This window comes from Sus scrofa, chromosome 16, assembly GCF_000003025.6.
Source record: "Sus scrofa isolate TJ Tabasco breed Duroc chromosome 16, Sscrofa11.1, whole genome shotgun sequence".
NCBI lineage: Eukaryota > Metazoa > Chordata > Mammalia > Artiodactyla > Suidae > Sus > Sus scrofa.
The window spans coordinates 31,831,022-32,335,784 of record NC_010458.4 but is presented as its reverse complement, the minus strand read 5'-3'; the positions used below and the strand labels follow the sequence as shown (position 1 = coordinate 32,335,784).

Below are 504,763 nucleotides of genomic sequence, written 5' to 3'. Positions count from 1 at the left end.
AACAGGAAAGAAGATCTGCCCACAAGTTATGATTATCCCGAAGTGATATTTAAGCAAGAGCTGCTGCGAGAGCGCTGTGAGTGTGTGTTATAAATCCTCATTCCGTCCTCTCCTCCACAATAAGGAGATGATTTGATTACCTACTTTAAGTGATTTACTTCAAGACACCGAGAAGAGTGAGGGCTCCCACATGAACTCGTGACTCTTCCTCTTTGTATTACACCGTGAGCATTTTCTTCCATTATTTCAGGCTCAGATCTGGAAAGAAAACACTCTATAACCACTTCTGAGATTTTTACTTCCCAACCTAAGAAATAGGATATTCATTTTTCTCCAAATCTGATTATTCCTCTGAAAGTTTACCAACAGATGCCTGGAACACTGCGGAGACCAGACTCCTTACACTGACTACTTTGGTGAATAATCAAATGGATTAATAAATTAAGCTTAAGGAGTTACTAGTCTAATTTTTTTATTATCACCATTCAAAATCTTTATGGGGCAGGTACTATGAAGTTGGGATGCTTGGGATTCTGCCACTAAGAGGCAAAGTGGTTCAAGACTGGGAGGACTTGGTAAAAATCAAATACTCCCCTTTACCATAGCTAGGGCTGGAGTCTCCAGTTGTTCAAGCATTAAATTGGTATTCACCAGGTGCTACTGCTTGTAATCATGACTCTACATTCAATACATTCAATACCCAATGTATCACCCCTGGTTCTTTCCTGCTTTCTTATCTTTCACTTACTAACTCTAGTTACTAATCCTGACACTTGAAGGCATTTTTTTTCTGCCTGGTATATGGTACTCACCTGCTTACTAAGACACCACATAGCACCTGAGAGCTCCTGGGTGGGGGCTCCACTAACCCTGACACCCAATCTTAACTCTCCTCACAGACTTCTTGCAGGAAGTCAGCCAGGTTTCATGAGATGAATATCTGTCTGTTTCCTTCTGACTCACTGAAATGTGAGTAAGTGTTTGGAACAGACCCTTGTTTGGGAGCAGGAGAGTTCCCTTCATATGAGACAGGAATCTGTGCTTTGTCTCAGGGTGCTGGAGAGGAAAATGTACCCTTCTTTGCTTTGTGCTCAGAACTAGACAAATTAACGTGCTGGCATGAGGTTCAGAATAAATCAGGAGCTATATATTTTTCCAGAGCAGGCAACAATTTCAAATTTCAAGAAACAAAGAACCAACTCCTGCCCCACATTATTTTTTTTAAGAGTGTAATGTGCTCCTGACACAAAACAGTTTGAGAACTCCTGCCTTAATCTTCATAGGAACTGCCTTGCCTAGGTGTAATTTTACCGGATACTACATTCTGAGCAGGAAATAAAAAAGATTAAGGGAGGGCTTCTCAAACTCCTCTACCTCAGGATCCCTCTGATGAGTGGATTTTAAAATGTGATATGTATGTGAAGGAATATTATTCAGCCATAAAGAAGGAAATTCTGCCATTTGCAGTGACATGGATGAAACTAGGATATTGTGCTAAGTGTAATAGCCAGATAAAGACAAGTACTGTATGAGTTCACTTAAATGCGAAATCTAAAAATGTCAAATTTTTGCATAGAGTATAGAATGATGGTTACTAGGGGCTGGCGGGGAGGAGGAGTGGTGGTGGAGGGGGCTATGGGGAGACGTTGGTTAAAAGGTACAAACTTTCAGTTATAAGTTCTGGAAGTCTAATGTAAAGCATGGTGACTATGTTAATAACACTCTTGTATATTTGAAATTTGCTGAGAGTAGATCTTAAGTGTTCTTAGCACAACACACAAACCCACAAAGTAACTGTGAAGTAAGGAATATGTTAAGCAGCTTGGTTGTGGCTGTCATTTCTCAATGTACATGTGCATCAAAACTTAATTTGTTTTAAATAGATCGTTTTAACCCTTAATTACCCCTCAGTAGAGCTGGAAAACATTATTGAGGATGCCAAAAAATGTTTGTTTATGTGGATTATTTCTACCAAAGTTTATCATGGAAGAAATTGAAACCAATACATTTTCCAACATTTCTGTGTGAATTCATTTTAAAATAACAATGCAAGTGTTTCTGTTTTTTTTTTTTTGTTTTTGTTTTTAAACTAATTGTGAAACTGTGGGTTAAATCCATTTTACCTGCTTCATTCATCTAAGTCATTATAAGATTTGCATGTTCTCTAAGCTGCATGTAGCCTAAACAATAAGATATTTGCCTGAGTTGTTTTCTGGAAACTTAGAGTCAGCTGCATCTAGTTCTAGCTGAGCAGGCTGAGACTGGATAGGACCACCAACTCTCCATTTGGGCGTGCCTGAATGTCCTTGGCAACCTTTCCAAAGTGCGGCGGCCTCTAACTTAGTTACACCTGCACAGAACAAAGATCATTGAATGCTTTACCAATCACCTTTCCCCATATTCCCCATGCCTCAGACCACCCTGCTTCTTTATTCATTACCCCATAAATACTCCCAAAGCTGTTGAGCTCTGTTCTCCCATCTCCTCACTTGGCTGTCTTGCCAATAAATCCTCTCTGCCAATAAAACCTCGGTGCCTCAGCCTTTTGACTTGCCGTGGGTCAAGCAAGAAGAACCTGATTTGGTAAGAGTTTACAGTGTGAAACCTGAAATCACATCAATGAACTTTTCCTACCCTAGTGCTGGTTTGCAACCTGGGGAGTGCCCTGGTGAAAGTCAAAACTGGCTCTTCACAGAGAGAGTACAATCTAGTGGAGGAGATAGGCAACTAAACCAACAGCCATAGAATAACTTCCAATAGATGCGTGCAAAAGGTAGCTGAGGCTCGCAAAGAGAGCAGAGTCCAGACTAGGAGTGTCCTGGAAGACTTTCTTGTATAAAGAACACTTTTGCTAAATTCAGAACTCCATGTGGAGTCTGCTGCATATAGTTGGAGCAGAGTTGGTTAAGGCTAGATAGGACCACCAAACCCTTCAGCTGGGCATGCATGCAGTCAGTACACAGAGGGCAAGGAGGGACTGAAGAAAGAGGCAGGCCACCCCAGATTGGTAGGTGGCAGCTTTCATAGGCAAGGGAACTTGACTATGAGGTTGGTCTCAAAGATGAGTGGCTCTCTCTGCTGCTGTAAGAGGAAGAGTTTATATAAAGGCCTTAAGATGTTCAGTCACATGTACAGTTCAGGTGGTCTTGGTAACACATTACGCTCTCAAGGCCTGGAGTGGCTCCTATTGTGGGAACAGTGGGCAGAACATACATTCCAAGGTGGGGGAGTTTTCTGTGTCCAGCTCACAGTTATGCCTCTAGGGACCTTCTCTAGCACCTGGTGCATTAAACCTCATTGGTCCATTAAGCACTTTGAAAAGATCTCATGCAAGGTTTTGTCCCATCATGCATTGTTCACTTGGAAAATTCTGGTTCAGTCCCAGGCTCTACCTTCCAGCGAAGAGGTTGTGGCGTCTGCTGGTTCCAGGCGATTCTTGCTCCAGACAGGATGATCGAGGTTGTTTGCAACGACCGTCTGGGGAAGAAGGTCCGCGTTAAATGCAATACGGATGACACCATCGGGGACCTTAAGAAGCTGATCGCAGCCCAAACTGGCACCCGTTGGAACAAGATCATATTGAAGAAGTGGTACACGATTTTTAAGGACCACGTGTCTCTGGGGGAGTATGAAATCCATGATGGGATGAACCTGGAGCTTTATTACCAATAAAGCAGAATTCCTTCCCCCCCTGCCTTGCCCTTCTCTCTTCTCCTACCCTCACCCCCCACAATAGTGTGGCTGCTTGTTTTTGAAACTCATGTTAATAAAAACTTAGAGGCAAAAAAAAAAAAAAAAAAAAAAAAAAAAGAAAGAAAATTCTGGTTCACCAAGTGATTCAGCTTTTCCAATTCCTGGTGCATTTCATTACTTGATATCAAAAAAATCATATTGCCACCTATCTCATCAGAAAAGTCTTTACCTATTGGGTTGGGACGGTGTCAACTCATGCTGGCAAATGAATATTTTCCAAAATTCTAATTTTCATTGGAAAGATGGAATTTTATTATTGGCAAAACATACTATCAGCTGTTTTACTCAAAATGAAAGGCCCACTTTGTTCATTTTTGAGAAATGTCTGTGAAATACCCAAGTCCGAATAATCATAGTTTGTCCATCAACTGTTCAAGTAAAACTGGTGTTCCATGAAGTGGCTAGTTCATCCCTGAGACAACCATCTGACTTCAGTGTGCAGAAGAAGTGTTTTATGGGTACTTCCCGGATTTGCTCACACAAAATATTCATAAGACATGTATGTAGGGTCAAGATTTAATAAAAAGTAGTACATTTTTATGGCTTCATCAAGGACATTCTCTCTCTCTCTCTCTTTGTTCCTTTTTGGCTGCACCCGCATCATGTGGAAGTTCCCAGCCAGGGATTGAATCCAAGCCACAGCTGTGACCTACACTGAAGCTGGGGCAATAGTGGATCCTTCACTGACTCTACCACAGTGGGAACTCCAGTCAAAGACATTCTCAAGTAAAATTAGCCATTCTTCCGTCTTCTCTCCCTCCCTCCTCCCCTCCCCTCCCCTTCTCTGTCTTCCTCTTTCTCCCTCCTGCCATCCATACTCTCGCTCCCTCTCCCCCTCTGCCTTCCTATTTTTTTTAAGTTTTATTGAAGTACAGTTGATTTACAAGGTTGTGATAATCTCTGCTGTACAACAAAGTGATTCAGTTATACATGTACACACATCCATTCTCTTTCAGATTCTTTTCCCACGTAGATTATCACAGATTATTGGGTAGAGTCTCTGTGCTATACAGCAGGTCCTCATTGGCCAACCATTCCGTATACCTCTCTGCCCTCTTTCTCTCTTGGAAGTGCTCAGTGCTGAAGAATGCAATGATTACTCTTACTGATCATTGTTCCTACGATACGAGATCAGGGCACCATTACATTGCACCATCAGGGCAAATGTGAAAACAGTGAAAAATGCAACTAATGTCTCAGGATTATCATGAAAATAGTTTTGACCTTCTGTTCACTCAACAGGATCCTGAGACACCCAGGGACCCCACTCTGGGAACTGCTAAGAACTCCTTTCCTTCCTTCAGTTCTAGGCAGGAGTTTGGAGGGAATTCCAACCCCCCCCCCCATATTCCCTTCAGATCTTTTTATCTTCATATCAGGATCTTTTCTGCTTATCTCATTTCCACGTATACATTTACTTAAACCAAAAAAACCTCTGCTTTTTGTCCTCAGGCTACCACCAGACCTCCAGGCCGAGGAACCATATCAGTTCTGTCTTTACCCTCCACGTGATTATCTGTGTCATCTCCTACTTTCTGTTTCACTGCTACTCTCTTTAAAGTCTTTTTGATCTTTTACCGTGAGACAGTCTCCTAAATAATTTCTCTGTGCTTTCTCTACCATCATCACAGTTCTCTTTCTAAAACTTTGGATTGGGCTGCTGAAAATCTTTGGAAATCTACAAGAAAAAGTTCAAGTACCTTAGTGTTTAAGCTCCCACCTGAACCCCAACCTGCCTCTGCAGTCTCTCTCCCCATTCCCCCGTCCAGCATATATCACTCTGGGCAAACTACCCATTCACTGGCCAACTTCTTCCATTCTTCTTTGCTAAATCCTTAGCTATTTTTTTTTTGCCTAGAATAGCTTTCTCCCTTTTCTCCATTTCTTAAAATTCTACTTCAAGGCTCCAATCCAATTTTATAGTACCTGTCCCTTTTATTCAGAATGAATTAGTTTTTCTTGGCTCCTGACTCACCTAGTTTAAAAAAAATTTTTCGCAGTTCCTGTGGTGGAGCAGCAGAAATGAATCTGACCAGTATACATGAGGATTTGGGTTTGATCCGAGGCCTTGCTCAGTGGGTCAGCAATCAGGTGTTGCCATGAGCTGTGGTGTAGGCCCAGACAGGCTTGGATCACATACTGCTGTGGCTGTGACATAGGCCTGCAACTGTAGCTCTGAATTGACCCCTAGCCTGAGAACTTCCATATACCACAGGTGTGGCCCTAAAAAGCAAAAAAAAAAGAAAGTATAAAAAAAAAAAAAAAGAAAATTCTTTTGTATGCATTACAGTATGATTTGAATATATGTATACTCTACCTTCTCACTTAAATATGGAACTCAAATCTTGTGTGTTTTTAATGACAAGAATCTATTCCTGTATCTGGCAAATAAGTTCCTAAAAACAGTTACTAAATTGAAATGAACTTCCTAACAGTAGATCTGAAATGAGTGGTGAATATGAAATTCTGTGTAAGTCTTGAAAATTTTGAAATGAATAACCAGTAACTTCTCAAATGTCACCCAGTAACTCCCTGACAAGACCAAGTGACACCCAGAATCCATTAATTTTAACTCACCCACAGGCGTTCAGGCACTGGTTAAGTTGCACAGGGTCCAAAAGTAAAAGAGACATTTCAAGGTAAAAACAAACAAAAATAAGCAAAAGTAAGATACTTGTATGTTTCCCAGCTCTCTGGACGTATCAATACACCTGTCCATTTTATTCATACTTCTTGGCTAGCACGGCTAGGGTTGATTGTCCTTGGATTTCGTGTGTGGCAGACATGCTAAGTAATCTGCCAGCTCTGCCTCTATGTCATTCTGAGTTTGCCCTGACTCCCCTCCAGACGTCACTGAGTCACCTCACCCTGCCTCCTAGTGATGTGGGTACACAGCTGACCCAATCTGGATCCATCACGCTGTCTCCCAGGGATTTGTATTCAGGGTATACAGTCTAAAGACTTTGCTGATCCCATGGACTAGGATTCATGGTCACTTGGGGCAACGATTTTCTTTAATGAGGATCAAAGAAGCCAATCTGCCACTATTCATAGAAAAGAGGATGAAGGGATGAGGGACCAAGAAACTGAATCATGAATGCACTGGGAGAGAGAGGGGTGGGGAGAGAGAAATTCCTTTAGTTATTATCTCTATTTTCTGTTTTCAGTCATTTGTGAGATCTGGCTGCCCTTCCAAAATTTAGTTCCATGAAATGCTCCTGTATCCTCCTAATATTTTCTTATTTTCTTTTAATCTAGTTTGAGTAGGTTTCTGTGCCTTGCACTAGCTTACCTTGAAGGCATGTATGTTTCTCCAGTGGGAAATCCTTGAGGACAGTGAACATGTCTCATTAAATTCTTTTAACCACAGTCCCTAAAACAGGACCTGGCACAGAGCTGAGGCACAATAAAGTTTGTTCCACTAATACATTTGCTCAACTAATGACTAAGGTCTTAATTTAGTAAGATAAACCAGAGGGAGTTCCCACTGTGGCACAGTGGGTTAAGGATCCAACTCTAGTGGCTCTGGTTGCTGTGAGGCACGGGTTTGATCCCTGACAGAGCAGTGGGTTAAAGGATCTGGCATTGCCGCACCTGAGGCAGAGGCCACATCTGTGGTTCTGATTCATTTCCTGGCCTGGGAACTTCCATATACCGTAGGCGCAGCCATTTTAAAAAAAGAAAAAAAAAAAAGATAAACCGGAGAAAAGAAGAAGTTAAGTTTATCTCTTACAACATGGAAAAGCTCAATGAACGGGAAACTTTATTCATAGACACTTGAGATTTTTTTTTTTAAAGAAAGGTGTCATATGATGTGTCGAACCAGCTCTATGGCTCTCTGCTAATCTGCTCTTTTGGGAGGATGTTTCGATTAGACATCATTTATTTTTCAAGGGGGAAAAAAATCAATCTTAACTAGTCTAAGTTAAAGAATAATTAACTGAACAGATATGAGAAAGTTTCAGCCAACCCAAAACGTGAATTATAGCCTGGCCTCAGAGACATAAAGTGGAGACTAGAAAAACAAGAACACAGTTCATATCACAACTTTCAGGGATTGTCTGAGTTCTTGGTTTTGCCTTCCTGTGTGTACCTGGTCCATTCTCTCTGTAGACTGAGTCCTCTTTAATTACTCATCATTTCCAGTGCCTTGTAACTTCAACCAGAAGGTACCTTGAGCTTTCCATGCCCTGACTCTAGCTAGACCCAGTTCCCTGAGTTTAACTCAGCAGAGTTTTCTTTAGTTTGATCCACTCTTGAGATCACTAATGATATATTTTTTTTTTTCTTAGAGTCCTCTGCCAATCTTTGATTCTTTAGGTAGCTTTTATTCTTCTCTGAAGCCAAGACCCCTCCTTTCTCAACCCTTTGGCAATTTAACTTTTAATGCACCCTCAGAGTGACCCTAACTCCTCTTTTATTTGAAGTAATTTTGATTGTACCATTTGGATTGGAGTCAGCCCTTTTAGATGGAAATGAATTTCAAACGTTTAACATCAAAAAAGTCAAACAGAGCCAATTTTGCCATTAGGATTTAGTGACTGGCAGGCCGGTGAGCTTTGTTTACACATCAAAAGAATGAGATCCGTGAAGATGGGAGAGCCTGAAAAGATTTTGAATTTAAGTTTTGCCAGACATCTCAGTCTTAATCACTTAATCTAAATCTATTCTGCCTCCACACCCGCTACTGGGTTAGGTGAGAAAGCAACAGCTACCATTCCTGCCTCACAAACTTTGGTCCTATTTGTGGTTTTGTTATATTTGCCTCTAAGTTTCCTGCGTAATTTCCTTCCAGACTTTCTCTTTCTCAAAATTCCTACAGTTTCCAACCGGACCCCTCACTTGAATTAAGTTGAGAATCTTGCAAAAGCTTCACTTTACTCCTTTATTTAGTGTCTACCGTATGCAGAGTTAAGGGTTCAGCACTGCAGTGAGAACCAATACGCCAACTGCCTGCCCTCAATGAGCTTGAAATCTCATTGCCAAATATTGTCCTCAGAGTCTTGCTCTAGCTGAGGCAGATGAGCAGAGGAGATGGGAGTTCAGTCTGGTTTATGCTATTAAAGTGGAATGAAAGAAATTTAGGCATATTTTCCTTAGATTCAGTATGAACTATTTATAAAGCTATTGTTATATGGAAGATGGCTGAGACCATCAGAAATCTCTAGATCTGAAGGTCAATGAAGACGTTTCAAGGGTTGAAGTTGAGGGGACTTAATATTTTTCAAGTGCTTAGAGCGAGACATCTTCAGAGTTCCCACTGTGGCTCAGCAGGTTAAGGGCCCAGTATTGTCTCTGTGAGGATGCGATCCCTGGCCCTGCTCAGTGGGTTAAGGATCAAGTGTTGCTGTGCCTCAGCTGCAGCTCTGATTTGACCTCTGGCCCAGGAATTTCCATATGCCGCAGATGAGTCCCTTTAAAAAATAATAAAAATAAAAATTTTTAAATAAAAAAAAAAAAAAAAAAAAAAAAAAAAAAAAAAAAAAAAAAAAAAAAAAAAAAAAAAAAAAAAATTTTTAAAAAAATAAAGATATTTTCATGTGCTATACTAGGGTAAGGCATCTCCTTTTCTTCTTAGAGTTGCACCCCATGACACGTACATAGAGGTGGTCAATAAACTAGCCAGCGTGTCAGTGTCTGAGTACAAATGCCCATGTGTCCTCCTCTCACAGTTCCCCCTGATGTGTGGAGTCCTCGACCCCTGAACTAATTCTTGAGTCCCTAGGCTGTGGCTTACACACCTCGGCCAAATCTGCCATGGCTGCTGTTGGCCTCTACAGCTTGAGGCCCGTGCTCTCCTCACCCACCACGTCCCTTTCCGTTTCCATGATGACTTCAGACATCGTAGGCCACGTGGGCTTGCGAATCCACCTGAAGATGGGGAGGCTGCAATCGCCCCTCTACCTGGCATTCTTTTGGAGTGATTCCCGGGAAGCCTTGCTTTGGCTCCAATGTGTTACCTGAGCCAGCGAGATTCACCTGTGGTCATTCTCTCCTCCCCTCCCCCACCGTGCAGACCTGCATCCACGGCGGCTGAGTTTCAAAGCATTCAAAGCTACCACATCATATCCAGAAACATTACTTCCTCCTGACCCTTGGCTTCATTTCTGAGTCTGGCTCAGAACTTTTTCCATAATACTTCCTTGAATTTTGGCTTCTGTTCTTTTCCATTCTCCGCCCTCTCCTTCCCCAACTATCTAATTCCACATGACACATATGACTAAATCTCAGCTCCCACCCTTGCACAAACCCCTGCCGTATACTTATCTATGTATTTTTAAGTAGAAAATAATAATAATAATTAATTTTTTTTCTTTAATAACAACATTGAGGTATAATGGACATATTATGAAATGTATATATTTATTATATGAATTGATTAGTCTTGGCATTAAATATATATATATATATATATATAAATAAAATTTGGCCATGCCCATGGCATGTGGAAGCTTCCAGGTCAGGGACTGGACCCACGCCACAGTAACCAGGGCCGCAGCAGTGACAACGCTGGATCCTTAACCTACTGAGCCAGGAGGGAACTCCTATATTTTGAATAAAATTTTTTTGTCTTTTTTTTTTTTAAAGGCGGCACCCATGCTATATGGAAGTTCCCAGGCTAGGGACTGTGAGCTGCTTACACTGCAGCTCACAGCAATGCCAGATTCTTTAACCCGCTGAGCAAGGCCAGGGATCAAACTTGCATCCTCATGGTTATTAGTTGGGTTTGTTACCGCTGAGCCACACAACGGGAACTCCTTGAATAAATTTTTGAGTAATATTATAATATTTTTAAAAGTATGCACACAGTTGTACAGGAGTGTGTATGTGTGTGCTCCCATGTGTACACGTATTTGGTGGGGCTGGAGCACTAGTCTTACAGAACCACACATCTATTTGAGCTGTAAAACACCCAAGGGAGGAGATAGCCCCCAGAAACAGTCAGGTGTGAGATATTATTCCAAGGAACAGGAGGTTTTCTAAGGGAAATATTAATTTGTGTAAAGCAAGGTGTCAGCTCGAAACCCCCCAGCAGGGTAGGGGGACATATTAAAAGGATTATGGAGCAAAATGGTAAATGGTAGTATTATCCTAGGGCTAGAGTAAAAGATGGTGCTAAGTTACACCACAAGTGCTGTGGTTGGTAGTTTCCTCATTTCAGCAAACGTATTACTGGGTTATGAACCAGAGGAGGGACTGACTGTGGTAAATTAGAAGCCACAGAAAGGGTTTGGAGCGTGCCACCACAGAGCCTGGCACTGTGACATAAAGGTTATCTTGAGCCAATAGCACTTGAGAATACACAGAGTCAAGAAAAACGCTTTGCCCCTCCCCTCTCTGCCAGGAAGTACAGGACAAGTCTTCATCACCAGAGACAACTCCAGACTCATCAACCCAAAGAGCGCACTAGAGAAACCTACACAGACAGCCTTATTAACTAACCCTTTTCTTTCACTAGTCTTCTTATATATTGACCTTCGCACAGTTTGCAGCCCATAGAAGCTAAACAACTTTTCCTTTGTCTTGTCATTTCTCTATAAAACTATTGCTTTGTTAAGATGCTCTAGAAGCCCCAAGTTCTAACCACCTCTTCTGTTGGAGAAGATCATCCATCAGATGTGACCAGTGGTTGACCTGGAGCTGGACCTAGGTAGCTAGCTGGAGCCTCCGCACCCCACCCCCTGTCCTTGGAATATGTGTTCCCCCACCGTTCCCACCCTAGGAGTCACTTTGGGGATGCAGCCTTGAGAGAGCAATGTGCTACTGAGACCATCTGGACTGTGCATGCGACTGAACCTCTGTATAAACTTATAAGATTCTGCTAGGTAAGTGGGCAGAGCTGTTCATTTTGCAGGGCCCATCAAGCCTCAAACATTAAGTTCCCTTGTTTGTAAATCGGCCACCCACCAATCTGAAGTGGCCCACCTTCTTCCCTGGTCTCTCCTTGGCCTCCATGTTCAGGGGCCAGTTTGCAAACCAACACTTTTGAATTCCTGATCACTGAGTTTCCCATGTCTATGCTCCAGATGCACATTAGCAAACTTCTGGTTGTTGTTTCCTTCTTATTCTCTCTCTTGTCAACCTAATTCACAAGGCCCCAGGCTGTGAACCCTAAGAAGGTAGAGGGAAAAAGTACATTCCTCCACACTAACACCATCAGGCATGTCTGAATGATCAATACCAAGAGCAGAAGAAGGCAGCTATGACCTGGGCGCCATACCCTGCAGTCTGGAGCATCATGGTGGTAAGAGGAGCACAGGAAAAGGAGGACAGGAGGACAGTATTGCTGCTAATCGCTATCTGTGTGGTCTACACTCTAGTGATCCCCAGAAGATCAGAGGAAAGATTTAGGCCTGGAGGTGGGGTGCGGTAGGGGTGGGGGGTGTGTCTTACACATCCCTAAACAGGACTTGAGTCAGAGAAATCTTACTGTAATACTCCAATCTAGCTATTGCATGCCTCAGTGGAACGGCTCTCCTGCCTGAGAACACAAGGGTTACACACATCTGCCTGGTATATCACAGGCAGACTTCATTTCATTGCACTTTACTGCATTCACAGTTAGGCATTTCCTACACATTGAATATTTGTGGTAACCCTGTGTCAAGTGAGTCTGTCAGCGCTATTTTTCCAACAGCATTTGCTCACTTCTTGTTTCTGTCACATCTTGGTAATTCTCACAGTATTCCAAGCTTTTCATTATTATTCTGTTTGTTATAGAGATCTGTAATCAGTGGCCTCTGATGTTACTACTGTAATTTGCTGAAGGCTCAGATGATGGTTAGCATTATTTAGCAATAATGTTTCTCTTTTTTCTTTTTGGCTGTGCCCAAGGCAAGTGGAAATTCTCCGGTAGAGATCAGACTTGTGCTACAGAAGTAACCAGAGCCACAGCAGTGATAACACTGGATCTTTAACCTGATGAGCCACCAGGGAACTTCACAATAAAGTATTTTTTAATTAAGATATGTACTTGGGGAATTTACGTCATGGTGCAGTGGAAACGAATACAACTAGGAACCATGAGGTTGCGGGTTCAATCCTGGCCTCACTCAGTGAGTTAAGGATCCAGCATTGCTGTGAGCTGTGGTGTAGGTCTCAGATGTGGGTCAGATCTGGCGTTGCTGTGGCTGTGGTGTAGCCCGGCAGCTACAGCTCCGATTAGACCCCTAGCCTGGGAACCTCCATATGCTGCGGGTGCGGCCCTAAAAATACAAAAGGTAAAAAAAAAAAAAAAAAGATATGTACTCGGGTTTTTCCAAACATAATTGTATTGCACACTTAATACATGACAGTATAGTGTAGACATACCTTGCGTATGTACGGGAAACAAAAAAATTGTGTGACTTGCTTTGTTCCAATATTGCTTTATTCTGGTGGTCAGGAATTGAGCCCACAACATCTCTGATGTAGGCCGGTATGTATTACTGCATGCACGTTGCCTTTTCTTTTTGTTTATATTCTATTTCTACCTCCACCTCAAAGTAGGGTTTCCTTATATTCTCCTCTTACTGGCTCTCAATATCTGCAGTAAAGCAACAGAACTTCCTATATTTGTATCTGGGGTTTGTAGGCTATAGAGATGAACATATGGATGGAAGGGAAGATAGGTGACAAGCATCAATGATTAGAAAAGACTAGATCAGAGTTCCCGTGGTGGCGCAGTGGTTAACGAATCTGACTAGGAATCATGAGGTTGCAGTTGATCCCTGGCCTTGTCAGTGGGTTAAGGATCCAGTGTTGCCATGAGCTCTGCTGTAGGTTGCAGAGGCGGCTCGGATCCTGCGTTGCTGTGGCTCTGGCATAGGCCGGTGGCTACAGCTCCGATTTGACCCCTAGCCTGGGAACGTCCAAATGCCGCGAGAGCGGCACTAGAAAAGGCAAAAAGACAAAAAAAAAAAAAAAAAAAAAAAAGATTAGGTCAACCTGTTGCTGAATCACTTTCTATCCATTGATAGACAGTTTCATTCAAAACAAAACCAAAACCAATGGCTACTTTCTCTATATGCTTAAAATTATAGATGTATGTTCTGTAAGCAGTGGCTAAAAAGAAAATGTGCCTGTTTTTGACTAAAGAAAATCATATTTGTTAAGGCCAACTATAGTGGGAAGTACATTTCAAATAGTTAAATAAGTTATTTGGACTCTAAAGGAAAAACAACTTTTTTGTTGCTCTAAATTTTTACAGAAATTTAAAATCTATATCTACCAATAAGAAGAGGGCAGTGAGACAATTATTTTTTCTACCATATGCTAAGAAGGGACTGTATGCCACATGTATTATTATTTTAAGTTTATTTTCTTTTGGCTTCTAATAACAACTTTATGAGCTATTGTTACGATGTCCATTGTGTGAGTGAAGAAGCTTATTCTTAGAGGGCTAAGGTCAGGAAACAGGCCCAGGACTGCACAACTGGAAAACAGCAGAGCGGAGAAGAGGACCCAGTCCCCTGGACTGCAAAATCTATTCTCTTCCCACTATCTTATGGGGCCCAATTATACTTTGATCTACAAGATCTCAGATCACACTCTTCAAAACTGTTGTAGGGAAAAGAATCACATGAATGCAGTAGGTCCTCTATGTAGGATATAAGGTCCACACATTTCAGCCTGGCCAACAATAGACAAGTAAATATGAGAGAGAAACATCCATTCTCTTTAGTCAATTTCTAGTCAAGGCGGTCATATTGAAAATACCTTTTAAAAATGTGACTAAATATGAAGAATTAGTCTCTCTTCCTTCCTTTCCTAGACATTGTGGCATTAAGACTGGAATTTTTTCCCCTTAAATTGCAGCCTAAGGTGATTCTCTTTCATAGCGTCCATACGAAATACAAAAGGAAAAAAGTCCAACTATAATATAAACACTGTTGCCTCCCACCCACCACACACACAAGTTTCAAAGGTAAGAAAAACAAATATATCATAATCACAAAATGCATCTATACAACGGAATAACTACTCAGCAATAGAAACATACTGACAACTGACATGAAACAACATGAATGAGCTGCAAACAAATGGTGCTGAATGAGAAAAGGCAGAGACAAAAGGCCACTTACTTAATGAATCTAATGATATGACATTCTGGAAAAAGCAAAGTAAAGGAACAGAAATTAGATCAGTTGCAGAGGGTGAGTAGAGGAGGAAATTAACTAAAAGGGGCATGAGGAAAGTTTTACCTGATAGAAATAAGGGGTTCCATGACTACGTACATTTTTTAAAACTCAAAGGATTATTTGAAAAGGATAAATTATACCTTAATAATCATGACTTTAAATTCTTTTTAAACTCAAATTAAGGGAGTTCTGGATGTGGGGCAAGCTAAGAACCCGACTAGTATCCATGAAGATGTGGGTTGGATCCTGGCCTTGCTCAGTGGGTTAAGGATCCAGCGATGCCACAAGCTGTGGCATAGGTTGCAGATGTGGCTCTGACTTGGCATTGCTGTGGCTGTGACATAGGCCAGCAGTTGCACCTCTGATTCAGCCTCTGGACTGGGAACTTCCATATGCTGCAGGTGCAACCCTAAAAGGAAAAAAAAAAAAATTCCAAATTAAAAAGAAAACGTGTCTATAGCAAAGGAGAGAGGTGGATAAATTCTAGGCTCCAGACGTGACATCTGGGGAAGGAGCTGTAGTAGATGTGGACTTTAGGCTGCAATTTAAGGAAACAAAATGCCAGTATTAATGCCACAATGTCTAGGAAAGGAAAGAAGAGAGACTAATTCTTCATATTTAATCACATCTTTAAAAGTATGGTCAACCTAATCCCACATGGCTGCCTTGACTAGAAATTGATTAAAATATTGACGGTTCCTTTTATAGACAGTGGATATGATACTTAAACACAAAGAAAATGCCTCCTTGGAGAGCTAGATGGCTCCTAGGATGTCTGAGTCTCTATTACTTGTATCCATTGAAGGTCCTCTCCCTGATAATGTCCTCAAATGCAATTCAATGTGCCATAGGCCAGCAGTTGCACCTCTGATTCAGCCTCTGGCCTGGGAACTTCCATATCCTGCAGGTGCAACCCTAAAAAGAAAAATCCGATGTTTTTTTTTTCATTTTTTGCCTTCACCCAACTTTTGAATTCTGTGTAGTGAGGAAAGGATCTCTTCATGTTAACTAGATCCTGTCATATTTCATCCAACACGTGTTTATCGAGTATTGGCTGTGACCAGTTACCATGCAGAAAGGAGACGGAGGGCAAAACAGAAGTATAACGCATCCTGCCCTTAGGAAGCTGACAGTCAACTTGTTGGTAAGACATACTCATGCAATAAAGGCCACTCCTGGGACGTTACCTATGCAGGCTGGACAACTGGTGGGAGTCAATTTGCCTTCAGGACTGAGGAGCTTCATAAATGAAGTTACCATCATAGAGGAGATAGATAAAGCAATGACCCAGCTTCTGAAATCAGGACTTCATAGAAAAATGGCTCCTGTTGGGGGGTTAAAGAGAATTCTTTTTTTTTAAGGAGTTAGAGCACCAGGGTAACATTGTAATATAGGCACAAAAATAAGGGGTTCTTATTCTCATTTCAGAAGTTAAGACAGCACAATGTGCTTGTATTGAGGATGCCAGTGGCAGGATATGCCAGGAGAAGGACTAGAGGAAGAAAAGGGCAGGTGCCCCTTGATGGTAAAGAAGCTGTATTCCTGAGATGAAACTGTCTTTTGCGGAATTCCGGAGAGTCAGAGGGAGGTTATTTTTACACAATACCTTCATCTCTTGAGAACCTTTTAAGATTTTTCTCTTTAGATAATATCTAGGATTGTGTGTTGTTTTTTTTTTTTTTTTTTTTTCTTCTTGGCCGTGCCTGAGGTATGTGGAAGTTCTTGGGCCAGGGATCAAACCTGCACCACAGCAATGAGCTGAGCCTCAGCAGTGACAACACCAGATCCTTAATCCACTGCATCACGGAAGAACTCCCACTGTGCCTTTTTAAAACAATCTTGACTGGAATTTGGTGAGCCTCTTTTGTCTGAAAATTCTAGTTTTTTTTTCAGTTCAGGGAAATTTCCTCCCGCTATTTCCTTGATTATTGCTTTTCTCTCATCTTTACCTTCCACTTTCTATAAATATTATATGCATAGTAGGTCTTTTCAGTTTTGTTTTGTTTTTGTTTTTTTGTCTTTTTTTTTCCTTTTCTAGGGGCGCTCCTTTGGCATATGGAGGTTCCCAGGCTAGGGGTCCAATCGGAGCTGTAGCCACCGCCTACACCAGAGCCACAGCAATGCGGGATCCGAGCCGCGTCTGCAACCTACACCACAGCTCACGGCAATGCTGGATCCTTAACCCACTGAGCAAGGCGGGGGATCGAACCCACAACCTCATGGTTCCTAATCGGATTCATTAACCACTGCACCACGACGGGAACTCCTCCTTTTCAGTTTTTTTTTTTTTTTTTTTTTTTTTTTGGTTGTTGTTGTTCCTGAAAATGCTATTTGCTTCAGCAACCCAGCTTCGTCATCATGTGAACTACTGATTTTCCATCAGCTGAGCATTTATAGTTTTCATTTAAAAATCTTGGAGTTCCTGTGGTGGCTCAGTGGGTTAAGAACCCGAAGTAGTGTCCATGAGGATGCGGTTCAATCTCTGCCCTTGCTTAGTGGGATAAGGATCTGCTGTTGCTGCAAGTTGTGGCATAGGTCGCAGACATGGCTCAGATCTGACTGTGGCTGTGGTGTTCGCTGGCAGCTGCAGCTCCTATTCAACCCCTAGCCTGAAACCCTCCATATGCAGCAAGTGTGGTCATAAAAGAAACCAAAAACATTTTTTATTCTCATTTTTGGAACTTTGTTGAGTTATAGTGTCCATACAATAAAATGTACTAATATTAAGTGCAATTTGAAGAGTTAGAACAAATTGATATAGTCGTGTAACCATCACTGCGGTCACATGGGGAACTTTTCCGTCACTGTAAAGAATTTCTCTCATGGCCCTTTGTAGTCAAACTTCTCCCCCATTACAGATACAGCAACCAATTTTCTGCCTTCTATCACTCTAGTTTTGCATTTTCTAGAATTTCACATAAATAGAATCATCCAGTCTGTGGTCTTTCATGTGGTCTTTAGCGTAATACTTCTGTGGCTGAACTATGCTGAGTATCAGTAGTTCTTTGCTTTTTTACTGCTGAGTAGTATTCTACTGTATGACTGTACCATAATTTATTTAATCATAAACAAATTTAAGCCACTCTAAACTGAGTTTTCTGTTACATGAAGCCAAAACATCCCCAAGAGAATTATTATTTACACAAAAATTTCTTTTATTCTAGACATGTAAATGAAGATATTTAAATTTTTTATGCAAATGGAAGATAATGTTTTGATTTACAATATTTAGGAATTATGGCTTTGATATTGTATAAACTTTATGAAAACTTTAAAGGCACTTTCAGAGGTAAAATTCTTCAAACTCTCAACTTCCCACCCTCTAAATACCATTAAAATTTTTTTTATGTCTAAAATAACTTTTATTACATTAATAATAGCCTGTTATGCTCTCATGTTTCTTTCCAATGGCTTTGGAGCAGGTGCTCTCTGGGCTGGAGCTTTCTGACACTTCTGAGCTTTTGGATGATGTGCTGGCTTCTGGCCTGCAGCTTTCTGGGCAGGAGCCTTTCTGCCTGCAGCAGTGATTTTTTTTTTTTTTTTTTTTTTTTTGGTGGAAACTTTGTAGCATGCCCCTTAGCAGCAGCAAGTGCTTTCTTGGAGAAGCTTTCAGGAAAGGTGCCTTTTGAAGTTTCTTAACTTCAAGCTTGATTAGCCTGTTTTTCATTTTCCTTGCCTTCATGACATTCTTTTTTTCTTTTTCTTTATCTTTTTCCTTTTTGGAGCACACCTGTGGCATATGGACGTTCTTAGCTCGAATCAGAGCTGCAGCTGCCAGCCTATGCCATAGCAATGCCAGAACTGAACCATGTCTGCAACCTACACCACAGCTTACACCAACACCAGATCATTAACCCACTGAGCAAGGCCAGGGAGTGAACCTGCATCCTCACAGATACTATTCAGGTTCTTAACCCACTGAGCCACAATGAAACTCCACCTTCATGACTTTGTAACCATCAAAATCGATCATTTTGGCTTTCTTTTTTCTGGCTTCAATGTTTTTGGCCCACCTGTGGCTGCCCATTTTGCATTGAGATCTCCCTTCTTCCAGGCTTTTCAGACATAATTCTGGTGGGTACTGCATGGGAACTTGAGGATGAAGTCATTGAGCTGCATGCATTTGAAAGGAACAGCCTGACTCCTTACTAGAGTGCAAGGTCCATCCACTAAAGCCTTGTTCTCATCAATAACATCTACAATTGCAACTACCCTCCCAGCATGAGGCCGAAAGGAGATGTAGGCCACCCAGCCAACCTCTACCAGCAACTGAACACCATGTTGGCGGTGTTTGGCAAGAAGGTTAAATTTTTTTTATCTTATTTTAGTTTGCATTTTATTTGTTTTTACTTTTTTTTTCTTTACCATAAGTTGCTTGCTAATGTTGAAATAGTTTTCACTTAAAACTTTTTACTTATTAGCATAATAATATAAAGATTTAAGATCTTAAGTAGTACTAATTTTTTGACCTATGACAACACCTTACATAATAAAGTATATTAACTTAATAGTTAGTCTTAAAATTCTCATAATTCTTGTGTTTTTTTTGTTGTTGTTGTTTGTTTTGTTTTGTTTGCTTTTTAGGGCTGCACCCGTCACATATAGAGGTTCCTAGGCTAGTGGTTGAAACAGAGCTACAGCTATGGGCCTATGCCACAGCCGCTCTGGATCCAAGCCTCATCTGTGACCTATACCACAGTTCGCAGAAATGCGGATCCTCAACCCATTGAGCGAGGCCAGGGATTGAACCTGCAACCTCATGGTTCCTAGTTGGATTTGTTTCTGTTGCACCACAACGGAACTCCCCAAAATTCTCATAATTCTATCAAGAACCCACTTTTTATTGTCTCTATGAGAAAAGATCATTAGATGCAAAATGCATCATAGCTGTGCTATATTTTATGTTTGCACTGTCATATGTTGTCTTGATTTTTTACAGTAGTTTGTCATATAGTAATGATCCTAATATTGCTATAATGTATCAGTTGGGTTCTTTTAATATTTTTAGAAATTTTAAAACACTTGTCTGAAAGTCCTGATGGTTGGTAGAAGGGAAATACATTAGAAACATTAACTTGAGAGGCAATTTTAGGTATTAAATTAATATGGAGACAGGAAAATTACATAAAATATTACTTTGAACAATAGGTATTCAGTTTAAGGAACTTATTACTCTAGGATATAGTTAATAGGTTGGAGAAGATTCAGATGCTTTCAGAGCAAATGAAACCATAAACAAAATGAAAAGACAATTGTGTGACCGACAAGAGCTTAATTTCTAAAACGTACAAACTTAAAAAAATATACAAATAGCTCACACAGCTCAGTTACAAAACAACCAAAAAACTGGGCAGAACACCTAGACATTTCTCCAAAGAAGACATCCAGATGGCCAATAGGCACATGAAAAGATGCTCATTTTTGCTAATTATGAGAGATATGCAAATCAAAACTACAATGAGATTCCACCTCATACCAGTCAGAATGGCCATTATTGAAAAGTCTACAAATAACAAATGCTATAGAGGGTGTGGAGAAGAGGGAACCCTTCAGAGTTCCCATCAGGGTTCAGTGGAAACAAATCTGACTAGCATCCATGAGGACACAGGTTCAATCCCTGGCCTCGCTCAGTGGGTTAAGGATCCCGTGTTGCCATTGAGCTGTGGTCTATGTCACACATGCAGCTCAGATCTGGCGTTGCTGTGGCTGTGATGTAGGTCAGTGGCTATAGCGCCGATTCAACCCTACTGGGAACCTCCATACGCTATGGGTGCAGCCCTGAAAAAAAAAAAAAAAAAAGAAAAACTCCTCCTACATTGTTGGTGGGAATGATCTAAACTTGTGCAGCCACTATAGAAAACAGTATGGAGGTTCTTCAAAAAGCTAAAAATAGAGTTGCCATATGATCTAGCAATCCAATATCTAGGCAAAACTGTATTAGAAAAGGCAGGTGTACCCCTATGTTCCCAGATGAATGGATAAAGAAAAAATATATATATACACACACACAATGGAATACTACTCAGTCATAAAAGAGAATGAAATAATGCCATTTGCATCAGCGTGGATGGACCTAGAAATCATCACATGAAGTGAAGTAAGTCAGAAAGAGAAAGACATCAAATGGTACTCATTTGATATCACATATATATGGAACCTAAAATATGACATAAATGAACTTACCCATGAAACAGAAACATACATAGGTAGAGAAGATACTTGTGGTTAAGGGCGAGCAGGGGTGGGGAGGGATGGATTGGAAGTTTGGTGGATTAGCAGATGCAAACTATTATACAGAGGATGGATAAACAACAAGATCCTACTCTATAGCACAGGGAATTACATTCTTGTAATAAACCATAGTGGAAATGAATGTGAAAAAGAATATATGTATGTGTAACAATCACTTTGCCATACAGCAGAAACTAGTATAACATTGTAAATCAACTATACTTCAATAAAATAAAATGTAAAAAAGATTTAGATAAATGCATGCTTTCACTGAGGCAAGCTAATATTAGAATTTGAAATATAGGGATATGCTTTCAATTAGTGCTTTTCAGAAAGCAGAGGGAGGCCGGCAGGTGGAGTAGTAAGAACCTCACTTTTTGAAGACCTAAGAGAGGCTAGATCATACTGTCAGGAGTATTGTTGTTTCTAGTATTGAGTGACTTTTAAATTACCTTCAAATCTATGAGAGTATGATTAGCAAACACACAGTATATTCATCGTTTTCTTTCCAAAGAGATAGTAGCTGGATAAATAATACTTTACACAGTTATCAATTGTTGCATTCATTCAATGATAAATATTTACTGAGTGTCTACTATGTGCTTGGCACTATAAAGATAGATGTGTATTCCCCCCCAATACTCTGTGTTTTCATTTCTCTTCTCTGACTTCCTCTCAACTCCTTGCCATTGGGAGAAATGGCTTTGGAACAATACAGATTTTTATTTTGGCATCACCATTTACTAGCTTTATAACTTTGAACTAGCCCTTAACTCCTTTGAGTCTCAGTTACATCACCTATGTACCAGAAATAATAATAATACCGCCACTTAATATTACTGACAGGATTAAGAAGCATAATGCTGACAGATTATCTAGCCCAATGCCTAACATGTGGGATGTAGGCCATAAATGTTAGCCTCCTCTCTTTTTTTCCCTCTTCCTCTTAGAAAAGTGGGAGACTTCAAACCTCATCAGCTTCATGCAAAACTACCTGCTTTGCATCCAGCAATTCCACTCCTGGCATGTATTGAAAAAATACATGCACTACAATGTTCATAGCAGCATTATTTACAACAGCCAAGATATGGAAACAACCCAAATGCCTATCAACAGAAAAATGGATAAGGAAGACGTGAATTTTATATACATATATAACTCAGCCATAAAAAAAATAATGAAATCCTGACATTTGCAGCAAAGTGGATAAACCTTGAGAATATGATGCTTAATGAAATAAAAGAAATATACTGTTTAATATAACTTATATATGGAATCTAAAAGGTGATTCAAATGAATGTATATGCAAAACAGAAACAGACCCACAGATATAGAAAACAAACTACTGGTTAACAATAGGGAGAGGGGAGGAAGGAGGGGCAAATTAAAGGTATGGGATTAAGAACTACAAACGACTATGTAAAAAATAGGTAAGTGCAAGGGTATATTGTATGTTACAGGGAATTATAGTCATTACCTTGTAATAACCTATAATGAAGTATAATCTATAAAAATACTGAATCACTTTTCTCTGCACTTGAAACTAAGTTAATACTGTCAATCGATAATACTTCAATAAAAAAATATTAGGAAACAAACAAACAAAAAATCCTACCTGACTACATGTCCCAACTGCAAACCTCTTGCAGAATACAAATGGCCCACTTAAACATACCGTCTTCATTCATGATGACGAGGTCCATTTTAGAAGGTAGAAAATTTGTATTCTGTCAAAAATACACTCACTGGAATCTCTGCAGAATTACCTGCCTCCTAATGATGAGGTATTCAGAATGGGCAGCAGTGAAAGAAAGGTTTGAAAAGTGTGTGAAAAGGAATAACAGATGGTAGTTGGGTACAAATAGAGTAGAAAAGTCTGAGAGTAAAGGGAGGAAGAAAAAGAAAATGAGAGACTCAGTACGTAAAACAAAGTGCTGCAGGCATTTCTTCGAGGACCGTTAGAATCCCTGGCATGGCTGAAGTCCAGCTCCACTGATGACAGCCTGATGCCCAATTCTGGATGCTATTCTTTATTTACCAGGTTGAGGCATTTTCACTCTTGCCTTTGGAATGCCATTCAAGATTGTGGTATCTAAACAAATTTATGCCACACACACTCAGTTGAAAGATACTGCAAAAACAAAACAAAAAACAGCTGAGTAAAACGGCAGCTAAAAACCAAACCTGTAGTTGTTTCAAGGCTGCTTTTATTAATTCAAGCCAGTACTTGCCAGTCAAGTACTAACTAAAATCCTGGCACATGACCAAACTGCATGTATCTGTGGAGTGACTGGCAGCCGGGTGCTTGCAGACAATGATGCTTGCCCTACTCTTCCTGAAATAGGGAAGGAATTGGACCATCGTAACCAAATCTGTGTAAGTCAGGGACCCTACTCACTGATTTAAACTCATGCTTTAGCGTGGGATGACTCCATGATTCTGCTCTAATCCACACAGAAGTCTAATTTCAGGCAGCCATGAGTCCTTGAAAACCTGTAAGATATCAAAGTCAACTCAAGAATAAATCCAAGATTTCTGTATACTTACAGGAATTCCAGTGGTTTCCTTTCTCCCTCACAAGAATAGAATCTTCCCAAGTCTGGAACTGCACTCATCTTAAAGTTCCTTTTGTTTGAATTAATACAGCCACCTCCAGCTCTTTTATGGTTACTGTTTACATATATATCTTCCCCCCATCATGTTCCTTTCAATTAGTTTATGCCTTTGAATCTGTCTCTTTTAGAGAGCATATACCTGGATCTTATTCTTTTATCAGTCTGACAATCTCTGACATTTGTTTGAGTCTTTAGACCACTTACCTTTAAAGTAACTTGATGGAGTTCCTGTCGTGGCGCAGTGGTTAACGAATCCGACTAGGAACCATGAGGTTGTGGGTTCGATCCCTGGCCTTGCTCAGTGGGTTAAGGATCGGGCGTCGCCATGAGCTGTGGTGTGGGTCGCAGACTCGGCTTGGATCCCGCTTGGATCCCGGGCTGTGGTGTAGCCCGGCAGCTACAGCTCCGACTGGACCCCTAGCCTGGGAACCTCCATATGCTGCGGAAGCGGCCCTAGAAAAGGCAAAAAGAGCAAATAAACAAATGGATAAATAAAGTAACATTGATATGGTTGGAGTTACATTTGCCATATTACTATTTGTTTTCTATCTTGTCTCCTGCCTCATTTGTTCCTCTGTTCTCCCTTCACTGACTTCTTTTTGTTAATGCCTGTGATATACTGATGCCAGGTCTTGTTTTTGCCGATTTTTTTCATTTTCTAAGATAATTAAAAAAACAAAACAAAACACCTAGGTGCGTTTGCAGGATAATTGGGGACACATTTGCTTTTATTTTTAGTGAGTTTACTTTTCCCATCTTTCCCTATTGGCTTCTTGCTCTCTGCCCTGTTCCATCGCTGCTTGAAGACATAGATAAAGTGATTATTTCACACTTGGACTATGGAGAATTCTAGTATAGCATGTATATACGTGCATAATGGGTGATTAACTGGAGAGAATGTGGGAGGGGAGTAATTTTCCTCCTTGTTGTCTGCTCTAGAATAAGGGAAATAATTTGATCACCCTTTTAATATGAAAGAAAAATTAAGAAACACAATATAAATTTTTTAAAAGTACAGGGTACATAATCTCTGTGATTTCAGTATGTCAAAATAGATGTATGGGAAAAAAAACCATGTATGCTCAGAAACAAGACAAGTTAATGTTAGTAATTTTTGGTGCTGGTTTAACGACTGTTTTAATAATTTTTTTCTGTGTTCCCAATTATCCACAACGTGAATATATTCCCTTTCATCCTAAATGACTTTTCCTGATCTAAAACTTGATACTCATTTAAAAACAATTAAAATAACATGGCTATGTTAAAGAAGAAAACAGAGATCACCTCCATTTCTTTGACTGATCACTTAAATTTAGTGAGCATTGTTCCTGATGTCTGCTTATGATGATCACACTGATGTTACAATTAGACATCACAAAGGATAAGCGAGTAAATGTTGTGCCTATGCTCTAGACTTATTTATAAGTGTATAATAAATTCCGAGGCATGCTATTTATTTTACAGAGAATTTAACAAGATTCATTCTTTCCAGAACCTCCACTGCATTCTCCTCCTGGGTGAAGGCTTTCGTTGGAAAAGAACTTATCTCACAGTAAGAAAGAAAAGAAAGCCCATTGGGACCATGTACTGACACAAATTTGGTATAGGACCTTACAAATAACCTCTTTGAAACTCAGTCTTTTTCTTCTGTAAAAATACCTCCCTCTTACTCTACTGTATAGTTTGGGGATAAAATCCTTTACAGGATAAACATATGTGATTATTTCTCAAACTTCTTCCTGCATTTTCTTCTAGCCCTTATATACGAAATAATTTTATTTCTTCAAACTATAGATTGAATAGAGAAAATAACTTTTTAACTTCTTAGTTTTTTTTTCTGTTTTAACCTTTAAATAATAGCTCCAGCCTGTTATGGTACAGCAGGTAATTTATTAAAACATCTCATTAGGAGAAGATAGGTCGTAATACGGATTCTGTGGTTTTTGTCTCAAGTTTGCAAAAGGAGACTAATCACATTGCTATATTGTGTACAGGAAACACCACAGACAGACTTAATTTGCTTTTTGTTTTTTCCTTTTAGAGCAACAAAGTGAAAAGCTACTAAGGAGCTAAAAAAAGTTGGTGTTTTAGAAGAAATATTCATCTTGGATAAAATTCGTGTACTAAAAAATCACAGCCATCACATTCTTCTTTGAAAGAGTCATTTTTTATTTAACATATGACAGGATGTTCATTTACCTTGACGTAAAATACACAGCTGATGCACAAGATAAGATAGAATTATACAAAAATATCAAACTTCTGACCTTAAATCAGTGTACAGGATGCACCATACATAGGACATTCAAAACACTCTTCAACTCAGCTATTTCTAAATATAACAACTTAGATCATTGTTACCCATAACAGATTTCTTTTTAAAAATGCGTTGAAATTTGGCACTTAATAAATTACTAGAATCAACACAGTTCATACTTCTTTGTTCTTGAGTGCAATCAAAGCATTTTCTTCTAGCGAGTTGGTCTGATAAAAGTCATAAAAATGCACATGCCCTTGTTATTCATTTTAATGAATTTATTCCGAGGTAAATAAAAAATAAGCAATGAATATACTTTGTTAGGCCATGCAGAAGTTTATTGGAGTGCGTATAATATATATTTCAGAGCAGTAGTTACTATAGACAATGTTTGCCTTTTTAATAAAATGGACACAATCCGGTAACTTTACATCCTTACAGTAGTAACACACAGTACACCATTCTCATTCCAGGTCACCGTTCCCTTAGGAGGAATGCAGAAGGTGGCTGTTGCATCCTGAATAAGGGCAGGGGTCTCTCTCAATTAAACACTCAGTATTGGGATATACTGTGTGAACTGGTCCTAGTATGAAGAAGATCTGAACCATTGCTGCTTCAAATGGTTGTTTTTACTTGAGCCAAAGTATGTTAAACACCAGGAAATTAGTCCTAGTTAATAGACAGGCAAGAATATATTTTTACTCTTATTTAATTAATAATTTACTTGTGTGAAGTACATGTGTTGGTACTGTGGCCAGAATGAAGTGGTCTACGGGAGCTTACAGTATTTAGAGGAGTAAGTGTACATACAAAAAAGATAAATTGCTTCATCTCCTCCCCCTGCCCCATTTTTTTTGTCTCTCAGGATCCAAGATGCCTCAGGGCCATGGCAGGAACACTGTCACCTGCCACTGGACCTATGATGCTAAGACCTCTCAGAAAGCCACAGTGCCTATGCTGTGTGCTGACTCCCTCCTACGTGGCTCCTCTGTAGCAGAAAGAAACAATGATGCCACTCATTTTTCCCCATTTAATCTTCTTTCCGGCTTTTAAAAAATAGGGGTGGGGACAGGAACTGTCAGCAGGGGACTGTTCAAGAAGACACCTGGCTTTCATTGTCATTGGGAAGATTTCTTTACAAAATTTTGCTCTTAAGCTTCATGCGTAGATTAAACTGCAATGAAACATTCAATTCGGAGTCTCAGTGTTGCTGAAATGCCCCTGAAATTCCAGACTTAGTCTTTTTCCATCATGATGTCACTTGAAACATGGTTAAGATCAAACATAGTCATAGTTATGCGTGTCACTGGCGTCGCCTAGATATTGCCATGATTTCCACAGTGTGTCAGATACGTAAAGGATTTCCAAGCCTCAACTCTCCAACAAAGAACATCTAGCCCTCAAGGCCCTTCGAGGCGCACCAGGCTTAGCATGGCCTTGCCAAGAGAACCCAAATTAAAACCAAACATTCCCCACCGTACAGCTGAGAAGAGAGGAAACCATCTGGGAAGCAGAAAGCAGAGAGATCCTGCAAATGGGCCCTGGGTCCTAGTGCCAGGTCCTCCAGGCCTTGAAATTCTCTAGCCTGGAAGTCTAGTATAAAGCTCTGAACTCATTAGCTCTGAGAGAAAGGCTTTCTTATACTTTCAAAGGGAGAAAAAAAAAAAAAAAATGCCGATCTCAAAGCAGGGAGTCCAACATTACAAGTGATAATTCATCCTTGTAAATTTTTTGGTATGGTAAAACTTCAGCCAGTGTTTATGTGTACGTCTGATGTGGGAGGGCTGATCCTGGGACACTGTGGATTCAGGAGCTCAGGCTTAAGAACTGGACCTCTTGGGCACCAGAGGTAGAGGATGATGGGGCTGGGGCGGAAGAGCCTACCTAGGCTCCTGTACTTTCTCTCAAGGTTGGTGGTTAAAGATCCTCACTTGGAATTTCCAAATTCAAGGTTACATTTTAATAGGAGGATAAAAAAATAGTGACTCATTCACCAGATGACAATGTTAGATTTGAACTCTTTTTTATTGTTTTACGTAAAATGTTGCATAACAGCGCTCCCATTCAGGAAGTGGCAGTATTTAGTCTTTTGTAAGGCACAACACAGTTCACCTTCAGTGGAGGTTTCTGAATTTCTGGGTAGGAGGTGTTTAGGGACAGAAGTCTGATTGGAAGGGTTGCCCAGTGGAATCACCTTGAAGTTGTATTTGCATTAAAATGCCTGCTGTTTACAGTTAGACTGTATACTTTAATTAAAAAATAGTACCACTTTGAGGATTTTACAGCTCTTCTTTTTGTTTTTTAGATTATTATTTCCAAGGGTGAGGATGGGATTAGGGATGCTGATGGAGCCCCACTGAGGGGCTAAATCCTGCCAGCCCCTCAACTGTCACAGGTACTGAGAGTATTTGCAAATTTCTTTAAGCTGCTCCATGTCTGAAATGCCTTTCTTTTTGTCTCCACTATATTATACCATATCAACCCTTTAGAGTGCCACAGAAGAACAGAGGACTGAAATCTGTGTCAGTGATCAAATCACAGAGCTGGTCCTCACAGCAAACAGAGCACATGATTTAAACAGATTTTTCTCTAGGGGCCTTCTTGGAAGTCTTCTTTGGAGGAGAAGACTAATGGAGGGAGACTCGAGAAGTGTTGAAAATCAGCAAAGGGTATGTAGGATACTGTTTTGCAAACCCTGATTTGCCAGAGGCCTCTTTATTCGAGCACATGACTGTCTCTGGCACATGAACCATGCTCGGAGCCCGGGTCTTCCCGAGTTTTCTCAGCGTTATGTGGAGCAAGACGGTTCCCACGGAGCAGGTTGCATATCTGACAGTGAGGATTTCCTGCGGGAAAGTGCACTGCATAGAAGCTGGCGGGCAGCCCTTGGCACAGTGCAAGCGGTGGCCCTTTGGGGCTGCCTGCAGAGAACACACCAGACCTTCTCTCGGCCTCTCCTCCCACTCGGCTTTCCGCAAGCACTGTGCAACCACCTTTCGCTCTGGAGCGAACACTTGTTTTCCAATTGAGCCTAGATACTGCTTTTATAGAAGGTAAAATGATAAATGATTATGCTTGAGTAAGCACCAAATTTTGTAAAAATATGTCCTCCCACAAGTTGTTTCAAGGACGCTTGTGACACAGAAAATATTCAGAGATTACATCACCCATGAATCGAGTGCTTGGAGAAAAATAATTGGACAAATTGGATCACTGAAGTTCAAACTGGATCCCAGAAATTACAATTTTTTTTACCAAGGATGACCTTTCACAGTCTGGCTCCAGGGCTCTGGATTCCCAGAGAAAGTGAAACAGCTTCTCTGTGGCTGCAGAGGTCTGATTTTTAGTGTGTCACCCTTGACATTGTTTTGCTTTCAACTCCTTCCTTTTCCTGCAGATTTATATCATTTTATTAATATTAAAGGAAGGCTATACTTTTAGAAATTGAATTGAAGAATTGGGAACTATGTAGAATTATGTCTTCTGGGCTTGAGATTAGCATTTTAAGAATATTTTTGTCTTCTTTCCTTTCTTTCTTCTTTCCTTTCTCTCCTTTTTCTCCCCCCTTCCACCCTTTCTCTTTTCCTTCCTCCTCCCTCCCTCCCTCCCTCCCTTCCTTCTCTTTCTTTATCATTGACATCTAATCTGTCTCAATAGTGCACTGAAGCCAGCTCATACTGGTTCATGAAAGCTAACAAATACATTTTCAGGAATTTTGCAAGCTGGTTAGGGCTATTGTTGGTAGCTTGAAAATGGCCATGGCAAACTATTCAGATCATGGAAATTGGCAAATGACACAACTCAGGGATTTATTTCCTCCTGGAGAGCCAGTTGTTAAATAATTTACCAATAATATACCATTGTAGGTTTGGTCTGAGAAGGAGATGCATACATAGTTCAGTTCACAGTGGAAGCAATGATTAATTTAAAAGACATCAAAGTTTCAAAAAGAAAGTGTTTTGCAATTTGATTTAACCAGTAAGCTCATAAATGTCTTACGTATCATTTTTCTGATTAAGTGTTTTAAAATCAAATGATAGAGTTTAGTATATTTCTTAATCATTGATGGTGTTTTAGAATATTTGTACAAAGCCAATTTGGGGCATCTGTTGAGTTAGTATCTTGGTCAAAGCCTCTACATTTATGACTTTTAGATAGTTGCATAACTGAATGCTACAGTTAAATATTAATGAAAGTGAAAACTATATACAGAGTGAACAAATTGAATTTTTTTGTGGTGTAGTTTTTGTGTGTTTATTTTATATAAACTCTGCCACTTGGCGTTGAGTTATTTTTTTCCTTCAATTTGTGTCCATGCATGTGTGCATGTGTATGTGTGTGTATGTGTGTTGATATACATACATATGCACAGATACACACATATGCACATAAACCTCAACAAATTACAATGTTAGGGAAATGGGATATCTGGCTCATTAAATAGTCTACTTAAAACCCAGGAATTATTTATGTTAAAAATTTTGCCAGGCTTATTATAAGCAGCAATTTCATTAGGATCAGATCAAATAGCTCTTCCTCTCTTTTCTAAAAAGTTTCAAATGCCATCTTTTCTATTTTTCCCCTTTGGGTTAACAACATATTAGTTGAAATGTGCAACACTCCTGGTTCAATGCATGCTTTGCCCAGCAGTCACAGAGTACAAGCATGAATTTTAAAATTTTTATCTGTTAGACTTATTTCTAAGAATGCGCCGAGCTTGGAGCAGAGCTGTGAGCATGTGCACTGGGGTTGTGCAACATGGTGACTCTGAATCAGAGAGACCTGAGTTTGGTTGAGCAGAAAAAGAACAGGTGGAAAGAATGATTTCTAAACCTGAAGGCAGATAGCAGGAATGAAGAAAATTCTAAAATTGGACATTTCTGAGCAATGACAGGCCAGCAAGAGGATATGACTCTCTGGAAAGATTTAGCCTTTCTTCTAGCTACTGATGACTTCAGCTCTCCCCAGGTGCATGCTTTTGACCACCAGGATCTTAGATGTAGATGTAGAGAGCCATGAGGTAGGCTGCCTTTGAGTCCATAGACAATTCCCTGGAATTTTTTTTTTTTTTTTTTTTTTTTTGGCTGTGCCCGCGGCATAGGGAAGTTCCTGGGGCAACCAGAGCCACAGCAGGGACAATGCCAGATCCTTAACCTTCTGAGCCATCAAGGAACTCCACGGAATTAGTTTTTAAAAATTAAATTCATGGCATTTAACTTCTCCACTCATTTGTTGCTTTTTGAGAAGAGTAGGACTTTGTGGATAATTACAGGCTCTGATCTTGTGATGGTCAATCAGGTGGAGACATGGAGTTGTTGCAGAAGGATCAGCAAATTTTACAGCAGTAGTTCACATATACATTCATTCATTATCCACCCCCCCCCAACCCCAGGAAATTGAGAAACCAAGGAGCTTAAGCTACAGTAGAGCCCAAGGCACCATAATGATTACTTCAAGAACAAAGATGCTCATAAAAAGGTGTGATGTCTTTCTGTTGGGGCCAGGTTTTCAAACCCGAAATTCTTTAAAATACATTTCTGGAGATCTATTTAAATACTGATATGCCACACTCAAAAATTAGTGGCTTATTGGTAAAATGCAATACTAAAATGGAATACTGCCTTTTTATAAAAAGAAGAACTATGTTTGGAAAATTAAATACCTGTAAAAATATTAAAAATAAAACATACTCTCACAGCTTGAGGGTTTGAATGAACCATGTACCAAGGAATTGAGCCAACTCCTACTTTTGGTTACACCTGGGACCCCTCATGTTAAAAGCTGCCCAGCAAAGATGACCAGCATTTCGATGCACACATCTACATTGCCATACTCCATTAAGAAACCATTTTAACACAGTCCACAGACAAAGCAATTTTTTTGTGACAATCACTGCTACACCATAAAAAATTGTTGTGCTTTTTCAGTATAAAAGAGTTTTGAGTTTTAGAGTTCAATATCAAAATTAAGCATGTTCTGTAAAAGCTTAAATTAATCCATACAGTGCACTTGCTTTTAAACAAGTCTATCTTGAATTTCTATCCTAGATAGAATTTCAGCTCAATTACACTGTTTTCCAAGTACTTTGGAAAGAAAACTTTCCAAGCACAGAACCCAACACAAAGATGCTGAATGTATTCGCAGTGATTTAATTCTATTTTCAGTCCATATTGTAGACAGACTCCACCAGGGAACTTTTTGTCATTTAAATAGGGGGAAGTGATCTTTTTCAGGTAATTCCTTTCTTGGCATTTACAAATGTTGACTATCATGCTGAATGTGGATATCCATCAGGAATCAATGAAAAAAACCTTAATTTATATTGTTTTTCAAAGTAAATATTTCAATGATTATAAAATATTTTATGTATTCCTTAAATATTTTGAATGATGATTTAATATATAAACATATTTGTACAGGTTACTTTTCATCTTCAAAACACTTTGTAATTTTGCTTAAATACTCAACAAAAATGAGTAATTATTTAAAAATACTTTTCAACATTTTATAAAATATATCTTAAAGGTATTGTTTTGGATCTTGCTTGATCTGTCACTTTCTAAGGTATTAATCCCTGATGGATTACATAAAGTTATGTGACTATGTCTTTAACTGTTATTATAAATTTCTTGTCACATATTTGAGGCAAACCTGAGGAAGGATCATTGAATAATTGTTATTTTTTCTCTTCTAAAATATTTCACTTCTCCATTTTCTTCTTTAGTGGTCTTTTGAAGAATCCAATCTGTTGAGAAAAGGCCAAACATAATAATATTAGTTATTTGAATTTAGATAATAAATACTAATCTCCTTGGAAAATTTAGTTTAGTAAAATGTTAGCAATTGTGGGCATACAAAGAATATAATTGAGAAGTTTGTTGGGGTTTTTTGGTCTTTTTCTAGGGCTGCACCAGCAACATATGGAGGTTTCCAGGCTAGGGGTCTAATCGGAGTTGTAGCTGCTGGCCTACGCCAGAACCACAGCAAGGTCCGAGCCACATCTGCGACCTACACCACAGCTCATGGCAATGCCAGATCTTTAACCCACTGAGGGAGGCCAGGATCAAACCCACAACCTCATGATTCCTAGTGGATTTGTTAACCACTGAGCCACGACGAGAACTCTGAGAAGTTTTTTTTCATTGACCTATTTTGTAATATTGAATGTTAAGAAATTATATTTATCAAACTGCTATTTCATTTTTAACATTTTTGTTAATTAAATATATCATGTCTCTTGTCTGGATTAACTTGAAATATGTTAGAACATCTGTCTATATAGGCTTGCCATAAAGAGGCTCTTGAAAACACCCTGTATCATTTGGATATGCAAATGAAGTCAATGAACATACAAGATATTTCACGTAGTGGTGAATATGGGTCACTTTTCATTATGCTTTGTGATGTGAGGCATCATAAAAATTCCACGTGCTTTATTTACTTCAATTATACAGAATAATGAAACTAAGTATAGGAACAGGAAGGGACCATTGCAATGTTTTAATCTAAAATGGACATTTTTTTAAAAAGAAATTTTCAAAAGAATCCTAGAGAGGTGACATTTTAATCTGGGTATTTTTTTTTTTAATTCGAGAGAGGATTTAATTCAAGCAAAAAAGTGATTTTAATTCTTTGAAAGTATAGTAGCTGCATGTCATTTTAATCATGAAATATGGTAAATTATAAATTATGCAAGGCAATTTTATATTTTAAAAAGTAACTATTGGAGTTCCTGTTGTGGCTCAACAGGTTAGGAACCCAACTGGTACCCATGATGACGTGGGTCTGATCCTTGGCCTTGCTCAGTGGGTTAAGGATACAGTGTTGCCACAAGCTGCGGCATAGGTCCTGGATGTGGCTTGGATCTGGTATTTCTGAGGCTGTGTTGTAGGCCAGAAGCTATGGCTCCAGTTCAACCCCTAGCCTGGGAACTTCCATATGCTATGGGAGCAGCCCTAAAAAAAAAAAAAAAAAAAAAGACAAAAACCTCCCCAACACCCCCAAAAAAACTATTGAACAATTGAGGGCTTTGAGGCCATAAATAGTCAAAAATATGGACAAAGAAGATACAACCCATACATATAATGGAATATTATTCAGCTGGAATACTACTCAGACATTAAAAGAATGAAATAATGCCATTTGAAGCAACATTGATGGACCTAGAGGTTATCATACTAAGTAAAGTAAGTCGAGAAATTCAAATATCATATGGTAACACTTATATGTGGAATCTAAAAAACATGATACAAATGAACTTTTTTGCAACAGACACAGACTTACAGACATAGAAAACAAACTTATGGCTACCAAAGGGCAAAGCGGGAGGGAGGGGATAAACTAGGAGTCTGGGATTAACATATACACACTACTATGTATAACTAGAAATTCAACAATGACCTGCTGTATAGCAAAGGGAACTCTACTCAATATTCCGTAATAACCTATCTGAAAAAAGAATGGATATATGTATATGCATAAGTGAATCACTTTGCTATACACCTGAAACTAAAACAACCTTGTAAATCAAGTATACTCCAATATAAAATAAAAATTAAATTAAAAAAAAAACAACACCTAAGTGAGCTGCAGCATGGAGGTGAGGGGGGTGGAGTCAGGAGCCTCAGAAAAGATGAGCAAGCACGTCCTGGAGAAAACTTCAGCTGTTTTACAGAATGTTAGGTGTTTGAAGGGGCTGAGGTTCTATTTCTTGTCCAACTCCTTCATTTTATAGAAGAGAAAACCAGTTCCTAGAGAAGTGAATAGATTTATCCAAGCCACTCAGCTGAGAAGAGATGGGATCAGGCCCAGGCTTATGGAGTCCAGGTCTCTGTTCCCTGAGGAAGACGATTCCTTCCTCCCACTTGCCTGCTGCTCTGGCCCCTGAGCCCTTTTGCCTGTTGTGTGGGATGCACCCCCAACTCCCTATATGTCTGGAGTAGGGAAAATAAGGACCCAGAGCTGACATTCACTCCTATCTTCTGGAGCCTTTCTGGGGGCCAGTGACAACCAGTGAAGTGCAGACTAGTCCTTGCTAGAAACAGGGAGAAGCAGAAACAGGCTCACAGACTTTGAAAAACTTATGGTCACCAAAGTGGACAGGTGGGGGTTGGGGAGGATGGACTGGGGTGTTGGGAGAGGCATATGAACACTAGGGTATATGGGATGATTGGCCAAGGGGAACCTGCTGTATAGCACAGAGAACTCTACCCAGTATTCTGTGATAATCTATGTGGGAAAAGAATATGAAAGAGAATGGGTGTGTGTATAAGTGATTCACTTTGTGTACAGCAGAAATGATCACAACCTTGTAAATCAACTATACTTCAATACAACTTTAAAAAATGAAAAAAGGAGTTCCCGTCGTGGCACAGTGGTTAACGAATCCAAATAGGAACCATGAGGTTGCGGGTTCGGTCCCTGCCCTTGCTTAGTGGGTTGACGATCCGGCGTTGCCGTGAGCTGTGGTGTAGGTTGCAGACGCAACTCGGATCCCGAGTTGCTGTGGCTCTGGCGTAGGCCAGTGGCTACAGCTCCGATTGGACCCCTAGCCTGGGAACCTCCATATGCCACGGGAGCGGCCCAAGAAATAGCAAAAAAAGACAAAAAAAAAAAAAAAAAAAAAAAGAAAGAAAAGAAAATGAAAGAAACAGGCACTGAGTGGTAATTAAGGGGACTAAAGATCTAACCAAATCACTTGCCACACAGAATAAAGGACACAGGCCTGTAGATGCTTGGCTGTGCGACCCCCCTCCCCATCACATCCCCCAGCCTGGTCACTGCAGCTTCCAGGACAGAGGTATCTCTGCCCTTTCTGGGAGCCTGCACGCCTAAGCTCTGTCACTTGAGGTCTGCTGTTCTCTTCTGCTCAGCTCCAGAGCAGCCTGACACCCCGCCCCCTGCCCTTCCTCAGTGCCTGGGTGGGTCTATCAGACACAGGAGGCAGTGGGTGGCATCTGGACCACCAGTCCCACCCTGCATCTCAGCTTTCCAGGGGCTTTATGTTTTCCTCCATGCCAGAATCTAGTTGGTGGGAGATGTCACAGAACAGGTGACAACAGAACAAATGGACATGACAAAACAAGAAATCTGTCTTCCGTGGAATGCCAGTTCTCCTACATGTATCAGGCCTTTACTTTGTGCCAACTATGAAAGTCCTGGCTTCACAAATCATTAGGTTCCTTAACTTGTACCTGCAGGTCTTAAGTGGAAAAATAAATCAGACATAGTTTTCACAAAAGCGGGTGGTGAATCATGGCATTTTTCTTTCCTGCCCCACCCGCTCTCAATGGTCTATCCTTCCCTCTCAAGTCTTTTTGCTTCTTTTCAACTGTCCTTTGCTATCACAGCTAAATGTTTTATTTTAAAATTTAACATGTCATCTACACTTTTCCACCTAACATATTCTTTTAACACTGGGTTTGTAGTAGAATTTGGGGGATTAGGAAAAGATAGTGTCGAGCTTCAAATTAAATGGAGCCAATACTCGCCAGCACTTGCAACAAGTTAAGTTTGTTTTCAGTGACCCAGACTTTCTTTGCAGCTTTTGCTTTCCTTCTTTCTCTTTTTGTATTTACATAATGATCTTATTTGTGTTCCCCTCATTCAACTCAATGGCAAAGGTCTGATTAAACAGGCCCTGGCAGAAATACAGGCTCAATGACTGTTACATAGAATAAATGTCAATGAATACATTTCTATTAACACATAAAAGACTAAAAGGTGGTGGTGCTATTCTCTATTCATACTCTTGCAGGGATATGCATATTGGGTGAGGAACTAAGCTTTAGGATTGGTAAATAAATCAAGTGTGGACATTCAGACATCAGCACGAGATCAAGTCGAGAGAGGAAGAGTCTGCTCTCTCAGGGTTCCTCTGTTGGCCGAGTCTCATTCTATCCTATTGGCAATATTGGCCTGACTGGGCTTTTCCCTTGGTGTGTGGTACCATATTTCAGAGCACGTTTACCAATCTGTTTAACCTATGTCCCCTGCAAGACTTCTCCCCTCAACATTAAGTATATGAATCACCTATTAAAACTTTAATCTCTGCTATGTGTGCTACGAAGATGAAGATACAAAGGCTGTGTCTTTTGAAATGAAATCCCAGCTCCAGGAGGAACCTAAGTCTCAGACTGAGAGTTTTCATTGAAATTCCAGGGTGGTGGGATTCAGGAGGAGGAAGAGGAAAGGACCGTCCTGAGGTTTCTGCTCCCAATCTAGTCAGGCTAAAAAGATGCCATGGGGATGAACGTAGCTCTGCGGAGCCTACTGCAGACCAAATGCTACAAGCAGGAGGGTCAATTAATCTTTTCAGTATAATGCAGCTGCTGAAAGTCTGAATCCTACCAGGGACTCTCACTCCAACACCAAATATTTTTTATATGTTTCAGGAGTTTATGACCCTCTTGAACAACACCTACATCCTGGAGCTCCAGATTAAAGAGGCCCACCCCAGGAGCCTGTGGTGGTGGAATTCACTGGACAAGTGTGGGCTTTGCAGATACAGCATCGATTGAACCCAGTCCCTCACTAGCTGGTTACTCTTGGGAAGTTACCTTCTGTTTGCTTCAGTGTCCGCAAGGGTAAAATGCAGTTAAAGCACTTAGGTGAAAAGGTCATGGTGACAACAGAGAGAATAAAAGCAAGTGAGAATGTTGAGTAAGTGGGCGAATAGAGTTGGCACAGAAGTGCAATGGACAAGAATCAGATCTTTACTCTGAATGAACCTCATAAACCATGTGGTCTTGGGAAATACATTTAACTTTTTTCATGCCTCAGCTTTGCCACTTACAAAATGAGGTTCATAAGCATATCCTCCTCACAGGGCTGATGTTAACAACAAAATGGAAATGCTCAAAACAGTTTCTGGAACATAGGAAACACTCAGTAAGTGCTGGTTCCCTTCCCTCCTACTGTGGAATTGCACTGACTGCTGAGTTCCCACTGATGTGCTGCACTAACTACACCTACTGGTCAGGACAGTCCAAAGGCTGCTAAATGACCTTTCTTTGGGCTTATGAAGATCTAAGAAGCCATTAAAATGTATCATCGAGGAGTTCCCATTGTGGCTCAATGGTTAACGAATCCGACTAGGAACCATGAGGTTGAGGGTTCGATTCCTGGCCTCACTCAGTGGGTTAAGGATCTGATGTTGCCCTGAGCTGTGGTGTAGGTCACAGACGCAGCTCGGATCCCGCGTTGCTGTGGGTCTGGCATAGGCCGGTGGCTGCAGCTCCGATTGAACCCCTAGCCTGGGAACCTCATATGCCTCGAGAGTGGCCCTAGAAAAGGCAAAAAAAAAAAAAAAAAAAAAAGTATCATCGAAACATTTCCTGAATGGAAGAATATGTTTTCACACTTATGCTTTTTCAGACTAATGACCAAAAAACAAGTGGCTGAAACTTATTTCTTAGTTTTAAACAGAGGTATGCAGCTAGAGAGACTATTCGAATATCAGCCCTGGCTTTCCTCTTCTCTTGGAAGTGATGTCCTAAAATTATACAAGCAAGTGTATAGAATAGAAGAATAGAATGAAAGAAATCAACAGAAAAATGTTCCATGAGAGGTGCATATGAACAAAAAACCCATATTCTATATTTAAAGCACAAACTTGACTCCACTAAGCTGGGCCTTGGGTTCCACAGTGTGGCAAAGTCAGGTATTGCAGAGTATGGGTACCCTGTAAAGCAGGAGGAAGAGCTAGAGGTTTAAGATGGTGGAGACTTCTGTCTTGGAGGCTTTGCTGAGAAAAGCTATGAATTCTACTTACTGAACTAAATACCCCTGACCTACGCACCTTTTTTTTCCTTTTTTCTTTTTTTCTTTTTGTCTTTTCTAGGGCTGCTCCCGCGGCATATGGAGGTTCCCAGGCTAGAGGTCTAATCGGATATGTTGCCGCCGGCCTACGCCAGAGTCACAGCAACGCGGGATCTGAGCCGCATTACGGCTCACAGTAACGCTGGATCCTTAACCCACTGAGCGAGGCCAGGGATCGAATCTGCATCCTCATGGATCCTAGTCGGATTCGTTAACCACTGAGCCACGACAGGAACTCCTCCATGATCTATGTCTTTAACATGGCTTTGTTTATCGTCCCTGAAAGTAACTCCCCCCAAAGAGGAAGTTAGTCATTATAAGAGTCAGAAAGGATAGGAACAGTTGGTAATTTGGTGTGAGAGAAAATCTATTTGATTAAAAGATAACTCTGGGAGTTCCTTTTGGAGCTTAGCAGTAATGAATCCTATTAGTATCCATGAAGATTCGAGTTCGAGGGTTCGATTCCTGGCCTCCCTCAGTGCCTTACAGCATCCGGCATTGCCTCCGGCTCTGGTGTATGTTACGGGTTGCTATGGGTGTGGTGTGTAGGCGGTGGCTACAGCTCCCATTCGACCCCTAGGCTGGGTGGAACTTCTGTATGCCACAGGTGTGGCCCTAAAAAGACACACACACACAAAGATAATTCTGTTGCTTACATATTAGCAAAATAAGTATGTAGCCACAATCTGTATTTGTAACATGGTTTAGCTATTTAGCAAAGCAATGGGTAAAATATAGGGTGATAGTATGCTAGAATAAATGCCAACTCCCCGATGTTTAATTGGAAAAACATTAAATTCAACTTTTCTATGAATTATTATTCTCTATTAAATTTATCCTAAAAGCTATAATTTCAATTCTTCATAATTTGAAAAAGACACAGCAAAGTCTTTGAAAAAATTTTCATAGTTCAGTTTAAGCAAAACATCTACATAAATATATAGATTTATCTGACAGAAAATCGATAGCTACTCAGTTTTATAGAAGAATTTGAAACAGGAGTCTAAGGAACTCTAAGATTTCTGTTTCATCAACTAATTAATAAATCTCTCATTTCTCACTCAGGCTCCCAACTATTGCATAAAATGTGGTATTTTTATTTATTAAAAAAGCATTTAATTTTTAAGATACATGGAGATATGTGATTTGGGTAAGGCTTATCATTTTATTGCTTAGGTATTCTTAAATTGATACAGTAATTAATTCTTTTTTCTATAAAAGAAAATTTTCACTCATCTCTGCTTATAAAAGTAAGGCTACTTTGATTAAAATTTCCAATGTAATAGACAAATGAAAGTTCCCTATAATCCCAACCTTTAGAGAAATATTCCACGATTTTTGAACTTGTCTGTTTTTTTCTTGAATAAAAATGAGATCAAATTGAGCACAATGTTTGGGATATACACTTTTCTTTTTGATTTTGTCTTAATCATCATTGCAATGTTTTTCATTGCTCTGTGATACTGTATTCCACAGCATGGATAAATCACAAGTTGTTTCACCAAAATGCTGTTGATAATTGAGATAGAAAAGTTAAAGGAACTTTGGTTCTTACCTTCCACAGTACTAATATGAGCAGCATTAATAGCAACAATCCAGCAAAAGCACTCAACAGGATAACCCATAATGGTACTCTGCCAGGCAGCCCATCTTTGGATACTTGAATAGCAAGCTGAAACATTTGAAACAAGATCGTTAACATTAATAAACACCTATTAGAACTCCCACTACACTGACTTTTTACAGGCTATAATTTTCTTCCAAACAGAATACTTGATCTCATTATTACATACAGAGAAAATATTTACATTTTAAAGTGGTCTTCATCTATTCTAAACCTCTAACCATGTCAAATGTATTATTACCAAAACAATTGTGTAATCTTACCCTTCAGAAATTCATACCTAAAGAGGAAACTGTCTATGAATCAGAATGCTCAAGGGTAGAAGTGAATTTACCTTGGGGAGAAAGGATTGTGTGTTTTAAAATTTATTAATAGACTCCAGTGCATTATCATAATAGCATAAGTTTGGGCTGGAATGTCATCATGGGTTGTTGACACATAAACCTGAGTAGGTCTTCTAATTCTAATTTTAATTTTTAATTCCATTCTAATGTGATTTATTTTTTGTTTACAAACTGAGGTGTAATTTTCATACAGTAAATTTCACAATGACAAGTGTACAGATAAATGAATTTGTGCATACATTGTTCCAGCGTATTTTTTACTCTGCCACATTGTCTATTCCAGTTGACATACTCTTAGCATCTATAAATCAGGTCTTAATGGAAGTAAATCTTTGCAGGAGACAGCTTTTGGTATTCCAGTTACTCAAGCTCTCTCAATGTGGCACTCAAATCAATGAAATTTGTCTGCCCTATGTCCCATCCCTTAGGTTTCTGAGGAAACAAACAAATGAACAAACAAAAAATGTAATTCAAGGCAGCTGTCAATGACCAATAATAGCTCAAAGTTTTATATTTGCCTTTAATGGGGGCCATCTCAATTCTTTAACCTAGATGGGAAGGTTAGAGGTAAAAAAGGAAACAGGGGACATATTTGCATAGAGTAGGTACTGATCCAAACAGCTCCGGGTAGGTCACTGCTGATGCATGGGGAACACAGAGCTGGCAGGAGTTGAGATGTACACAGAATCAGACCTTTGAAAACAGACTTTAAACACATCTAACATGATTCCCTGAACTTAGAGGTGCAGAAACAGAAGTCTGGATGGGATTGGTGACTTCTCTAAGATTACACAACTACAAAATGATCATTTTTAGTCATTTTAACGACTTAAATAGTTATGATTTTTAGGATAAAATGTAGAATAAACAGTTCCATGGGGAATTTTGAACCAATGTTTAGAAGAAATAAATTGTAAAATTTTAACAAAATATATTTAGGAATAAAATGTATTCTTTTCCAATATAATATATACTCATATTTTTTGGTACTTACTGGTGACAGTTTAGCTTCCCTATGTGTGGAATAACTTTCCATTTATTGAGCTAAGTGCTCTTATATGCATTAAGATTATATGCAGATATTTTTAAAAGGTGAATATTAGAAGTCATAGACTGTGGAAGTACTTGAAAGAAGTACTAATTTGAAATAGAAAATTAAAATGTCTCAGTGTTATTTTATGACTCATGATAGCTACATGAAATATTTAAATGCTGGATGATAAAAGGGGAAGTTATGTTGAAGTGCCCGTATCTGTAACAAGTACTTTGGCCTCATTTTATAACAGGACAGGAGGAAAAAACTCAAACCATTTTATTGTTACTCCACCATAAATTTGTATTGGGGAAGAATACTTCATTTTTGTTTCAAATTTCCCAAAGATTAAATAAAGAACACTTTAAAAAATTTACCTGTATTCCTATGCAGTATAAAGATATTTTCTGTAAAGAAATTTTTTTCCAAGTCTGTTCTTCAGATGTCAACTGCATTTTACAATGTCAGTTTTTAAGGAGGAAAATTACCATTGCATCACTTGTTATCAAGGTGAAAGTAAAAACATCAATTTGCTGTGATAGTTTTAAGCAATAAAGTCAAGTATGGCATGTTAATTGTAAATATCATGTTCCCCCCCGCCTCATTTCTTTCAAAGGAGAACGAGACTGAAAGCACACTTGAAGCTAATCAAGTGTAATTTGAAGTAGAAAGTGTCTGTCACTTATTGAGAGCAGTGCTAGTCACTGTTTTAGGGACTATAAGCACATATAAAACATTATGTTACAAAACAGAGTGAAATGTAAAATGTTTTCAAAACTTGGAATGGCACTTACCTCTCTTTTTTGATTACCAGCACTTAAAACTAATGATGTATTTTCACTTTCAAGTTCTGCCCTTATAGTAAGATTTAAGGTGGAAAAATGTACCTGAAAAGCAAAGAAGGGTTTATTTTCAATATATTGAGCTAATCACAGTGAGAGCTAGTCATGTCTGAGCAGTGCAATTTTTCAAACTGAAATATTTCTAAGAGATTGAAACACTGGTTTAACATCCAAATGGAACTGATGGGATGAAAGGATGACTGTGTGTCCACCTTCCGACTCTTAACTCAAATTCTCACTTAGATCCTAGAATGGGGAATTTTTCTGAATAAAGCACTTTCTATGCAGATTTAGTCTTAAATCCTACCCTCCTTTCATGTCGCTGAATATGAAACAAATAATGAGATTTACATAGGAGCTTGTTTAGGATTAAACATGAAATTGCCAATATTCAATAATCTGTGACTTAGGAAAACAGCAACTTAATACAAGCAAACCCCAAAGTGGAAATTTCATATAATTAAAAAATACTTCTAAGAGAGTAATATAATATAGAGAAGATTAAATTTTAAAGTAGCTGATTGTCATATGGATTTGATTTTATTAGGAATTAAAAATATCCTCCAAAACAGACAGGTAGTCTGATCTAATACAATGAGTCTACCATACACGTTAGCTCTACTTTTTGTTAATGGTGTCAAGGATTGTCTATAACTCTGTCCTTTAACCGAGTTCTAAAGTTTTAAGGTAAGTGCAACTTTGGTATTATACAAACTTTGGTGTTTACCTGTTGAAATGCAAAGGAAAAGAACAAGAGAGACTTAAAGAAAAGCATACACATGAAAGAGGACCTTGGAGATAACTTAGTTACTAACAGACGAGGAAAAACGACACCCAAATAGTTGGTTTAGTAGAGCTGGGGCTTGGGACGCATTTCTTCAGGCTTCTAGTCTTGGGTTCTTTCTACCAAAGCACTCTGCTTTGCTTTTACTAAGTGATGAACAAATATTTATTTACAGTGTTCAATTATCGCAGAGAACAGCATAATCACTTACTTTTATAAAAGTTGGTTTCCATAAGATAAGCGAAACATTCACTTGGTTCATGTCAGAAGGAATCAGATTACACATGATGGTAGCAAATTTACATGTTCTGCAGTCCTATTTAAATGCCCAGAGGTACAAATTAGTATTCTTGCCATATCTTAAGATAGTCGATAAGATAGTTATTTTTAGGTTGATGTTGAGTTTATTCACTTGGAAAGCACGAAGTAAAATGAGCACTTGTCTCGGGAATTTTAATTTACCTGCATGGTGCCTCGTTTAAGATCTTTGGATATAGTCATCTTATTCCCAGAGTTGATACCGAAGGGATCCTGAAGGCTACTGGGTCTGCAGTGTGCATTCTAAGAAATAAAAATATTTCTTTTATCAGACAATGACAAATGTCAGAGGGAAAAATGGCTTGCGGCAAGAATAGGAAGCTTATGTGAATGACAGTCAACTGCCACACATGAAAGATCCATCTTCACAAGTGTGCAACATGGAAGTAACTATTCTGCACCAGCCATATGCCCTTACCCCAGATAATAATTACTGTGACCATGCCATTTTGAATTGCAGTAGATAACAGTGAGGTTGTTACAGAAAAGGAAGGATGCTGGTAGAACTATTACATAAATAATACACTCATTAATTTGTTTTCATCAAAAATTAGTTCGTAGAGGCCCACAAAATTGAAAAAAAATTAAACTCCATGGAGGGGAAAAAAACGATTAGCATTTGTTAGGTAATATGTTGGCTCACATCATGGTTTATATAATAAACAAACCAAAACATCCAGGGAGGGACTTTTGCCTGTATTCATCCAATAATATTTTTGGAGTCTCTATACACCAGGGTAAGACACTTAGTCTGTGTGGGAGGAAGATGTAAGAAAGCAGCCCTATAGATGTTAAAACACCATGTTTTTACGAGAGCTGGTTCTTGAATTGTTTTTCTAGACTTAATCTAATAAACCTTTTGCTTCTCTAGAACTCTCTACTGATAAAAGGTAATATGGATGAATGTTCATAAATAGTAGGATAAGTCTAATTTTATTGTTTTCTAGATTCCCACAAACCTGCTTTTTTGGATTAAAAGTAAATGCTATAGGTTTAGGTTTTCCTTGCCTTTAGGAAAACATTTAAACATTACAAGCCAACTACCACTGTTGCTATTCTTGATTTCTGAAAATAACTTAAAATCTCTGCAGAGAAGAGATTTTCAAATGCTGAAATCATGCATGAAGTCAATACTTACTGTGATTTTCTATGTTTTAGAGGCTAACCCATAACAATAAACTACCATATAGACTCATTCAGTGCTATAGGTACAAAGGGGGTGTGATATTGCTATTATTTGGGATGAGCAGGTAGTATTGTACTGTCTTGGGTAAAGCTGTGTGTGTTTAGGAGCAATGAAGAAGTCTTGACTTTAAGACTTCTTGCCTTCTCAGCTGCCAGAGAATAAACTTCTGTTGTTTTTAGCTTATTGGTATTGGGTACTTCGCTACACAGCAGCAGTAAGGAACCAGTATATCTACTAAATAACCAGTGGAAGTCACTACTATACTACTACTACTAGTATAATTTTCTAAATGCCTCTCCATATTACTTGGGTAAAAGCTCTTTATTGCAAGTGGCACGCAAAACAAAACACTTTAGACACAAATTGAAGAAGATAACATAAAGACATAACTCCGAGGCACTGACTTACATCAGAAGATGACCATCCACTCAGGTACAATACAGGAAAACCATCTGATGTCATGTTGGGGAATGAAATGGACAGCTTAAGTTTGGGCATTGGAAACTGCCCACTTTTTCTAATCTACAGGGGAAAAAAAAAGAAATATAATCCTTTCTTCCTTTTAAAACAGCATTCTTTCTGTATTATATAGCATTTTGGTAGGTTTGTTGTTGTTATTGTTTTGGCTGGACCCGCAGCATGTTTATGTTCTCAGGCCAGGGATCAAACTCATGCCCCAGCAGCAACCTGAGCTGCTCCAGTGAAAACACTGGACTTCCAACCACTGCACCACAAGGGAACTCCAGGATTCTAGTTCTTAATTGATGAATTAAGTTGGGTTAATATTTTGAATCCCAAAACGAATGCAAAAGGTTATGGCACTGTCCATAGAATTGGCATGATTAAACAAGCAAAAAATAAAGCTGTTTAATGATCAGTGGCCATATGCATCAGCTGCAATATTGTGCCTTCATCTTCCCAGAATTAGAGCTAGTTTTTTTGTTAGTTTGCTATGCTTATCGTTCTTCCCAACATACCAGTCTTTAGAGGTAGTAAGGAAGGAGAATATGGACATGATTCACTCAGAACAGGTGAGAGTATTTTTGTTTGTCTCAACCCAGCTTGCTGGAATTCCCCAAGCCTACAAAATCATTTCTCACCCAGCTAGATGGGATCTGGTGCCCCAGTACAGGCAAAACAGGTCCCCGTCTGCTTCCCTTCAAAATCCTCTCCCTTCACAGCTAGGGTTTTTGTGTCACTGGCTGTTGATAATTCAGTCCCTTGAGAGGGAGACTGACTCTTCTCTCAATCCCCATCTCTTTTACCCACTAATTTAAAATTATCACATAACATCACATCATGCCACAAACGGTGAGTGTAGCTCACAGGGGAGGAAGGTGGGGCAGGATGAAGTTCAGCAGGAAGCTGGATTCTCTGCTCAGAAGTCCTCCCCTGCTCAGAAGAGGTACAACTGACTTGGGGCAACCAGGAGCTGTGGGGCCCCCTTCTCCAGGCCCTCAGCCTTTTTCTTGGCTTCCCTGAGCTGAATCCTTAGGCAAGCAGGGTGCTTCTTAATCTATAGAGACAGATCCCAGGAAATTGAGCTGACCTACCTGAGCCTTGTAGACTGAGAGCTACTCAGATCTGGAGCTGTTTTTTTGTGGTTGAAGATTAAATGCATCCTTTAATCTTGAAATTCTAGAGATTCCTGATCAGCCATGCTTGGTGTCTTAACCATGCTCCCTGATGCTTACCTTCCTTTTGGAACATGCCCTGGGCTTGCCTGGCATGGCTTCCCCGTCTAATTCCATCTGTATCTTGATATTCAGTCATAAATTATATATTCTGTAATGCACATTTATTCTTTCTGATTAAAAAAACCAACATTCCTGCAGTCCCCATTGTGGCTCAGAGGGTTAAGAACTCAACGCAGTATCCATGAGGATGCGGGTTTAATCCCTGGCCTCAATCAGTGCATTAAGGATCCAGCGTTGCTGTGGTGTAGGTCACAGATGTGGCTTGGATCTGGCATTGCTGTGGCTGTGGTGCAGGCTGGCAGCTGCAACGGTGATTTGACCATCCTGGGAACTTCCATATGCCACAGTGCCGCCCTTAAAAGAAAAAGGAAAAAAGTTTCATAAGTTCCTTATAGAACTATTGGAAAATACTGAAAGTCAGAAAGTTTCCTATAATTCTACTACATTGGTAACATCTTATTGTACAAATTACCTTTTATACTAGCGTATATGCACATTTCATAAAATCTGTATCTTGTAAAATACGAAATTTGGTGTTCTATTTGTTAAATTTATTATGTCATGGCATCTTCTCATAAACCTAAGAGATTCTTTCAGAATATGATTTTTATTAGCCACTAATGACAATCACAACACCAGTATTTATTGCTGATTTTTCTAGGCACTGTGCTAATTTTCTTACTTGCATTATTGCTTTGACCCAGTTAACAGTCCTATGAGGTAGATTCTCTTATTATTCCTGTTCTATCTATGAGGAAATATGGTTTAAATGAGAATAAAGAACTTCCTAGGTCAAAGAGCTGGTAGATAGCAGAAATTTAACTCCAGAAAGTGTTCTCTAAACTATTATAACAGCTGTCTCCCCATGTAATAACTATATAATAAATTAAGCAAATTCATGTTGTTAAGCTTTTAGGTTATGCCCAGGTTTTAATTTTTAAGCTACTATAAATAGCATTGCTAAGAGTATCTTTGGGCATAAATCTGTTTGTGCCACCAGTAATTTCCTAAGGTAAATTTCTAGCAGTAAAGTTACTGGGTCACCCACAGCATGCAGAAGTTCCTGGGCCAGGAACTGAACCCTCACCACAGCAGTGGGCTGAGCCACTGCAGTGACAATGCTGGATTCTTAACCTGCTGTGCCACCAGGGCAACCCTTAGAGATATTCTTAATGATGTTATTTATATCAACATAACTTGAATAGTTTGAGAGTACCTGTTTTGAGTCTAGACCCTTAGAAGAAGTGACAATGCATGAAGTCTATAACATTCAGATTCCCTCCCTCTCCTCCTTCCTTCCTACCTTTCTTTCTTCTTCCTTCCCTTTTTTTTCTTTCTTTCCTTTTTTTCCTTGTTGTTTGCTGAATTCTCTAGTCCAGGAAAAGCTAATGGGACTAGAAAAATCTGGTAGCCTAAATCTCAACAATTTATCCCAGTTGCAGAGTGACTGGCATCCATATTAACTTCCTAGGTATAAATTGTTGTAGGCATTTCAGCAAAGGGCACAAATAAAAACAATGAAATGTCCTTGAGAGTATTCATTTATTTCCACGTTGCTAGAGAATTTCCTCTTCCCTCGATGGCAATTCCCAAAGAGATCGAGAGCATCTTCACCTACTCTAATTTATATTATTCCATAATTTTGAATATAGATCTAAATCATTTGAATTAGATGCTATTTTACTTGAATAACATTAATTCGGGTCTGTGTCTGTAAATAGGCATTACCTAAAATGACAATCTGGCTCAACTCCATAACTGTTTACTATTGTGGTCAGGAAAAGTTTGTTATGAATGGTTTAAAAGGCAAAATAAAGGTTATAGTAGAAAACATCATTTAAGGAGGAAATAGTAGGAACATCAGTAAGTTATGACATAATACACATGACAGGTAGCAAGGAGCAGAATAAGACACAAATTTATTTGTTGAGTAAAAAAATTATTACCAAGACAATCTGAAATAATCAATTTCTGAAACAGTCATGCAGAGTTCCCGTTGTGGCTCAGTGGTTAACGAATCCGACTAGAAACCTTGAGGTTGAAGGTTCGATCCCTGGCCTCACTCAGTACATTAAGGATCTGGTGTTGCCGTGAGCTGTGGTGTAGGTTGCAGATGCAGCCTGGATCCCTTGTTGCTGTGGAGGTGGCATAGGCTGGCGGCTACAGTTCCCCTAGCCTGGGAACCTCCGTATGCTGCAGGTGTGGCCTAGAAAAGACAAAAAAAAAAAAAAAAAAAAAAAAAGAAATTAAACAGTCATGTTATTTTAAAAAAGTGCTTTTTCTCAGCCATACTACAAAAAATAAATGCAAATAAAGTCTACGGGTTGATAGGTAGTGTCTACCTGGTTCACTAGTTTATTTTTTCTAGGAAGTCCTTCTAATTAATTGTGTCTTATCAGAAAATTAGAGACTTAGGTCTCTAAAGTTGCTTTGAAGCATAATTAAATAAAATTACTTTAAATTAGGGAAATTATAAAGAAAAATATGTTGGAATGTAAAAATTAACTGTTTTTCATTTTTGTTTTGTTTTTTTTTTCCTTTTTAAGGTCACACTTGCAGCATATGGAAATTCCCAGGCTAGGGGTCGAATCAGAGCTGCAGTGCCTGGCCAACGCCACAGCAACGCTGGATCCCAGCCACATTTTGACCTACACTACACTTGCAGCAATGCCAGATCCTTAACACACTTAGTGAGGCCAGGGATGGATGGACCTGTATCCTCGTGGATACTAGCTGGGTTCTTAACCTGCTGAGTTACAATGGGAATTCCAAGATTAACTGTTGAACCAACATGTTTCTTTGTGTCTGTTAATACTTTTATTTAACTTAGAAACTCATAAATAACTCTTTTAAAACACTAATATAGAGATATTTTCTTACCAAGTAGAAGATATTAATTTCATTTCCAATGTCCTCGGTAGAACTAATAACTTCAGGAACTGTTTCATTTGCCGCAATTGAAATGTGGTACTCACTTGCAGAGCTTAAAAGAATTAATTAGAAAAAGAAAAGTAAAACACAACAAAGTTTAATTTTTACTTGACCTCATTCTTTTTTTTTTTTTTTCCTTCATGTCAGGTAATTCTACAAAAAATACTTATAGAGATTTCAAAGCAAAGGCAAATTCTTTTACCCTGAAACCTAAAGTTAAATCTTTGAGGAAGGTCAGAAAGATTACTATTGAATTTAATTCAATAGTCACTGATGCTTATTTCACCTTAAAATACTAAAATATGTATAGTTTTTAAAGTAAAAGTTTCATTGTTACCAAGTGAAAAGTTTCTATGAATTCACTAATATCATTTACACTTAGTGAATAGTCAGGTTAAAACTTGGATTTTTTAATAGTGCTGAATTTAAATAGATTTAAAAATGTGTTACTTTTTCATAATTTAAAGTCCTACATTTATGGCTAAACTTAAAAATTCAATCTTTTCCATAAAAATTCTCATGTTCTTTGGATGAAGTTGGTAGAATGAAATATAATATAAACATATTGAAAAGCAGCACTTTAGTTAAGAGAAGAAAAAACATATTTATATGCTTTCCAAAATTTGACTTTTTTGGGCTGCACTTGCAGCATGCAGAAATTCCCGGGCCAGGGACCGAACCCGAGCCACAGCAGTGACAAGGCCAAATCCTTAACCTAGGCTACTAGGGAACTCCCCTTAATCTGATTTTAAATAAATGAAAAATTCTTAGGAAAAGTCAGTGTACTTCAACAGAAGTGGAAGCAGCAAGGTAGAAAGTAGCCAATAGAATTTAAAGGCTAAGAAATGTAAGCAAAGTCTACTTGTTTATCTTATAATCCTCTCATTTTTATGGTCTATCACCAGTAAAAGACAATAAATTAAAAAAGTGATAAGACTCTTAGACTAAACTTGCCACAGATTCTTGTACTTTTTTGTACATGTCACGTATTTATTTAGCAAAAGCTTGGATTCCTCCTTATGCAAGTTTGCCACCATAATTGGTATTTGGATAGATCAGAGGTTCTTAGGAAAAAGGACAGTTTATGAATAATGGAGGAAATAAATAGTTCTTGTCAAGGAACATTGATTTAATCTTGCATGTCCAGATTAGATCCAACACAATAAGAATGATAGCCAAGAAGTTCACTAGGGACCTCTAAGAGCATTGCCTCTTGTGAAGGATCTCTGGGTCCACAGCTTGCGTTTAGGAGTGAAGACTGGACTGCTAATGCAATCTGGTAATCACTCACTGGTACTCATCTTTTAGATTACTGAGGATGCTTGTTCTCAAACTTTACAGCACATGAGAATCACCTGAAAGGGTTAATATAGTTTTCTAGGCCTCAGCCCCAGAATTTCTGATTCAGTAGGTCTGGGGGGTAGGGACAGAGAATCGGTGGCTCTAATCTGCTCCCAGGTGATTCTGACGCCCTTGGCCTGAGACCACAACCTGAGAACCACTGGGTCAATAGAAAGGCATCAACATAAGATTGTGGGGTGCGCCTACCTGTAAAACTGTAGCCCAGCTTCATATTTCACAGGAACAGAAATGTTTACTTCATTATCAAAAAGGGCTTCAGGAGGCTCTTCACTGTCACTAGAAAACATAGAGCACAGTCGGAGAAATCATTAACCCATGGACTCTTTAGAGATGTTTCTAAGCATTTGGTGACTAAATCAAAGCACCAAAAGAATGGAATTCTTGATTTTTTAAAAAAAGTTCTGTGTGGAGTGGGAGATCAGAGATCCACAGGGGATTGTGAAGTGCAGCAGGGGTTGAAAACCACACTGAACTAGTATAAGTTTTCTCAATAATGATAAGTATCCTTGGGCCGATAGTTAAATACACAGATCTTTAGGCTTCTCTCCTAGAAAAATATGGATTTAGAAGGTCCAAGTTAGGATTCATGAATTCGTGGTTTTTAATACAGATCACACAGGTGATCCTTATTTATCACGGACACGGTCTTTGTAAAGAGACATGACTTAGGATCACACAGCAGAGTGAATCTAAAATCTTTCTCTTTTCGACTTGCTTTAGACTTGATGCCTATATTATCTGTTGATCATTGACTCCCCTGCCCACTGATCTGAGTTATTATTTCAGTTATATATTCTGTAAATGCATACACATACCTCATTCTCTCCTGGATTAAATAAAAATCATGTACAAGTGGTATAGTAGTTACCAACACTGGCTCTGGGGTCAGAGATCATGGGATTGTTCATGTACTTTGACTCAGTTTGGGAAAAGTTATTTCATTTCTTTGTGCTTTAGTTTCTTCAGCTATGAAATGGGGATTTTATCATTAAATTATTAATAAATGATGATAAATGAGCAATAAGGGTAAAATTCTTAACATTGTGCCTAGGATATAGGCAAGACTCAAAAAGTATTAACTTTCATTATTATTATCAATTTCTTTACTAGACTTTGCTATTTTTAGTTTGTATATTCCACACCATCTTTCAGAAGCTTTGACTGCTTTGAATAAAATTTATTAATAAAAATGTATCATTAAAACTAAGTCCCTCTAATAATTCCATTGAAACTTGATGGGTAACCAGGAAAAGTTTTTAAATTAGCAGAGTCTATACAATTTTTAATGAATTTAAATGCAATATAGCAGATATAAGTGATGTGTTACAACATCTTTTATAGTTCATAGAACCAATGGTTTAATCTATTTCTATTAAATGAAAATTTTTTTATTTTGGTAATTATTAACAACGTTTTTGTGAAACAAAGGGGTTTACTGTCTTCTACATCTACTGATCCCATAAAAGCTGTAAGAAGTTCCAGTGAGTCTACAAAACAAAATATTATAAATACAAGAAAGAAATCATATACATGCATACACAGACACTCATGCACACATATAAACCAACCTTGTTGCACTTAAATGAATGACCACATTTTCCATGAGATAAGATGTGTTAAACTGAAATAATATTTTGAATGTTACCTATAAAATAAAAATGCCTTTAGTAACAGATAAAAGTAGAATGTTTGCTTTGATTAAAATATTAATTATATAAATGACATTTGATTATATTAACATAGGTTTCCAGGTCACAATCATAAATAATGTAATTATGAAATGGTCATAATCAAAGCCTCTTTAAAACAGAAACTTCAAGTACCAGTAACCAACTATGTATATTCTTTATAAAACAGGGGAAAACATTCTTGGTTCCTGTGATATGATAGTGCAAAAATGTTGTAGATCGTCAAGGAATAACAAAAACACTGTAAAACAAAACAAAAGTCTTGGTATTTAGAATAAACTATAATAATCATAATTTTAAAAAGCCGTGAGTTTTGCTTACAAATTCCATAGTTAAAACAATAACTAAAAAATGGGAGAGTGTTTCTGTTTTACTGACACTCTGATACAGGTAACTCACTTTCCAGAAACTCTGCCTGAGCACATGAATCATATAATTCATGTCTCTTCATAAACGCCACAGGGAAACCAAAACCTAGATCACTCATTTGAAGAAATATGTCATCAGCATAATTTTAGTCCAAGAGGCCTCATAACAATACTTAACCAGCCCAATTGCTGATTTTCAAGCTAATCTTAGTTTGTGCTGAGGTGTTTTGGAATTTGGTCCAGCAAAATTGATAGTACAACATGTACAACTGATAAATACCACCTAAAATTCTATCTTTGTGATTAAGTGCTAGACAGGACAAGGTATGATACTTAAAGCTCTTTTAATCAGTTTAGGCACCATTTATAGAAGAGATGACTAGAATTCATGAGTCTTGAGATTTGCGTGGTTGGACCCTATTATGTGTAGAATTTTCTTTTGTATTTTCTTCTCCCACATGTTTTTTGAGTTACATTAAAATGAGAAGTAGTTCTTCTAAGAATCTGCAACGCTGCAGTTTTCTTCTTGCTTTGAAATTGTAACCACAATTCCAGTAGAAGCTTTATTGGGTGGTCAAGTCACCCAAGTCTCTCCGTGCACTCTTTCCCCGACTGTCCTTGGCCCTCTGACTGGACTGAACATTTGTCTTGGCATTCCTGCTGAGTCTTCAGAGGAGGGGAGAGACTAGTAGAGAAGTGGGGCTGAAGAAGCTGTCTATGCATATTCATTGGATCCTGAAATGCTTACACTGCACATTAGAAATATATTCTAAGTATAAAGCCCAGGTAAAACCTACTTGCACATTATCTTTCCATCTCTCTATTGATGATAATGAGACACTCTGATATACACTTTTATTCTAACCATCAAGAAAGTTCGAAAGTTGGAGTTCCCGTCATGGCTCAGTGGTTAACGAATCCTACTAGGAACCATGAGGTTGCGGGTTCGATCCCTGACCTTGCTCAGTGGGTTAAGGATCCGGCGTTGCTGTGAGCTGCGGTGTAGGCTGCAGAAGTGGCTCCGATCCCGCGTTGCTGTGGCTCTGGTGTAGGCCGGTGGCTACAGCTCTGATTGGACCCCTAGCCTGGGATCTTCCATATGCCGAGGGAGCAGCCCTAGAAAAGACAAAAAGGCAAAAAGGCAAAAAGGCAAAAAAAAAAAAAAAAAAAAAAAAAAAGAAATTGTGAAAGAGAGGAGGAAATAGTTAAGAAATTAAGATTTTAATTAATGTCTCCAATGATTAGGATATAATACAAGGAGCAACATTATTCCTTAGGAAATAGAGATAAATCCATAATTAATTAAAGTGGCCAAAGGAGTAGACATGAATTGACGTTTCTTATTTCCATGTCAAAGTAGAGGAATTATGGGTATAGTTTTTTCAGAAGTGATATGTATTTTATAGATTTGTAGGGATGAAATGCAATTTCACAACATATTTCATTTGGGATAGTCAAGAAGCAGACTTCATGACAGGGTTCCAAAAGAAAATTGGTACATCTAGTTGGTTCCATAAGCTAAAATAGACATAGAAAAGATTTATTGAATTTAATGATAATTACTGTGATTCATAGTTTTCTGCATCGCTAGTAGCCAGGCCACATGTGATAAGGTAAAAGGCCTTTTTGAATTATCATTTGCGAAAAGAAGAGCTAAAAGATGTCATTATAGATGATCTATCATTTAGGACTTGATAGACATCTGCCATTTCCAGATGTTCGAGCCAGTGTTTATCAACTTTTTAGTATGTGTGTTAAAGACATTAGGGATCTATTTTGAAGTCTTATAAAATATTATAGTGTAAGGAAGTTGAAATAAATACAGGGAGAGTATTTTTCTTTTTTAAATTTAAGTCTAAGTCAAGTAAAGTATCTTCTTATTTTAGGAGTTCCCGTCGTGGCTTAGTGGAAACGAATCTGACTAGCATCCATGACAACGTGGGTTTGATCCCTGGGCTTGCTCAGTGGGTTGAGGATCTGGCATTGCTGTGGCTGAGGTGTAGGCCAGCAGCTGTAGCTTCGATTTGACCCTAGCCTGGGCACTTCCATATGCCATGGGTGCGGCCTGAAAAGCAAAACAAAAAACAAGAAAAAAAAACCCCCACAATGATACTACTCCACACCCACTAGGATGGTTATAATAAAAAATACAGGGAGTGAAAAATGCATAAAAATTGGAAAGCTGGTACACTGTTGGTAGGAATGCAAAAGGGCACAGCCACTTTGGAAAACAGTTTTGCGGTTCCCCAAAATGTTGCACATAGTTACCATGCAATCCAGCAATTGCAACCCTAAGTTTATACCCAAGAGAACTGAAAACATGTGTCCACATCAAAACTGTACACAAATATTCTTTTTTTTTTTTTTTTTGTCTTTTTGCCATTTCTTGGGCTGCTCCTGCGGCATATGGAAGTTCCCAGGCTAGGGGTCCAATCGGAGCTGTAGCCACTGGCCTACGCCAGAGCCACAGCAATGCAGAATCTGAGCCGTGTCTGAAACCTACACCACAGCTCATGGCAACGCCGGATCCTTAACCCACTGAGCAAGGCCAGGGATCAAACCCGCAACCTCATGGTTCCTAGTTGGATTCGTTAACCACTGAACCACGACGGGAACTCCTATACACAAATATTCTTAGCAATATTATTTACAGTAGACAAAAAAGTGGAAACAACCTAAATGCTCATCAACTGATAAATGAATAAATAAAATATGATATAGCCACAAAATGGAATATTATTTGGAAATAAAAAAGTGAATTACTGATAAATGGATGAACCTTGAAAACGTTATGCTAAGTGAAAAAAGCCAGTCACAAAATACTGCATATTGTATGATTCCATTTGTATGAAATGTCAGAATAGGCAAATCCATAGAGAAAGAAAGTAGGTTAGTGGTTGCCTGGGTGAAAATGTTCTAAGATTGATTGTGTTGATGGTTGCACAATTCACAATTTGGTGAATATACTAAAACCCACTGAATTACAATTTTTTTTTTTTGGCTGCAGCATGCAGCAGCTTGATGTGAGATCTCAGTTCCTAGATCAGGGATTGAACCAGGTGGCAGCAGTAAAATAACAAATCCTAATCACTAGACCACCAGAGAACTCCCTGAATTGTACATTTTATTGACTGATTGATTGATTTTCTTTTTAGGGCCAAACCCACACAGCACATGGAAGGTCCTAGGCCAGCGGTCAATCAGAGCTACATCTGCCTGCCTACACCAGAGCCACAGCAACGCTGGATTTGAGCTGCCTCTGCAACCTACGACACAACTCACGGCAACACCAGATCCTTAACTCACTGAGTGAGGCCTGGGATCAAACTGCTTTCTCATGGATACTATTTGGGTTTGTTGCTGCTGAGTCACAATGGGAACTCTTTTTTTTTTTTTTTTTTTTGTCTTTTTGCCATTTCTTGGGCCACTCTCATGGCATATGGAGGTTCCCAGGCTAGGGGTCCAATCGAAGCTGTAGCCACCGGCCTACACCAGAGCCACAGCAACTCGGGATCCGAGCCACGTCTGCAGCCTACACCACAGCTCATGGCAACGGTGGATCCTTAACCCACTGAGCAAGGCCAGGGATTGAACCCGCAACCTCATGGTTCCTAGTAGGATTAGTTAACCACTGAGCCACGACGGGAACTCCACAATGGGAACTCTTGAATTGCACATTTTACGTGAGTGAATCATATGGTGTGTGAATCATATCTCAGTGAGGTTATTACTGAAAAAAGAAAAAGAAATGAAAGTAGAGTTCCTATACAAGTTCTAAACCAACTGGTTTGAGAGATTCTTTTTCCTGTAAGCTGGAAAAGCCTATTGCATAGGAGACTTCAACCAAAATTTCCCAGCTCCATTTTATAAGAAAGCTATTTAGTATAGATTTTAAATTTTGTCTTGCGGTTTGAGTTTGACTGATGCAATAATTGCCTTTTGATTCTAAAAATCTCAAGATTTTGAATTCCGTGTACTTCATCTACATCACCCTAAACTGCCATTAGAAGGATTTATATATTTGGCTTAGAGAATATTATTTTTCGTATCCAATTGCCACATGTATTTTCTATAATTTGCTTACCACTTCTCCTTTTCTCAGGAAAGGGTATCCAACTTTACAGTGATGTTATGATTGGATTCACAACTGTCTTTCTGGATAGCCTAGGAAGAGAAAGTAAACAGAGCAGACACACAGGTGAAATACTTGAGCTTGGTTTTCTGGAATTTTCCTAGCTGTGCCTTAGACTCTGCCTTGCTAAGCTCTGTTACTCAGGATAGTGGGGAGAGTCACAGCATTCTGGGATCACCTGTCTCCCAACCCACGCAACGTGAAAACATTGCTGGTGTTAAGGATGGCTGTAGGATAAAGGCATCCTTAACTTCGGGGATGTACATCACACAAGCCTGCCTAGATCTTCTGCTGAAAAACGCAAGTGCAACAGCATCTATCTCACAGGGCGATTAGGTGGCTGCGGCAAATAAGCCACACATACTGGACAGCTGCATGGAAGCCACAGTGAATAGTGGTCAGTGGAGGAGTGGCTAAGGGCTTGAACTCTGAGTTGGGATGACCGGGATTTAAAGTCTGGCTCCACCACTGGGAGCTTTAGCCTTGTCAGGACTTCTCACCTCTCTGGGCCTGATTTTCTGTGAAGTCAGTTTAGTCAAACTCTAACTCATCAAATTGGAAATGCCCTTGAATATGCACCAATATTTTATATACCAATAAGAAGGAAACAACAATGCAGCCTATTAAGTAAACATATTAATTATAAAATGCCATTACAGAAATGTTAAAGTGTGGGAAAAAAACCGGGTTTATCTTAGAATCTCTGTTGTACAATAATACCTGCCTGCAAAAGAATTAATCAGAATTAAATAAGTAGAGGCTATAGAACAGTGCCTGGCCCATCATATGACTCAAGAAAAGCCTGACATTACTATTGTTACTATTGTTGTTGTTAATAGAAGTAGGAAAGAAGCCTTGTTGATTTCATGGCTCTACCCTTCTGCCAAGGCCATGAAGTCATTTGAAGGAGAGATAATGATTTTAATATAGTTCCCTTCTCTGAGAAAAGTTCAGTAGTAATATTTTCCCAGAATCACTTTGTACATTTGGACTTTTTTTTTTTTTTTTTTTTTTTTTTTTTTTTTTTTTTGTCTTTTTAGGGCCACACCTGCAGCATGTGGAGGTTCCCAGGCTAGGGGTTGAATTCGAGCTAACAGCTGCTAGCCACAGCCACAACCACAGCAATGCCATATCTGAGTTGCATCTACAACCTACACCACAGGCCACGGCAATGCCAGATCCTCAACCACTGAGCGAGGCCAGGGATTGAACCTGTGTCCTCACTGATGCTAGTCAGATTTGTTTCCACTCAGCCACAGTGGGGACTCCTGTACATTTGAATTTTTTATTAAAATGCTTTACTGAATCTAAAATATGTGCCAGAAATATAGGACATGTTTTAAAGCTTAGTTTCATGTTCCTAAGTGATATCCTAATAAATGGAGAGAAATATCAGTGAAAATCTGAACTGATAGAAACTAGACAAAGTTTTTTTTTTTGTCTTTTGTCTTTTTGTTGTTGTTGTTGTTGTTGTTGCTATTTCTTGGGCCGCTCCCACGGCATATGGAGGTTCCCAGGCTAGGGGTTGAATCGGAGCTGTAGCCACCGGCCTACGCCAGAGCCACAGCAACGCGGGATCCGAGCCGTGTCTGCAACCTACACCACAGCTCACGGCAACGCCGGATCGTTAACCCACTGAGCAAGGGCAGGGACCGAACCCGCAACCTCATGGTTCCTAGTCGGATTCGTTAACCACTGCGCCACGACGGGAACTCCTAGACAAAGTTTTAATATATATAATAAGTATATTTGTTTTTAATAGGTATCATATATATTACTAATTTATAAATTTATATAGAATTGTAATGCAGGGGAATCCACTCAGAAATCAGAATTAAAAGCAAAGTTCAAGTTTGGAAATATTAATTAATCTTGATATAGCATCTTATGCAGCTGTATGTTATTGCCAAAATAATAAAAACTCTGGAGTTCCTGTCGTGACGCAGCAGAATCGAATCCTACTAGGAACCATGAGGTTCCATCCCTGGCCTTGCTCAGTGGGTTGAGGATCTAGTGTTGCCGTGAGCTGTGGTGTAGGTCACGGGTGCAGCTCAGATCTGGCATTGCTGTGGTTCTGGTGTAGGCTGGCAGCATCAGCTCTGATTAGACCCTAGCCTGGGAACCTCCATATGTTGTGGGTGTGGCCCTAAAAAAGACAAAAGACAAAAAATAAACAAATAAAAAACTTCTGTCATGACAGTGAGACACAGTCACTTGATACAACTCTCTTGCCAACATAAGGATTTTGTAGAGGAAGTGGGGAGTGGTATCTTGATTTTTCTGCATGTAAATTTTCTGTTGTTTTTCACCACGTGTATTACTCCCTCTGCACTTCTTTTAAACTGTTTTGACTTTGAGTGTTATGTTATTTTTTCCTTGACTCAGTCTCAATTTCAGTGGTAAAGGCTTCTGTGACGCATACAGTTTTGGTATCTCAGCGATCCTTTCCTCATATTGAATCCAAGAAGAGTCATACATCTCTAAGAATCATATCAGAATGAAAGCTTTCCCAAAAAAGCTTGGTCCTTTCCATTAGTAAATACTAATGTTCTAAAAATGTTTCTATTCTTCTAAAATCAATGAAATAACAACAGCCCAGCAGTATGAATGTAGGTTTAATGAATGATTATTACATGAATAAATATAAAACAAAAAGTTTACCTCAATTCCTGAAAAAATCAGATTTGGAGAATAATTCACTATGGTTCTGGTGTTGTAGGCACTGTCCTTCTTATTTTTGACTGTGAGGCTAACATTGAACTTATCATTGTGGGACCTGACAATAAGCAGGCCCTCTGCTGTGGTGAATACATTCAGGGCGAGGTCCGAGATACATTTTTCCTTGTTGCCACAATCTTTGGCAAAGGGAATCTGAAATGGTCACAGAAAAGCATTTTGCAAAATTCAGCTAGGCATTACTGAAAATTACCTATGAACTTGCTAAAAGAGAGGACATATTGCCAAAATGTTAAGCAAATCCTAGACAGATTTCGCTGCAGAAATCAAAAGGAATTTTTATATTTATTCCTATAATTTACAGGGGAAATGGATAATATTTTACTGTTGGTTAAAAGTCCTTCTAGTCCTTTGAGGAATGCATAGTTTTCACTGGCTTGAGTCTGCTAGAGTAGAACAGTTTCAAAAAAGTCAGGTACTCTCAGACCCAAAGCTATGGGAGAACGCTGTAGCGCTCATCTCTGATATGACATTTTCTATTTAAAAGAAGCCAACACTTAGGATCCTAATAGCACTTGGTCAAGAGGGTAGAAAATGCTCAAGCTGCAGAACTGGGAGCTTCCCTTGACTCTTCTTCATTAAGCCCCTCCCCCTTGTCCAATCCATCACCAAGAACTGTCCACTCTACCTAAGCATCTCCCACACCTCTTCTCACCTCTCCATTTCCACCACCACCTCGAGTCCAGCCCTTCTTATTTCCTACCCGAGCTCAAGCAACAGCTTCCTGACTGGTCTCCCTCACCCACTCCTGATTCCTCCAATCATTCTCCACCTTGAAGTTGAAGTAGTCCTTAAAAAATACAAATCCAGCACTATCACAGAACCCCTTACAGCCATCAATAGCATTCCCCAGATCTTCCAAAAAGCTTAAAATCTGTGCATTGGCCCCAAGTCCTGATACTCTGGCTCCTGGCTCCCTCATCCCACATCATCTTCCCCTCTTGCTCTGCAGCCTCAGCCACACTAGTGAGTTCAGCTTGGTTCCTTTTTATGCCTTAGAATCTTTGCACATGTCCCTCTGCCTGAGACACTGCTCCCTCCACTTTTCTAATAGGATGAAAAATCTCCCTAGGCTTCAGGTGTCAACTTCAATGTCATAAATTCCAGGGAGTGCCCTTCGACATGTCAGTCTAGCAGACGATGCTGTGGAGCTCGGAAGTTCTCCTCCAGGGCATGTGTTTTAATTACTACCTAATACCTGTTGCTTAGGTTAGACTGTAACCTCTGATGCCTGGTACATATAAGACACTCAATATAGACATTGGGAAGGAAGGAAGGGAAAACAGAAGACAGGTACAGGGGGAAAACTAATTTCCCATCCCTACTGTTTTCTCCATTGGTACGACACTTGTGACTCCAACCTTCAAACCACTCATTCGCTCTTTCTCAGGGGTGGGACAGTGGATGGCAAATTTGGGAGAAGAAACTAGGTAAATACAGCTTAGTCCCTTCCTGTTTCTTCTGCCCTCTGGGGCGTGGTGAGCGTGGGAAGCACACATCTACGTCTCTGGTTCTGTTCTGCAAATTTTACAAGGTGGGACCTCAGACCACCCTGGCCTGAGACTGCTGAGAACTGCTAATGACCTGTTTAGTTACCTATAGTTTAAGCCTGACTCTGAGGGGGACACCCAATAAACCTAAACCATGCCCTGCAATCCAGTGTTGGTTAATAACAAAGGGAGTTTCAACTGGCCAACCATGTCTTTCTTTCCATTGGTCCTCAATTCAGGAGAGAGAAAAATAGGTGTCATATATAAGTTCGTTTAAACACCAACAACAGGAGGTTAGGAGAATTGAGAAAAGTCTAGAGGAATCTAATTCTTTCTTTGAATGATTGATTGATAGAGGCTTGCATTGTGCATCTGCTTATATGTTCCAGGTTTTTTTTTCCTAATATATTCAAATACATATTCTGATTTAAAAAATTCCAACTTACATATTCATGTACTGAATTTGGTAGAGAATCATCAAGAACAGGTCCATTTTCTGGATCAGTAAGATTAAAATCCACAGTTATTCTCACAGAGTCCCGAAAGTCATGCTTGTCCTAGAGGCCAAAACATAAAATATGTCATTGGTATTGTATTTACTGGATGTTCTGATGTTGTTGTGGCTTCCTTCTTGCCCCCATGGGTCAGGCTCACTGGACATTCTTGCACATCTCATTGACATATGACTTGATCAGGCTTTTGCTTGACATGAACTTTCTACTTTGACAAGGGACACTGCTGTAATGCAGACTTCTGATTATGACCAGATGATTCATGCCCAGCTTCTCAGACAGGCCTGCTGGAATGATGGATATGTCATCCTTGGCTATGTCAGGATATACCAGTCTGAGCTACTTACATAACAACATCATTTCTTGTGAGATCTTGAGCTAAAAATAACTATGTAATACTTTTAGGGAAGTCTCTCAACTTCAGGAAAGCCACCCTTCTTTAAATTGAGTTGCACTTCATATATATACATATATATACCTTGAGTTGTAAGAATTTTATAATGTAAAATGATATGAAAATAATGTGGATGTGATCAATATTGTTTATACTATCATCAGTGACAGCCATCATTTATGGCATGCCCAGAATTATGTTTTATATACATTATTGAGGAATACTTCAACAATCCTCCAAGATGCATAATAATTATAGTCTTTTTATTTCACAGACTGAAAAACCGAGCCTCTAAGGACTACACCACTTTGTCAAAATTACTCAGAATGTGGGCAAGCTGGGATGTAGATTCCATCCTGACTCCAGAACAAATGTATCTATTAAAATCCAGAGGAATTTTGGAAATTTTGAAACCAGTTCATTCCTTTTACTACAAGTGCCTTTACATAGCTAGATACTACATTTTTGGAGAAATACACACTATAATGATTTTTAGCAGGGTGGAGGCTCTGCCAAATCTATTTTCATTCTTTTTATTTATTATTATTATTATTTTATTTTTATTTTTATTTTTTGCCTTTTAGGGCTGCACCCACGGCATATAGAGGTTCCCAGGCTAGGGGTCTAATTGGAACTACAGCTGCTGGCCTACTCCATAGCCACAGCAACACCAGATCCTTAACCCACTGAGGAAGGCCAGGGATCGAACTGCAACTTCATGGTTCCTAGTCGGATTCGTTTCCCCTGAGCCACAATGGGAACTCCTATTATTACTATTTTGCTCTTTACACACGCATGTGCGGCATATGGAAGTTCCTAGGCTAAGGGTCCAAATGGAGCTGCCTAAGCCAGTCTACACCACAGCCACAGCAATGCAGGATCTGAACCATATCTGCAACCTATATCACAGCTCACAGCAACACCAGTTCCTTAACCCACTGAGCAAAGCCAGGGATCGAACCCATACCTTCATGGATACTAGTTGGGTTCATATGGCTGAGCCACAACGGGAACTCCCTGGTTTCATGCCTTTTCAAATTTTATCCAAGTTTTAACTCCTAAACCTTCGTTTGTGATGAAACAAATAGGAAGATAGCTCCATTTTCATTTTTTAATCACAGAATGATTTCAATGTTGACAGAATAAGCCAATTTTGATATATGTCATGGGGTAAGGTCAACCTGAAAATCACTGAGGAAGAAGAGGCACGGTTTGCCAGCATGCATGTCTTCCTTCACTATCCTGACCCTGAGTATATAATACTTTAAAAATGTGGAACATGAATACCTCAAGAATACAGAACTAAGACAGAGGTGGGGGCAAATCAGCCTGTGACCTTTAAATTCCAAGATGCAGCATAGTGGGTTAAAGGAATCTGTGTCGCCGAAGCTGTGATGTAGGTCACAGCTGTGTCTTGGATTTGATCCCTAGCCTGGGAACTTACATATATCATGGGTGTGGCCAAAACAAAAGGCCTCTAGTGTTTCCCGCTAAGTAAAATCCCAAGACAATGTTCCAATCTCTAAGTCTTCCATCTCCATTACTGAAATCAGTGTTTTCTCAATACATCCATTCTATTTTTCTTTTCTTTTTTTAAAGTATCATGTATTTTTAAGAAAATGTTTACAAAATCCCTGCCCTTAGTTGGGGATATTCCCCACACATACAGTGACCCAATAAAATACTTTTAAAATGGTTCAAACTAGCTTACCAGGTGTCTCTAGAGATTAATAATTTGCTTTCCAAGACTCCCTCATCCACTAAAATAGAAACAGGTAGCACAAAGTCTACAGACGATAGAAAATATCAGATCTTTCCCCTTTACTCTGAAGTCAAAGAGTGAAACAGAGTTCAGGGATAAGAACAGACCCAGAAAGCATACGGCCCAACAGTTTCGCCTCAGGGCATTTAACCACTTATCCACAATCAACAGACAATGCCCACCAAAGTCCAATGTTTCCAGTTGAAAGAATAAATGAATGAGTGAGATGAACAAATGAGTGAGATACAAGGTCTCTCTCCAGTGGTTCACTGTGCCTTTTACTGTTCCATAATACATGGATGTCTGATAACATTCGTAGAGAAGATGAAACACATTTTATAAAATGTGTCTGGAAATTAGAAAATCGGACCTGTGATTTTCTGATAAAAGTGAACAAAGTTTAATTCATGATATGCACTTTGAAACAAAACAATAAGATTGGTTGACTTGAAATAAGACACCTATATTTTATTCTTGATCTGGAATAAGGCAGCTATTATATATGATTTACTTGCCAACATGTAGAAGGAATGCTTAGTGCATTCTGATTCTCGAACTGTGATGTTTCTTTGAATCTTTCTCTCTTGAGTTCCAGAGAAAAAACTCCGTGATATCTGCCTTAGAGAATCTAGTGTAACACGGTACTGCATATCTATAAAAATAAAAAAAGAATGATTGATAGAAATGTTTATTTGGGGTGATTTTCATATGATCTAGCTCATTAAATTAGCATTATAGAAAATTCTCTTGGGCAGTTCACAAAGTTTTATTAGTCAGCATATCCATACTACTGTAGTACAATTTGCAGTCATTAAAATAACCTCCAGGAAATCTATAGAACTGCTTTCTGAGTTCACAAGGCTTTTAATGTTTAATTACACATCTTAAAATGTGTACATATGCATAAATATGCATGTACACACATACCTACATATCACCTCATTCCTTGAACATGCCTATTTTACTGAGTTTTCACTTAATTTTTTTTAAGTTTAGATATGTTGGAGCCCTGCTTAGAATATTATGTTGTATTTCAGTAGAGACAAAAATATACTTAATGACTTTTTAAATTTAATTTTTTATTTTTTTTGTCTTTTTTTTTTTTTTTAGGGCGGCACCCGCAGCACATGCAGGTTCCCAGGCTAGGGGTCTAATCAGAGCTACAGCTGCTGGCCTACACCAGAGCCACAGCAATGCCAGATCTGAACCGCATCTGTGACCTACACCACAGCTCACGGAAACACTGGATCCTTAACCTGCTGAGGGAGGCCGGGGATCGAACCCTCAACCTCATGGTTCCTAGTCAGATTCATTTCCACAACAGGAACTCCCCCATTAATGACATCTTAACCTACTTAATAAATAATGTCATTTTAAACTATGTTCAATGGATATAATAAAATAAGCTTAATAAGTAAGTTCAATAAACTAAGCATACCAGGATTAAGAAAGTTAAACCTTATACTTTCCATGAAGGCAACAATCTTTCTTATTTGATAGCTTGCTTACTATATAAAAACAAGACGAATAATGTTGCGTATGAAAATATAAAGTCATTATTTTACATTCCTACACCTCATTTTTATCTTCCCATCAGAGGTCTATTGCAGATCATAAATATGCACATATAGAGCAAACTAAGAAAGGTAGACTTTAAAGATCAATAGTTTTTCTCCTACTTCTATTTGGTTGGCAGAGTCATCACTCTTCAGCAGCCAATGGCCTTCATAGTTTTGACTCCAACATGTTTCATTATCATTAAAAACTGCTTTAAAAACTGTGGAGTGTAGGGAGGAGGGGATACCCAGGCTGACGTGATGTGCCTGACAATACCCACGGACTCTGACACTCAAAGACCAGAGGTCCCTTCTGGCTGGAGCAAAGGGCTCTCAGGCAGGTGGAAGGTGGGGGTGGCAAGGCATTCGGTCTTCTGCAATACCAGTCTGACTGGAGGGAGCCCAGTTGCCAGCCCTGCCTCTGAACCGATGTCTCTGTCATTAGCACTAGATTGTTCAGAATGCATAGGAGAGCCAGAGGGGAAATATGGAATCCAGCTATAGAAGGCCACCAAATATAAGCATGTAGTTTCTGCTCCAGGATTTATTGGGTTCCATAACCTATTCCTTTTGCAATAGAATTTTTTTTTCAGTGTTCAACATGTTCAGAGGGGCAGATGTACAGATTTTTACCATTGAGGAAAATAAAATATCTTACTGGATTTCAGCAGGCTGGAGCCAACACATTGTCCTTCGGCCCCAAAGTCCTCTGTACATGGGACACTTACCAGCTTCGTAAACCATGTCTTCTTTGGACTTCAATTTCACATCAAAACATACGGTGGCATTTATGCATACTGTTTCCTTCCCCTCCATATGGCAGTTTTTCTTTTGAATATTCACTTTATTGGGTTCAAAATTCATGGTCACTTTGACTACAGCCACGTCCCGGGACCTTCCAACACATAAGCAACGGTGATCAGTCACACATTTTTACATTTAGTGCACACCATCATTCTGGGAGTGAGAACTGAGTGCATCCAAAAGGATTCTTCTTCGTGTGCAGTGTGGGCTCGTGGGTGTCTTTCTGTCATGAATCTTTGATACAGAAGAGGTTGCATCTGACGTTCTGAGGACACCCAGGTTGTTCTGGAACCACATTAAGCTTTGGGTTCTGAAGGGTAGCAGAATACACTACCCTAAAATATGACTCTAGGAGTTCAGGCCACCCCCAAAACTGCTACTTTGGTATATTGATTATTTTGAGCTGTTGGCACTTAAAAAAACAAGCAATGGGACAGGCTTTCTCTGAACTCACCTTATCTGCCTAAAGACAGATCACCCAAAAGGAACTCTATTGTCATAAATCCATTTTCTGGGAGCTTCATCAACCAGGAAACATTGACTCTTATATAAGGGAGGAGGCTGAAGTGGACGCCACACCAAAACGTTGTTATAAACCATCTTACCTTTCATCTAGTCCTCTAAGAGACTATTCATCCTAAAAATCATTACCCTCCTCTAAGAGCCTACACTCCACTCCCCTTTCCCTGTTCGGATGATTTTAAAGTGTGAATTCCAAGCTACCTGGGGGGTGCTATTCATTTACTCCTGGGCATCTCCCATGTATATGTGAGGTATATGTGTTAATAAACTTCTGAGGGTTTTTTTTTCCCCCTGTTAATCTGTCTTTTATAACAGGAGTCACAGCCAAGAACTCACAAGGGTAGAGGGAAAATTATTTTTCATCCCCTAAAATTTATGGGCCAAAGATCAGTTTTGCCCATAATAGAAAAGAGATGAAGGTGTTCCCACCATGGTGCAGTGGGTTAAGAATCCAACTTTAGCAGCTCGGGTTGCTGCAGAGATGCGGGTTCAATCCCTGGCCCCGGGCACTGTGGCTTGGATTCAAGTGTGGTGCAGGAAATTCCATATGCTGCAGGGGTGGCCATTAAATTTTTTAAAAGAAAAAATAAATAAAGGGAGAGAGCGTGAAAACAAATGGCCAAGAGTGACCTCAGAACTGAAACAATATTTTTGGCACCTTCCAGTTTATTCCTAATCTGGAAGGAGTCCAGTGGGACAACTTCTTTTGCACAATAGTACTTGTCTGTTGCTCTTGTAGCTTCAGCCTTGCTCTGTTTCTGGGAAGGAGAATAGCATTTGAAGCCCTGTGCTAGGCTCACACACTGTTTATTTTATTTTTAATTATTATTATTATTTTTTGCTTTTTAGGGCTGCACCTGTAGCATACGGAAGTTTCCAGGCTAGGGGTCGAATTGGAGCTAACAGCTGCCAGCCTACACCACAGCCACAGCAAATCAGGATCCAAGCTGCATCTGTGACCTACACCACAGCTCAAGGCAACACCGGATCCTTAACCTACTGAACGAGGCCAGGGATCAAACCCGCATCTTCATGGATTCTAGTTGGGTTCATTAACCACTGAGCCACTAGGGAACTCCTTCACGTGCTGTTTATTATTCATTTAAATTCAAGTTACCTTTCATAACAAGACGTATTATTATCTCTGTTTTATTTGTGAGATAACTGAGGCTCTGAGAAATTAAGCATTTTGTCTGAGGTCAAAAGCTGTTCAGAGGGCAAAACTGGGATTTAAACTCAGTCTTTTCAAATTCCAAGGCCCAGTGATTTCCACTAAGCTGAAGTGAGAGCAGATCATCCAAAATTAGGCAAGGAGAGTATATGGAGGCTGATATCAGTGTCTTAGAAAAAAGCCAGCATAATTGTTGAACACATTTATCTGCTTCTGCCTTATAACCAGACTGGCTCTCTAGAGCTAGGTATCTTGTGAATACATAGGTCCCTGCTTGTGCTTTTGCGTTTTAAAGAAAAATTATGGTTACTTTTCTTTTTTCTTTTAAAATAATTTACCCAGAGAAAATAGGAAAACATAATGAAGGAAAGAAAGAAAATATAAATTAATTATAATTCTACCACTTAGCAATAATCACCATTCATATTTGGTATACTTAGCACTTTTTTCTTTGCAGAAGACTGCATATACATATATATAGAGAGAGAAAGGGAGAGAGAGACACACACACGCAGATACACACATATACATGCATATATACGTACATGTACACACACTAGTCCATATACATGTGAAACATACATACTTTAACAAATTATAATGAAAAATTTTCCAATGTTTATATTTTTCAGAGACAATTATTTTTAATGGCAGTATACTATTCCAACATATGCATGAATCATAGTCTATTCAATCCCTTATCATTGGATATTTAGCTTAATTTCTTTTTTAAAGTTATTACCTATAGCATTGAAACTCTAAAGATCATACATCTTTAACCATATATGATATCTTCAACAATTTTAGGAGGTAAATTTCCTGTTAAAAAGTATGAACATTTAGGGAGTTCCCATTGTGGTACATCGAAAAGGAATCTGGCTGGTATCCATGAGGATGCAGTTTTGATCTCTGGCCTCACTCAGGGGTTTGGGGATCTGCATTGCTGTGAGCTGTGGTGTAGGTCGCAGATGTGGCTCAGATCCCAAGTTGCAGCACCTGTGGTGTAGGCTGGCAGCTGTAGCTCCGACTCAACCCCTAGCCTGGGAACTTCCATATGCCTTGGGTGTGGCCCTAAAAAAAAAAAAAAAAAAGGATGAATATTTAAAGGCTTTTTAACATTTTAGTGGCAAACACATGCTATTGTGCTTCAACCAGTTTACCCTTTCACCAGCAACTAATGAGCCAGTGAGCTTGCTTAGTTTCTGGCTCTGAAGCTTGGATTCTCCAGTCATGCTGCTGCCTTGACCACTCCCCACCCGGCACCTCCTTTCTGCCCACCCAGCTCTTCGCAGCATCTACGGCTCTATCCACCCATAGCATGGGACCCTCCCACCTGCCCCTGTACCTCCCTGACAGCTGAGTGGGCCCCTGTTTATCACCTGCCATCCCTACCCACTCTCAGCCCCCCTACAGCATTGCACATCTTGGTCTTCATGTTGCAGTTTGCTGGTTTAGTCCATTTTGCTGAGCAATGACAGGGACCCAACTCTGTCATTTGGCCTATCCATGATAAAGCCTTGTTTAGAGGCAGGAGAGGCTATAAATAAGTTTTGGGGGCTTTGTAAAAAGGCCCTGGAACAAAACTGGAGAATAAAAATTGCCCTTAAAACATATATTAATACGAGAGGGTGAATATAAATGTTTAATATGAGGGTGAATTAAATAAATGTTTAATATTATGTTTTATATATATTAAAATTTATATTAATATACTGTTAATATAGAGGTTAATATATTAATATAAATGTTTAATATAAGAGGGTGAATTTAATAAATAATGATTAATCCAGGATTAACAATTCAAATAAAAACTAAATGTACTCTTTGTTCCTGCCATTGCTGCCCAGCAGTCTCCTTTCCTAGGCATCACCTTTCAGTTTTCCTTTCCCTCTGCTGTACAGATTAAAAAAAAAATTAAACATAATAGTTACTGTTTGTGTATAGTTTAGTGTACAGCTTTTATTTGACCATTAGCTCTTTTTTTTTTTTTTCTTCTCTCTAGGGCTGCACCTGCAGCATGCAGAAGTTCCCAGGCTAGGGGCTGAATTGGAGCTGCAACTGCCGCCTACACCACAGTCGCAGCAATGCAAGATTTGAGCTGCATCTGCAACGTACACCATAGCTTGTGCCAATATCTGATCCTTAACCCACTGAGCAAGTGAGGCCAGGGATTGAACCCGCATCTTCAGGGACACTATGTCAGGTTCTTAACCTGCTAAGCCACAGTGAGAACTTCTGACAATTAGCTCTTAAGATTTATCTTAAATTATGACCAAGCTGCCTATTTTCAAGTCTCTTTCTTCATTCTCTCTTTTATAATTTTCTTTACTATCCTTCTAAATAAAGTTTGGAGAAAGACCATCTGAATTGAATTAAACCAAAGATTAATTTGAAAGAATCAACATGTGGACTTCCATTGAGTCACATGGTACAAATGTATTTTTTATTGATCAAATCCTTCCTTTATTGTCTTAATAAGGTTTGCAACATTTTTCAAAATTATCAAATTCTTCATGAAGTTTATTCTCTGCATTTTTAGTCATTTTTTTTCAAATAGAACTCTTTTGGAAATTGTGTCCTTTTAAGTGGTTAAAGCTAGTTATTAATGCTACTAATAAAGTAATTTATTAATTTAAAAGAAAATAAAATGGTATAATTAATGACCACTGATGAGGATTTTACAACTAACTGAAATTAATTTGGAGATGCAGGCATTTTCAAGGCTGAGAAAAGATACTGTGGATGTTTCTATGCTTGACCAACAATATAAACACAATCACAAAATGATACACAAACGTCTTATTCTCTGAATTAGGTAAATGCATGAAGAGTCAATTATCCCTAAAAGCTTATAAGTAACTTAAATTTAGGGAAACTTTCTGGTTTCCATACATCCTGTATGAGGTCTTCTTTTCTCTCATGCATCCCCACAAACAGACTATTTACCTTCGTGTCAACCTAATCACAGACACCCCAAACTAAGAAGTGATTCCACTTGTTTCTTTAATATGGTTTCTTTATTTTTAAGATTTATAAACTTCTCAGATTCCTTAACTGCATAATATTTATCTGAATAATGAAGCACTAAAGGAAATAGTCATTTGGCATAATACAAACTCTGATCACACTCTTGAACTCTGAAACTATTTGTGAAATATTATCAGATTATTTAGATGTTATTAAAATACGTACCAGAAGAGGGCAGCACCACCAAGGCCCCCAATAGTGACATCAGTCAGGCCGTCACCATTTAAATCCATTTCTCCGTGGATAGACTGGCCAAAAAATTTCAGTGTCTCACCATCTCCACCTGATGGAATACGCTGTGAAAACCCAGCAGAGAATTTTTATGGCAGAAGAGTCTCTTCAAAAACCGTTTCAAATAAATCTGAGAACTTGGATTGGTTAACAAAAAATTAAAATCAGACATCTTTTGGAAATCTGCCCAAGAGGCCCTCAAGTGGAGAAAAGAGGAATTATTCAGATGTTCCCAAAGGAAATTCTTTTTATAGTGCAGACAAAATTGTTTCAGGGTTATTGACACCAGAGAGAGGGAAAAAAATTATATAACGTCATCTTGTCTAATCCTCAAGGAAAACATTATGAGTAATTGGCTCTGCTTTCTAGTTCCTGTTCAATTCCATTACACAGAGATATTTAAAGGTACTGGAAACACATCATACAAGCAAGAGAGGGAGTAGAAAATTGTTCTAGGGTCAATTTGGGGTTCACTGAACTTTGAGGCTGGGTATAAATAATACATTCCATCAAACACATTTTTCAGTATGCAGTCTTTACTGTCTGTCATAAATGGTCCTGAAAGTCAAGAGCATAATAGATTCAATTTTGTTCACGTGTATCCACAATGTTGGGAAGGCGCAAATGAATATGGAATTCTCGAAGACTGAATTGTGCACATTATTGTACATAATATATTTGACACCTGTATTTCCTGACTTAGCTTATGTTCAAGCTGATAATATTTTAATAGAACCTGATGGCAGGGAGACCAAACTGACAGACCCTCCCTAAACTTGAGGTCTCCTTTTTGTCCTGTTTTCCACCTGAATATCATAAAATAAGAAGCCAAAAAGGCAAATCAAATGGAAACATTTTTCATGTTTAATGTGGCTCACTGAAAAAGTATTTATTTTTTTCAGCAAAGCAATCAGGAGATACTGGTTCCGTTGCTTCTGGGGGACTTGATTCAGTTTGATTCTGGATCATTCCATATACAAGCAGCACCTCTGGTTACCATGGAAACGAATGAGCACATCTTCACCTATCCTTGAAAAAGCATTTTGTCAATAACTAAACTCAACTCTAATATTTTTGTTGTTGTTATTGCTCAAAACCGCATCTCAATTTACCACCACTTTACAAAATTAATTGCTTTTGACAATCTAGTCTATTTATCAATGATATAAAGATCCCTTTTTTTACTGCAAATGCCACTCTGTAAATTTGAGGGATTGAAACTGGATGAATAAAGTAATAGAACACAATAAAGAACCCCCTTCTTTCAGCTCCTGATTCCATCATGCCCCAATAGTTAATATTGCTTGTTTCCAGTTACAAAATACCAGGAAGATTTTTACAGAAGCAAAAATCACTTATTAATTGGAAAGGAGTGTCGTTACTGAAATATTCCCTTTATTTTGTTGTTTCACTAGTAACGTCATCACGATGATGAAAAATTAAGCACAACTTCACAAGACATGAATAATTTTGAGAATTCTACTGACTACAGAACCAAAAAGAACAATCAGATGTAAAAAGAAATAACTGATGTTCTGATTTTCTTTTCATGTTATATAAGCTAAAACAGTAGTGAATTCTATTATTTATAAGTAGTTGTCAATGTCTAATTAACTATAGTTACCTAAAAAGAGACAATTACATTAGAAGAATTCCTTTAAACTCTTTTACTTTTATAATGCCTGAAACACTTTTGTAATTTTGATATTTTTCCCATGTAGGAAAAATTCACATTTATATATTAGAGCCATTAACTGACAATAAATTTAAAACAAGAACAATAGGAACCCCTGCAGGTTAAGTTTAATTATTCAGATATTTTTCCAAGAGGCAATCACTTGGGAGAAAAATTAGAAGTCCAAATTTATTCGATGAAAATATATCCATTTAATCCATAAATATAAATTCATGTGATTTTATTATAAAAACATAGGTATTAAATATAAAAACAATTTCATTCCTTTATTGGTTAAATCATAAAATTATTGTTCTCTTTTTTATTTTAATTTATTTAATTTTATTTATTTAATTTTTTTAGGACCGCACCTGTGGCACACGGAGGTTCCCAAGCTAGGGGTCGAATCAGAGCTACAGCTGCCAACCCACACCACAGCCATAGCAATGCTGGATCTGAGCTGCGTCTGTGACCTACACCACAGCTCATGGCAATGTGGATCCTTAACCCACTGAACGAGACCAGGGATCAACCCTGCATCCTCATGGATCCTAGGTGTGTTCGTTAACCGCTGAGCCACAAAGGGAACTCTCCAATTACTGTCCTCTTATTCAGAAAGTGGTGCCTGCTACTTAGGATCAGACACGCTGTAGATGTTAAGCAGCATTATTATAAAGTGGTGTTCTTTTGTTTTGCTTTTTCACCATTTCAAAAGGTCAGGTGATGGAGACAAGGCCAATAACAACAACAATTAAACTAGATAAAAGAATAAACATAAGGAAGTTCCCACTGTGGCTCAGCATAAACAAATCCAACTAGTATCCATGAGGATGTGGGTTTGATCCCGCCCTCATTCAGTGGGTTGAGGATCCGGCATGGCTGTGAGCTGTGGTGTAGGTTGCAGACATAGCTTGGATCCCACGTTGCTGTGGCTGCAGTGTAGGCTGGCAGCTGTGGCTCCAGTTTGACGCCTAGCCTAGTAAATTCCATATGCTGTGGGTACAGCCCTAAAAAGAAAAAAAAAAAAAGAGTAAACATAAGTAATTCTTCTATAAAGAAAATTTAGAATCCAAAATCTAGTTCCCAAGAGTCATAGAAAAAAATTAAGTAACTCATGAAGCAAGATAGGTGATAACTGGCAATGAACCAATTTATCACTGAAGGAAAGAAGAAGAAATATACATACACAGACCGTGCATCACAAAAGTAGAAATATACGTACAATGTTATAAACCAAGGTCACCTCAATGAATCATAAAACTAAAAAACCCCATACATTGCTACTGACTGTATGACAATATACCACTGTTGGACTGCAGTAACATCCACTCCTACTACACTAAGATAATAAAGAAATACAGGAATCTGGGGCTTTAATTCTTACTTGTGCATACTCTTCCTTTAGAGTCTTGCCGCTGCCGTGATAAATGTACACAGCTCCCCCGTGATCATCTTCCAGGGGCGCTCCTATCACAACGTCGTTAAATCCATCAAGATTGAGGTCTTTCACAGCAGCAATAGCTGTTCCAAAACGAGCCCCACATGGCTCATTTTTGTTTTCCTTTGTGCATGAATTGTGCTTCAGAGATGAACAACAAGTCTGCTTAATGGGTTCCAGGCTCATTTGATATTCAAACCTTGTCTGGAAGAGAGATAAACAGGATACTTATGGATTTCTGGCATTACTACAGCAGAGCAAAGTTTTAAAGTAGTACTAAATCAGTGCTATTAAAAACCATTTGTACTTCAGCAGTAAAGCTTGTAAAATTTCTTAAAAAGTGTGCCTGTCTGAGAGCAAAGTTAGACATTGCAAAGGACAGACTGTAGAAGTGTGGGAAAGATGATGTATTGAGGATTTTAACAGATTCTCTATTTAATGGAATCAAGTAGGTATATAACTCACAGCAGCTCTTTAAAGCTGAAGTGAATTTTTTCTTCTTTGATGGCACCTGAGGCATGCAGAAGTTCCCAGGCCCGGGATCAAACCCACACCACAGCAGTGTCAACCCCTAATCTTTAACAGGGAATTCCCCGAAGAACTGAATTTTTGAATCCTCAATTTGTGTCAGTATCCTTTCTTCACCCATTATTGTTCTTCTTTGAAAAGTCTCTCTATATTCACCCCTTTCGAGGACAGAAAGTACTAGCAATGATGAACAGAAATATGCTTTCTTTGAAAAAAGGGAAAAACAGCACAGGACCAAAGACGTTGACAGGAGGAGGCAAAGAAAAAAATGATAGGGAGAAAGATGTAATTTCTTTTTCTTTTCTTCTTTCTTTCTTTTTTTTTCTTTTGGTCTTTTTAGGGCTGCATTGTGGCATATGGAGGTTCCCAGGCTAGGGGTTGAACTGGAGCTATAGCTGCCAGCTTACACCACAGTCACAGTAACACAGGATCTGAGCCAAGTCTGCGACCTACACCACAGCTCACAGCAATGCCAGATCCTTAACCTACTGAGTGAGGCCAGGGTTTGAACCCTCATCCTCATGGATACCAGTCGGGTTCATTAACCTCTGAGCCAGGATGGGAACTCCACAAAGATGTAATTTCTAATTTAAAATAATTAATATAGGAAAGACTCTAAGAATTTAACAAGCTAAATAGATATATCCTAACTTTACTGTAAAGAGCAAAAAAGTTCTTCTAATGAAGAAATCAAAAATTATTTTACCTAGCAAAAGATGTCTAAAGTTAGGATCAGAAAAACAAAATCTCACTGTAGCCCAGTGAGGTATTACAAAGAGCACAGCAGTTAGATCAGTGTCTGGTGTCATTACCTTAAAATTCACTACCTCCCTACTGTTTCTCCTCACTCCCCACTTTACACACACACACACACACACACACACACACACACACACATACACCTTTAACTCTTAGTGTGGCCTGCCTCTAGACCAAAGCTAATGAATGTTTCCCCTGTGTGTTTATTTAGCAATTTAGTGAGATTTATCTGTCTTTATTTCATATACTCTATTTAAAAAGTTCATATTTCCAGGCAGAAAATATTGAATCCTTTGAACGACCTTAATTCTTCATTTAGAATTAAGAGACTGAGGGGTTAGTAGGGGAATATTGGCCCTGAAAACTTCTTAGCTCCTTTTCCCAAAGTGAGTGAAAAATCAGAATAATATTATTAATTGCAATGTTGAGAGATTTTCCAGGATTTCTACCAAATTCCTGGTTACCATTACCTGATTCAGGGCATAGACGTACACTTTTCCTTGTTCCTCCTTCTCTGTACCCATGAACATGGGAGCCCCGACCAGAAGAATGTCCGTGTTAGAATCTTTATCAATGTCAACTGTCGTTAAAACGCTGCCAAAGTAGGACCCAATCTAGGACACAAGACAAAATGGAACAGAACAGCCTGATGAACATCAGAAATTCTCAAGAAAGCTAAAAACCTGCATTTCTCTTACCTGTCCCATTGAGAAGAGCATTTGAGACTCAGATAACAAATGAAAAGAAATACTGAGAGCTCTTTATTGGCTCTTGCAGAGGCTAATGAGTATTAGTCAGGTTCACCCTGGAGGATGAGAGGCTGTCAGATTCTGTAGCTTGAGAATAAGAGAAATGATTTCCTCTGGATTTCACTCTAACGTCTCTTCTCCACAAATCAGAAAAGATCAGTAAGAACATGACCATTTTTTAAGGAAATAAGTGAAATAAACAATAGAAGGTATTCCCGAATGGCCAGTTTGTTTTTAATACAATACATTTACTTAAATACAAAATGAGGAGTTCCCACTATAGCATGGTGTGGTGGGTTAAGAATCTGACTGCAGCAACTCAAGTGGCTGAGGAGCCTCAGGTTCGACCACCTGCTCAGCACAGTGGGTTAAAGATCTGGTGTTGCTACAGCCGCTGTGGTTTGGATTCAGTCCCTGGCCTGGGAACTGCCATATGCTGCGGGTGAAGCTATAAAAAAAAATATGAAATGAAATACACCAAAAGGAGCAGAATTGTCTTGGAATACTGTGGAAGCATATTTCACCTTAGAGTCTTAGAAGGCTGTTTACTTCACACAATGGCTAAGTCTTGTCCCAGCAGCTATGGGAGGTAGAGAAATAAACAAGGATGGATTATGTTTTCCTTTGGGGGGGGGCGGCTGCACTGGCGGCATGTGGAGGTTCCTAAAATAGGGGTTGAATTGGAGCTACAGCTGCTGGCTTACGCCACAGCCATAGCAATGTGGGATCTAAGCCGGGTCTGCGACCTACACCACCGCTCACGGCAATGCCAGATCCTAACCCACTGAGTGAGGCCAGGGATGGAAACACAACCTCATGGTTCCTAGTTGGATTCGTTTCTGCTGTGCCATGACAGGAACTCCGGATTATATTTTCCTTTAAAGACAGGGATGAATTTTAGGGAAAACCAGGGTACTGATGCTTCATTATCTAAATGCAATCACTTTCCCAAATGTTTACCTGTGTTTGATAATTGATGCTCTTGATAATTTCCTCTTTACAACTCCCTGTCTTAGCTTCCATAATTTCACTTTTGTTCCTGATTCTGCCCCTATATCCTAGACCACCCTTTTTTTTCCCGTTGCTGGCTCCTTTCTCTCCTTCCACCTCCTAGATTTGAGCCTCCCCTTAGTTCAGACCTGCAACTATTCTCTTACCTTAGATCAACCCTTCCCAAACATTTCCACTACCTCAAATGGCAGATGTACTCCATCCTTCATCTCAAGACCTTTCTATACATTGCTGGGCATTTAGATAGCTGCTAGACATTCATTTTTTTTTTTTAACATCCTTTTCTCACAGACTTATGAAAGGTTCAGAAGATCTTTGCATTTATGTTAAATTAATTTCTAACATAAATAAAATGTTGTAAGATCTGGCTTCATTCCCTCACGGCAATAGCCATCTACAGCTGAGCAGGAGCTAAGCCTTATAGATGGTTCACAACCCACCCAGGCCATGACTCCAAGCCACTTCTTATTGTTTTTCATCCAGCAGCTTTTGTATTTGCTTTATTTACCTGCCACCAGCAGTCATTTGAATTTGTGCTATGAGAGAAAACATGCCTAAAACCAAAAACCATTTACAAAAATATACAAACTGCATGAGTTGCTGAATTCTAGTCAAGGTACCATTTTTCTCCCAGACTCCCAGGCTTGAAAGTCAAATCATTCATTATTTACATCATTTATGATACTCTCTTCAAAAATTCATAAGCAGTTTTTCACAAAATTTTATATTTCCTGTCTTATCGACAATTTAAATAGAGTGATAACAGACCTAAGATGTCACCCAAATGCTTTATTTTGCAATCTTGTCAATTCTTCCTAATTTCTAACTGCCACATCCCTTCCTTTTCTGTTTTTAGTGTTGATCTATCATTTCAGCTTCTTCTCACCTCATTCTTGAACTCCAACAAGAGCACTGTTTTTATTATGGATACATTTTCTGATGATCAATGGGGGCAGAAGGCTAATAATACCCTTTCCCTTGGTAAATGAGAATCTGACTTTTGGCTTGCTCTCTGTTGCCCTGGAAATATGAAAGGGAAGGATTTCAACTATAATACTTAGCGATATTCAGTGTGGTGAAAATAACTTCATTGGGACACTGCATTTGGGTTGGGTGGAACTATAAATACTTGATGGGGATGATGTACTTGGGGCGTCTTAGAACGCAGTAACTCTTGTAACTGCATGACTTTAGCAGGACCCTGGGAATCTATGTCTTTGGTGCTATTATGAAAGATTTGGCTCCAATAGGGCTCTAAAGACAGGGCAGCTCCTATACCTGCTTTAAGTACCTATCTCCTGCCACCTAGGCTGTACTGTGGTGCTGAGCTGCTCCTAGGGCTCCTGCAATGGTGGGGTGGGGGGTGAAAATGGGGAGGGGGGGCAGGGCTGTCCTGCCCTTCTGAGGAGTTTACGTGAGCTTGGGGAGTAATCTAGTGAGTTAGAACATTTAGTGAAGTCCAAGAATACCCCAATCCCATGAGGAATGTAGAACAAAGTTAATAAATTTTCATTCTAGAGCACCCAGAAAATGCAGAGAACTATGAACAGAGGAATAAAAATTACCCAAATTATCATGACTTAATAATAACCATCAATAGCACAGATGTTACTTTCAGTTTAAAAAATACTTATAGATACTTAATGTTTACATATTGCATACATAATTTCTTAAACTGCATTTAATCTTCCACATTATGTAATGCGAATTCTCTGATTTTACATGTTATAAATTATTTCCTACCACCTCCAGGAGAAAATCCAGATTCTTTACTCTGCTATTCCAAACCTCACACAATTGGATATTCTGTAATAACCCATATGGGAAAGAATGTGAAAAAGAATAGATATATGTATATGTATAACTGAATCACTTTGCTGTACATCTGAAGCTAATACAAACTGTAAATCAACTATCCTACCCAAAAAGGATATAAATTAAATAAAAAAACCCTCACACAATTGGGGCCCACTTCTTTTTAAATGACTCTTTCTCTGCTCTTTCTACATATTCACATTCTACATTTCTTCTAGACTAGCCCACATTTTATCTCTGGTTGAGATTTTCTGTACCAATTCCAGCTTAAAAGAATCCATTTTTCCTTTTTTCTTTTTTTTAGGGCCGCACCCGTGGTATATGGAAGTTCCCAGGCTGGGGGTTGAATCAGAGCCTACACCACAGCCACAGCAACACGGGATCTGAGCAGCATCTGCAACCTACACCACAGCTCAAGGCACTGTTGGATCTTTAACCCACTGAGCAAGGCCAGGGATAGAACCCGCATCCTCATGGATACTAGTCAGATTCATTTCCACTAAGCATGACAGGAACTCCAATTTTCTTTCTTTTTTTTTTTTTTTAAGTGTTATTAAGTATAGTGAATTTACAAGGCTGTGATTACTTCTGCTGTACAACAAAGTGAGCCAGTCATACATAAAGAATCCATTTTCTAAATTGACTGGGGCACTGGCACTTTCATGCTTCTTAATGTTTAAGCTTTCTGTTATATACATTCATGCATCGGTATCTACATCATTAGCTATACATCTTACCTCTACCTCCATTCAGCTGAAATATTCCTGATGACAAAGAGGCAGACACTTTACATGACTCCAAGAAACCTAACACAGGGCCTGTTCACAGTGGATGTTGAAGATGGGGGTACTGTTTGTTTGTTTGTTAAGTTTAAGATAATAGTTCAATTTCCACAGATTCTGTGTGAGTGGATTAATTAAAAAAAATAATTTTGAAGCTTACCTGTTCCCCTCTGAGTGCCTGGAGAATCCTGATGCCCCCATTCTCCATCCTGTAGATGACCACCTGGCCTGTGTGATTGTACCGTGGCTGTCCCGCAATGTAAATCACATCCTCAGGAACAGTGGCAGAGTTTACTGTGTAACCTAACAAAAGAGAGATGCCAGATATACTTGCTGGGCCCTTAGAGGGCACAGAATAAATTAAATCCATTTTAAGTGGTCAAGAGAATCATTTTATATGTTTATATGGATTTAAAAAAATATATATATATACTTTAATCCAGGTAAGTTGGGATTGGTAGAAGCTTTTAGTGCGGTTCCCTGATTAAGTACCATAATTGCTTTATCTTGAAAAGCTTTTTTCTCCCAATCTCAATTTTTCATTGTTTAAAGGCACAGATGATATAACAATGACAGAAAAAGGAAAAAAAAAAAAAAACCTCACAATATCCATTTATTCCTTTGTAATAAATCAATTGTATTTCACTTGGATGCATTTGTCTGTGCTATAAAAATTGATACTTTTATATAGTTGGAAACATAGTAAATGTAAACCTTTTCTGCATTGCTGCCTAGGTTTTTAATTGTACATTTAAACCGCTGAAGCTTATTTCTCTGAGTTAAGGTGTAGATGCATTGTGTTTATACCACAAGATCTTTCCTGATGGAATGGTGGAATTTAGCTGGTTTTTAGTTTTTTGGCATTACCAGTAAGCCTGCAAAGACATCTCGAGCACTTAAGTTTTTTTCTTTCTTTTGGATGTTTGGATGATAAATTTCAAGTAACAGTTTACTGGAGCAAAAAATTTTTTTTTCTTTTTACGGCTGTACCTGTGGCATATGGAAGTTCCCAGGCTAAGGGTCCAATCAGAGCTGAAGCTCCTGGCCTACACCATAGCCACAACAATGCAGGATCCAAGTCATGTTTGCAAGCTACACTGAAGCTCATGGCAGTGCCAGATCCTTAACCCACTGAGTAAGGCCAGGATCAAACCCTCATCCTCACGGATACTAGCTGGGTTTGTAACTGCTGAGCCACAACAGGAATTCTGGATCAAAATTTTATGTTTCTTTAAGTAAAGAAACATAAAATTTTTGAGTAAAGAATTAGAATTTTGAGTGAAGAATTAGATTTAGTCTTTGTATTTCTAGAGAATAGAGCTAAGTCAATAGGTAAAATTACCACATGCAGATTTCAATTCTATAGAAGGAAGAAATATTCTAATAACCAGAGCTGTCCATCATTGGAGTAGAAGGCAGATAATTTTTCAAAATGTCACACGATAGCACTTCTTACTGAGAAAAAGATTATATTGATGACTTACTAAGTATTTTACCATTGATAATAGTTCCACTTTCCTCCAAAACTAAAAAAGGAGCAGATGTTTTGTACTAAAATGTGTTTATACTTATAAGTGCTAAAGGAACACAATTCCTTGGCCATATTTTCCTTCATGAATATTTTCCTCACATGTTCATTTTTTCATCACTTTTAGAGCTTTTTAAAAAGTTACTATACATAATGGACTGTAACATTCTTTTTCAAACATGTGTTATATTTTTACGTTACTAGCCACAATTTTGCTTAAAAAATAAAAAATTTAGGTTCTTGTTTATACATAAATAAAATGGAAAAGAAGAATGTGTAAAACAAAGGTTGTCTTATTTCATGCAGCTCTACTGGAAATATTAAGAAGGTAGTGAAGTGAGAGTGTTAGTGCACACTGATTTTTTTTTTTCAATTTTCAGAGCAATCAATGCAAACTGATAAAAGAACCTTTACAAAATAAGTTGAAAATTATGCTTGAGGCTTGGAGTTATGTTATTATTTAATTATCTTTGATGATTCACCCTTGATAACTAAAACTATTGTTGAAATCTTTACAGGGACAGTAACAACCAGTTAGGCAGTCTTGGGCGTCTAAAGACAATAAAGAGGGCACCAGAAAGAGGGCCCAGGAAAGTCTAATTTAATGAAAGGAAACTCATTATAAAGATCTAATAGCTTAATACCGCTTTCTGAAAAAGAAAGGCACACAACTGAAGAGAAGAAAAATTGATGGTATAGTTCCGTGCATGGATTGATAAAGCGTCAACCCTGTCAGCTCTCAGGATTCACTTCTCAGGGAAAGTGCTGGGATCTGGCGAGGCAATGGGAAACAGGTATGCTCTCTCGTGATTTCATGCGTTTGCTTCACATCTTTACTTCCCCTCTGGAATTAGTCTGGCATGATTAGAAATCAGCAAACTGTGGATGGGGGAAGCCAAATGGGACCTTGACTATATTCTCAGGGCAAACCCAACTGCTAAACCCATATGGGCACGAGGCAGTTACTGGGCTACAGAAAGATGGGTGCAGGACTCCATCCTCAGGGAAGTTCCACAGCTTCATCCTGCTTCTTTCTGACCATTGTTGGTCATGTGGGATTTTTTTTTTTTTTTCCTTTTCTGGCCATGACCACGGCATGTGGACCAGGGATCCAACCAGTGCCACAGCAGCAGTAACAACCTGTGAGCCACAAGGGAATTCGATTTGGGGATTTTTTTTTTTTTTTTTTTTTGGTAGGGCCACAGGTATGGCACATGGAAGTTCCCAGGCTAGGGATCGAATCAGAGCTACAGCTGTTGGCCTGCGACGCAGCCGCAGCAACAGAGAATATGAGCCATGTCTGTGACCTACACCGCAGCTTACAGCAATGCCAGATCCTTAACCCACAGAGCGAGGCCAGGAATTGAATCTGCATCCTCAGGGATACTAGTCAGGTTTGTTACTGCTGACCTACGATGGTAACTCCCCATTTGGGGATTTTTTTTTAATAGACTATCTACCTCTTACTTTTCTTCCTTCATAAGAATGTCCATAATCTAACAACTTGCAATCCACACAGATTTCAGGAGAACACATTCAAACTTTGTTAATGTGTATACCACACAAGGAAACATTATGAAAGCCTAATTTTAGATTTAGAATAATATTTAGGGAAAAAAGTTATTTTGTACCCTGCCCTCTTTCTGGGTGCTTTTCTATTTTGAAAGAAATATTACATACATTAGACTTTATGTTGGCAAAATATCTAAAGCACTGACTTGTGACTAAGCTTAACGGAAGGATTTGTGAAACAGAAGAAACATCGTCATAGCACACTGTGGACAACATACACCAAGCTTCCTTTTCTGGGCAGAAAGGGGTCATAGATTATAACTACTGTGGTCTGGAATGATGGGTCTCAATTCTTTGCTTGCAGCAATATCTTTCTTTAAGTTTTGAATTCCCTAAGTCTGCTTTAAGCAAACAATTAAAACAGTGTTTTGAGAATAATAGATTTAGGGTTCTTTAAGTTATTTATTATTTTTTTTAATATGTCACTTTGGCATATTGACTTTTTTTTTTTTTTTTGTCCTTGCCCATGGCATGCAGAAGCTCCCGGGCCAGGGATCCAGTCTGTACCACAGCAGTGACAATGCCAGATCCTTAACCCACTAAGCCACCAAGGAATTCCAAGTTATTTGTTCTTAAGGAATTTAATCACAAAGTATTCAGAATACCAAAAATACTGTATTGTTACTTATTAAATAACATTATTATTGAATATATTACTAAATACATTGTTAAAATGTTTGAACTTCCTCAGAGTAGTGACACTGTCACTCACATCTTTGTAGACTTTACATAATGTCTTTGACGCTATAAATATTCAATACTAATTAGCAGCAACATTAATGTTGGCTACTCTTAGGAGGCATATCACATATCTGCATTAGTTTTCTATTGCTGCTCTAACAAATTATCATAAACTTGGTAGCTGAACTACATCACTGATTTATTAGCTTATAAAGTTAGAAATCAGACCTAATCTCCCTGGGCTAAAGTCACGGTGTTGGCAGGGCTGGGTCCTTCCACGTGAGAAGAATTCATTTATTTCCCCAGGTGGCTTCTAGAGACCACACATTCCTTGGCTTGTGGCCCCCTCCTTCTCCCTCTTTAAAGCCCATAACCTCTCTTTGACCATTTGTCTGTAGATCTGTCTCCCCCTGACCACATCCAGGAAAGCTTCTCAGATTTAATAAACCCATGTGATGAGATCGAGCCCAAACAAGTATCACAGGATAATCTCCTCATCTCGAGATCCTAACAGTAATCACATCTGGGAAGTCCTTTCCGCCATAGAAGACTGGGTCTGGGGATTAGGACATGGACATCTTTGGGGTCATTGTGCTGCCTTCCCTAATACTAATAAGAGGAATGCTTATTATATAACACTACACAAGACTACAATAATAGACAACACCTACTGAGGGCTGACTCTCTGTCAAGCACAGTACTAAGCACCTACAGGTCTCATTTAATTTCATGTTCATAACAACCCGAATTTTATATACATGTATATATAAACTATGTTTTTTTTTTTTTGGAAATAAGCAAATTGAGGCTCTGAGGAGTAAAGTAATTTGCCTCAAGTCATAGCCAGGGGCAGAGTCAGAAAACACACTGGAGACTTCATGGGCTCAGAGTGTCTCTGCACTGTCTGACTTATACCCATTGCTAGAACCAAGTACCACGGGATCAGCAGCTTTATAATTTCTATTTTTATGGGTGCATGATGGCCCATCCAGTGGATTTACCATTTACTTAACTATTCCATATTTTTTGACATTTAGGATATGCCATTTACCTCAATATTAGAAATAATACAATGAAAACAATTGTTCCCTTGGCATTCTTAAATAATTAGATTTTTTCCCCTTAGGTTAGATCCTCAGAAGTAAAATTTCTAGGTTAATGGGGTACAAACATTTTATGACTCTGGATCCATACTGTCAAAACACTTTCCAAAAAAGTTATACTAATTTATATGCCACCATTGTATATGAAGGAAAATGTTCTCTGATTTTTCTATCTAGGATGAGAAGAAACTTCAGGTCAAACTAGTTCTTGACTTCAAGGTATTTCACATAGCACAGTCTCACAGATGCAGAACATGAACTTTTAGAAGCTATCTAACCTAACCTCTTGTCTTCTTGTTAGGTATTCTATGTCATAGCACATATTACACTGACAGTAATGGGCTGGTTTAGTGTTGTCTCTTATCTGAAAAGGTAAGTAAGTTTCATCAATGCAGGGACAGATACCCCTTATTTATCTTGTTATCCTCAACTTATAACTGAAGGTTTGGCACACTGTAGGTACTCATTATTTGTAAGTGCTTTCTTTCTTTTTCTTTTTTTGCTTTTTAGGGCCACATCTGTGGCATATGGAAGTTCCCAGGGTACAGGTCCAGTTGGAGGTGCAGAGGCAGGCCTATACCACAGCCACAGCAACACAGGGTCCAAGCCTCATCTGCAACCTACACCACAGCTCACAGCAACGCCGGATCCTTAACCCACTGAGCGAGGCCAGGGATCGAACCGGCAACCTCATGGTTCCTAGTCAGATTCATTTCCACTGCACCACAATGGGAACTCCCTGTAAATACTTTCTTGATCAACACAGAATCAGGCATTTTGGCATGGAGAAATGAACTCTGGAATAAGAATCGAAAGACCTAGGTGCCTTGGCGCGGTAGAAACAAATCCGACTAGAAATCATGAAGTTACAGGTTTGATTCCTGGCCTTGCTCAGCGGGTTAAGGATCCGATGTTGCAGTGAACTGTGGTGTAGGTCACAGGTGTGGTTCGGATTTGGTGTTGCTGTGGCTCTGGCATAGGCCTGCAGTGACAACTTCAATTAGACCCCTAGCCAGGGACCCTCCATATGCCGCCAGTGTGGCCCTTAAAAGACAAAAGACCAACAACAACAACAACAACAACAAAAATCGAAAGACCTAGATTCTAGTTTAGGCTTGTCAAAGTTGGCTGTGACATATCACTATTCTTCAATTTCTTAATTTGGAAAATTAGATGTGTATCATCTGCTTTCTAAGATCTTTTAATTCTAAAACTCAAAAAGAATTTTGACACCAACTCTTTTATTGTACATCACAATCCTCCAAATATAAAAGATATGCAGTGTCCACTTTGTTTTCTAACTACTAAAGCACTAATTTTTTCAGGTTTTGTGGGGAGAGAGAGGGGTAGATGGTGATTATTTTCAGATCTGTATCCTTCAGATAATTTTTTATTGGCAATACTGGTTTGCCATTCTCTTTTGTAGTGTGTGATGCTTAGAACAATGCTTAGAATGCCTAGCTGCTGTCTGACTAGGGGAGAATGAAATAGGAGTTTTATGAGAAATAGACTAGGCTTCCATTAACGCAGCTCAACATGCCTTAAGGGAAAGCACTCACATAATACCTGCTGCTTATCACTATATTTTTAATTATCAAAACTCCTCAGTTTCCTTATTCTTCTTATCTCCTGTTCCCTTACAGCTTTAGTATGTACCCTTGAATAGGAGATCTATATATGTACCAGTAAAGATCTGCCACCTTCCTTGGAAAACAGGAAGAAACTGGGATAGAGAGAGAAAAAGACTTGCCTCTAGGACAGAAAGATCCCAGAGAGGGCTGCTAAGATGCTAAAATATGAACACAACATGGTATTTGTTTTCTTTACCACCACGTCCCCAGCACCTGGGGCAAGAGAAATGTTCCCCAAATATTTGTTGAGTGGAAACCATATCCTGAAGGTCCTTTCCATCTGAGTCCTTCCCAACTGTTTACCAAGATCAGCCAGTGATAGAAGAGTCCCCTGGTATCCCCCAGCCTGGCACAGATCCAGAATAAAGTGACACCAAACACATCTCCTCTGTCTAAGCAAGTCTTTGGAAAATTGTTACATCAGTGGGTTCAATTTATATCTGATTGTGAACAGAGGTATTAGAGAAGTCATATGAGAAAATAGATTAAAATTTTTCTTTGCAAAATTAGGACTCATAGAGAGAAACTAATGATAGAGGATATTTAAGAGAATTTGGGAGTCTGATCTTCAGGATACAGGCTGAGCCAAGGGTTCTTTTTCTACCTTTATTTCCTGTTCACTGGGTCTGAAGCACTTCCTGAAATTGAGAATACCAGACAGAAAGGGACCTCAAAAAGTGTGCAGATCAGCCCAAATTAATCCCAGTGCTAGATAGTCCTTCTGAGAAAGGCTCCCGCATGTTCTGGTATTCTGAGTAAGACTGCTTATCCAAGGCCTGGAAACTTCCATGGGTCCTGTAAAACATCTAACTTTTAGAAGTGATCTCTCTCAAACCATTTTAGGTACACCTATGTAAATATAAGCAAATAATTCAAAAAAGAAAAAACCCAAAGCAACTTTCTATTATTTACATCCAAACTTTACCTAAATAAGAAGCAAGAGGTTCATTCTTTTTGGTAGACTCGACATTAAAGGTCTTGTTTGGGGGAATTTTGATTTGATTAGCCTTCTGCATGACGACTGTTCCATTCCAATCATAGGCTCCTACTGCTCCGAGCATGACCCAGTCCTTAGAGCCAAATAGAGAAACAATGATATTTAACAAAAAAATGGTTAAGAGCAAACACTTACGTGTTTTAACAATGTGACAGGTACTGTTCAAAGTGCTTTACATCTAATAACTCATAAAATCATCACAATAACACTTTGGGCTGGATGCCACTATCACCACTCTCATTTTACAGAAGAGGAAACCAGGGCCAGGTGACTGAATTGCCCTAGTTTATACAGCACAAATGCACAATGAGCTGTCAATATTCCTGTGCAGGGACCACAGTACATTTTCTTCCATCAACTACAAAGGATATATTCTCTAATCTGTTTTCTGTTTTATTGCTGCCAGGAATCCTGGGCCTCGAACACAGGATTCTAGCAAGACCCTTGAATATCTCGATACTGGGAAAAAGATACATTTCTCTGGCAAATGTGATAAATTATGTATTTTATTTAGCTAGATGTATAATCACACAAGCAGACCTCAAACTGTCTGATTCACAATTATTAGTACAATGCAGTGAGCTGTATGAAATAACATGTTTTCCTAATAAGAAGCCTGTGAAATGCTGTTTCCTATTTGGGTCTGAATAAGTGTTCATGCCATGAACTGCAAGTTGCACCTGTAATGCTGATGTCTGGGTGCTGGTTTGGGGAAAAGAAACCTTCAAAAAAAGATGCTTTCTACCCGGTGGCCAACGTACCTGTGAATAATGAGCGCTGAAGCCCATCTGAGACATTTCCATCTCAAAAGAAGCTGCCGACTGGTCAGCTGTAGCTGTAACATAGGAGAGGGATTGCCTTTAGTACACTGCTGATTTGCAGAAGTCGGAGACCTAGTACAGTCTGTGGTCTCGCCAACCAGAACTCGTAGCATCTTTGGGGTATTTTTCAGCCACGCATTTCTCCCCTCTACCCCAGATTCCTAGGTAGGGCTGGGTTGAGGACAGAGAAGGCTATCCTGAGAGCTGTGTCTCCTATTTGTGTCTGTTAGCTTCCCCGCCCTTGCTGGAGGAGCTGAGAGATCCCTATTCCTGCTTCTGTTCTTACGCCCTCGTGTGCTTTCCAGTCCTATGGTGCTTTAGATCCACCCCCACTGAAAGCTCTGGGCCTCACCCTCAGGCCCTGGGAATCCTCCTGAGACTTTAGGCTAAACTTACCTGATATGTCACAGGGCTAATGACATTTGATTCATGTATTTAAAGAGGTTTCTTGTGTCTACCAGCCTCATCTGTATTTCCTGCTGTCTATCATCTCAAAATCCCATTGTTTGATAAAGGGTTTAGGGATCCCGGGTTTGTATTTGCTCTGATTTCTGGCTGTGGGTGTCACACACAGATTGGGAGTGGACTTCCCGACAGGGCTCCAGGCTTTCATGCCATTCAACCACATTTTTTTTTTTTTTTTGGAAGCTCCTGTATTCAATTTAAAGCTCTTACTGAAACACAGAGATAATCCAGAACATTCTGTGAGGGTGTGCTACTCTCAAAATATTCGCCAACTCCAAGCCACAGCCTCCTAAGGGGATTAAGAGAATGTTGATTTATTTGCTTTCATAAGGGAGTTACTGATTTATTTGGCCTTGCCGACAAGTTAAAAATAGTGCATAATTTTTAAAAAGTCAATCTACTGTTTCACTGAGGCATGAGAAGAATCAAATTTGTGAAATCAAACTTATTCACTAGTTATTTACCTGCATCAATTTGTTAAAAAATACAACAGGACTAGATTAAATGCAGAAGTTAATCAAGAATTCAACTATATCATTTTAATTTCACATACAAATTGTCCTCTAATTTAAATGGATGAGATGCAGTTTATTTTGAACATTTATTTTAGGCCCATGATGGTTTAAGGTGCTTTTTTATTTATTTCTGCAAGATCAGTGATAAGAATGCAATAGTAGAGACATATCTATTTCTAGCACCTTCCTCTGCTGCCGTTCTGTTTACAACTGAGAACAGAGAGAGGGAAGCTCTGTGTAGTCCTGCCTGCTGACTCTGCACTGTGGTAAAGCAGTTGTATATCTTGTTGCTGGCTCCTCCCTCGATTTGTTTGTGGGTGTTGCCGTAACTGCTGTGGCCTCTGATTAGGAATTTCAGCATTTCTCCCAGTGCTTGATGGGAAAGGGAGACATTGGATCATTTTCTGATTTTATTGGGCAAATAGCTGGTCGCCTCGCCTCACTAGGTGGCACTGTCCTTCAGCAAACACAATTTTCACAATTGCTGCTATTTACCACCTCAAGAGAAAGGGGGATTGGAAATGGAGATTCCCCAAGTATCAAGGAAGGCAAGCCCTTTTGGAACTCATTATGAAAAAAGTCAGAAATAGGCTAATAAAAATACTGCTCTTGGTTAGCCCTGAAAGAGCAGAAATGAAGATCTGGGAGATAGATACATTTTTTTAATGACTTCACCTGTGGCATACAGAAGTTCCCAGGTCGGGGATTGAATCCAAACCCCAACTGCGACCTACGCTGAAACCGCAGCAACACCAGATCCTTTCGCCCAATGTACTGGGCCAGGGATTGAATCTGCATCTCTGCACAGACCTGAGTTGCTGCAGTCAGATTCTTAACCCACTGTGCCACAGTAGAAACTCCTGGGAAGCATTTTTAATCTGTGGAGCTCCTTATTAAATAATTTTGTTTTTAGGAGATTTCTTAGAGCACGCAGGTGCTCCAAAGTATAGCCTTTAACTAGCGGTGTGGTTAGGTTAGAAAGAATCTGAAAATGTCATTTAAGGCACATTGGTCACTCCTCCACCCAGTAGCTGATATAGGCTTAATTTCTACACGTCTTAGCTTATATTTACTTGCTTATTTAAGATAAGATATAGAAATAAGACTGTATTATGTTTAACTAATACCATTTTAACTAAATCATTTTTCTTTTAAATGATTTTTACTGATTGTTTCTGTCATATCTGGTACATATGATTAAAAATTAAAAGTGCGGGAGTTCCCGTCGTGGCGCAGTGGTTAACGAATCCGACTAGGAACCATGAGGTTGCGGGTTCAGTCCCTGCCCTTGCTCAGTGGTTAACGATCCGGCGTTGCCGTGAGCTGTGGTGTAGGTTGCAGACGCGGCTCGGATCCGCGTTGCTGTGGCTCTGGCGTAGGCTGGCGGCTACAGCTCCGACTCGACCCCTAGCCTGGGAACCTCCATATGCCGCGGGAGCGGCCCAAGAAATAGCAACAATAACAACAACAACAACAACAACAAAGACAAAAGACAAAAAAAAAAAAAAAAAATTAAAAGTGCGGTGGACTTGGAAAACCTAATATACTTCAAGGCCAGCTAAGCTCATGATCTGGCCTATTAGTAAAGGACACTAGGATAGCTGTCGTGACATGAAGCCCACTTAAAAGTGATTTATACGCAGAACACAGGACAGCTAAGTGCTTTAGAAGCAGCTGTGACTTCAGACTGACAGATAAGGTGGGTGTACTGTTTCTGAAGGCACAGGGGAGAAGGAGCTGGGGCAAAAGGAAACCAGAATACTTGTGTCTGGAGATCACCATCATCTCGAAAACAAACTTCCTACCTGATGGTTGTGGTCTAGTTATGAAATCAACAGGGTGAGTCATATCCAGCATTTTTTTTTTTAATTGAAAGAGAATAGAGTAGAATGGAAGTGATGGGAAACTATCAGAGTGCATTGGATATAGTAAGGGTTTTGGGGGGAAATTTTGTTATTTTTATATGTCTACGTGCACTGGATTACAAAGCAAAATGTATTTATTTTCATGAGTCACTGCCAAAAAGTTTGAAAGCCACTACTCTAAATCATTTTCTTTCATTTTTATACTTTTTAATATTCTCTGTCAGTCACTTTCCCCAGTCATTTTATGCTTAATTAAAATGGTTGACCTTTTTTCACTTATGTCTCTTTTCCATTTTTATCATTCTATTTTCCATTATCGGATCATATCAGGGAGACTGAGAAGGAGCTTATAAATGTCTATGTTTAAGATGAAAAACAATAGTCCTTGGTGTGTCCTGCCCTCATAAGGACAGAGTCGACTGGATGTGGACAGAGCTTAAGAGAAGAACTGTTTGATGGTTTCTCATCCTAGGGTGAGGGAAAAAGGCATGCCCTCAGAGTCTCCAGATGATCAGAGAATGTCAAAGAAAAGCCTTTTTTCACTTTGCCTTGTATAACTATTCTGAAGACTTCTTTTTTTTTCAGTGAAGATCTAGTCCCAAGGTCATTTGTTCCTTGACATCTTCTACCTAAGGCAAAGGAGGGAATGGCCATGGCTCATGATCCCCAGCAGCCAGTGGCTATTGAAAAAGTCAAAGAAAAAATTTAACATGACTTAGACAAATGTAGTGAACCAATGTTTTGCTGCCATGGGTCTTGCGGCAGAGTTTCGTGAAGACCTTTAAAATGGGCAAAGAGCAAATAGGGGAAAATAAATGAACAAAGAAGTTACTGTATAAGCACTGTCCCAGTGAAGCCCAAAATGAAAAACAAAAACTTGCATTAATGTCTTCATTTTCTAAATCTGTGTCACAGAAAAGGAATCAAACACATGGGCACATTTTTGTTCTTGGTCTACATTGGCCATTCCATTGTCTTCATCCGGCCCTCACATTAGCACTGCCCTGTCCTTACAAAGAGGGCTTCAGGCTGACACTGTGCTCTGTGAAACAGTCACCTCAATGACAGACTTATATAAAAGGGCATTGTTCCATGGTGGCTATTGCACACAGTAAAAATGCATTAGCCATGTGGTAGAAATAAATACCAAAACCCATTACAGTGAGTGTGAATTGTAGGGAGAACATTCAGGCTTACAAGAAATAGTCATACCTTCCAGGGCAAAGATTCTTTCTCCCAGAGCTTCAACAATAGTAACCAGCGCCAATTCATCAGAGACATTGAAGAAATGTTTTTCTGTGGGTTCACTTGCAATTGATTTATTTCCTCCACAAATTTTTCAGTGCTTAAATTTCCTCGGTTATAGCTGCCAAGAATCTAAGACAACAAAAACAGCAAGAATATATTTTAAATTCTATATGTTATACAAGAATCCCAAGCATTTTGTCAATAAATGGGAGTGTATAGTACTGTGGCATAATGCAATTTTTATGTCCTTCTACATTCTTAGAAGGGTAATTTTCAGAAAATGTAGGTTCCTTAATATTAACTGTTATATACCATCACTGCTGTAGGAAAATAAAAAGGTAACCTTGTATGTTTGCAAAGGTTCTCCTTTTGCATTCCTGTGTCCCTGTTTATTAATAGCTCTATCTTTAAAATCTGACAGTTCAGATTTTAAAGTAATATCACAGTTTCTGAATGTCTCTGATTTTATTCCAGTCAGTGACATCACCATTTGCCGGCAAAAGCAATTAGCAAGAGAATTGCTTGATTTCCCTTGAATGGGCAGATAACTTCCTGGAAATCTTACCAAGGGGCAGTCAGATATGTATATTTTTTAAACAGATATTGGACTAAGCAGTAATCTAACTTGGCATTGAGATTTATATACAATAAAATTCACCCTCTTTAGATGTACAATTCTAGAATTTTGATACTTATACAGTTGTGATATTACGTCATTGAGATTAGACTATTTTCATCACCCCAAGAAGTTCCCTCTTGCCCTTTTGTAGTCAGTCTCTTCCCTCCTCTACCTCCTTGCAAACACTGATCTGTTTTCTGTCCTTAGAGCTTTGCTTTTTCCAGAATCTTAGATTTAAGGAGTCATATGACCTATTGCCTTTTGGCTCTGGCTTCTTTCACTTTGCATAAAGCTTTTGAGAGTCATCCATGTTGTCATGTGTATCAGTAATTCAGTCCTTTTTATTGTTGAGCAGGACTCCATCGTATAGATGCACAATTTGTTTGTTGAGGACATTTGGGGTGGTTTCAGTATCAAGTGATTATGAATAAAGCTGCTCTAAGTATTTGTGTGTATATATATATATACCTGTTCCATTTTGCCATTTTACTATTCCCACCAGCAATGTATGAGAGACCTAGTTGCTTTGCATCCTTAACAAACTTGTTATTATCAGTTTTTTCTTTGTTTCAGTTTTAGCAATTCTATTGGCATATAATGATATTTCATTTAATTTAAATTTCCCAAATGGCTAATGGTACTCAGACATGCTTATTTGCCATAGTATTTCCTTTTCTGATGTGCTGTCTATTCAATCTTTTGCTAATTAAAAAAAATGGATTTTTCTTCTTTTTTATTATTATTCTTTTTAATAGTTATTTCCCCAATACAATTTTTTTCTACTATACAGCATGGTGACCCAGTTACACAACATGTACACATTCTATTTTCACATATTATCATGCTCCATCATAATTGACTAGACATAGTTCCCAGTGCTACATAGCAGGATTTCATTGCTAATCCATTCCAAAGGCAATAGTTTGCATCTATTAACCCTGAGTTCCCCAACCACCCCACTCCCTCCCCCTCCCCCTCGGCAGCCACAAGTCTATTCTCCAAGTCCATGATCTTCTTTTTTATGGAAAGGTTCATTTGTGTCTCATATTAGATTCCAGATATAAGTGATATCATATGGTATTTGTCTGATTTTTAAATTGTTATTTAGTTATGATATTTTGTACATATTTAGCATATGAGTCCTTTGTGTTTTACAAATATTTTCTCCCAGTCTGTGTACTGTCTTTTCTTTACGGCATCATTTGAAGAGTAGAAGTTTTCAATTTTGATTAAGTCCAACTAATCTTTTTTTTAATGTTTGTACCTTTTCTTCCTAAAACTTTAGGTGTTTAGAAATGTATATGAATTTGAAAATATCCAAGTTAAAGTAAATGAAAAAAACTTTTAAAAACAAATATAAATTGAAAATACAAAAAATTTTGAAAAATCTAACCCAATGTGTAGATAGAACATTTCTGTTTTTTTAATTGTATAAAAATAGTATTAAGAAAATGGCAATATGGACATTAAGAAAAAATGGGAAATGAAAGTGGAACACACCCTCACACCATGCACAAAAATAAACTCAAAATGGCTTAAAGACTTAAACATAAGACAAGACACCATCAAACTCCTAGAAGAAAACATAGGCAAAACATTCTCTGACATCAACCTTACAAATGTTTTCTCAGGTAAGTCTCTGAAGGCAACAGAAATAAAAGTGAAAATAAACTGATGGGACCTAATCGAACTGACAAGCTTTTGCACAGCAAAGGAAACCACTAAAAAGAAAATAAACAAATAAAAGACAACTTACAAAATGGGATAAAATAGTTTCAAATGATGCAACTGACAAAGGCTTAATCTCTAAAACATACAAACAACTTATACAACTCACAGAAAAAAATGAAAAAACAAAACAAAAAACAAAAACAGAAACAATAACCCAATTGAAAAATGGGCACAAGACCCGAATAGACATTTCTCCAAAGAAGATATGCAGATGGCCAAGAAGCACATGAAAAAATGCTCAACATCACTGATTATTAGAGAAATGCAAATCAAAACTACTATGAGGTACCACCTCACACCTCAGAATGGCCATCATTAATAAGTCCACAAATAACAAACACTGGAGAGAAGGGAACCCTCCTGCACTGTTGGTGGGAATGTAAATTGGTACAACCCCTATGGAAACAGTATGGGGTACCTCAGAAAACTAAGTATAGAACTACTATATGACCTAACAATCCCACTCTTGGGCATAAATCCAAACAAAACTTTCCTTGAAAAAGACACATGAATCCATATGTTCATTGCAGCACTATTCACAATAGCCAAGACATGGAAACAACCTAAATGTCCATTGACAGATGAATGGATTAAGAAGATGCAGTACATATACACTATGGAATACTACGCAGCCACAAACAATAACAAAATAATGCCATCTGCAGCAACATGGATGGAACTAGAGATTCATACCAAAGTGAAGTAAGTCAGAAAGAGAAAGGCAAATACCATATGATACCACTTATATCTGGAATCTAATATATGGCACAAATGAACCTTTCCACAGAAACGAAATACATGGACTTGGAGAAGACTTGTGATTGCCAAGGGGACGGGGAAGGAGAGGGATGGACTGGGGATCTGGGGTTAATAGATGCAAATTATTGCTTTTGGAATGGATAAGCAATGAAATCCTGCTGTATAGCACTGGGAACTATATCTAGCCACTTATGATGGAGCATGATAAAGGATAATCTGAGAAAAAGAATGTATATATATGTGTGACTGGGTCACTTTGCTGTATAGTAGAAAATTGACGGAACACTGTAAACAAGCTATAGTGGAAAAAATAAAAATCATTTTTAAAAAAATGGGAAGAATTTTTAAGAAAAAATTCATATTCATATTTTTTTTTACAATGAAAACATTACTGTTGTAATAAGATAGAAAAATTTAGTTTTTTCCTCATTGCAAGTGTTACCTGAAGATTATTGTCTGGGTTTTACATATTTTTAATCAGCAGCTACAGTGACATTATTTTTTTATTTTTTATTTATTTATTTTTTTGTTTTTTGTTTTTTGGGGGGCTGCACCCACAGGATGTGGAAATTCCTGGGCCAGGAATCCAACACTGGGTCCTTAAGCTGCTGCACGACAAGAAAATTCCACTTGCCATTATTTATCATAACCCAAACTGAAAAAAGACCTAAAGCTCCATAATCGGTAGAGTATAGAACAAATTGTGGCATATTCATACATTAGATAATGACGATAATAATGAAATGAATCACCAATACAAAAAATATCATGGATAATCACTCTGTTTAGTGAAAAAGCTAAACGCAAAAGAGTACATACTGTATGATTTCATTTATGTAAAACAGAATAGGCAAACCAAGCTATGACGGTATAAGTCACATTAGTGGTTGCTATGGAAGGTGAGTATTAAAAATGAAAGAAAGCACGAGGGAGATTTCTGGGGTTGATGGACATGTTCTACATCTTAATTATGGTGTCAGTTATGTGAATGTACACAGCTGTCAAAACTCATCAGAGGGTTCACTTTGTACACAGTGTTAACACTGAAATTTTGCATTGTATGTGCTTCTTCAGTTTTGAAAAACTGAATGAACTATAATGCTATGCAATGCTATGGATGAATCTTAGTAACATAATATTAAATTTAAAAAATTTTGAAATATTGTATACAATATGAAACCTTTTATAAAGTTAAAAACAGGAAATTTTTAAATTAAATTTTTTACCAAAGGACTATTTAGAAAAAGAGAGACAGAGGCAATGCATATAGGATCTGGGCTGACGGTTATCGGGTGGAGGAAGGCAAATGGTGAGTGTGGTCGGTTGCAAGTTGTTAGAGACCCAAGCTAGCTCTCATTTTGGGTAGTATGTCCATAGATGCTTATGAAGTTATTAAAATAAGAATGCAAGTATAATTATCAACACAGAAACAAATATAGTGGGCTATGCTTCCACAATGATGAGACTGTCTCCTGAAGGAGAACAAAGGTAAGACCATGAGCTCTGTGCTTGTGTTGATTTTTTAGAATATCCAACTCCTTGGGGAGAAGAATCACGACCCCCAGAGACCACAAAGGTAACAGACTTTCTAACTTCACTTTCTGTTTTTAAGTGATAGTCATATATTTGTCTGGCAACGTTAACAACAGAGACCTCTACGGTGCTCTCAAAGTCCTGTTGCAAAGAAAAATGAAAGAGTCCACAACCACAGCTCTGCATCATGGACTGGGGGATCATGGACATATGGGCAGATGCAGGCAGAGGCCTCAGTGCTAGTCCATGGGTCTCCTGGCTGCCCAGCCCTCTCCCACCTCTGAACACGTGGCTTCCCTCACCTCCCTTGACCAGCAGCTCTCAGCTGCTGTGCCTATTTTTATTTTTATTTTTTTTTAGGGCCGCACCCATGGCATATGGAAGTTCCCAGGCTAGGGTCAGATCGGAGCTGCAGTTGCTGGCCTACACCATAGCCACAGTAATGCCAGATCTGACCCTCCTCTGTGATCTACATCACAGCTCATGGCAATGCCGAATCCCGAACCCACCGAACAAGGCCACGGATCGAACCAACACATTCCTTTTCACTGTGCCACAAGGGGAAATACTACACCTATTTTTTTAAGTGTGAGATTTAGAATGGTAGATTTAAAAATTGACATTGTTAGGAATTCCCTGGTGGCCTCCTGGTTAAGGATTCGGCATTGTCACTGCTGTGACATGGGTTTGATCCCTGACTGGGGAATTTCCCGTACCGTGGATGAGGCAAAAACATAAAAATAAAATATAAATGAAAAAACTAACTTTTTTTGTTAAGCTTTTCACTTGTAGAAAGAAACTAAAATTATTGTTTTTAACGTTGTTTATAATCTGCATCATACGTATTTGTATCATAAAACACATGATGGTTTAGATCAACAGCTGAATAGCTATAATGTACACTAAATGTTAATGTAAGAAAAGGAATTGGACACCAACTAGTCAGGCAGGGAATGGAGTAGTTCTCAAATTTTCTTGTGAGTGAGAAGGCAGTAGGGCATGTGTTCCTGTTTTTTTCCCCTTGCTGGAGGGGCCCAAAGGAAGAACTGCTCAGGAATCTGGGGCTTCCTATGCCTGGAGAGTCACTCTAGTGCACTTGTCAGTTTCCTAACTCCTACATCTGTAAAATGTTCTTTTTGGAGGGGGTGGGTGCAAAACACTTTAATGCCTGTAGCTAAGTTTGAGCTGCTTCGAAGAAGCACAGTATTTAGGAAAACGAGAGTTGGCTCTAAGGTAATCAGCACGCTATGTGGATCCCTTTTTTAATGTTTAAAATTACTCGCAACTACTATGTTCAGACTTTTGTAGGAAGAGCTATACCAGGAGCTTACAAATCACACAAACTTAGTTCCTGTTTATTTGGCTGAAAAGCAAGGGCCAAACATCCCTCAAATGCTTTTCCCACTTTAGCTACTTGAGGGGTAAAAATTCATGGAAATGGTAGTGAAGAATTGTCCAGATAGAGAGGGAAAACCAAGGGCCACTCGCTCTTATTACATTAAACAAATAATTTCTCTTATTTAAGAACAATTAAGATGCTCTTCCTACAGCTGGGTATCACACCACATCTGGATGGATGCACACGCCCCAGAGTAAGTCTGCGAAAGGCTGAGTCTCCAAGCTCGGGAGTCCCCATTATGTCCATGTGGGTTTCAGGATTCCTGGACACAATGGCCGACTCTTCTTCTTCTTCTCTTCTTTTTCTGGTAACAATGGTAGACTCTTCTCTTTAGCATTTTTTTTTTTTTGGTCTTTTTGTCTTTTAGGGCAACACTGGTGGCATATGGAGGTTCCCAGGATAGGGGTCCAATTGGAGCTGTAGCCGGGGCCTATGCCAGAGCCACAGCAATGTGGGATCCAAGCCGCCTCTGCCACTTACACCACAGCTCATGGCAATGAAGATCCTTAATCCACTGAGCGAGGCCAGGGATCGAACCCGCATCCTCCTGGATGCCAGTTGGGTTCGTTAACCACTGAACCATGATGGGAACTCCCTCTTCAGCAGTTTTTCTATGCATGGATTTCTTTAGATTCATAGAAACTGTATATCCTTTGCAGTCCTTTGAGTCCCCATTGATTTACCTAATTTTCTGTAACATGATATTACATCCTGGGCTGAAAAGTCACCGTCATTCCTCCTTGATTCCTATTTAACATATCCTAGATTTGCTAGAATATGAGACTATGAATTGGGGGTGGGGGGCACGCCTGTGGCATGAGGAAGTTCCTGGGCCAGAGATCAAACCCATGCCATAGCAATGACCTAAGCCATAGGAGCTAGATCCGCAACCCACTGAGCCACAACGAACTTTTCTAGTCACTGTAGATTTGACACAATAACTTCCATTTCACTTATAAGTTGATAAAGTTGAAAATACACATAAAAGAATGGCAGACTCTTGGACTATGCATAATTGAGGCTCTTAATTGTGATGTACATGTTATCAGACATTTAGTGCTATATGTCACAGGACAGAGACAAATGGGTAAAGTTCAATGGGGAAGATGCCCAAGTGATACACTTAAAGAATGAAAATAAAATGTATAAATACAATATGGGAGTATATATTTGGAAGAAACCATAAGAAAAAAGAATTCCCAGGAATTACTGTGACTTATACCCAGTTTAAACTATTTCACATATCAGAATAAAAATGAAAACAGATAGAAATGTATTTTAATCTTTCAGCCAAGGGTTTGGTGGCTCCTAAAAACATTCTTTTCTGTGAATCAGAAGAGATACAAAATAACACTTGTAAATTACTCCTGTTTCACTTAATACAAATATGTCAAGCCCAGGCATTTGGTATTCTGCTAATATTTACCTGGAATAGACATTCAGAATTGAAGCTCCCTTGAGGCAGATGTGTCAAATGCAAACTATAAGGCTCATTTACATGTAGCACAGTGCCTTTTGTGTGCAAATGAATTAAATTTTAAGATACTTTCTAACTTCTCTTATTTTCTTTTGAATGAAAGGTGATATACTTTCACAGCCATTGTAATCCCCGCTATTATCATTTAAGATTAGAGTCTGAATATAAAACAGGCTCCTGCTAGCAATGTCTGATTTCTTCAAGTGACAAAAAAGAGACCATACAAGAATCCTCAAACCAGCTCTGCATCCTCACCGGATCAGAATATTTAAAAGGAAGTGTTTGCAGTTTTATCACAGAGTACTTACATTTTCAGTAGTCAATCTTTTTTGAGTGCTCCCTCTCCCCAAACACAACTCTGTAGTATTCAGGATCAAATGGGAGGGAAAGAAAAGCTGGAGTATGAAGAACAGTTCAGGTAATCACAGGGCCAGACCCCCATGAATGTTTGATCTTGGGCATCATAAATAGACATGGAGAAAGGCATGGGACTTTTCCATGTAAATACACAAAGAGAGGAAGTAAAATAACTGTCTTCTTTCTTGGTTTGGCACAAACTAAACAAATCATAAGACTTACTGAGGGAAAATGAGGAATTGGGAAAATAACAATTATTGCAAAAGTGAAATTTTCCTATGCTTTTTTGTTTATGCCATTTCAAAGAGCAATTTGATACTAATTCATTGATTTAAGTGGGAAAGAAACTCATGATTTCGTCGTTCTCTGGAAAGATTAATGCAGTCATTAGACCTCGTTTTGACCAGCTAAGAGGCCAAGTATGAATTACTGGCCAGGGATCCAACAAAGGAAACAGATTTAAGGGCTAGAAATACTATGTAGCCAGATACAATGTAAAAGTGATTGCTTTTTATCCATGAAAAAGCAATCCATGGATAGATACTTTCTTTTCACTGAAGTTTTTCTAATGTTGCTAATGCTGCTGACTGTTAATTCAGGTCTCTCTGGTACCTGGAATGCTGGTCTATATACTCTGGGAGGAAGTGGAACAGATAATGGTACCTCTAGTACCCAGTTATGTGGGACAAACTGGGCATTCACTGGCTTTGCATCCTAAAGAGACCAGGCATGGGCCCTAATTGTGGGCAGTATTTTGAGTGAAGGCTAGGCTGTATGGAATTATTCTCAACTATGGAAAAAAATCAAAATTGCTATCATAACAAGAGAGGTAATAATGGGGTGAATAATAATTGGCAACAGATGACTTACAGAAGTAACAACAAGGGGAAAGAAAAATAATGGGATTTTTTCTTTTTTTTAGATAACATACACCAAATGGAAAATAAAATGTTGCAACTATTTATAACCTAGTCATCTTGGTCATAAATTAAGAAATATAGTCACTTGCCCCAGGGAAGTAGTGAATCACCTGCGTGCTCTGGGACTTCTTCAGGGATGAATCTCTTTTTCTTTCCTACCTACGACCAAGTGGGGTGTCTTTCACTGTTTATACTTTTGAAAGGAAAGAGGGAACTAGTGCCTTGAACACCAATTTTGACTGAGCTTTTAGAGTTCTGAAATCTTTTCATTTTTACCTATTTAAAAAAAATCAATTTATTTTAGGAAATTCCCCTCCCACCAGGCTGAAGGCATACTCTGTGGAACTGAGAGTGAACAGGTTAGAAAGGAAGGCTAGATACGTTGGTAAGGTTCAGAAACTGAGGGGAGATTTTATACTCTATGGGGAATCTCTGAAGGTTTCTGAGCAAGGGGGCAACATCATTTATCTTTAAGATTCCTTCTAGCTCTGAAATACCATGAATTTTGTTATTTCATGGTTACAAACTCCTGGAGACAAAGATCCTTTGGAAAAATAATGTTTATTAATTGCCTAGCCTGTATTGTGCTAGATGTTTCCATAGTCATCTCACCCATTCTTTATCTGAGAGAGAGGATAGAAATATTATTAGTCTATTTAATAGATGAAAAAGTTGGTCTCAGAGTATGTAGTAACTTATCTACTGTCACACAGGCGGCACACAGCAAAGGCAGAATTTGAATGAAGGTTTTTCTGGCTCCAAAATAGTCTCCTTCACCCTTTTTCCATCCCCACCCTTCTACTTCTCATTTCTGGAATATGCCCCTGAGTCCTTTGTTGGTTAAGATTATGATACACAGTGGGACGTGTTTAGTGTCTCTGTGCAGGTGTCTTCTCTGCTTTGGTAAAAAGGAGGGTGAGATGAAAAGGACTACGGTGCCCTTTGGGAGCCTGGGGGAGTGAGTGGAAACAGGGGAGGATGGCCCTGCAGCTCCATCAAGAGATCTGTGGCAGCAGAAGAGAAAAAATGAAGAAGAATAGCTCAGGGCAGAGGGTGGTAGGATGAGCCAGTCTGGAGAGTCTGGCCATACAGTCATGGCCACTGGGCCTGCTGTACCTCAGTGTCCTCATTCATAAAATGGGAAAATGAAAGCTTCCCTACTCTCTTTGGGGTACCATGAGGGACAAAGAAAGGTATATAGGATACAGATAAAAAAGACATTGTAGGTGATGAGTTCTATATAAGGGGTGATTTACACTATCTTCCATGTTCGAAAGATAGAATTTTTATGTCTCTTTCTTTGAATGTTCCTCTTTATGGGGTAACACAAGGAAAATTGATTTCATGGAACTATTAGAAGTTGATTTTTAAAAATAACTTATAATAGCTATAAACTATTAAGACAGTCTTTAAATTTTTTTTTGCATTTTGAGAGACAAAAATTAATAATTGGTTGCTTTGTATTGATACAGGTTTGCTCACAAAGAGTGCGAAAGACTGTATATGCATTATTTTCTACATCATCAAGAGAAGGCTAGCTTTTCCTTGGAACTAAAGAAAATTTCTTCTTCACTGATCTTTTGCCTTTCTTGTCCACCTTGAATGTAACTCTAGAGAAAACATTTTTAAAGCTGCTGGCTGCTTCACTTTGGAGGCACAGTTTGGGTACATGAAGTGCAGAGGAAATAGCTACAGAGTGTACAGGAAAATGAAAAGTGTCTAGTAATACCAAGAGGTGGCACTAGTAATGCCAAGAGGCGGCATGTGCAGGGCAGGTGGAAAAGTATGTATGGAACCTATAAGAAAGTTGTGCCATAGCAGGGACTTCTTCCTAAGTCTCAGGGTAGACTAAAAATTAGGTGACCTTTTGCTTCTTTCCTACAACTTATGGAATTCTAGGTGTAGAAATACCACTGTTGACCTATAGTAGATTATTTTTAAGAGTCATGTCCTGATTTTCTACCATCCAAAATTGCAGCAAGTATTCGCAAATCAGTGTGATACACCACATTAACAAACTGAAGAATAAAAACCATACGCTCCTCTCAATAGATGCAGAAAAAGCCTTTGACAAATTCCAACACCCATTTATGATTAAAAACCCTTCAGAAAGTGGGCATAGAGGGAATCTACCTCAACATAATAAAAGCCATATATGACAAATCCAGAGCTAACATCATTCTCAATGGTGAAAAGCTGAAAGAACTCCTGCTGAGATCAGGAACAAAACAAGGATGTCCGCTCTCACCACTACTCTTCAACATAGTTTTGGAAGTCCTAGCCACAGCAATCAGAGAAGAAAAAGAAATAAAAGGAATCCAAATTGGAAAGGGAGAAATAAAACTACCACTGTTTGCAGATGACATGATACTATACCTAGAGAACTCTAAAGACTTCACCAGAAAGCTGGTAGATCTCATCATGAATTTGGCAAAGTCACAGGACACAAAATAATACACAGAAATTGACTGCATTTCTAAACACTAACAATGAAAGAGCAGAAAAAGAAATTAGGGAAGCAATCCTGTTTACCATTACATCAAAAAGAATAAAATACTTAGGAATAAACCTACCTAAAGAGACAAAAGACCTGTACTCTGAAAACTATAAGACACTGATGAAAAAAATAAAAGATGACACAAACAGATGGAAAGACATACATGCTCTTGGATTGGAAGAATCAATATTATCAATGACTATACTACCTAAGGCAATCTACAGATTCAATGCAATCCCTATCAACTTACCAAGGACATTTTTCACAGAACTAGAACAAAATATCTTACAGTTTGTTTGGAAGCAAAAGGACACAGAATAGCCAGAGACATCCTGAAAAAGAAAAATGGAGCTGGAGGAACCAGGCTCCCTGACTTCAGACTATGTTACAAAGCTACAGTCATCAAAACTGCATGGTACTGGCACAAAGACAGAAATATAGATCAGTGGAACAGGATGGAAAGCCCAGAATTAAACCCATGCACCTACAGTCAACTAATCTATGACAAAGGAGGCAAGACTATACAATGGAGAAAAGACAGCCCTTTCAATAAGTGGTGCTGGGAACCCTGGACTGCCACATGGAAAAGAATGAAATTAGAACACTTCCTAATGCCAGAACAAAAATAAACTCCAAATGGATTAAAGACCTAAATATAAGACCAGACACTATAAAACTCTTCGAGGAAAACATAGGCCAAACACTCTCCAACATAAGCCACCTACGTAATGACAGTAAAAACAAAAATAAACAAATGGGACTTAATTAAACTTAAAAGTTTCTGCACAGCAAAGGAAACCCTAAACAGAATGGAAAGACAACCCACAGAATGGGAGAAAATCTTTGCAAGTGAATCGACTGACAAGGGATTCATCTCCAAAATTTATAAACACCTTCTGTAGCTCCATACCAAAAAACAAACAACCCTATCCAAAAATGGGCAGAAGATCTAAACAGACAGTTCTCCAAAGAAGACACACAGATGGCCAAAAAACACATGAAAAGATGTTCAACATCACTCATTATTAGAGAAATGCAAATCAAAACCACTACGAGGTACCACCTTACACCAGCCAGGATGGCCATCATCAAAAAGCCTACAAACACTAAGTGCTGGAGAGGGTGTGGAGAAAAGGAACCCTATTACACTGTTGGTGGGATTGTAAACTGGTGCAACCACTGTGGAAAACAGTATGGAAATTGCTCAAAAAACTAAACATAGAACTACCATTTGATCTAGTAATCCCACACCTGGGTATCTATCCAGAGAAAACCATGGCTCAAAAAGATACATGTACTCCAATGTTCACTGCAGCACTGTATACAATAGCCAAGCCATGGAAGCAACGTAAATGCCCATCAACAGAGGAGTGGATCAAGAAGATGTGGTACATATACACAATGGGCTATTACTCAGCCATTAAAAGGAAAGAAATACTGGCATTTGCAGCAACATGGATGGACCTAGAAATTATCATGCTAATTGAAGTTAGGCAATGAGACAACAACATCATATGCTATCACTTATATGTGGAATCTGAGAAAAAGGACACAATGAGCTTCTCTGCAGAACAGATACTGACTCACAGACTTTGAAAACTTATGGTTTCCAAATGACAGGTTGGGGGGTGGGGGAATGGTCTGGGGGTTTGGGATGGAAATGCTATAAAATTGGGTTGTGATAATTTTTGTACAATTATAAATGTAATAAAATTCACTGAGTTAAAAAAATCCAAAAAAACTGCAGCAAGAATTATTAATTAGCAGACAATGTTTATTTCCCATCTAGCATGTCCTCAGTTTCTTCACTCTCTCCCTTTTTTCTTCCATCTCTCCCATCCTCTCTCCCTCCTTTTCTTCCCTCTCTCCTTCCTTCCCTTCCTCTCTTGAAACCTCCCTCTTCCCTGTCCTTCATTTCTTCCTCCATTCTTCCATCTTTTCCCACTTCTTCCTTTTCCCCCCTCTCTATTTCTCTCTTTCTCTCACGCTTCCTCCCTTCTTCTTATGCATTTTCTGCCTTCTTTCTCCTTTCATCTTTCATGATTTTCTTCCTTCCTTTCTTTCAGTGATTGCTTGCTGAGTCTCCATTTGCCTGGCACTGTGTTTGGACACCGAGGATACAAAAGGGGCAAGACCCACCCTGCCCCCACGGAGTTTACTTCCCAATGGAAGAGTTTCCTTTTTTCAACCTTGTTTGTGTAACTCTCATAAAATAACCATGGTATGCACACGGCTCATTTCTTCACTCCAGAATCTGAAAGCCATCTTTAGCCCCACACTTACAGCTATGGAAAACCGCTGAATGCTTTCATCCTCACAGTCCTGGATGACCTTATTCAGTCGGTGGTTGTCATGGGACTCACCATCAGTCACAATTACCATGACTTTTTTAACCCCTCTTCGGGCGCCCCGGGCTTCAGTGAAAGCCTCCTTCCTGGAATAATCACAGACAAAAGAGCAAATAAAACACCACAGCAAGGTTAGGCAAAGTGATAAACAAAATGAAAACACTGTCAACTCCAGGTAGCCCAGCGCTTTCCTTCCAAGATCAACATTGTTGCCCGTTGTTTAAGCTCAGAGACAGAATGCTCACTGTTTGTAATAGATTAAGATTTGTTCCAGATGATGGAGAAGTTACCATTTTGCCAATCACCACAGATCCCATAAACAAAAGGCAGCAGTCCTTCATTCTTTGGAAACTTCATAGGGAGGGTGTGATAGGAGAATGCATCAGATTTAGAGAAGGCCAGATTTTAAATACTCTCCCAGCCACTCTTTTCTCTGTAAACACTCTTGCTTGACAGGACTTTTTCCTTCTGATTTTGGCAGAAGTTTTTGCTTTAGTCTTCACTTTGCCATACTTACTCTGACATTTGCAGAACAGCTTGGACATCCTCTGAGCTGGGGAAGGGGGGCAGGGGAGAAAACAGAGTATTTGGGTGGCCCCGGAGTGCTTGAGAATGTGGCTGGACATGGGGTGAAAATTCAGACACAGGAATTAAAGACTGGGGATTGCAGGGGTCTGGGTTAGTGACAGAGCAGGGTTGCAGGGGGTAAGGAGGGTTTGGAGTTCGAAAAGTTTGGTCTGAACTAGATTTTAGGACACAGGCTGCTGGGGGTGAGGTGGGAGGACGTGGCACGGAGAGAAAGGAAAAATGCCATAAACTAACTTCAAAGAAAGGAATTTTGATTTAATTCAACAAGCATTTATGGAACGACATGGAAGACAAAGGAAATGGACAATTTTTGTTTTGAATTTTACACACACACACAAAGGCACACTTTTCTTCCCTTCCTTTCTTTTGCTTAGCTCGCTTTCCCCTCTGGAGTCTTGGCAAAGAGGAGTACATTTTACTTAGGACTGAAACAGTGAACATATTCATATAATATTTTTTAAATTTTCACATAGAATGTGAAAATTGTATAGAATAAATTGTACAGAATAAATTCTTTACTTTGGGCATAAGGACAAACAGCTGCAGTTTGGGATATACCAAAGAAACAGCTCTCTCTAACCTTCTAACAGTTGCCACAGTACACGTTAGCTCTACTGCAGCAATACAGTAAAGGCACAGTAATGGGTATTTTGTGAGCAGGGAGAGGGGATCCTGGTAATCAAGCTAAGTGATTTTATCTGTGTTTATTTTTCCTTTAAAAGGACTTATAGCAAATATGACACAATGTTAACAACTGTTAATTCTCTTTGATGCATATAAAGGATTTTGCTATATGATTTTTTTGTATTTTCAACTTTCTCTAAAATTTTCAAAAAAAGAACCTATTTAAAAAAAATTGCTGATCACTGAGGAACTGTGCTTTTCTGCCCTCTATACTCACAAATAGATTTTCTGAATTCTTTATGTGCATCACCAAAGGTGAAAACAGATTTTTTTAAATTACTCAATGAATTTATTACATGTATAGGTGTATAATGATCATCACAATCCAGTTTTATAGTATTTCCATCCCATGCCCCCAGTGCATCCCCCACCCCCCAAACTGTCTCCTTTGGAAACCATAAGTTTTGGCGAAAATAGATTTAAAGGCTCATTTTTAAATGAAGTTCAGACCTGGGTATCATGAGATTCAATCCTTTTTATAGTTCCATTTTCTTAGAGGGATCACCAAAACTTCCTAATTCTCTTGAAAATCAAGAACATAACTGAACATCAGCTGAAGGAGATGATTAAAATATCTTCCTTAGAGAAGATTTTGTAGCTCTGAAACCAGCCTGGCTCTATATGAGTAGCAAGGCAGAACTTTTGAGTATGCCCTTTCTGTTCCAAATATCTTTAGCAAATGGCTCTTGACCCCAATAACCACCATCCAGTATATTTTCTTTAAATTAAGCATTGGTCTCCTTGCATGTTTTTAAACACTGACATATCCTAGGAGAATCCCTTTCTTTGGGAACAGGTGAATTCAGGCCTTCTGATTAAACACCGTGAACCTATTGAAAAGAATGAAAATTTGGGATAGGGATAAAGGACCACAAAAATGCTTGGAACTGGAGACACTGAAAATGGAACTAAAGGAGTCTAAAAATTTAGACATATCATTTGCAACGGGCCCTGCCTGAAAGGAATAAAAAACAATGAAAAAATAAATTTAAACATGAAAACCTCATGTACAAGAAGAGTACTCAGTAATATCATTATAGAGTTTTATTTACATACAAAACTCAATAATCTCTGTGTCCTACAGCTAGACCCTTTGTGAAACACATAGGCAAAAACCATATAGGGACATGGTATTCAGAGTGGTATTTATGCAGGAGCAAAAGCAGCCAGAACATTTCTTAAGTTAGTTTTCAAAGATGAATATTCATTCTTAAGTGGTTGCCTTTGGAAAACACTCAGCTCCCTACAGGCTCAGGGCTTTCAAAGAGCACTTTGATTTACTGTGAATGTGTGGTCACGTTTAGTCAATTATTTAAGACTGCACATTCAGCACACCTGAACATATGTACTTCTGTGCATGCAAACTGGTGATCCTACAGCAGGTAAATGTAAAATCACCCCATCTGTTTGTGGTTATTTTCTCGTGGGCCCCATATAACTAGAACCACATGCTTTTCTAACATTCCTGAGTCTAAAGCTGCACATGAAATTTTAAATTTTTTGAAAATCCAACCCATTCTTTGGAGTATCCTATTAAATATTTTATCCCCTTAAAACACTGATCTTAGCAGGCAGGGAAGTGAGAGCATGGGTAATTAGCTCTTCAGAATCAGAGAGAGAGTCCAGCATTGGAGGCACTTAGCAGAAGGATCCTTAACATTAGTCAAATTATCAGATTTCCTGTGATTTTGGTATGTTTAGTTTTTGTTCAGATGCTTTCATGGTGACTAAGAGGAGAAACGGCAAGAGAGAAGAGCTGAGTGAGATCAGAAAAAATACTGAAAAGCGGATGTTTCACATTGTAAGAAAAGGACAGTTCTTTAGATTCCTAGGGGATGATGTGCCTTATATGCTCTCCATGAAGAAACTAGGGAAGGGAGGAAGCGAGGGGTGTGAATTAAAGGGAATTTGGAGAAAGTAAGGAAGAAAGAGAGGGTGCACAACAGTGAAATCCTTTCCACTTCTTTTCAATCTTTTCACTAAAAATGATTTCAAATAAGACAATATTTAATTTGCCCTCTTAAAGACTTTGAGAGCTTCAATAACTCTAAATCTGTAAGATACTGTAAAATTAGAGACATATAAGATATAAATACGTATTGAGTAGAAGAGGACTAATACTAATCCATTTTTTTTAAGATTGATGTTTCTAGAGGCTGAAAACAAAAAATAAAGGGAAAAGATCTTATCTAATATTTTGTTTTAGTACCCAAGATTATGATGCCATAGACTACAGTGAATTTTGGACCCATCCTCATCAACTAAAGCCTTGGAATAAGAGGAAAGATAAGAAAGAGTGGTGAGACTATAATATAGAAAAGCTTGATCTGATAACTATTAGCTAATCAGTTGAATCCATCTGCAACAAGATGGCTTTAAATATTGCTAAGGTAACTGTTCAATTAATACTGCAAAGGGCTAGATTTTAAGCAGTTATTTAGCACAGTCTTTCACTTTGGCTTATTTTTTATCAATATACCTTGCTGTGTCTATTCCAAGGGCTGTCATGGTCTGGCGGCCACCTCTCTGGACTATTTCGTTTGCTGCAACAAGCACCTCTTCTGTTGATGAATACTTATTGAGGTTGAATTCGTGGGTTACATTTTCTCCATACTGTACAATTCCAACCTGAAATACCAAGCCATTAAGAGTTATCCGTCTAGCAGGATTCTCTGTTTTAATTTTCTTACATTTAAACATGTAAATCAGATGTAATAATACATTTTGTCTTTCAGACGAGTTTGAAACTCTAACAGTACACAAAGAACACAAATGGGAGTGCTGTTAAACCTCTCAAATGACTGGTTTATCTCTTCAACAGTGTTTACTGAACACTCTGGTAAGCTGAGGGGTTGAACATGAAACATACTGACATGGTCTCTGCCTTCATGGAGTTTTGAACTACAGGGAGAGAGAGAGATTAAACGCAAGAATCATTTGGAGTGTCCTGGTGGCCTAGCAGTTAAGGACCGGGCATTGTCATTGCTGTAGCATGGGTTAGATCCCTGGCCCGGGAACTTCCACATGCCATGGGCATGGCCAGAAACCCCTCCAACAAAAAAAAACAAACAACCACAAGAATCATTCAAATACAGGTTTACCTGCAGACTGTGAAAAGGGCTGTACAGAAAAAGGTATTATTAGCAAGAAAAACCTAGAATCCCAATTGGTTCATGGGAGCTCAGGGAAGGCCTTTCAAGAAGAGATATTTAAGTTAAGATTAAAGATATCTGCTGAGAGGGGAGGCCTGTCCCGGATAGGGGCTGAAAAGGAGGATGGGGTCCATACAAAGGGAACCCATCCTGTGAAGAATCTGAGATGGGAAAGAGGTAGATGCTCTAAGAACAGAAAAACTCAGTGAGTCTGGACCAGGCCAGGAGAGGAGAGTGAGAAGAGGCTGGACCAATAAGCAGGGGATGTGTCTGGCAAGGACACACTCAGGTTTCAGGCTTTGGGGAGCTTATCGCTAGCGTCACTCCCCAAATCAGCCCTTCCTCTCCTTTCTCGTTCTCTGCCTTCCCTCTCTTACTGCCACACTCCTTTCAGTCCTTCTCTTCCACAGGTTGGGTCATGCAGGCAGCTAACTACAGAGCCACGGTGAAGTAAAATGATTTAGAAGGTTAAGTGCCCGGATGTGGTTTCCCTTGCCCCACACTCTCCCCCACCCTGTGCCCATTTTCCTGATCCTTTTTTCTACACCCTTCGTTGAAGATTGGTGTGAGACCAATAAACTAATCTATATCAAGAATTGTGCCTAAAGTTACTTATTCTTTAACCTTCCTACCCCCAAATTAGGGACATAGATGATTCTGTACCCAAAGGAAGTGTTTGTTTGTTTGTTTTAGCCGTGTCTGCACATGAAAAGTTCCCAGGCCAGTGACCCAGACCACTGCAGTGACAATGTTAGATCTTTAACCCGCTGCCCCAGAAGAGAATTAGGAAGGTTTTCTTAACGCAGGAACTCTGGACACTTCATTTTGGGGAGTAGGAAAAATAATTTGGCTGCCTTCTTTCCAAGGTAATTGTCTAGTTTGCCCATTGGTAAAGTTGTTCACCCAATCCTATTTCCAAGTCTGATCCTGTTTCCAAATGGATAAGCATCTGTCTCATAGTCTCCTCTGTTATCACTGCTGTCAAAAATCTTTAGGCTTAATTATTTGTCTGATTAATAGATACATTTCCACAGCTAGGTCTTTTTGGAAACCAAAAGCATACTCTGGCTCTTGCATAAACAAATAAGAGAACCTCCAATTAAACGTTATTATGTCTGATCTACTTTTTGGAGCATACAAACATCATGGAGCAATTACGCTGTCATGCCTGAATAAAAATACTATCCTATATTTTTACTGATTTTTAAACTTTTCTTCCAATTTATTCAAATTATAGTAACAGAAATTAGCATCACATTTTTTATAAATGAGGAAGCTGAGTTTAAAAAACTCACTTCCCACAGTGAAGGGGTAGAAGGGGTTCTAGTTTCGGATGCGTATCCTTTCTCTCTCTCTTCCTCTCAACAAAAATTTACCTCTCCCAAATTCCCTCATTTTCTTTTTTTCTAGTCACAATTTATTTTTTAGGTGTAAACCCACTTGTTCCAGCACATAGAATCATGTTCCCATTCAAGTCCCCTCTTATATTTTTAAAATTTTTATTATTTTTTAAAATTTCATGGTTGCACTCAGGACATATGGAAGTTCCAGGGTCAGGGACTGAATCCGAGCCACAGCTGAGACCTGCAACACAGGTATGGCAATGCTGGATCCTTTAACCCACTGCACCTGGCAGGGGATTGAACTCAAATCTCCACAGTGACCTGAGCTGCTGCAGTCAGATTCTTAACCCACAGTGCCATGGCAGGAATTCCTCTCTTATTTTTAAATTAATTTTTTTCTTCTTCTTTTTTTTTTAAATGAAGTATAGTTGACTTCCCACCATTGTCTTATCATCTCACCTTGATAGCTTTTGCTAATAACTGCTGACATGTCATGGCTACTCAATGAATGCAGGTAGATAGATAGCTAGCTGAGATACATTAGAAAATATGATAAAGCAAATAAATAAATAGGTCATATTTTTTAAAAAAAGAAATAGAACATATGAATCCTTCCTTAAAGTTGCTTAGGAGGATATAGGATAAATAAGAAATCACTAGAGAATGTATGCAAGTGAGAGATAAGGGACACCATAAGCTGAATGAACATAAAATCTGCTCAGTTCATGTCCATGTCAGCTTTGCTCTTCTATGAGTATATCTTTCACCTCATACCTATCACCATCTGTTTCAAGATGATGCACTGTTATAATTGGAAAAGATAATTATTAAAATCTCTCATGACTGCTATTCAGGTTATTTACTTGACATAATTAAATGTTATACGCAGTTATCCATTACTCTCTGAGTAGATTTAAAATTATTTTCTCAATGACCTTAGCAGTTTTTAATAAGTCATCCAGGGAGACACTGAATAATTATTAAGGGAAGCAATGTAGGGTTTAACATTATCTTTGTGTATATAAATGCTCAGTAAATAAAAGTAAAATGATTTTGTTACTTAGACAATCATTATGCCTAATTTATGGTACCAGGTGAATAAATACTGCTGTGGCAGTTAATTGCTCATCTATTCAGGACATCTTACAAAGTTGGTTTTAGTTTTGTTTCCCTTTATATTTGATTAAGCAGGAGACTAAAGAAATTTGAAAACTGTCACTCCTGACATTATTCTTGGACATTTTACTACTTGGATGAATCCACTGAACACCCCAGTCTCTCATTCTTTGACATCCTCAGCTTCAGGAATCATTTCCTCTAGTTCACCTATGTCATCTGCTCCCAAGTTCATAGCCTTGACCTTGTCATCTGGAAAAATTGCAGCACCTCAATTTCAATGTCAAGTGTTCTTTTCTCTGACCATTAACTTTGGCTCATTTACATAGTATATCTAATTCATCAATTCCTTGACAACATTAAGAATTCCAATTAATTCATAGATCTTGTTTTTTTATTTTGTACCCAGCCTAGATTCCATGATCCATCACCATAATCATTTACTTGCAAACACTTAACTCCTTTAACCTTTTTCCCCTCCGTTAACTAACTTAGATAACTTCCAACCGTGGTTAAGGCCAAATATCTCCTTCCCTGTGATTCTCTGACACTCAATGTTGTTAGAAATCACCTAACCTGTAGATTGGTCTCACTTTAAAGTTTTAATCATAAATCTCACTTGCAATTGCACATAGCACTGCCTAACAATCCTCCTACTTTTTATTAAGGACTGTAGTGCTCCCATGTACTGAGTTCAATCAAATTCTAGTGATAAAACTCCTCAGAAAAAAGACAGCATCTCATTTAAATATGGGGAGGAGTTCACAGGAAGAGATGGACGTCATACCAACTAAATGAGGCAGCTTTGTGAAGAAACATTTTATATTGCCAACACACTTTCCATATCTTATAGAAGAACATATTATGATTGGATTATCTGGAAAAATTATCTTTACCCTAAGAACAGCAGAAAATATAACACCTTGGTAAGTCAGAGATGAATCTTTCTTCCTTCCTTCCCTTCCTCCCTTTTTTTTTTCCTCTCTCTTCCTTCCTTTCTTCCTTCCTTCCTCTTTCTTTCTTTCTACCTACCTCCCCATCATCTATCTCCCTGCCTACTTAACATATATCTCACTTCTATAAGGTATTCTTTGTAAACATTATGATATAAGAGAACTTATAGCTGCATGTTCCCTCACCCTTTCTGTACACTTTGGTTTTTTTTGTTTTTTTTTTTTTGCGTTTTTTTCCTTTGGTTTTTAGGGCTGTATCCACGGCACATGGATGTTTCCAGCCTAGCGGTCAAATCAGAGCTGCAATTGCCAGCCTACACCACAGCCACAGCAACACAGGATCCTAACTGTGTATGCAGCCTGCACACAGCTCACAGCAATGCCAGGTCCTTAACCCATTGAGCAGGGCCAGGGATCAAATATGCATCCTCATGGATTCTAGTTGCGTTTGTAACCTGCTGAGCCCAATGGGAACTCTTTCTAATGGCCCCACTTGAGACTTTCCTCAGAAGACTGTCCTTGGGCTGATAGAGCTGCTTCACCCCAAAGTTTCAAGGAATCAGACTGCCTGAGAGTTTTCTTCTTCCTCACCCCTTGCCCTGCTCCACATGCAGGTGATGGAGGACCAGTCCCCTGGCTTTTGGAGTTCCCTATCAGATCAGGCTGAGGCCCTGACGTCACTTGACGTCACACGCTTGCTTGTCCTCTGTGGCTGCCCTGATTTGCTCCAATCCCTCCCTGTTTCTTTTGGAAGCACTCCCTTAGTAGATGGCTACCGCTTGACTCCTCTCAGAGTTTGCTTCTGGGGAACTGGGTCTAAGGCAGCGATAGTCTATGTTTCTGTATCCCTTTAGCTCAGGCCAGACAGCATTTCCTTGAGCCTGGACCATGGCTATCACTGGTCTTTCTACTGCTGATCTCTCTATTTATATTTTCACCTTACCTATCAAGAGTAGATTAACTGTCTTTAAATTATGCTTTTATCACATGTCTTCCTTGTTCAAAAATCTCCAATAACTCCTCATTGCCTACATCCATGACTTCAAAATGTACTTTTTTTGTTGTTGTTGTCTTTTTGCCATTTCTTGGGCCGCTCCCGCGGCATATGGAGGTTCCCAGGCTAGGGGTGGAATCGGAGCTATAGCTGCCAGCCTGCGCCAGAGCCACAGCAAAGCAGGATCCAAGCCGCATCTGCAACCTACACTAAAGCTCACGGCAACACTGGATCCTTAACCCACTGAGCAAGGCCAGGGATCGAACCTGCAACCTCATGGTTCCTAGTCAGATTCGTTAACCACTGCGCTACGACAGGAACTCCCAAAATGTCTTTCAAAGAGAATTTTTAATTCTAATTAAAATAGAAAATAGACAAAACTTCAAGCTGTTTCTTGAAATATTAAGCCTATAGGCTAACATTCAGCTTTTTTCTCCCTGACTCTCAGTCAACAATCTGGCCCTACTTCTCTATTCATCCTCATCTTCACGATTCCCCAGGATGCATTTTCTTTCTCCTCCTGCTTCCCACCATGTATTCATCACTTTTTATCTTGTTATTTAATTATCATACTTACTTACTTACTGCCTAGACCAAATGTCCCTCCTTATCCCTCCAGCTAAGCTAAATTATACCTCTTTGGTAAGATTGAGTTCAAGTTTCACTTTCTCTGAAAAACTTCCCCCACCTAGTTACCAATGCAGCCCATCCTGATCTTTCCCTTGTCCAAACTCGGAAGTAAACTTGACTGGGCTACTTCTGGGAGCACTGCGTATTTCTCAGCTCTTGTACATGTGCTTTATCTCCCAGCTATGTTTTGAGTTCGAAAGGGGCAAGCTGGGCTAAAGAGCATGGACTACGTCATAGCTTTTGGTATTCTGTTATCCTCTACCACTGCTCTGCTTTGCTCTAAATTGACCCACAAACATTCTTACTGGATGACTGTAACATTTCACATAGGAAAGTAGGAAACTGAGATAGGAGGGAAATAATGATAAGCAGAAAAACAGAGTTACAAAGAAGTGTGGGAAATTAGAAGAGTGGGCAGTGGGAACTCCAGTCTTAGGAAAATGATATTCAGTGTAGGTCCCTGGCTGACCCTGGAGTTCTTATTTCCTTCATAAACAGAGAGAATACGGCCTGCTGTGTCTCCCCCAAAAAGGGTGCCAATCATTAATTTTCATCACAGGAAAGTGGTCAAATCACATAAGGTGACACAGAAATGTTGTATATAAATGTTCTCAATATCATTATTCATAACAGCCAAAAAGCAAAAACAAAAACAAACAAAAAAAAAGCCAAATACCTATCAAATGATGAATGAACAAAATGTGATATGTTAAAAAAAAAGATACATATTGCTTTGCTGAGTACTGGTGAGACTCAGTTTAATAGAAAGAGTTTCAGTCCCAGTTTAGTTGATAAACTAAGGCTGGTGAAACAGATTTGTACTAGCATAATGTGTATATATGCATAGATAACAGAGTCCAAAATGTATGATAATTAAATAACAAGATAAAAAGTGATGAATGCATGGTGGGGAAGCAGGAAGAGAGAGGGTCACAAGCACATGTATTGTCTCACACTGACTGGCCTCATGGAGGAAGGAGGACCCAGCTTCCTGGGCGAGCTCCCCAGGTAAAGAACAGAGAGGAGATTATAAAAGTAGATGAGAGAAGGAAGAGTAATCTTGAGCCAGGAAATTCTGGCAAGGATGATCATTAAAGACATTCAAATCATTCCAGAAATTCAGAAAAAGACAATAACCATCATACTTGACTTGAAATGGCCAGTTGCACTGGAATTGTACAAAAACTCAGAGGGTGGAGTTAAGTAGAGAGCTGGGGATGAGGAGTTTTTTTGTTTTTTGCATTCTGTGAAAATGCCTGGATGGAAAGATTCCAGGCATTTTCACAGAATGCAAAAAACAAAACAAACAAACAAACAAACCCAAAACAAACAAACAAACAAAAAGAGCAGATATGGCGGCTAAGAGGAACAACTGGGAGAATGGAAAGAATAGGTTATGGCATCAGTAAAAGAATGGATGAGGATTGTAACAATATACTCATAAAGGGGGGGATAAGTCACATGTAGAAGGAATAGTCACTTTTCAGAGACAACTGTAAAGGACACATTTACCTCCTGGGGAGATGCAGTATGAACTTGATTCAGCAGTTATAATTACAATCTAAGGCCAAAGAGAACTGAGAGCTGATTCATGCTATAGCATAAACCAGGAGCACAACAGGCTGAAGATTCTGGTACATGAACAAGAGGTATGTAACACTTAGAACCTTCCACTTAAACATAAAGGTCACACTCCTGTTTTAGCCTAGCCCCAAACTAATTTTCCTTTTCTCTTTTTCCAGGGAATACTAACTTTATAGGTTACTAGGTATGAGTTTTAAAAATGAGTCCATGATCAAATAATCTTGGGAAACAATGATTATTACAAAGTTAAAGGTGTATCTTTACAGTAGCACCCTCTGTTTTTCTGTCTCCCTCTGCTATTTGCATTAAGTAAAAAATGCCACAAATTTCAAATGGTAAAAAGAGCAAAGCTTTCTCTTACTTCTGTTCCCAGTTTCTCTACTCTGACTCATAAGCCAATTCTTTTGAAAATGCTCCTGGAGTCTTTAACATGAAAACACGCATTGTGAATCATGAATTGGATGATCTAATATATTTTATTCTTCCTTAAGGGGATATATATATATATATATATATATTCCTTATTCTTCCTTAAGGAACATATTCAACATCTCAAACAACATAGCTTGGAAAATATTGCTGTGTTTTAATGCTGAGTTACCTACTTGTTAAGATCAATTAATTGCTTCTGCTTCACTCTTGTTAAATTTATGGCACAATATCATGCTTTGCGGTTATTCAAATATAAGACTTCATGTCTAAGTTGGAAGTTTTTGGGATTAGGGACAAAGTGTATATATTTTTATTCATATGCTGACATCTGGCATAATACTTTTTCAATAAGATACTTTATAAATATCTGCTGAATTAACAATGGACATCACAGAAATACAAAGGATCATAAGAGACTACCACACGCAACTATACACCAGTAAAATGGAAAACCTAGAAGAATGGACAAATTCTTAGAAAAGTACAATCTTCCAAGACTAAACCAAGATGAAATAGAAAAGGTGAACAGACAAATCACAAGTACTGAAATTGCAACTGGGATTAAAAAACTTCCAACAAACAAAAGCCAGGACCAGATGGCTTCACAGGCAAATTCTATCAAACATTTAGAGAAGAGCTAATACCTCTCCTTCTAAACTATTCCAAAAGATCGCAGAGGAAGGGACACTCCTAGACTCATTCTTTGAGGCCACCATCACCTCAAAACCAGACAAAGATACCACAAAAAAAGAAAATTAGAGGCCAATTTCACTGATGAACATAGATGCAAAAATCCTCAACAAAATACTAGCCAACTGCATCCGACAATACATTAAAAGGATTGTACATCATCATCAAGTGGGATTTATCCCAGGGATGCAAGGATTCTTTAATATCTGCAAATAAATCAGTGTGATACACCACATTAACAAACTGAAGAATAAAAACCATATGATCCTCTCAATAGATGCAGAAAAAGCCTTTGACAAATTCCAACACCCATTGCTGATAAAAACCCTTCAGAAAGTGGGCATAGAGGGAACCTACCTCAACATGATAAAGGCCATATATGACAAATCCAGAGCTAACATCATTCTCAATGGTGAAAAGCTGAAAGAATTCCCACTGAGATCAGGAATGAGACAAGGATGTCCACTCTCGCCACTACTCCTCAACATAGTTTTGGAAGTCCTAGTCGCAGCAATCAGAGAAGAAAAAGAAATAAAAGGAATCCAAGTTGGAAAGGGAGAAGTAAAAGTATCACTATTTGCAGATGACATGATACTATACCTAGAGAACTCTAAAGACTCCACCAGAAAACTGTTAGAGTTCATCCATGAATTTGGCAAATTTGCAGGATACAAAATTAATACACAGAAATTGACTGCATTTCTATACACTAACAATGAAAGAGCAGAAAGAGAAATTAGGGAAGCAATCCCGTTTACCATTACATCAAAAAGAATAAAATACTTAGGAATAAACCTACCTAAAGAGACAAAAGACCTGTACTCTGAAAACTATGACACTGATGAAAGAATTCAAAGATGACACAGATGGAAAGACATACATGCTCTTGGATTGGAAGAGTCACTATTATCAAAATGACTATACTACCTAAGGCAATCTACAGATTCAATGCAATCCCTATCAAATTACCAAGGACATTTTTCACAGAACTAGAACAAAATATCTTACAGTTTGTTTGGAAGCACAAAAGACACAGAATAGCCAGAGACATCCTGAAAAAGAAAAATGGAGCTGGAGGAACCAGGCTCCCTGACTTCAGACTATGTTACAAAGCTACAGTCATCAAAACTGTATGGTACTGGCACAAAGACAGAAATATAAATCAGTGGAACAGGATAGAAAGCCTAGAATTAAACCATGCACCTACAGTCAACTAATCTATGACAAAGGAGGCAAGACTATACAATGGAGAAAAGACAGCCCTTTCAATAAGTGGTGCTGGGAACCCTGGACTGCCACATGGAAAAGAATGAAATTAGAACACTTCCTAATGCCAGAACAAAAATAAACTCCAAATGGATTAAAGACCTAAATATAAGACCAGACACTATAAAACTCTTCGAGGAAAACATAGGCCAAACACTCTCCAACATAAGTCACCTATGGTAATGACAGTAAAAACAAAAATAAACAAATGGGACTTAATTAAACTTAAAAGTTTCTGCACAGCAAAGGAAACCCTAAACAGAATGGAAAGACAACCCACAGAATGGGAGAAAATCTTTGCAAGTGAATCGACTGACAAGGGATTCATCTCCAAAATTTATAAACACCTTCTGCAGCTCCATACCAAAAAACAAACAACCCTATCCAAAAATGGGCAGAAGATCTAAACAGACAGTTCTCCAAAGAAGACACACAGATGGCCAAAAAACACATGAAAAGATGTTCAACATCACTCATTATTAGAGAAATGCAAATCAAAACCACTACGAGGTACCACCTTACACCAGCCAGAATGGCCATCATCAAAAAGCCTACAAACACTAAGTGTGGAGAGGGTGTGGAGAAAAGGGAACCCTATCACACTGTTGGTGGGATTGTAAACTGGTGCAACCACTGTGGAAAACAGTATGGAAATTGCTCAAAAAACTAAACATAGAACTACCATTTGATCTAGCAATCCCACACCTGGGCATCTATCCAGAGAAAACCATGGCTCAAAAAGACACATGTACTCCAATGTTCACTGCAGCACTGTATACAATAGCCAAGCCATGGAAGCAACGTAAATGCCCATCAACAGAGGAGTGGATCAAGAAGATGTGGTACATATACACAATGGGCTATTACTCAGCCATTAAAAGGAAAGAAATACTGGCATTTGCAGCAACATGGATGGACCTAGAAATTATTATGCTAAGTGAAATCAGCCAGACAATGAGACACCAACATCAAGTGTGATCACTTACATGTGGAATCTGAAGAAAGGACAAAATGAACTTCTTTGCAGAAAAGAACTGACTCTAAGACTTTGAAAAACTTATGGTTTCCAAATGAGACAAGTTGGGGGTGGGGGACACGCTGGAGGTGTGGAACGGAAATGCTACAAAATTGGGTTGTGATAATCATTGTACAACTATAAATGTAATAAATTCATTTAGTAATAATAAAAAAATAAACTAGTGAAGATAGGTAAAATAAATACATATCTGCTAAATTAAAATAAATTAGCTTGACCAATAATATACTTTATAATTGTCTGCTGAATTAAAATGCTGAATTAATTACTTAAATGCCTTCCTTTTAAGGGTAGAGAAGGGAGGAAAATGAATTTGAGGAATATAGAAGGAATGATGCTGTTAGAAATCACAAAAATCACTAATTTTTTTTTCTTTTAAAACTTAAAGTCACAACAGAATGACAAAGGAATTTAAGAAAGACAATTGTTTAAAATAGCTATTAAGGGAGTTCCCTGGTGGCCTAGAAGGTTAAGGACCTGACATTGTCACTGCTATGGCTCAAGTCACTCACTGCTGTGACGCACGTTCGATCCTTGGCCTGGGAACATCTGCATGCCATGGGCATGGCCAAAAAACAGAAAATTTTTTTTAAAAAAGCTATTAAGTATTTCGAGTCAAAGAGTTATGGAGGAATGAAATTATTTCCTTGTTTAGATTTATAGGATTACCTTGTATTGCTAGTCAGAGTTATAACACCACACTTAATTTTAATGCTCAGCATGAGCTAAGTTTCTTGACTTTCATTCAACGATGAACATTCTCAAATCCACAGCTTCTTAAGGGGAGTAATGACAGGGAAGCACTGTAAAGTTTTTTGTGTTCCTATAAGATACAAAAATGCTTAGCCTGACAAGAGCTCAGGATTTTATTCCTTTTACCGAACTAAGGTCTAAAAGTCCTGCCCTACAACATGTAATTAAGTGCAAATGCAAATGTGGTGGTAATACAGGCTGCAATCCAACTTAGCTGTCAACACAATTCTGAGGCTATGTTGGCTGAAACCTGGCTTAACTTTTGTTGCTGTGGAGAAGGACATGAAGAGGACTGGTTCACAGGTAGATGAACTGAGTCCTCAGAAACATAAATAAACTTGGTAGATGATAGATGTAGGTCCTAGGAAAAGGATGTCTTTAGTTGGTCTCTTGCTTGATGGAAGATGCGTCAATGCAACTGACTCATGCTTAAAGATGCAAGGCTAGGAGATATTACAGTTTTGTGGAGAAGGAGAAAGACTATGGGAAAAACTGGGACCAGAGGTGAGTGGGGAGAGAGATGTGCTGAACACCTGTAAAGAGAAGCCTGAAACACAATGTAAAGGGGCGTCTGGGGGGGTCCCCCACGAGAAAGTCCCTTCTAGCTCAATGACTTCATGAGGCAGAGGGAGAGGTGGCCGTCACTACAATAATGATTTTTAATACAAGGAAAATTAAAAATTCCAGAAATTATATTTTTCCAACATAAATGACGTGCCTCTTATGTACTAGGTAACACACGAAACTTGGAACTATATTCCATAAATAAGAGGATGGAGGCACAACGCTGTCACTGTGGAATTCACAGACTACCAAGAGAGATGGACACAGGAAACAAAAAGCAATGCTACTCAGTGATGAGGGTAGTGGGTGAAGGGTGTGCAAATGCTGAAGGATTTTTCTTGGGAAGGATGGATGGAAAAACCATAGAAAATGATGGCAATGAGTTCCCGTTGTATCTCAGTGGGTTAAGAATGCGACTAGTATCCATGAGGATGCAGGTTCAATCCTTGCTTAGTAGGTTAAAGGATCTGGTATTGCCATGAGTGAGCTGTAGTGTAGGTCACAGATGTGACTTGGATTCTATATTTCTTTGACTGTGGCATAGGCTGGCAGCTGCTGCTTTGCTTCAACCCCTAGCCTGAGAACTTCCATATAACATGGGTGCGGTCCAAAAAAAAAAAAAAAAAAAAAGAAAGAAAAAGACAGAAAGAAAGAAAAGAGAAAAAAAACATGATGGAGAAAGTGACTTTTGAGCTGAGTCTGAGAAACTGACCTAGCACATGAGGCCTGGGGTGGAGAAGGGCTTTCTAAGCAGAGAATCACGTGAGCACAGAATGTGTTTAGGGAAGGCCAGGGCAGGAGTGGCTGCAGGGCCAGAAGAGAGGGAGGCAGAAGGCAGGAGGCAGTGGAATGGCAGGCACTAGGTCACAAATGCCTTGTAGTCCACTGGAGAGATTGGTGATTATTCAGCAGGCAAGGATAGGAGAATTTCATCCAGGGAAATGCCATGATCTGAACTTTACATGCAAAAAATAACTCAGATGAGTGATGGATGGAGGTAGAGGACAATGGGGACCAGGAGGCTAGTGAGCCAGAAGATTCACCCCATTCACCTCACCAGTTTCAGAAACTATAGCCTAACTCACAAGGATAGAGCTGTAGAGCTCAGGCAGGCTTCTTCTCAGACCTCCAAACAATGAATCAGCACTCAGATTTAAGGCTCCTAGGGAAGTAGTCATAAAATGTGTACTAAAAAGAAAGATAAATAATATTCCTAAAATTTAATTAATTTCTCTCTTTCATTTTGCCTGGTTTAATGTTATGCCACACTCTTGATGGGAACAATCCAGACATTGTTCCATTAGTATATTTCACTTTTATATCAAGCCTCACAACTTACTGGTTTTATTTAGGGTAATGCACTTGTATTTGGCATATTTATATCATTCTCATTTATTATTAAAAGCCATGTTATGTTTAGGTATTGAGGATCAATAAGACCTCCATAATGTTTATGCCATCATATCTTTTATGGCAAGCTCAGAATGTTTCAGGTTTGTTTTTATAGGTTGTTTTTTAAAAGGAAATTTTATAGCTTTTACTCTGTCTTGGGTAAAAAATTGGTTTGTAAAAGTTCCTTGACTATGTTTGCAAAAGTCTTAATGGGACCACACAGAAACATGGGAGAAATTTTGAGTAACTGTTTAGGGTTGATGTTTTCATCAGCTTGCATTGTATTTTCCTATGTATACTAATTGTCATATGGAAAGCTTAATGCAAGTTTTAAAATTCATTTTCCTTCCTCCCTCCCTTCCTTCCTTTTTTTGGTGGAGGTGATAGTTACTTCCAGAAATGTTTAATATCTTTGAGACTGCCTTCCAATACTTGCAATTACTAAATCACAAATCTATGCCTGCAGAGAGCAGGACATTATATTCGATCTTGACCTCTTGTATCACGTGAGTAACTGTAATTAATATAACAAACAAGCATGCATGAGGTATAACCAAAATGTAAGTGATCTTTTGACCCATCATCACTTTAAAAATTATTTGGGGTAAAATTCTTCTACTCCTGCTGGATGGAAATATCAATGTCTTAGACTTTTCTTATTCTTAGTTTTTAAATGTCTGTTAAAAAACCTTTATATTTTAATTTAGGTGTACCCCATGAAATTGCTGTATTTTTAGGTCTAAAAATGACCAAAGAGCAACAGTTTCATATGGTTCAACCTAAATTAAAATAGAATCAACAAGACAAAGCATCAAAGCTGATTTATAGTTGTCTTCTTTCCTCCCCCTACTAAAGCTTATGGAGGTGAGTAGCATATAGCTAAGGAAGGGGTGCGACTGGCTATATTTTGCTTCTCTACTCATCTACCCTCAGACTGCTAACTATAATTTCTGACATTCTGGGAACAGAGAGAGGGATGATAAATGAAGGGCATAGGAATTCTTGCTTGACTGGTGCTATTCTAAGATGGATTAGGTGCTAACAGGTGTTAGCTTTCTGGTGGGCTCTTTGGGAATCTCCTTTCACCTGCATCCTTGCTAGAATGCATCTCACTACTGTGGTCCCTAAGAATCAGGTATGTCTTCAGCTTTTCTGTGCAGAGGCTTCCACTAATTTCCAGGAGATACTGTGGACAGGACCTCACATGACTCCATGATGATCCACATACATTCTTCGTACTGACAACTCTGGATGTAAGGCTATTCCAGTGCCTTGACTCGCCTGTCAGCATCTGGTCAGCTAGCTCACCCTTTAGATATTTCAGGCAGGAGTCAAGCCCTCGTCAACTGTGTGTCCCAACTTTAGGAGACACATTCCAAGTTCACTGTATGATCCCATTGAAGCCTTTCTCACTAGACTCTTTCTACAAAGAAATCCTCTTCGCAAATTCTATCAACTCCATTCTTTATGCTTTTATATCCTTGATATGGGTGAGGAGTCTGAGAGTTCTCTATCAAGCTCTTAACTTTCCATCTTTGCAACTTCTTCTGGGTAGTATCTCTTGAAATTCATTTTTATACCTGTCCCTTTCAGAATGGAGAAGTAGGGAGGATAGTACAGGGAGGAAAAATTCCAGGAGCTAGTTTCACCAATCTTAGGGCAGGATTGGGTGTTTCAATGGAAAACAAACAAAAAACGAAGGACCAAATCAAAAACAAACAAATAAAAAAACCAACAACAACTCTGTATTTAAATAATGTTAGCGACCAATTAGGAAAAAAATAAATGTTAAAGCAAATTGTGTGTTTTTCAGAGAGAATTACTGTAAGACCACCTGAAAGAAAAGCATACATTTTAGTACATATTTCTTTGAAGTGAAATTGGCTTTCCAAATTTATATGAATGAATTTATCTTCTGATGCCACTGACGGAAGATCGAACTTTAAAGGGCATTTAAAATGTGCTATGCCTAAACCCCTATTAAACACAGTTTGGCAAAAGTGATGGCTTAGTAAATATCCTTCTCAATTCCTTTTGTTGAGCGAATTACTTGGGAAACCAGTCATTAAGACAACTTAAGCCAAAATAGAAAAAGATTAGAAATTGCTCAAGGATAAACACTAAAGCCTAACATACAAATAACATACTCAAAAGAATATTAAAATGTCAGTTACGGAAAAATTCTCATTAAATGTCCACCTATCAGAGAAAAACATGAACGTGCACTCATTATGATATATGCACTTATTCAACAGGTGCTCATTAAAGGCCCATTATGTCACAGCAAAGCACTGGGCTGGCCACCGACAAGGATAAAAAGATGATACAAAAGATTTAACTTTGAAGTTCCGTAATCTGGAGGATGCAACAAGCACAAACATACAGACACAGACCACACACATACCAACATAATAATGCTTTAGTTCATTGTTTTTCAAGATTTAACCTATTTAAGAATCATGTGGGTTGTTTGTTTTTGCCTTCAAAATACAGGGCTCCTCTAGCCAGCCTCACGCAGATCCGAGCCTCTGCAACTACACACGTTCAGGGATCGTTAACAGTCAGGCAGTACCAGTCCAAGCGCCAGCTATGGGATTCAGAAGCAGGAATTCCACATGCCACATTTGGAGAAACACTGGATTATGCAGAAGCTCCATGAGGGCAGTGGCTGCATCTGTCTTATTCTCCTCGACTATTCAAGCCCTTGCACAGAGCCTGGTACATAGTAAACCCTCAGGTAAAACATCTGAATAAATGAATGAATGAGTCTGGCTAAGCTCCTCAATGAATGATACAAGCAAAAATGTGACAAAAATTCAGCAATCTAAGCAGCTCCTCTCTCTGCAAGAAGCAGGGTTCCCTCGGGGGAAGTCAGCAGATGCTACAAATGACTAAGTGCACAGGGCTGCATTCTTAAATCTTCCTCCCCGTGGAATGGTGTCTTGGAGCCCAGGAAATGTGACCTGACTCTTCTCAGAGTAAATCTGTGTCCCTCCCATGACTAGTAGCATCTAGACCCCAGGGCTGGGCCCCATTCTTCTGAATAGAGTCACTGTTCCCTCTAAGACAGACACAGAACTCCATGAAGCTCACTAGGGAAGGCTGGAATTCCACTGGTGTTAGACAGAATAGCTCCTCTATTGGGACTCTCCCAATTGAAATGTAAAATTAATTATACTTCTAATAGATGGAAACATCAAAATTGCAGCAGAATGGGTCGAGCATATAAGCAATGGACTGTTAGCTATTTCTTTACAAAACTGGCACAGATGACCAGGGAAGCAGTGATTATTACTCTAAAATGTCCTTGTAGATTTCCTTCCTGAAGTTGTAGAGAAAACTCCAACATGTCACAGCTGCACTAATTTCCACAAATCACTACAAATAAATGAAATTTTTTACAGTAAAATAAATTTAAAAGTAAAATCAAATATTCAGATGACTAAAAAAATTTACAATTTAAAAAATATTTCAAGAGTGTCATTAGTTTTGGAAAGAAAGGACTGGATAAAAAGGTCCAATGGGGTGGCTAAACAGGTAGAAGGTTCACCATGGGGAATGTGCTGAGAGAGGGGAGAGCTGTGGTCAGCAGTTTGGTTTCAGTATGTCAGTGTAGGTAATGGGGCACCAAGGGTCCTGGCCTGCTTCCAGCTAGCAGGTGGGGTAAGGAGGACCAGGCACAAAAGCCTAGAGACCACTGTTTAGGAGCATCAGATGGGACTAGCTCTGAAACTTCTCTAGGAGTAGAGGTCTCAGAAAGCAAAGATGGCTGCTGGAGAGCCATGTGTTTGGATTTGTCATCAACCAGCAAGGAACCTTGAACAAGTCACTTAGTCTCTTACGTTCCCTCCATCAATTGACAACTGGGGCTAAATGACGTCTAAGATCCCTTCCAGCTCTAATTGTATGGCTCTATGAAATCTTATTGACCCAGGAGAGAAAAGATAGTGGAAAAGAGGAAAGGAAGAAGGGAGAGATGTCTTCAGAAAGGAAAAAAAAGGAGGCCGTTGGAACATGTAACCAGAAGGAAGAGCAAGTCACAGTTCTAAGTGATTTTTAAAGGATGAAGGCCACCTGATGCCCTGTTGAAAGAGGAGAGATAATATGCTCTCCAAACCTCTGGTAATTCTCGTGGGAAGGTCAGCTGTAGATAAGAAGCTTGCATCCAGCAGAATTTACATTTTTTGATATGGAAGTCTATTTTCTTATAATTTTACTCTGATTTCAAGAGGTTCTCTATCGTCCAGTAGTATATACATAACCTCACCCCTCACCTAACGAGATCTATTCAGCCTTGGAATAGAGCCATATGAAGTTTCACACTGAGATCTACTTTGCTATCTTCAACTACCATCCTTCTGGGAAAATGTATGATAACTAAATATATATATAATAAAATATATATTATATAAATGATATAGAATAAAATTATATAGTATGTATTTAAAACAAATATAAAATTAAAAATATATATACAGATACAGGAGTTCCCATCATGGCTCAGTGGTTAACGGACCCAATTAGCATCCATGAGGAGGCCGGTTGATCCCTGGCCTCACTTAGTGGGTTAAGAATCTGCTGTTGCCGTGAGCTGTGGTGTAGGTCGAAGACATGGCTTGGATCCAGTGTAGGCCAGCAGCTACAGCACCGATTCGATCCTTAGCCTGGGAACCTCCATATGCCGCTGGTGCAGCCCTAAAAGACAAAAAAAAAAAAAAAAAAAAAAAAAAAACCCAAAACAAAACAAAAAAAATATATACGTATATATACAGATGCAAAAAACATGAAAAAATACACACACAGATACATATATGTATAGTATGTATATACATAGGTAAATGTACACATCCAACACATATGTGTATATATGTGTGTCTGTCTCCCAATCTTAATGTAGGTGTGACAAACATGACTGTGATCAGACAACTTTTGCAGTGCCGTGGAAATTTTTCAATAACAGAGCTCTCAAAGAGAAAGGAAAGCGCACCGGAGCACATGCAGCCCTAACACCTTGTGAGCTCTCCTGAAGACCCCGGACTCGGCACAACCACTTTGATCCTGACTCTAGTGCTAATTCCTGACCTCAATGCACTGACCTCACCTGACACTTAATTTGCCTTTTATCTATGGCCTTTCGTCTATATCTTAAGTCTTCAGCCATATGATTTTAATGAACATTAGCTGATTAAACCCAAACTCAATGTCTAAACAGGAAGAGCTAAGTGAGAAGTTCCATGTCATTTAGTGGCAATAAAGAGGGATATGTTTAGAAACAGAGACTTGTGTGGAGGAAAAAAAAAAAAAAAAACAAATTACTCAATTTACTACAGCTAAAGCCTGGAGCATTCGCTTTTTACTTAAGCAAAGAAATTATAAAATATAAGGAAAAATAGATTTTAAGCAATATTCCGTGGTCAATTCCGAATTTATTTGTACAATAAGAGAAAAAAATACACTATAATTTGGTAGATTCTTTGGGATGTCTACAAATTCTGAAATCATGCTCTGATATTAACAAAGGTAGCTATGGGTACTTTATAATTAAGAATTAAATTATGATTTTATAGAGATCTATAGGGAATATTTTCTTATTTTCTGAGAGTACTGAAAATGGCAACTTTCATAGAATTTTCTGTTTAGAAAATAAGGTAATCTGCCAATAATATGTCTTTCACCAGGAATAAGAACAGGGGTATGGAATATAAAGTTCATTGTGAATTTTAGCTTTATTGATGAATACGTTTTCAGAAGATTTTGTCTTATTAAAAATCCATGCATTTGCATCTTTAGGACAACACAAATCCAAGCATAAAGTTACTTACCTGTGTCTGTTTAGGACCAATATCCATTCTTTTAAGGAGGTCATTTAAAAAAGCGGTAACACTTTCCCAGGGGTAGATACTGTTGGAACCATCCAGCACTATGACTATGTCCAGCTGAGTGCTACATTCTGCAAGAAAAAGAGTCAATTGTGCAAACTTGGAGCCTATCTTTAGAGGTATATGAAATGTTTTCATGGCTGGAAAATCTCATTTTAAAAGATGAACTGATGTTCTACAAATTGGACAAATTACTTTTAAAATCATAAAAAAGTATTTTTTTAAATTAAAAGTAAAGGTGATAAGAAATATTGCATTCTCTAACAACTGTTTTGGGATTCATACGAAGTAAAACCCATCTCTACTTAATTTTAATTAACATTGTATGAGTTATCTTCAGAAATTTTTTCAGTATGAATTTTCTGTGCAGTTCTCATTCTGTGTGTATTTCAAATGAGTTTACTTTCCTCAAAGAAACTCATCCTTTAAATAAAAACAACGTGACAGCTTTAGCTATGATGTTTAAACATGACTCTGTAAAGGTTATTTACACTAGTATCAATTCCAAGGATAGCAGTGAGGTTTGGTTATATATTGGCAAAGCAAACATTTACCTAAATTGGTAATGCTGGTAGCTGAGAAAATACTTCAAGCTTTTTGGTATGCTCCTGTGTATACATATGTCTCATACAATGCTTACACTTTTCAAACACTGGAAGGACATTGCATAAAATCTGTACCTTGTACTGGAGCAATTGAGTTCAGGACTTGAAATGTAGGGCTGACATCAGAACAGATTCCAGTTGTGTAATGCAAGTGTCCACATCTGTAGGCATATAAGGGCCCACATGCCTTTTCAAAAATTAAAAAAATTAAAACCGTGAGATTAAAAATTATCTAACATACTTTATAAAGATACATAGTCACAGAACTATTTGTTCATTAACTATTTTTACTCTTCCTCTTCTTACCAGAAACCCTCCTTTTGGGTTGGTGACTAAAGTTGATCCAAATGTCATGTTCTCCTTTACTTCTGTGACATTGGGAATTGATGTAGTAACTAAAAATAAAACAAATTTTATGAGGGTGAATAACAAAGTCAAATTAAGTGTCCTCTCATTAAAACATTCTGTTTGCTTTGCTCATACTTTTGCACATTCTTCTTTTAGTTCAGCTAAATAGTTTTGAAGTATTATTAAAGAAAATAATAAATAAGATGAGGCTGAAAACCTGCCTTTTGTTTCAGTAGCTTTGTCTAGATCACTGACTCAAATAGGTTTGCTGAATTGTAAAAGAATGCTTTACTATCAGGGCAAGAAGAACATGGGATAGCCTTTCACACATTTGTTAATTAAAATAGATAAAATATTTATCTCCTAATGCTATAGGAGATAAATACACACTTACCTTACATGTTATTACACATATTATAAATGACCGATGACAAAAAGAATAATTCTGGCAATGAGGAAAATGGGTAGAAGACCAGAAAAGAAATATTAAATGCAAGATTTTGGATGGTTAATTTCACCACCATAGGGATATCTATCATAAGGGTTAGAAAGAAAACTGGAGCAAGATTAGAGTGGTGGTTGGGAAGTTTGGATTAAAAAAACACCATGAAGGACTACATTTGCCAGTACAGATAAGAATATTGGCCCCTAAAGAATGCCAACATGGCAAAAAGAAATTCCACTTGCTCATATTAAAAAAGTAAAATAAAAAGATTGAACAGGAAAAGCAAAAGCTTCTAAGCCCTGCTTAGCAGAGAGCTAAAATATTTGAAAGTGGCAAAACTCGAGTTCAAGAAAGATTTGTCTAACTCTTCACACCTAGAATTTTTTTTCTTACATTAAGATTACATGTACATTTAAAGTGGGGAAGGAAGCATAGATTCCTGAATGGCCACAATGACCTCCTAATCTAAGCATTGGTCTTTGTCTCTGAATTCAGTCTGGTTTGCTTTGAACTAGTCTTGAATAATCTGGATTAGAGTTTTTTATACTAGGATTGACTCAGGATAAGCATTCCTGGGACATTACGAACTACAGTAGAAACTTCCCTTCTGTTCTTGATATAGCCGAAATCTTCATGCTAATTGTAAAACTCTACTCCAGTTTCCGGTAATGAGGAGTAGCTCCTATCACAACAGTTCTTTTGCAGATAACAACTATAAACTCTAGAAAAATGGTAAAAAAAAAATATATGTATGAAACAACCATCCAAAGGCACTGGAAAGCAACTCAAAGCAGAGAGAAACTGGAAGGGAACCTATAAGTGTAAAAACAGATTAGCACTGGATGAGTTTCCTGTTTTTGTGTTTGTTTGTCTTCCCCTAAGGGAAGGATTGAGTCAGTGGCTAAGCCTCAACTAGAACCCACAGTCATCCTGTCTAGAAGAAACAGAGGACTAGAATGGGGCAATGACAGCATTGCTGAGGACCTTGGGAAGTAGAACCACAAAAGGAGAGTTTGAATATATACAGATATATCCTTTCCAAATATCCGAATGACCTGAACTGTACATGTGCAGGGTCAATGTCATACAGCCCAGTGAAAAATTAGAATTCAGCAGTGATTTTAACTGCTTCCCACTGCAGTCTGGAAATTGAGTTCAGCCAAGTAAACTGCCTGCTAAAACAAAAAGTTAAGACTTTTCAAAGTCACATAACAGAACTAAAATCTCTATGCTTCTAACTCAAAAGTTTAATCCAGGCTACAACCCAAAATTACTAGACACAAGAAGAATCAGGAAAATGTAATCCAACTTCAAGAGAAAGGTAATAAATGGAAAGAGATGTTGAGATATTCCAGATGTTGAAATTATCAGGCGAGGGTATTAAAGTAGGTATTTTAGCTATGCTCTTGAGTATAAAGAAAAAATGCTCATAATAAACAAGTAATACATTGAAAAAAAGAAGAACTGAAAAACACAGTACCTTAAACAAACCTCCAGAGGATGAGTCATTTTCATGGTACTTAATATTATGTAGAACACTGATAGGGTTGTAATTCCTGGATAGTTCTGGTAGGCATTTTCTAGTCATGTTCTAACTATGGTGGTATTTCTATCAAATATTCATATTTCAATATAAATTTACCTGTGCTATTATTCTCTTTTTAAAAATTAAATTGCTCTACTACAATTCCTCTTGTGCCATTTTCTTTTTTTAAAAAAAGCACTGAGTTGAATTTGTGGAGGAAATGTGATACGTTTATTTAGAAACATTCTTTTATGTTACCACTGGTTCCACAAAGGATTCTGAACAACAGAGACAGTTACAGGTTACAAAACCAGTAAGACCTAAATCTATGGATAGTCTAAAATGAATTTCTAAAGCAAGTGAAGGGCAGAAGGAATCAAAATGTCATTTTAGGTGAGTTTGGATGATAAAAACGGAAAAGAATGTTTATAGATTACTTCTAATATTTTCTTGAGTTGGTTGAAAATTACTTTTAGTGAGAGTACTGGGCATAATTTAGGATCAGACTTTTAACATTTTGATTTTACATACCTGGTAGATCCAACTTTATGCAAGGTAATGATTCACCTCTCCCAACTGGACACTTATAAACATCTCCAGTTCTGTTCTTGGGTTGGCCAACTAAAGGAGAACCAATAAGCACCCTGGAAGTTAAATAACTCGATTAACATTTTTGAATAATGAGAAACATGTTATTTTAGTTACTGTGTTACTAGTTCTAAGACAATTGACAGTGGTTCCCATTAACATAATTAGATAGTCACCATCAGTTAGTAATTAACGTTATCCAAAATAAACAGAGGGTCTTCAAGTTGAAGACGGATTTAAATAATAAAATATAAGGGAGGAAGCTTGAGAATATTTTATTTTCTTGTGTTACGTGTTAACTTTAACGTATTTTTAAATTTAGGGACTGAACTCAACAATTACTAGTTAAGACTGTAACTGTGTTCGTTTGTAAAACACACATGGAAGTATAAATGACTTTTTCCCTTGAGGAACTGATAATTTCCTAGGGAGGTTAGGAAATATAAACATTAAATCATAAGATTTAATATTCGTACATGCTAGTTTGTAAGTACTTAGAAAATAAGGATAGTTATGAGACTCAGGGTAAAGCCACTTATTGTATTTTTAGGTAGAATTATGAAATCACTCTAACAATAATTAATAGGAAAATATAATCATGATTTATTTTAGCGCTAGCAAGCCTTTAACAAGGTCTCCTGTGATATCTTCAGGAATAGGATTGGTGAATGTGGTTGAGGGTTAAGGTACTTGATTCATTGCTGGCTAAACAGTTATATCGAAAGGCACTGATTACCAGCAACCAAAGGACTCTAAGTATGTACTGTAAGACTGCACTTAGAATTGACTGAGGCTATATCTTTGTTAATGACTTAAGTGAATATACAGAAAGTATAAAGGTACTCATCAGGTAAATAAATATACCTATTTGGCATTCATAAGTGTCTTAACATTCTGGGACAAAAAACTTAACCTAGGAGAGTTTAATAAGAACCTATGTAAATAACTTCACTTAACTCTGTACTATTATCTACATCAATGCCGAATGTGGGAAAATTGACTTAATAGACATTCGTGTGAAAAAGTCACAGAGGATTTAGTAGACAGCAAGAAAACATGAACCAACAGGGTATTTTAGTGCCAAAAATGCTAATGTGACCTTAGGCTGTATTGCTAGAAATAAATGCCCTGGTCAAGGAAAGTGATAGCCCCTCTGTGCACTGCACTGTCAGGCCATGTCTGGAATCTCCAAATTAGGAGGAACATAGGCACAATGGAATGTATTTAGGAGGCTCTGACTCAGATAGTTAAAAGCCTGGTAATTTTGTCAGACCAGAGATGCTCAAAGGAAGTTGGGGATGTTTAGTTTGGAGGAAAAAAAAAGTCTGAAGAAGAGGTGAAAGTTTGTAAAGGAGTACAAGTGGATTGAGCATGACTTTTTAAACTTTTCAAAACTTTAAAGATTGTCATATTGAAAAGGGATGGGATTTATTTTGTGTAAGTCCTTTGGGTAAAAGTAGTATTAATGGAAATAAGTACTATAACAATTGCAAATACTAAATTGTTGAACAGACTCCCTAAAACAGTTGTGATATAGTGCCTTTGCAAAGCCATTTCTGACTTACATAAATAACCAGAAAAATATTCAAACTCTTCAATGCATAATTCTTACTTCTGGGAATCTATTCTAAAAAATGATCTAAATTAAGAGAAAAAAGCTTAATGCATAAAGATAATGCTTATAGTGGTATATATAATAATGAAAGATTAAAAGAAATGTAATCAACAGAAAAACTAATTAATTACTGTAGGGTCATTCTATAGAATATTGCACAGTCATAAAAAACAATAGTTAATAAGATTGCATAGTAGGATTAAAAATTATTTATGACCTAATTTAAAGTAAAAACCTACCTAATTTATTCAAAACCTATGCCAATTTAAAGCAAAAGATATCAAATTATATCCAATGTATTTATTATAATATCAAAGATAATAATAGCCAAAATTTATTGAATTTATACCATGTGCAGGACACTATTCTAAGTGCTTTCCATGTCCTAAATAATTTAATCTTCTACATAAAATATAGCATGAATTTGGGTGCCAGACTTCATGAGTTCAAATCATGGTTTTACCCTTTATTTGCTGTATAGTTTAGGTCAAGGCAATCATCCTCTATGCTTTAGTTCGTCTATAAAATGGAAATAATAAGAGTAGCTACCAGACATGATCATGAACATTAAATGTATTAATGTATATACAATGCTTAAAACAGTACTTGGCTCATAACATGTGCCATCCAAGCGTTGGTTCTTTTTATTATTATATATATTTGAAGATGATGGAACCACTGTATCTATGTAAGACACCAAAACACCAAAAAACAAATGATACTAAAGAAGTTATGGTTAGGCTCTAGGTTTTTTCCCATAATATTTTCAAAACCTTTGATAATGTGATTGATTAAACTAGTTTGACAGTAAAAACCATTTGGAAAAAGGTAGTGACTGTGTTATGGACTATTTAAGTTGAGACTACATAGACTGATTAATGTATATTGAGAACTTCCTACATGCTCAGCACTAATGCCAGGTCCTGGCATTAATGTATAGAACACAATTTTTTAGGTTGCTTCGGACTTAGGGGAGAAGCAAAAATACAAATGTACTATTGCAGTTCTGAGCAGGTCTGAATTTGGTGCAACTTTAGCAAAGTCTTAGGAGCAAGAAGAGACACACACCACTCTTTTGATAAATTCAAGGAATTCAGTGTAGCTAGAGTGGAATCTGAGCCTGGAGAGGTAAATAGGATTCAGATCGCATATGTTCTCAAAGTGTACATTAAAAACCTTGCATTTATGGAGTTCCCGTCGTGGCTCAGTGGTTAACGAATCCGACTAGGAACCATGAGGTTGCGGGTTCAATCCCTGGCCTTGCTCACTGGGTTGAGGATCCAGCATTGCCATGAGCTGTGGTGTAGGTCACAGACCCGGCTCGGATCTGGCGTTGCTGTGGCTGTGGCGTAGGCCAGCAGCTACAGCTCTGATTAGACTCTTAGCCTGGGAACCTCCATGTGCCACAGGTGCAGCCCTGAAAAGAGAGAAAAGACCAAAAAACAAACAAAAAAACCTTTGCATTTATTATATGCAGGGGAGAGTTGGGAACTCTTGAAGCTTTTAAAAAGTATGTGAAATGATCAATTCTTTGACTTCTAAAGTTTCTTTTTTTTTTACTTGTAGTGTCATGAATAAATTGCAAAAAGGGGTTAATTAGACTCAGAAGGAAGATAGGAGCTCCTAAAGTAATTTTTATTACTTTATTATGAGAAAGGAGGATCTGAATTAAGAAAGCAGAGGGTGAAGGATAACCAATTATAGAAACATTTATAATATAAGCTGTCTTAATTTGGGTTCCCCCCAAAGCAGACTGCTACAGATATATACTGGGGAGGCAATTTCGAGTACTCACAAATGTGGAGGTGGGGGAAATGATAGAGGGAAGGAAGAAAGGCCAATCAAGAGTGCATGGATAAGGGTCACTTCTGTAGGCATCTGGGTCCCGTCTTGCTGGGGAACATCTGAGAGAATACATGGAGTGTGTATGAGCATGCTATGAGTATGGTTGAGGCCCCAAGAGGAAATACTACCAACTCCAGAGAGTACAGACCAAGACAGCTGAAGACTGACATTTAGGAGAAAATAACATGAGATTTTAATGAGGGAAGGAAGGAAATTGGTGGGAGTGATCAGAGAGGGAAAGGGAGAATCAGAAAACAGTGACATCATGGAAGCCAAAGAAGGAAAGAATATCAAGAATGGGAGGGAGTTCCCGTCGTGGCGCAGTGGTTAACGAATCAGACTAGGAACCATGAGGTGCGGGTTCGGTCCCTGCCCTTGCTCAGTGGGTTAACGATCCGGCGTTGCCATGAGCTGTGGTGTAGGTTGCAGGTGCGGCTCGGATCTGCGTTGCTGTGGCTCTGGCGTAGGCCGGGGGCTACAGCTCCGATTGGACCCCTAGCCTGGGAACCTCCATATGCCGCGGGAGCGGCCCAAGAAATAACAACCAACAACAACAACAACAACAACAAAAAAAAAAGAATGGGAGCCATGGGAGTTCCTGTCATGGCTCAGTGGTTAACAAATCCAACTGGGAACCATGAGGTTGCAGGTTCAATCCCTGGCCTCGCTCAGTGGGTTAAGGATCCAGTATTGCCATGAGCTGTGGTATGGGTCGCAGACGTGGCTCGGATCCTGCGCTGCTGTGGCTGTGGCGTAGGCCGGTGGCTACTGCTCCGATTAGACCCCTGGCCTGGGAACCTCCATATGCCATGGGTATGGCCTTGAAAAGACAAAAGAAAAAGACAAAGAAAAAAAAAAAAAAGGAATGGGAGCTGTGAGTGTTGAGCAGACTTCATTTTAAGTAACTTGGCTAAAAATGAGGGATACGGGCCATGCTAATAAGTGTGGATTCTTCTTTTTTTTTTTTTTTTCAAGCAAACCATTAAAAGTTTGAGATGAGTTTAAATTTATTATGGAGGGAACCTGGATATGGTAAAATAATGGTTAAGAAGAACCAGTAACAACAAGAGAAAGGCTGATATCACAGGAAAGAAAGTTGAGTCCCTGTGCATGTAGAAGGGGTGGGTCCAGAAGGGCACTTTTGTCTTTGAAAGGAGGAAAGGCCACTGATTCCCTAGGCAGGGCTCCAGATGGTCCAGAATCCAGAGGTCTGTCAGTGTGGTATATGGTTTGGAACTTTGTGCACCTTCGAGATGGGGCATTGCCCCTCACCATCTTTCACAGATGCAAAATCTATTTTTCCTCCTGTGAAACTGAGATTTGCTTGATAAATAGAATGTAGCAGATATGACACTGACTTCTGAGGCTAGGCCTTAAAAGGATGGTAGATCCATTTCATCTTTTTTGTAAATTCGAGACCGCTGTGCTGTGAAGAAGCCCAGTCCAGTCTAAGGGAGGATGAGAGCCCATGTGGAAGAGAAGCAATGCTCGAGCAGATAGCATAAACTGCCAGACACAAGTTAATCCATCATGGACCCTCTGGCCCTAAATGAGGTACCAGATGACTGCAGCTGAACAAATGAGCATTCATACAGTTCTTCAGGCATCAGGGAAACATCTATTCAAGCCTCAAAAAATTTTTTTGTCTTGTCTTTTTAGGGCTGCACCTGTGGCATATGGAAGTTCCCGGGCTAGGGGTCAAATGAGAGCTGTAGCTGCCAGCCTATACAACAGTCACAGCCATGTACCACATCTGCAACCTACACCACAGCTCATGGAAACACCAGATCCTTAACCCACTGAGTGAGGTCAGGGTTCAAACCTGAGTCCTCATGGACACTAGCTGAGTTGGTTACTGCTGAACCACAATGGGAACTCCAATCCTCAAAGTCTTTTATGTGTGTATTTTTACTTTCTCTTTTTTTCCAATCCTTAAAATCTTGAGAAATAATAAATTATTATTGTTTTAAGCCACTAAGTTTTGGGGTGATTTGTTACAAAGCTATAGCTAGCTGAAACAGGACAGGAAGGAAGAGTAAAGTTTTGATTCAGTAGCCCCTTCTTTTTTCCTTCCCTCCTTCCTCCGTTCCTGCCTTTCTCCCTCCCTCCCTCCCTTCTTTCCTTTCTTCCTTCCCTCCTTCCTCCCCTCCTCCTTCCCTCCTTCCTTCCCTACTTTCTCCTTGGGAAATAGTAGTTATAGTCACCTAGTGAGATTTAGGAGGAAAGGTAGCAGTATGGTGGGCTTGTGGAGAGTAATGAAGATTTAAACGGACAAGGCATATGTAGACCAGTCATGCAAGTCTTCAGGTTAAGATGAAGTAGTTTATAGCTTGTCAGAGATGTTTTGAAAGGTGTTTCTACTGCAGATATAAGACAGGCCTCCAAGGACCCTTCCAATTCTAAAATTCCATCATCTGAATGGAACAAATTATAAATGTGTAGGAGAGTACTAATTAACTGGAACACATTACCAATGACTGAGGAAAATCTAGGACAGTCTATAAAAAGTGACAGCATGTTAATAGCAAAGTTATTATGAGTTATAAGGCAGGAGGGAAGAGAGATAGCCCAGGCAAAAGTGTGGAAACAGGAACATGAGGGCTGAAAATGGAAGGAGATGGGAAAGTATGGCTGATTGGAACACAGTGTAAACTTCTCTATGACCTGGAGCATGAAGGCCAAGATTGGCAAGCAGTGAACTTTGAAGGAAAGGTCTGGAGTTTGCATTTGAACTCCAGGGCCATAGAAAGCCCCTTGACTATGGTGATAACGGGAAGTAACCTGATACAGCAAGTGGAACCATGGCCTGCTATGTGTTCTGGATAAGTAAAGACTGAGGGCTGAGAACTCAGAAAGCGGTAGAGTGTAGTAGGCCAGGACTGAGACAGGGAGTTGGAGAGTTAGGATCCATGGTAAAGGATGCATTAGCAGGACAGAGGACATCAAGAAATTTTGTGTATTTTTCTAGGAGCTGTTTGTTCTGACATCAAACATACAGCTCTGGAAAGAACGCCTATCCCACTGCATAATCCTAAGTAAGACTCACTTCCCAAACTGTGTAAAAAATGACAAGATTCTAGGAAAGTATCAGCATGGAGTTTAGGAAATTTCAGGAATCCTCAGCATTCTCAAGCCCCATTATCTTGCTCTATTTTTTCTCATAGCACTTATCACATTCTGACATATGATATAACATATGTTACTTATGTTAATTAAATTTATTAATTTTTTATTTGTCCTTCCTCAATAGAATACAAGCTCCACAATGGAAGGAATTTTCATCTATTCTGTTCACTTATATATCCTTGGTACTTATAAGAGTGCCAGGTACAAAACAGGCATTCAATAATATTTATTGAATAAGTAAATAACATCTATATATCAAATGCTCTATGAATTTGAATAAGGAAGACCTGGGAATTTTAGACTCATGATTATCTAAGAGGTCTTAATTGTGAAGCCTTTTTTTGGGAAGCTTAAATAGAATGTCATTTCTGTCCTTGCTGTCCTTGGTGATGTGACAGAGGAGGCATTTCCACAGGTCAAAGTTCCAAAGAATCCTTGTTGTTATAGGAGAGAATCTGTTGAAGACAGAAGGCTGGGGTTCCACACCCTGGCCTGGCCTTGTCACCTACTTGTTGTATTAAATCTTTGGCAATTCATTCTATTGAGTCCCAGGTTCCTGTCTAGAAAGTAAGGATGTAACCACTATATTCACCCAAACACACAGGGTCAATACAAAGGCCCAAACACATTGTTTCATGAACTATGGATATTATTACTTTAAGTTTTAATGCAAGTTTAACTCAAGAAATTTTATTTATGTTAAATTTCTGCTTTTTATATGACATTACTGCAATGATTTGCCTGAAGATTAAGAAGATTAAAGAATGTTCCAGATCTTACTACTGATCATTAGAGGAACACTTGATGAACTCAAAGTTTATCAGAGTAAGAGAAACATCTCTTCTCCATGAAAAAGCTCCAATTATAATAAAATTTAATGAACTAAGAAATATTTGCTATTCATAGTAGTTATTCCTGTCGTTATGACTGTTATTACATTTATTTGAAGGGTAATTTGCCTCTGACTTGTTTCATATTTATATTTTTTTCTTCTATAAAGGTAGCTTCCTGGAGATCGTCATCTCATATTTACATTATTTCATGAACAGTCTTTTCACCTAACTCTTTCTTGATATCCAAGCCAATGTCTCTATCAGAGTGCCAAGTACCTCCTGCCAGGCATTAAAAAATAAATAGAGTAAGTGTTTGGTAATCTTAGAGATTGAAGTTATACAGTGGCCCCATTAGCTGTTGTGTTTTCAGGCATGAAAGGCAGAGGGGTAGAATGGAGGGGAGCCAAAGAAACGACAAGTTTGGAAAAGAGGAAATTTCAACTTCAAAAGGTGTCATGAACAATTTAAAATAAATATGCTATTAAAATCTGTAAGAGAAAATTTGATAGAACTTTTAAAGTGTTTATACCCCAAGCTTGTATAGGCTTAATTTAAAACACATGTACATTGGAAACAGGGTATCCATCACCTGAGCCTACTAGTAAACCTTACCTGGCACAAGTCAGGGAGGATCCTTCAGGGAAAATGCATGAAGCCAGTACATTTTGATATATATTGGGTTGAGGAATGGCTAGCAAAGTATTTGCATCATGAAAATCTACTTCGAAAGACAGACCCACAGAAGTTACTGAAGCCCCCAAGAATGGATGCTTACATAGCATTCAATAGGATGCATACATATGCTGAAAGAAGGAATCGAGGGAACAGCAGAGAATGGAAAGCCCCACACCAACACCTCATTTTTCCCGTTTGGCCAGGACCCTGCCATACCACTGAGGAGCACTCAATCTGGAAGGCTTGTGCAATGCTGACCACATTGGAGTTTCCTCTCTTCAAAACAAAATTATTAAACCAGTTGTGTCCTTTGTGAATTTTTCTGAACCGCAATGCAATTATTGGATGCTCCAGTTCATGCTAATCATGATGAACAATGGCTGATCTTAATCAGAAGTATAATGTGTTCTGCTACTGAGAAAACATGTGGTTTCTGAGCCAAAGACATAAAGTCAATTGCACTATGTAGGAAACTTCTGAAAAGTAAAGGAGGCATAGGCCGCCTCTTCTGTTAACTTTTTATTCTTTCCAAAGTAAGTAATGCATTTCAAGTACACAGACTGCACTTGTTATGAACCAGCAAGTACTCCTTTAGGCATAACCTCAGCCAAGACATAAATGGGTTGGGATGATTTAAAAAAAAAATCCGAGGTTAAAAAAAAATCACGAGCAGTAAATATGATTTATACAAGTGCCCATCTCTGGAGAGAATTAAATAACAAAATCCATTTTCCCCCAAATATGCCCATTATTCCATAGTCCATTTCTTAAAGTAAGTCTGCATCCTACCTGATTTTATAAACACTTACAGAATATCCAGACTTATTATTAAAATTGATTTTGCATTATCAGTGCCTGGATCTCTTTAGAATGATATGATGCTACCACTCCATCCTTAAAGATTTGGACATTTAGATTTTTGTAGTCTGCTTACTTTTAGATTCCACTGTCCACAAGGCCCTGATTTTTCACACCTTTTCCATAAAAATCACTGTAAATATGGAATGTCAAAACAGAATCATAGTATCTGCCTTCACATTAATATATACAAAAGCTCTCAAATACTCACACACATATTAAAATATAAAATCTAATACTGAAGAGATAGTCATTATCAACATTTACTTCTTAATATAGTTCTAATAAGGAAAATAGCACTAGGATGGGAGTGGAGAGACTTCAGTTCTATTTTCTGCTCTGTCTCAAGAGGAAGCACTTAAAAAAAAAAACTTTATTTATTTTTAAAAATCACTTTACTGAAGAATGAATTACATATATAAAGCTGACCTATTTAATGTATACAAATTTTATGAGTTTGGAGATAAGAATATAGCCTTAAAACCATCACCACAATATATGCCACAAACATATCCACATCTCCAAAAGTTCCCCCCTGTTGTATTGTTGTTGTTGTTGCTGCTATTATTATTATTTTGTGATAAGAACACTTAACATAAGAGATACCTTCTTAGCAAATTTTTAAGTGTAGATACAGTATTGCTAACTATAGGGACTATGCTGTACAGTAAAACTCTAGGACTTATTCATCTTGCCTAAATGAAACTTTGTACCCTTTGACTGATGCTTCCTTATTTTTCCCTCCTCTGAGCCCATGGTACCCACCATTCTATCCTCTGCTTCTCCAAGACTATTTTAGCTTCTTCATATAAATTGGATCATGTAGTATTTCCCCCGCATCTGGCTTATCTTGCTTAACAAAATGTCCTCCAGGTTCATCCATGTTGTCTCAAATGGAAAGATTATCTCATTTTTTTTAAGGCAAAGTAATCTTCTAATGCATGTATGTAACATATCTTTAGGAGTTCCTGTCGTGGCGCAGTGATCAACAAATCCGACTAGGAACCATGAGGTTGCGGGTTCGATCCCTGGCCTTGCTCAGTGGGTCAAGGATCTGGTGTTGCCGTGAGCTGTGGTGTAGGTCGCAGATGTGGCTCGGATCTCACGTTGCTATGGCTCTGGCGTAGGCCAGCGGCTACAGCTCTGATTAGACCCCTAGCCTGGGAGCCTCCACATGCTGAGGGAGTGGCCCAAGAAACGGCAAAAAGACAAAAGACCAAAAAAAAAAAAAAATCTTTAAAATCTATTCATTTGTCAATGGACATTTCGCTTGCTTTCAAATCTTGGCAATTGTCAATAATGCTGCCATGAACATAGAGGTGCAGATATATCTTTTCAAGATTTTTTTTCTTTTTACAGCCACACTTACAGCATATGGAATTTCCTGGGCTAGGGGTTGAATCAGAGTGCAGCTGAGATCTATGCCACCACCATAGAAATAAATACCAGATCTAAGCCATGTCTGCAACCTAACACTACAGCTTGTGACAACACCAGATCTTAACCCACTGAGAGAGGCCAGGGATCAAGCCTGCATCCTCACAGAGACAATGTCAGGTCTTTAACCTGCTGAGCCACAATGGGAACTCCTTCTTTTCAAGATCTTGATTTCAGTTCCTTTGGATATTTACCCAGAAATGGATAGTTCTATTTTTAACTTTTTGAGGAGCTTCTATACTATTTTCCCTAGTGGCTGTACCAATTTCCTTCCTACGAACAGTCTACAAGTGTTCCCTTTTCTCCACATCCTTGCTAACACTTCTGATTTGTTTTTTGTTTGTTTTCTTTTTGTTTTATAATAGTCATGGGTGAGTCAGTGTTAACCTCATTTTTTGTGTCCGTTTTTTATCAATGAGAAGAGGAAGTTAAACTGGATTCAGTTATTCAGCCAACAAATAATCATTGAGTACATACTATGTTTAAGGCCCTGTGCCAGATGCTGGGCAATGAACAGGGTTGCAAGCAGGAAGCAAAACCAGTTCTTACTTTCTAAACGTTTCCTCTTATATATTAACTTCTCTCTCTTAACAATTTTCCATTTTGAAGTTTCCAACTACTTAGACATTGCCTCGAGCTCAAGACGTTTTAAATCATACTTATCACCTTCCTGATAAAACTGATTTTCCTTTCCTACACATTTCTCTCTGAACAACTGCCCACTTCCCAGTAATCTAGTGTAGAAATTTTTGGAATATGTGTGATTCCTCCTACACCTTCATTTGCCATTCCTGAACTTCCACAAGACAATTATTTATCTAAATTTATCTTGTATACATGAGTCTTTTATTGCAGTTTGCTCTAATCTAGCCCAGGGCCAAAACCAGATTGCTGTTCTTACTTGACTGTAAGTTTCCCCCATTTCATACACTCCTTTTTCCAATACTACCTACAGCGAATTTCCTAAACCAAGTTTCATAAAACAACCTATAATGGTTTCTCAATACCCTCTACTTAGGTACAAACTCCTTTGGTTTTTAAGGTCTGCCACCATCCTTTTCCCTCTATCATCCCAATGTTAGACCTATTTGTTTTCTGACATGCTCACTTATTCTCCAGACTATTCTTGCTCACTATTCTCAAGATTTGCTTATGTAGGTTCCCAGCTTACAGAGACATTTCTTCTTTTGTTATTAAAAGGCAAGTCCTCTTTCAAGATTCAGCTCAAGAATCAAGTATCACCTCCTCCTGCTTTGAACTCCCATTGAAAGGTCTATACCACACTGATCAGCACTATTTTTTGTTGTTGTTGTCTTTTTAGGGTTGCACCTGTAGCATATGGAAGTTCCTAGGCTAGGGGTTGAATCAGAGCTGCAGCTCTGAACCTATGCCACGGCCACAGCAATGCAAAATTCAAGCTGAGTCTGCAACTACAGGAGGCAATGCTGATTCTTAACCCACTGAGTGAGGCCAGGGATCGAACTCATGTCCTCTTGGATACTAGTTGAGTTCATTACCACTGAGCCACAGCGGGAACTCAAGCACTATTCTTTATTATTAATTATTTGATAAACATCCTCTGCTCGGTTATAAGCTTGTATATTTGTCCTATACTTATATCTCCCATCGACTTTGGTATGATTCTAGCCCATAGGATGTATTACATAAATGCTTGCTGCTTGATTGGCCCACATTTATGCTATGACTGAAGAAAAACCTCCAACCCAGGCAGGATTTAGTGAATGAAGCAAGATGTACAAGGCACAGTATCTAATCTCAACAAGCTCATAACTTATTATCTCACTCATATATATATAGAATTTTGAATGGTCTGCCTAAAGTTCAATTTGGTATAGACTCATTCAGACAGACCATTAGCAACATATTTTTTTCAATCTTATTCTTAAGATACACACTCTGTCTCTCTTGTTTCTTTCCAAATGTTGGTCTGGCTGTCTCTTTTTCTCTTCTTCAAAGAGCAGAGTTATATGGGAAGGAAGTTCATCATGACATCAAGGCCCCATTCAGGCCTGATCTCTTCGTTTCCCATTTCTTTGCCTTCTGTTGTCTTGAAAGAGAGGGACTGGCAAATGTAGACAATGGAAATCTCGCAGTAGGGTGGGCTCTTATAAGGGACAGTAAACAGAAGAGATCAAATGAGTGCACTAAGGCTCCGAGAGGAAATATTAACCCCTTCTTACTCTACTAAGATTCCTTCAGATAATTAAGAGCTTCTTATAGCAGACTGCCCCCAAATCAGAGAGGACTAGATGAAGAAGGAAACTTACGGGTTTTCCTCAAATCAGAAAGTGAAAACCAGACTTTCATAAAATATGCTAATAATATAGTCATTCCTCGGTATCTGCAGGAGATGGGTTCCAGGGCCCCAAGAGGGTAACAGACTTTGCAGATGCTCAAGTCCCTTACATAAAATGGCCTGGTGTAGTCAGCCCTCCATATCCCCAGGTTCCACAGCTGGTTTAATCAGCAGATCCAAAACCTGCAGATAGAAAGGGCTGGCTGTATTTGACTATTCTTTACAAAGATAGTTAATTTTAATAAGTGGTTTAAGTCTTTAAGGTTTGCTATTTATTATATCCCTCTTTAAAATTTATGTAACTATTAGTAATTAGTCAAAATTGACTTTAATATGTATTTTATGAAAACGTAAAGCTTTTTATGAAAAACATGGGCCAAGTTTCAGTTTATTATATCTTATGCACAAAGATAAGCTTGACCAGTTGGCCTACTCACCACTATTCTCTTGTAAGCAGCTTTGGGCAGGAAAGAGCTCTTTAGGAAGGAGCTTTCTGCAGGAGGCCCTTTGTCTGGTCACTAGCCTTAAACCAGGCACTCTGTGCTCTCTCATCTCCAGCCCTAGCATGCCTTTCAAATCTTTTGATCATGCAATACCTTGCCTAACCTGTTGGTTCTTTCCATAGATGGAAGAAGTAGAAATGAAGGCTAAGTAATTAACAGATGACAAGATCTCTTTCCCAGCATCCCCTTCAATAATCTCACAAACCATGTGAACAAGATAGCATCTCTAGACAGATCATGAGTCGTCGACAAGCCTGCACACAACTGTGCACAGTGAAGGATGGCCACAACTCTGACCACCCCCCTGTCTCAGTGATTAAGTAAGATTACATCCCCTTTTCCCTTAAAAAACTTTCATGGCCCAGCAGAATCTTCAGAGGTAGTTTGTTGGGAACACTGAATCTACCATCTCTCAAGATTGCCAGCATTCTGATTAAAAGCAACTCTCCTTTCTACCAATATTTGCCTCTCTCAAGCATTGATTTTTGAGCAGCCAGACCTGAGTTTGGTAACACTCCAAAAGTAGAACTCCCTGAATTGCATACACAATGCCTAAAAGAATAAAAGTGGTGTCCATAGAGAGGACTTTGTGTGTTTAATTTTTAAAAAAGGAGGTAGGTGGTGAAGTTAGAGCATAGAATGGAAGGACAGAGGATAGAAAAACTCATAATCTGTTATTAGATGTCTCATCTGAGATATTTATAAGGATATTAGAGGAGTAAACATACCTGCAAATTCTAGTTCATACCTAGGATACAATGTCTGCACTTGGAAAATGTGAGAACTCAGTTCCTTACTTCAATAGTACTTAGAGGATTGTCCTCAAACTAAGCAAATCTAGAAGATAAATATCAAAAAGCCCTATCTTTTCATTTGTGAAATATAGAAGAGTGATAGATGACTGTCTTCCAAGTAGATATAAATCCCTTTTTGTTTATAGCATTGTAGTTACTAGAAAAGTGAGCTTGTTTAGTTTAAGTTACTAAACTGAAGCAAAGTTTAAGTCCTGTTCTTTTTTTCTACAAGGTCCAATTTAAAAAAGGACTCACATTGGAGTTCCTGTCGTGGCTCAGTGGTTAGCGAATCTGACTAAGAACCATGTGGTTGCGGGTTCGATCCCTGGCCTTGCTCAGTGGGTTAAGGATCTGGCGTTGCTGTGAGCTGTGGTGTAGGCTGCAGACGCAGCTCGGGTCCCGCATTGCTGTGGCTCTGGCGTAGGCTGGTGACTATAGCTCCGATTCGACCCCTAGCCTGGGAACCTCCGTATGCCACGGGAGCAGCCCAAGAAATGGCAAAAAAGACCAAAAAAAAAAAAGGACTCACTAAAAATTATGTTACACATAAAGCAAAAGAGCTCTAAAATTAATTTTGTATGACTTTCAAAAGCTAAATATGCTTTAAAAATTGTAAATTGAACTTAATCAACATTAAAGGGTTTAAAATTGTATAACAGAAATTCCATAAGGTTCGTTATAAGTAATAGACCAAACTCATTAGGTCAGTAAAGCCCAATATTATATTTTGGAAGTGATATTAATCCTCTCAAGACAGCATGTCATCTGGCTCTGAATCTCTCCTGAATTTCAGCTATACTAAAATGAGGACAGTTAAAGAACTCTTGCCAGAATAACATAATTATAGAACAATGACTATTTTGGATAAGGACCCTCCTTGAGATCACCCCAGGTTTCAACAGAAATCACTAACCACATCTTTGAATATTGCCAAGGAATTTTTCCTTTTTTCCTTTGTCAATTTCCATTACCAAGTGATTAGACTGCATTTTCTACCATCAATCTTTCATTCTAAGTGTCATTCATAAAACAAACTGTAGCCAGATAATACTTTCCATTACCTTGTAAGGAAATTAAATAACAGCAACAACAAAACCCACTGACTTACCATTTTCCTTCTTCATTTTCATATTGTTGAACAGTATATCCAAACATGTCCTCCACCGGGCCACTGAAAGTCATTGAGTTTTTCACATCCACATTGAATGATAGGCAGAAGCCTAGAAGAACTTTAAGAGGGAAAACAAAGTCCAGTTACACAGGGTTAACTAGGATTCCCTCATGTTTTGAATTACGAAGGCATTCTTGAGGTTACAATTCAAAGCTGGGCGCTTATTAAAAAGAGCAATGATGCTCAAAGAATGAGAACTACAAGGAAGGTCTGCAATATTAACTGTATGACTGACTGGAAATCAACATAATGACTTTAAAGAACATAAGTATTAACATTCAAGCTAAATCCCGTAGTAATTTAGTATCTGTACCATTCCCAGAACTAAAAGTTTCGGAATGTGTGGGAAGGAGCTGGCAGAAACTCATGCTCACATATGACTAATGCAGTTGCACACAGTTTTTCAGTAGTGATCCCTACAGCCAACCAGGGCCACTAATGAAATGTAAACAGCTTCACTTGCCCGTTTTGACCAAAGAGGATACAAGCATCACCAATTAAAGCTTCAAAGGATGAAGCTTTCTCCTTGCTGCTTCGAAAGGGAAGGCAAGGTGACTGTCTCCATCCAGAGAGGGCTTTCTAGGAAGGCTTGAGATTTGCTCTGCTTCCCCCTCTGAATCAAGCAGTGAGTGGAAGCTTAAACTTATGCACTAAAGTCACCGTATAGCGTTGTTGGTAATAACCTGACAGGGTGCTACTGAGATGAAATTCAATGATATACCTGAAATGAACATGACATTATAAGTCAACTATACTCCCATAAAATTTTAAAAAAATTAAAAATTTTTAGAGTATATTTTGAAAAAAAAAATAAATTAGATGATAGGTCTAAAGAGTTTACACAATGCCTGGCACATACTAGATATTCAATGAGGGTTAAATCTCTTCAATTTCTTTGTAATTCAGGTCATGGAAATCTTTTATAGGTGAGGCTCTGTCTTGAAAGGTTCTGGATGGTGTCACATTCTCTCAAATGGATGGTTCCATATTCCATAGTATACTTGTGAAGTTTCAAAGTATTCACCTCCTAGATGTAATGAACAATCCTTCCCAAAGAGTACACCCTTATAAAATCACACAGTATTGTAAGGTATGTTCAAAAGTGATTTAATTCACTCTCCTTTGCTGAAACCATGACATACAGCTTCCTGTAGACAGAAACATTTTCTTTCCCTATCCACTGTAAAGTCTTCCATGGGTATAGTCTAAATTCAGGCTCTAACTCATCACATGCTCTAATTCATAACCTTCAAATTTTGGTAACAATATTAAATGTTTGATACACAAAATTGTACACAACCTAGAGAACATTAGTCTTCACAAAAAGATACTTATGTATACCTATGAATAAAGTCTTACACTGACCTCCCCACCTGGAAATAATCTTTTAACTACTAAACCCTCTTACTTCATTAAAAAAAAAATCTCTCATAGAAACAATTATTAAATACTATCTACATTGAGGTTCCCTGTGTGAGATTTTTTTTTCTGCCCTAGATTGGAAAATTCTTAAAGGTAGAGCCTCTTTTACCCCTTGCCCTTATCCCTTCTCAAAATCTAGCACAGCTCCTTGTGTACAAATGGGCAATAACACATTCGTAGAATGAAAGATAAAACATGAAGGAGAAAGTGTGCCAGTTGTAGGTGGAAGTGAACTGGCAACTATTTCATCTTAGTTAAGGAAGACTTTATGGAGATGGATATTTTTAAGTTAGAGTATTAAGCAGAAGAAGAGATTGAACTTGGCAGTGAGAAAAAAACATGGCCCAAGAATTTGGGAACATCTCTGCAAGTGATAAGATACAGGGCAGAACAAATATGGAAGACCATAGAAAGATTTGCCTGGCTGACGTGGGAGATGCAGAAAAATGGATGGGTAGCACAGGTCCATTTATGTACATTTCCTGTTCATTCTTCAAGGATGATGGTGAACAGCTGGTTACCATCTTCTTCATAATGGCCTTTCATATATTTGAAGACAGTTTTAAACACTGCTCACTCTCTAAACTAAATAGCACATGTTCCCACTCTTCTTCACAGTTTTTTAAAAATACTTTCAACAGATTATTTTTGATATGATACACAAAATAGTATTTCTACAACAGGATTTCTCAACTTTGGTACAAGTGACATCTGGGGTCAGCATATTCTTTGAGGGGCTACCCTGTGCATTACAGGGTGTTTGGTAGCATCCCTGGCCCCTAGCCACATGATGTCAGTAGTCCTCACTGAGATGTGAGGATCAAAAATGTCTTCAGACACTGCCAATCTCCCTTGGGGCCAAAATCACCCTAAGCTGAAAAACACTGTCCTATAGACAAGGATCAGAAAACCACCACTAATGATTTTGTTGAAGAAGGTGCCTGAAAACCAAATGTGGCCTGCAGACCAGCAGCAACTGCATCATCTGGGGCTTGTGAGGGACCCAGAATCTCAGCCCACCCCCCCGCCCCCGAGTTTCTGAATCAGTATCTACATCCCAACAAGTTTCCCAAAAAATCAGACTCCTGTTAAGTTCTGAGAAGTATAGGTCTGTGATATGGTACCCTCTTCATATTGCTGATGAAGGTAACAGAATTTACCTAAATTAAGACTACTCACCATCCTTCAGATATAAGGGGGGAAAGGATTATCTTAAATCAGGGTCTTTTTCTAGCAGTCATCACCTTTGGTATATGCGCTCCCAAAGGCCATTCAGGGTGCTCCTCAACAGAAGATCAAGAGCTTTGGGTTTCCTTTTGGGGGCCTGTTTGTTTGTTCTACATGTTGTGTGGAATGTCCGGGGGTGTGTGCTGCACTTTTTTTTTTTTTTTCATTTCCTGTCCTTAGAATTCCACAGGCAATTTTCCCAAAGTGATCGTAAATCAGCCTCTTTCATGTTTTTTAAGGCACCAAGGAGCCTGAAGCACAGGAGATGACATAAAAAATAGTTTACATCTTGTTCTTTTGATTTAAAGGAGTGCATAAACAGTAAAAGCAATGTCTCATAACTTTTAGTTCAATGTTCACGTTGTAATATTAGGTTGTCTTGGAACTTTATGTACCAGAAGTAAAACAAAATCATACTTATTCTCGATCAAAGTGAAAAAAAAAAAACACACAAAAGGAGCAAAGAGACTGAGGTGCCTTTATGAGTAACATGGGGTGAAAATGATGGAAAATAAAATGTAGAAAATAATCAGATGTCAAGTGTTCTGATTTCACATGTGCCAGTCAAAAAGAATTTTTCTTTTAATAGTATTAACAACTACATAGTATGCTTACTATGTGTTATGCCTCATGTGCTCCATCTCATTTAATTTGCCAACAAGCCTACAAATACCATTATTACCATCACGGGGCAGATGAGGAGAAGGAAACTTAGGATGACAGAGAAATTTGCCTACATTTCCTCAGGACTCTCAAAGAATTCACATTAATTCAAGTTTTATATCAACTCTAAAACTGGGAAGAGCTGGTAGAAGGTGACATGGAGATGGATTCAGAAGAGAGGCCACTATGAGTCTATGTAGTTCCACTTCTGAGAAGCAATTTGGGGAGGGGGCTCCTCCACAGTGGCCGTGGCCAGGAGGATGCTGGGAGTAGAGGGAATGTTGTAATAAGGAGAGAAATCATGGCCACGGCTAGATAAAGCTGCATAAGGACTTCAGCTAAAACACATACATTTAGGTAGAAAAGAAATGGAAAGGCTTGCTCCCCTTCAAATATGGTTATATGAGCTATATATCTAAGGGCTTAAAACTGAAGAGGATGATGAGAGGGTTGGTATTGAAGGATAGCTCTTGTAAAAGAGAACACTTTATGCAATTTCTTTCTCCAGGATAGAATATGATGTGTAAGACAACTAAATGAGAGAAAGAAAGAAAGTACATAACCTGTAGTTGTGTACTGTTTTCTGCTTACAAACATCTTCATATAAATTGCAGAGGTTAGGCAGGATAGCAGTCATTACTCTCTTTTCCGTGTGTTGGAAACTGGAGCTCAGAGGGGTTAAGTGATTTGTCCAAGGTCAGGTTGTGTTAGTGGCAGAGATATAAGTCAACTTTGGTCTTCAGAGGTCAAAACATAGACTTACGGTGACTAGCGTGCTATTCAGTTGGTTAGATTCGTAAAAATAAAAAATAATAACCCATAAGTTTGTCTTCTATGTTTGTGGTTCTATTTCTGCTTTGTATATAAGTTCACCACCCTTTTTTTTGATTCCACATATAGTTATATATTTGCCTTTCTCTGACTTACTTCACTTAGTATGATATTCTCTAGGCCTATCCATGTTGCTGCAAATATATTATTTCATTCTTTTTTTATCTCTGAGTAATATCCCATCGCATATACATACCACATCTTCTTATCCAACCTTCTGTTAATGGACATTTAGGATGCTTCCATGTCTTGGCTAATGTAAATGGTGTGGCAATGAACAATGGGTTGCATATATCTTTTTGAACTATGGTTTTCTCTAGATAAATGCCCAAGAATGGCATCTCAGGATCATATGGTAGCTCTATTTTTAGTTTTTTAAGGAACCTCCATACATTCTTCATGGTGGCTGTACCAATTTACATTCTCACCAACAGTGTAAGAGGGTTTATTTTTCCCTATACTTCCTCTAGCATTTATTATTTGTAAACTTTTTGATGATAGCCATTCTGACCAGAGTGAGATAATACCTCCTTGTAGTTTTGATTTGCATTTCTCTAATAATTAGTACTGTTGAGCATCAAAGGGGAAGGGGGGAAGGAGCAATAAATTGGGAGTTTGGGATTAATATATGCACATTACTACATATAAAATAGATAATAACAAGGACCTTACTGCATAGCACAGGGAACTCCACTCAGTATTTTGTAATAACCTATTCGGAAAAAGAATCTGGAGAAGAATATATATAACTGAATCATTATGCTGTACACCTGAAACTAAGACAACTGTAAATCAACTATACTTCAATTAAAAAAAAAAAAAACCTAGCTCAACACAATCCTCAAATGGCCCATGAGAGCTCCTGATCATCTTGTAACTTTGGAGCACTTAAGGGTAGGACTGGCAAGAAAAGCTGAATGAAGAGGGAAAGTCTGGGCATTGCTAGCGGGTGGTGACTCTCCAGGGAAGGAAGGGCCCTCCTCCACACATCCTCTGAGTTCTAAAAAGAGTCACTACAGCCTGTTTGATTGTTTACTTCTTAATGAGAAAGGTCTGTCTTTCACAGGGTGGTCCAGAAATGCTGACCTAGTAATATTCAGATTACAGTATTTAAGAGCTAATGGAATTCTGAATATTTTAAATTTTAAGCCCAAAGCAAAGAGTATCAAATAAATGGTGACTAGGAATACATATTTAAATGCTATCACTTTCTTTAACAACTTCCTACATATGTTTATCCAAACTAGAAATAATATAAATCATGCAATTAACATCACTTTAATATAAAGAATGAAAAAATGATACAGTATTAGGATGGGAAATGATAATAATTGTAGTAATCATAATTATTATTATAGTTAATTAATGGTTCTTAGGGCAAACTCCTTGACGGTATAGAAAAATGGTGATCTTTAGAGATATATTAGCCTGGGATTCAACCTAGCCTTTCACTTATTTATTCAATTATTCATATTTATTCAACAACTCCATAAATATTACTTAAGTCTTTATTTGGGGCTGGATATATGTTAGGACTTGGAGATACATACTTGTCATAAAAAGACAGTGCTCTAGTTTTCACAGATCTTACAACCTACCTGAAAAAATATTCAAGTGGGCTCTAGCTTTTCATATTTATAATGAACTTGGGCTTCCTGTTGTTGCTCAGCAGTAATGAACCTGACTAGTATCCATGAGGCTGCGGTTTCAATCCCTTGGCCTCGCTCAGTGGGTTAAGGATCCAGCATTGCTATGGCTGTGGTATAGGCTGGCAGCTGGAGTTCCAATTCAACCCCTAGCCTGGGAACTTCCACAAGCCATGGGTGTGGCCCCCAAAAGCAAAATAATATTAATAATAAAATAAAAAATAAAGTGATCTTATAGGAGTTTCTGCTGTGGCACAACAGGATTGACAGTGTCTCTGCAGTACTGGGATGCAGGTTTGATCCCTGGCCTGACACTGTGGATTAAGGCCTGGAGTTGCAGCTATGGCTTGGATCTGATCCCTGGCCTGGGAACTCCATATGCCCTGGGGTAGCTAAAAAGAAAAAAAATGAAATGAAATAAAATGAGCTTATAAATACCTTCCAGGTATTGGCTGCTGTGAGATATACAATTATTCATGTAGTAATAGAGAATGCTCAATAAATAAGTTAACTGCTTTCATAGGTAGAACCCAAAGAGTTAGTTTACCATCTGGCATTTGAGTTTTCTTTTGGAAGTGGATTTCCCTCCATTCTGATGACCATTTGTATCTTGAAAAGTGATAGAGATGTGTTATATCATTGGTGCAGGACAGTGGGCTCATTGACTCTTTTCCATAGCAAATTTCCTGTTTCTAAACCCAGCTGCAATGACATCTGTGAAGAACATCTGAGGTGAGGGTATCAGGCCTTCCACGCAGAAGAGCACGCCGAGGGGGAGGGGCACAGGGAAGCCTGAACTCATGGTTAGATCCCTTGGACCTCATCTCACTCCCTCAAGAGACAATGCATGCTGGTGATCCACCCAGCTCTGAGCCAATAGCAGGTCGAGGCTTCTCTCACTCCAGTGATAATCTACTCCCTCCCAACCTATTTAAAGTCTATTCTAAGGACAGCAAGAGCCTGCAATGACTCTTCTAAAATATTTAGGCTACACTGAGCCACCGTCTTGAGCCACCTGAGAATCAGCACACCTAGGAGTGCAACCCCTGTGGTGCATAACCGTAGAGTCCCCTGTCCTCCCCAGGCCTGAGCTCCATGCGTCCTGGGCACCTCTTATCTCTCGCTGTGCCAAAGCCTCCAGGTGAAAACAGTTCATCCACTCCTGCTTGAAGGGATATCAACTCCCCAAATCATGTGCACTTACTCTAACGAATGACATAAGGCATTAGGTATTTTATATTACTCCAAATTTACATTTCTTTTCTCCTTGGATTCAAATAAGATGCATTCAAGTTCGAGGCACTCCAGAGAGTTGGAAGAAAAGCATTTCAATGATAAGAGCTGGTTAGAGTTGGAAGACTTTTCCTTACCTTGTAATATATAATGAAACATCTTTATAATAGTGCTATGGACCTGACATCTTAATTACTTTGAGTTGGATCTCAGTTTTGGTGTCCATGTTGCCCTAAAAGGTAAATTTTGATCTAGAGTATACATGATCTATTCACAAAAGTTAATGTACTACATCGTTCTAGTTGATTTGTTAGCTGAGATGATTATTTTTATAGCATTGCAATCTTGAGAAGGAGGAGCTAAAGAACTCCAGTGGTGAAGATACTGGAAATAAAAATACAAGGAAAATAAGATAATATGAGAGCCTTGAGCAAAGAGCATAGAATAAACACAATCATTTGGAAATGACACCATAATTTCAAATTCAGAACATTTCTATTTTCTGGAGAACATACCATACCCAACTCAGTATCTCCTTCAAACAAACTGGACCTTCCCCATAAGTTACATAAGAAAATCTGGCTCAGTCAATCTCACCATTCAAAGTCCTTTCAACAGAAATGATGTAATATGTCAGCAAGATATTTACCTCCATCAGCAAGTCCAGAAAAGCCAATCAAAATAAACACCTCGGTGTTCAAGCATTTTCCAAGTTTCATCCTGGGAAGCTGCTTTTTAACTTCAGTTTGCTGTAGTGAGCAAAGTGTTTTGACTTTCAGTGCTAATGTCCTGAGGGCCTTCAGTTATTACAAATGGTATTTGAACTTCAAAGTGAGTGTGTGTATATGTGTGTATCTGTATATGACTGGTAGGAAGAAGACAAGCGGGTCTAAATCTTGGCACATAGTAGGTGTTTAATACAAGTTTGTTAAATGGAACAGGATGGAATAAACAAAGAAATGAGGATTTTTAGTTAAAGGTCATTCTGGCTGTAAGAACTTGTCCCCTTTCATAAGTGCTGCCCAGAATATTAAACTCCAATGGAGTGTGTTCCAAACATCCTTTGTTAAAAATCCTTCTTCTAAATTTTTCTACATAAGTTTGTTTTTCCACAGTGTTTATTTTCCTTTGTAGTATCTACAGACATCTGCTTTTTTTCCCCCGTATCCTCCTTCCCACCACACATAATTGCCTGCTTTGCCAGTTCCTCGCAGACCGTGCTTTCTCCTGAAGTTCTTAAACAGTCTCAGAACCCAATGCCTCCACCCTATCAGCATTATCTTCTCAGTCTGTATTTTACAAGATGAAAAAGCTGCCGAACCTTAGGGGTCCATGGATCCCACTGTAGGAAACACAACTTGTGTGTTTGTGCAAGCAACATGATCACAGAACTCTGTTCTCCAGCTGCCCTGGCGTCCTGAGAGCTGAACTTATTACTTTCTGTAACTACACAGCACAGAGAGCTGCATATGGAAAAGCAAATTACAATTGAAAACAGAGTAGGGTTGCACCCAGTTTAAGTGTTTACCCAGACAGGAGATATGAAGTCTTTGGATATGTAAGAATCTGAGTGAATGTTGTGTTTTTGGTAATGAAAACTTCTCAATGAATTTTATTAATTTATATTTAACTTCTTCCCAGTGAGATAGTAAGACATTGCCAGTTTTAAGTTATTTTTTAAAGCATGCACAATACATATGTTTCAGGGTCAGAAAAGCTAAGAGGTAGTATACACTGTAAAATAAATGATTTTCAATTTTTCTGGTAGCTTTAACTGGCAATTTCCAACTCCATGAACCAAGAGATTCTATTATCAACTCTTCTATACCATGTATTGGGACAGTTTTTCTGAATGGCCTGGGTCTTGGCTTCTGAAGGCCATACACATGTCCAAGTGCATGAGGCATGGTCACTACTTCAGATACTTCCATTGCTTCTCTGGGGATGGTGAATTTACCCCACTTCTTTTTTCCTTATTTGCTTATATGTTTTACAACGCCAGTGAAAATTAGGAAAAGGAAAATCATTTATATAACCGCATACACTACTTTATCTTCTTGACCCCTGAAACTAGCTGTTGTGCACATGAGCGAAAAATAACCTTAGGACTAGCAATGTGTCACTGGCTCATATGTATCGCTGAGAAGAAATTATATGTGAATTAGCAAAATCCATTGAAAAGAACTTGTTAATGGAAGTAAAACTTTTTATTCACCTCCCTTCTTCTAAGGCATCAATAGACATAATGCACATGGTAGTTGGGTAAGACTGGACTCTGAGATTGAACCAATGCTATCTCAAAAATGTGGAAAAAAATAGGGTTAGCCAGTTATCTAATGTACAAATAGTACAAAGGAGAGTAAAGGGCCATTTTCGTTTTCATTGTACAATTTGGATTTCAGAGTTAAAATTAAGTGAAAACACACTTATGTGTAACAAAAAGTAAATTAGAAATAAATGTAAAAGTACAATCATTAAAATTTCAAAGAAACATATTACTTGAAAGCACTCATTTGGACTGTTTCCTTATCCCAAGATACCTAGTAGCTTTAACTGACAATATCAAATTCCAAATACTAAGAGATATCATTATGGATTCTCTTGTTCCATTTACTGGCTAATTTCTCTGGACAGCTCAGTACTACCCCTAATAATATAATAATGCTTAAACTAAAATGATTTTGTATATTTTTCCCCCTTCCTAGTTATTTATTATAGCAGTTTTCCATTATATCATTCACTACTAAACATTCTCTTCATTCAGAAGTTTTCTGATACCTCTGTTCAGTTTATTTCTTTTTAATTAATTTATTTTTCTTTTGGTCTTTTTTGCCATTTCTTGGCCACTCCAGCAGCACATGGAGGTTCCCAGACTAGGGGTCAAATTGGAACTGTAGCTGCCAGCTTACACCACAGCCACAGCAACATGGGATCTGAGCCACATCTGCAACCTACACCTCAGCTCACAGCAATGCCAGATCCTTAACCCACTGAACAAGGCCAGGGATTGAACCCACAACCTCATGGTTCCTAGTCGGATTCATTAACCACTGAGCCACGACAGGAACTCCATGGTACCTCTGTTCAATTTAAAATCTCAGTACCACCTCACACCTGTCAAATTGGCCATCATTAGCATGTCAACAAATAACAAATGCTGGAGAGGGTGTGGAGAAAAGGTATCCTCCTGCACTGTTGGTGGGAATGTAAACTGGTACAACCACTATGGAAAATAGTATGGAGTCACCTAAGAAGACTAAATATAGGAGTTCCCGTTGTGGTGCAGCGGAAACAAATCTGACTAGGAACCATAAGGTTTCGGGATTGATCCCTGGCCTCACTGAGTGGGTTAAGGATCTGGCATTGCCATGGGCTGTGGTGTAGGTCACAGATGCAGCTCGATCTGGGGTTGCTGTGGCTCTGGCATAGGCCGGCAGCAACAGCTCCGATTAGACCCCTAGCCTGGGAACCTCCATATGCCATGGGTGCTGACCTAAAAAGACAAAAGACCAAAAAAAAAAAAGAAAACTAAATATGGAATTACCATATGACCCAGCTATCCCACTCTTGGGCATATAAACAGACAAAACTTTCCTTGAAATAGGCACATGCACCCATATGTTCATTACTGCACTAGCCCTATTCACAATAGCCAAGACATGGAAACAACCTAAACATCCATTGACAGATGAAAGGATTAAGATGTGGTATAGATACACAATGGAATATTACTCAACCATAAAAAAGAACAAAATAATGCCACTTGCAGCAACATGGTTGGAACTAGAGACTCTCATACTAAGTGAAGTAAGTCAAAAAGAGAAAGACAAATACCATATGATATCACTTATATCTGGAATCTAATATATGGCACAGATAAATCTTTCCACAGAAAAGAAACTCGACTTGAAGAATAGACTTGTGGTTGCCGGGGGGCGGGGGGAATGGACAGGTAACCTGGGTTAACAGATGTAAACTTGCATTTTGAGTGGATAAGCAATGAGATCCAGCTGCATGGCACTGGGAATTATATCTAGTCACTTATGATGGAACATGATGGAATATAATGTGAGAAAAAGAATGTATATATATATGTTTGTGACTGGGTCACTTTGCTGTACAGTAGAAATTGACGGAGCACTGTAAACCAACTATAATGGGAAGAAATAAAAATCATTAAAAAAAAGAAAATAAAATCTGCCCAGTTTATCAAGAGGGAAAATGTTAGCTAAACACATAGAACTGTTATTCACCTTGAAAAAACTGGAAAATAAAGTAGAAAGTATTTTAAAGGACATTGGGGTTTGTTTATATAAGATGAAGAAAAATCTCAGTAGCCTGGAATGTTGAAATATTTCAGAAGGCAAGGGTCAGCAGAATGCTTGTTTTTTTTCAGGCGAAAGAGATAACTTTTGATGCGTTCTTTTCTGTTTTGAGATAGCTCTAAACTTTGTTTTCTTAGCTATATTGTTGTCGCTGAGATCATGATGATCTTTTAGCACATTAGTTGATCAGTAACATCCTTGGATCCAAACTCTATTCCTACCTACTAGCATCATCTTTTACATTCTTTCCATTGGACTATGAGGGTATCTTGAAATGGAAGTAAATACAGATGTTATCGACAATATTCTCAAGAACAGGCAGCCAATGTTTTCCTTAAATGGAAGCATTCTGTTACTTAGGACCAAAACTCTAGTGACCAAGTACTTGTTACATATGAGGATCTTAAAATTTAGGTAAAGGTTAATTCCGGACTGGAGGAAAGGTAAGGAAGGAATAGGATCTAAAAGGAGAAAAAACGTGACTTTAACTTTATATATTTTAGAGGAAAATGTTTATTTCCCATTCCTGATATTTCCTTCCATGTGGAGAGAGCTTCGCAAGCGGTAACACTTTTTTAAAAAAAATCTATTTCTACACCTGCCTCATCTTTTACACTTAACTGATTGGTGAGTTTGGAAGGAGAAACTATCTGGTTTCTCTTAGAAGCTTGCCCACAGGAAGCAAAACAAAACCATTCTATTCCTCCAGTGTCAGGCTCTGAGCTGGTGCTTGAGAGTAAGTCAGCTGTATCTAGGGGTCAATAGTGGGAACTTCATTTTTCAGCTGTACTCCATTCTGATTCTTGATCATTTCCCAAGTGGTTCTGACCTCAAGTGATAAAGAGATTTGCTTATTACTGAGTTTTCTCAAAAATCCCAATGCCGTTTTGTCTCTTATGAAAAATAAACAATACTGGGAAAATGCTTAGATTTCACAATGATGGGTATTGGGTACATTTGTATTCATTCCGTTATTCCTTTAATTTTCCTGTTGACCTACAATATTTCAAGATTTAAAAAAAGCTTACATATTTTATCTGTATAATTATCATTATATGTTTGAAGATGCTTTGCCAGATACAACTTCTCTAAATCTTTTAAACTTCATTACATTTTCTTCTTTTCATAATTTTAACAAAGAAATTAGAACAACCACAAAGCCATGCTTGTTTTGGAGCCTCAGGGAGGCACAAAACAAAAGAACTTGAATGGATGGGCTTACTTATCTTTACCCATTTCCTATTTCCTCATGACTTACATTCAGAGTGAAAGGTGGGAGTCAGTAGAAGAAAGTATAGAGGCGTGATTAGGAAATGTGGTAAATTCAGAGGCAGGCATGGCGAACAACAGTGTGGTGGAGATCTGGCCAAAGGTTTGCTAGGGGAGCAGCCATCTCATACTTGCACTCTGGTTAACATCGCAGATGGTCAATTTGGAAGGGCAAAAAAAGCCAAAGATCTGGGAAATGGAATTAACATTATGATTAGACACATTTGCTGTTTGCTTAAACAAATATACGGGCCTGAGAAGGTAATGAATGCTAGAATTTTCACCAGTTTCTTTCCATAATTTTCTCTGCAACTGTCCATAATCTAGTTTCTTATTTCATATCCTAGGGCTGTGCCATTTATATGGATGGATTATTGCCTCTTCAGAGAATTGCAGATTAATTCTCACCCTGGAACTGAGAGTTACATTAAGAGAGAGACACATGTGCTGCTCCAGGAACACATAATTCCTTACTGTGTCTGGGAAGTTTAACTAAGAAATATGGAAGTGAGTCAAGTAAGACTTACTGACTTTCCACTGGCCATCTCTATTTCATATTTCACAAACATGAGGCACTCAGGCAAAGATGTAAAAGAAACAAGTCATCACTCAATTTAGAACTGTCCGGCACGCTAGAGGTGGATGGAATATCTACTTCTGAAAATTTAAACACATAAAGATGGAAGGAAAAAATGCCAAAGAGTTTTCCAATTATCAGTGAACTTAAACAGAATATAGCAAGATTAATGGCAGAAGAATGTGAATGCATGTTACAAGTTTTCCTCAAGTATTGCAACTTTAGAAGCTTGCTAACCTCATCATTTCTCACCATCCCATGTATTCTTGCCACCTTCTGATCTGCTTCCAGGCTTCCAATGATAATCTTTATTCTGTATTCTAACATAGTATAGTGTATGTGGTTATATATTATAATTCCTGCAAGAGAAATCTATTTGACTGATCCTACGTCAAACATTGGGTTTAGGAGAACCTATAAGAAATTAATTATGCCTTCCTAATATTAGACTTCTCTAGAAATAAATAATATCTTATAAGTGGAAGGTATGAAGTGCTTAGCAGTTGTTTAGTTTTGAGCTTCTATTACATCAGGAGCCAGCAACTACTTACTTTTGGCACCTATCTCACTCCAACCAGAGGTTCCAAAAGGTGCTACCATGTTTATAAGTGATCCTGCCTCTCAGGCTACAACTGACTTGTCCATTAATGAGCATCATATCTAAAATGAGACATCCAGGGTCCCACCCTTCTGGCCATAGCTGATCAGTTCCAGCGGGGGTCAGTAGAGTACCAACTCTGATCTAGGCTGATATCTTATGTGGGCTCCAGTTCTGGTGGAGAATGTCATGGGACAGGAGACTCAGAAACAGACATGAGCTTGATTTCTACCAGGAAGCAGGCTCATAGAGCTAGAAAGTAAAATTGAGATGGGGTTTTGGGGGTGGTGGTGAGGGAGGGTTCTAAAATATGGAAGGGAACTGAGAAACTGTCTAGTCCAATAAGTGGTTCCCTGTCAGCTCTGTTGCTGCCCTGTGGCTGAGGGAGGGATGGGGAAGAAGGAGGAGGTGGGGTAGCAAAGAAAGGTGACAGTGACTTGATGCAATGTTTCCTTCTCACCTCTCCAGCCCCCACCCAAAGCTATTAAAAAGTTAAAAAAGACTGAGAGTAAGAGAGACAAAGAGACTGGGTCTGCTCTGTATGTAGATTGCACATGTAAATAAATCTGTATATGTAACTACATTCTGAATGTGTGATAATTCATTCAGCACACATGAAAATGTCCATCCACTATGTGAGAAGTAATGTGGAAGAGCTGTGAGTGATTAAAAGGGAAAATAAATATTACACCTGCCCCCAAAGAGCTTTTGCCACTCATGAGATGAAAGGAATAAGCAAGTAATTCAACTATGAGTTTCAAAAAAATTAAGAAAAAAAACTCAAGGGCCATAAATGATTACTGCAATTGTTATTATTGTAATTTTAATGCCAATTTCATAAATCCTAACAATCTTATTAGGCTTCCCCCCCCTTTCCTATCTGATCATTAAAATGGTCTGTGCCATCTAAAAGAGAGTTGGAAATAGATATAAACTGGAACTTAATTGGGGTAATCTTCTGTGTATTATGAAAAAGTATGACACTGCTTTTAGGCAGGCGATTAAACTGCTTTCAGAGTCTTATTTCTGTGTTAGCAGCATCACCATAAGGTGAAAATAGAGACAAAGAGCTCACCCTGACTTTCATTGCTAGGGCGATTTAAAGTTGGAATCTTCCATTATGTAACCTAAGAATAATTCATTTAAATACAAGCTAAAGGGCAGGATGGTAGTGATGTCACCACAGAATAATTGCAGCTCTGTGTCAGTCTGGTCTTATTTAGGAGGGCAGAACTGAATGATCCACAAACTGACACCCTTGCCTGGAGTCTGGAGTGAAAAACTACAGGGGTGAGGGATTCTGTTGTATGTCGGTTATTTCACAGCCAAACCCTGAAGCATATTTTTCCTTTGTGTCTTGAGTGCAACTACAATTCCATATCACGATGAAAGATCAGTTACATAATTGCATTGACACTTTTTGTCAAATACTTGCCTTTTAATCCTCTATAAGTATAAAAAGAGCTTTGTGATAAAGAAAACCAATTTTTAAATTTAAGTTTTACCCTTTACCAGCAAGCAATGATTTTTCTGGATGAACTCCATTTGACTAAAAAATGACTGTAAAGTTGTTAAAAAAAAAAAAAAGTCAAGTAAAGTAAGCATAAATTTTTTGTTGTTTCAAAGATATACTCCCTAGTGAAATAATTAGGACTTATTCAAAACCATACAATTCTACACATAAAAGCTTCCAAAATTTTTCTTTGAAGATATATTTTTTAGTGGGGCAATTTGCAAATGTGGTGAATCAAAGACTTGTCACTTATTTCCTAACAGATAGCACTAACCGAGAGGGGAAAAAAAAAAAAAAGACTGCAAAAATGTACTGGGGTCAGAAAATGGGCTTCTAAGCTTCTAGTCTTCTGAATAAGGCCATTGTCTGAATTCTTAAATTTGTATGTTCTCATACTAAAATAGCTTTTCATAGAACTCCTATACTCAATCAGATTTTTATATTTAACAACTCAAATAACTTTTAAAACACTGGATCGAATGTCAGTCCTAAGAAGGATTATTTCATTTACATATTTATTTATTTGGGTATGAAATGAGACCCTGACAAAGCTGGTCATGTCCAGCTACATGTTGTACTAAAACACAAAGGTCCTGAGGTTAAATAACAGGTATAATATTCCTTTTATGACCTGAATCTCAGCCAATGGTAACCTAGACCAAAACTGAGGATCACAATGGTCAAAAAACCCCTCAATATTATTGATGATTTAAGGACAAAATGTTTTTTAAAAAGAGTGCATCATGGATAACAATGTGAACACAAAAATATTCCTTCTGGACATTTCAATAGAGTATTGGATTTGACAATTATCCCCCCCCAAAAAAACCTCTTCAGTATCTTAAAAGATATTCTCTGTATATGTGAGTATACTACTGTTTTCATGAGTTTCTCTTAAAAAAAGAAAAAAAAAACCCACTTCAATGTTCTTTGAAAACCTTACCTGAAAATACTATTTTCAGAATGAAATTTAGTTTCTTTTATAGGGTGACAAGTTTGTACAAATTTCCTTCTTTTAGTAAACCTACAGATTGTTGACTCAGAATCTCAGATTACCACACTTTTCTAAAATCATTTACCTTACCTCTTCTTAAAATTTGGTTTTTAAAAAACTCAAAGCATGGCATATATTCAGTGTAGTAGGTTGAATTGTTTCTTCTCTAAAATACGATCCAAGTCCCAACCCTTGGTATTTATGAATGTGACTTTATTTGGAAATGGGACCTTTGCAGATGTAATTCAGGATCTCCAGATGAGACTGTCCTGTATTTAGAATGGGCCCAACACTTAATGACTGATATCCTTATAAGGGAAAGGAGAGGGATATTTGAGACACTTAGAACCAGAAACCAAGAGAAGACCATGTGAAAACAGAGGTAGAGACTGGAGAAATGTGTCTACAAGCCTTGGAATGCCAAGGAATTCCAGGAGCCATCAAAGAAAAGGCATGGAAAGGAGTCTCCTCCAGAGTCTTCAGGGGGGGAACTGTTCTGCGGCCACCTTGGATTTTGACTTCTAGCCTCCAGAACTGTGAGAGAATACATTTCTCTTGTTTGTGGGAATTTTTTATGGCAGCCCTAGGAAACCAATACATCCAGAAAATGACACATATCCTCATTTTTTGACAAATGTACAGAAAGGCATAAATTATCACAAAGCGAATACATTCGTATGACTATAACCCAAATCTAGAAAAAGAACATTTCCAGCACAACTGATTCTCCTTGAATCTATTTTCTTTTCAAATAAGCAGTAACTCAATACCAAAGAGGCAAACAACCTAATTCAAAAATCAGTAAAGGATATTAAAAGACATTTCTCCAAGTAAGCTATGTAAATTGCCAATAAGAACATAAAAAGTTGCTCAATGTCTTTAATTGTTAGGGAAAAGTAAATCAAAATCACAATGCATACTGCTTCTCGCCCAATAGGATGGTCCTTGAAAACGAAAGTAGGGAGTTCCCATCGTTGCTCAGTGGTTAGCAAACCCAACTAGCATCCATGAGGATGAGGGTTCGATCCTTGGCCTCAGTCAGTGAGTTGAGGATTGGGCATTGCCGTGAGCTATGGTGTAGGTCGCAGATGCAGCTCAGATGCTGCATTGCTGTGGCTCTGGCATAGACCAGCGGCTACAGCTCCGATTCAATCCCTAGCCTAGGAACCTCCATATGTCGCCCGTGTGGCCCTAAAGGACAAAAAAAAAAAAAAAAAAAAGGAAAAACAGAAATAAGTTCTGATAAGCATTAGGAGTAATTGCTGAAGGGAATATAAAAATGGTATGGCCAAACCAGCTTGGTGGTTTCTAAAAAAGTTAAACACAGAGCTACCATATGTCCCAATCATTCTGATCTCAAGTATAATACCCAAAGAACTAAAAACATATGTTCATACAAAAGCTTGTACACAATTGTTTAGAGCAACAATACTTATGATAGCCAAACAGCTGAAACAACCCAAATAAACATCAACTGAGGGCCTGATAAACAAAATATGATGGAATTGTATGTAGCCATACAATGGAATATTATTCACCTATAAAAAAGGGGGGAAAGTACTACAAAAATTCTGATACATACTACATCATGAATAAACCTTGGAAACTGCTAAGTGAAAGAAGCCAGACACAAGAGGCTACACATTGTATGATTCCATTTATAAGAAATACAAAGAACTGACAGCAGATTTGTGGTTTCCAAGGCCTGAAGGGAAGGAGGAATGGGAGTGATTGCTTCATGGATGTGGAGTTTCTCTCTGGGGTGGTAAAAAAGTTCTGGGGCTAGGTTGTAGTGATGTTGCACAGTATTGTAAATGTATTTTATGTCATTGAATTGTAACTTTAAAATAAATAATTGGTAAATTTTATTTTTGTATATTTTACCACCATAAAAAAATACAAAGCAGCTTGATTAGCCACAGTTGAATGAAACAAAAGGCATAACCTAAAAGTTGAGAACTATGTTTTATTTGGCAAACTTTCTGAGGACTTAAGCCCAGAAGATAGCCTCTTAGATAGCTCTAGAGCCAGGATATATAAGAGTTTTTGCAACAAAAACCAGGTAGTCCAAACATCAAAAGATTACTGTTAATTAAAGAAAAGCAGACATCTCAAGTTAATGAATTTAGTGCTTTTCTATGTAAGGGAAGATGCAAGAGTCTGGACTCCTAAAATCTTTCCTTTGATATGCACCTTAACTATCTAGTGTCCCTATCCTGTTTTGTTTCCCTCCTGAATTCCCCTCAGGGTGCACAGTAGGGGGTGGCTGCAGTGGCTGATGGCCTGACAGCCACAACATCCTTTGTTTACTGATAAGGTAGGCAACATTTTTTTTGTCCACACCACCATAACCATACAACAAAATGCATTTTTAAAATTAAATTTTATATTTTGAGGTAACTAAAGATTCACATGCAGTTATAACAAATAACACATGGAGTTCCCTTGTACCTTTCACCTAATTTGCTTTTCAAAGAATCTTAGATCCTTGTTTTTCTGATTTAAACAATAGAATAAAAAATTTTTAAATATACTTTCTATTTGGTGACCAATATAAGACTGCATATTGGGTATTCTGCAAATTGGGCTTCCTGCCACTAGCATTGGATAAAAGTACAATATGTTTTATTTGGTTACTCATCAGCCCATTAAGAGAGAACAATCTTCCCAGCTAGTTTATATTTAATGGGAGACAAAAGGCAACACAATAAGGATAGATATTAAAATCTAGATGACTCACATATATATTCAAATGTATTTCCATATTTAATTCTTTTGATAAGTGATTAATAATTGTATGTTAATATATATTATAATTAATATATAAAATGTATATATTGTATTAATGTATATATTTTTTAACCCACAGAACAAAGCAAGGTCAGGACAAAAGAAATTAGGCCACAGATCATTAAGTATGAGAATATGAAGCAAATATAGCACTCTTAAGGTAGGTACATTTACTTCAAGATATAACTCTTTTTTTTTTTTTTTTTTTTTTTTTTTTTGTTTTTTTGCTATTTCTTTGGGCCGCACCTGCGGCATATGGAGGTTCCCAGGCTAGGGGTCGAATCGGAGCTGTAGCCTCCGGCCTACGCCAGAGCCACAGCAACGTGGGATCTGAGCCGCGTCTGCAACCTACACCACAGCTCATGGCAACGCCAGATCGTTAACCCACCGAGCAAGGGCAGGGACCAAACCCACAACCTCATGGTTCCTACTCGGATTCACCAACCACTGCGCCACGACGGGAACTCCCAAGATATAACTCTTCTAATATCTGACATATCATCTACCTGGGGAGTGCAGAACATGTTCACCAGATTTTGAATATTTGTGAAATAAATTGCCAAGCACTGATGACATGTTTAAGTTATTTGTAAGACTACCACAAGCATACAAAAACCCATTCTATTTTCAAAGCATGTGGGAGAAATTTAAAAGAAATGGTAAAAAGGACTATTTAATCCTTTCCCTTGTTTCTCCTAGTTTCCAATTATTTCTTTTCCTTTGCCTGTATTTCACCATTCTCTGCTCTGCTTTCTCAATTGCCACTGGGATTATTTATTTATTTATTTTATTTTCCCACTGTACAGCAAGGGGATCAAGTTGTCCTTACATTTATACATTACAATTACATTTTTTTCCCCACCCTTTTTTCTGTTGCAACATGAGTATCTAGACAAAGTTCTCAATGCTACTCAGCAGGATCTCCTTGTAAATCTATTCTAAGTTGTCTCTGATAAGCCCAAGCTCCCAATCCCTCCCACTCCCTCCCCCTCCCATCAGGCAGCCATAAGTCTCTTCTCCAAGTCCATGATTTTCTTTTCTGAGGAGATGTTCATTTGTGCTGGATATTAGATTCCAGTTATAAGTGATATCATATGGTATTTGTCTTTGTCTTTCTGGCTCATTTCACTCAGTATGAGATTCTCTAGTTCCATCCATGTTGCTACAAATGGCATTATGTCATTCTTTTTTTATGGCTGAGTAGTATTCCATTGTGTATATATACCACCTCTTCCGAATCCAATCATCTGTTGAAGGACATTTGGGTTGTTTCTGTGTCCTGGCTATTGTGAATAGGGCTGCAATGAACATGCGGGTGCACGTGTCTCTTTTAAGTAGAGTTTTGTCTGGATAGATGCCCAAGAGTGGGATTGCGGGGTCATATGGAAGTTCTGTGTATAGATTTCTAAGGTATCTCCAAACTGTTCTCCATAGTGGCTGTACCAGTTTACATTCCCACCAACAGTGCAGGAGGGTTCCCTTTTCTCCACAGCCCCTCCAGCACTTTTTATTTGTGGACTTATTGCCACTGGGATTATTTAAATGCCCAACCACAGGCTAGAACACTGACCAAGTAAACAAATATTTAACTGGTTGTGGGTTCTTCCTAAGGAGGATCATGGAATCAAAACTACAACGAGAAGAGATCTCAGGAGTTGGGTGACCTCCAGTTTTCTAAAGCAGAAAAAGATTGGGGTATTAGAGAGAATAAGATAGCCTTATTATCCTCACTATAAATACATATATTTAAATGTTCATTTGTGATTTAAATGTTCATAATCAAGTAATAAAATTGACAGTAATATTAAAGACTTTCTCATTAATTTTGAAAATGATTACCTTTTTCAATATTTTACTCATTAAAAATAATTTGCTCTCAAACATATTTATCTTCTTTATTAATATCTCTATATCTTAAATAGCTCTGAACTTTCTATAAAAGGTTTTTAACTTTTTTAAAACTCATGTTCATTTAAAATGCTTAGGAGTTCCCTTTGTGGCTCAGCAGTTAATGAACCCAACCAGGATCTGTGAGGATGCAAGTTTGATCCCTGGCCTCTCTCAGTGGGTTAAGGATCTGGTGTTGCCATGTGCTGTGGTGTAGGTTGCAGACATGGCTCGGATCTCATATTGCTATGGCTGTGGTGTAGGCTAGCAGCTGCAGCTCCAATTCGACGCCTAGCCTGGGAACTTCCATGTGGTGTGGGTGTGCTGGCAAAAAGGCAAAAAAATAAAAAATAAATGAAATAAAATGTTTAAATGCTCCGTACCCATCAGATGCCAGCAACTGTTTTGATCATTCAGTCTGTGACTAGCTCTGAGGCTTATCTAAGGAAAGTCAGGGTACCATCATGAGACTTTACTCACCAGAAAGCTCTTTGGACCTGTCTCCTTGGAACCCTCCTTTGAACACACACTGAACCAACCCAAGTGTGCCCTTGAGGAATCTCAGAAGGCTACAGCTAGTAAAAGGCATTATTTACACCATCTAATTAGACAGTGTCCCCAATGATGATAACGCTGAGGCCTGAGCACTTGAATTATCTTGCCTAAGATACCATGGCTAGGATGTTCCTGTTGTGGCTCAGTGGTAACGAACCTGACTAGTATCCTCAAGGACATGGGTTTGATCCTGGCCTGTCGAGGGACATGTTTCTATAATATTTTCTTAGCCTCTTTGCTGAAAACTCCATTTTGTCCTGCTTTACTTTACCCCATCTTCCTGCTTGAAAAACAGGTGCAGTGCTGGTAAATGACTTAAGCTTAAGAACAAAGACCTAAAGGCCTAAGTTATTCATGCGGTCAGCTGAATGAGGACATGATGTGTTGGTCTAGGCAAGCCAGACCTGTGCAGATTGGCACGCCATTTACACAGCATGATATGTCCTCTTGAGAATAAGAGAACGGGAACCTCATGGCCCCAAGGGGTTTATGAGGGGTTGTTAGCAGGATATGCATTAGCAAGGAGAACCGAGGTGCAAACCTAGAAATGCTGGGTTGCTGCAGATAGGCACACTGACTGCAGAAGCACAATGGTGATTCTTCAGAATGCTAAGCATAGATAGCTTCCTCAATGCTAATGATTGTTAAATGCCTAAAGGTCAGAATAAAAGCTTAATCAGCTACCGGCTATGTGACTTTTAAAATAACTTGAAAAAACCCTATATCCTGCATCTACAACCCCCTCCTCCATTGACGTAATCCTCAAGAGCACAATAAAAGCAGTGTGGTTTCTTGAGGCAGTGGTCTTGGTCCCTGAGACCTTGAGATCCCCGGTTCCCACCTTAAGATAAATGTCTGTGTCTTGTCTCATGTTAACTTTTTTCCTGAAGTTTCACAGCACACGTTCTTCAGCCCCAACCTGCCAAGCTGGATTCGGCACTGGCCCTACTCAGTGGGTTAAGGATCCAGCAGTGCTATGAGCTGTGGTGTAGGTCTCAGACTCAGCCTGGATCCTGCGTTGCTGTGGCTGTGATGTAGTCCCACTGCTGTGGCTCCAATTTGACCCCTAGCCCAGGAACTTCCATATGCCTCTGGTGCAGCCCTAAACAAAAAGACCAAAAAAAAAAAAAAAAAAAAAAAAAAAAAGAAAAAAGATATCCTGGTTAGTTTACAAATGAAACCTAGAGGAGAAAACAATTCCTTTGCTCTTATTTGAGTTCCTCACCTACTGTCCCATACTAGAACACATGAACAATGATCAGCCATCTTCACTATGTATCTGTGGATGAAATTATAGCTCATACCAAGCAGATAGATTAAAGGCAGCAGGCCTTCTGCAGTCTGGGTAAAGCAAAGTCACGGGCAGAGGAGAGAACAGGGACTGGCGAAGGAGCAGAGCCTAGTGACACACTTCAAGTTGGCAACAGGCTGAGGGCCCTTGGTGAGGAGCTGCCAAGGGTCCCACAGCCCTGGGCATTGAGCTGTCGGCTCTATAAGAAATTGGCAATGCTAATGCCTCTCTGGGGTTGCAGAAATTCTCTGGGCCTTACCCAGCCCCAGCTGAAAAGAATCCCACATCAATGGGAGGAAGTGGGCTGGATTTTATCTTATCTCTGTATCTCTAGTGTCTTGTATAAAATAGATGTTCAACATATGGTTGAGCAGAATACCAATTACAGCTAGAACTTTGTCACCAATCTACTTTAGGCAAAACATTTCTCTCCTCCGAGCCTCAATTTCCAAGACTTCAAGGGAAATGTTTACAGATGTAATCCTATGATTCTGAGACTGAAATGAGGTTCTGCATGTGAACACCATTTGGGAATTCTAAAGCACTCTAAAATATAAAGGATACAAGGTCATAAACCTGCCTCCATGTGGCAATTTCTCAAACAGGCACAGTGGCAGTTTTGTTACTGACATTCTTTATTCCACAAAATATATGCTGTTGAAGTTGTAAGGCTACAGGCATGTCTATTATACTGTGATATAGTCACTCCTAAAAGCAACCTCATGTTTTCTACAAAGTCAACTATAAAAATAATTGAGCTTACAGTAAAAAAAAAAAAGATTTGGAGCAGTCTACTCAAAACCTACACAACTGTTTTGGTTAAGGCACAAACAACATCAGTAACAACCCAAATAAAAATACTAGCACAATTTCAAAGGCGTTTTACATTTCTAACAAATAAATCCTAAATACGGGACTTAAATGGAGGGGAGTAAGAAAATGTTGAGGCTGCCCAGTTACAGGCACAAGGAGGAAATGAACTGAATGTTGGGCCAAGCATGGAATAAGTTCATTCAACAAATCACACAGAGGGCAAAACTAAGCCAAGGAGAAGAGCGTGGGTAGAATGGGCACCGCATACCTTTTGTGTTAGTCCATGTGTGCTGTGTCCAGCTCTTAGTGTAACAGGCATCCAGGTGCTGGTATTTGAGCATAAACATTAGGTGCTGGGGAAAACTGCATTGGAGTGACATGCTAAAGTAAAATCATTGCCTCATTTACCAATTCTGCATGAGCTAATTTGTTTACAGCAACATGCACCCAAACAGACTACTCTATTCCTCTTTATGGATGTCAAAAGGACCATTTTCATTCGCAATGGGGGAAAAAGCAGCTTAAAAACATAATTTTGTTCTTTTTTTTACTAGTGTAGGTTCCTGGACTCTACAACAGACCTCCCAGTTTAGTTCATTGGATATACTTTGAGAAACACTGATCCAAACTAAAATCCCTAAGTAGTCTAGAAATGCAAGCTAAAGGTAGTCACCCATAATTTGCAGGCTCCTGATGGTAACAAAGTTTATGGACTACAAGTCTCCATATTCACTAGGGTATATAAAACTGCCTTTATCTATTTATTAATCAACCAATACTTATAATTGAGGACACACTGATACATAACTGTTTTCCTATAGTGACTATAACTGGAGAAACACACACACACACACACACACACACACACACACACACACAGAAGGTAGGTTATCACTACCAAGGAATATATGACAAATATCAATTAAATGACACAGATGTTAAGGATTACATAGACATGAGTTTTATCCATCCAGTAAGTTAAGGGGCAGAGAATTTAAAACACAATAGACAACTTTAAAATAGGAAGAAGAGAATGTAGCAGACATCCTACTAACTTATGTTTTTGTCAAAACTGATTAAATTAAACTGAGATTAATAGTTCTTAGGAGTCCCAGCCGTGGCTCAGTGGTTAATGAATCCAAATAGGAACCATGTGGGTTCGATCCCTGGCCTCCCTCAGTGGGTTAAGGATCTGGTGTTGCCATGAGCTGTGGTGTAGGTCGCAGACACAGCTTGGATCCCGTGTTAGTGTGGCTCTGGCATAGGCCGGTGGCTACAGCTCCAATTAGACCCCTGGTCTGGGAAACTCCATATGCTGTGGGTTCGGCCCCAGAAAAGACCAAAAAAAAAAAAAAAAAATTCCTTACTACTCCTTTTCTGATTGACTTTTGGACTCAGCATAAGAACCAAGTGCTTTACATGTTCCGGGGCAGGCTTTACTAAGGTGGGTGTCATTATGGGCTGGTTTTGGTCAGTGAATGATGAGCAGAAGTGATAATGTATCACCTCCAGTCAAGGCAGTTAAGAGCAGGTGTGCTATTTCCTTCCAATACCTTTCTCTTCCCTTCTGCTGTGATCTTAGAGGTATGCGTTCCCAATTGCACAGGAGAAGATGGAGTGGGGTTACCCCACCCACCCTGGACTGAGAAATTTAAGAGAAAGGCAGTGTTAAGGTACTGACATCTTGGCGTCTTTTCACAGCTAACTGTATTGACCTTGTTATTACTTTTGCATAAAACTTCTGATTCCTAGATACTCTCACAATATGATAGAATTAGAATTTATAAAATTAGAATCCCTAAATGGTGAGAGATCCATGTTAGTGATGGACTTTTTATAAGGCATTGAGGACTGAGTTGGCTTTGCATTATTATGGCCAAAGAGGATTCACTAGCCTCTAATTCTCAAAGTTCTCTGATGCTCTAGGTATTTCATTACTTTCAATCTCTTTCTGGAGAAAGGAATCACGCAAAAACATTCTTAAAAGGCAGTGTTAAAGGTGAGTATGGGAAACAGTCATAAAAAACTGAGATCTAAGTCTAACTGGTTTAATCCCGGCAGGAAATTCCTTAGAACACAATGGTCAGATGCTGTCAGGTAAGCTATCCTTGAATGTACTTTCCAGGAAATTCACAAAATATTCTTGTGGAGAAGCAGGAAATCCTGTCCTGAACACTTATGCAATGGGTTTGAGTCCAATTTTGAAATCCACAGAAAACAGTAAAGCCTATTGTGCAAGTACACATGGCTCTGGGTTAGCACTTCAGAAAGTACTGGTACAATTTCCAAATGCAAGCATACAGAGAGGAGTTGATTCCAAGGGGATTTGCATACCAGCATCTCAACTGAATTCATTTGAAGAACTACACTATTTTTTCAACCCAGGAAGACAAGATGCTAAAAAAAATAAATGTATATAATAAGGTTATTTTTATGTAACTGCTGAATTAATAACTTATGAAATGTATAGTCATATTTCTCCTTGGATAAGTTATCTTACTTATGCCTAATTTGTAAATGGACTCTATATCATGCTTTAGGTCAAAGGTCAGCAAACTGTCTATGGGCCAAATGTCACCCACCACTAGTTTTTGTAAAGTTTTATTGGAACACAGCCATGTCCTTTAGTTTACTATCGTCTATGGCTGCTTTTGCACTGTAATGGCAGAATTAAGTAATCACTAAGGAGACTGTGAGGCCTGCAAAAACTTAAAAACGTACTATTTTTGACCCCAAAGCTGAAACAACCTTTTAAAGTATGTATAATTTGCATATGCAAAAATACATTTTTACAAATATTTTAGATCTTCAAAAGTCTATACCATCCTAATCTCCTATACATAAACAATCAAAGGCAAGAAATAGGGTAAGATACTGGCAGATGAAATAAATGTTATTCTGACTTTACACTATTTTGAATCTTTGATGCATTAAAGCACGATTGTACATATTTGCATTTCTATTACTATACCAGAATGATGTCTGTATTCTCAAACTATTTTAGTTTCTTTGAGGAGGTCATAATCTCTCTTTGTTCAGAACATAAAAGCTTTATAAATAATATGCACTTTGTATTTAATTAAAGAAGAAGCTCTAATGAGGCTTGTGATCAGATGACCCTATGACCACAGATTTTAAAATTATTGAGCACATATTATGTGAGCTGAGTACTTATATACAGGTTCTAAAATTTAGTCCTCCCCACATTTCCAGGTAGCATCAACCCCCACTTTATAGGTGAGGCTCACAATGGCTTCGTGATGCCCAGATCATAAAATCACTTAGTAATAGAATCCGGGTTTGGACCTAGTGCTCCTGAAACCAAGTCCAGGGCATGTTCTAGTGCACCCCTTGCTCATTCAGCAATTCTGGTATATTAAACTCTTACTGACTTTTTATAAAAATCAAGAAAGCCAAATAAGGGAAAACAAGTTTTGAAAAGATTAGCATCTAAGTTTGATCCAGACAATGTTTAATGGAAAAAATTCCTCAGATGTGATTTCTTCACAGATAGCATTTAAAGCTTTAGAGTACATTGGATTTGGGAGGTTTTTAAACTGTTCTAAACTGATTCCAAACTCACACCAGTTTATCACCCCAAGTGCTTCTATCTCTTTTTTGCTTTTCGGGAGCCAATTCTGTCCAGGCAAAGGAACCCAGCTGCTAGGTGACACTCCTTGAACACATTACTTCGAAGAAAACCTCCATCTGCTGTAGCCAGTCATAATACAGACAGACTTTTACTGTTATTATTTTTTTCCTGTGATTCAAAATAAAACTGAAAAGGCCTGGGAGGGAATACACACATCACTTTCCCCAAAGGCAGAATATTGGAAAGAGAGTTTTGCCATCTCTCTGGAAGGGCTATGCTTCTAAGACTCTAGGAAGAGATGAGCCAGAAACTCGGTTCTGAGCCCTGCTCCTCAGGAAGGTGGCCTCAGGGTCCTTCCTCTGTAACCAGGACCCTGGTCTCTAAGAGAGAGATGGCCCAGGCAGCTGATGGTGGGCCTCCTCAACTCTCTGCCCGAGGGAGCTCTTCCTTAATTGACCAATTCACAAAATAGTCCCCTTAAGAGCCCCCAGCTTCTTTCCCTCTAAGAATGACAGTTTCTAGTGTGTTTCTGTGGGCGGGGAGGGCAACATGAAAACTTTATGCCACAACTCAGGAACAAGTCATTTAGATGACTAGAAATAAACACTAACTTCATGGTTTATGCTCCTGACTATGAGTAGCTGATATATCCAACTGTCTGGAAGGCATCATTAATGTTCATATTTCCCATAAGGAAATCACCTTTATGTGAAAACAGGGATATCTGTTTTTGTTTCTGCTGGCACGTTGGTTTCCTTTCAGAATTGAAAATGCGCTCAGTGTTCATGGATATTTTTTGTGTCAGTTCCAAAACAAAAAATTTTCAATACAGCATCTAACACAGGTAAAATGTCTTACGCATTTACTTTGGACAAAGCATTATAAAAAGTGTCAATAATCTCACTTAATTTTCCAAAATATTTATTAGGTTGGCACTTAGTTTACAAGTGAGGAAACTGAAGTCAGTCACTGAAAGAGTCCAGAGCAGAGATAATGAACCCAGGAGGCTGACTCCAGAATCTTTACCCTTGACTATCACCTAATAGTATCTCCTTGTTGTATGTTGTTCCCGTCTTTATGGAGTTTTTGTGACTTAGTTAATGCTTGGTGATACATTTAAAATTAATCTTCCTTAGTTTATCAAGAGTATAAGCCTACTTGTTGTAATTACAAATTTAATTTTGTAGGAGAACCTAACATTATCAAATTGCCTCATAAACATAACTACTACTACTGTAAAGATATCTTGCAATTAGGCACCTCCCTGAAGTAACAGTCTCAGATGACTGAAGTGAGAGTGGTGATGACCTTAGTATTTCAGGATCTTAGAATCATCTAGAAAAAATGATTGCCAAGTAGACATTTGTTTACATTTAATGCTACTGTGGAAAAGCTTAGGTCAGTGTTTTCCAAACACAGAAGAGATCAGTCCTTTTTCATTCTTCCTACAAAGGTGCCAAAATTAGGGCCAAGACCACCCCTGGGTAGAAATACACTCACCAGCGCTCCTTCCAACCTACGCTCAAGCGAAGATCTCTCCCACAAAGCCAATCATGGCCAGTGGTGCTAAGGAGATGAATGTGGGTGTGTGGGGCTGGTAGACATCAGTTCAATTTGAATTTCAGGCAAACAATGAATAAGCACTTAGAAAAGTCTGTCCAGATCACTATTCCTCCCAGCCCCCAAATGTGACAACCTTAGGATGGTGGAAGAGAAACACTTGTTCTATGTTTTATATTTTCCACTTTGGCTCACCTCCAGATTGAGCGTTAAAGGCAAGTAAAAACCCTGGTAGGCTGTGTTCGTTTAAAATTTTGTGGCCTACACTGCTTAGCATTTGGTGCCCAACAGGAAATCTGGAAAAGTTTGCTAGTTCCTCCACTTCCATGCTTGAAGTTTGACAGCTGGATTTGAAAACAATGTTTAGGCTAAGGTCAAGTATGTGCTGGGAGTTGGGAGGCACAACATCATCTTCCTCTTTCCAGAGCCAAATGTCAGCTGGGGAAAAGCAATGATAAGAGACAGAAGTGGCCTGAGGTGACCTCAAGAAAACTTGAGAGTGTAGCAGCCAGGTGCTTCCTGAGTTCCCTGAACTTCCATCAAGCTTCAGGGCTAAACATGAATTTCTTGCTCAGAGTTTCCCAGGCTGAATTGTAGTGCTCCACTGAGAGACTTTGACCATTTCAATTCACGACCATTTGGGGCTGGTACCTAACTTCTTGCTGGTGAATCAGACATGCATTCTCAGTATCGGAAGTCCATGTGCGATGAAGTTGAGATGCAAGGGAAGTAGTCAGGGGAAAAGTCATGTAAAAAAATAAATAAATATGCCAATTATTCAACTAGTTTATATGACTAGGAGATTTTTCTTCCCAAGCAGATATGAAGTCAGGGATGCAAGCTAAGGTTTTCCTAATTGGCATCTCTGCTCTGGTGAAGAATTGAAGAGTCAAAAACTGTCCTACTGGACTGGATGAACTAGTCATGGGATGTCAGGCTCTACCAGTGTGGGTGGCTGAGCTGGGATGTGAACAATGCCAGTCTGGCTGTAGGCCTGTGCTGCTAACACAGTACAGAGGCTGCTTTGGTAAGGGATTTGGTAAATGTTAATTCTCTTACTCCTACTGTTTGAAAATGGTTAGTGGATATTTACTTTTGTTTTACCTCCCCAGCATCCACATACTCTTCCTGGTTGGGGAATGGGGTGGAATTTCAGGAGACAGAGGAGAGGAGGAGAGAGGAGTCCTTCATCCTGCCTCCTGGTCCACAGAAGGTGGGCGTTTGACCCCTGGGTGGCCCATCTGACGTTAGCGCACATCAGCTATTCTCGGAAGCACTGGTTAAGTCAGTGGACTGGGAGTGGTTGTCTAGGAGTGGCAATTCCATCAACTTCTTTGACCTCACAGGTGATTTCTGCAGCAGGGATCTGACTCTGCTTCCTTTTTTAATTCCTGTCTGAGCCTCCCATCTTCTAAAATATTTTTCTTGCTTACATTACCAGACTTGCTTTCTGTTGTTTGCAAGTGACTTAGAAACAGTAAGAGAATTGTGGTTTGTGACTTACATATGGTTGAAACCCAGATAAAGAAATCCAAGCAGTGGAAAAATATTCAAACAATCATTAACAGGTACCATAGGAATTAAGGTGATTAAGTGGAAGGAAAGAAAACACACACTGTGCAACCTAAGAATTAACGTTAATTTCATTTGATTGGTAGTCTGATGATAGGTCATGGATGATACAAATTCAACCTCAGCATGCTGGGACTGTGAGAACTTCTGTGGTTCAGCACACAGAGCCAGGACCTCCTAGGTGGGTGGTTATGGTTCTCTGTGTGCACGTAGTGGTGTCCTTGAAGGGGTTACTGTTCCAGTATGACCTTCACAACTGAAATGTGCTTTTCTATGTTCCTCTTCCTTACTGGCTTGTATCAATTATAAAACTTAGATTTTCACCTCCATTGTCAGTGCAATGAGGTGAGACATACATGTTTTCTAATATGAAGAAATAAAAATGTTACAGACTGAAAATGATCTGACTGGCTCCATTTCTTGCTGAGGGGAGCTAGATGGAATGGGTCTACTTTTTTTGGTTATAACACCATCTTTGACACAGAGTAGGGATTATGACAGGAAGACGCTTCAGGCATTTTTTTTTTTTCCTCATACCTCCATGGCTGATCCGGTGCCCGAGTGGTATGTATGGCATAAAGATGCAATAGGAAGGAGGGGCAAAATAGAGCTCTTATTAATTTCCAGGTTTTTCTTTAAATCCTATTATTTATTCTTTGCAGCTCTATGAGAAAAGTTTTATCATTTTTCCACTTTACAGACTGATGCTCATACACCTAAATTTGAAGATCATAAAGGTAACATTATTTGCCCAGGACACAGAGCTCATCTGCAGGAGGGCTAAGATTTTCCAGGAAAGAGCCCATGTTATTCCCACTGCTGCCTGCTAAGTGAAAGAAGACATTCAAAGGTGACCCAGACTCATATCTTCTCAGGTGATCCTAGACAATCGTGTTACCCTCCTGTTGCCAACAATTTTAGCTTTTACTCTCTGTACAATGATTTTTGCCACCTTGTTCTGTCTTAAATAATTCTCACACCCCAAGATTTATAAGCTGCCTTCTTCAAGGAGTGGGAACCAGGTTCTCAACCTCTTGTAACCCCCTTCACTGTATCAAGAAACATAAATGTACAACAAATATTCACATGTTGGTCGCTAGTAGTCCTAACTGGGAATTTATTACAGCAAGTCAAAATACATAGAGCTATAGTTCAACCCCTCAACAAAGCATTAGAGCTAAAGAAACACATTCCCCCCCCCCATCAACTTTCAAAGCTGCCTTTTCAGTAGTGGGGATAATTGACCTACAATTTCCTAATTTTTCTATATTCCATCTCTTTTTCTTAGCCAGATGCTGACTAGTATTGTGGACACTGGTATTTAAGGCCAACTGGCCTTGTAGGTGAGGAAGGGCCAAGGTTTAACCTGGTTGCAGATAAGAAACATTGGGGTGGCGGGGGGGAGTGGGATGGACTGGGAGTTTGGGTTAGTAGATGCAAACTACTGCATTTGGAGTGGATAAGCAATGAGATCCTGCTGTACAGCATAGGGAACTCTATCTAAACGCTTGAGATGGAACATGATGAAGGATAAGGTGAGAAAAAGAATGTATATATTTGTATAATTGGGTCACTTTCCTGTACGGCAGAAATTGACAGAACACTGTAAATTAAGTATTAGGAAAAAAAAAAAAACCCACCACCACCTGGGGAGCTTTTAAAGTGTACAGATGCTCTGGTTCCTTTCCCCAAATATTCTGACTTAACTGCCTGGGGATGAGGCCCAGTCATCATGTGATTTTCAGCCTCCCTAGTTGATTTTACTGTGCTGCCCGGCTTGAGAACCACTGGCCAAACTGAAAGAACATTCCAGTGAAAATAAAGACCTGTGTTTTCTCATTGCCTAGTTCTTTGGGACAGCAAGCAAAGTTGATAGGGGAAGAAAATAGCAAGGGAGGAGGAAAGTGGCAGGGCTGTGCAACTTGGCATGTCACTGGAATGTAGCAAATGATTCAAAAATATTTGTAAAGCTCAAAAATTTTGTGTACCTACTGACAATGCGTTTTAAACAACTGTTTCTCCCCTGATGCTCAAGTTTAAAGGCCCCCAACAACTTTGAAAATATGGGAGTATTTGGCAAAGCATTCCAAAAAATGACCCTCAGCTCTGGAATTTGCTCCTTCTCACAGGCTGCTCTCCAGCAGTCAGCCAAACCCAAGATTTGGCAGCTTTTGGAATATGGTGCAAAACAGATTCTTTTTAAACCTGAGAATCACTGGAGATTTATTTTGCTGGAAAGATTCAACTTTAAAAAATAACAAGAAATTACTGCTACTGCACCAAGGAGACTCAGGGATCTGCAAGGGGGTGACAAGGAAACTAAGTGGCCACCTGTCTTTCCTCAATTTACTGATGAAGAAATGGAGGTTCAAAAGGATGAAATGATTTCCTCAAGTCATACAACCTACTGGCAGGGCCTGGGCACCTCCTGACCTGATTCACAGGCCAGTTCTCATGTCTGCCCTGCTATAGCTACAGAGTCTTCTGAGAATGGTCTGGATGATTTCTTCTGTGAGTCAGAAAAGCCACAATTTTGCAAATGCTTATATACAGTCTTTGTTAACTACAGCAAACAACATATAAATTATGCTGTAATTTTCTGTGTGCAACATCCCTTTTCACAGCCTCAAGTATAAAATCTGGTTGTTACTTTCTTGATTCTGACAATTGGAGTTTCTAATTCATTTAGAAGGACATATATGACCTCATGCATCAAATACAAACAAACAAACAAAGAGCTTTAAAATCTACAACAAACCATGAAGAAAGAAAAAAAAAAAAAAAAAAGCCGGGTCTTCTTCCTCATTTCCTGTCTACTCATTCCGTTTCCCACTATATTTTACCATGACCTACAGAAAGTATAAGAGCCAGAGATAAGGGTGAAGATAATTCCCAGAAAGGCAAGAAAAATTCTAACACTTATTAAGCTCTACGGAGTCCAAGGCCAGGAGTTAGAACCAGAGTGAGAAATTTACTATAGTGATAACAGACTCATTTTCTTAAAAATATGTGACATTTAATGAGGCAGGGAATTAATTTTGTCTCAGCCCTTCTGATTTCCCCACATTCCACACGCTATTCCACTTCCTTTCGCCCAGACTGAGAATACCATTGAGGCACAAAAGGTCAGAGAACTATTCCCAGAGTTCATTCCTCCTCACAAAAAAATTGTGCTCTTTTCTCCCTTCTGCATAAAATTTCCTTTCCTGCCACCACACCCAATCCAAGTTGGCCATGAGTGAAATGTACTATTTTAGAGAGGTCGTTATTGTTTATGAAGGGTGTTTTCCTGAATTTTATACCAAGGACAAAATGATGAATAAAGATAGGAAAGACCTCAGGTCTTCCTGCTGTTCAGCCTCTGGGTTTTCCCCAGGCCCACCACCTAGTCTAGCCTGGACATCCTCTTTTTCAAGAATGGCTATGGAATAGGACTTAATGTCCCTTGCTCCCCCCCACCCCCACAGTCTCCTTCCTTCCTTGCTGTCCTGAAAAGGGCAACAAGCTCTCTTTTCTGGTTTAGTTGTTTTGCTGTTATCTCAGGAGAGAAAAACAGGAAATAACAAAAATATGGAAAACACAGAGGTTCTAGAATCTTTCTGTTCTTTTCAGTCATGGTCCCCGGTCTATTTCTGATCCCACGGAGGCCTCTTCAATTCTGAGAGCAGACGGCAATGTAACCGACTTCTCCATGATGTCTCTTCTCAGGTTTGTTGACTCTATCCTGTAAATATTTAATGTCTAGAGAGCTTAGGGATTACAGGGACCACTCTTAGGAAAAAAAAAAAAAAGTTAACCAAGTAAATTTGAGAGGAATGCTCTCACTTCCCTTTGCCTCCTCATCTCTAGAAAGTAATGCAATATCAGTGCAAGTTTCTGGGATTGATCAGTTTAAGCTCTGATAATACCTCCTCAGAGAAGCCTGGATGAGTTGGGAGCACCCTCCAAGCTCTCTTGTTCCTGCAGTTCTTATTCCTGTGTTCCTTATTTCTTATTCCTGTCCCCACTGAAGTGCTATGATTTGTTTGTTGTGTCTGTCTGTCCCCATCCTAGACTGGGTTTCCCTGGAAAGAAGGGAATGTGATCTTCTCTCTTCACCTTGTATCACTGGGGGGCTGGCAGAGTGCCTGGCATATCAGAGGTCCTTAGTAAATGGCTGTCAGAAGAATGAAATGATTCTCAGAAGAAGAAAGGCAGGAGGCAGAGTGTTTCCCTAGTAGAAGATAAGCAGTCCTTCAAGAATGGACAACTGGACTTTAAAGCTGGGTTTGAGTCTCAGTGATGTTGCTGAGAGAAATTGTCTTACTCCAAGATGAAGTCTTTCTTGATAAATAAGGAGAGTTTAAGGTGTTTTAAAATCCCACTTACCCCAACCACCTCCCAGTAGGCACTGGTGACAAAAAAATGGGTAAGAAAAGAGAACAAGATGGATCAAATAGTAATGTGGATCCTATGAGAAACTCTTGTTTGTGTGACTTTGATTAAGCTAGCAACCCTCTCTAGCCTCAGTGCACATTTGTATCATGAAATGAGGGTCAGATGATAAAAGTTCCCTTATAGCATTAACCCTGTGATTCCGAATCATTCAGAGCCATGTACTGCATGTATTTTCAATCTTCCTCTTTCACCTCATCAGAAAAAAAAAGAAAGAGAAAGAAAGAAAGAAAGAAAGAGACTTCTACACTGTCAACAATATACTTGGAGAGGAAGGAAAAAACTCTAAATTATGGTCACAGGATCAATGACCTGAAACATAAGATCAAAATGTTTTATACCCAAAGAGCAATTTTTCACATTGGTGTCAAAAAAGTTCTAGTTGATGTTTACCCCAGGACTTGAAAAATTCCAGACATAAAACTTCTGGAACGTAGACCTGAACTCAGAGGACCTCCTACTTCTGTATAAATTTACGACTAAAATCTATTGAGATTTTTTTTGCCTTAAGTAGTCTTCTTTTGACAATTATTTAAGGTTTTTTAAATACTACTTATTATGGTATAGTAAAACTCTGGCTATTTGGAACTGTCATTCTAGGTATGACAGATAGCTAAAGATTTCAAGTTCAATTTTTATTTATTTATTTATTTATTTAGGGCTGCACCTGCGGCATATGGAGGTTCCCAGGCTAGGGACTGAATCGGAGCTCTAGCTGATGGCCTACACCACAGCCACAGCAATGCTGATCCTTAATTCAATGAGTGAGGCCAGGGATCAAACCTGCATCCTCATGGATGCTAGTCAGATTCGCTAACCGCTGAGTCACGATGGGAACTCCATGTTCAATTTATTTTTTAATAATTTTGGAGGAAAATAATTTTTTTTTTTTTGCTTTATTTGGGGCCACACCTGTGGCATATGAAAGTTCCCAGGCTAGGGATCAAATCGGAGCTACAGCTGCCAGCCTGCACCAGAGCCACAGCAGCGTGGGATTGGAGCTGCATCTGTGACCTACACCACAGCTCACAGCAACGCCAGATCCCTGACCCACTGAGTGAGGCAAGGGATTGAACCCACATCCTCATGGATACTAGTCAGATTGGTTTCTGCTGCGCCACAACGGGAACTCCAGGAAAGTAATTTTTGAAAGGTATTATATTTCCTTGACTTCTGAATGTAATTTACTGAATGTAATGCACTGAATGTAATTCAATCCTTTCCTCAGTATGAACATCAGTTATTGTAACACAGTAATATCCTCAGGCCCCAGTGAAATACTTCAAGTCATGGACTTTCTTCTTCTGGTTGTGCTTCAGCATCCACCTGAGTAGTCATTTCTTGCTGCTGTGACCTCCTTGTCTGCATGGCCACTTGTGGTCATCTCCCCTTGATATCTAGTTTGCTAATTAAAGGCAGGGACACATTTCTTAATTCATTTTTCATACCTGAGTAGCATAGTTCCTGCTACTTGAGGTGCTTAGTAAATACATGTTAAAATAATGCATGAATAAGTACGCTGAAAATTTTTTAAAAAACAAGCTTGCTAAAACCAAGTATGAAATGATAAGTAGATGCTAAGTAAGGGCTTGAGGGGTTTAGTTTAATACACAGATGTGCAATAGTTTCTGTACATTTTTAATATTCTAGATAGAGTGCCTTAGGATTGAGTTCCTGATTTTTCATGAGATGAAAAACAATAGTTGTAGGGAAACTATAAAACATACAAAATGATTGCATAAACTCTGGCTGATTATATAACATTTAGCATGAATAATTTTTATATTTCTGGGCACATTTGATCTATTCCAAGAGAATTGAGAAATAGACTGGCATTCTTATATTTTTAAGGAGTTGCCTGACTGGGTACCTTATCATAGCCACCAGCTACGTGATTCTGGACAAATTATTAAATCTCTTTTGATTTTGGGTTTTTTTTATCTGAAAATTAATGATAAAACTTTTCTCATAGGGCTCTTCAAACAATTAAATAATTCTTTTAAAAGTACTTCCCATAAGCACATGGTTATACTTTTAATACATTGTCATTCCTGGAGTTGGGACAGTGGTGCCAATTGTGCATGGCCAGGCAAGGAGGCTGCAAAGATGTTTTCCTCCTGTATCTGCTCCTGGCAGATACTGTCCTGCCTCGGTATTGGATGTTTTGAAACCAAATGTGGCAGCTTAAATTGAAATAAGCTCTAAGTCTTCTATGTCTCCCACATTATAGAAAACACTCATTTCCATTCTGGAGGATGGAAGTTTAACATGGGCAATGTTAAGGGATGAAGGAAAGGAAACTTGGACTGTTATTGCAAATCCCCACAATTTATCATAAATGTCAAATCTTTAGCAACAGGCAACTAGAAACTAGAAATAGAAGACCATCCCATATTGATGCCAATTATTCTAGAATAAAATATTCACTGTCAAAAGCAAAAATGATAGTCTCAAATTTGTATGGAAATTGCTAAACTATCACACACAAGAGTGGATTTTCCTTGAGGAAACACAGCCTCTCCAAAATTTAAACCAATAAATTCACAATATCCCAGTTTCTTCCCCAGTGTTATTTCATCACACCAGAATACACTCACATGTTTCCTAAAGTAGAGAAATTAAATACTACAAAATAAATGGCTATCTCTCAGTTGGAATACTAGGAAATCTATAAGAATACTCTAAAATATGGATGAGAATACAGATGGTGATACTATATCAAATACTCTCTAAAGTCTTGCCATATAAACATGATGATGAGATTTTATCTCCAGTTTAAAAAATATCTTTTGCCTATGTGTTTTCATAGTCTTTCTAATTTAACTACCTCCTTCCTAAACTTAGTCAATTTCCTTTTTATTTTGTGAAGTTTACCTGCTACTTGATAATAAGTAACTCTTCAAATTGTTGTAGACCAATCCTATAAGATCTTATTTTCCAGTATCTTAATTTGCTGCACTGTCGACTTTCAATCTTTTTTTTTTTTTTTAGGGCCACAGCAACACCAGACCCCATCCTCGTCAGTGATGTACAACCACTGGATCCTTAACCCACTGAGTGAGGCCAGGGATTGAACCCATGTTCTCATGGATGCTACTCAGATTCATTTCTGCTGAGCCACACTGGGAACTCTGCCTTTCAATCTTTGCTAAGTAAGGCATCCCTGACACGCAAAAATATTATATTCTCATCTCAATTTGGTTAGAAATCATTTTGGCTTTTCAGCACCACTTTTACATTTAATATGAAGAAAACTATTTAGGGGTTAAACAACTTTATCTGAACTCACTAATTCTTTTTTAAGTTGCTCTTTATGTCCCACTTTGTTCTTCACTACTTGGGAACTCATTTACTGAAAACTGCATTATCAACAAAATTACAGGCTAATCAAAATCAATTTTTTATGCAAATCAAAACTACCATGAGATATCACCTCACACCAGTCAGAATGGCCATCATTAATAAGTCCACAAATAACAAGTGCTGGAGGGACTGTGGAGAAAAGGGAACCCTCCTGCACTGCTGGTGGGAATGTCAACTGGTACAGCCACTATGGAGAACAGTTTGGAGATACCTTAGAAATCTATACATAGAACTTCCATATGACCCCGCAATCCCACTCTTGGGCATCTATCCAGACAAAACTCTACTTAAAAGAGACACATGCACCCGCATGTTCATTGCAGCCCTATTCACAATAGCCAGGACATGGAAACAACCCAAATGTCCTTCGACAGATGATTGGATTCGGAAGAAGTGGTATATATACACAATGGAATACTACTCAGCCATAAAAAAGAATGACATAATGCCATTTGCAGCAACATGGATGGAACTAGAGAATCTCATACTGAGTGAAATGAGCCAGAAAGACAAAGACAAATACCATATGATATCACTTATAACTGGAATCTAATATCCAGCACAAATGAACATCTCCTCAGAAAAGAAAATCATGGACTTGGAGAAGAGACTTGTGGCTGCCTGATGGGAGGGGGAGGGAGTGGGAGCTTGGGTTTATCAGACACAACTTAGAATAGATTTACAAGGAGATCCTGCTGAGTAGCATTGAGAACCTTGTCTAGATACTCATGTTGCAACAGAAGAAAGGGTGGGAGAAAAAAATGTAATTGTAATGTATACATGTAAGGATAACCTGACCCCCTTGCTGTACAGTGGGAAAATAAAAAAAAATTATAAAATAAATAAATAAATAAATACATACATGTAAAAAAAATCAATTTTTAAAATAGATATAAATAAAACCTTGCAAAATTTATGCCACAATTATGACACTTGTAGTTCTGCAGGGAGTAAAAGGGGAAGTGGTGAGGGAAATCAAAGATGCACATTAGGGAGTTCCTGTCGTGGCTCAGTGGTTAACGAATTAACGAATCGGACTAGGAACCATGAGGTTGCGGGTTCGATCCCTGGCCTTACTCAGTGGGTTAAGGATCCGGCATTGCCGTAAACTGTGGCACAGCTCGGAGATGCAGCTCATATCCTGCGTTGCTGTGGCTCTGGTGTAGGCCAGTGGCTACAGCTCCAATTCGACCACTAGCTTGGGAACCTCCATGTGCTGCCGGAGATGCTCTAGAAAAGGAAAAAAGACACCCCCCTCCCCCCAAAAAAGAAAAAAGATGCACATTAGGATAGGGAGCATGAGGGTTAAGGGCCCTACAGCAGCCACCCTTTTGGCCTGAATGACAGAATTTGGTAATAATTCCTGTACTACAGGACTCCTGAAGAAGTCTCCTAATAAAATCGATAATCACCTCTTAATGTTTTTTTTTTTTTTTTTGGTCATTTTTTTGGAGTTCCACCAGAGGCACATGGAAGTTCTCAGGCCAGGGGTCGAAACAGAGCTGCAGCTCTGGCCTACACCATAGCCACAGGCACACGTGGGGTCCGAGCCATGCCTGTGATCTATACCACAGCTCACAGCACCTCCGGAGCCTTAACCTACTGAGTGAGGTCACGGATCAAACCCATATCCTCATGGATGCTAGTCAGTTTCATAACACGCTAAGCCACAACTCCTGTCTTGTAATTTGGCTTTTGCCTCAAACTTAGAAACTTCTGACCTTAAGAATCAAAAAAAAAATTCAACTTTCTATGAAATCAACACTTTAGCTATTCTACATGCATATCTCTAGTACATATAGAGATATGTAGGGAAAAAATAATTATCTGACCATTTTAATTGTTGAAATATAAACACCTCTGCCTTGTTATAATATAATGGAGTCCGGTAGCATTTGAAGAGATTAAATATTGCTATTTCCCTATGCTTCGATGCCTGGCCCTCTTTTATTTCTAGTTTTACTAGAGCTTCCTAGGTCATTTCTTTTCTTCCATGATATATGGTATACTTATATTAATATCTAACATCTCTTGTATTATAATCCTCAGCCAAATGCTTTTTCCTGAAACTCAGCAGTATGCACAACTGCCTAAGGGACATTCTTATGGAGATTGATTCATCTGGCCATTTAGTCAAATAAAATTTTTTTGAGCATCTACTCTGTGCCAGGGATCATTCATGGCATTGCAGATATAGCAAGAACCTAAGAGACAATAACCTCAGCCTTCCTGGAGCTTACATTCTAGACAGATGATAAGCAAACAGCTAAGTGAAATTAAGTGTTACAGAGAAAAATAAGGCAGGGAAGGGTAAGGAAATCCTGGAGATGTTACATTTCTTAAAAATGCTGGTTTGGGAAGATCTCACTGAGGACAGCAAAAACCTGAGGAGAGGAAGGGAGTGAGCATATAACAATTTGGTGGAAAAGCATTCCCTACCCACCACAGGCACTTCAAAAATGTAGAACTGAACCTACTGTTTTTCCTTGAGGGTCAGCTTCTCTCCTGTATTTCCTGTCTGAATAATGCTATCATCTCTACCACCATTTACCCACCCCTCCCCCCCAAAAAACAGATTTACCCAGAATCTACCTCTTCCACAACTGTGAACAACAATCATCAAGTCCTTTTGATCCTATCTCCTAGTATTTTCCCTTGACTTCTTTTCATTCCCATTACAAGGAATATTGTGACTGCCTTTGTTTAGGCCATTATCATTTTCCTCTTAAATTTTTCTAATAAATGGTCTCCTAACCTGGTCTCCTTGCCTCCAATCTTGCCTCTTCCAATTTATCCCTGATGTTGTCAAACAGTGATATCTGTGAGATGCAAAGTTTATCATTCAGTTTCTCTGCTAAAATTTTTCAGTGGTTTCACATAATGGTCAAACCTACACTCTTTATTGTGGCATGGAGGGTCTAATATGATTAGCACACTCACCACACCCCCTCCTCTTTCTGATAACCTCTCTAGGCTTATCATTTTAAGTCAATTTTCCTGGCTTTAGCTCTATAAAGTTCTTCCTAAAAGTGACCCCTTACAACACTGTGCCCTCTTACACTTTCAATAAGCTACTACTTTTGTAACAGTTATTTGTGTACATGTTTCTTTCCTAAGCCCAGCTCAGAACTCTGTCCAAATAGGCACTAAAAAAATAAACGGATAAAATCAAATGCACTATCCTTAATGAGTGGTGTAATATAAACATGGTGCCTCATTATCTAAGCTCTAGCCACAGGCGAAAAAGCATTTCTCTTTGCTCAAACCCTCAGAATTGCCTTAGAAACCTCTTTTCAACATGTAATCCTATATATTCTAATACTGAACACAAACAGCCAGTATTATTTGCTTGGAAAACCATCTGATTTAAAAAGCCCAATAGTCCTTTCCCCCAAAACAACTTCTACTTTGGGTAATTCACATACGTACTATTTTATCTGTGCACTTTTTTTTTTTGTAAAGTAACACAGAAAATTTCAGTTCCAGAATATATGAACTGCAAAAATTCTAAGTCGCTTTTGTTAAAGATAATGTGAGGTTAAGAGAACTGGTTACAGGGATTAAAAAAGGAAACTAAAGTTAGTGACTAAAAACAAGGAGAGATAAAAAGAATGATTTACAAAGATACTCTAGAGGCACCTAGGAGGAAAAAAAATCCAACCTGTATTATAAGGGAGTAATGAAAGTGAAATCCAGAATCAACAATCCAGACATAAAATTAGCAAAATATTTAACATATAAATGGGAGACCAGAAATAGCAAACCATAATTTGATATGCATCATGTGTGTAGCAAAATGAAACAAATGGCAAACTTCTCCTTTACTAAGTCTAGGGGGATAGCAATCTTTGTTTACAAGCACCTGATGGTAAATGGAAACTTAACAGTACAAGGCATTAATTTGAGAGGTATGTTGTTGATAGTGTTTCCATCTGTTACATAGTCATTCCTTGTTAATGGAGAGCAGTTGGAATTAAACTACTGTATGTGACTTCCAAAGACCTATGGTTCATTTTGTTTTCAGAGTAGTAAAAAAATTTTTTTTGGGGATTGACTTTTTATTTTATGTGCTCTTATTACTACTTTGATATTTATACCCATGCATCTAGGAAGATTTATACTCTTGATAATGGTGTTGGTATAAAATGTAACTTTTAAAAAATAGAAATTTACAAAGATATTTTAAGTACTTTATAAACATAAAAACAGGCTTTCACTTAGCGTTTATAATTTAACTGAGTACTTGCAGTTAGCTCTCCTGAAAGACCTTAAAACACTGCAATCTTTTTCTCTGTGGCTGAGAAGCCTAGCCAGAGGTTGACTACCACAGGAAGATTAAGTTATTGCCTATGTTTATTAGCTTTTATTATGCAGAGTAACCAATTGGAGATGTTAAAATACAGATTGCAATACAATAGTTCTAGGGTAGAGCCCTGGATTCTAGTTTCTAACAAGCTCTCCAGGGATGCTGCTGGTCCATGACCCATTATACTTTTGAATAGCAAGGCCTGAGTCAAGGTTTTCAACTGGAATCACTTGGGAGCTTTAATAAAAAAGCAACACGCCCCCAAACTCCCAGCATTTCTAGGGGTGCTTAGTCTGGGGGTCCAGCCTGGGTACTGAGTTTTAAAAGCTCCTGAAGTAATAAGGCTAACGGGCGGCTAAATTAGAGAACTTAATGTCATTAAATGTACTGGTTAGATTTATTGGAAGATTTTGTTTTCCCTGGTTTCTATTACTAAGGGTAACAGCTAGGAATAACCAATACTGCATAGACTGTGAGCAACAGATGGCCCAAATCCCCAAATTCTTACTGAGACTAGGATTCATTATCAATCAGCTTCTACCATTAAGAATCTTGATGACTTCATTTCTATACTCCTACCAAATTATTTAATAACATACTTTAAATATCCTAAAGTTAAATATTAATGAAATATAATAAAATGACAACCTGAATTACTTTGATTAGATAACAGATATGCAAAAACGTGGTTTTAAAGTTCATGGAGGTGTCTACCTCTAATTACAGATAAAAAGGTTGAGATTAGTTAGGAAGTTTATTAAAAAAAAAAAAAATCCCAAACTTGGCACTTACACCAGGAGAAAGGCCCAAACCACAGAAGGAACAAGCGAAAGTTTCAAGTTCTCATTTGAAGTAGGTACTGCTTACTGATCCTGGGTTACAGGCTGAATTATCACTCTTCGTGAGACTATTCCTTTTGCTAAGGTGAGATCCGTGAAAGTTCGAGATGCAATTACGTTTCAAGGCCCTCTCTCTCTTAGAAATGCACATCAAAAAATACTTGTAAACCCTCAGGTATATGCAGAAATTCCTAGTTACAGTAAAGAGCTGGAGTACTAATGATGTGGCTTAACTCAAACTTCCTGAACAGGCTTTCTCACCCCTAAATTAGGGTGAAGAGAAAGTTCATTAAGAAAGTAAAAAACAGATACAAATTCTATATAGCATTAAGTATACCTATGATAAGCCAAAAAATAAATACATAGTGTGGTAATGCATACAAAGAGTTCAGACTGGGGATGACTTCTAGGCTTGCCACCAATTAGCCTATACAAGCAAATCACAAGCCTTAGCCTTATTTTAAAAATGAAGGCACCTTAAATAGATTATCCTGAGAATCCTTAGTAGATAAAGCTGCGGAGGGGGGGGAGGGGAACTTCACGCTATTACTTTTAACGTGATTGGTTTGACAAATCTCTTAAACAAAACATTTTAAACTTGTCTTCAGGAAAAGCCTTCTAATTATTTAGCTGTCATCTAAAATATCAAATAAATTTAAAAATTAAAAAGAGAATGTAAGGGAAATGGGGAGAAAAGGGATTAAAAAACCCAGTCTAAGAACAAAATAAAATAAATAATGTAAACTTAATGAGATATTAAAAAGCTTTTTCTGAGGCTTTCCTTCAAAGCATGCAGTATGGGATTTCATGGTCTACCCGAAGAATATATAGTCATTCTCATTAAATAAACAAAATGTTTCTAAGTACTGTGAAAAACTCCTAATTCTGATATAAAACTATCCCAATTAATAAAGATGGTAATGCATGGAAATTTCTTTTTATTGTTCAGTTTTGAATACATGTCCTGCCAACCACAAATTACCTAATGTGACCAAATACATGAGAAATCCCTGTAAAAATCACCAAGTGCCACTCTTGCACCTTTCTGTTACAAGGATGCTGAGAAAATGTAACAGTGAAGCAGTGAAGGACACAGGTTGTCTCAATTATGGATTATAAATTCCAATCATCAATCTTCTTCAGAACTGGAATCATCCTCTTGGTCCGAGAGTTCTGGAACGGGGAAGCGCAGAATAGCAGCTATCCCAGTCAACTGGCTGAGCTGTTCCCCAGACACGTGAAGACTAGAGAATATCCTAACAGTGCCTGCGTTTTCTTTCACACTGTCCACTAGACGCACATACCGGCTCCGTGTGGCTACATCCTGGTGCCTGAAGAGCTCATCACTGATGAGCAATGTGTCAATTGCCATGGCCTCATTGGCCTTCTCTACCTGCTTGAGTCCATAAAAAGCTCGGTCAGGTTCATGCTGTAACATTTTATAGAAGTCATCCAAGGCTTTTACTTCCCCAGCGGCTTTCGTGTCTGAAAGGCGGCTAGCTACCGTAGGGTCACAAAGGGCCTCTTTCAGGGAGTACTTGTGTCCAGAGGAGGCATGTACCTAGAATCACAATTATTAAAGTTAGACAACAGAATCTCTAAGAGTACCCTTTTTCATCCCACGATGACCCCAAGCCAAAAGCATTAATGACATGCTTTCCATGTTTAAGAATTTGAATTTACTATATAAATTTCCTGGTTGTTTAAATCTTTTCACTTCATTGCCTCACTTACAATCCCAGTAAAGTTAAACCTTTCTCCTTTTCTACTTTTCTTAGTTCTAAAACATTAGGAGTCATTTACACAAACCCCTCTGCCCACTTCTTAATTATCCCTGGGTAAGACTGTTTTACCTGAAGGAATTTGGACCGGTTTTCCAGGAGCACTTTGTTGTCGGTCTTCACTGCTTGTTGAAACATGTAGTCGCAGAACTGCTCCCTCACAAATCCTGGGCTGGCCACCAGGACGCACTTTACCACATCAAAGTGTATGTGGCGCTGGATGCCCTGGACCACCTGTTCATAGAACCGCTCCAAGGCCCGGTCGTGCTGGGAGCAGTTGCCTTTCCTTTCCTAGGGATGTTCACTTCCACCTTGGCCCGAGTGAGGGTCATGCTGGGAGTGACTAAGCAGATATGGGCGAGGCCTTCCTGCATGACCACAGCTGCCACATCGGCGCTCCAGGCTGGGTCACAGGCCTGCTCGATGCGCTCCAGAACCACACTGTCCCACTGTTTCTTGGCCAGGGTGAACTGGCGGTTGGGCTCCAGCTCGATGGTGTGGTAAGCCCCCATCTTGACATACTCATTCTCCTGGATGTTGGTCCCCTTCACCCTCAGCTGGCAGGCTTGGGAATCGAAGTCGATGGCCTCCACGCAGAGAGTGAGGGTAGTGCGGACCCGGTTGCTCCCTACACTGCCCGTGGAGGACTCGGTCTGTACCTTGCGGATGGTGGAGGCACGCAAGCTGTCGCCCACCTGCACTAGATTATAGGTGTGCCACATGTCCTCAGGTTCTTCGGGAACCAGGGTCACCTGGCCCGCATTGTCTTTCTCAATGTCCTTCCTCACGAGCTTCATGACCTTGGCAGGGGCTCACTGCCAGAACAAGAGGAACCAAGGGGGGGTGGTCCCCGCCGGGAAAGGGGAAAGGAAGGGAAAGAAAGTCTAGGCAGGGAAGGGGGCGGGGTCCGGTTCCTGCAAACACTTGCCTGGCGGGAAGGAAACACTACATCCGACTCGATTGGCCGAGGGAAGCACTTACTCTAGCCCTTCCTTTTCGTGGGCTCTCGGAGCGCCGCTCCAAACCCGCGCGAGAGATACCGCAGCGAACACCTTCCTCTCCGCGGTTCCAGCCGCCTTCACGGACCAAAGGGCTGATGCAATGAGGGCGCATGCGCAGATCGCGTCCTGCCGTCCGGCGCACGTTTTACGTCCCCAAAGGGGAGGCGGGGCCGAAGCTTGCGCGGGCGCAGGCGCACTAAGCCGCGAGGTGTTTCCTGAAGAATAAACCACCTAAAGGAAGTGCACGGAATCTGTGGTGACGAGTCCTTTATTTAAATGCTGAACTTGGACTTCCTAAGTTTTTTCTTCCACCCCGTTTGTGAAGAATCTGGGGAGTTTGTGAGTGCAAATATACACGTTTTCAGTTGGGTGCTGTTGCCACTAAACTACACCTTCTCCCTCCCGGTAAATCCAATTTCAGAATTTAGGGAAAAGTAAAAGGAACTCTCAAAAATGCATTCTTGGCCCCAAGAACCAGACTACGCCCCGCTTTGCTTCTGCTTTGCCGCATTGAGAGGCTACACGCTTTTTGGAGCTGGTCTGTCCAGAATCTGTGTTCTTCGACTGATCATGGTGCATCTGGGCTCTGAGAACGTGCCCAGCTGTTCTCTGCGCTTAATTAACCAAGTCTGCACGATCCAGTTAACCCAGATGTTAGAACACCGATCTCAGAGAGAGAAGAAACCATCTGTGGAATTTACCCTGGGAATCCAAGCATCCAAGGTTGGCCATCTCAGCTTTCCGCAGCTCAATGGCCTGTGAAATGTTTAGGGTGGGGATTGGATCGCGGTAGCTTAGGACCCAACCTTCACTGCCAAAGCTGAGCGAGACCCAGGACTGGGGTGGTGGGGAAGAACTGATCTACTACGACTAACTCTGATTGAATAGCTTAAAGAATTCATTTGAAAGAAAATCCTTAAGTCACTTAACATTCTGGGAGGAAAGAGAGGCGGGGATGGGTGTGGGGGAAACTGAGAAATGGGGATTGCCTCTAAAAAGGACCAATGGATAGAAAAAGCCCACCAAAATTTTCTTGAAAGTTAAGATGGGGTGGAGGGCAGAGGGCACAAATCTTCCATACCTTCCTATCTTACTGGGTATGGCATTGAAAGGGCAACTTACCACCCTAAACTAGTGAGACAGGAATGAAAGGGAGCAATCTGACTTTGGCACAATTCTTGATACTCAACTCTCAACTAACTTCCTTTAGATTGTCAGGGGACACATAGGTCCCCTCCAAGTTTTAGTGCAAGTTAGACCCGTTATTTTGTGGCCTCTCCTATCCCTCCTTCTCTTTTTGTATCTCCTTCCTTCCCTCTTTTTCCCACCTTCGTGTCTTACTGAGTGCCCTCTCAAACTTCCTAATTCAGGCTGCCTTCTTCTACTTGCAGGAGGACAACAGCTTTTCACTGAGCAAAGAACTGATCACACTAAAGTGTGAGTATGGCTTGTGTCTCCAAAGAATATGTATCTTTTTAAAGAGTGCTTGTTAAGCTAGTAGAATTCTTAACTGGTATAGTGAGTGAGAGTGTGTGTGTGTGAGTGAGAGAGAGAGAGAGAGAGAGAGAGAGAAAGGAGGGAATGCTTTGTGGTACTCCTTGATCACCTTTTTAAGTATAATCACTCCCCTCTTGAAAATCTGCCAAGGATCAAAAGCCACAAAATCAGTGATAGGCACACAGTAGGACCTCAATAAATGTTAGGCTTTAATTGAAGAGCTGTCATTATTGAATATTCACCAGGTACGTTCCTATGCTTTTTCTCAATTCTTGCCCAGAAGGTAAATATTTGTTGAGTTCATTTTATAGATGAATAAAATGAATTGCAGAGAGGTTAAGAAACGTATTCAAGATCACACAACAAGCAGTCGAATCCAGGCCAGCTTAACTTCATACTCTTGTTTTCTACTATCATAATTCTCTATTATGCATGCTTGAAATCATCTCTGAACGCTGCAAATTATATGCTGTTACCCACTGCCTTTTCCCTCTAACTCTTACCTTTACCAGATAAAGACTCATAGCTGAGGAAACAGTCTAGAGAATTTGAAAGGAAGGTCCCTTCCTTGCTCTTTTATTACTTAAAAAAAAAAAATCCTTATTTTTTTTTCAACATAGTTTTCCTTCTGCTCAGCCTAAGTCACTGTTATAATTCTTGAGAAAGATTTAACATTCTACTTTAGAAAAATACATGTGTATTTCTACATTGAAAATCTATGGGAAACCTTCATTGACTGTTGATTCTGTGGTTCTTTTTTTTTTTTTTATTATGAGGCAAACCTCATTTTGGGCTGTCTTTTTAAACATAAATGTGCTTCAGTGATTGAACATGCTACAAAACTATTCACAGAATTACTATTTGATCTGAAACATCAGTAACAGAATTTCTTTAGTAACTTGAGCTTATTGTTGAATAATCAGATGTTTTCCTCCCAGATTTTGTGTCTTTCTAGATCAGTCATTACATTTTTGGGTTATTTGGGGTTCTTATTCTCTATTAATTAAAATCAAATTCCCTGGCATTCAAAGGTTCCATGACGTGGCTTTATAAGCTTCATTGCCCAGGTACCCCCTACAGCATCCTATATTTCCCTATGGAATACATCCCTATACATCCTGACAACTTTCTATTACGCCGCCTTAGCTCCTGCTGTTTTCAAAATGTCACTTTCTCTCATCCCTGCTTCCATAAATCCTACTTATCTTTAAGGACCAGCTTAAATGTTATCTCAAATTTGAAACATACATTCTATTAATTGGAGTACGTGACTTTTCTTTCTTATTGAACTCTGGATGGATTCATCCTTGTATTCCTTCACTGTCCCATGAAAAGTTCCTTGCATCTACTAGGCAATTATACATGAATGATGAGCTAAGTAGATCAGATGTAAAATGTGGCAATTATATTAAACATTATTATGGATACTTCTTAAGACACTGTGGTTGTTTTCAAGTATATCTCATCTGCTTTATAAAGTAATTTCTCTTATTTTCAAGCTTTTATGGTTATAGTAGTGATATAATATATAGCAGTGTATTTTCAGTCTTTACTAAAATAAGAAAAATCATGAGAAAAAACATAATTTACCTATTTTGCTTTAAATTCCACTTTTATACTTATTTATTGGCTCTTTGAAGATATAAACCTTTATATGAGTAACTTTAACTCTATTTTTCTTATACCTTTTATTTATATTAATCTCTCCAGAATTAAAAAAGAGTCAGTGTTGTTGCTTCCAAAATTTTCAATTTGTTGTTTTCTGTATACTTCCAGTGTCTCAAAAAGACAGTTGGACTAGAAGCCAAGTATCCTGGATTGTAATTCTTACTCTATCAGTTTTTACTGTAAATTTTGGCACCACTCAGTCTCTTTGAAACTCAGTTTCTTTTATTTAAGAATTGAGGAAACGGAATTCAATAATTAAAATTATTTTGATTATAAAAATTAGGCAGCATCAGTATTTAAAAAAATTAAAATAATACCACAGTCTCACACTGACACATTTATTTAAAATTTCCAATTTGAATCTTCCTAAGGCCCATTTTAGCGGTGAAAAAAATCAATGCTTAGTTTAATGCTTTCATACCAAGAGTCAGCAGACCTAAGTTATGGTCTTTTCTAGCAAGGTCCTAGCAACTTTAGATAAGTTCCCTAACCTCTATAAACCTAAATTTTTTCATTCTAAATTGTAAGTAAGATTATTTGCTCTGCTTCTCTCAATCAACAACCCTTTGGAGGTTCTAATGAGATTATAATACTTGGCAAATTGTAGAGCTCTATAAATATGTAAGGTACTATTGTAACTCTCTAAGAGAGCCTGTCTTGAAGCTAGAGATCTGTATCAGACAAAGCAAGGGACAAAGGCTCACTTTAACATGATCATAATTATTCAGTTTTGGAAAAATAACTGGTTCAGTATGGTTGACTGATGGATGATCTGTTGGGTACATTTATTTGTATTAGCACCTCCTTTCCAGGGAAACCTTAGATTAGTCTTGCTGCATGAACTGGCTTGGTGAATTGGATTACAGTTCTTCTTCCTCTCATAATATTATGTTAGAAATGTTTTGGTGACAGCAGCAAGGATTATGGGCTCCCTTGCTTGTATATCCTGTGCTTAGCAGAGTGACCCTTAAATAGTCAGGACTGTATACATTTTCTTGTATCCATCTTCTCTTTCTGGCAAAGTTTACTTTCCGACAACACAAATCTAATCTTTTCCTTTCTCTGCTTTGGGGGTGTCTTCCATCATTGCTATTTGCTTGTCTGTGGCCTCTTTCAGACTCTGAGCTTCATAAGGGCAGACGCTGCCTTTTATTTGTCTTTGTATTCTAGTGAACCCAGCACAACTGGCATGTTAGCATAATTAGATGAAAGAATGAGTGGTTATTAGTTCTCCTTTAATTCAGAGTTTTTGACTTGTCTATCACTGACATCTTAAAATTAGGAAATCACATTCTGTTTATAATGTTGCTAACAATTTAAAAAGATTACTCTTAAGGTAAGTTTCTATAAACATTATTTCAGTTTTTTGAGATATCTATGTGTAGATAAGAAAATGATTCTTTTTTAACCAATCTTAATGAGAAACAGGTCTTACAATGGTTAAAAATAATGTATAATGACGATTAGTTTTATTATACTGGCTTTGGAAAATGATCTTTACAAAATATATACTCAAACCATGAGTATGAATATCTCATGACAAATGCAGTAGTTTATTTGGAGAGAATGTGCCAATTTTGGATTGTACAAAGATGCCCATATGGCCTCTGCAAGCAAAGCTAGTAGTTGACAGTGAAGATTAGTCAGCTAATTTAGGCAAAATGGTGAAGGGGGAAAGGGAAAGTTTGTTTTGTTTTGTTTTTTAAGGAACTTGCTGTACTATCTAAATTTCCTCTGATTAAAAATACAGTTGTCACAAAACAATATAAAATCTTCTATTAAATAAACAAAATCTTATCAACCAAAATGTATGTGTGGGGTGTGTGTTCCTGTTTGTATGTATCCTTATACAGTACATGATCATTTTACCAAAAATATTATAATAAGATATATACTTTTAGGAACTGGTCAATACCCATGCATTTTCTTTTCTTTTTCTTTTTTTTTTTTTTTTTTTTTTGTCTTTTTGCCTTTCCTAGGGCTGCTATGGGGGTTCCCAGGCTAGGGGTGGAATCAGAGCTGTAGCCGCTGGCCTACTCCAGAGCCACAACAACACGGGATCCAAGTCGTGTCTGCAGCCTACACCACTGCTCACAGCAACGCCGGATCCTTAACCCACTGAGCAAGGCCAGGGATCAAACCTGCAACCTCACTGTTTCTAGTTGGATTTGTTAACCACTGTGCCACAATCGGAACTCCACCCATGCATTTTCAAACTATAGTATTTGACAAACTAAAACTATTATAAGAAGATATATAATTTTAGGAACTGGTCAATACCCATGCATTTTCAAACTGTAGTATTTGACAAACTAAAAGTATATAGTTAATAAGTAATTTGAAAGTACTTTGTAATTTGTATGAAAAGTATAAGATTTATAATAAAATATGCAGACCATTCCTCTTAATCATTTGATGTTCTAATGTGATTTTATTTAGGTGTTCTATTCAGATTTAAGAATTTGCATTTATTTCAGCAGATCTCAGATAATTCATGCAGAAAGCATATGTTTTCCCTCTTTTTAATATTTTAATTACAATGATTTTTCAATTCAGATTTCTCACATTTTGTTTTTAGAACTCCACCACTTGGATAAAACAATATTAATGTGTTTGCACATAAAGTGAATTCCTAATACAAACTAGTGCATATATTTTAATCTCCTTTTAAGATTTAGTTAACTTTTCAATCTTCCTTTAAATTATAGAGGCTGTTAGATAAAAATTAGATCTCTTCAAATATACTTGGCCCTAGCACTAGTCACCAATATGACAGAAGGTTAGAGCTTGCCAAAACTAGAATTATTGATCCTGTGACCTGGAACATTTTCGATTACTTTATTGTCACCTTTCTCCTAAAGCTTCCTTGTAAAGGTAGAGTATTCAGACGAAGCTCTGTTCTTGGCATCTGGTGAGGTTGCTAGTGCTGGAGGAGCAATTATCCCCTGCATTAGATATAAATTTGCCTCTAAGAAGGGGACAGTGTTCATATCTTTGTATCTAGAAATCTTATGATGCAGTTTTTAAAAATAGAAAGAAATGTGATAGAAAACTGCATGTAGATATGCTGCTATCTATGACTTATAATTTTCAGATGTACATTTCCCTACATTTCAACATCTTTTGAAACTAGGAGGCATCTAACAGTTTAGCAATAATAATTGGATTGGCAGTACCTTTCATTCTTAATTGTACATACAATAATGGTATATCATTCAATTGATGGTATCTTCCATTCAATTAGATAGAAATATTCGGGGGGGGGTTGGATATAATTAGAACAGACAACCTGACCCTTTAACTATTTTATGAGTTTGTCTGTAGCCTATTATTTTGTGAATCACTCAGTAACACATTTTCAAGTGCCTATTATTCTTCGATGGCAAGGATAATAAACAAGCAAAGACTCTACCCTCACAGAGCACAAGCAGGCTGGGAAGACAGATATGTGGTATAATTATAATTGTAATTAGTATGTGGTATATTATAGAAGTGCAAGTGCTAGAGGCATACACATCTCTGGAAGAGGGGGTCCGAGGTACTCCACTGGGTTCTTGGAAATGACAATCATATGGGAACTTAAGTATCAGTAGCAGTGTTACTGCTTATGCAAAGGCCTGGAGGCTTCAGAGAGCTGGCACAGTGGTGAACTGAAAGAAGCTCAACAATCATGAGGACAGGAGTATATTCAGCTCATTTACATTTGTTGGTACTCTACTGTACTTGCTTTGAGAGTGAAAACAATTCTCCAGTCACAGACCACTCTGAATAGGCAATGTATTCTGACTTCAGCATTGTGACAACAATTCCAAATATCTTTCATCTCAATTTCTTAACATGAATTCAAATACACTATTTTGTATTTCATACAACAGAAGTGCAGTGTAGGTAAAGAATAGCATTTTGATGCCTAATTTTCTGAAAGCATTTTAAACATGAGCACCTTTATTTTATGAATTACTTCAGGGCATATTAGAATTCAGCAAGTTCTACATCTAATGGGAAGTTTGTTGGATTGAGATATTGGAACACAGGCAGAGGAGCATTCATCTAAGGAAGTAAAATCAACAATTACAAGTTGTGGCCCAAGAGCTCATGCATCAAAATGGCATAATGATAGCAGGGAAGCAAAATAGGCAAACTAGTCTGGCCTGTATATGTTATTGCTACTGCCATTGCCTATTTATTGAAAAAAACAGAAGTCCTATGAATTTATCACTGCCTTTATAGGCATCATAACAACTAAGTATTTTCACTATCATCCGTAGTTCCTGTCAATCCACTGTGTGCCTTGGAGGTCATTTCTTTGTTATGGGTTAGATGGCTGACTTCCTTCCATATTCAACCATTGCCTCACTGGACTTCTTTTAGAACAGAAAATCTTGCCTGTGAACAAAGTCACAAAGGTCTCTTGCTTGTAGCCTAACTAAACTGTTTCTAGGGAAGAAAGCCATATAACTAGGGATAATTTTCTGTATTTGTATTCTTACTAACTGGAGATAGGAGTCTTATTTGAATTATAATTAATGTAGGGAGCGATATCATCTAATTTCACTGTATACCTAAGAGCCATGAAAATAACAGACTTACTTCATCATTAATTAGATCCTTATCAAAGTCTTTTAGAGAATTATACTTGGAGGATTGTGCAAGAGGGAAATGGACTTAAATTTAGACAGCCTATATGGTGTATCATTTCAGAGCATGAGAGATGTGAATTGAGTACAGGCTTTGCCATTTACTAATTGTGTGACTTTGGACAAATTGGTTTCTTAGTGTTTTGGTTTCTTCATCTCTAAAATATGGGTAATACTTCCAAACTTTTCCCTTTCTTTGAGATTAAAATGTAATATGTGCAAAATTCTTGGCACAGGGCCTCGTACAAAATACATTCTTGAAAAAAATCTGCCTTTCAGCAGTAAGTTTCTCTGTTATTGTTTGTTTCGACCTTTGTCCCCTGGTAGTTTGAATTCTGCCATTTGGACATGGCCAATAGGAGGACTGGACAAGGCATTTGAGGGCAGGAAGAAAAGGAGGGGGTATTCATTTCCCCTGATGTCTCCCTGCTGGGCTTCAACTTTGCCACTAGCTGCATTCCTCTTCCTAGGGCCACAGCTCCTATTCAGTGGCCCCCTCTTCCATAGCCAGAGTTCATGGTCAGGCTGACAGATTGCTACCTTCCCAGACATGGGAATGGTAATGGCTTTTCTTCCCACTGTTGCTTCAAGTGCTTTCTTCCTACTATTGCTTGTTCTAGGTGTTCCACCATCTTTTGTCAATTCCTTTAAATGCTTCTGCAAATAGTCCCTTTATTTAACTTTCTTCAGTTAAACCCTTCATATGTGCCACTGGTTTTTTGCTGGGGACTTTGACATATATAACAATAAAACTTTATTTGGACTTAGAGAAGGGCATCTTTCGTGATGAATCATTTTTAAATATTGAAAAAAGCTAATACAAGACAGTTCTAAATATAAAGGGAAGTTTACTGAGATGGTTTATTGGGTAGGTGGTTCAAACCCAGCTTTGAAGACTATAGAGAGTTTGGTTGGATGGCAGGGAATGGTAAGAAAGAAGGGTGGAATGCTTTTCTAGATGCATAAAATAGTATCATATGCATAACAGCAAAATGAGCATGAGAATTATGGGGAAGGAAATATGACCAGCTATCATGGGCAGTTTAATGTTCAGAGGTTTTGGTAGGCAGAATAATAATCTATCAAATATGTTCATTTCCAAATCCCTGGAACCTGCAAATATATTGCCTTATATGGTAAAAGGAATTTGGGAGATACGATTTAATTAATGATCTTGAGATGGGAAATTATACTGGATTATCCAGGTAAGCCCAGCATTCCTAGGATTTTTATAGGAAGAAGGAAGTAGAATCAGAGTTAGAGAAGGAGATGTGATGATGAAGCAGAATCACAGGAAAAGATTTGAAGATGCTACTTTGTTGGCTTTGAGATGGAGAATGGAACCACAAGCCAAGGAATGTATGTGGCCTCTAGAAGCTGGAAAAGGCAAGGAAGTGGATTCTCCCCTAGAGCCTCCAGAAGAAAAACAACCCTGCCGACATCTTGATTTTAGTCCTGTGAGACTTCTGACCTACATAACTGTGGGTAGCAAATTTGTCTTGTTTTAAGCCAGTAAATCTGTGGCAGTTTGTTACAACAGCAATAGGAAACTGATACAGGGGTATGGGAGACAGAGGGTGCTGGATTAGGGCAGACCCTGAAAGGTCAGTTGAGAATTTTGGATTTTATCTGATGAAAGATAACAAAGAACCACCAAAGATTTTTGACTAACGACAAAGGTATAATGAAAATTATGTATTCTTAACAAGAATTAGAGGTTAGGTGCAGACTGAAGACAATAAGATGAACTCTATAGTACTGTGCATGAATGGGTGTAGTGATAAGACCCCAGATTAGTTGTGGACTCTATGAATTGATGAGAAGGTTCTAAGGAAGCTGACAACATGATGACTGACAGGGTAACCAACGAAGGAAAGGAAGAAGTCAAATTTCAGATCTCTATGTTGTACTGTGAAATGGGCATAACTATAGCACATATGAGGAACTTGTTGAATCTGAGATAACTTTAAATTATAAATTTCAATATGATTGAATAATATACATGTATAGATTGAGATATAATACATGTATACATGTACACAAAAGATAATTAAGTAACTTAGAAATATGTATGCAGTAGTTTCTGTTAAGTCCCTTCCTGGATTCAGCAAGATTTATTACCCCCAGTAATTGCAGAAAACCCACAGTATACAACTTGGGACTGTTTTAGGCATGGAAAATAAAATAGTTGAACTTAAAACACACACACACATGAAATTGTATTTTGTTTACCTCTGCTTTTTCAAGTTTCATTCTTGTCTTTTTAGAGGATATACAAACCTCATTTGATCTTTTCTACATTGGTGATAGCTTATTTGGTAAAATGAAAAAAGTACAACTTGGGTAGTTAGTAAACCACTCATATTTTGCACAACAACAACAAAAAATGCAAACAACCTCCAAAAAATTTGAGTTGGAGAGGAGTCATAGGTCAAATACGTGTAAAGAGTAATAGTGGCTGATGACAAGGTCAACCACTCACTGACTGGTAAAGCAGTTCAGAAGTTGCCAGTGTTTGGATTATTGGTCATTTCCTGAGTAGTGGGAAATGTTTAGCTCACTCTCTTTATACCACCCCACTTTTTAAAAAAGCTTTGCTTTCTAATAATCCATTTAGAAGTGATCTTCATGAAACTTAACAGTGCTTGAGCATGTATGCCAGGCTAAACCGGTGTGATCAATGCTTTTTAAAAATGGTAAAATGCTGTTAACAAGTACTAATAAACATGCTAGCATAAAGACACTGAATATTGATTGACTATTGATGATATACTAAAGCCAACCATTAATAAACCATCTTTCACACAAAGCTTTACCCCATCCACCTTCTCTTTCCTTCACCCTTGCAGCTTTCCCCCCTTAGGAGCTGGTTAATCATTTGGAAAATCTTAGAAAATGCTATGATTCAATCTATTTTTCTAAATTGAATATAACTGCATCTCTACTGTTTTTTGTCTCTGCTAAAAGATACCTATTTACGCACAACTAACAATAGTGTATCTTGCATTTAAGAAGTTAGTCTGGTCTGCGGTATTTACAAAGTAAATATTCACTATTCCTCCCTCAATTTCACTACGTTCCTTCTCCTGGGTACTAAGACAGAAACATCATTTTGGGGATAAGAGGCAACTTTGCCTTGCATTCTTCTCTTTTCTTCCTGGCAGAAAATATCTTGAATACTTGAGAGCAAGAAAAGTAATAATGCTCACTCCTGAGCAAACTGAGGATGGGAGTTTTGCATGTAAATCAGGTACTCGCTAGTTACCTCTCTCTCTCAAAAAAAAAAAAAAAAAAAAAAAAAGCCATCAGCAAAGCCCTAAAATACCAGGTATAGGGTCAAAAACAACTTTAATTTGAAAAGTCAATAACAGCTTGTAAAATTTTCAGCACGGCTTCTGCCTACGATTGGGGTGAGGGTTTTGAAACGACCTCAAAAGTAATCCATGTCGAAACCAAACGCAGACACCGCTCTCTGTACTCCAACCTGCCCAGACTACTGGATCGCCCGCGAGTAGATCTGCGCTCCCTTCTTCCCTCTGCGCCGGCCCTCTGCTTGCCTCCCTCCCTGTTTTAAGCCCCGAGGCGCGATTCCCGAACCCTGCGCGTAGGAGATGCTCAGAGAAAAGCAGGGTCGCTCACCGGTGAGGAGCCAGCAGCTGGCGACAGCGACCCCTGGGCTGGCGCGGCGCCGGGGGGCCATGGCCGGAGCGGTCGCAGCCCCTGGGGGACCCGGGGACGCACTGGATCGGAGGGAAGGGCTCGGTGAAACCGCGCTCGGGATCCGCGTTGCTCTGGGTCACTCCGCGAGACGCCACAGGTCTCAGTCGCTGGCCCTGTTGGCCCCGGAGCCCGGGAGGAGCAAAGTGATTTCCTGTGTTTTCGACCAGTGCCTCTAAATCCACTCCACGCTTTTCAGCAGGATTGCCACATCTCCCGCCCCTTTGCGCTCTCGGGCTCTGAAATCTCTCTGGCAGCCTCCCAGGCTCTGTCCGAGACATGGACAAATAAAGCCAGCTTCGCGGGTCCGTGTTTAGGCTAAAGTCCACGAGCTGCGAGGCAAACCTTAAAGGGACATCTGCCTTTCATTGAGAGGGTGATCTCCGCTCCCCGTGCCAACTCCCTAAGGTGGTAGGAAGAGGCGGGTGAGGGCCGGACCTTCGGGAGGGTGTCGCCAGCCTGGTGGCTCCGCCTTCGCACCCTCACTTCTCCCGGGGTCTGGGCAGGAAGGGTACTTTCAAAGAGCAAGGCCCCTCGGCCCTTAAGGAGAGGCTGCTTTCCTTGGGTCCGATTGCGCAGAAACAATCTCTCAGTCTGTGAAAGCGAGCAGATGTGTTCCCCGTCCTTCTCCTGTGGACAGTTGAACTTCGCTGTCCGGTCCTCTCGCACTAAAAGGGGGTGGGGGTGCCACCCCGACACGCCCCACGGAGGCCTTGGCTTTCACTTATGGAGAGTTTGCTCCCTTTGTGGTGGTTTGTGGTCCTAGGGAGGCTTTTCTTTGGGAAGTCTATGATAAGCTAGAGGAAAGGAGAAACAAGACTAGGAGGAAAAAAGAAATGCAGAAAGATATAAATGTAAGAGGGAAGCGGGAGGGGAAGGAAGGGAGGAAAACATTCTCCTTAGAAATGGAATGTGTGTGGGCTATTTTGTTTAATCTGAATTAGGATGTTTGTACATTGGCAGTTAAATCTAATAAAGAACTTGGGGCGCTGTTTTATTTCTTGCTACAGACTTTTACAAGTAAGGGTGCATTAAGTCAGGAACATGTTACTCCCTTCTTCCTCACTCCCATCACTCGGAATTGGGAAGTTAAGTTGGCCCATCACAAATGCTGGGGCTTGGAATGCCTCCTCAGGAGACCCAGGCCAGAAGAAGCACTTGGGAGTTTGCAGTGCTTCTTTTGTCTGGTGCATTGTACATCCTTTGAGTCAAGAGCCACATCCACATGTTAGTTTCACTGAATACTGGCTATTTTTTAAGCATCCCTGTCTTAATGGTTTTGAGAATTTCAAAGAAAGGGAAGGCATGGATGAGTGGATTTGTGTTTACAGGTGGTGGAGCCATTAAATTCTATTCAACTTCATTTGATTTGATTCAGTTCGGTTCAACTACTAATTGTTTTGTTCTAGTAGGACTAGGGCTAGACAGGACAAGAGTGCCACCCAAAGGAGGACTCATTGCCTGGAGCACAACATAGGTGATACAAGCCAGAGCATCCCAGGAAAGGGCAGGGAGAAGCCCTTGAGGATGACTTATAGATTGCCAAATAGAAGATTGCAGGGGCTAAAAGTTGGAAAAGACAACATTTTAAAAGTTTAATGAAGGAGTTCCCTGGTAGCCTAGTGGTTAAGGACCGGGCATTGTCACTGCCTTGGCAAGGGTTCCATCTCTGGCCTGGGGACTTCTGTATGCCTCAGGCATGGTCAATACATAAATAAATAAGGGATTCAATAAATATAAAAAGGCCATCAAATCTCAGAATGGGAACTGTCAGCCAAATAATTCCTCTTCTAATTTACAAATTTGAAGTGATTCACTTAGTAAATATATTAAAAATCCTCTTTCCCCTGTTTACAGCTCTCATATTTTCATTTCTTAATCCTATCTTCAAAATTGCAGAAATAAATCTCTAAAAAAATTGCATTGTTTTGGGTCACAATTCAGTCCCACTAGACATTACTTGGGCTCCCTTGCCAGCATTCAGTGCTCTCTACCCCAGTTTGACTTTCCAGTCTCTTTCCCATCTTCATTAACTTGCTGTCAGTTCTGCCATACAGTGCCTTTCTTCTATTTATCTCATCTCTCTATCTATAGTCTCCCTGGTGTTTTATGCTTTCCAGTATGGCCCAAAGGGCTTTGCACAATAATCAATAAATACTGATTAATTGATTTATGCTTAGACATTTAAAAATCACCATAAATATTTCCCCCAAAACATTTATCCAGATTGCTCAGAGTTTTGAAATCCAGATAATAGTGTATGTGTGTGTGTATATGTAGATATATATATATATATTACACATTTATGCATATATAGAATTCTAGAAAATTACAATATATTTAATTAGAAAAAATGAAAAGGGAAATTGCAAAATTATATCTTATTTGAAGTAGGATTAAAACATACTTAGAATATGATCAAGGCTTAGTTACTGGGAGGTTTTTCTTTGGGGAGGTTAACAAATACTTTTTTTTTTTTTTTTTGTCTTTTTACCATTTCTGGGGCCACTCTCATGGCACATGGAGGTTCCCAGGCTAGGGGTCGAATCGGAGCTGTAGCTGCCTGCCTTCGCCAGAGCCACAGCAACGTGGGATCTGAGCCGCGTCTGCAAACTACACCACAGCTCATGGCAACGCCAGATCCTTAACCTACTGAGCAAGCCCAGGATTGAACCTGCAACCTCATGGTTCCTAGTCGATTCGTTAACCACTGTGCCACGATGGGAACTCCCACCACAGCTCTTGACAACACCGGATCCTTAACCCATTGATCGAGTCCAGGGATTGAACCCGCATCCTCATGGATCCTACTCGGGTTCGTTAGCCACCAAGCCACAAAGGGAACTCCTTTTTTTTTTTTTTTAAATACTTTGAATTTAAATATTTTTAAAATCTCCTCTAGGATTTATAATCTAATGATGATAACTACTACTATCAGTGCTGTGGTTGAAGTTAATTTTCACATGTGCTATGAATCTGTTGGCAATATTTATTGATCTTCATGTCAAATCAATGCAGATGTAGAGACAAAGCAGCTGTTGCTGCAGAATTAAATGTAGAATAAATGTTCATTTTCTGAATTTCAATACATCTAAATACAAATCAATGTCAGGAAAGATATTTTCTTAAGCAGTTTTATTCTGTCTGACAGAAAGACATGCCATTGAGTAAACTGAGGCTTAGAAAATATAAAAACTAGGGTCACAAACTGTTAATTATATGAGGTCACTTGATGGAAATGTTAAGCTCTAGACTTTATACTATATACTTTTCTATATAAGTGAGACCTAATCTGATCAAATATCTTTTAGGGTTTGGAAATATGGTTGAAAATTAAAAGTACACTAAGAGGTTAGAGGCTGAACTGATTAAGAATTTGGGAAGTAGAGTCTATGAAATGAGGCAAAAGTAACTGGGGTTACTGACCAATAATTTCAAAAAGATAAATAGGTACTTCCTTCAGAGTATTCTCCTTGGAGATAATCAAATACAGTGAGTAAGTCTCTTGTAGATTCCAGAGTTACATCGCATGGATTCAAGACCTGGAAGCACCATGTAGTAGCTATATGATTCGATACAATTATCTGTTTTCTCTAAGCTTCAGTTTTCTCAGAAGAAAATGGGGGTGAAAATATTGCCTTTCTCTGAAGATTGTTGTGAAGATTAAATGAGACAAGCCTACAAAGCATTTAGCATAATGCCTGGATTAAAGTAAATGCTGAATAGAAATGAATCATTCTTCCTGGTAGTGGGAGAATTAGTATTAGGTAGACAATGGGAACATAGGGCAGGGCCTATGTGTGGTGGGCCCTATAGGAAGTGACATAATTTGATGGGCATCAGAAGGGAACTTTGGTGTTGGGCCAAAAATATTTCCAGCAACTCCTGTTATTGTTTCTAGAATCCTCACCCTTTAGAATATTTACGTTGGATTAGGAAATTGTCTTGTAGATATCCCTATAAAATGGGAATACATTAAGATATCAGAGCCCACTATAACATTAGCAAGGATTTGCTTTTTGCTTTTCAAATTAGCTGGCTGTCAAAAGGATTCTTTTTTTAACAAGAGAAGAAAAATTTCGCTAAGAGATTGGGAATAAAAGAGGGCACAGAGTTCTGCTTCCCCTGTAGGCCGGAGGTCTTTGGTAATAAGATTATGAATTCTCAAGACCAGAGCATAAATAAGGTATCCCCATCTGGGTAGGAGGGTGGTGTCCGTTTCAATAATAAATGATTTTTAAACTATTGTATGTTTAAAAGAAAAATATAAAATGATGTTCTTTTAAAAGTTAAATATGAGGTTTCGAATAAATTTTAAGATAGCCTCAAAGTGTGCTTTCATTCTCCCTCTTTGAGGATTTAAGGATAGGTGTTATTGTCTAGAGCTGCTTCTGTTTTTACAAAGATTTCATGATGATTCAGATTTTTAAATATTACTATGTATGTATTGAGGGTAATGCGCTCCAAGACGGTGATACTAACTCATGAGGCTAAACTACATAAGCAGCTTTATGGAGTTCAATAATTTTTGAGTTCCTGCTATGTATTAGAATCCAGGGCTATGTTCCGCAAAGGCAAAAATGGGTAGGACGGTTGTTTTTCTACTGAAAATCTGCTGTCCATTAATTTCTTTCAGTTGTAACTAGGAACAGAAAATAAGCAGTTTTGTCCTCAATTCTTAATGTTTGATGGGTTTTGTTTTAAGCCTGTTAAAATTAAGCAGTCTCATGAAATTAACCTTATTAATTGCTTCTTCAATTGAGAACCCATGATTATTTTTTTTTTGCGGTGACCAAAATAAAGTCGTATTTATGATGACAATGACGTGGGGCTTGAACTTCACCACGAACCAACCTTTTTTGTTGTTATTGTGTAATGTCATGAATGTTTTTTCACTTAAAATATTAAATAGGTGTTCCTCCCGCCCTATTTCCTGAACAAATCTGTGCCAGTAACCTGGTCCAAAGACATCTGGGCAACTGGTACTTATGAAAAAAGTCTGCCTTTGGAATCCTGGTGAGGGGCAGTTCTTAACACTATAGGAAATTTCTCCAAAACTTCTTGGCAGACTTCAACTTGAGTGAGACAGTAAGGCTGTAGTGGGGGAGGGAGTACTGGGGTGGTGCCCTGGCAAGAATATTCAGTTTATGGCACTCTCTGACTCAGAATAACCACCGCTCATGAGTAGTAACATTGTAGTTGGGTCCCTTCATTTGAAATGTGAGTTAATTATATTTTAAGCTGTTAGGCAAGTCTAGAATTATTTGAGTAAGTTGATTTAGTTTTTTTTTTTTTTTTTTTTTTTAGCCAGTTTCTGAAAATTTAAATCAAGTAGCTGGGCTCTAAAATCCCAGGGTTAGCAAATAAATGATTAGTTAGCAATCAAACCAAGAAGATAGGTATTTCTTATAAAAGAACAGGGTCAGTAGATATATATGCAAGGAAATGCTCTTGGAATTAATAAAAATAAATACATCAAGAGAAAGAGAATCTATGATTTGGCTCTGAAATAAAAACACTTAAATAGATTGTTTTACAAACTATGTGGCTATTTTTCATCCACTCTACTAGACCATAGCCTATATCAAGACAGTCAATTCGTCATTTTTATTGCCTGCAAACATCTGCCCCTGTGTAATTCATTCATTCAGACATTTGTGGATACTTCTCTGTAGTAGGAAGTCTTCTGGATCCTGCAGGGTCAGAGTTGTTGAAGTGCTTGGCCCTATCCTTAAGAAAATTCACAAGCTACCCAAATACATATATAGAATGCTATTTCTAATTGCATCTGATGAGCCCTAGAATAGAGGATAAAATCAACGGGAAGAAAAAGACAGGGAGTTCCCATTGTGGCTCAGTGGTAACAAACCTGGCTGGTATCCATGAGTATGTGGGTTCTGTTCTTGGCCTTGCTCAGTGGGTTAAGGATCCGATGTTGCTGTAAGCTGTGGTGTAGGTCACAGATGCGGATTGGATCTGGAGTTGCTGTGGCTGTGGAGTAGGCTGGCAGCTACAGCTCCAATTCAACCCATAGCTGGAGAACTTCCATATGCCACGGGTGTGGTCCTAAAGCGACAACAAAACAAAACAAAACAAACAAAAACAAATAAAAAAACAAAACCAAGAACAACACCCCCCCGCCCCCAGCCCCCGAGTTTCAAAGAGATGGTGGCACTGGAATTTAGCCTTGTAGGAAGTGGGCAGAGGGTTCCGCAGTTGGAGAAAAAGGATAATGGGCATTCTAGACACAGACAGCATGAAATGGATGAGTAGAATGAATAGAAGTTAGAAAAGGCAAGTGAAGTTGTGGTCAGAGTTGAAAGAATCTTGAAAGGATGCCAAGGAATTTAGACTTCTTATAAGCATAGAATATTTTCAGAATTCTGAGTGACATATTCGAACATGTTTTTTTACTCTGTTTTTTTTTTCTCCTCTTATTTGCTTCCTTAAGTGGCTTGATTTGATCTAATTCTGAAATATATTAGAGGAGATGGAATATATTAATATATATTAATTTTGAAATATATTAGAGGACATGAAGCACACTGTGAAACTTTTATCATCTGATAAAAGTTTTTATGCAATGCCTTCTTTAAGGAAATTGTTATTTATTATTAATAAATGCAGTTACATACACTACCAGAATGAAGGTAGAAGACAGGACATTTATTTCTCACAAAACAGAATGGATAGCCTAGAAGAATAATCTTTGGTGGTTCTTTTAAAATTTGAAGAGATGAGCATGAGCCAATTATCATGATATCTAAAAGAAATTGTAAACACTCCAACTGGACACCATAAAATAGGTATTTAAACATTAGTAGAGATATATTGCCAATATTGGCCATTTAAAATTTTTGGTCCCAAAGTAGATTACTGGAATGAAGGCAACCATGAACCTCTAATCATCCAAGTCTTTGTCCTGTAGGGTGAGGACTGCACTGGAAGAGGAGATATGAGACTTTATGAAAGATAGCCATGACTAGTTGATTCCTCTCCAGGAAAGGAAATTGTGGGCAGCCAAGAGGATAGAGCCAGAGATTGGGAGTTAAAAGCCACTAAAGTTTCCAGGGTAAAGCAAGAAGGAACAGCCAAGTGGCAGAGGGCAATGAAGATAGAAGAATTGTAGAGCAATGTTGGAACAATAAGGCTTAGAAACTTTAAAACTGAGGCCATAAATACCAGGACCTGCCCTGGTTTTTCTTTCATGTGGGCCAAAATGTACTACAAAGGCACAAGAGAAGAGTGTAAAGTACCTACAGTGGAGTTATGGCTAAGTGTATCTGAGCCACAAAAAGTAACAATGCAAGTAATTGTAATACTAAGTGTGTTATTAAGGCTAATAAAGAAATGGTAATATTAATTAAGCAATTGTATGTATATAGCACAGGGATGAATTTCATAGTTACAAAAACGAGGAGTATAAAGAGGAAATTATTTTTATGAGACTAAATTTCTTTTTCAAGCCCCAAATATACAAAGAGGTAATTCAGTGTTTTCTTCTCCTCTTTTTTTTTCTTCCCCTGGGATTGGCTTTTTCTTTTCCCTTTTGAAAATCTAAGTCCTACAGAGAAGAAAGAGAAATGGAAGAACACATGACCAAAGGAATGCATTTTCCTTTTCACAAGAACTGCAGAAAGTTGTTAAACTCCCTGATGAAAAAAAGGAGTTATAAAGAATATAAGAATGCAGAGAAATTGGTGGATCTTGAGGTAGGGAACTGGGCCTGGATGTCTACGAAGATAATATTAAGCTCTCACAACTCACTTTTACCATGACCAGCACCCTGCCAAAAACACTCAAACACTTTTGATATAAATTCAATTTACCTAGAGTAACAATATCTAGATTTTCCTTACTATTTCCACAATAGTTAGTTTTTTTGTTTGTTTGTTTGTTTGTTTTTTAGGGCAACACCCACCATATATGAAAGTTCCCAGGCTAGGGGTTGAATTGGAGCTTCAGCTGCCAGCCTATACCACAGCCACAGCAACACAGGAACCAAACTGCATCTGCGACTTACACCATAGCTTATGGCAACACCAGATCCCCAGCCTACTAGCAAGGCCAGGGATCAAACCTGCATCCCCATGGATACCAGTCAGATTCGTTTCTGCTGAGCCACAATGGGAACTTGCCACAATACTTAGTTTTGAGACTGTTGTGTTTTTTATCACTAAAGTTAGGAAAATAAATCAGAATCTTCTCCCTTGTGGTGATCAAAGTTAACTCTTTTGAGTAAAAATGGTATTTTTATTCCATGAAAATGTCTTAATGTTAAATCATTTTGTGTGGACCATACCAATGAGCATATTTGTACCATATTAAAATAAACAAGAGGGGAGAAGTATTTCTGGAATTACAGAGTAAGTGCATCCAAAATTCTGCTCCTCCATAAAGGTTGTGAGTACATTGGCAAAAATTGTCAAAATCAACTTTTTCAGAGCTCTGGGATTAAACGAAGAGTTGCAAATTTTTTTTTCTTTCTTTTTTTTTTTTTTTTTGTCTTTTTGCCTTTTCTTGAGCAGCTCCCACGGCATATGGAGTTTCCCAGGCTAGGGGTCTAATTGGAGCTGTAGCCACCGGCCTATGCCACAGCCCCAGCAATGCGGGATACGAGCCGCGTCTGCGACCTATACCGCAGCTCATGGCAACACCAGATCCTTAACCCACTGAGCAAGGCCAGGGATCGAACCCGCAACCTCATGGTTCCTAGTTGGACTCGTTAACCACTGCACCACGATGGGAACTCCTCGCAAACATTTTTTAAAAATTAAGAAAAATAACTGAGTCTTTTAAAAAATTAGCAAATTCTGTGGCATTTTAATTTCCCCTATTTCCATCCCCTTCCCCTCAGTTCTGTGGTACCCTGAAAGCAAATGGCCTCACAACTAGAGTAATTGAGAATCAGTGGTCTAGCAGCCACTATATGTGGCAGAACAGATTTGAACCTCCCCAAAATCCCTAACCAAGAGAATTATTACTCGACCTGAACAGCAGTTTCCTGAGAAGCATCATTCTCAAGATTTGTCTTTATTTGACCTGATTTAGAGCCAGCTATGTTCAAGTAGTCCTCTTCCAAGGGCCATTTGTCAAAAGAAAGTCATTGACCATTGTTTCACATTGTAGCACCCTGAGGCAGTAATACCAGTCAGGGGTAACAAGAGGCTGAGGAAAATGCAAAAGAAAAAAAAAAAAAACAGAGAATAAGATATTCATAGGGAATTTTTAAAAGGTTGTATATATTTCTGAGAATCTAGAAGGATGTATGCCTGTGCAGGGCTAGGTGTATGATCTGGAAAGACCTGAGAAGGCCCTGATTTCTCACCTCTGGCTGAACTTGAATCTCTGTGCAATCAGGAGGCTAAGGACAAAGCAGATTGTAAGCTGCCTAATAGGGCATTGAAGATGCACCCTAACATGCAGAGAGAGCCCTTCAGCAAAGGCTGGAAGACTTGATGTTTCAAGGTATTAAACGGAAATTTCTATATAGTCATTAAGTGACTATTAAGGTAACCAAGCAGAGACTTCAGCAGCCATTAAAAACAACAACAACAACAACAACAAAAACCAACAAAATAAAACAAAACAAAAAATCAAAGACTTTACAGAATTAATCCAGGAAAGTCACTCAACAAATAGACATAGGAACAGTAAGAGCAGTGGCAGCAACAATGGTAATGATAATAGCAACAACAATAGAAACAATAATAGTAACAATAATAGCAATAACAAGAAACTCCAGAAAATGAGGAATCTGATTCACAGAACTGTCACATTATGTTTTAAATGTCCAGTTTCCATCAAAAACACACATAAACACAGGAAAAAACAATAGAAACCATTCCTTAGGAATCATAAATATTGAACTTACTAGAAAAAAACTTTAAATCAGCTCTAATAAATGTGTTCAAAGACTCCAAGAAACCATATCTAAAGAAATAAACATGTGTGAATGATGTCTCACTAAGTATAGAGGATCAATAATAGAGAGATATTACTAAAAATTGGGATACAAAGTTGAAAAGGATAATAGCTGAAATAAAAAATTCACTAATGGGACTCATGGAGTTCCCATTGTGGCTCAGCAATAACAAACCTGAACCTGACTGGTATCCATGAAGATGTGGGTTCGGTTCCTGAACTTGCTCAGTGGGTCAAGGATCTGGTGTTGCCATGAGCTGTGGTGTAGGTCACAGACTCAGCTCAGATCTGGTGTTGTTGTGGCTGTGGTGTAGGCTAGCAGTTGAAGCTCCAATTCGATCCCTATCCTGGGAACTTCCATATGCCACAGGTGTGGCCCTTAAAAAAAAATTGCTAATGGGACTCAACAGCAGATTTGAACTGGCAGAGGAAAGAGTTGGTGACCTTAAAGATTTTATCCAGTCTGAGGAACAGAACCACTACAAAAATAAAATAAAGAACAATAAACAGAGCCTCTACACCAACAGACACCAACATACTCATGATGGAAGTCTCAAAAGGAGGAGAGAAAGAAGAGGCCAGAAGGCATATTTTGAGAAATAATGCCTGAAAACTTTATAAATTTGGTAAAAATATTAATATTCAAAAGGCTTAATGAGTCAAATGGGAAATATAAAGAGATCTACAACTTGACTCATTATAGTCAAGCTGTTGAATGCCAAAGAAAAAGAGAGACTAATGAAAGCAGTAATATCAAAATACTAATCATGTACAAGGGGTCCTTAATAACCTTAATAAGACTGTCGATGTCTCTTTGGAAATCATAAAGGCCAAAATAGAATAGGATGACATTTTCAAATTTCTGAAAGAAAAAAGACTATCAACCATATGCAGCAAAACCAACCTTCAAAAATATAAGGAAATGTACACATTCCCAAATACAGATATTCTGAAATAAGTCATTGCCAGTGGACCTGCCCTACATAAAAGGCTAAAGGAGTCCTTTATTCTGCAATGAAAAGACAGTAGATAGTAGTGCAAATTCACATGAAGCAATAAAGAACACTGGTAAAGGTAATTACCTATATAACTGTGAAAGAGAATACAATTGTGTTTTGTTTCTTTTCTTTTATCATATTTAAAAGTTATAACATAGAAATAATAATTATAAAAAGTGTTGACAGTTCATAAGTAATAAGATGTAATTAGTATAAAAATAGTACAAAAGAAGGGGAGGGAATGGGGCTATTTTTGAGCAAAGTTTTTTATATACTATTGAAATTAATCCCAAGTAGATTGTTTTAAGATGTTAATTATAATCCCCAGAGTATCTGTGTAGAAAATAATTTTTAAAAAAGTAAAAGAAATAACAAGGGAATTACCATAGCCTACTCTAAAAATATCTATTTAATGAAACAGTGGAAGAATAAAGGAAGTTTCCTTATACCATACACAAAAATTGACTCAAAATGGAGCAGAAACCTAAATGTAAGAGCTAAAAACTGTAAAACGTTTAGTAGAAATATAGTAGCAAATCTTAATATTCTGGAATTATGCAGAGGTTTCTTAGATACGGAAATAATAGCATGAGTGAAAAAAGGAAAAATAGATAAATTGGACTTGATTAAAATGTAAAACATTAGTGCTTCAAATAATACTATGAAGAATGTAAAAGAGAAATTGGCACAACATTGTAAATCAACTATACCTTAATGAAAAAAATTTTTAAGGAGATTCTCTTGTGGCTCAGCAGGTCAAGAACCCGACTAGTATTCATGAGGATGTGGGTTCGCTCCCTGGCCTTACTTAGGGGTTAAGGATCTGCTGTTGCCACAAGCTGTGGTGTAGATCGCCGATGTGACTCGGGTCTGGCGTTGCTGTGGCTGTGGCGTAGGCCAGTGGCTGTGGCTCCAATTCAACCCCTAGCCTGGGAACTTCCATATGCCATTGGGGTGTGGCCCTAAAAAGACCAAAAATAAACAAATAAATAAATAAATAAATAAAAATTAAATTAAAACGTGAAAAGACAACCCACATTTTGAGAGAAAATATTTGCAAGTCATAAATCTGATAAGGGTCTAGTACCCAGAATACATAAATGAAAGAGTTGTAAGAGCAACTCAAAAATGAAAAAATCTAACAACAAATAACCCAATTTAAAAATGGACAAAGTCTACAAGTACGCATTTCTATAAAGAAGAGACAAATATAATAAATATGTACGTGAAAACATGCTGACCATCATTGGTTATTGGGAAATTCAAATCAAAACCACAATGAAATAGTACTTCACATCTGCTAGGATGGCTATGGCAGTAACAAGTGTTAGTAAGGATGTGGAAAAATTTATACCCTCCTAGACTGCAAAATGGTGCAGGCAGTTTAGGAATACTCTAGAGAATTAAAACATATATCCACACAAAAACTTATACACAAATGTTCATCATAGCATTATCCAGAATAATCAAACAGTGGTAAACAACCCAAATGTCCATTAGTTAATAAATGGATAAATAAAATGTGATATATTTATGCATTGTAATGTTGATCAGCCATAAAAAGGAATAAGGTACTTACATATGTTTCAACATGGGTGAATCTTGAAAACATGCTAAGTGAAAGAAGCCAGACACAAAAGGCCACATATCGAATTATTCCATTAATAAGAAATATCCAGAATGGACAAATCCATAATGAAAGAAAGTGGTTTTTGGGCACAGAGGGAGAAGGGAATAAGAAATAACTACTAATAAGTTAGGGGATTCTTTTTTTTTTTTAGATGATAAAAATCTTCTAAAATTACGTAACGGGAATGGTTGCACAACTCTGTGAATACCCTACAAGCCACTGGAATTGAACACTTTGAAAAGGTTAATTTTATGTTATCTCAATAAGACTATTAAAACAATACCCTGCCAAGAAACCACAATGGGTGAGTAGATTCCAAGAGGCCCTAGTTGACATGACAGTAGCAGAATTAATGAAGAATAGATTCTTCTTTAACTTTTCATAAAACTGATTAGGCTAAGTGCGTTTGCTGGCGTATCAGAAATAACCAGTGATTTATAATTGCTGCCTATTATGCTGTTTGGTAATGTGTAGAGATTTTACAGCAGAAAACTTGATTGTAAATTGTAGTCCCAAATATTCTGTAGCAATTTGGCTGTTATACATACAGATGCAGAACAAGTGAAAATGACTATGTTCTTTTTCGGTACTCAATGCATGTAAGAATTCTAGAGAAAAATGTGAAATTCTTTACTGTAATGATTACAGAAAAAAAGCAAACCACCAGACTTCTTCAAAATAAATTTTGTTTAAATGATAGTGATTGGTTTACTTTTTGGTTAAGGCACTGTTTCGATTGTATCTACTAATTAAAACAAAATGTTAGGTAATATAAAATTCACCCAAAATAGCTCTGTTGATCACAAAATTTTAAGGTACTTGTATGCGGTAGACAAGAAAACAAAAAGCATAGGGCACACTCAGTGGGTAAGTGCTATGGCTCTCAACATAAGACTATGGGCAAAGTGGGCTTTACAGGGAAATACTATCCACTTGCTCTCAGCAGTCTCATTGACTCCGTGATTATAACTATCTTAATTAAGTGAGATGTCCTAACACTGAAAACAGGAAGAAAAAGTGTAAATAAAATTCCAACAAGTAAGCAACTTCCAGTGGTCTGTAATTAACTCCAGTTGCTTAATAAGAATTTTTTCAACCCTTACTTATAAAGCAATTAAATGTAATTCAAATTCAACAAAATGAAATAGGCTTAAAACATGCATATAACCGTGAGCGTGTGTGCAAAGCACACATGCACACATGTGCAAACACACACATCCCAGCACATCATCCACATATGACACTGGTCTCTGTAGTAACACAATTAAGAATACCACCTACTTAGTTATGTGGCTGTTGGCAATATTTTATCCTTTTGCTCCTTTATTGCTTTTACATTTCAGCTTCAGAGGCTTCTAAGTGATGCCGTTTTCATCATTGTTTGCAAAAGTTAATTTGTTTTGAAATTTAGGAGAGTTATGACCCTGTAAATATTCACAGAAAAAAATCTAAATTTTTTGTGTGATTTTATAAATACTGAGAATCATTCAATTTATTATTATATTTTTCCCATTTACTCTTGTATTTGAATTTCACAATTTTCCCATTAGGAAGGCTAGCTAGTTATCACTAATTTACTTTAGTTTTAGAAATTCGGAGCCACACCATAAATGGACTTGCCAAGACTGAAACCTAATTCTGGTGAGGGTTTTTGTGGTTTGTTTTTTAATTCTGTGTATTCACAATCTGGAAACATTTTTAAGATAATTTTTAGAAAATTTACTTTATGTTAAGTTGGTATTTTAATTTTTGTCTGTTTGTAGTAAATACAAAAGTTAGAATAAATCTCTAGGACACATCTGTTTCCTCCTCATTGTGCACATCATATTATAAGCTTTTGGAATGTAAAGTGGCCTTTGAAAACCTCAAGAAATGACAATAGCAGCAATGATGATGTTTTTCAGCTTTCACTGGTAATGTGGGAACTGATTATTTTTCTCCAAAGCTTTTATAAAATAAAGCAAACCTTAGAATATATTCAGTTAGGAAGTAGGCCTTGACATCATATGGTTTCCAATAGCAGTAACTTTCTTTTTTTGTGTTTGTCTTTTTAGGGCTGCACCCATGGCATATGGAGGTTCCCAGGCTGGGGGTCGAATCAGAGCTGTAGTTGCTGGTTTATGCCACAGCCACAGCAGTAGCCAGATCCCAGCCATGTCTGTGCCTACACCATGCTCATGGCAATGCCGGATCCTTAACCCACTGAGTGCGGCCAGGGATCAAACCTGTGTCCTCATGGATACTAGTCAGATTCATTTCTGCTGAACCATGACAGGAACTCCTAAATAAAATTTTCAACAAAGAATTCTTTTTTTTTTTTTTTTAAACAAACATTTTTTTTCGGGGGGAGGTGTGTTTCCCATGGCATGTGGAATTCCTGGGCCAGGGATCAAACTTGCACCACAGCAATGATGCAAGCTACTGCAGTGACAATGCCAGAGCCTTTACCTGCTGCACCACAAGGGAACTCCTGAACATTTCTTAAATACTTTCCCAGGTTTTTTTTTGTTTTCCAAATATGTTTTTATTCTTTTTTTTTTTTTTTTTTTGTCTTTTTAGGGCTGCGCCTGCGGCATATGGCTGTTCCCAGGCTAGGGTCCAATCCAAACCATTGCTGCTGGCCTACGCCATAGCCACAGTAATGCCATATCCAAGCCACATCTGTGACCTACACCACAGCTCACAGCAACGCAAGATCCTCAACTCACTGAGTGAGGCCAGGGATCAAACACGCAAGCCCTTTGTTCCTAATCAGATTCGTTTCTACTGCATCATGATGAGAACTCCAAATATGTTTTTATTCTTAAGAAACATATCACTCCTTAATTATAAAAGAAAGATATTTGTTTACACTACACTTGAGAAAAAGATAATTTGGATTATATTGTACAAGGTAGACCACTATAAAGAAGAATTTATCTAACATAACATTGAAATTTGGATTTTCAGTGCATGTAACCATCAAAATACAAAACAAAAATGTCTAATATGACATGCATGTGGCTTTGTCATAATTACTTCAATGTTTATTTTTAAATTTTTTGGTCAATTTAGTTTAATTTTTTATTGGAGTATAGTTGATTTACAATGGTGTGGTAGTTTCGGCAAAGTGATTCAGTTATACATATACTTATATCTATTCTTTTCCCATATAGGTTATTATAGAATATTGAGTAGAGTTCCCAGTGCTATTCAGTAGATCTTTGTTGATTGTCTATTTTATATATAGTAGTGTGTATATGTTCATCTCAGATTCCTAATTTGTCCTTCCCCCCTGCCTTTCCCCTTTGGTAGCCATAAATTTGTTTTCTATGTCCATGAGTCACTTTGTGTTTTGGAAATAAGTTCATTTGTATCTTTCTTTTAGTTTCCACATATGTGATGTATGTTATTTGTCTTTGTCTGACTTACTTCACTTAGTATGATAATCTGTAGGTCTATCCTGCTGCTGCAAATGCATTATTTTGTTCTTTTTTATGGCTGAGTAATATTCCATTCTATATATGAACCCCTCTTCTTCATTCATTCCTCTGTTAGTGGACATTTAGATTGCTTTCATATCTAGGACTATTGTAAATAGTACTGCACTGAATATTGGGTTGCATATATATATTTTTATATTATAGTATAGTTGATTTACAATGTACCAGCTTATGCAGTACAGTAAAGTGATGCAGCCATATATACATATATATATGCACATTCTTTTTCTCACATTATCTTCCATCATGTTCTATCATAAGAGATCGGATATAAATCCCTGTGCTGTATAATAGGACCTCATTGCTTATCCATTGTAGTGGTTATGCTGTGAGCCACACAGGAAGTCCTGCTTACCCATTCTAAATGTAATAGTTTGCATCTACCAATCCCAAACTTCTCATCCATCCACTCTCTACCCCCTCTCCCTTGGCAACCACAAGTCTTTCTTCATGTCTGTGAGTCTGTTTCTGTTCTATAGATAGGTTCATTTGTGTCATTTTTTAGATTCCACATATAAATGATATCATATGGTATTTGTCTCTTTCTGACTTACTTTGCATAGTATGAGAATCTCTAGTTGCATTCGTGTTGCTGCAAATGCCATTACTTTGTCCTTTTTGGCTCAGTAATATTCTGTCGTATATATGTACCACTCTTCTTTATCCATTCCTCTGTCAATGGATATTTAGATTTCTTCCATGTCTTGGTTATTGTAAATAGTGCTGTTGTGAACACTGGGGTACATATATATTTTTGAATTATGGTTTTCTCTGAATATATGCCTTGGAGTGGGATTGCTGGATAATATGGTAACTCTATTTTTAGTTTTTTGAGAAACCTCCATACTATTCTACATAGCAGCTGCACAGATTTACATTCCCACCAACAGTTTAGCAGGGTTCCCTTTTTTCTGCACCCTCTCCAGCATTTATTATTTGTAGACTTTTTTGATGATGGTCATTCTGACCCATGTGAGATGATACCTCATTGTGGTTTTGATGAGTATTTCTCTAAAATTAGTGATGTCGAGCATCTTTTCATGTGCTTTTTAGCCATTTGCATGTCTTCTTTGGAGAAATGTCTTTTTCGGACTTCTGCCCATTTTTTGATGTTTGTTTTTATGGCATTGAGCTGAATGTCCTGCTTATATATTTTGGAGCTTAATCCCATGTTGCTTGCTTTATTTGCAAATATTTTCCCATTCTGTGGTTGTCTTTTAATTTTGTGTATGGTATCCCTTGCTGTGCAAAAGTTTGTAAGTATAATTATGTTCCATTTGTTGATTTTTGCTTTTATTTTCATTACTCTAGGAAATGGTTCCAAAAAGATTTTGCTGCAATTCATGTCAGAGAGTGTTCTGCTTAAGTTTTCTTTGAAGAATTTTATAGTATCTGGTTTTATATTTATGTCTGTAATCCATTTTGAGTTTATTTGTGTGTGTGTTAGAGAGTGTTATAATTTCATTCTTTTATATGTAGCCGTCTAGTTTTCCAAGCACCACCTATTGAAGGGACTGACTGTCTTTTATCCATTGCACATTCTTGCCTCCTTTGTCATAGATTAGTTAACCGTAGGTATGTGGGTTTAATTCTGGGCTTTCTATCCTGTGTACCATTGATCTATATTTCTGTTTTTATATCTGTACAATATTGTTTTGATTACTATAGCTTTGTAGTATAGTCTGAAGTCAGGGAGCCTGATTCCTCCAGTTCCATTTTTCTTTCTCAGGATTGCTTTGGTTGTTCAGGGTCTTTTGTGTTTTCTTAGAGATTTAAATTTTTTTTGGTTCTAGTTCTGTGAAAAATGCCATTGGGTAACTTGGTAGGGATTTTGTTGAATCTGTAGATTGCCTTGGGTAGTATACTCATTTTGACAATATTGATTCTTTCAACCCAAGAGCATGTTATATGTCCATCTGTTTGTTTCCTCCTTGATTTCTTTCATCAGCACCTTATAGTTTTCTGAGTACAAGTCTTTTGCTTCTTTAGGTAGGCTTATTCGTATGTATTTTATTCTCTTTGATGGTAAATTGGATTGTTTCCTTAATTTCTCTTTATGATCTTTTGTTGTTAGTGTATATAAATGCAAAAAATTTCTGTGTATTAATTTTGTATCCTGCAAACTTACCAAATTCATTGAGCTCTAACAGTTTTCTGGTAGCCTCTTTATGATTTTCTATGTATAGTATCATGTCATCTGCAAACTGACAGTTTTACTTGTTCTTTTCCAATTTGATTCTTTTATTTATTTTTCTTCTCTGATTGCCATGGCTAGGACTTCCAAAACTATATTGAATAAAAGTTGTGAAAGTGGACCTTCTTGTCTTGTTCCTAATATTAGAGGAAAAGTTTTGGCTTTTCACCATTGAGTATGATGTCAGCTATAGATTTGTCATATATGGCCTTTATTATGTTGAGATAGTTTCCCTCTATGCCCACTTTCTGGACAGTTTTTTTTTATAAGTGGTTGTTGAATTTTGTTAAAAGCTTTTTCTGCATCTACTGAGATGATTATACAGTTTTTATTTTTCAATTATTAATGTGATGTTTCACACTTACTGATTTGTGGATATTTAAAAATCTTTGCATCCCTGGGATAAATCCCACTAGATCATAGTGTATGATCCTTTTAAGGATATTGTTGGGTTTTGTTTGCTAATGTCTTGTTGAAGATTTTTGCAACTATGTTCATTAGCGATATTGGCCTATAATTTTCTTTTTTTGTGTGGTATCTTTGTCTGGTTAGGTATCAGGGTAATGATAGCCTTATAGAATGAGTTTAGGAGTGTTATTTCCTCTGAGATTTTTTTTGAATAGTTTCAGAATGAGAGGTGTTAACTCTTCTCTAAATGTTTGGTGGAATTCACCTTTGAAGTCATCTGGTCCTCGACTTTTGTTTTTTGGAGGTTTTAAAATCATAGTTTTGATTTTAGTACTTCTGTCTGGTCTGTTCATATTTGCTGCTTGACCAAGGAAGACCTTGTTCAGTCTTGAAGGTTGTACCTTTCTTCTAGGTTGTCCCTTTTATTGGCATATAGTGGCTTGTAGTAGTCTCTTATGATCCTTTGTATTTTTGTGTTGTGAGTTGTAATTTCTCTTTTTTTATTTATAATTTTGTTGATTTGAATCTTCTCCCTTTTTGTCTTTGTAATTTTGGCTAAAGGTTTATCAATTTTGTTTATATTTTCAAAGAACCAGCATTTAGTTTCATTGATCTTTTCTATTGTTTTCTTCATCTCTATTTCATTTATTTCTTCTCTAATCTTTATGAGTTCTTTTCTTCTACTCACTTTGGGTTTTGTTTGTTTTTCTTTCTCTAGTTGCTTTAGGTATAAGGTTAGATGGTTTATTTGAGATTTTTCTTTTTTCCTGAGGTGAGATTGTATTGCTATAAATTTCCCTCTTAGAATTGCTTTTGCTTCATCCCATAGGTTTTAGATTGTCCTATTTTTGTTCTCATTTATCTCTAGGTGTTTTTTGCTTTCCTCTTTGATTTCTTCAGTGATTAATTGGTTGTTTGGTAGCTTATTATTTAGTCTCCACTTATTTGTGTTTTTTTGCATTTTTTTCTTGTTGACTTCTAGTTTTATAATGTTGTAGTTGGGACAGATGCTTGATATGATTTCAGTTTTCTTAAATTTAATGAGGCTTGCTTTGTGGCCCAGCTTTTGATCTATTTGCAATAATGTTCCACATACACCTGAGAAGAATGTGTATTCTACTATTTTTGAAAGGAATGTTCTATAAATATCAATTAAGTCCATCTGGTGTAATGTTTCATTTAAGGACTGTATTTCTTTATTGATTTTTGTTCTGATGAGCTGTCCACTGATATAACTGGGGGGTTAAATTCCTCCATTATTATTATGTTACTGTCAATATCTCCTTTTATGGCTGTTAGAATTTGCCTTATAGATTGAGGTGCTTCTATATCAGATGCATAATTATAATTTCTATATCTTCTTCTTAGATTATTCCCTTGATCATTATGTAATGTCCTTCTTTGTCTCTTGTAACATTCTTAATTTTAAAGTCTATTTTGTCTGATATAGGTATTGCTACCCTGGCCTTCTCTTGATTTCCATTTGCATAGGATAACTTTTTCTATCCCCTCACTTTTAGTGTATATGTGGCCCTAGATCTGAAGTGGGTCTCCTGTAGACAGCATTTATCCAAGTCTTATTTTTGTATTCATTCAACCAGTCATTGCCTTTTGGCTGAAGCATTTAATACATATACATTTAATGTAATAATTGATATATAATTTTTCTTATTGCTATTTTCTTGATTGTTTTGGATTTGTTTTTGTATGGTCACTTTTCTTCCTTTCCTCTTTTGTTCTCTTGTGATTGGATGACTATCTTTAGTGTTGTGTTTGGATTGCTTTTTTTTGTATGTGTGTGTATATCTATTGTAGTTTTTCGGTTTGTGATTACTGTGAGGTTTTGATGTAGCAGTCTATATATGTACAAGACTGTTTTAAATTTCTGGTGTCTTAATTTCAAATGTGTTTCCAATATCCTGCATTTGTCCTTCTTCCATGATTGCTGGTTTTGGTATCATAACTGTGTGTAGATGATTTCCTACCTTTACTATATGTTTACCTTTACTGGTGAGCCTTACCATTGTAATTTTCTGGTTTTTAGTTGTGGCCTTTTCTTTTCCACCTAGAGAATTTCCTTAGTATTTGTTGTAAAGATAGTTTGTTGGTACTAAATTCTCTTAACTTTTGCTTGCCTGTAAAACTTTTGATTTTTCCTTGACATTTATGGGAATTCCCTTGTATGTTATTTATTGCTTTTCCTTTCTTGCTTTGACTATTTTCTCATTTTCTTTCTTTCTTTCTTTCTTTCTTTCTTTCTTTCTTTCTTTCTTTCTTTCTTTCTTTCTTTCTTCCTCTCGCTCTCTCTTTCTTCCTTTCTTCCTTCCTTCTTTCCCTCCCTCCCTCCCTTCCTTTCCCCTTCTTCCTTCCTTCCTTTTATCTTCTTTCTTATGTCTCAGGGTACTCCTTGAGTTTATCCTGTATGGGACTCTCTGAGCTTCCTTGACTTGAGTGAGTGTTTCCTTTCTCATGTTAGGGAAGTTTTCAGCTGTTATTTCTTCAGATATTTTTCTCAGGCTCTTTCTCTCTCTCTTCTCCTTCTAGAACCCCTATGTAATGCAAATGCTGGTGTGTTTAAAATTGTCACAGAATTCTCTTAGACTGTCCTCATTTCGTTTCATTCTTTTTTCTTTATTCTCTTCCATGGCAGTGATTTTTCACCAATCTGTCTTCCTGCTCACTTACTAGTTCTGCTATTGATCCCTTCTAGTGTATTTTTCATTTCAGTTATTGTGTTGTTCATCTCTGTTCTGTAAATACTCTAGCTCTTTGTTAAATATTTCTTGTACCTTTTCAGTCTGTGCCTTCATTCTTTTCCAAGATCTTGTATCATCCTTACTATCATTACTCTGATTATTTTTTTCAGGTAGATTGCCTGTCTACTCTTCATTTAGTTGTTTTTGTGAGTTTTTATCTTGTTATTTTTCTGAAACATATTTTTCTGTTGTTTCATTTTGTCTGACTTTCTGTGTTTGTGGCCTTCCTTCCACAGGCAGCAGGATTGTATTTTCTTTTACTTCAGGCCTCCCTCTGCCCCTGTTATCAACTCCTAGACCCTGTATTATTGGTAGTGGTGATTGGGGATGATGAGTGTTTTATAACATGTCCCTCTGATTTTAGGCTCTTCATGTCCTGAGTTATTTTATTAGAATAAATCAATATCGGACCATAATCTTGGAGGGGAACTCCTAGAGGTTCTTGGTATTGATGTGCTCTGACAGACTACAGTCCTTTCAACTAACTTCAGTTAGACTAGGACTTTGATTATCATATTGGCTCAAACCTTGAGGCTCATAGCAACTCCTTAGAAGTGTCCAGGGATTCTAGTTTTGCTCACAGTGCTGGCATGCATATTCCATTTAGATAAAAATTCACTAGCCTTGAAAGTCTCTTGTCCAAAACTCTCAAACATTATGTTTCTATAAATAAAAATCTTTTTAAACCAAATTTAATATCAAGCCTTTATTAACATTGGTGTTTCAGACTATATGCTTCTCAATATGGTGAAAAAGTATATTTGGAATAAACATCCTGTGCTACATTTGCATGTAGCTCTGGTTCTCATTTTAGACAAGAAAACTTCTTGCAGGAAGACATTGGAATTGCCCTTAAAATGCATCTGTTTGGTATCATGTAAGCACAGACTTATATAAAGATAATTAAAGACTATTGGACATTATTAATGAGTCTTATTTTCTCATATTTTGAAGGCTGCTTAAGTTCATCTCTCTGGGAGGTCAAGGGAGAAAATTGTAGCCAATGCTTAGGAGTTAACATCTACATTCTACTGAATAACACCATTTATCCAATGAGATCCAGTTCTTCTAGGAATTAAGTACTTTCAAAATATGGAGAAAATCATAACTAGTGTTATGATTGCTGTTACTATAAGAATGCCCTTTCATAGTTTTTATCTTACATCAAAAAATATGTTAAATCTGAAGAGGAACATACAATGAGAGAATGCTTTAAAAGAAAATTTGAAACTTACAATTAAAGGTAATAAGGATATTAGATTGCTGTGCTATTTAATGAACTGCCCTTGAGATTGAGGTACATTTGCTGGTTGAATACCAAAAATCATCTGTCAATATGTATGTAGGGGAGAATCACAAAATATCATCTGAAACCCTCTTGTCTTTAAATTCAAATTTTTATTGGTTCCATTATCAACAAGTACTATGAGGCCCTTTTTAAAGTACTAGAGTAGGGACAGGGATGGGGACATATAGAGTTGGGTGAGGGCATGTTAAGTGGATGTCTGGTTCATTGGCAGACAAATTGATGAGGTAGGTACTGATCAGTGTTACTTAAACATCCCACAGCCTGCTGTGAGAACACAAGTAAGAAACAATGAGTATGTTTTCTAAGAAGCTGAATAAGAGGGATCATGAAATGTTCACATGCAGAAGTAGGAATCTGAGGCTTTTGTTTCAATTGTGAAAAATATGGAGGGCAAGAAGAAGACAAATTAGTTCTTTCATTTCATTTGGGTGAAGTTGATAAAGAGATGAACTACCAAGGGAGGAACTACAGAAATAGGTCAGAGGGTCGGGGAGCAGCTGGAGATAGAAGGGCTTCTCTATTTGAATTTATGTATGTCTACGTATATGTGTATATCCATATCTAGATATCCTTTAAATATGGTTATCAGTAGGATCTTTCACCTCTGTGAAAAAGATAGTTGTTATTCAGTAATCTACAAGAAGTTTTCAGAACTTAAACAGTGGATTGTATGTGGGAAGCTTGTGTTTTAGTTTCTTTTTGCATTATTTTTTTTATTTAGTGGTTTAATAAATACAGAGTATCTAATATATACAAAGCTTTATAAACCACTGTAAAATATTTTCACTTAATGTTAATTTTTGTCTAGTTCAGGACCTGTAATTAAATAAGAGTCTTTCATGCTGGTAGGGTGTGTGTGTGTGTGTGTGTGTGTGTGTGTGTGTGTGTGTGTGTTTGTGTTTAAGATGTTTTGTTATATACAAAAGGAAAGAATTATCAATGTGTTTCATAAAGATAACTTGCCTAGAAAAAAATCCATGACCTGCTGAAAAGTTTTGGACAGCCAACACAAAAAAATCAGCCTTGTAAACAAGGATTTCTGGAAGTTGATATACAATGTCCTCCACCCATTTTCCTGTCACACAGGATGTAATGGCTTTTGTTAAAATGCAGTGCGACACTAAGTAACTGGCAGTGACTGATCATGTTGCATATTAGTTGGATTACTCTATAGAGCCCATTTAGAGGAAATCAAATGACCTGCAATAAATAGAATATATTGATGTCAGATAAAAAACAATTTAAGGTTTTGTTATGAAACTATTGAGGCATAAAGAGTAATATTTCATATATGCCAAGGATAGCATTATTCTTAAAATCTGAATTCATAGCTTAGGTGCATATTTAATCACTTTTTATCATTCAGATTAAGACTTATGATCACTCCTCACTTAATCATTTCCTCCTAGTGTAATTTTTGCTAGAATGAGCTATCATTTAACAGAGGAACTTCTTTAGGGTGTTGATGACTTGGAATGCAGTAATAGATTTTAACCTAATAGTTTACTCAAGTCACACTATATTGATATTTTATTGAGTTTTATTTTTGGGATTAAGATTTTACATGCTGTTCATGATTATATCCACTGTACTCTAAGTTACAATGGAGTTTTGTTTTTTGGAGCATAAGTTAATGAACATTTTCATTTTCATTTGGGGTGTAAGTTAGTGAACATTAATCATATCTATTTTCTTGTTGGCCTTGACTGAGTCCACAATTGTAGGGAAAGATGGGGGTACAGATTATTTAGCTTTATGTGCTATATTCATTGAGGAGTACTGTGCTAGTTATGTGACTGCTGCTCTCAGGTAGAAGTATTTGTATATATAGTTATTCATTTATTAAGTTCATCTTCAGAACTTATTAAGCACCTACTAAATCCAAAGCCATTCTCAAGTAGAAACTAGGATAGATATGGTCTTTGCCTTTATGAAGCTTATCATTTGTTGAAAGGAGGTAAACAATAAATAACAAACAGTAAGTGGATAAATGAGCAAATATGTCACATGGGAATAAATATGACACAAAAATTATAATAGTGTGCCTGATGGTTACTTTCATTTGGATAATCAGAAAAGACCTGCCTGAGGAAATGACATTTCTTGTGTCTTTTGAATGACAAGAAGCCAGCCTTGTGAAGTTGGCATAGTGTAAACCTAAGTTTATGTGAAAAGACAAAATTAAACTTTAACTAAAATGTGTACACCTTTGGGCAAGAATACTGGCAAAAATGTGTAGGCATGGAACAAAATTGACATTGGAAAAATAAATCCAGGATAAGTTGCAGTGGAGGTAAGTTACTGTAAGAAGTGAATATGAAGTAAGAGTGAACCATAAAATGAAGACATTGAAGTTGTAGGAAGGATAACACAAGAAGAACCAGAAAATTAAATAGCAGTTCCCTTTTATTATTCATCTCTCTACTCATTGGGCCTGGAGATGCAAAAGGATAGTTTGGCCAAGAAGCACGATCTATTTATAGGCATAGGAGCGAACTGCTAAAACATTTAAGTCACTTTAATCCAGGGTTAGTAGCACCATTTTATTCAGAATTTGGCACTATATTCTACATTTTAAAAAGTAACTTTAAAAGATCAAATTAGGTATGTGTATCTTAGAGTTAAATATTCTTTAAACCACAAGAATGGGTAACAGTCTAGTTGATGCATCCTCTTTCCCTTCACAATTGATTTTGGGGGGGATGTTACTGTACTGGTATGAAAATAGTTTCTCTTTCAATTTGTGGCTTCTTTATCTTTTGGATAAATCTAAATGCGAAGCCCAAGTCTTCTTGTTAAGATACATTTTCCATCTCAGAGTTGTGTCTAAGTGGCTCTTTATAACTGGAGAAAATAAAATCACATAAACAAATTTGGTCTTTAAATGGAATGCCTAAGACTCAAGTAAGAAATCTCTGAACCATTTGGTTTTCAGTTTCTTGTTTGTGGTACATAAACTGAAGTTACAGAAAAATCAGTCAAGTAAAGTGGAGTTTATCACCACCAGACAGAATCCAGAACACTAACATGAAGTATCCTGGAAAAAAAAAAAAATCTGGCCTTTAGAAATGGAGTGCAGAGTGCATCAATATTTGGAGAATTTGTGGGTTCAATTTAAAATGTCTGTTTATGAGAATTACCTTTAATCTAAGCTATTTCAGAAGAAAGTGAGAAGGGAGACATTTCATTATCTTAAGCAGAAAAAAAAATCTTACAATGGACAAAAAAAAAAATCCCATTTTAGAACTCTATAGTACATCTAGACTGATGGGTAGTAAAGCATCTTTGTGTGCTTTTGTCAAATAAATTATATATTTTTTTAAATTACCAATTCTATGCTCAGGAAATGTTAATTTAATAACCTTATTGCTCCCCTCATGACAAAGAAATCTATACAAATACGTATTAGACAATAAATGAAAATAAAATAATACATAGTCTTGCCATCAAGTGATAGCCTGTTGGTAACATTTAGAGCCTTTAAAGCTTATTTTTATACCTATATGAATACATGGATGTTTATAAGAATGTGATCATACTGTGTGTCCTATATTCTTATAATCTATTTTTTCATTATGTAATTTCCCCATATGATCTGTTTTTTATCATGAACATATTTTTATGCCATTGAGTGTACACTGACATCATCATTTTTAATTATTACATTTCATTGCATAGAATTACCATGTCCTCTTCTCTTAGTTGTGTTAAATCATTTACATTTTTTGTTATTAAAAACAATATTTTAGTGGACCTAATCGGGGTAGAGCGTGCAGTAAAAGCACAGATGAAGGACACTTAACCCAGTCCAGGTCAGTGAAAATTTCTCAGAAGCTTAAACCTCTAAGCTGACACATAAAAGCTGAAACTTGAGAAGCCCATCTATAAATGATGAAGAACGATATGACCTAAATTGAACATCCTTTCTCTTTATTACTTTTCATTTGTTTGTTGGTTTGTTTTCTTTTTACGGCTGCACTTGCAGCATATGGAAGTTTCCAGGCCAGGGGTTGAACTGGGACTGCTACAGGCCTACCCCTCAGCCTTAGCCACTTCTGAGCCACGTCTGTGACCTATGCTGCATGCAGCCTGTGGCAACTTCAGATCCTCAACCCACTGAGCGAAGTCAGGGATTGAACCAGCATCCTCACGGTTCTTAATGCGCTGAGCCACATGTTGGGTTCTTAACACACTGAGTTACAACAGGAACTCCCCTTTGTCTTTATTCTTAATCTTTATTTAATCATTAACTTAGTAGAACATTCTTTAAATGCTTTCTTGTTCTCACTGGCCTTTGAATTAAGAAATAAATCCTTTACTCATTTCTTTCTTTCTTTCCCTCTCTTTCGGCCATATTAGTAACAGTGGTTATTTATACTGGTGCAACTATCCTCTGTTTTTCAGGATGTAATTGAACAAACATTATACCACCAAATTGCTTGTATTTTCTAGAGTACCATATTTGAGCATAGCCTCATTTAATCAGGCATAAAAAGTCTATCATTAATGAATAAAGATTTTACTTCCTATGTAGAATCAAGAAACTGGTCATATATCTGTTTATAGTTTACAAGGTAAACCTTATAGCTGATTAATAAAGTCATTTCCTGGCAGGAGCTTTGCAGATTTGGAGGATTTTGAAAACAGAAAAGTCAACCCACATTCACCCCATATTTGCTCATTAGAATTTTAACTATCCTTAAGGTCTGTTTTCAATGTTATCTCCTCCACAGAGTCTTTAGAAGTGGCTGTGTATTATAGGAATTATAAACTGTATCCCTTGAGCTGAGCCCAGAAGTTAGGAGAACTCAAGAAATAGTAATGACTAGAAGATAAAATAGTAAAAAAAACCCTTGCAAGATGAGAACTAAACATCATGGTTTAAGCTAGAGACAGGAAAAAAAAAAGTAGACATTAAGTAAGGATGCAATATGGGAGATAAATTTACACAGGGTAATACAAATTGGATAGGACAAAATCATGAGCCAGAGAAAATACAAAGAGAGGTATTAGGATTGTTTGATCACACATAGCAACATGCCAGCTGAGCTGGTTTTAAAATTGTATTTCTACCAACTCTCACTTCAGTAATGAATCATGTAGGGATTGTGAGCAAATTTGTATTAATATCTGTGCATTTTATGTTGCCTTGAATTTTAGGAACTGGTTTTGTGTAGGTTACAGGAAGTAAATTGCATTTGAGGTATTGCTTTTGTCTGTTGCTTCTATTTTGGGTGAGGTAGGTGCATGATAGATTGTGGCAAACAAGAATGGCAGCCTTGCCAGAAACTGTTGCATAAAAGCTTGGGGGAAATAAGAGGAGTTAGTGGTTGGAAAGAAATATTCTCATGCAGATCATCCTGGCCACTTGACTCCTACTGCAGACTGTCTTGAAATTTTTATTAATATATATATTTTTAATCATTTTAAATTATAGTTAATTTACAATATTTTGTTGTTTCAGGTGTAATAGCAAAGTGATTCAGTTAAATATATATACTATATATATTTTATTATATACATTTATTTTATTTTTCAGATTCTTTTCCATTATAGGTATTACAAGATAATTGAATATAGTTCCCTGTTTATATATAGTAGTGTGTATATGTTAATCTCAAACTCCTAATTTTACTCTTGCCCACTCTAACCCCCCCGCCCCCACCCCATTATCTTCTCTGGTAACCATAAGTTTGTTTTTGATATCTGTGAGTCTGTTTCTGTTTTGTAAATAAATCAGTTTATATCATTTTTAAATATTCATATTGTTTTAAAAGATCATTTTTTAATGATACTATATGGTATTTGTCTTTGACTTACTGCACTTAGTATGATGGTATCTGGGTCCATCTATGTTGATGCAAATGGCATTATTTCATTCTTTTTTATGGCTGGGTAATATACCACACCTTCTTTATCCATTCATCTGTTGGCAGACACTTAGGTTGCTTCCATTTCTTGGCTATTGTAAATAGTGCTACTGTGAACATTGAGAGGCATGTATCTTTTTGAATTAGACTTTTCTCTGGGTATATGTCAAGTGGGATTGCAGAATTATGTGCTAGCTCTATTTTCAGTTTTTTAAGGAACCTCCATACTGTTCTCCATGGTGGCTATACTGGTTTACATTTGCACCAGTAGTATAGGAGGGTTCTTTTTTCCCCACTTCCTTATTTTTTATTTTTTATTTTGTTTTTTGTCTTTTGTCTTTTTAGGGCCACACCTGCAGTATATGGAGGTTCCCAGGCTAGATGTCTAATTGGAGCTGTTGCTGCTGGCCTACACCAGAGCCACAGCAATGCCAGATCTGAGCTGTGTCTGAGACCTACACCACAGCTCATGGCAACACTGGATCCTTAATCCACTGAGCAAGGCCAGGGATCAAACTCACAACCTTATGGTTCCTAGTCAGATTCATTTCCACTGTACCACGATGGGAACTCCATCCCCACATCCTTATTATTTGTAGACCTTTTAATGATGGCTATTCTAACTGATGTGAAGGGATACCTCATTGTAGTTTTTATTGTGCTTATCTAATAATGAGTGATATCGAGTATGTTTTCATATACCTGTTGGCCATCAGTATGTCTTTTTTGGAGAAATGTCTATTTAGGTCTCCTCCCCTTTTTTTCAGGTGGGCTGTTTGTTTTTATGTTGTTCAGTTGTATGTGTTGTTTATATATTTTGGAGATTAAGCCTTTGTAAGTTGTGTCATTTGCAAATATTTTCTCCTAGTTGAAATTCTTAGCAACATTTTAAGAAGAGGATAGTGAAGTAATATTTGCCACCAAAAATCTGAGAAGTTTGATCAAACTTTGGAAAATTGCTTTTACTTCCTTCAGATGTAACACTGTGATGAAAAGGACTCGAAAAACTTTCAACAGTTTATTCAAGTTCCAAAGAATGTGAGTGTGACAAGTGTCCAAATTCATCAGGAAACTATTGCTGTGAGCTTTCCAAGTTGGGTTCATTTCATGACATGACAAAGGAAAATGTCAACATTATAGTTTTATACTCATGACTATACCTTACCAGTATATGTAGAAATTATAAGCAAATTATGGTTAATTTGCTTATTATTGTGCTATCAGCTAGAGAGGAGGTGAAAGCATGTTGGAGTGAATTTAAATTGTATGTTGATATCAAGGAATGTTTGGAGTTAAGGAGTCTGTGAGAACCAACTTGTCAGACAAGAATCATTGTATGTATGTGGTTCCTCATTGATACTAGGAGATAATACCACAGCTTGAATTTAGTCATAAGGAAAAGCAAAACTAGATAAGGGCAGCTCTCCTTTCTTAAAGGAAGTGAAATATTCAGATTCAAACTAGACTTGTGAGTTGAATAAATGGAGATCCCTTTCCTTTTTCTGACCTACCTTGAGTTTAGTAGAGTCATAGATTGCCCATATTTACAGATGTGTTGGCGTAAATGAAGGTCCAACTTCAGAGGAAATTCTCAAGTTACAAGAACTATGAAATATAGTTTTAAGTTTGGCAGAAATCCTTGGAAGATAAACCTCAAGATCTTTCTAGATAATCACAAATCTAGTATACCCACATGCTCAGTATCCAAAGAAATGGATGAAGCTTTAAATAAACTTTTTTCAACAAACTGACACATGTATCCTGGAATTCTGGAGATGTGTGTGTAAATTATATACCTAATGAAATAGTCAGCTCTATGACCAAACTGGGCAAACAACTAGCAGAAACTACCAAAATATATCTGAAACTTGACCATTGATGATGTTAACCTAGATTAAGAATTGGGATGAGCCCTGAAAAAATCTCCTTAGTTTTTCTTTAAATGCTAACACTGTGTTCTCATACTTGATCAAAATTGATCAGTTAGTAGCAGTTGGTGAATTAAAAAATATTCATTATACATATTTAAGAAGTTGATTAAACTATGTTTGGATTATTTTGCATGTTTGCCCATTTATTGGATTATATTTCAACAGTGTTATCAGTAAAAGACTCATGCAGCTCACACTTGTAGATGTTTGGTCACATGACCTACAGTAAAATACCAAACAAACATATAGAACAAGGGGCCACCGACCCAGGTAGGAATCTCTCAGCATAAGACAGTTCCCAGAGATGTGAGAAAAATAAACAAGACTCTTCCAATTTTTAACAATATAATCTGATATATTCTGAAAGGACATAATCACATAATCACTTGGCCACAGAGGCCATTTTAATGATCATTAATTCCTTTTCTCATGGCCACATGGTTTCATCTTCTCTGCTTTTCTCTTACTGTCTCTTCTGTTCTCAATATTATCTATCCAATCTCACAAAATTAAAAGTTAAAATTTTACTCATATAAAAATGAAAGTCTTATGAAGCAAAAAATTCAAAAGGGAGCAAGTCTGGTGGCCTTGGTGAAAAGCCAGGCTACAATATGGCTCACAGGCTAAACTGAGTTGCAGTGTCCTTGGGTTACGTGCCCAGGAATGTCACAAAGGATGACTCCTCTTTTGCCGTGGACAGCTTAGAGCTATTTCACTGAGCATGAAGTTTGCATGTGTTTGTGAGGTGGGTAGGTGGTGAACAAGGAAGTTTCTGAGACGTTAGGCTTGACACACATGTCTACTATGGGTTAGCAGTCTTAAAAATAAATATCCTTCAGAAGAAAAAGCAAACAGGAAGCTAGTGGCTTTCAGTTACTGTCTATGAAGTGAGTTAGTAATCATGAATATAAGACAGAAACATAAACTCAAATAAGGCCATGCTATGGAGTATGAAAAAATCCATCTTAAGTTGTTTTCATAGAGAGTCACATATTAAAACATATAGGATATTCTTCCTTTCTACAAAATATGTGTGATTCTTATTTTTTCTTAACTTCACTACCATCTCGGTTTTTTTCCCCTCAATTTTGATGGTAACATGGGACATAAAAATATTTTACTATGATAAAATAAAAATGCTGATAAAATTAAATAAATAATAATAATAATAATAATAATAATAATAATAATAATAATAAATGGAACTGACATTTGTTGATAAAAAGGTGGAGAGAATTGTGGTGAACAGGAAGTTCTAGGCTTTGTATAAAGCAATTAGTAGCTAGTTGGATCCTGAAAATTGTCGCTCAAGAATGTGGGCTAGTCGATCCCGAAAATTTTTGTTACTCAAGAATATCTTGCAGTGCTTTAAAAGAAGTCAGAAATTTCAAAAGTTTAAAAATTAGTAATTATCTAATTTTTATATGTTTGCTTCTTTCCTCCCCTCTTCCAATTCTTCAGTGGAAATTCTTTAAGGAAAATCTATTTAGGGGCTGCAAACAATCCATGGATCTGTAGTTTGTGATCTGAAAGAAGAGATAAAAATTTTCCTTTCTTTTTATATTTTGGAATACTTTTGCAACTCTTTATCTTTTAAAAATTTTTATTGCTTACATGGTGATTGGAAATATGAAAGATGGGATTGTTTGGTAGATAGAATGAGAGGTTTTTTTTGCTTTGTTTTGTTTTGTTTTGTTTTTTAGGGCCACACCTGCAGCATATGGAAGTTCCCAGGCTAGGGGTTTAGAATGAGAGTTTTATGCAAGGAAATCTCCACTTACTCAATAGACAGGTTTTTGAGTAGATATTTCCCACACATAATAAAGTAAATGTTGAGAATTTTTTAAATGGATTGAATCCTTGAGAGTTGAAAGAAGGGAAGAAGAATGAACAGAACAGATTTGTCAAGTATCAATTTTTGTCACTAACTTATGTGACTTTGGACAAGTCATTTCTCTTGGGTATTAAGTTGGTAAATCTGTGGAATTATGGAGCTAGACTAGATCAGAAGTTCTCAAACTTGTTTAACATTAGAACCTGCAGTTGGAATTCTGTTTTCCACATATTCATTTTTAGTGGAGTACTGTGTATGCATGATCTTCAATTTTCAGATGAACTAGGAGAAATTTTACTAATGGAAAATAAGGTTAGATAGAGGCAAAATATAATCACATGATAATCACCATTTGTGCACAATAAATCAAGTTATTACAATAAACATTTCTGGGTGCTTCTTGTTTGCACCTTGTTTGCTTCTTGCTTATTGATTTTTGATGTCTGTGATAAGTTACTGCAGTGCCAACATCTTCAGAGAAATTTATGTGAGAAAAAATTTAATTGAAAAAAATTTTCTATTAACTTTCTGTTTTTAAAAATTGGAAAAATATACTGCACTATCAATTTTATGTTGGGAAATCTTGGCTTAGCCATTGTGGGGACATAGTTTAGGGCCACTAGAATAGGTTCCTTAAGGCCCCATCTGGCTGTAACATTCCATGCATCTCTATTTTTCAAGTGTGGGCAGGCAAGATCCATGTACTCGAAGTTGGAGAGAAATTCTGTTAAAAATGAAATATAGCTGTGGGCACTTTCTGTTAATTGGAGTGGAAAAAACAAATATTTGAGGACAAGTGACATAGTTTAAATGCATGAACATTTTGTTCCAACATTAAACATTAAGGGCTTATCAAACATCTGTTTAATCAAATTTCCATCTAGAAATCTTCATTAATTCATTTTATTATTATAGAGATTTATTCAAAGATGAGTATATTCCTGTTCCACAGAGCTGTACTGTTCATTACAGTAGCCACTAGCCACATGAAATTGTGTAAGTTTAAATTAAATTTAATTAAAACTAAATAAAAAATAAAAAATTCATTTTCTCAGGCCCAGCCATCTTTTAGTTACTCAGTAGCCACACGTAGCTAGTGGCTGCTGTACTAGACATCACAGAATGAAAAACATGTACATTGTTGCAGACAGTTCTATTGCAGAGTACAGCTCTGGGGAATGTCTCCTATTTTATTGCTAAGTACAGAGGAGAGGAAGTGAGAGGTTGGAGGTTATCATACCATTCAGATAACCTAGGTTTCACCCTAGGTGAATTGTCCTTTCTAACTGATTTGGAAATATTTGGGGATTTCTTGTACTACCCTAGGTCTCTAAAGGCTTTTGGATTACCCTCATTCCTTAATATATCTTTTAAAGGCAATAAGTACAGTTACAATATTGTGTGCATATGTGCTCACTAGAAATCAGGACCCCCTCACCACAATCCGATGAGGTACACACGTCTTTGGCTTGGTACAACTCTTAGAAGTTTTCAAATGGACTTTGCCTGAACTTTTAAAAAAATTAATGCACATTTTTAAAAGGAAACAAATCCCACATGTCTTGATTTATTTATGCTTGTTCTTCCAGCTTTTGGTCTGAAAATGACTTGCGGTATCTGAAAAAATCTTTGGGGATTTTCAAATGAGGGTTAGTGTTAATTTTCTCCACCAAAATAGGAAGTTAGGTTTGGTTATGGGTAAATGATAGCAAAATCCAAAAACATTTTATTTAGCCTTCAAAGCTCCGATTTGTCAGTTTGGAGTGGGTTTCAAACTTAGCAAAGAGGTATTCTTTCATTTGTGGGACTTAGTCCATTAATAATTTCTCTTCAAAAGAGAAAGAAAATTGTTGGAAGATTTACAGTAAAACATTTAATTGTGAACTATTATGCTAACTTTGGACCATATGCACTGATGAGATTCTCTACAAAGAAATCATTGTAGCTGGTCAAGCCTGCCACCAGTTGTCTTTTTGGAGATGCTACAGTGAACTAGCAAAACTATGATTGTGCCAGCCCACTTTAGGATAACATCTGAAACCTAGAACTTTGTTAAGTAGCCCAGCTAGACAGCCATTGCTAGTACAGTTTATCCCAGGACCCTACTATTCTGACCACCATTGATAGTCCTACATCGGTCCCCCAGTTGGCCAATAATCCAGGCATGTATACTCACCCTTTGTACTAGATGATACTTGACCAAGAATGGCAGATCCAAAAGATAATAAAAATAAGTGATACCATACATTGTGATCTTGCCTTTTACCAAGTACTGGGCAAAAATTTAGCAGAGTTATGCCTAATGTGTATAACAGCTCTTCATGGTAGAGAGTAATATACTTTTTTTTAGTTGGGAAAACTGAAGCATGGTTTATCAAAAATAATAATGCCAAGTAGCAGGATTACAGCAATTTTCTGATTCCGATGCCAGATTTCTTTTTAAATAGGTTATAATGGTGCCTGAATTTTCCTTGATTTTAAATTAAAAACCCATAGAAAATGTTATTTGGATTATATCAAAGGTGACATAGAAACAGGGGCAAGATGTATTTGAGTCATCATGAGAGAACATACAGAACCTGGAGCAAAGGTGGACAAGTTGACAGTGTACCTGGAAGAGTCATAGTCATCCCTAAGGCCTCGATTATAAATAAGTAAGTTTTTCCTGGATATGTTTTCCAATGTCTGGCCTTAGGCTGCGGAAAGTATTTGCTGTTATTTATCCCCACATCCCCCTTTAATAAATCCACTCACTGGCATACATTGCCATTGTACTTAATACTTTAATCTCCCACTTATTTAATGAACATTCTTCATTGTACCATTGTGAGTTCTACCTTAAATGCTGAAAGTATAATTGTCTAATACACTATCTTATCTATGAAAGTCCTCAACACACTTTAGGATAATATTAGTTCTCTTTTATTCCCTTCTTTGTGTTTATTTATACTGAAAAAAAAGTTGGAGTTTCCTAGACTTCCATTTTAGTTCAGCACACTGTGTTCATTTCTTCATTTAATTATAAATTCCATTTTATAACAATTGGAAGTTCCAAAGGGAGCACTTCAGGGAAGTTATTACAGTTCATTTGAGGATAAAACCATTGGCATTTGCCCTCATGTCGCCATTTGTAGCATGCTACAACTTCTCAGAAATACATTGCCTTGTCAAGCCTTCTTACTTAATTAAATCTTCCTCTAAATTTCTTGGAGGCAAAGTAACTATAAATAGCAGTGATTGAGGTAATAATTAGTTTATATTCAATAGAGTCTTGGATGTGAATCCTGAAATAATCAACATCCTGTGATGATGCAAAATAAGAACAGTAAGTTTGGCAGAGAAGTGTCCTCTTTCTTTTTTCATAACCAACTCTTAGCTTTGTTTATCAGCTCATATCTTCTGAGGCTTAAGGAGGAACAGATCTACTACTGCTCTGGTCAACCTGAGACCTGAAACTTGGGGGCATCCAGCCCAACCAGAATCCAGAACTTGGATCAGATTCATTTGTAAATATTATTCTTGTAGCTTGGTCCTCATTGCATACCCCAGACCCGGGAAGGAGGGGCCCTGTGCCTAAGAGAGCTCATGGTTTAGAATACATTCCTCGGAGTTCCTGTCATGGCTTAGTAGAAACGAATCTGACTACCATCCATGAGGACACAGATTCAATCCCTGGCATTGCTCAGAGGGTTAAGGATCTGGTGTTGCTGTGATCTGTGGTGTAGGTCTCAGATGTGGCTCGGATCCCATGTTGCTGTGGCTGTGGTGTAGGCTGGCAGCAACAGCTCTGATTCGACCCCTAGCCTGGGAACCTCCGTATGCCGTGGGTGCGGCCTTAAAAGGACAAAAAAAAAAAAAAAAAAAAAAAGAGAATACATTCCTCAACAAGTTCTAAGTCTCCCTCCAGTGCCTGGGATCTGCTGGGTCCATCAGTGTCACCAGGGAGGGGTTCCCTGAACCTACCTAGGGACTTGCTTGTGTTCCTCTGTCCTGTGTAGCCCTCTCTACGACCCCCTAGCACAGCATAGGCAGGGACAGAATGTCACTCTGAATCATTGAGGGTAGCCTCCAGTAAGGGAAATAAAAGGACAGTGGATGTGAGGGTCTGGGGATAGGAGAGCCCATTTTGGCCTAACTCCACTGATAAAGTGGATTTTCAGGTGAATGGGAGGGAACAGTTGTTCTTAGTACAGTGTCAGATGTTGGTCCGATCCTGACCTAGTGTTCTAGCAGCTGACCTGGGCCCTGATAGATGGCTTTAAAAGAAAACCTAAGAGCTCATCCCAAGGAGCTGTGAACTTTGGGCCTGGAGTGGAATTCCTGTCTCCTGAAAAACACTGTAAAATATTACTCTCCAGCACGTATAGTAACAGTCTTTGCAAAGAATCCAGTATCATTCATAGCCCTCCATGGCCAAGTTGCAGGGTTATGTTCACTGATGAAGACAGAAATTCACTCTCTTGAAGCTTGTTATTTTCTGATAAAAGCATTTACTTGTCACCCTATGGGCATCCGAGTGTTTAGTTAAGGACCATCCAACCACCACTTTGTCCTTGAGAAAGCCCGTGCCCACCTAGAGGAAACTGGGCTGTGGATGATAGTGGTCCATCTCAGTTCAGTCTTTTTTGGCTCTTGATTGAATATCTATTTTTTTTCTTTTAGTAATTATACTTACTATTAAGTATGATTATTTAAATATGAAACTATCTACAAAGTTTATTGCTGTACGATATTTCTATTTTTTCTCAATTATAAGATCTCTGATAGGCTTTATTCACTCATTTGATATCTCTTGACCCCTGTCACCTTATTAATTTTGTTTGGAATTTTGATTCTTTATGTTTTAAAAAAGTTTAAAAATTACTTTGTATAGTCAATAGCAAATGAATTTAACATATTTTTATCAGTTTTTCACATTCCTTGCCTTCTTACAGATTCACCTGTCTGCCAGCTAAAATATGTCTTGAATAAGAACAGTGTGTACTATGTGTTAGTGTGATTACAAGTGTGTTTGTGAGTGTATATGAGTGTGACTGTGTGTGGATTATGTACATATAAGGGTGTATGGGTAGACTTTGTACATATGAAAATATCTTTATTTTGCTCTTAGTATTGCATAGGCACAATAATTTTATGTCTGGGCATTTATTTCCCTTGCCTACTTAAAGGTTTTACCTAGTTTCTTCTGGCCTCTATCATGCTGATAAAAATTCCTGTTAAGACTTACTGTCATTACCTGAAAGTAATCACTTTTTCCTCTGCTACCTTTTAAGATCCCCCCCACCTCTCTATTATTATAATGTTTTCAAGTGTAGTTTTATTTTTATTTAATTTCCTTGATTCTTAGAGTTCCTTCGACCTGAGAAACTAGTCCTTCCGTAAGTCTGAAAACTTCTCAATGATATTTCTTTAAATATTTCATCTCTATCTACTATTCTCTTTTTTTGTTCTTTTTCAAAAGCTCCTGTTTTGTAATGTTGGGTTCAGTGTAGATTCTTAACTGTGTTTTTCTATTTATCTTTGTCCCTATGCTAGAATTCTTCAGTTCTATGCTTTAGCTCATTAATTCTTGGGTTGATTTGTCTAGAAATTGTCCCATCTAATGCATTTTCAGATTCATTACTTTATTTTTCATTTCTAAGATTTATAATTGGCATTCTATCTGTCTAACCATTTATCTATCTATCTATCTCTAATATTGCTGTGTTAGTGTTTGTTTTTGCTTAACAATTTTTCTCTTCTGTTTAATTGGAAATTGCGTCTAAAGTTATCTCATTGACATCTTGACATTTTAAGAAAGTCTTTGTCAGATTGTTTTATAAAATAAATACCGTATAGAAAAGCTCTTAATTGATTTTATTTATCAGATTTGCTTCATATGTGTTAGAATTTTTGTGTGCTGGTTCATTTCTCTCTCTGTCTCTTGGATTCTCTGTCTTATCTTCACACACACACACACACACACACACACACACACACACACACACACACACACACCCCTCTCTCATAAACATACATGCCCTTCTCCCAACTGCCCCTGAACTCACACACTACTCATTCTTCTTGGTCTGGGGGTTTTGTGTTTGCTTCTGCATATTTTGAATCTCCAATACAGGCCTAATTGTATAATCACAGTGAGAAGTTACTGCCTATGTGAGCAGTTGGAAGATGATGAATGTAGGCTGAAACATGAAGGCAGCTTAAAAATGACACTGTTTTTTTTCCCCAGTACTTTCTTAAACCTATGATTTCTATATATTCTTAGCTCTAACAAGCAAGCTGACCTTCACTATCTTGTTCGTGGCTCTCAGCAGAAAGTGGAACTCAAATCCGCCCCCACTATTAGAGGACTGCTTTTAATGACCTTGGCCCAGCACTGCTATATTATTTGTCACAACTACAAAACCCAAAAAAGTGTGACTTCAGCCTCCATTCACCACTCTTTGTTTCTGCCAGATAGATATCTATCTCAGATCTGTGTCCGGTTGTGGTGTTTGTGTGTATATGTGTGTGTTTAACATTTTACCCCTCATTGTTATGTGTTGGAAAGAAGTTTTTTCGAAGCATCAATTCTCAGCAACATGTTGGCCTAGAAGCTTCCTTCTCTTCTCAAGCTTTTTGAAAAAGTAGTTGTTTTCCAGCATTTCTATTTCTCCCTCACCAATTAAGTCCTCCATTTGTAATCAGGTGTCTGCCCCCACATTAGAGAAATTGCTCTTCCCAAAGTCACAGAACACACCCAGTATTTCTCCATATTATCTGTTTAATTGTTGGCAGAAAGTTCTCTTGCTTTTCTGCTTATTCTTATAGTAAACTCTCCTAGGGAACTTCTGTTCCTTGCAACTTAAAAATCCTAATGAATGCAGAGCCATAAAAATTGCTTTTTCCAGGATTTAAAGCAAGGTCCAATCATGTTTCTTACTTGCCCAAAATGCTTTAGTGAACCCTGTCTCATACCTATGAACTAAAAGCTAAAATTGCTTAGCATGACACATCTCATGTTCTGCATACTCCTTTTTCTTTTGCCCTCTATCACATATTCCTCCAAACCCCATCTCATATTTTATACCCCATATTTTATGCACCAAGCACAGGTGCCTTCATCTCTTTGCACACAGTGCTCTATCTCTTGCCCGCAGCAGCCTCCTCTTTTTGCCTAGGTTTGCCTGCAAACCTACTTTCAACAGTCAAGTATTCCTTTATGAATACTTTCTGTACATACATTCAGTAATATTTCAGAGATACTAAATGTGGTAGCCTTTTGTACACATTATCCTCCATACTGAGAATTTAAAGTGGGCAAGAACAGACATGCTCTATGCCCAAATATTTAAAACTTACATATGAATGGAGGAGATAGGCATTAATCAAATGCTCACTGAATGAATGAAATGTTGCATCCCTGAAAGAACTTCTATCAAAGATGAATCATGGTACTATCTGAGACTGTGGTTAGGAAATTTGATCTTGTGTCCTCCACATTTCTGTAGAATTAAACACTCCTTTCTCTGTATTGTGTGCATGTTTCTGTTACAATTATCAAAGTGAATTTAAATATGTGTTTTTATGTCTCTCCTCACCCCTAAGCTGTGAAGAATATCTGTCTTAGGCAGATTATCTGGAAGATAGTAGGAGTATGTTAAACATAAAGGATGATGAGCTATTTTCTGATTGAGTTAAAGTGTATCTTTATGAGTCATGGATTATGGGGAAATTTATAGAGAAATCATTTTTTATTCATATTATTTACTTTCTCAAGAACAAAATGTTCAGTGTTTAGTTGCTTTGCAGAAAACAGTTACCATTCTCTAATAATTTTAAGCTTTTTAGCATTCTTTCTTATAGGTCACAGACAATTCTAGCAGTTAGCTTTGCTAGCTTTGAGGTTGGAAAATGAGGGAACAGCATTCAGTCCAATTACGAATAATTTCAAAGGTCAGAGCACAAGAGCACAAACTACACTGGTGCCTTTCAAAGAATGGAAAGTGATGAACATCTATTTGATGAAATAAATATTGTAATGAGGAGAGTAAAAATAGCCAAAGAACTTTATCAAACATTCTGGAACAAAAGAGAATGATAAGGAAATATTAAGTAAGTCTTTGATTTTCTGATCTTATATATTTTAAAATATTGTAACACATAAAACTGATCAGAAAATGGACTCTACATTGATATTAATTCATTTCTTCATATTGAAATTGAGTACATTGAGCACCATCCATACAGAGCCAAGACTGTTTCCATATAGTCTGACTCCACCCTTCTCCTTTTCTAAAACTAGGTTAAAGATAGAAGTTGTACTTTGGGTTTTGACTCCTCCTGCTCACTTCTTTAGTGAGCTTCTGTCGAATGCTTTTTTAGGTAGTTGGTTCACTGACTGCAAAACCCAGTACTGGGACCTGTAGCAACCACAGACAGACGAACGGAAGGCATGGTCGACATTTACATGTCTGGGCACAAAGTCCTGGCCTCAGGATATCCCAACAGTTTTCTTTGAGATGAAGGTTGATCCAGAGAGCCTCTGACCTTTTATTATTCTCTGACTCTGTTTTTACCAATATACCTTAAGGTCTCAATAAACTCTCAAAGAGGCTAATTATTGTTATTTTCTGTTTAGATTATAGCCATCCTAGTGGGTTTGAAGTAGTACTTTATTGTGGTTTTGATTTGCATTTTCCTAATGACTGATGATGGTGAACATCTTATCATGAGCTTTTTGGTCACTTGTATATCTTCTTTGGAGAAATGCCTATTTAAATCATTTGCCCATTTTTATTTTGGGTTATTTGTCATTTTACTGTTGGGTTGTAAGAATTATTTATATATTCTGGTTACTAGACTCTCGTCATATGTATTACTTACAATTATTATTTTTTCTCATTTCATAAGGTGTCTTTTTAGTCTTTTTTTGTCTCTCTCTCTTTTTTTTTTAGGGCTGCACCCATGGCATATGGAGGTTCTCAGGCTAGAGGTCAAATTGGAACTATAGCTGCCGGCCTACACCACAGCAGCTTGGGATCCAAGCCACATCTGTGACTTACCCCACAGCTCACAGCAATGCCAGATCCCTAACCCCCTGAGTGAGGCCAAGAATTGAAACTGCGTCCTCATGGATACTAGTCAGATTCATTTCTGCTGAGCCATGATGGGGAATTCCCAGTGTCTTTTTAGGCTTGAGAGTGTCTTTTGAAGCACAAAAATTTGTAATTTTGATCAAGACCAATTTATATGTTTTCCTTTGGTCAATGGGTTTTTAGTATCATACCTAAGAAACTGCCAATCCAAGACGACATAGATTTACACCTATGTTTTATTCTAAGGGTTTTATAGTTTTAAAACTCTTATGTTTTGGTCTATGATCAATTTTGAGTTAATGTTCATGTGTAGTGTGAGTAGGGGTCCAACTTCATTTGTTTGATGTGGATATCCAGCTGTCTCAGCACTATTTTTGAAAAGATTTCCCCCCATTGAATGGTCCTAGTATTCTTATTCAAATCAATTGACCATATGTGTATGGGTTTATTTTTTAACATTGAATTCTGTCCCATTGGTCCAAATGTCTGTACTTATGCCAGTATCACACTATCTTCATTACTATAGCTTTGTACTGTAGCTTGATTACTGTAGCTTAGAAATCAGGACATTTCTCAAAAGTCTTCCACTTGTATCCTTTCCCAGATTGGTTTGGCTATTCAGGATCCCTTGCCTTTCCATGTTAGTTTTGGGATAATCTTGCTCATTTCTATGAGAAAAGTAGATGGAATTTTGATTGGAATTGTACTGACTTGTAGATCAATTTGGGAAGTATTGCCATGTTAGCAATATAAAGTCTTCCAATCCATCAACACAGGCTGTGTTTTCATTTTCATGTATGGATGGAAAGAAGATCCATCCATTAGATCTTTTTTCATTACTTTCAACAATGTTTTATAGCTTATATTTCTCTAATTCCTCTTTACCTTTCTCCATATGGCCAATTTGAGAACCTGCTGCTGCTTGTCCTGGGAATGTAATAATTATTCATTCATTGTACTCATCCGTCTTGTTGTCAAGAAGTAGTTGTGGAAGACATAGAGGCATTGAGGGGCTGAGCAGACATGGTGAAAGGAAAAGAAAATTTCAGATAAAAACCAAGAAATAGGAAATGGAATTCTGCTTATGCTTGAAACGACTTAAGTAGTTCACAAATAAATAATAACAACATCAACTACTTGAAATTAACATTTTCTTGAATTAACAACTATCTTTTTTACAAACTCATTCTTGAGAATTAAATTCAATGCTAATACTGCTCTTGCTTAGATAATTATTAAACCTCTTGTTTTAGAATTGCATTCAAGGACCTTAGTATGGTCCAAGGAATGCTATCATGGTGGTGGTGTTTTCAGAAGATAATTACTTCTCTATTAAAATAGGAAATGTAATTATAATGTTAATGTTTGGATAAGGATAAGGATAATGTTACTATCCTAATGAAAGTTGGAAATTATAGTGTTAATTTATTGAGATATTTACTTATGCTTAATTCTAGGGATCTTTTTTTCCTCTGCAGTTCCTAGAGAGTAGATAGGCTCTTTTTGTTCTTTTGTCTTAGGGGAGCCTTTTGTTCACTGAACAAGGTTTCCTGTACACAAACTTTCTCTCTAGTTTCGGTGTGTTTGTATTTTGAAAGAGTGGGCTCCTTAATGATATTAAAGTGTACTGGTGATGGAGAGGCAGGAGGAAACTAGAAGGACTCAAAGTAAGAAGTAATCACAAACTGGGAGGTGGACAAAAACATTCAGATTTTTCTGAGAGTTGGGACCCATGATTTATTCCTCTAAGAGTGACCCACACAGTTAACCAATTCCTTCCTGATAGCAGGAGGCATAGTTTCATGTGGAGACTGGGCCTTGGATATTTATGATTCCAGCCTTGGTCAAGATTCCTGTGCCTGGTGAAAACAGAGTTGTTGGATATGAAGGGACCATGAGAGCATGAGTTAAGACAGTATTAGGGTTACTAGTGTGTCTAAAGACCCGAGAGAACCAATGAACATTTGTTCTATGTAGGATTTCTGAGTTCTGCTTATGATTGTGGTGGGGGTAGGAACGGTATGGGAAGAAACCTCCAATCATAACTAGCATTTTACAGCATCCCATGCAGTTAAGTATTCTGAGATAGATTTAATTAAATTTAAGGAAAATAAAGTAATGTGACATATCTGGCATAAGTACTTCATAGAATAAGATTCACCCCCTTGAATACTGGTTCTGATGTAAGTTCCACACTAGGAGCTCTGCAATTCTATTAAACCATCGTGAAATAAAACAGTTTCTTCAGGGGGGCGACTTTGAAGTGCAACCTTCATTTGGATATAACTTTTCATCTATGCGTAATAATTCTATAATGACCTGGTGTTCACATGGACAAGATTACATGTAGTTTAGAGTGTGGTGCAGTTTTAGAGATGTTGGTAGTGAGGTGAGTCATAATTCCTTTAGGTCTGGCTTCTCTGACCTTTAGTGATTCCTGCTCCTTGGAGCCAAACAAGGGTTTTCTGGAGCACATAGTATGAAAACTGTGGTTCTCTCTTCCTTATTATTAATCACTCAAGGCAAAGTTTAACTTCAGATACAGTTTTACATTAAGCTTTCCAAATATCACATTAATAAGAAAATCATAAATTTGTATTTTTTTGTTTTTGTAATTAAAGTATAGTTGATTTACAATATTATGTCATTTCTTCTGTACAGCGGAGTGACCCATACATATATATATACACATGTATATATATATACATATTCGTTGAAAATCATAAATTTCATAGCTAAACAGAAAAAATTTTATCATTATGCTCCTTAGTCTCAGCCTTGCAAATCTATCTAATCTGCCCATACCTCATGCCATAAGGGCACATAAAGGACAAAAGCCAATTATGTTTGACTCTGTGGTATTTCTTCATAGGCTTCAACCTGTTGTGTTTTGCTCTTTTCTCACTGGCTCTTCAGTGCCTTTTATCCTTTGAATCAATTGTTGGCCTTCTTTGATTTTGTGATCTTTGACTGTGTGAGCTGGATCCACTCCCGTTGGACTCTCTTCCTTTCCCAATCCATGTGATTCAAAATGTCATATTCTTGCTAGCTTTTAGTGCTTTCATCCAGAAGAGATAGTCGGCCTACTAGTTTGGGTTCTCAAGGATGTACACTATCTTCTGGGCTAGCCCCAACCTAACAGTCACAATTGGATACATCCATTTACTAAGCCATCCATGCTTCTGTATAGTCTGCCTATTTGCAAGGTAGACTTAGGGAGGCATAAATAAATGTACAAAAATTCAGAATCAAAGTACTTTGGAGAAAAAAGGACAAATTATTCTAGAAAATCTAGACTAAAGAAAACTATAAATTGAATTGTGTCCCCCAAACTGCATATTTTGAAGTTCGTAACCCCGGTACCTCAGAGTGTGACCTTACTTGGAAATAGAGCTGTTGCAGATGTAATTTAGATGAGGTCATACTGGAGTAGAGTGGGCCCCTAATTTAATATGACTGGTGTCCTTATAAAAAGGGCAAATTTGAATACAGACACTCACATAGAAAGAATGCCATGTAAATAGGAAGGCAGAGATTAGGATGCTGCCTCAACCAAGGGAACACCAGAAGCCAGGGGAGAGGCCTGGAACAGTCTTCCTCACTGTCTTTAGAAAGGACCAGCTCTGCCAATACCTTGATCTCAGACTTCTAGCCTCCAAACTGTGGGGCCTATACATTCTGTGGTTTGTGACCGTTTGTTATGGCATCCCTAGCAAAGTAATACATGATCCTAAATGTAAAATCTATTTTTCTACTTAGACGACCTCACTTCTTTTTCAAAATTATATTTTAAACTTGATTGGTGGTGTCATATATGACATAGGTTTTTCTTAACCATGCAAATTTCATGATGAATACTTCACTAATTTTCCACATTTTGAAATATAAACCAGACTGGCATATATGGGATATGTAATTGCCCTCTCAGTCCATAAGCTCCACCATCTTCATACACAAAATGCTTGCCAAGCAAATTAAATTTACAGATACACCATTTTGAGCTTATTTTATTCTAATTTCCCTTATTTAGTGGTTTGACTTTGACTTCACCCTGATTTTCATTCCTTAAATGGGAGAAAATTTGGCATGGCTCCCAGTTATATTTGGCCTTTTGCAAGTTGCCTCCTTAGAGCTTCCTTCCTCTCCTCCCTCCTACTCCCTCCAATTAATTCAGTAGTAGCTTATTAACTACTGTTGCCGCAATCTCTGTACATTTTCTTCAACAACTACTTCTAGGGCAGCCATGTTAACCAGGCACTGGGAATATAGCAATCCACAAGATATAAACAGTTCTTGGAAATAACCCTTGTGCACTGTGTTGAGGTTTACAAAAGAACAAAAGTATAATATTTTTGTGGCTTAAATTTTTGTGCTGTCTCCTTTTTACTCTAAATGATTTTGGTTGTTTTAATGTTGTACCAATTCAGACATGATTATGTATCTTTTATATATATACCAAGGAGATTCTGACACCCTGGGTATATAAAATTATGGAATCAAAAAAAGTTTCTTCCAGGCTCATATTCCTAATATCCAAGTAATCCAGAAACTCTCCTCTTATTAAAATTTTTAGGAGTTCTTGTCATGGCTCAGTGGTTAATGAATCTAAGAACTATGAGGTTTTGGGTTCGATCCCTGGCCTCGCTCAGTGGGTTAAGGATCTGGCATTGCCGTGGGTTGTGGTGTAGGTCTCAGATGCAGCTCGGATCCTGCGTTGCTATGGCTCTGGTGAAGGCCAGCAGCTACAGCTCCGATTAGACCCCTAGCCTGGGAACCTCCATATGCTGCAGGAGTGGTCACAGAAAAGGCAAAAAGACAAAAAAAAAAAAATTAATCACATAATAAATGCACATGATTTAAGAAATCCTAGAAAGCTAAAGTTTCTTTTGAAAAGCTGTCCCTTCTCATACCCTACTCTACCCCATGCTCCAGAGGGAACCACTTTCAGCCCTTAGAGCTTTTTCCCCTCTTCTGCTTCCTCCATATTTGTAAATAACGTTCCTGATATTTATTGATATATCTATTTTAGATATAATTTATTGAGTTCCTGTTGTCCCTGTTGTCACAGTTAAAAATTTCTCCCTTCCCAGCACTCCTTTGTCATCACCGCATCCTAAAACCCTTCTGATCAGCTTCACCTTATAGTTCTACCACACATTTTGGTTAAACAGGCATTTCAACATTTTTATGATTATGTAATTAATAACCATTGCTGTTCTAAGTTCCTTTCTCAGACAACATTTATTTTTATTTTTATTTTTGGCTGCACCCATGGCATATGGAAATTTCCCAGGCCAGTTATCAAATCTGAGCTGCAGCTGCAACCTGTGCCACAGCCGGGCAATGCCAGGTCCTTAACCCACTGCACCAGGCTGGGAATGAAACCTGCACTGCCCCTAAGGCAATGTCAGATCCTTAACCTGCTGTGCCACAGCAGGAACTCCCTTTCTCAGACGACTTTTGGATTTCCTATAACTAATAATTGCCTGTTTGAAAGATCCCTCTATTTAGTGTGCAGGCTTTGAATAAATCCTCCTATTTTCAGCCTGGTGTCTCCCCAAAAGCCTTGCCTGTTCTGATCCTCAGAGGCTCTTCCCCCTAGACCTTCAAGAGTTCTGCAGTGTGAAATGACTCACTTGCGGGGGCTTCTCCCCTGCAGATCTTTAGACCGTCACTTCCTCTGCTCTCTTCAGTCAGTAACCAGGCCTACATCTACTTAGTAGCATTCACACTTTTTTTCCCTACCTTAGAATTTTTAAAAGATTGGAGAAAGAAAAGAAACTTAGTGTGCATATTCAGATGTTCAAAATTCCTCTCTTAATAAGTCATACATTTCTTTCTGGTGGGCCTCAAGACCAAGAGGCATCTCTCCCCAAGCCACCCCCAAGGTAGGCTCATTCATTCTCATCTCAAGCATCTGATGTAATAATTTATAATTTCCTTTCTTTCATCTTCTCTTTATCTCTCTCTCCTCCAACCTCCATTTTAAAAGTGGTTCTTAGATTGAGGGGGAAATGTAAGATGGTAGAATCTGCCCAGTGAGTGAAGATTCTTACTTATATGCATTGTACTTAGTGTAACAGAAAATTAGAGTCGATAATCTATTTGCTAATAACTTCCCTTGCCTCAGTGTATCTGTGACAAATGAACTATTTTCTAAATTGATAAAGCACCACAAATTATACCAGGGGAGAAAGGTAGCATGCTGAGGGATAAATTTATTATTTATTCTCACTGATGGTCTGAATTTACATATCAGTATGCTTGAATAATTAAATGGTGTGGATGCTTTTGTCTAGGTGCCATAAGACAGAGAGATGAATCTAAATTGGGAATCTTCAGCAAAATTTAAACTTCCTGGGGGAAAATGGCAGCCTTCTATAGTTGTTATTCTCAGACTGCTTTATTTGCAGTGTTATTGATTGCTTGGCATATGTATCACATACTGGGAGTTCTAAGTAAAGCAGCTCTCATACAGGAAAGTTAACTTTGTGATGGGTTAGTGCTAGCTAATTATTTCATTATTAATGGAAAAAGAAGTATCATCAAGATTATCAGGATGGAGTTCCCATTGTGGCTCAGGGGGTTAAGAAACCAGTTTTGTCTCTGAAGATGTGGGTTCAGTCCCTGGCCTCACTCAGTGAGATAAGGATCTGACATTGCTGCAAGCTGTGGTGTAGGCTGCAACTACAGCTATGATTCGACCCCTGACCTGGAACTTGCATATGTCACAGGTGCAGCTGTAAAAAGAAAAAATAATTTAAAAAAGATAACCAGGATTCATACTCAGACATGTTGAGACATGTTGGCATTAGGAGGACAGACAGTATCTTTCTTGTTTCTGGAATAGAGCTTGCCACAGAGTATTCCAAAGATCCCTTAAAGTATTCCACCATTGGTACTGCCTGATTTGGCCAAGGCAGAAGAAAGTCTCTAATGGCTGCCCTCTGCATCACTCTGATCCTCTTTTCTAGGAGAGCAGGATTCTACCATCTGCAAGTTGCCTTGCCTCATACATATGCAGGGAATGAAACGATCCATGATATTCCTCCAAGCATCCTATGTCATAAATCCTATCTGAGAGGAAAAACATCTGCTTCATGTTAGGGTGTAATATTGAGCAAGGCATAGGATCTTACACATCGAGTGTACCACACAATCTCCAATGTCTAGCCTAGAGTGGACACTCAACAAATACTTGCTAGTTGGCAACATGTCTTTTCCATCATAGAGCTTACAATCCATCTGGCAAAGAAACCATACAATGGTAAATGATAATGAATTATGCTAAGTACAGAGGAAAGTGGGGAATCAGCAAAGATCTCCTGGAGAAGGTGATGTCAGAGTGAAAGCTGAAGGATGAGTGGAACTTAGCCAACCAGCAGTGGCTCTGTGGGTAATAGCATACAGGAGGAGGGGACCATTGCAGCAGGGAATGTTCCAGCAAGAGGGAGTAGTGTGAGCCAGGGCTTGGAGAAGAGACAGAATTTGCAAGGAAGTTGACTAACTGGACGGTAGAATGAGTGGATAGCTAAAAATAAAGAAGAGGCAATAAAAGGGAGTCTTAAAGTCTGCATTTAAGAGTTTAGATTTTTTTTTTCTAAATGCCACAGGTAAGTGTTGAAGGGTTTTAAGCCAGGGAGTGACAGAACCTAGCATGTCAGCTGGCATGATGTTCTCACATAGGATTTGGATTCTTGAACTTTAGTGAAAAGGCTCAAGGGCAAACATCATCTCTTTCGTTGGCCATATTCCAGGGTATATTTTTGAATATTGGCGCACTAAAATTCGTAACTTCTAACGAAACGAAAATAACTCCTTGGATCTGATCCTGCCTAGTTTTAATTACTTTCCAGATTCCGTGTAAAATTGATGCCTGGTATTTATTAAGGTGGAATCTATTTCTCAAGGCTCCTGGAAGTCAGGGCATATCAAAGAAATTGCTCAAGCCCAGAGTATTTTTTTCCAGCTGTCCCCAATGACTTAATGGATAAAATTTCCTCATCTTGCAGGGATTTAGAATTTGTTACAAAAACCCATGCTGGGCTAGATTTAGCACTCCAGTTAGGATATATCATTTCATTAAGGCCATACCCCAAGTTGATATTTATTCTTTTTCAAAATCACCAGAATTTTGTGGCAGGGTATTTTTTTCCACCCATCAGGTTAATGAAGGAGGACACTGCAGTATACTCTGGTACAGTTGAACCTGATGATTATCATGAGAGTCTTTGCTGTAGTGTCTCTCCACTCCTTCCCATCAAGTACATGTTTATTGGTGCTGGAATGGTGTTGCCTTTCATTCTTTTGCCAGTGAAAACCAGCTTGCAGCAGTGCCAGGCTGGCTCATAGAGCACTTCCTCTTAGAGCAGAGGTTGTGACTGACTCTGACTTTTTTTGGCCCCTTGTCTCCCATTTCTTTTCCCTGGGCCCTGGGAATAGAATCTGGTGATGGAAGAGTCGCAGAAAAGACTTGGTAATCAGATGGACTGGCATTTGAATCTTGGTTATCTACTCAGGATAACATCTGGGGCATAATATCTATTTTCTCAGCTTCATTGTCCTCACTTGTAAAATGGGATAGCACTATCCAATATGCAAACTCTTGTAAGGATGAAGTGAGGTGATCTGAATGAAGTGCCTAGAACAATGCCTGGTGCAGTTAATGCTCAATAAATGGCAGCTGCTGCTATATTCGTGAGAAAAATGTCAACCTTTGGCATCTTGTCATTAGAAAACCGAGTCTGGACTTTAAAATTAGCATTCCATGCTAGAGGAACATATGCAAATCACACACAGATGTGGCCTTCACCCTGGAGAAATATCCCAGAAGACAGCTGCTTCCTGTCATCAAGAAGAAAATGTCATAGGGATTGAAGAAGCAATGGTCTGTGTGAGAGAGGTAAGAGAGAGATATTTTTTTATTGAGGTAGAGTTGATGTGGTGTTTTTTCATCTTATTGATTCTTAGTTTCCTCACCTGTAAAATTAATATTTTAGATTAAGTGACTTCCAAAAATTTTCAATTCCACATTTCTAAAGTACCAGGGATATGTTTTAACCACATTACAATTTTGCTGAGGGCTGAGGCCATTAAACATCTATGTATAGCTAAGAACACAATGGTGTAGTCTTGTGCTTGTATGTATGATACCCACAGACCACATTAAAAAGATCCATAAAATTCAAGCATATTTATTTTTTGTTCTTATGTTTGTCCAAAAATTTCAGTCATGATCACCACAGGGATTTAAAGAAGTGCTTACTTCTAACTCCACCCACACTTATGATGGCTTGCTGGAGTCTCTTTCCTCAATAGTCTTGAGGAAATCTGACGTAATTTTGTATGTGTATAAATAATTCAAGTGGTTGCTGTTATTCTCGTGTGTGTGTGTGTGTGTGTGTGTGTGTGTGCGTGCGCACACACAGGAGCACTAGAGACAGACCCTTTGTCTTCAAGAGTTGGCCTTGATTTTACAAAGACCACGAAAAGAGAGCTTTTTCCAAATGTATGTCCTACTAACCCAACATGGATTTTTCTTTTAATATCTCATAGTATGTGTCCCTTAAAATATGTCCAAATCCCATGGCTTTACCACCACCTATATATTAATAAGTCTCCAAACAAAATATATAGCCCTCCAGAAAAGACTGAGTCCAAAACTATGTATTTCAAATGAACCCAGTGGATTTAGCAGACTGCTGGTAAGGCAAGGTGATTGATTCCTTTTCTTCATTTGTTCTGAGTGCATTTTGCCTCCTCATTGTTGTGAGTGGTTTATTTCATTGGAAAGAGCATATTCATTTCCACAGTCTTTTTGTGTTTTGGAAGATGGCTCATAGAAAACCATGTGGTATGTGAAGTAACGGGAGCTGGCATTAATGTTTTTAGAATGAATTACAGGTCAGGCTAGATATTGTTAGGTAACAAAACAGTAGTAAAATAAGCAGGATAGGCACAGAGGAGTGTGTTTATAATTAGCAAAGTTGTAAAGTACCCGGATTATTATTGCTGACTGATAGTTTTGTCTAACATTTAATAGTTTAAAAGACATGGGAGTTCCTGTTGTGGTGCAGCAGAAATGAATCTGACTAGTATCCATGAGGATGCAGGTTCGATCCCTGGCCTCATTCAGTGGGTCCAGGATCCAGTGTTGCCGTGAGTAGGTTGCAGTCACAATTCAGATCCTGTGTTGCTGTGATGGTGCTGTAGGCTGGCAGCTGTAGCTCCAATTCAACCCCTAGTCTGGAAAGTTCCATATGTCATGGGCACAACCCTAAAAAGCAAAAAAAAAAAAGTTTAAAGGACACCCTTATATCAGACTCTTGGTTATGCTAGCTATATATTTTTGAGATTGGGTCATCTGTACAAACAAGTTTTCCTATTCTGATCAAATTGCCTATAAAAAATTGGTTTAAAAACCTCTCAAGTCAGTGGATAATTAATTTTACTGCCTTTTTTTCTAACTTGATTTTTTTTTACTAAAGAGTGAATCAAAGTAATTAAACTGCTTTGTATATGGGAAAAAACCCTCAGTTTACTTATGTGAAATTTAAATTTATTCATTTTTCAGAAGCTGAACTCTAATTTCTCTCGAAGTTCAACATTAGTATTCCTCCCTCCCAGGTTTTATACATTTCTCCTGGGACAATTATTTCTTAGTGGATCTCTGATTCTGTTACTAGTAGCTTCAATGGTCAGAAATTTATCAGGGAAATACTTGGAAAGTGGCTGAAAACGACTAAAGTTTGGAACAGGAGCTATAAGGAAGGGAATAGATATTGTGGAGCTGGGAAGACAGGGCATGAGACAGTCTGGAAGGAGAATATGAAAACAGATGGCAGAACTGGGCTGAATCACAGATAAGGAAGGTAGAGCTGGTATTTAAGACTCAAAGCTTGGACCATCCGAGTCAGAGCATTGGGGATAGATAAAATCGATGATCAAAAATGGGATTGTTGCTGAGTAAGAAGAACAAGATAAAAAGTGAAAACCAGAGGTCAAGACGAGGTCACAGTTAGAAAAATTACCAGGAGAGCACCAGTAGACACATGTCCAAGAGATAAAAGAGCTTTAAAACCAAAGACCAGTCTACCTAGCAACTCTATTTCTTGCTGAAGCAGGAAACAGATGATGTCATTTGCAGACCAAAAGCATCCCAAGGTCATGAGGGTTAAGATCAATGCCGTTCTCAGTAAGTCACCATCCCAAGAGCAGGAGTAAGTGGTACAGAGGGGTCCTCTGAGATACTAAAATTAAGTCAGTCATTTTTAAGGCATGTGCTGACTTTGTAATTAGAGTTTCCAAAGAAAAATCTGTTATGGGTGTTTTGACATTATGATATAGAGTCTGATAATAGGAGAAAAATGTTTAATATTAAGGTTTTTTCAGGATATCAGAACCAAACAGTTGCTGCAGTTACTCTGGATTGGGAGAAAAGATGAAAAGAGTGATTTTATGCAGCATAAAATAGAATTAACTTACAAATATAAGCCTCAGTCTCCCACAAAAGGGATTAATGTAATTCTTGGCTCCAACAACAACATAAAAAAAATGTAGCATGTTTACTATTAGACTAAGACTGAAATGCTTGAATAGGCCACTGTGGCCATAAAACAAACAAACAAACAAACAAAACAAACTCAAAGACTTTAATTCTATTAATGCTTTATATTTTATTATATAGAAAATAGCTAGCATTTAGTTACCAATGGATGATGGATTACTAAAAAAAAAAAAGATGTAAAACACAGCATAAAGGATTGGCATATGCACACTGACGTGTATGGAATGATCAGTCAGTGAGGACCTGCTGTACATCACAGAGATCTCTACCCATTATTATGTGACAATCTACATGGGAGAAGAATCTAAAAGTGAATGGATGTGAGTACATGTATAACTGAATCCCTTTGTCATTCAGCAGAAATGATCACACTGTAAGTCAACTATACTTCAATACAACTTTAAAAAATTAAAAAAAGGAATATGGTCAGTAATACTATAAGAACTTTGTATGAGAACTGATGGTTATTAGAATTACTGATTATCTCCTAATGTATTTAAATGTTGAATCACTATGTTGCACACCTGAAATTAGCATAATATTGTATGTCAACTAGACTTCAATAAAAACAAAACAAAAAACCCCTGTAAGATTCCACAACTGAAAAAACATAGAATAGTGGTAATAAATAATTTTCAGTCCCTAAAAAGGTAGGTTAGTCTGAGGCAAAATAAGACGCCTTAAATCTAATGGAGAGCAAAGTAAATCACAAGGCCCCTTTTGAAAAGGGATATACTATTCCAAGCTCTTTTTGGGTCAGTAAAGCAAGATGATTTTCTTAGGGGTTTGATTGCAGTCAATAATGTACTGAGAGTCTCACAAATATATATTCATGTAGGCAGCCCACTGCTGCAGGAGAATTTTTCTAGCCAAGTCTGAGGTCATAGAGCAATAAGAAAATTTTGAAAGGTGAGCATTATCAGAAATGAAACTGCCCAGTTTTTTTCTTTGTGATCTTAATTTTTTGGAGATAACTTCTAAAAGTCCTATTTGTAAGAATTTTCATTCAAATGTACTTAAAACCCTATCTGGTGACCTGGACAAATAACATGTTATTTTCCCTTTAAAACCTACTTAAATAGTTACACAGATTTTTTTTTTTTTATAGAATCTTAAGAAATAATCTGAAAATGGCTTTCAAAGACAGCATTCTCTATCTATGAAGGCGGCTGTCTGCTGAATTTAGCAAAATTTCTGGGTTTAATAGAAGGCCTGCTTGTAATGGTACAAGTTGCCGGAAAACAAACACCTCGAATTTTATCTGAAACCCCAATATGAGGCTTGTGCTAGTTCTGTTTTTTGAAGGAGCCAACCACGATGTCTTGTGTTCACCAAGACAAGACAACCTACATAGCCAGCACATGAGTAGAGGCTGCCTATTGCAATTTCTTTTTCTTTTTTAAAATTTTATTGAAGTATAGTTGAATTACAATGTTGTGATAACTTCTGCTGTATAACAAAGTGATTTAGTTATGCATATACATGCATCCATTCTTTTTCAGATTCTTTTCCCATATAGATTATTACAGAATATTGGGTAGAGTTCCCCATGCTATATAGCAGGTTGCTGTTGGCCAGTCATTCCAGGCACCACAGTGTGCATATGCCAATCCCCAAGCCCCAGTCCATCTCTCCCCTCCACCTGTCCACTTTGGTAACCACAAGATTGTTTTCAAAGTCCGTGAGTCTGTTTCAATTCCACAAATAAGTTCATTTGTATCCTTTTTTTTAGATTCCACATACAAGTAGTATCATATGATGTCTGTCTTTCTGTCTGACTTATTTCATTTAGTATGACAATCTCTAGGTCCATCCATGTTGCTGTCTATGGCATTATTTCATTGCTTCTTATGGCGGACTGATATTCCATTACACACACACACACACACACACCACACACACACACACACACACACACACACACATCTTCTTTATTCACTCCTCTGTTGATGGATATTTGGGTTGCTTCCATGTCTTGACTGTTGTAAATGGTGCTGCAATGAACATTGGGGTGCAGGTATGTTTTCAAATTATTGTTTTTCTCTGGTTAGATGACAGGAGTGGGATTTCTGGATCATACGGTAGTTTTCTTTTTAATTTTTTCAGGAACCCCCATACTGTTTTTCATAGTGGTTGTACCAATTTATATTCCTACCAGCAGTATGGGAGGGTTCCCTTTTCTCTACACTCTCTCCAGCATTTATTGTTTGTAGACTTCCTGATGATGGTCATTCTTACTCATGTGAGGTGATACCTCATTGTAGTTTTGAGTTGCATTTCTCTAATAATTAGCAATGTTGAGCATCTTTTCATGTGCTTTTTGGCCACCTATTATTTCTTCTTTGGAGAAATGCATTTTTGTATATTTTGGAGATTAATTCAGTGGCTCCCTAGGCTTCATTCTCACTAGCATCCCTGGTGAGAAGTCATGGGAGTAGGAATTCCTCACCAACTCCCTAGGTGATCCCAACGCACTGTAAATCAGAGAGCTCCAGTTAGTGGCTCTTTTTTGTGCACACTTTGGACAAATACAAGGGCATTGTATTACTTACCTTGATTATTATGACCTGGGGGAAAGGAACAACCTTTTCCTGTGAATCTTTCTGGCAATCTGAGCCTGGAGCAATTGCAGGCTTCCAGTGAAGCCCTCCTTATAGTGTAACCTGAGATGCTCTCTCTAATGGAGTTTTGCAATTTCCAGTGGAAGATTATTTGCTGTTTTGTCTTAAGATTTTATAGTTTTCCTCTTTATAGCTTTTCCCATCTGACTGTGAGGAAAAGACTTAATGTACTCTTTGTTTTTATTTTTTTATTTCTGTGTTTTCTCTCCCCTTTTATTTAAGACCTCTCTGTAATTTCACTTTACATTTGTTCAACTGACATAAGCATATTTAATTTTTAATTTTTTGCTTAAGATGATTTTTTTCATATATTTCAGTACCCTCTTTTCTCTCCCTTGTTTTCTTTGATACTTTTGAGATGTTTTGTTTGTTTGTTTAATGTAAGTAAGTGCACTGATCAGTAACCTTTCTCTTAAAGCAGTATCTTTTTAAAAATCTTCCTTTAGGGTAATTGTGTCTTTTCTCCTTTACATCTGGTTTTCTGACTACTGATTAGGAAGGGACCCTGGCCTTGTTTCTGCTTCCTTTCAGACTGAAAGATAAGATAATAAGGCAGGACACTGCTGTCCCAGATGGACTCTGGCTCTGGTTTCTGACTTTGCAAATGCTGGACTTTCTCGTATTTTCCTTTTTTACACAAGGCCTCATAAAAGCAGAACTACATGGTTCCTGTGGCTCTCTCTAGGAAGGAAAAACAAATCTTTTCTCTCCTAGTTTTCTCTTTCTCCTCTTATCTCTTCTTTTTATTTTTAAAAATTATTTTAATGTTGCTATGCTCTAAAAATAATTAATTTTATTGTGTTTCTCCAGAATTTTTGATATTTTAAGGAGTACAGAGAAAAGGAGGAATAGAGGTTAGAAAGGAGTTCTGGACCACTGGTTTTTGAAACACTTGGTAACATATGCCCATAAAAGTAGTTAATAATTTTACAATCTGAACTCTACTCACTACCACAAAAGGTATTTTCTTGGGGGAAATACAGCTCTAAACTTTGAAAGTAATACTTACATTTACCCTTATTTGGTTTAGATAACTGTTTTATCAGTGATAAAAAGGAGTAAATACAGAATTAATAAATTAAAATTAACAAAGAAGTCTCAAACTTCATTGTATCCAATAATTTAAAATTCCTCTCTACTGTTTTTTTTTTTTTTAAGTGTAGTTTATAAGTAGATCTGATTTGCATCTTTTCCCCCCTTGGTCATTTAATTCCTTCTAAAATTTGCAGAACTTGGGTGCTTAAGTCTATTGGGGATAATATTGTTTTCAGAAAGAGGTAACTTGAAGAGTTATGTGGTATGCCAATAAGATCCATTTTTTAGAAAGTGAATTCAGGTTTGCCTCCCTATGACTGAATGATTGGGGAAGACACAAAGTTTGGTAACTCTGGGTAAGATGATCAAATCTCTTTGTTTTCCTGTTTTCTTTTTATATAGTACCTTTTAATCATAGTGATAAATTACTTACCAGTTCAATTGAAGAATAAATACAATTTAAAAATTTTTGCCTGCAGTGTTTGTTTCTTTTAGTTTAGTACCCCCTCCTGTACACCACACACACACACACACACACACACACACACATACAGACACACACACACCCCCATATCCCATTTTGGAATTTGGATTACATTGAGATTCAGATATGCATTTCTTTCATCCAATTCTATCATTTTTTGGACACCTCCAACAAGCAATGGGCAAGTCAAATATTTTAAAAATGCCACCAGTAAAGTAAGACAAAAAAACCCCTTTTACTTGTTTTTTTTTCCCCACTTTGGATTTCCTAATGAATACAGCAGACAGTAGGAGAGCTTTAGGGGAATACCTGCTAAATGCATTCTATCCCTATCACATTATTTCTGTTCCCCTTTTATTTGGCACGCGTTGCCATGCCCTTGACTTTGCTTAGCTTACACCCTCTCGGCAGGAAACTTCTTTGGTTTATTCTTTTAATCTTAATTCTTCCTGGCCTGACCTCAACCAGTCTTAAAGGAAACCTTCTTTTAGAGAAGAAAAAAGCAGTTTAGCTAGAAGCCGGTGGAGGTCTTACTGAAACACCACTTATTAAGTCTTTATGGTTAAGAAAAGACAGGAGTGATCTTAGCACACACAGAACTGCCATCTGTTGTCATTTTGTTTTTCTCACAAATCCAAATCAATTGCCATTGCCATTTGTAAGTAATCGGTAAGGCTTAATTGGGCAATATATTGCATAGTGTATTTCAGAAATATTGTCACAATAGTTTAACTGCATCTAGTTAACTCAAAAATGTATTATATTTGTTTCAACAATCATTAAAAAATTTAAATGTCCAAAGGCCTCTATAAGTATCTCTAGAGACTTTTCAAAGTTAAAGGTGCACAATGCTTGAATAATGGATAATAGATATTATAGGATAATTGGAATGCTGAATAAATGCTAAACACGAGGTTTTATGATCACACCATGGAATTCTGCACGTGAACCAACCCAAAGTTTATCCTTGGCATGCATTTTTAAAAAGTTTAGCTTCTGGTTCAACACAGTATTCTTGTTTTAACAGTTATTCCAGAAGTCTACCTTATTCATATTAAATCCAGTCTTAACCTGTTTAGTTGGAATTTGGAATTATATAAGTACCTATAAATTTCAAATTATATAATTTAAGGAGAAACCAGGGCCGAATTGTACCTTAAACAGAAATGGGCTCTGTTTGCATTCATGGGCAGTTTACAAGAAGCAGAAAATATTACACACTTATCTGCTTGCCTGGGTTTCATCATGTGGTAAATGCAAGGTGAGTAACAGCTGTCACAGATAAACGCAATTAGTATTGAAAGATTAACACCGCGTATCAAAGGGCACATGTACACCATCACTACTGGGGAAGTCAGGGAAATTGGAAATTAATGTATTAGCTTGAAGTACATGAAATTGCCGTTTTTGGGTCAAAAGTAGTAGAGCACTGACAATTTCATGTGATTCAACCTTAGGTCTTTCAGAACCAAAAAAGAATCTTGGATATAATTTAATCCAGGTTTTCCTAACCTGGGGTTAATATGGGTTGACTTCAAGGGGACCGGTAGCCCTAATCTCTAATCCATTTATATGAATAAATGCATGATATGCTAAATACTATTATGGTAACTGGGGATATATATATGAAAAGGACTAAATCCCTTGCCCTAATGGATATTACATTTCAGTGGGAAATTTTGGCAACTAATACAAAATACATGATGTCACTACTAAATTAAATGCAGAGATAAATGTTTTATATTGATGTATGCATTTTCCTGGAGGGAGAGTTCACTGAAATCATGAGAGTAGTTTATGATCACCAAGGAATTAAGAACTAGTAGCCTATTACATCGTGCTCATTTGATAGATGGAGAACCCAGAACACAGATGCTGATTGATTTTCTCATCACCATGTGGTTCATTAATGGCTGACTTAGGATCAGCACCCAGGTGTCATGTGTCACCATCAGTCACTATTGCACACCGTAGAGGAGGTGATCTATGACATTTCATCTCTTTTCTGTATTTATTCTCATTTTCGCTGTACCTACATACTACTTTGGCTCAACAAATTCATGCCAAGGATTGAGAATCTGGTCATACAGACTCCCCAACCCTAACTTGAACATTGTGAAGTTTTAGCCTTGTGACTTCAGAAAATTGCTGAAACCCTCATAGCCCTAGTTACCAAATTTGTAGAGGGATGAGAGTAAGTCTTAGCTGACAAATTATTGTGAGAATTAAAATTTTTTATTGGTATATAGTTGATTTACAATGTTGTGTTAGTTTCAGATGTATAGCAAAGTGAATCAGTTATATATATATATATACACACACACACACCCACTTTTTAAAAAATTTATTATACTTGATTTACAATGTTTTGTCAATTTCTGCTGTACAGCAAAGTGACTCAGTTATATTTTTTACACACATTCTTCTTATATTACTCTCCATCATGTTCCATCACAAGTGACTAGATAGAGTTCCTTGTGCTATACAGCAGGATTTCATTGCTTATCTACTCCAAATGCAATAGTTTGCATCTACTAACCCCAAACTCCCAGGACATCCCACTGCCTCTCCCTCTTGGCAACCACAAGTCTGTTCTCCATGTCCATGAGTTTTTTTTTTTTCTGTAGGTAAGTTCATTTGTGCCATGTATTAGATTCCAAATATGTGATATCATATGATATTTGTCTTTCTCTTTCTGACTTACTTCACTTAGTATGAAACTCTTTAGTTCCATCTATGTTGCTGCAAATTGCAGAATTTTGTTCTTTTTTATGGCTAGGTGATATTCCATATGTATGTATACCACATCTTAATCCATTTATCTGTCAATGGACATTTAGGTTGTTTCCATGTTTCAGCTATTATGAGTAGTGCTACTATGAACATAGGATGTATCTTTTTAAATGAAAGTTTTGTCTGGATCATATATCCATTCTTTTTAAGATTCTTTTCCCATATAGATTAATACAGAATATTGAGTACAGTTCCCTGTGCTATATAGTAGGTCCTGGTTAGTTATCTATTTTATATATAATAGTCTGTATATGTTAGATCCAAACTCCTAATTTATCTCACCTGTCCCCCATTTCCTCTTTGATAACCATAGTTTTGATTTTGAGATCTGTGAGTCTGTTTCTGTTTTGTAAATAAGCTCATTTATATCATTTTTAATTAGATTCCACATATTAGTGATCTCAAATATATTTGTCTTTCTCTGTCTGACTTACTTCACTTAATGTGATTATCTTTAGGACCATCCATGTTGTTGCAGATGGCATTATTTTGTTCTTTTTTATGGTTGAGTAATATTCCATGGTATATGTGTACCTCATCTTCTTTATCCATTCCTCTGTCAGTGGACATTTAGGTTGCTCCCATGTCTTGGCTATTGTAAATAGTACTACAATGAACATTGGGGTGCATGTACCATTTTGAATTCTGGTTTTCTCCAGATATACACACAGGAGTGGTGTTGCTAGATTATATGGTAGTTCTATTTTTAGTTTTTTCAGGAACCTCTGTTTTCCATAGTGGTTATAGCAATGTACATTTCCACCAAGAGTATAAGAGAGTTCCCTTTTCTCCACATCCTTTCCAGCAATTGTTCATAGACTTTTTGATGATGGCCATTCTGACCCAGATCAGGTGATACTTGTTGTAGTTTTGATTTGCTTTTCTCTAATAATTAGTGAGCATCTTTTCATGTGCATTTTGGCCATCTTTATGTCTTCTTTGGAGAAATGTCTATTTAGGACTTCTGCCCATAGTTTGATTGGGTTTTTGTTTTTTGATATTGAGCTGCAGGAGCTGTTTGTACATTTTGGAGATTAATCCCTTTTCAGTTGCTTCATTTGCAAATATTTTCTCCCATTCTGTGGGTTGTCTTTTTGTTTTGCTTACAGTTTCCTTTACTGTGCAAAAGCTTTTAAGGTTAGTTTGTTTATTTTTGTTTTTGTTTTCATTGGTCTAGGAGGTGGATCAAAAAAAATATTGTTGTGATTTATGTCAGAGAGTATTTTGCCTATGTTTTACCCTAGGGGTTTTATTGTATCCAGCCTTACATTTAGGTCTTTAATTCGTTTTAAATTTATTTTTGTATATGGTGTTAGAGAATGTTCCATTTTCATTCCTTTACATGTAGCTGTCTAGTTTTCCCAGCACCACTTATTGAAGACACTGTCTTTTTTTCATTGTGTATTCTTGTATTATGAGGATTAAATGAGATTATTCACACACACACACACACACCCCTCATTACTTTATGTTATGTCTTTCACCTGATAAGCACATCAGCTTCTGTTATTATTACTCTGTTTAAAATTTTATTAAGCCTGTTTTTTGATGCCATGTCCCCAGGCTCTAAAAAATCACTCCTTATATCTTCACCAGACTCTGATTTGAATGCCAGTGATAGGGCTTTTATTCAGTAAAAGGCAGAGGCAGTGGTGACTAACTACTGCTACAGTATACAGACTATGTATTTTGGAGCTTGGCTGCCTGAGTTCAAATTTTGGCTCCATAAATGTAACCTTGGGCCAGTTACACAGATTTTTCTGTGCCTTGGTTTCCTCATACGTAGAATGGTGACAGTTAACTTTCTACCTCAGAGTTGTTATGAAGATTGAATGAGTTATTATATGCTACAACAATCCTATGAGATGGACATTATTATGCTTCTTTTAAATAATCAGGCAATTTAACAAGTTCAGCTAAAGTCACACTGCTGTGTGTGGCAGAGTCATTATTTGAACTCATAGTCAGTACTTCTTCAGTATTTCTCAATGTCATTGAAATAGGTAGATGGGGAGGGCCTCTCTCCCCAACACTCTTTTTCAAGTCTTGGTCCTCCTTGAGAGCTGTAAGAGTTGCTGCCCAGGAAGTTGTTGTGCAGCGGAAACGAATCTGACTAGTAACCATGAGGTTGTGGGTTCAGTCCCTGTCCTTGGTCAGTAGGTTAAGGATCCAGTGCTGCTGTGAGCTGTGGTGTAGGTCACAGATGTGGCTCATTTCCTGCATTGCTGGGCTGTGTCTGAGGCCAGTGGCTACAGCTCCGATTGGACCCCTAGCCTGGGAGCTTCCACATGCTGCAGGTGTGGGCCAAAAAAAAAAAAGGGGAGGGGGGTTGCTGCCCAGAGTGCCCTCTCTTTGTTGGCATTTGGCCAGCCCTATTTTGAGGGACAAGCACCCTGAGGGCTTAAATGTGTAAGGGTAGTGTTCTCCTTTGTTACCCTGTTTGGGACTGACTTAAACACCAGGATTCCACCAGATTATAAACTCCCCTGAGAACATCTCATGTGTCTTCATTACCTACTAGCAGTGTTTACACAATGCTGGGCACACAGTAGATTCCCAAAAGGTTTTATGCCTCTTTCAGATGGTTTTTCTCATTCTTTCTTCCTTGTGCTTTTACGTGTTTGTGTTTTGTATGATAAACGGGTGGCATTTTTTTAATAAAAACATTAAGCTATTTTCCTGTTTTTTTTTTTTTTTTTTTTTTTTTTTTTTTTAAAAACAGCATGTGGAGTGATTGGTTGGTAACTTGCCATATCTATCTCTTTGAAATCTATCCTTTGCCTTTGGCAGGCCAGGAGATGTGGCTGTCCCTGCCCAAAGGGATCCTGATTGATCTTCTCTGGTGGCAACAGGGTTCGGCCCCCTCCTTCCTGTGGGATAAAGGAGATGCTTGGACGAGTGGTTGGTTTGGAAGGCCCTGGGGGCCAGCTCTTTTTCCCACAGTCCTTTCCTCAGTCTCTGACTCAGAATGAAGCTGGCTCTATTTTCTGGTCTCCTCTTTCCTCTCTACACCTAGTGTGCCAGAGTTATTTTCCAAACAACGAACAGGCCTTGTAAAGTCTGTGACCAGAGCTTTATTGATATGGAAGACAGATGAGTGAAAAGGAAACCAGACCTTCTCTAGCATTCTATGAACAAAACATTTTTTTTTTTAGAGAAAGCTAGTTCTTTTATGATGAAAAGTAGACAGTGAGAGAGGGGCCCAAATTTCTAGTGTGATATTTATCATCTTACTCCAGTCTGTTCAAAACTCTCTACCTCAGGAATATTTTTGTTTGTTCTAAGAATTATTTTTTGTGTTAAAGTGTGTGTATATGTGTGTGTTGAGCAAGATATTTTCTTTTTTATTATTACAACTGGGGAAATGTTTGAAATTTTTGTCTATTTCATTTTCACAAAATTCAACCTAAAGTAAAACATACCTTTTATAAACAGTGTTAATTGATGTTGCTGATAGTGCAGGGCAAAACTTGGATAGAATGATGATTGATTTGGCAAAGATGGAAAACATTAGATGAGAAACGTTTAGCTTTGTCCCAGGATCAGGGTGCCCTTATAATACTCTGATGGTTAATTGGGGAAGGTATCAAAGGGTACAAAACAGCACAAGTGAGTAGGCAGCAAAGGTTGCTGGCAAAGAAGTCTCCAAGGACTTCAGGGTATGTACTCAAACATAAACTTGAATGTCAGTTATCTACATACATAGTTGAGGAAAGTGGATATGTATATTTTCCATGATATAGGTCCTTTTGTATTTCAAAGAAGAGACACTTTCATATCTTCTTACAACTAACTCTTTGTCTGAAGTGTCCATCCAAGTGTCCATAAATGGCAGAGGAATAAGATGTCTATCTTCAATCTGTAGGGAAGCTGGCTTTGGGAGCATAGTCTCAAGTAATATATAGGAAATTTGAAAATTATTTTGTATCTCTTGTTTTATTTTTCAAAATCATATAAACTTTAAAAAAATCTTAAACAGATGTTCTAGGAAGATGCAACAAGGCTTACTATGTGGCTTGAACCACCCCTTTTTTGTCAACATGTACCAATATGAATTTATGTTTAAGAAGGATGGCCTTAGATCATGGAGGGTTTTTTTTTTAAAAGGATAAACGGGGACAAAAGAACCACAAGAACTTATTTTTGGGCTCTAGATTAACCCCAGGTGTCTAAGTTGTTCAGTCCCAAGGCTTTTGTCATGTAATATCTTTTAAAGAAGAAATATGTTTTAGTCACTTTGCTCAGGAGGGGCCATGTCCATTATAAATATTTTCTGGAAATTTTATGTGCTGAATATCTAACTACAAGTATTTAATAAATAATATTTTCATAATTTTGTATAATATCTGACAAACAGAACTTATAAAAATACTTAATATGCTTGAATTATCCTCTGAGTTAATCTGAATTATTACAAGATGAACTGCTATGTCAAAGACTGAAACAAGAATGATGGGTTTTGTAATTATAAGGGGCCAATATTGCCATAAGGGCAGACTCTGATACCAGGGAATGAGAAACCAGAAAGGATCTTGTCACGTGAGGATCTTTATCACATTAAAGAGACATGAAGAAGGCCTAAGAAGAAGTAAAAACCACATCCTGGAGAAAACCCCCACCGATGTAAGGGGCCAAGTTTTACATGCCCATGTTTGATTTAAAGATATAAATTAAAAATATGAACCATACTAGAAAAGTCATGGAATTATCCACTTGAGAGCTAGAATGGACTTTAAGCAACCATGATGTTCCATCAAAATACACATCATCTCCATATTACAGTTGGTCAGCCAAGGCGAAGAGAGTTGTCCAAGTTCATGTGGCTGACAAGTGGGAAGCCAGGGATCATCCCCCAGGTGTCCTGCGTCCTACCTAATAGTGAATTCTTCCAGTTTACACTCTTTTCCTTTCCCATGAGCCAAATGGTGTGGTCAGTGTCTTCTGGGTGATGATTCAAGCATTTTGTTTTTGGAAATATACACTTTAAGTCAGGTGAGCAGTTTAGGTGATGGAGATGGATAGCACCATTTCAGTCAACATGTTTGTGAACACTTTGTTAAAGACTATCTCGGACTTAAGTATGGAGAGGCCAGTAGCTTCAGTGAATGAATCATTCAGGTCCTAATTTAGTGAAAATATTATGGTCCTAGAGAATATTTTTATATGGCATTCCCTTTGGCAGTCTAATTTTAAACAGCTGGAACTCATTTGTTAACTCATTTCTGTTCTACTTTTTGAAAAGACTGATTTTTTTTTTTTTCCCCACACAGAAGTGCAGCTTGCCAGAAAGTCTGAATGCATTGACCTACTTGACTGTACAGGATAGCAGCTGCCCGGGGAACCTGCTGGGCAGCTTGGGCCTTTTGTCCTCTACCTGTGTCCAGCTATTAGACTTATGCTGTGATAAGTACCAATTCAAGGCTGAGGGATTGGCTGCCTTCCAGGATCCCATTGTTTATGCCCTTCCTTGTATTTACTTATTTATTTATTAATGATTTTTATTTTTTTCTGTTATAGCTGGTTTACAGTGTTCTGTCAATTTTCTACTCTACAGCAAGGTGACCAAGTCACACATACCACATACATACTTTTTTCTCACATTATCATGCTCCATCATAAGTGACTAGATATAGTTCCTTGTATTTACTGTTCTGTTTCTGTAATTACTGATGCTTTTGAATCTGATCAAGAACCCAGGCGTGCCACCTCTTGCAGATCCATGTCATCTTGAAGGTTCAGGAATCCACAGTCTAGTTGGAAAGGAAGAGTAGAAGAAGAAGGAAGGAAATATTGATCGCCTTGTCTCCAAAATATGGTGAGAGAACTTTGCAACATACAGAAGATTAAAAGACTGTAGCAGCTTCTTGACAGTTTGATTGTGGTTTGTTTTACATAACCGCTGCGTGCTCTATGAAGATGAATTCCTAACTATCAGAGATGAGAAGCAGAGCAAGGTCTACCCTGCCTCACCGCCTTGTTCTTATCAAATTGCATCTGAAAAACGAATCAACAGGAAGTTTTGCTGGAAAAAGTTGATGGCTGGGGTTTACACAGCAAGCAGTGAGTGGTTTAGAAATATCGTTAAGACCAACCATCGACCCTGCTCCCCCCATGCGTTGGGGTCCAGGTTAAATATAGGACAAGTATATGTCAAAAGCAAACCACTGGCTTTGGGGTTTTCTCCTGCTCTTTTCTTTGGGGAGTGTCTCTTGTCTGATATGGTAAACTGTGTCCCAGCTCACAGCTGGAATAGGTGCATAGCTAAGCCTTTTGACAGAGAGAGGGAATGATGGAGTATAATGTAGCTACAGTTTAATACACGCATGGTGTTACTAATATATTTCTAGGTTAAATTAAATGAATTGATTTAATACAAACGAATTCTTGTCAGGTGCTCTCTGCTGTTTGTTTACTTCTGGACCCTGACTTTTGGGGCTTAGATCTACCTGGATAGACCCACCAGTACTGTGTCATTCATTCATCATTTCAGCAACTGGTCACTGAATGCTATGCTCTGTGCTGGGGACTCAGGACTGTGAGAATACGATAGGTGTAACTTATGATGATATGGATCTTATAGTGAAGCTACTACTTTTTTATCACTTAAAATTTTTAATTGAGTCTTGCATAGAGACTGTAATAAACTGTCAGGAGAAAATATAAAACCTATTTTAGCCCTGAAGTAGCTTTATTTCTCATTGAAACAAGAGAGGCTATTTTCATCTGCTTTCTAAAGTGGTCTTTCTCAACCACTTCCATAAGAGAATTAAGCTGTACATAAAATCATTTTAGTGACTATTTTCTCCATTCTTCTAAGGATGGAAGTAGATGGTACTGTTCCAGATTCATAGGAGATAAGTTAATGCATCATCTACAATGTATGCCTTAAGCCATTAGGGTAAATGGGCTCTAGTTGATGAGGGATTCTCAAGAGGACTAATATCCTATCTTCTTAGAGCTCTTGCTGAAATCCTGGTCAAAACTAGTATGAGACAACATAACTAGTGATTAGGAGATTCATAACACCCTCCCCTGCTACACAACTGGCCATGAGGAGAGAAAGGACAAATGAAAGTCAGTAGATTCTCTTAAGAAAAATAATTTCTAGTGTTGAACAAGCTGGGCATGTATTTTGTGAGAGAAGATGCTGTTCAGAGGCTGTTGGTAATTGATAGTAAGGATACACTGAATTTGGGAGGGAAGAATGTGAAGCAGCTGAGAGTTTCTGGGAATTAAAGAGAGATGAGGACCAGACATGTAATAGAAACTGCTGTGAATGCACTAGAATCTCTTTAAATCTTTTTGAGAGATGTCAATAAAGATTGGAATTCCCATTTTACTCAAGCATTTTAAAGATAACACTGCTCTTGGTCTGGACCACATGGATGTTGGTTTGAAATAGGGTTATACTCCTTTGAGCTCAGGTGCACCTGCTTGACAGTTTGCTGAGGTGCCTGTGATCTGATTCTTGGGTACTAGCCTTTACTCTAACAGGTTCCCTACTTGTGTTTCAGACCTTCTATGCTGGTTCACCTCTTTATCTCTCCTTCCTGTCCCTTCCATGTATTAGTATTCTTCAGAAAAACAAAGCCAATAGGAGATATAGATATAAAGTACATTTAATATGTATATATAATTATATAAAAGATTTGCATATGCATATGTATATACACATATATAAGCAATTCTATATGTGTATTTTATATGGGTGTATATGGATACAGATACAGATGTAGAGATTTATTGTAAGGCATTGGTGGTTCATGCCATTATGGAGGCTGAGAAGTACAGACCAGACCGAGGAGAGCCAGTGGTACCATTCCAGTCCCAGTCCAAAGGCCTGAGAAGCAGAAGAGCTGATGGTATAATTTCTAGTCTGAGTCTGAGTTGGAAGGCAGGAAAAGGCTGATGTCTCAGCTGAAAGACAATGAGGTATAGAGAGAGAGTGAATTCTCCCTTACTCCTTTTCTTTTGTTTTTGTATTTAGGTTCAAAAAGGATAGGATGGGGCCCACTCACCTCAGGGAGGATAATGTCTTTACTCACTGTACCAATTCAAAGGCTAATCTTATCTGGAAACACCTTCACAGACACACCTAGAATAATGTTTAATCAAATATTTGGGCACACTGAGGACAGGTAAAAAGTTGACAAATTTAACCATCACTTGAGTTCTTGTTTTGACTCAGCAGTTTAAGGACCTGAAGTTGTCTCTGTGAGAATGCAGATTTGCTCACTTGGTTAACAATCCAGCATTGCTGCAAGCGGTGATGTAGGTTGAAGATGTGGCTTGGATCCTGTGTTGCCATGGCTTTGGTGTAGGCCTGCAGCTACAGCTCTGATTTGACCTTTGGCCCAGGAACTTCCATATGCTGCAGGGTGGCCATAAAAAGAAAAATAAATAAATAAAATAAAATTAACCCTCACACTCAACCAGTTCTTTAAATGGTTCTACTGCTTACATTTGTGCTTTTTTCTTTAGCCTTTCCATCCCATTTCCTTTTAATAAGCCACCCTCGGCCCTAAGCATCCAGGTACATAAGACAGACACTTAGTTCACACTTCTACCTTGAAGAAGCACTAAGTTGAAAACTTTATCTTTTAGTAATATTATTATTTGAGTATTCATATTATACAGGTGATGATGAGTTCTCCTAACTTAACATGAAAGTTTAAAAGCATTCAGGCAGAGTATTTATCTTGTAAGACTCCGCCCTCATTCTATCCCTTTTCTTCTCACTCCTGCATTTTGCATTACCAGCCTCTCTCCTCCTAGTTTAACCCTTCAATTTACAGTGATTTTACTTAGGGGCAGGAGACTTCCCCACATAGAAGAAACATGTATTGTATGGACTGATGTTGTGTAGGATTGAAATGTTCCAAGTTTTCGGTAGGCTTGGTCTTGTCTGTCTTATTTCTGTCAACGTGCTATTGTTGTATCTGGGACCCTCCGAATCCTAACTCATTCTCTGAATGGAAGAGAAAACATTTCAATTCTCTGTTTTACTTTTCTATCTTATGTGAAAAAGGAGTAATAGCTTAATTTTATTTACATTTATCTCTGAATTTCACCCAGTTCATCTGCCTAAACTTAATGGATCTGTTTGTAAGAGAAAATGTGGGAGAAGAAAAAACATTGGTCATTTTTAAATATGTTCTCACATTCTTACTTGTCTAGTGGGTCCAAGGCCTTGTAACAAAAAATGTTGGATGGAAGGGAGTGCCCGTTGTGGCTCAGTGGTTAACGAACCCAACTAGGATCCATGAGGATGCAGGTTCGATCCCTGGCCTCACTCAGTGGGTTAAGAAGGACCAAGTGTTGCCCTGAGCTGTGGTGTAGGTCACAGATGTGGCTCAAATCCTGCATTGCTGTGGCTGTGACTTAGGCCAGCAACTGTAGCTCCAATTCAGCCCCTAGCCTGGGAACGTCCATATGCCATGAATGCAGCCCAAAAAAGAAGCAAAAAAAAAAAAAAAAAAAAAGTTAGTTGGAGGAGTAGAGTGGCTGCTGAGTATCTAGAAGTGTTAAGGGTTATTCTTTTTTTTTTTTCCCAGAGATCAAACCTGAGCCACAGCAGTGACAACACTGAATCTTTAACCACTAGTCCACCAGGGAACTCCAGGGCTATTATTTTTTATTTTAAAATATCTCACTTTATTCTTATATCTCATGACGATAAATAAAACAAGGTCAACACTTTGTTGGAAGTTGTGCGATATTATTATCAAAAGTCTTGAAGAGCCTCATTCAACTAAGCATCAAATGTAACATGCTTCAACATATTAACCAAGGAACTTTATCGAAAGAAATGCTTTAAAAAAATGAACTGAAGTTTCCATGCTGGCTCAGTGGGTTAAGAACCTGACATAGTGGGATTTCCCACTGTGGCGCATTGGAAATGAACCCGACTAGTATCCATGAGGATGCAGGTACCATCCCTGGCCTCACTCAGTGGATTAAGGATCTGGCTTTGCCGTAAGTTGTGGCATAGGTCACGGATGTGGCTTGGATCTGGGTTTGTTGTGGCTTGCAGATGCGGCTTGGATCTGGGTGTTTGTGGCTGTGACACAGGCTGCAGCTGCAGCTCTGATTTGACTCCTAGCCTGTGAACTTCCGTATGCTGTGGGTGCTGCCTTAAACAGAAAAAATAAATAAAAAGGATGAACCTCTAACAACTCTAACATCTTTGATTTCTGTATTAGATTAAGACACATTTTTGTCCAGAATAAGTGGAGGTAATACTACCAACATATGCTCCAGACATTTTGCTGTGTGTGTGTGCGCTTTGTGTGTGTTTGGCTGCACCTGCAGTATGTGGAAGTTCCTGGACCAGGAATTGAATCCGCGCTGCAGTTGCAATCTCTACCACAGCTGAGGCAGTGCCAGATTCTTAACCCACTGTGCCACAAGGGAACTTTGGTGTGTGTGTATTTTATTTGAACACTGTAATAAACACATTCATTAGGAATTAAGCACTTTGCCTGAATATTTTTATTTATTTATTTATTTTATTACTCAATGAATTTATTACATTTATAGTTGTGTAGTGATCATCACAACCCAGTTTTATAGCATTTCCATTCCAAACCCCCAGCACATCCCCCCCCCTTCCCAAACTGTCTCATTTGGAAACCACAAGTTTTTCAAAGTCTGTGAGTCAGTATCTGTTCTGCAAAGAAGCTCATTGTGTCCTTTTTTTCAGATTCCACATGTAAGTGATAGCATTTGATGTTGGTGTCTCATTGTCTGACTGACTTCACTTAGCATAATAATTTCTAGGTCTATCCATGTTGCTAAAAATGCTGTTATTTTGTTCCTTTTAATGGCTGAGTAATATTCCATTGTGTATATGTACCACATCTTCTTGATCTACTCCTCTGTCGATGGGCATTTAGGTTGTTTCCATGTATTGGCTATTGTATTATAGTCCTGCAATGAACATCAGAGTACATGTATCTTTTTGAGTCATGGTTTTCTCTGGATAGATGCCCAGGTGTGGGATTGCTGGATCAAATGGTAGTTCTATTTTTAGTTTTCTGAGGAATCTCCACACTGTTTTCCACAGTGGTTGTACCTATTTACAATCCCACCAACAGTGTGATAGGGTTCCTTTTTCTCCACACCCTCTCCAGCACTTATTGTTTGTAGACTCTTTGATGATAGCCATTCTGGCTGGTGTAAGGTGGTACCTCATAGTGGTTTTGATTTGCATTTCTCTAATGATGAGTGATGTTGGACATCTTTTCATGTGTTTTTTGGCCATCTGCATGTCTTCTTTGGAGGACTGTCTGTTTAGATCTTCTGCCCATTTTTTTTGATGGGGTTTTTTGTTTTTTTGGTATGGAGCTGCAGAAGGTGTTTATAAATTTTGGAGATGAATCCCTTGTCAGTCACTTCATTTGCAAATATTTTCTCCCATTCTGTGGGTTGTCTTTCCATTTTGTTTAGGGTTTCCTTTGCTGTGCAGAAACTTTTAAGTTTAATTAAGTCCCATTTGTTAATTTTTGTTTTTACTGTCATTACTCTAAGAGGTGGATCTGAGAAGATGTTACCCAAAGATTTTTAGACAAATTTATTTGAGAGTAGATCTTTTACTCTGTCAATTGCAATCAAATTTCCATCCTTTGAAAGGGGATTATTTAGACCTGGCTATGGTTATTTGCTCCAAGCAGATGTCCTCATCTCCTTGCTGCTTCTTTCCCAATAGCACCTCAGCTCCAATGCACAAGCTCCTCCACTGCCCTGTTTTTCTCCATTAGGAGTGATGAGAACTGTGTTGAACATACATCTGTCTGACCACTGATACAATTATACCATGAGGAGCCTCCTGTTACATATATGATCACAAAAATCCAGATTTCAGATTCAATGTAGAGAAATCATAAAATGAAAAGGACCTTGTATTGACTTGCCTGGGTGTCAGAGAAACTGTATTTGGTACTTTTCTAATACTAACCAGATCGATGACTTTTTTTTTTAAATAATGATTTTTGTTTTTTCCATTATAGCTAATTTACAGTGTTCTGTCATGGATGACTGTTGAAAGTCCGTTTCCTCTGAACAGAAGTGTAGTGTGGAATGGAGTCAGAATCATTAATGAGTAACAGAAACACGAGGTTTACAATGGAACTTAACATATTACTTAAAAACTCAAACCAGCATGAGAACAAAACTGAGAAACATAATATTTAACCTCTTGCTGAGCAACAGTTGTTAAATTAGTAAATTGCAAATACTCCAGGATTACGATTCACTCCTTCCTAATAGAAAAGACACCCACCCTTGACTTAAAACAATGTGACATCTCTTCTCATAGTTCTCAGCACTGTGTACCATATACACAGTGAAACAAAACTGATTCTTTTAAAATATTCTTTTGGTATGAATTCCTTTGATTTTTTTTAAATTCAGACTTTACTTTGAAGTTGACAATATTCAAACCATCAATTACAAAGCACAAAGAAGTCTATTATATAACATACATGAGAAGACATTATTTCCTACCCTCTATCAGTATTATTTCCTACCCTGTTGTCATGCTTTTAGCTAGATATGTGGTCAGTTAGCAATGCCTAATATTCTTTACAATAAGAGATTTGAATATGTTAATATAAAATGGAGCAATGTAAGTTTCAAGACCCAAGACCTGTATTATTAAATATATATATTTATTCACATATATAAATATAGATACAAATATATTTTTTTCTTTTATTTAGTGTTGCTTCCCTGCAGTTGCATGTGGCAATGGAGGGAGCTTGGGTTGGGACTTGAAGGACCTTGATTATAGTTCAAACTCTATTACCTATTAGCTGTGAGACCTTGGGTAATTTTATTAACACCTCCAGGGTTCAAATATGCCCTTTCTAAAATAAGGGAGTTGACAGAGCTTCTTAATCTCTCTTTTGGTTATGAGCTCCTTTATAAGTCTGTTGAAATTTATAGATAGTTTCCCTAGAAAAATTCATGGCTGTGTATTTGTACTAAATTTTTTGTGCCTTTGAGGAAGATCATTGACTTCCTGAAGTACCTACATGGATTTGAGGATAAGAATTGCTAGACAGAACAAGTTTTGAACTTTGTTTCTATGTGATAGGATTCTTCAAATCACTTTTTGATCATAAGAAATTGTTAATAATTAGAACTTATTATTAAGTTCTTTGTGCTTAGACTTTCCCTTTTAGTTCCTTCAAATGTATCTCAGGTTTGTCTTTTCCTGACACCAATTCTGTGGCTTGGATTTCTTAAGAACGACCTTGTGGCTGGAGCTTAGTGCACATCCTGCTAAAAGAAAATCATGTGTGAGTCCACACATTTCTGGAGCATCTGAAGAAAACAGAGCATTGACCCAAGTTTACAAAGAAGACAGAAAATCTGACTTGAGAGCAACTCACATGGAACAGACTTAGGGATTTTGCTTGACCACAACCTCACTTTGAGCTAACAGTTGATGTAGTTTCTAAAGTACAAGCCCCCAGAGCCTTTAAAGAAGTTGAATTTTCAAATCCTAAATGGTCAAATTCCAGGGCCCAGTACAGAACCTGTCATATTTACAATTTAGAGGCCTATCAGGGTGATCATAATTCAAAGGGTCATTGTTGAAGTAAAAAAAAAAAAAATTGAAGGAGGTGGATAGGATGAAAAAGGATCTGGAAATTTTGCCATATGTGGAATGGTCATAAAGACCAGGAATAGTTCATCAGTATGTCACTGGGGAAGAGAAGCCTAGGTTTCCAGACATGGAAAGTAGAGCCATCTTACTCTGGGTAACTTGGAACTACACCAGGAGCTAAGTTTAATTCATTATGAGGGAAGGCTTTCTAACAGCACAGAGTGTGCGCTTATAAGACACTCTCCTTTGTAAAGCAGTGGGAGGCAACTGCAAGAGATGAAGTATGACCACCTTGCTAGGGAGATTTTGGAGGGGATCCACTTTAGGATGGGAGTTGGGAGTAAGAACAGTGGTTGGTGAGAGAGGGGCCTTGAGGAGATCTAAGAGGACTTTCTTTTGTCTGTGAGGCTCTGTAACTCTAGATTTTTTAGGTGGAGGAGGTGGCTTGGGAGAGGTGGTTACTAGAGAGTATAGTTTTCTCTGAAGTTATAGAGACACCCATGAAGGAGGCCTCCTGCTTGGTCACTGATGCCAGAATGTGAGTGTCAGTCTGGTAGTTGAGGTAAAGATGAGGAATAGAAGGCTGTTGCTTACGGTAACAATCAGCAGATCCCCTAGTAAAATATTTGCCTTACAGAATGAAAGGAGCCACTCTAAATATAGCCTGGCCAGACACTGAAATTGCATTATGTGGAAATAAGCAGAAATAAGTAGCAATACTATCATACACACAATGTATATTTCATTGAATCTTTACAACAGTCCTACAGTGAAGGCACTAATGATGTCATCATCCTCATTTCACAGAAAGAGAATACAGGTTTAGATAAGATGATATAACAAGTAATAGTAGAGCTGGAACTTAAACTCAATTAGTCTGAGTTCATTGGCCATGTGGTTATATTTCCATAATGATTTATAACCATATGTTATATAACCATATGTTATATGTCCTTAATGATTTCCAATAAAGATTACATATAAGGTATTGAATAAATAGTGATACAGTACCCTTACAGTCCAGGTACTAGGCCAGGGTTGGGGATATAGCAATGAGCAAAACAAACATGAAAGTCCCACTTACATGCCAGTAGAGAGAAAAAATTAATGAATAGGAAGGGCATTTTATAGTCAGTTAGAAAGTAGTAAGTGCTATAAGCATAGTAGGAAAGGGAGGAAATGCTGGGGAGTAGCTTTTAATTGGACTGTAGGAGACATCCCATTGAAAGGCAGTATCTGAGAAGTGTGTGTGGGGGGGTCCATTTTTGATCCAGATGAATTTGAATTTTCCATCAGCTGTGCCTGAAGATGTTTGGGAATCTTGGTGAAACCCATAAGAATAGTACAAGTTGCACTTTAACCCATAGAACCCATAGCTTAAATGGGCATGAAGGGATTAAGTAGAATGTGAAAATAAAAATGAGCAGTGCAGAGTTCAATCCTGGAATTACACATCAGTCCTGAAGGCCAACGTTCTTGGCTGGCTCTATCCTTCCAGCTGAACTAAGTGTGGGAAGAATAGGCCATCTGCCTCTGGCTGGTCTGGCAGGAGAAAGTGGACATTTCAGGCCAGTCAATCAGTGACTCTCAGGAAAACACCAGACATCTCTTGAACAAATAGCATGCATTCTTGTGAGGTTTGTAGTGAACTTTGCCAACAAGGAATATCTGACAGGATGTCCAGTGTTTTGCTAACTACCTCCATCCGTCATTTTGCTGTTGGGTGGTTTCCCACACAAAACTCTAAAGCTTTGACGAGCCCAGTGCTCTTTTGTTCCTTTTCTTTACATATATGTGATTTTAGGCCAGATAATTTCTCACCCTCCTTGCAGTTAAAGAAAGGGCATAGGAACCATAGGACAGTAAGCTCTATTGCTTAGATTGACCAAGTCTGAGCCCTTTGAGGGCAAGAGTTATGTCTTATTCATATTTGTATCCAACTCATAAGCTATCACCATAGCCATGATTTGAATCTTGTAAGCAGGCAATAAATATCTGTTACAAGTTGTATACATGTGATTCTTCCACAAGGCTGTTTTAGGAGTAATAGACAAAGATATCAAGCCTCTTAACCCCAAATTCAACAACTACAACTTTTATTTTAAAATAAGCAAGCAAAAATAATATGCTAGATTATCTTCAGTTTAATTTGAGAGATGAATGAAAATAACCAAATAGCAAGAATTAAAGCTTACTTCTTGGTATCTTGGATTCTTAGTATTCATTTTCTCTTCTGAACAAAGATTTCATTTACAGAATATGCAAGAAGATTGGTAGAAAATGATGTTTAGGGAGGAAATTAACACCAGTTAAACCAAACCACAAAATGTACCATGGGCTTTTTTAATAAGTAATTTTGCTCAGCTATCTTAGTAAGCCATTTGCCTTCCCATTTTGCAGTTTTTCTTTTTTAAATTGCAAAAGCTGATAAATCTTGGGAACAGAAATACAAAGTCTCCTTTAGGTTTTTGCTTTTTAAAATGAGAATGTGAGAATGGAAAAAGAAAATGAAGAGCAGGGCATCATCATTTGTCTGCCCTGATTCCTCTGAAACTTTTCATTTTTGTTTGTCTAAGCAATGAATGAAGACTTGAGTCTGACACTCCAGGGAAGAGTGTTCCTTGCTTTGGAGTGTCACTGCCCAGTTAACAATTCTCTGGGTGAATGTAACATTTTAAGAAGAATCTGGCAGTAGTTCACCTATGTCTGCATCAAAATGTCCATATTTTGAGAAAAAGTGTCTTTTCTTAAATGTCATGTTTCTTTTTGCCTTTGAGAGACTAAATATCTTCACCACTACTGTTAATAAAATTAGTTTGTGACATTTCCCTCCTTTCTTATATAAATAGCTATTCTCATCTACTCTTGACCAGTACGAATGCTGGAATGGAATACTTTTCCATGCCTGATATATTTCCATATTTAGGCTTGATGTAGGAATACAGTAATAAGATAACTTTATTTCATTCACTGCAAAATAAAGTTTCTGATGGAATAATCCAAAGAAAGAATCCCACGCTGTTAATCACCATGTTATACTGCCTCTCCATTGTTTTAAATGGGAAATTTATCAGTCAGGAAAACAGATGCCACTCTGTGTATTTCAGGCATTAAAGAACCCAAGCTAGAAATTTGGTACTTATTAGACTTTTAGAAAGACAGGGGGAAAGGCTGACTCTAGATCACAGGTTTTTGTCTCCCTCTCTCTCGTTTTTTTGGTCTCAACTAAGCCTATACAAACAAGTGCTATTCTGTTCCTCTCCTCTCTTCTTTCTATTGCTTCCTACTTCAGAAGAATAAGAGAAAACAGATCATACCAGTAGAAAACACTTTTAAAATTCCGATCTCCCAGTGAACCTAAAATGGAAGATTAAAATGAGAGTCATCTATTTTTTTTGGAAGTTCTCAGGGCAAGGATTGAACCCACACCACAGCAGCAACCTGAGCCACAGCAGTGACAATACCAGATCCTTAACTCGCTGAGCCACCAGGGAACTCTGAGAGTAATGTTTAAAACCAGCACCTGCTGACTTGTTTTAGGTTTTGGGCTGTGAACTAAGACAGTGGTCCCTATAAAAAGCAGAGCCTGCTTTATGGTTGTGCAATTGGGTGCACAGGCTGTGTAGGAGGGGGATATGGGGGCAGAATTCTTTAGCCTGGGCTCCCCTACCCCACCCCACGTCATGTGCCCCAGGATGCAAATGCCTTTTCCTGTAGGAAGGCATCCTTTTCCCAGTACATCTTTCCTGGTGGAAGTGCCTTTTCAATTACATCCCACCAGAGGGGGAGATACACACAAGTAATTGTCTTGGTTAGAATTACCGTACCCTGTTATCCTTTGGCTGAGTTATTGTTGTGTTTTTATGATTTCTGGTGGTGAAACCTCTTTCTCCTCTCACATAGTCCCCTTTCAGTGGTGTTTTTAATGGCATCAGAGAAACTCACTATTAGTCATATAGCAGTAGGGATGAGTGAATCACGTACTCTGTATCCAACTTGGGCTTATTCATAAATATGAGTTGTTTGATTATTTTGAGTAAATTTAGATTCGACCTTTGAAATCTATGGGAACCTCTTGCTTTTCATGGAATCTAGTTTACAGGTCAGGAGATAGCCAGCTTCTGGGAACTATTTCTCTTAGCTCTTACAAAATTGAGAGAATACAACTATGGAAGGATGTTTTGGACTTGCTTTGGAAAAATATTCAGGTTCATTTGCTTTTGAGAAAGCGTTCTGAACCGTGCAGACCTCTAAAAACATGAAACATGACGCTGAAAATAACACAAAGAGAGGGAATCCTCATGAGGTTTGTGATACTTCCTGCCCTGGCCAGGCCATAAATAACATAAAAGAGTAATGCCTTTGGTATTTAAGCACTTCCATGTTCAGTCTTAAAGACAACTTGAAGTACAGAGGTGTGAGGAAAATGTAGGATTTCTGTAGTGAGCATGAACCAAAGGTATGATTTGAGATTTTTGTAAACTTTGGGTTTTGCCATTAGTACTCAAATGTCCGGTGGTTCCACTGAGGTCTTCTCCTCTGACTTTGTTTTAATTTATTTGAAAATAGTAAATTCATGTGCACAAGACTTAAAGGTTTTCTAGGGCTTATCTAGCTCAAAAATATGTGGCAATACTGAAGATTTTTATAAGAATATTGAACAAGTGGTATTGTAGGAAGAGGAAGCTATTGGTAGTTTCCTCAAGAAATATTTAGTTACATGTACCCACACATCCCCAAGGAAGCAAAAGCATATCTCATTCCTGTGGCAGATCGAAGAAAATTACAAGGGAGACTCATTCAAATGTATTGGTTGGTTTGTTTAATATGTGAGTTGATAGTTGACATTTCTGGCTGTGATAAAATTTTGACATTAGTCCTGGTTCCTGAACCTGGGAAGAGAAACAGTCCTTTGTACCTTAATAATATTGTGCTTAGAGCTGAATTCTAATGAACCTATGATTAGATGTTGAAATGATTCAATAAATATGGTCTTAGGGATGAGGAAATATCTGTTGAACTAATGTCAAAAATGTCTGTGTAGATTTGTGTGTGTGTTTTAATGTGTATTTCTGAACTTGTACAAAAGATATTGATACCTTTGAAAAGTAAATTATAAAGTAAATATCTTTCACCACTAGACCCCCAGTCCTTTTCTTTATAAGGGGCTCTTTCCTTCCTCCTGCATTTCTTTTGTAAGTTGAAAGTCCTACTCAAGGGTACCTATTATAATTCTGCCCAAAGCATCTGCAGATAAAGCTTTATGTCACTAGCATTGACACTAGAAAGACTTTTCATGGAAGGCTCGGTGGTGAGTTTGCTGTTTGGAACCAATCAATGAAGAGTTCAGAGGACTGCCTTGTTCCCTCTTGATCAGACTATGCAGGACACCTCGAGGTGGGCCCCTATCCCTGAGAACTCTTTTTAAGTCAAAGAGCTAAATATTGCATGACTTCCAAAATTGCTGCTGTGGATTTTGATGCATCCCTTAAAATTTTTACAAAGGAAAATCTGCCAAAATATTCTCAAAAATAATCACTGGACTCTTTGCCTATGTAAAGTATAATTGGTGACGTTCATGTGCGAGACTCCTTATTCCCAACCCAGAGCCAGAAAGACAGATAGAAAGGCACGAACTTACACCCTCAGGATGGAAGCAAACACCCATTCATTCAGGAGAGACAACCAGAAGAAAGTCATATCTGATGGCGTATATTTCTCTTAGTTCTGATACGCCTTTTTATTTTTCAAAATTTATTTTTATTTTTATTATATTTTCAAGCGAAGGAAAAGTTTACTTAGTGATAGCTTACTGCACAATAAGTCCTGGAAATTTTTTGGTTTATTTGTTAGTTTTTTTTCCCCTGGACTCATTTAATTTCACTCAGCGACTTATTATCACTCAAAGCATATTACAAAGTCCCTTGAGGGGAAAATTGGGATGGAAGTGTGAAGAAAAGGCTGTGTCCAGGTTTGGCTCCACAACCTGCCTGAGACACTGTAAAGTAAGGGGCTAAGATGGCCAAACTACTGAAATTATTATTTTAGTTTCCATTTTCCAAGTAAGTTTAGGAAAACATGCTGGGGAAAGAAGTTTTAAAAAAAAGCTCTATCTGAGTTTAGTTACATACAAAAATGTACCCTTATAAATGAATGTAATTTATATTCACATTTTCATCTTTACTTGTTATTCCTTCATCATGATGGATGTCAGGAAGCTACATTTTTCAGGAAAGTTACACTGTCTTCAGGATTTGAATAGACACTGTGATTACATACTCGGGGTCGACAGCTGAAGCACAGAACGGCCCTCTCTAACTCTACCAGCCACACAATTTCTCCCTTTGTGCCTGAAATCCAGGTGCTTGTATTCTCCCGTAATTATTACTTGACATTTGGAATGGGCTGGGGTTTGAGCTATTTTTTTTTTTAAACTACTGATCATCAAAAGACTGCATCAATGATAATTTTGAACATCTTAGAAAGCCTGTTTCCATCTACACTGTTTGATCTTATGTAATTACAGGTTAATACTCTATTTCGAAAGGCCTCAGCAACTGCCATTCGAGGCATTCACAGATGTATGTGATGCATCTTACAGGACACAGAGCGTTGTCCTGGAAAAGTAAGGTTAATAATAATAGATGGTGGGCTAGAATATGCAATATGCATGATTTCCAAAATTGCTGCTGTGGATTTTGATGCATCCCTTAAAATTTTTACAAAGGAAAATCTGCCAAAATATTCTCAAAAATAATCACTGGACTCTTTGCCTATGTAAAGTATAATTGGTGACGTTCATGTGCGAGACTCCTTATTCCCAACCCAGAGCCAGAAAGACAGATAGAAAGGCACGAACTTACACCCTCAGGATGGAAGCAAACACTCATTCATTCAGGAGAGACAACCAGAAGAAAGTCATATCTGATGGCATATATTTCTCTTAGTTCTGATACGCCTTTTTATTTTTCAAAATTTATTTTGGTATTGCATTCCCATGTATTATTATAATTCCCATGTAACTACAAATTCCTTGTGTAAGTAAATGTTTTGTTTTAATCACTTCCTATTTACCCTAATGTCAGGGGATTTCCGCCCTGGGTATATGGGAATGCTTGAAAGCATGATACCCAGCACTGGACAAATGAGGTTGACAGCAGTTTATCAGTCATATAAACTCACAGCCCAAGGGAGGAGGGCACTGCTGCAGGCAGGGCCATGTGAGGGTTTCACTCAAGACAGAAAGAGCCACCAGGAACTGTGCAAGGCAGGGATTGTGGTAACAAAATGGTGGGGTGCCCCCTAGTTCCTGAGGGTGGATGTGACTGGTGTATTTGAATAATTCTGTGGACTGTGAGCAAACTGAAACCAGTTATTAAGTGATAAGCAGGAATTGTACCTGGTTCCCTTAATAAAGATGGTTGTTTAGCTAGGAATACCTTTTTTTTTCTTTTTTTTTATACATATTTTTTTTTTATTTTCCCACTGTACAGCAAGGGGGTTAGGTTATCCTTACATGTATACATTACAATTACATTTTTCCCCCACCCTTGTTCTGTTGTAACATGAGTCTCTAGACAAAGTTCTCAATGCTATTCAGCAGGATCTCCTTGTAAATCTATTCTAAGTTGTCTCTGATAAACCCAAGCTCCCATCCCTCCCACTCCCTTCCCCTCCCATCAGGCAGCCACAAGTCTTTTCTCCAAGTCCATGATTTTCTTTTCTGAGGAGATGTTCATTTGTGCTGGATATTAGATTCCTTTTATGTGGAACAGAACATGCAGGGGAACTAAGCCCCTGATTTCACTAGCTGTCAAGGTAGTGCAAAATGCTGAGTCTTAGTTTTAGACTTTATACCACATCTTCAGGACAACATAATATTCTGTCAGATAAATTGAATTTTTATAGATGTTTATAACATAAATAATGCCCCATTGCCTATCTTTGTGCATTCTTTTACCATCAGTTAACATTTTCATATTTAACATTGGTCCCCAAGAGAAAAATACTAAGTCAAAGGATATGGATAGTTTCCTGATACACATTCCCAAATTCCTTCACAACAAAACATCTGAGTCTAAGTTTAAACTTTCTATTACACCACATTGTTTAGGGCAGTGACTGTGATAATGAAGGACTCTTAAAAGAACTATCTTATTATTAAATCACTAGCTATGAAGTTTATGTAACAGTTTACTTTGTATCTTCTTGGAATGCAAGTGCCTGATCTACCAGGTTAAGGTTGGCAGAGAGAAAAGCAAAGCTAAATTATATTCAACAAGAGTAACGTTTAGGAGTTGTCATTGTGGCTCAGTGGGTTAAGGACCCAGTGTTGTCTCTGTGAGGATGTGTGTTTGATCCCTGGCCTTGCTCAGTGGGGTAAGAATCTGGAGTTGCTGCAAGCTGCATCATAGGTCGCAGATGTGGCTCAGATCTGTGGTGTTGCTGTGGCTTTGGTGTGGTCCTCAGCTGCAGCTCCAATTAGACCCTTAGCCAAGGAACTTCTATATGCCATGGATGTGGCCATTAAAAAAAAAGTAACATTTAATGAAGGACTAGTGTAAACTTAAGAAAAAATAAATCAGAAGTTTTAGTCAAATCTCAACATAGGATATTTGCAAAATCTCTCTTTAAAAATATATTCTTATCTAGATCTGGTCTCTTCATTTATGTTAATAACCAATAACTTTTATGGCTCCCTGGAATTCTACATATTGAATTTTGAAAGAGAACATGTATGTTCTAAAACTCCAAAGTGCACATAAACATGCTATATGTTTAATATATATTTGAATGTTACTTAAAGAAATAAATATTGTATATGCAAAACACAATTTAGGGCTTAGTTTCACCAATAGTAATAAAATCCATCAAAATAGCTATAAAATTGTTAGGAAAATCATGAGTCAGCTCAGTAGAAATGAAGATTGAAAATGTATAAAATGGTATTCTTATAATAAGAAAGCAGAGTTACATTCATGTGACTATACAAAAACATTTGTTTTTATTTAATTTTAATTATTTAAATATGGAGAGTCTATGAGAAAAGGAAGTACATACATTAAAAATAGTACTTAGGTTATTCCCAATGGAACTGAGAAATATTTTACATGATTATATTTCAGTAACAATCATTATGTCAGTTTAATATTTCCCATTCATTTCTTTAATGTGAAGTTAATCCAAATTTATACTTATAAATACATTTAATGAAAATCCTGAATTATAGGGTATTTAAAATAAATACAACTTGATTTCTTGCATATAATGAGTCTTCACATATCACTGGATTTTTAATAACTTTGATTCAAGATAAAAATCACACATATGCACAAACAAATAAGGGACATATAGCAAGAAACTTAGAAGCTGCAGAATTTGGAGTTTCCATGTGGCTCAGCGGGTTAAGAGCCCAACTAGTATCCATGAGGATGCAGGTTTGATTCCTGGCCTCACTCAGTAGGTTAAGGATCTGGCATCGCCACAACCTGTGGTGTTTGCAGATGCGGCTCAAATCCAGTATTGCTGGGGCTGTGCCATAGGCCCCAGCTGCAGCTCTGATTTGACCCCTAGCCTGGGAACTTCTATATACTGCAGGTGCAGCAGTAAAAAGAAAAAAAAAGTTGCAGAATTCATACTCTTTCATAGGCATGAAACTTCAGACCCTTAGGCTATCTCCTGTTGATTCAGAATTAAATATAAAAGGGAGCTTTGCAATTTAATATACCAGTTTATCCAATGAATAGCAGTGTAGAACAGTGTAATAGAAAGTCTGCTACCTGAAATATTTGGAATTGTGGTATTTCTGGGTCTGTTTTATTTTTGAGCATGGGGATGTTAAATCTGGGGTCTCATAGCAGGGGGAAAATTTTTTGCACGTCTTGTATTCTTCACTGTTAGAATATATAACTTGATCTTCTAAATGATTACCTTTCATTGTCAAGAAGATATTTTTGAATAATTTTAAAGTATTCCATCTATCAGGGGGAGACTTGTGAAGATGCTGCAAATAATTCCATGAAATTGTTAACAGTATTAAAGATTCATTGCTTATAGTGGTAATGATAGTCATCAGTTCCCATATACCAGGTGAAACCTTAGAATTCTCAGTTATAAGCTGCTATACAACCCATTTGTTAATGATGAAGTCCAAAATATAAATGCAAGAGTACAGAGAGCACAGGACATATGCAGACACAGTGATGGATCTTGTCTGCTTGCATTCTTGAAATGAGCACTTTACAGTTTTGAGCAGAATCTCAGGATGTTCACCACTACAACTTTTGTGGTCAAAGTATCATTCTCAAAGTGGACTTCTTAGAGGAGGAGGCACCATAACAGACCGCAGAGCCCTCTAGGCCAGATATTGGGTGACGTTAGTTCTTGTGTATGCTGTGTCTGTGTCCTGGGGTAAGATACTTGGCCTGTTTGGCCCTTAGTGTCCTCACTTAGAGATAAATATATTGAACCAGAACAGAAATTTTCAAATAAGTGTTCCTGTGGGGGGAGGATGGGGGTGGGCATAGATAGTGGGTCTCTGCTCCACCCATTCTTCAAGCCAGAAACTGTTTTTATCTCCTAAGATTTCTTTGGGAGAAAAGGCTCTCTGGTTTGGTTTAAGTTTTTCGATGACTGAGCTTGATGACCTCAAATGTCTTTTTAAAAATGTATTATTTGTAAACAATTCTATGATTATTTATATTAATATCATTAGATGATGGCCGTCTCATAGATATCCATTTAGGCTAAAATACCGTTGTCTAAATTCAACAAGTTACTACATGCTTTTTGTGGATTCTATTGTGTATCTAGTTCTGTGCTTGATAACATAGTATTTAGGATAAATTAAAATGGTGGCATTTTCTTCTACATTCATTTAACTATTTGATGCTATGATTTCCCAACTGGAATTTTTTCCTTAAATGCATTGGGATTTCTTGTTCAGAAACCTTTACTGCTCCATTCTGTAGCCCACAATTTTGGTATCATATAAATATAGAGAATATATTCAGTTTTAGGTGTATTAGGAGCAGTACGTTTTATAAAATTTTGGAGAGAATAAGTAACCTTAGATAAATTAACCTCTAGATTTTTAGAGATTGCATTTTGTCAATATTATTGCACCATTTCCAAAAATAACTTAAAATTTGTGGTAGTGAAGATTTACAATCTTTAAAAGCTTAAAGAACGTTAACAGACTGTTACTTATACTGAGAGACTCACAGTTATCAACGGGCAATATGCATTACCTTGAAGAAAACTTATATATATAACAGAAAGAGAAAAAGACCAAAAGCCTAGAGCAAAATTCAGAAGATTTTGGAATATTTAGTCATAGTATGGCTAAGACAGAAAGATTTTTTTAAAAAATAATCATCCACAAAATAAAACCTTATAGACTTTTATGACAAGGGAATTGAAGATGTTACCTCACAGCCTTGAGGAAAAGCTAATTTAGCAGTAACAGCAGTGGATATAGGCACAGATATGAGTGGTCTAGGGAAGGTGACAAACTGCATTAAAAGGTTCAGAAGTAGGAAAAATAGTTAAATTAGAAATGAAAAGATTAATAAACCAACCGACCTTTGGCAGGCTGATAATGTGGCTTTCTTTTAAAATCGCAAATCTGAGCTCATTGCTGTCTGTTACTCATGGAACCTTATAAATCCATGTTTGGATACCCCTTAGTCAATGAGTGGGTTGGTAGATAGAGGAAGGTACCAGAATTAAGTCCTGCTTCCCACAGAAGACTGCTCTATGCATTGAAAGGAGGTGTAGAGCAGAGCCATTTGTTATTAGGCTAGGATTGTGGGAAAGATGAGAAATGAGAAGAAAGCAGATTGGAGCATAAAATGGGACCAGTGTAGTGAGATAAAGAGATATCTAAAAGGGACTTAGTGGATCATTGCTTTCAGTCTATTTCACAGTTGATGAAAGTGAAAGCAAAGTACTTAAAATAGGGAATAAAAAGTGCTTGTGGATTTTAAAAAGGAAACTAGGAGCGGTTAGTTGCAAAGATGATGCTAAACAGTACTATGAAAGATGAAAGAAGGTGAGATAAAAAGGAAACTTGCAAATTTTCTCCTAGAACATTTGACTCATCAAACAGTCATAAATTTGGGTCCCTTAATATGTTCTGTCTGGTGATCTTTATTGAGTTTATTACAGCTTTTTTGCTGGTTATAACATCCACCTCAGCAAATGAAGGCTGAGAAGTGTTCCACATGAAATATTCATTGGGTTTATAGCCTTAATCTTAAAAGTAAAAGCTAAAGTAAAAAGAGTTTTAGTGTCCATTTTATGTATCTGAAAGCATTGGGAGAGGATAAAATGAGATTCAGCATAAGGAGGAGAAAACTAACAGGAAGGAACTATATGGAAAGACTTTGAGAGCACAGAGTACTTTTAAAGTGGAAGTCTGAGGATATGGGAAAAAAAATGAAAGAGACAAAAGAATCTGAAGAATTGAAAGCTGTTAGGATGAAGCCAAGATGTGACTTCAGCAGTCCAGTGTGGGAAATTGCTGCTAAAGGAAATGGAGAGTTTCAAAGACTTCTGTATGAATAGGGGAGAATAGCCCCTCGGCTTGGGCTTCCTCACACAGCATGGAAGTTATAAAAGAACCTAGCAAAGAAGGCTTCAAGGAGGGACAGAATTCATTTTAATTAGCAAGGTGATGACAGCAGAGGAGAAGATGCCATTCACTGAGGACATACTCTGTACACTTTACATTAGTTATTTAGTTCAGTTCTCACAAACAGGCATTATCACTATTTTACAAAAAGGGAGACCAAGACTTAAGAGTTTAAGACTCAGCCAAGATCATAATACAGAGTAGAATAACTGACTTATGAGCTGAGATCTTTAGAGCCCAGACTTTTCCACAACATTCATTATACAGCTTCCCATCTAACTGCCCATGGAATCTCCCATAGCCCCAGATGGAAAGCAAGTAGCAGTGGCCACCCCTGTCCAATATCCCTCCCCCTGCTGCCAGTTTTGAATTAGAAGCAAATAAGTGCTCCAGATAAAGGTACTCTAAATGGGTTAAATAAAATTCAATAAGGAAACTACAGTCTATCATCTCTCTGTTCAGGAAGGAAAAAGAAAAAGAAATGCAAGGACAAAAGAAATCCTTTTGCTCAGAGCAAGTAGGTTCTGACACACAGGATACCCTAAAGCAATGGTTCTCAGCATTTTCAACTTTGGCCTCACATGGGAATAACTAGGAAGCTTTAAAAAACCTTCAGGTCTTTCTCCCACCCTAGAGATTCTGAATTTACTGGTCCAGGATCTTTGGAAATTTTCCCATTGGATTTTTATTTGGAACTCCCTAGGTGGTTATAATATTTGGCAAAGTTCAAGAACCATTGCTATACAAGTTTAGTTTAATAATGAAGCTCAGGATTTCCTGTTGTGGCTCTGTGGGTTAAGAACCTGACATAGTCTCCATGAGGATGTAGGTTTGATCCCTGGCAACCCTGGCATCCCTGGCATCCCTGGCATCCTCAGTGGGTTAATGATCTGTCATTGCCACAAGCTGTGGCGTAGGTCACAGATGCAGCTCGATCCAGTGTTGCCATGGCTATGGCGTAGGGTGGCATCCGTAGCTCAATTGGAGCCCTAGCCTGGGAACCTCCATATGCCACAGGTGTGGCCATAAAAATAAAAATGAAATAAAATAAATTAAAATAATGAAGCTTATTCCTTCCAGCCTCCAAATAAAAAGAATTCATCTTTGCATCTCCCTGTTAATCTAGTGTCTTATGAATAATAGATGCTTAACAAATATTTGGAGAATTAACTTGATGAGCAGCAGAAAAATGATACGTGTACAGCTCTGATCCTCTTTACTTTGGGTACCTCATAATGTCTCTAAATCTATCTTATTCCCAGAAGTGTATTATGTTTATTTCAAACAAGCCTCAGAAAACTGTGCATCAGGAAATTTCTGAATCAAGGCATATTTGTGATCTCTCATCTGTTGCCAGTGTTCTCTTGTGTAGAAACCCCATGCTGTAAACACTATGGGAATCCTCAGGACTCTTCTCTGCTTCCCTTGGCAAAGCACAACACCTCAGTTAGTTTTTTTTTTTCTTAATTTCTTTCTTTATATATATATTTTTTTCTACTGCACAGCATGGTGACCCAGTTACACATACATGTATACATTATTTTTTCTCACATTACGTGTTCCATCATAATTGACTAGACAGAGTTCCCAGTGCTACAAAGCAGGATCCCATCGCTCATCCATCCCGGAGGCAACATCAGTTAGTTTTAATTCTTTCAGGAAAGATGACCTCTGGTGGTGGCATACCACAGTGGTTAGTTAAGAGCATGGAAGACTTCCTGAGTTCAAACCCACAGCCTACTGGCTGTTTACTGCCTTTGTAAACTCGGGAAGTTTACTTAGCCTGTATTATCTCTCAGTTTCCCCTCTATACCATAATACGAAGATTTAGTCATACCTACCTCACAGGGATCTGGTGAGGCTCAAATGAGTCTGTGTATGTGAAATATTGGAATAGTGCCATGTTTACATGAAAAGTGTATGTAATTGTGTACTATTATCGTGGAGAGAATATTTTATTAAAATGAGTTTATAATATTGTCTATAAGTTTTCAATAACCCAACAGAATTTACAGGAATATGCTAAAGAGGATTTTCAGTTGGTAAGAGGATTTTCAAGTGTTACTGAGAACAGGCATGAGATGGGCAATGAAGGTGGTTTGATTTTACCATTTACTTTTTACCTTGTCCATTTTACATTGAGGCCAGCCTCATTGGACATGGTATATAGCCAAGATCCATGCAGATAAAGATGCACAGTTACTGTGAAGTTACAAGAAGGTTGGGAACTCACACTTATGTGAAGGTGTGTAAGGGAGTGGAATCTGTGATTCAGGAAAGCATCCAGGTTAGACTTCATAAAGGCTTATCTGACTTGGTAAAGAAGATGATAAATGTCAGGTTACTGAAAGAGAATGTAAAAGGATAGGAATCACTTATATTAAATAGTTGTAAGTGGTAGTAAACTTTAAAGGTGTACATAAACCTTCATCCAAACAGCAAGTCACCTCTAATTAGGCTTCCTCTAATAGAAATCAGGGTGAAAATCCTTATAAAGTTAATATCCCTACTCTAGCTGGACTCTCAAAGAGATAATAGATCAAATGATAGAATCTGAGGATGGAGGATGGTTTATTTTGGGTTTCCAGCTGTGACTTTTCTGGATTTCAAAATGACTGCCTTGATATTTATTTTTTCTCTTGGGAAAGAAGGGAAAAAATCCTTTACTGCATTCCCACTGTCTAGGATATTAGCTGTTACAATTCCTGCTGGCTGACCTCATGAAAGAGGACATTGCATTTAACCAGCTCAGCTTTTCTTCCCCCTTTCTCACTGTAGATATTACTGTACAACACACACTGGATATTGGACTAGTCTTTGAGAGCACTGTAACATGACTTACACAAAGAAGCAAGTAACTTTGTCCTGTTTCCTTCCAAGCTCCAACTGGCACAGATAAAATTCCCATGAGTTGTAAAATGACAATTATAGTTTGTGGCTTTCTGGAAAATGTCTTATTTGGGTTTGGCTTAAAAAATTAATCTGCTTTTTTTTTTTTTTTTTACCAAAAAGAGTATAAATAACATTCTGTTTTTCATGCAGTTAATCTATTTACTAGTTTATAAGACCCAAATACATTTAAGAAAATTAGCCATTGTAGTTTGTATTTATCAGTGATAAACTCATGCTTGGAATTGCTTAGAACATGAGTAAGGGTTTATAGAAAAAAACAAAAAACAAAAAACCAAAGAACAAAAGAAACTTTTCTCCACATCCTACTAATTTAAAATCAGCAATAGTTTGTCTGTGTTTGTTTTTGTAGACCACATGCATGATTCAGCTGAATTCTTCTGGCTGTTAAAAAAAAAAAGAAGCTCTAACACAAACAGACTCAACACGTTAATAATTTGGGTTGTTGCTGTGTGTCTCAGTTCGCTAAATCAGGAATACAGATGGGCTAGATAGGTTTGAGATGGTTTTAATTATATAGACTGGAGCACTAATGTGGAATTAGTAAGTTTCAAAAAGGAGAACTAGATCTGCAAAATAATACAGAATGCTAGTTTAGTAAGCAACTTAGAAATATTTTTCTAATGCTTACCATTCACAAGCATGCTTATGTAACTGGAATGGAAATTGAAAAGTCCACAGCATTTAACTTCATGACCTGAACCTCTTCAGCTGACTTCAGTATTGAATCATGGCTCACTGGAAATAGAGGAGTAAAGAGGTGCAAACCCCAAGTTCAAAGAATTTATTCACCTACATGAAGGAAAGAGGCTTAGAAAATACGTTTAGCCCACTGCTAAGGGAAGGAAAGTGTTTAGTCACAGGCGTTTATTATAAAGGCTACACCACTGGGGAGAGCCCCCAGTTCCAAAGTTTCTGGCTTTACATAAATGTCTAGTCACACTTAGTTTCAGAAAAAGTTACTACAACTGAAATGTAGTTCAGAAATGTGTTGTAGCAGAAGTTTTGAAAGACTGTGGACAGAAAGCCACCAGTGTCCTTCCTATGCTGTTCTTAGGCTCTTCACTCTGGCTCCACAGAATTTTAGGCCCTCAGCATGTTTTTGTTTGAATCCAGAGCCTTTTAATTATGTTCTTCTGTCCCAGCCCTGCCCACGCAGATCTGGCTGAGAACGATGAGAAGCACATTTAAGCATAATCTATAAGGAACTTTTATAGTAGATGACCAGCCTACTCAAAGCCCAGAGTAGCCTATTCCTACCTCTTCTAGAAGAAATCTAAGAAGTTATATAAGTCTAGACTCTCCACTTATGTAAAGGAAACTCACTTTGGGAATTCCTGGGAGGAAAACCAGGAGTGAATTTGCTGGCCAAAATAGAAGCACTTGGTGATTGCTTTGCAACACCTCAAAAACAGTAAAAATTAATCTGAAGAAAAGAGCACTTGCTGGTCATGTAAAGTTCTTTCTAGACTGCAGAGGTGTTCCTAGCATGATCAGGGAACTATTTATGGGTGTGGTCAGTCCCCAGAGAAAATAGCTCCTTCTCTGAAACTGAACTCAGTTTCCTGGAAATGGTAGTTCTCCTAAAGGCAAGTGGGAAATTCAAATCTCATCAATAGAAATTTCAGAGTATGCGCCCCTTCCCTGGAGGTATTTTCGAAATGGTCATGGCCATTTTTGGTTGTCGTAGTGATAAGAAGTGTGGTACTGTAGAGATAAACACATAGTCTTTACTACTCCATCTTTTGAAATATGGGGCCTATATCCTTACCCTGGAAGCTGGGTGGGCTTTTGTAAGTGCTTAGTGGAAGAGGTGATATGCCTGTTTCTGGGGCCTGGCCTTGGGAGACTAGTGGCTTTCCCCTTTTCCTTTTCAGAGCATTCACTTGTGAAACACTGTTCCACCATACAAGAATTCTGCTAATCTTCATGAAAGACCATGTGGGAAGACTCAGAATATGTGGAAAAGAGAGGCCCAGCTGTCTTTGCTAGGGCTGGATGCAAGACTTGAGGGTAGATCCTATCTCGCATGCCCATAGGATGAGGCAGTGCGTAGAAGTTGGACAGGCCTCAAGGAGGCTATTCGTTAAAGCTGGAGGGGTCTTTAAGAGACTGTTGATGAGGCTTAAAGAAGAAAGTGTTGTTAGAGGATAGAGAAAAATTCTGCTGTTGTGTAGCCTCTGAAAGTTTAGTGAAGCTGTTGCCTGCATTCATGTGGAAAATAGAAAACATACAAAATAAACTGGTGCATCAGATAAAGTTTTTAAGTAGAATCCCAAACTACCACCTTGTTTATTTCAGCTGCATATGGTAAAATAGGAAAAAAGACAGAGATGAGCTGAATAGAACTGTTCACATTTTGAGCCAAATTTTGAGGAAATAAAAAGAATTCAGGACTTGCTGAGTTAAAAAAAAAAAAAAGCAGGGGAATATTTTTCATCCAAGTTTCTCTAAGCAAAATATTATTAAGGCTGGGCACTAATCAAGGAACTGTGTCTTCCTCTCTATGAACTACCAGAACAGAATATTAGAAACTGAGTGGCTTTAACAATAGAAATTTCTCACAGTTCTAGGGCCTGGTGAGTCCAAGATCAAGGTATGAGCAGATTGAGTTCCTGGTGAGAAGCCTTCTTCTGGCTGGCAGACGGCTATCTTATTGCTCTTATTGCTGTGACTTCACATGACATACACACACACACACACACACACACACACACACACACACACAGAGGGAGGAGGAGAGAGAAAGATAGACTGAGAGAATGATTCTCTCATATCTAACCCTATCATAAGGGTTCCATCTTCTTGGCCTAATTACCTCCCACAAGTCCCATCTCCAAATACCATTGCATCAGGGGGGTTAGGGCTTTAACACATGAACTTAGAAATATTTCTTTAGTGCTTACCATTCACCAGCGTACTTATGTAGCTGGAATGGAAATTGAAAAGTCCACAGCGTTTAACTTCATGACCTGAACCCCTATAGCTGACTTCAGTATTGAATCATGGCTCACTGGAAATAGTAGCTTAAAGAAATTCTATGCAGTAGGAGAGGTGTGAACCCCAAATTCAAAGAACTTATTCCCTACACAAAGGCAAGAGGCTTAGAAAATGCTTCTTGCCCATTGCTAAGGGAAGAAAGGATAAGTATCCTTAGTACACACACACACACGTGTGCATACATCTTAGTATGTTTGTAAAAGGTGTGTATTCCATTTTCTGGATTAGTCTTAATTTGTTTTGTGGGTTATTAGCCTTTTCAAAGACAGCTTTTTTTGGTAATCATTATTTTTCAACATATGAATTTGGATGTGGGGGAACACAATTCAGTCCTTGGTAAACTAGCAACATGTGCCTAGTGGATTTCAGAATTTCAGTGGACCAAAGATTACTATGTGCCTCCCATTCTCTCTTTTTTGAATGGTAGTATCCATTTTCTTTTTGTTTGGGTGTTTTTTTATATTAATTTCTTCTGTCATCTTTATTTTTGTCTGTCTCTTCGTTTGATTTATTCTATTTTCTTTTTCTATCTTCTTTATTTTATAATTCGTTTATTTAAAATTTTACTTTTTCAAAAAGACATTCAAGGAAATAACATTTTAGTTACTACATTAATTCCATTCAGTTTAAGTATTTCACAATTTTTATTGCGGTTTTTCTTTTCAACACATTTTTTAGGATTATGGATTGCATAGTGGGCACAGAACATTAATAATATAATGCTGATTCTTCAGGACTTATTGAATAGAGCATCTCAACTATGAATAGATTACAGGTATGTCACTAAGTTGATTTGTTCGGCCCCTGGCACAGACCAGTGTTTCTTTGTATGGATAGAGCCAGTCATTGCAGCCACTAACAGTCTCGAGTCAATAAAATTGGGTAGTGCAAGACTTTAGGTCCAGTACATGGGTAATTTCTGCAAACTATTCCATGTTCACTTGATAACAATGTATATTTTCTGTACAAATAAAGATTGTTTGCTGTTCAGATTTTCCTATCTTTAGTATTTTTTGATCTGTGTATTAGTTTCTCGGAGAATTGTATTAAAATATCCCACCATTATTATGACCTCTTCATTTGGCTTGTACTTATGCTGTTTTTTGTTTTATATATTTTAGGATGATGGTGCAGAAGGTTTACAAGTTAATGATTGTGTAATCTCCTTGGTGGATTACTTTAGTTTTATGAGATACCCCTCTGTCATTGTTAGTGGCTATTATCCTAAATTTGCTTTTATTTGTTATTGATATTTCTCTACCAGCATTCTTATGGTAAGTATTTGTTCAGTCTATATTGATATTTCCTCCATTTGTTTTCAACTTATACTATTGCTTTTACTGTGTCATTTATTATCCAAACCTGAACTTTTGGACAAAGGGATGCTATTAATACTTATAGTAGGACAATAGATGAAATCCAGGATGATCTTGAGCAAACTGGGGTGTGTGAACTTACTTATAAACAGAATGTAAGTGGATTTTATTTGTAATTAGATCTGATATTCTTTTAGAGTAGATTTAATGAATTTATATTCTTTGTAATTATGCCATATTTGGATATGTATTGCAACTTAATTTTTCATACAGTTTATTGAATTGTATAATTATTATTTTCCTCCACCTTTTTTCTGATCTGATTCCTTTCTTGCACTTTTATTTTGAGAAAAATTTTCTCTTTTCTCTTGTCTGGTTCAGAGAGTATTCATTTCACTTGACTGTTAAAACAATGGTTTATCTTAAATTTTAACTTGTGTATTTAACCAAAAGATGTTTAAAGTATCTTTATGCCCCCTCCTATAGAATACTTATATAATACAAGGATTTTAGAAAAACTTGACTATGATTTATCCCATGTTCCTGTTTTCTGGTATTTTAATTCCAACTTGTTTTAACTTACCTCTCCATTTCATCATTAATATATTTTATAGCCAATACTTATTATATCTACCAACATGTCTTTATGTCTTGCATTCTTATTTTCTAGTTTTAATTTCTTTCTTATTGAATTACCTCTTTTAGTATGTCTTTTACCAAAGGTCTACCAAATCATAAACACTTCATCTATGTATATTTGAGAATGTCTGGATTTTATTTTATAAAGTAAAATAATTCTAATTCTAGTTTCTCCTTCAGTAACTCTTTCTATTGGGTCACTGGACCTTCCCATTCCATCCTTCATGTCTCTATATTTATCTTTGTCAATTTGTGCTGAATTCTGGGAGATGTCCTTGGATCAGTCTCTCAGTTTATTCATTTACGTTTTCTTTGTGTCTCTTCTTCTGTTCCACATACTCATTGATTTTTTTTCTTTTAATGTTATAAATGTGTGCAGGCAAGGGTAACTCTTCAGGTATGAGTCGCTCAAGCCTTCCACATTCCCCAGAAAGGCCTGTTTTCAGAACTGGATCTTGGACAGCTCCTGGAAGTTGAGCTCTTGGAGTCCTTGGAATATTCTCTCTCTCTCTCTTTTGCTTTTTAGGGCCACAACTGCAGCATATGGAAGCTCCCAGGCTAGGGGTCGAATCAGAGCTGTAACTGCTGACCTGTGCCACAGCCACAGCAACTGAGGATCCAAGGTGTGTCTGCAATCTATACCACGGCTCATGGCAATGCCAGATCCTTAACCCACTGAGAGAGGCCAGGGATTGAACCTGTGTCCTTGTGGATACTAGTCAGGTTTGTTACCACTGATCCACAATAGGAACTCCTTGAATATTCTTTCTGATAAGAGCATTTTTGTATGCCCAAGGTCTTGGGCCACATAGTACTGATTTAATCAGATAGATTATACTAATGAATGTGATTTATGGTAAACTTCTGTTGCTCTATGGGGCTGGGGTCTATGAAGCTGAGCTAAGTCCTTCAGGGGCTGTATGCCTACATGATTCGACCCCCATAAAAACCCTAAACACAAGACTCAGGTAAACTTCCCTGGGAGATAGCACTTCACATGTGTTAGCATATTATCATTGTTGGTATAATTAGGCACATCTGTTTGATTCTTCTGGAAAAGGGCACATGGAAGCTCAAGTCCAATTTCTCTTGGACTTCACTTCTGGTGCTTTTCCCTTGCTGATTTTAATCTGTATCCTTTTGCTGTAACAAACTAACTATGAATGTAACAGCTTTTCTGAGTCTTGTGAGGCCTTTAAGATAAACACCCAGCCTGAGAGTGTTCTTATTTTCTTGACACACAAAATGTACAGTTGACACTTAAATAATGTAGGAGTTGAAGGGCTGACTCTCTGAGCAGTTGAAAATTCACATATAACTTATAATCAACCCTCTCAATCCTTAGTTCCTCTGTATCTAGGGTTCTGTGTTTATGGTGCATGGAACCAACTGCAGATACTATTGAAAAAAATCCACGTGTAAGTGGACTGCACAGTTCAGATTCATCTTGTTTAAGGGTCAACTGTATTTCTCTTCCCAAAAATTCCATTTTAGTCATTTTCACATAGTTTTTTTCCCACATTCTAATATTAATATGGAGAAATCTTATTGTTTCTATTTCCTTACTTTATTTCACAGAACATTTTAAACTTGCTAAATGAAACTCCTTTCTGATTTTTAAAAATTACTTTTTGTCCTTTGGGTACAAAATTTCCCTCTTGTTGAGTCTACTGATGCTCCCCCATGTTTGCCTAGAATGCACGCATTTAACAGTCAGCTGCATCTTCAGCTCCAGTTGATTCCATGAGTACTTGTACCCAGGTCTGTGGAAACATTTCTGAGTAGATTTAAACTTCCCTACACTAGATCTCTGTTAATTTCTCTGGCTTTTGGACCAGTTTCTATAAGAAACTTTCTGCTTGGTATGGATTGGATTTTAAACTCACAAAGAGAATAAGAGTGGAGTTCTGATATCTTTCTATTAAAATTTTTTTCACTCTTTTACTGCTCTGGGTTTTAGCAAGCATTCTTACTACTTTTCCAGGCTAGTGGATAGCATTTAAAGTTTTTTTTTTTTTTCCTGACCTTTGATTCATGGGTTTAATAAAAATTGGGAAAAAGTGTAAAAAATTTTGTCACTTCTATGTTTAATCATACTGTTTTAGTATTTAATGAACTGAAATAATTCTTCTGCAAACAATTTTACCCTCTTTCAGGTGGCTTGAATCCTAAGACACTTCCTTGTCCAGTATATTTTTTAAATAAATGTTTATGATTCACTTTGAATTTTTGTATATTAGCTGAATGGTATTTTGTTTTAGTGTCAACTTTCCTCATTTTTTCTTTCCTGTTGAAATTTGTTATATATACCTATGTTTATATATATATGTGTGTGTGTGTGTGTGTGTGTGTGTGTAATGTTATGCAAATATAGGTACAATCCCTTTATGTGCAGAGTCAGGAGAACCACAGTTATCAAGAGGATACCAATATTTTGTATTTTCGTGAGACCACTTGGAAGGTCGTTTTTTTTCTATATTAGTTTCTTCTAACTCCAAGGCCAAATTTTATTTTTATAAGAATTCTTTATTCATAGCTCAGTTAGAAAGATAAAGAGAGCACTGTTTACCAGCTTCCAAAGAATTTGTATGCCTAATCCTTCAAGAATGTGAATAGTTAATTATAAATATGGTTGTAGATCAGAGTATGGATGTGATAGAGCTATTAAAAAACAGAAAGAATGTTTGTTAAAGAAAAGGATGAAGAAATTGGTAAAATGTTAATAAATTCTTTAAGTCATGGCAGGTGGAAAGAAAGCCAGTAGATTTCCTGGGAAAAGAAGATCAGAAATTCTTATACAGCAAATAAGCAAGATTGAAAAGGAAGTCACAATGTCTGAATGTTGTAAAAACTGTGAGGAATGGCATGCAGAGCTTTAATTGAAGTGGTTACGAATATAAGAAAACCTTTAGACCTAATCAAACTGAAAAGCTTTTGCACAGCAAAGGAAACCAAAAAGAAAACAAAAAGACAACTTTCAGAATGGGAGAAAATAGTTTCAAATGATGCAACCGACAAGGGCTTAATCTCTAGAATATATAAGCAACTTATACAACCCAATAGCAAAAAAGCCAATCAATCAATGGAAAAATGGGCAAAAGACCTGAATAGACTGTTCTCCAAGGAAGGTACACAGATGGCCAGCAAACACATGAGAAAATGCTCAACATCGCTGATCATAAGGGAAATGCAAATCAAAACTACCATGAGATACCACCTCACACCAGTCAGAATGGCCATCATTAATAAGTCCACAAATAACAAATGTTGGAGGGGTTGTGGAGAAAAGGGAACCCTCCTGCACTGCTGGTGGGAATGTAACTGGTACAGCCACTTTGGAGAGCAGTTTGGCAATACCTTAGAAATCTATACATAGAACTTCCATATGACCCCACAATCCCACTCTTGGGCATCTATCCGGACAAAACTCTACTTAAAAGAGACACATGCACCTGCATGTTCATTGCAGCACTATTCACAATAGCCAGGACATGGAAACAACCCAAATGTCCATCAACAGATGATTGGATTCGGAAGAGTTGGTATATATACACAATGGAATACTTCTCAGCCATAAAAAAGAATGACATAATGCCACTTGCAGCAACATGGATGGAACTAGAGAATCTCATACTGAGTGAAATGAGCCAGAAAGACAAAGACAAATACCATATGATATCACTTATAACTGGAATCTAATATCCAGCACAAATGAACATCTCCACAGAAATGAAAATCATGGACTTGGAAAACAGACTTGTGGCTGCCTGATGGGAGAGGGAGGGAGTGGGAGGGATTGGGAGTTTGGGATTATCAGACACAATTTAGAATAGATTTACAGGGTGATCCTGCTGAGTAGTTGAGAACTATGTCTAGATACTCATGTTGCAACAGAAAAAGGGTGGGGAAAAATGTAATGTATACATGTAAAGATAACTTGATCCCCTTGCTGTACAGTGGGAAAATAAAAAAAAAATTTAAAATAAAGCCTTTAGAGATAAGTCTGTAATATCATGAAGAAGAATAGATCAAAAAAGACAAGCGTTTATCTTTGCTAATATTTCAAGAGGCCACACTATTATTCAGTTTCAAATTTAAAATGGGGAACAGGTATATTTTAGAGTGTTTTTTATAAACACACCACATTTTCAGTTCTTATATCCTTTTTATGGATGATAGCAGTTGTCTTATTACCTCTCAAGCATGTGAAAATAAAGAAAAGAGATACTAATAAGATTTGTCAGTAATTTTTGTACATTGACCTGATGTACTTTTTTCTACCTGAAAGAGCAGATGTCATTCCAAGTTTGTAGATGTGTGTGTAAAAGAAAATTAAAAAAATTCACTTCTGTCATTTGTGTAGTTTATAAAATTCTATGCTTAACCATTTTAATTTTCCTGATGGGTTTGCTAACCAGATCTTTAATAATGAATGCAGTGTGAAATTAGTACAGATTGTTAGAGGTGAGGACAAGGACAACCTTGGAAAACAGAAATAAAAATTTACATATGTATACATATATATATATAAATAAAAATTTACATATATATATAAATTTACTTTTTTTTTTACAGAAAAAATGACATAGCTTTTTTGTTGTTGTTGTCCTAAATCTTTCCCCAGATGTTTATCCAGGTTGACTATACCTGGATTTTGTTCCTATCTGTCCTGTCTTTTTCATCGAAGCTGATTTCCAGTACTTACCCTTTTGTATTCTGCCATTTACCTGGTTCCTCCAAGTGCTCCTTACTAGCCTCTTAAATTCACTTCACCTAGTCTCTGGCAGAAATTCCTTGAAATAAAATTGAATTAAAAATAATAAGAGACATGTAAGTAGATCACATCAATCTATTACATATGTGATGAAACTGCATAGAACTAAATACACACATATGTGCAACTCAGTGAATATTTTATAAGTGCATATCTTTATAAGGTTGATGGATTGTGTCAGTGTAACTTTCCTGGTTGTGATTTTTTTTTTTTTTTTTTTTGTCTTTTGTCTTTTTGTTGTTGTTGTTGTTGCTATTTCTTGGGCCGCTCCCGCGGCATATGGAGATTCCCAGGCTAGGGGTTGAATCGGAGCTGTAGCCACCAGCCTACACCAGAGCCACAGCAACGCAGGATCTGAGCTGCATCTCCGAGCTATGCCACAGCTCACGGCAATGCCGGATCGTTAACCCACTGAGCAAGGGCAGGGACCGAACCCGCAACCTCATGGTTGCTAGTCGGATTCGTTAACCACTGCGCCACAACGGGAACTCCTTTTTTTTTTTTTTTTTTTTTTTGGTTGTGATATTGTGCTTTAGTTATACAAGATGTTACCATTGGGGGATCCCTAGGTAAAGGTCAACAGAATCTCTGTGTACTTTTTCTCAAAACTGCTTGTTAGTTTACAGTTTTTTTCAAAATAAAAAGTTTAAAAAGAAAGACATATAAGTAGAGACATAATTGAGTATTTTGAGTTTCACTTTGTATCGTCTACTAAGTAATGTTGAACAAGACCACAGATTATCTTCTAGCACTTGCATTGCCCTCCAGTTTTTGAGTACAGCAAATTGAATGTTATATGCATTAGGATCCTTCAACTAAATCCATCTGTAAATCCTAAATTGTTTTTCAGTCATTCGCTCTGTCAGTCAATAGATCTTTATCAAACACCTATTATAACCAGGCACAGCCACTGCAGTTACAAGCAATGAAATTTTTCCTGATTTTAATGAAGTTTATTTTCCTGAATGAACAGTGTCTGTGGTTTACTAAGAGCCACTGAGATTATAGTTTCTGTTTCCTCATATTTATAGACTGCTTCAGTGGTATCTTATTTTATGCTATGATGCATCTAAGTGTACCCCAGTTCTTTCAAACAAAATCATTGTTTTCAGGTAAAGAAATCTCAAGATTAAGTATCAAACCCCACAAAGATTTTAGAAGGTCAAAGAACATGGTGAGCTATCTTGTGATGGAGCCAGAGTTTTGACAAACCAGGAAAAATATTCCATTTGAAAACGCCTATGATAAACCATGTGACTTACCTATCAAATGGACTGGAGATCTTCAAGCAAAGTTGCTTGGCTAAATCCCAATTGACAAGAGATGGAATTTCACTAAATTCCTGAGATGTTGCAGGCTATAGATTTCTAGCCTTAAATGCTAGCACTATTTCACCCCTGGGTATATCTGACTATGTGTTATACTGGATGATGGGAGGTAGGTTTAATTATATTTTTATTTCAGTAGTGTGCTTGGGGGAAGAAAAGGAAGACAAATGTCAAAATAGCTTTTCTCTAGTTGAGCAAATTTACTTGTATTTCCATGTCTTTAGGTATATATCACTGAATGAGAAACTAAAAACTTCAAAAATTATAGTATGGTTCCAGTTGTGACAATGACTCTCTCCTCTTTGATATTCAGATTTTCTTATTTTAACAGAGGAAATGAGCTGGGATTTCTTTTGCAGTTTTTTCAGCCTTTATTTTGGAGAGCACTTGCCCTGTGATAAGGAAAACCAATGTGTAGCAATACAATGATAACATTACTAACTTTGCAAACATTGGTCCATTGAAAATGTGGGATTTTGCATATGCTAGAAAAGGCAAGACTTAATATGTGATGGAGTCTCTACAAGCCTCATTCAGTAGAAGTTTCTTCCTTAATTACTATTAAGGATGATAAGTATGAGATCTGAGGTGTCTTCTCAGCTTTAACATTCTCCAGCTCTCCCTTTCTGCCACAGAAACTGTCGACTGGTTGTTCATGCTGAACATGAGAATCTGAGCTGACTTGGTCTCACTTGCACAGCGTGACTTTGACCTTAAGACTTATCCTTCTATCCTGTCATTTTATTCCAATTTATAAACCTCCTAATGGGCCTGCTTCCTTTGCTTTCTATACTGGATTGCATGTTCAGCTCATTTTTCGTTTTTGTTTTTTTTTAAACCAATTTCATCAAAATCCTTTCCCTTTGTATTTTATGGAGGGAGACGCTCTCTAGAGCCAAAACACTGCGTACTTATTTAATCTGGTGGAGAAAAACAGTTAAGCCAGGCAGTTGGATCAGTGGCACTAGGAATTCGTAGTTTTGGTTTCCTCAACACCAAAGTCTTTCATTTTGCTTATCTACTATTGGAAACTCCAGAATTCTCTCCAGTCTTCCTAATGTGATTTGACCCGTATTATAGCTCTTAGGACTATGTTTTTTTCTTCCCCCTGATATATGGATATGCCCAATCTCCATGTTTTGTGAAAATGTGTTCTGGAAGCTGCTTTGGAAAGCAGATATTGTTAAGAAATAGTTGTTTTGTTTTCCAGAAAGCCAGTCTGTCCTCTTCTATCCCCAAACTTCTGACTGCATTTACAACTGAGCTTTGAAGAACCAGCTGCTGAAAGTGATAAATCAGCAGCTGAAAATGATGAATGAGAGACTCATTGTAGCTCAAAGTGAAATATAGGTGCTTTTCAACAATGTTAGATTGGTTACTGGACATGGCAGAGTGGTGACTGTTGGTCAAATGTATGAATATGTATATTATAGTAGCAATTATACTTACTTATTTGAATTCTATTTGAAGTCTTCTTCTTACTATAACATTCAGGTATTTTATTTTGAGGAGCACCACTAACAATAAATCAGAGCCAACATTTATGGAGTGTCAATGATGTGCCAAGCTCAGTGCTAGGCTGGGGAGCATTAGCTATGAAACGCTTAGTTGTGATCTCCAAGCACCATTTATGGCCAGTTTTGATCTGCTTTTTAAATTATTGTGCTATCTTTAGATATGACAGGCATTCTGAATTCTAAAACTTGTTTGTAATGTTTCTAGCATGGTTTATGCTTACCCAAATGGAATATTTTTCAGCTTGTTCCTTTCTAAGTGCTACTTACACACCTGTCATTCATGGCTCTTTCCACTCCAATTTTGATTTATTTAATTTGCCCATGTTCCCTGGTACAAGTCCATGTAATGGTCTGTTCATTTGTACATAAACATTTATACAAGATGGAAAAGTTGAAGTAATTTAAATTTAGTCCATTTTTTTTCCCAATATGAATTGTGTGTCACTACACTACTTCAATGAAAGGTTATTCATTGGTTTTACTCTCTGCTTTTTTTATAGCTTCCAGGCATGTTTAATATCTGTGATTAACTGAATTTTTCAGGTTAACATCTGCATTTAATCACAAGTTATTACCCATTTCCTAGACTGGTCAGCGTAGCATTTCAATCACTCCTTCCTTCTTTCTCCACCCGTGTAGTAAAAGATTCAAAGTCATTTATACTTTCTCTCTTTCACAGCCATAGAGCTGCACTTAAATAATATTTAAGAAAGTTATATTTCTTTTGAAGTGGTCACAGGAAGCATATGCTTAGTGTATATAAACAGAGAGAGAGAGAGTTGAGGCACTGAGTTGGAAGGCTTGGTTGATTTACAGAGCTCTTGCATCTACATAGAAATGTTTTTGCCTCAGAGAGAAATGAAAGGCTCTTTTGGGCTTCCATAGCCACAGAGCTCCTGTATAACAGCACTGAGATTCAAAGAGCAAGTCTTCTTTCAGTTTCACATTGCCCTGTTTTTTGGGTGTGCCTCAACAAACTGAAAGTTCTCTGTTTTAGCCTAACTACTCCCTGTCTCACTTCCCCAATTCTTTAATTTTTCAAAGTCATTTGATCATGGAGAATAAAACCTTAAGGATTAGGCATATGTCAGGTGAAGAGGAAAAAGCCTTCATTCCTGTTCCCCTTCCCCTCCAGCTGAACAGGATCATTCAAAATGATTCTTCCATTTTTCTCCAAGTTCTCCATAAACCTGTCATAAATGATTCAGTTTAAGGAAGAAAGATATATTAGAGCAGAGCAACTAAGCATGTGGTAATGTCTGGCTACTATATTTTTGGCAAAACCTGACCTAATCCAGGAATTTGCCTCTCTTCTAAAATTAGTTGTTTTTGTTGGGGGCTGGGGTGAGAAGGGGTAAGACATAAACAACCATGCTGGGATTTTAAATTGATTGGGAACTAGGATGTGAGCAATATTCTGTATTTTTTTAAATATGGATGATTAAAGATTATGAAGGGAATTGGAAAAATTCGTTTAGTCTAAGCAAATCTAGTCTAGTCTAGTCTAAGTTACTCTGACACATTTAATGATGCGCGTGATCACTGTTGTTTCAGGAAGTTTTAGGCCCAGTATATGAAAAAGAGTGTGTAATGACTGCAGTTAAAGTCCCTTACAAATAGTCAAGTAGCAACTTCATTCCCTTTCTCAACTCACTTAGAAACAACAGAAATCATTGTGTGCCTACTATGTGCAAGCCCTTTATTGCCTTGAAGTCAATAAAGTGACATCTTGTTCATCATTTTATCACCAATGTCAAATGCATTGACTAATGATTGGTAGATAACTCAAAGTTCAGAAAAAAGGAATAGCATTTGGGGCCTGTTACAATGAATCTTTAAACTATTTACGTTTTAGGCACCCAATTTATGTCTTCATGTTTAGTGATGCATTTCCTCCTATCAGTTCAATGCTCATCACCTTCAATCCTGAAAGGAAACAAAACAAAACAAAAGAAAGACCTAGGTTAAGTTCTCAGTATTACCAACTGTGTTTTTTTGTTGTTGGTTTTTTTTTTTTTTTTTTTTTAATTCCAGCCTTCTTCTTTCATGACCCACGTCCTTAACCAGTTCAAGAAACTGCTCTCTGCCTTTCAAATTTCAAGTGGCTATGAACAGTATGTGGAAAGAATGTCAACATTTGACAGGGGTAGGGGCCAGTGGTGCCTCTCAGGATCTTGGAGAGCAAGTGGGGATGAATTTTGCATTGAGGTCATCTGGAAGTCTTAGAGCACGGGAAGGGTGGGAAATGAGGGCCTGGGGAAATTTATCCTGGGTTTGGTGAAGGAATAAGAATGGCTTTTTGGTTACATGGATGTGGAACACTAGAGTACTATTCTCTAAGGACAGAATCTAAGCTCTTCCAGTCTCTGTGTCCAGCAGCAGGAGACCTTCTGGAGAAGAAAAGCTCAGGATGGTTCTTTTTAGCTGACCATTTAATCACGTGAAACCAAATGAACCAGGGTCACATGCAGAGTTGACTTCTGTGTCCCTGTGGAAGTACTCTTCATTCATGCAGTCTTCCCAAGTGAGTTGAAATATAGCTTCAGAATCTTCTTCAAATTAGGATTCGAAGCAGTAACTATCAATAAAAGCAGACTTGGATTTTAGAAATAAAACCAATCCCTAGCCTAATAAAGTACAATTTCAGTGACAATGGGAAATACTTTTTGCTCTTGTTTTGATTTGCTCTTGCAGTTCCTCAGTAAAAATTCCCTTAGCCAATCTCTACATGGATATATGCTATCATTGACAGGAAATACAATCATTCCTTCAGCAATGAGTATAAATTGATAATTTCATATCTTTCCAGAGTTGTTCCTATGGATTCCCTTTTCATGTATTCTTTCTGTCATCCCCTTATGCTCATGTGTCCACTAGGGCACCTACTTTAAAAGAACTTATCCCCTAAGTGTTACTTGCATAATCTACATTTATATCTTTCTGTCTCCTGAAGGTCTCATCCAGGCCTGCTGCATCCACATAACGACCACCCATTTTCTTAATCATCAGCAGTCTGACTTCATCCCTCTGCAGTGTACTGCTGGGGCTGCTGCTATTTCTCTTTTATTGAGGACTAACAGTGGTTCAGGAATTATGGTAAAATATCCTATCTCACCATTTAACCACTTAGAAAAGAACTCTAGGGGTTAAGTGCTAAAAACTGGGTATAAAGAGATTAGTTTATGGAGGGACACACAGATTGTAAGTGGAATAAGGAGGAATTAATTCTGATCTAATTGTGATACTAATGTTTTTAAATGCCTTGAAAGACCACTTTTTTAAAAAAAAATTCTTTTTTCTTTTATTTTTTTATTAAAGGATAGTTAATTTACAGTGTTGTGCCAAATATATACACACATTCTTTTTTTCATACTGTCTTCCATCATGTTCTATCCCAAGAGATTGGATATAATTCCCTGTGTTATACAGTAGGATCTCATTGCTTATCCATTCTAAATGTAATGGTTTGCATCTACCAACCCTAAACTCTCCATCCATCCCACTCCCTCCTCCCTCCCGCTTGGCAACTACGAATCTGTTCTCTGTGGGAAGACCAACTTTTTAAAATTTATTTTTCTTTCTCAATCCAACCCTGTCTAAAAGAATTTTCTGTCATGATAGATTAAGTCTATATCTGCACTGTTGTTTTATGGAAGCCACTTGCCATGTGTGGTGTGAGGCACTTGAAATGTGACTAATGCAGCCTAGAAACTACATTTTTAATTTAATTTAATTTATATTTAAGCAGGTCCATGTAGCTGATGGCCACCCTCTTGGATAGCACAACTTTTAAGTACTTCAGTGTCGTTAGATCTTGTCGATAACTTCTTTGTATTTACACTTTGCTTTTCCTCAGTTTCAGTGATCACGATCTCATGATTGTTTTGGTGTTTCATGCTGTCTTTGGGGGTTCTTTTCTTCCTCTGGTTTTCTGTATGTAAGTTTTTCCCACGTTTCTGTGCCAAACTTCTTCCTACATTTTATCTTTTAGCGTTAACACTCATTCTCATGTCTTTAAATATCTTCTTTAGATGAATGATCAAAATCTTTACTTTCAACTACAATCCTTTTCAGATTCTTTTAGACAACTTTCCAGTTTTGTACTGATCATCCCTACTTGGATGTATCACTGGCTCCAAGTATGTGACAAAAAAAGAAGTAATCTTCCTTTTCAAAGCTTTTCTTAATGTAGTCCCTGTTTCTGTTAATGGTATCACAATACTTTCAATCCTTCATATTTAAAATTTCTAATTCTTCTTGAGTGAGGCTTTGTTGTTGTTGTTATTTTTAATTTGGCCCTGTATGAAACTACTTGCTAAGTTTCATTGATCCTTTCTTACAAACATCCCAAGTTTATTCCCACCTCTTTGCTTTCCCTCTTTGCAGTTCCCTGAGATTCAAGTATAAAGTCTCTCAGAATGGTTTCTCTGGAATATTGTAATAATTCTTTAAATAGCTTCTTTGCATCTAGCCTTCATCGATTTAATTTATCCTTTGTACTGCTGTCAATTAATCATTTTGACATCAACATGATCAATGCAAAACTTTAAAGGCTTCTGATTTATTCCAATTAAATCTTACACACTTTGGGTCTGGATTTTGGCTCCATGACTCTCTCAATTCTCAGATCTATTTCCTTTTCCCCATAAAAACATTCTAGTCATTTTTTGTTAGGGAAAAAAAGAAAAAAAAACCTCTTCTTTCTTCATTTCTCACTGCAACATTGCTTTCTATCTTGCTATACTTTTATTTACATGTGCATCTTAACAACTTTCATTAGCTCTTTTAAGTATAAAACAGTGTTTTATTTGTAACCCCTATAATAGCTAGAATGATGACTTCCAAATCATAGAATTTATATAATTTTAATTCTATTCTTAGCTAATTTTAATGTAATTTTTATTACTTCTTTCATACCAAACACTCTCTAAGTCTTTGTGAACACAGGGGAAAAAAGGACATGCTTCTCTGTTTTAAAGATTTCAAAGTCTAGTAGGAAAGACATTCTGAAAATTAATTTAAAATGAAATGTTATGCATATAGTATTAGAATTACGTTCTATTCTAGGTACAGTCTGGCACAAAGGAAAGAGTTAACAAGTCTGAGTGAGTGACTTAAGGAAAATTTAGCAGAGCAAGATATCCTGAGAGATCTAGATGTTAGAGTAATTAAGGAAGGGTTTATCCAAAAGTCCAAAGATGGTAGCACACCGAAGGAGCATGAAGAATTTGAACCATGGCCCAAAGGTGTGTGAAATCCATGATATTTATTGGAAAATTAAAAGTATTTCTGAGTGTCTAGAACACAGGCGATTAATGCATGAAGGAGTCAGGGAAGTAGAAAAGGAAAGAGGTTAGACATGAAGTAAAGGAGTTGGGGGAGTGGAAGCGGAAGATGGAGACATGAAGCCTTAACTTCAAGCATACATGGAGGACCTTGTATGTCATCCTGAGAAGTCTCAGCTTTCCATTGCAGGGGAGCCATTAAGAGTTTTAAGTAGGGGGGGGGGTCTTAGATTTGCTTTTCAGAAATTTCTCTTTGGTAGGAGAATGGAAGGATTCAATACTGGAGGCAGTAGGGTAGTCCAAAAAGTTGTTACGATATTGTAGGCAAGAGCAATAAAGTCCTAAATTAAGGCAGTGGCAGAGATGATAAGGAAAAAGAATCCAGTAACTGATTGGTGGATGGATGGTAATAGAATTAACGAAGAAAAGATATTCTAAAGAGAAAGTCCTTTGGCAAGAAAAGGTATGAACTCATTCATTCCTTAAAGTTGTGGACTTGCTCAATTTATGGGGTTTCTAAATCATCCAGACCAAAGTGTCCAGAAGCAACTGCACATTCGGGTGTCAGAAAAGCCATCTAAAATGGAGATATAATTTGAAGTTCATCAGCTTTTAGGTGAAAACCTAAACATCTCTCCAAACTCTGCTTGGGGATGGGGTGCAGGGATAAACAGACCTAACATTTTTTCAGTGATTTGTCATTTTTTTCTCTGTTGTGAATAAAAAGTTTTGTGCTTAAAGTAAACTGATTTCATCTCTCCTGCTCTAGGCTAAATAAGAAAGGAAGGGAGGATTTTGAAGGAAGGCAGTTATTGCAATATTTATTGGAATACCCATAACAAATACCATATTTGGAGTAACCATAATAATGTTTTCTAGTTGTGAGTTGAAGATAGAAGACAACCTGTGTCAGTGTATATCTGAGGAATAACATATTTAAAAAGAGTGATAATTTGGGGGACATTTTAAATGAAAACAGAATAAGATCTTTTGACTCCTTACTTCCAACTGTAAATCTGTTATGTAGACATTGTGTAGCCTCAAATCTTTTTGTTTTATATGTAGGAAATCAAGTCTTTTCAGGGTCAGAAATTAAAATTAAGATGGGTACAGTCTTTCCAGGAGTGATTTTCTAAGTTCCTACTTTGTTTCCAATTTAGGTATTGAGATTTACTCATCCTCACAAATACTTTTAAAAAATCCTTAGACTTAGAAAATATTTTGCTTCATTTCCCACCGGTTGTATGTTTTTTATATGTATGCCTCCAATGAGGTACAAAGTATTCATTCCTAGAAGCATACTTAAAGGTTAGCACTTTCTCTCAAGGTTAAGTACAAGTTGCTTGAGTTATGCTTATTTTACTTACTTTACTTCAGCTAAGTTACTTGATTTTGTACTTATTTATTTCATTCCATAATTATAGCATATAGCACCACTATATTTTATGAAATATTTGGCTTCTGCTAACAAACGTATCCTGTAAGTGGTTTGCTTACTCTCCCAGATCTGTTTATCTTTTCCTTTTCTTCCTTCATACTGAATCTGGTGTGACAACTAGTAATTTGTTGCGAGGCAACATATCCAATGATATATGAGTTATAGTCTCAATTTGAATTCTGGGGAAAAGGAAGCAAAATGTTTTTTAAGGGCCCCTTGGCCCTGAAACTCTTCCCCTTGACTCTTCCCAGAGGCTGGGACTGCTGGCCTCGGGGCCACAGAGGAAGACCCATCTGTTTTCTCAGGCTCTGCTCTGGGGGAGAGATGTGAAGAAAGCTCTGCGAAATCTCTAGGGACTGGCGGGGATTTTTGAGACATGTTTATAGTTTAGCTCTGCAAGGAATCATCCATGACTATTAAGATGAGACATTTTAGTCTACTTGAATATTCTTAGAGAATATTTTATTTTGTAGTAGTTAATAAAAAAAGCTAATACAGCATTCTTTTCCTTTTTAATGTTCATTCTATAATTAAGCTATGAATTCTATGGAGAGATATTCAAAATAAGAAGGGCCAGGAATCATTTAGAAGCACAGATTTACATATATTCATATGCATCATTTTAATCTGTATTGACTGGAATCTGAAGTTTAATATTAATGGCCATCATTATATTAATAAGTACTTTGTTGTGCAACTTACAAACTTCTCTATAATATTCCTTTATGATTGATTATTAAAATGAATATATTTATGCATTAAATTCTTAGAACTACTTTAAAACAGTTACACTTACTTTATTTAATTTTATATTGTCCTGTACCACATCCTAATCATATTTCTCACATGTTTCCTGATTTGGTCTTATCAGTTTTGGAATCCATTACTTCACCAGATGGAGCTCAAATTAAGTTATTCTGCTATCTTGTGGTTGCAACTTGAAATAGCAAAAGCTATGTTTAAGGGTTAGACTTAAGTTTGGCTATTGAAATAGGAAAAAGAAAAAAAAAATCATGGAGAGAGGGCTAAGTACCCTGAGAGAATACTTGATCTTAGTCAAAATTTCAATAGTTATCAAATCACTTTCCCTCAGTGCCCAGGTTGACTCTGGAAAGAAGTCAGTCACATTGCAAAGGTGCTAGAAATGGATACAGGCTGGAGAGGTACTTAGCAGTCATGGTTTAAATGACCCCTTTGTGGTGCTCAGGGATTAAAGCTCTTACTAATTTTCTCCCAGGAATTCAGGCTCTGAGAACTCAAACTAAATGCTTTTCTAATAGAGAAACTAACTTGCTACAGGTCTATCAAATCCCCTTTTCCTTTTCATACTCAGCCCAGGGTTAGAGCTGGACTCTCTAGGTACAGGCTCCAGCCTTGTGGATAATTGCCAGTGTAGCTTGCTTTCTTTTGGGTCCAGCAATGGTTTTGGGCAGGAAGAAAGAAAAAGTACAATCGTCAGTGTTTTCAGGGTTCTGTAGTTCTGCCTGTTCCCATACCCCTATTCCCAAGCGCTGTGAATCTGTTCCAGGGTCACTCCTGTGTTTGGTCTGAGAAAATGTAAGGGTTTGTCTGCATGCATGCTCCTGCCTTCCTCCCCATGATAGTGGGCCTTGCAAAAGCAGCAGAGGCCACTTCAGGGCACTATGATTGATCCTAAAAATAGTTTACTTCTCATTTCATGAAGAGAGGATTGGCTTCTGTTTATCTTCTTCAATTCCTCAGTCCAAATATCTGAAAACTATCTCTAAGAAGTTTCATTTTATAGAGATTCTGAAAGATGTCCCAATGGTTAAGAAATAACTTTTAATTACACAGTGTTATCTGCAGGGTGGGTACTAGAACCAAGTCTTCCTGAGCTGAATAGAATCCCTTCACTCCCTTTGATAAATTATGTTTGATCTGTGTTGTTTATGCCTCAGCTTTAATTATTAAACCTTTATTCACTAAATCCCACTGTAGTGTAATCAGCGAATATATGCACATCTGCTCGGTCCTAACACCACCTTTTAAAAACATCTTGTCCTTTATAAAGCCTTCTATTTCCTCTGGCAGATGCTGAAAGTATTAATGGTGTCTAAGAGGCTTCTGTCTCTTAACGAGTAGCAGGTGTGGTTAGAATGCCTTATTATTTATCACTTCCTCACCCAGGGCATTGTTCTATGCTTGTAAGACGTTTATGCAGTTCTCTATCAATGGCCTTTTTATTTCCTATAGAGTATCTCTGTGACTGAAATGAACGTTAGACTTTATAGTAAACCTTGACATTTGCTACCACAATGACTACCTTCACCTACTGCAGACAGTGGTGGGGATCAGCTGGAGCAGTTCTACCAGAGTTTCCCAGATTTGGGATTTATTTTGAAGTCATGGGGTGAATTAGTGGGTGGAGGGGAGGGGTTGGAGGAGGGAGGGAGTCTTCCTTCCTCCTGTGAGATGGCTATATTTTTTGATACAGCTTTCATTTCTGATTTTCACTGCACAATTGGAAACCTTTCCCAAGCCTGACCACTCCAGATGGATTGGAGCTGCTCCATTTTAGATGGTTGTGTTTGATGTTCTGCTATGAGGTTTAATGAGAAAAACACCTTTTTGGATGCATGGCAGTTTTTCATCTTCAGGCTGAACCTGAATGACAGTAGGTACTAGAATTCATTACAGTGGTGGAGGATGAGTTCTTTGATTGAGAACAGAGAGATTTTAGATTTTGCTGTTGACCCCCCTGGAATTGGTTTCTCTCTGATTATGCTCAGAGCTTCTTGAACTCATGTTTGATTGAGGTTTTTTTCATTTATTCAGATTTTCTCAGACCTCTGCTTTTCTGTTGGGATTGATGGACAAGTTTGCAATTCCCACAGACATAAGTTCATGGTTTAATTTTGAAAAGCATCTCGGTGCAGGGTTTGAATGACAGCAGCCTTACTCACTGAAGGAAAGGTGACGGTCTAGTGGCAGCCTTCTTCCTTTGACTTGGTTTGTTTATTGGTTCTTGACAGTGTTTTATTTCATTTGTTTTCCTTTCTATAAAACAGTTGTCCATGGAAAGCCAAGTAGACCTAAGTGAATGGGTGTTAGATTTTGGTTTTTCACTTCAGAAATCACCTATAAGTTGCAAGATATTTAAAAAGTGAGTTGAATTGAAGGACACAAGATTAAGGAATTAAGGATGAAAAGTTTTAACATATTTTAAGCGTAGAGTTAATTGTTATCAAACTTTCTAAGAAATTACTCCCATTTAATGCTTACACATATATATAATTATGATTTAAAGGCTTACATGAATCTATATACATTTTTACCATCTAAAATCATTTTAAGCTTTAGAAAGTCTCATTTGCCTGGTCTCTGTCTTTCAAGAATCCTTGAGAATGAAGTTTAGGGCTTGTTCACTATGCCTTTCTGGGGTTGGTTCACTAAACATCCTCTCTGGGAGATAAGCCAAGTTTTTATAGCCAAGATGGTTTTATGTGAAGGAAGTGGGAATTCAGCTGTAGTTCTGATTTCAGGAATACTGCAGGAGAGCTTTCAGATAGCTAAGAGTTGATTGAACAGGTCTCCTGTACTTTGTTCTGACCATTTTAGTTCAACTTTATAATTATTACATACATATCTAATTTGTATTTAAGAAGGAAGATGTCTGTAGCAACTATTTGATGTGTAGGTGGTCATAAGCCTCCTTAAGCCTTCCTTTCCTAAAAGCAGGAAGACACCATTTGCCAAATGTAAACAAAAGTGAGCACCAATGGTGGGGAGTTGCTTTTGTAACTAGGAACCCACAATTTCAAACGTTGCAAATTTAGCATCACACAGCTAAAGTTAAAATAATTTGATTCATACTTTTTACATTATTTGAAGAAATATTTATCAACTGAGTGTTAATGTTAAATATCTTTTTCTTTTCTGGTTTATCTTTCGGCAAGAATCTACAAAACTCTCTAAACTCTGACGTGTCCAGCATTGTTCTGTAATCAGAACAGCCTCCTATTTAAAAAATTTCATAAATTTAACACAGAGTACACTAATATTTATGGCCTCATTCTTAACCTGAAGTATATAGTCCAGGATTTATCTGCCACCAAAAGTCACATCAAGGAACTGGTTCGGTCTGTTTGAAACAGTGGAAGTAGTTTAATAAGTGGAAAAGAGGAGTTCCCATCATGGCTCAGCAGTTAACGAACCTGACTAGGATCCATGAGGATGTGGGTCGATCCCTGGCTTCGCTCATTGTCAAGGATCTGGTTGCCATGAGCTGTGGTGTAGGTCACAGACACGGCTCAGATCTGGCATTGCTGCAGCTCTGGTGTAGGCCGGCAGCTGTAGCTCTGATTTGACTCCCAGCCTGGGAAGCTCCATATGCCATGGGTGTAGCCCTAAAAAAGAAAAAACAAATAAATAAATAAAAGAAAAAGCAAAGTGGAAAAGAAAGAAATATTAACTGAATTTGAGGAATTTTGATGTGTGTGTGTGTGCTTCTTACTTGGATTAGATTGGAAGTTGTTATTTTAAAATCAAACCTAGAAGTTTCATGAGAAGGGAGAAACTTGTTCAATTATACCCACTCTGCAAAGAGAGCAGTAAGATATTAAAGGTAATTTGGTGCCAAGTTCCTAACGGCTGAAGACATTTATACTCCAATCAAACGAGAGAGCCTTTTTATATTAAAAGTGCATGGAATTCCCCAGTGCCCTAGAGGTTAAGGAGTCGGTGTTGTCGCTGCTGTGGTTCAGTCCCTGGCCTGGCAACTTCCTCATGTGGTGGGCATGGCAGAGGAAAAAAAGGACTTGCCTTATCAATGGTTGTTCTCCCTTTGGGGCCCTGATTAGATCTGGTAGATTATCTCCTTGAAGCTGGCTCTGTGTCAGTTTTTTCCTTGAGGATAGGACTTTAAGGACAGTGTACTATGTTGTCACTGGAAACTGGGCCAAACCTAGAAGACTTGGAGCCTTGGAGACAGGAAGTCTCCAATAATGTCTTAATTTCTCCTTTCTTGTGCATTCCTCCAGGTTTTTTACTTTTTATTTTTTGTCTTTTTGTCTTTTACGGCCGCATGGAGGTTCCCAGGCTAGGGGTCCAATCGGAACTGTACCTGCTGGCCTATGCCAGAGCCATAGCAACGCAGGATCTGAGCCAAGTCTGTGACCCATACCACAGCTCATGGCAACTCAGGATCTGTAACCCAATGGGTCAGGGGAGGGATTGAACCTGCGTCCTCATGGATGCGAGTCGGGTTTGCTAACCGCTGAGCCATGATGGGAATGCCACATTTCTCCAGGTTTGGCACCCCTTCTATTACTCCAAAAAATTCCTTCCCACATTTGTAGAAAAAAAGACAAGTTAATCAACGCAGACAACTAGGCGATGTCTTGTGCCATATTAATCCTAGAGAACAAAAGTCTACTGATTAATGAAAACGTGAATATTTAAGAAATATCTTGATAAAATGGGAGCAAGAGCTATACAGTAGGAACCAAGAGATCCAGACCTGTCAGTAACTTCTCTTGCTCTTTGACACACTTTCCTTTTATAATAAAACATCTCAGCTATGTGATATTCTTGAGAACCCAGGTTAGTAGAAATCGCAGTGATAGAAATCAGAATATAGGTTTTTCCAAATGCAAAATATATCCTGTGCCTGTGAATTAGAGAGGATGTGAGATATTTCCCACAGCCTTTTTATTTATTTTGAGAGGCACAAATCATAGCTATTTACTCCTAGAGGAGCCACTGAAAGTAGATATTTTGAGCAGAGTATCAGCCCTGGGAAAAATTAGATGCTAGACAAAGTGTATTTTTATAAAACTCATGCTTTCTTCATTTGCTCACTCTCAGTTGGTGGGTAACTACCAACTGACTATCTTCTCCTTCAACTTCTTTTCAGCAAAGGGTCAACTAATCCTCACTATGTGTTAACTGCAGAGGGGTAATTGTGAATGCTGGCAATTCAGTGTCTTCAAAGAGAAAGGATGATACTTCTGAGGAACATTGGTGTTCCTCAGATCAGATCATGTGTGTGGCCACATATTTTATCTAGACTTCTTGTCCTGTATGTATTGTGACGTCTCTTCCCGCTTTGCCTCCAGCTTGACCCAAGCACTGTCAGTGTTACCAACCTGGGTTCTTTGCCGTCTTTAATCAATAGACATTGGTAAGAGACCAGACAGGAAAATTCAGGCAGGGCTTTACTGGGGCCAGAGGGGTGGCTTAGGTGGTCTGCCCACTCCCCTGGTGGTGTGTGCAGGGGCTGTGCATAATACCCTGCTTTTGCTTCTGATCCCCTGCTGTTGCTCTTGGCTCTTTAGAAGTGGCAATTGAGTTTTGGGGGTTTTCTGTATCTTCTTGCCCATAGTTGGCCCCAACTGCACATGTATGCAGCTATTTTTAGTTCCTTATAGTTTCTTTGTATTTTGCTGTTTGAAGAGATGTCTAGGTGCAAGCACTGCAACCACTGCAGCAAAGGGTCCCAGGTCCCAGGTTCCAGCTTCTCATCAGGATTACAGAGGCTGGGTGTGTAGAGTTTGTATTTCCTCTGGAAAGAAGTTTCTTTTCTCAGAGGAAGGGCCCTGAGAGATGTATAAGAGAGTTATTGTATTTTACCTACTTTCACTCCTCCAAAGTGTAGGTGCAATTGAGAATTTAGGGGAATTCTGTCTCTCCCCTGAGGTGAGAAAGAATCCACAGGTTCTATTAATAAATACGCTGTCTTTAAGTCTAATCCTGACCACTCTCTACATAATGTTTTCAAACTATCCTATAGGTGTCCTAATCTTAGAGAACTTTATATATATAGATGGTACTTCTGGATTTGATGCCATCGGCTTGTGTTTCCATTTTTATTCGATTGCTATTCTTAGTGGAAGGAGTTAATGGCGTAATTCAAGAGAAAGAAAGCCTCGTGGAATTTGTCAGCAGCAAGAAGCAGTGGTGCGCTAATTTGGTCATTGTACATATCCCAGCTTGGTATCTCAATTTTAACAGTAACTCAAGTGCTAAGTCATGCATACAGATGTTGAAGATATGACCTCAGGGGCTCCTTCAGGCTGTGAAGACTATTATACCTCCTGTACTTTGTTATTGATACGTTCCTCCCTCCAGTCTGCAGCTAATTTTTATAGCACTCATAATCTTCTTCTTATTGGCCAAGAGGAGTGGAATACACACTTTCCACAGCAAGCTTTCAACCTGCAGCGCTTGTCTCTGAGAATTTCACAAGTCATAAAATGGTAGTTTGGGAGAGTTATAACAGGAGTATAACATGGGATAAGACTATGTACATATTGTATGCATCGTTGGAGACTCAGTAACACATTTGGAATATGCAAGAATGAAAGCTCATTTTAAAAATAGGGCTTATTTTAAAAATATGAAGTTAAGTTCTTTATTTTAGTATAGTGTATAGTATTGCATATATTTGGAGAATGGTATCATGTTTTGCTGAGCTGGAAGCTCTGCCCTTGTATTTAAGGTGTCTTTAATATAAAAAGATTAAACTGTGTTTAGATTAGTTTTAAAAATAATTTAAAAACTTTTATTCAAGCATACTTTCTAAGCATGAATCTTACTCAAAAACCAAATTGTACGGCCTAAGACTTAGTATGTGCCATGAATATAGTTCTTGCTCTAGTAAGAACCTGTTTCTTAATTATCTTAAATGTTTATTTTTACTTTATTCAAATGGTTAAAATAGGAAAGGCATGTGTTTCCAATAATAATATAAAAATAGATGAGAAAGCCCCATCCTTCTTGCCTATAAAAACTAATGGAAGGAAGTTCTCTTCCATAGTTTGCATAGATGTGATAATTTATGCTAAAAGAGTGAGAGGTGGGGCCAGAGGGTAAAGTAGCAATTTTTTTCCACTCCTTGCATAAAATAGAATTTGCACATTGTTACAGCCTGGAAATAACCAAACAGTGATTAAGATAGATAGCTTTTATCTGGCCATTCTTATCTTTTATAAGCTTACGCAAGTTTTTAAAAATAGAAATCTTTATTTAAACCTAGTTCATGGCCATGATCTAATTGCAGAAGTCTCCAAACCAGTCACCAACAGCTAGGGTCTCTGAAATGGATAACTTCTTACTGTAATGTCCTTTTCTGTCTCCTGCATCTGCCAGGAAGTCTTTAAAATAAACTTAAACATTCACAAAAGAACAGTTCCCGAAAAGGTTAAGTTTCTTTTTAAAAGAGGTGTGACTGTAATGAGTGTCTCTTTCTGCCTCTATCTCTGTCACTCTGTCTCTGTTTCTCTTTGTCTCTCTGCTTCTTATAGGTTTTGCTAGAATTGGATGATACAGGAAAATGGGCTCCAAGGTGTGGATATTTGATAATTCCTTTTTATAAATTTAGTTTGTTAGTATTATGTATTTCCAGTCATGAAAGTTTATGTTATGTTCTCTTGTGATCTATCACATGAAGACTAATTGTCCTTGTTCCTCATTCTGAAAGTTTTTCACTGGGCTTTGATCAATCAGAGGTAGTACTTTGACCTGGTCTTAGCTTTAGGTCATTAAAAGTAAAATCCATTTTCCTGTAAGATAACAACTGTAACTCTGTGTCTAATTGCCCCCTAAAAGAATGTAATACTCTTGATTTTGATAAAAAAAAAAAAAACCCACTTGATGATTGTAATGAGTATAGTTTTATGTTTGAGGTCTGTGTGAATGGAAGGTGAGGCATTCCCACATGACTGAGAATAGTATAGTACAAAAGAGAATGGCATATTTTAGCACGGACTGGGAACCAAGAAGTCCAGGCTCTGGTAGAATAAGTGACTAATCGATGACAATGAGTCCTGTTAGGATTTCAGTTCTTCTCATCAATTAAATAAAAAAGTGGAATTGTAAGGGCACAAAGTAACTTTCAGGTTATGAAATCCCATGACTTACTGAAAATGTTAATGGCTCATTCAGATTTTGTGTTGCTGTGAGCATTAAATAAGATAGTTTACATAGCGTACCTAATATGGTGCCTGGTACGTAGGAACGATCAACAGATTGCAGTGGTGTTTGTGATGATTTCTTTTTTTTCTCTTTTTTTTTCTTTCAGTGATTTTTATTTTTTCCATTATAGTTGGTTTTTACAGTGTTCTGTCAATTTCTACTGTACAGCAAAGTGACCAGCTCACATATGTATATATAGACACACACACATGCTATATATAGACACACACACACACACATATATATGCATTCTTTTTCTCACAGTATCCTCCATCATTCTTCATCACAAGTGACTAGACATAGTTCCCTGTGCTATACAGCAGGATCTCATTGTTGATCCACTCCAAATGCAAATAGTTTGCATCTACTAACCCCAGACTGCCAGTTCATCCTACTCCCTCCCCCTCCCCATTGACAACCACAAGTCTATTCTCCAAGTCCATGAGCTTCTTTTCTGTGAAAAGATTTGTTTCTGTCATATATTAGGTTCCAGATATATGTGATGATTTCTTGGATTAAATTTTTTAAAAACAACCAAATCTGTTTTAAAACATGTTATTTCAATAGCAGCCACAAGATGGGAGTATTTAGCTTTACAGTTAAGTTTTTCTTTTCTTTTTTTTTTTTTTTTCTTTCTTTTCTAATTACAGAGCTGAAGGAATTGGTATTTTGCTTTATCTACTTCCTTGTAGAACAAATAAGAAGTGATTATTTTTCACCTGTAACCAGAGTGGTTTAATACATACCAGTTTTAATGCTGCTAAAAGGACATGTATCTTGGGGAATTTTTAATCTTAAGTATGTTTTCTTCTGAAAAATTCAGAATCAGTTTTGATCCTGTTCTGTGCGGACATGATGCTTCTCCAGGTAATGGAGTTCTCTTCAGACTCCATATTTATCTATGAGTATAAAAGTGAGAAAGAAGTTATAGTTTAAAATTTGCACTTTGGCTGGTGAAATACTGGGCATAACTTGAATAGTATATAACGCAATCTAAGACTTGGGTTAACTTTTAAAATAATTATCTTTTTTTTTTTAAATTAAGGCTAATGCTGGAAAATACAATCTTAAAGAATTGTGAAAGAGGAAGCTACTTAAAAGATTAAAGCTATTTAAAAATCTCTAAGTGATTTTAAATGAGGGAAATTGTGCTTTCCTGTCACTGTGCATATTGGAATATTGGATATGCTCTGTTCAAGAAAGATTAACATGGACGTATCTGGTCTTACTAAGAAGAATTGGAACTCACACATTCATTGCTGCATTATTTAAATAGATTCCTCACCTGTGGTGGATTCCTCTTTGTGTCTGAAGGATCCACTTTGGTTTAGAGGGAAATATTTGCCAATGAAATATGTGGAAGCCACATGCATATATAGCATCATTGGTTAGCAGATGTCTATGTTGGTAAACAATGAGCTCCACTTTTGTTTTGCGTGATGGTGATTTATGTAAATTGATCTGTGTGGAACTAAAACAATGTAGATATTTTACAATTAAGTTTATTCATAGATGACATGAAAGAAAATGGTTTTCATTAAAATAGGTATATATAAATGAATTCTAGATTGACATTTTCCCCTATTGAGAACCTAAGAACTACATTTTAGAGCTTTCCTCATATGTATAAAATTCCACAGAATCTATATACAACAGAAGAAAATATATCTTTGTTGGAGTATCATGTATATAGGTGAGAGTATTGTATATTTTGTCTATAGTTTCTCACTGCTATCTTTCAACAAATGTATATTATGCATATAAACTATTCTAAATTGGAGGACATTAATTTTGGAGGAGAAAAATTGATGATAGCATATTGATGCTCCAAAAACAGTTAATAAACAGAAACCTCAGTTAAACTGAGTTGGGAAACCAGAGGGGGAAGTTTTCATGCCCTGCAAGGAGAGCAGAGCTCAACAGAAAGAAAGCCTCTTCTTTCCTGTCAGGGACTTAACTTGAAAAGCCAAGGACTCTTTGTTCACTATAGCCTTCCTAACTTTCCTTCCCTTCCATAAAAGCATTATCCTTCCTTTTCAGTACAGGAATTTGCACATGGTTCAGACCTCAAACTGCAATTCTCTCCTCATCTGGAATACATCTATCTTTGCTGAAGAAATATCTGGCAGTCTGGTCAGCACTGTGATCACCTGTACTACATAATGTTGCAACAAATTTTTATTTGAAGAAATTCTATATTTTAAAATACTAATCTCTCCTGGACCTTCCTTTTTCCTCTTTATAAGAGAAGGATAAAATTCCAAAGAGGTTAAGTGATGGACTAAGGTAACATCATGTAAATGGTAGAACGTTAACTAGAAACCAGGTCCCAACTTCCAGATTGTGGCTCTATGCTTCCCCCACTCTGTCTTTCATTAGCACCTCTCTGAGTTTCAAGCATGGATCTTTCACTTCTTCAAGATATTGTTCAGCCTATGGAAGAACATCTTGTTTTCTTTCATAGCATTATGAGAAAATAGGAACTTACTCATTCTTCTGTCCTACGTAATGAATGGCTTTAAGCGAGTTCTGTTAGCTAATGGTTGTTAGAATGGTTCAAGATAATCTGATTCAAAACTCAAATTGCTGTTTTCAGGAAATGTTACCCGATATTTAATAGCTTGAGACCATCAAATTCTATTTAGCAGATCAAATATCACATAGTGCATTTTGAAAACTAGAAGTAGAGTGCAGTGGGAAGATACACTGCTCGGAGTAAGACTTCTCTTGGTGCTCTATTATACCCCTGCTCTATGGAATAGAATTTTGGAGTGTTGATTGCATATTTATCAAAGCGTTGGAGCAGACCCAGAACTGTGTTCTGAGGAATTTTTTGATTTGCCAATAGGGGTTTCTTAACCCACCCTATGTGTAGATGGGATAACCATCTATTCAGAAACAAGTCTTGATTAGGTTATTTAATTGCTATAGGAAACCAGCTTAGCTGGTTGTCAAAGAATATGGATTTGCCCTTAACAGCGCACAATATCTACACTGTAAGTTCTTGCCAAAGAATACAATTTTGAATTCTTTGCTGTTCAGTTCCTATCAAAATCTTGGTTTTGAGAAATTATAATCAAGGAGGATTGACTGAAAGCTAGGTGAACTCTCAAATGCTGTAGATGGTTTTTAAAAATGTGTATCTAACCATCAGAATGTTACAAATTTTTACCATGTAGTTTTAGCCTCATCTAAAAATCTTTTTAATACATTATATTGGGCATATTCCATTAACTTGCATGGAAGAAGCAGCTATGCAAAAGAAACCTACTTAAAATTCTTAAAGGGACGTTGTTGAGAAAGGAGTTTGTTATATCTCTTGAGTACACTTTTAATGAAAGCCCACAGGAGAGGTTCTTCTCAGGTCTTAGTAATAAAGTCATCTGTCCCTACTTTTTTTTTTTAATTCTTACGGATACCGAGAATCTTTTCACTGTTTTTTTTTTTCCTTCTTTTCTTTTATTTCAAAGAAGCACTGGGTCGGATTTACCACCTGTCTTTAGCACACATTAAATGCATTTTAAAAAATGTGCTAACCAAACTTTTTTTCCTTCCACTGTATTTCCCTTCTGTATATTTTATCTTATTTTTATTTTGAGAAGAAGTCATGGATTTTTTTTTTTTACTCCCCCAATAATAAATTCCCATAAAAGGAAAATCAGGAGTAGGAGACTTTGAGGATAATTATTTTTTAAAGTGCCTCTTAGAATAAGCACGTAAATATCTGAGTCTCTGTGCTCTCTCTTGTCCCATCTTCACCAAGCCATACTACTCCTTCTAATTCTACATTCCTTTCCCCCCATACTTCTAGCTCTGCTTCCACTGGCCTTGGGAGAGAGGACTGCATCGTGGTGGAGGAGAACAGATGTTAGCAGATCTCAAGACATCACATTGAAGGTCTATCAGATAAAGAGAACAGTGGTTAAATTGACTCCTTGAAAGAAGAGAAGAGGTATAGAAAGGGGGAGAAGAGAAAATGCAGAGAGGAGATTTGGAAAAAATGTAAGACTGGACAAGGCCTGGGGGAAGAGGTAAGAAGGAAACTGCTGAACCATTGCCATTAGAAGACAGACCTGCACTTTCCAGATGAAATTAGTTTTCTGAGTGATGAGTGTTGCACACCTCGGCTCTCTTTTCCACTTGTCGTCACTGAAAAAGAATTTCATTGCTAAATGTGGGAGTGTATTTTTTGTGGAATGTGAAGGGATGAGTTTTCTGCCTGGGGCCATGAGGGCAGCCCAGAGGGAGAATGCAGGGTCATGGGAGCCCAGAAGTCTGGGTTAATGTAAGACTCTGGGAACTTGTCACAATCTCAGGGAGCGATTTGGGCTTCCAAAGGCCAAGACAGTGCGAGGGAAATCTGCTCCTAGACAGATTTGCTTAAATCTTGGTATGACAAAAGTCCCACTGAGATTTTGTTAAATGAGTTAACTTTACAAGGTATTATCCAAACCAGGAAACTTTGGAGGATGAAAGGGGGTGCCAAAAACTAATATTGTTATAACAACAGGATGGTATCAGTGCTGCCTCAAGCAAACTGGGACAAATGATTGCCCTCAATATAATACTTAATAGTTTCTGGTGATTTGCATAAAGGTTTGAAAATGCACTTTTAGGAAATACCTATTTACGTTAACTGCTTACAAAGACTCTGAATACACTTGCTTTATGTATTTGACTTAAGTTCATGCTTGGCAAAATTCATTTTCCTCCCCCATTCTTTGATTTCTTCCTCCTTTGACCCTAGACCTGGCCATTCTTGATTGACTTCTCTTTCTCTCCAATCCCATAGACTTAGCTCTTGTCTCCATTCTCCATTGCTAACCTAGACTCTGTCACTTGGTCATTTTGTCATTATCTTTCACTAACCTCTGTTACTCATGGTTTATATTTCTACTGCATATCATAATACCTGGCACAAAAATATATTTAGGAATTGTCTATGAAATAAATAAATGAGTTGAAATATCTTTTGCAGTCAATATCACTTTATTATTATTATTTTTTAATGTCACAGGTTTTTAGTCCATAATTTGTTGTGTCAACATACCCTGAGGCAGCAGGCTAAATCGTATACACTTGTATCATGAACCCTTTGGGCCCCTGGTCCAGATGGTTGGTTTCTAAAGTAGAAAAGAAACTGCGTAGTGTTGCAGATTGGAGTTACTGTAAGTCAGTTCCTGGAGTCATCTGCTCACAAGGGTTGGTTGGTGTGATGCCAACCTCTCTTACTACTTGCAGAGAAAACATTGCCGCTTTCTGATTCGGGGAACTACTGACTTTTGTTGGATTTTCTGATCTTATTAAAACTGTTTTCTTCTAGTGCACTGCTAACAAAGTACAGATTTCTAAACATTTGGAGGTCTATGACTTTTCACATTTTGAATAACCACACCTTCACAAAGATGTGTTGTGGGCGATGCGGGAGCTGACATAATAGACTGTAACGGCTCTGTTAAAGTAGCAGTAAAATCTGCCTCCCACAGTAAATATGTATTCCATTTAGTGTGGGTCTGAGTTTTTTTCCTCTCATGTTTCAGAGGTCTACAAATGTCTACATTATCTATCACTATCTGCTTTTTTAGGAGGCTGGTCACCATGTTAATGTATGTTTGAAATGTTTTTTAAGGATCATACCTTTCTTTTAATTTTTGTAACTTTTAATCAGTGCTCTTTCTTTTTTTTTCATTTATAGTGAATTTTATTTTTTCCATTATGGCTGGTTTACAGTGTTCTGTGGTTGCCAAGGGAGAGGGGAAAGGAGTGGGATGGATTGGGAATTTGGGGTTGATACATGCAAACTATTGCCTTTGGAATGGATAAGCAGTGCTCTTTCAAAACTGATTAACTTTAGTAATGGTGAGGAAAATGGAATTACTCATTTTTCATGGGTATATGCAACCCAAATTAAGTGAAAGTTAGGATACTTTTTCACACATTATAATTGCTGATGTGTGAGGTGGCATGATTTAACTCTCTCTTGACTTGTTCTGCTTTACAGACCTTAGAACAACTCTGGATCTTATGTGGTGCCATGATATCCTGCCCCTTCATCCGATCACTGTCTTCCCTCTTTTAAAACATTATGTACAGCAACTGTAATAGCCATTCGTGGTATTGTTGTTGCTGTTACTGCCTGGCACCCAATCCCCTTCTTGTATAAGAATAGCTCAATTTTGTTTGGGGATGCCAAATACTTCCTAATAAGAGTAATGTTTGATTAGTTTCCACTTCACTCCAGATTATGGCCTTGAGTCCTAAGTGAATGAAGCCAGTCCACAAATCTCATTCCTCTGACCAGTTCTAAGGTTGGCAACAACCCAGTCAGAGTTCATGAGACAAGAGGAGATGTTTACTGATGTTTCTGGATGATGTTTTCTTTCTTCCTGTGGTAGATACAGTGTGAGGATGCAGGCTTGAAACTCTGTAGAAACTTGCTCTCACCAGAGCAGAGCCCGGAGATAGCGCCAGGCCTCTTTGGAGAGTTCAAGGATGAAGTGGGTACACTGATGGGAGAGCAAAGGTGCAGAGAACTGAATTTGTATGACCTCCTTAGAACTGCTGGTTCAAGCCTCTCCTGGATTCAGAACTTCCTTTGAATTTTCAAAAACATGAGACAATGATAACTTTTACAGTTTTAAGTGAGTTTGAATGGGGATTTCTATACCTTGGAACTGAGGAAAATGCATTTGATATGTAGGGATTTCTGAAGCTATCAGCAATGCTTTGATTTCTTAGGTTATCTGATTAGGAGAATCATGGTTGGGATGGGGTAGAAATTGGGTTCAAGTTACCATAGGTGGAATGTTCAGCTTAGAAAGAGAATTGACTATACCACCATTGTGAGGAATAAGTGAATTTTTTAATTTGCTTATTAAAACAGAATTTTTTCCTGCTAAAGTTTCTTAGAATTGAGAAAAGACCTCTTTCATGGCTATGGTAGGTGGGGCTGATGTATTGATTATAAAACGTCTGTAAGATCTATTGATCATGACTTACTTTGTTGAAGAGATGTGATATGCAGCTTATGTTGAGTGTACTGCTTTATAATTTCCAACCCCAAATTACACTTTTTCTTGAAGTCCTTACTGAAAAACATAGGTAACATATAATCCTTGCAACATTAAATGTTACTTACTGCAATATTTTTGGCAATGTTTCGTCCATGTCTACTTCTTTAATCCTCCTACTGTTCATCCTCTTTTTTTCTATTTATCTTATACTTTTCTTCTTTCTTTTTCCTTTTGTTTACTTTAATTTACCAGAGAATAGTGCCCATGGATAGCAGCCATAGGTATTACCTAGTATTACTACTAGTATTAATAGTTAAGAACTTTCACTCTGTATTAATTCCATGATGTTTTCTTCTCATATTTTGAGAAACGTGTTTTTACAAGGTTAAACAGCTTATTGAACCTAAATAGAACATAAGCCACCAAAGCCATATGCATCTTTAGACATCTTTCATGAATGATTCAGAAAGATTTAAAAATCATAAAGGTCACTCACAATGGTACAAATATGAATTCTACTTTAAAAAGTAAACTGTTAATAATCAGATAAGAACTCTAGAACACATTTCCCATTCCTCACCCCCCCAGGAATCAACTCAAATGTAAAAAGAAATTACTAAGGAAGTATAAAATAAGAGTAAAAATGGTCAATTTTCTGTCTATCCAATGCAAGTTTGTTTATTTTTACAGAGTAATACATTTTTGTCATCTTCAGGCAAACCTCACAGCATGGAAATTGGCTAACTAATAGTTTCATCATATTTAACTCTTTTTCCAGAGTAGAGCTTCACTTTCATTTTGTTTTATTTTATTTATTTTTTGGTTGCTCCCACAGCATGCAGAAGTTCTGGGGCCAGGGATCAAATCCATGTGATAGCAGCAACCCAAGCCACAGCAGTGACAACACCAGATCCTTAACCCACTGAGCCACCAGGGAACTCCTTCTCCTTCATTTTAAACTTAATATCTGGACATTATAAGTATGCCATGACAAGCTTCTCTTTCAAAGTAATTGCAGCATTTTTTTCATTTGATCCTGATAATCCTATTGTGAGGTAGTTAGATAATTGAGGCAGAGTGGGTAAATAGTGTGAAACAACAGTGATTTATTCTTTCCTCTTTTTCTTTATTCCACATACTAGTTCTATTTAGCAAGTTTCTTAGCCTTCCTGTGGCTCATGATCTCTATCTATAAAGTGTTCATTGTAACATTACCTTCCTCTTGGTTTGACTTAGTATAATATTCATCTGACTATTGTTTGTAATTGAAAATTGGAATCAGTGTAAATGGCCAAAATAGAGGAATGAGTAAATAAACTTTATTATATATATGTTAATGCAGTAGGCAGCTTTAAAAAATCACGTTTTTAATAAATAATAGAAATAATCTTAGGATAGAATGTTAAGTGTAATGCAAAGCAGAATACACAATCAAATATTCAGTATTAGCCAAATGTATGAACGAATATTTTATATACTTGGGAAAATGATTCAAAATAAGTAGATATTTCAAGATAGTATCAGCAATTATATCTATAAGATGGATTTTAAGTTTGGGCTGCTAAAATGAAAGTGCCATTGACTGGGTAATTTAAACAACAGAAATTTATTTCTCACAGTTCCAGAGGCTGGGAAGGCCAAGATCCAGGTACCAGTTCATCCTGTTTCTAGTAAAAATCATTCTTCCTTGTTTGCAGACCATGCCTTCTTGCTGCATCCTCACATGGCAAAGGAAGTGTGACAGCTCTAGTCTATTTCTCTTTCTTATAAGGACATTAATTCATTGGTAGAGCCATTGTGGGGGATCCACTCTCCTGACCTTCAAAGGCTCTATCTATTAACACAGTATCTCATTTGAGGTGTTGTAGCATATGCATTTTTGGGGGATACAACCATGCGGTCCATAAAAGTTACCTTTTTAAGGTATTTTTATACACATTTTGCACCTTTTTTTTCTGCAATAAATCCAGCTACTTCTCTAGGAAATGCAAAAGATGCTTCTGGTAGCAAAAGAACTGGATAAGCCTAAGTCTCCTTCATCAAAAGGGAAGTAGCTAATTATGGTACGGAATAGTCATACTTGAGGATATTACTCAACTGTCAAGAAGAATGGAAAGATGTCCCATATTTACTTAGAATAAAAATCAACAATTATGTGATCCTAAGCAAAACCAGTCTATAAGGCTTAGCCTGAAATCTGAAACTGTGGACTCCCTCACTTGAAATTATTCTCACTTTCATATTCAAGCAACAAATGAGCAATGTGAAGGACGGACTAGATTTTGAGCATGTTAGCAAATGATTCTTCTCCTAATTTCCTAATAGAGGCTTACGTGACGCTTAGAGGTCCTTGATGTCTATGAGAAATGAAGAATCCCTCAGACTAGAGAAAAATGCTGGGAGTGGAGTGTGGGAGCATGAACCCCGGAGGTACACCCGATTACTCTACAAAGCAATGTTTGCTGAGCCACAGTGTTATTTCCATTCTCTTTCTTACTTTGTTGCAGGGCTTAATCTGGTTTCAGTGTGCCTGGTCTGGTAACAGTTTATACAATCTCATTTACTTGGGAGAAAAGTTGTATACACATGCAAAGCAAGATACATACTCTTATTATTATTATTATTTTACTTTATTTTTGCTTTTTAGGGCTGCAGGCGGGGCATATGGAAGTTCCTAGGCTAGGGGTTGAATTGAGCTGCAGCTGCTGGCCTCCACCACAGCCTCGGCAACTGCGGGGTCTGACCCACGTCTATGACTTACACCACAGCTCACGGTAACGCCACATCCTTAACCCACTGTGGGAGGCCAGGAGTTGAACCCACATTCTCATGGATACTGGTTGGGCTCGCTACCACTGACCCACCACAGGAACTCCCTTAATTATTTATAGTCATCACGTCTGGGAGCAAAACATAGTTAGAGAATGTATAGAGGATCTGATCTTTTCCTATGTGTACTTCTGAGTTTTTTTTCCAAAATTCATCTTTCAGTTGGGTAATGAAAAAAACAGTAATACTTGTTAGACAATGATTATGTAGGTCTTACCTGTTTCAGTATTAATGGAAATAAGTTATAGCTTGCTTAATAACTCATATATAATAAAATATTGAGTCAAGGAGACTTTGCCAAATGAGTTTGTCAGCCTGACCTTGATAAGGACAGATAACCAATAATATAGCCAGTTTAAGGAATGTTACTGGCCACTTGACCAGATTCCACAAACTAGTTCCTCAGTCTGTTTTTCATATGAATGAGTCTTTGTCCATGACCTGAAAGAAAGTACGTTTTAGCCAGAAGGATCAGTGGAGTGTGTTGGACAAGGTGTGGGACTCTTCATGTGACATTTCATTTATCATTTCCTAAGCAGCTATTATATGTCAGTAACTGAGGATGCAGAGGTGTGTAAGTGAGCAGTCTGTGCCCTTGGGGAGCTTGCTGCTTGGAAGAAAAGGCAGACCACTTTAGGTATTATTGGCACAGAATTCAAGGGCTGGGCTCTGAGGTGGATCAGGTTAGCATATGCTATGATCTGAGAGGGATGACTTCATGTCACCACTGCTTAGTTTCCTCGTCTATGATGAAGGGCAGTCATGGTGTCTACTTCTTCAGGTTACTGTATGGATCAACTGAGATAATATATGTAAATTTAACTTATTATGATTATTATTTAAGTGAATAATTTTGATGTACTGTGACAAGAGTTACAACAGTAGTCAGCAAAAAGGGTTTTATGGTAGCTGTGATGATGTAGTCCAGTGGGAATTTGCCCCTACCATCAATATCTTCTGTACCCTTGGTTCATAATATGAGCACATGGATCCTGAAGTAGGATGTTGGCCGTGTCTTTAGTGGTTAGTAGAATAGCTGCCTTTTAGAAGAGGTTCAATTGACTGCACTTGGTGTTTGAAACAGTCTCTTTATTAGAATTATCAGTCTCCTGTGTTCACAGAGGAACATTGGTTTATAAACTGTTAAGAGATCCCAGCGTGTAGTTCTGATGTCTGCCGTGTAGGGAATGTGGGGGATTTGAATCCCTCTCCTATGTGTTATTCCATGAAAGGGGGTGATGCCTGTGAACAGGAGGCTAGATCTGGCTTGAACGTGTCTGAATGTGCAGACCAGTTACTGCACAAAGCTGACCCTTTCCTTTTGCTCTGCCTCAGTGCTCGTGTTCTTCTCTCAGAATTGGCTGTGGGCAGCTTTCCTCTTCTTCTGGGCAGAGTGCCCAGAGTTGGTTAACGCACTGTAGCTGCAGCCTGTGACATGGGAGAATGAAGGCAGCCAAGCAGGTTCCATTCTCCTGTCATGTAGCCAGGGGGAAAATGCACCTAGGTATCTCAAAGGGATTGGGGCTTAGAATAAAGATGTTTGATCTTGCAAGCCCTTTACGTAGGGGTGAAATTGTTTTTCTCTGAAGTTGTTATGATTCTGACAGTTGGTTTTTTTTGTTTGTTTGCTTTTAGTATTTGATTTTAATGATGCGGTAAGGCACTCAGTGATTTAAGGGGAGATCTTATGCAAAAGCACTTATTCTACTCTACTAACTCATAGGTTCTAAGTGGTTCATGAGTATTCTTTTAAATTCCTATTATGATAAATGAGACCAAATGGCACGTTTTGCCGTATTATCTAAATTGGTCACATTTTTCTGCATATTGCCTGACTCCTCTAATATAAAATAGGTTAGGAAATGACTTACATAAACTAGGACTCATGCTCTAGAATTCAACCTCTTGTGGTGGATAGCATGCCTATCTGTTAGAGTGAGAGGAAACTCAGGAAGCAAAAAGTTGGATTTGTGACACGCTTTCCTGCCTTAGCTTAAATGACTTCTTTTTCCTCTCTTTCCTTTTTTTTTGCTATTTATGTTTATCATAATAGAGATCTTCTGGGTCCCCAGGCACGTCAGCACCACAGGTAATTTGGGAACCTGAGAAACCAATGCTTGCCATAAGCCCACATTATTTAACTGAATAGATCTTGTGCTGTGTTGTTAAAAATAGACATCATTAATTTCTAGGTGCCCTCTCCAGGATGTCATTAGCATCAAAAAAAATGACTCCTCATACCAAAAGAGGGGGAATGTGGAAAAAAATAGTCTGTGTATTGTTTATGTGACTCATCACTGACACTCAATATTCAGAGTGTGAGAGCAAGGCAATTAAAGTCTGTGAGCCTCATTTTTCTTATCTGTACAAGGAGCCAGAACTACTGTAGCATTTTTTTTTTTTTGGCTTGCCTATAATATATCAGTAGTAAGCTTGGTAATTATACCAAAGTATTTTACCAATGAATTTTCATACAGGAAGAGGGAATCATTAATGACCCCACACCACAGTAGGCAGAACCTTCCTTGCCAAAGATGAGCAAATACTAATCTCTGGAAATGTGAACACATTATAGACCTTAAAATTGGGGCATTATCTATCCAGGTGAATTCAGTTTCATCATATGAGCCCATAAAAGCAGAGAACTTTCCCTGGCTAGAAGCAGAAGTGGAAGGCAGAGAGATGCAGCAGAAGAGAATGAGATTAGAAGTGTGATAGCAACTCCCCCTCTGCTTTTGCTGGAAGAAGGGTCACATGAACCTATGAGAAGGAATGCAGGCAGTGTGTAGAAGCAAAGAACCATCACTACTGATAGTCAGCAAGGACCTTAGTCCTGAAACAACAAGGAACTGCATTTATCCAACCACATGGAAGAGCTTGGAAGTGGGTTTTTCCCTGGAGCTTCTGGAAAGTAATATAGGACAGTGACACCTGCATTTAGTCCTTATAAGACTTGGAGTGGAAGCCTGCGCTAAGCGGCACTGTGTCCAGACTTCTGATCTATGGAATCATGGGTAATTAACGGGTGTTTTTTTAAAGCTACTATGTTTGTGGGAATTTGTTACACCAGCAATAGGAAACTAATACATCCTCATTGCTTGGAGAAAAAAGACTGAAGGAGGCAATAAAGCAGGTGACTCCATACCCAGCCTCCTCACTCTTGCAGGTCCTCAGAGGCAGAAGACCAGAGAAGGGGCCATGTGCTGGAAAGGGGTGCGCCTCTGGAAGGAGGTCTTTGCACAGGATGTTCTACCCACCTGGGTGTCAATACGTTATCTCTCGGTAAAGGCAACTTGCCAGTGTTGTTTCCTTAGGCAAGAGAAGGCCTTGAAGCTGAACTTTCCTGGGCATACCTGGGTTGGTATGTTTACCTGGGTTGGTTCCTCTGTGCATAGGTGAAATCAAATAGTTGCTTCAGGGAGTTCCCGTCGTGGCGCAGTGGTTAACGAATCCGACTAGGAACCATGAGGTTGCGGGTTCGGTCCCTGCCCTTGCTCAGTGGGTTAACGATCCGGCGTTGCCGTGAGCTGTGGTGTAGGTTGCAGACGCGGCTCGGATCCCGCGTTGCTGTGGCTCTGGCGTAGGCTGGTGGCTACAGCTCCGATTCAACCCCTAGCCTGGGAACCTCCATATGCTGCGGGAGCGGCCCAAGAAGTAGCAACAACAACAACAAAAGACAAAAGACAAAAAAAAAAAAAAATAGTTGCTTCAGGCTCTACTGCAAGGGTTTGAGGGGCAGCTGAAAGCCAAGGTGAGAGACCTTGGCACATGGAACTCTTTGGAGCTCAAACCAAGCACAACAAAGATTCTGAGCTTTCATAATTGTTGATTCAGATGTAAATGCAAATAAAGCAAGCAGTGATAAAGTGGCGGCATTGCCTTGGAGATCAGAGGGCCAGAGGGAAGTGCCCCGAGAGAGTGGCTCATTCTCCCCACTGTGAGGCGGAGGGAAATGCACACTTCCTTCCCTGTGCACATATAGTCCAATGCAGTTTTGGAGAAGAGCCAGCGAGATGGGGAGAATACCAAGAAGTGTGGGAAGAAACATTTTTTCTAAGAAGCTTTACTATCCTGAATGAGCCATTAAAATAATCAGATCACAGTAAAATTTAAAACCTGATGAAAGTTGTTTCTATTCTGCTACCAATAATTAGGGACTCAGAAGGAAAGAAAAATTAATCAAAAACAAAAGAATTTTGTTTTATGATTGATGGTTGATTTTATATATCCTCTTGACTGGTTTAAGAGATGCCCAAATAGCTGATGGAACATTTCTGGGTGTGTCTGTGAGGATGTCTCTGGAAGAGATTAGTAGTGGAATCTTAGACTGAGTGAGGACCACCCTCACCCTCAGCAGTGCAGGTGAATGTCATCCAATCGCCTGAGGGCCTGAATAGAACAAGAAGGTGGTAGAAGGGCAAATCTGCTGTCTTTGCTTGAACTGGGGCATCCTTCTTTTCCCTTTCCCGGACATCAGTGCTCCTGGTTCTTGGCTTTGGGACTCAAATCAGACTCAAATTCTCAATTCTCAGGCCTTTGGCCTTGGACTGAATTATATCCCTAGCTTTCCTGTGGTGTAAATGCTGATGACAGATTGTGTCCATAGCCACATGGATGAATTCCTATAAAAAATCCTCTCATATAAATATACCTGTATATATATCCTATTAGTTCTGCTTCTCTGGAGAACCCTGAGTAATATACTCATCCTGTGTGAATTTTATTTTTGACTATGCTGCTGTGCAAACCTTTATCGTCCATAAAAGTGTCAACTCTCAGATGTCAGGGCCTAGTATCTCAATTATATCTCTCATATCTTCCGAGATCCTAGATTTGAGAACAAATAGTAGGGGTAATTCAATGCAGGTAAATGGCCTGTCCCTGCCAGCTTCAGCTGCCAGTTTTGTTCTAATTGGTTAGTGCCCATATTCCTCCAGCTATTAAATATTTTAATATAACTCAAGTGAACTTTTCCTTTCACATTTTATTATGGTAATTTTTTAACATTCCAAAAACTTGGAAGAATTGTATATTGTATATCCCCACTACCTAGATTCTGCAGTTCACTCTAAGTTATATTTGCTTTATTACACAGATATCCATCATCCTTCTAGCCATCCATCAATCAAACTTATTTTTTTTCATGTTCTTAAAAGTTTCAGATTTCACTGCTAAGCACTTCTGCACATGCACCATTGGTTAGAGTTTGATATTTGTTTACTGCATGTTTTTTTTATTTTTTAAATAAGACCTATGCTGAATATATTTCTTCTACCTGGAGTTTGAGACATGGAGTAATTAAGATTAACACAGTGATAGCTCAACCAGTGGAAGGCTACCGTGAACAGTTGATGTTTGAGTCAGGAATTTGTAGGCCAAGAAGAAATTTTGATTACAATAACAAACAGAGATCATTATAATCTCTCCTATCAGCAAAGTTATTTAGAATAAATAGGAGATAAAGTCGAGGAAGTCCCAGGAGTCTGAAGTCTCAAAGTAAAGGCTGATTCTAATGGAAACTCTCTAGATTTTGATGAATCATGTAGCTTTCTCAGCAAAGGTTAAGGGAATATTGATGAAGTCAGAGACCATTTCAGTTGTTTTAGAACTCTCAGTTTTTTTGACCTATGTTTCTGTCAGGTTATAAAGCTAATATTCTCTCCATTAGTTGAACAAGCTATACAGATGTTTAAAATTGTACATTCAGACAAGTGTCTTACTTCATCATACAATTTGCAAAGTCATGTGGTTCTAACTATTGCTCCCACCTCAAAAACTTAATAACTTATATAATATGTACATCATTTTAAGTGTCTACTAATGTTCACACAAGAGCATGCAAACATCATTCCTTTGATAATAACTTGGTAAATTCTTGAAAAAACTGATTATAGTGCATCCAGTTATCCCAACATGTTGCATCTTCATTGTGCGCTTGCTCTCTGTCTCTCTCTCTTTCCCTCTCTCTCTCTTTCCCTCCCTTCATCCCTCCCTCCTTCTCTCTCTCCCTCTCTCTCTTTCTGTCTTCCAGGGGGAATAACTGGGCTTCATTCTGAGTCATCACTGTGGAATTGTTTTTACTTTTCTTCTGCCCTGGTATGGAAAAATCTCTAAAGCAACTGAGGGAGCTGAAATACAAAAAGCCTGCTATTAACAGTGTTGAGCTAAGGAACATCTAAAAATTGATTTATGTTCATAGATGGAATTTTATCCCTGGTCAGCTTGAGATATTGCATTGCAAACCAATCAATCCTGCCTGATCTTTCAACATTTGCAAAAGCCTAAGTGGCCTGTTACACAGTTTGCCCAAAGGACATGGACTTCATCGTCCATAACATAGGAGAGATCCAATCTCAAATTATAACAAAGGTAAGTATATGCTACAAGTATTTCCAAAGTGCTTTAGAGGCCTTGCTGTTCTCGTGGCAGTCTTGAGCAAAAGATGGGCAGAGGCTCAAGTTGAAGAGGAAGCTTTATGAGGAAGATAAGCCAAGTTCCTGTGGTTACCCAGCCACACATTGTTGTTTCCGCAACACTTCAAAGTCTTCATGGAATTTGTTGACACAGAAATTCTAGAGTCACACAGTTGGTGGCACATAGGAAGTGCTCCATCTGTGGGAAAAGTGTTCGCTGAATGTAAGTCCACAGTTCAGTAACTAGCGCAGTGAGCAGAGGTTCGTGATCAAAGTCCATCCTCCCTCTAGAAGTCTAGGTTCTAAAGGATCCATCCTTCCACAGAACATGCTTGAACAGGAGATCCTGCTGTGGCACAGTGGGTTAAGAATCTGACTGCAGCAGCTCAGTTGTTGTGGAGGTGTAGGTTTGATCCCTAGCTTGGAGCAGTGGGTTAAAAGATCTGGTGTTGCCGCAGTTGTGGCATGGGTCGCAGCTGTGGCTCGGATTCAATCTCTGACCTGAGAACGTCTACATGCCACAGGTGTGGCCGTTAAAAAAAAAAATGCTTGACCAATATAGACATACTTTTGTTTAGGGGAACTCTTGAGATGTTACATCACGGGTGGCAAATTTCAGATTTGCAAATTTATATAGGGGATATGTTTGCATTGTAAATGCTTGAAACAGGCCTAGTGTGGGGAAATAGCATGGGAATAGCAGCTGATTTTCAGCCACAGCCTCAGGAAGACAAAAGGGAATGGTGATGACTGAGGCAAACTAGAAATCCCATGCCCTGTCTAAAGTGGGCAGCTGCATTCAGCTCCAGTTGTTTAATTCTCCCATGAAAATGCACATTCAGTACAGGGAAATTTATAATCTTCTAGAACAGCTGGAATTTGATTTGAAATTATTAATTTTAAAATCCAACAGACTTCCAGCATTTGGGATCTCAGCTTTCATGTTAATGAATGCAAGGTTCTAGTTTCAGTTTGCTGGCAGAATGTGCATTACAGCACCAGGTATCAACAGGTGGAAATAGTAAGTAATGACTGCTATAGAGTCAGCAAATCTCTACTTTAACTCTCTTTTCTTTTTTGATGAATCTTTCTTTTAGTGTGAATCCTGTCTGACAATTATAACTACTCCTTTTAGAGTTCAGAGGAATCTAATCTCTGCTGGTTTATATTGATGGATGAAGCTAAACTCCCAATGGTTTGAACTCACAGAACAAGTTAGTTCTCACTTGGTTACTCGGGACCAAGTGGCCGGTCTCCTCTTCCTGGGTCACTGTATTAACCAGAAAAAAGCATGGAGTCTCTCCATGTCCAGTTGAATTTCGCATCTGTTAGGCTATTTCTCACACACTCCAAGAACATATGTTAAATCAATTTATCTTCCTAAAATTTCTACAAGGCCTGCAGTATTATTCATGATATAAAATGCTATTAATTGCACTTTGGGGGAATTGTCATTCTCTCTCTTCCATGCTTATCATCACCTTGAGGAAACTGGGAGAAAAGGCATTAAAAATTTCTAGCAAGAATGACAGAACTGAAGGCAGGTCAGGTGTAGGAAAAATGGGGAAAAGGCAGATCCTCCTCTAGGGCCCCCTCGTCGGTTCCCAGGTTTGTATTGTCCCCAGTTCTTCATGGCATTCTTCTTTCTCTGTTGGCAGACCTCACCAAGAAGACATTTGAGAATCAAACACTTTAATGTTAACTTTCAGGCAACTTCTTGTCTCAGTGAAGAAGAAACATCAGGGCAGAATGTTGCTTTCGGGACCGTTGAATATGCATGGCATCATGGTTTTTCCTGACTACGCAGGGCAGATGGGGTTTGCATTCCTTATATGAAATGTGTCCTCTATGTTGAACCACAGGCTGGGATAGTGAGGTGAGCAAAACTCAATGTTCAGACCTCTGTCGTGATTTAAACAGGATACAAAAGGAAGTAGCATGTTCCCCAGAGTACATGGTATCTGTCTAATGGAATGCAGGAATTGACACTTGAGGGCTGGAAAGGCAGGTGGTCATTACCACAGTGTGGCAGGAGTTCACCAGCAGGACCCAGTCTAACAGGAAGGACCAAATCATGCCTGGATTAGTCTGAGATTTGGAATGCATCTGAACCTATACATGGAGAAATCAGAACACTTGGTTCAGAAGCCAAGACTGGGAAATAGCTGAACTTAGGGATTTATAGTTCTGAAGAGATTTAGCATTGGCTTCCATTGACCAATACCTGGAAGTTACTGTAGTGGAATGAACTTTATCTCACCAAAAGATATATCCTTCTGAAATCCCAGTGACTATGATTATGACCTTATTTGGAAGTAAGGTTTTTACAGATGTAATTAAATTAAAGATCTCAAGTAAGATGATCCTAGATTTAGGATCCTAACCCAATGATGGATGCTCTTATAAGAGGAAGGAAAGAAAATTCGAGACACAGAGAAAAGAAAGACATTTGTGAAGATTGAGGCAGAGATTTGAGTTAAGGAGCTTCAAGCCAAATAACACCAAGATCTACTTACATTCCCAGAACCTAGGAGAGAGGCGTGGGACACATTCAGAGACTTCAGAGGGAACCAACCCTGCCAACACCTTGATTTTGGATTTCTAGTCTCCAGCAGTGTGAGAGAATAAATATCTGTTGTGTTAAGCCATAGGTTTGCAGTACTTTGTTACAGTAGCCCTGTGAAACTAATACAGTTGCCCATGCCTGACCTCTGACATCATAATGTCATAGTCTCTAGATGTGGTTTTCCAGCTAATGTGAAAGAAGTTATTTGTTTTACTCATCTTTGATTGCTCTTTCCTCTTTTATTCACAGTAAAATATATTTTTTAAGCTCTGGGAATGAATTAAAAATTAAAAGCTCTGTGGTTATAATTAAAAAATCAGTGTCTTGATGATTTAGGGCTGGTCATTAACTGGAAAGCATAACAAATTAAATCTCCATTCTAGAATTAACTCCAGTATTCACTCAAAAATTTATTTTTCATTAATTTATTCATCCATTCTTCAACCCATTTCAGTTGATCAACTATTTACCAAGTGCTTACTGTGTGCTAAACATTATTCTTCCAGTTATTTGGAAATACATGATGAATAAGAAAGTCAAGGTGTCTGCCCTCTTTGCATATACATTTTGGTGATATAGACAGGAAATAAACAATTAATCAAATAAATAAATAATTATAGGCTGTCATAAATATTGTTGGTGACATTTCCATTTGTTCTCCTGTAGTTTCTGGTGTTCATGCACTTTGATTCTTGCTTATAATGGTCACTACTTGCAGAATAGGTTGAAGGGGGAGTATAAGTTCAAAACGTAGCTATTTAAACTAAATCCTGTTATTCACAGGACCCCTGTTGGATTTCACCTCTATCATGCTTGGTTGTATCTATATTTGAGCTTTGAATTCACACTAAATGAAGAATCAAAGCCATTTAATTCACAACACAGCATTGTTGCTGTCACTTGATATGTAATTGAAAATAAATAACCTCAGTGGAAGCCTCAAAGCTTAGATGTCAGAAAGCTTAATATCCTTTCTCTTCTAATGCAGATCATCAAGGAAAGAGCTGAAAAATTGATTCAATGTTATATGGACTGTACAGAGGTGTTAATACAATGGAGACTTATTTCATGTTTAAAAGCTAACATATTACAGAAGCTAAGGAGTGAAAATAATTTATATAGAGATGTCAGAGTTCATTATTTTATTGCTTATTTTTTTCCATTTGCCCATGTATGGAGTAACTAAGGTATTACTATAACGCACAGTATGGACTATCTTCAGTTTGGTTTGAGGCTGCAGTGTGACAGATTATCAAGAAGCCAAAGCATTGTGAGATAAGAACTCCTCCCACCACCACCGCTCCCACCCCAGCCCAATTATGACGAGTTTACAAAGGAAATGGAGAGAGATTCTCTTCTATAACTCTTAGACTCTTAACAAGGTCAGAAAATTTTACAAAGAGGGTCAGAAGAGAGGATTTTGTGAAAGGGACGGATAAGTAGACTTCTTTGTTAAGAATAATCGTGGTATATATGGCTCCTGACCCATCTTTGGGAAAGGGTAGGATGGAGGTAAACTAACTCCCACGGCACTGAGAAAGGCTTTCAGAAACCTCCTGGAGAACACTGGATTCTTGAGAAAGCCAAAAGCAAAGAGAATTGACTTAGCTGCTTTGTTGGAAGAGCCAGGACAGTCAGTGGTATAGATATTGAGAATAGTCCAAAAGTTTGTTGAGTCAAAGTATGTGTGAGTATTTCTGATGCAGATGTGGACCACACTTGCAGAGATGGATCAACTTGGATTCTTTTCCATGAAGTCTTCAAAAGGCAAGAAAGTCTTAGCGAAAGAGGCTGGATTTACTGGTTGCCTGGCGACTGAGAAACATCTATCTTAGTTCCCTTAGTTTAATAGGGAACTTCCAAGGAGTCTCAAGAGCACTACATTAAATGTACTCACTGTAAACGTCTTCAGAACCAGAGAGCAAGAACTTATCAAGCCCAGCAAGACCTGTTCTATCCTTATCAATCCAAATTTCCCTACCTTACATCCTAGAGGGAATGAAAGAGCAGTTAGAGGCAGGGGCAAGAGAGTAAGCAGGGAGGTAAGATAAGAAGGCAACCAGGTGTATCCTTTTCACACTTCAGGTTTCAAACCTCAGGAGAAGAGCAGATTTAAATTGAGATTAGATTTTTTATTATTGCAGAGAAGTGGAAAACCTAAATTTTGACTTGAGGCTGTTGGCAATCTATAGAGACTGTAGAATTGTCTGTTACCTGAGAGTGAGTAGAAAATTCAGAGATCTTCAAAAGTTTTCTTGCAGGGACAAAGGGGAAGGTTGAAAGAGATGATTGTAGAAAGAATTAGAGATGCATTTTCATCACAGGTTCACGTCATGCATACTTAACGTACTGGTTACTCTTCTTGAAATATTTTCTATAGATAGAATTCTGAGATTTAAATCATTGTAAATTCATTTTCTTTAAATTTTTTGGTGACACACAATTAAAAATGTTTTTTGAGAAATAACGAAATCATAGCAAAATGCAGTAATCTCAATAAAACATAACATTAAATGAAGTGTTTAATATTCTGGCAATATAAATCTCCAAACAAGTCATAAAATATATGTCAGTATGTCCAGTATTTATACTCAAATTCTTTCTGTTCTATGTCATTTGTGAGACCCGAAGGACCACTGTCAAAGAGGAATTGCAGGTTACTTATGTGGTCCGCTGTGAAGGGCTAGCCTGCCTTTACACCCATCAGCCGTATCAGTTTAGAAGGTGGTTCTCTCGTTTGGGACATTCTAATTATTTTCATTAGCTGACCTATTTATAAATCTTACTTTTTATTAAGGTGAGTATTGGTTTCTTAAGTGAGTCTGCAGGAGTTGTCTTTTTTTTTTAATGAATTATTCCTATCGAGCTATTTTCCTTTTTTTTTTTTTTTTTTTTTTTAAGCACAGTTCGGATAATAAAAAGAGAAAGGAATTATTCAAGTATTTTAACTAGTGTTCTACTCTGTGAGAATGAAGCTGGCAGTACATGGCAGTCCCTGCCCATCTGAGCAGCTCTGGTGACATGCACTCTGCTTCTTTCACTCCCATGATCAGCGTGATAAAGGAATCCGGCTTTGTACTTTAGAGTTAGCATGAAACGTGGGCCTTGCACACTTCCTAAAATAATGATTGTTTTCTCTTTTTAGTTTACCTAACTCATTTTTTGCAGAGTTGATTTTAGGAGCATAATATCAGATGTTAAGTGTCATTGAACCATAAAGAAGCAGAAGTATGCAATTCCTTTTTTTTTTTTCCCCCAAAATAAAAGATCTACTTTATAGTAACAACTTTAATTCATTATTAAATTTGAACTATGGGGAGTGGAATGCTACAAGTTAGCTGCTTGTTTACAGAAAAATACCAATTTCAGGCTAATTAAAGAAGCTTTTCAGTTTAGGTCCAGAGAATATAGTTAGAAGTTATGTCATATTTATTGAGTGAACAAAATTAAATATGATAATTCAAAGAGAACTATTTGAAAAGAAACTATTGTAGTAACTAGCTGGGAAGTTATTAATGAAAGCAGTATAAAAACTTAATTTATCTTACTTTCATGAGAAAATTATTCTTGTTTTTAAGAGTAGATAATTATTGTGAAACGGCTTCCTCAAGCTTTTGCACATTTAGAAAAGAAAGATTGATAAGTATAAGATGAAATTATTTGTTTTTATTGCAGTTGAAGGGAAAAGTTGTGCATGCTTCTGAAATAATTTTGCATCTGTAGCTTGCCTTAAAATCAGGAGTTCACATACATTTTGAGAATGAGGATTCATTATTGGGCTATAAACTGATGTGGCAAGCTTTTAAAAATAAAACACAAAAATGCTTTAAAATTCTTCTCTCCAGCTTTAAGTGGGTTGTAATAGCTGTATGAAGATTTCATTCCTGGTGCCTCTAAATAAGGTCATCCTTATTTTTCATATATTTTTATCTCATACATTGTAGATAGTCTCTTTAGATTTCTTTAGTTAAATAATTTCTTTTTAATTTTTTCATGATCTGAAAATTTGTATTAAACTTCATTACTTAGAAGATTTTAATGCAGTGGTTATCCTCTTGGTGACAGTAGTTTAGAGAAAATAGCTTGAGTATATTTTCCTTGCTGTGTAATACTAACTCAATTAAAACCATAGACATGTCTTAATTAAACCATGAGTGATCTATAGACTGTAAATCATTTCTTTCTTATTTACATTATAGCTAGATATTCACTTACTTCATTTTTCTTTCTCTATTCAGTTATCGATACACAATTTTCCAAGGTATCCAAATTTAAAGTGGTGATGTCGTTGTCTAGATGTACTCCCTCATTTCTATACCGGATAAGTTATTCTTAGTTTTATCTTAAACTTTGTGGAGCTACATCTATTGCTGTTTACCTATGCTTCTTCTGCTGCTTTAGCATCAAGGTTTGTGTGTAGTAAGTTCTCAATAAATATAATTGAGCAAAGGGAATTTAAATGCTTGCTTAGTTTCATACTTTAGGTTATTCAATTGGGAGTATTATTCATTGTTGGTTTTTTATTATTTATTTGTTCATTTATTTATTTATTTTTCCACTGTACAGCATGGGGGCCAAGATACACTTACATGTATACATTTTTTTCCACCCTTTTGTTTTGTTACAATATAAGCATCTAGACATAGTTCTCAATGCTACTCAGAAGGATCTCATTGTAAATCCATTCCAAGCTATATCTTATAACCCCAAGCTCCCGATCCCTCCCACTCCCTCCCTCTCCCTTCGGGCGGCCACAAGTCTATTCTCCAGGTCCATGATTTTCTTTTCTGTGGAAATGTTCATTTGTGCTGTATATTAGATTCCAGTTATAAGTGACATCATATCATTGTTGGTTTTTTAGTAACTATGTTTTAAGATGTTGTCTAGCTTATAATATTCTTTCTTCCATCCATTCAAAGAAAAGGATTTAATGGGTACTTCTTATGGGCCAGGAACTGTCCTAGGTCCTGAGAAAAGAGATGTAAGCAAAAAAGACATGATCATTTATCCAAGGAACTTGGTAATTTTGTGGGAAAAGTTAGATAATTTTTGAACACTTTTTATGTGCCAAGGACTGTACTAAGTACTTTTTGTATATTATCTTAATTTTATTCTTAAAACAAACTCAATAATTCCATTAATTTATTAAAAAATCAATTTTTGATCATTTTGTGCTAGGCACTATTTTTTGTAATGTTTTAGAAAAATATATAGCACAAAAGAATCTAGGGGATAATGATAAGGAGAAGTGGTCCTTTTTACAGAAAAATTGAGGAAGGGGACTCTGGGGAGTCATATATCAGCAGGAGTGATAGAGTGATCCTTGAGTAGAATTGGAGGTAGAACATTCCAGAAAGAGGAACAAGAAGTGCTACCATACTGAGGGGGAAATGAGCTTGTTTTGCTCAAGAAACTGACAGAGTGCATGTGAAACTCCAGTGGATCATTTAAGGGTGGGCTTTAGGCTATGGGATAGAGAGGGGGTGAAGTATAAGGTTGGAAATATTGGCAAGGACTAGGTAATGTAGGGCTTTGTAGTTGATAACAAGAAGTTTGTATTTTATTTTAAATATTATAGTAAGCCCTTGGAAATTTTGATATGGGGAGTATCGTGATCCCATTTATATTTTCAAAATACTTCTGGCTAATCTGAGGTAACTCCCCTTTCCAGTATCCCATATACCTTAATTTGTTCAGATATGCCTTCCTTCACCACATTATTTTTTGTTTTTTCCCTCTTATTTACATTAAAAAATGAGATTTATGCATACATTTATAATGGAAAAGAATTCACTGATTTCATGTAATATTCACTTAAGCCATCTGAAAAGCAAGAATTTTGTTTTGTTTTGAAAGGTCTCCATTTATGAAATGAAACAATTACCTACCACTTTCATGTCAAAGACAGATTTTGTTTTTTCTATCTTGAGAGACTGTGTCAAGGATTCCTGATTCCAAATGGCATTAGTGTCGTTGTTCATAAAAATCAATGGGAAACTCATTCTTTACTTGTCTAAGTAGACTAAGCTCTTTTCTTTAAGTCGCCATGCGCTTTCAGATGTCCTTCTGCTGTGTGGCAGAAATGATGACCCAGGAGCAGAGTTCTGAAGCCAAACATTTACCCAGAAGTGGTCAGAGAAGGAGCTAGAGTCTTACTTTGAGAAGAATTGAAGAGAAAGTAAAAAATCGAAAATAATGACAAAGAGTTAAAAGGAGATGAAGCAGATATCTCAGTTAGAGGGCAGCCAGAATGTGGAAGAGGGCAGAGCCCAAGAGGAGAGCAAAGTGACACAGGAAACAAGCTAAATGCTGACAGCAAGAATCACAAAAGAAATGTGTATTGGAAAGAGAGGTTTTTTTCCCTGAAAAGATGAAAATCAAAACCACAGAACATATAATAGTTGATAATGGAAACACTAAGGTCATGAACAGAAAGGAAAATTTACTGACAAAAGTTTTCATTATAAACTACAAGTAACTGGGAAATCAACAAGTAAATGCACAAGGAAATCATCATAAAACTGGTCAGAATGTTTGCAAAAGTAAAACTGAGATTTCAAACAGGGTTTTATTCGTAAATGGAGACAGCTCCCTCTAATTATACTTCCATTTTGATACTTCGTCTGTTTTGAATATTTGTGTTTCATCCTGTATTATTCAAAGGTGAATTTTATATCCACTTCTGCAGTGTAAAATATCCTCCTTTGTTTAATATGTTCTTATCTCTTTGAATCATATAAGCTCTGATTCAATTAGGTAGATGGCGACTCCTGGGTTGCCTTCAGATTTATGGAGACATATTTATCATTTTTAAAACAAATCAGATAAAGAAAGATCTGCTCAATGAAATACAGTAATTTATCATTTTCAGGACAGGGAAATTTGTTTGCTATTTTATTACTGCTGTGAATCCAAATTATCTTATAGGTGTTTTAGAAATCTGTCTAGATCTGATAAGTTCTTTCTCTTTGGAATAAATGATTCTCTCCTCCCAGAGAGGATAACTGTGCCATATGCCCTGACTACTCACAGAGATCAGTAAACTCTGGGAATATGAGTGTGAATTACAATGGCCCGTTGAAATTAGAGGAAGTAGGCACATCCTTAGAAGCAGAGAGTTTTCTAAAGAGCAGATGATTATTAGCTATTATTTTAGACCTTTGGGCTAGTCATAGAGGAGGTTATTAGTAGGTAGTAAATTAAATGAGGTAACGTATTAATAGCATTTCTTTAGTATGAGAGAAGAAAAATAGCCCATGGTAGATCAACTGTTGTCAAATCTTTACATAGCACCGAAATGCTCTTGAAAGAGTCTGAAGACCATACACTTTCTTTTTCACTAAATGTGAAAGTCTCTGGGTTGTTTTTCTCTTAATTGGAAGCACACTCTTGGATCTGAAAATAAAAAATTAGAGCTGAAAATATGTGGCTGATGAAGAAACTAAAACTTTGGGAGGGTGATGACTTGGGTGAAGTCTTATACCTCATTGGTATTACTCTGGAATAAAAACCTCAGTCTCTGAAACATATTCTGTGATTTTGCTGTTTGATCCTTGATTATCTTTTTCTCTTTTCATTTATACCTTAGCCAACTAAAATGAGTGTCATCATACTTTTCTAGCCATGCCAATATGAAAACAAACTTTCAGTGATACATGAAAAGGACAATAGCCAGTTCCAGGGAAGAGAGGTCTAAGGAAATTAGATCTTTGAATTGGTTGATGCTATTAAATACTATTTTTAAATGAGTGTGGTAGACACACAGCAATATGTATATATTTAAACAGGTTTATTCCCTTTGCTTCTCAAATAGAAAAGTATCTCCTTCCCCCTCAAATATTTGCAATGGGAAGCAATGAAAAAACAGTTTCATTTTTTAACAGATGCATGGTTATTGGCAAGTTCCTTGAACACTTAAAAATCTTCTTTTGGAGTTCCCGTCATGGCTTAGCAGAAACGAATCTGACTAGTATCCATGAGGTATCCATGTGTTCGATTCCTGGTCCTGCTCAGTGTGTTAAGGATCCAGCATTGCCATGAGCTGTGGTGTAGGCCACAGATGTGGCTCGGATCCCGCCTTGCTGTGGCTGTGGTGTAGGCCAGTGGCTATAGCTCTGATTCAACCCCTAGCCTGGGAACCTCCATATGCTGTGGGTGAGGCCCCCAAAAAAAAAGAAAAAAAAAATCTTCTTTGTATTTATTTTTCAGGATTCTTTTTTTTTTTTTTTTTTTTTGGTCTTTCTGTCTTTTTAGGGCCACACCTGCTTTATATGGAGGTTCCCAGGCTAGGGGTCCAATTGGAGCTGTAGCCACCAGCCTACACCACAGACACAGGCAAGATGGGATCTGAGCTGCGTCTGCAACCTACACCACAGCTCAAGGCAACGCGGATCCTCAACCCACTGAGTGAGGCCAGGGGTTGAACCTGTGTCCTCATGGATGCTAGTTGGGTTCATTAACCACTGATCCATGACGGGAACTCCTTCAGGATTCTTGAATAATCATGCATAATAATTGGCTTTTTAAAACTAACCCTGTCTCCTATTTATGTGAACATTTATTTCTAGATATTAATTACAGTTGTTTGCCTGTTTCCTGGGTGTAACTGTGTCATTGAAGGCCCCCTTTGGAAGGCTCAGCTAAGCTGTCATGGCCCATCTGGGGAGGTAGGAAGGAGGGCAATATTACAATAGCCCAAAGTTGCTTAAAGAAGCCAGAACAGTAGAAGCTCAAGGGATTTTGCCCAAAGCATAGCATGTGCTCTGTGTTTAGCCCCACAGCTCATAATTGGACAGACACCCCCTGACTGTGAGCAATTTTTGTTCCTTGAGGCCTGCTGATACTGGCTATGGTTCTGTCATTGATTTGAACATAATCTGCGTGTTGCATCTTTATTGGATTGCCATGATTCATTTAAAAGGAAATGTTTTTGATCCTTGCTGACTGGCTTTCACGGTGGAGTGAGGTGGGTGGGGGATTGGTGAGCAACCTAGAAAAGACAATACTTTCAATGTTGCTCTTGGGTTTATGGCTGCAAGGGAGAACAGCTAAAACACATTAGTCCTTTTGCTATTCAGAGGTTTGACTGCTTTAGCTAGGGGGCCTGGATTCATGATCCATTTTCTGTTTCCTGTCCAGCACCTATTTGATGCAATATGCTCCATGTCTCTTTTCATTAACTGAGGCCTATATGATGTCAATTGAGAAAAACAGTAGCTGATGTTATGAAATATGCACAGTGGCATGACAAAGATCTGTTATAAAGGCCTTTTACTTTGTTCCATTGTGTATTTTACTATTGTGTTTTATGCCTGCAGCTTGGTTGTATTGAAAGAAAATATTTCAGCTGGGCCCTGCTGGGTTTTTTTTAACTTGCTTTTGAAATGCTAGATAACAGTGAGCTACAGCTAGAGCAAACTCCTGACATTAACAAATGTGGGACAAGTAACCCCACCGAGGTACAGAACAGTCATGCAAACACTCCACCTAAGACCAGACCTACAAATGGAGGCATAATCTGCTCCGAGGGTAAGTGAGGTTTAGTGTCACAGATAAAGCACCCTTGATGATGACTGTAAATTATATCCTACAAGGAAGTGTGCCACTGTATTAGAGGACCCCTAGCAGATTTGGTTCTGAGGTGGAGAGGTGACACTGTGTGCTTACAAGGAGGAATATGAAGCATTATTGTTAACTCAAGCCCAAGTGTATGTGGCATTCAAAGACTCAGAAAACTAGTATCCTTTCACTTTTCTAGTGAACCCAAAGACCAGATAACACTTTATTCTATATGCCCTTGGACAGTTTGAGATGGAGTTTAGTGACCTAGTGCTGCATCATTTTAATGGGAGAGATGATAGAAAAACTAACATAACTAACATAACATAAGATAACATAACTGTAATCTCAATAATGTGAAATAATGCTAACAAAACAAAATTAGAAACTTGGCAAATGGTTTAAAGGAAGTTATAGAGCTGAAACAAAGATCGCAGCTTTAATGAGACACACTAATTGACGGAACTCTGATTTGTGTTGCTTTTAATAATTGTATTTTAATTACTAAATAAATTGATAAGTACTATAAATGGATTGCAAATGCATTATCCATGTACAACGATAGCATGTGTAAAGAAAATAACTACTAAAAGAGTTCCACACATTTAATTTATATTATAGTACAGAAAGTAGTTCTAAGAAAGCATAATAAACAATTACTTATCAAGGGCCAACAATTGACATCACTACTTAAGAACATGAATCAATTTAAAGCCATGTTAACTTTAACAATATTAACTTAACCTTATTAGCATTTCTTTCACCTTAATTTTTGGAGAGGTGTGGAAAGTCTTTCTAAATGTCAGATTTTTTCAGAGGAAAATCTGGATTTTCATTAACATTGACAAGAACAATAAGCTCCCGACAAATCATGGTCAATGTGTACTAACAACTCAGGTTTCATGACTGCTCAACAGCTGCTTCCACATTATACAATTCATTCAAAATCCCTTTAAGGAAGGGTCGCTTAAGCCCCTTAGTGTTTGATCTGTAGATCACTGCGTTTAAATATGTGGGTCTATTATTAGCAAAAACTACACAAAAAGCTTTAAACATCATCTGAAGGGTTAACATTTTTGGCATCTGTTTCTATCACAATGTCTTTAGTAAGCAGTCATTCCAAACTCTACATTATTTGTAAAACTAGTCCATGAATGAAGATTTAAAAAACATTAGTTGTCTTGTTACTATGGAAACCGGCAGTAATCCACACTGATTGCTGAACTCAGGGAAAGTAGAATCAGAAGGTACCATTATGAAGAAGACACTCTATAAACTATAAAGGTAAATTAGCTGCAAGAAATAACTGTTTTATGTTAGGTTTATTATCCGTGTAAAGTAACTTTCTGTACATAAAGCCCAGTTTATGGGCAATGAGGTACTAAAAGGCTACTTTCCCTTTTTCCAGAAAATCCTTCTATTAGGTGTGAGTATGTGTGCCATTCATATGAGCAAAAATAGTGCCAAACTGATAGTTTTTAAAAATTGCAGATACTAGTAATGGTCCATGGGTACAGCATCAGTGTGGCTACTCTTCTGTGAATACCTTTCATACTGACTTGAGGCTATCTGTTAACTGGGATACTCTCCTGAATTCATTGGCAGCAACAGGCTCAAATGTAGGAAAACTTTATTTATGTTCCTTGTCTGTGAGTATGGTGGGAAAAACAAAACAAAACTGAAATCATCAGAAAGTGAGCATCTAACCAGTTTATTTGAGGTCAAGTACATCAAAATTTAAACAGTCTTTATAAATAATTTATTTTAGTTTCCTTAATAGGGAAGAAATTAAAGGAACAGATCTGGGGATTTTCAGAAATAATGTTTCTAAACTTGGTTATAGAAACATCATTGTTATTAAAGTGACTGTGTTCTTAATTATTTTTGACATTGTGTATAGTGAACATGGTTCCTGGAGATTAGAATCTTTTATTTGAAACAAGGCACTTATAATTTAAGGATTCTCAGAATTTGGGGTAGAAAATTCTAATATGGGCTACTCATAAAACTCTTAACTAGGGTTCATTAACTATGCTCTAATTATCCAGGGTTGGCCTCTTGGTTATCTGTGAACCCCTAAAACCGTATGTAAAGTTTTTTTACATGTGTACCCTTGGCTAAAATGAGGGTGTTCAAGTTACAGCAATTTCTCAAGACTTCTGTAACTGGTAGATTCACTGACAGCAGCCATAGATTTTAAAGGCTTATTCATGAAAACCTAAGCCCCTTAAGCCCCTCCTAGGAAGTCCAAAATTCAAAAGTATTTATGTAGGAGTTCCCATTGTGGCTCAGTGGTGATGAATCCAACTAATATCCATGAAGACGTGGGTTCAATCCCTGGCCTTGCTCAGTGGGTTAAGGATCTGGTGTTGCTGTGAGCTATGGTTTAGGTCACAGATGTGGCTCAGATCTGTTGTTGCTGTGGCTGGGGTGTAGGCTGGCAGCTACAGCTCTGATTTGACCCCTAGCCTGGGAGCTTCCATATGCCAGGGTGTGGCCCTAAAAACAAAACAAAACAAAACAAAAACTAGTATGTACCAATCCTAAGACATTATCTGCCTTTCACTGTGGCATGGGGCAAAATTATTGGTGGGTAAAACTAAGGTGCCTTAGCACAAAATCAAACCCCTTCTATGAAACTATACTATTGCTCATGTATTTTTCAGTACCGTGAACTCATAGTTGATGAGGCATAAAAATTAATTTTATTGAATCTTAACCATTGAGTGTATGTCTTTTTGTTTTATATGATAACCTGAGAAGTAGGCATCACTTGTGGTGATATGGAAATATGATGACTTTCTCGAGGTCAAACGTTTGTTCAGTTATTTGAGAAAGGAACTTAATTTGATGCCTTTCCTCCCCAAAGCACCATTTTTTTCTTTAAAGAGTAGAAATGCAAACATATTTATTCAGATTGGGTATTTGAGACATACTTTCTGAAACGTGAATGCAATGATCTTGTCAAAGGAAAACAACTGGATTGTATATGTAGCCAGTGACAAAATTTGAGATACAAAATATGCTCAACATCATATGTCATTACGGAATTGCAAATTAAAACAATGAGATAGCTACTACACACCTATTTAGAATCATGAAAATCTGAAATGAATGCTGGTGAGGATGGGGAGCAGTAGAAATGCAAAATGGTGCAACCAGTCTGAAAGACAGGTTGGCAGATTTTTACAAAACTAAGCATACTCTTACCATATGATTCAGCAGTCATGCTGATTTTTAGTGTTTGCTCAAAGGAGTTGAAAACTTATATCCACACAAAAACCTGCACATGGATGTTTATACATAAGATTTATTTAATTCTCCAAATATGAAAGCAGCCAAGTTGCCCTTCGGTAGCTGAATGGATAAGCTGTGGTACATCTAGATGATAGAATATTATTCATCACTAAAAATTTCATCACTATCAAGTCATGAAAAGACATGGAGAAAACTTAAGTGCATATTACTAAATGAAAGAAGCCAATCTGAAAAGGCTACAAACTATATAATTCCAACTTTGTGACATTCCAGTAAATATAAAACTATGGAGACAGTAAAAAGATCAGCGTTTGTCAGGGGTTGGAGGGAGGGAGAGATAAATAGGTGAAGCACAGAGAATTTTTAGGACAATAAAACTGTTTTGTATGACTAAAGTAATAGATACATGTCATTATGTGTTTGTCAAAATCCATGCAATATACAACATCAAGAATGAACCCTAATGTAAACAATGAATTTTGGGGATAATGACATACTAATGTAGGTTCATTGATTGTAACAAATGTACCTTCTGGTGCAGGATGTTTATTGTAGGGGAAAGTATGCATGTGTGGGAGTAGGAGGTGTGTGAGGACTCTCTGTACTTTATATTCAATTCTGTTGTGAACGTAAAACTGCTCTAAAAAATAAAACCTATTAAAAATCACTTATGGGTGAAAATTCCATGCAAAATGCCCTACATAATAAAAAATTCCATGTGAAAGATAGCATATAGAATTTTAATGAATTAGGGTGCAAAATTTTCTTGATATAGTAATAGATTCCAAATTGCAACTGATCTTAAGGAAACTACTACCACTTAGTTTTGCTATAGTAGCAATAACGAATAGCCACAACTATATGAAAAAATTATTAAAATATTCTTCTCTTTTCAACTACAGATCTTTATGAAGTCTGATTTTCTTTATTTACTTCTACTGGAATAACATATTGCAACAAATTAGATGTAAGTGCAGATGTGAGAATCTAGCTACCCCCGTTTAAGACACACATTGAATTTGAAAAAGTACAATGTCATTCTTTCAATTTTTTAAAAGTATAGCTATATTTCTTAAAGCTGTTATTCATTTTACATGTAAAATATTTGTTCTTAATCACTTAAAAATAAATTAATTTTTAATGCAGTAAGTATCAATTGGTAGAACACACATAAACCAAACTCTTTGAGGTCCTCAATAGTTATTAAATGTATAAAAGTTCCTGATGCCAAAACATTTGGGAACCCTGAACTACAGTAGAGTAGTGCCTCTTAGTTAGTCAAAGTCTGTATTTTAATCATTGGACTTATACTTGGATTCCTGGCTCCTCACTCTCTTCAATGACTTGGACTTCTAGAAATTTAACAATTGGTATGAGTTTACCGTATTTAGTTATACTCACCAGTGTTTTTTATACACTTATTTTCCAAGCTTCCTGGAACAAGGTCTGTCCAATGATATGGCAGTTTATTAACATGTTTTACCAAGAAGATATGCGTATCCTTCTTTTTGAAAGGAAAAATCTCATTTTTATTTCTCCTGAAGGACAGTGTATTTTCTACTTAGTATATAGGATCTCTATGCATATTATGAAGATAAATAAGCATTAATGTAAATTCAGTTGACTAGTTTATATCGTGGAGCAAAATATATAAGGAGACAAAATTCTACAGTTTATGCAAAATGAACACAAAATCCAAACAAGTGACTAAAATGTCAGTCAACAGTCAGTATTAATATGTATGTTTTGGCCAAAAGGAAAGACTATTTTTAGACAAAATACATCATGCATTCTACAAAATCATAACAAAAAATATTGTATGTTTTTCTAGCTACGTTGATTTAATTTAATCACTTCTATTTAAAGGGAAAATTACTCTAATGTGAAAACTATCCATTTAAGATTTTCAGTAATTCTCTGAACCTCATCATTGTTAATAAACCACAAAGTGCAGAAGGCCCAGAAGAAAGTCTCTTGTGACACCATGTGAGCTGTGCTTGTTAGGTCAGATTTTTAATGAAACCAACTTTCAGTTCCAAAAGCATTGATCTTTATTTACTAATCAATAGAATCACCCCAATATTTAAGGTTAGTGTAGAGTATTTTTCCTATTTCATGCCTCTTCTGATTTTATTTTAGCTTGGAGGAAAAGCTACTCCAATCTATTGTTATTATTTTGTTTGTATGTGTGAGCTTTCCTAGCCTATTCTGAAATAGATTATTGATAATTACTCAGTAAAGCATAATAAAATGTAAGTGATAGAATGGACTTTAAATTTCTCTGAGGCCAACACCCATATTTTGCAGGTAAGGAAGCTGATGACATGTGACTTACCTAGAGTCACAGAAATATTAATAAATGTAGAATGACTAGAATCAGGCTGAAATCTATTTACCATTTTTATTATGGACAATGATTATTAGATTAGTTGTGGAAAATTTTCAACATTTATTGAAAAGTATTATTGGTGAAGAGAAATTTCAGTTTAAATTAATTAACAAATCATGGGAGTTTCCTTGTGGCCTAGTGGTTAAGGATTTGGCATTGTCATTGCTGTGGCTCATTGTCATCGCTGTGGCTTGGGTTTGAACCCTGGCCTGGGAATTTCCACATGCCACAGGTACAACCCAAAAAAAAAAAAAAAAAAAAAGTCGTAGATTTTAGTGTCCTGGAGTATACAAGCTTATCAAACTGAAAAGGAGCCACAAGCTCATCGCTTGTCTTCAAATGCAGATAGATAAGACACGTTGGACACTTCATGTGATGCATTGCAGTGGTGCTTGGCAATCGTCAGAAGCATTTTAAGTAAGGCTCCAAGCTGAAATAACTGCCTCAAACTAAAAGAATTTTAAACTGAATAGGCCCACCACTTAGCATCATCACAAGGTGCATCCTCCAGACCAAAAGCAGCCTTTAGGAGCAGAGATGCAGAGAGAGAGAGCATACTGCTTTGTGATACAGCACCGTCTTAACATAATGGAAGGTAGCAGAATCTTCTTAAAAGGCAAGCCTTAGTACTCAGTAACTACTGAGTCAAGTGCATGAGCAATGATTACATTTTAAAAATATGAGTTCTCAAGTAAGAAGTGAGCACCTTAATGGAGCCAGGCCGCATGAGACCGTAGTACTGGAGCCACAGAAGAGAATTCTGCAGGGTCTAGAGACCACTGCCAGAGCCACGTTTGTTAAGGGTCTCATCATCAATTCCTTAATGAGGAGGAGACAGATAATAAGAATCTACTGTGTATGTTTCATTTTCACTGTTCATAAATCTGATATCAAAGTATATAATTATCATTATTAACATGGGCTTAGGTATTATCAACTAATCCTTCTGTTGTGAAAAATTCTTCTAGTCTTTGAGGTGGATATATAGGTATTTAATTGGTTCAGTGGATTTGTCTGAATATTTGAATCAGGATTCTCATACTCAGAATGGTCAAGAGCAGATAGTACCTAGTCCTGCCCATGCTGAATCAGTGGCCCAAGTCCTCCTTGTATGGACCCCTCCATAGAGAATCTGATTTGTGCAGTGTTACCTCTGTGAAGCTCTGCTGTAGTGTTAATTAGCCGGAGGTTCATTGTTTTGATAATTTCATGCTTCAGCAGAATGTCATGAATTGCAAGCATGCAGAAAACTGCCTTTCAGTTTGCAAAGAAACCCCTCAATGGGATCTTAGCAGAAGCTATTTGTAATAGTCAAAGAAGGACTTCCTTTTACATAACAAAGCATTATTTCCAAGATTTAATTTTGTCATTGCTTTTCGTTTTCTGTAAAGACAGCTTGATACAAAAGGTCAAGGTATCAGCAAAACATAGACAGATTTTTGCTGAATGACATAAACCTGTCAGAATGCTGAGCTTTGATGTTCCATTAAGTGATCGATGTAGATTACTGACTTTTGGCTAAATGCTACTCAACCAGATAAGGTCAATACCTGTTAGTTCATTGGTGGAATAATTAATCAATCAATACAGGATGCTTGAAGTCAGGGAGAATTATTGCCAGGCTTGTATCTCCGGCTTTGGTCACAGAAATTATTTAAAAACATCCTTGCAGCATTAACCCCCTCTGGGCAGGGTTTATTGTAACATTATGTATCCAAGGAAAAGGAAGAAAAAAATTCCAGTGAGCAGTACTTCTTATAACCTTGAGCTCCCCAGAAGGAAAAGCCTCTAACAAGCTGAGTGCACCATCATTAGTTCTTCCTTTCACATCATCGCACTCTGCTTGTAAAATAATTACATGCAATTTTTCTATTTTACAGTTGGACCACATGACTCCCTGTTCTTTTGCACAGCGACTCACCCCTCCCCCAGACTGCCTAGTTGAAGGCTGTAACTGCTCACCTTTAAACATCTCAGCCTGAGGCTTTTATGGTGGCTGGTTACAATATTTCCTAAGAGCTAAAAAATAATCCATTTGGTTCATAGAAAAATTCTGTCTCCTCACTATTTTCCATTTCCAATGCAACCAAATTTTTTCTTGGAAAGGCACTAGGCAAAGATTCTTTGTATTTTTCAAAGTTGCATATGTTGCAGTTTCCTTGAACTTGTGGGTTTGGGACAATTCATAATACTTCTCGCTAGAGGATAATTACTAACTCATTCTAATTATTTGCTGGTTCTTATTCTGTGGGATCAAACCATTTTTCTGTATAATTTATAAACTACTATTAATTTTTTGCAGAACTAATAAAAATGCTTTTATTCATTTCGATAATTATGACATGTTTAGCACAACCTAGGCATGGTAATGATCTTTTATCTCAATGAATTGAGACATTTAACCAACATTTTGGTTTATTCCGGTTTTCATATCACTTCTACGTCTCTTTCTCTATTTAAGCCTTCCACACTCTGTGAGATAGATTGTAGAAGGACTGTTATTGCAATGTGTTGATTAGTAGAAACTTAATCTCACAAGGCTTATTTCTTTCAAAGGTCATTTATTTAGCAAATAACTTGGAAACGGAACCAAATTTCTCGGTCTTCAGGAATCTAGCATGAAACAATGTTTGCTCAGGTGATGTGAATAATACCCCTAAAATGATCTAGCATGACCGCCTCTGCCAGCCATAAGGTCCCTTTGTATGAAGTCACTCTATGTTCAAGTAAAATTCATGAAGTAGAAAAAACAGAAAAAAATTAAGTTAAAATGTTATTACCCACCCTCAACAGCCATACTCAGCTGAGCTCTGCCCAGATGAGCTTTGAACACCTGTGCCTGCACTCTCTCCATTTCCACACACCCCAGATCACCCTTGTTAGTAGCAGAGTCAAAGCAGAATCAAAAGGTGTCCTCCAAGTGAGATGACATTAACTTTAGAGTGGAGGTAGGAATGGGAATTGAGTTTCTCTGAGCCACCAGTGGGCTAGTGAGACAGCGATCTCAGGATATGCCTGGCCCCTGGCAGAAGCAGCGGCATGCACACGGGTGCACTAGGAAACAGGTGTGTGTACTCTTCTCCAAAGAATTGGGGTGGGGTTATATAGGAGCAGGATCTCCCCCGCTGATCAGGACTCCCCAAGAGAGGTCTGGAATGTCCACCTCCATGCCTGCTCACCTGCCTTCTAGTAAGCTGATGTATGACTATTGTGTGAATGGCGAACCAACCCTGAGGTGCAGAGCTTCACTACAGCACTTCATCTGAATGCATATGTTTTAGGTTGGGTTGCCCTAGAGGCTGATCTTGAATCTTTGCTAATCCTATCATTTTGAGGTAGGGTCTATTTTGTTTTGGCAGGGTGTTTTATGTGTCAAATCAATACTGCAGATATAACTGCAATTCTTGGGCCTTAAGAGGATGGCAGTTTCCACTGGCTGACTTTCGGAGCGCTCTTTCTGGAGGCCCTGCAATGACAGGTAAGAAGCCCAAATACTCTGAGACCAACCAAAAAAGGAGGTATTTTGGTTGATAGTTCCAGCTGAGTCCAGCCATTAGCCATTCTTGCTGAATCGTCTAGCATGAAAAGTGGAGCATTCCTGTACCCTGTAAAGCAGGCAATCCACCAACTGCATATGCTGCCAACTGGCCTCTGTCAGCACCAAACAGAAGAATCACCCAATGGATCTGCTTGAATTCCTGATTATGAAATTGCTAGCAAAAGAAAATGGTTGTTATTTGAAGGGCACTATGTTTCAGGATAATTGTGGCACAGTGACAGGTCACTCAGATAGGTGGAGGTGAAAGGAAGTACCGGTGAGAAAAGAAAGGAGTCAATGTCTGGACTCCATTCATGGGCAGGTTCTGTGGGTTCCTGAGCCTCCATCCACAGGGACCTCTGGAAGCCAAGTGGAATGCAGCTCAGGGTTGAGGGATTTTTTGGGGCTAAGACTAAGCACTCCAGCTTATTCTGCTTACAGACCTAATGTGCTCCTGAGCGTAGAGAAAGCCTTCAGACAAGAGTCCAGTGGGTATAGTAAGTAGCTGACTATCCTAAGTGCCAAGGGGAAGGGTAAGACAGGCAGAGTCTGCTACAATCTTCAAAATCAGTTTTAGGGAAAGGATATCCTTGTTGCTTCTTGAGCCTGATGTTTCTGCCAAACATCTAAGTGATTGCAGGTGTGTGTGTTGGCTTTTATTCCCCACTCCTGGGGACTTAGTTACTCAAGGCCCAACTCAGATAGCATCTATCCCTAGATGCCTTCTTTAACCTGCTCTAAGCAAAACTAGTCCTTACTGTATCTGTGCAATCTGTGATATTCTAGATGTCTAAAGCACTCCCTGTCTTATCACATTTTGCCATAGTTTATTGTCAATCCACCCATCCCTGACTCCTTCCACTTCATTCAAACTCCAGTAGGAAAACAGACTGTATCTTACATATCTTTTTAATCTACCATACTGGAATCTAAAGCTTGAGAAGTGACACACAGGAGATGCCAGAGACTTGTTTATTATATTATTGACATAAATTTTTTTAGTTGCCGCATGTCTTTTCAAAAGTACATATATCTTTTTAAGAAGAAGGCATTTCCTATACATTCTAATTTAAACACGTTTCTAATAAAAAAATCCACTGCACTGACTGGACCATATTTATTTGATGGATATATTCTAGTGAACTAGACACACAGTTATTAGCTATAGTAAAACCAGATATTCCAGGGTTCTTGTTGGTTGGCTAGTTCTCATGAGATCTTTAGTGAAATAATCATGATCAAGACATTAAAGGGCAGCTTTGGTCCAAGAAAAATGCGCTCTAGGTGTTTTCTTAGAGAGTTCTTCTTGGCATATCTCCAAATACTTTTGAATTATTACTCCAGGTATATGCAACAAGGAAATGTCGTATGAAAGACCATTAATGTATTCACTGAGTTTCCAAATTGCTATAAAAAAATAAGGAAAAATTCCTATAATGTCAACATATTGGGAGTCATTTCTCTTTTTACTACATAAACAAGGCCATTTTGATTGGGTTATTCTTATAACACAAAAAATAAAGTCATAAAAGCCAAAGATAGGCCTTGACTCTTCATTAAGTTGGGACTAGGATTCCACCACTATCTTGGCTGCAAACAGCATGCCTCTGGGGGTCTTCAGTAGCCTCAGTGGATAATACTAAACTTTCCAACATGGGGCCATCTGAAGGCAGGGTCTTTTTTTTTTTGGTCCTATCATTAATATATCTACTTTCAAAATGGAATATAAAAAAAGGAAATTTGGGGAGTTCCCGTCGTGGCGCAGTGGTTAACGAATCCGACTAGGAACCATGAGGTTGCAGGTTCTGTCCCTGCCCTTGCTCAGTGGGTTAACGATCCGGCGTTGCCGTGAGCTGTGGTGTAGGTTGCAGACGCGGCTCGGATCCCGTGTTGCTGTGGCTCTGGAGTAGGCCTGTCGCTACAGCTCCGATTAGACCCCTAGCCTGGGAACCTCCATATGCTGCAGGAGCGCCCAAGAAATAGCAAAAAGACAAAAAATAAAAAAAAAAAAAAGGAAATTTGGAGTTCCCACTGTGGCTCAGATGGTTAGAAACCCAACATAGTGTCCATGAGGATGTGGGTTTGATCCCTGGCTCAGTGGATTAAGGGTACAGCATTGCTGTGAGCTGTGGTGTCGGTCACAGATGTGGCTCTGATCCTTGGATTGCTGTGGCTGTGGTGTAGGCCAGCAGCTACAGCTCCTATTTGAACCCTAACCCGGGAACTTCCATATGCCACAGGTGTGGCTGTAAAAATGGAAAACAAAAAACAAAAAACAAAAAAAACCAAAACACAAAAAACAAAACTTCCTCATCCCTCTATTCTCCTAAGCTGATGCCAAGTCCCCGCAAGCAGCCTCACACACAATGTCCTGCCAGTTCCTCCCACCTCTCTCTCATCTCTGGTCTCCTCTTTATATCTTGGCACATCCATTTCTCATTCTCGTATCTTGCCTGGATTGCCTTCTTCCAGTTGCTCACTCATAAAGATGCACTTCAGGCACCATCTTGTGCAGACACAGTGAGATGATTTGCCTTAATGCTTTCATTATGTCCTTGTATAAATTTGCACTTATCACATTTCTTACATCTTTTTTTTTTCTTGTGTCATTTGTAAGTTTATAATTCAGCAATCATAGTAGATTATAGAGTTGTACAACTATTACTGCCCCCCAGTTTAGAATATTTCCATCATCCCATAAAGTTCCTTTGTCCCTCATCTATCAGTTTCTGCTCCCACCCTGAGGCCTAGATTGATCTCTTTCTCTCTCTGCAGATTTGACTTCTTTTCCCTGCATTTCATACACATGAACCCATATTGCGTGAAGCCTTTTATATCTGTCTCCTTTAACTTAGAATTTTTTGGATGTTCACACATAATGCAGCATGTGTCAGTAATCTGTTCCGTTTATCATTGTATAGTGTCCCATTTTATAAATAAACCACATTTTGTTTATCACTTCATCAAATGATGTACATTTGATCCCACTTTGGGGCTATTGTGAAAATGCTGCTGTGAATATTCATATATAATCTTTGGGTGGAGACCTAGGAGTAGAAGTGCTGAGTTGTCTTTTAAGTTTATATTTACCTTTGTAAGAAATCATCAAACTGTTTTGCACAGTGGCTGTATCCTTTCATGTTCCCACAATCAAGGTAGGAGTGTTCCAGTTTCTTTGCATCCTCGACATTTGCTATTGTTTGCCTTCTCAGTATAACCATCCTAGTGGGTGTGAAGCGATTTTTCACTGTGGTTTAAATACGTATTTCCCTAATGACTAATGTTGTTGAACATGATTTTGATGTTCTTAGTAGGCATTCTGGGGTAAAATGATTGCTTCTATCTTCGCTAATTTTTTGAGTTATTTATCCTGAGTGTGTCTTCTTATTATAGAGTTGCAAGAAAGATTCTTCCCATGTTCCCTATACAAATTATTCATCAGATATATAATTTGAAATATTTTCCTCCAGCCTATGGATTATTTTTTTTATTTTCTTCATGGTGTCTTTTGAAGCACTAATATTTAATCCTGTGGTTTAAAAAAATTGTTTTGTAAGTCAATCTTTCCTACTAATATTTTTGATGGCAGAAACTAGGCCCATGCATTAATGTATCTGCCTACTTGAACAGTCAGAATGACTGAGAACCCACTTGGGTTAAGCCTCATTCTAAGTTCTTTGAGTGGATTATCCTTTTAGTCATTACAGGAGGCCTATGGTATAAGTATCATTAACTTTGCTGAAATTTAGCAAAGCACGTTACTCCCAAGGTCACATGGGAAAGCAGGAGGACTGGGATTCTGACTGGAGTCCAGGCCCCTGATCCCCACCCTGCCATGCCCTTAATTAGTCCATTTCCCTGGAGACCATTAGAATCAGAACATTCAGATATTTTACTTTCCTATTTATTTACTAATAAATTTTTTACATTATCATTTGGTCATCAGAATCAAATCAAATAAAATTAACACTTGAAATAAATAAAGACTTGAAATAAATAAAACAAAGACTTGAAAGACTTATCAGCATTAGAACCAAAAATTAAATTAACCAAATTCAATGTGATGAGCAAGTATAAGGACCTTTTGGTCACCAAGACTTCAGCTTTCATATCATTTTCCCTTTGTTGGCAATAACAGTGTAAAACGTTGGTACAAAGTCCTCCTTTTGGAGATCAGCAATTATAGGTCAATGAACCTGGCTAAATGACTCTCTAACTCCTTGTGAAGTGATTAAACCTGTTCTATAGTATGATTATAAGAAACAGGTAACACATGTTATTAAAAATACATCATGCTTTATAAATATTAGCTATAAAATATGATTAATAGTACCTTATTCTCAGGGTAAGGATTAAATGAGATGATTTGTGTAAAGGACTTTGCCTGGTGTCTGGGAATGAATTCAGAGCTCAAAAAGGTGCTGTCATAATTCTTGTACTTTCTATGAGCCATAGCTCACTTTCTTTCAGTCCTGCCTTCAACTGCCCTGACTAGATAAACATAGCCATTATATACATTTATTCAAATGTATTTACTTTTAGTAAATGCCCTCACAAAGTTTGCATAGAGACTGAGTAGCCTGATTTAAGTAGATGAGCATTTTAGAAAAGTTTATGAAATAAAAACTTTGGTTAAAAACAAAGAAACAACCCCCCCCCATTCCATAGACTTGTACTGTTGTTACCTAAAGGAAATGCCGATAATTAGAATAACTTTTTTTTTTTTTTAAATATGGTCTTGGAAAAGTATATTAGGATGAAGATAATGTTGGCTAAAGTTAGACAAAGAAAAAAAGAAAAGTTAGGATGTCTTTTCCCTGGTAACTATCAAAACAGCATAAATCACTGATATTTAAAAAAATTGTGTTGGAGTATAGTTGACTTAGAATGTTGTGTTAGCTTTAGGTGAACAGCAAAGTGAATCAGTTAAACATATACACATATTCACTCTTTTTCAGATTCTTTTCCCATATAGGCCCTCACAGTACTGAGTAGATTTCCCTGTGCTATATAGTAGGTGCTTGTTACTTAGCAATTTTGTATAGAGTAGTGTGTATATGCCCCTCCCAATCTTCCAATTTATCCCTCACCCCAGAGTTTTTCCTTTGGTACCCATAAGTCTGATTTTGAAATCTTTGAGTCTGTTTCTCTTATATTTTTCAAAACACCCATGAACTTTCATGAGTGTTCATTATATATAGCCCCTTTTGTTTTATTGTAGGTTTTTTTTTCAGCTTTTTTGAGGTATATTGACAAACAAAAACAGTATATGTTTAGGTTATATCAAGAGATTTTTTAAGGTGTTCAATGTGATGATTTAATACACATTATGAAATGATTATCACAATCAAGCTAATGAACACATCCATTACCTCACAGTTACAAGTATTTGTGTGTGTGTGTGTTGAAAACACTTCCAGATCTACTCTCAGAAAATTTCATCTATACAATACTGTATTACTAACTATAATCACCGTAGTATTTATTAGATCCTCAGAACTTATTCATCTTAGAAAGATATAGTTTCTTATAGTGACATGATTCTTTCTTACATGCTTTTGTTTTCTTGGGTTTTCTTTCGTTTTTGGGGTTTTCTTGGGTTTTTTTTTTTTTTTGCAAACATTTCTATAACTGTAAACCATACACATTTAAAAGACTGTCAGACAAAGATTTATAATATCATAGTGCTTTACTCATGCAGGTTATACACATTATTGGAGAAAGTTAAATTTTCCCAAGTGGCATTATATTTCACCTTAGTTTTAAGATGAGCTAAGTTAATTCTAAAAATATCTCTCTTTTTTAGATTTAATATTTATCAGGGTAATATACATGTGATCAGAAAATACAACATTATTAATGCCTACTGTTTTAACCTCTAAGTATATAATAATTTCTATTTCAATAATGAAACTATGAATGCACATGTAGTATTTAGATAGGTATATTTTATTCAATCAATTCATAAAGATCTTATATTTTAATGAAAATTCAGAATGGAAAACTTTTAGAACAAAAAAATACAATTATGGAATGTATAAACTTTCACAGTGTCTGAGGACAGATGATTTATTATGAAGATAATACATCTTCATTATTCACCAGTTTTCTAAGCAGTATTAAAACATTTCAGAAATGTGACTATATTCTGTTTTTGTTTGTTTGTTTGTTTGTCTTTTCCCTGTGGAGTGTAGCAGCTTGATGTAAGATATCAGTTTCCACACCAGGGATTGAACCCGGGCCACACCACATGGGTGAAAGTGCTAAGTCCTAGCCCTAGGGAATTCCCTCTACTTGCTTTTATTTAAGACAATAAGAAACAAAAATAACATGGCCATCACTGGGAAGAGTGAGGAAAAGACCATTTCTAAGCATTGACACTCATCTGTCATAAGTCTGGTAAGTTAGAAGCAGTCACTGTAAATTTGGCCACACTGGAAATTATATCCTGCTGGACCCAGAAATTCATGTGAGTGCAACTTACTATAGCACAAGTGCTATTACAATATTAAAATGGAAAGTCGACTACCTTTTTGCTACCCAAGGCTTTCATAAGTTCTTAAATCTTTGAACAGAGTGACCATTTTAACCCCCTTAAGGAAACTAGAAGTGCTAGTCAAATAGCTCATGGCTAAAGATCTCCTCCCCACCCTCAGCCTTCCTGTCCTGCTAATCCCTTGAGCCCTTGAGCTTTACTGGAGAGAAACCTAGCATCCCCCGACACTGTGGTGAGGTGGCAGGTTTTGGATTCTGGTGCAGAATGTTACAGGAAAATATTCTGCTTTCACTTTGCCACCGACACCAAACAAGTTCTAGTCCAAACTTGGCATCTGTTCAGATAAAAGACATATAATGCTGTTCAATCTGACAAATGTAACCCTTATTCCACATTCTCTTTATGAAGGAAATATTTCACCCCTCATAAGAAATGATTTAGAAAGTTAAAAATTGATCCTTTGCTCCTCGGTTAAATGTTGGTGTAAAATAGCCAACACATTGGCTATTTTGATGACACATTGCAGATAACTAAAATGTATACTTGAAAACCTCAAAAATCTAATTTTTGAGTTAAAGTTATGTTTTAGAATCTTTATAGATTCAATTCACTAATATTTTAACAGTGGCATAATTTGCCCAAATAAACTTCACATAACTGGAAATGGATGTGATGGCCTTTACCCCATCCTGAGTGGAATTTATTTGTTAAAATTCAGTCATGCAGATCATTTTGAACAACTAGCTATTATATCCTAAGGGGCTATATTATGCTGCAGTCTTAGACAAGCTCCCAAATCGAAATTGCTTAACATGGTGGAAGGTGATTTCTTATTCACATAAAATCGGCTATCAGACTAGGTGACTATCCTGAGCATCTCTTTGCCCATGCTGAGGGCTCCTCCCTCTGTCTTTCCCCACCTTCCTCTTCCCAGACACCCAGGTGTAGTGGACCACCCTGAATACGTTGCGTCCTTAGTTGACGAATCAGGAAGTCAGCTGATGGCTTTGCCTTTCCTCTTCCACGCTTTGGCCTTGAATTCATAAGTCACTTCCACCTACAGCTAATTACCTAGATCTAGTCTTGTGACTTTGTTTAACTACCAGTGGTTTGAGGAATGCCAGTCAAGGGAGGAGACCTGAATAGTATTAAAGAGGTAGTATTAGTATTCCTGTCGTGGCTCAGTGGTAGCGAAGCCAACTGGTATCCATGAGGTTGTGTGTTCAATCCCTGGCCCTGCTCAGCTGGTTAAGAATCCAGCATTGTTGTGAGCTGAGGTGTAGATTGCAGACGCAGCTCAGAACCCACATTGCTGTGGCTGTGGTTTAGGCCAGCAGCTGCAGCTCCGATTGGACCCTTGGCCTGGGAACTTCCATATACCTCTGGTGTGGCCCTAAAACAACAAAAATAAATAAATAAATACATAAAGTAGATAGTATTAAATGGTACCATGGATGAGAGAGGCATCCTCAAAGAGGGTGCAAAAGATGCTATCCTCCCAAGATCAAGAGCCACTCAGGAAGTGGGATGGACAGTAAGTTTGGGGCTGGTGGATGAAAACTGTTACATTTAGAACGGATAAGTAGTGAGGTCCTACTGTACAGCACAGGGAACTATATGCAATCTCTTGGGATAGAACATGATGGAAAGATAGTATTAGAAAAATTATATATATATATATATATGTAATACACACACACACACACACACACACACACACACACACACACTGGGCCATATTTTATATATATATATGACTGGGCCACTATGCTGTACAGCAGAAATTGACACAACACTCTAAATTAACTATACTCTAATAAAATAAAATATTTTAAAAAAGAAAGAGAATTACACTGAAAGATGGCAGCAATCTCTAGAAACCTAAATGGTATGAAACCCACGTTTGTGTCTAGCTATATTTTTTAGTCCCCAGCCCGACATCTTAGCTGCCTGCATGTGCAAAAACCTACAGCTTGCCTGCCTTGGCAGACAGAAAGCCATGCAAATTCTCAGGGCATAAAATAAGACAAACAAGAAGGAAATTACTGTTCCTTGTGGTCTCTTAGAGTGGAAAAGCAATTGAGATAGAGGATTAATAAACTGACTACTCAGGTAAAGGAGGATAGAGGGGAGTAGGAGGAGTCATGTCAGTTTTTGTTTTGGGCACTTTTTGTGTCTAATTTTTCATTAGTCTTTTGCATTGATTCTTTCAATGAATGTAATTGGTAATCTTGAAGCCCTTTGAAGGCGTCTGCATACGAGTCAAAGTAGGTGTCCCATTCCATTTGTTTGATTGGGAACCCTTACCTTTAGCCTATCAGGCACTGGGGATGAGAGAATGGATTTGCAGCACCCATTAAAACCCCACAGAGGCAGTTGTCACCATTTGACCCATCTGGTAGCAGTCTGGAAATCCTCATTTTCTGGGATTGTCTTTATTTGACCAGAGTCCACTCAGTAAGAAACAATGTGCCCAGGGAATTCAGTGAAAATAATCAGTGACAATTGTTAGAATCTCTGCTGCCTGAGGCAGTGATACCACTCCAGTCAATCAGCAAAATGGCCAAACTTAAAAGGAAAATCTGGGGAATATAGAGTACAGAGGGACTCTAAAAAGCTTGATGTATTTCTGGGAACCTAGAAGATCAGGGCTATGCACATGTTCAAGAAAAACTAGATAAATAAGAGTTCCTGCTGTGGTGCAGTGGGTTAATGATCTGGCATTATCTTTGCAGTGGTTCAGGTCACTGATGAGGCTCGGGTTCCATCCCTGGGCTAGGAACTTCCATTTGCCTTGGGTGCAGCCAAAACAAACAAACAAAAAAAGAGAAAAACTGGATAAAGCCCTTATCTCTCACCAGTTCTATTGAATAGTATCAGAGGTTCTAACCAGAACAATTAGGCAAGAAAATGAAATAGACCATCAAGATTGGAAAATAAGAAAGTAAAGCTATCTCTGTTGCATTACTTTGTTGTTGAAATAACTTTCTAGGCCCAAGATACCAAAGCCTGCCTGCTCTGCCTGCTGCCCCTGTATCACTAGTTCAGAATTCCTCTGCTTCACCCTCTCTAGGAAATAAACTTTCAAACTTTGAGTAGAGACAATCTCATAGCTGCATGGGATTGAAAATCTGAGATTTTGCCTGCTCTTTAAATAGATTTGCAACCAATGCTCCTTTATAAGCCTTTCCTTCAGCTGCACCCTTCTGCCAGTTCCTGAGTTTCTGCGGAGTTCTGGAATACAAAGTGTTACCTCTTCCTTGCCTAGGTATCAGATCTTTTAAATATTATCACAAACCATTTATAAACTTTTTCAAATTTGACTGTTTTTTTGTTGATGTCTTCTTTTGTTGTCTCTTAAGAATTTATGTCTAAAAAAAATACCCATCGCTATCTTTTTAATGGCATTTAACAATTAGATTTACTTTCTGAGGGATTTTCCAGTTGTGCTCAAGCTATAATTCGCCTTTTTAAAAAATGGCAGTCACTTTTAAAATTATCTGCAAACACTGCCTTTTCTCTGAATGCTTTCTTTCCCATGTGGTTTATTCTTTTTCGTACATTATCCCTTTACATCTCTTTGAGGATATCAGTTAAAAATATTTTTAATTGTTTCCTTCTTCCATTAAATATATTTCTTCTGGTGTTGATGTGTTTTTTGTTGTTGTTGTCGTTCATTTACTTTATTGTTTTTTTTCTCAGATGTGATTTGTAAATTTATTGTCTTTTTTCTTTTCCCTTTTAAAAGATTCTTTCCTTTTCATTTTTTTTTCTTATTTTAATTTTAAAAGAAAATAATGCAGGAAGGGTTTGTTAATTAAGTAGCAGTTAGGAGATCTGTTTACCTAAAATACCATTCTGCCTAAGAGGAGCTAGAATCTATGATCTGGATGGTTTCTGTTGATAAAGCAGAGGCAGGCTAATTCAAAATAAGGAGGGCTTCACTCTGGAGTTAGAGTACGTAAGAGTTTCCCACCTCTAATTGGAGAGGTCTTTCCTTTTTTTCCTCAGGGTTGTACATTGTACATCGTTGTACATTGTAGAAATCTAAAGTTGTCTTAGGCTCTACTCTGCCTCTCTCATCAGCCACATACCCAAAGAGACCCCTGCTTCCTATTTCCCAATAAGAATAAATACTGCAGTCAATTTACTGTTAGCAGAAGTGGAAGAGTATCTAACCTAGCTCTTCTCTAAACACTTCTCTAATTAGCCACCATCACTGATGCCTGACAACCAATTATTTGCACCATGCATGCCACCCTAAGATGATATTTTTTAGGTCAGTCCGGGGAGAGCCTACTTAGGGGGAAGTCTTCCACCAAGTTTGGCCCCTAAATGTTGTTTCCTTTCTTCTCTGTTACTTTGAAATATAAGTGGAGTAACTTTCCATCATTCAGAAATATGTAAAATTTTCTGATCTGATTTTAAAAGTAATTTTATTGTCATTTTGGTAAAATATTGGGAGGCAAGTGTAGCAAACTTATATCCCCAACTTTGTTATGAACATGTTATAAATGAGGAATTATTACCTCTTTGTTTATTTTGCAAATACTACTCACTCTTGAGATTGCAACTCAAATGATATTTCTGTGAAGTGTTCCCTCTCCAAGTTGAATTTTGGTTTTATCTCTGTTGTTGCAAAACTTGCTTTACATTCTGTTAAATCTCTTGCCACTTGGCCTCGTGTTTTATCTTTACTTGTCCTTATTGCTTACTCACTTGAGAATTTTAGAAGGTAGAGAGTATGCTGTATTTATTTCTAAATACTCAGTGCTTAATACCACAGCTAGCGTAATACCTATGAAATGAGTCCACGACAAAAGTGTATTCAAAATCCCAGACCTTAAACTTCTGCTTTATATAGTCAAAGCCCATATAAATAAATTCTTTTGTCTCTAGAGATTCTGTGTACCCTGTGAAAGCTTAGTCAGCATATGGATATCTGTAAAGCTATTTATTTAATAATTCTAGCAGAGTGCAGTGTCTGCGTGTGTGTGTATGCTTTTACTTTTAAAATATATCTGCGATGTGTAAAGTTAAACATTTAATTGAACAATGTAAATGCAATATTATTGGCTCACAGCAATCAAAGTTTTGAAGGACACTTCAGCAAAGTTAGAGTAAAGCATTTTAATACAAGATTTTCACAATGTAGAAAATCACTCAGAACCTTTTCCTTATTTATGTATCTCTTTTTTAGGCTTTGAATCTATTTTATGCTTGTTTACTAATGTTTTTATCATAGATATGTAATTCAAATTCTAAAGATGACTAAATTTATGATAAATTAAGTACACTTCTATTTCTACGCTCAAAAATATTAATATCAACTCTACAGGTGAAACACATGTTTTCTAAACTGTGTAATTTACTCAGTTTGAAGGCTTCTTGCAAAAAAAAAAAAAAAACAGAAAGTTTTTATGTTCTTACATATAAAGAATTTATAACAAACTCGTTCCATTTTTAAATTATATCAAATCACTCTCCTCAGTCCCTTATTTGATAGTACATTTAAAATGGAATGACTTTAGTTAAATGAATCACATAATTATGGTTAGGTTAGTGAAGAAAATTAAAAACTTTATTTACGAAAGTTGAATACATCATATAAATAGTTTTGGTGTTACAAACAACTTTCAAAGGTATGCATGCATCCAAATTCTCCGAAGCTCTTAATAGACTTTCTGAGAGTTTCTAAATTATACACGATTTGATGTACATTTGAGTGGCCCTCCAAATCCCAGAGTTGTAGATAATTGAAATATGTCTGCTGAATGGTAGATTTTGTACCAATCATCTTCCTATCAATTCTGAGAACCTGTCCTGGACAAAAACTATGATGAAATCAGGGCTTGAATATAATCTGAAAGGAAAGTTGATGCTGTGCTCAGAGCCCAAGTTAAAATCCAATGAATCCTTCCATATCGAGCGTATAGGAGAAGACTGGTTAATATTATAAGGCAGGTCCTGGCAATGAGATAATATTTCCTGCACATTTTCCCATAGAGGTTTTGTTTTTTGTTTGGGGGCTTATCCTACTTCTCTTCATTCATTTATCATCCCATCTACAAATAAATCTGAAATCTCAGCTTGGCACTTTTGTCATCTCAAATGCATGTGCTAAACTCTTAGTATATGTAGGAACAAACTAACTATCTTGGCTCTTCAACTTTCACACTCAGTGATCATCTGCTTTATTTCTAAGCAAACCCAGGAGAGCTAGGACTGCATAGAATGTGTCCTTGTTGCTAAGTGACTGCTGTTCCACCCACATTTTTCTGGTGAAGAAATGTTATCTCAATTATAGTAAATTAGTGAATGTGGATATCCAATGGCTGTCAATTCCAAAGAAGAATGGAGAAGTTAGCAGAAATATTCTCTCCTCTACATTTGCAGGATGAATCATTTGGTATATTTGTAGTGATTGTTTGGATTCTAGTTTTTAGTTTGAGTAATATTAGAAGAGATCTACAGAACAAAAAACTATTAGGGAATGTTATTTAAAAATGAATAAAAGTTCTTTCTTAATCTTGAGTTGCTTCAAATTCACAGTCACACATTGGTAGTTTTGTTTCTAAATTCACTTCCTATCAAAATGCTACTCAGCTTTCAAGTCCCATCTTAGACATCATCTTTGCGTCACCTTCTTGTAACCTCAAGGTAGCTAATTAGTCCCTCTAGAGTGCTATCAGAGAATTACAAATAAATCTCCACTATAGAATTTGCCCAGGAAAGCTGAGAAAATTTTGAAGAATACAAAAGCTTGAGTTCCTATACCTCACACCACCCCGCCAGACATCAAAAACTATTATAAAGTTGTACTGATTAAGACAGTGAGGTATTATTGTTCCAAGGCTAGATGAGTAGATGATTGGAAAAATTATGGAGTGTAGAAACACACCCACAAAATCAGGCATCTAGTTTATTCCACAGGTGACACTGCAGGGCAGAGGAGAAAAATGGTATTTTCAAGAAATGGTATTTGACGAATTGAATACCCATACAAAATAAATGAAACTTGACCTTAAACTATATTCAAAATTCAATCCAGATATAAATAAAAAATTTTAAATAAAGCTTTTAAAACATAAAATATCTTTATGACCTTGGGGATAGACAAATATTTATTAAATAAGATTCCAAGATAGCTAACCATAAAGGATGTTATGAAAAATTGGACTATCATGATATTAAGAATTTATTTATAATTTATCATCACAAGATACCATTAAAGGAGTAAAAAAGCTGTCTACCAAGTTGAAGAGTATAGCTAAAGTATACATCCGATGGAAGACTGACATTCGCAAAATATAAGGAACTCCTAAAAATCAGTAAGGCTAAGACCAGAGAAGAAAGTAGAAAAAAACATGGGCAAAGGACTTGAACAGGTACTTATAAAAGGGGCTGACCAAATGACTCATTTTCATGTTAAAAAGTGCTCAACTTCATTAACCACATGGAAAATGCAAATTAAAACCTCAATTAAGATGCCACTGTATACCAGAGTACCTAAAATGAAAATGATCAATAATAGCAAGTATTGTTGAGCTGAAGTTAGTGGAACTTCCATAAACTATTGGTGGGATTGTAAACTGATACAATCACTTTGGAAAAGGATTTGGCAATATTTACTAAAGTTAAATATGTGTGAACTTTATGATCTGATAAATCTCTATATATTTATATATATATATATATAATTTTCATCAAAAGGGACAAAGTGTTCATAATCTTACAATTCGTTATGACACCAAGCACGAAATAACACAAATTTTTGTATATGGTAAAATGTATAAATAAACTATGGTATATTCGTTTAATGAAATACTTTACATCAGTTAAGAATGACAATTACAACTACATGCTAGGACATGATGAATCTTAAAAATGAAATGTTAAAAAGTCAGACACATCTTCACCTAAATAAAGTTTAAAATGAGGAGAAATCAACCTTGGGAATGAAAAGTCAGAATAGGGGTCACTCTTGAAGGTACAGTGAGTGAAAGGAAACATAAGAAGTACATCCAATGTTGGTAATGGTCCATTTTGTGTTCCCAGTGCTGGTTATGTTAGTATATTCACTCTGTAAAAATTAATCAAGCTATACATTGTTTTACATTTTTAATACATATTTTATATTTAATTTCAAAAAATTCCTTAAAAATATCTGCTATTAAACATAATACTTCAATCTCCAGATCAGGCTTCATGAATTGTCTTTATGTATCTAAGATCTGATACAGTATATCATACATAGAAAGTTCTCAATAAATATTTATTTAATTTAGAATAAATGTGTTATTGATTACTCAATCAGTGTCATTACATAAATTCAAGTCAGTTAGAAGACAGTAGTTTTGCAACCCATGATGAATAAATGGTCCAGACCACCTCATAACTTTACAGAGTTGGACATCGTTATTAAAGTCCCCATTCTCAGAAATTCTGAGTCAAAGACGTCTTCAGCCAGTCTTTAGGTAGATAAAAATCTGCCTACAAATCTTCAGGTCAGTTAAACTACAGAGAAATTTGGCTGTGTGCACAGGATAATAGATGTAATGAAGAACACATTCTTTTTTCCTTTTTTTATCTTCACTCTTGTTTTCTACCAAGGATGCTAATGTAGGAAGGTATGAGGCTTAAAGTTTAGAGCTCTGGCTATCACTGTGAGCATGAGCAGACCACTGTGATGCTGATCTACTGAGAAGGAAAGAGTAGAAAGATAGAAGGCACCTAGATCATTGTAACATCACTGAGCTGTTGCACCATCTTGTATCACCAGACCTCTTGCTACTTACAATAATTGTGTCATTTTTGTTTAAGCTACTATTTCTTGACCAATTACTATATGCTAGACATTAGACTAAATAGTATCTTGATTAATCCTAATAACAACCACATCATACACTCAATAAAAGTGACTGATTAGTTAATATTTGATGATTAGGACAATTTTCCCTCAGAATAAAATAATTTTATGAAGACATGCTATTCCATAAGGAAGCAGTTTTTAACATAAAGAAATCAAAAATAAGATAATTATTTCAGGAAGCATTTTTCAGCAATTATATTAAACATAATTCATATGAAGTAGCTGATAACTCAAAGTAATTGGTCTTTTTGATACCAGTAGTTAATAGTGGGTTCTTTGCTGCCATCATACCTCCCATTATGTTATTGACACTTTAAGCCAATCAAGAAACAGTTTCAATCCTAACTGTAAATTTCCATCTATACCTCTCTCTACATGTTCCTTCAAGTAAATATTCCATTTCCCCTACTGAGCAAACCACAATGAAAAGAACAAAAATAAAAATTAATTTTAAAACAAAGCAACACACACATGCACACACACACTCTCATGTGGGCATGTACACACACCATATTAGAAATAGACAATAAAAGAAAATTGGAGTTTTTCCTTATGTTCTTGTTTTTGTCAATTTTTACTTGTTTAACGATTATACAATATTTCCTGAAATCACCAGATTTAGTCTGTGGGATCTTATGAGACTGCATGGTCATTCATTGATAGTAGTAAATTTAAATAGAAATCATTAAGTACAAAAAAGTAATAAATAAGAGTGTGGTCAATTTTCATGTTCCCAGGACTTTTCTACAGGGTTTAATGCAGTATGAAATTTGCTCCTGCCACAGTAGAATTGCCAGTGCCTCACTAGAAAGCAACATATATGCATAACTAAAGACATTTATTTAATAAAGTAATTTGGAATTTTCATTAGATTCTGGCTTCTGTGGGAACAAATGTATGCAGTGAGGTCACTCTGTCTAGACAAAGTCTATTTAATTTTCTTACCCCAAATCAAACAAATTACTTATCTATAGATCTAGTCTTACTCTACAATATCCAATATGGTTAGTTGCACCTGGGTGTTTTGACTCCTATAACAAGACCACACAATTTAGCTTCATTTATACCTCATTTCCAGGATGGCCTTTTAGCCCGAAGCTTATATGGAAATTTTACTTACTTCTAATAATGTAATCTTTGTCAATCAGTTGATAATTTTTGTCATCTGTGTTGAAATATCTTGTCACATTTGAATAATAATAACTGAATTGAAATGTATCCAATTTTAAAATAAAATGTGAATTTGAACAGTGATACATATTTATAATTACAAAATATTAAATCAGATAACAATTATTTTGGTTTAAGCATCTAAATATCATAGAATAATTGTAAGTTTTCAAAAATACCTAAGAGGAAAAGAAACCTACTAATGATAAGATACCACGTTACATAGATATTTTATTGATTATAATTTATTTACATAAAATAAACTCATATACTAAAACATACTAATCCCTGCTAACATCTGAAATTGTTATCCTAGCTTTTGATGTGTTACATTGTAGCCAAGAGTTTTCAAATTTTCTTTTACATGAAATGATTATGGCAAGGCTTTTGTCCACATATGAAACAGCTACAAGTAATTTGTACATGTAGTGGAAGAATTTAATTTTGGCAATAAGGTTGTCTAAAACTCCACTTTTTTTATGTGCTAAAAACCAGGTTTTCCTCAAGCAAACAATAGTTCTTTATCACCAAGATTTTGGCCACATTTGTCTTTTCCCAAGTCCACCTAATTGTTTCTCTTGTTGTTTTGAATTCATGAGTTGGTGGTATATCCTAGTATTCTGGAAATTAGGTTCTTCATACCTAGGATTATTACATACTATAATTTTGTCATATTTTCAAGGTGCATCCCTCCAAAGGAGCTCCTGCTTCCAAGGAACATAACCCAATTTCAATATTATGACTTTTGATACACATTGTACTTAATGTTTTTTCGGTCCATCTTAGCAAAAGCATATGAATATATTTAACTTTGTTGATTTTGTTTGGTTTGATTTGGTGTCAGATGTAATTTACAGTATGATTGAGGTTTAGTATTTGGGATCATACATTTTTGTTGCTAGTTTTTCTGGTGGAAGATGGGAAGGGTGATGAACAGTAGGATCACGCCTGAGCTTTGTCTGAACTTATCTAATTTTTAAAATCTCTACAGGCTTACCAACATTTGAGTACTACCTTTGAATGACAGCAGTTTGATCAGAAGATTTCCATGTTAGGAGTTCCCGTCGAGGCTCAGTGGAAATGAATCTGACTAGCATCCATGAGGACACAGGTTTGATCCCTGACCTTGCTCAGTGGGTTAAGGATCTGGCATTGCCGTGAGCTGTGGTGTAGGCTGCAGATATGGCTTGGATCCCGAGTTGCTGTGGCTGTGGCATAGGCTGGCAGCTACAGCTCTGATTCAACCCCTAGTCTAGAAACCTCCATATTCTGTGAATGTGGCCCTAAAAAGACAAAAAACAAAACCAAAAAACCCCCCAGCACCAGAAGATTTCCATGTTATTACAAAATGGGTATAAATATGTTAGAAACTGAGATACACTCAGTGCTTCTCTTAATTATACTAGACTAAAAACTTTTCTAGTGTTTTTCATAATTAAATTACTGATGTTTTTATTATTCACTAAAACATTCACACTTAAATTATTATAATTATTTATAAGGCTATATAAATTCAAAATATTAATTATAAGATTACTATTTTAGTTTGTGGGGTTGTCACTTAATTGGAATTTGTTGTATTCAAAACAATTATACTTTTATTCGGTATGCTTTTAAATAATCCTCTGCTAAATAACATCTTTTTGCATCCATAAAATTAAAATAAATCTCCAATTTTTTTTAATAACAGGGCATTTGATAATTGAGTCCCAGGTCTTTGTTTCCTAAGCAACGTGGCAGTGGTAGGAAACAGACAATAGTAAAATGCATACTCAAATTGATATCATTCACTTGTTTATTCCAAAAGAGGGCAGCAAAAGTCTGTTTTATATAAATCCTCTCCTGTGTGCTGCTGTCTTCTGGTCAGTGGTTGCTTTTGAGTAATTCATTTATATTTTAAAGCTAGATATTTCTTTCCTCTTCTTAAAATATTATATGAAAATAAATACTTGATAAATTAAAAGCAAGTTTATTGTGAAAAATATTTAGGAGGAAATTTTAAAAACATGATTTTACTTGAAGGAGATAATTGAAAGTGTGAAAAGGAGAGGAAATTTCTTGAATGCTATGGTTTTCTTTGTCTCTCTTATCGAATTTAATTAAAACCAGAATAAAACGTTTCTCTTTCACTTATTTTATGTTCCTTTCATTATAATATGTAATCACTGAAAAAAAATTATTCAATTTTACATAAAGCATTAACATGCTTCTACTATAAACTGTGGACTTTTAAGAGAGTAATACAATTTTTAATAAAATTTTCACACTAAAAATGAAGAAAACCTTTTGACTGAGATAGCGCATATGATTTTAGGCAAACTTTGTTTAGATGCATTAAGTAACTGGCCTAATAATTATAATTTGATGTATACCTCTGTGTGTTTATCTTCATTTTGGTGTTTGGTTTTGTTGGTTTTTTTGTTTTTGTTTTTGTTTTTTTGGTGAGTTCCTCCTTAAAGGAAAATTCAGTCCTAACCTGGCATCGACAGAGGAAGCATCTACATAATTTTGCCCTTCATATTTTTTCTTACACATATTTTTTGATTCGAATTCCTATTCTTTAGCCATTTAAAAAATTGTCCTTTCATCTTATTATAGAGCAGTTAATTTTAAAAATATCGAGCATGTGATTAGATAGCTTTCAATAAATCTTGAGTTTGAAACTAATGACAAATAAGAGGAGAGCTACGAAATATCTGAAAATGTCAGTTATCCTTGACTTTCTAAGAAGTAACATGAATTTGACAGTCACCGACTAGTACTTTCAAGAGGCAGAGAAGGAAATAAAGACGGAAAAGGGGGCATACAGGAAGCTTACTCTCTTCCTAACATTATGTATCCTGTGCAGCTGTCCATGGTCATATGAATGAAATGACACATTTCCCATACATTAACTCTATTACTGACTCAGTTTTTTATTTGAGACCTTCACAAATTTTTAGAACCATCTTATCTTTCGTTAATCACTATGCCCTTAGCTAAAATAGGGCAGTAATACTTGTTAACAAAAGAAGCAATCCATAGACGAAATACTTCATGCACCAAGCATGGCATGGAATGTGATAGCATAGTATCTGGCACACTCTAAACACTCTTCATTAATATTATTGCCGTCTTTATTCCTTTACAACTATCATCTCTTTCCTGGGCATAGACAATCCATTTTTGTAAGATATCCTTCAGAGTGTTTCTTGACAATTGTGTCACACCAGTAGGAGAGAGTGGGTTAGGAATTCTATGAGCTAGCAAGAGCGTTGTACAGCCTGAAGATAGATAACTACAGACAACATTTATTGAGTACATATTATATAACAGGCACTATGCCAAGTATGTCATGGGGATTTTATCACCTAGTCCACAAAAAAAGATAAAGGAGGTTCAGTGGTAGAGTGACTCCTTGTCGTGACAGAAAACACTGATCACTGAAACTTTTAGTTTGGGAAGAATTAGTTCAATGCAAGATAAGGGAGTTGAATGTTCACCCCCAGCTCATCTTTCTAGAGCCTGTCTCCCTGCCTGATTCTCCCACTCCACTTCAGGTACTCAGTGCATTATCTTTTTTTTTTTTTCTCACTATTTTTAACAAATGTTCTCAGGAAAGGATCAAAGTTTAGTGTTTTAGTCTTCTACTGTAAATTTAAGCTACTCTGTTACTTTTCCCATACTCTGCATTTTAAAACTTACTTAGTATTATGGATTAAAAGTCTTACCATCAAGAAGGGGCATTTGATGTTAATCACTAGATGGGAGATATATTGTGTGGTTTGGGGAATGTGGGGGTAGTAGCAGCAAAGTATTCTTTCTGGATTTTTCAAATCACAGCATAGGCATGATTATCTCTCATGTGATAGATAGTTACAGCCCTGCACAGCCAGGTGCTACCCAGACTATAGCACATGCTTTTAACAAATTGTTGAAAGGAGAAGAAATACACGCCAGACATTTTACACATATTGACTAATTTAACCCACAAATAATCCTATGGAGAAATATTGTTATTTCCATTTTTACAGTTGGGGGAAAACTGAAGCTGAGAGGCATTAGGTAGCTTGCTCAAGGTGGTGGAGGAGTGTTATGTACCTTGACACTTTGGCTTTAGAGTCTAACGTTCTCAGCCACCTCTTCTTTTTTTAAATCTCTTTCTCTTTTCCAAGGTTGCATCTATCCTTAGTACTCTCAAGTCCTTCTCTCAGCTTGCTCTATAAAGGACATCACTGGATTCCTTGGTTACCACTACTAATTAAGACACATAGATTTGAATTTCTATACCACCCTCCTTCTGTATTTTCAAATGTCTACCATCATATCCCCATGGATCTCCCAAAACTTGTCTACCCCTACAAGTCCCAAACCAAATTTATCTTCCCTGCTAAACCATTTCTTCTCTCATGTTGATTGCCTGAAAGCTTCATCAGTCATCAACCTGTTAAGTATCAAAATTTAGGGTTGTCTGTGGCTTTTAATTACTCCTAATACACCACATCTGTTTAATTACCAAGTCTACCCCTTAAAGTCTTTCTTAAAAACTAAATCTTTATTGAAGTATAACTGACCCTTAAATGTCTTTAAGCCCATCTCCTTTCTCCTCCTCTATTTCTAAAACCTTTATCAAAATCTCCATCCATGTCACCTAGACTATTGCATCACTCTTTTAATTGCTGTCACTGACACTTGTCTTACCTCCATTAATTCTTTTCCACAGTTCTGCCAGCATTGTTATCCTTCTAAAAAAATTATGATCTTGTTTTAAAATAAGAAATCTTCCTCTGTTTTAAAATAAGAAATCAACATCATTCTTTGCTTACAGGATAACTTTCTTCCTTTCATGGCACAAGAGGAAAGCTTTCCACAGAAGCTATCAGGTCCTAATCAGTATCACCTTCTGTCTCTTCGCCAAGTGTCCTATGCTCCAGCTCATACATATTTATCATTTATCTCAATACAATGCTCTTTCACATCTCTGGGTCCATGCTCATAAGGATTTCTAACTTCGGATTGCCCTTCTCTTCATCTTTCTGGCAATGCTGAAATGACATGCCTTCCTTCCCTAACACCTTCAAGAAAAACTAGTACAGTTTCTTGACATCGAGTTTTCTTTTAATAAAGTAATTTTTATTTTGAGAAATTTTGTGCAAATAAAAATATTCCAATCATATAATAAATTAAGAATCACAGTGCTATATTGAAGTTTGGAGCCACCAAACAATAAGATTATGACAATTCTTTTGAAGCTACCCAGACGCAGCTCCCCATTGCCTCCATCCTGCCTTCCATTGAAGGTAACCACCATGCTGAATTTAGGATTTATGTTTCTTTTGCATTTCAAAATAATGCAACCAGGTATGCATGTATGTTTAAAAATGAAATGGACACATATTCTTGTTTGAATTTTTTATTAAAATGGCATGATACTCTATGTAGTCTTCTGCCTATAGTTTGTTTCAATGCTATATTTCTAATATTCTTCCTTGGTATTGCCTATGGGCTGAGGATAAATTATTTTCACAATTATGTTATATTCTGTTGTGAGACAATTTTATACTTGTTTATTCTCTTAAAGATGAATGTTTGGGCTTTCTCAATTTTTTAAATATTATGTTGCTCTGAGTACTTTTGAGCATTCTGTGCATAAATCTGGGCAAAAATTGCTTGAGGGCATATGCCTAGGATTGGAATTATTGATCAGTAGAATATATGCTGTTCCGCTTTAGAAGAAGAAGACATTTTTTTTCCCCAAAATGTGTCAATTTGTACTCCCATCAACAGTGGGCATCCCCCCCCCCCTTTTTGTAAAGAATTTCTCTTCTGGTGTTCTCCAATCAGCACTGAACCATCAAAGGTCAGAGATTGTATCTCCAATACCCAGTTCAGAGTTTAGTACATGGTAGGTGCACAAGAAAAGTTAAATGATTAGATATACAATAGCTTAAGTACCAGTGAAGATGAAAATCAAGAGAATAAAGATGGGAGGTAAGGGAAAGAGAAGATATTACTTCTTTCTTGCTTGCTTTCTTGCTTTCTTGGTTTTTTGCTTTTTTTTAGGGTGTCACGCATGGCATATGGAGATTCCGAGGCTTGGGGTTGAATCAGAGCTGGAGCCACCGCCTATGCCACAGACATAGCAACGCCAGAACTGAGCCACATCTGCAACCTGCAGCACAGTTCACAGTTCCAGCAACGCTGGATCCTTAACCCACTGAGGAAGGCCGGGATTGAACCCGAAACCTCATGGTTCCTAGTCGAATTTGTTTCCTCTGTGCCACAACGGGAATGCCAAGATATTATTTCTTATTCAGTTTAGGGCATGGCTTTGATTTAATGCCAGATTTCCTTTATTTCTTGCACTCATGAAATAGTGGCAAAACTGTTTGGCCAGATCTAAAAATTGGTTTTTTTTCCAGGAGCATTGTTAATATTTACTAATTTACATAGAAAAATTCCTCAATATTGTGAATATTTTTATACCATTTGTTGATATACAATTTTGATTTTAGAAGCTTTTCATATTCATATTATCTTTAGAAAAAAAGATTCTGCTAAGTTTGTGGAAATCTTTCATGTGGAAGTGTGCTTTTAAAATTTTCCTCTTAATCTGTTTCCTGATCATTTTGATAAAAGATCATAAAAAGTATTCAGCACTTACAGAGCTTCACTTTCCACAAGTACACTTATATAATAATGTTAATATAATACTTTTCCTGAACTCCCTGCGAGTTAAAAGAGCACCATAAAGTGGAAATAGACTTTAGGTTTTTGAAGAAACTAAACCATTTGTCCTTTTATGAAGAAAGCATTCCTGAGAATTTCCAGATTTCTAAATGAGAAAGTAAGAGGTCAGCTCATCTCACCAAGTCTCACGGTGTCTTACAAGATTTTATTTTCTGAAGACACTCAATTCTTTTCATTTTCACTTGAAATTGCCCCTGATTAATATTTAAATAAATGTAAACATCAGCTTTTACTAAAGCTGATTGTGGAATTGAATACTCCTCACATAGGGAATTTTTAATGTTTGCAGGGGCATTTTTGTCAGCAGTTTTTGTGCTATTTAAAAGATCAGTGTCTAATGGGATTAAGTTGGATAATCAAATAACAAACTGAGATCTGGGTACATGGGTTGATGTCTGTGGAGTACTTCCTTGATGAATATAAATGAAAAGTGTCTCGTGGTTAGGGGTAGAAGTCACCATGTCACTATGCATGGTATTTCTGCTAAGTCAGCACCTTGGCATGAAATTGAAACTCAGATGGAGGGGTGGATTGATAAGAGAAGAAGAAACCTGACAGGGTTTCATACTAGTGCAGTGGAAAATGTCATGTGCTATTTTGAGCAGTAGTGGTTTGGAAGTATCGAAGAAAACCAACTGATGCAGGCAGTCATGGCTAAAATCTGTTTTTAGTTTCTTAATAGCCTGTATCCTGGACCAACTCTGACCAATGATTTGCATAGCCTCTTTTCTTTTTTCCTTCTAGATCTTGTTTATTATTCCATGGACTGGAACAAGAATAAGTGCTGCCCATGTTTACAGTTTTATGCTTTATTTTGCCCCAAGAATTCCTTCTTAGTGTTTATATTTTCTTCACATATGCTCATTTGAATATTCCTAATTTCTTCTTTTTAATAAAAAATATAATTTCGCTTTGAAATATTTAAATTGAAGCAAAAGTTCACCTACTATCACCTGTATCACATAAATAAATATATTATTTATATAATATTTATGTATATTTATGTGTATATATGCAAAATATATAATTTATGTAATAGTTGTAGTCATGATGAATTTATGAATGTATTTTTTCACTGAACTTTATTTCGAGCTTATCTTTTCATGTCCTAGTTTTTAATGAAGTCCTAAATATTACATCTAGTAAATTGTTTAATAATGGAATCATTACTTTATTACTAGCCATTTGGTTTTATTCTTCCTTGTTACTTCTTGTTTTTTAACCTCACAGAATCTGAAGACATGATTTTTCATTGGTTTTCATCATATAGACTTGTTTTAGGCAATATGGTGACAAAGATTTTTTTACAAGTATTTCATATCTTCGTAATTTCCCAGGTCTCCTGCTCTTCCTCCTCACCTGTAGGATCACTAATTAGAAGCTCTTCAGTCTCCCTGCCTTAAAAGAGGCCTATGGCAAATCATTCCTATTTTAAGAAGATTAATCTAATGTGTAAACTATATAGAAAAGTGTAAGGAATGGTTTTCTAATGAATTCTGTATATTGTGCTATCATGTTATCATGTTGGCTAAATTGTTCAAGATCAGATAACCTTTTTTTTTTTTTTTTTCCAGTCTTTTCAGTGCCACACCCATGGCACATGGAAGTTCCCAGGCTAGAGGTCAGTAGGAGCTGTAGCTGCTGGCCTCTATAGCCACTGGCCTATGCCACAGCCACAGCAATACAGGATCTGCAAGCTGCATCTGTGACCTACGCCACAGCTCACGGCAACGCCTCACTGTGAGAGGCCAGGAATCAAACCTTCATCCTCATGGATACTAGTTGGGTTCCTTACTGCTGAGCCACAATAGGAACTCCCCAGATGATCTTCTGATGCTCAGAAAATAATCCTATAGAGGCAACCTCATTCTTTCTCTTTCAACTTGATCAGAGCCCAAGTTCCTAAGTCTTCTTATAGGATGTACAAAACTTGACCTTAAAGAATGAGCTGAAACCAATTTATGACTGTTTGACTCTTCTTGTAAGTTCTCCATGTCCTCATTGCACATTTTTTACATGTCACAACAAGATTCTAGTTCAGCTTTATGTAGCATGTAAGTTATGGGAAATATGGAAGGTTATCTTTCTAGGATAAGAAAACTATGCATAGTAAATAAGACTTGATGTATTTCATATTCTGTAGTGGAACTCATAGATGGTGCAATTTTATTGAGGATCAGCTTGTAATGTTTCATAAAGCATTTTGATAGTTTAGGTGATTACTAATTCAATATAAAATTTGCTGCAGGAATGTGTGTGTGTATATATACAGTCCATATACATTTTTACTAGCTGTAATGTTGATTCATGATAAATTTTCATATATTTTGAGTCTTGAAATGAATTCTTCTTAAGTGAAAAAACAAATTGAATCTCTCTTTAGTGTAATACAGTGCTCAAATCCCTATCTAATTCTCTGCTTAATGTCTGCTTTCAAAGCAACTAAATGGATACAAATTATTTCTTAATCAAAATATTATAAAATACTTTGAAAATATTTATATTTTTTCTGGTCATATTTGTTGGCTTTATTTTTTGAAAATATCTATTATGATTTTATTTTATGTATGTAAGTATTTCTAGTGGTTTTCTTTGAAGAAGAAATTTCACAAAAAGTATGTTTGATTTAATATATTTGAGTTAAAGTGGATGTAGAGCTGAAGAGATTTTTCAGAATTAATTATGTTTAATTAAAGGCTCTGTATCCTTTGTCTCATTCTCTCTTTTTTTTCTTCTCATAACCCCACCTCTATCATCTTTCCTCTCTTATTTTCTACCTGATGGTCTAGTGAGGCCATGTATATCACAAACTGAGCATCAGGGTGTGAAAAACTTAGAAAAAGAGCAGGAAGAACAAACTTATGTCTCAGGCCTGTATTTTCAGGTAAAATTTCATTAGGAATATTAAGATTGATAATTTAACCTAAGGTGCAGTTTACAAACCCTTTCGCCTACGATATGGCCATGGCATCAATATAAAATTCGATAACAATTAAGGAGAACATATAAATTTTAACCTATTTTTCTTATTTGTTTTAATCCATATAAAATTCTACCATGATTCTGATCAGTGCTAAAAAACTGGAACAAAGAAAGAAAGGAACATGATGGATTTGAGGAATTAAATATTGTTACAAATTCATTCTTGCCACAGGTGAGTCCAGAGTTTTGCCCCTCGAATCTGAGCTGTGCCTGTGGTTACTCTGGTTAATAAGTATGGAAGAGGTGATATTGTACTGGTTCTGATTCTACACTTTAGAAAGAGAGGAAGTTTCAAGTTTATGCTTCTTGAAGCCTAGCTGCCATACTGTGAGGAAGCCCAATCAGCAACATGGAGGGGGACTGCAGGAAGTATAATTGAGGCACCTTGCTCACTGCCCTAGCTGAGCTCCAGCCTACCAACAAACTCAACTTTCCAGGTAGGGAACTGGACCATCTTGGAAGTGCATCCTTCAGACCAGTTTACTGGCCCCAGATTGATGCCATATGCAGCAGAGGTGAGCTATTCTTTTCAAGCCCTATTCATATTGCAAAATTATGAACAAATAAATGGTCATGTTATTTCAGCCACAGAAGTTTTGGGTGTCTTATTACACAGCAATAGATAGCTGAAACCATGGGAGAGGATCTGTAGAGGGAGATTTCAGGTGATACAGGCCTTTTAAAGGACTGTTGGGAATTTTTGTATTGATCCAAATGGCAAAACAAAGCCTTGAGAGTGTCAAAGGATTGATATGCATTTTCCAAAGGTTGTTGTGACTGCACTGTGAGGAATGGATTGGCCACATCATGGTGAAAGAATAAAAGTGGACATATGGAGATCGTTATGAGGCTATTTCTGTTGTCTAGGTGATAAATTATATAAGTTTGAGTGCAGTCAATGGAGATGTTGAAATAGGACAAAATGAGTTTGGCAGATATATCAGGGATGAAACCGAAGGGTTTTGTTAATAATGCAATTTTGTAATTTTGATGATGCAATGGTAATTTGTTGCTATTTTAGTTACCATGTACTCTTTGACTGGGTTTAAGTTGCCCAGGTGTTTCTGTGAGATTAGGCTGATGATGAATCTTGGTGGGAGGCTAGGTAAATTGGAGGAAATTCTTATATCCACTAACAAAGTTAAACCAATATACTGCCCATTGAATTCCAGTCCAAATCAGACTTCCCTGTTGAGAGTTGGAGGAGAAGGAAAGAGGAGGAAAGATGGACTATTTTGGCATAGAAAAGCCATGTTTCATGACACATCTTGTTTTAGTGAATGATGCTTATAATAAAACCCCATGTGAATATATAGAATACATATTTTAGCAATTAGATAAAAAGTTTTCCCATTAAATATGAGCTGCATGAATAAAATAGTGGCAAAAATGAAGCAAATTCTGAGTAAACTCAGAAATAGTACATAATTGCCAAATATTATTCAAGATGTTAGTGGGATTATTTGGTCATTTATTTGATAAACACACACCTATTCAACAAGTATTTTTTTGAGTTTGCTATTGTGTACAGGAAACTATTTGTCAGAGTATATGTGTGTTTCTCTGGGGGGGATCATAAATAATTCTTCATGACTTTCGTGAATTTATAGTCAGGTGAAGAAGATAATATTTGACTTGAAAAATTTACACAACAATACTTACTATACAAGCAAGATGCATAAAAAATTCAGTTCAAATAAATTTCTACCACTTATCTTGGATTTATTGGGATATGAATTTTCTATTCAAAAAAGTTTTAAATATTACTGTTAGTGAACACATTATTTTTAATTTTGCTATACCTAACATATATTAGTTTCAGGATTATGAGAGTGATTTGATTTTTTCTTTTAAATAGAGCCATGCCATATTAAATAGGCATATGGAAGTTCCCAGGCTAGAGGTTGAATCAGCGTTGCAGCTGCTGGCCTATACCACAGCCACACCAATGCCAGATCTGAGCAGCATTTGTTACCTATACCACAGCTTGCAGCAACATTGGATCCTTAACCCACTGAGCAAGGCTTGGGATTGAACCTGCATTCTCAAGAATACTAGTTGGGTTCGTTTCCACTAAGTTACAAAGAGATCTCCTGATACTTTTATACATTATGAAATGATCACCGCAACAAGACCAGTTACCATCCATCACCATACAAAGTTAGTACAGTATTATTGACTGTGTTCACTGTATGTATGTACATTGCATCCCCTTGACTGATTTACTTTATGGTTAGAAGTTTGTACCTCTTAATCCCCTTCACCTGTGTGGTCCAGTCACTCACCTCTGGCACTATCAATTTGTTCTCCGAGTCTCTTTCCGTTTTGCTTTGTGTGTTTTCTTTTTAAATTTCTACTAAATCAGCATCTTTGATATGTTGGATAAGTCCTAAAAAATGTTATTTGCTCTCAACTTAATTTTAATCTCTTGTTTAAAGGGAAGAGCCATGGGTCAAGACACCTGGATTCTAGATCACTTGCCTTGGTCACTAACTGACTTTGAGATATTAGGCAAATTGTAATCTCTCTGTGCCCCTAGTTTTTTTGTTTGTTTGTTTGCTTATTCCTGAATCTTATAAATACCTGGCTCCAGTTTCCATCAATATTATAAGTAGATTAAAGAAGAAGCCAGCATGTACTTTCAAAGGTGAAAGCTCTGAACAATTATTTTAAAAAATAAATTACTTGTATTTAAAAAATACATATATATGGTATATCTTTAACATAACGTATGAATATGTATTTTTTAAGATGACGTCAGGAAGAATCAGATGTGAGTGATTTTCACTTATGTAAATAATGAGACAATGATTTTCCTAATCCCCCCCCCTTTTAATTGGGGTTAGAGTTTAGAACAGAATAAAAGAATAATGCTTGAAATACATTGAATAGGTAAAGTTTGAGGAGACAAAAAACTTTGTGCCTCTGTTCCTTATCAATGCTATTATAAAAACAAAATTAATTTTTTGTCCCAGTGCTTCATTGCCATAAAAAAAAATCAAGAAGAATTTCTGGCTATTCAATTAACTTGGTAGATTTAAAATACTAAAGAAATTAAAGATCTTGCTACCTATCTAGTCTAAAACATTGTAAGCCAACAACCAATCACCAAAGAACCTGCAGTTTGGACATGGGTGAAGTAGAATTTGCTGCTGCAAAAGACAAACTTTCCTCCAACTCCTCTGTACAGTGTTCTGGCTGAACTACACTAAGGATTAGCTTAGATAAATGCTTACTTCCCCCTCTTCTTTTTAGCACACAAGACAAGTGTTACAGTGTGGTATGGTTGGCTATCCCCTTGGCAGTATTCGTGAATTTCCAGGTACCCCATTGGGGTTTTTATCTTCATCTTCTAAATTAAGATTAAGGAGTGGAACAATAACTACTTCCTCATTTAACTTGACTGCTATTGTTATGATAATCATTTCCTCAGGAGTGAGTGTCTTAGAATAGCAAAGTCGAGCTCTTGCCATGCTTTTCCGTATATATTTCACTCCACTGTTTTTAATAAAAACTTACAAAGACTATTACCTAATCACAAGATGATGGAGAAAATAGTATATTACACTTTTTTTTTTGCATCGAATACATTTTTGCATGAGCACCATGCATTTTTGCTTTACTCGAAGCCTAGCAGGCCTGCCTGGGCTTTCCTGTATCTACTAAGAGGAACATGAATTGTTAGTTTATATCATACACCTTTAATACCTAAACATATTATTAAGGGGTGGAAACCATTTCCGTTTCTTCCCCTGACATATTTTTTTTGAATAAGAATTTCATGATTTGCTAAAGTTCTTACCTAGTGAGGTTGGCAACCCTTGCTACTTTGTCTGAAGTTTTCATGTGACAACTGAAAACTTCTTATTTCCAGAGAAAAAAAATGACAGAAGCTAAATAAGGGTATTTATCTGTCAGGACTGGGGATATGGAGTTATTTTTTTTCCTGCAACGTTTGATAACATCATTAATACCTGAAGTGGAAAAGGGAATAATATTCTTTGAAGACCTTAAGTTGTTTGAGAAAGAGCAAAATATATTAATATCTAGAATTTTACTTTTCTTACTGCTAATCAGGGCTAAAACACTCATGTTTGCAGCTCAAAAACTCTGTTGAAACAGCTGAATAATTTCCATCTGATGACAGATAAACCTCTAGTTAGAAACAGTTGCAGTGTATTTGGGAATTTTAATAAATTAAACGAAATATTTATTTTAGCTGCAAAGATGGAAACAAATGGTTATTGTTTGGAAATGTTTTCTATTGAAATATTCTTTTTTTGACTATAATAAAAAATATTGGGTTTTCTTTCTGAAAATATGTTTTCTTTGAATAGTACGTCATTTTAGACCCCATATTATTATTGTATAATCATTGTATGAAGATATTTCTGTGGATGCACCTTTGAAGCATGTGTGCTTTTTCAGCAGTCTTCATTATGATAAATAATACAAATTTGAGAAATGGCTCCTCAATTTTGTAAATTTAGCCTGTGATTCAGAGTTTTGATTTTAAGTTGATTGGTCAATATGCTAATCACACGAGTAGCCTTATTCTAATTACCTGATTGACCTAAACTATTGTAGACAATACTAATAGCAAGTTTTGTGGGTTTTTTTTTTTTTTTAAACATCAATATTTCAAATGTAAATCAGGTCACAGGCAGCAAAGTGAATTGCCTAATGGACCGTGGAATAAGACTAAATTCTTATCCCTGATCAAGTCATTATAATAGGGTCCCAGGTTACTTTCAATTTCCTTTTTCAAAATTGGCTTGAATTTTCATTTTCCTTTCACCATTTACACTGAACAGATTTGCAGTTTACCACTCCTCTTTAAATCTCTAAAGACCTAAATTTTTCTGATATTATATGGATATTTCTTACTGAACAAATCAATTCATATTAACAATGTGTATTTTTAGAGTTTCTAGATCTGATGTGTTTTAGACTTAGAGTAGAAATTGTTCAGCATGAAAATAAGTATTTCTCAATTTGATTTTTTTAAATACCTCATCAGATGTACCCATTCATGCAATTTTATTTCTAAAATATTGATTTTTTTTTCACTATAAGACTTAAATTATCTAGTCAACTGACATGGGTCACTGGGAAATTGGCATATTAGAACATTTGGCTATTATTGACCTGAAAAATTTTAAAAGAGTATTTAAGAGGTCACTGTCTTCATATCCTATTACTGATGCAAAATGTCCATTTCTCTTTATACATGTCCTTGGGTTTCATTATGGAGAAGGACTTTTACTGATGATAATTTGTTTCCTTTTCTTATCTGATTAAAAAATCAATTCTGATGCACTGTTTCATGCATGCATGCATGTGTATACATAGATAAGTTATGGTATATGCTTTGCAAAACATGTGGAATGGAGGCATTGTCTCCATTAGTTATTATTGCCACCCAAGTAATCTGCTAATATGTACATTTTCTACCAATGGAGTTAAAATTTTTCAACTCCTTGCCAGAATAAAGAAGACCTAACTATATGCAGACACTTCTTCATGCTTAGAATAATATGTTAAATTATACTATATTAATCAATTGTTAATTAAATTACATTAATCAATTACTAATCAAAAGGCCCATTTCAACTCTGGTTCTACTCTTCTTAAATTTATTTTTATAAGAATACAATATTTCAAAGGAAGATTACAGAGTAAATATTACGTTTACCTGAAGAATCTGCAAAATCACCCCTGCCTGGGCTGTATCCAGAATAATGGGATCAGAATCTCTGGGATGGGATCCAGCCACGAGTAATTTTTCATGGCTCTACAATCTGAAAATCATTGCATTGAGTTCTCTTTGAATTTTCCCTTGCTTAATTTCAATCACAATTTCTTGCTTAATCAGATATGTTTCTTCTCTGCACTAGAATACACTGCTTTCATGAGGACAGTTTACTTTCAAACTTTAACTCACTAAGTCCCTCTAACTGAGCACATAAATACTGGATTTTAGTATGAATTTATTTGCCTACAGGCAGTAGAGGTCTTGCAATTAAGAAATCCACCTAGTTCTCATACAAATGAACAAAGAAATTAAGCAATAAGTAAACAAAAAGAACTTGAGCAACAATTGGGGGCTTGCAAAACATTTACTATATGAGTAGTTCTTTCAAATGAAATTACTCGTATTTTATAGAAATTGTTTTTTTATTTGGGGTGTGACCAACCATCCTAGTTTGCCCAGGACTGGGGGGTTTCTTAGCACATGGACTTTCAGTTCTAAAATGGGGAAAGTCCTGAGCAAACTGTATCAGCTAGTCACTCCTATTTCCTTTTTAAATTTACTGGTCTCAGCTCCCTGTATAAATGAATGCCTAATTGACAGGCTTCCTATTAATCCTTGTAAATAGTCAAAAAATCCTAAAAATGGCACAGTTATTCTTCTGGCACAATTATTCTTCTAGCTGAAAAAAGAGCATTTTAAGATTAAACATTTAGGAAAAGGAGGAGAAAGTTGAGCTGAATGATAGCCAATTTTTCTCTCAGATGACATATCTTGTTATTAATTAGAGGGAAATGCTACCTTACGCATCACCTGAGCCTTGAGAACACAATTTAGAATTTAACAACAATCTTGCCTGACCATCCTCCCTGATACATTTAATTAATTAATTGAATTCAATTCAGTAAATACTGGGTATCAGCGGAACTACAGAGGCTATTCGTATAGAAGAACTCCATCTTGCCCTCAAGGAATTCACAGTCTGGTTGATAAAGACCATCCATGATAGTGAGGAGGTTGGAGGGACCTTGGACTGTGCTCTTAGCAGGTGTAAACAAATAACACTTACTATGAGGTTGTTCTTTATGTGTTTCCATTCTCCACACAAATCCCATTTTTTATTTGTTTCTGTACTTGGTTTTTAAGTTGTCTAGACAGGCTGCTTTGGCAACCATCTGAAATCACTTTGCTGACAAGGACTTTGCTGTTCCCACAACAAGGAAACCTTGCCAGGTGACCTGCTGTTGTGCTTTGATGATATTTCTTCCTCTGTTATTTAAGCTTTTGCAGAGTTTGACAGAAGCTAGGGCAAAAACAAAACAAAACAAAACTGTGAGGAAGCATATTTTGGAAAAATGGCAAGGGAAGACATGGGAAAGAGGTACAAACTTTCCATCTTGAACTGTAACCTTAGAAGTTTTCAGACTAGAGGAGTTTCAAATATGATCCTTCTCCTTACTGGATTTAAGAAATTCAGTATGCTATTGAACTTCCTAAACATGTTTCTCATTGGCCAGATTGCAGTGGTTATTCTAACTTGTTCATGAGGTCTTTGGGAAGATTAAATGCTATAATGCATAGAAAGGGTTTAGCATGATTCCTGACACATATTAATACTCAATAAATATGTGTATTGTGTTGTCATAATTCCTCTGTGCCTCCCTTTAGAGCTTCCTAAAGATTACCAAGGCTTTCGTGTCCTTAGTAGATGTAAAATAATTAGACATTACTTGTAGTTTTCTACATCTTCTCAGTAAATTTAGAAATAGGAGGCAAGAAAACCCACATTAGCACAACAGTATTCAGTAGATCTATGTGAAAAGCACATTGGACCAAATTATACAAATTAGAAAATATTTAAATCTGGAAAACTATGAGGCCATGAGTGGTATTTTTTTCTAATCAGGAAGCCCTTCCCCAGCTCTTTGAAATTGTATCAACAAAGCAGGTATCCAAGTGCATTTTTCAACCTCCTTTTTTTGGGTATATATTTATATTTATATTTTTTTATATATTTATATTATATTTATATATTTATATGTATATATTTATATTTTATATATATTTATATATAAATATAAATATATTAAAATGCTTGGAATTCAAATTTCATTTTTAATACTGTTATAAATAAGCTTGACAGCAGCAGCTTGTGTGTAAATGCAATCAACAAAGGCAGGAAGAGACAGGTACACAAGAACATGTGGGCTGCTGTCACAAAAGCACGAATCAGGAGTGCCGAAAGGGTTAATGACAGCCAGCCAGGCACTGCCCCTATTCTGGGGCTGCTTACTGGAGCCATAAGCTCCATAATTCTATTTCTTTTCTTTTATCTATAGAACTTAATACTGATAGCCTCATTCCTTGGATTAGAAGCTTGGAATTTGAATTAACAATGCTTTTCATTGTCTTATTTTTAAGACGCTTTGCATAAAAATCGATACAAACATTACCTTTTAGATTTCCAGCTATCAGTTTTAGCAGGGTGTTATTTTTGGTAGCAGAGGGCCTCTGACATTGCTTTGGAATTGCCTCGTTTTGTTGCATCAGCCTCAGGTCACTGGAGAAGAATAGAGGCTTCGAGGTTGACAAAGATGAAGAGGTGATTCTTAGGCCAGTGCATCAAAAACTGGAACAGGTGGATGTGAGAGAAACATCCTCTGGCCCCATGCTCTGCACAGTCACTTCTTTCCTTCAAGGAGCCCAGAATGTTCATCAAGCATGAAAAGCTTTCAATCTGTTTCTGACATAGAAAAAAATAGCTTGTCCTAAAACAAATGTTTCCCCTAAATGCCCAGTTCTCCATCTGGAGTGAAGTGGATGGATAATTGGATTTAAATGAACATAGAGGTTAGAAAAGACAAAAAAAAAAAAAAAAAATCCATTGTGCTATTTAAAACTCTCAAGTTGATAAATTTTTTGTTTAAGGATTTTGTTTTGTTTTGTTTTTAAGGAATGGAAAGGTGGTTCCTTTGCTCTGTAAAATACAGCCTGATCTGAATTTTATCCACTGGGATCAGAATGAAATTGCAGTTTTGGAAAATCCTTAGCTTACGAGAACTCGAGTCAATATACCAGTTTCTGTTATTAAATGAATATTTGCAGCTTCAGATAAAGCAAAAGAGCAGGTGGATTATCTCGGAATAGGGACAGTTCCTTTTACTTTTATGAACTAATATTGATAAGTGCTTCACCATAGGAACTGAATCTCTGTTGAATGTTCTAGGGTCAATTTCACTTTTCCACAACACAGAATTATCATCATTCATTAAGAGAGAATTTTCTAACTCAGTGTGTCCTGTTGGATTTTCACACAGCTGTGTGTCTTTTTGTTTATTTCCCTATTTTCAAAGACTTGTTCCTAATTAACCATGATGTTTTTCTTCATGTAATTTTATTCTCAATTTGACTGCTTTGTTACTGGATACCTTCAACAGCACCAAATGCCTGTGCTTTTTCCCTATCAGGAAAGCATGTTGAGATGTTCTCATCCTGAGATGCCTAGGTGGAAACATCTTATTTTGGCATTTGGTTGCATTGATTCTCTTTCACTGAAGTTCAGCGCACTACTGCCATGGGCCAAGCATCTGTAAATTGCGAACATGTACCATTGACACTGTACGCCTTGGTTTCTGGATTCTGAGTTTTGTCATAGACAAAAACAATTACATTAAATTCCCTTTTAGGTCTCAACGAAGCATCTGTATACAGTAATTTATTCAGCTTCTGAAAGAATTAAGAGCAAATCTGAATCAGAGACTGGGGAGGGGCTAGAAAAAAAGCCTGCTACACTATTATTTGGAAAGACTGAAGGGCATCTAGAAAACTACCTCTCAGTATCAACTCAACCTCTTTAAAGCTTGTTTCCAAGCCAAAGTTTGTATTTCCATAAGATATGTATTGGTAAGAGGTTCAAATAGCAAAAGCGTGGGAATCATTTTCTTTGAGCAAAAGCTATACTTCATCAAAGTAATGAGTTTTATGCCACTAAGTTTTTTCTTTTTTTCCCCCTTGGCTTCAAGTACTAAATCAGTCTTCAGTGATGTGCTCAGAATTATGCAGCTTTTCAGAATGACATTATTCTTTTCCAAGGGGTCACCTCATTTTAAGGATAACTGAAGACTTTACTTAGGTGTAATTTCATTCTTCCTTCTTCTGCAGAGCTGCAAGTTAAAGTTAACATGACAGTGTGAATGATATGCTTGCTAAATTTGCACTAACATATGCAAATTTAGGGAGGAATTATTTATCAGGGAGTAATACATTTAAGTTTGTTTAATAAAGAAAATTCTAATAAGCATAAAGGAGCAAGCTCTGTATGAAATTGGTGACATATTGAAATCATTTGCTAAAGGAAATCACCTCATGTGGAAATTCTACTGCCACAGAACATATCATGCATGTAGAACAACCTTTTTGATTGTGATGCGAGGGGCACAGATCTGGCACAGGCCTCAGTGACCTTCAGATTTCTGTATTGTGATTGAAGAGGAGGTGTCCTTGCTCAGTGGGTAGGACCAGTGCCTTTCTGATCTGCCTCCCAGATTCAACATATTTATTATCGGCCAAAGTCAGAAAGACTTTCCCATGGGGCCAGTAGGCTCTGGATTTGATCCAAGTTCATTGTTCCCATCTGTGAGCTTTTCCAGCTTTTACCAAATTGATACCTGTCTCTTGCTACTCCCCACTACCCCACCCCTTTCCTTAAGACTCAGGTCCACTCTTCTACATGTTTCTTGGTTCTTAAATAAAAAGACAACTTTTTAAGATTAAGGAACCTGAGCAAAACTTTCATTGTGTTTCAGGCTGATGATTATAAGCTCATGCTACATTGTACCTTAGTTTGGAAGGAGTTTTCACATACGCTGGTTTACATTAGAGTCGGAAATAATCCAATGTATATATTACATGAATCACATACACAGAATATATCCATTCCACCCTCTAGATCATTACACTGACTCATTTCTATCGTGAACAGAGATTTAAGTGTTCTTCCTTCTCGTGATGATGCTTAGTCTAGATTTTGCTTGGTTAAATGTTTTTATTCATTCCTGTGTTTTCTTCATGTGCCAGGAGATAGGTCTTTCATTTGAATTTCCCAAAATGGGGAAGGGAGTGCCCTCAGGCCAGTCCACTGTGATATATTTCTATTACTAGGTATCTTATACATACTGTTTTGTGCTGACTTTTCTCTTGGAGCAGCAGCTGTCAGAGGACTATGGGGGTGTTTTTCTGATTCCTCCAGGTCCAGGTATTTTTCTGTGACCTGAGAATTAAACCAGGCAAAATGATGTTTATTCTTTTTCCTATTTTTTCTTCTTTGATTCATTTATGAATTAATGCATATACAAACTATTGATTTTCTAATATGAATTTTCCATTATGGTTTTGAATTCACATTAAAAAGTCACAAAATTAACCTTTGAAAATAGGCTTCTAGTAATGGTTATTTTCATAATGAAAATTTTATCTGATTTCTAGGTTGTTTAGTTAATACTCACTTGTACCAAATATTTTATAAATTGCTTTTAAAGTATGCATTTTGTAATTTTTATAAGAGAAGTTATATAGTTTAATTTTCAATAACCAAACAGGGCTTTCAAAGAACTAGCTTATTTGTAGGTGCCACACAATATTCTATTTCTCAGATGGAATTCATCACTTTGCAGGATAATTGCTTTTTTATGCATCTCTACCTTCCACTAAGACTGTGAACATCTTGAAGGTAGAGACTCTGTATGATTTATTTGTGATTCTGTAAAATCCTTTATTAGTAACAGTTGTGGTCTAGGAACAGCAAGGATTCTAAGGAACCCCCAAAAATGAGCTTTATTTTGGAAAGAAATTGGGTAAAATTTTCTTGTTGAAACCATTCTACTAGGACTATTTGGATACCTTTTTTTTTTTTTTTCACTTGCATATATTTATGACTCTTTCTTCCTCCTTTTTCCAGGTACAAGATAATGGACTCAAGCACGGAGAAATAAACTGATGGGATGTTCTGAGCCTGACTAAGAATGCCTTGGAATTATTGGCAAGTAGATTCTTCAGTTAAAATGTAATCTTTTAAGGGAAATTTACAAGATATCTATGTTTGACAGTCACCTAACATGGGGTTGGACTACATTTGATCAAACTCATATAGCAAACAGTATTTCTTTGTGAAGTGTGAATGCTAAAAATAGAAGACAGTTAAGTTTTTCATGTCTAATTCCTGCTAATCCATGTCACATACAGTCAGACTGAGACACATAGGCCTATGTGGAAGGTTAAATTTTTAAAAAATTCGTCTGGGGCATGTTTACTATCATTCTTCTGTCTGAATAAAATAATACATTTTTATTATAAAGAAGGCAGAGCGTAATTTTTAAAGAACATCTTTTGATGAGACAGCATAAAATGCTCTCATCTTTCAGGGTAGTACTTGTGTAATGAGAGTATATCTATTTATTATGGTTTGTATGAAAGATTCATAGAAATTTTTGCTTTTTTCATGTACTTACTTTTGTTCTATAAATGGCACCCTGAAATACAGTGATTATTTTCCAAATTTTAATTTTCTTGTCAAAAATGGCACTATGTTTAGTATATGCAGCAGTGAGAGAGAAACTACTTATTTTTGAAGAACTAATATTTTAAAAAAAACCTTGTGAAAGTTCTATAAAAGTAGTGGATTTTATTTCATGAATCAAATCCACTGTAGCTTTTCTGGTTTAGCTGAACTAAGATTAACATTTCAGATAGAGAAAAAAAATCTGCCTCCATACCTTCATTTTTATTAAACTGGAGTTGACAATAGAATCCATCCTACAGTTAAAAAAGACTGCCTTTAGTTTTAGTGGTACAATGTTGGATTTCAGTGTCATTATTATTCTAGCTTTTATTTACTAGTTAAGTCAAGAAAAATTGCTACTGAAAATTAGGCTTTTTATTTGTTTTTTTATAACAAGCTTTACACTAGTTGGAAAAAAAGCTCATCTCTTTCCATTTTTGCTTCAACATGGAATCAAGTAAGCAATGAGGTGTCATTGTATTTCTTATACAATGCTGTCTTTAAAATGTAGAAATTTACTATTTCATTTAACAATATTATCCGTTGGCATTCTACTTTGAAAACAACTCAAATTATATTTTTGGAAGAAAAATTTAAAATCCATCTGTGACAAGACTGGCCAACTGAAATTATTATGCTTGACCAGATTAATAACTAACTTTAGTGAACCTATGGGTCCAGGTCATTACTTACCATTGTTTTTAGTAAAGTTCAACACATTCTTTTTTTTTTTTTTTTTTTTTTTCTGTCTTTTTGCCTTTTCTAGGGCTGCTCCTGCAGCATATGGAGGTTCCCATGCTAGGGGTCTAATCGGAGCTGTAGCCACCAGCAATGCAGGATCCGAGCCATGTCTGCAGCCTATACCACAGCTCATGGCAATGCCGGATCCTTAACCCACTTAGCGAGGCCAAGGATCAAACCCGCAACCTCATGGTTCATAGTTGGATTTGTTAACCACTGAGCCATGAGGGGAACTCCAAGTTCAACACAATCTAAAAGAAAAGCACAATGTGAATATCCCACCTAGCCAAAGGTTGTGATGGTGGGCTGGTCTGACATTGCACAGACGAGAGGAAGCTGTGTTGGGAATGTCTTCTACTCCTAGAATTTGTTGTAGCAAAGGGAGCCTGAGGTGTTCTGTGGACTAGAATTAGGTTGTGCAGACAAAAGAACACTGGAGCGGGTATGGGACCCAAACAGGGAGCTTCTTCGTGGGCTAGACTTTCAAAACCAGAGGCTGAGGAGAAGCTAAGTGGCCTTCTAGAGAAGAGACTTGAAGTTGAGAGACCTCCATAGATGAGTAGATTGTTTTGTTTTGTTTTGTTTTTTCTCTTGGGCTGCACCTGCAGCACATGGAGATTCGTAGGCTAGGGGTCTAATCGGAGCTGAGCTGCTGGCCTACACCACAGCTCATGGCAACGCCAGATCCTTAATCCACTGAGCAAGGCCAGGGATGGAAACGCAACCTCATGGTTTCTAGTCGGATTTGTTAACCACTGAGCCACTACGGGAACCCCTAGATTCTTGAAGAATGGATTCAAAACCCTTTGTGTGGAAGACCCAATGCCTAATGTTCTCGTACCACCAATCCTAGAACCCAATAGCACTGTTCCGGAGACCTTTCTTGTTCTCTCTCCTTCTCCAGTTACAACTTGGTAGGCAAGTTGTAAGTGCTGGTCTGGGTGGAGGTAAGAAAGGAGAGCAAACACAGGACAGGATGGAGTAGATAAGAATCTAATCACATCCCCTTTCCCATGACAGGATTTGGACTGCGTGCCAATAGTTTCTTATCATAGAAAACTAAGCATTTAAACATTAATGAAGTGAGAAGCTTATTGACTATATGTCACTGGAGGAACTCATTATCTGAGAGGAAATAGCAAAGTGTAGGACCTGTTCTAGATTTTAAACAAGGGGCAGCAAAGAACAAGCTGGACAGATGGTGCTGTACCCCAGGGAATGCTGTTTTGCAGTAGAATAGTTATACTTACATGTGTTGAGCATTTTACATGTACAAAACTTCTCATGAGATTGTAAAATTTATATCTTTTTGTGCCTCTTATAGTCATTTGTAGGATAAATGGGACAGACCTGGGAAGACAGTGTTTGTCCAATGTCCCACAGACTTCACATGGGAAATGGAAGAGAGGCACAGATATCTGGCTCCTGAGCAATCTCTCTGCTTCAGTTAGCTACCCCTTCTGACTACCTGTCTTCCTTTCCACCAAGCTGTCATTCTTTCCAGATCTGCTTACCATATTTAATCCAATACTCAGTCCAGTGTGGCACATAGTAGGAGCACCAGAAATACATGTTGAGTGAATGAATAAATAACAGACAAATGAATGTATGAGTCTGTGTTCAACATACCTGGGTCTGAGTGGGTGGTCACATGTAGCATCCTTCAATTTGTACTAATACCACTGACAGACACACCAAGTTTTCCTCTTGAAGATGGTAATCTCGACCTGACTTGGCCTCTTTTGTTCTATGATTTTATAAGCACTTAGTTGCTGGTTACTGTTATTTTGCCTTTTTTTTTTTTTTGGAGATGTTTTTATGCTTCATTTTATTTATTTATTTTTATTTTTATTTTTAGGGCGGCTCCTGTGGCATGTGGAAATTCCTGGGCTAGGGGTCAAATCTGGAGCTGGAGCTGTCAGCCTACACCACAACCACAGCAATGCCAGATCCAGTTGCATCTGTGATCTATGCTGCAGCTTGCAGCAACCCTGGAAGCTTAACCCACTAGAGTGAGGTCAGGGATAGAACCTATATCCTCATGGATACTAGTTGAGTTCTTAACCCACTGAGCCACAACAGGAACTCCTATGCTTCATTTTCGAAGCCCAGTATCCTACGAGGATCAATACATTGTAAATGCCAAGGGGTTTGCAGTTATATTCTCATTTTAGCTGTGTTTAAAAAAACTGCTAAATAGTTAAAGAGGACTTTTTATATTTTTAAAGTATATGTGAATCAGACCCGTCCCTGTCTTGAACTGTTCATATATGTATTATCTTTAGAATTAGGTTCTTTATCATCAGAGAGTGTCCACATTTTCTACAACAGTGGACTCATGGTGATCTGGAGGATAGCATGTATAAATCCTCTCTTGTCATTTTCAACTTCCCTAAGTGACATTTGTATGCTTTTCTAACTTTGTCTTATGGTCTTTTGAGTTGCCCTAGTGTATGTGTTGATGTAAACATTTGATATAATTCTGATTCTATTTGCACTTTGAGTTTGTCATTTTGTGTTGAATTTGAATTTTCAGCCTTACTGATATACATGAACATTTATGCCAATTGTCAGATTGGAGAAGGAACAGGGAGGAACCGTCTATGCACGTGGAAACTGTTGCTAGGGAAACAATTCCCTAGCAAACATTTTTAATGGTGGCTGAATTTGAATCAAGGTAGTTTTCACAGATAAATGGTAGCATTAGAATAAATGTATAATTTTTTTTGAAAAATACAGAATGAAGCCACATGGACTAGGCTGTTGAACAGTAACTTAGCAATGTATTCCTATCAAGTCTGCGATTAAAAAATTTTGCTTATGTTTTGTTTTCACCTTTGTATATTACCAAGAGTGCACCCAGTCACTTTTCCCATCATAAATAGATGATCCTTATTATTTAAATAGCTAATTAGTTTAGATACTTAACAAAAAGGTAAGGATTTAGTGTGGTATAGAGAAAAGAGAATTTAGATTTAGTTTTAATTCTTATCTCTGACACATTGTGTATGTAATTTAGAGCCAGTTAACCTCAATAAGTATCTGTTAGTGATAATAATAGCTATATGGTATGTTAAAATTATTAGCTTACCAAAAGACTATGCAGTGTAACTCGAATTCTCTAAAATAGAACTGGTCATCTGCAATGGGTGTGTGCTAGAACCAGACGTGACTCTGTAAACAATAAGGGCAGCAAGTATAGATCTAGAGACAAGTCAGAAGATTTATTCTACTCAAAACAATATTATACATCACTGAAGTGCTAACTTACTGTTTTTATCTTTTTATGCATCATTATGGGTATTAATTCTTTTAGAAGTCTGAGCAGACTGCATTCCCCACTTTTGAGCATGGATATCGATCAACAAAGAACTTTGTTACAGGGCAATTATAGATAAATTGAAGAGAATTTACATTGGTATCAAGGGTTTCCATTGGTAGCATTGAATTACTGAATTTCTAAAATGGGACACAGAAATTTGGGTTAATCGATGATCATAATTTGCTATTTCTACCTTTTTAATTGCTCAAGAACAAGAAACATGATTAAAATATGATGAGAATTAATGGGACTTCCAGACTATAAATAGTCTCCTTGGTTATCAAAAACCTTAGTTAGTAAATACCTCAATTCTAGAAGTCTTTTTCTGGCCAAAGTTTGTTTTTGTTTGTTTGCTTGTTTTTGTTTTTGTTTTTTGCCACACCTGTGGCATATGGAGGTTCCCAGGCTAGGTGTCCAAGCAGAGCTACAGCTGCCGGCCTACACCACAGCCACAGCAACATCCGATCTGAGCCATGTCTGCAAACTACACAACACTCATGGCAATACTGGATCCTTAACCCACTGAGTGCAACCTCATGGTTCCTAGTCGGATTTGTTTCTGCTGCCCCACGATGGGAACTCTTTTCTGGTCAAAGTTTTTCATGTAACTGTCGTTTTGTATTTCCTCTGACTTAAAACTTTTTATTTCCCTAGACACTACATCTACATAAATTGGTTATCAGCTTCTGCTACCTTAAATCCCTGGAATACCACATATTAGCTGTATGAAAGATAAAAATTATCACCACAAGGTCATGCATCTAATAGAATGGCCTTAGTCAACGATCTTACAAATGCTCTGAGATTTTAGAAATCTAACTTTAGGCACTGAAACTGCTCGTTTTAAAAATATTCTATGTATGTTACTAGTCTTCATTTTCCATAAAAATGGAGAGAAAGATTACTTGTCAGTGCTTTGTGGAGAATAAAAGGAAGTGAGGAAGGGAAGGAGGGAGAGTCAATGCAAGATCGTGCTTACCCTGCTGGCCAGAATCCCACAAGTAGGAAGACCTGCTGCTAGATCACACACACACCTTTAGGAAGTACTGTGGAATCCCACAACTTTGACTAGTCCTTTTCCCTGGATTTTCTTTTCCTTGGTCAAAGTTAACTCTCCTGCATAGGGTTGGTGGAACCCAGTTCTTCCTCACTCCACTCCCACCCAGACTCCACCTCAAGCCCCCAACTCTATACTCCCTCAGTTGCAATGAAAATCAGCCAAGGTTGAACTTGCTTGCCACTGGAATTGCTGCAGCTTCCATGATGCTGGCTGAGATAGAGTCTTCCACGGAGTGTGGCTCTTGGCCACAAGGAACCTGAAACAGCTTATAATATTAGGATCTGAGGCAATACAGGCAAAGACCAGGGCTTTTCAAGGCCAAGGAAATCCAGGAGATGCTTGGACAGTCAATTCAAGAACATATTATTTTTAACCTGCTGTGGTGCGGTGGTTTGAATTTTACAAATGCAGCAGTCTGTATTACCATTGTTCATTTAATGCCAGAAGCAGGAGGAGAAACAATTAGCTATGTTGATTTCTAATATAGTAAATGGAATAATAATGGATGTTGGAAGAAAAATGAAACAAGCCAATAACCCAAATGAAAAATGGGCCAAAGACCTGAAGAGACATTTCTCCAAAGAAGATATACAGATGGCCAACAAGAACATGAAAAAAGTGGTCAACATCACTGATTATTAGAGAAATGCAAATCAAAACTGCCATGAGCTACTACCTCACACCAGTCAGATAGCCATCATTAATAAGTCCATAATTAACAAATGCTGGAGAAGGTATGGAGAAAGGGAACCCTCCTGCACTGTTGCTGGAATGTAAATTGATACAACTACTATGGAAAACAGTATGGAGGTATCTTAGAAAACTATACATAGAACTACTATATGACCTAGCAATCCCACTCTTGGGTGCATATGAACAGACAAAACTTGCCTTGAAAAAGACACATGCACCCGTATGTTCATTGTAGCATTATTCACAATAGCCAAGACATGGAAACAACCTAAATGTCCATTGACAGATGAATGGACTAGGAAGATGTGGTATATATATATATATATATATATATATACAATGGAATACTACTCAGCCATCAAAAATAACAAAATAATGCCATTTGCAGCAACATGGATGGAACTAGAGACTCTCTTACTAAGTCAGAAAGAGAAAGCCAAATACCATTTGAAATCAGTTATGTCTGGAATCTAATATGCAACAAATGAAACTTTCTGCAGAAAAGAAATTCACAGACATGAAAAACAGACTTGTGGTTGCCAAGGGGGAGGTGGAGGGAGTGGGATGGACTGGGATTTTGGGGTTAATAGATGCAAACTGTTGTCTTTGGAATGGATAAGCAATGAGATCCTGCTGTATAGCACTGGGAACTATGTCTAGTCACTTATGATGGAGCATGATAATGAGAAAAAAGAAGTATATATGTATGTGTGACTGGGTCACCTTGCTGTGCAATAGAAAATGACAGAACACTGTAAAACAGCTATAAGGGGAAAAGTAAAAAATCCTTAAAAAAAAAAAGAAAAATGAAACAGAAAACATGATTTACTGTGTGGCATAGAAACACTTTCTGAATGCTGTTGCCATAGGAGAATGGCAATTAAACAAAGATAGAAAAGAACAAGGGCTTCACCACATTTTAAGATGTTATTGTCATGAAACTGAAAATGCTAAATTGTCAACAAAATCATTTGCAAACATTTTGTCAGATTTCCTAAGAAAGAAAATCTGGCAGCTCAAAAAAGAGAACTTCAGTGATTCAATGCTTTCCTCTATTTTGACCAACCCAGTGAAAATCAGGACTTCTTATTTTACATTTCTAATAGTGCTATATGCCATTCAACAGCAGACATTTAAGCTTATGACCACCTGCTGAATGTTTGAAACTAATATTTTTCAAGACAATAAAACAATGACCATGAGAATTAGTTATGCAGGTTATAAAATAAGAACAAAAAAGAATCCCTTTTATAGTGAGTAGAAATTAGAACCCCCCCTTTTTTTTCTCTGGGATTAACTATCATGTTGAATCAGTGGAAATACATTCATAAATATTAATTGATCTGTCATTTCAATTATATGTATACATATACACATGCATCATTTCCTCATTTTTATGCATATATGCAAAGACAATGTGAATTAATACAGAGTAGCTGCTTAGCTTTTAAAACATTGTATAAATGGAAAACTGAAACACATTAAAACTAGATCAATTGCATACAATAAATAACAAACCACATTTATTTGAAAGTTACTATGTATAAAATAATGAAGTAGGCTTCAAAGGCAAAAGTGAAAGTCATAAATTAGTATGGTTCTTATCAAATACTTAGGGAAAATTTAAAACTACAAAGTGACTTGTTTAAATTTGAAAAGAGTTTCTAATGTTTAAAATATATGTGTGTCAAATACTACTAAATTTAAGAGCATTCTTGGAATGAGGTTGGCATAATTTTTATATGAAGAGAGAGAATACTCTAGTATTTCAGCGTTACATTTATAAATACATTATGCTAGCAATAGAAATAGGAACATATTTCCATTGTTAACGATGTGCTCAATACTCCATCAGTACAATTTTTCCATTGGTTTTGTCATGCAGGTCTTTTTTTGTGAACTGCACTTGGTGGGATTATCATTGGAGAGTAAAAACAGATCTCCCTAAATCAGAAATGCATGGGACAAGGTACATATTGTACGTTTTGTTGAGATGATGGATTCACATTCATGAATGGAGAAAATAGTAAAAAGATTAAGTGAAATCAAAGTTAGAGGAGCAGAACTTGGTCAGGCTCCTTGGCAGAACTTGTCTTCCCAGTCAACCTCTGTCACTGCACAACTTTTCTCAAATTTCTATAAATGTCTCACCTTACTTTGTTACATTTTCCAAAATTATGTGTTTTTTGCTCATTTAAATTGTATTTACTGAGTGCCTCTTAAGTGTAAGTCACCCTACTAAATGCCACAAAAGATAATAAGAAGACTATGACATGTCTTTAATGCCAGAAATTTAACTTTGAGTGGAAAAAAAGGACATGATCTTCTTGGAAATGGTTTAGAGATAGTCACTTATACAGTATAGACTAATTTCACAGTTACTTTCCTCAAACTAGCTCAAAATGCTGCTATTATTTATGGTTATTAATATGGTCTACCTTTCCATTAAATTATAAGTTCTTCCAGTTAAGGGACAAAACCAGAGATGTCAATCTGTGCTCTAACTTCATGCCTGTCTAAACAAGTGATTTTTGCCCAGAGTCCTACTCTTTCACTACTTAGAAATGTGCATAGTGTCTCCTGAAAAAGTATTTTCTTCATCACCAATGGAAAGAGGAAATGCATTCAGTTTCATCACTGGTATAAAGTGCAAGAATTTTTCCTTGTTATTTGTACTATTTGGTAAATTGCTATTCTTGTTCATTAATACAGTCCAGAGTATCTCATTTGTGCTTAGGACACTAATTCTGGATTCTGTGAAGGCTGTAATTAGGATATTGAGAGAATTCACAACAAATCATGGAATAATCTGTAATAAACTAAAAATTAACTAATCAAAGTATCGAGTTTCTATTCCTTTTTCTCTAGTTTGATATGATGTCAGCTCCTTGAGAAAAGGGTTATTTGAAACTCTGCTGTCTGCCATTTATTTGTTGAGACTATAAATCTCTAGTATTTCATTGGGAAACCCAGATACTGATTGGGGACTCAGATTAAGGAATTAAAGAGCTATCTTGATATACCTTGTATACCACCTGACCTGTCCTGGGTAATAACTTAAGCTGATCAGCTAGTAACGGTAAACCATAGTTTGATGCATGCATGTGTGATGGTTACTATAAAATTTTAAAAAACTTCAATTTTTATTTTAAGTACTTGAAATCAATGGATTACTATTAAAATAGACCAAGATGGCATTAATAACAACTAATATTTTTGAGAGATTACTCAATTCCAGATATCACACTGAGAGATTTATTAGCAGTGTCTCTAATCCTCACAATACAGCAAAAATAGTACTATATTACTTTATTTTACATATTAGAAATATGAGGTTTATATAATTTAAATAACCAACAAGTAGACTCAAGGTATCTCTAACCAGAACATACATTTTAAAATTGGAATTTGGGAAAAAAATAGTAAAACATACAGAAAAGTTATAAGGATAATGCAGTAAACTCACAAATATCTTTCACCTAGATTCTCTAGTTATTAAAATTTTGCCACACTTACACATATACCAGTAGTATTTATTTATTACTTTATGTGTATAATATATATATGTATATTTGTTGTTAAGCCATTTGAAAGCAATTTACATATTATGCTCCCTTACCCCCAAATATTTCAGTAGGTATCTCCTAAGAAAGACATCTTAGATGATCACTTATAAACCTTATTATAATGTATAGTCCAAATTCCTCTTTTGCCAATTATGCATAAAACATTTTTATAGACTCTAGACTAATCCTTTAATATGCAGGAATATTTCAGACTTTCTATTTCTCTTATGACACTGTCATTTCAGAGAAACAGGATAGTAGTTCCCATTTGTGTTTATCTGATTGTTTCCTGGTGATTCAGTTCAAGTTAGATGGTTTTGTTAAGAGTATTGAGCACCTAACTACTATGTCTTCTCAGTGAATCACAGCAGGAGGCACCTGGACTCAGTTTGTCTTATTATTGCTGATGTTGACATTGATCATTTGGTTGAAGTGTCTGCCAGCTTTCTCTACTGTAAAGTTGTGGTTTTTTTCCTTTGGAACAATAAGTAAGATGCAGGACATACAATGATGCCATGTGGATATATTATTTACCATCAACTTTAATCCACTGGGTCCACTGATAATTTTTGCCTGAATGAGTTATTATTGTACAATAATAATTTTAAAATATCTATTGTATTTGTTCCTAGGACTGCCAAAACAAAATTCCATAGGCTTGGTGGCTTAAACATGGTAAATCTATTTTCTCACAGTCCTGGAGGCAGGTTTGTTTTTTCCTGAAACCTCAATCCTTGGCTTGCAGGTGGCCACCTTCTCACCATACCTCACGTAATCGCTCTCTGTCTGCATTAGCTATGTCCCAATCTCCTCATCTTATAAGGTTACCAGTCATATTCAATTAAGGCCCAACCTAAGGGTCCCTATGAAACTCTACTTCTTTAAAGGCCCTATCTCAAAATACAACGACATTCTGGGATTTTGGGGTTTTGGGATATAGCATATGAATTTGGGAATTCCCTGGTAGCTTAATATGTCAAAGATCTGATGTTACTGCTATGGCTCTGGTTGCTTCTCTGGCGCACGTTTGATCTCTGGCCTGGAAACTTCTGCATGCCATGGGCACAGCCAAAAACAAAACAAAACAAAACAAAACACACACATATGAATTTGGGAGGGGAACAGTTTAGCCCATAACACCTGTCATTTATTTCATATTTATTAGCTAGTAGTGTACTATAACAAAGAGTTTCCTCATTTCCTCATTTCACACACACACACACACACACACACACACACACACACACACACACATGTATGCATTATGCATGTGTATGTACCATACTCTCAGTATAGACTCATGGATTTCCTTAAAATTAGTAGATTATAATTCATTATTTTCATTATTCATTTTCATGCTCTAGTTATTCTAGATTTGGCCTGTGGTAAAACTTTCATGCTGACTTGTTTGTCGTTTTCATATAAGCTGCTAATTTATTGAGTTCTTTTTTTTTTTTTTTTTTTGGTCTTTTTAAGGCTGTACCCGCAGTATATGGAGGTTCCCATGCTAGGGTCGAATCAAGCTCGAGCCCTCGGTCTATGCCACAGCCATAGCAATGCCAGATCCAAGCTGCATCTGCAACCTGCACCACAGTTCATGGCAACACTGGATCTTTGACCCACTGAGCGAGGCCAGGGATCAAACCTGCGTCCTCATGGATGCTAGTCAGATTTGTTTCCACTGAGCCACGATGGGAACTTCTGTTGAGCTCTTTTAAACCTTCTGGAACAAAAATACTTTTTAGACACATTTCATAGTTTCCCTGTCCTAGCCAAAGAATCAGTAACTTCTCCAAGGAATCGTTTTCTTTTAGTGGGTAATGGCATTTAGAAACCCATACCTCCATAATCTGGGCTAGCATATACATTCTTTTGTTTGTTTGTTTGTTTTTTAGGGCTGCACCTGCAGCAAATGGAAGTTCCCAGGCCAGGGGTTGAATCGGAGCTGCAGCTGCCAGCCTACCCACAGCCACAGCAACACCAGATCCAAGCCATGTCTGCAGCCTACACTACAACTCACTGCAGCGCTGAATCCTTAACCCACTGAGGAAGGCCAGGGATCAAGCCTGCAACCTCACAGATACTGGTCGGATTTGTAACCCTCCAAGCCACAATGGGAAGTCCCAAGAATGTACATTCTTAAGTATTATATAAGAACAATGTCAAAACATTCAAAACAGGATTAGTGCAAATATATTTAGATACTGATTAGATAAATACATATTATAATAAGATCAAATTTGTTGAAACATGGGATCCAAGTGAAAAAAATGATATCAAAAGTCTATTGCGATGAAAGAGGACTAAAAACCAGAAGGGGACAGAATAACTTGGGGATATTGTGGATATAGTTTCTTAAATGCTAACCTCAAGAAGTACAAAGTACCTTAAAATATTCACCCTATGTATTTCAAAAGTAGAGCTGAATAGTACACTTTTCCTAATTGCTCCTTTTTGCAGGCCTCTGAGTCTTCATATAGATTTCTAATCTGCTTTCTTGGTAAATCAAGTTATAAAAGACCTTTAGAGTAATGCTCAACAATCAGGACTAAAATGAGAGAATAAATTCAAATACCACTAGACGAATAGGGAATATTGCTGACATAAGTTGTTAATAATGAAAATACTGACCAGCAAAGAAACTCACTGATGTAGGATCTGTCTGAAAGCATATTGATTCTTGAGTACATTAATCCCTTATAGAGAGGAATTAATGTCAAGGAATGAGTCATGGGCCAAAATATAAGATACTTTCAAATGTGTTTTCAGATCTTACAGTGTGCTCATCTGTGGCAACCCCTGGTTGTTAAACAATTCAGATGCTTTCTGTAACCCGATCCTGTGATGCATCGGGGAGAAGAAAATACTTTTGGAAGCAACTTTGTTTCTCATCACCATTTCAGGGCAGCAAAGTACCAGTTAATACTTTGGGAAGGAGTAATTTATCATTTTCTATAAGGATGCCTTAAAAGAGGAACACACATGCCATTCGTTTTACCAGGCACTGTTCATTTATATTGTTATATGAATATATGTTTCACTGAACAACAACCAAATTAGGCAGCTGTTATTATTTTTATTTTGTAAGTGTGAAAAATTAGTTCTAGAAATGTAAAATAATTTTATGAATGCCATACATCTTTTAAGATACAGATCAAAGATTCAAACTCAAAGATCCTTGTTGCAAATGTCTGCATTTCACTATTCAGTTATTGCCCCTGGTTATTTATCAGTGGTATAAAGATGACCAAAACAAATACTATCCTAGAAAATTCAATTTGGTTGGTCACCACTCATATTGTTTTAAAGTACTATCTATAAAGTATTATTGGGGATTTCCATCTCCAGTAATATGGAATAGATGTACTTTTACCTATTCTTTCTACAAAGCGTAGCTAAAACCCTGGACATTATATAAAACAGAAGTAAGAAGACTCTGAAAGGAGAAAAGAAGTAAGCAGACTAGCTAAGGATCTTGAAAACTGAGCAGTGGAAAGGCAGTGACTTTGGTGGGCTTTCTTTTCCCCTTATTTCCCAAAATGTTGAGTTTTCAGATTGGGTGCTGGAAAAACTGGCAAACCAGATATGCCAACAAGAATAGAGTAAAAAGATTCAAGAAAAGTTCTATTCTCCCTAGTAAAAGAGCCAGGAAAGGGGCAACCTCGCAAGACAGAAACACTCTACCTTAGCCAAACACATAGAAAACACTATGCAGCTACCCCCAAGGTACAAAGGCTACATGGGGAAGCTAGACTTCCACTTCTGCCAGTCTGTAATGAAATACCCTAAACCCTCTATGAGGTGCTGTTAGAGAAGCGCAAGTGAGAAGCTGGACTTTCACTCTAGCCAGAGGTAGGAGGACCCATACCCCTTCGTGTCAGTGAAGACCACATGAGTAGCATGGACTTCTATCTCAACCAGTGGTAATGAGGCATCACCCACACTTCCTGGTGGGGTGATGTCCAAGGAGGCCCAGTGGAGAGTCAGGATTTTCACTGTAATCCAGGTAATGAGACCACCCTCCCATGGGTCGTCAGAAGCCATTCAGAGAGCAGTAAGGAAACACTCCTGCCTTTCTCAGACAAGGTAGTGTTAATGGAGTACTGGTGGGAAATAGGGACCTCCATCTATCTCAGCAGACAATAACTAGGAAGTAAACCACACTCCCCCAACAGGAACATTGTCAGAGAAGTCCTGCTCTAACAGAGTATTGAAATGAGATTCAGAGTTTCATATATCTAAATGTCCAGATTTCAATGGAAAATTCCTTGTCATATCAATAACCAGGACAATTCAACTTGAATGTGAAAAGACAATCAACAGATGCCAAAATTGAAATGACACAGATATTATAATTCTCTGACAAGCATTTTAAAGCAGCAATCATGAAAAGTTTTGATGAGCAATGTACATATGTTTGAAACAAATGGAAAATTAAGTCTCAGCAAATAAATAGATCCAAAGAAGAAACAAATGAAAATGTTAGAATTAAAAAATGCAGTAACCAAAAAAGTGGATGGGCTCAACAACAGAATGGCGAGGACAGAGGAGAGAATCAGTGAACTTCAAAACAGAACAATAGAACAGTATGAACAACAGAGAGCAAATAGACTGAAAGGAAATTAAACAGAGTCTCAGCGACCTGTGGGGCTCTTAGCAAAGATCACATTCATGTCCTGGAGTCCTAGAAGGAGAAGAGGAAGAGAGAGGGAGGGGATGAAAAAGCATTTAAAAATAATGGATGAAAAAAAAAAATAATGGATGAAAACTTCCTCAAGAAGTGGTTGAACTCCTAACAAAATATACCCAAATAAATCCATGCCAAAGACATAGTCAAAACTAAAAACAAAGAAAGAAATCTTGTTTCTTACCTACAGGGGAGAAACAGTTTGAATGGAAATGAATTTCTCATCCAGACCAGGAGGATGGGAAGGAAGTGGCACATTTTTAAGTACTGATGTGAAAGAACTGTCAAACCAGAAATCTGTATCAAATGAAAATATCTTCAAGTGAAGGGGAAATCAAGACATTCTTAGACGAAGGAAAACTAAGAGAATTTGTTACTACCCTAAATAATGGCTAAAGGAAGGAATCCTGAAGAATCATAAAGAAGAAAGATGAAAGGTAACAACAAAAATGAGAGTGACTGCTATTGGAAAATTTCGTTCTAAACTTGCTGATAAGTAAGTATAATCTCACGTTAATGACTCTTAAATACAATAGATTTTCCTTGATATCTTAAATTTTCTAGATTATGTTTGATGGTTGAAGGAAAAATTTTAACACTCTCTGGCATGGTTCTCTATGAGAATGAATATTTAAAATAATTACATTATAAATAAGAGAGCAAAGAAAATTAAAGGGAATTAAGGCTTCTGCACATCATATGAAACCATAAAATGTTGATACCACTAGATTGTGTTATGTTTTTATAATATAATATGTAACACAACCTGTAAAAAATCTATGAAGAAATGCACTCAAAAACACTATAAGTAGGAGTTCTTTGGTGGCTGCTATGGGTTAAGGATCTGACATTGTCACTGCTGTGGCTCAGGTTGCTGCTGTGGTACAAGTTCAAACCTGGCCTGGTCCATGTTATACAGAGGTGGCCCAAAGGGAAAAAAAAAAAAAACACTATAGATAAATCAAAATGAACTTCAAAGAATGTTCAAGTGACACACAGAAAGTCAGTGAAAACAAAACAGAAGGGAAAAAAAAACAGAAAAAGAGGCACACTTAGACCTTAACAAACCAATAATTACATTCATTGTACATGTTCTAAGTACACCAATTAAAAGCTAGACATTGGCAAAATGGATTAAAAACAAACCAGAACAAAACGTGACTCAACTATACGCTAGCTACAAAAAATTTCAAATACAGGTTGAAAATCCCTATGGATTTCTCTTTCCAGAAATACAGAATTACTGCTTTATTATCTTTTTGTAAGAAAAGAAGTAAAGCCAGAGAAATAGAGTAAAAATTTTCCCACACAAAATACAATTAAGTAGTCTGCATGAATAAAGGAAAATATAATCAATATATTCAATACTGTATATTGACTGAAATTAAAATATTGAACAGGGACATGAATGTTTACTTAATGTGAAATTAAGGGATGCAGCAGTGGTGGTCATGTTTCTTTCTTGCTTTCTTTCTTTTCTTTTCTTTTTTTTTTTTTTTAACAGTTTCACCTGCAGCATATGGAAGTTCCCTGGCTAGGGGTTGAGTTGGAGCTGCCACTGCAGGCCACAACCATGGCAATGCTGGATCCAAATTGCATCTGTGGCCTAACCCAGATCCTTAACCCACTGAGCGAGGCCAGGGATTGAACTCACATCCTTTTGGATACTAGTTGGGTTCTTAACCTGCTGATCCATAACAAGAACTCCCAGCAGGGTTTATTTTTGTAAAATATCGACATCTTATATGCAAAAGAAATCCAGCAGGAAGAAAAACTTAAAATTGTTCTAATCTATGAACAAAGGGAGAATAAAAAATTTTGTAAAGAAATAGTTCTCTCTTAAAACAATACTCTATCTCATGCTGAAGGAAATATTCAATTTCATTAGTATAGTTTAGTTCCTAGAAATAAGTTCAAGCTCAGAAAATATTGTTAGCTTTAGAGACCACAACATTAGGTAGTATATGTAACAACAAATATGATGTGTTTAGTGTGAAAATGATTTTTTAAAAGTTTATGGTACCTAGAACACATTGTTGCTACTATTTTCCAATTTAGGGAATTTGAAATTGCTCATGAGAGTGACTGCTATTGGAAAATTTCGTTCTAAACTTGCTGATAAGTAAGTATAATCTCAGGTTAACGACTCTCCAGCATTTGGATGCATTTGACACTGATGAAGAGAAAATTTTGTCCTTACATAAATCAGTTACATAACAATATGTTCTATCCCTAGGATGTTTAAGAGCTTTACAACATCAGCCTGTTTCACTGTTGTCAAAAGGAGAAAGCAGTAAGTCCCTGTGACAAAGAACTAATAAGATATTAAAGACCTTTTTGAACCACTGGAAGCAGAGGTTTTAAGGATTTGATATATTATAAAAGCCTTAGATCTCAACATTTTAGGAATAAAATACAAAAATACACAAAATAATTACAGTTCCTTTTACCTAAGATTTTTTTAAGTGCATATCACTGAGCTTAAAAAAAAAAAAAGAGTACAATTTAATAATATAGATTCACATTCACTCTGTATGCAATAGTAAGGCTATTACTGCTTTAAATAGAAATAACAAAGAAATAAGTACCTTTTAACATAATGTGTTGCTTGCTGGTCTTTTTCCACATTAAAAAATATAAATACAAGTTGCAAATGAAATGAGTACCTTTTAGCATAATGTGTTATGGGAGTATTTCATTTCCCATTGCTCTGGGATTTCTCTCCCTTGTTTTTGTTGTAAAATTTTTTTTCCACTTTGTACAAATTGTATCTTTTTAATACTATATTTTCCTTTTATAATATTCTTTATTAAAGCTTTCATATCTCCTCAGTTTAGATTTATATTTTAGTGCTTTCATTTTCTTTCTTATATATTCCTATTTTTCCCTTTATAAGAGTTAGAATGTAGCTATAGTTTTGAATATTAGGTCTTAATCCTTCCACAAATGTAAAATTATGAAATTTTCTGTATGGAAGGTTGACTGGCTATCTCAGGAAAAAACCCTATTTATGGCTACACTTGGCTGTTGGATGAAACATTACTAATATCCAGCATAATGTTTTTTCTTGACCCAAGTTTACTAAGTTTTTCATATTTGGTTTTTGAACGTGGCAAGCACATATTAACCTAATTGTAAAAACTATTGCGTGACTCTTCTGAAGCTTGGCAGAAGACTGTCTTACTTGGCCAAACTTAAGGCCACTAAATGCATCACCATTATTGTTTTTCTAGAGGCAAAAGGACTCCCGAAAACTTACTTGCAGCTTTGTGAAATTGTCTTATGAGAATAGGTACTTCTCAGAATAGAATAATTTTTGCAATGTTTAAAAACTTGACAATTGTCTCATCTGGTTGAGAATTTTACAGGGTATTTGTTAGGGATAAGGTCTATATTTTGCAATTAATTGATATAGCTTTTAAGTTTCTTCTAATGTGTATGTGTTCCCTTTCTCCCTCTTTTCCTCTTTCCTTCTGTCCTGCCCTCATCCTCCTTCTGCCTTTCCCCCAGGCCCTCTTCCTCTCTTTTGTGCAATTTATTTGTTAAAGAAACTGCGTTGTTTGTTTGGAATTTCCTGGAGTTGGAATCTTGCTGACTCCATCCAACTGTTTTTTTGTTTAACATGCTCTGTTAAACTTGCTCCACACCTTTTTCTGTAAATTGGTAGATAGTGCTTGATCAGATTCAGATTTGAGTTTTTAAAAGGCAAAAATCTTCATTTGTAATGTTGTGAATTTTATCAGGAGAAACATAATGTCTAATTATTTCTCATGTTGTGATGCTCGCAGCCATTGGAGATCATTACATGTGTCATTCCTTACCTCCCCCTCCACTTTTTCCTTAAGGGATGCAAGATGGAGGTATTCTAATTCTATAAATTCTTTCTGTATTTATTATCTGGAGTATTTTTGTTAAGAGAAACTTTCAACTATTTTTATTACCCATTGGCTCAGTTTTTATGGAAAAGGAAGGTTAAATACTAGACTGTTTATATTTACTAAAAATTATGGTTTAACTGATTTAAACATCAGTTGATTAATTTCATTTTTTAATTTTTGATTTCCAGAATATATATTTAGCCGTTTCTTTTTGTAAATTTAATTTTTTATTGAAGTTTAGTTGGTTTACAATCTTGGGTTAGTTTTGAGTGTACAGAAAAGTAATTCAGATAAATATGATATATATGTATACATAAAATATGTGTATGTACATATATATCTCTTCAGATTCTTTTCCCTTATAGGTTATTATAAAATATTGATTATAGTTCCTATGCTATACCGTAGGTCCTTGTTGGTTATCTGTTTTATATATTATAGTTAGTGTCTGCTAATCCCAAACTCCTAATTTATCCCTCCCCTCCAGTGGGTTTCCTTTTTTTCCAGCCACGCCTGCAGCATTGGAAGTTCCTGGGCCAGGGATCAAATCCAAGCTGAGCTGTAACTATGCTATAGCTGTGACAACGCTGGATCTTTAACTCATTGTGCTACAGTGGGAACTTCCAGTGGATTTTTTTTTTAAACAGAAAAATATTGAATATGACTCTCCTTTTCTCCAAATAAAAATTAAAGTTTTTACCAAAATCCTAAAAGCAGACCTCAAAGGATGAAACCAAGTGGGTTCTGGAATCTCCTAAAAGAAAAAAAAAATTGTTTTCTTTCTTGGTTATACAGTTCTAGATGTTTCTACTCTCTAAATGTGAACCCTTTGAATCTGGGTATGAAATAACCCTCTGGTGCTTACACCACATGGTTATCAAACTTCCCATGAGGGACAATAAAAAAAGGACTATTCCTCTTGCCAAGACTGCCCATTTTCCAATTTTTAAAATTTAGTTAAAAATAATTTGTTTAGTTTAAAAATAGTATGTTAATATCCTCAGGGATTTTTATTGGATAGCAGTGTTGTTTGTGTCTTAGATAAATGATAGCACTTCTTTACCTGGGATAAGCCATAAATCTTACATCTTTGATGTTACATAATTGATCATTTGTAATTGCAGTTATTGTGAGACATGTAACCCAAGTGCAGTGATAACAAAACTTGCAAGTGCTTACAAGTCAATCTCAGCTGTTTTGTGTATGTGTTTTAGAGAAGCAATAATTAAATATTAAGAACTAAAAATATATCTGCCAAAGGAGTTTTGCATTGCTCATGCAAAGATTTTCCAAATTTCCACCTCAGAATACTTTACATCATTTCAAATATATTGTATTTTATGATTCATAAATATTGCAACATATCTATTTGTTTTCAGAACCTCAGTAGTTGGAAAATGTAGAGTTATTTGTTATTTTTACTTACAGATATTGGAGTTAGTGGGTATGATAAGTTGGAGTGGTTTACAAAAGCCTTATAAAGATTTCTAATTTAAGGTTCATAATGAATTTTTATACAAGCAACTATAACCATACAAATGCATAATATGCAGAAGTATGCAGTTATTTTGATGTTAAAAAAACTGCTTATTCGTATTCACATGTTTGTCTCTGTGTGTGTATACAGACACACTGGAGTCACTGTAAAAATCAGAAGGCATACATACCCACTATTCCTTGTAGCTGCAGGTCAAAAGAATTTTTAGCTCAGTCTCTGAGGATTTCTTTCTATTACAAATATGAAAGTGGAATGTTAAAAAAAATCTAAAATTTAATAATAATAAAAAAGCTACCCAAGACTGTGTTCTGCTTGATGGCTCCAGAGAGTAGAAAGAGATTATGTTAAAGCATAAATGGAGCTTTAACATTTTAAATCCAGAATGTCTAATCTAATCTAATCCTTTTCAATCCAATTTTTTAAAATGCATCCTAGACATCAGATTAAAGCATGTGCTTTGCTTTCTGGGCCATTTTAAACAGACTCAGCATCTGTGCTTCTGACCCTCCATGTAGCGGTTAAAAAAAAAGTGATTTAGAAGAAACAAAAATAGAATAAACCAAGCATGCGTGTGTATACATGTTGTGTATATTTTATATATAGATGATTTTGCTAAGACTGATTAAAGACTGATTATTGTGTATTTTTAAATGAGCAAAGATGGAGAATCAGATTAGAAGCCTGTTAACAAAGATCATGTTTTGGACTGTGATCCCGTAGTTCTGTTTCACCGCCATGCTCAGTGCCAGTTGCTGCTTCAGTTCAGCTCATGTGTATTGTGCACAGGCGTTCTGGAGGCCTACACATAGTTTATCAAACCTGGCTCCACTTCCAACTATTTCCAGTTTGGTTGAATTATCCTTTATGTGAAAGCTACCACTGGGTTAATTACCTTTAATTCATTTTCCTGCAATCCCCAGCCAACACAGGCCAGAGACCTCAGAGGCCCTCTCCCCAGGCCTCCTTCCACACTGTAGCCTGGCCTTTAAAAACAAAGAGTATCTTTCGCTCCTTGCTTCTTTCCATGTTCATTATGGGAAAGAAGAATGAAATCTTTGCCACGTGGCAATTCTTAGATTCGTCTTAAAGTCCTTTTATCCTCCATTTGGAACTAAGGTACATTGCTTGGATAAATAAACTTCTAGGACTCTCTCTCATCCTTTCTTGGGTTGCCATTTATTCCTAAATTAGATCCACCATTTTTAGTGATTTAGCACCAAAATAATTTACTTAGTTGAGGTTTACAGGTTATAACTCTCTTACCTCCTTTGGCAGCAGACTGTGAAACTGCTACTTTTTTTTTTTTTTGGCTTTTTAGGGCCACACCTGCAGCATATGGGGGTTCCCAGGCTAAGGGTCCAATAGGAGCTGCCCTACACCATAGCCATAGTAACATCAGATTCACGCCATGTCTGCAACTTACACCACAGCTCACGGCAATGCTGGATTCTTAACCCACTGAGTGAGGCCAGGGATCAAACCCACGTCTCAAGGATGCTAGTCGGATTTCCTAACTGCTGAGCCATGACAGGAACTCCTGAAACTGCTACTTTTAAGGATGTCTTAAACTCCCATTTTCTTTCTTCCTTCCTTCCTGGCCATGGTGTGCCGCAGCTTGATATGGGATCTCAGTTCCCAGACCAGGGATTGAACCCAAGCCACAACAGTGAAAGCGCTGAGTCCTAAACACTAGACTACCAGGGAACTCGCTAAAACTCCCATTCCGAAAGAAGGTGATGCTCTCACTAAAGATTTGAAATGCATCCTGAAGATAATTGGACAGTCTGTCAATAGCCATTTACAGGTTTCCCGTGATGCATTTCCATAAGTGAAGATTTCCCATTTCAAAGCACGTGTCTAGACCTACGAAATACAATCTGTAATTCTGGGCTTTCATAGTGTTTTGTTCATAGAACTAACCCTGACTTCAAATTATGTTGTGTTCATAGATACATGTTATTTTCTCCAAAATTTTTCTATTGAAGGAGTGACAGATCAACAGCTGTGGCTTCACCCAGGATTATGATGGGCAAGAAGGAACTCAGACTCCACTTCGGACTTATGAATAAGGAAACAAACTCTACAGGTGAATTATATGCACATAAAAGTTTAACAAAGTGTTCTAAAGTACCATCACCTCCTTGAAGACAGCCCACAATATACTCTCAATGAATATTAGTTGAGTCTCATCTTAATACCCAAGCAACATAGCTTCTGTAAAGTCATAAACCAGTTTCTGGATTTAAAAACAATAAAGCACTTGCTGATCTATAAGCAAAATATAAATGGAAATAGAATGTATAGGACATAATTTGTCAAAATGCTCCATTTAATGTCAATTATATATAAAGAAATAAAATGTACGAAAGAGAGCACTACAGAGTTTCAACTGATTTCTGCTTTACTTATTTTTGCACATCTATAGAATGTACCTCTGAGTCTATACATTAGAGTATTGCAGAAAGTAATCTATATGATGAAATTAAGTCAATAAAAGAACTCCAAATAGAGGGTTGATTTGTCACACTACTCTCTTGACTCTTTTCCTACAGGTTGTTTTATGACCTAAACATGTAATCTCAAACCTCCAATATATTTTCTGCTCAATTTGAAAAAGTTATTAGATTCCAAAGTTTTTTATTTTTGTATTAAAATAGTTCCAATGTTTCCTTTTTTAAAAATTTAATTTATTATTTTTGGGGGGCCACACTTGCAGCATATGGAAGTTCTCAGGCTAGGGGTCGAATCTGAGGTACAGCTGCTGGCCTATGCCACAGCCACAGTAATGCTGGATCCGAGCTGCATCTGCTACCTACACCACAGCTCACTGCAACACTGGATCCCTGACCCACTGAACGAGGCCAGGGATCAAAACCTCATCCTCATGGATACTAGTCGGATTTGTTCCCGCTGCGCCACAATGGAACTCCCCAAAATATCTTAAAACCTCAAACCTGTGTTATACACTGACTTAGTAAAGAATTGATTGAATTCCAAAACATAACATACATAATTTAATTTTGGGATACATAAACTCCCCCCTCCATATGTTATTTAAATTTAATGTTAGCTATAGCCTTGGTATATGGAATGAAAAATATGAATAATAATAAAGTAACATTATTTTTAATTTTAATTATCTCTATCTTATATTGACATTAGTTTAAAAATATTTGCTATAGTAAAATACACAGTAAGTGGCCAAAACTATGCATCATATGCTATTGTGTAAAATATTTAAAATAAATGTTTATGAGATGTATTTGTTTTTTCTTTGGTTCTCCTTAACCCTCTGAGTGAGGCCAAGGATCAAACCTGCATCCTCATGGATGCTAGTCAGGTTCATTAACAACTGAGCCACGATGGGGACTCTGGTCCTCCTCTTTTAAATTAAAGTATAGTTGATTTACAATGTGATATCTTCTGCTGTGCAACAAAGTGATTCAGTTATACACGTACATACATTTCACATTCTTTTCCTCCATAGATTTTTTACATGATATTGGGTAGAGTTCTCCATGCTATATAGCGGGTCCCCATTGGCCAATCATTCCATATACCTCAAAATGTGCATATGCCAATCCCAAATTCCTAGTCCAATGTTGTGCCAATTGCTGCTGTACAGCAAAGTGACATATATATATATGTGTGTGTGTGTGTGTGTGGTGTGTGTAATACACATCCACATTTCTTTTCTTATATTACTTTCCATCATGGTCTATCCCAAGAGAATGGGTATAGTTCCCTGTGCTATACAGTAAAACCTCATAGTTTATCCAATCTAAATGTTTGCATCTACCAACCCCAAACTCCCAGTCCATCCTACTCTCTCCTCCCTCTCCCCCTTGGCAACCACAGGTCTATTCTCTTTTTCTGTGAGTCTGTCTCTATTTTGTAGATAGGTCATTTGTGCCATATTTTAGATTCCACATACAGGTGATATCCTATGGTATTTGTCTTTCTCTTTCTGACTTTTTACTTCAGTTAGTATGATAATCTCTAGTTGCATCCATGTAGCTGCAAAGAATGCTTTTGGCTTTTCTGCCAAGTTAATAGCCTGAAGAATTTGAACCTTTGGTCTAGTACAAAATGTTACTGAAAGAGTATAGAGACTATTTAAATACTATTTAAAGTTTGAGGATCTGCAACAGTTCTCATGTAGATTTTCATATCTCTGATAGAGTAATGAAGAACATGGTTTTTTAGTTTTTCCTGAAAAAGCCTCTTTATTGACAATGTAGACCAATATCAAAACCAATTATATGTATGAAATAACTTTAAAAATTGTTAAAATGGTCAATTTCTCCCATAAAGTTTTCATTTATTCACAAAGAGCAAGAAACACTGGGAAACTTTAATTCTATTTGTAAAGTATATATAGCTATATTCCATCTACCTATCTAGCCACCCATCCATCTATAATCAGCTGAAGAAAATTTAAAGAGAGATATATGAAAACTAATTTTGTTTTTTAGCAATAGTACCTAATGGGGAAAATTATATTTTAAAACCTCAAGGGAAGAAAAGACTTCAAAGAGAGAAAAAAAATAATTCTAGACAAAATAGAAAATGGTATTTCCTGGCTCAAAAGTATAACTCAAAATGAGCCAGCAGAAAATGAAGGGCCCTTTCTCTCTTAAAAGATCTGTTGAATAATATGAAAATCTTTGATTTCTACTCCAACAAGTGATCACACATGGAAAAGTTAAGACAATGAGAAATTTTGTGGATGTTATGAAAATACCAGTCATCTATGACTAGAAATGATCTCTACTGACTAATTTAGTATGATTCCCTAAGGTCGAGATGCCTACAAAAGGGAAATCAAAGTAATGTGAGAAATACAAATATTCTGATCCTCAGAGAACATCTTTGCACACTTCTACCCAAAGCACCTACCATCCCCAGCTGCAGCTTGACAACACTCCAGACTTCCATCTATTAATTAACTCAGCTGTCAGATTTTCCCTCTGACACCATTTGCCACCTGCACTGCCTGCTGCCAGGCAGATGACAATAAAATGTAAACTTAAACTCCTAAAGGAGATTTCAAAATGTCACTGAAGAGAGGAAAACAGTATCATGTTGCCCAACTAGAGAATACCTCTAGGTGGGAGTAGCCTAAGCTTACTGCAGGGCTGCTTTGGTGAATTCCAAGTACAAATGCTGAAATCTTTATGGTTCCTTTTATTCCATGGTCTACTGCTGATATCATAGGAAAAGTATCAGGGAATTATGTACCACAGCAAGCTAAAAGAACAGTTTACTTAGGTGTAGTTTAGATATGATCCTTGAGGGAAACACACACACACACACACACACACACACACACACAAGCACCCCATGACTCTTTTACTGGAATTGCAAGAGGGAAACAAACAATTGATAACTGTTTAGGACAAGAAGAATTAAGAGTGCACTGTGGCTGAACTTCCCTTAAGAACTCTCTAGGTAAATTTATATTCTTTTCTTCTGCAAGCAGGCCTCATCAAACAACAGCTCTCAGAGTGAAAACAATTCAAAGTGACTCGTATTTCTTTGGCTGTAAGTTAAAGATATTTACTTTTCACAGGACAGACACAAAGAAAGAAGATTTGGCCAAGCCTGAAAAAATCACCTTTGCTTTACTAAAGGACTTAGACTGAGAAGAGAGGGCTTGAGAAATCAAAGAATAAATAGAGATTACTGCTGCATCACTTGGCCAGGAGCTTAATTCTTCCCCACCTAATGAGTAAGGGAACCAACCACACCTGCTAAGCGTTGGCAGTAGAGAGGAGTTGGCACCTAAGTCAAGCAGGGAATCTGGTTAAAAAAAGAAGCCTTGGAAATTTTGAGTTTTCACGAGAAACTAACTGTTTCCCTTTTTAATAGTTTCTATATGGATTTTGAAACCACATGCTCAGAGCTGTGGGACAGAGGGTGTGTACAAGATAGTTCCATGATGACAGCAAAGCTGGGATGGCAACCCAATTGCAAGCAAGATAATGGAAGGGTTGTTACCTTCATAGCCTCAGCTGGCCACTCTAGGTAATGGAAAAGTTCAAGGAAGAAATACATTTGAAGTTAGTCTCAATCCGAAGAAAGCTATTGAAGAATCATGGTGAGGGGAGAGGGGTGAAGGAAGCCATGGCTTACTCCAGGTGGAATGAATATTATGCCCATGATACCTGAGAGAAGCAAAGAGTAAAAGTGAAATATAAACCAGATTTGAAAGTAGAATCCATTGCTGTTGAGGTAGGAGATGAACAGAAGAAAATTTATTTCTCTAGGAAATAAAATTATAATAAAAATAGCTGAAATGGGTTTTTTTTAAAGAGAAATAACAATGGCTAACATATATTGAATGTTTGCTACATGCCATAGACTGGCCTAAGAACTTCGGATTCATCAATTCATTTAATCTTCTGGACAGCTACTGAGATAGGGATTGCTATAGGTATTATCTCATTTTAGAGATGGGAATACTGAGGCTCAAAAGACACTAGTTAAGGGAACCAATGTTGCATGTCATTTGTTATGACAGATCAGAACTTATATTCAGGGGTAATCATACTGTTTTTCTCTTACCAGAAATTAGTGGATGAAGCAAATAGTTGGGCTAGAAAAGACTTGGACAGGCCAGCCCATCTGTTAAGATTCTAGGGTCTGGAATCTTGACTTCTGCATATACTTATGGGCAATATCACTTAACTTTTGTAGCTGTAACCTTTCCTTTTTTTGGGAGAAGTTCCTTTATCATTTCTTACAAGGTTGGTTTGGTGGTGCTGAACTCTTCTAACTTTTGCCTGTCTGTAAAGCTTTTGATTGCTCCATCAAATTGAATGAGAGGAGTTCCCGTCATGGCACAGTGGTTAACGAATCTGACTAAGAACCATGAGGTTGCGGGTTCGGTCTCTGCCCTTGCTCAGTGGGTTAACGATCTGGCGTTGCTGTGCGCTGTGGTGTAGGTTGCAGACTCGGCTCGGATCCCGCATTGCTGTGGCTCTGGCATAGGCCAGTGGCTACAGCTCTGATTCGACCCCTAGCCTGGGAACCTCCATATGCCGCGGGAGCGGCCCAAAGAAATAGCAAAAAGACAAAAATAAATAAATCTGAATGAGAGCCTTGCTAGGTAGAGTATTCTTGGTCATTGGTTTATCACTTCTTCACTTTTTTATTTTTACTTTTTATTTATTTATTTTGCTTTTTAGGTCCACACGCATGGCATATGGAGTTTCCCAGGCTAGGGGTCCAATCAGAGCTGCAGCTGCTGGCTTACGCCACAGCCACAGCCACGCAGGATCCAAGTTGTGTCTGCGACCTACACCTTAGCTCACGGCAATGCCAGATCCTTAACCCATTTTTTGCCATTTTAATTACAATGTGTCTTGGTGTTCTCTTTTCGGGTCAATCATCTATGGGACTCTGCACTTCCTGGCCTTGGATGAATATTTCCTTTCCCAGATTAGGGAAGTTTTTAACTATTATATCTTTAAATATGTTCTTAGCCCTTTCTCTTTCCATCTGGAACCCTTATGATGTGAATATTAGCGTGCTTGATGTTGTTCCAGAGATTTCTTAAAATGTCCTCATTTCTTTTCATTTTTTTTTTCTATTCAACATTACCAATTCAATTCTTTGTGTTCCAGCTCCCTGATCCTTTTTCTTCTGTGTTATCTAATCTACTGTGGATTTGTTCTGGTTCATTTTTCAGTTATTATATTCTTCATCTCCATTTGGTTGTACCTTATTTTTTCTCTTAGAAGCTTCTAGCTCTGTGCATCCATTCTTCTGAATTCTCTGATCATCTTTATAATAGCCACCCCGAGCTCTTTCTTGGGTAGATCACCTACCTCCACTTCACTTAGTTTTCTGGGATTTTATCTTGTTTCGTCTTCTGGAACATGTTCCTCTGTCACCTCATTTTGCCTAAGTTTCTGTTAGGTATCTGGTAAGTTTAGTTAGGTTTCCTGACCTTGGAAAAGTGACCTTCTGTAGATGTCCTATGCATTCCAGTGGTGCACACCCTGCTTGACACCCAAACTATATGCTCCAGAATTTCCGCCTGTGAGTGTCTCTAGGTCCTTCTTTTGTGGTAGGCTTGGTTGGCCCCTGTCTGGTAGTTTGCCAGGCCCTGCCTTGTGCAGAGGCTGAGGGCTGCTGGTTGGTGGGGCCAGGTCACAAGGCGGCTGGCTGCAGAACCCTAAGGGGCCCCAGGACTAGTGTTGGCTTACTGGTGGGCAGAGTCAGAGTCCAAAAGACTCTGGGATTGTTGCCTGCCCATAAGTAAGTGAAGCCGGATCTTGAGGCTAGTGCTGGACTTTTGGCAGGCAGAGCCAGATCTGGAGGTGGTTGCAGGACCCAGGGATACCAGAACTGGCGTCATACTGCTGGGGGTTCCGGTTCCTAACACAGTTGGATCCAGGGTCCGGGGTGTCCCGAAGCTTGCGTTGGCCTGCTAGCGGGCAGTGGCAGGACCCGCTGTATTGGCTAGGTCTGCATGGAGCAGGATTGTTGTTTCTGCCCCCTGGTGGCAGAGGCTGGAGGAAAGGCTAGAGCAGGCTTCCAATGGTTCTGCCGGGGTGCAGGGGATTCTGGGACGGGCGCCTGCGCACTGGTGGCTGGGCAGTGTTCAGAAGTGGCTAGGACTCTGGAAGGCTTTCGGCTTCCCGACTGCTGACGGCTGGGGCTGTGGGCCCGCCTCGTTAGTTGCTTGGCCTGAGGCTGTTGATGAGCTCTAAATGGCACCTTCCGTCAGCGGCTTCCACCGGCACCGGTGTCAACACAGTAGAACAAGCTCCTGGATTCCCACGATGAACCGCAGCCATCCCCTACCTCTGGAGACTCTCCAGGACCAGCAGGTGGGTCTGTCCAAAGCACCTTTCAAATTCCTACTTCTGCCCTGCATCCCGGTGCGCGTGAGATTTTGTGCGTGCCCTTTCAGAGTGGCGTCTCTATTTCCCACAGCCCTTCTGGCCTCCTGCAATTAAGACACACTGGTTTTCAAAGTCAAATGCTCTGGGGTTCCTCTTCCCCAGGCTGGGGAACCTGATGTGGGCCGCAGAGCTCTCACTCTTGTGGGACAACTTCTCCACTGTAATTATTCTTTACCTGATAGCCCACCTGGAGGTATGGGACTTGATTATATATCGCCAGTCTGCCTCTCCTACCTGTCTCGTTGTGGTTCCAACTTTAGTAATAGTTCTTTTCTGATAGGTTCTGATCTTTTTCATCAATAGTTGTTCTACAGATAGATGTATTTTGGTGTGCTCAGGAGAGGAGGTGAACTAGTTGTGGACAAGGAGATTTTTTTATGTCAAACATAAGCAGCCTAATTCTCAACGTCTAAACACAAAGAAGCAGGCAGCCTAATTCTCAACATTTAAAGTTGTTAATGTGATACAGAGGTCTCTAGGGACATTAAGATTTCTGTTGGAGTTCCTGTTGTGGCTCAGGGAGTTAAGAACCTACCATGGTGTCCTTGAGGATGCGGTTTGATCCCTGGCCTTGCTCAGTGGGTTAAAGATCCTGTGTTGCCACAAGCTGCGACAGAGCTCGAAGATACATCCTGGATCTGGTGTTGCCTTGGCTGCAGCTCCCATTCAACCCCTAACCTGGGAACTTCTGTAAAAAGGGAACTTCTGTATCATGGATTCATACACTTGCTGAGGAGAACTCCCAGAACAGTGAAAGAAGATGGTAAAGATAAGGACTTTCCAGATTCGAGATGTCTTGGGTCAGGTTCCTTAGAAGCAGACTGAGACAGAGTTTTGGTGCATTGTTTTTGGAGGGAGGGCTCTTTAGAAAAGATAAGAGAAGCCAAAAAGAGGAGAACAAATCTCCTCGCAGAGAAGTGGCCTTAAGTAAAGTCTAACCTCTAGCTGATGAATAAGTTGCATTATTTAGGACCTTTTACAGCCCCATATGCTTTAGGCCTTGGGTACTAGGGATAGGGGAGTTTTAACCTCCCAGGCCGCCTGGGTGAGATGGCTCCTCTCAGCTGAAGGTGATTTTCCTGAGGTGTAAGTATTGCACAGCTGGTAGGTGAGTGAAACTGTGAGGAAAAGAGATATGGAAGGGCAACAACCATTCCTACCAGAGGAAGCTACTGAATATCACTCAAGAAATTGCAGTGGTAAGTAGACATATGGTGGTGATCATTTAGTAATATGTAGAAATATCCAATCATTATGTCATATACTAGGAATGAACTAATTATATTTCAAAAAAAAAAAAAAAACCTCAGCGAATAAGAGATCAGATTTGTGATTACCAGAGTTGAAGCGTGGGAGGAGGACTAATTGGATGAAGGGGTCAGAAGCTACAAAATTCTAGTTATAAAATGAGTACTAGGGATGTAAGGTACATTATGATAAATCAACACTGCTGTATGTCATATAAAAGTTATTTCAGAGAGTACATCCTAAGAGTTCTCATCACAATGAAAAAATATTAAATTTTTTATTTTGAATCTATCTGAGATGGTGGATGTTCCCTAAACTTATTGTGGTACTCATTTCATGTTGTATGTAAGTCAAATCATTGTGCTGTACATTTTAAATGTATGAAGTGCTCTTTGCCAATTATATCTCACTAAAACTGGAAAAAAATAAATTCATAATCTATGAAAAAATAAATTGCAATAATAAAAAGAGCGAGATTCAGAAACCGTAATCAGCACCCCATGGGCAGGAGAATGGTGATGGAGGTGATTACAGTGTCAGAAAAGGATTCCCTGTAGTCTGTGGATGTCATGTTAAAGGGCTGGTAAAACAGTGGCTTCACCCAGATAATATAGGATTCAGGTGGATGAACCGGGCTGGTGGTTTTTTTCAAAAAAGAGATGGGATGAGTGTTCCCGTCGTGATGCAGTGGAAACGAATTTGACTAGGAACCATGAGGTTACATGTTCGATCCCTGGCCTTACTCCTTGGGTTAAGGATCCCGGCATTGCCGTGGCTGTGGTATATAGGCCAACAGCTTTAGCTCCGATTCGACTCCTACCTTGGGAACCTCCATATGCCATGGGTGTGGCCCCCAAAGGCAAAAAGAAACAAACAAGCAAACAAACAAAAAAGAGATGGGATGTATGACAACTTAGGACCTCATTTATGTACGGGTGTGTAGGGGGCAAGGCAGAGTGGGGGTGGATGATGAAGTCCAGTAGAGGAGGTATAGCCAGAAAGAAAACAAGAGTAATCTATAAATCATCACCTGGGAGTTTTGTTGCCAATTATCTGAATCTTACCATCTAAAATGATTTTTTTTCAGAACCAAGATATTTGAATTGAAGTATGTATTTAGAAACTTGCCATTATAAAGTAGACACAAAGTAAAGGTATTGAAGAGAGGATGCCCCCAAAGCTGTTCCAGCCAAGGTAGCTAATCTTTGGCTAGACATCAAAGTTAGGATCCAAACCTTGCACTTTGCAATCTCTTTAATGTGTAAGTACCATGGCTTTTATTTTATCGTTATTGTTGATTGGATTCTCCTCAGGTTTTCTTTCTGAAAATCCCATTTTGCTTGGGCTTTCCAAGCTCTGTCCAGTGATACATAGGAATATAGTACTTGCTTAAAGGTGTATGTAGAAATTTAGGTTAACTGAGTAATCCTAAGACTTGGAAGACATAGCAGAGGAGTGTCAGCCAAGATGTAGAAACCGAGAGTGAATGAGGACACTTGAACCTGCAGTGACCTTTTTTGCCTGGCTCTTTCCTTCACTAATTTTGTCCTCTTGTCTCAACTCTGCAACAACATGAAAGCTGTAGCAAAGCATTGCAAAATAACTATCTAAAATATTTTTTCGTACTGTGGTAAATTTTATATAAAGACTGGGTCACTCTGATTACTGTAATTGCTTCCTAATAGGTCTCTCTGCTTCCAAGCTTAATATTTCTACTCATCTAAAAGGTGCTTTCTGAAACACACATTTGATTATACCCTGTTTAAAGCTTAGCACTGGCTTTTCAGGCTCTGCGTTCCTCTCCAGTCTCATCTCTCACCAGGCTGGACCTCATTCACTCACCTTTAATCCCTTGAACTCAGCTCTGCAGGCTTTTCCATGCTCTGCTCCCTCTGCTTGGGAGGACATCTACACTTCTCTTAGTTCATATTTGCTTTACCTATGTGATTTGCCACCAATGTCACCTCCCCTGTGAAGCTTTTTTTAAACCCCCTCTTGCAAGGGTGAGTTGGGGTGCCTTCACCTTGTGGGTTTACCTGCCTTCTAACTAGTCAAGCCATTTTATAGCTGCCTCCTTACCTGCTTGTCTCCTTAATCCTAGTCTAAAATCCTTGAGACTTTATCTTAGTAACATTTCAATCCCAAGATTCTGGCACATTGTTGGCCTTGAACAAATGTTTGTGTGATTGACTGCGTCATTACATTTGTGATGTTATGATTAATTTGCATAAATCAAACACATTTCTTAGGACATATAGTGAATACATCATATTAAGTAATTACATTTTTTATTAATAGCTTCTTGCTGTGTGTGGATGGACAGTTGCAGACTTGTCTTCTTGGTTGATAATATTCTCACGTAAAAATCTGTTTAGGGAAGTGCACAGTGCTTGAGGAGAACTACAAGTGTATGGTTGCTCAATTTTATCCTAACTTTCCTAATGTAGTTTTAAAAGGAAAAAGCAATTCATTAGAAATATTGGATAATGCAGTTAAATTCTACCTTAGAACTTATAAACTCCTTCTTGCTTATTTAGTAATTCTGATGGTATGCAGCCAGTCTAAACTAAGTATTTCATGTTTGTCCTTTTCAAAGAGAACTATGATTTTTCTTGAAATATTTTTGATGACAAAGTTGGCCCAAAATGATCTCATGATATAAAGTTAAAGATACAGTAGACTCAAAAGAACTTCTCCTCAGTTTACTTACTGTTACTACAAATTAGTAAACACAAACCATCAAATACCAAAAAATATCACTATGTAGTATTGTCAGGAGGAGAGGTGAAGTGATTGGGGGAAGTATAGGAATGCAATTATTCGTGCAATATTTATAATACATATTGTTTCCAAAAGAGCATTTAAAGTGGGTTAATAATAGGGCACAATAAATTATGCTGAAGTAAGAAAAATGATCAAACAGAAAAGTGAAAAGCAGAATGAAGCTAGGAGTGATATGATTATGTAAGAAGCACACCTAAAGTCCAGTAGCACAAGTAGGTTGTACTCTTTTGCTTATACCATGTATGAATATGTTTTTGAGTAGAGGGTCATCTGAGAAAAAAGAATATAAACCTGTTTCATCTGCTTGATCATCATGTCTCCTGAGAGCTTTGTAATGGAGGAGACTTGTGGCTCAGTTAAGCAAAAACATGACTTGTTGAATTGTAGTCCCCCAAACCACCTTGGGAGGACGGTGTTGTGGGTAAGTCAGATTGGTGAGGAAGGAATGCAAGGTTTAATGGCAGTGCTTTTTATTGCCTGAATTCCACACACTTTGAGGTCCACCTCAACTCTCCTTTTAGGCTCTGCTTGGCTACCGTCCTTAGAACCACTATGGCTGTTTGCAGAAGGTCCAAAACTTGTTTATCTCTTCAAAACCTCTCCTTTCCCCATGTTTGCCTTTGATAATGTGTGGTAAATGTGGCATAACAAAAGTACACACTGCCTGTAAAATCCACTTCCTTCTTGCCCTGTAAATTTATGCTCAAGAGAGTTTAGACTTACCACCTTCTTACTGGAGACATGTAAATTAACTGGCAGTGATTTCTTTTCTTGCTAATAGCCATTAGCTGAGAACTCATGCTCCCATAATCCAAAATTTGTATCTTATATAGGCCAATCCTTAACTACCTTACAGGAAGTGAAGGGAATAGTATAAATTGCTCAAATTAATCATGATCCCCACACCTGGGGAAAAGTGTAGTTGAAACACTTGAGCCATAAAACCAGATGGCACACTGTGTTTATATAAGCTGTTTGCCTAGAAACTGAACCAGATTTGTAAACACTAAATCAATATTTGAGGGTTAGGTGCCAGCTGTTTTTCAGGATGCCGTTAAGTGACTGGAGCTCATCAGCGGGTCGCAAATAAGAGGCATCTTTAAGCCTGGCCACTGTACCTGCATTCCTCTGTTTCACAGCAGCCATGTGAACATTTCAGCCATTTCCATAGGACTTGACAAACCTAACACAGATTGTCGCCACACTGCCATGATTTTTTCTCAAGAGTTTTATTCATTTAGTGCTGGCAATAACTAACTAATGGACTGGATGTTTATTTGCTTGGCATCCCTTCTTAAATGCTCATTGACCAGTGAATCACTTGGACTTGCATGTGGTTTTGGTTTAATTTACCATTTTACTGTTGCCAGGGACCCCAGTGGTTTACACTTGCCATGCACCAATAAACTTTTTTATAATTGGAGAGATCTGTTGTGCTTCTCGATGCCACATGGCAGAAGGACTTTAAAAGTAAATTAATAATAAGAGCAGTTAAATGAGTATTTTATCAAATTATTTGTTTGGGGACAGCTGAAATCAATATATTAAATTTAATTCCAGCTAGTAATAAAAAGGTTGTTTCTATGATTCTTGACCCGTTAGGCCAAACATTTCTGCAAAAGCTGATGTGATTTTCAGGTTTTTATGTTTACTTCCATTAAACTTGAATGCAGTTCCACTCAGATCTCATGTATATATTTCCTGTCCTATTAAATGGAAACTCTATGGATAAAACAGGAAGTTAATGTTTATTGGAGAGTCTTGTTCGAAGTAAGGGGACAAACTTAGTAGCTTTATATCTCTTTAGCAAACTATATTTTATGAAAATAAAGTTTAAAGTCAGAATTACTGAGTTTGCAGTTTAATAAATTATTGCTTATATTGCACAAGTCACTTTTCAGAGTTCATTTTTTCATCTAAAATAGGGGAAAAATTAGAGGATTGATTAAAATAACATGCAGATGTAGTAAACTGATGATTTAGGCAAAATATTTATTACTATGACTATAATTCATGTCGTGATTTAAATTCTTTAAATATCTAATTAAAAATACATTAAGAGCCCAACTTCAACAACAACATATACTAGAAACATATACTAGATTTATGTTTGGAAAGCTGATTGTAAATAAGATGTCATTTCCTTTAAAATAATTTACAAAGGAAGGAAGGTAAATGTATTAATTTTAGATGTCTTCAGATTTAGAGATTTTGATCGTAAAACCAGTTTGGAGGGGTGGTTTAGGGAGAGGGTTAGGATGATAATAATTTAATTTAAAATTTATGTGAATGACTCAGTAAGGCTATTCCAGATAAATTTGACAACCATGGGAGTTTGTCATAATACAAAAATATGCTATGAAGCATTTTTAAAGTTAACACATTCATATAATTTAAAAATCAGAAAAGGTAAAAATGCCCCTTCTCTCATCTATTCCCAGCTCATTTGTTCTGTCCCAGGAGATAACCAATGTTTGCAGTTTTTTTATGGAAGGGTTTTATTTTGTTTTGTTTTCCAATTACTTTGCATCCTAATCTTGGTGAGGACTGGACAAAAAGTTTTTGAGGGAAATCTTCAGGTGTCAATGTAAATTGATGATAGCCATTCTGGAAAAAAAAAAATTTGGATAGCCAGATTGTTGACCCATTCATTTTCAACCCTCATTCTAAGAATCTATCTCAAAAAAATAATCAGACAGATGAGTAAAAATTTGTGAAGTTCTCTGGTGGCCTAAAAGTTAAAGAATTTGGGTTGTCACTGCTTGACTTGGGTCACTGCTGTGGCACAGGTTCGATCCCTGGCCTGGGAAATTGTGTATGCTGCAGGTGCAGCCAAAAAAATTTGTGAATTGATTATTAATAATATTTTGTTTATACTAGAGAAAAACTGGAAACAAGTTTAACATATAAACTTCCATTTGAAATTCCTTTCTTACACTGCACTAGAAGTATACTTTTCTCATCTCACTCTTGCAGAATGGACTATTGCGAGTCCTTAGTCTCTGAAAAGATAGAAAAGAGTTATGGAGAAATGAAGAAGGGAGGGAAGCCTACCAAAGTCTAACCATTGATGATATATCATTGTTAAAAAAAAAAAGTAGACAAAACTTCCTGCTACATTGCTCAAAGATAATCCTTATAGAATCATATGATGGCAGTTTACTTATTTACTTTTACAAAAATTTTGTGGCTCTTTGAGAGATTTAAGCCCAATGTTAATTTTTAAATCACTCTAACCAGTTTCCATAACAAACATCTCCCCCCAATATAAAAATATAAACTCTTCTGGGGTTCTGATTAGGTTTGAATTATATTCATCATTTATTTCAGAAGAATTAATATTTGTGTAATATCATCTTCACATGCAGGAATAGATTATTTCTTTATGTCTCTTCAGGCAAGTTTTAAGTCCAAACTATTTTATCATTTTATTGATGTATGTGCTTTTTATACATCATTAAATGTATTTCTATGAATGTAGTATAAAATTGAAATGTTAAATAAAATAAAACATTAGAAAAATATTGAATAATTAAGGAGATATTCTTGAGCAATATAGAAACACAACAAAGAATAAGGGGAAAAAGCAAAAACATAGGCATACATTATAACCTAAGAATTTTAAATGAGTTGGATTAAAAGAGAGTCATAAATATATAATGATAATAATAATGCATTGTAAAAGATATCTCTACCATGTGGATGATAAAGGTTAATAGTAATCATTTAAATTCACTCCCATAATTAGATCAGATAATAATAGCTAATCCGCAGGAAACAGGACAAGATAATTCACACCAAAAATTCCTAATGGCCAATAAACAAGAAAAGATGCTTAACCTCATTAGCAATGCAAACTAAAGCAAGATAACAATATTTTCCAAAAGATGTACATAAATGTAAAATAGTGATAACACCACTTGCAGACAATATAAAATAAACTAGTGTCTTGTACATTGATGGAAATGTAAACAGCTGTGACCTCAGTGGGAATTATTAATCATTATTAATGTTAAATATCCAAAATGCTTAAGACTCATCAGTTCAATTTTGGGAATTTTTTATCTTAAGGAACAAAAATTAATAGAAAAAAAATCAAGAAAGTGTTTATTGCAACTTTATAGTGATAAAAATACTGTAATAATTTGATCAGCCGTTAATGGGGAATAGAGATTATATCATGATGCAGCCATGCTGTGGAATTATAGTGCTGTTAACATAAAGAATTAAAGCTTTATCTGTTAACCTGAAGGGATATTCATGATATCCTTTAAAGAGGGAGATGCACGTTAAATAGTAATTAATTAAAAAGTACCAGCTTTTTTGGTAAACAAACAAATGAAAATATAATGCAGCTCTTTACCACCACCAACTAAATGTGTGCATTTGATTATGGTAGATCTGAGCGGAGCCTGTGACCCACACCACAGCTTATAGCAACACCGGATCCATAACCCACTGAGTGAGGTCAGGGATTGAACCTGCATCCTTATGGATACTAGTTGGTTTCATAACCTCTGAACCACAATGGAAATTATCTAGTTAAGTTTATTTTTAAATATAATGTTTGGAGTTTTAAAAAGTTATTATAGTTAAAGAGAACAAAACAATTTTCAATAATTTGTTTTAAATTGTAGCTACTCAGCACATATAACTATTTGACAAATTGTCTTATATGTAAAATTTTTTAAATATAAATTTCAAAGTTACTATAACTCTACACTTATTCAATAATTGTTTCAATATGAAGTTTTCTTATATTGCTATTCTTGCTTATTCACTGAATGTCATGAAGGGATTTTATAATACACCTGTCATTTGAGAATACACTCATATTTTTTGATAGGATTATTTTGTATCTCTGATTCCTTGAATATATCCGTAGGTATACATTTTCTCCTCTTTCTATAGCAACATAACAAATTAGACAATTTAAGAGAGTTAAAATAAGTATGACTCAGTGTGTCCTTATGTAGCTGACAAATTTCCATGGAATGATTTTCTGGAAAAATCAAGTAATATTTCAGAAAGGTAGGTAAAATGAGAGAGGAATCTGAAATTAAATGTGAATAAAGTAGATAGCTTTCCAAATGGTATATATAACTTGCTATTTAGAAAATATACATTTTGAGCCAATTACATTATTCTCACAGTAACTCTTTTATAAAAGCTTAGAAAGAAGAGGACCTTAGAAGTCATGTATTTGCCTGTCCTCATTTAACTACTGAGGAAACCAAGATATTTTGTTATTATCACTTTGTCTTATTTTAGCTGTGATTAATTTCTCCATGTAATCAATAATCGATTATTCTTTATGACCAGAACTGTGTATGGTTTGCAAATTCTGTGTTTTCAAGATCCCTATATATATATTTCAAAAATATCAAAGAACCAAAAGAGCTCTTGATTTTTTTGGGTTATATTGATTAATATTATAGAACTAGAAGTTAAAACTCAATGAATTATTTATTAACTCATTAAGTGAAAATGTAAACTCATTACATGGTAACGTAACCTAATTTTTAAAAAAATATGTATTTTCAAAAAAGAGAAAAGTTCATTTTTTAAAGATATCTGCAAACCTCTTTAATGTCTAATTTATAAGAAGACATGGATATTTGTATGTGTTTCAGTATATTGGAAAAATTCTAGGCAACCCACAAATGGATTTAAAATTCCAAATGGGAGAAAATATTTGAAAATCACATATCTGGGAGTTCCCGTCGTGGCGCAGTGGTTAACGAATCCGACTGGGAACCATGAGGTTGCGGGTTTGGTCCCTGCCCTTGCTCAGTGGGTTAACGATCCGGCGTTGCCGTGAGCTGTGGTGTAGGTTGCAGACACGGCTCGGATCCAGCGTTGCTGTGGCTCTGGTGTAGGCTGGCAGCTACAGCTCCGATTCAACCCCTAGCCTGGGGACCTCCATATGCCGCGGGAGTGGCCCAAGAAATAGCAAAAAAAAGACAAAAAAAAAAAAAAAAAAGAAAATCACATATCTGATAAGGGACTTGTTTGATTTTATTTATGAGAAACGTTCAGAATAGGCAAATCTATGGAGACAAAAAGTAGCTTAGTAGTTGCTTAAGGCTAGGAAAAGAGCGGGTGGAAAGAAATGCAAGGGATTGCTCAAGACTATGGGTTTTCTTTGTGAGGTCATTATATGTTCTAAAATTGATCATGGTGGTGGTTGCATGGCTCTATGAATATACTGAAAAAAATTTTAATTTTTTTTTTTTTTTTTTTTTTTTTGTGATAATTTAAATCAGAAAAAAAAAAAAAAAAAAAAAAAAAAAAAAAAAAATTTTAATGTGATAAATTTTAAAGTCAGTATAACTTTAGACTTATTCAAGAATCGTTTCAATATGAAGTCTTGTTATACTGCTGTTCTTGTTTATTCACCACATATCATGAAGGAATTTTACAGTATACTTTTGACGTGAGAATACATTCATGCTCACATTTTTTACGCTGTAAATGGGTGAATTTTGTGTTATGTAAATTATATTTCAATTAAGCTTTTCTTTAAAAAAAAAGCTCTATTGTACCTTTGTGGGAGAATAAGATCAAAAAAGAAAAATAGTATTTTAGTTTTATTATGAAAATAATTTTGACATCATAGACCTCATAAAAAGGTCTCAAGGACCCTCAAAAAGTTACAAGACACTCTCTGAGAGTGCTGGCTTAGAATATCGATTTAGTAACAGATATAAATACATTGAAAGAAGTAGACTGCATGCATGCAATTAAATTATGTTATGCAGATGGAGGAGTCATGAAATTTAGCTCACTGGAATGCACTGATTCTTTTTAAAAGAAGATGAACTGAGATGTTTCTATATGGGTTAGAAAGAATTCGATAGAAATAGTTGACATTCCTGGAAGATCCATTCCCAGGATCAGTGTTATGAATAATTCTAACAGTTTCTTCGTCTCCCTTTATTTTTAGGATTCTGGAAGGGACCATCCAATTAGCAAAATTAAATCACTTGTGGCACCCTGCCTTTCTATGAGTGAGGGAAGATAGCTTCTGGCCTTTTCTTTCCATCATCAGAGGCAAAACATTCTCTGAAATTAGAGTTTGGATGCCAAAATAGCAAAACTAAGACAAGTGAGCTCTGATATTCCTAGGAGGGATTTCTCATTTCTATTCTTTATTGGTCCTAAGTGAAAGGTGGGAAGGTACTGGTTCCTAATAATAGTCGGTACGTTGATCTTGACTCTAAAGCATACATGGGATTATAAGGCACTAGAGTTTTTGAAAACTGTAAGATGGTAGGTACGTTACTGAATAAAGACAAAAACTTAAGGCAATGAACAAATTACTTCACATTATTCAGACAACAGAAAGGGCTACCTTGTAGATTCCTTGATATTGTGCTGAATTTCAAGATATCATTAAACATTATTATGGGGAAATTAAAGTTAATTGTTGTGATCCTGACCTCTAGGTAAACCTCCATAGTAAGGTATGACTTTCCACCTTAAACATTTGTCAAATACTTTGTTCTCTATAGTCAGTCTTCTAAAATAGATGTTATTTGATAGGAAGAAACTTGAAGTCAAAGGTTCTTTGCTTGTATATCACTGTTCATATTTAAAAGTTGAGACACTTTCAACAAATCCTTTGAGTGGCATATTTCTTGGAATGTGGTAAGCCCCTACTTTGCAACTCTTTTTTAATGGTAAGTCTCCGATGAGAAGGCATGCTTAATCGAAAAGAAGGTCACAGCCCTTTACACTTGAACTAGAAAGATTGTTCTAACACCAGTAATTTTGAAAAGAACCGAAGAGGTAATTAAGCTGCCAATAATTATAGAAGACTCCTGTGGAATAAATTGCCCTTGACCCCTGTTTATTTTCGTCTAGAAACTTCTTACAGGATTTTATTTTTATCTGTGGCTGGTGCTAAAATTAATCTTTTATTTCATTCTAAAATAAAGTCAGGAAAGAAAAATGATATTCTAAGAACAATGACTGATGTCTGTAATTTGAATTTATTTTTGTTTTCTTTTTAAAATTTTCTTTTTCTTTTTTGTTTTCGTATATATTTAATTTTAATATGTAGATTAACAATTAAAAAATATGGAAATATCAGTATTGGTTTGTCATAAGAATTCTATACTCTTGAAACCTATTCAAATCACCTGTAATGGACATTGGACAGTTTAACAGACATATATATTTGTGTTAGCTACAATTTAAAATGTCTGCAGTCTCCTTAGATAAACCTTAATGGAAAAGAATATAAGAAAAAAAAAGAATATGTTTAGGTGTATAACTGAGTTACTTTGCTGTACAGCAGAAATTAGCACAACACTGTAAATCAACTATACTGTAATTTATTTATTTTTTTGTTTATTTTTTTGCTTTTTAGGGCCACACCTGCGGCACATGGAAGTTCCCAGGCTAGGGGAATTGGAGCTACAGCTGCCGGCCTACACCACAGCCATAGCAACGCCAGCTCTGAGCTGTGTCTGTGACCTATACCACAGCTCATGGCAACGCTAGATCCTTAACCCACTGAGCAAGGCTAGGGATTGAACCTGCATCATCATGGATACTAGTCAGATTAATTTCCACTGAGTCATGACAAGAACTCCCAACTATACTGTAATTTAAAACAAATGCCTGCTTTTATCCACCATACAGTTATTGGGAATTTTTAGTGAAGATTTAAATGTTTTTTTTTTTTATTCAAAAGAAGCTATTTAGAGTAAATATTTATAATAGTAATTCTGAATTACAAGTTGGATTAGAGGTGAGTACCAATCAGGGGAGAAGAATGAAGTGAGAGCATTTGGGAAGGGGAGTTTTGTATAGTTTGGAATAGCATATTTGACTTAATAATTATTTTATCTTGATTAAATTTATTTAAAAATGTCAAATAACATTCTAGTTAGGCATTAAAGTGGATAAGTTTGATTTTCCAAAGTAAACATGAGTTAAATATGGTTGAAAATTCTGAATTTAGTGAATTCCAGTTTTTGGTCTTCAGTGATAGGTCGTCAAAAGGCTATGTATGTGATAGTGACTTACTGTGATTACCTTAAGCTCAAAAATTCAAAGATCTCTGGCCACATGTTACTAATCATTTCAGTTGGGTGATTGGTACAAGTGAATTCATGCAATTCTCCCTTCTTTGACATGTTTGAAATTTTCCACAAGAAAAATTTTATGATTATGGCCTACAAAGGCCTATTATCTTGAAAGAGTCAATGATGTTAAAAACTATGTCGGAAGTATAAAAATATTTTGACAGGAGGAGGGTAAATTTATATATGTGCTTTTTTTTTAAATTTCCTGAATACATTACTTTTTTTCCTACTGAATAGCGTGGTGACCCAGTTACACATACATGTATACATTCTTTTTTTCTCACATTATCATGATCCATCATAAGTGACTAGACAAAGTTCCCAGTACTACAAGCAGGATCTCATTGCTAATCCATTCCAAAGGCAATAGTCTGCATCTATTAACTACAAGCTCCCAGTCCATCCCATTCCCTCCGTCCCCCTTGGCAACCACAAGTCTATTCTCCAAGTCCATGATTTTCTTTTCTGTGGACAGCTGCATGCAAAACCTGGACAGCTGTATGCAAATCAGTGAAACTAGAACACACCCTCACACCATGCACAAAAATAAACTCAAAACGGCTTAAAGACTTAAATATACACAAGACACCATCAAACTCCTAGAAGAGAACACAGGCAAAATATTCTCTGACATCAGCCTTACAAATGTTTTCTCGGGTCAACTCCCAAAGCTTTTTTTTTTTTTTTTAATGAAAAAAAAAAAGTAGTAGTAAAAATCCTTCACTGATTTCATGACTAAGGATGAGAGATGTATACGGTCAGTACTACAGTAGGATCGGTTAAACCTAACGGAGAAATGTCAAAGTGTGGGAGTGCCTGTCAGGCCTGGAACAGGAAAGACCACATTAGGAGACAGGAAGAGAGATAAGCAGAGAAAAAGGAAGCACAAAAATGGACTAGAGCAGAGAGAGAATGAGAGCTAATCTCTAGGGAGGAGGAAGCCCTAAAAGGAGGTTAATAGATTTTAACTACCTATTACACAAATCAACTTTTTAAAGAACCTAGCACCCTTTATCTTCCAAGAGATCATAATTGTCTCTTGCTAAATTTGTGTCTCAGTTCACTGGGAGTCTTTTCCCTCTTTTAATATTTTCTTTCATCTTCAAGAGCATTTTCTAGAGACATTTGGTAATTTTTAGATTATAAGAGAGCTAAAACTAAATTATTGAAATGAGGAAACCCTTGGTTAAAAATGCATTTGTCTATTTTTATGGAACTGATGGGGAAACACTAATGGGGATAGGCAAGATATAAAAACTAAAAACATTTGTGAAATTTTCTTTGGGTTGAATAAATTTAAGCATTTGAATAAATTTAAGCAGAACCCCATTATTTGGGTATATTTTTGGTTGGTCATTGGAAGAACTGGCTTCTCATAAATGATGGGCCAAAAACTAGACCTAAAAAGGCTGGTCATTGGCTTGTTTTGGGATTTTTTGGAGTGTTTTCTAACACCAACAACCAGTTCTCTGCAGACATCAACGTAGTGTCCTACAAGTCAATTCAATTTGGACACTTAACTGCCTGGGGTTAGCACTGACCTCACAGGTTAAGGACTCAGTTCCACAAGACAGCCTGGACTTAGATGCCAGTCACAAGTCCCAGGTTGTCATCAGTACTTCTGACCGAGGGTTATAAATCAGAGGCTCCCAGGTACACCTTCTTGGGTTTAAGATTTTGCTTAATGGCTCCCAGAACTCAGGAAATGCTTTAGTCACATTTCCTGAATTACATAGAAACAGTCAGCTGGAAGAAATGCATAGGACAAGAAATGGGGGATGAGGGAGGCACAGATCTTCTGAGTCTCTCTGGGGGCACCAACTTCTCAGCACCTTGGTATATTCACCAACCTAGAAGCTCATCTAATTTTGTTTTCAAGAGTTTTTATAGAGCACAATCTCCAGCCCTACCCACACTTTCCCAGAGGTGAGGCTGAACGTACCAGTCTTTTAATCACTTCGTCTTTGTGGTGACCTGCTGCATCCTGAAACTTTTTAGGGATCCCAGCCTAAGTCAGTCTAGGTTAACTCATTAGCATGAATCAGGCATGTTCAAAATGTGTTCCTAATGATTAATAAAAGATGATTCCATCACTCTGGGAATCTATGTGTTTTAAGGCGTCTTAGCCAGGAACAGAGACAAATACCAAATATATTGCTTATTATACCACAGTTTTTAAGGAATGTTTCTAAATAAAACTTTTACTTTATTTCAAATAATTAAATAATTAAAAAGCATAGTTTATGAATAATTACTACCGATTAAAATCTCTAAAGTGATGAGTTTATAATAGTTGATAACCCACATGTTACATTGATGGACTTGTGCTCAGCAAGAAACATTTTCTATCATATTCCTACTTGGAGTTTCACTGACTCTGGTGGTATGAACATATTTAAAAGCTCAAGTTCTAATCATGATACTCATTTTGTCAAAGAAATAAATTGTGCCTGTATTTTCAATTACCTTCTCCCACATCCTTTCTTTGTTTTACTCTTTTTTAAAAATTATAGTTAATACACGTTACTCAGTGAAGATCTTGGCCAAATAAAGGACTTCTTTTTCCTCCTTTTCTTCTATTCAGTTAATCTATGTTTAAGTTGAAAAATCCTCTCTGAGGAAGGCACTAAATCAGGTAATAGAAATTCTTCATAAATATCCATTGTGGTAAAACATGAAGAAGGCCGGGTTTAACAATACTTCAGGAAGATTAATCCTTCTTTTTTTATCCCTCCCTTTTTCCTTCCACCTCCCTCCCTCCTTCTCATCCCTCCTTGCTCCCTTTCTTCCTTCTTTCCTCTTTCACTCTTTTGGCTTTCTCCCTTCCTCCCATCTCTTTTCCAGTAATTTTTTATTGCTGCATAGTTAACTTCATTAGACTTAGTGGTATAAAACAACAAAGATTTTATTACACTTACTATTCTGTAGGTTAGAAATTTAGGAAGGACAAAATAGAGATAGCTTGTCCATTCCCACAATTTCTGGGGCCTCATCTGGAAAGATTCAAATGGCTGGATGCTGGAATAATCTGGAAATTTCTTAACTCCCTTGTTTGACATCTGTATTATAATAATTCAGGTTGGCCACAGCTGGGACTGAAGACCTACAAGGTGGCCTCTCCATGTGGCTGGATCTTTCTCAGAGTGTGGAGACTTCAGGATAGTCAGACTTCTTGCAGGACATCTCAGCACTGTAAGAATGAATGTTTCAGCATTGGTGATTGAAGATGAATGCACTTTTGTGACCTCACTGCAGGAGTCCCAAAGTATCAATTCTACCACATTGTACTAGATAAGCTGGTAGTAAGGACACCTTGATTCATGGAGAGGGGATAGAGACCCTACTTCTGGCGAGATTGGTGCTTTCAGTGTGCTATGGCCATAGACAAGATCCCACTTCTTTATGAGATTATAGCCATATTTTATAATGTCATACTTCCTTTCTTTAAGGAAAATTGAAACTTCTCTTTACAGATGCTTGTGCATATAACTGGCCATGAGAATATTTTTAACACAGTTTGAACTGATATCCCTGCAATGAATGAAGGCTCCTAACTCATTTATCTTTGTGAAGTGAAATATCTCATTTGAGTGAAAGCTTAGTAAGTAAACCCATTCCTCTGAGAAGCATTGTACATTTTAATTTTATTCCTTTTAAGTACTCTGGAACATTAACAGTAAAACAGGGTAGTGTTAAAACAGTGTGGCATTAATAGGGAAACATTGCTCTGAATTTATGATGTCTACATCCTGGCTTTTCTGGAGTTGCTTTGTCAGTGGGCCTCATTTCTCATGATCTGGGTCAAGAGGTCTCACTTCTTTCAAAGATGCTCCATGCATGAAAAGGGAGTTCACGTCATTGAGCTGCTGTTCCTTTCTCTTCATCTTCACTGCTCATCAAGAGGTGACCTGGGAATTCATGAATTATATTTCATAACTAAAAACCACCACCAACAAAAACAGCGTATGAACTGAATCAAAGAGAAAATTACTAGAGAATTTTCTGTTCCTTATTTCAACTGGGAATGACATAACTGGCTTGTTTCAGAGGCTAGCCGCATGTGTTGTATCAGTAAGTAGAGACATAACAGCAAAACTCCCAACATCTTTTAGACGATGTATATTTCTTAGTTCAGTGGTTTTGATGTTGATGGAGACAGACTTACCTTGAAAGTGCAATGATCTGCATGCCTTTTGATCATTGTCTTGGTGAAGACTAATATTATGTCACATGAAACTAAGCAAGACCTCATTTCTTTATTCCTTTGTGGAATACTTTCACACGTGTGGGATTTCAAAAGGTTTAATGTGAGTCTTGCTAATGAATGGCATTTACTTAGAGGTACGCTGGCTGCCTGATTGCGGATCAGGGGGTATATAAATATGTCCACAAGGGGAAGGTTTGTTTTCTGTAGCATTTCAAACAACTCTCCTAGGAACTCAGGTGACATGTCTGTCACTTCAAACATATCAGTATTGAAATTGTAGCACTTCACAATTGAAGTGTATTACACACTCGAGATACAGTAAACTACTGTATTTGAGTTGAATCATACAATCATAGATATTAGAGCCAGAAAAGACCTATTAGGTTATCATGTCCATCCACTGCCATTTGGCATTGTTATTTACAACACATTGTTGCATCTGGAGTTAAATGCCTCAAACAATAGGACTTCTACCACTGTACTGAGAACATTTTCTTTTATTGTCTAAAGGACTTGCTCATTGAAACAGTTTTTTTTTTCCTTAAATTCAGCTGAAATTTATTTTTTGCTCAATTTCACTCCAGTGTTGTCAACCTCAATCCCCATCCTGTAACCTTACTTCTATTTTATCTCTTTTTATAGTGGCACTGTTTTAAAGACTGATCCATTTAAAGACCATACTTTAAACTTCAAAAATGTAATTTCCTTTCTGCCCAAATTATGTGATGCTTTAGATTGGCTTCCCCCCAGAAGTGGACACTGAGACAAGGGTAGGGGTGTAAATAGGTTATTTGAAGATGACTCCAGGACATGCTTGGAGGCGCCTGAGGAAGAGAGATAAGAAAAATAAGATTCCTGTTGTGGCTTAGCAGAAATGGACCCAACTAGTATCCATGAGGACATGGGTTCAATCCCCAGCCCCACTCAGTGAGTTAAGGATCCAGCATTGCTGTGAACTGTGGTGTAGGCTGCAGAAGCACCTTGGATCAGAGTTGCTCTGGCTGTGGTGTAGGCCAGCAGCTGTAGCTCTGATTTGATCCCTAGTCTGGGAACCTCCATACGTGGCCCTAAAAAGCAAAAACAAAAAACAAACAAACCAAAAAAAGAAAGATAAGAAGTCAATAAAAGGTGAATGATCAAACAAGTGCCATTATGAGTAACTGGATCTTTATCCTATTGCAGATGTTAATGATTTTTGTATAGAGTATGTGCCTCAGAGTTATTCCTCTGGGAGTCACACACCAACTCTTGTCAATCATTGGTTGCAGGCTGCATATGAGGGACATTAATTTCCTAGCACTTCTGGCCTGCCTGTGCATTGCAGAATGGGCCGTGGCCCACAGAGAAGGCCCTCAGACCACTGAAACTCTGAGCTTTTTGTGCATTACAGTGATAAGACCTCAGAGGACCCAATGCAATTAATTTACTAAAACAGGGTGATGTCCAGCTATTATTGGAACTCCCTGTATACTTTTATTTTGTTCGCACAGAGTTTATAATTTATTTTCAAGTAACCGTTTTCTCTGGTCAGTTATTTTATTAAATAAACTGGAAGCTCTTAAAAGGTAACATTCGATTTCAAAGGGCATATAATATCATTTTCAGTTCTGCTTGATTTATAGATTTCTGTTGGAGTGTAATAACACACAATCAGTGTTGCTCAACTTGCTTTATGTTATGAACAGACACGGCGCCATATTAAATGAGCAGTGAGTACTGCACTGAATATTTATAATAAAAACTACCATCCAAGAATGTATTTATCTATCAGTCACTATAAATGCTGTCTAATCCTTAAAGCCTTCATTGATTTCAAAAAAAAAAAAAAATAAAAGTTAACTTTTGTAGAAAAAGCAGTTAATGATTAAACATGTATTAATGTATATTGCTGTTACTAAGAATATATTCTTCTAGTACATTAATCATTACATTTTGATATTTTATTTATAAAACCAACCATGTATTAAATGAACAGAATCTCTTTTGTTAAATTAGTTTCAAAAGCCTTATATTTCATATGATGATGATATTAAAGTATTATGTTTGTGCAATTATACGCTTCTTAAAACACTGGCTAACCAATATCATTTATTCTCTTTAATTCTAGCACCCAGAAACACAGTTCAAAGTTTACAGCTTTTTTGCTGATGTAGTCATGAAACATAATGCAATTGAATCATATTTATCCAACTGTAGCACCACATTTTCTAAAAATCTGACATATTTTAGGATGAAGTATTTCCAAGTTGGCCTGTTTTTTTAGGATAAAATGATGGAGCTTTTAAATATTCAGTAACATTTGAATAAATACATAAGTATATGTTTGTGCATATTTGAGCATTTACTTTTACTTAAATAATTTCATGAATTTGGACATTTTCTGGAAAATCTAGATTGTAGAATTTCCTTAATTTCACCTCTTACTTAAATTTTACCTAATCTTTATGAAATTTAACCATATATATAAAACACTGTGGGTGACTGAGTAGAGGAGTAAGAAATAAATAAAATATTATTCAAAATTAATTAAAATTGATAGTTATTTATAGAAGTTCATAGGCTTAACTCACACAAGACATTCCTAATTTTTACTCAGAGTCTCTGTGGACTTAGATTGAAGATAGCTATGAATAGAGTGGTCATCTGCTTTCCAGTCTCATAGTAGATTACAAGCAACAAGATGTAAAGATCAGAGTGTCTACTACAAACACATAGAAACACAGAGAAATGATTAGACTTTATAGACCAGTAGTTCTCCATTCTAAGATCATCAGAAGCTAGAGATCATCACTTCCAGAATCAATTAGTAGGTCTCAATTAGTCCCTGAGAATTTGTGTTCTCAAGAAATTTCCAGGTGATATTGTTGGCTCAGGGACCAGATTTGGAGAATCGTTGGGATTGACAGTGGGGGGAAAATGCAGGAACTATGAACAGTTTTAATTGGGTGAGAATGAATAGAGGAAAGTCTGATATAAAACACAAGGATGAGGAGTTGCCATAGTGGCTCAGTGGGTAATGAAACCGATTAGTATCATTAGTATCCATGACGACATGGGTTCAGTCCCTGACTTCACTCAGTGGTTTAAGGATCTGGTGTGGCCGTGAGCTGTGGTGTAGGTCACAGATGTGGTTCAGATCTCTTGTTGCTGTGGCTGCAGTGTAGGCCGGCGGGTACATCTCTGGACCCTAGGCCTGGGAACTTCCATATGCCTCGGGTGTAGCCCTAAAAAGACAGATGACCAAAAAAAAAAAAAAAAAAAAAAAGTCTTTGCCAATGAAAAAGGATAAAGTCTTATCTATGTGGAAAACCTATCTATCTAAACCAGGTCATTGCCTGGGTGCTTTATGTGGTAGGTTGAATAAGGGATCCTCCAAAGATGCTGGTATCTTAATCCCTAAAACCTGTTGCCATTTATGGGTAAAGAAACTTTGTGGTTGTGATTAAATAAAGTATCTGAAAACGAGATTATTCTGGAGTATCTAGGTGGGCTCAGTGATAGGGATGAGTAGAAGGGAATGTAACAATGGAAGCACAGAGCAGAATGATGCAGCCACAAGCCAGGGGAAGCTGACGCTCCCTAAAAGCCAAAAGAAGCAGGAGATGGATTCTCCTCTGGAGATTCCAGAAGGAACTGGCCTTGCTAACTCTTTGATTTTTAGCTCCCTAAGACTCATTTCATATTTCTGACCTCCAGAACTATGAGAAAATTGCTTTGGGTTATTTTAAGTCACTGTTCTTGGTAATTTTTTAACAACACCAATACGGAAACCATTACATCTTGTGAGGCCAACATATTTCTTTATTATTTGTAAACAATGACTTTATCAACATTGTATTTCATAAGTCTTTTTTTTTGTGTGTGCATATGTATATATATGCTAGGGCAGAAGTCCAGGGCAGAAAATGGTAGAACACACCATAAAAGAAGTAGCAAACATGTCAGTAAGGCTTTGTATAGGATACTGAGTTTAGGTTGTTGGTTTTTTTTGTTTATTTTTTTAGATATAACAAATGGATTGCAGACATTATACTTAATGAAGGTGTGGCCAACTTTTTATGTAAAGGGGTAGACAGTAAATATTTTAGGTTTTGTAGGCCAACAGGCAAAATAGAGAATATTGGGTGGGTATTTACATAATAAGAGAAAACAAATTTACACAGATATTTTAAGAATTAAAAACATAATTGAGTGTAATTTCTTTAACATAGGTCTACTGTGAGATAAATAGAATTCTTCCTCTTGAGGATGGTGATAACAATTTGCTTAATTCAGGATCAGAGTTAGTGTTTTCTGTGATGGAAATCAATTGCTAATGTTTATGTTGATATAGATAAGCACATGAACATATGTGTTATAAATTTGTCTGAAAATGGCTTCAGCTTTCTGTGGTCCCATCTGTACCATATAGAATCATTTCATCTGTAATTGCTATTCATTTGCTCAGATCTCTGTGTTTCATTTTGTTTGGAGTTGATTTTCACTTTTGTTTGCTTCTTTTTAATTTTTTAAATTATAAAGTTAAACTTTTAAAATTTGTTTATTTAAAATAAATAAAAAAAAATTTCTCTTAGGGCCGCACCTGTGGCATATGGAGCCAGGGATCAAACCTGCATCCTCATGGATACTAGTTGGGTTCATTTCTGCTGAGCCACGATGGAACTCCTTAAGTTTATTTTTAAATTTAGCCTTTTCTGGATGTTTTGTTAAAATTTAAATATAAAAGGAAGCCTGTTTTCATTAAGCGTGTTACCCTTAACTAGACTTTAAGATATTAATTCATTGTATTTCTAATAATTGATCTATACCTTTATTGCTGAAGAAGATATGATCGACATGGACATAGATGCATAGATACATGCCACATAGATGTATATTGTTGCAATGATAATTCATGAGACATTGGTCACTGAGTTTGTGTGGAAAAATACATTCACTGGGTTTATTTTTTAAGTTATGATTTTTAACATGCCATCTATACATGTTCATATTCTTCTCTGTGAATAAAATAAAAATTCTGTATGGGTTAAAGAAAGGTATTTTTAAAGAATGTATAACTCCTTTAAGTTATTAATCTAAACTTGGTCAGTTGATAAAAATATTACTGCAAAAAGGTTGAGGTTTGTAGGAAGGAAACAAAAGTAGGTTTTATATGAATCAAGTTGTATCAGATACTTTTGGAAGTAGCAACTAACATAGCTTAAATAATGAGGAAATTTCTTTTCTCATAAAATGAGCAATTTGGAGATAAGACATTCTAGGTTTTAAAAATTCAGTGTTATAACTCTTGTCATTGTGGACCTGAATTCTTTCAGTCTTTCCTCTGTCATCTTCATCATTCTGGCTTTGACCATAGGCTTGCCTTTTGTGGCTGCTGTAGTTTTAGGTATCACTATTTCACATGGACTCATAAAAGTCAGAAAAGGTATTTTTTCATATCTTTTTTTTTTTTAATCGGAGAGGAATAACTTTCCTACAATTTTCCTAGCAATCAAAAATTTTTAAATTAAAAAATACACTACTGATTTTAGGAGTTCCTGTCATGGTGCTATGGAAACGAATCTGACTAGAACCATGAGGTTGTGGGTTCGATCCCTGGCCTCACTCAGTGGGTTAAGGATCCAGTGTTGCCGTGAGCCATGGTGTAGGTTGCAGACGCAGCTCAGATCTGGCGTTGCTGTGGCTGTGGTGTAGGCCGGCAGCTGTAGCTCCGATTGGACCCCTAGCCTGGGATCCTCCATATGCCACAGGTGCGGCCCTAAAAAAAGACAAAAAAAATAAAAAAAATACTACTGATTTTATATAATAGCATGTATTTAGAAGATCAGTCCATAAACGCATATAGTCCATAAACACATTTTGTTTTTGTTTCCATTAGTTTATGTTTAGCTATAAAACAACAGTAGTCTGCTGGAAGCTACTAGTGAGGGAATGGGAGGAGAAGAGAAAAGGAAAGATGAGTAAGGGATAATAACCTCAGAAGCAGAGGTAACAGAAGCAAACCTTACTGCCTTGTTTGAAATTTTTCTGTCTTAACCTTCATACCACACCCTGCATTTAAAATATTCTTTACATTTAATTTGCTAAAATTTAAATTGGCTATTATCCAATGAAGCACTTTAGAATTTTATTTCTCCCATAAAATAATCCTATTCCCAAGGAAAAGGAAGAATTAATTTCCAATTGATCTTTGTCTAAATAGTCTGTTCTCCCATTCTCTTTGCAAATCATCTACTAAATGTATTCACATTTTAATTTATAATGAAAAAAATTTTCATTATTTTTGCTTATTTATTTAGTTTGGTCTGCCTGTTGGTCATCTGGTACTAGATTGTTTACAATAGTCTTTCATCTGCTTTTATTGTTTCCATTATTACTATACCCAATTCACCCTGCAAAGCTATGCTTCATTAATCTTCATAAAGGACTATTTTTTTTAATGCTATTACTATTCTCAGTGGCCCTTATAACTTATTCTTGATAACTCCTAACTCATGGTCTTTCTCCTGAAACATGGTGTCTCTTCCAGTGTTTTCAATATCAGGTAATAGAACTCAAATATAACAATTCAAGTCAGAGTCTATTTTAAATACCTAAAATGGATCCATTTCCAATTCTTTTTGGCTGTGTTACCTAAGTATTTCTGAAATATGGTCACTTTTCTCCATTTTTACTGCAATTATGTTACTAAATACTGCAGTCATTCCTGTTTAAGGTACTACAAAAGTTAGTAACTGGTCTACCTCACCTACTCTTGCCTTTCATCTCTCCTCTTAAATCTGCTCTTTACATATATCTAGAAGAATCTTTTCAAAAGTGTGCAAATATAATCATATGGTTATTTTCTCTCTGCCCCTCTAGTAGTCTGTCTCATTTCCCTGTTTCTTTAAGTTTTTCAGTGGTTTCTACAGCTCTTGGAATAAACACCAAATTCCTGAATTGTCCTAAGGCACTGTCTCTAAGGCCTATATCTTTTTTATCCCTGAAGTCATCTTAAGTCAAGTCTTTCTCTAGACTGTCTTCTCTAGCTCTTTTAGTCTTCTTTCAGACCCTTATGAAATTTCCTTAGTCCCTTCTTTATTTAGGATTAGTATGTTCTTGATTAAATAGCAAAAAGTGCTTCTGTGGTAAATAATTGATACATATTTCTGAATGAATGAAGAGAAGTAGGCAGGATAAATTCTAATCATATGTGCCAGCATTTTAAGGTCCCCTACAATTTACTACTCTTATCTTTCTAATATTTCTTGTTTTAAGGTATAAAATAACGTTTGAGATGGAGGGCACCAGAAGAGTTTTTACTTGCTACTGGGTTTGAAAACTCAGCACTTCTAGGCTGAAGAGGATGCATGAATATACTGTATAAAAAGACAAGAATGGAAAATCTACAGTTCTGAAGATGTCAGAGTTCTTCAAAGGTTCTGTGTTTTTCAGAGGTTTAGAAACTAATTAAAAAAAAAAAGAATAGCATCACAGAACTTAAAACACATGATGACTGCAATAATACTATGTTTATGAAAATACCCTAAATGATTTTAAAATTAAGTTATCTTTCTGATCAATCTCAGTGGAATTTAGAAAAAAATTATGCTCACTACTTGATTATTTTTAATTGGTAATATCAGGTCTTAATATTTCTTCAACAACTTAAATACCTGTGAATTCTAGCTCCTACATATGCTTAGATTGGTCATATTGAGATTGTCTTCATACTAAGGAATTAAGTTTTGAGGAGAGTTTCCATATGGCAGCATGCAATACAATTTGAGTGAAGACACTGGACACTGAGGCAAGAACAGTACATTGGGTGAAACTTTAGAGTGTTTAGGGCATTTGGTATTGAGAAAGTTAGAGCTACAACAAATTTTATGGAGAGTAAATATTAGGAGTAGAGATGTCTTATCCTGTTGGGTGAGAGAAAACCTTAGACAGATTCATAAGCATTCTTGCTAACATCATAGGAAAGGAGTGGAATGTCACTTAAAGTGATGGATTTATATTTTTATCATACAACCCCAGCATAAGTCAGTTGGTCATATTTTCTTTTTTTTGAATTGTCATTTAATTTCTTTCTTTCTTTGTTTTATTTGTTTATTTTCATTACCGTTTATTTACAGTGTTATATCAATTTCTGCTGTGCAGCATAGTGACCCAGTCATACATACTATATTACTTTGAGAATGGATAAGCAGTGAGGTCCTACTGTGTGGCACAGGGAACTATATCCAGTCTCTTGGAATAGACCATGGTCATACTTTCTTATATTATGTTTACTAATGTGACCTCCCATTGTTTTTACTGGGTTTAAAGCCCTGGGATTTATTTTCATCCTCTACTTTGTTGTCTGATCTCCTTGTGGTGGCTGCATTCTCAAAAGGAGAAATAGTGAAAGGGATCACACTCTACAAAGTTGAGCAGTTGTTTCCTTGAGAGTATTCTCTCTCCTCAAAGCAAAGGAGTCGGTCATGATGAGTTTTTTAAAAAATGGAATGCTTTATAAAAACCAAGCATGTTCAGTTCAATAGAACAAGGAACAACTGGAAGTACTAAGCCTTTTATATGAATATAGCTTACAACTGTATATCTAATATTATAACAATATGAAAATAGATATGATTTATTTCTCCTTACTGAGATACTCAAAATAGTTATTTTTCTACATTCTAGTAATAAGACCATGGGGTATTATCAAAAGGAAGCTTAAGTGTGGAGGGTTAAACCCCAAGAGAGTACCTGGCACATTCTGTTGATTGGTAAATATGGTAAATGTTTTGAGTGGAGTGGGGATAGGGGATGATACAACTTACTAGACTCCTGAAGTCTAAACCATGGACTGCAAATTCCATGTGAATAATTTTAGCTAGTCTGTCCTTGCTCAAGACTGACCGTTTTCTCCTCATTAATCTTTGGCAGACTAGTAGAGGGGCCTGAATTAGGCTATAATCAGCGTGTGATTAAGGGTGAGAAGAAGGGTTGCTTTTAGCACTGCAAGCTACTACCTCATATAAACTTTACTCTTATTTCCTCTTGATAGTATAAAGATTCCTGGGAGAGAAAAACATAAGGATTAGGCCACATTAGATGACTTTAGGTGGTTAAATAATCAAAGTAAGTAATCTGCATTTTGTTTTAGTCTTAAAATTTTTGATAATATCTTGAATTGCTTTTTATTTAAATTTGAATGTCTAAAATGTATATAATGGATACAATGGGTGCTTGGCACTAGGACTAAACTTCTGTTTTCAAATAGAAGTAATGTATATATGAAAATAAATGTAAACTTCTGTAAAGGATCTATTCAGAAATAAGGTGAACCTGACAAGTTTAAGGGACTGATTTTGTCTTAAAAATAAGATCTCTAGACCATAGGCTACCAAAAGTACTGAAATATAGTAAAAAGAAAGGACATAGATGTTCTCTCCTGGAAAACCATATGCTCTGTACTAAGTAGTATATGTGTCTACTGCACATAGCAAAGCTCTAGAAACTTTTCACACTTTCTGAACAAATTGCACCATATTTTGTGTAAATTTTCCCATAAATGCGCAGTTTATATCATTCCCTTATTCAACAACTACTTTATCATGTGCGTACTATGTATGTGGCCTTGTCCAATGGTTAAGGATTTATTCAAAGAGTAATGACGAGAAGGTTCTGACAATTTAGTGAGGCAGAAGGTCCAGTGAATAAATAAGCACATTACAACTTGATAAATGCTGTAAGATGGATGTTGGATAAAGCTCTGAAGAAACATAAGGAGAGGGACCTCCGTGGCCTTGGAGGAAAGACTTTTCTGAGGAAATGAAGGGAGCTATATCCTGGGTAGTAGTTTACTAGATAAAGAAGAGATAGGAATACACCATGAGGGTAGACCTAATAATATTTTCCTTACTTCAGAAATATGCAGTTTTATAAAATGTTGAATGTAGCACATGAAGGCAGGGTTATTTAGTGTTAGATGGGGAATTCTCTGTAAGCAAGGGCTGAACTCTCTCACAAATTTACAAAAGGCTAAAGGGAAGAGAAGGGAACACAGGGAAGAGCAGGAGGAATTGATCCTCATAAGCCATGGTTTTGTAGAACTCTCTAATGCAGAGGGTTTCCTTACAGATTCTTATTTGATCCTCACCATAGCCTTATGAAAGAAAGGCAGGTGCAGGGTATTATTTCCCGCTTTTCATGGTTGAGAAAACTGAGGCATAAAGAGATTAGGTAACTTGCCTAAGGTCAAGCAATTGCTTCGTGATGTAGACTGAGACTGGGGCACAGATCTCTGAGCTCCTTGGTGGAGCTCAGCTCCGCTAGACTATCCTGCCTCCAGGCAAATACACACACTTGGCTTTCCTTTTGTTTCAATAGAAGTTTTTTGGAAAATCTTGGGGAAAGCTGTTTTCTCCCTCTGAAGAAACATCCATACACACACACACACACACGATTTTGCACATAGTGCCAGGGAAGTCATAGCCATTCAAATTTTACAAAAGCCTACCCTGCCAACTAAGTCCCACATTCTATAATTTTGAATGAGAAGTTAAAAGAGAAGGACATTTCTAGTTGCATAATTGGGCTCTATGAGTGCAAAGCATTTTGGTACCAACCCAGGCCCCCACCCTGGTGCAAATCACGAGAGAGTTCAGTTGCTGCTCTGAGTCCCTTCTCATTACCGGTATGGTGGCTCATTATCAAGATCTGGGACTGGTGCAATCAGTACTCTTCATTTTATTTTCTGTGTTTGAAAAATTGGGAATCTAGGTGCTATAGAAATGGAGTTCTCGTTAAAAAGTAATATCTAGTAAAAATATTTTTCCTAAAAATTGAAATTTATGTTATTACAGTGGTAGATAAATCTGAGATTGACTCCATTACATACCCATGTTATATTTCTAGACTAAAAACATCATCAGTTTTAGATTCTAATTTATTAGCATTCCTTTCCACTTTTTAATTTCATTAAGAAGTACTCCACAAAATTTAACAAAGTAGATATTATGGAGGCTTTTAGTATTTTAAAAGTACAAAAGTGCAGTTAACCAGCACATTCTATTCCCTTGACTTCAGCTGTTTTGCCAGTGATGGCACAAGGGATTGCAAAGAGCTGTGACTGGCATACCCAGAAGTGTTCAAAACTTAATTTTGACTTATGAAAACAAACCACTGTCAGCATCATTTGGGAGAGAGTGGCTTTCTCACAGGAAAGGACGTTTTCTTTAGAAAGGGAACTCAGCTGAATCCTAGGGTTCCTAAGATCCCTGTGCTGGCCGTGTTCTTTAAGATTCACATTCAGAGGAAAATGGAATCTCAGTATTTTCATTTCCCTATGCCACTAAGAATTGATCATTTTCCCCATTTTTCCCCCCATTTTTATTCTTCATTTGAAAACTCCATGTAATACAGAGCTCTTCTGGAATTCTCTGTTCATCTAAAAACAGAAATGTTACTTAGCATGTGAAAGGGAAAATAATTTACATGTTTCAATTTCATGGTATTACTTTCACTGATAGACTGTGAACCTTTGAACTTCTTATTATGTCATCAAATTGAACTTCTGAACTTTTTCTGAGAGCCTATAAACCTGAAAGTGAAAGCTGCATGAAATTGTTTTCCGAGGCCTCCCTCAGTGTCTGTATGGTGGTGGTGTGCTCTCAATTAAAGAGCAAAAGTGCAATGGCATGAAAATGTCATGTAAAATGGACAGTTCTAAAAGTGTTTTCTGGGGCTTTTGGTGAGATACCTATCTTCGTTTTTTCTATCTATAAAACTTAGGACATGTTTTATCCCTTTTTAATTCAGCAGAACACATTTGGGAATACACAAATTGATTCAAATGGAAATCCATAAAGGGCTTTGCACTCCTCAGAGATCTCCATGTAAATGCAATTATCTCACGGTTTGCTACAGGCACCCACCATGTGTCCAGCGTCACCAGCCTGATTGCATGCTATGGAGAGTTGTATGGCATTTATAATGGCCTGTTGAAGTGAGTGTGCATTTGACATCCTTCAAATTCTTGCTTAAGTCCTGGCTCACAGAGACTCAGAGGGTCATGAACAGTTTTATTCACACTTCTTTATATTTCGAGCTTCATAGTAAAGTGCTCCTCGCCCTGAGGTTGACCTTTAACTTCAAAGCTAAAATCATTATGTAACTCAAAAGAGCTAAACTGACATTGCCGTGAATAGAAATAAAAGTCTTTAATTACCCTGGGAAGATTTGGAAACAACTTTATTTAAGGAACACACACACACACACACACACACACACACACACACACATTGGTGGGTATTTGTGTGTATATATTTAATAAATATGAAACGAGTAATATATATACGTGTACTATGCAGAGAAAGATTATGGGGAAGCAAGAGTGTAGTGTGGATGCCAGTTACATAAATTACATCCTATATTGGAGCTTAATAATTATCAAATGATCTTCTAAATAAAGGGAGGGTAAAAAAAGTCTATCAGCATCATTAGATCCTTATGAGCAGATGTTAATATACTTCTTTGTACCACTCTGTACTTATGAAAGATCCAGAGATAAGGATTTTGATGGATTTCCTGAATGCAATTTTGAACACTCATCTAGGCCAGAATAATAAATTGTTCTTCCAGAAGTACTAAAAATTTTGGCCCAGTCATACCAAATCAGGTAAATATTGAATTGGACACAAATAATCCATTTGTTTAGAATTTACTAATGACCATATAAATGCTTCATGATTGAAGAATCTGAAGATTCACTTTAAATTCAGCCAACTATCTTCAATAAATAACAGATATTTACTGTGTTGATTATTTGTCAATGTGTTTCTAAGGCTAGATGTACAGTGGTGACAAAGCAGACAAAACCCTACCATGACAAGGCTTAACTTTCTTTTCTATTCATGCTGATCTAGGAATTAATGTAGAGCCAAATGCACTGAAAATAGTAAATACTAGAGTATTTATCACATTGAGATATATCTTTATGTGTACTGAATTATCACTGTCATTGTTAATTTTACATTATAAAACTGAGTTGATCAGGTTATTTATCATTGTATGTCATAAAGACCTAAGAATATAGCCTTTTCTACTCAACTCCAGCATGGCAACTCAAAACTTCTTAGGTGTTCATTAAGAAGTAGATCAGAGGAGTTGCTGTTGTGGCTCAGTGGCTAACGAACCCGACTAGGAACCATGAGGTTGTGGGTTCAATTCCTGGCCTCGCTCAGGGGGTTAAGGATCTGGCATTGCTGTGAGCTGTGGTATGGGTCGCAGATGTGGCTCGGATCCCGTGTTGCTATGGCCTTTGCACAGGCCTGCGGCTACAGCTCTGATAAGACCCCTAGCCTGGGAACCTCCATATGCCACAGGTGTGGCCCTAGAAAAACACACACACGCAAAAGTAGATCAGAAAACTCAGGAGAAGTAGTAAGAGTAACTTAGTTCTATAGTGTGGTGGTTTTTATTGAACAGCACTTGTTCTACTCAAGGTCAACAGGTGATATTTCTCAAAAATTGTTTTCCTTTCTTCTAGTGAAAATGCACCAATACTTGTGTTACTCTCCTGAAACTTCACAAAATGAATAGAATCTGAAGTGTATAATTTTCTCTTGAGTTTAACAACTTTCAAATTCAAATGACCTACTTTCTTTTTGACTGATTTGGATTGCAAGACTATCAGGCAAGTTAAGAGCACAGAGTATTAGTGTGGACACAGACAACTAATGTCTGCTTTCGTATATCAGCCATGACATTAACCTTCCACAGTGTATCCTGTCCTGCTAGTTAGAAATGATCCCTCTGCTTTTGTTTCAATGGGTTAAATGGCAAGGGTAATTACATTTTTTTTTTTTTCTCTAGAAAGTAAAAAAGATAAAATTGCAAAATATCGTTTTGGAAATCAGGAAGAATCACTAGATCTTGGTTAGGACTCATGAATTCAAAGACCTAAAAGGGTCAGGCAGGTAATAGCAATGAGAGGAGTAGGATGGAAATAATAAGGTAAAGTGAATGATGGTCAACCTCAGCGTCCAGGGCACTTGAAGGAAGGGGAGGTGTAGTTAGCCTATATCCCATCTCAGACATCACATTTCAGGAGCTTCACATAATGATTGACATTTGGTGCTGAAAAACTTTCAAAAGTACCCAGAATTTATAGTTTTTGTGTAAAGTATCTTGGATTTCATTGTTAGGCCAAAAAGAGCACATATCTGAAGAGTTTCCTCCGGCCTTTCCCTTTATCAAGTCAATAGCTAGCTAGGGAAGGGTTCCTTTTGAAATCACCTAACGCAGTGGGCCTGGAACTAGTACACTTCAAAGAATGAAATAGGTAACCACAGTCTGGAAGGGGGCAATGGGGAATAACAAAGGTACTACTTTGGGGAACAGACAAGTATAGGCAACAAAGCAAGCATTTAGGGAGCAAAGGAACAGCAAAAGGATACTGAGTTAGGGAGGTCAGATTCTGGCTAAAGAGTTCTCTGAAAAGGATCCGGAGAGAAAGATAGATGATACTGTGGGAAATGTAAGAAAAAAAATTTTTTTCTTACTTCACAGTTTTGCCTGGGGCTGTCTGTAAGCCTGTTGGTGTGAAAGTAAGAACAGAACTTTGGTCTCCAAAGAGACTCCCTTGGCCCAGAAGCAAGAAAGATTACAGTAATGACATCCAGTAATTCTACACATTGAATGCCTCTAAAGATTGCAGGTAAAGGTTAGAGGGATTTTTTTGTTTGTTTGTTTGTTTTTAAATCTAGGTTTTTCATTTTTAAATAATAATTTAATAACAGTTTGTAGGTCCAAGAATGACAAGACTTTAGTTATCATTACACAAAATCATGCTGAATATAAACATTATCTATTTTCCTCCATGTTTTTATATTTGTATGCAGCGTTTGTCAGCATGGCAGCCATGGACAATGATAAAGTGCATTTTTCTGCTTGGGTGGTTAGCCCTTTCATTTTTACAAGTGACAAAATAAAAATCTGCTGAAGAGTGAACATGCTGCTTTCACTGTGTCATCTCAGCCCTGCGGGTCATTTTATTATAAAAATGTAAAAATCCAGTCAATTTTATTTAATCAGCTGAAAAGGAAAAGTGTTTCCAGGTCATTAATCAAGTGCTCCTTCTCTGTGGGACTTGTCTCTTCAGAAACTGCCATATGAATCATTAATAAAGCTGGAAAGATTTTTTTGCCAGCAGGTTTTTGAGAAACCTAGATGTTATTAATATAACAGAAGTAAAGTAATTTTAGGTCAACAAATAAAGCCTTCGTAGCCACTGCCTCTAGATCTACACCTATGTTATTAAAAGCACTAATTCTTTACTTTCTAAACATTTAATTGTTGGAAATGTTAGGAAATGATTGGCTGTTAGGTTGTATATGATTATATATTCCATAATTACATGTTTTCTTGAATGTTACCTAACCTTATAGTTACAGTAAACTTTTATTATGTGAATTGATCAAAACATAATGAGACAGTAAGAAGAGATAATTACTACTGTATCTATAATAATAATAATGATAGTAATTAAACACAGCAAACTACTTTCACATAATGTCAAGCTTGTGCTTAAACCCATAAAAGCAAGTCATGAAATAGAAGCTTGAAATTCCCTCCTGGATGAATTTTGCTGCTTAGGTTAATATTGTTTCCAGGACTTTATTTTTAAAAGGTGGTCTTGATATGCATGATGAATTTCCTCATATTTTGGTCAGCAGTTGCCACTCATATTGGCGATCTCTTCTGATTAAAACCATCCTTTTAATGGAATCATAATTTGAATGAAGCCAAATAAGAGAGTCAACAGACATGGGAAAAGGGAAAGTGGAGTCTCATTTCTAAAAGACTATGAATCACTGTTTCAAAACTCTAAAGGAAGTCAAAAATAAGGAACACAAACAAATATGCAATTGTATTAAATAATCCCATAGACTTTCAATTTATAAATTACTTATGTGGATTAAAAACATCCTAGGGACCATATTCTCTATTTATTCTTACTGTCAATTATCTTTGTCTGTTTGATCTAGACTAGGTGGCTTATACAGAACAAAAATTTATTTTTTACACCTCTGGGGGCTTGGAAGTCCAAGATCAAGGCCCTGGCAGATTTGGTGGATGTCTGGTAAGAACCCTTCCTGGTTCATAGGCAGCCATCTTTTTACCATGTCCTCATGTGGCTGAAGGGGACAAAGGAGCTCTCTGGATGTCTCTTCTATAAAGTGCACTGATCTCATTCAGGAGGGGTCTATACTCATGACCTCATCATCAAAGGTCCCACCTCCAAATTCCATCATATCGGGAATGAGATCTCAACATATGAATTTTGGAGAGACATAAAAATTCAGTCTATAGCATCAATGTAGCACAGTTATTTTAGAATTTATAAAAAATCCATTTCTTTCTTTTTCTTTTTTTTTTGTCTTTTCCTGGTCTGTACCTGTGGCATATGAAGGTTCCCAGGCTAGGGGGTCTAATTGGAGCTGTTGCTGCCAGCCAACATCAGAGCCACAGCAACGCCAGATCTGAGCCGCGTCTGCAACCTACACCACAGCTCATGGCAATGCTGGATCCTTAACCCACTGAGCGAGGCCAGGGATCGAACCTGCAATCTCATGTTTCCTAGTCGGATTCGTTAACCACTGAACCACGATGGGAACTCCAGAAAATCCATTTGTTTTGGATGCCTTCACCATTAGGTCACTTGTACTTTATATCAATGTTTAATGTTTATTAAAGTTTATGATTTAAATTTACTTACTCATGCTCAAACTTTTGGAGATTTACAGCCAAAAATCTCTTTTGATGACTCATTCATCCCATGTCAAAAACTATGATTCAATGTTTAATAAATATGCTCTTTATTCATGTGTAATCAGGTGCGAAACCTATGAAACCCCTCTTTTCCACTTTAAGATCAGATCTGATGATTGTTTACATCATATTTGAACTTGTTATTCAAAAAAAATCATTAGACATCACATGCATATATTTAAAACATATACATACACGCTTCCCTACCATTAAGTATCATTTGAGTCATTAGTGAAATAGTGCATGTACCTTTGAGGAACTTTAAACATTCAACATAAATCTCTTAGCAATTTTTGTACTAATATAAGCCCATTAATGAAAGATCATATCTTTACTTAGCACATATTGAAAGAAATTGTCTTTTCTGGTAAAATTAAATTTTTGATCTAAAAAGCAAAAAAGATTTCTTTTTACTGACTTCTTATAGCATTGAACAATTTGAGGTCACTAAAAGTAAATCCTAGCAATCTACCTCAAATAAAATATAAATTAATATTCACAATTATAATACATACAGTGTTTGATTTGTGTCCTAGCAGCATATGAAATAAACACCCAAGCCAGTCTTGAAGAGAGGAATATGGAGTCAGTCAAGGAGTCTTGGGCTAAATGAAGTCGTGATTGAGCTGAGTCTTAAAGGACCCTTGGAGTTAGCTAGAACTGGGGTGAGAAGTGCAAGAAGTAAACCCATTTCAGACATAATGATAGTATAGTCAAAGATCCAAAGTATGCGGAGTATGTAGCAGAGGGTTCAAGTGATGATCGAATGAAATGGTATATGGGAGTGTACTTGGCAGATATGGTGGTGCACAAATGAAAGCGTGCCATTGTTATCCCAGTTTTCAAGTATCTGAACCTTTCAGTGACTTAAGGGGCTCTGTGAGGCCACATATCTATGTTCCCTTACGCATCTCAAACACCGGAAACCCTGGCTTATATCAGCCTCCTGATACACAATTTTTTTGAATGAAGGAAGGAAATAAAAATAAATGAATATAATTTTTATATGAGATAGAAAGAGAGCAAGAGATAAGCCTAGACTCTTAAGTAGGGTCCAGAGTACAAATGCAATAGCCACCATGGTAATGTGTTTGGATTTAATTGTGAAAATTATGAGTTTATATCAAACAATTTTAAAATCTAAAACTATAAGATTTTTATTTTAGAAAGCTCATCTTGGTGATTGTGTAGGAAATGGAATAGAAGAGGATTTGGTAACCAAAGTATATTGGATTGTAAATATTACCTGCTAGAGGGCTGGAATCTTAAGGTTTCTTTAAAAGCAAGAAGCTGTTACAACAAATTAGTGAATATAACATAAAAGAAGCAGACTCACAGACATTGAGAAGAAAATATTGGTTACCAGTGTGTGTGTGGTGGGGGTAGATGAGCAATATAAGGGTGGGGGAATTAGAGGTACAAACTGTTGAGTGTAAGATAGGCCACAGTGATGTATTATTATACAACATGATGAATATAGCAAATATTTTGTAATAATTGTAAATGGAGAAATGTGCAATTTAAAAATTGAATAAACATTTAAAAATTTTAAGAAATACAGTAGAAGACATTATCAATTTTGAAAAAACAAACAGCTGTACAAGCAACGGAGCTAAAAATTAATAGAAAAACCAGGATCTAGGCAGAAATTGCTTTTATTTGCATGTACTCTGCTCTCTTTATTCTTGGTCTCACAATTTTTTTTTAAACTTCTTAGCTAATGGGATAGTGATTATATTCATGATTATATTTCTTCTAGCCTATGAATTTTACGTTATGATAAATAATATATTGTTTAAGGGCGGTTTCATTTGCTAAACATTTTCATAATTGTTTATTTACATGCCACTAATTATTGATTCAGTACACTAAACTGAACTAATTACCCATAACAAAGGGTTGAATGAACTATTAGTCATCTCTGAACTATTTTGTTTTCTGATTCCTGATATATTCATTGCACATCGTTTTTATATTTCCCATATATTCACGTAATGTTTTTAATCTTTTTGTTTTATAACACACATTATCATAGGGAAAACATAATCTTTCCCCCAATTTTATGTATATCTTTCTAGAGTTCACAATCTATAATTTACCATGATATTGAAAAAATATCAGTAGACAGGCATATATGTAATCTTTCCCTTAGGTTTGTACTAGTTTTTACATAAGCAGTATTCTTAAAACTTGCATTCAATATGACTTAAAAGAGCATTGAACAATGATTTCATTATCTGTGTGAATTTGACAAAATTGACTAGACTTTCTCAGCTCTAGTTTCTTCATTTGAAAAATAAGGTTAACCCTTGAATGACCTATCACTTTTTGATGGAATTTGGTATTAAATGGCAGACACATAAGAAGGCTTGGAAGCTCAAAACTGTTCTGTAAGGACATGGAATTAACATATCATTGTCTTAATCAAACAGGACCAACGGCCGTCTTAATCAACTGAAAAAGTAAATTCTGAAGGTACCTCTCTGGTCAATGTTTTTGGGAATTTGTTCATAGGTGCTTATGATAAAAGGTGAAATTCTGGGTGAGTGAAAAATGTCAGAAATGTTTTATCTGTATTATCTACTCTGTAACTAGGTAGAGGATTATTCATAATGTTGATATTTTAATTTATTCTTACTGTGTTTTGTTCATCACTTAAATAAGCAGTTGTTAGTTATTGATATGAGTATTAATAATACCGTTTTTAAAACATTGCCTTATATTTCTGAAAGGTGATGTGCAGTCATTGTTTCATTTGAAATAAACAGTATTACTTAACATTTAGTATTAATAGTCTTCCTCTCTACACACAAGTTGTTTAGATAGAGCATTAATTATTAAGTTCACTTTACGGTACCAGGGGGATTTGAATGTAGCTATTTTCATTCCCCAATTTGTATTTCTGCTAACCATCTTAATCCCTGAATTGAAAGAAAAAGGTTAAATTCTGAATTCTCTGATAATAATCTGAGCCTCTGAAGGTATGGCAGAAACAGTTATTTGTCCCCTGATATTTGTTCTCTTCTGTTTTATTGTCTACAAAACTCCAGATGATAGGCTAGGAACATGGTTAGTTGAGGAAAAAAAAGGCTGATTTTCAAGCTTTCTTTAATATTAGATGTGGTAAATTCTGGTCAGTGGAATATAGGTCACATAGCCTTTAAAAGGGACACATGCCCTCTGTCTCTTTTCTTTCCTGATGGCTGGAATGTGGACATATTACTTGGAGATCAAGCAGCCATTTTAAACTATAAGATTTAAACTCTAAACTGAAAATGTTAGAGCAACAATATGAAGGAATCTGGGTCCATGATAGTTCTGGAGTTGTCTTACTAATTTTGGACTCGTAATGTCTGGCAGTGTTAAGAGAAATGTCTATGTTGTTAGCAGCAAAAGCAAAAAACTCTTTCATTGTGTGTTGAACTTTATTGCTTCCTTTTGTCCTTCAAGCAAAGATTAAAAGATTTCCTTTTTATTATTTATCCTTGAAATTATTTTAATTTTATTTTTGTCTTTTCCATTTTGTTTTATTATAGGATTTGAATATTGTTCCTTCTGCTATACAGTAGGACCTTGTTTATCTATTTTATATATACTACTTTGTATCTGCTTATTCCAAACTCCTAATTTATCTTGCCCATCCCCTTCCCCTTTTGTTTTCTGTGTTTATGAGTCTATTTCTATATTGTAACTAATTTCATTGCGTGATGTTTTAGGTTTCACATAAGTGATACCATATGACATTTATCTTTCTCTTTCTGACTTATTTCACTTAGAATGATAATCTCTAGGTCTATCTCTGTTACTGCAAATGGCATTATTTCATTCTTTTTAATAGCTTAGTTATATATGTGTATGTATATATATATATATATATATATATATATATGATATATCTGTATATATCTATCACATCTTCTTTATCCATTCAGCTGTCACTAGACATTTAGGTTGATTCTGTGTCTTGAAATCTATAAATAGTGCTGCTGTGAACATTGGGGTGCATGTATCTTTTTGAATTATAATTTTCTCTTGATGTATGCTAAGGAATGGTATTGCTGGATCATATGGCAACTCTATTTTTAGTTTTTTTAAGAAGCCTCCATACTGTTTTCCATTGTGATTGTACCAATTTATATTCTTGCTAACAGTATGCAAGAGTTATTTTTTCTCCACACTGTCTCTAGTATTTGTTATTTGTGGACTTATTAATGATGGACAGTCTGATCAGTGTAAGCTGGTACCTCATTGTAGTTTTGATTTGCATTCTTCTAATAGTGATGTTGAGCATTTTTTCATGTCTGTTGGCCATCCACATGTCTTCTTTGGAAAAATGTCTGTTTAGGTCTTCTGCCCATTTTTTGATTGTGAGTTTCTGTTGTTGTCATTGAGTTGTATGAGCTCTTTTTATAGTTTAGGAATTAAGCCTTTGTCAGTTTCCTTGTTTATAAATATTTTCTCCCATTCTGCAGGTTGTATTTTCAATTTGTTTATGGGTTTTTTTGCTGTGCAAAAGCTCCTAAGTTTTATTAGGTCCCATTTACTCTGGGAGACTGACTGACCTGAGAAAACTTTGGTATGATTTATGTCAGAGAATATTTTGCCCATGTTCTCTTCTAGGAGTTTTATGTTGTCATTTCTTATATTTAAGTCTTTACGCCATTTTGAGTTTATTTTTGTGTATACTTTGAGGGTGTGTTCTGATTTCATTGATTTACATGTGGCTAACATCACCTACTGAAGAGAGACTATGTTTTCTCCATTTTATATTCTTGCCTTCCTTGTTGAAGATTATTTGACCATAGGTTTATGGGCTTATTTCTAGGCTCTCTTCTCTGTTCCATTGCCCATATGTCTGTTTTTGTGCCAATGTCACACTATTTTGATTACTGTAGCTTTGTACTACTATCTGGAGTTTAGGAGGATTATGCCTCCAGCTTTGTTCATTTTCCTCAGGATTGCTTTAGAATTCTGGGTCTTTTATGTTTTCATATAAATTTCAGGATTATTTTCTCTAGTTCTATGAAAAACATCATGGGTAATTTGATAGGGATCACACATTAAATGTATAGATTGCTTTGGATAATATGGCCATTTTAACAATATTAATTCTTCCAATCCAAGAGCCTGGGGGTATAATATTTTAACTATGGACAAATAACAGACTAAGAAATGTAACTTTTTGATAATACACCAGACACACACTATGAACACTGGGAAAATGAGGCTGCTAGGTGGGGCCTCATCTCTCCCTTTGAGTAAGCATAGGGCTTCAATGGCAGACCTGGGCTTCCTTCTTATGCACATCCCTGGTTGCAGTTTGGAGTATACTCCATCCCCTTCAGCCCATCTCTGCACAGATAACCCCAGTTCTCTCTCCAGGTCTGTTCTCTGAAGCCTGAGATTTAGTGCCCAGCCCCTGACAGGCACCAGAAAACATGTCTTGGGCTGAGGAGCTCTGAAGCTCCATTTCTGTCCCAGCTGCTCTCTCTACTGCTGAAGGGTTTCTCAGGGTGAGGGAATCTTTCCTCTTTCACAGCTCCCTTCCAGGGGTGCAGGTCCCATCCAGATTCCTCCCCTGTCCCTTTTTGGTCCTGCCTGGTTATATGGTGATCTTTCTTGCAATTTTGATTTTATGAGATCTTCTGCCAGCATTCAGCATATATTCTATGAGAATTGTTTCACAAGTAGATATATCTTTGTGTATTTGTGGGAGGTGAGTTTCATGTCCTTCTCTTCTGTCATCTTGCTCCAGCCCCAAGACTTGCTTTTTAAAATAATATTTGCAAGCAGATACTCAACATATAAATTGACATGGTGACTGTTTCCTCTTGAGATTAAAATACTTGGAGTAATTTTCTACATGTAAATACATATTTCAATTAAGATTATTTAGAATAGATAGTTGAATCATAGTTGAACAACTATGATGTGCTAAATTATGAAGACCTGTCTTTTGTTTCTATTGCCATATCTAATACCTGAATTTAATATGCAGCATTTGACACTGACTATAAAATAGCCAAATGGCATGTTTTTGCCTTTTAAAGGTTTGGCTGCTTTGCTAAAACACAATCTTGATTTTAAAAATGTGCATCTATCAGTCAAATCACTTTTTCTAATAAAAGAGCGCTTTTTTTTGTTGTTGCTTTACCTTATTCAACTTTAGTTTAGAAATACTGAAGGTCTTAGCACAGTCTGTTCCTTAAAGGACCCTCTCTACTTACAACCAAATAGAGCAAGGCCTTAGACATTTAGTCGAGCAAGTAATTAAAATATAGTAGAATAAACAAATCAAATCAAATCCATCTATAAACCCTGTACTTGTTATAAGCTGTGTTGTGTATTATTTTGTTATTTCCACATGTATTACTACACAGTTAATGCATGTAGGGATCTGACCCTAGATAAGGTGCTGGAGTTGGTATAGAAATTTAGAAAGCATGGAATAAAAAAGAGTTTCTGTCTTTATGGAGTTAATATTATAGTACAGATTATTATATTTTGACAAGCAGGTAAAGGGAGAAAAGTTATAGAAATGCAGAAAGGGACCACTTTGTTTCATGAGTATTATAATTAAAAAGAAGAGAATAGCTTTAATCCTGGGATATGCAATAATGTGAGGCTTTGATTAGTCAAAAGAGGTATCATTATAGTCAGAGTTATTTTGACGGTTGGAAAAGGGAAAATAAGGAAATGTGTCATGATGGGTATTAAATAGAAATATAGAAGGATGAAGTGGGAAGTAGGCTTGATTCCAGATGCAACTCTTGAACTGAGGAGATCTTTATATGGAACAATGGAGCATATCATAGTGGACCTCTGAATATAGCTGTTCGTAATTTGAAACTATGTCAGACTTTTAACTGTCATGATAAATTTTTTGTAACAAAACGTATATAAATATGTGCCTATACAGCAGGAAAAAGATAAGCTGTGATAAAGCTGTGTTCATTAAAAAAGCATTCCAATCTGAATATGTAGTAAGTCTTTCACTAATTTCTTGAGAAGTAATATTGATCATTTACAGTAGTTTAAGTCCTATGAGAAAAAATGGCCTTTTAATTTCAACGTTGTGTTTAATATTGGACTAGTATTTTCTTCTTTTCTTCACTGAGACTCTGAATCTCTTAATTTGTACTACCCACCAGCCCTCTTACGATCCACTTTGTGTCTCCTCAGTGCGTTTCATGATGTATCACTTAAGCATCTATTTCGAGTCTATATGATTCCCTGGTGTCTTTGTCAGTGCAACACATCTACCTAAGTTTTCACACAGCCCTAGATATGCCACTTCATTTATCTGTGGTACTTCAGAACCATAGAGTAATTGGGAATTAGGATGATTTATTGAGTTTATGGTTTTGGTCTTAACTAGGCTTTCTTTGAGATGAATATTAAATTTACCTGTAATTGCCTCCTTATGAAATTCTCTGATGAACCTGCTCCAAATTCTTTTTCTTTTTTTAATAAAAAAAGACCAAACCAAAACAACAAAAAAATTTACTCTTCATAGTTGACCTTTTTTTTTTTTAATTGAAAAACCATCCAATATGGACTTGCTTAATGCCCTTATCTCCATTTGAAATTTTCTCTTGATTTGATTTTGATCCCAGTGTCTTCCATATTCCTCATATTCCTTCTCATTGCCCAAGGTTCATGGCAGTTTAGAAAGTATTCTTCAGATGATTTTACTTCCAAATATAAGCTACAGGCAAGAAACAGTAACATTTAATTAAAGTAGTTGTATACATATTTGGGTTTAAAAATATGTAATGTGAAATTATACTCTTTGTGGTTATGAATGTGCTCAAAAGAATGTGCTTAATGCTATGTATTGTGACATTTTAGCAAAACACTGAAAGCAATCAGATGTTTATTTAGGGCACTGGTTGTACATATTAAGATAAATCCGTAATATAAAATATGTGCAAATGTATAGAGGACCAAAGAATATATTCAAGTACTAATATGGAACGATCTTGAGGATGAACTTTTAAAAGTGAAGACTTAAAATATATAACTAAGGAAGGAGAGAAATATTAATATATATGTACTTGCTTTCATTTTCAAAATAAAACAAAGAATACATTAAAATGGAATAAAAATTATTGCTTATAGGAGAGAAAGATGGATAAAGGGCAAAAAGACATGAGGTTTGATCCCTGGCCTCGCTCAGTGGGTTAAGGATCTGGCATTGCCATGAGCTGTGGTGGAGGTCACAGACATGGCTCACATCCTGTATTATTGTTGTTGTGGCATAGGCCAGCAGCTGCAGCTTCAATTTGACCCCTAGCCTGGGAACCTCCATGTGCCATGGGTGGGGCCCTAGAAAGCCCAAAAAAAAAGGAAAGGAAAAGAAGTTGTATAACTATGTATGGTGACAGATGTTAACAATTTTTTGTGATGAGCATTTTCCAACAAATACAAATAGCAAACCATTATGTATGTCAGTTAAACCTCAAAAGAAGCCCTTAGTTTTATGTTCTTATAATTAATGTTAAATTTGAGTAAACTTACTTCCTGATGTGCTGAATTTTGGAGGATCACTCCTGATTCTCATTGATTTCAGGTTGCAGTTGGCATATGTTGCTGAGTGTGCCCCCCCCACCTCAGTTGTATGTGAGTTGTCATCCTTTAATTCACCATGTAGACCTTATTTTGGTATCTTGTGTTAGAAGGTGGACCAGAAATGGATTTACATTATAAGCTTATGTTTAGGATTTGAGATTAACTGTGAAACAAGTCTGGGCAACACTTCCACTTGCTCTAACACCTAAGAGAGGGAAAGTTTAGAAGCTTAGAATCAGTATCCAAGGAATTGATGTTGAATTAAAACCAATTAATGAAAATATTAAAATAAAAAAATACTATTTTCTTTACCTGGTAGTTATCAAGTATATTAATGAGCTACCAAAAGAAATTATAAGTCATTGCTATCCAGTGAACCACATGTGCAAGCCACCTATGTAATTTTAAATCTTGAAGCCATATTAAAAAGAAAAGTGGAAGCCGACAGGTAAAATTAATTTTAGCAATGTTTTATTTAACCTACTACATCTAAAATATTATAATGTCTCTATATATCTGTATAAAATATTGAAATATTTTACATTCTTTTTTAAAAATACTAAATCTCTGCTCAATGTGTAGTTTATACTCCTGGTACTTCTCAATTCAGATTAGCTACATTTCAAGTACTCAGTAGCCACATACACAATAGCTACTATTGGACAGCACAAGTCTATAAAGTACAAATCAGATTGTAGTAAAACAGAACAACTCTGTTGTAACCAATACCATACAGGAGTTTACAGTAATATAGTAAAAATAAAAATAAACTTTATTGAAAAAAATCCAAGTATTCTTTATTTTTCATAATAGTCAAGTTGACTATTTGGGTAGTTATGGAAGAACCAAGAAATCAGATTTTCTTTTCTCTGTCATAATTGATTATTTATTGCAGTCATTTGTCTGAATTAATGTGAAATGAGTAATAATGAAACTTCCTTTGATTTTTATAAAATTGCTTGCATTTATTTAGAGTAAGAAGCCTATAAAATATTTAAAATAAAGATGTTTCTATGACATCTATGGAAAACCTGAGCTGAATTGACTTGAAGTGAGGCTTTTAAATCCTTAGGTGATTAGCTTAAATTCACATGCTGTGAAAAGCATAGCAGGAATTAGCATAACAACAGCTAGCAGGTCCTGAGTTGTGGGTTATCTGGTGCCTTTGATTGCCTACAACGTTCTGTAAGGTGGGTGCCATTGCATCCTCATTTTACCAAGGAGGATACTGTGACCTACACAGTGACTGAGTAATTTGCACAGTGCTCTGCAGGCAAAGTATTGCCTCTGGACCTTGGGTCTTAATCATAATGACATTATTTCACCTTAAAATTGGGTTGTATGAAATGACCTAGGGCCTAAACCCCAAGTTCTCCTTCAGACCTCTCTCTCTATGTCAGTACACATCAGTACAAAAAAATTTCCATTGTGCTCGGATGATAGGGAAAACATCATAGCTATAAATTACTATTTGAATTATCAAAAACATCACTCCTTTGATATTTGTGACTTTGTAATGCAGTAAGCAAATTGGATGTAAGTTATTTACAACAGGGCATTTCTTCACAATTCAATTGAATCCTGATTATTATTTTCCTGTTCACTTTAGTGTTCTTCCCTCTGCTTTTTATTAGCACAAATATTCTAACTGCTATATTAATTTTTGGCTAGCTCTTTTCCTGGTCAGGGTGAAGTGCTGAACTTTTAAGGTCTGGATACATTTGGCCTGGAGCTGCCACCGTGGAAATCATTTAGCTAACTGAAGGTACATATGGAAGCATGGGAGAAAAGCAGACCTCTCCTGGGATAGAGTAGAATAGACATATAGAAACAGCTAAGCCTAACACCTGTAATAAAGTTGTCTTACATTCTTACCTTACGTCATTGTCTGTGTTTCCATAAAGCCTTTTTCATGGATACACAGCCCAGAGAATAAACTAAAAAGAGTATAGATATCAATTGCCAACTCTTGAGACTATCATTTCTATTGTCTGGACTCAACTGCAGGCCTACAGTGAACTTCCTCCACTTCCTGCTGTGGCAATCTTGCTTCCAGGATCCTGGGACAATTCTTTCTCACCAGCATCATAGAATTGGGCAGCTTTTTTCTTTTAGTTTGTGAGCAATTGACTTGGAAGATTTCTTGTTCTTTCCCAGCATTTAACAGAGGAAGGATCTGTTGACATCAGTAGGCCACTCCTTAAGGTCTCCTGGTATAGCCTGAGGCATCAGTTCCTTCTAGATTCTTCCTTCACTGGAACTGGGAAGATTTTGGATGTCACCAGGAGGTCTTTCTCCCCTTTGCTGAGGCAAAGAGCTGAGTGATGAAATTTCAGGAACTAATTCCTTTCTCTGATTCCCTCCCTGTTTTATGGGAGAATGTCTAACCTGACCTCCATTTCTGTCCCAGCTCCTGTAGCTTCCTACTCTGCAGATCAGTGATGAATTCTCTAAGCCTATCCTTTTCTAACTCTGCCCATCTCCCTAGCATCTTTAAAGAGCCTCTCTGCTCAGACACATGCCAGCCTATGGAATGCCCAAGATAGAAGAGCCACTGACACTGAAAATGATAATACATTCCTATCTTTTGTTACTCTAAATGTGAATGAACCAAGAACAATGGTATAGTAATACGTAATCTGTTAACTTTTGGAATATATTATAGATGATAAATTCTCTAGAGAGGATGTCAGAGAAGAGAGCCCACTTTGAGGTCGAATAGTGAGGAAGTCCCTCCTTCCATCCACAAGCCCCTTCTCTAACATTCACAGCAGCATACCTCCCAGCAGACTGAGAGCTGCTATGTAGAGGCTGCTGCTCTGAGGCATACCAATTACTAATTCCATATCTCTGCTGTTTTGCAACTATCAATACAAGTGTTTTCAGTCAACCAGAGTACTTATTATTTAAGTAGTAAATGATACCTTTTCAATTCTAAGTTTTATAATTTATCCTACTTGTCATAATCCATATTTACAGATTATTTAAACAACAATCAACAATGAGTTCTTCAGAATATGAGCTTTTATTCTGCCTTTTAAAATAAATAGATGTGTATGTACTCATTTGCACAAATGCCACTTGTTCCCCTCTGCTGCCATTTCTGTGACAGCAGCATGCAAGACTGTTCTTTAAGTGATTATATTCTGATGGGAAAACAGCCAAACCAAAACTGTCAGCTACTTCATATACTTTCTAAAGCTATTTAGAAATACAAATTAACCTTTAATGTGAAGATCTGTAATATGGGTGAGTAATGTGCTATAAAAGTGAATTTTATTTTCTTAGCTTCTCTAGCTTTTGACAAAATAGACTGAGATTTGCCAGCTGAATCTTTTTTTTTTTTTTTTAAGGTGGGTTATGTGATTTTATGGCATTAGTATGTGGGTTGAATCATAATAAATTGAAATGTCTAGTAATTAAAATAAACAAAGGAAAAGAGCATAAAAGAAGCATGATTACTACCCCCCCATTTTTATTATCTGTTGGAAGAATTACACTTTAATTAAGTTCTCTCTTGCCTTATGAACTCATAGAAGATTTTCTATTGAAAAAAATAAAGCCAGCTCATCACTCAGGGTCGTAAAGGTCTTATAGCTCAGCTTCTGATAACAGTAATGTCAAATGGAGAGTGCCTTGCCTTTGTTCTTCTTGGATGAGGAAGAGGCAAGTTTCTGACAGAGACAAGTTTCAGTGTTATATTTATTTGTCATGTTGCCCTTTCAATGGGTGTAATTTATAAATAGCAAATCATTAATATGCTGAGTAGTTTAAAGAGCTTTTAAAACCACTTGAGAATGGTATAAGCAGGCTGTTCTTGTTTTCTTGCTGTGAAAAAGGAATAAGAGGGAAGTATTAGTCACTGGCATGTTATAAGAGGCATCATGTACTTTTTATGTTCTCTTCAAATGGATGGGTGTTCCACTGCACAGAGGAGTAGAAACTGTCATTCCTAGGTCACATCATGAAATACAATTCTCTGGTTTCTAACAAACACCTTTATATGTTTTTCATAAAAGTTAATGCTTTCAAATAAGGTGGTATAACCAGCATTTAATGAGCTGTACGGTTTATAAGTGCTTGCCTTACATTCCTAGCACTGTAGTGGTATATTCACCTATATATATTGTACTGGAAAAATCGGTTATATTTTCTGTTCAGTGCTGGATGATGAAAGTGTCACTGTGTTGATTATGAAGAAGAAGCTGTTCTTTTCTATAGTGGAAATAAGTGTAACCTAGAGATACAATTAGGGGTGACTCTGACTCTCTCTCTCTAGAGAATAATTGTGGCATCTCAGGAACTCAGATTACTTAATGTAGGATGATTCTTGATCTGAGTGGTAACAGAAAGTTTTTTAAGTTTCCTGGCTACATGCTTTTGAAATGAAAGGAAACCATGAAATATATGAGAACACCTCTGAGTTCAGATGCTATACTAAATGTTGTTAATTGTACGTCATTTCTTTCATGGCACTACCTTAGTCTAATTTCTCAGTGTTTCACTTACCTGGATGTCCCACACTCACTCACCTATTCCAATCCATTCCCAGTATGTGCTAGAGTGAGTTCATAATGCAAATCTGATCATGTCACCATCCATTCCCCCATTCTGCATCCCTTGATCAAAGGTCTTTGGTGAATTTTTTGTTGATCTAGGGACAAAGTCGAAAATCTCACAGGGTCTGCAAATCCTGATACCAAGTTTGGTTCATGTCTTCACTTCTATGTTTTGCACACACATCTTTACCTATGTCCAGGCACGCTGGGCTTCTAGTTCTTCTTTTTAAGGAATTAGTATATCCCATTCTCTCTTCCTGGAAACTTTTACTCTTTGTCTAGTTATCACCTTCTTTTCTTCTTCTTCTTTTTTATGGCTATGCCTATGGCATATGTAAGTTCCCGGATTAGGGGTCGAATTGGAGCTGTAGCTGCAGGCCTATGCCATAGCCGTAGCAACACCAGATTTGAGCCACATCTGAAACCTACACCATAGCTTGTGGCAACACCAGTCCTTAACCCACTGAGTGAGGCCAGGAATTGAACCTGCATCCTCATGTAGACTATGTTGGGTCCTTAACCTGCTGAACCACAATGGGAAAGCCTAGTTATCACCTTCTAATCATTTGTCCTTTAGCTCAAATAGACTTTCTCTAGCAAACCTTTCTTCACACCCAGCTAAGGCTAGGTTCTCTCATTAAATGTCCTCGTTCTTTAAAGCACATATCTGAATATGTCATTATTCATTCAGTTCTTCACCTATTTGATTTATGTTAAACTACTCAAATGGAATGCTGAACATAAGTAAAAAAACATGCCCCTATGCCATTTTCTTCTTGCATCCAGCACACCATGCTTTGTACAATAGTAAGAACTGAGTAAATACTTGTTGAATGAATGAATGAATGACTATGAATACATAAATAAGTATCTGAATGAAGGGATCTATTTATCAGAGGAAGGTAGCCAGAAAAGAGATGTATTTTGGTGTGATTTTGGAATAAGTTGTGCCATGAGACTTATTCTGAGATTTTTGGGATGCTCTAAGCAGGTGAAGAATTCACCAGACATTGTGCCAACAACTGTCCCCAGCTTTAATGTGGAAGGAATTGAGTTCTCTAGATATCAATGGATGAAAATTTCCTTGGAAAAGACTACCAAGGGAATTTTGAGCATCAGTGTCTTTGGGAAGAGCCTTGCTCATTTAGGATAGATAGGTGAAAATCTAAAACTGAGCAATTGCCATGGAAGAGAGAAACTAGAAGAGAAGGGTAGCATGTTGACTGTACCTACCATGATGGAGCAATGGAAAACTGAAGGGCAGAAATGTGTGTTTTATGTGTATCAGGATGTCTCTGAACTGGCTGGAGGGACTAAAAAGGAAAGTCCTTTTCCTAGTTATTATAGATGCCTTGGGCTAAGTCATCTTTGTCATTTGGAAATAAGGAAAAAAATGGAGGCTATGGGAGAATTAGATGAATAATAAACCTTCACCAGTCACTGGATAGTGTAGGAAATCAGTATGGTTTGAAGTCCTAGAACCTTGAATCAATCAGTCTTTAAACTGAGAGTAGTCTTTGGATGCAGAGCACTGGATCAAGGTTAGGGCCAGCAGGAAAGACCACATTAGTAACAAATGCTGTTTCCAAGTTAGAAAACTGTGGCACAGATTATAGATGGTTAAAGCCTATAAATACATTTGTTCCTTCTGGGACCCACCCCTTATGGATCATGTTGCAAAGTTGTTATTTTCTAGACTGATACCAAAAAAGCGCAAAGAAGAGTTTCATGAACTAAGTAAACCTATTGTTTCTGTCTCTTTCAGTTCAGCTGCATCTTAAAATGTTAAGTGACTTAGCAAGATAATAACAAAGTCAAGAATAAAACTGAGTGGCATCCTTCTCTGTCATCAGTGACAATTTTTGTTTGTTGATTTGTTGCTGTGATTCAAAGATATCTGGAGTTTTAGGTTATATTTTTGACCTTACTTAATAGAGAAAATGGTTTGCTTTGTGCTATCTCACAGTATAATATAGTTAACCAGAGAAAATTTGAGAGTGGCTTTCTTTACATCCAGCTCTGAGAAGTTATTCTCTAATGTTCCTTTATTTATGGAGGAAAGTGCAGCTTGATCAGTATACCTTTGAATCTTCCTGAAAGTGAGAAGCTATGTTAATAGCTATGTTAATAATAATTTGATACACCAAAGAGACTTCCAAATGATCTGAAAAAAAGCTATTATGTGCAAAGCCCTGTTCTTTTTTGTCTGATTTAATTCTTTGACAAACTCATGGTATTATAATCATTTCCACTTTAGAGACAGGTAAATAATGCTCAGATATGATAAGTCACTTGTCTATTGATACACAGATTGTGAATGATAAAACTGAAGTTCAAACATATTTGTCTTGGTTTTTTTTTTTTTTTTTTTTTTCCCTATGGTTTTCAAGCCAAGAATAGGGTCAGAGAACTAGGGATAACAAAATGAGGAATCCAAATAGTAGAGTCTTCATTGTTTATTCATCTTAAAAGTCCTATATATGATGGGATTTTCCTGAAAGTTTTCCCATGATATGAGTTCCTGCATAAAACATTATGTTACCTGTGAGGCAGTCCTAGAATTAAGGATAGTGTATCTGAGGTCATAGAAACAGTGATCATAGCACGGTAAAAACATAGGGGTAAAACCAAGTTACCAGTCGAAGTTCATCCCCTGAGGGAAAGTGATGTGTGAGAATTTCTGCTCATGCCAATAGAAGCCTCTCAATCATTATGAAAAAAATGAGCTCCATATTAGATATTGGAATATGTCTATTGGAATATTATGACAGTTGCATATACTATTAAGCCACTGAATATTCTAGATTGGTATTCAGAGAGAGGGTTAATCTAGGGAAATATATTTAAGAATCACTGGCTTATACATAGGCTTTTAAAATAATCAGTCTAGATAGGATAACATAAGAAAAGTGTATACTTGAATAAGGAGAACCAGGAATGAGCCTTGAGGAGGAGTTTAAGAAAGCTGAATAAAAAAGAATGAAATAATGACATTTGCAGCAACATGGGTGAACCTAGAGATTATCATACTATGCGAAGTTAAGTCAAAGAGAGAAAAACCATATGATATCACTTATACATGGAATTGAAATTTTGATCCAAATGAACTTATTTATGAAATGGACCCACAGGCATAGAAAACAAATTATGGTTACCAAAGAAGAAAGGGGGTGGGGAAGGATAAATTAGGAGTTTGGGATTAGCAGATACAAGTACTGTATGTAAAATAAACAACAGGGTCCTATTGAATAGCACAGGGAACTATATTCAATATCCTGTACTAAACCATAATCCAAAAGAATATGAAACAAAATCTGTATATGTGTATAACTTTGCTGTACATCAGAAACTAACACAACATTGTAAATCAACTAAACTTTAATTTTTTTAAAAAAAGAAAGCTATGAGAAATTTGCCTGTGTGTAAGAGGAAAGGAAAAATAGGAAAAGTTAGTGCCATAGAGCTCAAAATAGAGTGCCATGGAGGTCAAAAAGAAGGGTGTGGACAAACATGTTAAATTCAGCAGGAAGTACAGTAAGATGCAGATAGAGAAGGTTACCTCAGACTTGTCAACATGAATGCTAGAATGCTAGCGATGGTCTTAGAAAGGACTGTTTTGGTGTACTGATGAGGATAGATGCTAGACTGAGTAGGTATGGAAGTCTTAGTCTGCTTGGAGTGCTATAACATAATACTATGTACTGAGTAGCTTAAAAAATAAATTTCTTTCTCATAGTTCTGGAATCTGGAAAGGTGTCTATGATACACTACTTGGTACGACCTCTATTCCTGGCTTGCAGGCATTTTCTTCTCTGTGTCCTCACATGCCCTTTCCTCAGTGGGTGCATGGAGAGTAAGAGAGTTGCAAAGTTATTATTTTCTAGACTTTGGGAGAGAACAGATGAAAGCAAGGGGTAAAGAGATCTTTCTCTTTTTTTCTTATAAGGCCACTAATCTTTTGATGAAGACTCAGTCTAACCCTGATCTCCCAAAAGCCCTATCTCCAAATACTATCACATTGGATGTTAGATCTTCAGCATATATGTTTTAGGAGGATACAAACATTCAGTTCTTAAAAATGGACAGCTTATTTGAGAAGTTTTACTGTAGAGGTAAATTTGATCATTTGAGTATTAGGTAGAGGGAATATAGAAATCAAGAGACATTTTTTTTGTTTTGTTTGTGTGTGTGTGTTTTTAAGGTGAGAATAAAAGAATTTTGACATGTCAGTGGGCTTAACGTAGGACAAAAAGAGCATTAAATAACTTGGTGGACAGGGGGAACCTTTGAAAAAAAAGAGTTGTCTCAGAGTGGAAATCCTAATTTAAGTGTAGGATTGCTTGCGGCCTTGAATGCCAAGTTAGGATTCCGATTGTCCTAGCTGAGACACTAATTCAAAATGAAACTAATCCATGAGCCCAACTGCCTTGTTTTTACTTTCAGCTCTGTTGGGTATTAGCATAATGCTTTGTAAAAGTTACCTCATCTCAGTTTCCTCAATGCTACTGTGGGGATAATAATAATGAAAAACTGTCTTATATAGGTGTAAGAGCATCCTACAGCATCTAATCATGAAACTGAAGCTCACGTAACATGGTGTCCATTGTCTTGGAAATTGCAGTAGCAATTGGCCGTTGCTCTTGGCTAACTTGATTTCTCTTCAGTGTCATTCCCTAAGCATCTGCCACCTAGTTCACCCAGTGGCCTGAACTAGCGATCTACCCAGAGCCTTTCTGAGAGGATTAACTTGTTCCTTGTGGTGGGGCAGTCAGGCCATCTGGCTCTCAACTTGGCATTTATGTAAAATATGAGCTAAAAGAAACTCTGAAATATTCTAGATCAGAGCTCCCTCTGACTGTCCATGCTGCATCTCTCTCTTCACGTGTTGGTGATTCTGGTTGAGGTAAGGTCACTTGAAACTGGACCCCTCCGTGAGCCACAAAGCAGGTCGCAGTACATAAGTCCCCTTCTCTCTGTATTCAGCTCAACTCACCCAAATGGCTTTCCTTCTTCACCCCTTCTTAACAGTTTCTTTTGGGAAAGAACCCCTGTCCAACCTAGGTTCTTTTATTATTATTTACCACCTCCTAGCCTCCTTTGTCTTGACTCCTGTAAGCTTTAATGATGGATTATACCTGAAGGGAGAACACAAGGAGCATGACCTTCAAAACGTAGTATTGCTAGGGCACACAGGAGAGAATGGAAAGAATCATTAGTTCTTATCTCATGGCAGTAACTTGGATTACAAAGCTGTGATGGTGCACTGTCATCCTATTTTTCAAGTGATAGTTCCCGCATGTTTCCTTGGCTGTCTCCCCAGTTTCTTCTGTTAACATGGTCTCATCCCTGTTTTGACGAATGGATGCCTAAGGTCGACTATAGTAAGAATTGGTGAGTATCTAGAAAACAAGAAAGGGGAAGCAAATTGATTTTTTAAAAATGTCACTCCTGTTAATTCAACTAAAACTTATTGATCACTTAACTATGTACTGAGCGAAACCAAAGGTAATAGGGGTATAAATATGCATAAAATATTGTCTCTAACAGAATACAGTATAAATACTAGAAGGGGCAGGAGCAAGTAAAAAGGGCAGGGCAGAATATGGCAGAGGAATGCCCTGGGTGCTTGTGCCAGGGTCAGAGGCAAGTGTGTGCAGAGCCACAAAGAGTTATCCTAGTGGGATACATGTTCAGTCCTTCTTTGGCCTATTATTTTCAAATAGGCAAGTTAGGTCTTTCTACTTTGATCCAACTTAATACATCACCTTAATATCTGTGTGCTTAAATATACCAATATCTAGATACATAAAGTATATAACTGATGTAATAGTCAGCAGATTTCTATACATTTCCTAAGATTGCAGTCATAAAATAAATCAGCTCAATCAATGCTAGTGCATAATAAAAGTGGAGAAAGGGTTTTTTTTTTTTTTTTTTTTTTTTTTCCCCATTAGCTAAACTGTCCTTACCTGAAGTGTATATATGTTCTTCTGATGTTTTGACTTTTGTTAACTACACAGTGTCAGGCAGAAACTAGACATTACTTAGAAAATTTCAAACAGCCTTTATTGACTAATTATTGGAACAAATGCATATGCACAGACATGGCACACAAACGAATATAATTTTGCAAGGTGGCTGTGGGCCAAAATGATTTTTAAATTAGGCAGCATCACTTACCAGCTGTGTTTTAAAAACTATTGTGATCTTAGTGTGTGAGTATACTGTGTCTGTGTGTGAGTGTATGTGTTTAACTAGCTAAGGTTTTTTTTTTTTTTGATTAACATTAGTCAGGATTTTAACATTAGCAGCTCTTAAGACTGATTATGCTTTGGACACCTTAGGATGTCAATCCTCTCCTCAGGCAGTCTGATGTATACCAGGGAGCCAAGAGGAAATATCTTGATTATAAAGTTATCCAGGTTATTTTCAAATAATTACAAGTAAACAGGAAGCAATGAACTGACATTCTCAAACATTAAAAAAATTGTAGTCCTATTGTTTCTGTGATTTGCAAAGTTACTGTAGCAATTACTGCTTGTTTATTCAAGGGCTGCTTAATTTCTACAAGCAAACTTTCCTTTCTGCTTGATAAGAGTTTTCTCCTACTTTTGGCCATTCCAGGTAATTTGTAGTCAGCCTTTACTATGTAAAAGGATGTCATAAAGTAGAGTCTGTGCATATCATGCAGGGCTAGTCTATCCACCAAATCCTGTGTCTCTTGAAAGAGGATGCACCTGCTGTTAAGGTCAGATGGCTTAGATTTATAATGGGGGGAAAAAGCCTGTGGAATTTAATCTAGGTGATGGCTTACCATCTCCCCTGTATTTAATGCCTGTCTGTGAGATGATATTGACATTGCTGTCAGGCGTGTGAGTTTATCTATGACAGGAAGACAGGAAATACAAAACCACACTGAAACACTGTACTTAGTCTTGACTCTTTCATCCCAAGAATGAAGTGTACAATCTTCAAAAATGCTTGGAAGATCAACAAAATTTAGGAACCAAACTTCTAAGGGTATAAACACTTAAAATATTTAGTCATAGGAAATACACTCTACCATGAAAACATCTTTAAAAGACATGGTATTCAGATGAAAATAAAGTTTTCTAGCATGCACCTCTTGTTCCCTAGGACCCAGTAAGCTGCTGACACTAAGACTGTAGAACTTCAAGTTAATTTTGCCCCATTCTTGACTAAACTGTGCCATCCTATATATATATTGGAATCTCCATTTCTACCAGCTAGTAGGCATCTGGAATAGTCAGATCTGGGAAGCCCCGGGGAATCCAGGACTTCTTCAGCCTGCCTTCTGCTTTTCCTTTAATCTTCCACTTCTACTGGACTTAATCTGTTTGAATATGCCCTGGCTTCTATCCCAGTGTTGGCTTGCTCTACAGATCCTAGCTGTAACTTTGAGTTTTATTCTGTATCCCAGTATGTAAGTAGCCTCTACTCTAATTAATATAGCATATCATTTAACTTTTCTAAGTTTCATTCTTCTCCATTGTAACATGGAAATATCATAGTTCTAATATTTCCTACTTCATATGTTCTGAGAAAAGTGGGTGAAATATAACATGCCTAATGTGGTACCTGCTACATAATAATTGTTTAATACATAATGACAGTAATCCTCTCTCTGTAAAGACTTAGTGTGACTCTCATTGAGGCTTGAATTCAGCTTCTTCATCACAGCACTTAAATGAAGGAACTGTTGGCTAAGTAGGAGGTCTGCATTGTATGAAGACAATATAGTCATTTCAGGTTGACAGAAGTTTCATTATTATTGTACCATCATCCTTATAAGGAGTGAGTAAAATACAAAAATCTTTGTTGCCTTTGACAGTGGAATTTAGTTCTTTTATATTTTATATTCCTCTTATACTGTATCTGGAGTAGCAGGAAAAGTAAAGATAGCACTCTTTATTGACAGCATGATATACTAGATTACATATAATTTATATTTAAATACTGATTCTGTGGATTTCTGTGATTCAAACTTGGTTAATGTTGTAATCAAAGAACCACATTTCAGCAGCTGGCTTCTCCTGCTACTATCTCTAAATTAAAAAGGCAGTTTCATTCTTTAACTATACATCTTGAGGATTCAGTTATTAAGGTCTAATAATGCCTTCCCACTTTCTCTCCTCCTTTTTCCATTTTTTTTTTGCACTTCTTATAATTCTCTGGAGACCAGTTTTCTGTAGTCTCCCAGGAATGCAATGCCTTTCCTCTTTTTCCCTCCTCTTGTTTTATCTCCCCTTCTTTACATAGACTCTCACTACTAATTTTTGCAGAGTTATTTCTCCCATCTACTGCCTCCTGGGTTCTGGCCTCCTCTGTCCATTCTATAAGTCTTCATCATCAAAGTCTAGTATCTGGTCCTGCAAAGACAGATTCGCTCTGAGGTCACAAGGCAGAGCAGGTGCAAGTAGGGATGACTAGGCTATTAACCTCAGTAGCAATCTAGTCTAGTAAACAATAAGGGGAGGTTTTGGGGAGGGGTGGGGAGAAATGGAGATGGCTGTGGAGTTGTGACACCATTACATGTCATTAATTTTTAGTCCTTATAACGAACATTTATGTCTGCAAGGTAGGCATTAATATTTTATTTTCACAGGTGAAAAAATGAGACTCAGAAAATTTACATTATTAGGCAGTGCAAACACCACTAATATTTTTCCAAGTCAAGTCTTGTCCAACTCTATGGACTTTGCTTTTTACCATCATTATGAAGTTTTAATGTTTGTTATATTTAGGATTAGGTTATAAGAGCTGTTATGTAAGCAATTGTGTTAGTTCTTTCAACCCATCACACTATTGCATCACCTAAGGGTATGTTCTAGATGGTCTCAAAACTGTTTTAATTGTAAGAAAACCATTAAATAAAATATTTGTGTCAAAGTAAAAATAATGGAAATAAATAAATAACTAATTTTAACTCAGTTAATCAGAAGCTCTTTTGTTCCTTGAATAAAGGAAATTTCTTGTGAGAATATAGAAAGTTCTACAGGCATCAAAGCAAGAAGCAGAGCCTGAGTCCATGGGAAAGGGCACAATGGTTGGCATTTTCTCTCTTGGTTTCTGTCTCTCTTGGGCTTTGCATGTCTCTTGTTAAGCCTTATGTGTCCACTTCATTTTTATCTGTCTGGAACTGTCTTCTTGCTCTTCTGTATGCATATATCTCACCACGATAGCCTTCAGGTGCTAATCTCAGTCTCCTAGTCAATAGATTTTTCAGCACAACTTCACAGCAATAGAAATTGCACTTCTTGGGTCTCATTTCCAAATTCCTTGACTTGAGAGTAGGATTGGCTGAGCTATTTTTAGTTGCCTACCCCAGCTCAAATGACTGGCCTGTAGGTCAGAGTCTTTTGCTAGAGAGCAGTTCCTTCTGAACTGTGTGCTAAAGAGAAGCATGGACAGAAATAAAATGATTGGCAACTCTTGTACAATAATGTAAGAAAGAACAAAAATATTCATAAGAATCCGGGCGGCCCCATGACATAAAAACCCTGGGTATCAATTTGGGCAATTTTAGTTGCCTACTGAATATGCAAGGTTTTCTTAGTTGGACTCCAGTGAAAGTTTACTATAATAGTACCCTCTTAGTCACTGAGTTTGCAAATGTCTTAGATTAACAAGTTTTTTTTTTTTAATAATAATAACTCACCAGTGGAATTCGGTGATGGAAAATATTGATAAAGATCATTTATATTCTCTTTTTATCGGATGTTTCTGTTGTCAAGAATCTAAAATTCTTCTCTAGGGAGTTCCCTTGTGGCATAGCAGAGTGAATCTGACTGGTATCCATGAGGATGCGGGTTTGGTCCCTGGCCTCGCCCAGGGGTTAAGGATCCGACATTGCTTGAGCTGTGGTATAGGTCTCAGACAAGACTTGGATCCCGAGTTGCTGTGGCACAGGCCAGCAGCTGTAGCTCTGATTTGACCCCAAGCCTTGGAACTTCCATGTGCCCAGGATGCGGGGGTGGGGGTGGGGGTGGGGGATTCTTCTCCACTTGAATACTAACAAGTTAGCCTGCCACAGTTTCATGGGTGGTGGTAAAAGCCACAAGACTTTGGATCAAGAGTTTAAAAACTTTACTACTCAAGGACAACAGTGGCATCCAGCATGTCCACATTTACACTAGTTTTCTAAACCCCAGATGCCACAGGGCAATGCAGAGAGGAATGGATAACCTCTATACATGCAGCAAGCTGTGCAAAGGGGAGGAATTCTGAGCTTAGAGAACCCAACTCTTTTATAATAAGTAGTAAGCCTAGTTGACCTCTGCCCCTGAGGGAGATATTATCTTTCCTTTTTTAAATTTTTTTAATTTTTAATTTTTTTGTTTTTTGTTTTTTCCTTTTCTAGGGCCCCACCTGTGGCATATGGAGGTTCCCAGGTTAGGGGTCTAATTGGAGTTGTAGCTGCCAGCCTATGCCAGGCCATAGCAACGTGGGATCGAAGCCGTGTCTGCAACCTACACGGAAACGCCAGATCCTTAACCCACTGAGCGAGGCCAGGGATCGAACCTGTAACTTCATGGTTCCTAGTGAGATTCATTAACCACTGAGCCACCATGGGAACTCCAATATTACCTTTCTATTACAGAATAAAGTACTATCTTTTCCCCCAGAATAAAGTATTATCTTTATTTTGAAGACTATTTTATATACAAATATTCTTGGAACATTGTTCTGATCAAAGGTAGTTAATATCTTTACTTATAAGACATTCAGCCAATGGAGAAAACCAGAGAGAATTGTCTTCTACCAGTTATGAGACTGTCATTTTGAAATAACCAGAAAAGTGCAAACTCATGTGAAAGAGTGGACAGAATATATCAGATACCGAGTAAATATCTGCCAGTTGTTGTTCAATTAATTTTTTAAAATTTTATTCCTAGTCGGTAAAGATTCATGAAAAAGACATCCTGAGGAAATACAACTTTGAAAGGCTGGTTTTGTATTTTATTTAGTGGTTAAATGAAATCCAGTTACTCTTGAGAGAAGTCTATATAACATAAAGAAAATCAACTTTTTTTTTCCCATTGATTTTATTTCATTCCCACGACAAAATTTTCATAACATGAGAAATGGGTATTTACTGATTTCCAACTCAGGATTTTAAATGTCATCAGGGTTGTACTTAATCCATTAAAATTGGAGTTGTTTCCTATAAGTTTCTGATTCATAGATGTTTGTGTTGTAAATTAGAATTTAAATAATGAAAAAAATATAATACTGTCATGATTATATTGCGTAGAATTCATTATGTGTGTTCACAGTATCTGGAGATATTGTGAGATAGATAGCAACCTGGAAGATAGACAGGGCAGGTACTTTTTCTTGACTTGAGGGGTGAGGAAGGAGTCAGGTGCTAAGTGGTCTAGCTACCTACGTCCCCATTACTAATTAGAGACATCGATCCCACATCTCCTTACTTCCAGTGCAGTTCTCTTTCTGCTGTCTGACAGTCCTCCCCTCAGAAGCCCGGTGGAAGTGGAAACTAAATTAGACACAGGAACAAAGAGAATGTCCCTGGGGTCAGGGTCTGAAACACAATTTTTCAGCAGCATGTTGAAAACTTGGTTGAATTCATGGGAACTTTACTTGAAGAGGCTCAAGAATATAACCTCCCTCCCTCACAGAAAACCTACTAAGGAAATAATTCTTTTGGTTCAAAAGATCCAGTGATGGAAAGTATAGAACTCACTGGGACTTTAATTCAGACATGAAGTAGGGGGCTAGGAAAAAGATTGTTAGAGCAGCTCTCCTGCAGTTTTAAGGGAAAGGTTTAGGGACTTTGAACAGATGACAAGAGCTTTCCAGGAGGTTTCTGAAGTATACCATAGTTTTTACTAAGCATTATTACCCACAAAACTCTTAGAGAAAAAGATGTGAATAGTTTTTGGTATCTCTTAAGCTTTAATATTATTAATTACTTACGTTTAACCTACAGGATATAAAATATACAACTATTTGATAGTTGAGTTTAAACTGAGGTACTAAAAATTTTTTAAAAATGAACAAAGATTTATGTTACTAAATTTAATAGCTAATTCCAAAGTGAAATAAGAAAAAGCTTTAATTAGAAAACACACATCATCATCAGAAGATTTGCTCATTCAAATCAAATATGAGGTAACAAAAAATGTTTGGCTACATGTGTCTCTGTGTGTGTGTTGGGGTGGAGGGAGTGTGTTCCAATTAAAATTGTTTTGGTCTTGGTGTGAAAATTTCTTATCTTCTGATATTTGTGAAAAGAGTTCATCAGATTAGTTGTTCTACACCTCAAAAGGAAGAGAAAGCCAGACCTAAGCTTGAGGGAATAATTACATAACTAGACAGTAATCTTCTGTCTGGAAATAAAATGCTGGAAGCTTTGTGGTGATTGGATTCATGACTTTAAGCAATAATCTAGAGCACCTCAGCTCAGAGACACAAAGGCAAAGGCTATGCTTGGGCAGCGGGCCTCTGGGAGGATAGAGTTGTGTTGAAAGGGATCAGTGAACATCATGCTAGTTTTCTAATTTTTCTTTGGGCTGAGCTTTGACCGGTTGTCAGAAAAACTAGTTATGCTTTTATGTTTCTTTTCTCATTTAATTATCACAATAGCCCAGTGAAAAAAGTCTTATTCTTACTTTTGAATATATTGAAACCTCAGAGAGTGAAAAGATATGCGACTTGCTCAGGATCTGAGATGTGCATCCAAATCCAGTGCTTAATTCAAAATCCTCTATTAATTTCACTTCACTAGTACTTGGATTGAGCACTAGCTCTGATCTTTCATAAATCAGAAACCTTGGGCTATACCTTTTTATTTATTTTTAAGGTTATGCTTTGCTTAAGGTCCTAACTCAGGGAGAAACAATGTTGACCAAAGGATTATTTTTTTAAGTGCAGTGGCATGGTGGTGTGTGTCTATAAGGGAGGGGGAGAGGAATTTGGTTTTCTTTTTTCTTCTTCATCATGTATTGATGTCACTACTGATTTGCTCTGGAAATTAAAATATGTCATCTGTTATGTGTTACATTAGCTTAGACTGCCATTACAAAATACTACAAACTGGGTAGTTTAAATAAATAATAAATTTATTTTCTCACAGTTCTGAAGCCTGGAAGTCTTAAGATGAGGGTGTTCATCAGGGTTGGTTTCTGGTGAAGTTTCTCTAGTATCTCTTCTTCTTCTTTTAAGGATTTCAGTCTTATCAAATTAGGGCCCCACCTTTAGGACTTCATTTAAAGTTAATTACCTTCTTAAAGACCTTATCTCCAAATCCAGTCATTTTGGAGGTATGAATTCAACATACAAATTTTGGTAAGGCATAATTCAGCCCATAACAATTGTATACTTTCAATATTTACCAAATGATAGAGTTCCCTGGTGGCCTATCAGTTAGGGATCTGGTGTTGTCACTGTTGTGGCATGGGTTTGTTCCCTGGCCTGGGAACTTCCGCATGCCATAGGCCAAAAAAAAAAAAAAAAAAAAAAAATTACCAAATAAATGAAAGAGTACTAATTATGATGTGTGTATGTCCATGTAGGCTGTTTTTATGTATAAATTTATGTCTGATGTTTGAAAAATCTAAGTAGATTCTAACATATTAAAATGGAAATAATTTGAAAATATTCTCATATTAAAAAAAGAGTTTCAGAACTCCACCATTGATGCGTATCAAGATGAACTTGAGGTACAAACAAAACTTTATTTCAAACTTCTCAGAAAAGCTGAGAAATGTTTAGGATAGGAAATTTGTATAAAATAACTTTGAGTTTTCTGATCTTAAATCTAAGACTTCTTGTTACTACTCAGAAATTGGAATGCCATGAACACTGTATTTAAAATGCATGTATATGTGAGCAAATATTTAATAGTTCTCTGGTGCTTTTTTTCTCTTTCTCTTTTTTTCTTTTTAAGGCTGCACCCATGGCATAAGGAGGTTCCCAGGCTAGGGGTCAAATCTGAGCTGCAGCTGCTGGCCTAAGCTACAGTCATAGTAACGCAGGATCTGAGCCGCTTCTGCAACCTACCCCATAGCTCACGGCAGTGCCAGATCTTTTTCTTTTTTTTTTTTTTTTTTTTCTTTTCCCACTGTACAGCAAGGGAGTCAGGTTATCCTTATATGTATACATTACAATTACATTTTTCCCCCAGCCTTTCTTCTGTTGCAACATGAGTATCTAGACATAGTTCTCAATGTTACTCAGCAGGATCTCCTTGTAAATCTATTCTAAGTTGTGTCTGATAAGCCCAAGCTCCCAATCCCTCCCACTCCCTCCCCCTCCCATCAGGCAGCCACAAGTCTCTTCTCCAAGTCCATGATTTTCTTTTCTGAGGAGATGTTCATTTGTGCTGGATATTAGATTCCAGTTATAAGTGATATCATATGGTATTTGTCTTTGTCTTTCTGGCTCATTTCACTCAGATCTTTAACCCACTGAGCAAGGCCAGGGATCAAACCTGCATCCTCATGGTTAGTTGGATTTGTTACCACTGAGCCACAATGGAGACTCCTCTGCTGTCTTAATATTCAAAATAAATTTCAAATATTTCAAATATATGTATTCAATATTCAGAATACATTTATCCTTTAGTATCAATGTACTATGGTATTTGGAAACATAGGCTGAGACTTGAACTTTGGGTTCAGATCCTGGTTTTAAGACTTACTATCTATGTAACCCTGGGAAATTTACTTAACTGTTTTGTGTTTTCACTTTCTCATCTGTAAAGTGAGGATCATGTAAATGCCTACATCTGAATTTTTGTGAAAATTCAATGGGATAAGCTCTGTTAAGCACTAAGAATAGTGCCTGTTTCAATGCATGTTAGTTCCTATTGTTATCCCCAAGTGAGTGTGTGTACTCATTAGCTTTTCTGAACTGCTTAGAACTGACTGAAGGAAGCAAATGAATTTGTAAAATTTGCAGTTCTCTAAGAGTTATCTGCAGACTCCTCTTTGAGACTCTTTCACTAGGTCCAGGAGGTCAAAATTGTTTTCCCAACATTAGATATTCTGTGTTGACATTTACCCCGATGATACAAAAGCAAATGTGGGTGAAACTGCTAGTATCATATTGTGAATCAGGGCAGTGATATCAAACTGTACGACCAGTTTCACTTAAGAATATCCTTGACGCAAGAGTGAAAATTAATAATATTAAATCCTGATCCTTAAGACTTTTAAATTTTCTATATAACAAACTGAATAATTCATGGAAGGTATTTCTGCTGCATACATTATGACAATTCTTTTGTGAAAAGAATTTATGTGATTGCTTAGGTTACAAGCCAAATTAGCCACTTTCTTTTCCTGGGAGTGGCATTTATACTTGAAAGAACAATTGACAGACTATGATTCTGGAGACATAGGTATTAGACTGGTATTTTCTCAAAAACTAACAAAGTGAGCCTGTCACTTCAAGGAAAACAACTGACAGTATTAGTTGCCAATGTTAAAATTTGAGCTTTCAAACAAAAATTTCAATTTAAAACTTGTATCCCCACCTTGGATTTGATACCATCTCAGTACTTAAAGACTTTTTTAGTGTGATCTGTAGTGATATTTATGAATGGGATTTTTTAGTATTATGTAATTAAATGTGTCAGTATTTGTAACATCTGTAGAAGTCAGTGGACTAATATTTTTCAAATATTATATTTTGGTTAAATTTTATGGTTAAAAGGTTCATCAAAAAAAAAGTTCATTCAAAATGAAAAAAAGACTAATGGTTTTAATATAACATAGTATAAAAAGTTTTTCTAGCTTCAGAGTCCACACTGAAGCCAACTGTTAAGAAATTACCACAAGTCAAGTTTTGTTATAGTGTCAATGAAAAATATACTGAATTATCTGAAATGGCTGCTAATATACTCCTCACTTCCAAATACATATCTGTATGAGACCACATTTCCTTCCTACAGTTCAATAAAGTCAACATACTGAATCAGACGAAGTGCCAAACAGATAAGAGAATCTAATAACCCAAACATTAAAATGATTCTTAAAAAAACACAGATATTGCCACTCTTCTTACTAATTATTTTGTTTGGAAAAATAGTTATTTTTCATAAATAACATTATTTATGTTAATATAAAGGTTCAATATTCAATCTATATAATTTTTACAAGTTGTGTCAGAACATGTGTACTCTTTCAGTTAACATACACTGAAACTTTTATAAACAGGGGGCATATGAATGTTCAAAAATTTCTCGTGAGAGTCCCTCTTGCCCAGAAATTATGCTTGCTTATTTTCGTCACCATTGAATGTATCATAAATGAAGTAAAAAAGCTGTGATTGGAAACCACCTCTGGGCCATATCTCTGATGCAAACAAAGGATTGGTGCTCCCCTCCCCATATCGAGGCATTCTGTGGCCACTTACAGAGAAATTCTTTACTAGCTCACCGTCTGAATGATCAGAGGGGGTACTAGACTACTTCATTGTTTACAGAAAAAAGAAAAATCAGGTAGAGAGTGGAGTTATTTCAGGTAACATCTGAATGCCTGGCATAGAAAATGAAGACACAGGAGTTTCCTTTTGGTACTGTGTTGTCGCTGCTGTGGCATGGGTTTGATCCATGACCTGGGAAATTCCACATGCTGTGCGATGGCCAAAAAAAAAAAAAAAAAAAAAAAAAGAATGAAAAAAAAATGAATACATAGTTAACCCTCTGCTTATTCTTCGTGTCTTGAAACATCCATTTTCTTGTGGAGAAAGGGATCAAATTTAAGCATAACGATAGGAAGAGAAGTCACTTCTAATATTGCCGTGTCCTAAAACAGCATTACTACCTACTAAAAATATATATTTAATTTCTTCAAAAATAAAATTTTGCTCTTTCATGTCTAAGAATATTTAGTTGTTTTAAGGAAGACTAGCTCAAGCTGTAAATAAAGGCTGACAAAATATGAATTTTCTTCAGTCGTACTGATGATTTTATTTTACTTTATTTTTACCGATTTCGATGCATTGATTTGGAGTGTTCCTTAAATAAAAGTTGCATTTGAGAAAATGAACAATTTTTGTTTTTCTTCTGTACAGTCAAGAAATTTTTAGTAGGGGGAAAAGGTTGAAATTTGGCATTTAGAAGTAGCCTCTTCCAAAGTTTTGAAAAATGTTGTATTTCAGACAGGAGGATCTGGATGACAGGGTCTTCAAGAGTAGGGGAATGCCCTGAGTCAGAATGCTTTGGGAGGGGTCTTCCAAGAAGGTCAGGAGCACTGAGGGTGTAATAAGCAGGGGGCACTACCACAGCCATTATCTTCCTCTGACAGAGCGGCTCACTGACCTGGCATGCTGGCAAATGGAGAGGAAAACTCTGCTCGGAGATGTAAATTCCCCATCCAGGTCCCTCATGAATATCTTGTCTCTAGGATTCAAGCAAGTGACCTGGAAAACAAGGTTCCTCCCCAATCAAAATGACAGGCAGAGCTGGTTTCCTGTTAGGAAGAGTATGAGGTGTGTAAAAAAATTATGATTTCTGAGGGGAAAAAAATGAGATGTCACACAGAGCAAAATATTACTTTCAAATGGTCCTCCGCAGTTCTTTTGAATGGCAGCTGTTAAGAATTCAATTGTGTATATGACACGCTGGAATCCAGAATGGAAGTTCTGTTGGGGGGCAGGAATGAATAGAAATTTTCGATTTAAATACCCATTTGAGAATATTTGAATATCTGTCATTCTTTATAGCCTAAAGGTTAATTCTTGAAAAAATAATTTCCATTAGCAACACAAATTCTAACCTTGTCAAATCCTCTTATGTAATGCATCAGTGCTGAAAAGCATATTCTTGCAAAACTGTACCATTAAATATATAATCCTGGTTTATAGACAGTGTTTTCCTCCAGAAGTTTCATTGGTTTATCAGTTATTTGCTTATGGGGTATTCATTAAGATGTTTTTACTTTGATGTCCAACATAAAATAATCATGAATCATCAATTTTTTGAATTATGGAAAACATCGAAATTATAAAAAATACCCAGTGTTATCCACTTCAATGAAGGAGATGGCTAAAATTCATGTAGAAAATATGACCATTCTAAAGTATTTTATTATATAATATTGCATATAGTAAACCAGTGCCTTAGAGTTTGGTTAAATTTTGGAAAGCATAATTTTTTAAAATAGTCTACTTATTTGTAGTAATATATTTTCCTACTTTCTGTAATGTATAAAACTGCAACTCAATTAGTACAAATGAATGCTTCTCCAACACCATGATCAACATGAAACAATTAATCATATCAGTTATGTGTGTAAATCATAGCTAAGACCCTTCTGCCTTCCCAGGAACAGCATTTGCCCTTATAACCATTAAAATAAGATTTAAAAAAGAGATGTGGGGATTTCTAGTTCATGAACATACATAAGATTTTTCTTACAAAAATAACTTTTAATGTTATTTTTAAAGAGTTTTTGCTAATTTGGTGATATAGAAATCAATTAAAATTCCACTTTGAAGTTAAAAAAAAATCACTATCTGAAAGAAAAAATTGAAACGTATTTTTTGGTATTGGTCACACACACACACACACACACACACACACACACACACACACACACACTTTCCCCTTGTTTCCATATGAAATTTCTGTTTAAGTATTACAGGAGTTTTGTGTTTGTTTCTTTTTAATTTTGTATTCAACATAATCTGAATGCAAATTATAGTTAGTGTTGTTGTGATCTTCTTCCTAGAGTTGGGAATTACCTTCCAGAAGATTTGCTTATCATGTGGATGTTTTCAGGCTACATCATTGGTGCTGAGAATGACTGGTTTTGATGTTTTGGAGTTGTTATGAGCCATTTTTGGAAAACTACAATTTAAATTTGCACACAGAGCTTAGACAGAATGAATATGTTAATGAGCTCCAGCCATGGATTGCACACTCAAATTATCATCAATTGTGCATGAAATTTTTCCAGGCTATTTGTTCTGAAAATAAGTACTAAATTATACATTCAACTTAGATTCAGGCATAAAATAGGTTTTCACAAATATTTTCAGATGGCAATTTTTGTGTGTGCAAATACTATACAATCTTGTTATATGGCATTTTCACTTTACTAGATTAAAATCAATATATGTGTGCCTTTGTTGCCACAAAAGCATAGGCAGTTTTTTCTGCTACTCTTAAATTATACCTTGAAATAATAAAATTCACTATTTACTAAAACTTCCATAAGCTGCCTTCTGTTCACTTCTGTGTCACTACTGAATGCATCTCCAATCTAAGGAAACAGTAGTTGAGTTCATATTCAGTAAGCATTATAATGGCAATATTGAGTTCTTCTGGATTTTGTATTCAGTTTGAAAAGGCTTTAATATGTTAGAATTACATTTATCTTTTTGACTTTTACAAAAAGTTAATAGTTTCAGATCAAAGATAATTTTTATTTATTATTAGAACAAAATTTAATATTAGATGCATAAAAAGTTGAATGATTTTCTTTCTGTGGCTAGCACTAAAATTTACCTTATTTGAGATTATTAGTTTTACAAATGTACTTATTGATGGATCATAGCCAAACAGTAGAAAGTCCACATAGTAGATTGCTGGGCATTCTTCATTCTGCACCACAAGGATCAGAGGAAGAGAAAATATTTTCATGTGGGGCTAAGGAAACTGAGCATGAGCTTGAAGGAATTGTGTCTCTTCATTACTTTCTTAATTGTGCATTTAAGAAAAGGTACTGAACTTGAAAGCAGATGCAGAGGATCAAGGACCTCTGTTGCAGAATGAGTCAAGAGTGGGAGATGTGGAGTGAGAACATGTAGGACTGGGTATTTTCTTAGGCTCAGGGCTACCAACCCCACATACTCACTCTTGGGGTATCTGAATTGGCTTTCCCTGAAGTTTAGGAATTTGTAATCAGAGAGTATTTGAACTAACAAAACAGTCTGATCTTAACAATGCTTCCCAAGAGCTGTGTGGGTTCTAAAGTGGTTGCAGCATGTGTTGAGTCACACAGAACTTCAGTGGCTTCCAGATAAGCTTGTTATACTTCACATTATACTTTGAAGTTCATCACACCTAAAATGTTAAAAATAAAACATTTGTGTGTGTGTGTGTGGGGGGGAATCAACTAAATGAGTAAACATAGTCTTTGCAGTAGTCTGTTTCATTTAGGAAGCCAGTTTATTAATTTAGTGGATGGAAATACTCCAATCTTGCATCTTTTGATGACCCTGAAAAGATATTTTATTCTTTGTGCAGAAATGAATGATCCAAAATTTCCCAATTAAAAAAGAAAAAACAATTTTCCCTGTTTCATAGGCTCAGGGACAGAATTTGTTTAAAACCATGATGTAGGTAAAATTTGTCATTGCTATCATCACTTTCATAACCTGCACCCTCCTCTGCCTGAATTTTCTTTTCATGGGAGTGAATCTTCCCTTTTGGTTTTCCCAATTCACTCTTCTTCCAACCCCCAATCCATTGCATCCAAGCCCTCCTAGTGACTCCACTCTATGGATATACCTTCTCTGTGTTGACCTCCAAACTCAGCCTCTTCGCAGTACCCAAACCATCCTTTATGACTGAAGTTCATCCCTAAGTGACTGTCTTTTTCCAGGGATTGTTTGGTTGCAAGAATCTGAAACCCACCATAACTAATCTAAGCAAATGAGAATGGCCATCTGTCCAAACCCAAGAGTGGAAATTTTAGCCATGCCTTATGTGGAATTGGAAAAAGAACTGGGAGGTCATATATAATAAAGGCAATTTTACCATTTCCATCTGTTTTTCTCTAGGGCTGTATGTGTGTACATCTCTTCATGCATCTTTTCCTCTCTGTCTTTAGAGAAGATAGTTTATTTGCAGAATAACTTTGCCCCTCAAAGTTACATTTGAGATTACTCACTTCAGAAGTCTAGTACCTGAATTAAATTGATCCGATTATACCAATTATAATTTTCTTAGAGAATCTGTTGGGCCCACTGCGACCCCTGGATTAGGTGTTCTGCCCTGAATTAGTCAGCTGTGTCTGGAGAGTAAGAAGTATCTGGTACAAACAGTAGTGGAGAGTAAGGAGTGGAGAAAGGTGGCATGGCTATGAAAAGTCCATGAGGCTTTTGTTGTTGTTACTTTTGTTCCAGCAGATTTTGTTACTTTTTTAAAATCAAGAATTTTTAGTTAATTTGATTAAATAATCTGTGTTACTGTGTTCAGAAGGTGCTAGTGAGTTACCTTTTGGTGAAGCTTTTTTCCTGTTTATGGCTTTTTTGCACCTGGATCATAAGCTCAAATGCTTCTAAGAGTTGGACCAAAAATTGTATAAAGGAAACATCTGAGTTTTGAACAATTCTCTGTGGAAGTTCTTTTAGACAATTGGAGAGGACATGTGCACTGTGAAAGCATTAAAATCATTTAAAAAATTATGTGTAGGGTAAGTGAAACAGCTTGGCATCCAGAAACTGCCCACAGCCTTCCATTTGTGATTCGTGATCTAAAGTTTTGCTGTAATTCAAAAGGATGGTTCTAATGGATGCTCAGGTTGACATTGTGAAAAGGCCAGTGGAAAAGGTAATATTGCCTTATGCAATTCCCTAAATCCAGTAAGAATAATTCTGTTTGGGGGAATTAGAAGATCTGAGTTTCTAGTTCTAATTATGTCACTTACTGATTTTGAGATTTTAAAGACAGGCATTTCTCCTCTTTGAGCTCCCCAAAAAAGGGATGACTGCTGATTTAGGTTTACAAACAGTTTACAGTTTACAAACTGTCTTGTCAGAAGAGCTTGGTGGTGATGATGAACAGGGACAGTGTGTCAAAGCAAAGAAGAAAATTCCTAGGTCCTATCCTAGACCAACAATCCCAAAATGGCTGGGAGTGGTGCCCTGGGGATGTGTATTTTCTAAAACTTCCCAGATGGTTTAATGCACTTGTGATGGTGACTGCCTTTTAGGAAACTGACCTAGCTGCTCTCTCAGCTCTGACACTCTAAGAGACTAATGTTCGAAGACTGACCTTTTTTCATGGGCTGCTCTGCTTGAAATGGAATCTGGGATTGCCATATTGAGTAAAACCAGACTTCCCTTGGGATAGATTAACACATCTGCCATTATTTTCTCCACAGAGGCTAATATGAGGGTTTTTCTGTTTTCCTACATGTTAAAGCGTGCCTCTGCTTGGAATCAATCATTCAACCATTAATTCCTGATTCCTGGTTTTGTAATGCTGTTTTCATTTTACTGTTTTGTGCGTTTGTACCTTTACAATGTCTGTAGTTTCCTATTCCTCTTCAAAAAGTTAACTCTTTAGTTTTGAGTTTAGAAGGATTTCATACACCTTGCCTTTTCCCAGTCAGATTTCTCTAAATGCTCAGTCTCTTTTATCTTAGTCTTTTGTGTGTTTCTGTCACATCTTGGCATATAGTTATGCATATTTCTATAGTAAACCGTAGAACTTTGTTTTTCTGCTTTTTTCCATTGAATTTCACAGCCATGAGGCAAAAACTCTACCGTATTTATTTCTTAATTACTAATGTCTAACATATCGACTGAAAAAAATATGTCTGTGTAACGAGTGAATTAGTGACCTGAAAACTGTTGCCAGCATTGCGCATAAGACCACTGTCGCCACCACCATGACCATCCTCCTCCTCATCATCGTTGTCATCAGCACTGTACGTATCTAAGAGCTTTACATACATGTTTTATTTTTCACAGGAATACAATGAAAAGTACTCACTTATTTGTTTCCTTTTTTTTTTTTCTTTTCAGATGAGGGATCTGGGTATAGCATAAAACAAATGGGCCAAGGTCAATATGTTGGTAAGCAGCAGAGCCAGCATCTAAATCTACTCTGACTTTGGAGCCCAAGGTCTTAACCACAAAGATATACTCCCTCAACTATTTATTATAGTTGCTCTGAAGTCTGGAGTAAAGATTTGTTAGGCTGCTTTAGAGTCAGGGTCACCAGATTATTCACAAGAAGAGGAGCAATAGACATTTGTTGCTTCCCAATTACTGCTCACAAAACCCCTTTGTGTGTGTGTGTGTGTGTGTGCATCTGAATTACTGCATCTCTGTGCAAGCTCTGGTCAAGGCTGTCATAGAGATTCTGGTTTACAGGGTGAAAGCCAGGAAGAAAATAAACTATTCTGCCAGTTATATATCAACTTGCAGGGGAAAACAAAACAAAACAGTAAACAAATCCAAAATCCAGTTCTTCATGACTGTCAAGAGTTTACTAGGTAATTTAGAAAAAAAAATGGCATTTAATTAAAAATATTTAGAATCATGCGTCATCATGTAGGAATTGATATGTCTACTAAATTGGTAATTTCTTATAAGTGCTGGTTACCTTTATTGTAATTGGAAATGCAGTTTATAACTGAGGCAGGGCTCTATTTTTGAACCGCATACTGTATACTTTTGTCTCTAATCATTTCTGACTATCGGGCATACAAATACAATAATTTTAGTAGCAGCTAAAATATTTTGAAAGTGGATTTTGCATCATGTACTTTACATACATTGTTTTAGTTCATCCTGAAAACAACTCTGTGAATGACAACTCAATACTCTCCCATTTTGCAAAAGCAGAACCTGAGGCCTAGGGAGAGCAAGTAAATTAGCATTAGCCAATAGCTAAGAAATGACATTCAAATAAAATTCTTCCTGACTTTAAAGCCTGTGATATTAACTACCCCCGTGCCCTAACTCTCACTGTTTTGCCAAACGTCCCACACTTAGGTTTCTGCCTGAGCTGTTCCCTCTACCTGGGTTGCCCTCCCCACTCATCTGCCTGGATTTCTTCTGCTCATCCTTTAAAAATCAGCTCATGTATCCACACATTTGGAAGTCCCCCCTTGCCCACCCTTCTGCTAACACTCCTTGCCTTGAGTCACCTGTCTCATTTTGTTTTATTTAGCAACACTCCATTATTGCGTTTATAAAATCATATTTAACTTTCCTACAATATATTGTGAAGGTGTTCCCTTGTACTCTCAATGCCCAGTAAAGTATCTAACTTGCTTTGGACGTTTAAGACATACTCAGTGAATAAATAAATGAGCTCCGTGGTTAAATTTTTCAGAAAAAATTCTTTATCTGCAAACTAATGAAAAAAATAGCAAAATTAGGGTAAAGATTCAAGTCTGCTCTACATCCAGACTCATTAAATATTACTTGCTATGTTTATGTTGTTTTTCTTCCTTCCTTTCTTTCTTTCTATATATATGTTCATATTTTCTTTCTCTATATATATTGATAATAGTTATAAATTTATAAATTTAAGGTTCGATATGAAAATTTTCTCATATATCACTCATTCATATATAGGAATTATTCATGTATAGGTAGACCTATATCTAGATACCATTTTCATATATATATACATGCATATGAGAAAGAACAAGTTGTAAATATTACGTCCTCATTCTTAAACATTCAGTGTATATTATCTGAAAATAATGGCATTCTCTTACATAACTACAATCACAAAATAAGGAAATTTAACAATTATTTTAAAATGATGTATTAATTACCTAACAAATGTAATGTCCTTTTAACTGTTAATTTCCAGCACAAGATCACTCATTGTCTTTAGTCATCATCTCTCTTTTGGATTCATTTAATCTGGAATAGTTCTTTACTCCCCCCCCACACTTATTACTTTGACATACTTCAGAATGCATGCCAACTCTATTATAGAATAACTGATGCCTTTGTCTGATGTCTTGTCTGATTTTTTCCCCACGATTTGATTCAGTTTATGCATTTGTCAAGAATTTCACGGAGGTCGTATTGAATCCTTCACAGTGCCTCACATCTGGAGGCACACCTTGCTTTTGTTGTTCATTTGGTTGTTTTGCTTTTATCAATATTATTGGTGATGTTAACTTTTGATCATTCCTATAAGATGGTATCCTCTGTTCACTTTAAAGAAATGAGTGATTAATGTTACATGTGAGAAGATTTGTGAATATTCACATGTGATACCATGTGAATATTCCTTTCCTTCTACGAATTTTTCATTTTGCCTCAATCATTGACCACAGTTATTACATGAAGGTGGTTTTCTAATTCCATTATTTCTTGTGCATTTTTCAGTTGGTATTCTACTCTAAGGAAGATCTTTCCCTTCTCCCTCATTTATTTATTTGTTTTAATACAGACTCATGGCTTTTTATTTTATTCAGTGGTTTATAATCCATACAAAAAAGCATTTTATAAAGTCATCAATTTGGCCACTAGGGTCCTCTTAAAGCTGTTTCTATTGCATGTTCTATTGATGCTATTTTATACAAATTTCTTTCTGTTTCTTCTCAAATAAAAATTTTAGAGTCAACCAGTTTCTGATGTTCAGAGCTAAGGGACTCTGGGCTGGAGATGAATGATTTCCTACATTGTTGGAGCAATAGTCAGTGGTGCATGGCAGTGGGCTTGAGAGAGCCAATTACCTGCATCTTTTCTGAGCTCCCAGTGACATCATCATGGTAGTTTGCAATCAGCCATACCATCCATGGAAATTGTCAGGCTTCATCCACCCCCACATCCCTGAAAGATTGTTATTAAACATTTCATTAGCATACTGCTAGTATATTCAACCTCAAATTTGCCATTACTTTCTTCAGACTAACAAAGCATCCTGTGCAGAAGTTGGTGTACCTTTCCTGAAATCCCTAATGTTGCACACTGGTCTCCTGTCTTAGGACAGAGTCCTAGGGAGGAGCAGAATGACAATGAATGGAGATAAACAGCATCTGGGAATGAATTTCCCCATTGCTCATCCCTCCCAACATGTAAAGGAGGCATCATAACCCTAGAGTCATCTGGTAAAAAGAGGTCATTCCAATTCCATGAGTTTGGCTCTTTGGGGTCTCAGAGGGGTGTGTGCCTGGAGCTGAGGAGGTCTCTTCTGAATGGGCAAATACAATTACCCAGCTTCAATGGATGTAGCTGCCATTTTAGGTTCACTGATTCCTCATCCCCTCAACCTGGCAGCCCCCACACCCATGTCTTTGTCTCATTGCTGCCCATCACAGAAAGCTGCCCCAGATAACTACAAGTTAAAAATGCTTGGGTGAATTTGTTCTGGAAAGTGGAGTCTCTATCAAATTCTTATTTAAAACGTGTGTGCCCAGCTGGAACATTTATTTATCTCAGATTGATAAGCAAGCCTGGGCTTGTTTTCATCAGCTCCAAATTTGCTTTGACATGGGAATGTTGACACTACCACCTGGGCTCAAATTTGATCACATGCTTTTACTGAAAGGGTGGCCAGTAAGCTAGGCTTCCTCTAATATGACAGTACTTGAATGTACTATCCAGCTTTAAATGTAATAACATTTGAAAAGCTTGCTCTCACACTAAGAGGGGTTGTAGTATTCTTGAGCAGGATGCAATTTTAAGTGCTGTGCTGTTCTAAGAAAAGTAACCAGGAATATGGAAGCTTTACTTACTCTCCTCCAAATCCACAAAGATCAGTCACCCTCTGCTGCTTCCAAAGGAAAGTAGAGAGTATAAAGTGTATATCTAAACATTTTTATTTTTCTTCTTTGTCTGTGTTGTATAAGCTGTATTTTATTTTTTTATAATGTGTGAAACAATTTAAAGTGGAAAAATAAAAATTTTCTCCAGTTTGCTTTATTATTTGTAAGACTGTTTTCTGACAGATCTGATTGTGACAAGCAGAGGAATACTAAAGGCTGACACCTGCTATTAAGTTGGAATTTTTGATGAGGTTCAAAGATGGGTCTCTATGACCTGGAAAAATAAATCAAGGTCACTGATTGACTCATGCAAAGTCTTTTCAGCCATTTATATTACGATGTAATTATAGCAAACTGATGTACAATCCTGGAAGTGCTGTAACCTACTCACATTGATACATATGCATTGTATGATGAATAAATGAAAAGAGAATAAAAGCAATATGCAAAGGAAATTGTCCGTATTCTTCATTATAAGGAGGTTCTAAGTACTGCACAGCTACCTTAAGGATTAGTTTCTGGATCCCCATCCATCAGAAATGTTTAGATTTTCTTGATTTACTATAATTTTTCTAGTATTCACTTACTATTATTATTTCAGTTAAAGACATAGTCCTCTTACTTTACCTGATCTTAGGTTGGCATTATTTCAGAACTGAAGCACTCTTTGTAATATTGAAGAAAATTTAAACATCCATTATCTTGAAGAAACATCAAATTAAAGTGTGTGTTGAAGTTTCCTCTACTGCAGTGACTTTGAGAATTTGTGGATGGAGAGAAGTGCTCATATTTCCAGAAGCTTCTTCCTTATTAATCTCAGGGTTAGACTCAGTCCTATTAAGTCAGCTTTTAGCTCTCTTGTCAAGGGGAGTGGTAGTATAAACATAGAAAGAGAAGTACTATATGTGGTGATGTGTATTAGGGATGCGACTTTTTCTTTGCAATATTTTCTTTCTTGGATGAAGAGGAAAGGCTTGGTTGGCAGGTTCATTGCCTAAAGTGAGAAAGAGGGCAGTCAGAAATTTATTAGTTCAAAAGTACAACACGGGTTACTTAGTTTTTTCCTTGCTGCTAATTGAGAGTGATTGTTTTCCTTATTCTTTGAAAGAAATTTAAAAAAATTTAAAAACAAAGGCAGAAAAGGTAGGAAAGGTCAAGGAGTCAAGCTGTGGGTACAAAGTATTGTGGTAAAATTCCTGTACCAGAGAAAATGGAAAATAGACACTGGTAGTTTTTTTTCTTCTAAACCTAGGAGGTTCCAGTACACCCTTGCACCTCACTTAGTCAATAGCTAAACACAGTGCCTGAACACAATGTACATATCTAATTCTCAAATAAAAATCCTTTTTTATAGAAACAGGTAACATATATGATTGAAAGCAAGATTTCACTATTGTTCAAAAGGGATTCCTCCTTTCATTACATGTAAGTCTCAAAAATCTTCCCATCCCAGATTTTTTTGATTATGTTCCTTTGGATTGTGTCCCCTAGAAGTTTTACATGGCATCTCCTTCATCCAAGGTGTCATTAAGCTTTTCTTTACCTGGTTGATATTATTGAAACTATCTCTATCTCTCTGTAGTTGTCTAGCTATAGAGCTTTCTACATATTTACTACACTATAATGCTGGGAATTCACCTTCCAGAAAATATTCTCATTCTGGGGGTATTTTTTAATGTTTTCTTTAAAACCTCAATCGAGAATTGCTGAATTAATCTCCTTATGGTTCTTTTTGTAAAGGGTATTATTATTATTATTATTATTATTATTATTTGGTCTTTTTGCCTTTTTAGGGCCACACCTGTGGCATATGGAGGTTCCCAGGCTAGGGGTCCAATCAGAGCTGTTGCTGCCAGCCTATGCCAGAGCCACAGCAAGGCCAGATCCAGCTGTGTCTGCGACCTACACCACAGCTCACAGCAACACCGGATCCTTAACCCACTGAGCGAGGCCAGGGATTGAACCCACAACCTGATGGTTCTTAGATTTGTTTCCACTGTGCCAAAATGGGAACTTCTTAAAGGCATTTTTAAAATTAAAAATTTACTATTTAATTTGGAAAGTAATGATATAAATCTTTTCAAAGTGAGGTTGGAATTTTTAAGATCATTTCTGGGTATTATCTAGAAATCAAAGTTACCTTCTATGGATCATTACAACCAAACTCAGAAATTATGAAAATAGAAAAATAATTGACTTTTTATTTCTGCTGATTAAAATTTGATGTCACATCAACCCTAATTAAGGCTACAATCTCCAATTTGTGTTTTTAGTCTCAAGAAGACTACTGGTGACTCTGTATGTCATAAAGATGATCTAGCCATACTTGACTGAATAAAGGAGACAAATTATTTTCTCAAAATTTATAATTCTGTGGATACCATATTAAATATTGGAATAAGAGAAATGTATAGGCCAGTGGAAAAAAATGCATTCTCATGTCTCTAAATATTTACATTTGCAGAATGTATGTATGTCCTAAAAGTTGACTGAAAGTAGCCTATGTCTCCAGGTGAATGGGAAGGGGGCATAGCAACACATTTAAAAAGCTAAAGAGATTGAAAACTAAATCACATCAGATGCTGCAGGGTAGCATAAATAGGATTGTATCTCTGTGCATTTTCAGTAGTTAATATGCAGATAGAGCACTTTTGTGGAATTAGTTTGGCTCCTGTTCAGCTCGCAGCAATATCAATATTAAATCTCTAGTACAGTTGAATAAGTAGGAGATTAACATATTTCCAGATTCATTTTATTATGTACCTTGGTGGTTGATTTCTTGTATTGAAGTTACTTCATAGACAAATGGTTTTAATCTAAAGACATGGGAATTGTACACATTTTAGGTGAAACAAGTCTATTAGTAGCTTTAAGGAAACTTAAAAGGGAAAGGATTCCCATCTGCATCATTTTTAACATGACTGGTTGATGATATTTTTATACAAATGGCATTTTCTAGATACAGCAAATGTTAGATTTGTTGCTAATTTATTAGGATATCACATTTAAAATGCTATTTATTATCCTCTTTCTATTTTTTTTCCTCTTCTTTTTTGGCAAGTAAATGTAATAAAAAAAAAGTGCAAAGCTGCTAACCTTAATGTTCCCTGTAGCGAGTTCTATTTTGCTTGTGCTTTGCCTGCAATTTTCCTCTTGAAATTTGGCACAATATACATAAAAATTAGAATATCAGCCACTAGTATTGTGGATTCTGCCAGATAGAACCCTCAATATGAAAAGGGAGGGGGGGAGAAAAAACACTGCCTTTCATAGATCACCCTTCAACCATCATAGTGACAAAATAATTGTAGGACCAGTAAGATTAGTCAGACCACATGGGCACAGGACACCGAATCTGTGACAGAAGCAAATGTGCTATTAAGAAAGTAGCCAAGTAAGGGCATGCTGTTCTGACACTTCGAGTGCCGCCTGTGAATATAGAATGCCTTCTTTGAGTGAATGTCAGGGCACGGTGATTACCATAATTAAAACATACTTATGTGGCACATTTGTAACTGTTTAAAGTTCCAGCAAGTAAAGATTAGTCACAACTGGAAATCTGCCACAGTGACCGTGGCCTAAAGGCACTGCAGAGTTCAGGTGTTATAGGTAACACCCATCTAAAGAAAGCACAGTCCTATACTCAAGGGTTCTGTTTGCCTCATGGAAACATGCTACCAGAGTATTTACGCATACTATGGTTTAAAAAGAGAAAAAAAAAAAAAAAACCCAAAAAACAAAAAAAACTACATTGGCTCCAACCAATTCTATTTTTCTTAC

General features: G+C 37.3%; 2 protein-coding genes, 2 long non-coding RNA genes and 1 pseudogene across 6 annotated transcripts; 3 read left to right on the top strand and 2 right to left on the bottom strand.

The window, feature by feature from the left end:
- On the top strand, window positions 3,447-3,722 carry LOC100512687 (ubiquitin-like 5 pseudogene; annotated as a pseudogene).
- Window positions 25,868-205,520, bottom strand: ITGA1 (integrin subunit alpha 1). The gene is given in 31 exon segments (XM_021076769.1): window positions 25,868-32,721; window positions 40,351-40,467; window positions 42,591-42,683; window positions 43,634-43,738; window positions 43,885-43,983; window positions 45,335-45,448; window positions 49,504-49,606; window positions 51,103-51,192; window positions 52,485-52,561; window positions 57,057-57,097; window positions 57,100-57,136; window positions 59,766-59,975; window positions 61,777-61,887; window positions 64,514-64,650; window positions 66,283-66,449; window positions 71,244-71,374; window positions 74,369-74,626; window positions 76,180-76,323; window positions 80,227-80,369; window positions 87,507-87,651; window positions 88,340-88,413; window positions 92,457-92,567; window positions 92,570-92,621; window positions 106,068-106,218; window positions 109,884-110,032; window positions 129,132-129,259; window positions 129,869-129,980; window positions 130,100-130,188; window positions 132,643-132,755; window positions 147,811-147,931; window positions 205,397-205,520. Coding segments are annotated over 31 exon segments (3,528 nt in total). The 5' UTR covers window positions 205,458-205,520; the 3' UTR covers window positions 25,868-32,676.
- Window positions 189,671-205,531, bottom strand: PELO (pelota homolog (Drosophila)). Its single transcript, XM_013984761.2, is given in 4 exon segments — window positions 189,671-192,734; window positions 193,027-193,244; window positions 193,247-194,186; window positions 205,397-205,531. Coding segments are annotated over 3 exon segments (1,155 nt in total). The 5' UTR covers window positions 193,752-194,186; window positions 205,397-205,531; the 3' UTR covers window positions 189,671-192,302.
- On the top strand, window positions 195,113-399,616 carry LOC106506482. Of its 2 annotated transcripts, XR_002339586.1 has the most exons (5): window positions 195,113-195,392; window positions 326,585-326,804; window positions 360,159-360,277; window positions 377,867-377,986; window positions 398,295-399,616. It is a non-coding gene; the product is annotated as an uncharacterized LOC106506482 (long non-coding RNA). The 2 variants fall into 2 exon arrangements; XR_002339587.1 differs by lacking the exons at window positions 360,159-360,277; window positions 377,867-377,986; window positions 398,295-399,616 and adding exons at window positions 340,738-340,904; window positions 345,833-345,915.
- Window positions 410,315-420,711, top strand: LOC110257238. Of its 2 annotated transcripts, none has more exons than XR_002339589.1 (3): window positions 410,315-413,459; window positions 415,022-415,085; window positions 420,325-420,711. It is a non-coding gene; the product is annotated as an uncharacterized LOC110257238 (long non-coding RNA). The 2 variants fall into 2 exon arrangements; XR_002339588.1 differs by having other exon boundaries at window positions 415,022-415,256.